Raw genomic sequence first — 426,406 nt, forward strand, 5'->3', positions numbered from 1 at the left:
TGTCCATCTATCCGTCTGCTTCCACCCTCCACCTTCCTTCCTCTTAGTAAATGTAAGAAAAGCCCTTCCTGGTCAAGGACCACATATGAATGTTTTCTTCCTGAAAACAGTTACTTCTGAAATTTCCCCAACCAGAGAGCCAAGAGACCCCCTGTTCTCTGAAACCATTCAAGTACCTAACTTTCAGAGGAGAAGGGAAAGGTTATTCCTGAGGTTAAATAACAAAATTTTATAAGAAATATTGAGAATCTCAACCAAAATATGATGCTTAAATTTGGATGAAGATTTCTTTTGGTATATGTGATGCACAGAGCGAGGCTGAGGAATCATTACAGTCCTGCCCAGCCTTTGATTGCACAGTGGGTGAGAGGTGCACCATGCATCCTTTCTCATTCTCTCAGAAGTAGAAAGGAATGACCACACCAGTCAGAAGCCGTGGTAGTGTGTGGTTGAAGTCTGGCTCAAACATGAGCCCTCTGTTCAGTTCTTCTGGTGTACTGGGTCCTGCTTTGGCCCCATGATGAGTCCACCAGCTGCCTCCACACGCAGGAAGCTCAAGAACAGAGATGAGACAGAGATTGAGACTGAGCCACATCTTTGTTTAGATCCTTTGTGAACATGAACACTATATTTCCAGCTAGCTCATTACAGTGAGCCCCAAAAGAAACAAATGACCCTGAGATGAGCACAGTTGATTAGGGTATGGTGCTAATAACACCAAGGCTGTGGCTTCAATCCCTGTATGGGCCACTCACTTAAGAATTGGACTTGATGATCTTTGTGGGTCCCTTTCAACTCAGAATATTCTGTGATCTGTGACAATTCTGGAAGGGCCCTCAGAGGGGCAACTGCACCTCCTCATCACACAGTACCTTTCATCCTGTTGAACCTAATTGTCTCCAACCAAAAAAACCAAAAACCTGTTCTTTCTCCATTTCTTTTCTCTAATCTCTCTCTCCTTGAATTGCAGGAAGTCTTGAGCAAGGACTGTCACTTTTCTGGGAAGTTTTGTGTTTAACATGGCAGAAAAAGGTGTCAATGTAAGGCAAAGAGGTGTCAATGTAAGGCAAATTATAATGGAAAGAGGCATCTTTCCATTGTATAAAAGAGATCTTGAAAAAGGAAAGGTACTGGTTTGGGACTGGAGGCATAGGGAACACCCATATAATAGCACAGGCAAGATTTCTGTGCATTAAATGACAGGCACTCACACATGCATCATGCAGGCTGCTAACTGTGTCTTGTGTGATAGCTCACCACGTGGTGAACCTGTTCCCAGAAGGACCACGTGCTTTCTGCTTCTACCAAACCCACTCTGAGTTTTAGACACCAGGCACCAATTTAACCTTGGTGCCATAGTGTGAATAATAAACTATATCCCACGTGCCTGGTGGGTTTTGTCCTCAACCACCTCCCTTTTCAACCTGGAGAAACAAGGTAAAGCATAGTTTCATCAGTGAAAGGAGGAAGCCCTATAGGTCTGCTTTAGCAACATGTTCTGCTTCCATGAGGGATGGGCTTTGCTTTGCCTGGCACAGCAGCCTGCAATTGACGCAGTGGGGAAGAATGCAAAACAGCACCAGGGGTTTGCTGTGATTGTACCTTGGTTCACTTTATCAAAGTCTTTGAATTTGCTTCTTATATTGGTTGTAGAAGGAGTGAGAAGGAGGGGCTGCTTGCTGTCCTTGCCAAGTTATGTCAGATTTTCCTGCAAAAAAATGTTGAGCAGGGTGAGAAATATGCTCTGTGATCACAGGAGCCCTTGATAGACAAAACAGGATCACACTGATTCTGGGTTTTTGCCTTTTTCCTGTGCTCTAGCAACAGGGAGCATTGAAACAGCTTGCCAAAACTGCAGGGCTTTCACACCAACAAGTCAGGACTTTCCTTGTGTGTTAGTGATATCAGCTGAATTGGCTAATTAGAAACATGCAATTTCTTGGTACCAGCCCTACCAGGTAGTGGGGACCCAGTGCAAAGCTTGCTGTGTGACAGAGCAGGATGAGTTTACAGTGACTTAAACTCCTCTCCACCTTCTGAATTTGTGCATGGGCACCTGACTTCCAATTTGTAATTTTTGCTTAGAAGTCAATGGAGACAATGCAGCCACTCCAAGAATTTCACCTGAAGTTAGTATCAACTCCAGGAAAAGTGCTAACATCGTGATTATAATTATGGACAAACACAAGGAGAAAGGCTCTGCACAGTCACATCTGCTCATGGAACAATGTCTACTGCCTTAAGTCATGAAACCACCCATCAATTCTCCACCCGAGAGCTGAGTGCAAGGATGAGCTGCAGCTGTTCAGCTCAGGCATATGTGAAAGACCACAGAGACAGGATGTGGAGGAGGAGCTGTGAGACGCTGGAGGGTAGTAGCTACATGCTGGATGATAACCAGGCAGACTGCTAGGTTGGGTACACAGGGGTGCTTTCAGACTGCGAAGGGTGCAAGGTCAGATAGGTGCACTGGCATCTAAGGACTCTGGGTATTTTGCGAAGGTCTCTAACTCTGGAGCGCTGTGCAGCAATGAAGCAAATGTAGATAAAAATTCCCTTTGCAAAGCCTATGTTTGTGCCTTCTAGGCACATCAGCCCTCAAGGGGTTACACAAGAAACCAGGTAATCACAATCACGGAATAATATGAAGAATCAGAAGAACAGGAGTAGAGATGAAGCCTGAGCCACCATTGCCTGAGGTGTGGGCAAACACATCACAATTCATATTCTGAGAGGATGCTCGGATTAAGAGGCATGACCCAGGGAATAAATGTCACAGGATAAAACACAAAGCAGTGAGTGGGCAATAGCCAGGCCCTTTTGGATTTGAAACTCATGGGGTTCAGCAGCCTGGACCCCTCACTGGCACACAAATGAGAGTGATGAGAATGTAGCACTTTAAGCATCAAAGGATCTGAGAATGGAAATATGTCATACATCCCTTCTGGATCAAGGTTTGATCCACTGGGCCCTACTGACTCCATGTACCCATTAATCTAATTCTTTCCTGTATATATTGAAGAAGGATTTCAAAAGCTGTTGCTCGAATTGCTGTAATTAAATGCCTGGCATCAGAACTTGAACAGATGTGGAAGGAAAAGACACACCTATCCATGAAATGTACAGATCCGCATGCTGCGGGGAGAAGAGATCATCTGCGCTATATTCATTGCATCTAATTGTTGGGCTAATCCCTGATTTGTGTATTTTTAATTGCCTGAATGAAACAGGCATTCTTGATGTGGCATGCAGCACCCCAAAATAAATACCCTGCAGCCACTACATCAGGAAGGTTTACCCCTATTGCTGTCACCTCAGAAACCTGTGCAGAACTGGATATAAGGCTCGGATGGGACAGAAGCAAATTTGGCTTTGTGAATTAAAGTAGGACAGGATGACAAGAGACCACTCTCAGTCACAGGTGAACATCTGTGTGTTTCTGTGTCTAGCAGGACAACAGATTTCACAGCAACAACCAGAAGAGTATGTGAAGATACTTCTAGAGATAATAGGTTAAAGTGAAGGGAAAAAAGATCTGTAGATATAAAGCCTCATAAAATGCTTAGTCTCAGACTGCAGTCAAAAAAAGCCATCATGACAAGCGATCATCCAATTTAATGTTTTTTCCCTGAGAAAACTAAATCCCATGTCACCTCTTTTGTAAGAAATGTAGATACTTGTTTTATATGAGTGGGACAGGAAAGAAGTGTCCATCTTTTGTGACATACTGGCTGTACAGCGTGCAGACTGGGAAAAATGCTTCATGCAGCCATCGTGATGCTTCAGATTAATTCTGTTTATTTTCTGACCTTTACATTTGCAGTTCTCCTATTCATCAGCAATGGATTTGCATGAGAGGAGGTGTTTACATATTTTAGCAGCCATTTTGCAAAGTGCTACTTAGGTATTTTTTATGAGCTATGCTCAAAGACAATTATCTAAAGACAAAAAAATCCAAAAAAAACAGGGGAGAACAAACAGGCTCATTAGAAAATATTAATTTCTTCCATATATGCTGGTGACATTTTTTAAGCTCTGACATGAAAGTACAATTATACTCTTGCAATGCCTCAGTGAGGAGGGTTTAAGTACCTTTTAATTCAAGTCTATTGTGCTACTCATACTGGGAGACTCAGTGAGGCCTGTTGAGCCCCAAGTGTATTTTAGAGCAACCCCAAGGCTGCTTCCTTCCACAGCAGAAAGCTTCAAGGGGCACTTTTGTGCCATATCCCAGTGGCCCAAATCTCACCACGAAGCTGGGGCTTACATGAAAGGCCAGTACTGAGCAGAGGATATTTCCAGGGGAATTAGCTCCTCCCTATTTAAAGGGTCCTTTGATCTACAAGAGAGATCTAACAGGAATTTAGCACAGCTAATAGTCAACCCTTTGATCTTCCCTTTGGAGTTCCACTGGCTGTCAGACAGCCTGAACCCCTACTTTCAGCAATACGAGCCAGAGATTTCTCCCTAGCATTTTACAGTGAATTTGCCACCTTCATAGATTGACCAGTGTTGCAGGGTTTTTTGTTCCTATTCACTTAACTTGGGGAATTTCTCCCTTGAAACCTTTTCTCAGACAATGGACTTTCCTTTCAGTCTCACTTTCATATCTCTGTCAAGACAGTGAATATTGCTACTAAGGTGGCAGACAGCCCACTGTAGCAGAACACAGACTCTGAGGGATATTTGTCTTCTAAAAAAGATCCTACATTCTTTCCAGATCTAATTGAGTGTGAGTTAAAGGAGGGGTATATCAAGACTTTGATGACAGATGCCAGTGCCAAACTCATATCCTATTTCTGCATCAAAATATTTGCTCTTAATTAAATTTACTGTGCAAATTAACAGTGGAGGTGCCCAGATTTCTAATTGGGTCATTGGAAGCCAACTTTACATCATGCTGAGAAGTCAGCATGCTTGAGGAATATTGGGAAAAAAACAAATATTTACCAAATGTGATGAGTTAGAGAAAAGGGAAGTGTGTTAAGGATGTTAAGGATATTAGTCCGAACCTCTAAATGTGTTCAATATCCTCAGTACCTTAAATGGTGGGTTAGATTATCAAAGGCATCTAACAGCTTTGGTATACTGGTCAGTATTTCCTTTCTCCATGTAGTTCCAGGATAGCAGTGTGTCTTCACAGGTTCCAAAGATTACAAACTCCAAATAAACTTAAAACAATAAGAAAAGTCTGGGTTTTGATTTCCCAGTCTTCCACAGACTGCAGAGCCTGCACACAGCCAGCACCACCACACAGAATGACACAAGCAGTACCAAAGAGCCAACCAAGATGGTCTTCCCACATCTGACTCAGCCTTAAACTGGCCATGGAAACAGGATGTGTTCAGTACTTGTCCTCCTGACAAGCTCTCATCCAAGTCAGTAGGCCCTGTGTAGTCCCTAAAGCTGAACACCACCTTCAGAGGTCCCCATTAATTCCCTCCTGGTCCACACAGGGAGTTCCAGGCAGATTGCACTGAAATTGGCTGAATCTCAAAAAGATGACCTGGAAACTGCAGCAATAGCTTTCTCTATCCATTCTACAGAGCCCTGCTGGTGGCACTGGATGTGTAGCCTGCCGGTAGCATCTGAAGTCACCATTTCTCTTTGCTCCTTGATGCAAATAGTGGGAGCCAGCCAGCACAAACTCAGGAATGTCAAGTTTGGTATCATAAAGCTCCACTGACTCTCAATTTGTAGAGCATCATGATGAGGAGCATTTCCCACCAGGAAATGTCATGAACTGCTTCATTCAGCAAATCAGATGCAACTATTTCTTTTTCCAAGGATACAATCTGGTCCCAGCAGTGACAATTAACCCCCTAGACAAATATTAGACTTAATTTTGGTTTAACAGCCAGGATCAGCTCGAATGAGTTTCAAAACTGTTCTCTTGAAATGCACAACTAAACCAGGGAGGAACAGGGGAGAGCACAAGTCCCCAACAGCACTTATTTGAATAATCTTGCTGACAGATCTGTTCATTTCTCAGGATTTCCAGTCTGCATAACAGATCACAATACGAAATCAGATACTGTCACTGGGCTCTGATAAATGGGAATGTAAAGACTAAACACTCCCTTTCCATATGAATAAATACTCCAATTCAAACAGCACCACTCGCTTTGTTCATGCTGTCACCAAAATCCTGCAGGCAGCATCAGAGCCTAGTAACTGAGCAGCACCCATCATTATTCACTTCATGAGCAGATATAGATTTTCAGCTCTCATTTACTGACAAACATGTTCCTGACATTATTATCTCTTCTAAAAGCTTCCGTGTGAGTTATAGCTACTGGATTCAAAAGGAAATTTTGCATCTCTGCCTCTGAATTACTGACAATATTTTCAGTATCTCTGAGACATTTAGGGAACAAATTTCCCTTTAGTTTTAAGACTGCAAACAAAGGAGAAGCTATTACACTATTAGGCTAAATTTTGCAATGCTTTAATGACTGTCAGTTAAAATCCTACAACTCCCAGTCTGAATTTGCTGAGTTGCAAGTTCCATGTCAGTGGAGTCTCTTAGATGTTTTTCTGTTTGATCCAAAAGGCAAAGTAGATGCTATGAATTGTAGTTCCATCATTCATCCTTCTTCTGCACAAATGGAACAGGTCAAGGCCCTAGTTACAGCCTTGCTAGTAGTTAAGGCCAATTGCCAAAGCTTTTGCTTTTATTCCTTCTTTCTTTTGCTTTTATTCTTGCAGTTCTTTTCTTCACTGTCTCCATCTTTGCAGTAGTCAAAAACTGTTATGGTGGAATCTATCCTCATTTTAGGACGGAAGTCAATAGCAAGAGCTGGATCTGCAATACTTCTGTCTCCTTCCAAAGTGCACTTCTAGCTAAAAGAGCACGCGGGCAATAAAACACTGGTCATGCCAGATTCAGAGACTGAGAATTTGATAATGTGAAATAACCCAAAATGCAATCCCTGCCTTACACTTATATGGCTTAGCCGTTCTGCTCCACTGCCCAGGGTGGAAAGCCGTGGCTGTAAGCCAGCAAACATCCAAGTGAAGTCAGATCCAGGTGCTGCATGTACCCAGGGCCAGAGAAGCCAGTTTGTGGTTGCTTTTCGGCCACTGTGTGCTGGCTTGATTCCCCCCAAAATCATCTTCAATCACGCAGAGATGATTTAATTCTAAGGAGCAAGGGTGGTTCTTGACAATGAGGCTGGGAAGTCTAGATGGCTGGGAAAGTGTGGGTGAATACCAGAAACAGGCCAGAAGCACGGAGCTGGGCTGAAGGTGATGCTTCATGGCTGGGAAATTGGTGGCAGGAATACCATGAACTGCTGAGGACTGGGGCTGGGACCAAGCCAGGGAGGCATCAGTGCTCTCATGGAGCTCCCCACTCACCTATGCTGTCACTCCATCATTGTTTCTGACGTGGATCCCAAAGGTTTTCTATAGTGCCCCTCAGTCACTACAGCATGTTACTCTGCAGAGATGGACTCTGCTAAGTAAAAGTGAAAATGTAATGAGGTTTAGAGATAAGAAGTAGCTCCAAGGGACGTGCTCCTCTTACAGAGAAGGGAGGGGAAGACATGAGGGGGAACATGGGGGTCTGGCCATGAAAAATCTCAATGAAGGGACAGGGATTAATTTACAACAGCACATTTAGTCTGTGTGTAGTACTAAAGCCAAGACACTGAGTTCCACAGGAGGCTTTAACACAGAACAGTGCAGGGGTATTCAGAGCTCTTGGAAAAGGCCCATACTCAAAGCCCTGTTACCACAGATAAACCTTGAGCAGCAGAGGGGTGGCTGTCACAACACCACAGGATCCCATCATCTCACACAGTGTGATTCTAGCTATTTGCTTTGGAAGGGCAGGAGCAGTTAGGGATGTTACCAAAGGCAGCATGAGAAGATGATTATCCTCTGCAGAACACAAGGCACTGCAGGTAATTACTGCCTGTGCAACCATAAGAATTTAGCTTGGAACAGAGGATATGGAAATTGCGGTGTACCTTAAAAGACCATTTCTGCTGAGTCCATGATTGTTAGTATTAAGTAAAGTTATAAATTGCAGTCCATAATCTTGTCTTTAAAAGGTATTTTGTGCTCTGCACAGAGGACCAGGACAGAGAGGGCAGAGTCTGTTTTGTGATGAACCATCTATCTCTGATAGTGGCACATTTTTTTCCTTAGCTCTTTATGAGAGCTTGTCAGGGGGTGGATTGGGGTGGTAGTGATGGTGGTGCAGCTGGAATGGTTGGTGGGTTTTACCCTACAGTTTTTATAAGATTACCTGCAGTTTTGGAGAAAGTTTTTTGCTCTTTTGGAGTTGCCTCTTCTAAGAACATGCATGAATTACTCCTCACGATTATGCACTGGGGGCAGTGAGCAGGAACGTGCCAGAGCCCAGCAATGCAACAGTAAACCCACCTGCAGACACCTCCTCCTCCGATCTTCCATCTGAAAAGGTATTAGAGCTTGAGTTTTTAAGCTTGGAAAGAAGTTCCAAAGTCAGAGTGTGTGAGAGAGATGAACTAAGAGCAGAGAAAGGAAAACTGTGTCTTCAAGTCTGAACATCCTGAGATTCTAGGATTTGTTCATTTCCTCTTTATCATGGTCAAGCATAGGTGAAATCTGCCACAGGGATCATCCACAAGTCTCTTGTCATCACAGAGAATATCTGCTGCTGGTGAGAGACCCCCCTGAGAAGCTTAAGTCAGGATAGTATTTTCCTGTCAGGAAGTCACAATAACTGCAGACAACTGCATTTGTGTTCACAGCTTTCTGGAGATACCCAACACCATATAAATATTATAAATATACACTAGAGAGGAAGATTAATGATGTGCGGGTGGGTTATAAACAGATAAAAACAAGAGCTAGATGACAAGACAATCTTGTGAAACAGGACTCTAATTTTGCTGGAAGATGAATTGCAGCTACTGTGAAGCACCAACTTCAGCGATGTGTGTTTTAGGTCAGGTGGCCCTGGCATTAGTAGAAAAGTGTTTTTATATCAGAACAGGGATTTTTAGGATTGGAGGTCACCTATTACTCTGCAGAGGAACTAATGGCCAGACAGCAGTGTGCGTGTGTACACATTCAAAGGGTAACAAACTCTCACAAGGTCCATAATATTTAAGCAGGTACTTGAAAAAGTTCCTTTGTACCAAATAAGGACAAGAGCTATGAGAGAAAATATTCATATTTTCCTGGATTAAGATGTTCTTTTTCTAAACAATCCTGTTATCTCTACTCTTGAACAAATCACCTGAAAGGACGGCTGCTCTCCAGCTGAGGCCCGCTGCTCCACAGGAGTCCACAAAGCAAGAGAGATTTTGGTCTAGAAGAAAAGGCTTTTAGAAAAGCAGCAGCAGCCAGGGGTAGAGAGATGTCAGAGCTGCTCAGCCCTTCTCGCACGGGCTCCATCGCAGGTGACAGCGGCCGCGGCGGCTGCAGCTGCCGCCCGTGCGGGGCCGTGTCTGCTTGGATAAGGAGCGGCTGAGGCTTCATCCCCGTGACTGCCATGCCGGGGGTCGGGGTGGTTGGCAAAGGGAGCTGTGAAAGGATGTGACTGCAGGCTTCTGATGAGAAAGAGATGCTGGTTTTGGGGAGCTGTGCAAAGAAATGTCACAATGAGCTGAGTTTTCTGTCTTTGACTCACTCTGAGGCAAGTTCAGATTAGCACTGGTGCCTGAAGGAAACCTAAGACAAATCCAAATCCAAACCCTGACCAATTTAAATACTGATGTATGTCCTTCTGTCAGAGGCAGGGGGTTTTAACCATCACTGTACATGAGAGTAAATAACTACACAAGGCTCTGGCAGAATATATCTCCCACCTCAGAGCACCAAGGAACGTGGAGACAAGATGAATTTTAACACCTGTGGAGAGAGATTGGTTTTTCTTGCAACAAGAAAATACCTGTTGTGTTTCATTTATGATGTCTTCATGCACACCGCACTTTTCTTGGGAAACTCTGCTTCATGGATTCCATTCTGAATGTTGTGGTTCTTTTTCCCTTTTGCAAATCTTTTTCAAGGTCTACAGAAATAATCCCCATAGTAACTAGTTTTATGGATATCTCTGTATTTGCAGATATACCTAGAGGCAGATTTCAGAGAGGTTCAGAGTGGATGTTAGGAAAAAGTTCCTCACTAAGAGGGTTGTCAGTCAGAATATACTCCTCAGAGAAGCGGCCATGGCACTATGCCTGACAGAGTTCAAGGAGCATCAGGATGATGCTCGTAGACACCTGATCTAGTTTTAGGTAATTCTGTGAGAACCAGGGAGCTTGACTCAACGGCCCTTGTGAGTACTCCAGCTGGTAATATTCTCTGATTCTATGCTTTTGGCAGAGAGGAGTGGATCCTGACCACCCCCCAGCCCTGACAGTGGGATTCCTTCTCCCTCAGTTACTTCTGCAGTTTATTTGCAGCACATAGGAAAGGCTCAGCATTGCTCTAGCACATCTTCAGCCCAGAAAATGCCTGATATCTGCTAAAGCTTCATAAAGATTTGTAGTGGAGATACATACTCGAAATGAGCCCAAGCATCCTGAATGACACCTGTGCTCCAGCCTCCAGCATCACATCGGTCCTGTGGGAGTTCTGATCACTCTGTCCCTGAGCACACCACAGCAGCGCTGGCAGTGCTGATCCGCCCGGCACCACTTCCAGGGATGCTCGGCACTCCTGAAAAATCTCCCTCGCCTCTGAGTACGATGGGAAGGACAGGGGAGGGACGGGAGGCAGCGCCCGGAGGAGCCGCAGCACCGCTCTGTGGTGGCAGGTCCCGCTGCAAGACAAGGACAAGGACACCAGCTCGCTCTTCCCAAACACGCTGCTTAAGACCGATGCCCCGCTTTTTGTGGCACCAAGAAAAACTGCTTCCTCACCGTTTCGAGGCTTTGCTCTGCTCCTTTCTTTCCTTCCCCCCAGCTCTAATCCCTCTCTGTGCAAACAGCCCTCACTCCCCAGCTTTAAAGCCCCTGCACCCCAGGATACAGCAGTGATACTGGGATGCTGCTTCATAGCCCTGTGCCTGACTGGAAAACACAGTCAGCTGTGCTTAATCCTTCGAGTAAAAAAAAAAAATAAAATGAGAAAAAAGAACAAAATTTACCAACAAATTTCTCTTTCTGTCTTTACAGGCTTTTTCCATTCCTGACACACAAATTAGAGAAATACAGGATCACTCCTTACAAAAGATCTGTGACATCAGTTTTTAGATGTGACTTACCTAAGGGGATTTGGTGAATTAATAACACAGTACAGAGAGAAATTTTGACTTAAAAGCCATGAATCCAGATACTGAAGGATGTGGTCTGCTTCCTGGAATAGTCACATTGGACAAAGACTGGGTCAGCCTTAAATCCTAATGCAGAGGCCCAAAGTCACAGCACTGAGATGGGTGTTGTCACTCAACTTCCATTTCCTTTTAAACACCTAAACAGTCTCTGTGACATCTCTACAAACTGAAGACAAACTGGTCTCTGAAGAAAAGCTTGTTATCAGTGGTTTTCATCCTGTAAACTGTGGACTCCCCAGGGCTGGAGCTTAATTTTGAGTGTCTGAAAAGAACAAAAAAAAAACCAAAAAAACCAAAAAAAACCCCACCAAAACAAACCAAAAAAACCAAAACAAAAAAAAACAACCAAAAAAACCCCCAACCCAAATCAAAACACACACAAAAAGAAAAAACCTTAGCTAAACATCAGTAGATATGTGAGCATTAGCAAATCAAAAAACGTCTGAAAAATCACTGAGCTGCAATGTTTAGATATCAGTCTAATTTCTTAATTCTCCACCTTATCCCCTAATTCCCCCTTAGCTGAGAAGAGACTCTATCTCAAATGATGTCACTGCAGCATCAACTCCAAACCAAGCAGATAAACAGCCTTACAAAAATCCCTCTCAGTGAGAAATGGTGTGAATTGGGTAGAGATTGAGATAATGCAGAGATCAGGAAATAAGGCTTCTAAGTAAGGCAAAAAGCGAAGTGCTAATGGCCAGGACAGCAATATGTAATGAGCTCTTAAGAAGAACAACACCTAACTAAGCCATGTATTTCCTCACTGGCAGTCAGCTGCACATTGGTGCTTTAATGAAGTTACAAGGCAGAACACAGGAGTACTTAATCTCCAGAGAACATCATTAGTGAAGACAAACTACATTTTACAATGCTGCCTTTGTTTTTGCTAGCATCTCATTAATCATTGAACGGTCATTACTCATTATTTGCTTATCCTGGACAGAGTACACAGCTGTGCAAAAATACCCACAGAATCACAGATTCAGGTGGTCCCTGTCCCATGGAGCCAACAGAGCTGTAATTTGTCACTGCTGCCAGTGACCATCAGAAGTTTGCATAGGAGGAAATACTGCCTATGTCCATCTCCATGGGCAGTTGAAATGGAAGTTGACTTCTGCTGTGATAAATTGAAGATGCTGAATGATTTCCAGGCAGTGAGGAGTAACATTCTCTACCAGATCTGGAGCAAAAAGAAGGCAATCATGTTGCACTGCTGTCCTCAGATACCAGTTGGGGACTGGTCCCCCAAAATGTTTCAAAAGGCCACGAAAATAGAGCTCAGTTGCAACCTGCTGGTCAAGCATAGACAGGCTCTCAGGGGTGTCTCCCTGTGGGGCCAAGGGCTAGCAACAGGCTCACCTGAGCTGCAGAGGAACAAGAAACTGCTCTGCAGGCCCTGCTGCTGGGAAAGGCCATTTACAGTGGTAATGGCCTTTACTCAAACACAAGATGACAAATTTCCTCTAAGCCTTGAAAAAGCACTACCCCTTGTCCTCTGAATAAACACAGCCAGCTGGTAGGGGTGTTCCAGTTCACCAGCTGAGAGGTGCCCAAAACAGAGACTGGAGACCTGGGAAAGCATAGGTGCTCCCACATCACAGGAATGTGACATTTCACCAGTGACTTACTCACCCTCCCAGTACCCAGAGAAAGGGCTTCACTCCATAAAGGGAAACTGAGGCAAGGAACACAAACTGCTTGGTACCTGCTCCTTGTGGCCATACAGTGCTTGTTTTAACCAAACACCTTGTGGAGGTGGCATCCCCATGTGGCAATTAATGAGCCAAGACATTGGGAAAAAAGACACATTCAGAACTCAACTCATTTCATAGCCATCTCCTGCAGTCTGTGAATGTGCTGGGCCAGTTCTGCATCCTGATTTATCATCCAGGAGAAAGGTACTAAAATGAGCAGGGTGATAACTCAGTGACCTGTGGTGCTGGGGGGGCCCCTGACTGCAGCATCCACTCAGAGCAGGACAGTGCCTCTAGGTGGATCTCAGAGTTGCTGTGCATTTTCAGACCAATTGTACAACCCCACATTTTTAACAAGGGAAAAGAAGTTGTTTTTTCATTTTTGTGTGTGTGTGCATGCATGTGTGTGTGCTTTTTTTAATGCCCTTACATCAACTAAGGAACAATTGGCCAACCCATGTAACAGTTTTCTAAAAATATTTTGCCAGAGGCAGACATTCAGGACAGAAAAAAAATTCAGTCCAGGTAATTAAATAACATGTCAGTTATGACAAATGGTACAAATAAACAATTGTAAATGGCTCCAATGAGGTAACCCATCACCTCCCATGCCACAGGCCAGGAGTGCTCCTGCAGGAGCCCTGTGGGTCCTTCCCTGCTGCTGGGAAAAGTGCTCTTGGCAAAGGCCAGTTTCCCGCAGAGCAAGCTTCAGGATGGGTGAAATGTCTGCTCATAGACACTGGCTCCTGTGGGAAAGATGGTCCAGTCCCAGCAGAGAAAAGGGAGACCTGAGTGAGACCTGCACTGCTGGCCCCTGCTCCCCACTACAACACATGGATAAGGACTTGCTCTGGGTATGCACACCCCCAGAAGCCACACATGCACAGCATCAGTGCTGCTCCAGCATCACACTCAGGCACAAATCCAACCACATTTTTCTGCTGAACTCACCCTGCTTTAAATGACCAATTCAAATTTTGGTGATGAAATCATCCCTGTCCCCAAAGCAAGAGGGACTTCTCACACCTGTACCCACTGCCCTCTCCATCATCTGAGGCAAAAAGCCTACAGCTTAGGTATTTGCTCCCATGAAGGGGCAAGGAAAGGAGCCCCCTCCTTTGCACTGTGTTCTGCAATGCTGAGGCAAAAGCAAAGGTTTGTCCAGCATGGCCCTCCAAAAGATGCACTGAGAAACAACAGCTTCCAGCATGGTTTTGGAGATTTGCTGCCAAGGAGCAGCTGCCTTCCTCTGAGGAGAATGCCCTAGAGAGCTGCAGGCAGCCTCACAGCAGGCTCAGCAGGGTGACTGCTCCGCTGGGGACATGGGGCACGTCCATTTGCTGGAGGAGAGGAGACAGATTATTTTAATCCTTGTTTCCTGTTCATTTCACCCAAAGAACAGAGTAATCAAATGTGATAAGTTTTGGGAACCATTTTGAACCCTTGTCCATGTCTAGCAATTTCCTTACTTTAACAGGCCTTTCTCTCCCCAGGAAACTCTGAATGTCTTTCTCTGCAAGTTAAGGAGTATTCCTTTTCTTCTACAGTTCAACAATTCCATGTCTCAGCTCTGAATCATTGGTGAGATCCCAATCACAGCAGAGCACAGTGATTACCCTGAGGCATCCTTTACAGACCTCTAACATCCAGGTCAGGAGCTGGCTCATGGGAGAAGCAAAATTCCCTTGTCCAGAGGATGTTTCCTACTCTTTGTACATCTTATTTTCCTGAGCTGTATGGAACTGCTTAGCCTTTACTATGTTTTTGCCCAGGAGAGCTGGAAAGGCAAAATGATTTTTCTAAAGTAATTGTTCTACAGAGAGTGCACAACACTTTCTGAAGTCGAGTCAGCACATAAATGTAAGCCATTAAACGAGAAACCCACTGAGTATTGAAGCAGTTGAGAACCAAGACCGGCTGCACCCTGGCTAAAAATCAACTATGGAGTTCAGCCAGGGGTCATGATGCCCTGCAGCAGCAATGCAGAGGGGTCCTGATGTTCTATAATGGCAAAATGGAAACATGAGCTGATTAGCCAAGGGTTTTTGTTGCTGATGGATGAACATTAACAGTCAATTCACTCACAGGTAAAGGAGAACACAAATACTATGTTTGGAGCAAATGTATTTCATTAAAATAACTGTGCGAGTTGCTGTTCAGATTGGAGGAGATGACATTCATCTGTGATTCATCTGTATGTGCCTGTGATCAACAAGTACCTCCTCCCTGCTGATCCCTTTCAACACGATCCCATCAAGGCAACCAGTCCTGCAGTGGGAGCCAACGTGGGCAGAAACCCCAGTGCTGACAGCAAGTGTATTTCAGTGGAGATAATTCCTCTCTTTTTCAACCAAATAATTAAAAGTAACACCGTTTTTGTCTCCCCCTTTCCTGAGTGCATTTGGAAACCTGAGCTGAGAAGAAATCTTAAAGTGTTTTGAGAGGAAAGCTGGGGAGAGGAAAATTATGTTGAATATGTCAGGAAAAAAACCCAGAACTTCCTTGTGTGGCAATGAGTTGTATTTATCTGTAAAATGAACTTCTGAGACAAAACGATTATGAAGATGATAACCCAGTCCCATGGGACAAAAGAACCAGCTGGTCTGTTTGCATCGTGCCCTCTGATGGGGAGCAAGAAGTGCCCCAGTGCAAGAGCCTTGGATGGATGTAGTATGGCACAAATATCATCATAGTATATAAAGGAAGCATAGCCAAGAGCAGCCTTTGCCCCCAGGTGCCATTCCAGGCTTTGAAAGCTATCGATTCTCACATCCTCTTGACTAGAGGGTTGGTCCTTTCAGCCCATTTTCATAGGGAAATCTGAGCTTGCAGCCGTGCAGTGCACTTGGAGCCAGGCGTGCGCTCCCTGCCTTCCCCTGTGCCCCACACAGGGCTGGGGACATGCAAAGAGAAGTGGGGCAGCAGCAGAAACACAGAGGAGCTTATTTGACTTACCTGGTTTCTCCCGGGCAGTGAATCACTCAACGGGCTTCAATCAGCAGAGAGAACAGCTCGCAGGCATCCACCAATGGCTCTCCACAGAGAGTTACCATCTCCTGGAGGGAGGGACCCAGCACTGCTGGAGGCTGTGACTGGTTGGCATGTGGGACAGCCCTGAAAATGAAAAACAAGGTGGAAAAAAAAGCTGCTGGATGCTGTATCCATCAGCTCACCTAGAAAAGCTACCAACTGCCCTGGAAGACAAGCACTGAGTGAGAGGCACATCTGTGAGAGCCTTGTGCCAGTGGGGAAGCCCCAGCACAGGCTGTGCCCCCTGCCACAGCAGCTCTCTTCCATCCTCATCCTCCTGCTGACTGGAGGCTGAGCTGCATCCGCTGGCCTGTGGCAGCAGAAGGAGGAACAAAGGGAGACAGGCCACTCTGGGCAGCCCAGTGATTTCCCAGGAGGAGCACCCCTGGCCAAAAGAACACAATGGACCGTTTCCGGATGATCTTCCAGTACTTCCAATCCAACTCGGAGTCTGTAATGAATGGGATCTGTGGGCTGTTGGCCCTGGGAAGTGTAAAGATGTACACCAGCTTTGACTTCAGCTGCCCCTGCCTACCCCAGTACAACATGGCTTACGGCTTGGGGATCATGTTTGTACCCCCCATCATCCTCTTCCTGTGTGGTCTCATCCTCAACAGACAGTCCCTGGTGATGCTGGAGGAGTGGAGGCGACCACAGGGTCACAGGAAGAAGGACCTAGCTGTCATCAGGTGGGGTTTGCAGCGGCAATGGCATCCCTCTTCTCACCTCCTGTTTAGCTGTCTCTCCATAGCTTTGATCCTCCTGGTAGATTCATTTTCTTGTAAGCTCATCTCCTGAGGCCTTTCCCCACAACCCTGGAGGGGCACAGGTATGGGAAATGCATTTACATCCAGCAGAAATGAAGGCAGTCTCATTCCATCCCAGCAAAGGAGAGCAGGAGTGGCCCAACACTTAGGCTTACACCACCACCCTGGGAAACTGCATTGCTGCTGCCTTGTCGTGCCCTCACAGGGTGTCTCTGGGGGCTTCCATGTGCAAAAAGATGAGACATTTCCTTTTAAATATGCAAAAGCTGTGGCATTTTCATCACGATCATTCTTTACTGAAAGCCTCGTAGTCTCCCTCCCTTCACCTGAGTTTTTACTAATTTATAGTGGTGGGAGAGGAGAATCACATTCCATCTGTTACATACAAAGTTTTATGCAGTGCACAGTTGGCTCAGAGAGGGGCAAGAAAGGCTGCAGAAAAAAAGGGATTTTCCAGGTCGAAACTGATGAGAAAAGGAAGTGTGAATGTGGAAGACAAGGGAGAGCTGACAAAGATCTGTGCATGGGAGGCATAAGGGTACAGTCAAGGCAAGCGCATAATGAGGGGACTGTGCACTGACTGAGTGCAGACAGCACACAGAGCACTGCCATGTGCTGGTGCAGGTTTCATTGACAGGCAGAACCAATGAAGACATCCCAGAGCAGAAGCATCAGCTGAAGCAATTCTGAGGACAGCCCTGGGAGTCGGTTCCCTGGGTCTGGAAAGACTGCTTGGCAGAGGACAGACCGCATCCCTCAGGGCTCTGGATGAGGAGAAAGCTCCCAGCATTTACCCACTCGCCTCTCTCTCTCCTGCTCCAGGTACATGTGTTCCTCCATCATGCAGCGAGCCATGGTTGCCCCTGTCGTCTGGATCATAGTCACCCTCCTGGATGGCAAGTGCCTGATCTGTGCTTTCAGTGGCTCCATGGATCCCGAGAAGTTTGTGGGCTTTGCCAATGTGAGCACGGTGCAGGTGCAGCAGCTGCTGGCCAAGGTGCCCTGCAAGGACGATGAGCTCATGAGGAACAACACGTCCCACAAGGCAGTGTCCAGGTACCTGCGCTGCTGGTCCCAGGTGGGTCACTGCTGGCAGAGCCACTCATGTCAGTGAGGTGACCAGGCATGTGGCATCTGCTCCTGCTCTTCCTTGATTTGTCATCACTTCATTGCAGTCAGGCTGGGAGCAAGGCTGCTCTGTGCTTCTTTTTGCCTTCAGATGTTGCTATCCTAAGTGATAATCTTGAGTCAGGTAGGGAAAAGGAAAGAAATGATGAATGGCTTAATAACAGAACCAGCAGCTTCTAAACCCAGATGATAAAAGATATGGTATAGAATACAGATGTCTCCTACAGCCCTATTCAATGTCAAAAGATCTTTCTAACTGCTAACCCTGCAGACAGGACCCACTGTTTTAAGGACAGTGCAAGCTTAGACGGATGAAAACAGCTTGCTCAGGAACAATAGAACATGGCAGAATGGGGAGTGGAGCCCTGACTGGCCTCTGCTCTTGGTATAGGAATGCCAGGTCAGGCATGGGGACCGGTGGAAGGTCATTGAAAACAAGCCCTTCCTTCTTATCCAAGGGAGCTGCCCATAGGCTGGGCTGTCTTCACACTGCTGTGAGGACTCCTGGGCCCTGGAGTTAATGTAGGTGTCAGGAGAAGGTCACTGGAGATAAGGAAACCCCAAAGGAGAGCACTGAAGTCCCCCTTCCCTGGGGCACTCCTATGCTCAAAGCAAATGCCTGTCTGCTCCAGGCTAACTTTGCAATCAGTTATCCTTACTGAATGATTCGTGCACAGATAAATATCCTATATTCTCTGGAAGGCGATTACACCAACCCTCTGAGTGCAGTGTGGGGTGCTGGACTACAGGGACAGATCGAAGACAGGAGTCCAGATACGCCACATTTCCCATCCAGCCACACTCCCTGTCTCACTGATACAGGCAAACAGCTCATGCTGTCCTTGTGTCTGTCTTGCTCCTGTTTCACTGCTTCTTTCTTATCACACAGGCACTTGGCTGGAGCATTTTGTTGATCCTTATCATAGCAGCTTTCCTTGCCCGCTGGCTCAGACCTTGCTTCAACCAGGCCACCCTCCTGCAGGCACGTCACTGGAGCAACTACATTGACATAGAGCAAAAGATTTTTGAGGAAACCTGCTGTGAGCACAGCCGGCTCTTTGCTCACAAATGCATCCTCCACTTCTTTGAAAGCATGAGGCAAGAGATCAAACTGCACAGCTGCAGCTTGCCTGGGAGGGGAGAGGGAGCTGAAGGAGAGGAAGATCTTCTCCGGGGCATCACAGATCAAGACCAGGTGAACAAACTTTTGAAAAGGTGGTACTATGAGAAACCTCCCCTGGATGTCAGCCAGGCAACCCAGAGGCATCCCCTGGTGCAAGAGAGATCCCCTCTGCCCTGGGCAGCCAGCCCCAGCACTCACTCCAAAGTCCCCCAGCACACCAATGTGTAAAGGGAGCTTTCTCCTGCAGACACAGAGCATTTCCAAACCTCTGCACAAAGCAAGGACCAGCAGGCAGATGACAGTGGTGCTCACACCTTCCTCCAAAACTGCAACCCCAAAGGCCCCACTCCAGGGCATGCCCGGCAAAACCTCCAAAGTCAGCTAGTTCTGAGGGTCCAAAGGTCCCAGATGCAGTCATGGTTAATGATATTTCTCAGCCAAGGGCTCTGTGGGGCACTTTTGTCATATCAAAGAGTTTGCAGCTTCTTACAGCTGTGATAAAAATGTTCTGGCTTGAGGAAGGATTTAACCATGGCAGCAACATCTGGCTGCCATTCACACAGATGTGTGAGGAGCTCCTGCCCATTCCAGTGAAACCTGGTTCAAAGGGTTATCAGAGCTGACACAGAAATGATTTAATTGGCAACTCTCTTAGTACCACACCAACATATTTACTCAAAAAGGCAAAACCACCTCCTACATCTTCCCATCTGCTGAGAGCTCTGGCTGCCCCCAGCCCAGCTGCCAAGCTGTTCTGTCTCCCTCTAACAACCTGTCAATACTTCCATGCATTTAAAAAATGAAATATGGCAACACACTGAAATTCATGGAGCAGCAAAACTTTAATTGAAGGCACCTCTGAATAGCAATTGGATTGGACTGGATTTGCAAATGGAAAAGGAGATGGAGGCTTTGTTTAACACAGCCACGGGGCTGTGTTGGAGTTTAGGCAGCTGCTGTAAGCACTGATGCTGAGCCATGCAAAGGGCACACTGACTCTGCCTGAGAAGTCTGAACAGATATTCTAAACACTTCCCTGCTAGATTTGAATACAAACTGACCTATCCAGAGGATCACCCTTGCAACACCTATTTGGGCATTTCCATCCAGAGTTTCAAACCTGTTTGAATGTAACCTTATCTCTGAGCCTTTAATGATAATTGTTTTCTCACCTGCTTTTTCCAGTCCCCGTTGTACTTGGTGCCAGTTTCACTGGTTCTTCTATCCAGCGTTGCTGCTTGGATGCATTAAAGTCTTTACTGCAAACTAACCCAGCACAGACACATCTATTCCTCCAGGCTGAACCTCACACTGATGCCCACTTTGTCCCTTGGGGGGAAAGGTGCAATATGGAGGGCTGGGAGGAGGTGGGGTGAAGAAGAAATGTCTCCTTGGGCGTGCATGGATAGGTGGGGCAAGCAGGGCTCCCAAGAGGAAAGAAGAGGGTGGGATAGGGGCAGAGAAACCTGCCACCACATTGGGACTAAATCCAAAATGAGGGATCAAAATGAAAATGCATATTAATTCCCCAAATTGACTTTGTCAAGCTGCTGGCAGGTGGGTCACCTCCTCCCCAGGATGTTTGTATGCACAAGCCAGAGAATGAGGAGGTACTGGGCAAAACATTGGGAGGCCAAATAGCTCCATAGCCCACCCATGGGCAGCTGCACCCCTTTGCCCACTCAGGAGGCCCAGTCAGGAACTGCAGGGCACAGAGGGATGGGCTGCAGAGCTTTTCTTATTTGCATAGCAAAATCAGGTCTGGGTGAATCCCTGCGCTCCCTTGGATGTGCTAGGAGAGTGCACAGAGCCAGCTGTGGCCCATGATGGGAAAAACACTGTGGTTTTCTCCCCAGGAGCTCTTCTGAGCTCTTACTTGAAATTAGCATTGCACTGTGAATTGTGTCTCTGGATTACTTTTATCAGACACACATCACAAATCTGAGGCTGTGGCTCAGTTTGGACTCACCATTCCACACTAGTCAAATTGGGTATTTTCCTAACACACTCAGAGCAGAGGTCTGCAGCTCCCTTTGCATGCTGCTTTCCATGCTCTCAGGTTTTAAGCCATTCCAGTGTGGCCACAAAATACAAAATGCAAAAAAGGGGAAGAGGAACAGATTTGTTATGTGTACCAAGAGGGAGAAAACAGGAGAGTTTAAGGGTGCTGCCATAGATTTTGCAGGTCTACAAAGGTTCACACTTTGCTGGGAGGGTCTGGTCTGGTCATGGAGTAGCTCCAGTTGGCTGGGGCCATGGGTGTTCATTCCTCCCAGCCTCCCTGAGTCCCCTGCTGCATTTCCTTCTGAAGCCAAAGAACTCTTCTCCTTTGTGGAAAGTGGTACCTGGCACCCCATGACAGGACAAGAGGCAATAAACCCAAAATGAAAGAACTTCCATTTAAACAGAAGAAAACATTGATTTTGAGGGTGATGGAAAAGCTTGCCCAGAAAGTCTATGGCACCACCATCTATGGAAATACTCACATCCCAACTAGATGTGACCCTGAATGTGCTTTGTGCAGGGAGTGGTGGGTGGACCAAAAAATCTCCAGAAGTCTTTTCCCACCAGCTCTATTAGGAGTGTGTACCCTCCTGTGGAAGGTGGGGCAGAGAGGGTCGTTCACAAACTTTAGCAGCTCTCTGTCTCTCAGGGCTGTTGGGATGCCAGACCTGCAGATATGTCCAACATCCCCAGGGATCCTCACCTGCCAAGAGCCTGTGAAACAGCAGGGCTGACTACAAAGACAATTTCCCCAGTCACTTCCCAAACTCTCCTGATAGGAACTGCTGCTGCTGTCACATCCCTCCTTTCTATATCCTGCACTGACTGGGACATGCAAAGCCCTCCACAACTCCACACCTCAGAGTCAGTCTCGGTGTGCAGGTGCAGGACTGGGTCCTGGGAGGGACTTGGGCATTCCCCATCTCTTCCAGGACACGGTTTCCAGAGCACAGGTAGGCTGGGGTTGCAGGAGGAAGCATCAGCTCTGCCTTCCCTTGCAAGTCAGTTAGAGTGAATTTTCTGTTGGGAAACTCATGAATACAAAGTCCTCCCTAACGCAGCAATATGGAAAGAAAGACCCAGGCATTGTCTTCTATGAGCTCTTTTTGGATTCTCACTGACCTATTGTTGGCTTCAGTGAGAACTGTAGTGTTGTACACCAAGCAGGCTCAGGCCCTTCATTCACGTTTAGTAAAAGGCAGAGTTTTCCTGGAGATCAAAAAGCTCACTGCTTTTTACAGGGTTGATTCATGCAGGCTTTGATGTGAACTGCCCTTCAAAAAGCCACTCGCCAGGTGAATAGAGAAGCCAGTCTGAGCTCTCAGCTAGCAGTGCAATAAGCCTCATTCATATTCATGAAGCAAAATCTCTTCCCATTTGATGAGATGATGCAATTAACCTCTTCACAGCAGGCAGAACTAAGACTGCTCAGGTATTACCCACACGATCTGTGCTCACCTCTGCGGTGGCATCTCAGGGTGAGCTCAGCATTACCAACTGAGCCCCAGGGCTGGTGCGGGGCAGACTCAGAACCTGCAGCGCTGACTAATGGTCAAAATGCCTGCTCTGGCTTCCTACCTCTGTACTGGCACACTGCAAAACCTTGGGGGAAAGTAGCTCTCCTGTGTCTTCCATGTAAGCTATGTACATGTAAGCTTCCCTTGGTGACATGTCCTACAGCCACCAGTGCAGTCACACTGGTGTCCAGTCAGATGTATCTTGATTCTCATGACAACAGCTCAGGTGGTACCCGGTCTGGAGGGACTGAGCACTTGCCACCATCTGTTTTACAGCCACCTGTAGTCCCAGTAATCCCCCATCTTTTGGCCAGCTTGAGGGAGCAGCCGAGGGCAGCTAGGCTGCTTTGTGCACTGGGAACAGAGATGCAGGAGAACACCAACAACACCATCCACTTATTTTACATTTATGCTGTAGAAGTCAAGCCTGGCCTAACTGTTACCTCTCCTTCCTCCGCTTTTCCTTTCCTGTTCCTTTCCCTCTGCAGAATAAAAAGGAGGTATTTCGCAGTGAAGCAGGTACAGAAGTAGGGGCTGGCAGACCTGAAAGGTGCTTGCCTTAGATGCTGCTGAGGCAAGGCTGACACATGGAGGGAAGGGGGAAGCTCTGGAATCCAGTTTTTCCATGTGTGCTAGCACTGCAGAGGTGGGGTGTCTCATTCAGTCCTGGGAGGAGCACCCATCTCCTGCATTTGCAAACAGGTTCCCAGAGGCCAATCAGCCAACTCTGCCCAGGGCACAGAGTGCTCTGTTGAGGACACAACCATGGTAACACCTGCATCCTCCAGCAAAGGGGACGGGTGGCTGGGAGACTGCAGAAATGGGGATGTGGAGAATAATGAAATCAGGTTTTGCAAACCAGAAACAACCCAGGTCCCAGATCCAAAGAAGAGCAGGAGGAAGCAAACTCTAAACTTTTGTAAGCAGCAAAATAAGCAGAAAAGATATTTTAATTTTCTACTTTAAATACTGGGGCTGTAAGAGTGCATGAATGAAACAGTGAACTGCACAGAAACTTGGTGATGCCATGCTTGAAGAGGAAATCTGAAAGAATGAAATAAACTGAGGCCACAGCTTGAACCCTGGTGGGAGAAGGAATCAAGAGAAGATGGACAAGTTTCGGATGATCTTCCAGTTCTTCCAGTCCAACCAGGAGTCCTTCATGAACGGCATCTGTGGGATCATGGCCCTTGCCAGCACCCAGATGTACTCAGCCTTTGATTTCAACTGCCCCTGCCTGCCACACTACAATCTGGCCTATGGGCTGGGCATCCTCCTGGTGCCTCCCTTCATCTTGTTCCTGCTGGGCTTTGTGCTGAACAACAACATCTCCATGCTGGCAGAGGAGTGGAGGCGGCCGCAGGGCCAGCGGGGGAAGGACCCAGCTGTCCTGCGCTACATGTTCTGCTCCATGGCACAGCGGGCCATGATCGCCCCCGCGGTCTGGGTGTCGGTGACACTGCTGGATGGCAAGTGCATCACCTGTGCCTTCTGCACCTCGGTGCCCGTGGAGACCCTGGGCAATGCCAGCCACCCCCATCTCTCCCAGGGGGAGATACAGCGGGTCCTTGCCCGAATCCCCTGCAAGGAGATCTACGACGGGCAGCAGCTCATTGCCAATGAAGTGGCTGTCAGGTACCTGCGCTGCATCTCACAGGTAAGAGGCACCATGGCTGTGCTGTCCCTGGTGGCTTGGGGTTAGGCACTGCCAGCCTTAGCTCTTCCCTCAACAGAACCTCCTTGTTGCAATCAAGCAGGAGACACTGGTGACTTCACAGGGATACAAGGTGTGTTCAGACTCAGCTCTGTGGAGTTATGCCTCCAGTGTGGTGCAGAGGCTGTAGCTGTAGGTCATCCTGATAATTGACCCCCTCTCCTGCCTAGGCAGCCCAGGGCTGCAGAGCAGTGACAGCCAAACTGTATGTGTGTTTTTATTCAGAGCAAGTTCAGAAGGGGCTGAGATGGATCTTACTCAGTGGCTGGTGGGCTGTCACCCTCTCCAATAACCCATCAGTTGCTCTTGCTTCTTATTATAACGTGTGCAAGCAACAGACTGATAACCATCAATGCCACTTGTCTCTGCTGCTGCATGGGAACAGCCAGTGTGTGTTTATTAACCATCCCAGGGAACCACAAATGAAGATGTGCCACTAACCACTTGTCCTGTGCTTAATTGGTCTCAAGCCCTCTGCTCCTGGCCATGCTGGAGACAAGATGGTCTGAAACACCTGTCACTCATGTACTCCTGTTTATAAGCAGCTCTTCTGCCTGACCTCCTTAGGGCAGACATTAATTATTATCTCCTTTAAGAGAAATGGAGCCACAGGGGCTTCTCCAAAGACACAAAGCAGATTTTCCTAGGTAGACCCCAACTGGAAAGCATTAGGAGCTGAAAAACAAGGTCCCACATAGAACCTCTCCCCCCAGGTGCTCTTTTAGGGGGCTGCATTTCCAGGGGGGTTGAACCTCATGAGCTCTGCCAGTACAGTCTGGAGGCAGCCTGAGCTGAGACTGATGGTGAACAAGACAGACTGGCTCTGGCTCTGCCTTTGTCTCACCCTTCCTGTCAGACCCCATTAACAGGGGAGCTTTCACTGCTGCTCACTCACAGTAGATGTTACTAAGTTCAACAGCTCAGAAAAAGAATTAGACAGCTGCATAAACCAGGGAGTATCTGGAACAATACTGCAAGTCAGAGGACACAGGCTATCCTAGACCCAGGTGGGGCACCATCGTATCGGAGGCAGAACCAAGGGCTGGGCACAGGATTCAGCCCTGGTGTTATTTATGGTCAGTGCTGATGCTCTACAAGGCAAGAAGAGAGAGGTGCTGCCTGTGTCAATGCACTGAACAAAATTCCAGTGCAAATGCACTGACGTGGTTCATAGGGCCTCCTCATCCAACTTTGCAGTGTAAACACAGCCAAATGTCAAACAGCGCAAGTGGAGCCAGGCTTGTCTGCAAAACAGGGGGGTTCTGCTGGCTGGTTCTGCTGGGCATGTGCTCCGTGATAGCTTTGGTTCCCTTCATCCCTGCAGGCTCTGGGCTGGTGCTTTGTGCTGCTAATGACCACGCTGGCTTTCTTGGTCAGATTCCTTCGGCCTTGCTTCAGCCAGGCTGCCTTCCTGAAGAGCAGATACTGGTCCCACTACATCGACATTGAACGCAAGCTGTTCGACGAGACATGTGCAGAGCACGCCAGGAGCTTTGCCAAGGTCTGCATCCAGCAGTTCTTTGAGGGCATGAGCACAGACCTGGTGGCTGCTCGCTGCCACCTGCCCGTGAAAGCCACTGCGGATGCAGGGGAAGCTGCTGAGAAGCTCTTGGGGATCACCGACCAGGGCACCATGAACATGGCCCTGAAGAGCTGGCACAGATGCAAGCCCCCACTGGACCTCCACCCACCTGCCCTCCCCACTGGAAATGGCTGGGCAGGAGAAGGGCAACCCTCCACACACCCCTCCGTGCCCCGAAGAGAGACAGCTGCCTACTACAGCTGGGTGTGAGGGGCTGCACAGCAGGGCTGTGCAGAAGCAAAATCGTGTTTCTGTGAGATGGGCTGCAGAGAGGGCAGAAGGAGCCAGGGCACAGGCAAGGGCCGGTGCCACAGCGGCTGCAGGGGAACAGGCACCCAACAGGCTCAGTGGAGCTGGTGTGATCCCATCTGCTCTCACATCCTGTCCTACAGCATTGGTAATACAGGTAACGAGTTTTGTGCCAGGAGGGACAATTATGCAAGGCCATGATGGACGAGCCCTGGGGATGCTGAAGGGTGCGATGTGGCAGCCAGATGTGCCATGTGTCCCACACCACCAAGCACCAGGTTTGTGTTGTGGCAGTTGCCAAGACAGACACTACCACTTCCTCTCTTCTATGACATGCTCAGCACTGAGCAGTGCATGTGGGTTTAGGCAGTATTAAAAACCCCCTGGTGGGGAAACAAGCTGGGGGTGCCCCTTTCTCCTGCCAAGTTGTGAAACCCTAAAAGATCACATTACCCCTCAACACACTACATCCCCACAGACACACAGCTCCCAAGCCAAGAAAAGCTTTAAAATAAATTTGACCGAAGTAATGAGCTAGTGAAGAGACATCCCATACCACACTACCTGTGACAGAAACAGTGTGGTTGGTGTTACAGGGACTATTAAATGAGGATTCCACAGAGATGCTCCTTGAGGGAATTGTCTGGACAAGGAGAGCAGATACGGCTTAGCAGCAGGGAGCAGAGAGGGGGCCAGGGCAACAAATCTGCCTCAGGACGATTTGTTCTTACAATTTTTCCTGTATCTCTCCCTGACACAAAGACTGTTTTTAAAAACCCACCTGGGTGTTTGTTTAAGGAGCCAAATAAATAATTCAGGCTTACCATTCAAGCTCTGTGCTCAGACACCAGGATTTATAAAAGCTATTTACAAAAGCTGTTGGTGTTTCTTTACTTGGATACGATGAAAAGGGCTGGGAGAGCCCCCAGGCCAAGCCCGGGGTGCTGAGGCTGTGTGAGTTGAAGTGTTTTGCCAGTGCGTGGCTGCCAGCAGCAGCCAGCCCTGGCCCTCAGAGGAGAAGCCGGGAAGTCACTGCCAATGCTACCCAATACAAGGTGGCTGCCCACTTCCATAGAAACTGGGGATGACAGGATGCAGGCCCTCGAGGTGACCATGGAAATTGCAGCCCGGAAGAGTGTTTCCAAATGACCCTGATTTTATTACAAATATGCAGAAGGCAAACCCCTTTTGAGGGATGAGTTTTAGCTCTGCCACATCCCTTCCGAGATGCTCATCCCCTTGAAATTTCTGCTGCGGTGTTCCTGTTGAAACAACTTATTATGGCTGACCAGTAACTGAGGTGGCTGTCATTTGCATCCTAATTATCAGTGTGTAACTCCACAGAGGCTTTGGAGAGAAGAGAACAAAGGACCAAACTGATGAGGAAATTCTCCTGGCTGCTGTGAGAGCAGCTTAGCAAGCCCGTAGTCAAGACAGGCTGAATCTGGCCAACTCCCAGGAGAAAGGAGCGTGACATGGTTTGTCATTAATCTTCACACCCAAACTTTAATTAATGCACCTGCCCAGAAATTAATAGGTACAAAACCTGATTTACAAAGCAAAGGAGATTAAAAGATAAAGGTGGTTTCCACTCCTATTATTTGCAGCTCACTGAGAAAGGCACGCTCAGTGTCCCCACAATGGCGAGCAGCATGGAGGGATGGCAGGCTCCATGGCATAGCCATTAAGGTATCAAAATAACTAGATGCATTTGCAACGAGAAGCTTTTGGACTTTTGATTAAGATTTTTAGAACTAGAGCTTTTGCTCCGTGCAAAAAATTCAGCAGTTGCAGAATCGTCACAGAGCAGGCAGGTTCTCCTCTCCGTGCTGGAATTTGGGAACATTGCTCATTGCCTTTGGGAGGAGAGCCCTTTCAAGGGAACCCTTCCCAAGGAAATCCCTGGGATTTCAGCCAGGCTGCGGTCCCGGTGCTGATCCCAGTTTGCAGCAGCGCCCTGAGCGTGGAGCAAGCCCCAGGGTCCCCACCAAGCTGGCAGGGGAGACAGCCTCAGGCAAGCACCGAGGGTGTGGGAATGCCGAGGGATGCACCGCACCCAAACAACAGGGAGCAGCAAAAACCCGCCCGAGGACCCCAGATCTGAGGGTAGGAAGGAAAATGGTCCAAAAATCCCTTCAGCTGAACTGCCAGCGCTGGGCTGAGCCTAGACTTGCTCGGGGCGGAGGGGAACGTGGGTGTTGCTGAAGATTTGCCTGTGCTGAAGACATCCTCTGGGGAGGGCTGAGTTTAACCCCGGAGACAAGACGGCAAGGAGGCTGGGGAAGGAGAACGGGGGCCTCCGGCCTCTGCAACAGGCTTGGCAGGAGTTGGAGCTGAGGGACAGATGGTGGAGAGGAGGGAGCAAAGATAAAGTGAAGCAGCCTCGGCTGCCTCGAAAGCATCGCTCAAGCAGAGGAAGCAGCGAGCGGAAAAGTTGAGCCAGGCAGGAATGCACAGCACTCGCCAAAATCAGGCTGTGCCCAGCCCTGCACACATGGCCCCCGGCCCTGCTCAGCCCCCAGCCTGCTGCAGCAGCCCCACTGCTCGGTCCCGGGTAGGGGGAAGCGGAACCTGGCACCCCACAGAGCTTGTGATGCCCCGAAAACCCACGCAGGCGGTGCCTTCCCGCTGGCTCAGCCAGCTCAGCTCCCATGCGCTGCAGCAGAAGTTTCTGCCCCTTCCCATGGGACATGGGGTTTCTCCCGCGCTGTTCCTGCCTGCTTAGGGTGGTTCCCACCGGCATGACTCCGGCTAGGGGGATCCACCATCTCCCCTCTGCACCCCTGCAAGGTGCCTCATCGCTCCCGTTCTCCAGGCAAACTCCCGGCCATCCCGGCCAGCCATTGCGCATCTGCATCCTGAGTCTCAGAAAGCACGATGTGCTTTTTCCAGTGACTCATTCTCTGAGCTTTTCATTTCCTCTTTGTTTTTTTTTTCTTTTTAAAGGCACAACCTCAGCCGTGCACACAGCAGAAGCCAAGCGCCTGCTTTTTGCCCCACCCAAGCTCACGGCCTGAGAACAACCTCCTCCCTCTTCCCAAAAGCCGACAGCGGAGGGCATGTTTCAAACTGAATAAGGAAGCCTTTCAAACTATTAAGGCTGTTTTCGAAAGCTTCCACTTCCATCAGACCAGCCTCGGCTGCATCCCGACTCCAGCACAGCCAGCCCTGTGTGCTGCTGGAAACCCCCCTGCGACCAGAGCCTGAGCGAAAAACACAGGAAGGGCTGAGAAGGCTCCACAACTGGTTTCATCAACTTTTTCAAGTGAGTTACTTGATTTTTTTCTTGCTTTCATATGTATTTTGGGGAAAGAAACAGAGGGTCCTAAAATCGTATCTGCTGCAAACAACTTTCTCTCCTCCCCTTCTACCCAACCCTCTCTCCCAGACCATAACTACCAAGCAGAGGAAGGGTAACCTCATCCAAATGGCCAATACTTCTCTTTGCCAGCTCCTCAGATTTTTGCTTTGCCGTTTGCCAGCCTCTGTCAGGAAGGTCAAAAGGCCGTGTTTATCAGAGCTGTTTGTGGGTAACTAACAACAGATGCTTGAACTAGAACAAGTTTGTGGGTTTAGCATCTGGCTGCAAATGTGGAGTTCCACCAAACAGGGAAATGGAGGCCTGGCTGCCCATCACATGCTGGCAGTTTTTGGCTGGTCTGTCTCCTTTGCAGAGGGAGTTTTGCATATGGAAAACTGGAAAGCTGCAGGAAGACATTAAGGGCTGTTTGCGTTTGAACTCAGCAATATCACAGTGTGACTTTAAAGGGATTGCCATGAGTTAGACACAGCAAAGAACAGAGGCCGAATTTCTGCCCCTGTTCCCCTCCCCTGCCCCATGGAGAAAGGGGGATTTGTTAAGGTAGCAGATAAAATGAGGCACAGTAGTGATTTAAAGCACAGTGTATGAGCAAGCCTTGAGCAAAAGACCATAATTAAAGTCTCTCCTGCATGAATATCCCTGAAGTCTTGTCCCTGCAGTTGGGGGCGGCCCAGGGAAGACTTCGGGGCAGCCCTGTGGGCAAGGGCTCCCAGGTAGCCCCGGATGTGTGCCAGTGCTTCCAGCACTGTGGAAGCTGCCAGACACAGTTAGTTGGGTGCCCAGGTCCTTCCTGTCTCCAGCAAACCCTGGTGACAGCAGTTCCCCTGGGGCCAGTGGGTTTTGGCACATGGGTGAGGGTTCGCAGAGCTAGCAAGGTGCTTGAGGTGTCCTGAGAAGAAACCCTGTGGGGATGCAGGGCTGATGGAAACTCAGCTAAGAAATTAATTGAATCCAGCTTGCAGATGGGATGGGGGAATGGACATCACTGCAGACAGTGTGGATATATTCCCCAGTTATTTCTCTGCCCTTAAAAAAAATCAGGGCACATGCTTTGCCCTCCTTGTCCCCAAGTGCCTGCAGCCCTGTCGGTGAGGAATAACACAGGCAAAGGGCACCAAAGAGCATTTCTGGCACTGAGGTTGCAGGTTGAGGGGCTCAGTCTCAGGGCAGCAATTAAGAGGCTGAGCTGGGACTGCAGGCCAGGACAGGGAGTACAATTATGTCAACCACCTGCGGGATGGGAGATCATCTGCCACACCTAATCCTAGCAAAAGCTCATGTAATTGCTGTCTCAGCTCTATCAGCATTTGGTGTTTGTATCCGGGGTCATCAAGGTAAGCTCTGCTCTTCCAGAAAGTAACTTCTCTTGCTGGTAGCAACAGCGCCCAAGCATCCCTTCACCCTTCTCAGCAAAGGCTGCTCCTGCCTGGCCCTCCCATGACACATTTCTGTGCTCCCAACTCTGCTGGGATGTCTCACAGCACCCCTTGCTGCCTTCCTCACATACCTGTGTCTATTAATAAATATTAACTCACCAGGTCTAAAGAGGGAGGCAAAAGCCACACAGAGGACCTTCAAAGCAGCACAATGCCAGCACTCACATGCCACATGTGTCTGGGCTAGTGTGAGTCAGTGGCAGGGCTGGGGACATCCTAGTACCAGTGCTCTGGTCCAGTTTTCCCAGTAACATGGTGTCCTCCTTCATTGCAGGTTTGGGAGATCATCAAGAGTTTGCCAGTGACGCTGACAAGAATTACCTCTGCAGGAGGTGACTAAAACCAAAGAGAAGGAAAGAGGACAAACATGCCATTGAGAGGGACAGAAAGAGATGTCCCACCTGTCATCTTTGCTGTAGTGAAGCTTTTGGAGGGCTTAGTGGAAAACTAAAATGGCTGAGGTTTCACATATTGCTTAGGCAAAGTCCCTTTTCAGCCCCTTTTGAAATAACCCTGGTATCAGCAACCAGCTCCAGAGACTGGGACACCAGGTGGGAGGAAGGGACATCAGTGAAGGTGTCTTGCTCCTGGAACAGCTCCTTGCACACCAGCTAGCACCAGGCCATTTCACCCCCCAGTGGAGTGTTCCTCAGTGCTGGGGGCTGAGCCAGCACGGCCCCCCACTGCAGCACACGGACGAGATGGCCGCCCTCGTCGCTGAGAACTTCCGCTTCCTCTCCTTGTTCTTCAAGAGCAAAGATGTGATGATCTTCAATGGTTTGGTGGCCCTGGGGACAGTGGGGAGTGAGGAGCTCTTCTCAGTTGTTGCCTTCAATTGCCCCTGCTCCCCTGCCCGCAACTACATCTATGGGCTGGCGGCCATCGGTGTCCCGGCCCTGGCCCTCTTCCTCATTGGTGTCATCTGGAACAACCACACTTGGAACCTGGTGGCTGAGTGCCACAAGCGTGGCACCAAAAATTTCTCTGCTGCTGCCACCTTCCTCCTCTTCGGCTCCATAATGGGCCGGGCATCCGTGGCACCCATCACTTGGTCGGTCATCTCGCTGCTGCGTGGGGAAGCTTACATCTGTGCCCTCAGCGAGTTTGTCAAGCCATCCTCCCTGGACAAGTTTCCATCTGAGTATGGGGCCGAGGTGCTGGCCAAGTTCCCCTGTAGAGACGTCCCAGCAAACCTCACCAAGTTCAGGGACGAGGTGACACGGAGGCTGAGATACGAGTCCCAGGTAGGCACTCCAGGGAGAAGGCCACAGGGAGTGGGTAAGACCACCTTGCCATGTCCTAATGCAGCCTCTCTCTTCTCTCCCAGCTCTTTGGCTGGCTGCTCATCGGCATTGTTGCGGTCCTGGTTTTCCTCACCAAGTGCCTGAAGCACTGCTGCTCGCCGCTGAGCTACCGGCAGGAGGCCTACTGGGCCCAGTACCGCTCCAACGAGGACAAGCTCTTCCGACGCACGGCCGAGGTCCACTCCAGGATCCTGGCAGCCAAGAACGTGAAACAGTTCTTTGGCTTTGTGGCACTGGACAAAGAGGAGAAGGAGCTGGTGCAGGAGTTCCCAGTGGAGGGTGTCCAGCCGAGCCCCCAGTGGAATGCCATCACAGGCGTCTACATCTACCGGGAGAACAAGGGCTTCCCCCTCTACAGCCGCCTCCACAAATGGGCCAAAGGGGTGGAAGGGAACGGGCCAACCCCAGAAGGCCACGAACTGCTGTTTTTGGCTTCCTAAGACAGATGTGCACCAGCAGCACTTCCCCAGACTGCCTGGCAGGCCTTCCAGTATAGGTGCACTGGGAACATTCCTCCCAGCAGGATTACTTCTCTCAGCAGGTAAACAGGAATCAATAGCCACAAGGCAGAGATTAATAAGCAATACCCCGAGCTGGGGAACCCCTCCCTCAGAGACAACAATCTCACTGCTGTTCCCAGAGACACAGGGGAGCAAAGAGCAGATGCAGCCCTTACCTCCAGGCTGCCCGTGCAGCCCACTGCCTGATGCACCAGCAGAAGCCTTGGGGAGCAAGAGATGGGCACAATGTTTCTCACTGTGATTCCTGCAGTCCCACTTGTCACCCACACAGCAGGGTTAGCCCCAGCCACCCTATACACCTACTTGTTTTATTGACATTAATATCTTACACACTTGTGTGATGCCTGTTACACAGGCAGGTCCCAGAGCACTTTACAGACTTTACAGTGCAGGGAAAAGATGGAAGCAGGGGGTAAATTCCTGGGGCAAGGAGGATGCAATAGCATCTGGGAAGGAATGGGTGAGTAACATAGCCACACACCAAAAAACTGAAGAGACTAAAGCAAGAGGAATCACAATATTCCTGGTATTCAGAAAGGCACTCTGTAATTACCAAGTCGAAATTTGGGTAGGACAGCAAACTCCCTTTGTTCTTACTAAAGTGCCTGGCAATCTCTAATGAACCCAAATGGTCACCACCATGAGTTTATAAACCCAGAGGAGGCACCATCAGCAGAACAGTTTTGAGGCAAGGTAGCGAGGTGGAGACTGAGAGGAATCAGTACCCACAGTGAGCCACACCACTGTCTGCAGCTCATTGAATTTCTCATTCAGCCATTGGATAAGAGTCCTTTGTTTGGGTTGCAAGCTGCAGGAAGACCTCAACCAGAATTAGCTTTCCATATATGTATATATAAACACACATATAGTGTATGTACAATGTAACCATAGTTAGTCAGTTGCATTAATGGAGCATCTTTCTCTGAGGGGAAGGGAATGACAAAGCTGCCAGCCCAAAGAGCACATTACATTCACCCATCTGCTGCACTGGGACTGCAGCCCTGGAGCAACAAGGGACAGCACGAACAGGATGGGGGAGCAGCCCTCTCCCTACCCATCTACCACTGAATTTTCTAAAACTCTTTCCACTGCCTTAATTGGCCCCTGGAGCAGAAGGTCTCTTTTATGGACTTGGCCATACTCTGGGAAAGCAAAACCAGAAAGGTGTAAAATTACTACCCTCACCATGACACCGTGTGACTACGGCTTCACGGCTGCTCCTCTGGCATTGCTCAGTCCTTTTCTCCCAGGGGTCACTCCTGTGTACCCAACACTGTTTAAAGAGCTGCCACGACAGAGAAGTTTGTTTTTTCTACTTGAACTGTTTTGTTACAGGTACAACTTCCTTCCACACTGTGCCATTTACCAAAAAGCCTTAAGTTGTTCAAAAAACAGCTCAAACCCACAGAACTCAGAGGGGCTTGCACACAAGGAGATTTGAAATAAATTATTAAATGAGAGTTATTTCTCATTGCCTTATGATTTTTTTTTCAGGGGGGCATAAAAGGCATAATTTAACATTCTCTTTGAACTCAAGGACTGAGAACTTATTTTTTCTTTCTATTAAACATTCACATCCTCTCCTATCCAGATCATTCTAGAATGTTTTAAAGTATTACCACATATTACAAGTTAGTAACAAGGCTTTTTAGTTATTCTTGCAGTGAGTAGCACAAATCTTGTATATCAGGATACACAATTGCAGCAAAGGAGAGAAAATTATTTAGAAAGCTTTTTACAAGTATGGTATCTTGCAAGAAAGAGCTGGAGGGTATTCCCTCACATAAAGAGGCTGGAACACCGCTTACTGGGTGAGGCATCCCAGGATCCCTGTTCAGCCTCTCTACAGATTTGCTTAGCATTTGTGGGAAGGCTTGGCTCCCAGCCTCACCATCAACTAATCCACAGAAATAATCAGATGGAAGTTAAATGAAATTGCATTAACTCGAGATGAAAGGGAGTTCATTTGCATTTCTTCTCACTGGCCCTTGAGTGCGAACATGCAGATGCACACGCCACCCCCACACAGCCAGCAGACACAAGGTAACTTGCTGAAACAAAGCACAGTTCCTCTTACTTCCTTTATTTCCCTTGCCTTCCTCCTTGACAGTCCTAGTTATTCTTTTGAACCACCTCCACTCTGCTTCCTTCTCTTCCCCTTCCCTCCTTTGAAGAAAAGGGGCAAGACACATAATGCTTGAGAATGGATTTTTATCCTAAGAATAAACCATGAGCACAAGCCATCTTTTGTTCTGTTTACATCCCTTCTCTCCTGCATTAAATCCACTCTCTTTCCATGTGCTGGGATGGGCTAGGGCCTTGTCCAGCTTCTCTGTTTTCCCTCCCTCTTGTTGGAGAGGCATGTTTGAGTGGAGAGCTGTCAGTGAGGAGTGGAGTAAGACACTGCACTCAGAAATTTGTTTGCAATTGCAGGGATCTGGTTTTTCTCCTCTCCTCTGCCACCCTGAGCATGGTCCGACAGCCCCAGGCTTCTGCCTCTCCTGGCACATCAGCACCCTCAGGAATATCCCTGCTGTTCCTGTCACCCAATGTCCCGCAGTGACAATGCTGAGGTGAGGAACACTAACCTACACGGTTTCACACACAAGCACAAGCAGCCAGGTTAGATTTCTCACTGAAATGCCAAGAGGGAAATTGAGCCACCTAACTTACTGGCATGCTGGACCACACAAGCTGCGAGCTCACACTCTCTGCTTTTCCTCCAAAGAACGACAACAATCCCATCACAGAGCAGCCCGCAGGTCACAGCTCCCAGCAATAGGATGGGTTCAAACCAGGCTCCACCAGTACAGAGAATTACACACAGGTCTTTCACTTTTCCTGCCAACTACAGAGACTGTAATTGCCCCAGTAGGGAAGAAGAAACAATACCTCTGAGGGATCTTGGTTTCTATTGCAACGCTTATTTACATGTTCTATTATGCAACTAATTAAACCAAAAGAAAGAGCTACCATCATTGAAACTGTGTTCTTTAAAAAAAGAAGCAGTTGGTACTGCATGTTGCAATCAGCCTCCTCCACTACAAGACCAGTAAGCAAAATCTGAGTACAGCACCCTGCTCTCCCTGGGGGCAAGAAGTGAAATGACTTGTTTCTGGATCCCAAAGGACTTGGGAAAGAAATAAATGCTGAATCATCCAGCCTCGCCAACACTGGACATTCACAGAGGCAGAACAGCTGGGTCCTGCAGAGCTCTGGTTTTGAGTTTAGAGTACAGTGAGTAAAACTCTTCAAGTTTGGTACTTCAAAGCTGGGCATCCGCTCGCTAGTGTCTACACTGGATAACCACACCTGTTTGCATACCCTGTTTTTCCCCTTGCCTCAAGTTCTTCCTCTGTACAACATGGCTGATCACATCCACATCTCAGTGAAAAGTCACAATAATACAGAATTGTAAGGATATGGACCATAAGGCACTGACATCACTGACAGAGCTTTTTTAAGTACCCAAAATACCGGGCTTTTTCCAAGCAGAAGGTTACATTGGGATGACTTTTTTTCAGCTCAAAAAACCACTTCTTTCTTTGACGTCAGTGATTTCTCTTAAGAGACAATGACTACTGAAAATCACTATTTTTTCTATCATCAACCCCTAGCAACTTGTTACAACAGATGTTTGCCCAGAGAGGTTGTGAAGCCTCCAGTCTTGGGGGAAATCAAAACCAAACTGGGAGTGCACCTGAGCAACCTAGTCTGCTGACCCCTCCTTTGAGCAGGAGCTTGAAGATTATCATCAAGAGCTTCCTTCCACCTTCAACTATGCCACAAATCCGATGTTGCTGTCAATTTCTAGAGCACAAAGGCACCTGAGATAAATCTTTGGAAGTGTTAATTCATCCAAAAGACAAGAATCTTCTCTGCCATCTTAACAGTGAGAGAAATCAATTTATAAGACATTGCTGTACTTAAAAGCAGCGTGTCATAACTGCACCATTTCCCCAGGAAAGTAAAACAGCTATGGCTGATGTTTCTTTTGATTATAAAACAGTCTGTATTTAAAAACACGGCATCAACAGATCAGGATTATTTGTAATATCTGGACAAAGCTGCAAACATTTATCAAATCTTTTCATTTGATGGTTTGTTCTTTGCAGGCTGGTTTGGTCACAGACCAATACTCTCCTGAAATTCACTGTCCACGGACAGTCGCAGGAGAACTCCACCCCTCTCAGTTCCCACACTGCACGGAAAGCCAAGTCTCTCTGCTTTCCCTTGCACCACACTTAGGTGTCAGCAAGGGAACTCTTGGTCTCCACATACTCCAGTGCTGCTCTTTTAACACTCAGGACACTTTCTGCTGTACCAAATTTCTTCTCATAATCCAGGTAGCGTTTGAAGAAGAATTTCATCTTCTTTGGTGCCAGGCTCAGGTGTATGACCCTCTCAAAGATGTCCCTGCAACAAAACAAAGTGATTCAAATCCCTGTGTTGGTGACAGCACTCAATACAAGCCGTGTACCCTGTCTTGTAACAAAGAGCAGAAAGTCAGGGGAAACACTCAGGGGAAATTGCTGCGAAGTGGTGGTGCTTGAAGAAAGAGATTCCTAACAGCTAGTCAAAATCTTCTAAAAGTAGAAGTCTTCTACTTGCTTGCAGAACTCTGAGGCTGCTGGTCAACTTAAACAATGATCCAGACACTGCATTGGACCCTGCATTCATTAAGTGGATGTGGGAAATTACTTCCTTTTGGCACCTCTCAGAAAAAAAAAAATTCCATTTTTATGTTACAAGATATAAAGATTGATTATTAAAGATTGATCTCACCCTTCAGATACAAGGCAATCCCTGCAGAGCGACAGATGAACCTCAATTCAAGGCCTCTATTTTCTGTCATGCAGGCCACTACTTATAAAGCAGTCCCCCCCTGGCCTATGGAACTCTGGGGTCTCCTCAGTCCCAGCAAGGATAAGCACTTCCACATAGACCAGTTCTGTGAAAGAAAAAATCCCTTTTGCTCTGCTCTGGGAACCCCTACACAACCTCACACTGCAGGTACCTCTGCTCTTTTCAGGTGTGCTCTGCCCCATCCCAGCCTGCTGCACCACGACTCACCGTACTTCCTTCTGGCTGCCATGCTTGATCATGATGTCCATGTAGATGGACCAAATGTCTGTTCGCTTGGGATAGCTGCTGAGAGTGCTCTCAAAGAGGGCCTTGGCATGTTCGGTGTCCCCAGAATGGAACTCCAGCTGTGCAAACCTTGAAATGACATCCAAATCTAGAAAAAGTAATGACACGTTAGGGTATCACAGCAACTCTCTTTCATGTGAACAAACACAAGTGAGAATTACACAGGGCAGAGATAGGCACAGAGACAACACCATCTCTACCAAAGAGGTTCTGGACCAAGGTGGGATCAAAGTGGGAGAGAGAAGGGTCACAGTTCACTTCCCATTTCAGCTCTCTGCAGGAGAGAGAGGTTTATTTTTATATTCATAACGTATCATGCAGCACCCATGGGCAGCCCTACAAACCTGGGCTTAGACAAGTGAACTTTTCTAGAGGGCTGTAAAATTCAAAGCTGCCTTTGCTTTGGGTGCTTTGCTTTTGTGCGTCACAGCAAATTCTATTACAGGTGGATTTAGCAGTGACATCCAGCTTGAAAGCTCCTCTTCCCTGAGAGTCAGCTGGCTGCACTTTTCACTTATTACAAATGCTGTCACAGGCAGAGATATCAGAAAGCAGCCCACCCCCTGTCAACATTAAGCTCCACATTAAGGCTGGGGCAGAGAGAGCTTACGTTCTTTGGTGGGCAGAGCCTTGAGAGCACGCTCCAGGAGCCTGTGTGTAGCCTCAGTCTGGCCTTGCTTCAGGAGGAAAGAGGCATATTTCAGCCACACGGATTTGTCCTGACGGAAACGCTTCAGCATCGTGTGGTACAATTCTTCCGCTTGCTGGAAGGGCAGAGTTGGGTTAGATCACACAGATTCATAACAAAGCCTCGTAGCTTTAAGACTCTTATTCTTAGGCTGGGTATCTCTGAACACTTATGACATAAAAGCAAGCATCAATGCATCCTTGCCCACTGTCGATCATAACCATTAATTCCAGTTAAGAACAGGAGAGGCCCAACGTCTGACAGCTGGAAGCTTACACAGCCAGCATTTGCAGTTTACTGGCATGACTGAATCGGATACATGCCAGGGACCTGCTTGCACTATCTCACCTTGTACTTCTCAGAAGTGGCATAGATGTCACACAGATGCTGGAAGACTTTCAGAGGTTCATTGTATTGAACTGCTCTCTCAAAGACCTTCATCAGTGTCTCCTCAGTACCATACATGTTCTCCAAGTTCAGCAGAGCTACCCAGACATTCAGCTTCTCCTGTTCTTCCCTTAAAGCAGATGTGAACAAGAATGGTTAGCCTTTTGCCAGTCTTCACCAGGTTTTTGCAAACTACCCTACACAGACTGACTGACTTGCAGCAGGCCTCCATGACAAGAAAAAGGCCATACTGCTCCCTGAAACACCGCTTTTGGAACAGAACACAGCAGTTGATTCACACTACAGTTTTTTATCACTGTTGTTTGCAATTAAAAAACAGAAGGATGAGTCAAGAAAGCACAACATACTTAATCATGCAGTAGAGACGATTTAAGGTACAGCCCTATGGCAAAAGCAACAGGAGTTTCACTGTTTGTTTCATGGTTTGATTTAAGGACAACATCACTGGCATCATTATGCTCTTCCAAACACTTCCGACTGCCCAGAAGAATGTCTGCACTCAGGGATACCTTCGGGAGTTCCTGCACTCATGACCTGCAGCAGGTCAGCTGTGGGCCAGTGGTGGTGACTCAGGCCAGACCTTCAAAGGACATGGGGACAGTTGCTACCATTTAATCCTTCCGAGCTCACTGAAAGAGACTCTGCCACTCCACACACACAGACACACACTGACACTACCCGTGTTCTTCCACTACAACTACCCCGTCATGATTTATTCTTTTGGGCAAAGAAAAGCAGAGCCCCATTATTACCTGAAACTGATTGTTTTAAGTGCTCTCTCTGCCACAGCTCTGGCCTTCTCAATCTCTGTAGCCTGGAGGTGGAAAGCCATGTACTGCAGCCAGAGGATGGAGCTGTTGGGACTGCCCAGCACCAGGCGGTCGAAGTCATCTGCTGACTGGGGCTGCCGACTCGGGTCCATTAGAGCTGCCTCTACTCTGCAAAGCTCCTTCTCCTTCTTCTGCTTCTCCAGCTCCTTCTCCTTCTTTGTTTGTTTCTTTAGCTGAAAGAGCAAAATAGGAGGACTCAGGAAGGGCAGGCACTTTATGGGGAAATAGGCAGGTCCAGCTAAAGCACAGCCAGACCTCAGTACATCCAAGGCTAAACAGTTTCCACAGGAAGAGATGAGGCCAACTGTTAAAAAGAGGATAAAAATGATACACATGCCCCATCCCTTCTTACACAGTTCACACCTCAAAGAAGAGCAGCAGTACCTGAAATCCCTTTTTTTTTAATGAAATACTTTGAGGAACCGAACACTTGGCTACTCTTGCATCCCAAGTGCACGATCCACACTTCGCCCTTCTCTCTTATTCTTCCATCTTTACCTTCCAGGGTAGTACTCATCACCACCCTCCTTCACTCTCTAAAAATCCAACACAATTTCTCCCCATGGACAGCTGGGGCATGTTGCTGGATCACTAAAGTGACTCTGGTCTTAATTTGGAACCAACAGTGCCATAGTTCTCTGCCTTGTTACCTTGGGCAATAAAGCATCAGCCATGCATTGCCTTTACAGAGGTGAGTTTTGAGGGACAGGGGAAATCCTGAAGAGCAAACATGAAAGGAGTTCATGAGCTTGTTTCTGATTTTGCTGAATTGCTCTCACTGGAAAACCCTTCTAAAGGTTATAGCATAAAAGAAGACTGGTTTTTGGTGTTTTTATAAATAAGAGGACTGTAACTTGAAAGGTTTTTCATCTCCAGGTTTTTCTGTAAATTTACAACACTCAGGAAAGCAAAAACCAGAGCTGACATTAAATAAAAAAATGTTATGATCATGAAAACATTTGTTTGACTCCACATACTTATTTTTTTAACAGGTCAACATGAGAAACCCTATTTTTCATGCAACCATGCTAAAATTGGGCCTTTTCTCCTCTGCTTCAGAGATATCTGCTGTGTTCAGAATAGCTGAACAAGTTCTGTGTCAGCTGTCAAAAGATGTTCCCTTGGGTTAAAAGGCTTTGCTACAGGGCAGACAGACATGCAAATACCAAAACATCACATTACAGCTACTGTGTGGTGTCTCCTGTGCAGACAACACAATTACAAAGTACCTTGGACTGCATATCCTCCTCCTCCTCGCTCTCCGAGCTCTCTTCTTTCTGATCCAGCACAGGTATATCCACTGCATTGTCTTCATCCCAGGTGAAGCCCATGGAAACTTGCAGCCTAGGAGCTTCACCAGGCTTCCTCACCTGTTTGGAGGAAGACAGAAAATGCCCTGGGTTTTAATTGTAAATTTTTGAACTGAGATCAGACAACTGCTCTTTGCTTGTGGCATCTCTCCATTCAGTACTATCGACTTCTTGTACTTGCAAACAGCCCATCTACAAAAACATTAACTCCATGACCAGCTTTGCTGTAATTTAAATTCCATCCACCTCAAGCCATTTTCAGATGACACAAATACCAGCCTGTGTCACTCCTATCTGCAGCAGTAACACCTACTGTCTTTCAAGTCAAACTGACACATATCAACAGGGTTAGAAAGCCATTTCAGGCTCAGGTTCTCCTCCAAACTTCTCACCTTAGATTTCTTTTCAGTTGCCTCTTCCTCCTGGTCATCCTCCTCACGGTAATAAACCTCAATTCCACTGTCATTTTCCTCTGCTGGGCAGATCTTCCTCTTCTTTGGCTTTGCCTCCTGCAACAAGTGGAAATGCGTGGATGGTGGAGGGCAACAACTGTGACGATCTTAAAGGCAATTCTGATCACAAAGTAAAGAGCCTGGCAGCAGAGAGAGGGCAATGCCGTGGGACAGCATCCCCCACTACTCTCTCAGCTAACAGAGACAGTGGAGAATAAACCCACACTCACCTACAGAGGGTGCAGAGACCAAAGGGACAGGGAACACAACTGGGCTGTTATCTCAGGTAGATCCCACCCAAAAGGAATAGTTTTTGATCTTTGTAATCCCCAATGCAATTTAATCTTTTTTTTTACCTCGTTTGTATAATTTCTCAGCCTCATCCTTCTGGTCTGAGACTGGGATCTTTCTGGTCCCTTCAGTATTTGAACCATCAAAGTCCTTTAGCATGTCCTGTGCAATCACACCCATACCTGACCACTTTCAGAATTTCCTCTTCTCCTTTTTGTCTTCAGCTTAGGCTCTTCTCTTTTTTCATCATCTGGCTCTTTTTTCTCTTCCTCTGCACCATATTGTGGTAGGCCTAGGGATTCAGGCAAGACACTTGGCATCCCAGTGTCCTCAGGCAGGAGAGAGAGCTCAATATGTTTTTCTCTTCTATTTACACTGTGGTGCATCGCCAGGAGTAGCGGGACAGAAGAAAAAAATCAGAGTATTTACAATGACTGCAAGGATCTGAACTTCTTTCAAACTTTCCTGTCTTTTATCCTCCCTCTTTCCATCCTCCCCTCCTCCGTCCTCTCCTTTCTACTAATTCATAGTCCCTTTTAAAGAACATTGAACCTACCCAAGCACTTTGGCAGTGAGCAGTTTTCCCTCAGGCAGGTACTTTTCGTATAAGGAGTGTTTCTGTACAAAGTATGGGGAAACATTCTGGAACAGGATTCGACCCAGGAGAGAAGTGGACAAGCTGAGAAGAGGAAGAAAACCAAATATAAGTATTCTACAGCAGGGGGAAAGAAAAATAAAGTGCACTTCTATAAAGTGTCTCACTAACTTTCTCTACTTCAATTTCATATGTTAAAGACAGTATCCATGACATCTTGATTCCCAGGAGGAAATTCATTTTGCAACCTCAAATTATGCCAGAGACCATCCCCAAATGAGATTCCATAATCGTACATTCAAAATAAATTCTCCAAGACACATCATTTGCCAGAATAATTTTCTTAGGCTACTCACCCAAAGAATACACCTGATGGAGTAACCGATTTGACATAGCCTCTCACTAGCTGGCCTTTTTTAACATCCTTAATACTCACTATTTCAATATCCTCCACTTTGCTGTTCACCTTCGGATTTAGCCTAAAAGAAAAGAGAGGTTAGAAGTTAAAGTACTCATCTGAATAATCCCCATTCTGCTCTGGATAGCAGAAAATAGATCAGTATTAACAACAGCTAGTACTCTCTGGAAAACATATTGGATCAAAGACACCCTTCAGTTTATTCAAATGTACTAATGGACTACCTGCATCTCTGCCAAACTCTACATAGCATTAGGGAATACATATGCTGCTGCAAACAAAGCCAAACACATCAGCCTTCTCTGACACTAAGAAAATGGGGAGAGTAAAATGCTGTCTGAAATTTTGCACAGCATTTGCTTGGTGTTTCCCCCATTTATTTCTAAGATACTTAATTCCACACTTTTGTTCCATAAGGAAGACAAAGCAAGCGGCTCAGTCTTAAGAGACATTTAGGGCCAAGTCTATTATTTAATCAGAACTGTTAAAATGCAGCTGAACATTGAAACATAATGTTTGTATTGCAAATTCAATGGTAGAACTCTCCCTTTCTTCCCAAATGAACAAACAAAAAAAGAAAACGTAGACCTAGAAACTATGACAAACAGAAATGAAATCTGAACCCACTTGAGCAGCTTTGTGTTAAGTGTCAGACCCTTCAGTGTTTGCTGATACACAGGAAAAAACCTTGCTGAAGTAGGAAGGAGTACCACCCCTTACAAAAAAAAGCATTCCTCATTCTTTTAACACTTCTCACTGATCTTCCCAAACAAACTGTATTTCAGGATAATTTTTTTCACTAGTAGGAGATCAACAGACTAGAGGGATGACACATACCGGGACTGCCGGAGAGATAGCTGGATTTTACCATTCTCATTGGAGAGGATGTAACACCTGCACGGCAGAGCATGGGGAGAAAATAGAAAGCTTTTTTACACACTAAAAAAAAGCCACAGGTAGGAAATAGACATTTACACTAGCAGGAAAAGAAACAAAGCACTCTGTTCCTTGGAGCACTTTCTGTCTAATACAAACCAGCATGACACAATAGTTCATAAAACTAGATAAAGGACTTTTGAAACATGTCTACTTGATTTACCCAGTCTCTACTGCCAGTACAAAAGAGTTAAAGATCACCTGAAATCACTTGGCCTGTTGCACTCTCCAACATTCCCAACAAGTATGTGAAGCAGGGAAATGCAATTGCTTGTGCATTACAAATGTAAAACCAACTCAATTGCTAAACAGCCCACAGAACCACTGCACAGCTGGGATACCTGGCCACCCTTAGCCCCACCAGCACCTTAGCTAACAGAGTAGCTACTCTCAAAAAGACAGTCCATGAAGACAGCTGAAAAGGGGCTTCTTCATAAACGGAAAATACAAGACCTTCACCCAAGCATATATAAGGGAAGTCAGCATCACTTCTTAGCCACAGACTGACCTTACAGTCTGGCACCATCTCATGGCAGTGAAAAGCCTGTCACTGAAGGAGGATATTTCTAAGCCTTGCAGCTTGAGGGAACAAGGAGGACAATTACTGACCTGACAATCTTGCCAACTTTGAACTTCCCCAGAGGGTCCTCTGTGTAAGTATCACTCAGGTGAAAGATGCTGACTTTGCCAGTCTTCCCACCTGGCAGTGCAATGGTCAAACCAATGTGTGGAGTCACCTTTGTTATCATGCCTACAGAGATGGTGTCCTGCTCCAGTGACTGAATTCCTGGAAAAGATGAAGGAGGGAAAGGGCTTCGTAATACTTGAAAACATGAAGCAACAGAGGTAGTAAGTTAGTGTAGCTGATTTTAGTTGCCTAGTCACATATTAAATGCACAAACTTTTGGTAAGGTGCAGTCTATGCCATCTCTGTTCACAGTAATGTTTGCCTTGGTAGCCCAGACAAGGTCCCTTAGTTGCATAATTCCAAGATCCAGAATAACTGACAAATGTTGATAAATGTACCATCTCATGTCTGAGATTAGAAGGAAATATATTCAGAAGGGCTCTGAGAAGGGCTTCAGGCTGAGATACTAGCAAAGTGATTCTTTATTCTAGAGGTCTGACCTCCTTTGTCTTAGATGCTGCTACATCTGGGTCAGGGTCCCGGGGGTTAGTCCTGTTCTACAGCTTGGCTCTGGAGTGTAACACCTTCACCTGAGGGGTCAGTGCAGGCCCAACTCTGAGTAAAGCATCACATGTGGTGGGGTCCTGCTGTTAAGGCTCCACAATACCTGTGAGTGACAAGCAGAGGTTTGTTTCAGTGGCATCTGTTCCAGTCACTGTAGCTGATATTGCCTGGCCATTTTTAAAGCTCTTTTCTGGATGTTTTAAGACCTGAAATAAAAGACACATTTCCACTTATTTCCAGAAAATGAGCTTTGCACAGCTCTGACTAGTGTTTCCCCTACGAAAACATCCTTTACACATCCTATAAACATCTTTGATGTGCAGTTGACTGATAACTCAGCACTGCTTCAATGGCTCGCCAAACTAGCTACAGGCACAGTACTTGCTTGTCAGCAAGGGGCAGCAATACCTAAAGGGCAGAGCACTGGGTTATGAGTTCACACAGATGTCAGAAGTGTCTGCAGTCATTACTTGTGGCCATGTGGGTGGAAAAAAAAAAAAAGTCTGTGTAGCTCAGCAGTAACAGCCTCTTACCTTGGTGTTCAGAGACAGCAGCAGGTGAGGAACTCTTCCTCGAATGTCAGGGCCAACTTCTACCTCCAGCCAGTTTTTGAGCACGTTATACTAAAAAGACACCAAATAACCAGAGAAGACAGCATGACACCTTGGGGGAAAACAAAAATCTTCCCTGGCAGAATTTTTTCATTAAGTTTTAAAGCTAAAAATAATTATTTTTATAATTATTTTTTATAATTATTTATATATAATAGAAATGTTTTTTATAATTATTTATAATTTTAAAATAATTAGAAACAAAGCCTTGGCTTTTGCACCAAGCAAAATGGTGGTTTGGATCCTATTCTTACAAGCATAACACTGCTGTGGTTCACAGGCAAGTGCACACAGGGGACAGCAGCAAGCGTCCTTTGGGCTGGTGGCACATTCAAAGGCCATTTCACTAGAGCCTGCTGGCAACAAACAGGCCTGTCAAAGAGGACAAGTCAGTCTGACTCCATCAAATACAGAAATTTTTTGTTTCCTTCCCCTACTTTCCCTGTAAGACACTGCAGTTGCCATGGGCCACTCTCACAGTTAATGAAGACCATAGTCTTCAGTATTTAGGTCTGAGCTAAGGCCCCCTGAGCTCACCCCCACTTGCTGCCTCCCCCAGCACACTTCCTAAGAAGACTCTGACCTCACCTTCTTTACAAAACAGGTGACTGTCTGTCCAACATTGTACAGTCCGAGTTTCTTGAGGGAACTGTCTTCTTTAAGGTTCAGCATTGCTGTGAATTCCCCTTCTTTTTCACTGTTTGCAAAAGAAGAAAGAGGACATTAGTAAAACAGCTTTGGTCCTAATGATAAAGATGGAAGTTAGAAACCCAGGGGAATGTGGTGAGCTAGTACTACTGTGACAATGTCCCCAACTGCATTTTTCTGCAAGGAATTAATTCTTCCCTGATCATAAGGGGGAATCTTTCTCACATGAATAGACATGACAGAGTCCAGATTGGCAGAACCTGAAGCCAAAAGGACATTCAAAGGAAATTATGTGCCAGGAGAGCACTGTGATGTTTAACACAGCTACAGGACCCAAGTTAATGTGGAAAAGAGACTAAGAGGTCTTGCCTCACGGCATACATGTGGAGGTCCTTGCTCATGGCCAGCTCCTTCACAAGTGGGACATACAGGGGACAGGACATCCAAGGATACAAGGTCTGTAAAGGATGCGCAGACAGCACAGAGGCCAACCCCTACCTTGGTCGAATGCTGAGCTCTGGAATGGATTGTGTGAAGTGTGGATGGGTAATAGGCAGGTACCTAAATAAGAGGAAAAGGATCAAAGTTTCTCATGATCTCCCCAGGCCCCAATCACCCAGATTTAATCCCTCTGCACTGGCAAAAAAACCCCAGGTGCAAGCCCTCTAAAACTACCAGAGCCTTCCAGTTCCAGTTCTTCCTATTACTATTTCAGTGGAAATTTAGGTAACCAAAATACCCCAGCAAATTTAGTCCCTGGAGGCTGTATTTAGGGCTTCCACTGGATCTTAATAGTTTAGACATCTTTTTTTCTTGCAATTTATACTCAAGATAAATACAGTGACACAGGTAGAAAAAGAATTCACTGAAAGCTGGATCTGGGATAGAATGTAACAACAGATTTCCTCAGGCCTCAACTACTCCAACAAAGGCAGCTGTAACAGCACCTGTTGACAGAAGATGTCCTAGATGACCTGAATTGAAACACAAACTGCTTCACCCTTTGCATTCCCCCAGAAGCAATACCATGTACAAGTCTCCCCACCTGTGAGTATTCACATCTCTGCCTCCAATGACTCGAGCAGTCACTTTCTGTCCAGCTTTCAGAGTAGAAGTTGGAAAAGAGCCTAGGGGCACTTCATCCAGAATCCGGGAGGCATGGATTGAACCTGTCAGCTTGTCATCAATAGCCACAGTGACGTGGGTTGGTTTGACGGATTTAACGGTACCAGTAACAACATCCCCCGGGGACAGCGAGTGTTTCACGGCAGGAAGCATCTCCTCTAATGCCGTCTCCGATTCGTTCCTCACCCTTACAAAAACATTCTTCTTGGCTGGGCCTTGTACTGCTGGCAAGACCCCGTGGTCATTCTCCTTCACTGCTTTTAAGGTTATAGAGATTGTCTGTCCCACCCCCAGTTTCTCTGAGTCGAAGCGGAAGGTGTCGTTGAAGTGGCAGGCGATGGGGACAGCTGCCAGCTGGCCTGTTTCCAGCAGAGACACGATGGCAAAGTGCTCTGTGATGTGCTGCACCACCGCAGAGTGCTGGGAGTTCTCTCGGAGCCGCTAGACAGAAATGGACAGAGTGACTCCTCCTGCTGAGATTTTGATTTCCTCCACTCTACCTCCCACCGTTCTAAAAAACGAAACGGCCCCCCCTTGAAATTTATTAATCACCTACAGTTTGCCACACAAGCAGAAACATACAAACCCAAAAACAGAACACACACTCACTCGCTTGGGTCTTTGCTTTAACAGTTCTTCCCGAAGAGAAACATACACCTCGGATGTGAGGGCATCCACATGAAGAACAATGGCCTTCCTTTTCTCACCAGGAGCAATATTTTTGTCTACAAATGAGAATAAAGAGATTATGTCCTGACGACAGTGAAGAATTCTGAGCAACTGTGATAGTGGTACATGACAAAAGGTTTAATTCCTGAAGGCCAAAGAGTGCTTAATTACTATTGTATCTGAGCCAAATTAGTAATAAACATATAATAAGTCTCTTTAGGAACAGATTCTTACAACATTAATAGCAATGAGAAAGAGAGCTTTTCATTTGGAAAAAAGTTTAATGCTTTCTTCAGTGCTTTACTAAGTTGATTTATGAAGATGCAACTCTTAAATAATGAAGACAAGGCCGACTAAAAACAAAGTCAAGATAATATAGGTTTTGAAAAAGATTTTCCTAACATTTGCACAAAACTATCATCAGTCTATCTGTTGCTAAGGGAAAAAAAAGAAACTCTTCTGACACAGAAGTGCTAAGGTTATTACTTCTGCTGAAGTCAGAGGTTTATCTTGCTTTCATTATTTCAGCAAGTACGTGTTTGCACAATATGACACCCTTCTTTAATTTTTGAATTGGAAAATACTGAAATTACAGTCCTGTTTTAAAGTCATTGATTTTTCAAGAAAAATTGACAGCAATTTCAGATAGATATTCCTTGGAGTATGTTCTTTCTAAAGGAAGAAGGAAAAAACCAAGAAAGCTGGAGCTTGTATTAATACTTGTCTATATACAGTATGGTTCAACTAAGGATCTCTGGGCACAAACTAGATGCCCAAAATACGAGACAGGATTAACAGAGGCACAGGGAAGTTTGTACTATATTTTCTGAATCACATAGATGGGCCAGCAAGACATTGGGAAATTTAACTACTCTTCAAGGCCATCCCTATTCTGACCAGACTTCTCCCTGTTAGTTCCTCATCAGCAGAATTCATTTTGGGAGAGGTTTCAAAGCAGAAGGCTGAAAACCAACACAAGCAAAGGAAAGACCCTCACCTCCCAAATGGTAGCGGGTGGCAGTTACAGTCAAGCCTGTGACAGAGCTGCCACTGAACAGTGCTGAGCCATCCTCCCTCACGTCCTGCACGACCAGATGCACTCCCTTCCCAGGCACCAACTCACAAATGCTGGGGTCCCCTAAATAAAGGAAAGAAATAGTGGGAAGTCAGTGTTGCTTATGTTGCTTCTTTGCAAAACAAAGACAAGGCTTTGCATTTACTCAGTGGTACATGAAGCATTCATCTGCCTTCATAAGGGAAAACAAAGCCTAAGCTCCTGAATCTGTAGAAATACAAAGTAAATTCTGAGAGTTAAACAAAGTAGAAACACTTTTGTGACACTAAGGACCTAATAATTTTGGCGAGAATATTTTCCAATCTTACAGGAACACTGGCACCCAGCATTGCATATGGAAAAAAGTGAAAGCAAAATAGATTAACACTAGAAGCACAAAACAGACCTGTCACTTCACAATTACAGGAAACAAACATTAAAAAGTACTGGATATAAGAAGAATCTTAAAAAGACAAAGTCAGAATTTGATAAAAGCACTAGAAAAACAGCATGTGAGAAAACCCTTGCTGGAGGACCTGTAATGCATGTAGGCAAATCTATTTGAACAAACTCATCCTCATGGGAGTACTGCGTTTGGGTTATCACAAGCACTTGACCCAAAATCAATGCAAGAGGCTTAGCAGGCTTCAATGAAAGCAGTTTCTTTGGCTTGTTCCAGCTGTACTTACAAAAAGCCTCTTGTCAATGGCAGGCACTGCACACACATCCTTTTTCTAACAAGCTACTTTGGGAAGTGAAGTCTTTGCTTGAACTGAACTTCCTTTCACTTAAATGTTTTTCTCTTCTTGTTCCTTTAGACCTCCTTTTTTTTTTTTTTTTTTTTTAGCCCTGATACCCTTTAGCAGAACATTTACAATCTTTTACCTCTTCTCAACAAGTCTCTGATTTCTTTCAGCTCCTTGAAATATTGATTCAGGAGGGCAAAGCTCTCTGCAGCAGAATCCCCTGAGCTGCACTCGGACACCTTCAGATTGAGGAGCACACGCTGCTTCTCCTCATCAGTGCTCATCACCTTTGCAATCACAGTCTGCCCAACCACAAAGTGGTCCTTGGTGTCCGTCACAAACTTGTCACTCATGCTCTGTGCAAAGGAAACAGAGGGCAAGGTTACTGAGCACAGCTGGTACTGATCAACCACCCACAGAGCTGTTCAGAAGGGTTTGAGTTAAGACTTCATGAAAATGCATAAGAGAAATTAACAAAGACTAAGAGAAACCCATCAATTAAAATTAACCACTGAGGTCACATGAAATCCTTGTTGAAGCTTAAGCTCACTTGAATGAAGTGCCTAATTTCTTTTTGGAAGTGGTTTAAAAGGCAAACCAAAACCCTTTTACCCTGCAGCAGGAAGCTGTGCAAATGCAGGGCCTGCAGCCCAGTTGTTCCCTCCCTGTTATTGTACCTTTGCTAAAACCATGTTTCAAGCAGCCTGATCACACACATGCTGCTTACTGAAGTGGAGGCATCGCTTACCACTTTAGGTGCCAGTCCTGTCACACCAAAAGGGAACTCCACAAACACTCCAAAGGGCATCACATTCCTCACATAACCAGTCAACAGCATGTCAGGCTGGATTTCAGAGAAGCTTCTCACAACTTGCTCCTCCTGTACAGCAGAAATCACTGCAGACTTTCTGCTCAAGATCTGAACAACCAGTTAAGAAAAATGGGAAAAGATGAATGAAAGGAGCACAATGCCAAGCAAATCTCTCAGTGCTGCTAATCACTGGGCTAAAGCACTTGCTGCAAGTTAGAGTACAGGAGCTCTAAATGCTGTAATTCTAATTTCTGTCTTGATCTTCCTACACAAAAAGTTAGCAACTCATGTCTCTTAAAGTGCTCAGCATTAAAGATGCATGCTTCACAGTAGCAGAAATATCAACTTCCTAACAATTCAGTTCAGATTTTTGATATAAAAGCAGCAAAAATTTCCCTAAGGTTGTGATATGAGTAACAGCTCAGAAGCTGGTTGGGAAAACAAGTCAGGTCACAATCTCGTTCTGAAGAGATTCTAGTCCCAGCTGAGCCTCACTTCTAGCACAAGTTGTAATGACTCTCTGAAGTATCCCTAGCTTGACAGGCACTTCCACTTCACTAACTAGTCTATCTTCTCTTTTGCAGATACTCTGGATTCCTGAGAGATACCTCCTTCCTCAGGCTTTGTTTGCCTGGTTGAGGTGGCAAAGGATACAATGTGCTCTCCCTTGTCACTTAGATACATAACTCTGGGCAGGACATCTCCCTCTTGAAGACAGTGCCACAGGAGCTTGGAGGTAGCAACAAAGTCAGACAGGTGCAGCGTGGGGATCCAGGCTACCACATTGTCTTCATCTTCTAAGATGGAAACTTCTAACCCATTATCTTTCTTCTTCAAGATTTTCACATCAACTATCTGAAAAGAGAGGAAGTACAGTGATATAAATTCCATGGGTTTTTGAAGTCATCTCTTTTGATGCACAGGGTACCAAATGATGTGCTGCAGGGGATCTGATGTTGCCTCCCAGCAATACACGAAAAGCTCTCACATCAACAGGGCTGAGCTTAAAAATCATGCCAACACAGAAGGTAAAATAAAAACTATTCCTCAGCTCCCAGAGAAATAAAGAGCTGGAAACATTCTCTTGGTTGTGACTTTTCATTTGAAAGGCGAAGGGAATAATTTAATCAAGATTAGAACTGTCTTGTTCCTGCATTAGCAAGATCTGCAGGGAGTTGGAAACTGTTCATTGCATAAACAGGGAAACATTTCAAAACATTTCTCTAAAGCTGTCTTTTTCCAGGGAGCAGCTTTTGGAGCAAGAAAATCAGCAGCATCCCGAAAATAAAATAAGAGGACTCCACCTAGGAGTAGGAGCACTAATTGGTACCTCCAGAAGGACTCTCCTGGGACTCCTTCATCCTGACCTCTGAAAACAGATCCAGGAGGCCAACCACACAGTAAGAAATGCACATTTAATGCTAGTTCCTGACCACCGTCAGCTTTCTTGAAGCAAAGTTGTTCAAAGTGATACCAAATCATATGGAAAATGAGTAGGAAAAGGCTAAAAAGGAATCAGCCATTGAATTCAATACCTCTCCTATTTGATATTTCACTTCCTGTTTCTCCTTTGGAGTACATTTCCATTTGTCCTCAGGGCCAGGCTTGCTTGATAATCTGAAGGACAACAAGAGTCTTTCCTGCTGAGGTTCACATTTTAAGACCATTACTTTAAGAACCTGCAGAAAAAAAAAAAATAAAACAAAAGTTAAATTCAGCCGACCCTCCTCCTCAGTGTGCTACCATCTACAAAACAAGACAAGGACATACATACACAGTACATTTTTCTCTCACACCTGAGGATAGCAGGCCAGTGACTAGAACTTAACACGTTCAACCACAGACAAATGTCATTCTGATCACACAGATGGAAAATAGAAGTACATAATCATTAAATGACCTTGTAAAAGTATGTAACAGCAGAGTTGAGAACAAAATCCAGATCTCCAGACCTGCAGTCAGAAATTTTGACTAGAAAATTACCTTTCTCCTTAGCCAGCCAAAAAATAACAGGATTAAAGACAAAGAAAAGCACCAGAAAAAATAATGAAGAGGGCTGAGATCTCTGTAAGTCTGCCCATAACAAAGACCAGAACTTGGTGAATAAGACAGTTCCTTAAGTGCCTGTAATTGAAACCAACAGGATAACCAGAGTAACACCAAGGCAGAAAAACATCATCCTTATGATTCTGTAGGTAAGAGTTTTAACTTCCTTAGGAGAAACAGCAGCCTTGAACCCCAGACTTCTACTGAGATCTAAGTCACATACCACGTTGCCTCTTGCAGAACAGAGAGAACCTAGAAACAAAGGCAAGTCTGACATACCCAAAGAAGAGCTGCCCTTTTTACAGCCCACCCTGTTTAAATGGAGCAAAACTAAGTAATAAAGTGAAAGGACATAAACATCTCCTGGTGTAGCTCGTTTCTCAGGGGAAAATCCACATTGAAGCCAACTCAACTGCAGATTTCTCTTTTGTATTCAAACACATGGCACAACAGAGGTATATTATTTACCTGGCCTTCATAGAAGACTTTATCTGGACAAGATATGGGATCTGAGCCCAGTTCATTCTTGGGTACCAGACCTTTGACATCATTGTAGAACTTCACAATGCAGCCAAATTCCCTTGCACACACTACAAAGCCATGTGTGATTAGGCCTGGCTTTGCATCTTCATAACTGGAGAGGACTGGAAGCTTTGATTGGACAAGACTTTTCTTTAGAGTAAGGATCAGCTTCTTTCCTCCAGGATTGCACTCAAGGACCTACAAGAATGGAGTATAAAGAAGTTCAAAAAGCATGTCTGCTCTTGCCTGATCAATCCAGCTGCTAAATACTCAGAAGAGAAGAGTGTAAAGCAGCTGAAGACCCTATCTGGCAGCTCTCACCCGACACCTGACTTCATCTCCTATGTTGTACTTCTTCTCAGGCTGCTTCAGGATCACATCAGAGAGATGGAGGGATGGCACAAGTCCTCTAATCCCATCAGCCACTTTCACCTGCATCCCAATGGGTTTTAGAGAGAGCACTTTGCCCTAGAACCCAAAATAGGGGAAAGAATTGGTAAATTCAGCATGAAAAACAGCCTGTGTTCAGGTAGGAAACAGCCAAGACACTATGACACCTACGATCACCAAATCTAAATACACTCTAAAAAAAAAAAAATCTTAGACCAACCTACAGTCCACCCAACTAATCTGACCCTTTAACTTTTATATACTTCATAAGGTTGTCGTACAGCCTCTTTTCTTTAAGCATAGACTACTTCTGCAAAATCCCTATTGGCGCCAGCAAGCTAGAATTGTTTCCAGAGACGTATCCAATAAAGCCACAATTCAGACACAGTAACAATCATAATGAGTAACTTTCTGCCCATCAGCTCATTGTGATGGTTCATACATGAACTTTTACTTTGACTGCAAGGCAAGTTTTAGTTTCTTTCACTCAAATCTAAAAATGTATTCATGGCCACAAATAAATGACTGACTGTAGATAAAATTTGATTGCTTTCGCCACATCATGAATAAAAACATGAACAAAATGGGAAGAGTATTGCATTCCATTAATCAAGTCCTGCAAGGCAAGGTTTTTCTCATTTTCATCTCACTAGTCTGGATCAGAAGTTGGACATACATATTAGGCAGAAGGAGTGCACATTGGCAAGATCACTGTTTTAAGCATAACGTGCCCGAGTCTTTCAGAAGCTCACCTGCACCACATCACCCGTGTGGATATCCTGGTATTGCAGAAACCGTGCTTCAATAATCTGACTAGGGAAGAGACACAAAGAGAAGACCAGTCAGTCATCTTGAAGGAAATCCAGGATAATATGAGACAGTCCCATATCTGACTTGTCCCAAATATCCATTATTCCACACACTCCCCACAGTGTTCTACAACTCCAGAGCTGTGTTTTACTCCAACTGACCTATCTCCCAAAACAGCTCTTGGGACATAAAGTTCAGGGAGGTTCACCAGGCTCCATTTCAGGTGACAGTCACATAGTTATGGCCCCATGAAAGGAGAACCCACCATCTGCTTTGCTTAAAGCCACAAAGTTGGAAGAACTAAGAGGGAGTTTATAATACAAATGAGCTGGAAGATCAAGGCTCCATTTCCTGCTGAGCCATGGTCTTCTGACACAATCATGGCAGAATTTAGCCTCCTTGTGCCTCAGCTCACCAACAATATTGATGGTGTCCCAATTCCATAGAGTATGGGGAATATGTGCAGGATGCCCAGACAACCTGATGTGCCACAACATAGATACAAGTCAAAAACCCCAAATGGCAAGTCCAGCAAGGCAGTGTAATATTTTCCACTCTCAAACACCCTTCTAATTCTTCAACCAGTTTTCTGGAAGAGTCTATCATACTCACTGCTTCAGAGATACAACACACATCTCATCCATCAGGCTGTAGTCTATGATCCGACATTTATGTTTGCAACCTTCCTTAAACGCCCCAGGTTTAAAGGATTTTCTGGTTTTTGAAAGGTGTTTCAACTAGAAAAAAAAAGGAATTACAAGTGAGAGTTTGGAAAGTGGAAGAACTGATATGGGCCTTAGGTTGAAGTGGTAGCATCTGAAAAATCTGTTCCTCTAACATTCTCTTTGTGCAGGTTTGACCAGCTCTTCCACAACAACCCTCCTACATTTCAATTCAAACGAGGGGATGTATCATTTGACAAACATCCCCCAGGCTGTCTTAATTTTATTGTATTTTATTTGTCTCAAAAAGAGGATAAAGGCAAAAAATAAAACCCTCTCCGAGCCCCCTTTCCCAGCAAGCTAAGACAGATACAGAGGACTTGCCCCACCAGCCTGGTACTTACCCGTGCAAATGCAAGAGTGCCATCATCAAGCTCAAAGACAGCCCCAAACTGCTTGTAGAAGGCTTTCACCGTGGCCTCCTCCAGCACTGCCCCCATGCGCTGGCCGGGGAGCTGGCGTGGGGCTCCCCCAGGGTGCAGGAAGGGCGGGCGCAGCGTCAGCCGCACCGCCCTCGACGTGGGGTGTACAGACAGCACACAGGCCTTCACCTGGGAACACGGGGTGCTCATTAAACAAAAGAGGACAAAGGCACATCACTCATGCTTGTAGACATTCTGCTTGGTACCTGAACTCTCTGTCCATGTACAAGCATTTTTCAGTATTGCTACTAAGACATCACTCTGGTTCTAACAGCTTCACCAAGGAGGGATTTTTGCTTTTGTCTGTTGTTTACAGACTAAGCTGGTATCAATGCAGGCAGGGGAACACAACCACACAAGTCATGTTTCTAACCCTTGGATATATCTCAGGCTTCCCAAATAAGTCTTCCAGGAATGGCTTTGCTCTTTACAGCTTTAAAACAGCCACAATAGTAGCTCAAGTAAAGGATGTGAAAGAAAGATATCAGCCTTAAGATTTCAGAGACAATTCCACAGAAATGTTAGAGAAGATAAGAGATGTAAGCAATGTAACAACTCTAGGCATCCTCCACCCTCCTTACCACTTGATCTGGAGAATAGCTCATGGATTTCTCTGGGTCCATGTGCATGAAATCCACAATGCCAGTGAAGTAAGACAGAAATGTCAGTTTCATCCCAAGTGGAGCCACCTAGGAAGGGGAACAAAAAGATGCCAAAAAAATTTTTGGACTCAGTTTTCATGCAGCACAGAGAGCAATTCACACATTTCAAAAAATGGCACTGTCAGTGTTAATCAACAAGCACATCACAAGAGACAGAAAAACTGCTAACAGTTCTGAATTGCACACTGTGTTGAAAAAACAACCCTTTAGTTTTTTGATAATGCTTTGTGTACTCTGAAGACTACTGCTACCCTGTTGAATACTTTACCAGTAAAGGCCAGAAAACACAAAATGAATCCTGTTTTGATTCAGACTCCATCACCAGCTTCAGGCTGAACCCTTTAACTCAGGGCATCACAACCAGAACTGAGACCAGACCTCAGGTGAATGTGGTGGTGTCTAGCAGATTATGTATGCTACTGCTAAGTAATTGAGACCAAGAAGAAATTTTCCAGGGCATAAACTCCCATCTCTGCTTCACCTGTCTCCTGCGTTCAACAAGGCTCAAAAGAAACCAATCCAGCAAAAGAAACTCAGACCAGAGTTTACCTTCTGCACTCGAGCTTTCACCACCAGCCCTGGCAATAAATTAGAGAGTGCCCAGTTCTGTCGCTCTGAGGCAACGGATGCAGCCACCTCTGATCGGTCAATGGACAAACAGACCACCCTGCCTTCATTCTTCACTTCCACAATGAGGCAGTTCAGGTTCTGGCCTATTTTCAAGTCAGGCCCTACAAAAACAAGTCACAGCATAAAACCTCTGCCAGGAACACTGAGGATTTCCTCCCACTCTTTCCAACCCTTTTACATAGTTCCCTCTGAATCTAAGTGAAGTTTACTGCCAGCAGGGCTTGGAACACAGTCTGTCAGATCACAGGCTGAAACACAAAGGCTTGCTGCAGACCAGCCACAAAACTGCTGTTTGCAGTAACCTGCAAAGTCTCCACCTTGACCCAATCCCACCAAAGTGCACTAACACCACAGATATAATAAACTTTAATCCCTGTCATTCTCCACCTCCATTTTAACCCAGCAGATCCTCCTGCACTACTTTTTACCTTTCTTGACTGCTTTGATGTAATTTTTGGCTTTCTGATGAGGCAGGAAAGCATGAGTCCCAGTGACACCAATATCTATGAGGTAGCCATGGTCTTCCACACTCAAGACAGAGCCAGAGAGCAGCTGTTGGGAGGGAAGCATTGCAACTCAGTAATGTAATGAAACAGCTGGGTCTTCAAAGAATGAACATATGGTAAGAGATTCCACACCCAAGTACTCACTTGTTTAGTATGGACAGAGAATTGAACTTTTGAGAGCAGTAGCAAGAACACTACATTCTTTCTTATTACACAGCTCACCTACCAGTGAGGTCTCATCTCTGCCCTTAACTATGAATGTATGGAGCTCACAAACCAATAGAAAAAGAATTGTGATGCTCAAAAGTAGCAGGTGCATACAACCATACAGCTGAAAACACAAAACATAAACAACCAAGCACCTCTGCAAGGTGGTGCAAGGTTACATATTGCTCTGTAAAAATTAACTAAGAAATCTATTCAGAAAGAAATCATTAAATAACTTGGCCATATTGAAACAGAATGAGGTGAAATAATTTCATGAATGACAACCTGGAGACAAGAACTAAACCCACCCTCTCCTCACAGGTCTCTTCCATGGTGGGAACAGCTCCACATTGTGCTCCGATCCCATTCAAGGACAAACTGAAATGTTCCTGCATGCACCATGCAGGAGCCCAGGGAGGCTGCGTCAGACCCAGAAAACATACCATGCCTGCTGCTAGTGCTGTAGAGCTCAGGCCCTTGTTGACCTTCTTGGGGTCAATCGATAACTTGACACTGCGACGTCCATCGGCACTTTTCTCAATACTGGTCACGATGCACCTGACCAGTGTCCCTGGAGAATACATGTCTGGGAGCGAATTCAACTCCTGCTCAGCAACATGATCAACAGAGAAACATAGGATTTTTACAGTATTAAATAACGTAAGGCTAGAATTTGTTACTGAAGCAGCTTTTGAAAATAAAACCCCATGGGAAAGTCCTGTTTCTCTGTCAGCACTACAATAACAGGCAGGAAATGCCACAAACACCAGGATCTCAATAGAGAGGCAGGGATGACACTATGTCATGTCAGCAAGACTGAGAGGCTTTGCTTAAAAACAAACACTGTGTGGGCTGGAGCCAGGAGACTGCAGCTGAGGAAACATCTACAGAGACAACAATGACCCTAACCTCGCCTCCCCCTTCAGCAGGGAAAAACACTTCTCCTGCCACTGCAGTCTCTTCCATCACTGTTATTTATATGAAAATGGAGACAGTAAAAGCAACTGTAAGGAAGATGAAGTTTGCTTGGTCTTTGGTTCATTGACAGTGGCCAGAAACAGCTGCAGCAATCACATATTGCTCCCAGCTCGATGGGAAGAACCAGCAAAGGGGTAGTGCTAATCCCGCATTCCACAACACCTTGGGGAAACTTAGGCACCGCTGACACCAGAGAGACAGGGTAACTGATTTCATCCTCCTTTTTTCTAGCAGCCAGCCATTATCAGGAAATTGCAAAGTTTGCTCGGAAAATCCGATTCCAAACCAAGGGCAGTCTATGTCAGGCTGCTAAGCAAGACCTCAGGGTTGGTTCTGAGGTATTAACAACACGCTCTAGCTCCAAGCACAAATCACAGCCCCGGTCCCAGGTCTCACCTCCAGGAGTTCTCCTTGGGCCACCTGCTTGGTCAGCAGTTTGCTGTAGGCATCACTGATCTGCGTGACCGGCACAAATCCGGAGAGGCCGTTGGGCAAACTGATGGCGAGCTCATAGTCACTGACCTCTTTTATACAGCCAAGGAGCAGCATCCCCTCACTGAGCACCTGGGAAAGTGGGAAAAATAGCAGACTATGGATATCTTGGCAAGTCAGTGGTAACAGGGGGATAAGCAGTTAAGTTTTATACTGGATCACATATATATTTGACAGGTTTAGGGAGGAAAAGCATGCCATTTTCATATAGCCTGGAAAAGAAATGCAGACAAAATCAAACATTTATGCACCAACCTCAATTGTGAGTGGTCCAATATTCATAATACTGTCTTCAGCAGCAGCTGTTTTGTCTGCCTTGAACTTTTTCTGCGTTCCTTGATCCTTCTGGCTCCTTTTTCTTTTCTGAGGTTTTTCTTCATGTTGAACCTAAAGCAGATTACAAGCCCAGAAGGTTGAAAAATAAAAGTGGATAAAGAAACAAACTTTGCACTAAGACAGAACTCTGCTGCCATGAATAAAATACTGATTTGGAGGAAAAAAGAGAACCATCTTGCTAACTGTTGTCTGTCTACATGTAAGTCTTCCAAAGTATCTCCTTTGGGCTGAGGCTGATTATTTACAAAGCTGAATCTTGGGAAGAGAAAAGAGTGGTACAAGAGATCTGCACCACACTCTACTAACAGAAAGACCAAACTCAGCCTGTATCCAGTAACACCAGGTTCACCATGCAGCACCTTGGGATAAGATGCTTGTGGAAAGTTTAAAAGCTACAGCCTGATCATAATTTTCACTGAACTTTCTCTGTCATCATATTCAACACACATCAGACATCAGGGATCTTTAAGAGATCACGAGAAAGGTGGATGTCAGCAGTCATCTATTTCTGGGAGTCCTTTCTGTAGTTTAATGTAGAAGTAACATGTAGGAAGGGTTGCAGTCAAATTCTGACAGTGGAAGAGCTCTAAGAAGTTAATCAAGAACACACAAACAACATACATCAAACAAATTGTCCCGCTCTAACTTTGGCTTGGGTGTTTTTCCCTCTGCAGGTTTTTTCTGGATGCCCCCTCGAGGAAAGTTTTCTTCCATGGATGCCATGCTTGAACTGCTCTGGGACAAATGACAAAGCAGAGATGAAACATGCCGTTATTGTGCTTGTTCCTCACAAACACTGAGTGCTCGAGTGAACATAAGAGCGAACTACCCCCAAAGTAAGAAAGACTTTGGATGGGTGCTCTAGTTAGCAAGTGACAAAACAGAAACTTACATCCAAACGGATTTAACATTTGACTACAATGACGTGTTGCAACGGTCCATTTAACTATGCACATCCATAACACTTTTAACTACTGCAAAATTTCACTGAAGTATTACAGTACTAATTTTTAAGGCACTTAGATGCACCACATATGTATTCATAAAACTGCCTTAACTGTAAGTTTCCCAAACTGGTCTTTATTATATTCAGTGCACAAAGTGAAATTACCAGCTTCAGTCATGAAGGAGAAAGCTGTGAGCAAAACACTACATAAGCTTGGCCTGTATTTTTACTTTTTGAATGCCGCTCATGAAGATCAATATAACTTGTTAGCTCTATGTCTAAGCCAAAAGTATATGTATATAAAATAGATATTTAACCGTACTATTTCAACCAGTAAACAACACCTTGCTTATTAGGCCACATTTCACTTTTTACTACTACTAATAAATATTAATAAATAAAAGTAGTTGTTAGTATTACATTAATATTGCTTATTGTGCTTACACTACTACTTACACCATTGCTTATTATTAGCCAACTGTGCTTCTACAAAAAATAGCGCTGAAACCCTATGTTGCCAAACTTGAAGTAACGTGTTAGAAATACAATTCCTTTAAATGGAAAGCACATTACAAAGCGAAAGCCCATCAAGGCACGCTTCACCTGAGGGCTCGCTAAGCAACACAGACAGCTCCCACAGCCCGCTCCGCGGGAGCGGGCAGGACTGGCATCTTACCTGCCCGGGGCCGCTGCCAGGGGGAAGCGCGGGACCGGGAGTGTTCCCGGGATCGGGATCGGGAGTGTTCCCGGGATCGGGCTCGGGCTCGGGCTCGGGCTCGTTGCCGGGAGCGGGAGGCGCGGGAGGCGCACGCGGCGCGCCGGGCGGAAGCGGCGCGCGGGGCGGAGGGCAAAGGGCGGCCGGAAGTGGCGCAGCCGCCCCTCAGCCATCCAGCGGAGAGGGGGCGGGGCCAGGCCGCGCCCCGGGGGCCGCAGCCAATCGGCGCGGGCGGAGGGCTGCGCGCGTCCGCGGCCGCCATCTTGTGGGAGGGCAGAGGCGAAGGGCAGAGCGCGGCGGGGACGGCGGCGGCCGAGGTACCGCGGGGTGGCTCGGGCGGGGTCGCGTCCCGGGCTGGAGTCGGGTCCTGGTTCTGCCGGGCGGGAGGGCGGCTCTCCGCGCCGCCGGGGCACCCGGGCACCGGCGACCTTCAGCCGCGGCGTCGCTCCCTCCGAGTCCCAGGCGCCGCCGCGTCCCTTCCCCGGCCTGGCCCGACGCGAGCGCGGGTCGCGGGTGCAACCGGGCAAGGGCACTGGGCTCCTCCGGAAACAGGACCCGTCTGGTGCCTTCCCGTCCTCGGAAGGGCGCCTCGGCTCTTGCCCAGGCTTTTGCATCCGTCAGGCGTGAGAAAAGATGGTCTTGGCTTTCCAAGTCCTTGCCAGTCGTGTGCGGCCAACGTTTAAGGGGTTGTTTCATTAAGACTTTTAGCTTTTGCATGGTCAGCCGAGCTAACGCTTACCTGGTTATACGCCAGAGGTAACGCTGCTGGATTGGGTTAGATAAGACATAGATGACAGAAGTTTGTTAGTGACTGCGGCACCGGCAGTGCAGTTTCGTGTGTCTGCTGCAGGGGCACCGGGGGCTGCAGCATCTGCTGGGTTGGGGAACTGTGTGGGGTGTGTGGTGCCCTTGGGGGGAGGCAGAAGATAAGCAAAAAATGTTTGTCCTAAACATAAAATCCTCTTCAGAAAAGTATGTCTCTAAACATTAGAAAACTCTTCTGCTTTTATTGTGCAAACAACCCTTTATTGGCTTATCTGCTCCTGTCACCTGTTTTGTACCTCAAGAGAGTACAAGAGTGCTCTGGATGCGCCTGCTCCTTATGTATATCCACTGCTTGTCAAAATGTCCTGAAAGCAGATTTAGGAGCAGACAATAGAATTATGAAGCTTAGTGTAGAGATTAGTTTGATTTTTCCTATTGATCCAGTCCAAGTGACTTTAAATTAATTAATCGTCCTGTACTGTTTGTTAGGACAAGTAGCCATGGCTGGCCACGACTCGGGATCTCAACACCAGTTCACTGGATTTCAGAAGTACTTCAATTCCTATACCATCATAGGCAGGAGGAATGTATGTATTATGTACATTGTTTTGTAGTCTCGTATAATGGCGTTTTCTGGGGCTTAGACTGAAACTAAATTTAATTTTTCTGTTTTCCAGTATGTAATAGCAACGTACACAGGTGTTGCACTCCTTGTCTTGTATTTCAAGTTTAGGCCTAAGAAGCAAACTCCTGCTGTGGAACATAAGTAAAAGGTAAGTGGCTGATGTTCCTCCAGGACCAAAATGCTTCAGTGCCAGCTCAGGAAGCAGTGACAAAGGCCAAGTTCCCAATAATACAGTGTAATAAGAGACAGAAACACAAACACATGGACTTCCTATTTACTGTTTTAAATCTCAAAGAAACTCTGTCATTGACTTATTTGGGGGCATTCTGAATGAAGTGGGTTATTAAAGGTAGTGCAGAAAGTATGGTATTGTATTCTTGTTCTTCTGGCATGATAAATGGAACTAGGGATGGGATGCAGGGAGGAAGAGAAAACAGGGAAGGAGGAACAGAAGGATGTTGCAGCAAGATATATTGTGCTTTGCCTACAAACATTAGTTGCCTCTGGTCTTCCCTTGTGCTGTAAAATAGGTGTAACTTGCTTTGTAGGTTATTGAAATAATGGAGTAGTACTTAAGGACTTATTTCTTGACTGTATTAGAATTCCAAGTAGAGATTAATGCAGTCTGTTCAAACCTTCATTTGAATAAAGGAGCACCATATGATGGAACTCTGTGTGTTGCACACCTGATTATTCAAGGCCCATGCAGAAGTGACTGGACTTGTATAGCAACAACCAAGTGTTAGAAAATTTTGTTGGAGTCACTCTCAAGTACAGAATTTTCACTGAAATGGCATTTTGACAAAACCTATGGGCTGTATAGGGGTATAAAACAGTAAGCTTTAGCATTGTTGTTGTGTGTAAAGGGGACATCAGTCACTTCTTCCTGAGTGTGCTGAAATCTGGCTGCTTGGACATCAGTCACTTCTTCCTGAGTGTGCTGAAATCTGGCTGCTTGTAGCTAAAATAGTTTGGGCTTGGGGCAGGGGGATGCTCAGTTACCACTGTGCAAGAATTGCTATGTTTGACCTTTCTTCTCTTGGCAGGTTGCTGGCATGTCTGAACCTCCAATCTGTGTCAATGTAATGCAAGCTTGATGACCTGTTGTGGCTAATAAAATATAAATAATTACTTGTCTTATTGGAAATACGTAATGATCCAAAAAAGCTTAAGTGTGGTACTTCTCTTTTTTCCTCCTCTGTCAAAAATAGTTGCTCATAGCAGAGATGGAGCATCTGATCTGTGTCATTACTATCTTAACTCTGCTGCTGTTGTAACACATCCTAAAGTGTTTTGAGCACCTGGCAGTAACCTAGGAAGGACCTCAGCTGCACGGCCATAACACTGCACAGGGCCTAGAGCTGATCCAAGCATCTCCACACCTCCATGTCACAGCTTGCATGGTTTGCAGCCACCTGGTTGCTCCCACTTTTTGCATTCCAAGCTAGTAGCTTACATGGAAACCATTACTTCTACTGCCTCAGTTGTCTGTATTTTGCACAGAACCTCTTTGGTTTTGATGGAAACCTCCCAAATTAGACTGACCCAGTTATGGTATTTGAGCTTTTTCTGTCGGTGGCTTCTCTTGCAGAGGGAAGAAGGAAAATGGCTCAGTCTGCTGCTATTAAAGTCCCATAACACTGCACATTCATGAACAGTACCCCAAGTAGTCCTGTGCTTACTTTTCCTGCCTCTTGCTCAAGGAAGTGCTCTACCACAGTTAGGTGTGTGCAGCCTCCTCTTTGCCCAACACTAAAATCTGTCTACCACATTTGCCACAGTGTCTTTCTACAGCTCAATTAACACTTGGTACCTGCCTTAGATGTCACAGTAGTGCTGATGTGGGAATGTGATGATACCACGCTTCTGCCAGCAGCAGGGGTCAAACTATGCTAAAGCTTGCAAATACCCTTCCCAAACTGAGGGCTGCAGGAGCTAGGAATGATTACTGGAAGAAATGGAAAAATTAATTGCAGGGTCTTGATGCTCTCTCTTTTTTTCTTAAAGCCATTTTAGTACATGCTGGGCCTCCTGAACAGATCTGGTCATCTTTCTCTCCTGATTGTTTGCATAGATGGCTTCACCTGTATTCAATTCCCCCACTGAAAAAATGGTGGCTGTAAGAGTGTAATAATGTCAGGAACTAGAACCTGTCACCTTTCTTTACAACAAGATGTACATGGAATGGCTCCTCATCAACTATTTCTGATTACTTTATTTCTCTTAGAGTTGTCACAGTTACAAACTGCTCTTGGTTCCATTGCAGCCATTAAGGGCAGTAAATGTCTTCTTGTAACATATAGACACAAATTATGTGGTTTTAGTATTTATTATATCAAAAGTATAAAACTGTACAAAATACAAAGGCAGAATGTGGCAGTGTTTTCTTTAAGCTGTCAAAAACTACTTAAATCTAACTGGTCATATTGAGAGCTAGGAAATTTTGTTGAGGTACCATTACACAAAAGAAAATCAAAACAATTTTTACCCTTTTTTCTTTGAAGAAAATGTCTAGGTGACCTTCCTAGTGAATTTTCCACTTTACTTTTATGTATAATGCCTGTAGTATACTTTAAGAGTTAGAGCAAGACAAGAGATGAAAGAGGAGGTAGTTCTCCATTTACTTGACCTTAGAAATTACAAGTCTTGTTTTTATTTTCACTAGAGAGCCAGTAGATTGTTCAAGTGTCCAAGTCCTTACTGTGAAGTAATGAGGAACACAAACCTGCATAAATTTCTCTGCATAAATTTTGTAAGAGATTAAGAACAAAAACCAACCCAAGCCCACACCCCACTGGACCTGGCCTTTGGTGGTGATGTTTTTGGTTCAAAAACACAGATGCTCTTCCCAGTGTTCTGCATGTTTTACTCTTCTTTAGAAATAAAACACAGCTTTATTGGTAGTCCAGGAGGACTCACTGGGTACAATGTTTTCGTGGAATTGTCACTCAAGAGACAAGCTGGCCTTTCAAAAGCAAACTGATCATGCACTTTTCCTTTCATGCTGCTATAATGTTTCAATTTCTTGGCTAGTTTTACTGGGTTTTTTTGTTAAACATTATGCAGAAAGGATACAGGTTTTTAATATTCTTTTACATCTAATACAAAGTAAAGGGTTCAAGTCCACTTTTTTAATAGTGACTATTTCAGTTGTGCCTCAGTTCCCCTTTTTATTTTCTCATACAATAAAGTATGAAAGTAAATAAAATTCACATTGCACTTCTGGTTGCTTATCACACTGACAGCACTGGCTACCTTTGAAAACAGTAACAAGATCTGTGTTTCTGACACCTTAAAAAAGCACATAAATTTGAAATCTTTTCAGGACTTAGAACTTGGCTGCATAAAAATCATGCATGGAGCTCCGCGGCAGTTCCCCACAAGCATCGGGCTGTCGGGCCCGCTCCGTCAATGCCCTGGTTGTTTCTGTGATCTCACCACACCTGCTGCCCAGCCCAGGCTGTAGTGAATCAAACTACATTCTTCTTTCCTGAAAATGGACAGTTTCCTTGTGTTTGAGACTGATGAAACATTTGCTAACCATAAATTAAGTGCTTTAAAAAAATCTGAGAACACATGTCAAGGCTGTTAACTTTTCACAAGTTTCAGCAGAGCTCAGTACCACCTCTGGGAAGAGATGGCTCATTTCATATGTACATATATCTATGTTATCAAAAGCACCACAAACAGTTCCTTCTTTTACAGCCACGATGTCTTGTCAATCTCCAGCATTTTCAAACTGCAGATAAATATGAAACAGCAGAACTGAGAAATGCTGCTTGCATTAATTACTTAGTTTCATTCTCCCTGCAACAGACTCGTGGGGTCCTTCTGTTCAAGATATTCCCCCTTGTCTCACATCCTGAGGTCACTACTGCAATGACTTGGCACAGTCAGTCTCAGCTTCCCGATCTACTGTGAGCTGTAGGCTCCCGCAGCCAGCAGCAGGTTCCTGCGTGTGAAATGGAGATGAACAACCGGGGTTGATTTGGTCATGTATGTGCCCAGTAGCAAGTCCTGTGAGTTCTCAGGCAAGTTTATGTGTCCAGTGGCTGTAGTAAAGTCATCAGTTTCTAAATCTTCAAATGCCTTCACAGCATCCCACAGACGAACTGTGTTATCCATTGAACCTAAAAAGAAAAAAACCCACAGTTTAAAGTAGTTTATTAATAAAATGGTACATAAAAAATGTTTCTGGGGAGCAAGTTAACAGAAATTAAAGCTCAGAAAGCAAAAGACTATAGCAAGCCTCATATAGCATACTGAATGCACACATAAAAGTTACCAGTCCTCGCTGCTTTTGCTAAGCAAGTGATTCTACTTTGTCTTTCTCAATTTAAGGAACTAATTATATCATTCCTCTTCAGAATTATGGAATACAATGGACACTTCAGTGTTCCTGGTGAATTTTACCTGATGCTAAAATCTCTCCATCTCTACTGAATCTGAGTGCATAGATAGTGTCAGTGTGCCCTTTCAATTCGCCAACCATCAAGCCATGTCCAATATCCCACAGCAGAACTCTTCCATCTGTTGCTCCAGTAGCCAGGAATCGCCCATTAGGAGAAAATGCCAATGAATGAATTGGTCCCTAAAACAGACATTGGGGGGGGGGGCAACAAAACAAAGTTAATTAAGTCTACTCATATTCAGTCAGTCAAGCTGTGTTCAAAGAACTGTTTAGAATCTCAGCACAGAAATAAAATCACTTTCACACTGTGAGTGATCTGCCTTTACCTTATGTCCAGTGAATATTCTTACACAATTCCCATTCAAAACATCCCAGAGCCGTATAGTCCTGTCTGCTGAGCCCGTAGCAATATAGTTGGAGTTGGGATGAAATCGGGTACACGTCACATCTGCAAGATGGCCAGCAAAGATCCGTAATGGCTGGTAGTGATCTGTTGCCCACAGACTGAAAAGAAAAGCTTTATTAATAAAAGAACTGTAAAGGAGTTCAGTCTCTGTACCTGTTGGAGCAGCTCTAGAGGAAGTCACAAAAGTGCTCAGAGGGCTGAAGCACCTCTGCAATGAGGAGAGGATGACAGAGTTCAGCCTGGAGAAGAGCTGGCTCTGCGGAGACCTTGTTGTGGCCTTTCAGTACTTAAAGTACTTAAGTACTTCAAACTTAATTAGAAGAAAGATGGGGAGACACTTTTTATCAGGGCCTATTGCAACAGGACATGGGATAATGATTTTAAACTCAAGGAAGGTAGATTTGGTCTAGATATAAGGAAGACATTTTTTACAATGAGGGTGATGAAACCCCTTGGTGACCCAGAGAGGTGGTAGATGCCCCATCCCTGGGTACATTCAAGGTCAGGTTGCATGGGGCTCTGAGCAGCCTGATCTAGTTGAAGATGTCCCTGCTCATTGCAGGGCTGTTGGACTAGATGGCCTTTAAAGGTCCCTTCCAACCCAAACTGCTCTATGATTCCATGATCTGTTGCACAACAAGAAAAAAAACAGTAATTGTGGACTGATCTCTTATGGGTCAGTTTATTGAATTATCAGGATGTTTTTGTAAAAAATATACTTTTCAGAATGGAGAAATAAAGAATATTCTGTCAATTTCTTCAACAATTAGAGGAGAATACTTCTAATCAGAGGGTCACATAGGAGGACATCATCCCTTTAGTCATGAGATAATATGTGTGTTGAAAAAATAGAAAAACTGCATTAAAACATTTGCTCAGTATTTTAATTGACATAAAATAAAATTTATTTTCCATAATAGAGTAGGCAAGAGTATATCAGCTAATGACTTTCAGCGTTGATCCACCACAAACTGATCCAGACAAGTGAAAAACACATCCAGTTTCTTACCGAGCCACTCTGTCGTGTCCCCCTGACACAAAGTAATAACCATAAGGAGAGAACTGTGTATCCCAAACTGGATAATTATGTCCTTTATATCCCACCAAACACGTGAATGTTTGGAGACTCCACAATCTCACAGTGCCATCCTCAGAACAGGACAACAGATAGTTCCTGTCACAGAAGAAATTATAGCATATCACATATCAAACTCACACAGGGGCTGTATAAACATTGCATAAACACTGTGAGATGTCCGTGACAGAACTGTCCCCTCAGCATGTTTAGCATGTCACTCATAAATCAGCATTTCAGTGGGGTAAGCAACAGTGACCAATTCAAACAGAACCCAGTCCTAGGCCCTTATGCAAAAAAAGAGATGATTTGACATTGATGATTAATTCTGATGGCACTTAATACTGAGGGGAACAAGGGAAAAAAAACCACACCACACAGGAGGTCTTTACTCAGGGATCCAGTTACATGAAAAAATGACTAGTAAACTGCTACACTATGTTATTTAAAAAAAAAAAAAATCTTCTAATACAATTCTGAACAAAATTTCATGATTCCCTGAAAAAGAATTCATATCATGCTCACGTTCTCAATTAATAATTATAGACTATATTTGTTCCACACAAAGTTTACTTCTCAGCTGTGTTTCTGTGGTGGCTGTTTCCTGACTAGAAACAAGCAAAAGCAAAACCTGAGACATCTAAACCTCTTTTCCACTGTCCAGACTCCCATCATTACATAAAGATTTTAAATCTCTTATTTGAAAGGTACTGTTCCATACATTCTGAAAATAAAGTCTCAATAGAATATGAGAAACCTGAAGGGCAATGATGTGCTACTGAATCTTTAAGTTTTGCAACACTCTAAGTTAAATCAATGCTGCAGTATTTTTCCTCTCTATATCTCAGTTAGTTAAAACCCAAATTAAACTACAGTTTGCAAAGCTGTAGTTTTGCCATCTAAATCCTAAATCTCCAAAACGGTGCTGGTATCCTCAGCTACAGTTGATTTCAGTAATAGCTGACAGAGATCAACATCCTGAGCTTTATGAGCATTTGCACAGTTTCTTACAGGCTGCATGAACAAGAATTGCTTTAACCAGGAAAAAGTTGCATTAAGAGTATGTTCTCATTCAGTAGCATGCAATTAAAACTGAAGACAAGCAAACTAGTTAGCTTGTAAATGTTTACCTATCAGGACTGAAGCTGGTGCCATAGACAGGTCCACTGTGACCATATAAAATCTTCAACTCACTTGCTGTTTTTTCATCCATGATCCTCTCCAAGACATCATCTGATTCTTTGTCAATGAGACTGAGGTCTGCAAGATTTCAAAGTTCATGTATCAGAATAACTGTCAGAAGTTCAAGATAAATGTCATCATGACATCATCTCAGTTAAATACCAAGATTAAGAAATGTTTGCACAGTATCCAGCTTCAACCAGAACACATTTTTAAACAAGCAGCAGAATTAAAGCAGGCTGGTTTCCATGAATTTGTGTAGGTGTTGAGCTTCTCAGAGTTCCAACCTTCTCAGAGTTCCCTTCTATCATTTCTCCCATGGTACCTCTAGTGTCTCCCCTAGATCACCTAACCCCAACTGTCTATTACACCTTGTAGTTACCACCCCGTTAAGCAGCAAGATGGGTAGTTCCACACTAGTTATGACTAGCTCCAAGCTCTGTGCACTGACCACCTCACAGCAGGTGTACATGACCAGATTTCTCATTCCTTTAAAACTGTTTCTAAGGGTAATATGTAAGATGTGATCATATATCTGTGCACATATTGTTTCTTCAAAGTGAAACATCTAACCACTGCAGCCAACTCTCCTGCCACAGGTATCTTTCCCTGTTCAGGCAGAACACAAATGTCACAAGTTATGCAGGCTCCTATTAGGTGTTACTGTCTTAATTACCTGCTGCTGTTTTTACACTACGTAGCTTTTTTGGAGTCACAGACCACACTCTGACAGTAGAGTCAGCAAAGCCTCCTACAATCATGCTGGAGTCATCTGTAATATCCACTGCAGTCAGACCCTACACACAGAATATCCAGTTATATTGTTTGCATCTCTAATGATATATTTCAAATATTACAAAATCCTAAGAGTATTAAAAAGGTAATTTGACTTAATTACAAAAATAGAATTATTCTAAGATAAACATAAACACACAGGAATTCTTGCCCCATTAAAAATAAAGCTTTATATGTGAATCACAGTCAGTAGTGACAAAGAGTATTGCTTTCCAGTATTCCAGTGCAAAATATCCTACTATGTTCTGTAGGATACACTTAGGGTCCCATAAAAAAAGCAAAAGAAGGAATTATGGCAAAATTCAAGCAAAACCAAGGAACATGGAAATTTCATAGTTTAAGGAGTCTTTGAAGAGAATTTTGAACATTTTGGAACATAAACTTTGCAATGCTTAACCCAAATACTCCGATTACCCTGGCCAACACTGTTATGTCTTTTTTCTTTAACAAGAGTGATGCTCATAATTTTGATTCCCTTTCCCCTATTACCCAAACCCTTTTACCAACCTGGTAAGCATTAAGGAATGTGTAGAAACAGATGGAGGGCAGGCACTCTGGTCCAAGACGCACTCGCCTTGCCGCTTCCTTCATATTCATTACTTTATCCAGCTTGTCAGAGTCTTTCAGTTCAGGCAGAGGAATTCTACACAAGAACCACATGTTTTTACAAAGCAAAAGCACCTTCCTTATTGTTAATCCAAACAAAGACAGTGAAACGGTCGCATGCAACCCCATACTTCAGTATTCAAATACAAAACAAGAATTAGAAAAAATGAAAGACTAAGACTGATGAGAAAGAGAGCCAGTAGCTTTCAGAATTTCAGACAGGTGGTGCAATAAGATAAATAATTGAGGGTGAACTGAAAAGATTAGTGGGTAACCAAGTAAAATTTCATCAAGGGAAATCTAGATTGACTTGAAGAGCAGTGACAGAGGGTTATATGCTATGGGTTCCATGACCTCCCTTACAAGTCTTATGGCTACAGCTGTGTACAGCCGAAATAGCCAAAATGCTAAAACTACCATGTCAACAGCAATGCAGATTTGGCATGACAAGACTGGATTTTAAAGACTTCTCTACACATCATTTCCTTGGTACCTGTTTTGGGGAGGAGCATTAGGGTCCTGTTTTTTACTTTTTGACCCTACATTATCTTTTTTAGGTTTTTTCTTCTTTGGCTTTCCTTCCTCATTTTCTCCTTCTTCATCTTCATCATCCAAAGGCACGTCAAACTCTGGTTCTTTAAGTAAGCCGAAAAAAACCTACAAGCGAATAAAAAAACCACACAAGACAAAACAGTAATTGCTGTTCTTACTGAAAACTAAATTTTTTAATGGTAACTTTTCAATGGGATAGTCCAAGAAAGAGAGTTGCCCCCTTAAAGCTGCTCTGTTTAATATTACAGCATATATTACTGCTTTGCCCATTAAAAATGTAGTACATGTTCTTCTGGTTTACCCAGCCAACTGATCTGGGCAACGATAAGTTCTCCCACCATCTCTTAGCCCTTCCTTAAAGCTGAATCCCCACCCTACCTTATTTATTTGTATAGTACTGTGGTACTACACACACACAGCTCTCCTAGTAACAACTGGTAGCAAGTCAAAATTACATCTGCTGCACAAAAGAAGCCAAATAGTCAGGTGTCCATTTTAAAATTCCAAAGTAATTAATGAGTTCGTTTAAGTTCAGTTCAGTGGGCTGAACACAAGGTCGTCTCTCAAAAGGGTTCAGCAGTTTTGTCCACCTGACAGCAATACATCTTGTTCTCTCTACTTCTGTCAACAACTGTTTGTACAGTTCTCTTCCTTTGTTCTGTTCATGCTGGTTTTTAAGACCTCAACTTACAATTGTCAGTCTATACTAAAGTATCTCCCTGAAAAACTAGGGAGATTTGTAAAAACTGCAACAATCTTTGTCTCCTACCTTTGCTTTATTAGCCTCTCGTTTTGCCTCCCCAGCCAAGCTTCCAACCATAGCATCTATCTGTTGTTTACTGCGAGGCATTCCATCAAAGATATCAATGTAAAGATGCTCCTGAACAATGTTCCAGATCTGATTGTTCTGCTTTTCCTGAAGATGCCTCTTCAAGAGTTGGTAAGAGTCACGGGAAATGCGCAGCACAAACTTGCTTGTTCGGAAATCCAGCATGGTCTCATTACCTTTCATATGTTCTTTTTTGGTTAAGCTCGACAATACACGCAGGTCATCCTGGTAATAGCACTCCTGATCCCCATGAAATCTATTGAAACAATTTAAGATACGATAAAAGGTTTAGTCACTCAACTTGTTATAAAATAGTTGTTGCAAGGGACATTTCAACTATTTATAGAAGCATTTTTGCTGACCCTTTGAAGGGAAACAAAGTTATCCTTTAGAATTGCAGTATTTCACAATTGGTCTGAATCCACAAAACAAATTAAATTCTATTTTCTTCTCAAGTGATAAACAAGTGAAACAAAGTAAGAGTACGGAAAATTATAGATTAGCCAGAAATTAATTTCTTTAAGCTTATTTGAAGAATTTCAATGTATATGCTATGATATCAGCAAATCTTATAGCATTCATTACTTTGGCATCTCAGTGCAAGCTTCCAGTGCTAAAAAATGACCCCACAATCTTTCCCTAAAGATTCAGAATCTCTTCATTGATACTTTTGCAGCAAAGAGCCCATCGGCACACCATTAATATGGTTCAAAATCTGCCAGTGCACAGTTCAGTAGTTTGCACATCTTTCTAACAGGAGATTGGAAAAGAATTTAAGAACAGTTACTACAACCCATTGCAGTGTTACTTCAGATTTCAAATCTCTTCAACTTTAGAGAAGAAAAATAATACATACCTATATATAAGTATATAAATCTATGCTACGATAGCTCACAGATTTAGCCAAAGTAGCAAACACAAAATAAGGCAAATGTACAAATGAAAATTAATTACCTTTCAAAAAAAGACTTTGCCTCACTCTCATGTTGATTGTAGACCAATTCCAAGTACATGTGCACAAAGAGAGGATAAAAGAGCTGAGACAATTCCGCCCGATGACAGTCCAGGGAACACTCGATGAAGTGTTTCAATCCACTGTAGTACTCCTCGTACAGCGTCGGGTCCCCTTGCTGGTTGTAGGCCGACAACACCGCGCTCACATCCGGCTGATCCTCCACAACCACGGCGCCTCCGACTGCAAAAGCACCAGCCAACAACAAGAGCTGCTCAGACAGTCTGGAAGAGCCAGCAAACAAACAGTGGCCACAACCCCCTGGTCAGGTGAGTAAAACACGTCCTGTGCGTGTTCAGCACCAAGTCTAAACAATACAGGTGAGAGTTGGTCCAGCAGCCAATTCTCCCAGCACCTCCAGCAGCTTTTTGGACTTTCTCTGCCAACAGCTGCTTGTAGGTAGGCACTTAGTGCCTAATTCAGACAGGATTTTAAGTGTAAAGGAAGAACCCAGTAACATCAAGAGAATTTTACTGATAGGGCTAGAAACTCTTAAACAAGGAGAAGAATGTAAGACACACCCACCATAATTATTTTGCTTCCAGTAAACAAGTAAGTTAAGTAGACTAAGTGAACAATTCACCAAGACCACCACACAACCATCACAGAGCAGGGACACTTAACACTCTGACAGTTCTGTTCTACACAGCAGTTGTTACACACTTCCATTGCTTTGTCTTTTATATAAAACAATCATATCTGGTGATGTCAGGAACAAGCTGACTTTATGCTGTACACTGACTGGAAGTAACACTAGCAGTTCTTGAAATTTCATTCTTCTGTAAAGCTGCCTCACAGAACACCTTGATTAACAACACTTAGAATTGAACTATCCAATGGACATCTCAAGTACTCAGAAACTAGACAAAGAAATGCAGAAAGCCTCATCTACAAATATCCCATGGCTATTTCACCAAAACGCAGCCTGTACATCAGACCTCTGTTCTCAAACCTGCGGCCAGACCCGGGACAATCCCCACTAACTACAATGGAAAGCGCCTATTCCTGCTACTCTGTTAGTTGTGATGGGACACAAAGACAAGCGGGAGCACTTTTTACTTCACAGTGCTCCCTGCAAATACGAGAGACACCCTGTCCTTGGTCCCTTGCTCCAGGATATCCAGCTTTCCTTCCTCAATTTCTCCTTCTTCATCTTCATCATCCAAAGGCACATCAAACTCTGCTTCTTTAAGTAAGCCGAAAAAAACCTACAAGCCAATATTGACTTGTATGGGGATTGTATGGGGAAATGGCACAGCCAAGGACCTCCCGGAAGACCGGGGTAGACTCTCGGTGGCACCGAGGACCTGACAACCAACCGACCCTTGTGGCCCAGCATCACGGAGAGCCCCCGAGGCTGCGAGCAGCACACGGGCTCCCCACTTCCCGGGGTTCCCGCCGAGAGGAGGGACCGACCCCGCAGTCCCCGCGGGTCTCACCTTTCCCCGGCGGCACGGCGGCAACTGCGGCCACCCCGGGGCTGGAAGTCGCGACAGTGGCGACGCTGCCTCCTATGGCGACGGCGGCAGCGCTAGTGCCCCGGCCGAGCAGTGCCTCGCCGGAGTCCGCGTCGCTGCCGGAGCCCCCCAGGAGCCCGGCGCTGGCAGGGCTGAGAGCGGCGGCACCCAGGTCATCGCCGAGCAGGCGGGCTTCGCGGCGTAGGATCTCCTCGGACTCCCGGAGGTTGCTGCGCCGCAGGAACTGCAGTACGGCCACAAGCGTCTGCCGGTCCAGCGCCGCCGGGGAGGCGGCCGGGCCCGGCGCCGCGGGTTTCGGGGGTGCTGCATCCCCACCTGCTCCCGCCGCCTCTCCCTCCGCGGCGGTGGCCGGGGCAGCGGCGGAAGCGGCGGCGGCGGCGGCGGCGGGAGGCACCGCGGGTGGCGGCGGCGGCGTCCCCGCCTCGGGGTCCGGCTGCGCCGCCGCCACCTCTGCCGGCTCCTCATGCAGCGCCGCCATCTTCGCCGCCTTCCATTCGCCGGCGGCGCACGGCCGCCGCTAAGCGCGGCCGCCCTTGCGACAGTGAGGGCAAAGGAAGGGCACTGCTGCCGCTGCCTCCACAGCCGCGCGCGGCTTCGTTTTGCGACGCTGGCGGAAGCGCTTTGTGGCAGCGCGGGAGCGGTGAGGGGCGGCGGTGCCGGGCCGGTGTGAGGGGGGAAGGGGTTGGGGGGCACTGCGGGGCTCATGGAGATCCTTGGAATAGACCAAGGATGGCCTTGGGACTATGTGCCAATTACCTTAATTACGGCTGGGCCTCTGAGTTGTCCAGGTATTTCTAATGCTGCTGCTTTTATTCGTGTCTGTTAAACAGAGATTACTTGTCGAAAGGCTGGAAGAGCTGGGGGTGTTCAGCCTGGATAAAAAAGGCTCCAGGGAGACCTTAGAACACCTTCCAGTGCCTAAAGGGGCTACAAGAGAGCTGGAGAGAGACTTTGGACAAGGGCATGTAGTGACAGGACAAGGGAGAATGGCTTTAAATTGTCAGAAAGCCAGTTTAGGTTAGATATTAGGAAGAAATTCTTTACTGTGAGAGTGGTGAGGCACTGGCACAGGGTTGTCCAGCGGAGCTGTGGATGCCCCATCCATGTAAGTGATCCGGGACTCAAAGGTTAGATGGGGCTTTGAGCAACCTGTTCTAGTGGATGTCCCTGCCCATGGCAAGGCGTTTAGAACTAGGTGATCTCTAAGGTCCCTTTCAACCCAAACAATTTAATTCTGTTACGGAATTAAAACCTAATTTTGAATGAAACTGGTGTTGTGTGATTGAGTGTCTTTCGGGACAAATTAACCGTTCATTAGCGAGCCTCTTGGGGAAAAAAAATCAAGAAAGAAGCCGTGGACGATAAAACGATAAAGCTGTTGGAGCTCAGCGCATGCGCGGTAGGGCAGCCACGCGTTCTTTAGAACTACATTTCCCAGTGTGCTCCGCGGCGTTCCCACGCATGCGCCTCGGGCCGCGGACCGACCCGTGCCAGCCCCGGTCCGTGGACATGGAGGGAGACACCGGATCCGGGGTCCCGGCGCTGTCGGGCGGGGATGGAGCGGGCGCGGGCCAGGGCCCGGGCCCGGCCGATGAGGACCGGGACATGGAGGGGGCCCCCAGCTGCTCGGGGTCGCGCTCCCTCCCCTTCGAGTTCGAGCGAGGTCGCTCGGAGTCCAGCGGCGATGAGGACGACGACGACGAAGACGATGAGGAAGAGGAGGTGGAGGAGGAGGAGATGGAGGGCGACACCGGGGCTCGATTCGGGACGGATGACGGGGAGCTCGACTCGGACGACGACCGGGAGGTAAAGGGCGCGGGAGGGTGCCCGGGGCACGCCAGGCCCCGCTCCCGGCGTGCCCCGCGTGTGGGAATGGGCTTGTCATTATTTTTACTATTTTATTATTTTTGTTACTTATTTTAGTATTACCCGCGTTCACTTCATCTGTCTCATTGAAGTGAAGCCTTTACAAACTCTCGGCGTGGCTGAGAGGGTGGTAGACGGTGGCACGTGGGCGAAATGAATGGTGTTATTGAGGGAAAGAAAGCCCTTTAGTCAGGCTTTGAGACGAGAGGAAACGGAATGTTAGAATCTAATATGTCACATCTTTCAGACACATCTCAGATCTTCGCTATTGAAGAAATTTGTTCTTTTTGAAATAGTACTATTCAGCCAAGAAACCTGTTGTGGAGCTACTTCTGTGCGTTCCTGATAAGTATTCTTCATGACCAGAATTCAAAGCAGTGAAATCTCAATCTTTGCTTTAACGTATATTTGTATAATCCCTACCTGTGTGTAGAAACAAGAGATGCCTGTCTCTTGTCATACAAACTCTCTATATGTTGATTTGGGACCCCAACACGATTCCTGAGCATTTTCAAATAATGGTGTTGTTGCCACCACTATCCACTTCAAACTTGCTGACGTGATATTTTGTTAAAAGAGTTTGCCCAAAAGAACTTTTCCCAAGATGATTGTTTAAAGTTTTCTTTTTAGGTATGATTCATGAAACAAATTGGATTACTGTTGTCAAAAAGGTCAATTCAGAAGACTAGGTAAAAGTTTTTAGAAAAGAGCTGTATATGAGGAGTGACTGATCTGTTAGGAAAACCCATTCCTGTAGCATATTGATCCCATTTTTTCCCCATGCATTTAAGGCTGTGGTATTTTGGAAGCTGCAGTCAGGGAATTTCATGGCTTAGCCTGCGTATTCAAACTCTTACCAATTGTCTTTGTTTGCAGCGTATGATAAACCTCGTAGAGTTGACCCCCTACATCCTGTGTTCCATCTGCAAAGGTTACTTTATTGATGCTACAACTATTACAGAATGTCTGCACACCTGTAAGTATCTGTCAGTATTGTCTGCCTAAGGGTATAGTTGCAAATTCAAACAAATTCAGCTGTTGAAATGTTCTGAGGTTGGAAAAATAATTCTCTGTTTAAAGTGAATGCGTGTTGTGTCTGTTCCTTAAGTGAGATATGTTTGTGGGTATTTTAAGCATCAGAAAATAATCAGTCATGAAGTTAGCTTTCCATATTAAGAAGGAAGAAGATGTAGGAAAAGATAAAAGCCCAAGTAAGACAAAAATAGAGCTACTACATACATTTTCTTAATTATTCTTTTTTTAAGTAGGCTCTGGCAATTTGACTGTATAACTGAGAAAAGAAAGTTGAGTGGCTCTGCTTTTAATGGATTAGAAAGTTTCCTAAGCTGTTGTTGATGTGAGCTTGTAAATTCACAAAACCCCATAAGCGCCTGTGTGGAAGTACCGGTTCAGATACAGAAACAGTGGTCTGCACCCACGGGACATTTTGTCCATAATCTGATGAATGGAAATAGGCGGGTAATAACAAACTGATTTCGATGTGCTTGTCTTGTTATTTTCCCCCTCAATCCTAGTGCTAACAGTTTTTCCAGTGCTAACAGAACTGTTTTCTCTCAAAACTAATAAAACACTTTCTGTGAAGCTGACTCTTTCATCCACACCCATGTTCCTACCTGAATCCAAGAATCCTGGTTTACTAGACCTCCCAAACGCTCACACTGCATAGAGGGAAAACTTTCTTTCTCTCTCTCTCTCTCTCTCTCTCTCTTTTTTTTTCCCCCCCTCTTTTTGGGGCACTACTCACTAGTTTGTTTTAGAGCATGAAGTATTCAGCACAGTGTGCAATTTATGAAGAGGCACAACTGTTAGTAAGGACAGCATAATGTTGCAGATGCAACCGTGGGGGTGTCTTAGAACTTTCCTGGTAAATATTATGGAAAAGTTTCCTCTGTTCAAACTGATAGGGAGCTGACTTGACAGTAGGTTATTTATTCTAGGTATTTCCACTCAGTAGCTTTCTGTCCAAATTTTTAAAGGACTTGTAAAACACAATGAAAATGGCAGAGTTATGATGTCTTACCTTGTTTCTACTGAAACTGTTTGTGGGGTGCTTTTCAGCAGTCAGTATTCTGTCTTAGCTCTGCTCACCTTCTACGTACACATTGAACACTCACCCATGCATCCATTGGATTAGGAGTGTTCAGTGACTTCGTTTTGTCTCTGACAAGTTTTGTGTGGGAAGTCTGGGTGTATTTACCCCTTTTGCTTGAACAGATGGCACTGTGTACTGGACATGGGACTCCTACGGGATTTCTTTTCTTTACAGTTTGTAAAAGCTGCATCGTGAGACACTTCTACTATAGCAACAGATGTCCAAAGTGCAATATTGTTGTACATCAGACACAGCCCCTCTATAATATCAGGTAATAAATTTGTCCCATTTTTAAAGATTTGCTACTTGCTTTTAAATGTTTTGTTTTACAGACCTGTAGTGCTTTCCTATTTGAAACAAGGGAATGGTTACAAGAAACACATTTGTTCTTCATTAGGATAAGTTTCATCTCAACAATTAAGATAAAAATACTCTCTTTATTGTTTTATCTAGTTTGTATCCATTTCTAGGGTTTGTTACCCCTGCCCTGGGTATTTTTATGCATTTGCTCAGTGTTACAGGTGATACAAACACTTAACTATTTGCTTGGATTTCCTTTCAAGATGAAGCCTTGTTGGCATGTTCTATTTATTAACTCAAAAAATTGAGTTTTGGTTTCTTGAGCTGTTCATGGGGGGGTGGTGCTTTAAACTTTACATGGCTTCTGTTTAGAGAGATGTGGAGTTGCTGCTCTGCCTCTCCTTGTACATGTCATTTCAATGTTGTGTTTGGCATCTTCATTACAGTTTAAGGAAACCATTTTGTGTTGCACCAAAGACTCATCTTTTTTTTTTTTTTTTTTTTCTATTTCATAGACTGGACCGACAGCTGCAAGACATAGTCTATAAATTAGTTGTCAATCTGGAGGAAAGTAAGTTCTTTTCTTTATTGTATTAGTATATAGAGATTGAAAAAAACAGAAAACAGACTAATTCAAAGTTTGTCTCTACTCTGGACTCTTTAAGATAGTTTAGTGATGTTTGGTTATAAGTTGTAATGAATTAACTGTGACAACTGGCATCTTTCTGGCTGCTAAATGCTGTTGTGGGTAGTGGTGTGTACCTTATCTCATGAAACAAAGCTGTCACTGTATCCAGATAAACATCCAAATAACATTTCATAGTCATTCTTCTTACTTTAGTTGAACTATATTATATCATTCTGTGTAAAAAGTTCACTTGGCTCAGTTAAAAAAAGTTGCTAAGACTGATTCTCTCAAATGCTTTTATTTTTTCCTCACTGCCATATTTATTTATCTGATTTTAGATGTGTTCACCGTCTCATCTCATTTACCTTCAGCTTTGGGAGCCAATGAATCTGCACAGTCCCCTTGGGTGGGCTGAGTGAAATATACAATCTAGGGGATATGTATGGATTATAGATGGTATTGCTGTTTATACCATGAACATATATGTAAAAATATATGTATATATAAAAATATGTCTATATGTAAATATAGTTTTAAAGTACTGTGTTCTATGTGAACATAGTATGAAAATACCATGGTGTGTCATGAGGCATGACAGCCAGAAGGATATTTCTTGCATCTATTTCGGTATTATTTCTGGCCAGTTTTTCTGATTTCCTCCCAGTTTTTATTAACAAAATTTTTAGTCTGGGTTTCTTAAGTGTCTCAGCCTCATGAAATAGTAGTGATGGTGAAGGTCTGTAGAAACTTGAGAAGTTTTTACTGTTCTAACCATTGAAAATTGGTCAATGAAAATGGGTATTTTCAGCATCTGAAACATTTCAATCTGTATTGTGCTTTTTTTTCAGGAGAGAAAAAACAAATGCATGATTTCTATAAAGAGAGAGGATTAGAAGTGCCCAAACCAGGTGAGCTGTAATCACTTCAAGGAACACTCTTAAGGAAATACATATAATATAATTTATTTTTAAGGGCTTTCTTTAAAATATTAGCTCACAACTGAAGGTGGAAGTAGTATTGGAAATACAGGGTTCTTAGTTATCTGGATATTATAAATTGTCACAGGTCTCAGGTTACAAAAATAGATGAATTGGCAACACTTAAACCCTGATCGTGGTTGAAAATTTTTAAACTATGTATTTCGCTTACAGTCAGGATATATATATAAAACGTGCATTAATGTTATTTTCTGGCTGTTATTACAAAGGAGCAAAAATGAGAGCTTCAAAGTCTTTTCAACAATGGGGGATTTTTCTAATTATTTTGTGTCTTTCTATCAAACAAACAAAACTCTTTGGAAAGTGCCATGCTGAAAGCTATTAAAATTCTGATTCGGATACACAGCATAGAATGTAGGAAGAGCTGATTTAGTAATAAAAAAAGAGGATGAATTGCATGGGCTTTTTTACTTGGTGAGCTGTTCTGTTTTGCTCAGTGCATGTTAGTATCATATGCTACTTTTATTTCAAGTTATCTTTGCATTTTGGCTACTTGAATATTTTAGCTGTCCCACAGCCAGTTCCACCGAGCAGAGGAAGACCTCGAAAAGTTCTGGGCTCAGTGTTCCGGATCCCACCAGAACTTGACATTTCCATACTTCTGGAGTTCATTGGGTGAGCTGTGGGCAAATATAAGAGCAACTGACTGACATGAGGGTGCTGCTAGCATGTGTTGGACCATTAACCGGCTCTTGGTTTTCATTAAATGTGCGTTTCTTCCATCTCAAATAGCAGTGGGGAGCCAGTTTTAACTTACAGTGCAATAGTGACAGCCAGCTATGCACAGGTAGACTATGCAGGTAATTAAATGTTTAAGATGTGTCTGCCTATAAAGTAGCTTCCTAGGAAGTACGGTTTTAAAATTTAGATATGTTTTCTTTTTAACAAAGTAGTTCTGTCTCAGTAAACTGAACAGAGAAATCCCTGTCTGTCCCTGTCCCTGATCCCTGTAGGTGGCAGTGCCGTTAATGCTGGATGTGCCCAGAGCAAGCACTCAGCAGCTTTCAAATAATAGAACGTTTTTAGCATTGTGAATCCACGTATCTGCCTTAATTTCAAAGTTCATTTTCTTCATGCCTGACTTGCAGAAGTCAGTTTAGACCTCAAAGCTGGTAAACTTGTATCTGCCTGAGAAACAGGATGAGTTTTGAATCTGTCTTGTTATATTTGGCTTTTAGTAGTTTTATTTTAAACTTTCAGCATTGGCAGCAGAGCACATAATACTGTGCAAATACTATCTATACCATGTGTAACCATCCACTGTGGTTTTGTTGTTTATATGGAGGGAAGCACAGAATGCTTCTAACAAAAAAAGATGATGGCTTAACAGCATCTACTTTGTATTTTATTTTAGTGACTTTTTTAACCTTTGCTATTCTTTGATAATTTATATGGTCAAAATCAGAGAGGTTGTCTTGGCAATGAGAGATTAATAAAGCATTTTGGATAAAGAAAACTTGGAATAGATTGGACCAGCCAGAAGAAATTGTTACTTTGAAAGTCTGACTGTCTACATTGTGTCTCTACAGTATATAGTGTGGTCACCCATGGCTGTGGACTGTATCAAAGAAAATGACAGCTGTGGTGGAAAAGCTTTCTTATGTTTGTTTCATAGTTCATGACAGTTTTACTTATCTCTGTCTGATATCAGGTACATATTTAGAGGTGGACATACTCAGTCACAGTAATTTGAAGTGCCATGTTAATGTGTGGTCTGCACAAGCATTACATTTGTTTGCTGTAGCAAATGGTCAGCTGATTTATAGCAACGCTGGATTTTTTTGCCATCTCCAGTGCAATGAAAATACTGCATTGTTTCCTCTCTCATATGTGCATACTTGCCAATGCGATGCAAGAATAATGAAGTGTCATGTATTGGCCTGAATTAATTGAGAAAGTTACACACTGCACTTACAAGAATGAGGTGTGGAGTATAGATGATCAATGGTAGATCACATCCTCAGGCTGTGCAAATCAGTGAACCTTGGCTGAAGCCAGCTGGAAATTTGGACATTTGCGATCTCTGTGTTTATTTCACGTTCCAGAGAAACACATGCTGCTTTCCTGAGTTCCTTGATAGCATTAGCATTGCTATTGTCATGTGAACAGTCTGGAAGGCCAACATGTGGCCCAGAGAGCCCCTTAGGTAGTTGGGTGTGTCCTGTCACTAATTTCTTAGGCACTGTCTGTTAAAGTTCCAAATATCAAGGATCATGAAGTATGGATGTTTAGGCAGCATCCATATTGCAACCTACTCCTATGAAAATTATTGCTATGTTGTGTTTAAAAATGGCTTTAGGCTGTGTTGGTTTTCATTCACATTTTATGTAGACAAACCTTAACATTTCACAAGAATTCACAAGAAAAATGGAGCAGAAAAATAAAGGGTAGGAGAAAAAGATACATAAATTCAGTCTAATATTATTTCATGTATAGCAGTTTAATGAAAGGAAGAGCCTGAGTTGGGAAAATAAGTTTGATATGCAAGATTCATAAATCAGTAAGTCACTCTTATAATAAAGAGCTTGAGGATATTAATAACTGTTAATCTTAGCAATATTGACTATTTACTCTTTTGCTTTTTCAGAGCTAATGAAGGCACAGGGAATTTTAAGGTACAAATATGATTAAATTTTTCTCTTATGGTTTACTTCAGAAATAATTATAACCTGAGTATATTTAATTTAGTTTGGTTTTCTTATACTGAGTGCAGCTGGAACTTTCATCAGAATAATAATAATCAATCTTGTATTACAGTGTATTTCAAACCTACTGTTGTATAACATCACACCTACCCAGCATTTTTTCTTCTTTTTATCCTTATATTTCACAGTATTTTTTCATCATCTTTTTTCATCTTCAGTATCACCTCTTATCCTTTCTGTCTCATATTTGCCCTTCTTTCTGCCTTGTTGTTTATCCTGGGTTTTTGGGCCACACTAAACATAGGGCTGTTTAAAACATTTAAAAAATAATCAGTTGCTGATTATTTTTTGAATGTTTAAGCAGTGTCTGGAGTCTTAATACATATTTAGTCCTTTCCCTACGAGGTAATCTGCAGGTAGATCAGAGAAGGGTCCAAAAATGTAAGCTGTCTCCCTCTGTTATTGGGCTGTCACTTGGATTTGGAGTTTATGAGGGATTAGTGTCAAAACCTTTAACTTATTTATTCTGTACAGCCTTTGGAAAAGAAGTTTGTACGTGTTTCCGGGGAGGCAACAATTGGACATGTGGAGAAATTCCTCAGAAGAAAAATGGATCTAGACCCTGCTTGTCAGGTATGTCACTTGCTGTAGCAGTCACAAGTTTTCTGTGCTTTGGACAGACATTTCCATTGTTCATTAGATTCTAGAAGTAATGTTAGGGTTTTTTAATGCAGTAAGGATTAAAAAATTAATTGTTTGAAATGTTGTGTTCTGCAAGGAACAACTCTTCTAACTCATCTGCAACCTGTTCACGGTTTCATAGTACTGTACTAATTGGACAGAATTTCTAAAGTGCCATGTAAAATTTCACCTGATGAGATTCAAAGCCAAGAGATTCTGCTGTTAAACTGGACAGGAAAGTGGGAATGTGGGAGCATGCAAAGGCAGAGACAGGTGCAAGCTGAATAGTAGTAAAATTTAACTGAAGACAAACAAGGGCTAAGAAAGAATTATACTGTAGATGAATGTGTTGAAATGAAAGGTATGAATGCAAATACAGACACTTTCCTCCAAATAAGAGTTGAAAGGAGCAGCATATGGTACAAAAGAATTTAGCTTCGTATTTCTCAACCATTTTGAGAGGAACTGCATGTCAAAACCAGTTTCCAGTTCCTCAGTGTATTTCAGCAGCCATTCAGTTGAGAAAGTGGAAGAGTTCCGTAATGTGTAAATAATTCTTAAAGCTGTCAGTTCCTGGAAGATCAAGCTGATGCTGATGTGAATAGGCAAATGGTAGAAGTTAAGTGCTGGGTTTGGAGTTAAGGTTGTTCTCATAGAGCAGTAGCTGTGGGACGATACAGCATGACTGTGTGCCTCAGTAATGAGCGTTCATGCTGCTTACCTTTTCAGTGATGACAAAGAAAATCGGGTATAAATTATTCATCCTGCAGAGGAATTAATGTATTTTCATTTGCTGGTTTCCTCTCAGTGAGAGTTTGTAGCTTTTACATGGTGGTGACTTGATATTCTAAACAGATAAAAGTATCCTCAAAATGAGGCTGGAGAAAATTCTTGCATTAATTGAGTTGTTTATTTGAGGGGAAGGAATTGTTTTGTTTGTTTGGATTTTCTTAAGTCGTATATCAAAATGTCAATTTTCAGGAGCACTGAGCATCTGTCATGGAAACTGTGGGTATCCATCCTTCAAAATCAACCTGGACCCATGTGTTGGGTATCTTTCAGATTTTACAATCTTGAGATCATCTAGTAGAGATAGCTTGAGAATTTTTCTCCCGTTAATTACTTTCTACTTGGACTTTGCCAGACAGGTACCATCCCCTATTAGTGCATAAATGTTATTACATCTCAAAAGCTGATGAGTTCATAGGCTTCCTTTCTCAAGATGTTTCTTGATGCTGAGCCAGTCATTCCTATCTCTCCTAGTATCTAGTTTGCCATCGTGGTGTAAGGCACAATCATTGGCTAATTCTAATCTCTTGGTCTCTTCTGTGCAAGCCCTGCCTGTTTGGAGGAAATGTTAAATCATCTGTCTTGTGCAGAGAGATGCCTTGGCTGCCTTTTTTTCCCATCTTAAATGATGTGCTCCCATCTTTTTTTCAGTAGGTTTTTTTTGTCATTAGAAACCTGTAGTTGATTTTTATGCCCCAAGTCATGACTGTTTTCTTGAAGATATCGGGGCTTATTTTTTAAAAACTACGGAATTTGGGAAATGAAGCTGGAAGTATTTCTTTCTAGCCTGAGTTGATTATTTCTTTGTCATATGGGGACTAAGATTAAAGGAGTGTATGTACTGAGCTGTTACTTTCTCATTGTAGTACACAAAACTGAAGCTGATGGTTTGTTGGTAAACATGCAGAGAGTGAAAGAGATGTCAGATACGTCTTTGAAGATTAGTAAGTCTAATGAAACATGTCTTACTCCAGCTTCCCAGGATGGCTAATAAAACAAACCGTAAAACAAAATTAAGGAGAACCTGATTGTGAATTTGCACGGGCAGAAGAATTTAGAGAACTAGGTTACAAACCATATGTGCAAAGAATTTAAATGTAGAAGATTCTTTGCTGCTTTTTTAGTTGCTGTAGAAATTTGGAAATGTTGAGGACTGCAGTGGTTCATTTCCTGTAGGCTTCCCCAAAGTATGTTAAAAGAAGAAATAGATACTAACTTTGGACAACAAGCTCTTCCTTTTAATATTACTTCTTTAGTCTTAATTTCCAACTCTCTTCATTATCTAAAATAATCCATTTTTATGTAAAATGTCTTGAGTTTGGTGTGTTTAGCTTGGGACTTGAGTCCAAGAATTAGATTTCCTGGGAAGCTAGGAAGTTTCTTTCAGAAACATATGTTTCAGGCATATTGAGCTAAAATGCACTACATTTGCGGTACTTTTTCCTACATTTATCTACAGAAAATTTATTGCAAAAGTTGAATTTTGTCTTACTTGGGGCTCGAAAGGATTTGACTGTAAGGAAGGCACCAGCCTATTTCCTCCTTTCTCTCTTCAGTATATCAATTGCAGTTTTGGTTTCATTGTTGAAACTTCTCATAAGGACGCTAAGTGTGGTTGTTTTGTGAGTGCAGGCAGTTCCTACTGAACATCAGCTTAGTTTGACAGTCTGCAAAAGTGCTATTTGAGAATGTTTCAGTCATTCCCTATTAGAGCTGATTTGGTGACCAAGTGATAGAATGTATGTTACCCACCCGCCTGAACTCCTGACTCTGTTTGGACATTTCTGACTTAATCTTTTCATGTGGAATATGAGCTGATACTCGCCCTTCTTCATTGACCTGCACAAGTGCAATGGATTTAGGTTAATGAAAATGTGAAATAAGCCATCTGACTTGTGTGTGACAGTATATATAAAAGTCTAAAAAGCAGTTTTGAAGTTACTGCCTTTGTTCTTTTTTTTTCCTACTCTGAGGCTTCAAATTGCTTTCAGACTTCTGTATATGCATTTGCAAATGGATTATGATTTAAACTCCCTAGTTTATCTGAAGGTTAAGGCTTCATTTATTTTTATCTACCACTTGAGCTGGCAGACTGTAGTTTTCTCTTTCTGATGCTTTGTTTTGAACTCTGTGCTTTGGGCAACAATTAATTTTCTGTATGTATTTATGTATGCTTCTAATTACAAGGTCTCTCTTGAATATTCTTGCTGGAATTTGTTGGGAGAGGGTGAAAATAATTTTTTGGAAAGTGGAATTGCCAGTAATAGCTAAGTAGGTAACATCTAATAGGAGCTAAATATAGGTTGTGGTGTTTGGAACCCAGTAGGTTCTTGTCTTTGACATCAGAAGTTTTCTTTAGAGTGTGATTTCCTTTAAGGTCCTCCTGTAGCAGCAGCAGTATTCCTTCTTGCTAATTCTTCTGTAAGGATGAGAGAAACTGCTGAAAGACTTGAGCTCAGGTGCTTGGAATTCATTAACGTAGCTGATGGAACAGAAATGTTCTGTAACCAGATGTGCATTCCTGAAAGTGTGTGTATGAACTGCAGCCTTGGGGGGGAGATTGGAAGAAAGGACTCTGTGCTCATACAGTGTAGTTGTTGATGCAATTTCTTTATGCCAGTCTTAACCCTGGAATAAAAGCATCCAGGGCATTTGGAAAGTAAACAGCAGCTAGAGGAAATGGGAAACTCTGACAGCTTTTTGAATAACTAGCCCAAATACTCATGTCAGTCTCTAAAACTCTGTGTTTTCCTTGTCCTTCCCTGGGTAATATGAGTTGGTATAGAAACCATTGATTGAACTCTACTTCTTTCTGGGCCAACTTCTCCCTTGGGATGAGTCTTATGTAAGGTGTTCCTTACATGAACTTTTTCTATTTGTATTTCTGTCTTACTTAGTGAGCATGAATTTATAATTGTCTGTTATGGTGGCTGTTAGAGAAGTAGCTCTTAATAGCAGACATGCCACCTAAACAAAAGAAATGTCATAATGGAAAGCCTACTTAATATTAATAAGAATTTTAACAGAAGGGACTAAGTATTCAGCAGATCCACCTTCATGCTTCCTTTCAGCAAAATGTCCAGCTACAGTTATTGCTGTCTCAGGCAATCAGTACTAGTTGGCTTCAATTTTACCAGTCATTTGAAATTTTAGTAAATTCATAGCACTTTGGTCCTGGTGCCTCTTTTGTAATGGAACATGTTAATTCCTGTATGGCACAAGGATTCCTCTGAGACACATTTCACAACTTACTTTCACACTGACCTGGGATTTTTTTTTTCATCATACGTTTTATTCTCTTGTCTTTACAGAATGAATCCTAGCATAACAATTAGCAGGCAGAATTTCAGGCTTTGGTGCTGGAATTAGGAGATTAAGCATTTGGTATTCAGAGAACTCTAATACAGTAAATGTTAAAAACTCTTCTCAATTTATTATTAGACACTGGCTCTTTAATGACTGCCATTTGAAACTGGAGCAGCAGGTACAACAGTGGGATACTTTCAAACCAGCATTCTAATTCTGTTTTGAGAGATTGTCAGCAGCTGCGACTGTCTGTTTGCATCCTGTATTGGTCAAACAGATTAGATTTTCTATGTCTGTAGAATATATAAAACATTTATGTGTTATGTTTCATTGGGAGCAGGATTGAGTTTTCAGTGCATTATGGTATAAAAATTGTAGAAGTAAGTTTATAAAGCAAAAGTAATTAAAGTTGTATCTCTGGAAAGCAAAGCAGTCATGGCTGTCTTCCTGCAGTAATAACTGTAGAGGTTAGAATGCATGGAAGATAGCAGAATAACTGCAGCCAGTTTTCCAAAAGAGAAAGAAATATATTTTTCAAGTGCTGTGTTAAGTACCTCAAAAGTTAACGTTAAATATGTGAGTATATATGGACCAATATCTAATCAGTGTTTACTGTTAAGTCCACTCAAATTTTTACTTCCTGGCTTTCTTGTAGAAGCTAAAAGCACAAGTACTACTAAGCAGTTTACATCTTTTGCACATTACCAATCAAATGTGAAGAGAATATTCTGCATCATTCTCATACAATACAGATGGTGCAGTGAATTAGTTCTTTTTGAGCCTCTGAGGAGTAGAATTCCCACATTCCCAAGTCTCAGAACAATGTGGTCTGCCAGCATAAGTCTTACTAAATCTCTTCATGAAGAACAAGAGAGAGGTAGTGGGTCAGCTTGCAGAAGAAGATAAATCTGGAGAAGTGGAATAGCTGCAGCACAGCGTGCATCCTGGGTGGAAAGTGGCTGTGTAAGACGTCATGATATTGCAGCGTGCTCCCCAACTGCTGCAGGGGCAGAGCTTAGGCAGTTCCCTTGCACAAAGCTGTGGGACAGCTCACTGTCAATGCTCCTACCTTCAGTTTTGAGGTCTTGTCAATTAACAAATGAGAGCACTATCGTTTCCTTATCTAGAAATTGCTCGTAAGGAAAAGGTAAGCAAGCTGAAGTTGAGAGAGAAAAACAGTGCTATGTTAACTGCTCTAATTTGGAACATTTGAGACTGGATTTACATTATGCACTGTAAATACATGGTAACTTTATAGAAGGGCCTGTTTTTCATAATAGTCAAGGCAAGGAATTCAAAATACCTGATTATGGTTTGTGTTTTCGACAAAATTATGTTTCTATGGGCAGTTACTAAACAGAAGTGCCTCCTGTGGAATTGCAGGCACCACTGATAGAGTTCAGCTGCAGGAGAGGACAATGCATGGAACTGCTGAGTGTGCCCTGCAGCTGCACCCCAGGAATACTGACTGAGTGCATGCTGAAGGAGGACTGTGTGATGTAATTGCTGACAGTGGCGTGCACCAGGGTGCTCTTTTCTATTAAGACACTTCTTCCAAACAGCTTTATTAAGTGGAATTAGTCATGTGTTTTCTCACTCAAGATAAGAATAAGGGTGGCAATGGCTCACTTTCTGTTGGTGGCACAAAAAAGTTTCCCTCTTCTGCAACTGATGAATGACTCCAGATGTTTGTGTGGTTGTTTTAATATATGATCTAAATTCCCATTAAATTCATCACAGCTATTACTAAATAGCTTGCTTCAGTGGACACCCCAAACTGAGTGAAACAATAAACTGTCCTCTCTGCTCAGCAGTGAGCACAGGTCAGGGCCATGAGAGGCATTAGGGCAGTGCAGTAGTGCTGTGAATGCTAAATACATTTGGACAACAGAGATGAAGATGGCTTAGTGTCTAACATGCTAGAATTTAACTCTGCTAATAAAAAAGGGCTTGGATACTGTTTTGCTACTCCAAAGGTAAGTTGGACTTCACCATGCTTGTGTTTTTTTGCAGGTGGATATAATATGTGGTGATCACCTGCTGGAGCACTACCAGACACTGAGGGAAATCCGCCAAGTCATAGGAGAGAGTGCAGTACAGGTACATGGCAGTTGGGGCTTTGTTCCAGGTATTCTGTTTCAAAACAGAAGACTTCTCTCTTAAGCCCTCAGGTAGCACCAGCTTGTCTGAAGAAGTCACTTAGAAAAATCTCTCCAGCTTATGCAAAATTGTTTTTATCTTGTAAATAGAGTTGACAAGTGTACCGTGTTCTTGCTGGTCTCATGATGTTCTGGATATGAGGGGTTTGTTTTGGGGTTTGTTTTGGGGTTTGTTTTGGAGGTTTTTTCCCCCCCAAAACAAGTTGCTGTCTTATCAGTAATAAATTGTACCAGCCATTCTTTCAATTAACATTCCTTGGTTTTCCTCTCTGGCAAATGCATCGCTGCAGGAAGTCAGAGGACAAATCCCAAATAAGGCTATCCTTGTGACTGGGTCAGGAGAATAAACTTGTTCAAACACACACAAACCAATGATAGAGGGTAATGAATGCAGTAAATGTGCTTGATACATATTGTATTGGTTCTGGTCACAGCATGAGTTTATGGCCAGCTATTTCTTGTTGATAACTTGCTGTCTTTAGTGTTGCTGGCTTTGCAAATAAGAATGCAATTTTTTTTAAATTCTTTGTGACTCTTTTGAAAGCATCTTTAAAGGATCACACTGTTTTAGAAGCGCTGCAAAAACAATGAAGTGCTCTGTCAAGTGCATAGTAAGATAGAGATGTAAAATTATGATATATGATAAACTGTGTATTAATCTAAACTTGGAAGTCTGAAAAGTTAATATTTAATACAGTGTGAAGAAATAGGATTAGATTGGTATTTTATTTGGAAAGCAGTCTTAGCAGAAGGGCTAAAATCAGCTCTCCTCACTTGTTTGTGTACACACATGCACAAACCTTTACATTTAAAATTCCTGCTGAGCTCTCTTATTCTACAAGAAAGCTTTTGTGTTGGGAGCAGGAAGTGAAAATCTGATTTTGAGATATCTTGGATTTTGCATCACTTGTACCTGATTTGAATCACTAGGAGGGGTGCCAGAGTCAGGGCAGAGGTATTTGGCTCATGTTAATGTTGGCAGACATTAAAAGTCTGTGAGGCTTGTGCTGTTTCTGCAGTTGAAGGGAATGAATGCCACATCTGATGCCTTAGCTGTTTTATAATAGCATGAAGAAGAAATGAAAATGTAACCTAACCCAGTTTGGGGAGCAGGGGATTGAAACTGGGAGGAAGTGGGTACTGGTGACAAACTTGTTTCTAACATTATGAATCACTGTAAGTAAATTCAGCAATCAGCACATAGTGATGGAAGTGCCCTCTACTAGAAGCTTCGGTAAATGGCAGGGGGATGATATATTTCTCAGTCCAGGGGTATAGTCACATATATGGTTTTAGACTTGAACTTAGCACAAAAGCTTTCCATGTATGAGAAATGCTCTTGGGGGAGCACTTCAAGGAATACTGCATCAGTTTCATTTCTTGTCAGAATTGGGTCTGCCTGATTGATGTTTAGTGATGAAGTACCAGTCAGCAGCTCCACGAAGAGAGCAGTTGTCTGGGGATGCATTCTCCAGTGATGTTTCAAGTCTTGTTTATTACCAAACCAGTATGCTAGCAGTTAATTCTCTCAAGGCTTCTCTACTGGACAAACAAACAGGAAAAAAAAATCTTGGCTTTTTGTGAAGTTTTGTTCTTTTATAGTCACTTTTGTCAGGAAATTTGAAAGACAGGTTCATCCTTAATTTCTCTTCATTTTGTTAGAAAACCTCTTAGGATGCCAAATAGTTACAGTAGGAACGTTGCTTCTTTTTTGATACTGAAATAATTGTGACATTTTCATGTTCTTTAGTCTAACATGATATAATTTTGTAGAAATCAAGACAATGCGTTTGTAGGGTTAAAAAAACCTTGGAAAATATTTTTAGATAATCACCCATGGAAAAAAATCCCAACAGACAGGTCAAGTCTAAAATAGTGAGAGTTGTTTGTTTCTCACCAGGACGTGAAATTCAGTAAGGGGCACAGTTGTCCTGGCCAGTGAAACTACAAATACAGAGGAATGTTTGATGAATTTTACATTAAACTCCAAGGGCATCTTGTGCCTTTGTAACTTTCCAGCCTTTCCAAATCAGTGTTGGAGCTTGGAATGTCCCTAACAGCTCTCACCAGGATGCTGAGACACTGTTCAAAACTGCTGTTGTCATTTACAGGTTTCTGAGGTTCATTGTAGATGCTTCATGCAAAGAAAACTGCTTCAGTAGCTACTTCTGCAACAGAAAGTCATTTAAAGGAATAACATTGGGCTCTTTTATTTAGATGAGTACCACCACAGTTAGAGGAGAAAAATAGCTGCTATTCTGAGTCAAGTTCATTCATGTTAGCAGTTATTCTTTTTGCTGGGAAAAGTGATTATAAAAATGCAGATAAGTTTCTCTTTGGCAAATATATTAATTTTAATGTGCATTCTTTGGTAGCATTTGCAGTACAGCATAACATACATTGTGTGTGATTGATTTTTCTGGACCATAATCACTGTCAGGGGTTTAGTGGCTTTTACTTACACTGAATGGTTCTTAAGATTTGTTTGTGAAGATTTTGGGTGTTGTATTTGTTTTTGGTGGTTTTTTTCCTAGTGACTAGTACTGTGTAGTGATGCCTTAGAGCCTGACTAAATGAAAGTGTCCTGGAGGTGCAAGCTAGCAGGATTTTAGCTCTTCTGGATACATTTCTGCCTTTCCAACAAGTGTGGGAAGACCAAGTGTAATCTGATGATAAAATAAATATTCCAGACATTGGCCCCATAGTAACCTGTTAGGGTTGTTTTAATTGGAGTAAATAGGCAACCAAGTTTAGTGGTTTGAATGTAAGCAATTAACATGTTCATTTCTGAGTAGTTGATTGAAGGCTAAAAAAGAGTCAGTACTAAATCTCGTTTAATCTTTTAAGATATTTTGACATTACTGAAATAAGGTGGTTGGTTAAAATTTCCTAATTAGCTGAAAGTAGGATTTCTAGCTCTGTTTAGGGCAAAACCATAAAAAACTCACTGACAGAATTTATATAATAAGAAACAACTTTGCTTTTTTTTTTTTTTTGAACAGTGTGAAACTTGTGGAATTTGCTGCAAGGTGTGATCAAAGACATTTAGAGAAACTTTTAAAGGCTCAGTTTTGTTACCAGGCATTGAGATCTGCCTGTAATTAAGAGTGTGATCAAGTAGCTGAGGAAGGAAGCTCGTTATTAACTAAATGGGAATATAGCTTCTTCCCTGTATTACCTTCCTCCCTTCTGCTGCACAAGTGCAACCTTATCCAAGCTGCTGGTTATTTTCACTTGTCTAAAACTGGGCCTTCTCAGAGTTCTGCATCACTGATGGATATAATGAACTCACACATGGGAAAAGCTGAAAGGAGTAGCTTCCTTGATGTCCTTGGACCTTGGCACAGAGGTTTGGCAGATTATAATGGTCTCTTTGTAGCTCTCACCTTTTTGTAACCCAGTGCTATTGTACTATTTTTTGGTCTCCTGAGCTAGGCAGCAAGAGCTGTGCTCTAATTTAATTACTGTGACCTTCTAGCACACATTTCCTATGGAAGTGATTTACTCTTTGCTATGGGGTTATTGAATTTGGAAAGTGGGGCACTTTTTGTTGCTGCTGCTCTTAGAACATCAAAAGGGGTGTATGCTCTGATGTTTTGGTCTGTCAGTTCCACTCTAAAGTTTATAGCTGGGTGTAACAGATGGGATCCTTCACAATTTTTTTAGGGTCACAAATGTGTGTCAAAGGACACTCGAGAGCTTTGCTGTTCTTTTGTGCCTGTCTGAGTTAGCCTTGAGATTTGTAATGAGCAGTGAGAGCTCATTCTCTGTTTGGACTTCCTTTTAATAACAGTATCTAGAGAGAGCAGCTGGACATAGATAGAAACGTGTAATAATTTACAAGTGAATAATTACAGAGTGAGAAGTGCCAGTACTGAAGTAACTCTCAGCTTCTCTTTGTAGAAAAGGAATTGCAGTGGGTTTGGCCTTGGGTGTTAACAGGGCTATTTCCTTTAAATGTCCTACTGCCAAATGTACCATTTGAAAACTATTCATCAAAGAATACATTGTAGCATTTTCTTCTTGTATAAATATTTCTTTTCTTTAAGAAACTGGAAAATAGAGGAAAAACTGGTTTTGACCACAATTTTTCTCCAAAAAATAAAGTTTTGAATGTGTCTTATTTTCTCTTTTGAAGGAACTAACAGGCACAAAGTGTAAGTACCTTTGGGAAAGTATAGCAATGTTTTTATGTGCCAAGAGGTTCCTGAGTAACCTCTTAGAACCTGTTCCACCTAACAAGAAGCCAGGACAATCAGGCTTCTCTCTTCATATTGCAATGCTGGTATTCCAGTTTATGCTAGCCACCTGTGAGTTAAAGCTCCTGTTTCGTCCTGTAAGCCTTTCAGGAGTTAGCAATGGATTCCTGGTTATTAACAGGATGAGAAGAAGTTAGTGAGCTAATACATTATCTTACAACCTGCGTGTTAATAGATAAAAACATCTGAAGCAAAATATGGTAGAAGTTCTAACATGTCAGCTGGTACTAATGTAGTTCTCTCTTCAAAAGAAAATTTTTTTTTAAGTCTGCCCATATAAACAGGTGTAATACAATGTCAGGTTCCCAGTGGATCTGTGGTGGAAGCAGACTAAGTGCTAGGCCTTTCAGCAGCTGTGTGTGAATTGACATAAGCAAGACTAATGGGTCAGAAGTGTCCTGTTTCCCAGGTGAAAGGGTTTTTTCATTATGTTGAGCAGTCTTTGAAGAGGAGAAACATGAGTTAATAAACTACTAGTTTGTCATTTTGAGGTCTTTTAATTCAATATTATTACTCAATAAATGTATGTAGTAGTAGTCTAGACTCTTCTACAACTTCTGGCAGCACCTTCTAGAACTACTTAATGGATTACTTTTTTTTTTGCTCCACCATATGATGTGGATATCAGCACGACTTGTAAACAAGAGCTTACTGTATGAAGATAATGCAATTAAAACTTTTAAAATAAAAGCAGTACCAGATTTTACTTTTCTTTTTAACACCCTTCTCCATCTGAAAGAGGAGAGGGGAATACAATTATTTGCCTTGATATATCAAAACTTGCCTTGTCCATACGGAAGGGACACGGTATAAAAGGGTGATATTGTACCTGGGGTCCTGCCATGCAGCAATTGTTGTACCAGGTGGTGACAGAAATGCCTCGAGGAGAAGGGAAAGTGCTATGATGAAACAGTTTCTTTCTCTTCTCTTCTCTCTAGGATGGTCTACTTGTGCTGCACTATGGCCTGGTGGTATCTCCACTAACTTAAAGGTTGCTGGAATATCAGAAGGCAAAAGAATCTGAAGTCATGGAGCTTCTTCACTGCTGTTTCTCACCAAAGAAGCCATCGCATTTCCTGTGGCAGGAAGCAAGTGAAAGGAACCACCGTAACTGCTGTGTGCTTGTAATGTAGTGTCTGACTTCACCACTGTAAAATATTGCAGCTTCCGTAAGTACAGCTGTAGATGTTGCTATGCTTCATGTCACAAATTACTATCTTCAAATTTCACTCAGCTCAGGGAAATTAAATGCTCAAAGTAGCTGAATTTTTTTTACTTTCTAAAACCACAAGATTTCACAGGGTGAACAGCCTTTTTTCCCTCTAAGCTCTGAGATATCTCTTGCTGTCTACGTGTCTAGCTAGAACAGTGCACTCAGGGATGATCTTCAGTGAGCAGTATAATTTGTTTTGGGGAAGAGACAGTCATTTGCCTAAAAAAAAAAAAAAAGAAGTGTACTGTGATCATCTGTCTTTGGATGTGATTTGGGGAGAGGAAGGAAACTTCAGAAATGCAGACCAAAATAGGTAGAAAATGATGCAGCATAAGCATTGTTTTTTGAGAAGTAGCATTAAATTTAGTTGTTTTTCTTGAAGAAAGACAATTTTGTTTGCACTGGAAATATATTTGCTGGTAGTTTGGCTTAAACCAAATGGTGGATCATGCATCTCTAGTGTGAATGGAGATGAGCTAGCTGTAAGCTGGTTAAACTATGCATGAAAAAAAAAAGTAGCACCTCTTTCTACCTGCTTGCTGTATATAAAGTAATCACTGTCAACCTGATTCTTCTATCATGTAAAATATGTCAACTCACTTGACTGTTAGAAGCAGAAATCCATTCACTTTAGCACATACCTCTCCAGCAGCTGTGAAAATGGTTGCTTTTTCCACTCTTTCTGATGTGTTCTAGTGCATTGCATTGTAGTGGAGACCAGGGTTGAGTAATGTAATACCTGCCTGTTACTACCAGATTCACGGAAGACATTAGGTGACTTTAATTTTAACATGTTAAAATACTAGGTTTTGTGACAACTGTAACACTTCAAATTTTCTTCTGTTTAAGATTTCCGTGTTGTCTTGTGCAGCATTAAGGATCAGAGAGCTCTGTGTGTTATGGTCTTGCTGCATACTGGGTCATCAGTGTGGGGATTCATGAAAGCTTCCATCAGGCAGCACGCTCCTTGCCTTCCCTACAGTCAGTGCAGGGAAAAGGAAGAGATTCCTTTGTAAGGCATTTTAGAGCACCTAAGTTACAGAACCACAGAATTGTTAGGGTTGAAAGACCTCTGGAGATCATCCAGTCCAACCCCCTGCCAAGGCAGGGTCACCTGGAGTAGGTGACACGGGAATGCATCCAGGTGGGTTTTGAATGTCTCCAGAGAGGGAGACTCCACACCCTCCTTGGGCAGCCTGTTCAGTGCTGTGCCACCCTCAGTGTGAAGAAGTTCTTCCTTCTTCCAATCCTCCTTTATTTCTTTCAGTCAGCTGGTGAGGCAGCAGCAGTGACTGTGGTAAGTCCAGGGCTGAGGTTTTGATTGAGCTGTACAGGGGTTCTGGAGCTTGGAGACATCCGAGCAGCAGCCCTGAGCTCCATCCAGACTTGGAAGCCCTGGACAGCCAGTCAGGCATGGAGGGGACATTGCCAGGAGCAGTGAGGGGGATTTAAGTGTCAGTAAGGAGCAGAGCAACCTTTTGTGGCCTCTTCTGGGCCCCCTCCAGGAGCTCCTTGTCTTTCTTGTACGGAGGAGCCCAGAACTGGACACAGCACTCCAGATGTGGCCTCACCAGGGCTGAGTAGAGGGGCAGGATCACTTCCCTTAGACCTGCTGGCCACACTCTTCCCAATGCACCTCCAGATTCCATTGCCCCCCTGGCTGCAAGGGCTCAAATGTGTTTGTTCACTGTCAGCCTAAGAGGACTGGCATCCTTTGTCTAAGGAAAGCTTTCATGAATCGTCCCTCAGGTCTTTACAAGAAAACATTGTTTTGTCTGGGAAGGTGGTACCATAACAAAAAAAAAGTTTTGTTTAAAGTAATTCTCCTGATGCTTCTAAAAAAATATAACAAAAAGCCTTTTTAGCTACAAACTCCTATTTTACCTTTAAAGTTTGTATAAAAGTAGTGTTTAAAATGCAGCAGAAAATGAGATTATTTTGTAAACACTTTGTGAGTTGTGTTGATAAAAGATTATATATTGTAACAGTAAAATAAACTTTATTTTAGCCAATTTAAAATTGAGCCCTCTTGTTTCCGTGCCGTGTTTCCTATGTCAGCCTCAGAATTAAAGTAGATTATAGTGAAACTGCTGAATGTGCTCTGGGGTTGTTAGAATGACAAATTTCAATTAAGAGACTGAATGGTGAAGGGTAATTCAATACCAAACTCTCTACTGGAGCTAAGTGTGGTATTGTTAGCTGGAGTAACATGAAATCTCTGGGACTCTCTTTTTAATGTGGATCTTAGTGAGAAATAGCTCAGTAAAGATGTCAAGATGATTTTTCCACAGAAATACAGGAGAAATAATCGTGTCGTTTACAGGACCCCTTTTTTCATCAACAAGAACATCTTTTTGTGAAAGCCACCTCTCAATTATTTTCTTTCATGTTTATGTCTGTTGTTACCAAGCCCCTGTGAACTGGATCTTTCTCTGCCTCTGGAATTAAGGCAGCTGGTTCAAATACTCCATATTGCCCCCATTATCACTCAGGGGTTTGTTTTTGATTTATAGCTCTGTGCTAAAATACCATTATCAGTATAGTCACATTTTACATTGCAAATTCACCCCTAATCCTGGCTTGTACTTCATTTCTAAAGAAGACTCATGTGCAGAGTTTAGCAGCTGTATAGAAGCTGATAGTTAATTCAAATTAATGTCATTCTAGGATGCATTTGACTTGCATGGCCCTGAGAGGGCTGTGCTGCCACTGGCACTAATGTCAGTGTCAAATTCTGTTTTTCAAAAAATATAAGGGGCTCCTGGATATTTTCAAAGGATTTTCCTTTTGGGTAAATCACATACCAGCTAACATGCAGAAGGCCAACACTCCCTTCTTCACCCTTTCGGTGGCTTAATGAGGAGGATTGAAGGTCTGTAGCCTGAGGTATTTTGACAAGAATGCTTAGTGACCTGTTATTTCCCTTTTGTCCACTTCCCTTTATTTCTTCCTCACCTGCCTTCAGAAAGTGTATTTTTAGCATAGTTTTCCTGGCTGAACATCCTGCTTTCTTTCACCTGAAGGCACTGATGTGTTCCTGCTCTCCAGTGCTGCAGATCCCCTGGGGCACATCCGTGTGCAGCAGGGTGACCTTTAGCTATTGCCAAGGCTGAGCTGGGGCTCTGTGGTTTCCTGCATAATCAGCCTGCTTGCTTTAAAATGTGCCAATCTTCTTTCAGCTCCCCTGCTGCAGTTTTATTTCTGTTGGTCTCTTTTTAACCTTGGCTTTCCTCCAGCTTCTTTTGGTGCTGATGATAGAAGAGCATCTGTAACAACAGGCCGTCTATGGGATGGCATCTCTGACCTCATGGGAGATGAGCCAGCCTCATGCTCTGCAACTGAGGGAAGGTGTGCTTGGGCTCATTCATTGTTTTGCAGACACTATGTTTCTTTACTTAATGAAATAGTTCCAGTTTTACTTTCTTGCTACCTTCTTAACAGCATCATGGCTAACACAGATCCTAATTAAATACTGCTTGTAAATGCAGCATAATTCTGAGTTCCTTTACAGGTCTGCTAATTCCCAGGAAGAGGAGATGATGAGCCTTAGTTTCCAGACTTCTTATAAACACAGAATCAAGGTACAATCAAGTCGTGAGCACTGAGTCATATTGGTTACATTCTGCCTGTTTTCATTGTGTCCAGCACAGACTCAGTGTAATAAGAAGATAAGGTTCAGAGACTGATGCAATGTGCAGCAGCTGAGCCCTCTAAGCAGAGGGGACCTGCAATGGCCAGGGATAGCTGTCATTTGTGTCCTGAACACGACAGTGCACCCAGCCTGGATCTGCACTGCCACCAGACTGTGGCACACGTGAGCCAGGGGAGCTCTTAAAGCTTATTTCTGTCGATGTGAAACAACTGAAGAGTTTTATTGAAAAACCATTCGAGCTTGTCTAATACTAGCCCATGTTGAATTTATTTTCAGGGAGTCATTAGGCATTTATGTGCAATGATTTATGTTAACATATTTTTAACAGTCACTAGCAAAATTACATCCCTAGCATTTCTGGTTTTACTTTTCTTCAGTGTGGAATATTATTAGTATGAAATCTGTGCTCAGTACAAATGAGTGGAGGGCTTCACTCCAGCAGTTGAGAGAAAGCCTATTAACAGATACAGGAGTTTTATGTATTGCATGCCTTTCTTTTAAAGAGATTGTCACATTGTCCCCATGAATCTTTTAATATGCTCAACAGAATGCACCAAGGGCCAGCCTGAACGTTTACATTCTTTAAAATGTACTTTTGAGGCTGTCATAAATACCTGCTGAGAGATTGAGAGACGTTGCAAATGGTGCATTCATTTCTGCTTTTTATTTGGTTTTTCTACCTCCTGTTTCTTCTGTTCAGCAGAAAGAGAACCAAGGTGACCACAAATGGAATTTTACCATGTCATCTTTAAGACACCCTTGTTGAATGAGCCAAAGGATATTTACATTTACTGAGCTTTCAGAATGTTGCCATAGATACAGGTTTAATCACTGGACAGGGCAAATTTTATTGTTTTTGAGAGAGGAATGGTAATCACATCTGAGGTGAAATGCAATATTGATTGGCTGCTCTGTAGCTGCAGAATTCTTGCTGGAGCTGCATCACTATCTTCACTAGGTTTGGATTTAGTCTAAAACAGTGCACTTGTGTCAAATGCAGCAGTGGTCTGCAAAAGAAGTATTTCCCAAAGTGGAAAAGAGAACTTGCATTTTCTAATTGTGTGGTAAAATAGTCTATTTGGAAATGACCACTTAAAATGTAATGTTTCCAAGGGAAACATCAGCAGTAGAAAAGTGGGTGGCGGGCACTTGGCAAAGACTGAGAAAAATTGTGTGTTCCTGTGAGAGCTACTTTGGAGCCCTTGGTGTTGTGGCAGCCATAACCTCTGTCCTCTGAATGGGTCTTCTGGTGTCCAGTAGGGGAAGCTCAGCTTCTCAGTCCATGAGAATCTTTCACCTGTGTACCTGATACCGTGAAAGTGAGAGGGGTTTGGTATCTTTGAGACTTCCAGTGCTCTCAAATGTGGCTGAAGTTAAGCTGATGAGCATAAGAAATGATCGGGGAGGACGTAGGGGGTAAAGAGGACATGGAGTCACAGTATGATCCTATAATCCTTGCTTCCTTAAGAATCTAGCCTGAATGTTTTGGCTTGCTGAATCATTTTGGCTTGCTTCAGGCATTCTTATTCATACATCTCCCAGGCCTTATTGCTAGACTAGGAATTTGCTAATGAGGTGTCATATCTGGGGCTTTCGGCTTTTTTTGTTGTTGTTTTTGCATTTCCATTGAAATTTGCTTAAAATGAATGATGTTCTGAGCCTTAGTGCAAACCACGTTTTTCAGTCTGGTCTCAGCTTTTCCAAATGGCTTGTTCTTACAGACCACACTTGGGTCTGCATATGCATCATCTCAGGGAATGACTACGTGTCTGTCAGAGCATTTACAAGGCTGCTCTGGACACTGGGGAGCCAAGAACTTGTTTCTCCTTGTGCTCTCTGCAGAGATGCAGGCAGGCAGCAGCTGCCTCTTGATTCAAAGGCAAAGGAGCAGAGTGACCCTGCTGTGATAGGAATGGACTTTGGGCGTCTGCTGTTTCAGAACTGATACAGCACCTCAAGGGCTTTGCTGCCATCAGCAAGTGAATGTGTAGCTGGGGCTCTGGAATTGCACTCTGACATTTTCTGGGTATTTCCCTTCCATCTAAGCAGATGTTTAGCATGGACACTGTTCCTTCTTAAAGTCATGTTCTATGTCAGTTCTGGGCAGCACAATGTCTGCTTTAACAAGGATGTAATTGCTTGTCACAGGGTTGCAGGCTCATCTCTGGTTGAGATGAAGACCCCTGCAAAATCTGTAGGAGTGCTTTCCCCCTGACCCCCCCAGCTCTGCAGTCCCTCTGGTTCAGCTGGAAGCGCTGGAACAGACCAAGGTCAATGAACATTCTCCCACCCCACCCCAAGCAGTGCCCTGTTTGCATGTTGTGCTGCATTTGCCAAGTGATCCTTATTCCCATAGGCCTGAGAAGACTTGCATGAATGAGCTGGCATTGCTTGTGCTATTTTGACATAAACTCTGCTTCACAGTGTCAAACCACAGTGATGTGGACATTTGATCATTCAGAAGCATCTGTTTGGCTGCTGGTGTTAGGGCTCTGTGTGGATCACTCTCTGCAGGAAGAAGCTCTTTTCCTTAAAGAGGTGTCTGTGCCAAGAGCTGGCAAAGAGAGAGTTGGCTGGATTCAGCCAAAGGTGCCGGAAGAGACTTTGCTCTGAATTGCCTATTGATTCCTTCTTGCTGAATGACAGCGTTCTTCCTCAGTCTGGAAAAGGAGATGGTTGCACTCCTGCCAAAGGAAAATGTTTGGGGTTTGTGGGTTTTTTCCTTTGGCTGCTTTTTCTTTGGCTTACTTTTTAATTAATTCCAGCATCTGGATAAGTGTCATTAGCAAAACTTCTCCGTGTGCAGCAACTTTGTCTGTTTTCAAGAAGCTGTACATCTCAGCTGCGTGAGCCAGCATCTACATCCAGGAAAAAACAAAGGGCCAGCCCAGTGGTGGGAATTTGTCCCACTGTGTGGAGGCTCAAGTTCTCCCTGGCATAAAGATGAAGGAAATGCAGTATCATGGAGAAATAGCCGCTCTCTGCTGCTTCCTGAGCTGATGGTGCAGTCCGTGTCCACAGCTGCCTTTTATCCGAGAGGTCGAGGTTTTATAGAGGTATAAATCTTTCAACATCTGCAGTGTGACTCACTCCTTCCCTCTGGCAGCCTGGGTGTTTAACCCAGTAAGAAAGATGGGACCACAGAGGAGGATTTATTGCCCTGTTCCAGCTTATGGTTTCACTATAGAAGCTTTCTGGTGCATGTAAGCAGGCAGGTAAAAGGAGCCACTCTGAAGAAGATAGCAATGGAAAAGGAGGCCTGGATGGAGGTAGTCAGAGTTCAGCACCGGCAACATATTCAGCCAGGCCTGTCCCTCTTTGCTGTAATTTTTCTTCTCATAAAGAAAAGGAGAGTGTAGATATGGGCCTCCCTGCTTGTTGCCCCTCTATCACCTCTGGAGTTTAACACCATGAGACAGCACCAAACTGCTGCAGAGCTCCAGAAATGCAGGAAATCTCTGGGCTGGCCCTCACACTGCAGCCATTTTTCAAAATAGTTCCTTGTTCTTCCCACAGCTCCTCCATTCTCCTCCACCACTGCAGCCCCTTCACAAGTATATCACCAAAGTAAAATTCCTAGCTTCATTACTAGCATCCAGTTAGCTGAGCAAGCAGGAATTCTGATGGAGATTGTGCTGGGAACAAAGGACAGGTCAGGCTGCTTATGCTCAAGGGACAGAAAGCAGCAGTGCTGGAGAGTGAGATTCAGAATATATTTCATTAGCTGCACAGCCACATCTGCTTTTTATTCCCCCTTTGGATTGGGAGAAATACTGTGTGTTTGCATTTCCTAACTGACGGCCAAGCCAGGAGATATTTGGACATTTCTTGACCCTTGTTTTATGTGCCAGTGCCTTTGACTTAACTCTGCAGGTGCTGGCTCCCCCAAGCTCTGCCTGGGCACCCCAAGTTGCTCTGTGCTGTTTTGCTGGGGGCTGCCGGTGAGCTGCACTGCCACAGCCATGCCCTGGGAAGTGCCCCTTGCTTCACCCACCTGCGGGGCTGCCCTCCCTCACAGCGAGCAGCCTGGCCAGGGCACGGTCCCCGAGGTTATCAGTGTGACAGGATCAAGGTGTAGCCATGCTGCTCCTGGCCTGCAGCTCTGGTGGAGAAGCCTGTGACTGTCAGACCGTGGCCCTGGGGCCTTGGGGCACATTGCTACGATGTGGTGCAACAAAGCAGAAGTAGGAAGGCAATAGGACAGTGCTCTGGCAGGGCCACCCAGCAGGAAACTGCCTGTGCTCTTTTCCTCTACAGGCACATCTCAAGCAGAACGTGTGCATCTTCCAAGTATAAGCTACTGCTTACTATAACAGCATTAATACTGCATATTATAACAGTACCTGTGACTGCTAAGTTTACTTGGGAGGTGGGTACCTCCCTTCTTCATCTGCTCTCGTGTAAATCACTTTATCTTCAGTTGTGCAGGCAAACCACGAGTCTGTTTCTAACCCCTGAGCACACAGGCAGAGTGGAGAGAAAATGACAGAGACCTTGGGACTGAACTGTCAGGAGCGTGATGCAAATCACAGCCTCAGAGTCCATTTTCTGAGCAAATGAGTGTGCACTCGGCCATGGCAGACCTTGATCCCTCAGCCAGCTGGCCATGAACTCTTCTGCACAGCAGAGCCACCATGACAGGCCCCTGGGTGCGCCCCATACATGCCCCACTGCCATTGGTGGGCCCAGCCACACCTTGTAGCCCCAGCAGGAGGGGTTGGCAGCTGCCAACCCCAACACCACGTTCTTTGTAGGGGCCCAGAAGGACTGCTGGGCACTTACCCAGCTGTGGGCCAGAAACCAAGTGTGTTCCCAAGATGACGCAGTAGTAAAGATGACAAAACAGCTTGGTTTGATCCACACAACTATTTCTTTTTTTAATTATTAACTTGTGCCTTACAATAGAAGAAGAAAGAATGCAAGCAAACAATCTGCTGGTTCCAGGAACTACTCTGGCAGTGCCACAAGGGCAGCAAGGTCTGGTGATGATAACCCTGCCAGGGCACTGACACACAACACGTTGAGTCTCCGGCTCTTGCAAAAGCGATCGCTGGCAATTTAAGGCATTGAAGGAAACCTATGGTTGTTAAATCCTATATCAAATTTGGCACACATTGGAACAGTTAGAGTGGAGACAAGGATGCTTTGTGGGCTGGTGTTTAGGAGTCCTGCAGCTTCCCAGTGCCATCTGGGGCACAGTGCTAATCTGGGCACAGGTTTTTCATGTGAAGACTGTGCAGCCAAACAAGGAGCCCTCTGACCCTAATATTTGGGAGATAGTGATACCACATGAGGTACTGCACCCTGCAGCATGGGGGTGCCTTCACCTCCAATGTAGCAGTTCACTGCCCTGTGCCTGCTGCTTATAAACCCCATGTGCCTGGCTCGACTAGTGCTGTCAGAAAACAAGATTTGTCAGTACAAAGAAAAATTAACATTCCTTATAGTTCGAAACATACGTGGCTGAGATCAAATGTCAGGAGTGGTTACAGTCCAGTATGGCTATTTCTGTGTTTCTAGGGTTAAAAGTGAATGGCTACAGTTTGAGGAATGGGGAAGAGTTTAGCTCTACATGGATTTGGATAGCTGATGAAGGTATGTAGCCTTGAAACTAGTTATAGTAAACATGTTGAGCTGTCTCCCTCCCCTCCCCAGAGAGCGGGCTCAGCAGCATTCCCAGCCAGCTGCCCCCCGCCCGCCGATGGAGGAGAGAGGGAGCGTGCTACGAGTCCATGTGCCACCACCACAACGACCAACATGCATCTCTAGCTACCTGTCCTGCGTGCCCCCACCCCATTTAAAAGGGAGCAATGTGCCAAGCTCGGCCTCTGCATGGCAGGACCCACAAGGAAGCCATCCCTGGGTTGGTGTCCCCAGGAAGGTATGTGTTTCTAAGGGAGGCTTCCTGTGAGCCCAGGGCAGCTTCATGCTCAGAGGAGCAATTTAAAGGCCGAGTGGAGACTGTTCCCCCTCAAATGCATGAGAACAGGGTCCTGATGGTTACATCTTTGCATTTGCAAGGATTCCTCCATGCAGGTTTAACCTCCCTCTTTTCTTGACAGAGGTTATGGTCCCCTGAACCACCTCAGCCCTGCTGGATGATATTTTAGAGGTCACTTTAATAACCTCTCCTTGCTCCTCCTCTTTGAAGGACAGAGTAGAGGAACTAAAGCTCCTTGGCTGGAAGGAGTAAGTGGGGCTGGGGAGGGAATTGAGTGATGGAAGGCCGCCACTTCCCATACTGAAGAGGTTCTCCTCTCCCTCCAGCAGCTTCCTGCAAGCACATCACAAGGGAAGAGGTTAGTATGGGGATGTGAAACATCTGCAAAACTTGAGAGCAAGTAGTGCCCTGAAGGCAAGCCCAAGCCATCACCCCAGGTCACACTGCACCATGAAACTGATTCAAAATCATATTTTGGTCAACCATTTCTGGAGGACTTGCAATATGGGATACATGAGAGCAACTTTCTCCCCTCTTTCCTCTCCAGAAGCACCAGGAAACTGAGCACCTGAAGCACAGGGACTCAGCCTTTTGCATCTACTTACGACAAGAGAGACAAGTTTCCAACCCCATTAAAAATAACTGCTTCTGGGATGGCTGAGGGATGTGGTTCACAGCTGCTAGATTGAGGCAGGACATGGAGCCATGGCTGCTCCCCAGGCAGGAGCATGGCCAATCCACGTGGGGGAGATGAACAACACACTTATGGTGCTCCTTGAGTGTGTACCCAGGTATTTTCTAGGTCCCTGAAAATACCCCAGCCTAGTGGGGTCAGGGGATTGGGCTTGGGAAGTGTCCAGGTAGAGCAGGAATAGAGCAGCCTTACCTGTAGGCAGCTATCTCGATATCAAGGGCCATCTTGACATTGAGCAGGTCTTGGTACTCCCTCAAGTGCCGAGCCATCTCGTTTTTGGTGTTTCGCAGGTCATCCTCCAGCTGTCCAATGGTGTCCTGCAAAGGCAAGAGGCAAGGGCTGTGTTTTGAAACAGGATCTTCTCCCACAGTCCCACTCTGCTTTGCCCATTGTAGAGACAGGGAAGTTGCAATGGGCAACTGATCCATGATGGCACATCCCACCAGGAGCTTGGGACCATGAAATCTCATGCTAGCAGGGATGGAGAAGCAGGCAGAGCACCAGGCATGGCTTGTGAGCGTGTGCAGTGGGGGAGGCTTTTGGTGGATTGCCATTGATGGATTTATGTAGTTTCCCACCTGCAGCGGGGTCTGTGAGATGAGCAAATAGTGCCTGGTGCTGGGACCCCCAGTCCTGCAGGGGACAAGGTAGGCTGCTACAGAGGGAAGGGAAGTTTTGGGCTTAAACATCATCAAGTAGAGGCAGTGGCTCAACAGGACAAGTGAGAGCACCCCACACTGCAGCAGCAGCAAAGAAAGACTGCAGTCTGCATCTGCAGGGCTTAAGAAGAGTTGGGACATGCTTCCAGGAGGTGGAAGGAGAGGTGCTGCTGCCAGAGGTCTCCTCCAGGAGCGGAAGTCTGACACCTTCCCAGGAAAATGCCTCAGAGCCCTGGAGTGGGGTTGTGAATGCAGGGGGATTTGGGGAGGTTACAGAGACAGGGGCCTGCCCTGCAAGAGCCAGGGTGCTCAGCTGGACAACGGCATCCTTCCAGCGTCCTTCCTGTCAGCTTTGCCCTGCCTTTTGTCCCTTATAACACATTCTACCCATGGTGTGCAGGACTCCAAGGCCAGATTTCCTGCTAACAAAGGAGACTAATCTTTTCTTCTATTTTTTTTTCTCAGAAAACAAGCAGTCTGTACTTTTCCCACATGCATCTAGGTATCTAAGCAGCAGCTTGAAAGTGAAACCTGCTCCCATAGGGCTCTTCCCAATCAGAAAGTTTCCCGCTGCCAGCTGCCCCACTGTGCCACCAGAGGATCGTGATTTGGAACAGGAATGAGTCAGCAGTTTGCATTTAAGCCAGGATGTAGCCCTGCCTACAAATGCCTGCAATGGCCACTGCCAACCTCAACTCTCCTGCAGCCCCTCCCAGAGTCAGGCCTCTGCAATTGCTTCCAGATCGTCTGTTCAGCAAACGATCTTTGTCTTGCCATATCATCCCCATCTTGTCCCCTTCCTATTCCTATCATGTCCTCAGCTTCCTCTCCTGCCTGACCTTCCTCGTGGACAGTGCAGAGACAGCCACGGGACATGGAGCTGCCCAGGGAGCAGGGAGCTGTGCTGACCCTGATGCAGTGAGCCCAGTTCGAGCAGAGCCCCTCAGAGAAGCAGTGGCAGCTTGTCCTGAATGCAGCATGAAGAATGTCACAGTCAGATTAGCTGGGCACAACCAGCCTTGTGGGACATTTAGGGGTCATCCTTGTGGTCTCAGCTTTGACCTGTACTGCCCTGACCATTTTCCACAGCCAAAGATCTGCATGAAGCTGTGCCTCTGAGGAGATCATTGGGGCATCAACTGAAAAGCCTCACGACATGGATGCTGCTGCTGTACAGATTAAAGCCTCTGTTCTGATGCAGGCAGATTGCTGCAGCACCGAGCCAGGACAGGAAGGAATGACTTGAGGTGATCCCCACCCTGGGACAGCTCCACTCTTGCTGCTGTGACTCTTCGTGCCTCCAGCCCCCTTCCCTCTGCCAGCAGTCCACATGAACAGAAAGCTCTTTCAAAACCGGTTGTCCTTGTTCCTGGTCTGCACCTCTCTTCCACACTCCAGCTCTACCAGCTGGTGGAATAAAAACCCCCTCCTCACACCACTGCAAACCTGTCCCCTAACAAAAGCCCTTGCATGTTGGTGCAGATTTGACTGGGCAGCCCACAAATACAAAGACATGTCCCTGCTTTGGCAGGATCATTTTAAAAGCTCAGACAATAGGAATATTCTCTTTTAAGACACACTCCCAACCTTTTCTACTGTTTGCAGCCAGGGAAATTACTCAGCTGCTACACATGCACATTGCTCAAAAGACTTTTAAGTATTGCTACACATAAAGCAGGTCTTGAGGGTCATATAGGAAAGCAGTGCCACGCTGGCACTAAAGCAATTTCAGTTATGAGGCTGTTTAATCCAGCTGCTTAATATTTTTTTCCCCAATTGATAAGTTGCTCCCAGAACTCCTCTTTCACATGGTGACAAGACTATTTAAGAAGATTACTGTGTATAATTTTTTCACTCTAGATAATATTTTATATTGCCTATTTCCACAAAAATTGTTGAAGACGACCTCAACTATTCAGGAAGCTTGCAAGCAGCTTGGAGCTAAGTCACAAATTCTAAAATACTTGGCAAAATTTGGCCTTGGAAATGACAAGGCATTACTTGGGCCCTTCAGATATGATTAAAGGCAGTTGTTTCAGTATTTAGAAGGAAATGGCTTGATTTAGAAATCACAGATCATTTAACAGTCATATAATAGAACAATCTCAGGATTTATTTTATTATAAATCATGAACATTTCCTTGTAGCAAGAAAATGTGGCAATACTGCAATACTGCAGTAATGGAATAAGAGATATGGAGCACTCAGTGTCTGCCCCACATGAGTCTTTCCACAGACATAAGAGGTGCTGGGATCTGTCTGCAAGTCCAGACTTAACCTCTGCAGAGCTCCAATTTCTGCAGTGCAGGTGCCAAGAGCCAGGCCACAGGGCAGAGGGCCAAGCCTGGGCAGACAGCTTCGAGGAATTACCCACAACGATGTGTAGGCAATTTTGGACCTGATCGTTAAGGGACAGGGCAGGGACGGATCGATGCCCCAAACAGTGCTACCGTGTGCAGCGATGTCCCGTGCAGGGACGGGGTGTTGGAGGGGGTGTCCTGACCTGCTTCCCCAGAATCTGCCCTGTGTGGTTTTGCCTCTGGATAAAGGGTGAAGGCAACAGGCAAAGCCGTGGTGGGGCAGGATCTGTGTGCGGGCAGAGAGGCACAATGCTGGGCGGTGGGAAGGCTGCAAGGGTGCCTGGCACTGCGCAGCGCTGCAGGGGCACTGCCTGCAGGGGTGGGTGCTGCGCAAGGCAAGAGGGGTGGGTGCCGTTCCGTGCTGGGGGTGTTTGGTGTAGCGCGGCACTGATCGGGACAGCGCGGGCGATGGTGCTGAGCGGGGAGGCGCCGCACGGGGCCGGGGTGCCCAGCGCTGCACAGAACTGCGGGAGTGGCTGCTGCAGGGGACAGAGCTGCGCTGCAGCATTTCGCAGGCCGAGGAGATGCTCAGCGCTGCACAGGACTAGGGGAAGGAGAGGGCGAGGTCGCAGGTGCCGGTGCAGCACCGCGCCGGAGGTTTGCGTGGGATGAAGGTTCCCGCTGCTACACATTACAGGGGATGGCTGCTGGGATGGAGGTGCCGACTGGGCGCGGATGGCGCGGGAGGAGGATGCTCGGTGCCGCCCAGTGCCCGGCGCTTAGGGAAGGGGACGGTGACGGTTCCCGGCGCCGCCCGGCTCACCTGCAGGCCGGCGGCCTCGGCGTTGTGCCGCTCCTCCAGCTCCTGCAGCTGCCTCTCCAGGGACTGGTGAGCGCCACGCAGGCTCTCCATCTCCACCAGGCGCGCCTGGAGCTGGCGGCGGCACTCGCCGGCCTCCCGGCGGCTGGCTCGCACGGCCTCCTGGCTGCGGGCCGCCCGCTCGTGCAGGCGGGCGCAGCGGGCGCGGTACCAGTCCTCGGCCGCCTGCAGGTTGCGGGCCGCCAGCGCCTCGTACTGTGCGCGCAGCTCCCGCAGCGCCGCGGCCAGGTCGGGCCGCGGGCCCGGCGGCGGGGCCGGGGCCGGGAGCGCGGCGCCCAGCTCGGCGAGATGCTCGGCGTGGGCGCTGCGCAGCGCCGCCAGCTCCTCCCGCAGCGCCGCCGCCCGCCGCTCCAGGTCGGCGCTGGCGCGGGAGGCCGCTTCGGCCTCCTGCTGCCGGGAGCGCAGCGCCCGCTCCGCCTCGGCGCGGCTCCGCGCCTCCTCCTCGCAGCGCGCCCGCAGCCGCTGCGTCTCCTCGGCCAGGCGCGCCCGCTCCAGCGCCGCCTGCGCCCGCTCCCCGTGCGCCTCCTCCAGCCGGGCGCGCAGGGCGCGCAGCTCCCCGCCCAGCAGCTGCCCCAGCCGGCGCGGCTCGTCCGAGCGCTGCCGCAGCGCCGCCAGCTCCGCCGCCAGCGCCCGGTTCCGCTCCTCCAGCGCCCGCACCCGCTCGATGTACCCGGCGAAGCGCTCGTTGAGGCCCTGCAGCTGCTCCTTCTCGCTGCCCCGCGCCCGCCGCGGCTCCGCGCCGCGCTCCCGCACCGCCTCCGGCTCCGCGCCGGAGCGCGCCCACCGGCCCGCCGGCATCTCGGGGCGCCGCGGGGCCTCCGCGAAGAGGTGGCGGTAGGAGGCGGCCAGGGCCGCTGGCTCCGCGCTGTAGCTCATGGCGGCGGAGCGGGACCGGCGGCGGTGCCAGGCGCTTATGTATGGCGGGGCGGAGCGCGGCGCGGTGCGGAGGGGGCGCGGGGCGGGGCGCTCCGTCGGGGAGGGGGCGCGGTGCGGTGCGGTGCGCGGTGCGGTGCGGTGCGGTGCGCGGTGCGGTGCGGTGCGCGGTGCGGTGCGCGGTGCGGTGCGGTGCGGTGCGGTGCGCGGTGCGGTGCGCTGCGTGGTGCGGTGCGCGGTGCGGTGCGGTGCGGTGCGGTGCGCGGTGCGGTGCGGTGCGCGGTGCGGTGCGGTGCGCGGTGCCGCCGCGGCAGGAGGCGGCAGGAGCTGTCCGTGCGCCGCGGTGCTGAAGGGCTGGGGCAACGGGCGGGGCACGGGGAGGGACGGACGGATGGGTGTAGGGAGGGAATGTGTGTGCGGAATGGACGGACACATGGATGCAGAAAGAGCATGCAAACATACACAGGCATGTGGACGAGGCCACACACACACACACAAAGAGACAGATGGACGCACAGGCATGCAAAAAGGGTCAGGCACATTCACAGTAAAACACACATGCTCGGAGCCAGAGAGACAAAGGGACAAGCAGCCGTTCAGAGAGACACAAAGATGCACTGGCAAGGAGGGGCAGAAAGGAAGAGAGAAAGAAGGAAGCAGGCAGAAATGGGCAGGTGGAGAGAGAGAGTCAGGCAGACACCCAGAGAGACAAAAGGCAGACGGACACTCAGGTGCACACACACAAATCACTCTTGCTGTTGTATCCCCAGATGTCCCCTCCAATGCCCAAGGGAAGCTGTGCTGTGCGTCTCTGTCTGGGCTGAAGGTGTCCTGTGGGGGTTGGTTCCAGCCTCTCTTCTCTGATAAGGACCAGGGTGCCTATGTCTGTGTGGGATCTCCGTGGGATAGGGATGGGGGCTGCTGGGGTGCAGAGTTGGGGATATGCCTGGAAGAGGGGGTGACCAGGACAAAGACTGATAATGGTCGGTCCAGATGTGCCAAAGTGACACACAGGGAGGATTTTGCCTTCAGGTTATTTTCCGGGAACTGAAACACTTCGGTTTCTCTACCATCCATGCAAGCAGGCAGGGCCTTCCCACTGGCAAGGGTTTGCTGGGAGTACCCAGGGCTGCATCATCGATGGGAAGGGGGATACATGCACATCCCACCTCCAGGCCAAGCGCACTGCCTGCACCCCAGTGCAGGACCTGCCAAGAGACCAGGGAGAAGTGTCTGATTTCTAGGAGCAGCTGCACAAAATATACCTATGAGATGGAAAAACAACTTAATTGTGATCTGAGTGTGAGAAACATGGTGAAATGAGCAAATATTTGGATCCTGTCCCCTACTGTACATCTCAGTGCCACAGAGTTCTGCACTGATGCCCAGTTCCTCTACTCTGTTTATCCCTGTTTGTCCTCACAGGTGACCAGAGGACAGTGTGAGGGAGTTCCAGCAAATGAGCAGGGAGGACGAACAAGCCCAGGCTGGCATTGGAGAGAGCTGTGACTTCCAAAAGAGCTGTTGCTGTGGTTGAGCAATACCTTCAGTGCAGGTAGCTCGGTACGCAGCTGCAGCATGAACTGCACACTTGGATCATCCGAGCAGCTCACGTTTTGATGGCAGAGCATCCCAGGCAGAGAGCCTTGCCACAGGAGAGGCTGCCCGCTGTCCTTGCCCTGGCCAGGGCTGCCTGGCTCACACAGCCAAGGCAGAAATCCTCTCCTTGGTCTGTTCTTTTCCCCAGGTATTTCACATATTCCTCACACACAAGTGTGTTTTACCATTTCCTCAATATCTCCTACTTTGCATTACAATAGCCTAAGTCAGGGGTTTACTACTGGGAGTAACTGATGACAGAATGGAGAAGTTTCCAGCTCTGCTTAGTTATGTGTGTGGCATTGCTTTGATGACTTTGCTCTGATGCTTATTCCTGATAATAGAGGCTTCTGTGGTTCTCTTTGTCACAGGAAAGTGGGGTGCAGCTTACTCTGGCTTCCTCACTCGTGCTGTTTTAGCACTGCCATACGCATGTAGCCTATCAACTGGGTTAGGAGTGTCACAGTCTCCTCCAGCACATGAACTACAAGGTACCCTGAAGGGACTGCTGACTTCCATGGGAAAGACCCTGGGATCAAATCCCTTTGCCTCCCAATGGGTTGAGGTGTTCTGACATCTTTCTACACACCCAGGAGGAGGCTGCATGAAACAGGTGAGACCTGTGCCAGTTGCTGTTGTGACTGCTCGGACTGTGTAGCTGATTGAGCACAAGGGGTCAGAGTCACTAAATTACAGTGGCTGCTGCTGTCATGCAGAACAAGGATGTGACTCTATGGCTGGAGACAAACTGGACACTGGCATGTCAGACCTGAAATGAGATGACAAGCTGGAAGTGGGCACAAACCAAAAGCAGGGCAGTGCCTGTGATGTGTTCAGCATCAGGAAACCTTGACACTTGAGTAACTGTTGAGACATAGAGACACATGGCATCAGGGGGAATTTTATAAGGGTAGAAAACAAGCAGAAACCCAAAGAGAAACAGTCCCATAGCTAAGAATTGTACACCAATGAAACAACGATGGGTTGTATTAGGGATTAAATTACCCAGGACCATTCTGTACCTCCTAGTTACTTCAAAAATCAAGCCTTGTGTGTGAGACAGCAGGAGGACTCCTTAAAGCTCTGTGATACTCTCCACATCAGCATCTGCCTGCTGATGAGGCTCATTAAACAACTTATCTCCCGAGCTGCAGTCTACCTGGGCTTGTGAGTCACAGGGAAAAGCTGTACTCTGAGCTGTGCACACACAGCAGTAGGACACACACCTCCTGGCCAGCACAGCCCATGAAAGTAATGCTCTGGAGAGCTGTTTCACCACCCAGCCTCACCACAGCAGCTTAGTGAGAGGGAAATGCTTGCCAGCAGTGGGAAAAGGACAGATCCCAGTGTCTCCCAGGAGGCTGCTGCCAGATCTCCTGTGGCACAGGTGGGTCTGACCCCCTGCAAGAGGGAGAGCTCTTTGGATAAGGGCAGCAAAGTCAGGGAGAAAACATATGCAAGTGGTAAACATATACATAAGGAACACGGATGCGTTTGCTTAATTGCTCACACACAAACACTAACAAAAATTGGAAAATGGCTGTACTGGATCCCTCTAACTCAGGATTTTGTTTCTGACAGTGAGAGATTTATGCTTCTTTGGTATAACTTCTCTGGTTCTGTCTGTCTGCAGCTCTGGGGCTCCCTAGACAGCAGTCACATCTCATCTCTGTTTGCTGGCCCTTATCTAATCAGTACAAGTTCACGTCCTGCATGCCACTGTGCTCTGTAATCCACAGTTTGAAAGTGCATTCTATGAAAAAACATAATCTTTTTCCGTGTTTCAGAGTGGCTGCCAGCTAATTTCATTCCATGTCCCTGGCTTGTGGGACACAGTGGAAGAGCTGGAGTATGGTTTCTCCCTATCTCCCCGTGCAGAATTTTGCAGATGTCTGCCTTACTCCACTTCACCTCTTTTCTAGGCTGAAAGGTTTTTGTCTATTACATTTTCCTTTACAGAAAAGCCATTTCACACTTTTAGTCATCCTTGTTGGCTTCAGTGACTCTTCTGGGGTTATGTGTTGGAAAGATGCACAGACAGACATTTCAGGAGGGGCCCTGCCACAAGGATGCATGGAAATGACAAATACAGATGGCTGCATCTCCAAGTGAAAACTCTTGCTTGGGTACCCTGTGCAGGTCCTGTGAGATGTCCCAGGGCAGTGGGAAGTGCAGGCTGAGCTTCCCTGGCAGGCAATGCCTCCCCACCACAGGCTTGGCACTGAAAATGGGCTTTGCTACAGCCTGAACTAATGGTTCTGGTGTCATTGGGTGTTTCCCCTTGGAAAGGCATGGAGCAAGGCTGACAGAGCCTGGAGAGGTACAATAGGCCAAGCACGGCTGAGTCAGCAAAACCCTGCCCAGCTGCGTGTCCCTGTGCCAGAGGGTGGTGGCAGAGCCTTATCACCTGGAACAGAGTAGAGGGTAATAGGAAAAGCTGAGGGAATCCTTGGGCAGATAAAGGAAGCATCATGGCAGTGGGGACAGAAGAGCTGCTGCCAGAGTGAGGGAGACATTCCCAGCCTCTGGCCACCACTGAGGGATGGGAAAGGAGACCGAATGTGCTGGTGGCTTGGCACAGCAGCATGGGCCTGGATGAGGTGGGGTAGATGGATGGCTGCCATCACCCTTGTTGCTGGCAGGGATCAACCTGAGGTGGCCAGGACCCCTCTGTGCAGCCTTTTCCAGGCCTACACGGTCAGGAAAAAACAGACAGAAAAAGGAGGCTTGTTTTGCTGGGGATGCTTGTTTTGCCCTGCACTTTTTGTGGCAGTGCTCACCCAGCATGGCACAACTGGGGGGCCACCACAGGGCAGTTTCTGCTCTGCACAATCATCCCCTCAGCCTCTCCAGCCTAATGGCCATGTCTGGAGGTGTGAGGGATGCAGTCTGTGCTCACAGTAGACTGGGATGGGCAGGCGGGACACTTCTGCCCGTTGCTGTGGTCACTGTCCCCCAAGCCCCCAGCCATCACCCCCTACCACCCCCAGCTGCACAGGGACCTCCTCACCATCCTCCTGGCAGCACATGGGGCACACACTGACCCCAGCCTTGTCCCAGTCCATGATGCAGATGTACTCCCCAAAGTATCAATGATTAATCGCATCATTGTAACCAAAGCTCTGTCTCCCTCAGCTGTCGTGGAGCTTAAAAATAAATGAACATTGTGCAGCATGGGGAGCTCATGTCAAAGTAGACTGACCTGTCTTCTAAAAGCTCCTAGCTCAAGGTACTGTAATTCAATGGCAAACTACCACAACATAGCCTCGTAACAGACTTTGAAAATGAGCATTATGTGTCACACAGCAACATTGAGGCTGACTGACAGAACTGTGGGAACTCAGGCAGGCCAGGGAGGTGCAGGGCTGGGGGTGCAGCCCCAGAGATTTTGTCCAGAGCGATGCCAGGCCCTGGAGGAAGCCATTGGGGGGGGCTGTGCAGTTGTTCTGTGAGTTGCCACATTGAATCACAGAATTGTTAGGGTTGGAACAGACCTCTGGATATCATCCAGTCCAACTCCCCTGACAAGGCAGGGTCGCCCAGACCATGTGACACAGGAATGTGTCCAGATGGGTTTTGAATATTCAGACAGGGAGACTCCATAACCTCCCTGGGCAGCCCATTCAGTGCTCTGCCACCCTCAGCGTATCGCTTTTCCTCATCAGAGAAGGTCATGGGTCTGGAGCATCTCTTATGAGGAACGGCTGAGGCCTGTTCAGCCTTGAGAAGAGGCAACTGAGACAGGACCTCATTAATGTGTATAAATATCAGAAGGGAGCGTGTCAAGATGATGGATCTAGCCTCTGCTCAGGGGTGTTGGGCAGTAGGACAAGAGGCAGTGGGCAGAAATTGATGCATGGGAAGTTCCACCTGAACATGAGGAAGACCTTCTGTACTGTGTGGGTGAACACACACTGGTACAGATTGTCCAGAGAGGCTGTGGAGTCTCCTTCCCTGGAGAAGTTCAAGAACCATCTGAGCGCAATCCTGTGCCATGTCCTCTCGGATAACTCTGCTTGAGTGGGAGGCTGGACCAGACAATCCACTGTGGTCCCTTCCAGCCTGACCCATTCTGTGATTCTGTGATTCATGTTGAGGTGGAACTTCTTGTGGTTTAGTTTATGGCCATTGCTCATCATTCTGTCACTGGACACCACTGAAAAGAGCCTGGCACCATCTCGGCACCCGCCTTTGACACATTTATATGCATTAATGACATCCCCTCTCGGTCGTCTCTTCTCCAGACCGAACAGGCCCAGCTCCCGCAGTGTTTCCTCACACGGGGAATGCTCCAGACCCCCCCATCACCCTGGCGGCCGCCGCCGGGCCCCCTGCAGCGGCTGCCGCTCCCGCACTTTGCCGACGCACCCTGGGCCCGGGCCGTGCGCCCGGCGCGGGGCTCGCACACTGCCCGCGCTCCCTGCCGGCGGGCGGGGCGGGGCGGGGCGCGGGCGGCGCCTGCGCAGTGCGGGCGGCGCGGGCGCTGCGGCAGTTGGTGCGGGGCAGTTCCACCCGAGCGTGGCGGGAGGTGAGAGCGGCCGCGGGAGCGCGGAGCGCGCGCGGGGCGGGTGCGCGCGCGGGGCGGGAGCGCGCCGGGGACCGCTGGGGCGGGTGGCGGGGGGGGCAGCGCCCCCTCCCCCGGGCGCGCGCTCCGGCGAGGGGGGTGCCGAGCCCGCGGCCGGAGCTGGGGCGGCGCGGGGAGACCCCCGGGGGCAGCGTCCGCCGTTGTCCTGCCCGGCCCTGCCCTGCCCTGCCCTGCCCCGGCAGCCGCCGCTGCCCCGTCCCGCCCCGGGCAGGGCAGCCTCCGCCGTGCCTCGGCCCCCCGAGCTGCCCCCGCCCGGAGCAGGGCGGCGATTCCGTGCCCGCTCCGCCGCCCGAGCCCCCGGCACGGGGCGTGTGAGCGGGGCCGGGGCCGGCACTCCGTGCCTCCGTTTCCGCTTTCCTTCCGCCCCACGTGGACCGGAGGGTCCCGGCGGCGCCTTCCCGCCCGCAGGTTCCCCCGGGGCGGCCGCCGCCCGGCCGGGAGAGGCGGGGAGAGGCGGCGAGCGGCGATGCTCCGTCCCTGGGCGCGGAGGGAACAGCGCGGTCCCGGGCAGCCTTGGGTCGGGGCCGGGATTCGCTGTCACCGCTCCCGCTCCGTTGCGTTTGAGTTGCTCTTGGCAGTCCGGCTGTGTCAGGCTGGAGCTGATAACCCAAAGCCCGCAGCGAGGCACCAAGTAAATAAATAAATAAAACAAACCAATGCAAGATTGCTTTGCTCGCATTTTGCTTACGCTTTTCTTCTTTTTTTTTTTTTTTAAATCCCTCCTTTCGTGCCAAAAATAATGTTGCAAAATGTATGATGGAAACAAACCTACACTGGTTCTCTGATAGACCAGATGACTTAATACGACAGTACTGCTTCTTGTAGCACAGGCAGTTTTGAAAATTCCTGGAACCACTGAGATTAAGTTTATTCCCTTGCTAGTGTTTCTAAAGGCTGCCAAGCTGGATGCTAAGGCTCCTCTTTGACGTGGTCTTGAGAACATTCCTCCCAAGCCATAATCACTCATGTTCTAAAATACTTTTTTTTAGCCCTGTAAGATTTATTGTTTGAACATCAAAGATTGCAGGATGCTCTCTAAGTAGTCACTTAGACATGTCTCCCTGTGAGTTTAGAATAACATTGTCACCAACTGAAATGTATTGATACAAATACTCATTTGTCACTAGTGATTAAAGTGAACATACGAGGATTTTTAGGTCCTTTCAGGTACCGCATGGTTTCACTGAAAACCAGAAACAAAACTCAAAACTGCATTTTGATCTTCGGTTCAAGTGCTGAATTTGCAGTTCCAGCACTGAGGAAAAATCCGGGTGTTTTACATGCAAACCGATCAGCTTAGCTCAGGAAGTCTGTCACTGTCCCTGTCAGCCCGTGTCAACCTAAACATATTTTAGAGTGGAACTGCTATTTAAAATAATCTATTGCCATTAGTCCGGAGTCCAAAAGATCGTTCAGGAACCTGCTGGTTTGATTAACAGCAGTTGGGGTTTGTTCAAGCATAGACGTGGTTTCATTATATAGCACAATACAACCTTTACTCTGTACAGCGTCATTCAAACAGATTGTATGGCAAAATGCACCACCGAACTGCATTTAGAATGCTCCATTGAATTAAGTACAATTGCAGAGAGAAACGGGGAGAAAAGCTGTAAGAATGGGAGAGATGTTTTCAGCTGAGGTTTGAAATTAGCAGCCTGTTAGTATATTTGCACTGGTAGCATTAGTGTTATATGATGATTCTGGGATATATGCTAGCGAAAATCAGATGCAGGCTGAAACTTTCCCAGGCAAATTTCCAGTTTGTAGGCAATTTTTAATCATCATAATGATGATGATAATAATACCCGTCTGGAACTGTCACTCCTTGTCATGTTTGATTCCTAATATAACTTGAAGAGAAAGCTAATAGACCCATCTTAAAAATCACTAGAAATATTTATCCTAGACTTTTTTTAACTTTCAGGGGAATGTTTGGGTTTTTTTAAAACAAAAAGCTTAGTGTGATGTTTACTGGTAAACATTGTGGGATTGTGCTTTTTGGGGGAACACTGGAAGGAGTGTTTTATTTCCTTAAAAAATATACAAGTATATTATTTTTGCATTGAAAGTAGAAGGGATGCAAACTATTAGAATACGGTGTTTAAGTGATGCCTATTGAAAAAGCAGATAGCTTTATTTAATCACATCATAACTCTTACTTGCAGTTCAGCTTAATAAAATAATGCTTGTTGAAAAGTGATAGGTGGGTGGGTGAGCTGTTGCAGCATGAGCTGTTATCTGGGGATGGCGCAGGCCGGCTGCAGAGCAGGTCTGGTGCTCCAGGACAAGCTGAGAGGGTCTGCAACCTTTGAATCCTGCAGGAATTGTAGATACTGACTTGCAAGGAAGTGCAGGAAGAAGGGCTGACCACAGCTCTTTCCCTGAAAATCTTGAGCAAGAGACAGAAGTGGGGTCATGCAGTTGCACTCAGTGAACCCATCATTTTGCGGGAATTTTAAATTAGGAAGTGCTGTGGAGTCTGGGTGGTTCAGTCCATGGAATTTGCCATTGCTTGGGCACTGGTGACAATCCTACACAAAGCAGCGTTACCACGGAGAAGCTGCTTGGCCTGGGGAAAGTGGATTAATGGTCTCCAGCCAGGCTGCAGTGGAAAGTTGTCATAGGAACATAGGAACTGGCTCGCTGTTCTGCAGGCCTGTGCCTTGTCTTTGCTCCTTTAGAAGAACACCTCAGTAACTAATCGCCTCAGATAAGAAATACTCATGCCATCCAGTGTAAAGCCATGAAGAGAGCAGGGCACTCCAGCTCTACCAAGGAGGACAGCAGGGCACAACCTGAGTGATGTGCCTTGGGATGAGCTCACTCTGCACCAGGTCACTGCCTCAGGGTGGCCCACAAACACTGGGTGTCCTGATAGAAAACAGCTGTGGCTTCTTTAGCAGGGAGAGTAATAGGAGAGAAAACTGAACAGAATGTGCCTGGGAGTGGGAGGTGGGAGCCTTGCCTGGCTCTTTGGGATGTATTTGGGATGAGATGTTTCCAAGCCAGTGCATGGGAATTCCTTACTTGTTGTCTGTACTGCATCTACTTATAAAATTTTATTTATTTATTGTCAGCAGCACAAATATAATTTGAAATGTTATTTGAAATGGCCACAATCCGGGTCTTCAAGGGTTGGCTATTCTGTGCTGAATCTTATTCTTTATGAGTATCTTTGAAGAGCACGATACAAATATTTCCTATTTTAAAATGTCTGTTTTGTGCTATTAAAGAAATTACTATGTGTCATGATTATGATGCTTGTAGCAATGAGCTGTATTTTGCTTTTAAATCATTATGACTTGTTAACTGGAATGGTTCCTAAAACCTGGAACTGTGCACTCTACACAGAGATCATGTAGATACTGATGAATTGGCTTCTTTAACACAACTGCAGAGAGAATCCAGCATATACAGTAAATAGAACTTTATGTATGGTAAATAAACCTTAAGCAACATCTGGAAAAAATTGCATAGGTCTTGAAGGTAGCCGCTGTAAGCGGTTGATAATCTAAACCTGCCTACATAAATGTAGTTGCTAAGTCTCATGCATGTGTTTGCAGGGCTAAAAAGGTGCTGGGGAGACCTGCCTGTATAAAGCCATATTAGGAGAAATATTTTTATATGGCAGTATGAGATCGAGGAGGGAGCCTGAATAATTCAACCTAAAAAACCCACAGCAGTCTGTGTTGAATCTTTACTATTACGTGAATGTGTAACAGTGTGTGCACCATACTATAAAGTCAAAAGCAGATTTGCTCTTATATCCTGGCCAGTTGGGTCCCCAGGCATAGGAGCAGTGAGTGGCTGTGTGCCAGAACTCTTAGTCCTGTCACTTTTTCAAGTCTGGTACAGCACGGTAGAAGTTAAACTTGTGGCTTGCTGTGACCTTAACTTATCATCCTCTGGGCATGAATACCTGCTGTGGGACTTAACCAGCACAGTCAGCCCTTTTTTGGCGGTTTCACTAGAGATAACATTCTGACTAAACTGGAGAGGTTGGAGACCCCACTGTGATCATCTGCATGCTTCTCTTAACACCTAAGGAAAAAAACAAGTGGGTTCTTACCCTGTGCATCATACCAGCTCAAACGGACTTAAACTCTGCAAAGGTGTGAGCCCATCAGATGTGGAGAGCAGGAGCCACAATAATGAGACACCTATAGAAATGATGCTGGGACTGAAACTTGTTGGTTTCTCTTTTGAAATTGAAGGATGTGTGGGCAGAGCTTCTATAGGTGGATGGAAGAAGAAAGAGAGGTCCAAGGAGATGTGATCCTTTGGAGATTGGAAGGTGGCTCCAAAGTTAGTGAAGTTAGTAGAAACAGATGTGTGGGAAGAATGTACTCCAGTGCAGGCTCGTGTTGTAGCCAGCCTGTAAATAAGAAGGCAGTTGTGGTCTCTATAACTACCATTCCGGCTCTTTTCACCACAAGTGATTTATTTAAAAACAAAACCTCCTTGAAGTCATTATGTGGTCTAAACTTAGCTTAATTTAGTTATAGAGTATTCACATCTCCCAGCTGCGTTTCAGATATTTTCAAAGACTTGCTATTTTGCTTATGTGCTTACATTGAACCTTGCTTGGCACAGTTGGTTCAGAGGAAGGGGTAAAACAGAGGTTTCCTGTATGTATTTCTGCAGGAGGCTCTGAAGTAGAGTGGTTTTCCACTGTTTATTTAAGAGCAGGCCTTTGGATTAGCTGGCTTTGACCCAGGCCTTGTAGCTCTCCCTGTTAACATTGGTATAATAGATAAAACACTTAAGATACATTCTCTGCTAGATTTTCAGGAAGCAACTTCTCACTGAATCTTCCAGGAAAGTACACTTCCCCAAAGTATTTTCCAGCCAGGGTGGTTCAGTTTTGGCAGTTGTGGTGGCCAGATTTGGAGTGTGAGACCTTCTGAGTGGGTCTGTGGTAGGAACAGCTGCATCCCAGCCATGTCCATTGGGTTCAGGAGGAAGCGTTTAGCTGTTTAGGCAGTGTTTGCTGCTGGAATCAGTATTCCTTATCTCCTTTGGAGAACGTTAGCTGTGGAGGGGAATCAGCTCATACTTTACTGCTTGGACTGTGGTCCTCTTGGCATTTGCATCAAATGCAGCATGTCTGGCTGTGGTGTATAACAAGAGAAACTTTCTAGTCAGCTTGTAAAGTAACCTGGAAAGGAAGTTGAATTCAAAAGACTGAAGATGGTTTAGGATAAAGCACCCAGAGTTATCTAAACTAGCTGAAATCAGCTGGTGTTTGGGTTGATTCAGTTGGTAGGGAGTTACATATAGGCACGCACAGTGAATAATTAGGAACATGAGGTCAGAGAAGAGCATGTGAATATTCTGCTCTCAGAACCCCAAAGAGGTACTGAGGTTTATGCCAGAGCTTTGTAATCATAACACGGCAATTACCAATAATAACATCTAAGAGTAAGTGCTAGTAAAGGGCAGGCAGCATAGGTAATTTTGGAAGTCAGTAAATAGAACAGTTGCAATTAAAAATAAATAATCTTTTAATGTTAATTTTGTTTGCTTTCTCTGTCTCCAAGATACCTTGTTTTTTCCCCCAAAGGAATAGCTGAACATGTTGGCAAAGATATTTCAAATGTTTCTCTCTGATCTTTTTGGATATTACAAAGCAATTCCATTCCAAAATTATGCAAAGATGTATGTGGCCTTTGAAGTCACAGGAAAGGGCTGTGAAATTTGGTCCCAAGTGTCCTGCTTAAATCATGTCCTTTCTGACACCCTATGCAGTATTCCCTGAGAGTTTTTAAGAACAGATGCCCATAATAGCTGCATAGTTGTTTCTTTTTCATTGCTTGTTCAGTTCCACTTTTATAGTGTTGTTCTCAGTGTGTTCTTTTAGGTCAGGATGAGTTCATTTCCTAAAGAAAAAAACTGATCAGTTGAACGTAATTGCAGATGTTCTGAGCATCAGTTACCTTGAGACTGACCCTGGAAACTGCTCTTCCAGTTCAGTTCCTGTAGCTTTCTCATCATTGATACCAGTGGTGGAGTGAAGCTGGAAAGAGGAATTTAGCATAGTCGGTGCACCAGTGATGTTTAAGGGCAGGTCAGCAAGACAGCCTGTTCTGAGTCTTTCAGTGTTTGGAGATGCTGCATTTCCCCATTGCTTACCTTTGTTAAAAGAAAAAAAAGGAATACAAAGCATAACCTAAAGGAAAGTACAAACACGTGAACCAAGTCTCTCTAAAGGAAGAAGTGGTCAGCAGACCACTGTATTCCACCTGTAATGAAAAGCAAGACTTCAGCAGACAGGGCTGGGTAGAGCTCTGCTAGGGAAAAAAGATGAGTGTTTTTGCCTAGAGCTATAAGTGATTCAGGTAAGTAGAGACAAACCCCATCTTCTCTACCTGGAAATGCTTGCTCTTCCCAAAAGTGTCTCTCCTAAGCAGTGACTGGTATACCAGATGATCTTCTGCTAAATCTTTTTATGTTACTTATGTGAATTTAGCCTCTAGAAGGCATTAGCTTGCCTGTACCCTTAACCACTTGGTGAGTGCAGATACAGACATCCTGAGCAGAATGTCTTGCACATGTTCTGTTGTTTATTAGAATGTTCCTTACAGTGGTGTTGAAATAGAATGATTTTATAGAGAATAAGTATATTAAAAATGTAATTCCTGGAATCATCAGCAGATGTATGTGATACTTCATGAGCAAATTTATACAAATTGGGAAGAGTTTTAGTTGCTGTCGTTTGAGATGGAGTGTTCATCTATAGCCTTCAGTAATTTGGGGACTTTTTCACTTCTGATCAAAATAATGCTGTAGTCTTTCTAAGAGCTAGTTAAAACCACATCTGCAATCTAACCTTTCCTTTTTTTTTTTTTTTTTCATATGATAAGAGATTAGGTAGGTTCTTAACCTCTTGTTTTATATGTGTTTTAACTTCTCTTTCAATATTGCACTGGCAGTTTTATGAGCCAAGGCCAAAAAACTCTGCTTGCTAAACTTGAGCAATCAGGAGGGAACAGATGATGAAAAACTAACAGTGTTTTACTCATCTACCACTCATTTTTCTTCACAGACATGTAGAGAGTAGATATTAACAAAGACAGTAATAAAATGCACTGTGAGTCCTCATAAATCGATGTGTGCTGGTGGGGTCAGGAACAAATATTGGAAAGGTTAGAACATGCAGAGAACTGTGTTCTCATGTTGTGACACTCAAAGCAAGGCTGGGAGTTTTTCAGTTGCTGATTTGAAAGCAATTAGGAGGAGGCATTTCTGTGGCTGCCCAGGAGGCTTTGTGCTGGCTGGGCGTGTGGTCAGCCCTTTTTTTTAGTGGTTGCAGTAAGTCAGGTAACACACTGAAGAAGAAGTCCTGGGTGAAGCAGGGCTATCATATTGCTCTGCTAGGGACAGGTGTTTTTAAAGGCATCTCAGAATCCAGAGGATCCAAGCTGTTTGCTCATCTGCAGCAGGACGAGACTGTGCTGTTGAATGCATCTTCAAGTCTACGTCGACAAGATACTTGAGGTTCCCTGAAGAGAGAAGTCCTGGCCAGAGGGAAGGTTCAGTGTTGGAAACTCTCATCTCAGGTTTTGGGATAACAGGGATGTGCTGATGATGCCTTCTTAGTTGTTTGTTAACGTTCTCTCACCCTTCAGGCTGGCAGGTTTCTCCCAATTTGCAGCTGATGAAGTAGATCTTCCACTTCATTGTGTTCCTTATGAGAACTGCTTATGCTGAGACAAATGCAGAGACAACACTCTGTGTCCTCCTCTGCTCCTGCCAGGGAACAGTCTCCTGTGTCAACAGGACTGATTTAACATTAAAACCTAGAGAACTGAAGGGCCTGTGGAAAGGTGACTGTTTTCCCCAAATTAACTTAGTGGGTTGTGTTTTGCTTGGGCAAGATAGTAAGAAGTTTCCAAGGAATAGAGGTTGATTCAGTTGGAAAACAGTTTAATGTAGTCTTTGGAATCACTTGATAAAGCTGAGACAGTTAGGTTATCAAAGCGAAGCCAGAAGCCCAGCAAGAGCTCAAAGTAATTGTAGATGTTCAGTTATTTTACTGATTAATTTAGTCACACAGGATGCCTAACAAAAGCTGTACAAGTTAGCAGTCTTTTGGAAGATCTTGGGTATACTGCAAATCAAGTATTCGTAAAATTAATTTACTTGTAGAGTTTCCTGTAGTGGTGCCGCTGTACTACACATCTGTCAAGATTAAATGAGATTTGGGGGCTGATAACATCTAGGTGGGGACACTATTGTGCCCTTAAGACAGATTTGTAATTTCATTTGTAATCAGGCAGACTATAATTACTATATTTGCCTCTGATTAAAAAAACAGGTCAGGAAAGTAATGAATTGTGCTCCTTATGGGGGGAAGGTTGTGGGGGGGGGAACTTCACACTGTAAGAGCACTTCAAAACACCTACAGTCTTCACGTTCCCTGATTTTCCATCTTTGTGCTTGCTCAGTTGGTAGGTCTGTGTGGCTTGTTTCGTGTTGGCAGGGAGCCGCTGCCTGCTGAGAACAGAGTGCAGGAAGGGTTTTGGGTACATGCCTTTGTGATATTCATGATGATTGCTACGTACCTGGCAGCTTCTGATTTGGGGAGAAAGAGGACTTCTGTGTGTCTCAGGGGAGGGGGTACCTGTAGGTCCTGACTAGGAGGAACACTGAGCAGGAAGAAGTTGTACCTCTGGCCTTTGTGAGCACTTCAGGAGGGTATGAGAGCCAGCCCAGGGTCGATTTTGATGAGCTGAGTCTGCATGCAGGGTGTTCTCACCTGAAAGGCTGGATCAAGTCTCCGGGAGGGCTTCTTGGAAGGGAGATGGGTAACCATTATTATGGATGAAAGCAGGAAGCCCATGAAATCTGTGTTAGGCCAGTATGTGTCTGGAGCCCTGTATGTTAGGATAGCAGAGAGTCAGGATCCTCCTCACTAAATGATTTCTGTATTTATTTTCACAGTGCCCTTTACAGCTGAGGAGTTTCATTATTTTGGTTTAGGTTTTGTGAACAAATATCAAGTTGAAAATTGGCTGAGTTCTGTGTATGAAGTCCCTGGTTTTGCTGTCTGGCATAGTTCCACAGTCATCTGGTTTTTTGAAAGATGGGTTTATTTATCAAAGATCTGTCTCTTATTGTAAGTTGTCAAAAAGAAGAGAGACCAAGTTAGTATATGAGCATTTAATAAGCTTTTTCCTTAAAGAAGCTGGGAGGAGAAGGGAATGACACTGAAAAAGAAAACTCTTAGCAGGGAAAGAAAGTTCTCACTGGTTTTGACAGAGCAGTTCTCAGAATTATTGGATTGTTTTCAGCTGTTGATCTCAGTGTTTATTTTCAATCCCTTTTTTTTAATGAAGGAGGAACCAGTGTTCCCCAGTTCTTTACTCAGCAGCACGTCCCTTGGCAAGTGTTGTGTCTAGAGCCCTGGGACTCAGGCTGACCAGCCAGTTGGCTCTCCTCACTAGGGCTGAGCAGGGAATGCTTTCTGCTGAGGCTGGAGGGAGACGTGAGTTCATGTTTCCAGCCTGCAGAGATGGTTCAGATGCTGATTCTGCTGTCACATCTGTTTGTGTAGCCCATAAATGTGTAGAGAGGGCCCATCCTGCAGGGAAGAGGGTTCAAGTGTCTCTAAAAAAATCATCCTTCTTCTTTGTAAAGACTAAAAAAAAGCTAGAATGAAGTTTCAGTATCTTTGCTTTTCCTATAAAATATTAATGAAGCAGGGATGTGATCTTCAGAGGCAAGAGGGTTTTTTTTACCAGTAAGCTCAGTCAGTAAGGAAAGACAATTAAAATGTCCTCCCTCACCTTCCGTGTTCAGAAGATAAAGTGAACTTTTGGCTGTTTGCATTATCCAAGCTGTCCTGGTTGCATGCTCTCAGAATGACTGTGCCACTGAGCCCAGCTGTGCATCTCAAATACTTTGTCAGTTGCTACCACGCTTCTGGAAAGGCCTGTTATGTCTGCATTTGCTTCCCGAAACACAGTGGAATCTAATGAAAAGCATCATTGTTTTGAAACACCCTGATCTGCTGCCAAAAGAGCTACTGTTGTATAATCCTTAATAGCAGGTTAGAGTGGCAGTTGCTCCTCGGTTTGAAATTGGTATGTGGCAGGATGGCTTCCCAGTTCTCTCTCTGGGGATGGCACGTCTCATCTTGTTCTTCCCTTTGGATCTGTGACTCACACGGTGTTCAGCTGTCCTGAGTTGGGAATAGACCCGAGAACAGGCTTGAACATCAGTGGTGCTACTTAGGGGTGACAACCTGAAGGGAAGAGAAACTGGCAGTCTCCCTTGAGAATGAGGAGCAATGCTCTGTCTGCTGAGTACCAGGGATTACATTTGTCTCTTCTTGCCAGCACATTGTTCTGATGTTAAAAAAAAAGAGTGGGAATAAAAAAAATTATCTTGACTTTCATTTCTGATTTGCAGAACTCAGTGTGTTCACTTCCATGCTGACATTTCTGCCTTTTGTGATCTTTATGTTAACCTGCAGCTTGGCTGGCATGCTGTCAGGCTTCATCTGTGTAGCAAAGATAATATTTGCAGGTACCATTCAAACATTGAGTTCCTGCTGTGGTGGGCATTGGCATCAAACAAACCACCCAATTTTCAGCTAAAGCAAATCTACGAGAACTCTGATAAATATTTTTTAATAAATAGACTATAAATAATTTCTATAGGGTGGACTGTATTACAGCAAATGGGTCAAATTCATCTCTAGTTTTTAATCTTTCAAGACTCTGGGCAACTAGAACAATTGCTTACGGGAAAAACAATGTGAGTAAAGTATTTGAATTATGTTATGTGTTTCTTACTGGAATTTAACAGCTGGAAACAAAAGGCAGTGAGAACATCTTCATAGCCAGGTCCATGCTTGCCTTTGGCAGGCGCTCCGTTGGAGAGCAGTTTGGGAACCTCTGTGGCAGAGGCTGCCGCAGGCTGCTGAAGGCCTTTTCCCAGGGAAGTGAGTTTCCCAGGGCGACCAGGGTGCACAGTTTATGTTGGTGTTGGCTCAGAAGAGCTTTCATTTATCCATTCACCTTCTGTCCATGTGAAACCACTCTCTGGAGGTTTCTTTTGAATATTGGTTGTGCCTCAGCCTCATATCCACTGAGACACTGGGGTGTAAGGTGAGGAAGAGTCGCCTGAGGCATGATACTCAGTTTGATTGCCCTGCTGTATAGCTCAGACCATTTGACTTTTCTGCATTAATTCTTGACTCTGTGAAAAAAAGGCTGATTGAAACACCCACACACTTTATTTAGAGACCTCTGATGATGGAAAAAGTATTTCAGAAATTTGTTGTTTTGAAGTTAACTGTCCTCTTTGTTAATATTTTTTGTTTTGGTTGATTTATTTAACTTCCCGTCACGGGGCTTGTTCTGTCATTGCTAGACTGAGAGCCCTCCACAGTCAGGCTGCTTGCCTGTGTGCTAATGCTTCTAGACCATTTTCAAATCGCCTGCAGAGCTACTCTCTGTACACTGGCAGCCTTCCACTCCAGCCTTACTCTCTCTCATAGCATTATTCCTTTCTCAGTATAATCAGTGTCATTCTGAATGGGGACAGCTGGCTGAAGACAGTTTTCCAGCAGAGTTTGTGTCAGTGACAGAGAGAGACATGGAGTCCTGCTTGGTAGACTTGTACATCCAAGGATCACATTTGACCTGCAGTTGCAGCATTTCTTTGAGAGCTCATGTTTGCTAATTCTTCTCTGTGGCATAGCTCTTGTGCTTCTGGGTCAAGTCTCACATTCCTTAAGTATGGTCCTCCTCCTTTTTTTCTAGTGCTGGGAGAATGGGGCACACCAGAGTTAGAGAAGTGGAGAAATAGCATTACCCCAAACAAACTCTCTGTAAGAAGCAGTAAATTGGAAATAACTAAAATGGTAGTTCTGGAAGAGACAGTGAGAAGCATGAGCTACATGGAATGTAGAAAATATGCTGATTAGCTCACTGGAGAAGGGAGTTCATGTTTCAAGGCATTAAATTCATTTGCAGATAGATGAGGAGAATGGGTGGTCTCATGGTACTTAGAAAGGGTCAGATTTGAGGTTTGCTCCTCACAGAGCTGCACTGCAGAGTTCATTGTTTTCCAAATTCTATTCTAACCATCCATAAAATTGATGATAATTAAATAATACATAATATATTTTAATGAACTAGTGCTTCTTGGAATTCCTGAAAGAAGAGAAGTCCTTGGATAGAAATGGATCGACACATGAAGAAACTCACATTTGTGGGTTTTAATGTGTCTAATGCATTTGGATCCTGGAGTATTGCTGGAGCTCTAGGGACTGCACAGCCACTCTGTGGGTATGGTTGTCAGTAGAAATAGTCTGATTAAAAAATCCATGTAAAATAAGCAGGGTTTTGTTAAATTCATTTTACAACGTATTTGATACCTAGACATTACTTTAGCATCTGGCTTTAAGACAGAGATAAATTCAGCCTGAAATTAGATCAAATCCTGTAATAAATGGCATGAGTAGAATTCTCCTTTCTTATATCTTACCCATTCAGAAATAGCCCATGAGTTACCATTGTCTGTCAGTCAGACCATAGTCAAATGAACATATGACTGGGAATGCTTTACCAATTTCACTAGAAGCACGCTCTTGGAAAAAGCAGCTTCATGATGTAAGCACTCTGATGGTGTCTGAGAGTAACTGCTACCCCCTTCCTGTCAGAAGAGTCAGAGCCAGTGTCAGAGATTGCAGGCTTGAAGCTAGGACGGTTAGTATTATCCACGGAGCAAGGAGAGTGTTACCAATCTAATGTAATCCTGTGGATCTTTGGACCCCACAAGTGGCACCTGCAAGCTCACTACATGTCTGTGGTTAACCTTAACAGTTCTTAACAGCAGCTCTCTACTTCTTTAATACCCTGTAATCAGTATACAGAATTATCCTGCTTAAAGCCAACCTCAATTACCATGAGGTGAGAGTACACTTTCAAGTGTCTCTTGGAAGTAGTTTACTATTCTAATGTGAAGAATGTGTTTTGCCCTTCCTCCCATCATGAACGTGAAGCCTTGCTGTCAGAGAGGCAGCCACACAGAAGTGGAAGATCTTCAAGTGAAGAACTTAACTTTAGGCAGAAAGAGGGGGAAAAAAAGAGTCAGATTTCTGGTTTAGGTCATTTACAAGCATCACTGCTTATCTCTCAAGTCATGGACAGAGTAATTTTCCAAAAGCATCACTAATTAAAAGCACCTTTTGGAAACAGTTTGCTTTTGGCCATCAAGCAGAAGTGCTGGCAGTAAAAGACAAGAGTGGTTTGAATTGTCATCCCAGGGCTGTGGGGGAGAGGGAAGGAGCTATGTGAACTTACGGAGCTAGTGTGTAGGGCTGCAAGTCAGAATAAAATCAGAGTGTCATTTGGCATCCATGCAATCCCTGTGTCTGAGCCCATCAGAAGCCTGCTGCTCTGTGGCTTCTGTCACGCAGAAGTACAGGCTGACCTCTCTGTGTCTGCCAGTTGATGCTGAGTATTGAAATTTGAATTTGTGTAAAAGTATACTGTGCTAGGAACATGCAGTGTATCTCCGATTCATCCTGACAGTGCTAGGAACTCAGACTGACTTTTAGCACAGGGACTGAGGAATTAGTACTTCTGCATTTGATTCCCACTTGCTCGTGTTATTAACTTCTCTGTGCCTTGCTATCCTTAGCTGACAAAATGGGGACAGCACTTCTGCTGCCCGTAAATGTGTTATGTGAACGGGAGTTGGTGAAGTGCTTTGGGATTGCAGGTATGAGAACGGCACTTCTGGTGAGGCCAGGAGCCTGCCCAGCCCCTGCTCGCACAGTGGCACTGGGAGGTGCCATTGAGGGGGATGACACAGTCCTGGCTGTTTTCCACTGTCCATCCCAGAGGACAGGAGGCATGATGCTAACCTGAGTGGATTTCACCTCCTCCGGTGCTAGCTGTCCCAAATGTCTAGCCTGAACAAGGTGCAAGCTACTTCTGCCCTCAGTGGAGGGAGCGGAATGCACCTGGAAAGTGAGTCACTTGCTTTTTTTAACCACCCTTACATGGACAGTCCTCTAAGCTGCAGAAAAGATTGCTTTTCCCCTCCCCTGCTCTATTTGTGAGGCCACATCCTGACCCAGACCAGGAATTTGACGCTAATCATGAGCAAGCCAACTCTATTCCTGCTCCCTTTGCTTTTTCCAGTCTTCAGGATTTTAGGATGGTTCGCTTCTCCCTTGCTGAGACCCCGCAAGGCACTTTGAGATGGAGCACTGCTGCAGCAGGGAGCCAGGAGATGCTCTAGGCTCGGCAAGGGCGTAACAAGGCTCGTCTGTACTCCCACAGCCTCTGACTAGACACAAAGCTCTTAAGTAGCGAACATTGGGTGTGATGATTCTCTCTCTTCGCTTTCCACTGTGCACGTACGTGTGTGGGCTGTGCTGCCAAGGTATTAATGATTCTTGAGGCAGAACATGTGAGAAGAGGCAGATGTAGTGCACGGTGAGTCAGTGTGAGTACGCTACAACCTTGGCATAGGTTAGGGATGCTTTTGTTTTCGGCTGTATAAGCTCTCGGAGAATATCCTGGAAACAGCGGGATTGTCACCAGAGTTTTGTTCATCTCTGTGTTTTAGTGTGTGTGCCTCTGATTTGACATTGCATCATCAAAGTGTCGAGATGAGCTCAGAAAAAAAAAAAAGGCAGTCAGTGCATTTAGCATGAACATGTCAGGTGTTATCAGATGCAGAAATTTCTAAATATTTGCTGACCAAAAAAGATTTAAAAAGTAATAGTAAAACTTGAAGAGAAATGTTTCAGAACATTTTATTTAATTTATATGAGTATTTGAAAACAATACACTATGGATAATACTTGAAATCATCCAAAATCTGACAAATGGACTTAATTCAAAATATAAAAATCTCACATTCTTTTGAACCAAGACATATGTGCTGGGCAACAACTCTGTATCAAAGCTTTGCAGCTGAGATTTAAATACCTTTTCAAAAGGAACCATGTACTATAAATGCTATCGGATTCTTAATTAAGACAGCACAAGCAAGGAGCATGTTTGCAATAAATTATGGGGATGTGTTCTGACATGCTTTATCTATGTAAAGATTTCTATTTTTATGTGAAGCTATTTACAGATTATTGATTTCAAAAATAGATTTGTAACTAAAGAAAGATGCATCATATTTCAGTTGCTTGGAGTTGAGAATCTTGCCTGGCTGTCTGCCTGCTCTCTTAGATGTTTATTCCTGTGGCTTACAAGTGTATGGAGTGATTCTGTCCTTCTTATTTTTCTCCCTTTATTTGGAAGAAGGAATTTGTATTCAGGGACCAGGTCCCAGGTTTCTTACCCTCGCAAGCAGGCTGATTTTTATGCCTTTGAAGCACAGAATAATTTCATTGAGGTCCTTGAGGCTTTTTGTGTGAGTAAGACTTTTGGGTGGTGAAGATCCCTCTCAATATATTTTGTCAGTTGTCACTGTTTTGTTTCAGGGCAGCAAGCTGTTGTCACAGTGTCAGTGGAGCCTGCTAAGCTGTAAGCCTGCCTTGGAGTACGTGTAATAGAAACCTTCAGCGTAATTTTTTGTTACTTAATGCTGTGTGAACATTAAAAGAAATATTTAAATAAATCAGAGCAAAGCCGGAAGGTAGAAGTAATATTTTTCATTAGAGGAACCTTTAGAATTTGAAAACTCATGCAAGTTTGTGTACCCAAGAGCCTGTCTATTTTTTCCAGCCATGCCAGTTGGTCTAATAAAAGATACTGCCTCTGTCTACAAACCTTGTCCTGCCTGCAAACTCTGTTCATTGCATCTACGGCAAAATACTGCTGGATTATTAAAATAATTCAGGGCTTCTTTGCTTGATTATGGAAACTCACATTTTTGTGGTTTCCTCAAGTCTCAGCTTTTTGAATCCCAAGACGCAGACACAAAATGATGCTGTCTGGTTTCATCACATAGGAGCTCAAACTGCTTCACTGATTCCTCATTTTAGAATGCATATTATAAAGGTAGCCTGCTAGAATTCTTCTGCCATCTGGATTTTAGGGTATTTTGTAGGATACTATTGGTGTATACTATCAGCTGTCTGGCGTGGATGGCCTCTGGAAGCAGTCCTGTCTTAGTACCTGTGTCAGCATCTGATGTGGTGTTGTGGTGATGGGATGCAGAAGAAATGGGAAGAAGAGGCTGGCAGAACAGGAAGTCTGGCATGGGCTGTGGGTGTAAATCTTCAAATCTTGCTACGTGTCTGGCTGGGTAAGCAGAGTGGTGTACCCCTTCTAAACAGCAGGAAGCTTGGATTTGAACTTGTTTGGAAGACCTGGACCCAGAGCTGTCTAACGATCCTAAGGCCAGCCATGCAACGGTTTTTTCAGAGCTGTTTAATGTGCCTTTTAGAGCCCTTCAATGAGCACGTCTCTCGGATCCGAATCTAAGAGCTCTAGGCTAGTAGCTTTAAAATAGACCAAGGTGGTGATGATCTGGACCATCTTGAAATATCCATGGGGTAGATGCTTTTCCACCCTCAGAGAGCACAAGCCCTTTCTGTAGTTTGCAGTCTTAGGGTCTTACCAGATCACTCCCTCTGCTGCATGTCTTGGCTGAGTCTGTCACCCTTGCAGGGACACTGCTCCTCTCCCGAGCAGCCCTTGCTGTCCCCGAGGAGCCTTGCTGCAGGCAGTGCCCTGCCTTCCAAGTGAAATGGGAACAGGTCGGTGCTTGAGGGGTGTTAAGTTCTGTGTCCTATGCTGCCTCCTGTCTGCCTTTGGGCACGGCTTAAATAGATAGCTGGTAATTACTTGTAAAGCCCTTAGTGGCTGTGGCTGGGGCTATTTTGGAAGCTGATTCTCCCTGCATGCCCTGTTGTGGAAGTTGTGGCTGGCTGGAATGGCCCGTCGCCCTCTCGCTGTGGTGACCTCCTCTCCTGGGTGTGTTGCAGGGAGTTCAGGGGGAGAGCTCTCAGCAATGGCATGCGGTCTCTTGGGCTGCCTGCCAGGGCCTGAATTTGGTGACCTTTAGGATGTGGCAGAAGATGCATTTGTAAACCTTGGTTATAATAACTGGGAGACAAGCAGAGAATGCTGGAGGAGGAGGAGGAACGTATTTTTTACAGACAAGCTGTTGGCTCTCTGTTTGATGTTTATGACCAGCAGCTAGTAGGTAAATATACTGAGAAGTGCTGTGACAATTGGAACTGTTGCTCTTTAATAAAATTTTAAATGGAAAAATTATACAGATTTCCTTGAGGAGCATGTGTGCGATGCTGAGAGCGCTGTGACTTCTAACGCTGGATGGAACACTTGCTCTCTGCTTTGCTGGAATCATTAAATTCCCTTCTGTAAAATGAGTGCAGTCATATTTTAGAGGTGTCCAGATGTAGTTGCTGTGTCACTACCCATGTAGTTTGCGGGTGGATTTGTTTCTTTTAAGAAGAACAAACAAGCCAAGGCCAGCAGTCCAGCAGTTGTGTGGGTTACACAAGAATGTGGTTTCATGTAATACCTAATTTGGTATCACTGTGGGTTGTGTCTCCCACCATGTTCTCCACACCACCTCTAATGGCAGCGTTGTGGCAGGTTGAGCTGGGTTCATCCTGGGTTCAGCTGACCAGTGGAGAACTGCTCAGCCTTTCCTCACCTTTGGTCAGTTGGTTTTGATAGGTGAGGACTTGGACTGGTGATCTGAACTGACCCACCATAGCTTCATCACCCCCACCTGGTGCCACAGAATGCAGCGGGACATGTGTCTGGCTGGAGGAGCAGGCGAGCAGGATTGCCCCACCGTGCTAATAACAAAATTGGGAAAGGTGCCCCTCTTTCCTCACTGCAGGGCCTTCCTGATGAGAAGGACTGTCTGTGGTTTGGTTGTGGCAGCCAGCACTTGAGAAGGGGTGCTCAAGTTTGTGAAGATCTGCTGGTGAATATTTGCATCGCTCATGTTACAGGTTTGCAGCGTGTTCTTGCTCTGCCTGAATGTGTCTGACCTGCAGAGGACAAAGGATCATCTTTCTACTTTCCTTCCAATTGTTTCTGCTAATTTAGCATCAGTTTGAAGCTTTGTCTTTGCTTAGAGATCAAATGGCCAGGGACAAGGCTCTTTGTTTTCACTCTGTGGTAAAAATGGCAAGGTCAGTCCCAGTGGGGATTGTAGGGTTTACACTGCTGAATTTATCTCATGTATTGAGGGTAGGTTTTCCATCACCTACAGCTAATGCATATTGATAACTCTAGCATCAAAAAATACCCTTTTTCAGCAATGAAAACAAGGTCTCTGTTTGTAATGGCATTTTCACCTCAGTGGATAGAAATATCTTTGCAGCCATGTAGAACAGCCTTCCCAGCTCTCTGTTTCAACATCTCAAAGAGCAGCATCTTACTTAACCTGCAAACTCAGATCATTCCACTGGTACTTTGCAAGACTTCCTGAGTGGCACAGGAGTTCCATCATACCAGGAAAGAGGCAACTTTCTGGTGAAACAAACCTTGAACTTAAGCAAGCTTTTCTTTTCTATCTCTGTCTCTTTCAGAAATAAGTAAGCCTTTGAAGATGACAACTTCATGGAGCGACCGACTCCAGAATGCAGCAGATCTCCCTGCAAACATGGATGGGCATGCTCTGAAAAAGTACCGCCGGGAAGCCTATCACCGGTAAGCTGTCCGTGCAGCTCCAAAACCAAGCATAACCCCCACATTTCTTGGTTTATTTTGTTTTTGCTTGTTGGTAAAACATGAAGGTTGTTCTTACCTTCCTTGTAGAAGTGTTGGTAGAAGAGAGCTTAGAAGATGGCACAGTATTGGCCTGCAGGAGTTTGCAAACAGCTGAGTTGAGATACATGTACTAGAGCAAGAGAGGATATGCTTCTTAATGCAGTCAAGAGATTAATCAAAGTCACATTTTGGATAGAAGCTTTCAAGTCAATAAATACTCAGTGGCAGGGGTTTTATAATAATTATTGCAGTGCACGCTGGGAAAGCAGAGCCTCAGACACTGGAATGCACAAATACAAAAAAGGAGGAAATCAAGTGGGATCTAGTGTGATTAATTGTGTGACCACAGGAGCACACAGGAGCACTAGGCAAGGGCCCAGCCTTTTCACTGATAGGTGTATCTAAAACCACCTTTGCTGTAAAACAATTACAGTAAGTGAAGAAGATAGAGTTCAAAATAAAAGGAATGTTATCACTCTTACTTTATAGTTTGGGAATCAAAGTGCAGGCACTAGGTTGTTTTTACAAGATCCCATTGGAGGTTTGGTTGAGCCAAGAATTTAGTCTAGAGCTCTCAAGGTTCCAAGCATAGAGCATAAAAGACGGATGAAGTCTGTATCCTTACCAGATGTCTGGACTGTTACAGAGTTAAAAACAACAGCATCTAGTAATTGTCAGTATTCTGTTTGTGGGAGGTGTATCTTCAAAGTTTAGCTTGGTTATTTTGAGAAGTCATACAGTGTGATGATCAGAGGATATTCAGCAGAAGGGGAAATGTATGTCTGATGTAGAAACAGAAAAAGAAGTCAAGTTTCTCAACCTCATGCTTAAATGCCACGTTGCATTTGTGATTCACATTGGTGGTATTTCTGGGGAAGTGCTTTGGAAGTGTTAGATATCTTTTGATTCTCCAAATGGAATCTAATTTGAGAAAAACGCCTTAGTGCATCATATGATAGGCCAGGTTGTCCAAGTTGCAGTGTCCAGGGCTAAGTCATGGATCCTGTGATGTGTTTCCAAAGCTTTCCAATTTCCAATGAATATGTTTGAGCAACATGTCTTAAGTGGTGGCATTATTTGAATCTCTCTGTCAGCTGGTTTGTCAGATATGGAAGCATTTAATGAATGCAACTATATATAGCATGTAAAAAGAGAGGGATTTTATACCATTCCCTTCAAAAATCTTCACCTTGTTGCAGTCATTGACAGGTTTACCTTTGTGTCATAAATTTACTTAAAACTTCAGCTGTGTTAATCCTGATTCAGGCTGATGGAAATCAAGTCAGAGTAATGCTTATATTTTTTTTCTAAGTATTTCCTTAACATTTGTTATGGTTAAGTGCTGACAGTTTGCTAGATGTTGTACAGGATCCAAAGGAAGTCGTGCTTGTCTTTAAGAGCTCATACATTCAAGTTCTCATCATGTTTACCCTTACTTGTGTAAGAAATCCTTACTTTCAGAAAGAATTTCCTTATGGAAGAGGAGAGTGCAGTCATATAAAGGGGGGTTTCCCACTAGGAGCTGGGATCTGGTAGTCCAAAATAAGTCTGGTAAAGTTTAAGTACCTGTTTTTAGAATCTAGAAATGTCTTATACAAAACGTACTGAGCAGAAATGCTGCTACCATCTCAGATTTTCATGGAAAGCACAACATAGGAAATACATTAAGGGGAGGCACATTTTTGTTTTGGAATTGCTATCCTCTTTCAAGGAGAGAGAGAGAGGGAGGGAATGGGAGAGAATGAGAGAACCTGATGCCAAGACTGTAGTATAAATCTGTGCTATTAATGGCTTTGGTATACCAGTTTCATGGGAGTTATTTTGATAATCCAGTATTGTGAGAATCTGAAACAACCTTGTTCCAGAGGCAGTGTTGTCAGATTTCTATTTCTGGTGCTTTTCGTGGTCACAGTGTTAACAGATGTGATGTTACTTTAAAAAGTGCAAACTTAACACGATAGAGTATGACTGAAGTTATTTCCCCTTGGTGTTTGATATTATATTTTTTAGTGTTTTATTAATGCTTCAGGTGCAGAATATGTGTGCTGGTCACTGCCATGAGCTGTAGGATGTAAATTTGTTTCACTAGGGTCCAGGTATGCTCTGACTCTTGGATATTGCTGAAGCACTGCAAATTTTGTGAAAAAGAGAAATAGAAAATACAAGGTCTGATTGTCAAGGTTATTTTCTTTCTCTTTCTTATTTTTCTTCTCTTTGTTTTCTTTCAGTCTTTTTTTCTCTTTTTTTTTTCTTACTCCAGCGACTAAATGAAAAATCCTTGAAAACATGAATCTAAAGTGACTTAGAAACAAAACCAGTAAGAGCCCTGAATTTAAACCTTTTACTTTTTTGTTACCTTAAAGCCAGCCAAAGCTATTTTATGGGCCCAATCTGAAAGGCTGGAGGAGCTTGGCAGCTGCACCACATTTACAGATGAGCGTAAGTGGGACTAGTTTTTGTAACCTATGTTGAAAGCCTAGTTGAGCTCAAAGTCATTCCTTGGGATTTTCTAAATGCTGCTAGTAATGCCTAGTTTTCTGAAGTGTGAAATCTAAAAAACTTGTTTCACTGTTTGTTTGCTTCATGCTTACTGAAATACCAGTGGAGATACCTAGACCAATCAATTTAACATTCTCGTTCTCATGAGGTACACCAGATTGGATATGCTTGAATTGTAAATGAATTCAGATGAAATAAGGGGAAAAGTTTCCAAAAGCAGAATAGTTTACCTTAAAAAAGATATATAAATGTTCTTGTGGCCATGAAACTTTAAAAAACATTTTTTAAAATTATCTCTGAAGATGCCATTCTAATAGTCATAATTTACTGTAGTCATTCTTACTTAGAATGTGTTTTTTCAGGTGCTGCACTTCTAATTGTATCGTAATTGATGGATGGATGTTCAACATATAATAATTGTTGGCAGAAGTCCCAGTTGAGACTGGTTTAACTGGTGTAGTGCATACTGACTCAGAGTATGATGACTATATCGTAATCATATCTGGATTGTCTTGCCATGGGCAAGACATGGGCAAGAATGTTCAGAATCAAATTTTTATAGCTATAGAATCAGAAAAATCTGTTGGGTTGGAGAAGTGGTGGGGTTTTATCTTCAGGGTATTTCTGACAGCTTTAATGGAAGCTCTTCGTTAGCTGGTGTTGCTGTCAGACCTTGTTGCTCAACACTGCTGGCACCTGTCGGAGGTGAGGTCTGAAGATGAATTAATATACAAGCTACATGTTACTCATTCTCTAGCAGAGGTCACTGGTAAGAGGATCCTGCATTACTGTGCTATTGGCAGCACACATTTTAATTTGGAGATAAAATGGCTGTGTAGTTCTTGGGAGGCTTTCCTTGGTGTGTGTGGTTGTGAGGCCACCTCCCTCGTGTGCTGCTTGTTGACTTTTCCGGGTAGAGGATAATCACTAGATCATTTGTTCTGGAGGAGTACTGTCATTTAATGTGATTGTAATTAGGCAAGAACTAGGCTGACTCTGAGCCACCAAATTGCCCTAGCGTCTATTTTTTAACTTGGAGTGAGCACTTCTAGGCACCCTCTGGATTATCTCACATAGCTCTTTAGGGTTTAAATAGCAACCACATCTAGTTAAAGCAAATAATGGAAAAAGTTGGTGTTCCATCCACTCTTGTTACTGACAGTTACCAAGATCCCGGAAACAGGTATTTGCACTTATATTTATTTATCTGTGGTTTTGGCTTAACAGAGCAGTAAGGCTGAAATGGCCTTTTTGTTAAACATACTGGCTTTGGGATGCTTCTGCCATTTTGCATCAGAATAATTTGAGACTTCTCATCCTGAATGTGGGGTTTCTGTTGTTGTTTTAATTGTTGGGCTTTTTTCTTGCTCTCTTGTTTACTGGCTAGTGCAGGGCATGTGGCATCATGATTCCTAATCCTAATTCTCCTGCTGACTGCTGATAGAGTATTGAATAAGTTGCTTCATAGTTTTGTACTTCGATTTGCTTTCAGAGCACCTTATGGTGGTGATATAAGTGATTTTAGCTGTTACTTTACACTGAGATCCTGGGTTAAAAAATTGTATATACTTCAATAATGACAAAGCAAAAGGATTGCCAATTGGTTGTTTTGATTTCATGGATTAAAGATGTACTTTAGCTTGTTCAAATTTGTAGACTTTGGGCTATTCACTGCTAATCTTGTTTCTTTGCTTTATTGTTACTGGATCATCAGTGATTGCAAACAGGTGGAAGTGTTGTATAAACAAGGCTGTGAGACTAGAAACTGTTCATCTGTTTGGGTGGCTATATTTAAAGTCGCTTCAAAATGGTCAGTTCATTGTGGTGGAAAATTAGAACAAATCTGTACCAGTCTGAAAGTGCTCTTTTCCTCAGACACATTTGGACAGGTGATGTGTGGTGTTTCCATGTACTGGGTGGCTCTGGAGGCTCTGTTGGCCGTGGTCTGTCCTCGTGTGTCCGAGCAGCCTCCCTGGACCTGTGTGGTGGCATGTGTGTGACAGAGGGCCGCGTGTGGCTCTCTCTGGTTTGTTTTAGTGCTTTAGACATTGGAGGAGGGAGAGGGAGTGTTGAGTCTGCAGAATGGGTGAGCTTACTAAAAAGCACTACACTTGCCAAATTAATAATAAAGAAATTGCATTGTAAATGGCCCATGAGCCTTAGCTTTAATAGTTTCAGGGAGCCGACGAGTGTTATTTTGGGATGGAATCCATATGTGAGCTTCTTGGCACTTTGCTGTTGCCTGGGAAGAAAACCCAAACAATGAAAACAGAAATGGCCAAGGCTATCTCTTTGCATCGGATTCCTGCTGAATTTCAGGGGGAAGTGCTCTTGGTTATGTTTTTGGATACAGCCTCATCATGCTTTGAAGTTCCAGTCATTACTGGATTTTCCAGTTTTATGTTACTATAATTGTGCAAGTACAGTTAGACTCGTGAAATTGTTGGGCTTTGTGCTGGAAATGTTACTAGAAGTGGCCAGGGAATTTTTATGCCCGTCTTTTATTTCCAGTCTGATACTGTTTCATCCCCTAAAGTTATCTCAAGACCAAATACTATCTCTAAATACGATTACAAATATTCAGAATATTCATCTTTGGTTGAAGAAGGAATAAAATATAACTCTGAAAATCTAGAATTAAAAAATAAGACCAAAATGATATGATAAAAAATAATATATGGAATGGTCAATACCTGCCTAAAGAGGCCAGACTTAGCAAAAGAACTATTTAATTGGTTTTAAAAATTTAAAGCAGTTTATTTCTTCTCTAAGGCAGCTACCAAAACATCCAGCACCCAAAGATGAGACATTTTGATAATATGGTAGTAACTTCTTTAGATTGCTCACATGCTTTGTGCCAGATGAATATGGTCAGTGGGGGAGTTCACTGCTGCTGGTGGAAGTCACCTGTGACCAGAACTGTGATGTCATGCGGTGACACAAGTCCCCAGGCAGACCACATCTGGGGACTAGCTGGTCATACTGAGAACATCGAGTTGTTGTAACAGTAGAGGGGGGTTTATTTCATTATTTGCCTTTTTAAAGAGGCCACATGGAACTTGGGCATGGGAGACTATTAAAAGCTAATCCATTTAGTTCCCATTATTTCTTTTTAACTCTCTAGCGTATTAAAAAATGGAAATTGTCCATGAAGTGAAGATTAACCAGAGTTCCTAAACCCTGAGTAAGCAGGAATCTGGGCCTTCTGGCTAGTTAGTCCCCGTTTTGTGGTTGGCTCAAGCCCAACTGTCCACCACAGGCTTTTTTAAACACACGTGTAGATCATGCTTAGCCAGCTCCCACTGTATTTGCTGTTCTGCTCAGCTCTGTTGCAATTTTCTTTGTATTTATTTAGTTTCCAGTGAAACATACTGCCCAGAAAAATGCTAATTGCTGCAAGGCATTTCTGGAAACATTTGGAAAATTATTATAAAGTGCTCTGTTCCAGAAACCTTGCCTCACATTGTTCATTTTCATTTTCTCACTATGAGGAATTGTGAGCCATGTGCCAAGTTCCTCCTTAATTGTAAGGTTCTGTGCATTTTGTTTATTTTGTTGGTCAAACTACAAGACTCTTATACACACAAATTTCATTCAGGGCACACAATTATTTAGAGATTTTGCACAAATAAAATAAAATAAAAACATTTCTCCCTCTCTGTGTTTGCTCCTCTCCAGTGTTACTTGAGAAGAGTTGGGATTTAGGTTCCTGCTTCAGAATTGATTGACAAGAACAGTAACAAAACCAAGATCAGTTCTCTTGTGGAAATATAAAGGACTATGAATTGCAGAGTTGAGGCTATCAGGGGTCTGTGACTCTCCTTATGCATGCTCAGCAGTTCCTTCTTCCTTGCAATACAACACATTTTTCTCTTACCCTGCACAATTCATAGAGCTCAAAAAGAAAATAAACACTGTCATCATTGAGAGCTGTCTGCTGAGGCCAAGCTGCAGGGTTTAATTTTTGAGGAGGAGCTCATTTGAGAGGAAGCATGCTTCAAGGTTTCCATAAAACAGCTCTTCAAGTCCAGTTTTCCAAAGGTGGGGATCTGTGCCAGGCTAAGCCACCCCAAGTCCAGGTGCTGCTCCCCCAATCCCAGCTATGCTCAGGGAGCCCATGGAGCTGGAATATGGTCCCTCAGCTGCCTTCTCCACATGCTCCACACCTCGTGTTGCTTCAGCCACACTGCACAGGGAGTCCAAAATGCAGGAGACTCACAGGGATATTCCTCAGAGCAGAAATGTAAAGCTTGGGTTTTCATCAGGAGGAAAGGATGAAGGCAGGAGAAAGGCAGTGTCCTGTTTAGGGAGATGCTCTGGGTGCATGCAGGTGTGGAGCTGGGTTTAGGCAATACCCACCTCTGCCTCTCAGCACAAGGAATGCAGAGGGTGTTCTCCTGCTGTGCCTACAGTTTGTTTTGTCTTACTGCCCAGTGCTGTTGGGTTTTTAGATCAGCTTAAATTTTAACTCCAGTGCTCCCAGTTAAAGTGACTATTTTCTGAATGGAAAAAACCAAATTCAGGGGAAGGGAGAGTGTGATTTCTTCTGATTCTGGCAAGTGGAGAAATTATTCTACATTAAAACTTGCTTGCTTAAAAATGTTAGATCATTGTAGTTTTCCTCTTATTCTGACATTGTTTCTACTGTTTGTAGTCTGGAAGCTTCTTTGATTTTTGTTCATCTGGATGAGCTGTAAAAACTTGTTGTTTCATCCTTTTCTTTCAAGACCAGAGGATCTTTTCCCTCAGGTGGTTGAGGTTCTTAGGGCCCTCAGGTTGCTCTTGCTTTATAGTCATTAAAACAACTCTTGTCATTTCTCTGTAGCATTTCTTCTGAGGAGATGTTACCTTTTTGTGTTTGTAGCTAACAAACACAATGTCAGGTTGGCTGGGGCTTGGAGCAACCTGATCTGGTGGAAGGTATCCCTGCCCATGGCAGGGGCTTGGAATGTGATGATCTTTAAGGTCCATTCTAACCCAGACTATTCTGAGGTTCTATGATTTGGTCAGTATTCTTGTAGTCAGGCCGAGTGTACCTTCAATTACAATTTAAGAAAAGCTTTGAAATGGGCTAAGTCTGCAGCTTCTGGGAAGCACCTGGCTCTTCTCAGAAACTGTCCTAGAGATTTAATCTCCTGCTTTTAATTTCAGTTTCTAGGACACTGCAGATATTTACTACGTTGAATAAAACCCTGAATTAAGCTGGTCAGTTTCTGGGAGTAAATATTTGTAAGTACCTACTTACTCCCTTGTGTCTAGGGGAGACTGTTCATGGGAGATTTCTATATCAGGATTTAAAGTTGAGGTCCTGAGTGCCTACAAAATAAACCAATATCTCCCGGGGCCTTCACAAGAGGAGTGAAATTGGTTCTTTTTTTTTTTTTTTTTTTGCCACTCTTTAGTCTGCATTTAATCTGCTAAGGCATATGCAAGTTTGAATTGATTAAAGTGTTCTCATTTCCTGTCCTGAATATGTTGTGTAATAGCCTTCTTTAGCTTTTTAAAATATTTGCTCTGTCTCACTGCAGCACTGGTGGGTGAAGTAATTACCACATCAGATCAGTTGGTAGGATGCCTTGAAATCTGCCAGGTTGGGGTGTGATTAGACCCTGCCAGTGCAGTTTGTAGGTCACAGGCAATAAGTGCAAATTGGTGGAGAAAGAGACATCTTCACCGGCTGTTACCAAAGGGTGCTGCTATGGTAATTTTCATGTTTCAGTCGAAAGACTTACTTTGGAACAAAAATATACTTATGGGTGCTATTTGTTTTGTTGTTTAGAAAACTTTTCCAGATCTCCAGTATCAAGGGATGTTGGTTTTGGGTTCAGTTTGTAAATACTACAAAAGCAAGGGATGACAATCTGTCAGAGGTTTAGAGATCTTTCCACAGTTTTTGGTCAGTTCGGTGTCATCATCGTCTAGATACAGGCCGGCTGGACTGGAACAGATCTCTTGGGTCACAGCTCCATTGTTTCTGCCTCTCACAGGCACTGTCTTATTACCCTGTTTATAAGTGCATTCAGCTGTGTCTTAGTATTTGGGGGTTTTGTCCTCGTTTGGGAAATTTACCAAATGTTGCAGTTCTGAAATGGTCTTCTTTAAATTTCCCTTCTTACTCCTGTCCTCTTCAGACAGTCAGAAAACTGCTGCAGGGATTAAGCCTAAATACAAGAGCAGAACTGGACTCTGCAGGTTAGACAGAAAGTGTTGCTAGTGTCTCCTGGAGGTATGTTATTCCTTCTTAAAGCTCTGCTTTCTCAGAAACAAGCTGCACAAACATAAGATCAGAAATCAAATATGTGCTTGAATTAGCTAATAAATAATGTTTCCTGGCAGCAGCAGCAGAACGTAATCATATGCATTATACAAAATATCAGACTGTATTTAGTACTAAATAGCGCTTCACACTGGTCTCTTGTAAATCAGAGCTGTCTCGATGTTAGAAGACAAACACAGATTTAAACTGCAGTTTGGATAATTTGCTCCACCTACTCAAAAGCTGGCTATTTCAGGAGAGAATTTTAGTGAGTTACGAGCCCATCTCATATTTCCAAAAGGCATTTCTTTACCAGTTTCCAGTGTCCATCCCATCACTTTGTCTTCTTTAGGTAATACATAAATCTATCAGAAAGGAGCGTCATCTACAACCTTCAAGGCCCCTTAGTGACAAGCCCCATTGTCAAAGGCAGGCACCTTGCCAGGAAACAGTGACTCCCAGAGAGAGTGTGCAAGGTTAGGGGGAAAGGATACTACTGCCAGAGAAACTGTATTCCAAGTGGATTTGTGTGGAACAACAACAATATCCAGTGACTGGTTAAATTAGCCACAGATGTGTTTTCTAGAACACTGTCCAAGAAGATATACCCTACGTTAAGGCTTGGTTCAGACATAATGATCTTCTGAAGTCAAATCAGATCCAAGCAAAATTGCATGGGTACCAGGGAAGCTTTAAAGGAATTCTGTAATGTGATTCAGACAAGTAGATGAATCAGACTGCTGGGAACTGAACAAGGAGCACGTCGGTGAGAGATGAGGTAAGAGGACTGCACAGCAGCCTGGTGTGAGCAGTTTGCTGTTAGAATCCGGGCTGTGGCGGATTGACAGGGCTGGTGGAACGGGCGCGTTATGCCGGCCACCTGCCCGGAATGTGCGTGCGGAGCGGGATCTCCCCGTGGCTCCTTCCAGCCTTTCCGAGTGTACGAGAGCTCGGCTCTGCACTTGCCGTCTCCATTGTGTCTCGCTGTCCCTGTGGCGCGCCTCCGACCCAGCAGCACTGCCGATTCCGTGTCCTAGGAGGATAATCACTGTGCTGAGGGCAGTGTGCTTATTGAATGTTTGGAGAATTTTCACATGCTGAAATCAGAGTACAAGGGAAGGCTCTGGGACTTTTCCCATACGGGAGAGTTTTGTCTTGGCATCACAGCACAAGCAGTGCATGGGATTTCGGTCTGAGATGGGTGTTGAAAAGCTCAGCTTCCCTCCCACAGACAAGTTCTGACTCTCATTTTTAAAGTTCAGATAAGGCAGTCAGTGAAGAGAAGTCCTGTTGAATTGCAGATCTGCTTTATGCTTTAAAGTTCTGGGGAAACATAAGCAGCTTAGTTACTGTCGTAGTTGGAACAGGAAGCAAGAAAAGCTTTGGTTGTATTCTCTGACCTATTTCTTTACCGTGTTATTTACTGGAACTAAATTTGATATCATGTATTAATGTTGTCATCTAAAAGGGCCTGGAAGTATTCAGCCTAAATTCTCTTTGTAATCAGCATTAATGGTAAAAGTGGAATTTTCAAAATAGCAGTTGGCAAGTTTCAGAGGAGTTATAAATAAAAAGAAAAAATTTCACAATAGAAATGGCATGTATTGTGTATGAAAATTTTTCTCAGTTGCTCTTTTTCAGAGCTTTATTAAATGTTTTTAACGGTATTGGTGAAAATGTGAAAATGGATCTGTTTGGGTTTGCTTTGAATTTCCAGATATAGTTCCAAAGAGGAGTCAAGTGCTGTGAATTTATTCACAGAAATATTATTGTATTTTATTTTCCTTGTTACTTCTTAGTAATAATTTGTTTTAATCAAGCAAATTATATTGCTTTGTATCTACTGCTTCCAGTTTCATGTCCTTTGAGGTCTGAATTCTGCTTCAGTAGATTTTGCACTTCTATTCTTAGGAATTTTTGCAGGTCACATGCAAGGCCGTGTGTGTGTGTGCATGCATGCGTGTATGTCTTTGGACAGCATACCAATAATTAGAATAACTCTGCAAAGTCATGGCTTTGCTTCAGGAGAACTTGCAGAAAATGAGACTTGCCTCTGTTTTCAGGTATATTTGCTGATCTCGATCCATGAAAGCCAGACATCCTGACAGTGGCAGAACGTGTTTGTTCTAAAATGTGAGTATTTTGAAAGTGCTCGTACCTGTGGTGATATTTCTTCTCTCTTTTCAGGGTCTTTGTAAACAGAAGTTTAGCCATGGAAAAGATAAAGTGCTTTGGTTTTGATATGGACTATACACTTGCTGGTGAGTATCTTAATTGTTTTGAATACTGACTTAGTTTGGAATATTGCTTCTTGCTGAGCAAAAACCAGCAAAAAGCTGATTGGGCTACTCCAGTTAACAGGTGCTTCATCTGTTAGTAAATGTATCTTTCACTATTCGTTGCACTTTTATTTTAGGTATTTCCCTTAAATTTGTTATCTGCAAGCTGTATTTCGTCACAAGCCATGTTACTGTAGTACAGTTTCAAGTGATTGTGGGTGTGAAGAAAACCAAAGCTTAATAAGTCTAATTGCTTCCTTAGATTCCACCGTGTTTTGACAATGCCTCTTGTGCATGCCTGGCTTTGAGTAACAGGGTGATTTCTTTTGTCCTTTGTAGCAGGCTACACCTTTGGCCCGCAGGTTCTCCTGTGTCCTGGGAGGGTCATTTTTGAATAGGTTTTCTTCTTTCCCCTTCCTGGGTTAGCCACATCAGTGACTCATTTCAAGAAGAGGTATGGCAGGGGGAGTGCCTTGTGTCAGCTGAATGAATTAATTTGGAAAGCTTTGTCCATTCTTTATGACAGATAAGCTTTGGGAGGTTGCATAAGATCTTTCGGTTTCATAAAATTATTTGCATGACTTATCCATCTTTAGATACTCAACAGGCAAGTTCCCTGAGACTTTTGATGAGAGGAAATAAAACTACAATTTTCCTTATAGTCAGACTTTCATGTTATGTATTTTAAGGAAGGAAAAGATAAAAAGCTCACTTCCACTTTCCTAGGTTATAGTGTCACATGGGCTGTAACTGAAGATGTCATGTACAATCCTGCCTTCTTTCTCATTACCACTTCCAAGGCTATGGATAAAAAGTTCCTATCACCAGTAATATTTCAGTTTAGAGTTGTTGTGTATATGAACTGAGAAAATGTGAGGTAGAGTGTCAGGGTCACCTAATAATAGGTTAATGCAGTATGTCAGCTATGGTCATCTGGTTACTGTGTACTGAGAAGGAATGAGAGATGAGTAATGTGGCTGGGGACAGTGTGAAGGTCAGAGCTGGGGTCAGAGGCTAAGTGAAGGGCAGGAAGGTTTCCATAGGTTCATGGTTCAATTGCAAGGAGCAGTTTTGGAGATTGTGGCAGGTAATTGCAGTTTATATTTAGATCAGTTCCTTGTGTTCTTTTATCCACAAGGAAGTCATTACATATAAAAGGTTTAGTTGTTCAACACCTTATTTATACATCTGTTTAAAGTTCTTGCCACTTTTTAAGTCATGAAGTATATCGTTGTTAATCTGTGCTGGATATCACTGCAGGCACGTGCTTTCTGTTTGTGTTTCACATCTGTGACAGTCTTGTGGCAGTGCTTTTAAGGAGTGCACGAAAAACACTTGTTCAAGAATAAATGCTTAAAAAAAATTTAAAAAAGAAAAGAAAAAGTTGTGGGTTTCGCTTCAGTAACAGAAAAACAACTTCTGTGCCTTTTGCAAAGGAAGTGGCAGCACTTCCCAAGGACCCAGGTGATCCCAGTGGGGCTGGTGTGGAGCATGAAGTTTGTTGTTAATTTTCATCCTGACAGAAGGAGAACTTCAGCACTGTCCTCACTGTTCATTTCACTCAAATGTTGCTTGTTCCTACAAACACAGAGCAAATGTGTTGTTACCCACAAAATGATGCTTAGTGTGATGGAAGGAAAAAAATGTGGATGTTTCAAGCATCCTAAAGCAGTACCAGGGACATAAAATCCTGGTGCTTCCCAGGCTGGAAGACCACAGTGCTCCAGTTGAGCAGGCAAAGTCAGTGCATTCGGAGAAGTTGAGTGACAGGGTGTGAGGCAGAAAAAGAAATGGAATGTGGTCTGAGCAGAAAACTGGAAATCTGGACCCCTCTGGGGTAAGCTGCTGTCCAGTGACTTCTTCCATGGTAGAACAGAGATAATAGTTGCAGATCGTTTTACTAGGAGTTGTGAGAATGTAATTAGGTTGGAAAGCCTTTTGCAGATAAAAAGTGTAATGACTGGTAAGTACCATTTCCCCTTTTTCCACTCAAACTGGAAATTAACATATGAAATTACCTGTTTATTTTCTTATGTCTCAGAGTTGTCCTTTCCTCTCCATGTGGGCTTTTATTATCTGACCATTATTTGCTATTTATAGCTTGCATACAAGCAAAAATACTTACTCACTGCAGGGGCTTTAAAGAGTGCAGTGTTAGAATATGATTACAATTATAATAAATTAATTGGAAATGATAATGAAGAAGTGGGACAAGTGAAGTATTACAGTAATATGCTGTAGTTAGTGCATTCATTAGACCCTGTTGTGTTTTCTGACTGGTGTCGTTATCCTTTACCCACTCTTTCACATGGACATGCTACTTGTCTTGATTAAAAGAAGAAAAAAAAAACAATGTAAAAAGCCACTTTATGTGTAATTTAACATCTGGAAATGGTATCTGCATACCAGATGGCGCATGCTGAGCAGAAGCCTTTTGGAGACCATTCAAAACACGTAAATAGGCCAAGGAAAAGAACAGAAGCATCTCCAGTGTCATTAGTTCCTCATCTAGTTTTCTGCATTTGTACTTTCAGGCATTGCTAAGCCACTTTTCTGTAAAGTTTTTTAAAATATCCCAAGCACAATCTTCCTATTCAACAATTGAAGGCAGGCAGAGTCATTGACCCTGCCAAAATCTCTGTGTGCCGTTGCCTTCTGTTGTGAACTGTCACATCAGAAATAGACTGATGAAGTCATACATTTGACATCTCAGAAGAATGGTTATTTTGATACACATTGAATTACCTGTCTTGTAAAGAAGTACTCCTGTCTCTTGTCTCTCTTTCTTCTTTCCAAACCAATGACCACTGGTAGCACCAAAAGTCTTCCTCAGGAGGTGGTTCAGTACCAGAGATGTCAGAATCATTTCATGTATTTTGAACTTTAGAAGCTTGAGACAGTTTTATTCTTGTACCTTACGAGTTTAAGGACACAGACTTACTTACAATAACTATCTTTTCTGTCTAGAATAATCTAATTTTGGTAGGGACCTGGCATTTCCATTTTGAAATCTGTAGTAACAGCTACCATGCACAGGCTGCAGTGATCGTGTTCTACTACCAGCATGTCTGAGAATGTCAGCTTGCCAGCTGAGAGCAGTTTTAGTATTATCATGTTACACTGCACATGAAGTACAATTTCATGTGTTATTTTTTAGAGTAGCATTTCTTAGAGTTATTAAATTAAAGAACCACTTAACTCAGAATTTAGAAGAATTCAAGGCTGTCTGATACAGCATTTCCACAGTGGTTTTGTTCACTTTCTAGTCAAAATTAGGTTAAACTTCGAATTTTTGTAAATAACTCCTGTGTTCCCTGATTGTGCTTCTCTCTTTCCTTGCATAGCATTGAGAAATACTGTTAATGTTAATGGTTGGGTTGGGCAAACAAAGTCTTTTTGTGTTGAAGAGCCTGAAGCTCTTTCTTTTAGCTTTTTCTTCTGAGAAATGATGGACCTTAAATAGCTGAATTTGTAATCACTGTGATTACAGCTAGAATTGATTTTGACTGCTGGGAAAATAAAATGAAAGCAAATTGAAATAACTCTCACAGGTTTTAGATTTCTTGTTTTCCCATAAAGGATTGTTGTTGTATTCTCATGGGGTGAATAAGATCTCTTACGTGTATGGAAACTCCCAAATGTCCCTAGGCTAACGTTCTGGATACTTTAGTACTAGAGGCTCTGAAGTCTCTGATATGTGTGAAACTGGCTGGCCCCTTCCTATTCAGTCTGTTTGGGAAGCATTTTTAGTACCTAAAATAATGCTTTTTTCAGCTAGGTGTTATGAGAGGCAAGTGGAAGGAGCAGGAAGAATGCAGGGTTTGACTGTGGTTTGTGTGCTTAGTTAAGTAGTTGCTGTTTAAAGTTTGCAGCGACAAACAAGAGTCACAAAGCAAACAAGAGTCATCAGCTATTTCAGCCCTTGCTGTTAGTGGAGGTTAAGACAAGTTTTTGTGATGTTACACAGCCCTTCATTCCCTACCTCTGACCTTGCTGCCTGCCAGCCTGGGAGCGAGGCCCTGCCGGTTCCCTGCGGTGCCCTTGCTCTTTGGGAAGCCACGGCATTACAGCCATGGCTGAATTCGCTGTCAGGGCAGAACTGAGAATTACTGAATGATTCCTGTTCAAATTAGAGAGATTGAAGGTCCTTTCGTAGTTATTTGTTGTGTGCTAAATAGTAGTTTCATTTATTATCTCAATGATTCATCACTGCTTATTCATCCAGCTGGAAGATCAACAGTCACTAACACTTCTGGTCTGCCTGCCTTTTTTTCACCAGTACTGTCAAAACTGCCCGTGCTTTGGTAAAGGAAAATGTTGCATGCAATCCAAAAGATTCACAGCCTTCTCTGTTTTGTGTTTACTGCTAAGTGCAGAAAGTAAGATAAAGGTATGTCAGTGGAGGGTCTTCACTGTGACACTCACCTGAGCCTGAGGAGTCGGTGACATCCATTGGAAATGCAGCAGAGAGAGATTGGTTTCACACGGCATTTTATTTGGCTGCTTCCTACTCACTGTGAGCTACACTTAATTATTAGATCTGGATCCAAATAATGCAGGAGGCCTTGGCATTACTAGCTCTTAAATGGGACAGGCTGCACAATGAGGTGATGGATAGATGTCCCTTGACAGGAGCAGAGCTAAAGCAGTGGGGTTCCCAAACTGGCTGTAATTTCACACTGGGCCTTTGGCAGATGGAGAGGGATAGTAAGAATTACAAACTCAATTGTGCTTGAAAAGATTCCTCTGTGACTACTCTTCTCTGAAAGTTACGGCCTTGTTGAAAGTTTTATCTTCTGTCTCTGAAGTAGATAAGAGGTAATATCAGTAGACAGGATGCTTTCATTTGGAATGCTTTTCCTGTGCTTAATTCATTGCTGCTTCTGTGTTCTCCAGAAATTGATAATAAAATTATCATTGGCTGCTGAAAACGGTTTCAATAAAAAAGGAGGGGAAATGAGGCTTGAAAAATACTAGGTTTATTGTGTGCAAATGTGATTAATGCAACATAATCTGATTCGAATGTAGCTTGTGTCCTGGAAACATTGCCAATTTAATGCCAAGGATTGGTGCACTGCAAAGATTTTATTGCAAAATTGCTTATGCTTTCAGCTTGTAGCATTTCCCTTCTCATCACATGGGAAAGACAGCTTTAGTCTTTCCCAACTTAATCCAAAGTGCAACATGCATAAACAGGTTTTGCCCCTTCCTCAGGCAGGTGTTTGTGTCAAACCCATCCTTGCAATCTGGAAGAGGAAAATTTTTCCCACCTTCATCTTACTTTTGAAATGCTTTTCTTTACCTGTTGGCTCTGAAAAAGATACACTCAGCCAGAAGGTAGAATTGGATTGTTCCTGCATGTGATCTGGGAGAAAGGTGACCGCAGAATTGAGAACTGGTTCTTCAATCCATCTACTATTTTTACTGTAGCTGAGTCTATCAGGTTTCTGTGTTTCAGTTTGTACAACTGAGAAATGGGACAAATGAAATTGTATGAAAGAATTTCTGGATTGCACAAATGAAAAACAAATTATAAATGTGGGAGTTTTATACATGAAAGATTGAACTGAATACTTAAAAAAACTACTGAACTTGTAATGTAAACAAGTACAACGTATCTGAATGTCAGTTCAGGTGTCGTTATTGTCTGGTCATTAGTGCTTGAACTCCAATGCAAATGTTCTAATGAGGCTCTCCTGCTTAGGGTACAGGTTTGCCTTTAGTTTCATCATGATGGAAGGACTACAGGCTTTGAGGCTTTTTTGGGGAGATACTAAGCAGTTTTGCTTCTTTCCCAGTTTGCTGGATAATGCAGTTCTTTTTGTCGTACAGAAACATTGTCGTGGTTGGAGAAAGGAATCAGTAGATGTACAGGAGAAGCCTTCCAACTGTCCTAGCCAGGACTGGGAGATGCCCTGACGGTTGCACATCTGCTGTCTGCCTTTTCACATTTGCACATTGCCAGTTTGACAGGTGCAGATTTTGCAGATTTCAGAGGCTGGTTTAGCCATTGGTGTTTTAAAGCTAAGGGCAGATGGAGAAGCCAAATTGTTCCGAGTATGCTTTGAGCTGGATGTCTTTTCAAATACCAGCGCAGTGGTTATTGTCCCTGCTCTCTTTGTGTTGCTGCTCTTCAGAGCCTGACCATTTAAAGCTGTGTAATGAGCAAACGAGGTCTGGAGCTGTGGGATCTCACATGCTGGTGCTGGGAATGAGGAGTGGAGAAAGCATGTGTTGCTTGCTCTGTCCCAGTAAATCACTGACTGACAAACTGCTAATTTGCTGTCTGTGGAGTCTTGAAGAATCAGAGTGATAAACAGAAGCTGCTGAAAGAACGACTCTTCACAGTGTAAGGAAAGTTTCAAAAGCTGCTATATTCTGTTTTCTTGCTCTTAAAAACATGATGATAACACCAAGCTGGGTCAGCAGGCTGTTAGTATACCGAGGCGAGTTCTCGTCTGGTAGGACGAGGAAAATAGGGAGGCATTTTTCAATCTAATCGATCCCCTTATCTAGTAATCTTAATACCACAACAGAAGTACTATTAAGTTGCAAATACCCTTGTGATGACTCAAACAGCTTACTCTGTAGGAGGAACTAAAGCTGAGAGTACAGAAGGCTTTGACTCTGAGATCACATGTGTGCCATTGCTTTGTGAATGCCTTATTTTAGCATGCTACCGAAAACCTTCTCTATGTGGCTTCTTGCCAGCATGGGCACTTGTGCTGTATCTAAGCCCAGGTGCACACTGTTAAACAAATGTATAGCCTTGGAGGCTTACTCTCTTCAGTGAAAATGGAGAAAAATAAGAAGCTGGATCTGTTTGGATGCTGATAAACCTAAAAAATGCCTTAGATATATTGTATTAATGACTACTATGCCTTTGAGTAATTTCCTTCTTACTTCTAGATGCTAGCAAATTATGTTTGAACCTGAAGCCCAAGCAACTATTTCTTCCCTGTTCGTAAGTCTTCATTGAAGAACTAAGCTCATATTTTGGCACAGTAGTTTGTTTCCATGGAAATGCAGGGATATTTCCCATATGGGATTTTAATTCACAGTGGGCTGTATCTGAGAGAGGTAAATTGTGAAGGCCACTTGTTAAGCACAGAAAACATTTTCTTGTGTCAGGGAAACTGTAAAAATTTCCTGTAAAAGAAAGGTGACTCTGTAGTCATCTTTAAAATACTAATCCAGTGCAAAGGAAAGTTATACCAACTATTAAAATAGACAAGCTGAAGTTTCCTTAAATTGCAGAGTCTGAGTTGCTTCTCTCAACATGCAAAATGTGACCTCAGTGCTGCTGTTCTTACCTCAAGCTATTCATTTTTATTCAGCAGAAGAAATCTTTCCAACACAACAGCTCTGCTCTGCCAGCCTCTGAGGCATATTCAAACAGCCCAAATCTTTGTTACATCGAAGGCAAACAAAGTGCAGCAGCAGAGAGCTAAAAATATCTGGAATTTACCAATCAGAGCACTAATAAGCCTGCTTTGGGAAGAGTTAAAGCTGATGATACTTGACAACACTTTTTTTTAATGCAAGTAGAAACACAGCACTAAAAACAACCTGAAGTGTGGACCCAGCAATTCACAGCCAGGCTGCACATCCAGTGCTGTGTCAGTTCTTGAAGCAACAACAGATCCTGTCTTTACATACCCTGTTAGCATGCAGAGCGGGAGAAAGGGAGCTGATACAGTTCCAGGTTAGAGGTTTTAGAGCCGAAAGCTGTGCTGTGCACTTGGGGATGTTTGCAGGAGCATTAGAGGTAAGGAATTTTCCACTGCTCTTAGGCTGCAATGGGAGTGTCGCTGCTTTATGGGCTCTGCTGTGGCTGGGGACTGCAGAGCCCTGGTGCTGCTCTGTAGGGAAGTGCTGGTTTCCTCCCAGAGCCTGTGTTTGGCATCATCACAAAAGGGTGCCGTGGAGCCACTGAAGCTCACATCCAAAAGATTCAACCCTTTGGTGATTAGTGACCCTTGCCTCAGTTACTGTCAAAAACATCCGTGGGCACAAAGGCGCTGTGCAAGATCTGGCTGCTCATGCAGGGCAGAGCAGCTTGTGTGTTAAGCATACAAAAGTATTCCGGGATGCACCTGGAGGTTTCATCAAGGTATTGTTTGCTGATCACTACAAATACATAATTTTTAGTGGAATAGAAAAGGCACATTAAATATTGAAGTGTGCTTAAACACTAAGCCTAGTCTTACTGCACAGGTCACTTCTGTGTTTGAAAAGGTTTCTGTGGGTAAGTGAAAATTATACTCAATATGGCAGCAGTTTTCTGTTCATTTAGACTGAAAAATTAAAAATTCAAAGAAACAAAGCATAATGTTGCTACCCATTTTGTTTAGTATTATGAAAAGTCAGTTTAAATATTGAAGTGTTGCAATTCTGCTTTCCATAATAATGTGCATTTTTATTTATGGTTTAGTGCTTCAAATCAAACCCCAGGAGTCAAGAGGACTGGAGCCTGTTCCTACTTGGTTTTCAATTCATTTTGACTGTAGACAAGCCCTTTATGGTCACAGTTCAGCCGAGTTCATAAACAAATGGCAAGTCAGAAGTTCACCGTGTTCCTAATTGAAAACATATGAGTCGTCCCATGGGTTTCATTTGGGACTTCTTGTGGTTGCAATCAGGCACGTTTACCACTTTGTCCGTTTGTTTACAGGCACTGAGCTCCCAGGTCAGCACAGCCCAAAGGTGCTCGACTCCATTGCCTGCAGGCAGGACACGTGTTTACGTGGGCAGAGACGACCCAAACCACTGCTGGACACAGCAGAGCTTTAAATAGAAGTGTTTTTCCCTTCATATCCAGTGAGGATATTGTGAAGTGAAATGCCTGCAGTGGCCATGGCAGGAGTTGAGGTAACACTTGATGTGTCTTTGGAAAGAGAGATGCAAGGCAAGGGGATCTGGAGGTCTGTGCTCATCCCCAATCCTGGGATTGCTGAGCCAGCTGAGTGTACAGAGGGTCCCACAGTACAGGTGCCTCTGCAGAGTTTCTAGTTCTCATGGGAAAGAAAATCCTCAGCTTTATTTCCAGTGCAAAGTGACAACACCCTGCCAGGCTGTGCAAGCCAAGTGTGAGTCTGGGCTCCCATCAGAGCTGAGCAGTCTGACTCCACTGTCAAAACTGAGGGTAGTTAACACCCAGGTGTGAAACTTAAACATGACATTTCAAATTCCTTCCTGGGTAAGTAATGAATTATTTTAACAGGGAGAGCAGCACAGCTTGAAAAACATTAGCGTTTCCCTTTTGTTATGTTTCAGTGGCAGTGCCTGACAATACCTGCCTGATTAGAAAAGGCCCTATAACACAGAAGCTGAAGTCATTAGTATGCTGGAGCAGAAATTCTCCTCTTTTCCACTTGTATACGAGAAGTGGTGTTGCTCTGTAACAAGTTTTGCAGATAAGATACCCTGAAAGGAGGGTCAGTGTGTAGAGGTCAGACAGCATTCCTCACTACCTGGTGAGGATCCTGGGGATCCTCAGACCTCTGGCCCTGCAGCTGAGACAGACTTTCCTCACACTATAGCAGCATGTGAAATGCTTGCCCAACACTTACTAGTACATTTAATTGGTATTGTTATTTCAGTGGAGTTTGGTTTTTAATTAAATCCAGTGTCCCAAACACTTCCAGGACTGGTCACTGGCTGTTTCCCTCTGGATTCTCATCTGGAGTTGCAGGTCAGAAGTGATCAGAAGAGATCAGAAGTGCCAGAGGATGAGTATTTGGAGCTTGTGTATAATAGCCAGTGGTGTGGTTGTCGTGGAGGGGTGACTGTCACAGACACAGTATAGTGGACACTAAATGCCTGGCTTTGGGGCCATGTGCAGAGGAGATAGTGACAGAATGGAGGGCTCTGGGGATAGATCTATCCTATTTTGGGATGCTAGGATCTCATTTCATAGACATTGTTGAGCCAGGAAACAGATATTTGTACTGTTAACAGGGGATGGGTTTGTAAAAGGGGATCTCAGTCCTCAAGGCTTTAACTAAGCAGTTTTTGTCAGCACAACACTGATAGAAATCTATTCCTAATACATACTTGCATTATTTATTTGTGGTGCAATTCAGAGCAGCACTTTTATCCTGCTCTATAAGTGAGGTTTGTGTAATTTCAAAAATGTATTTGTACAAGCTTAATTATGCATGTTGTGCCTGAGACACATAAATCTGGATACCAGCTCTCCACCTGCCCATGTATGTCCCCAACTGCCTGATTTGCATGCCTGACTCACTGGAGAATAAGCAGCAACTGAAAAAACCTGTTTTTAGTTATTTTACTTTCATTTCTTCAAGACTTAACACAAAGTAGTTGGGCTGCATTTCCTGTGCTTCAGAGAAAAGGCGAAACCCTGTGCATTACCTGCCCACATTTTGCCTTACCTGTCTTTGTGTGACCTCTGGAGAGCCCAGAGAGCGGGTAACATTTCTGAAGATTGAGTATTTGTTAAAGCTTTTTGCAACCCTTCTGGAGGAGGTCATCACCTCTAATTTAAGAAATACTGATCTTGTCTGGACACCTGAAAGTCAGCAGCACAGACAGTGCTCTCAGCACCTGCGTGGGGAAGGAGTCGAGACAGTGTGTGCCCAAGGGATCAGAGCAGGGATGCATCACCTGCAGGAAGCAGCTGCTCCCGTGAAATGCCCTGCCAATGTGGGTTTGTTTTGGGGGGGCATTGCAAGCACCTTTCCCTGGGCTGCTTCTTGCCTTCCAGCTGGGAGGAGAGGCAGATGAGGAATTGGCAGATGGAAGGGTTGGGAGCTCCTTCAGGAGGTGGTAGGGCGTCACAAGAGAGCAACAGATGGGGAAAACCCGGAGGAAGGCATGAGTGATACTTCAGGTCATCGTTTAGTGGTCCAGGCTCTGCCTCTCTGCCTGGAGGAGCTGCTCTCCCTGCAGGTTTCTATTGTTGCAGCAACCTCCTGAGCTCATTTTTCCCTTCCTAGACGAGGGTTCTGGCGAAGGGGAGCTGCTTCCTGGAAGCTGCCTGGGTGGTGTGGGAAATCAGTGTGTTGTCAGTGTTCCCAATTCAGGGCTTTTACCAGCACCAAGTCCATAGTGATTGGAAATACAGTGGCAGGCAGGACTGGCTTGCAGATGTGCAGCTTGAGACAGCAAATACATCTCACAAATGGGAGACAACTGAAGCAGTGCAAAAAGGGGTCGTTATTTTAACTTCAACTCCTGCTTCTTTCCTAAGATCCGTGAGTACCTTGTAAGAAGTGTTGGCAAGCCCTGGAACAAACCATCAATGAGATGCTCGCCTGCCTGAATTTGTGTGTGTAGGAGAAACAAGGGAAGATACAGGCAGCCCCTAAAGGGCTTTCTCCTCCCCACAGCTTAAGCAGAGCCATCACATGCACTTCAGCCTTCCCCAGCTATTCATTTTGAAACAAAACAGGCTTTAAACGTTTATTTTCAGAGAAGCCTTCCAGGAGGTCTGCATACTTCTGTGGGTCATTTTTGCAACATCATTCCAACCGGTTCAGCGTTGTATTTAGTGCAAATTGGATCTCAAAGATAATTCTTGATTACTCTGTGCATACCTGTAAGTTGCAAAATAGCTCTTGTGTTCTCCCTGTGTGTGCTTGCCAGTGAGAGCACTGCAGCTCTGTGTGCAGGTTTGGTGCTGGTTTATCCTGCAGTGCTTTGCCCATGAAAGCCCAAGTGAAAGCATGTCCAAGTGTACATTTAAATGCAGACATGCACCACAGGCTGACCTGGTGTGCGAGGCTCTCATTGGGAGCACCTTCAAGGTGTAGGGCAAAATTCTCTTCTCAGGTTCCCAGAGTAGCTCCTGACTCAGTCTCCCAAGTTTCCTGTGTTGACACTAGCAGGCATTTTATGGTGAGAAAGAAAGTGAGTGTCCTGAAAGGAGTAATTTGTCACTGACTGAGGAATGGACCATAATGGCAAAGTCCCAAAAAGAGCACGAGACCTTTTCTTGAACTCATTGCTCTGCATCCGATAGAAACACGAAGGGTTTGTGTCACTTGGGCAATGTGCTTCTAGCCTCTTCTTCCTAATTATCCCTGAGCTGATGATCTGAGACTGCTTTGTGGATATGAGGACAGAATTTTGCCTACAGGATGCACGATTACCAGCTGTGCCTCTTCTATAAATCAGTTGTAAGTGTATTTGGAATAACTGCCAGGCCAGCTTCTGAGCTTACCAGAGGACAGAGCTCCAGCAGACACAGTCCCACATGGCACAGACCTGTTGCAGTTTTAAAATCAGTCTGATTTTTTTCTTTAACAGGGGAGCCCAGTGTAACTCCGTCAAGCCTGGAGTGACACTCTGAATCTGCATCTGCCTCATGTGAGTTAAAATCCTGGCAGCAGCATTTTGCATAAGCTGGAGCCTCTGTAGAGAGCTTTTTTTTTTTTTCCTTTTCTTTTTTTTTTTTTTCCTTTTCAGGAAGGCTATAAAATTGTATGTGTCTTGGCAGCAAAGGTAAACACAACCACACAAATGCATGAGAATTGCATACCTTACTGCAAAACCCCTGCTCATTCCAGACCAGCTTCCCTCCTAGCACGTCCTGTGTCAGTCAGGGACGCCCGCACTCATCACAGACCTGAAGGCTTGCAGTGTTCACTCCGGGGTACCGCTTTTTACCTTTTAATGGTGTATTGTTAAGCCAAGTGATGGTATTAAGGGGAAGCTGGAATGCTGTCAACTGGCTTCTGTTTTTTTAAAACCTTTCGTTGTTTTCTTTCCACCCTGGTTGCATAATCCATGAGCACTGGGTGCTGATTGCCCTGTGCTGCTGAAGCATTTGCCTGTGTTGGAACAGGACTATTAAAATAACAATTCCTCTGGAGCTGGGGACTTGGCTTGGTGGCAGAGACATGGCCGTCAAGCAGTAAGAAAAACAAATCAGATGAAGTTGTAGCATGTACTTTGGTTTTACTGTCATCCCATGTGTGTTGGGCAAGGATGGTATGAAAATGTGTTTGTGGCTCTGCCTCCTCCCCTGTCACAGAGTTGGGGATGCAGGAAGACTGGGCCCTTCTCAACTGGGTGAAAGAGCTGGGCACGGGAGACACTGCAGGGCAAATAGCTGAATTCATGACGTTGCCATGGCACACAAATTATCTCCATCAGAGATACCAGGATTCAGCAACCAGGTCTGAGGGAGGGGATATTCCAGCAAAGTTTAAAACATGTTTTCATCATGCAGCTGCAGAAAAAAGTATTGATCTGTCCTTTCTACTCTGTTTCCTCATGGCTGCCTGAAGTAAACAAGACATGGGAGAGAACAACAAGCCCTGAGTACAATAATGAAATTTTTTCATCTAGTAACACCTGTAACTGGGGCATCTTCCCCAGATGTGCTGCCAGAGTTGCAGCGATGTCAGCCTGTCCATACTGGATCTGAGGAGGTGGATGGTTTGTTTGCCCAGAGGAAGCTCCTGTTACTTGAACAGGCTTACAAGAAATGTCAGGGGGTTGTGGCTTGTTCGGTTGATGCAGCCAGTGCTGTGGTGTAGGGTGTTGTCAAGGTGAGCTCAGGGAGCTCTCAGTTTCTTCCCAGCTGTGTGTCTAATTAAAGGAAAGTTTATCTGGAGCAGTAAATATGCTGGTAACTAGAGAACATTTATTGTCCCTTTCACAAGTCCAGTTTCCTGTGTCTCTGTTTAGTTCATGTGTCAAGGAGAACGTTCTCATTTTCCAGATTTTGTGGAGTAGTAGAAAGATAGAGATGGGATCTGAGGCATAGATGAGCTAAGAGTTTAGTTTTATTCAAAGAGACATCAAGGAAGCAAAATCTAGGGTTTGAGAGATACGTGGAATAACTGTCCCCCCGAAAGAAACATTTAGATTAATCCTAATTAATCAAATATACTGCCTCAGCAGAGATTTGGGATGATGAAGGCTGAGGTTGATACCTCTTCTTCAGCCTTTTTCCTAATGGTGTTTCAGCTTGTTTCCTTAGAGAGTTGAAAGGAGGTCTGTGGTGCTTTTTCTAAGACAGAGAGGCAAATACAGAAAGAAATCGAGTGAGGGCATTTTGTGAGCAGCTGACCCCATGTCCCATACAGCTGTTCCCTGGTGGAGTGTTAACAAGATACACAGATTGCTCATCAGAAAGCCCTCCAGTTTCCCTGGAAAGGCTCTGCTGGAGCTGTTGATGAACCACTTCTGCTTGTCCAGAGGAGATGCCAGTGTGCTCCTTGAGGTTCCTTGTGTCTGGACAGCATCACCGTGGTTGGTGAGTTCAGAAAGAGCAGGGTTTCCTTGGAGAAATGTTTTATTTGGAAGTGATGTTTTATGGATTAAGTTGGTAATGTGGTCAAATCCCCAGGAGGCAAAGAAGGAGGAGTACAGCAGCTTCATGGACAGAGGGGGGGATTGGAGTCTGCTTCACATAACAGGGAGCTTTTTCACATTTTGAGAATATGTGCAGGGGTACTTATAAGCATTTTCCCTGGGAAGTGCCTTTACTGTCGTGCATCAGAGGAATTCCGTGTTCCAGGTGATGCTCTGATGTCACTCTCACAATTTTGTTCATCACCTAACTGCCTATTGCTCCCTCCAACTCTAGCTCACTCCCCAGAATTGCCTTGTCAGTCACTGCTTTCTTCATTACTGTACTTTTTGATTGCTTATTCTTATCTATATCTCAGTCAATCCTTCCTTTCCTAAAGGACAGAAAAGACTACGTGCATTGAATGTTGTATCATGCTGTTGATGTTTGCCATTGGTATAATATTGCTTGAAGATTTTGATAACTGCTTTTTTGATTTTAGTTATCTGTTTAAGACCCTTACAGGTTTGCTTTTTACATTCTTAATGTTGTTAGTTTAATGGGGAAAATTAACTCTTGGGATTCTGGTGCTTTTTAGATTCTTAAGAGATATGGGAGCCCTCTGTCATGGATACTGTGATCTCAGTGTTCTGACAATCTTGTTTCATCTAAAGTCCTTGCCTTTTTTTTTTTTTAGGGTTTTTTTGTTTGGTTTTTTTTTTTTTGCTTTCTCCTCTCAGATTGAACTTCTTTATCCCACAGTGAATATACATGCTGGTGATCTGGTGATTACCTGGGCAGTATAGACAATGTGTATTAATATATATTGTGAGGCCCACAGATGTGTTAGATTTTTCTTAGGAAAAGCAGTCTGTCTTCTAATGAGTTTACTGCATAACTTGCACATTTTCAGCTAAATTTGAAATATTCAAGTGTTTGAGGCAGTTGGACCCATTGAACCCATGGTAACCCTCATTGCAGTCAATTTATTGTCTTTATTTATGTTAGGACCAGTTTAAGACAGCAACATTATGGTATCCCACTCTTAAGGGGAAGGGAGCACCCAAGATTTGTAGGTTCTTGTGGTCAAAAGGAATGACAAAAGCCAGAGCGTCCACAAAAGCTTATAAAGTTTTATTAATAAATTACACTTGGCAGGAAAATTGGTATGTTAGTCCCTGACCTTCTACTACAAGTACACAGCAGTGGGGTTTGAGTAAAAGGATAGGGTAAAAGGGAGGAGAGAAAGAGATGAATTAAAAAGGGGGAGAGAGAGAGAAAGGAAGAAAATGAGAAAAAGAGATCACCAGTCCTGGCAGCAGCACTGATCCAGCTGATGGAATGTCCTGGGGCACACGCACGCCTGGGCTTTGTGAGGATATCTTTTTATAGATACGTTTTCCCCACCTTGAAAACAGGGTTCTTGCTTTCTGTGGAAATCAGTTGCCATGTGTACTTCATTCTTCCAGACCTTTCTGAAAATGGGTTGGAGGGTCTTGGGTGGTCTTGATCTCCCCCCTACAGTCCATGCTCACTTCTCGACCTCCTTCCTGTGCTCGAGCTGTGCTGTGCTTGTCTCCAGGAGCCAGAACAAGGATGTTTGTCCCAGAAAAGTGCTGCCCTTACCTCCACATAGCCCCCTTCTCCAGCCACATCCAGTTCTTTCTCACAACATGTTATTACCAACAATCCCTGGTTGTTAGTACCAACAGTCCTTGGTCAGTTTCATGACTATCCAGCTGTCTCAGTGTTTGAGACATGCACATTAGCCCCTTATCTTCTGGGCTTCTGCAGACATGCAGCGAGCGTAAACACACTGCCAGAGAAACCCTGTGATTTCCATCTGTCCTGATTGCCTTTTAGAGGGAATTTAATGATCTGATTAAACAGTAACATTTTCAGTACATGGGAAGGTCATTCGCAGGAAGAAGAGAGGCCGCATGATAGGAATGGCTTAGTTGAACAAGTCTGTTTCTTTTGCATGGAGCGAAGGGAAGGTGTGTGTCCCAGGTGAGCAGCTCCTCTGACATGTGAGAGCAGTGAGCTTGCTTTAAAAAGCCACATTTTGATGCACAAGGGTAGTAATGAACAGATTTTTACAGTACCATATGGTGTTATTAACAAACAAATCATATGTTAACTTGACGGCTCTACCTTCAAGCTAACGTAGTCTGCAGCAAACATTAATTCCCCTGAGATGAAATCTGGAGCAATACTAAGCTTTGGGATTGTATCCAGAGCAGTAACAGTAGCACAGAAGTGATGAATTTCAGCCTTTCCAACCTCCAATACATGTGTTCCCACAATTTATTGGTTTCTTTATCGGCTTTGCAAAAACACAGCAAACCAAAACCCAATTGGAGCAGGTGGAACAGGGAGTGTTCATGCATCTGCCCAACAGGACTGCAGGGAGAGGAGCTGCTGTTTGAAATATGTTTTCCATGATGCAGAGAGCTATGATAAACTGATGGATATTTCATCTGGTGCACTCTGCTGCTGAAATTCAAACTGCAGCTCTGCTTTGCTGCAGCCCTGGGGCAGGAGCTAATTCCACCACGCTCTGGGCTGGGGGATGAGGGAATGGTATGTGGAGGAGGGAGGAGGGAGAACGGGTACATTACTTTTAATTGCCTTCTTGTTTAACCCCATAGCTGTCTTCAAATTTTCTAACTGAAATCTCATCTTGGTACAGTGTATAAATCCCCTGAATACGAATCTCTTGGATTTGACCTGACCGTAGAAAGATTAGTTTCCATTGGATACCCTCATGAGCTGCTCAATTTTGTGTATGATCCTGCGTTCCCTACCAGGTAAATGACTAACAGATACTGACCCCACCTGCTCGAGGCCTCAAATACTTGTTCTGTGGAGTTCACAGGTGACACGTGAGGCCAGGTTTTCAGTTGTGGATGTGAAGCCTGTGGCTGGCCACAGATCATGGGGAAGGGAGAAGACTAATCCAGTATGTGGGGGGCCTTTGCACACATAAATCCTTGCCAGCAAAGAGGGAGCATCCAAGAAAAGAACCCTGCTGAAAACATGGTCCAGAAATAGCTTTTCAAAGCAAAGACAGCAGAGACACAATTGGATTGGGAATGAAATCAGAATCGGGGAGAAGGAGACATTACTGTCCAAGAGGCTACTGGGATGTCTCAGAATTCTTTTCTGTAATGATTTTAATTAGTAATGTCCTGGTGCGTAAGACATCCTGAAAATCAAGCTGACAGTTAACAAGAATAAAAGTGGGACTAATCCAGTTCACCTGTCTAGATGAATCAAATGTCAAAAGCATTTGATTTAGTAACTTTTTGATTTCATAACTTTGTGCTAAGTTAATGGTGCAAAATTACTAAATTCCTACATTTTGTCTTTTGGTAGGAGAGGTAAAAAGGGCACTGTTTGTGTTGAACAAAGCTTTTGATCTAACTCTGCACCTTTAATTTCTTTCCAGTTGTGCCTTTGCTGGATTTTGCTTCTTTGACTCCTTTGGAGTTTCTTTACAAAAGATTGGACCAGAGGGTCTGTTGGTTTGTTCCAGTTTCAGCCTGGCAGCCTCCTTCCTTCCCTCCTCTCAGTGTGTTTTAAACCGAGAGTTGCTGCTGGCTGTGCCCTTGCCTGTAACAAGGCATAGCCCTTCACAAACCCGTGATGAGAGCTCTGTTAAATCCACCAGCTTCATCTCAGGGAGGGGACAGAAGGGATGTCTCTGTGGGAGGGCTGCGTTCTCCAGATGCAAGCTGCTAGATAACTGAGTTTTGCCAGAGTCAGAACTGGGAATGTCCCAAGCATTTTGTGCCATGGTTACATGCCCCATCTGGCTTTGTCTGTGACAGAGCCATGAAAAAGAGGAGAGAAATTCCTTTATCACACCTTACTGTTCCCTGCAGCCCGACAGAGGTGTCAGGTGTGTGACCCTGTGGAGGAGGCCCACAGCTCCCCTGGGAGGTGCACAGCTGAGCCTCTCGGGTTAAACGCTCTGGGGGCAGTGGGGAGCAGGTCAGGTGTCTCTCCCACCTGGTGATGCTGGGCTCTGATTGCTCACCTGCCACCAGCTGAAAGGGAAAGTAGGGACCCCATCTGTATCATAACAGCAGCTCCTTCAGATGCCCCATGCCAAGTGAGCAAAGCTGTTCTAGAGCTGTTCTAGCTGCTGTTAAAATGGTCACCCCTTGATGCACTTGCCTCTTCATATCCTAAATTGCTTTCTTAACAGAGGCCTGGTGTTTGACACCCACTATGGAAATCTGCTGAAAGTTGATGCCTATGGGAACCTCCTAGTGTGTGCACATGGCTTCAATTTCCTCAGAGGGTGAGTGCAGACTCTTGGCTGTTCTTTTTGACTTAATACACTCTATTCTGTCAATGATCCTCAGGGCACCCATTGTATAAGGAGTCTCAGGGACTCTATGAACAGCAGATGCTGTTTTGATGGTTCTGCAGCTCCAGGATTAAATGGGGATGCAATGAGGGTCTCAGGTACAGCAACAGCCCAGATGTTTACAAGGGAAAGGGCTGTGCCACCACAGGCACATCTGTAGTGTGCTGGGCGTAGAAGAACGTGTGCTGTGGGGAGGAGTTGATGGGATCATCCAGGGGCTGTTCACCTGCCCTGGCACAGTTTAATGTCAGCAGCTTGTCAGTCAAGACAAAGCCATTGCATGAGGACCTGTGCCCCATGAGGCTGTCAGCTCCACAGCCATTGCTCAGAAAGTCTGAGCTGGCTTGGGGTAGGAACAAGCTTGCTCTATCCCTTTGTGTTTCTGACCTTTGAGGGTGTCAGAACAGAGCATTGCATGCCATCTCCTGCAGCCTTCCCTGGCTGCTTGTGTTTCTTGTCCCAGAGAAGGTGCTTTAGGAAGCAGAGAGGACTGCAGTGCCATGTGCCTGATGTGTCCCAGCAAATCCCACCTCCCACATTCCTGCTGCAGGGGCATATGAATGGAAGGCAAGGCAAGCTCAGGGCCCCCAGGGTGACAAAGTCGTTGCAGGCCTCTAAGTCCTTGCATCAGGGCTCCAAAATTTAGAAAAAAGCCCTTGTATATGCACTGAAGTTCCTCTTTGAGCCTAAAGTTATCTTTAGAAGCTGCAGAAATTAAGGAGACCAGAATAATGATGTGAGTTCAGTCAGTGCCACCCTGCTGATGAATTGCAGAGGGCCCTGAGCGAGCCTCCTGCAGCAGAGCCCTGCACACCCCTGGCTGAAAGCTGCTGGGGGAGTGGAGAGCAGCACATGGAAAGTGGGGGAGAGTTTAAGATGAGCAAACAATGAAAGTGCAGATGATTTAAAGCATCCTCCTAGCCAGCAGCATGGGGCTTAAGGTCGAGCTGTGGACTCTGGACCACTCTGTGTCCCTGTGTGGGCTCTGCTCAGTTTGCTGACTCAGCGATGAGGGCTTTGTCCTGGTTCTGCTGGAGTCAGAGTGTCCCAGGGAATACCCCTGGATGCACTTTTGCTCTTGTGCCAGCAGTGCATGTGGGGAAGCTGGGTGTTGATTAAAGCACAGCAGACTTTGGTTAGTAGACCCCACTACAACTCTGTTTTGCAGGTCAACACTTTTTATCTTTGTTATGTTTTGTGGTTTCACTCTTGTCCACTTTATTTATTCTCAGGCCTGAAACACGGGAGCAATATCCAAATAAATTTATCCAGAGAGATGACACAGATAGGTTTTACATTTTGAACACATTATTCAATCTACCAGGTGAGTCTAATGTGAGCCAACACAGTCCTCTTTCTGTGCCCTTTAAGCCAGTAAAGCTTTGCTGATGTCATACTCTGCTTTTCTGCTTGGGTTTTTTTACGTGAACTTTCTTCCTTTGGGCACAAGGCCCAGAGTTAGGTGGCTGTATGATGTTGTCCTTGTGTTATAATCTCCCTCTCTTTCCTTGCAGAGACCTACCTGCTGGCTTGCCTGGTGGATTTCTTTACTAACTGTGACCGGTACACGAGGTTTGTATTCCCTCCGCTTTGAGGTGTTGATGGAACAGTAAGATTGTTATTATATTATACAGGAGCAATACAGCACAGATGGAGCTGCTCTTAATATCAGTGGAGGCCCCCCTCAAGTGGTTTTGGTGGGGGAAGGCTCAGGCCTCCTGTAATTTAGTGGTGATGAGTTGATCTGTGTGTACAGTGGAGGCTGGCTATGAAGATTTCCTTCACAGAGTACATAAGTACCAACATACTGACTGACACTGGTATTTGGGGCAGCTTCTAGGACTGCTGACTTTTTACAGCATGGTCACAGGCACCACTCAGTTCATTTTGAACCTGTGTCCATTGGAGCCATGTCTGAACTGGTAACTGAAAGGCTGAATTTCCTCAGATGGTTACCACAAGTGCTTCATGTTGTAATAAAGAACATTGCACACTTAGAGGTGAAGTGCTCAGTGTGGTGTAAGAGGCTGTTTGTGCAGCATGAGTACTTACCTTGCTGTCAAAACCGTATAAGCATAAAACAAGCTGTGGTTTGAACTGGCAGATGTGAATGCTGCTGTGCTGCTTATCACCTCATGTGATGGGTCGTCTTTGCATATGTGTGAGTAGAAGGCAAAGGTTTAATGGGATTTCACCTGGGAGTGGAGGGACTCTTTATGCAGGCAGTCCATCAGGTGAAGTACCTTTTCTCAGGAGAGGCATGATGATTGCTGTCATAATAAATACAGGTCTGTGTAATCTTTCTTGATTTCTTCTGATGCAAGCTGTCATGGCTGTCTCAAAGATACCTCCAGAGTACATTTTAATTTCTAATGTTAACTCTAAGTGTGCAACATAGAAGCAGTTCCTCCTCTCAGCAGCATTACATTTAGTTGATTTCCATGACACTCCCTTCTCTAGTGCTGGAAAGAGGGAGAAAGGACACCACTCTGTTTATTCCCTCAGTACTATTCATCTTCTGTAAAATGCTGCAAACTGCATTTTTGCAGTTTTCTGCAGACTTTTTACCTTCTTGTAATACTGTGGGTGAGAAGTAAGAGTTACAGTTGCAGAAAGCTGTGGTACTGCTGTGGAGGCACAGACATTCCTGGGTAGCACGCAGCTCCTGTTAAACTCCGGTTACTTCTTTCAAGTCTGAGCTTCAGTAAAGTAGTAGATAAGAAACCATGATGGCAGGATGAAAACACAAACTCCAAACAGCATTTTGAACTTGCTCCTTAGTGTGTTTCTTACCTGCTGTGACTGTATGCTAAAATCTCTCTTCTGTCTCTTCACAGCTGTGAAACGGGGTTTAAGGATGGAGACCTCTTCATGTCCTTCAGGAGTATGTTCCAGGATGTCAGAGATGCTGTTGACTGGGTTCATTACAAGGTGACTGCAAGAACTCCTTGGGACATGTATGGTTGTAACTGGGTGAGAGGGGCTGGTTTGTAACTCCTGAGTTCAGATGTTCTCTGCCTCCTCTGGGCAAGGGCCCTGCTTTGCCGCCTAGTGAGCAAATCATAGATTGCAGTTGTTTGGGAGTAAGTCAAGATTTAAACTGCCCTCTTAGAATGGGAACATATCTGGCTTGGCTTCCTATTCCTTTTTCTTGTGCCCAGATTCCATTTTTGTACTGTAATTCATGGGTTTTAGAGCGTGATGCCATGAGGGTATTTGCACTTCAAGTCCACAACTTGAACATTGTCCTAATTATTAAAGCAGTATTCTACTGCAAATTGTTTTCATTGGCACTATCCTATGTCATTAAAAAGTACCTGCATTAAAGAGAGAAATACATCAGCTGTTCTCTAATTAGAGAGCAGCATTTCATCTTCTGCACACTCTTGTGAACAAATTCAGAATATAATTTTGTGAGCATTAACATATGGTTAAAGACCTGATTTTCTTGTTCTCCCTCATTCAAGCAGTCTGTTGGGTGGGATGGAGAACCATCACAGGAGAACTCTGCTCACAGTTGTACTTGTGGTGGTCTATTTACCCATGCAGAAGTCAGGAATCTATTTTTCTTTCCTTATGCAGTGTTGTGTGATACATGTTGGAGTTGGCCTTTGACTAAAGCATTATGGTCAGTGTTGGAGACAGGTCATTAACTGTCTTGTTTGGTATGGCAAATCTATTTTTTGTTTGTTTCTATTGTATTCCCTTCTGAAAGGGTTAAAATGCTGTTGAAGTGGATTATTTACCATGGTGAGGGAATCGATGGATCACAGAGTTTGTGATGGTCCCTGCTACTCAAAGCCTCTCATCTCTAGAGTCACTGGTTCAGATTCGCCCTGGTTTGTACTTTCACAGCATTTTAAAGTGTGAAAGTTGGCATTACTTTGTTGTCTCTTACATCATAAGTTTCCATGACCTCACTGGGTTCTGTTGTTTCTATTTCAGGGATCGCTTAAGGAAAAGACCCTTGAGAATCTGGAGAAGTATGTGGTGAAAGATGTAAGTGTGAAGTTACTTTCCTTGTGCTATGTGACATTCAGTACTGACTAAGCAGGCAAGAAATAAACATGCCGATTTGTTTCACTAAATCACAAAACAGATAAGGCTGTGATTTCTATTGTAATAACCAAAGACGAAGTGGAAAGTTCAGACACAGCCTTTATTCTGAGCCAGTGACCCACGTGATTTCATATTGATGTGCACAGTTTTTTACATAAAATATAAAAGCCAGAGGAAATGTTATCCAGGTGAACACACTGGCAAAGCTCATGCTGTTTCTTTCAGCGGTGAAAGCAACTGTGTTCGCTGCCCATGTTTTTCTGCCCAAGCAATCCTCTCTTTAAAATGCAACAGTTGAGCGTCTTTTTAGCCACAGGTATTCTTCTGCCTGCTGAAGAACCCAACAGAAAAGCTACGCTTAGCCATGAGGGACTGAGGGAAAGATCCTGAAAGACTCACCAATGTCTAGTCTCTTGATAAACCCAAAATGTGTGTTCAGCACATCTAATTGAGCAAGCTCCAGTGGTTCCCTTACTCCTGCCACCTCTGCAGTGTGCAAGGCCCCTCTGGACCACTTTTGGAATAAGTATTTTTTTAGTTTAGATGTGCTCTGTGGTAGATTATCACTTTAAAGCAGTAAACCTTGTTTCTAGTTACATGCCTACAGAATTCTTAGGTAACTGTTCAGTGAGGTAATCAGCTATTTTGGCAGTGGACTGAGATTTCAGATTCAATAAAAATAGCCCCAGGAATAAATTCTCCCTAATTTGAGGTTGGAATTATAATGCGTTCCAACTTGTGGCTCATGAGCTCAGATTTCACCTGCCTCTGGGCCCATTTCGGGAACGGACTTGGAGCTGGAGCAGATCGGTGGGAGCAGCACAGGGTGCCTGGCACTGTGGTTGGCAAAGGCACTGCAGCCCTGCTGAGCCCTTCCCCCTCGCCTTCCTCCCCTGGGCTGTGCTCTGGAGGGGTTCCCTGGATGGACCAGCAGCTTTCCTGGCTCTGGCCAGTGCACAACACGTGAGTTTGCTTGCTCGATGGTTTGATTTGCTTTTTTTTTTTTGTCTGGTGGGGTCATAGTTGAGTGTTTTTCCCATGATGAATGTCTGTAACTTTTGTGTGTGACTTGTTCCCCTTGGCTTCCAGGGGAAGCTGCCACTGCTGCTCAGCCGCATGAATGAAGTGGGGAAGGTGTTTCTCGTCACGAACAGTGACTATAAATACACAGATGTAAGTGCTGCTTGAATTGTTGGGAATCATGGAGTAAGCATAAGCCAGCCATTTGGATGGGTTTTGATGGGACATGTTCTGGTGGAGAATCGTGTGTTTTCTAACCTACGTGTAGGATGGGTTAGTGGTGGATGCAGATTAAGTCTTGAGTCACCTTTTGTAATCCTGGTTCTGGCACTGAGCTAGGTCTGGCTTAAGTCCCTCTGTGCCTCACTCAGTTCCTCAGCAATTAAAGGGCTGAAAGGGAAAGTGATATTCAGTTTTGGATTTTAGCATCCTTTAAAATGCAGACTTTCCCTTTCAAGTGAGATAGTCTGAGTACAGACAGGTCACCAAACCAAGGTCCTGGAGAGGTCTGAGACCCAGAAAGGGCTGTCTGCTAAGCTGAGAAATAAACACAGTTACTTCCATCTCCAGGTGAATGTCAGGATGTTGCAATACTGCTGATCTAAAGATTTATATACCATTTTAAAGCATTGCAAGATACACCTGAGGCAGTGTGCAGTTTTCTGAGGAAACTGTGTTATTTGATTTTAAAAACTACTGGTTGGATTCCTGTCACTGTCCTGTTCCATTCATTTTGTCTCCAAATCTTAGGCTGACCTCTGTGTAAATTCTGAAAATAAAGTTCTGCAATCTAAAGAGATAAAATCAGAAAAGTATGCTTTTATAAACTACACAAATGCATGTTTAAAAGCACATATTTGAATACTTTCTTTCTCTCTTTTAGAAAATTATGACTTACTTGTTTGACTTTCCACATGGACCAAAGGTATGTGAATTCTAGACTGCAGTTGCAATAGACACTGATGTGCCTAATTATCTGTGTAGCTGGAAAGCTTTTTAATCCTGCTTCATCGACTGCATGGGATTAGTTGCTTTAATCTGGTTAAAATACACTTGCTGTTTTGTGTCCTGTTTGAATGGGATCAAAGCAAATACAATATAACAAAGAGAAAAGGGGCATCGTCTGGTCTCAAATGATAATCTGTGTTAATGATAACATTATTTCAGTGATAAAACATTTCAACTGTGGCGTTTTGTAGCCAGGTTTCTTAGAAATAATGCACAGTGGTTTAGATGTTGTTAAAAAAAGCCATGATGGAAAGGAAATTGTTGTATAAAACAGCAGAAACATTTAGGGCTGATCATGCCTTAATTATCATAACTCTAAAAGTTTCAGTCATGCTTTTTTTTTTTGGTTTTCTGAGTCAAAACTCAGCCCTGCAACTTTTGGAGAAAGGCTTATGATACAAATTTGTACTGTTCTTTCAGTCTCCCAGTGAGAGGCTATCTCATGCTCAAAAGATGTGTTCTCACACTGCTTTAAAGGCAGAAGGCAGCCAAGGGAGAAATTTTGAGAGCATAGAAACTCACCACAACTGCTAGCTAAAGAAGCCCCTTGCTGTGGTCTTGATCTCACAAAGTGCAGAAACATGGAGCAGAAAGGGCTCAATATCCTTTGGGCAGGGCTGTGATTCAAAGCCATGCTCTGTGAAATAGAGTCCAGGCATTCTCCCACTCCTGGCAAAAGTACCAGCATGGCCTTGTAAGCTGAAGCCGTGGAGTTGCATGTGTCTGGATCTGCACGGGATGTCACCTTCAGGAACAGTGGTAGGGTGTCATTTACAGCATCTTTATACATGGCAGCTGTGCCCTGACAGGGATGTTCAGTGCTGTTCTCCTGTCTCACACCATGTCCTCAGCCCCCACTGCTAGGCTGGGATGGGATGGGCTTGTGGCAAAAGGGGAGTGCTTTAGGAGATGGTGCTGGCACCCCAGTACTGTCCCACAGGAGGCATGAGCTAAGGGATTTTGATGGACCAGCACTGTCACGAGGTTATGGCTATGGACAGTGACACTCCAGTTAAACTCCCTGTGGTTTTTTGTGTCGTGCCTGATTCTGGGGTTTGTTTTTGCCTTTGTAGCCTGGGAGTGCCCATCGGCCATGGCAGTCCTACTTTGACCTGATCCTGGTGGATGCACGGAAACCCCTCTTCTTTGGGGAAGGCACCGTATTGCGGCAGGTGGACACGGTGAGTGGTCAGTGGAGGGTACTCCATGGCTGGAAGGCCTCCTGCACCTCCTGTATGGCATCTCTCAGTGACAATGGTCAATGCAGTGTTTAGGCAGGACCTACCCTAGAGGCTGTGGGCTGGAGTCTCCTCTTAGTGATTCCTGAGCAACCCCATCACCTCAAGGCTTTGCTGGCTTCCCTAACATACTGCAGGTGGCAGGAAAGCCACCTATGGGCTGCTTGGGAGTGAGACAGACAGACAGACAAAGAGTGAAGTATCAATATAGAAAAGATCCAGGCCATCAGCTGTTCAGCACTAACACAACACCTCCTTCCACAGGTGACCGGGAAGCTGAAGATTGGTACCTACACTGGCCCGCTGCAGCACGGCATTGTGTACTCGGGAGGTGAGGCAGGAGCCCTTCTTGTTCTGTGGAGCGGCTCTGACGTGGCCTTCAGCCACTCCAGCTGTGAGAGGACTTGTGCCAGGCAAGGTTGTGCTTCCCAAAGCACATTGTTTTGTGCCCTCTGCACACTGCACCAGAAGCTCTCCATGATTAGAACTGCACAATGCAGGGACAAGATGGACCTGTTCCTCCTCAAATGTCCTTTTCTTCCTTGCCAGGGAGGGTCTGGAAAATCCCTGCAGGGCTTGTGGTGGCTGCAGCTGGCCCACAGCAGTGTCCCCAGCTGTACTTAAAGGTGCTGCCACCAGCATGACCATGCTTGGAAGGTTCTGCCAAGCCAGGGAAGGGCAGTGGGTGGATACAGAGCTGTCTGTGACACCCAGGGCTCCATTACTCTCACATGGGGTGGGAGGCAGCATGGCCTCTGTTGCTGTCATTCATGTAGGGGTGTGTATGGGCAAAGCTGCTCCTGGGTGAACTCCCAGGCAGGTGAGCAGTGTCCAGGGCAGCCATGGTCAGTCAGTAGAGGTTTCTGGGAGGAAAACGCACCTGTTTTGGCTCACTGTTCTGAGCCATGCCATTCTTCTCTCAGGCTCTTCGGACACGGTCTGTGACCTGCTGGGGGCCAAAGGGAAGGATATCTTGTACATCGGAGACCATATCTTTGGAGACATCCTCAAATCCAAGAAACGCCAGGGCTGGCGGACCTTCCTGGTGATCCCCGAGCTGGCGCAGGAGCTGCACGTCTGGACAGACAAAAGCGGTCAGGAGCCGGGCAAGCCCCTGGCCAGGCTTTGCTCTTGCTTGTCTGATGCTGCACCCCTGAGATCGCCAGGGCTTAGGGGTGCGGGGGAGAGATCACCCTGGCTTGCCACTTCTCCTTTTGGCCCTTTTCCCTGGGTCTGGATGCTCGTGGCAGGAGCTGGGGTGCCTCTCTGTGGGCTGGCCTTGGGGTCCCAGGCCTTTCCTGTGCTCTTTCCCAGGGGCTTTTGTGTGTAATCAGCCAAGTGCTGCCCTGGCCACGGGAGAAGCTGCAGCTGGGTGGGGTTGAGTTGTTCCTCATCCATAACCCCAGAACATCCTGCCCCTCTGCATATATGGAGCCGTGGCTTCTATGTTAAAAAAATTCTGACAAGACCTGGGTTATTCTCCCTGTAATGCCTGAGCCATGACTGCTCTCCCATCTGCAGGGAGTCCCTATTCACCAGCTGCTTCCTCCTCGTTCCTCCCACTCCCTCTGCTGCTCTGCCGCCAAAGTGCTGTGTGTTTCCCATCCTCCAGCGCTCCTGCTTTTCTCCCAGGTTTGCCCTTTGGTGTGTAAATAGGGCTGGGGGTTATGCAAGGTGCCCCATGGCTGGTTGGAAGGTTTTGGTGAGAGCTGCAAAGGTTCAGCCTCGAAAACAAAAGGGCCAACCAGAAACCAAGCCCAAAGTTCTGCCCATGGCACAGAGTGTGATTGACTCCTCTCCCTGCCCAGAGGCCATGAGGTGCCTCCAGTGTCCCTGCTCCAGTGTCCGTCCGCTGCCATGTGAGAGGAGCGGGCAGGGGAGTGGGTTCACTTTCAGCCCTTTTCATTTCAACAGTTTAAACTTACCCTTTTCCCCTTTCTTTTCTGGATTTTCCAGCCCTTTTTGAAGAGCTGCAGAGTCTGGACATTTTCTTGGCTGAGCTGTACAAGTGAGTGTTCAAACAGTGACAACTTTCCTGCTGCCTCTCCTGGCTAATGAGCAGCAATGACAAAACCTTGGGGTTGGGTTAGCGGCACTGCTGCTGGAGCTTTGACTCAGGCCTGGGCTCTGCCCACAAGACCAACCTTCCCCTCCAGACCAGCCTCCCTCCCCCAAGCCCCATCCCACAGCATCTGGTTCTGAAAGACTTTTCACACCATGTATTTACCTTCTCGCCTGTAACTAGGCATCTGGACAGTAGCAGCAATGAACGCCCTGACATCAGCTCCATCCAGAGACGCATTAAGGTACCAATCATCAAAATCCCTTTTCATCCTTTTGGATCCCAAAGGGCTTAACAACCCAACCCCACTGCTCAGTCCTGAAATGCTTTGCTCTGCCTTTGGGTGGGCACAGCAGGCTTGGCAAAGCCACTTCGTCTCAGCTCACTGGTGTCACTGGCACTCCTGAAAGGCAGCCTGGTCTGGAATAGGGTCCCCTTCCCCATGCCCACAGCAGCACTGGCTGAGGGTGCTCACTGCTGCAGCATGTGGTACTGGCACACAGAGGCTCAGAGGGGCTGTAGCCTCTGGTTCAGCCAGCCCTGGGGTGCCAGCCTAGAACAGTGCTGGCCCTGAGCCTGCTGCCACCTTCCTTTGTTACCTGGGGCTCAGCTGTGCCCTGATGCCACGGGATACAAGCACAGAAAGCCTTGCCGGAGATCCTTGCAGGTCTCATGTAGCCCCCAGCCCTCAGGGCGCTCCACCTCAGTGTTGTCATGGCTCTGAGGTGCTGCCTGCCTGGCCCAGGATCTAAGCTGCCCTTTCCTCATAGAAAGTGACCCACGACATGGATATGTGCTACGGGATGATGGGGAGCCTCTTCCGCAGTGGCTCTCGGCAGACACTGTTTGCCAGCCAGGTGATGCGCTACGCTGACCTCTATGCCGCCTCCTTCATCAACCTCCTCTACTACCCCTTCAGCTACCTCTTCAGAGCTGCCCACGTCCTGGTGAGTTGCAATCCCAGGGAGGTGGGCAGGGCTCCCAAAGGTGCCCATGCTTGTGTCCATTATCACTTCCACAGGACACAACAGCACCTTGGAGGGTTGGGTGGCATTTGATAGATGGTAGACCAAACGGTTGCATTCTGGGGTTTGCTCTCCATGTGTCTCAGGGACTGGGACACCTCTTGTCACTTCCTCTCTCTGTTCCACATGCAGATGCCACACGAGTCCACAGTAGAGCACACGCACGTTGACATCAATGAGAAGGAGTCGCCGATGGCCACACGCAATCGCACCTCGGTGGATTTCAAAGATTCCGACTACAAGCGGCACCAATTGACCCGTTCCATCAGTGAGATCAAACCGCCCAACCTCTTCCCTCAGGCACCTCAGGAAATCACACATTGCCACGATGAAGATGATGATGAGGAAGAGGAAGAGGAGGAAGAAGAGGAGGAAGAGGAATAAGAAGGAAAAAACAAAGTATTTCTGAAGATAAACCATGACTCTTAGCAGTGATCAGGAATGGATTCTGTTGTTGGGGCCCTTGGGGTGATGGGTTGGGGGGTGTGATTCTTGCAAAGGCACATTTTGAAAGTATTTGGAAACTTCTAACAAATTAACACTAATTAGGAGGAGACCCTTGTTTTCAGTTTTGCAGACGGTTCAAAAAGCTGATGGATTCTACCTGGGTGGTGCATTCAGATTGGACTGCCCACCTGTGCTGTCATGCTACTCCCATTACATTTTGGGATGCTGCATGGTTCTCCCTTTCCCATCATGTGTTGCATTTGGTTTCCATTTGAACAGTTTCCTATGAACGGTTTTTGGCATTTGTTACATTCTCTGTGGAGACAGAAGGGATGTGCTGAGCCCTGCAGGAGACAAAATTATCCAAATCCTGCTGCCTGTTAGGTTGCTGCCTTTAACCCTCTGCTCCTGGGTTACATAATCCCCCCCTTCACATGTTAGCCAGGGTGTTGCTGTGCCTTCCAGCACCCCGTTTACCTTCTGTTGGTGTGAGTTTCTCTGTGTAAGTGGTTTGACTCCTCCAGCCATCGTGGATGACAGTGAGATTCCAGCTCTTGCACATATGCTGCCATATATGTTTCACCTGTAGCTGCTCGTTATCCTCTCCCAGTGTCTCCAAGCTCAGCATCAGCATGTGATGCATGATTTCCAGGGCATTTCTCAAAACAGCTGAGCTGCACACTGTTCTCAACTCCTCCAGTTTCAGCAGTAAATATTAACCCAGGAGCTTGAAGCTGTTGCTTTAGCATTAACATTAGTCACTCTGTGTTCCTCCTGACCTTTCTGTCCTCTCAACTTTAAGTGAAGCATCCCAAAACCAACTCCAGCCACCATGGGGAGTGAAAGGGCCTGTTGTGCCAGGGTGCTGCGGGCCACATGGGCCTGCCCTAAACTAGGAAACAGCACATGCCACAGGGCCAGCCCCACGGGGGGAGCCGGGAAGCTCCCAGCCGTCCGGCAGCTGCCCTTGTCTTTGGTCTGGTGCGGAGCAAGCGGAGCCTCATTGCTGGCTGTGGTGGGCAAGGCTGCGTCCCTGGCCAAGGAGCATGATGGCTGCCATGTGGGGACCGGGGGGTGTGCCCTCATGGATGGGCAAGTAGTCCTTGTGCCTGAAAGCCAGCCCAGGGAAGGCACGGAGCTGGCACACAGCTGGGCAGCAGTGCCCTGTGGTTTTCCTCTGAGTCATAGGTGCAGCCTCCCTTACTCCAGCCTCTGCCGTTCGCTGCAAAGGGATTACAACGAGGGCCCTCTTGTAATGAATTTGACTGTTTCAGTACCATAAACTCATTTAATTTCTTTTTTCATTTTAAAGTACCTTAGTAGAAAATAAAAACCACACCACCACCATCTGAGCAGCAAAATGCTGCTCTAGTGGCAGTTGTTCAAGTCAATAAATGATGATGTTTCTAAGAAATGCCTGGTGTTTTGTGGTGTGTTGCTGAGATGATGAGGGCTGTGCTGGAATTGGTGGGAAGAGGTCTATGGGGTCCCAGCAGGATGGGTGACTGAGGAAGAGTGAGAGCACCTTTGGGAACTGGTCATGTAAAGCACTGAGGAGCAATGGCAGTGGATCTTGCTGTAAGGGCACACCTGGTCCTCACATTGCCCCCAGAAGCAATGGTGGGTCACGAGGCTTTTGTTATCACCTTCTGCATCAGCCAGGAAAGCATGGGGAGGGCAGAGAAACATTTTGGCTTGGACACAGAGAGTGAGGAGGGGCTTTTCCATGGTGGGAAGGGCAACATCCCCACACTGCCACTGCCTCCTGTGTCTTGCCAGGGCTGTTCCCCACAGGCATTACCAAGGACCACTTCCTGCCCCTTCACCCCTGCAAGACACGTGCTCAGGGTGGCACCAGGGCACAGCACAGCCTGTGCTCACCAGGAGCTGTAAACTCACTTAAATAGACAAGAATACCCAGGGAAGGCCAGTGCTGCCACACAGCCACACAAGGCTGCGCCCAGCTAAGACAGGCAGCCTCGGGCACTGCTGAGCTCAACTCCCCTTACAAACAAAACTCCAAACTACAAACAAAACCAGACCTGAGGAGGTTCCCCCATCAGCACCACCACAGAAGGATGTTCAGTACCAGGGCCCAAAGTGCCAGACAGAAAAGCAACACTAAATGGCAACAGCTGGTGGCCAACACTCGACACCTGACAAGGGATTGCTGAAAACTCCAGAGCACTGGGACCCTGACACCTCAGTTTTGGGGTCTGCAGAGGAGCTAACGTACCCACAGTGAGGCTGGCTGCAGGAAGGATTCCCGGGAGCTGTTCCCGAGCCCTTTCACCAAAGGCTATGCTGGGCTCTGCTATGTTTAAACTTTGTTTCTCCAAGTATAGCTACTTGAATTTTTAAAGCTTTAGCTCAGCAGCTCGGAGAGGCATGTGGCTGCAGGAAGGGAGGTCTGGGGAGCTCCATGCATTCCTCCTTCCCAACCGGTCACCACAAATAGCTCACTCCCAGCCCAGGGCTATTTCTGACTGAGATGGGGAGAAGAGTCTTCAAGGCTAGAGCAATGGAAAGTATTTGACCCTCACTTCATGGTGGGAAAATGTCAGGCAAAGCCTGACAGACACACAGGCACTGCCCAGCCTTCTACGATCCTGTCCATCCTGTGCTGGCTCCACCAAGAAGTTGTGGTAACCCATGGACCAAGAGCGAGGGTGATGCTTCTTGCCCCAGCTGGCACTGGGGACACGATCACAGCCCAAGTTTCCCTGCCCACACCTTCCTCAGGCAGCTGCCCATGGCTCATCTGCACCAGCTGCCCCTTTCCAGAAGCTGGTGGCCTGGCAGTACCTGTGTCTCCAATCACTCTGCAGAGCTTCAGGAAAAGTTCCTGCTGCTCTCCCTACAACCTGTCCCCCAGCCCAGGACAGACATGCTTTGCTTTTGCCCACCAGCTGTATTCTCTCCTGCAGCAAAAACCTGGTGGAGGCAAGGAGGACGCATGGAGGGAACAGGCCTCACCCCCTGCCCTGAGCTCTCACTGACCTGATTTCTGGCTTCTCTCACTTTCTCCACCACCTCACATCCACCTCCCCTGCTCCGCAGAGCCGGAGGGGGCTCACAGGGGCTGCACCAACCAAACCCTACCAGGAACAGGAGCCCGAGGCTCACTGCCCTTAGCCACAGTGCTGCAGACATCGTGTGTTGGGCACTGCTGCTTCTGGCCAGGTCACAGTCATCAGAGCTGCTCCCAGCTCCTCTTCCTTTATGCCACCTCCTCACTCAGCAGAGCGAGGCCCAGCTGCAGCTCGGTATCAGGATGTGCCCGACCATGATGGAGGGCGCAAAGCCCTGTGCCAGTCCCTGAGCAGCAGCCGTTCCAACCTCTGGCCTGAAGCCCCAGCATGGCAAACATGGATAAAGCAATTCCATAATGGCAGAGCCACTGGTCCACCCTGGCCTTGCACAAGGGTGCTTTCCTACACGAGACCAGCCTTGGAGGCCACTGGGCTGCAGAGCCTGGCCATGGCAGGAGGTACTGCTGGAGCCTTGAGGACACAGAGCCCTGGCTACAGCTCCCGCCCTGCTGCTGCAGTGTAGCCTGGACTTGAGCAGCCAAAACCCATCCCATCTCCCTGAAGGGATCTAGCCTCTTACACCCTCCCTTCCAGAAGTCCTGGGCTCTCTCTATCCTGCTCCTCCTTCCTGCTGCTAATTACCACCAGAGCCAGCCCCAAAGTTGGCCTCCACATTAATTCTACTTACGTCGTGCATGCAGCATCCCACCATCCTCCACCAGCTGCCAGGGACAGGCACAGACAGGGGAGCAGGAGTCCTCAAGGACCTGCCACTCTATCCTGTTGGTACATCATGAAGGAGTGAGGCCCAGAGGAATGGAGCCATCCTGCAGCACAGAAGCAGGGACAGAGGCTGCACTGGGTGCAGCAAAAATCCCCCACAAGGTTTGAGCAGCTGCTGCCCAATTTGCTAACCCAGGGATTGGCAGCTCAAGACCTGAGCACAGAGGAAAGCCCGCTGCAAGGAGAGCAGCTGGGTGAAACAGCTGCAAGGAGGAGAGTGGCTGAGGGATGGCATAAACACAATATGGGCACATGGCAGGGCTGTATCTGACACACAGGAAAGGGGCTGCTCCTCCACCAGTGTGAACTGGAAGTGATGGTGGGCAAGGGACTAAGCACAGGCTCGCTCTCCTGCTCAGAAATGCCTGTGTTGCTGCAGGCTCCACACAGCTCCACTCCCGAAGTCCCAACATGAGGAGAGAAAGCAGCAGCACCCAAGTGCAGGGGGATGGACCAACTCACTCCACCAGCTGCTCCTGTCCCACGGAGTCACCGTCGTCCCCAGCCACATCCCTCACTGGTGACCCCCAGTTACGCCCTGCCTGGCAGGAACATGCACTACAGACAGACAGCATCTACACTTAGAGACAAACATGACCTACGGAGAGCAGGTTGTAAATAAGGGGTTTTTATTACTGAAAGAAAAAGACCCTCACCCTTGAGGGAACTTCAAAAAGTCAGCTGCTTGCCGTTGCCACCAGCTTCCCAGCCAGCCCCTGGTCAGCAAAACCACCAGAACAGCCCTCCCCAGCTTGAGGACTTACAGGCCCAGACCCACCAAAGCAAAGAGCAACACCTGGTTCTAAAGGAACAAGATCTGGCCTCTCTGTGGCTCTTGCAGCTGAAGTGAAGATTAAAGACTGTTAAATGTGCCATTAGCAGAGATGTGGGTACGGGATCACAGACATCAGCCCCACCACCCACATGCCAAAATCTGTCCCTTGGAAATGAGGGGGGAGCATAGAGGAGGGAAAAATGCATAAACTGGAATGTTCAACAGAAAAAAAAATCATCATTTATCTAAAAAGAATAGAAATAAACAAAATGCTTTAAAACAAAATCACAAAATATACAAATAAATCTGGTACAAAATAAATAGGAAAGATTGGAAATCTACAACAAAATTGGAATAATTATAAAATTAATTCGTATGACAATCAGTATATGAAACGTATACACTTCATTCAGGATTTCAGTTGTGCTTATTCAGGTTTATGTACACACACGGAAATACTGTAGTCAGAATACTACAACTCTGGAAACCCGAAGTCATGTACAATATGATACAATTTGCAAAGACCACATACGATGGCAAATAAGACAGAGGGGAGAGCTGGCTGGAGTGGGATCAGACAGCCATGAAAACGCACTGCAAAGGGAGAGCTGCCACGCTCCAGAATGGGGGGACCAAGGCCAAGCCAGCAGCAACCAGGACAGGGCTCGGGGCAGCCAGGAACGAGAATGGTTTGGTGTGAGACCTCCAGCTGCTGAGCACCAGCTGCTCATGGCTTCCAGGAACACATCTCAAGTATTCGGGGTTTCAGATTCACTGTGTTTGGCATCCAGGCACCTCAGCAGGGCCTGACCCTGAACTGCTCATAAGCCACCCTTGTGCTCAGGAGAACGTGGATCAAATGGGACCAGAGCACTGCTGCTGGGCTCCTGGTGGGTTCCCACTCTCCAAATTCCTTGTGGTCTCCGAGGAAGGCAGAGCCCCTTGAGCAGCATCTCCTACCCTCAGTGCGAGAAATGAAGACAGAATGGCTGCAGCATGGCCTGTTCTCAACTGCTGGCCCTCCTTCTCACCTTCCTGAACAGTCAGCTGAAGCCCAGTGAGAGGAGCAGAGGAGCAGCTGCGGCCGATGAGAGCACAGCTGTCACAGAAGCCACGCTGCTGAATCCAAGCCAGCACAACACAGAAGGACAGAGCACGTACCCTGGGTGAAAACCTGCCAGCAAAGCCAGCCCAGCCCAGCCCAGCCCAGCCCAGCCCAGCCCAGCCTGCTGGACCTGAGATTTTAAAGCAGGAATGACACTAGAGCTGATCTAGGCCCAGCCAGTCTGTCACTTCTCAGAAAAGGAGCTCATCAGGAACCCTTCACCCTCCCACAGTGATCTTTGGGACATGCATTCCATATTGGCACTTCCAACTAAAGGCATCTGACACCAACTAGTTTCTCACTTGTATTTGGAAGGATTTGGTTCAACAGTGATGCCCAGAGGATAAAACACCACCTCCTATTATAAAGCTCTGTGATCAGCAAACAGTTGAGAAGGGATGCTAGACTGCTACACCAAGCACCAAATGCTGGGACAAGCCTTTCCTCCCCAACGAATCTTGCTACCAACCAACCGCCACGCTGCTTTCAGGAGGAGAAGACAACAAAGAAATCAAAACCACCCCTGGAGCATTGGAGCCACCTGCAGCCTTTGCACGTTTCAGGCTCGCAATAGCTGACAAACCTCCAGCTCGATTCCATGAAAGGCCACTTCTATCAATCCAGCCAAACCTTTGCTTCTGGGGGAGGACTAAACACCAAGCACTTCCTTAGCCAGAAATCTGCACCGGAGGAGCAAGAGCAGCCAGGGCACCACCCTCTGCAAGATCCTAGTGATCAGCCCCTGCTCAGAGGAAAAACAGAGCCCAAAGGCAAAACCTGAGAGGAGAATGATGTTTTTCAGCTGGAGACAGAAGACCAGCAGCTTTGAGTACCGTATTTCCAAGGTGAAGAACTGCTATAGAGTCTGACCTCAGGACAAGAAGAAAACGTCACTTTGACTGAATTCAGTGCTAGCAACCTATGAAACAACTCCATCTGCCAACTGTACAGTGCCACTTGCTGGAGGCAGCTTTCTAGCAAACCTCTCCCATCCCTGCAGCTCAGGAAAATATGCACACACCAGATGGAAAAGCTCAACTGCACTGCCTTAGACCCAGAGCAACAGCATCTCCTCGTCTGGATGCAGCCCTGAGACTGGCCCCAGAGGAACACAACTCAGCATGAAGCCAGGCTCCTGGACAAGAGCAAGACACCAAGCAGGATTGCTGAGGGGGCTCTGCAGGAAGACCTGGATGTCCAGGTCCCCTGTGCTGCCCACACATGGGAGTGAGGCCAGAATCATCACAGACATCACACCAACAAGAGACCTGCAGCTGATGGACCAAGTGTAACAGCAGTACAGGGATGAGGGTGGCTGCCCAGCCCAGCCTGTGGTCCAGAGCCTGTCCTCCCTGCTGGCCAAGTCAGGATGAAGGCTGCTCTCCCATCCGTGCCATGGAAGATGCCCGACTGTGTTAGTTAAGCTCATCATTTCACTGCTGGGCCAAACCAACCCTCAGTATCCAGGGAACAGGTACTTCTTCAGGTCTGTGTAGACCCCCAGTGTAGAGCCAGGTGGTGGGACGGGCAGCATGTCTGGGGCTGTACCACACCACAGCCAGGGTTCCTGCCTTGGGACAGGGCACAGTGTGGACACAGGGACTCTTCAATGCTGGGCGGGCACCTTTGGGATGAAGCCTCAAGTAACCACGACAAGAGGTACTGGGCAGCACCCTTCCCCACCCCCAGCCCCAGTTTTCTATCGGTAATCCAGACACTGGATAACTGGACAACTGGTACACAGGTACTAGATTGAAAACCACAGATGTATTAGATATTGTATAAAATATGGTACATCTTTCATGTGGGAATGATTTCTATAGAGAGTGTAATTCTGCACAAGGAAGATGCATGTTCCAAGGGGTCCTGGAGAACACGGCTGTGTTCTCCATCATGTAGGATACTTACACAGGATGCTTGTGAGGAGACAGGGCTGCTCTTTGCCATCAGCACCCCCACATCCCTTGGCTGAGCTCTGCAGAGATCACAGGAAGCACCACTGCTGCCCAAGCAGCCCCTTACACAACGCTACCTCTTTGGTTTTCTTTGAGCTGATTTGAACCAGAGCCTGACACCACCAGTGCCAAATCTCATCCTCATCCAAGCTGGGCCCTGAAGGCTGAGAAGCAGCAAAGGGTGATGTGTGTGGGCCATCAGGGCAACTCACCCTGCTCCCCCTGAGCTTTCTCCAAGTCTGAGTGCAAGTGGCCATATCCTGAGACTCCTACTCTTGCCAGTTCCACCCACACAAAAAGGCACTTAAAGAAAAGAAGAAAAACAAACAAACAAAAAAGCCCCCAGTGGTGAGGAAAAGGGGAGCAAGTCCAGGAGAAGAAGGGAGAAACAGAAAATCGAGCATAATGTCAATGAGTGGCTGACCCCTCTTCCACCAGGCCCAAGAACTGCACACCTTCAGCAGCCAGCTCCAGCTGCCCCTGCACCGGTCTCAGCCTCATCCCATTCCTGCTCAGTCCAGAGCAGGAGCTTACAGGGGCAAAAAGAACGTGAGAGTGAACTATACACGACACAGGTTTGGAGCAGAACTGGTGAGCAGGAGAAGGAACTGCCCCGTGGAGCTTCCTCTCCTGGTGCCTCTGGATGGGGCAGGCACTTCTTCCTGCCACACCAGCCTTGGGGCTCCAGCCCACCAGCCAGTCCAGACAGCCTGCCAGCATTCCTCATCCCACTGTGGGATAACCCATCCAGAGCTCCTCCAGGGCAGCAGCCTTCAGCTGCATGGGGATTTCAGGGAGTGGACAAGCTGGGAACAAAACAAGAAGCACTTTGTAAACTCCGGAGGGTCTGAGCTTGCGGCACAGAGCGGCCAAGGCTGGTTTGCTAAGCCCCCCACTAAGCCCCTCTCCTCTCAGAGCTAATGTGCTTCATATGATCTCCACATCACCAGAGTCAGTCTCATTTGGAGAAAGATTCTCACTGGAAAGCAAGAACATTCCTTCACTCTTTACAATGATTTGGCAATACACAGAATTAAAAAAAAAAAAATCATAGTTACAACAGATTCAGGTTCATTTCGTTTAAAGGAAATTCAACCAACAGGAGTGTAAAAGATATAATTCACAGTTGTGCATTTAAGATATTAGTGTTGAAAATCTCACTTCAAAGAACTCTTGTGCAAAATTGTATTGACAGTAGAAACTATGGCTAGATGCCCTCCCAGCCTCCCCCAGCCAACAGGCCATCATCCACCCTGCTGCCTGCACCCAGAGGCAGACGGGCAAGGGGAACAAAGGCGGCAGCAGGAGTTGACATAGGAAGATGCAGTATCCTTTCTACAAGTCAAAGCCTGGCCAAGGTCTGAGGTCAAGTCCAACAATTCCCAAAGCCCCCAGCTGGTGCCCTGAGCCGCGGTGACCAGCTGTGTGTCCTCATGGCACTGCAGCACCACGGCATCCGAGCGCCCCACGAGGCAGAGGGAGCAGATCTGCTCGGGCAGGACCCCCCTGCAAGGGCACGGATTGGATGCCGTGGCATCTCCACTGCGGTCAGGAGAGCCAAGCCCCGGCATCAGCAAACGCCATCCCGAGGCTCAGAGGGATCCTGAGCTGGGCGCGGGGCTCCTCCGCTGTGATGGTTCCCACCGGGAGGGCTGGGAACCCCTTGCATTTGTTAAACAGTAAAACTGTAAATACCCTGAGAACAGGGAGACTGGATTTCTTCCCCTCCAGGGAGAGGACCATGCTTTGTTCTTCAAGCTAATTAGTAGTAGCAGCTCCTAACCCCTCTGGGTCAGGTACATATTTTCCATATGAAACACATCTATAATCAACTATTTTTATGGAAATTAAGTGAAATTACTTCACTTTCTGTTATTTGATCTGTACAAATGATGAAAAACAGTCATGCAAAAAATCGCCTGCAAATTTTGGAACAGTGCAGCATGGGCAGAAGCAGGAGGTATTTGCTTTGGGATCACATGGCTTTGGTTGGAAAAAATGGCGCTTTTTTTTTTTTGCCTTTTTTTTTTCATTTTCCTTTTTTTTTTTTAAAAAGGGAAACAGACATTGAAACAAATCCATAACCTGCCATAAGAAGCAGAAGTCAGATCCAGCGAGCAACCTCGTCCCAGAGAGAGCTGCCTTGACTTGAGCCTTCCCTCCTTTGGCAGGTTTGACAAAACGGATACTGCATCTCAAGTTCACCACCATGTCAAACACTTCCAACAAACTTTTACATTCACCAACACTAGATAAAAACTGGCGAGGTGAGTCCCTCGCCAAGGACAAACGCTGTAACATCTGGACATTTTGCTCTGTGAGAAAGGTGCAATATTGGCAGCTCTCTGGGAAGGCGCAGGGCTCAGGTCAGCCCGTGCTGCCGCCGTGCGCTCTCAGCAGTGCTGGGCTGGCGTACATCAGAGCGAGGGTGGGATGGAGGCTAAGGACACACTTTTAGATGGGAAAAAGTCAAAAAGCTACATGTGAGAGCAAGGCTTTGGAGGGCCTGTTTCCTCCTCACTGGGTGCACAAGTTGGATACTGTGCGATTTCTATGCCCCTTGCAGGGACTTCATCCTCATGGGTGGCTCCCACCAGGGTGGACAGCAAAAATTAGGGCTGCTTTCTGAAGCTGGAAGAGAGAGGAGGAGGAGGGACACAGGCAAACCCAATTGGCTCTGACACTACACACTCCAATTCCGGCAGGGAGATCCTGCAATGGAATATTGCACCTTTCCAGCCACCAGTCACACAGACGGACCATGGGAACTTGCAGCGAGTGCCTTCCCCAGCCTGTGAGAAGGGGAGACGGGGCAGGCCTGCAGGCACAGAGAGCTCTGGCAGTTGCATTTGGGGCTGGGGGCTTCTTTGGGTGTCCCCAAAGAGATTATCCAGGTGTAAAGAAAGAGAAATGCTACATAGCCAGGGGCCATGGCAGGGTCTTGAAACAGAGAAACCACAAAGCCTGATTTATCAATCCAGATACTGAGGCCAATGTTCACATTTTGTTTGAGACAGCACTGGAAGGGGAGAGGATTGGGGGGGAGACTTTTCATTTGAGGACTTAGACTCCATCTGTGGGAATGGGTGATGCACAACTGCCATAGGGTGCCTCTTGCTGGCACCCAGACTGCATCCAGGTTTTTTGGGGTGGAGGAATTGGTTTCTGCTGTCCAAGGCAGGTGTTGCCCTGCATCGGTGGCAGCTGGGTAGGAGGCTCTCTGCTCTGCTACCTTGGTAATCCCTACAATGGCTGTTAAAAGGGGAAAGAGAGAAGGAAATGCACTAAATCCACTCAAAGGAATGAACATGGCTGGGAACAGCCTGGAAATGAACCTCTCTGAATCCCTGAAGTGCAGTACACTTGCGTCTGGAAAGTTTTGTCAGCTCTGATGGTTCTGGCTCCTCAGCAGTGCCCATCCTTGCACTGGCAGAGGTTTACTGTCACCTGGAGCATGTACTTTGGGTGTAATTGTAGCAGCATCTTTTGTGTTAATATTAGAGATTACAGGGGGGACAGGGACTGATGTTCTGATACTCAGCAAAGGCTGCACATCTGCTCTGGCCAAGGAAATGGTGCACAGACCACTGCAGCACGGGAGTGTTTAAAGACTTGGCATCTCAGGGTGCACACATTACTTCACCATGCAATTGTCAGGAACACCACGAAAAATCAGCCAGTTACTTCACTATGGAATATCACTCCCGGCTTTCATTTCACAGGACTGCAGTTTTGCTAATGAATTCCTTCCCCCTAGTATCATCTTCAACATACACAAAGGTTTTGGAGGTTACAAAACTGTAAGTGTAACAATGGTTTTGCCTGTTTAACAAAGAAACCTTCTGAAATATCATTAAATACCAAAGTAACAACTCCTTCCCTGAAAATTAACTGGAAGAACATAAAAATCCTCACCTCTTGGTCCTCCAGGTGGCTGAAACCAGAGGTTCCTTGAAGCTTGCTCATTCTTAGGACACAAATAACATACAAGTACCTGTTACTAACTTTTTCAATAGGGCAACAAACCACAGAGGGGTGAGAAGAGGCCTAAGGACATTGGAGCCAATTCACAAAACCACGACAGAGCCCATTTGAGGTTCATGAGGGACAGAAACAATTTAAAACTCTGCAAAATACTTTTTAAAAACATGATCTCTTTTGAAAAAATAATGGAGGAGCTTTTAAACTTCTCCATATGTGTTTGAGGAGGAAAAACCCAACAAGGATCAAAAGTACAGATAAAAAATAAACATAATTCTACTTTGCAAGAAGAATTTTCATCGTTCTCAAGGGTGGCTCACCATTCCCAAATTATGTTTGGGTCTTTAGTCTCTCTTGCTCTTTGCTCCTTTCTTCCTGTTTCTTCCTCTTCTGCTCCCAGAACGGACGCAAAAGTCTTTGGTCTCAGAACACTGGATGCAGCAGTGTTGCAAGCACGCACTAATGGTGTTCACACTCAGGGAGGAGGCAGGAAGGAGCGAGGGCTGGTCCTGCTGAGGAGATGGGATGGCTGGGTTGTGGGGAGTCAGCTCCTAGATGGCTCCTTCACTGTGCATACTGTGGTTGGGCTTGTTATGAGTCACACAGTTCTGTTCATTCAGCAGGTTTGCTGTCTCGTCTGGCAAACCATCGTGCAGCTCCGTAAGAGTCAGTTCAATTTTAGTGTTTTCACTGTCCGAGGACTGAGGTGTTTTGTCCATCCGGGATGCCATCAGGGCATTTTGGTACTGCTGTCTTGAGATCTGCTCCAAGAACAGGGAAGAAACAAAAAAAGTCAGTCAGACTTCTATGTCTCCTGTGGGACACACTGAGAAAATGAAGTTCCCTCCCTTTCCAGATGACCACACTTCAACCCCTCTTTACCTGTTTCCATAAAACATCCCTGCGCTTTGCAAGCCTAAAGCATCCCAGCTCAACACCCACAGCATGGGGATATTTCCAGGGAGGGTGGAAGAACAGTGCTGTACAATCACCATGCTGTTCAAAGGCAGGGATTTATTCCTATGCAGAGATTTTTAAATCAGACCTCCGTTTCCCTCTAACCATGCACACCTTTAGGAGCAGAACCAGAGATCAGTGAAGTCTTTCTCCCAACTTCAGTGAGCTCCTGGTGAGGCTCTAAGTGTCCCTATAGAGCCAAGCCAGCTCTATAGTACAAGTACAGAGTACAAGCATTCCTGCTCTTGTCTAGGCCAGCAAACACAGCAGGAGCTACAGCCTTATACATAAGGACATTTGATTCTAAAAAGACTGAGACGCCCATAGAGATGAGTCCAAATTAGCAACCCATGAAGTTTTCCACTGGTCTCTGCAAGAGCTGTCTCCACTCAGCAGAACAGTGATGACAGGGGCTGGCCTAGAGCACAGAGTGGCACTGCCCACGATGCCCCAGGGACAGCAAAGCCCATAGTCCCCGTACATCTGCATGTGGTGGTGGAGAGCAGAATTCCTCCCGGAGCCACAAGCAACCAGCCCTGTGAACTCCTCCAGGCCAACCTTCTCAGCCGGGACAGGCAGCAGGATACATGCACACTGACAGCCCCATGAGCCCACAGCAGTGGGTGATCTTGACAGGCAGGAAGGTGGAAGAGATGAAATGACTTTTAGAAAACACTACGTTTCAGTAGCAACACAAGAAAGGGACTGGAAATGGAGAGAGTCAGATGGACCAGGTCACAGCTCCAAAAGCAAAATCCAAACATGCATGAGCAGGTCACAACCCTGGTTTTACAAGGTATTAATTGAATGAATAACCACGTGGCACAGTGAAAACACAAACGCTGAGTACTCTGACCTATGTGTAAAGCAGAGGTGTGCAAGTCTGACTGCAGAGATACCAGGACAGTTTAGCAATCATTAGCCTCAGTATGAACACAGTGAGATTTGGAAGGACGTCACATAAAGCAGCATAGGGCGAGCAGCTGCTCTGTACAGCAGATTAGCCATTGAAATCTGTAGTGAGAATCACTTGTCCAGGGATAAACATGTACTGATGTAATCCTTGAAGGATTGAACCACTGACCAGTACGCTTGCATCTCAAAGTTTTGACAGCAAGACTCTCCTTTTAAAATTTGGCTACAGAATATTCAGTTTAGCATTCTAGTATGTCTGTCCTATTCCACACCCTTAACATTGAATTAACTGACAGAAGTTAAGTTCACAAATCACTTGAGTTGCATACAAAGAAACTGTGAACATGCACTCAATTTAAGAAAAGCATCAATGTCAACTTCTGGTCATGGGACATCAGCTTCCCTGGACTCCCAGCCGGGCTGGAATTGCTGCCAGCATTAGCTGTTCCTCAGCTCAGCTAGATATCCTCTCCCACAAGACTCACACACATTTCAGTGTGGGATGCACCATGCTGAGGGACAGAGCTGTATTTCATGCAGCAACTCACTGGTAGTATGAGACATGAGCCTAATACATGTGAAGTTAAGATAAAGAGAAATGTCCAAGACTTCTCCAAGCAGAAGAAGGATGGCAAGTCGGAAAGTAAGATCAAGAACCCCAAACTGAAACCAAAATCAGAAGTGAATAAAGACTGCAACCAACAGTAAATGTCTCATCCTTTAGAAAAGGACAGTGTCTGATAATGAAGAGTCTCCATTTCAGATGGCTCCAAAAGCTTCATGAGGACAGGTTTGACTAAAAGCAGAGAGGTTATTTTCTATAATATTTCCTCAAAGGACCTGTAATCCAGAAGATTATGTGGCCAACTTACTTACAAGTCCGAATGAGAAGAACAGTGAAGACAAATCAGTGGACAGCAGATATTGGAAAAAAAGTAGTTTAAAGTAATTTTTAAACAGCTGCTTTCATAATGCTATTTACTCACAGAGGAATTTAGAGGGAATTCCCTTCCCCAGGCTCTCCATCCTACCAGCCAAGCCCGACTTTCCAGCAGGGTCTTTCTAGCTTTTTTCCTACCTTGACAAACTGAATGTCTGTGAGGGCTTTCACTGAGTAGTCTGGAACATACACTTGGAGGAAGGATGCGTTCAGCTGGTTGTTGCTGCTCCCTAACGTCGGGGTCACTGCGTCGATGCGATCGCTCCGGTTTAAAGAGTCTGAGTGATTCAAGCCACAGGGCCGAGGTGGAGACTTGTTTTCGGCTAAGAAACAGGCAAGAGCAAGAGATTTCTTAAATCAAGTGGAAAAATTTAAAGTCACCGTTTCAAAGGGACATAATAAATTGTGACGTAGCACAAATAAACTGCAAATGCTTAATCCATTCATAAGTAGACATGTGGCTAAACAACCAAATTATCCTGAAAACTGGTATATTTTCAGTCCAGAGCTGGTAGCCAGTGTCACTGAGTATGCCCTAAACAAAACTGTATTTGTTTATGCTGCTACAGACATGCCCTAAGAACACAATGCTTCAGCCGATGAGCAGAAACTACCACAGAAAGGTAACTTCCCAAGACTCCCTTACAGGAGCTCTTGACAGTCAGAACATGCTTAATACATTTTGTTTTCCTTAATCATTGTTGCTTTCATCCACAGTCAGTCCCAGTTGAGCCATACCCCTTTTTATTTCATCTGGTACCTACATATGCCTTGTTCCGTGAGCTAGAGCAGACATTTTCTGTAAGAGTAACAGAGTCCTCAGTAGACCAGAGTGCAGTCCACATGATGATTACTTCAACACTTCCTCTCAGTGCCTGAAGTGGCAAAACCTCAATCAAGGAGAGCAAGCCCCATGTGGTACATGCCAGCCAGTGACAGGCAAATTAGTCCAAGCTAGAGAGAAAAATCTGTGTCCAGGAAAGGAGAACACTGCAGACGTCATTTTCCACCACTGGCATTTAAGTCCTGCAGAGTTTCACTCAAAGACCTCACAGCAGTCCCCTGTGAGTGTGACTGGACACAGTCTATCCAAAGGAAACGTGCTTTCAGGACACCACAGACATTCTGCATCTGTGGCTTCCACCCCAACAGTAACCCAGAAGGAGGAGGGCAGAAATACATCCTAAGAGAGATTCCAAGCCCTCCTGTAGAAGGGCTTCTCCCTGGGCGCACACACAGTACATACTGATCAAAGAACTATCTTTGGGACTAGAGAATTTTTGGATTTTAATGCACTTAAAATTCATTCAGCCAGCCCAAACTCAAACTTGATGTAAGCTACACTACTCACCACACGATCCCCATTTTCAAGCTGAAAGACCATTTTAATATAATCTTAAGATAAAAAGTCTCTTTGAGGAAATCAGCAACAATATCCTTACAAGCTTTTCAAATTTGTTTTTTGAAGACTTTTTTACATAATTTTATTTCCCAAAAAACCAAAAACCTCCCTTAAATTTAACCCTACCTCTGCCACTTAATCACTAGAAATATATCTCCTTGTCCAAATGACACAGCCCGTTCCACACCTCTGAATCCAGCTTTTCCTAAACCTAACACTTTAGAATGCAGAATTGCCCTGATTCTTATTCCCAACTTAAAATCCTCCTGATACTGTCTTTCTTACAATTTTAAAAAGGGGAACAAAAAAATACCGGTTCTGACTACTTGACGATTTTCCCACCATTTCTGCGCTATGGAATTAGTGCAGGTCCCTGTGGCAACACCCACTGCAGGCTTAGGGGAAAGCACTCTGAGCCTTGCAAGGTTTTCCTCTGTGCCAACTTGCCAACTTAAAAGCCACAGCAGGCTGCAACAACTGCTGCCAGGAGCCAAAACTCCACCCGCACACAGGGCTTGATGCTGAAATTCCCACTGGAGAACAGGAACTGTGAAGGCTGGATGAATTTGTCCTCTTTCCCAGCTCTAGACACAAAATATGGCTGTGTGTGACAAGAACAGCATCACGGCTGCTTGGGATAAAGGCTTCCATCTGGAACATCTTTACACTAGTGTGACTTGTACCTGCCTTTTCTTTCCACCAGGGATCTTACAGTACATTATTAATAAAAAGAAGGATACAGAGCAATATGGCAAAGCAGTATAAGAAAAAAAAAAGGGAGAGGTGAGACAAAAGGACAGAACAAAAAAGTAACATTTCTAAAAATGTGAGGGAAACAACATGATTTCTGGATCACATTCAGTTCAGGGAAGGAGAAGAGAAGATAATGAAGGGTACAGAAAGAACAAATGACAAACACCAGGCAGGTCCATGTTAGAGCTTTTTTACCCAGGTTTTCCCACACTCCTCACCTTTCCATACAGGGGATGAAGAGCACAAGCCACAAGATGGACATCAATACAAGTCTATTACGAATTTGTGGTTAAACAACAGGATTATTTTCATAAGCACCCCACAAAAGGTCTGAGTTTCATCAAAACTGGTACCACATTGCCACAGTGACCAGGCTTACACTATCAGTTTCTTACAAAGGAGATTCTTCTCACTATTATTTTCCCTTGTTTATTTTTGTAATTTTTTTTTATTTAACTGGGGGAAAAGCTATGAAAGTATGCTTGGCATTTATATTGGAAACAACCTGCATGTGCAAAGTGTACACTTATTTGTAGAATGGAAAAGGGAAAATAAAAAAAAAAAAAAAAAAAAAAAAGAAGACCTGGCAAAACAAAAGAACAAAGCCAAGAAAGATAATCAAAGCTGCCAAGCTTAAAGGAGAGCCATCAGGTACTTTAATTAAAGAAAGATTAAATTTCTCCCCCTTCTTTGGTGTTTAGCAGCAGGAAACTTTAACAGGGCAGGAAAAAAATCCCCTGCAAGGCAACAACCTGTAGTTTGCTCAGAATGTGCATGAAGATAATTTAGGGACCATCAATGAAATACATTTTCTAAAGTTAAAGGAAGAGGGGGAAAACAGGAAGCAGATGGTGAAAGTGTATGAAATGCATGATACGTATTAATGTTTTAGAGATGTTTCACTTAAATATGCATATCATTATCTTGTTTGCTTTTAGTTCTGGGAAAAGACATTTCATCTGAAAAAAACTTCAAAAGGAAGACATATGTTCACCGTGACCCAAACTATTTTAGGATTCTGCTCTTCCTACAGACTTTCTTGATGGGTTTCCGTTTTTCCCAACCACTCCATGCATGCACTGTCTGTACAGCTCAGTTCTCGACCCTTCCCAATTTATAATCTCTCAATCACATCTCAGAGCTCTTTTTGGCCCAGTTTGTTCCCTCCTTGGTCTCTGCTCTCCAAAGGGATTTCTGTGTCAGTCAGCTTGGTGATACAGCAAGGAAAGGCCTTAAGCACAACAGGAACCAGAGAATCCCACAGAAGGTCCCACAGCCTTCTTGCACATTCCATTGCAAATCCATCCACTCAGCAGATCACTGTGCTGGTCCATGGCATGAACCTCACTGAGAGAAAGCTCAAAGCTTTCCAGGAATTGAAATGCCCAGACTGTATACAAACCATAGAATTGACCCATTATGAGAATATAAAATACTTCCATTAAATAAGTTTTCCTTTTATGGTGGTTTAGCAGCAGACATTCTCCTCTGCCAAATGCATTTCCTTCAGAATTTTTTAAGCCTCAGCTTGGGGGAGAATGCATTTTCCTAAAAAAACTCCCTTCCTAATTTTCCACCAGCATCCATATGGGAAACAAGAACAAGCACATATTACCAAATACATTTTCTTTAATGTGTTTTTAGTTCTTCCCACTCTGATGACTCTGACCAGTTACCATAAACAAAAGTTCAGGATACCTACCTGTGACGCACAGCTCAGTGCTGGACTTCTCCCTAACGAGCAAAGGGGTCAGACAAATACAGACTGCAGCTGACTTTTTATGGCATCAGGGCAGTCACAAGAATGGTGAAAATAGAAGCATGCAGATTTACCTGGAGAACCTGCTGCTAACAACTCTGTTCTGCTGACAACAAAGGTACGAGACAGGGACAAGGGAACTAGAAGAGGGAGAGAAAAAGGATGAGATCACGACCAGAAAGGCGGCAGCTATCCACACTCGACAGGGGAAGGAGCCAGCTGACAAACTGATGAACTAAAACCACAAGTGCAAATCAACTGTGAAAAAGCAAAGGGTTAAAACAAAAGCAAAACCAAAAAACACAATCAAATTCAGGAATAAACAAAAAAAAAAAAAAGACCAGGGAATAGGAGTGAAGTGAATAATTTTCACTTGCTAATTTAAATTATTATCCAGCACCAAACAGTCCATCAAGGTACACTCATGTTTTTAAATAGTTCAAAAGGAGCAGTGGTGCGTGCCCACTGCACCTGGAAGGCAAGAATTAAAATAAGCCAGAAAACATTCAGGGGTGCTCTTCCTTATGGGAGTCAAATAATAGAAATAAAACCAAAAGATACTTCATAGTTCTTCAAGTTTCCAGTAAAATATCAAACAAGGCTGTGATTCTCCAAGCTCATCCCTGTTGGGATGGGTACTGTACTGCTCACCATTACTGCAAATCCCTCCCCAGCTGTAGTTAAAGAAAAAAGCTTCACTCTTTTCTTGGTTTTGTTGTTTGTTTATTTTCTGTGGTTTTGTTTGTGGGGTTATTTTGGTTTTTTGCTGTTTGGTTTGAGTGTTTTACTCTCCTCTTAGTGGCTTCATCTTCCAAGTGGGGAGAGCAAGCATCTGAAGTCTCTTTAGGACATACAGAAGACCGGAGTTTTCTTTCATTCCACAATAACTTAGACTTTCCTTGAGTTTTCCTGTCTACACAGAGCAACAGGAACTTATTTTTATGAGCTCATCTCAACAGAAATCTCAGGATGCTGCAAGACATCATAAAACAAATTCTCTAAACCTGGAGGGAAAGCCAACAAAATGAGGGGTTTGCTACTGGTAAAAAAAAAAAAAAAGGACAAAGCCAACCAGTTGAAGGTAAACAAATTCAAGATTGGCCGAGGTTACTTTAAAATAGTGCATATCTGTAAGTGCGATATGGTGAAATTAAAGATGGATTTAAGGGCACACAAAGAGGAGACCATTTGACCTGATAGGATTTGGGATAACTGGCATGGGTGTGGGGAGGGTTAGGAACATTAAAAAAAAAAAAAACCAAAACCCAACAACACACGAAACAAAACAGAGATGCCACAGGTAATTTCCAAATGTAAGTCTGGTAGAAGTGACCATGCCTGACCACCCCAGCTCCGTGCCTGGCCCGTATTGCAAAAGCCGAGGGCACGATGCAGTTGTACACGTGTCACAATTCCTCATGAACATGGCTGCTATTACTGAGATAAAATCCAGCCAGTGCTCTACATGCTTTAAAATCTCTCAAATCTCAGAAAGTATAAGCTACCTACCAAATTAAAGTGCACGTAATTAGGGAATTAGTCTTGCCTGTAAAAGTGAGCTCACAGAGGTCCAGAGAACTGCTGTTGATTGTAGAGTCTAACAAGGTTACAATCACAACTCACAAAACCATTTCCATTCCACCACCATTTGATAGTGTGCACACACACGGGTACACACAGGTAAAGGGAGCACTCCTGAGTGCACAATTAAAACAAGCTGCCTCTCAAGTGGAATATAAACCCTGCTGTGACAGGACACAATTTCAGCATGAGAAACATCTCTCCCTGGAGCTGCACAAGGGGCTTTGTGTCAGCAGAAGGCCAACACCAGCTCCAGTGCCCCAGCTCACCCAGCAGGGCTGTATATTTCCAGCTGAGGTCAAGATCTTAGTGGTGACACTGCTGGCATTAAAATACATCATCAAATGCTGAAATGCAGCATTGGAGCCAACACTTGGTGGATTATACGACAATTCCCTGACCTGTGCCAGTGAGGTGGTGGCTCGTGTGGCCACCACTTGTGCAGTGGGAAGTGGCTCACACTCACCCTCAGACACCACTTCTTCGCCCTCGCTGATTTGTCGGGTACATTTCCACATAAGCTGACAGGAGCAATCGCTTTTCCGGCCCTGCTGTCCCCCTTTCTCTCCAGACAGCTTTAGACACAAGACTGGTAAAGAGAACCATGCCCAACCTAACCGGACAGCTGCTCCTCGCACCACTAGATGTCCCTCTGCCACTAATTATTTATTCCCATTAACCACTCTGCTACCCTGCCACGAGGAAAACTACAAAGCTTTCCACCAGTATCAACCACATCCCTCACTGAAGTCAACACTCACATCCTCCGGGAGCTGGCAAACCACTGCCACCCGCTGGGTTCTGGAGTCACCACCGGCCCCTGCCCCCAGGGACACTGTGCCAGGCAGGTGGCCGTGCTGGCAAGGAGGTACCAATCCCATCAAGCCCCACGGACACAGCCAGGCAGGACTGTGCAGGAGTGCAGACTGTTCCAGAAGCAGAAGATAAGAGGACATACCTGGTGATGCTGTGAGGGCCATCACCCCATAGTAGGAAAAAGCACCAGCTTCAAACTTCATCCCCTCTTTCCCAGCCTCCACTTCCACCTTCCCCTGTTAAGGAAAAGGAGAGAGAGCTGCAATTAAAAAGGACCATGGCTCTCAAGGCACAGGATCACACTTGAGCCCTGAAAGACAGTTTTGCCTGACAACCCTAAGCAGTGTCATGGTCCCTGCAGATGGTAACAGTGCCTGAACAGGGACAGACCCTGAAGGGCAACAGGCATTTGTGCCCAGAGCTACCCTGGTCTTTGGTGCCTTGTGGCCAGCATAAGTGTCTGCAGAGGAGCAGGATCAGGATCACCACACAGCTTTGAGCTGGTACTATTGCCCTCCTCCACGTGCTGCCAGGCTGCTTTCCTTTACTGCAGAGTGAAAAAATACTCCCCCAGTAGCACAAACTTAAATGCAGCACAGTCCTCTGGGATCTTGAGGCACCTAGACATTTTGGGGCACAGCTCACATTCACACAGAATTCCCTCTAAGACAAACATAGGAAGGGAGATGGAAGATAATGTGTGAGGAGGCTGGCTGCCTACACCAATGAGATTTTCACAGAAGCAAAGCCATTATTCCTGAAGGAGCTGCCTTGGGGCTACTTTGGTCTTCTTGATTTCTAGCAGTTTTACAGATTCCAGCACCCTTAAGATCCTGCTTTTTCGCAGAGTCTTGCCTACAAAGGACCCTCAGTGCTTCCCAAGCCGTACAAAACTTACCACACAAGTACACATGTTTCTGATGTGGGCTCAACCAAATGTATAACATTATGTCCTACACACGACTCCAGAACAGAACCCACCACATCAAACACAGCTGTAAAACATCCCAGTCACTCTGGCATACAAGTAGCCAAAAATAATTGTCTTCTTAGTGGGGCTTGGTTTTCATGTCCATCCATCGTTACTGCACTGAGACTCACAGCACACCACTGCAGACAGAAGAGATCTCATGCAGCTTTCAGGCTGAACTACACAAAATTTGGAATTTCAGGCAAACAACATAATTACCTGCAATGCTTTCCCTCTGGCTAGGTTGGGAAGGGGAGACAGACTGCCCATCCCAGGTGCACTAAGAAGACTGAACATCAGCTGAACACAATTAGGTGAAAATAAGGCAAAAAGGTAGAATTTATTTCTAAGCGTTTATTTAATTAAGCCCTATTTAAAACAAATCATCATGCCTTTAAATTTACTGTACTGGACAAGGGCAGAAAAAGGTGACAGTGAACTCAACCTGCATGAGCCCTGATACCAAGTCAGTTTACCTAATTGTCCCAGATGAGAAAAAACACAGTATCTCCCTAGCAGGAAGAGTGTGCCCAGCTCACAAATCCACTTTCCTGCTATCACAAGCAACAGTTTCATATAAATCCCTTTTAAAACCAATTTCACTCTGTGATACAAAAGTAGCTTATTGCTCCATTATAAGCCTTCCAAAGGGTACAATTTTGTCACCCAGGCAAACACTGGTTATACACAAGAAGAATATACATTTAATTGTCTACTGGCACGCACTTACGGTGAAGGCATTTTTGGTCCCTCAATGTGAGAGAATAAGTCCAAGCCCATTTAAATAACAAAAGCCGAGTATTTATCCCCTCTTGATCCTGGCAGAATCAACCTTGTTACCATTTTTACAGTATGTATTTACTGCAACACTCACTTTTCCAAATGCATTATAGACCTGGCATGCTGTGTTGGCTAAATATTTATTGATTGCAAAATAGCTCAGAAAGAACCGATTGTTCTTTTGTATCCCCATGTCCTCTATTTACATCTTTGCAGCATTACATCAGGAGGATTATCTTGCCTCTAGAATATTTCAGATTGTAACAATTCAGGATGTAAGAAAGAGCAGTTAAAGAGCTACCAGTGGCTCCTCAAACTCTCGGAAAAAAAAGGTTTCTTTTTTAACATCAATATTATGTTGAATCCACAACATAGTATCCCAATGCTCTCATAGTTGTTTATCACTGACAGTGTTTAAACCCATGCCTTCCCCTTTTCTATTTTAAAGGCCATGTTAAGATTTCAAGCCCTGTGTTAAAACTTCAGCTACAATGCCTGTGCTTTTACAACCAAAACTGATTTTTGGTTGTTTAGGACAGAAACAGATGAACCTTTCCAGCAAAATCTCTCTGAAAGGACGATTCCTGTTTAAATGGTGCTAGATAGAAACAAAATTTCTGTGTAAAGCTTCACCTAAGCCATTCAGCCCTTCCTGACTGGTAACAAAACCTGGGAGATGCCAGCACTGGAAGCAGTGCTGTACAGAACACACAGAAAACAGTCCTCCCACAACAACCAGGGCTCCAATCTAAAAGCCACACAAGGGCAGGGATCTCAAGGGAGATCAGGGATCACAAGGGCAGGATAAGGGCTTGGATGGCAAACAAACTTCAGCAACTGGAAGAGGTATAGAGGGGCATATATCAGGAGATAAAGGGTTTTGCACATATCTACACAATCACATGTCTGACCTGTAAAATGAGAACAAAGTAGTCGACGGGCTTGTTTCGCTGGTAGAGGTAGTGTTCTGGGGCTTTCTTGTTCTTCTCATCGTATTTCAGCTCCTGGATGACGTTGGGATGTTTTAGCAGCCTGAGAAGGATCTTCTCTGACATCTGGGATGGACCAAATGCTTCTACTTCTATAACACAAGATACAGCTTGGCATTACACCTCATATGCCTGGCAAGAAGTTAGCAATACTCGTTAATAAGCATTTGCCTATAAAAGACACACAGATGCAGAGAGATCCATTATGGAATTGCAGGTTTCCTGTCTTTTCAGACTGTTAGATTTGTAAAGGGGGGGGAAAAAACCACAGTAACACCCCAACTTCCATTACTGAAGTATTTTTCAAAACAACCAAAAAACATGTCTTCATCTGAAAGGGAAAAGAAAAAGACATTCTTGCCCTCTTGAGAGTTCTGATTCACACAGTTGTATAAATGCAAGAGCTTTACAGCTGGGGCACAGAGAACCTTTGAATTTGTTTTTTCCTTCCCTAAAAGCTATTAAAGTCACTGCATTTATTGCACTTAAATAAAATAAAAAATAATTAATTACTGCTTGGGGCCTAGAAAGTTGCTCTAGAGAGATGCTCTATACAAATCAGACACAACTAGGGCTGCCACGGCTCATATGGGAAGAGTTACTCAAAGTGAGAGAAAGTACAGGTCAGTTCAAACCATGTGGGATTAATGCCTGACACATAGAACATAATCCCTATCCACTTGATCTTCTGTGTTTCCAACAGGAGCTGTTTGAAGCAGAAAAGCTCATCCTTGTATGGGAGAGGTAAGCCACGGACGACGAGAATTACACATGCAAATTGATAAGCTTTCCCAACACCTCATTTCAGAACAGGACCATTAACAACCCATCATCTGCTAAAGATACTATTCTCAGTTTAGAACAGAGAAACCAAAACTGTAGCTTTCATCTTTTTTAGCAGTGGCTTCACCGACAGACCTGTATTTAAGCTACACAATCCTTTCATCCACAAAACAAGTAGAAAAGCAGGACTGTAAGACTATTTCTGTTGAGCAGGTCTTTATGGAACTCCATCAAGTCTTGTACACTACATGAACAACAACTTGCTTGCTGTTAAATCCACATCTTCCTGTTGAACTGCTTCCTTTCACCAAGGACATGCTCATGTGCACATGAGCCGTAGGAGTCCGAGCCTTCTAAGGAATTACTGCCCCTCAGCTGAGATGTGATAACCGATCATGTACATGTTTCTTTCAAGTCACAGAGGCAAAATAAAGCATGGAGACAGACTAGGAGCATCTAGGCAGGCAGTTACTGCATCTTAGAGGAGGGGAAGTCCTAACTTCCAAGTGGAGCTGGCAAACTTCAGACAAAACAACTTTATAATTTTCCAACCATGAATATATGTTGAACATGGCAGTGAAAGACGCCCGTCTGAAAGGCCTGCATGTGGGAAGTCTTTATATGTCAAAGAGAGACAGCACAAGCAATAGGAAGGTATTTTTCCACAAGCTCTCCTTAAAGGCCTCATCTCTGAGGTGAAAAGACCAACTTTACGACGAAAGGCAATATCAGCCGCAAGAAACCATTCAAGGCCCTGGTCTGTCTGCCAGACTGCCCACCCAAGGGCTAAAACATCAAGGTGTTCTGGGATGGAGACAACTGTCCTCTGAAACCTGAAGTCATCAACGGAGGTCACACAAGCCAGACAGAAATCCATTTTAAAGAGTACAGTTCAACCACCTGTGCAGTCTGCATTAAATGTGTCGGGAGAGTTTTTCACTTGGAGTCAAAAAGTCTCATGGAACAGGTTTAGACCTTCCTGCAAAAAGTCCGGCATCTCTTTCTGGAGAAGGCGCCAGAGTGCAATTACAGCCAGCTGGCCAGTGGTATCGAGTCCTCTTTGGTTTGTTCCCTGAGCTCTTCCTAATGGGGTGTACTTGCTAGTCGTTAATCTGACGGACTCTAGACATGCAGTGCGGCACTTGGCATTCATCCTTACCTTTCAGACCAATTTAAAGTTACTGGTCCACCCCTGGTATATGTCTCAGAGGGTTCATGCCGACACTGAACACAGGAGAGGAGAGAATTTAAAAAGAAAAACACAACAGTGGCATTATTTGTCACCCCACAATCCAGCCTCCCTTCCCGCCTGTACTGTCCCACCCACCTCACCGGCCTTTGCTGACAAACTGCCCCCGAGGCTCTGGCGCGATCACAGAAAGAGATAACCCGCACTTGCCTGTTGCCAGGAACCGGTGCATTGCCAGGAGGAGCTGCGGTGATATTTTAACCTTCATCTCGCTGTCTGTCTGCTTGAAGGCAGAGAAGTCCTGCTTCCTGTCCCGATGAGCTACTTTCTTTTTCGTCTTGTTATCAGCTGGGGAAGGGAGGGTGGGAGAAGAAAGGAAGGAAGCGATTTCTGTTAGAACGGGGTCCAACATGAACCGCGCTGGTCGGAGTCAGTCAGGATGGCCACGTGGAGCAGAGGGTGCAGGCAGACCCCTCTGCAAAGCTCAGCTCATCAGCACGCAGCCCAAACCACAAACAACCAGGAGTTGTGCGGCCATGGGCCCCTGTCCTGCACGGCCAGGCACCCCAGCCTCTGTCACTTCTCTGTCACCTCGGTCAGGGGAAAGTCTCTGCTTGCCAACACCTGACTGCAGAGCAGCTCTGCATGCCACACCTCAGGTGGGGAGAAGTCCCGCTCAGTGTTACTGAACATCAAAAGGTGGTGTTTTACAAGCATAGCTGTGATAACTGTTTATTACATACACATGCCTTAGAAAATTCCCAGCGTGTACACAGAGGAAATAGACAATAACTTATTTCTTTTGCTGCACCACTGGCTTCACTGACTCTCCACAGCTGTGACAAAATCTGCATGCCTTTGGTTGAAGTATTCCCAATGTCTGGTATATGCAGTTTCTTTTGTCCTGTACAAACTTCAGCAAAATCTGGCAAGGTGTATAGCCTGCAGGTGGGAATCTCTGGCCACTTTACAGGCACTGAAGCCAGAATAAAGTACAGAATAGCTTCAGAAATTCAGATATGGGTATTTGCCTGCTAGTGATTCTGGACTTCTGTTCTCTATTCAGCTAAAAACCTGCCACTTGGTTCTTCTGTGTCTTAAAACAGGCTCTGTGGCGAGGAATCCCCATTTGTGAAAGACAACATGAAAGAGACACAAACAACTCAGGAATTACTATCTACCCGCTGAGCTGATCTCCCAAAATGTTTAGGAAACCAGGTAAGTGGACAGCTACAGGTATGTTGGGGTATGGTATACATCAGTTCCAGGGAGAAGAGGTCTCTGCTCAGATAGCAGGGTGCTGCTCCTCTCTGGTGACACCACATGTAGGGTGGCAGTGGCTAGAAGCAGCAGAATGCTGTCAGACAGCTCTGAGCTCCACAGAGTGCAGGAAACCCAAGTGTTTAGGCAATTCCTGTGAGCCTCTCAGAGATGAGACACGGCTCAGGTTCTAGGGCCTTTCAGGGAGAAGATCCTAACAATACCACAGCTACTTGTCTATCAGCCCCTTAGTCAATTGGTGTAAAATGACTGGACTTCTGAGGGACCACAGGCAGCACTGGCACATCAATTCATGGCAGAGGATTTGGGCAAGCACACAAAGAGGTGTAGGGGAAGCTGACACTGTGAAACTGCACATACTCCCACGTGCTTGTTCAGATTTTGGGTTATAAATGCAAAGACAATTGAAGTGATGCACTGTAGCAAGGAAGCCACTGAGGTGTAGAGCCCTTTACAAGTCCAAATACATGCTACAGACTACTTAAGGCTCAGAGTGGCTGAGTTTGAGGCTTGGAAATGCACAATACTGGTAATTTACAGGCTTCTAGATTTTCCCAAGTCACCCAGTCTTTTAGACATGAGTACATCTAGAACCTCAACTTTCCAGGAACATGCCTCCACTACAGAACTATCACAGACTCAACAGCAATACTGTACTGACAGTAATTTACCTACTCGATATATCTCGAGCATATTCTGTGAGCAGTGCAAATCAGAAAGTTTGAGATACTTGTTCCCAGGCACATGGAGAAGAACAGTGATGACCCATGCCCTTTTTCTTCTTTGAAACCAGAAGCCTCTTACCCTAGTAGTACTTTACCCAAGACTTGGACTACATCAGGGACTGCAGTTTCTCTTCCAAAAGCAGGAATAGAAACCACTGAAGGGAGTGGCTACAGACTAAAAACAATCCCTGCTTTAGGAATATAGTCTGAGACAGACCTTATCTGTACTTGCAGTTACAGGAAAGATGGATACCAAAGCAATGGAAAATGAACAGGAGAAAAGTCCTCTAGAAGCTCTCACTAGGTCCTACCTCTTGTAAGAGAGAAGAAGAATAGAAACTGCTTTTTCTGAAAAGCTCAGAGAATGTTATTTTTAAAGCACTGTATCTGAGGTGTTTTCTCACAAGGAGCTCCATCAGGGAGGCAAAAATCACAAGTATTGGCCCTGGGACAGGGAAACATTGCTGTTCTTTTCCTTTGACAGAGCTGTAACACTGCAGGCTTCACACTGCACTTCTGGTACCCGAAAACAAGACCAGCATCACACAATGGGAAGATGCCTTAAATCTTTCTGTCCATATCAGTCATCAAGGTAAGAGATCCAGGCTCTTACTCAAATGATGGGCAATTTCAACTCCTCCTATTTTTTTCCTTGGCAGCTTATCCAGAAATCTTCCCTCAAGAAAAACGGTACTTACAGCAGAGCCACATGGCTTAAAGCCATTATCTTGGCTTATTTTTGCAAGGGATGGTCTTAAATTGTTCTTTGCTATCCAAACAACTTTTGAGTTTCTTCTAAGACACAAGAACCAAGGACTGGATTGTGACTGATGTAACTGAATCTGAGCCAGGTATTTCCTGTCTGTCCTTCCTCTGGTAAGTGAGACGAAGACACAGGCATCTCGAGATGTCAAAGTGATCTCGGCGTGCTGAGGTGATCTCTGCTTACTGAGTGCTGGGACGCTGTTTGGTTCTGCAACATGAACAATGGGATGCATGAGGGATACTCTCACTACAACTTCTGGTGCGATATCGACAAATACTGCAAACATCTTCAGTAGGTTCTGGGAATATTCAGACTTCTCCTTCAAATCAAAGACAACAAGCCTGACCATGAGCTCCAGGCTGAGGCAGAAAACTCAAGAGGATGAATGGTCAAAACACAATTAAGGTTGTGATGTCTCTTGTAATAATCCTGAACTTTGATGCCCGCTGCATAAGATGATGAACTACTGAATGAATTTCCTTGAAGGAGCCAGCTTGGACTGGAGACAGCTACAGAACAGGCAGTTCAAACCTCAGATCACCCATTCAGTTGGAGGAGCAGGCAGGCTGACAGGCACTGCAAATGCACCCAGGCAATTGCTGGGGAAAGTCCTTGTTCTCCTCCTGTGCTTTTTGTCTTTAGGACAGAGGAGACATCTGCAGTGAGGTCCAGACAAGACAAAGAGATGATGAAACTCATCTTCAAGCAGAAAGCTAAGTAAGACAGGCCACCAGTCAAACCTGCCCAAAAGGATGAACAAGCAGTCTGTGCAGTCTTTCTCCCCTGGGCCTCTGAGAAAGTTGAGGAATGCTCTCCCACCATGGCTAGAGCCATGGCAGCACAGGACAGATTCCTGTAGTGTGCCAACCATGAAAAAATGCTGCAACTTTTCAGTACTAAGAGCCAAACACACTGGCAGCTCTTCATCATGACACTGGCTGAAATGTGTCATGTGTCATGGCAGAAACATCTTCTCTACACCCCTTCAGCATCCCTAATACAAAGTCTCATCCTCAGAAGTACTCAGTCTACCCAGATGTTGATGTCAGACATATTTAATAATTTTTCTTGCTCCTATCTTCTCCTTGCTTCCAACACCTCTGCAAGCCACAGCAGAATAGAGCCATATGAAGAAATACCACACATTTATTTGGCACCCTCCAGAAATTCAGCTGCAGAGTTCAGCAGTGAGAGCAGCTTTCAGCAAAACCTGTAAATACACTATTGCTTCCACCTTAACACAGTTCAAATGGTTTTTCATGGAAACGACAGAAAGGCACAGCTCCAACACCAAGGTCAGCCATTTCATCGAATTTCAAGTCTCCATCAAAGCAAAACAAAACATTTTTAAAACTTCAGAACAAAGTGTAACACTGCTGCCAGAACTTTTCAAAAGGTCTCTTTTTAAGTAAACACCTAGTACAGAGCAAATCAGTCCAAGGGTTTCAAGCTGACTTGTTCTGAGCTGAGCAAGCCAGAATGGTCTAATAATGAACAGAATCAGAGGTGGGGTTGCTAACAGGGGCACTCTGATATCAACATCAAAAATAACCTGCCTTGACATATAATGGACAATAAAGCACCTTCAGTAAACCCATGTTCTCATTCGTGTTCTCATCACAAAGCCAATTGGAGGTTGGCTGCCCAAATCCAAAACCCCTCACTCCTCACGTGATCCTCACAGCTTCTTGGGATTTCTGGTCTCTCCCTTACTGCTACAGTATCCTTCAGTCTAAACAGTGGAATGATCTCCAGTGCTTCATAAAGAAATCAGAAGTTCTACTTCATGGTACTTATCAGGAATCATCCCCTAAAATTTCCTGCATCCTCCAAGAACACTAGGAAGTTTCCTTCCTGTTCTGAACCAGGAATTTTCAACAGTAAAAAACTATCCCAGGAAGGAGAGTTTCAAGTGAACTCAGTGTTCACCAGCTCTATTTTGTTGATATAGGAAGCCTTCAGGTAGTAAAATTAAAATTAAATTCTCACTTCCTTGCCCTCTAACATCCTATTAATGGGCAAGGCTTTTTTTTTTTTTTTTTTTTGTCCTGAAGAAGAACACAGCCTGATCTATGTGTTTTCTCTTAATAAACAAGGGAGGGGGAAAATTGAAAGCATATGCAGTGTCTTCACTCATAGACGCACATAAATATCTCAAAGGTAGACAAAGATAGGATATTTTTGGAGTATAAAAGGAAGCTTGAATTCAGCCTGCAAAAGCATTATGTTGTAACTCATTAGCCCAACAATTCATTAGTGAGGGTATGAAAAGAAATCAATACTAACTGGACTTCTGTGATTTACATAGTAATTAGACTGTTCAGCACGTGGTGAAACACAACTGTGATTTACATGAGCATTTGGGTACATAAATACTGGTAAAATACTGACCAGGTACAGAAAGCATTTCAGGCAAAAACAAGTAAGTCTATCTCACAGTATAAAGTGCTCATTGGGCATTTGGCTTGAAGGGAGGATAGAAGATGCTTGTGTTGGCCTGAAAAAGATGCTGTAGAAACATTCCAATCCCATCCGTGAGGAAAGAGAAAGAAAGCAAAGGACAGCTGAACAGTGTTAAAGATACTTACAATTATTATTTCTACTATAATAGAATCTGGAGACATCCTTGTGCTGCATGCAAACACGTAGTGAAAAATAGCATCTGCCAGCAAGTGATGAAACCGCAGATAAGACAGATGAAGAGTGACTGAAAGAAGTCCTGTATGCACAGGCAGGATTGTGCAGACGGGGGGAGAAGCAGACACTTTACATAACTGTCCAAGCTTTAATCTGGGAAAGAAAAGGGTCCAGATCTCTCAAGTCCCAGATAATGGTTGACCTGCAGCATCATCTCCCTCAACACACACCAACACAAAGAAGGAAGGAGCTGTGCTGAGTGATAAAAAGAGAAGGCATTTAGGACAGGCTGGTTTTCAGCTCTGAGGAAGACTTTCCATTCTCAAGATTTCTCATTGAGTGACAGATACTCTAAAGAGACTCCATTCCTCTTCCTTGAGGCATGGTATTTGCCTGCCTCCTGCTGAAGTATGGTAGTGCATGGATTACAGGCCCTTGAGGCAGAGGGACAATAGGGCAAGATGTGGGAGATCATGAGCACTGTAACAAAGGTTTAACAAGCTACAGTGGTGAACAGCTGGCAGGAGAGAGCAGATTGTTGCAGATGTAAATCTTCCTGGCAAAAGGGTCAAATAAAGAAATTTGTCCTGCTTCTGAATTAATACAGCAAAAAGGAGTGAGGTTCTCATGCTGCAAAAACAAAAATTACTTTAACCATTTGAGGGATCTGCAGGTCATTTTGTTAAGGAAACTTCCTAAACAATTTGACTACTGAGATTTTAAATCAGCAATGTAACATCTCTCTAAACACAGCTATAAATACAATTGCTGCTGAATGAAGTCTTTATTCTCATCTATAAACAAATTGCAAATATTTCTACTCACTGTATAGATCTGTTTCATCCAGAATTTCAGACTTGATGATCTCTTCAATCACATCTTCTAAAGTGACAATTCCCAGGACTTCATAAAAAGGATCCCCTTCTCCTTCATTGTTTACTCTTTGCACAATAGCCAGGTGAGACTTGCCTGCAAGGAGACAAATCAGCAATTTAGACATTTTAGAAATTCCTGAATGATCAGAAATTATAGCAGAACTAGGGACATGCAGGTATAAAGAAAAAGACAAAAAGGTTGGTGTCAGGCTTTATGAAAAAAGGGGCAAAGTTTAACAATGCTTAAAATCATAATCTGATTTCTGAGATACACATTCCTGCATCACATAAATCCACCTAATGCACTAGAAGAGAACTAAAGAGATGAGTGTTCTTGTTCTAATGTCTTTCCCAGCAGAACTGTCACCCTGGCACTGAATTCATTATATTATCTTGTTGTTCTGCTTCTTGTCTCATGCATTGGCAGAGGAAAGCCAGGCTGGAGCCCTCCTTTGCAGTGAGATCCCATGGACATTTTCCTCAAGCCTGGAAAAAACCAGCAACAACGACCAAACCACAGAAGCACAGGAACAGGGTAGAGGTGGGGAGAAGTCAGCCCCATCCATCAGCTCCTCTTTTTCCCCTCCCTTCCTCAAAAATAATTTATTTATATATTCTCCATATGGGGGGATGACACCTTATTTAGGAATTAATTAATTAAAATATTCAAAGCAACTGTCTGATCTACCAAAAGAAAAGCTAAGACGAGATTTAGCAGCAGTTCTAAAGATTCCTGAGCTCTGCATCATTCACAGTGAATTCCTAAAGTCCCTTCTGCCATAGGAATAATGATGGTAAGAATATCATCATCATGACCCTTCAAACTGGCCTTGATACCTTTGGTTGCCAGTTTCTCCAGCTGCCACTGAAAGCCAGTCTTTTGTAAAGCTGCATAAATAATAACATTCATTCAAAAGGTCCACCAAATGCCAGTGGCATTTTGCAGTACAAATACACAGACATCAGCATGCTTTCTGAACTAACAGGGGCTAAGAAACAGTGTCTCACACTCTTCTTTGCTGGTCTCAAAAGTGATACTTATCCCCAACTGTGGAAGACAACCAAAATAGTTCGACTTTGCTTAGACCCCTTTATAGGCAATAATGTCTGCCTGTTTTAAGATTCAGATTATTAGACTAACAAGCATTCAAACTATTCCAGCCCAGACTTACTCATGCTTAAAGAATGAAAATATCCCGAACAAATTAGACGAGGGAGGAAAACTTATCAACTACTAATATAAACATTGCATCAGGTCAAGTCAATTCACTTTGGTAAGTTTTTCACATCTGCTTTCCCAGGGACCCAACATAAGCAGTTAAAAACAAATTCTTGGTGAATGCTGTCTGTCGAAAGTTAAATTCTTTTGCTATTCCCAGCTTGTGATCATTTAAAAGGAATTTTCCAAAGCAGGGTCTAATATTAGACTCAAAATGAAGTTTCCATTCCACTTAGGCGATATTCTCACCAAAGTAACTACTGCATAATCTGATTGTCTTGGAGCTACTCGTTTAGATGCAGATGGACATACTTTAAATACCAACTATACAGCACTGCTGAGTCTTATCTTGAGGAGACCTTATTCTACAGTGAATTAATAGAAAGATGATTTGTGATTTTTAAAGTATCAACATTCATATTGTACTGAAGGTCTTTCACTGTGCCAGGTTTTACGGGTTTTATTTCTCTGCATTCCTTTCAAGACTTCCAGCTCTTTCTACTGCTCAATGAACAGCATTAAAGTGACTTCATAAAAGCATGAAAGATTCAGGTACTATTATTAGTGCCATTCCCTTGTAATATATTACTCCAACTATATCCTTTCAACAGAACAATGTTCAATAAGATCTGCAGCACAAAAAAAAAAAATTAGACAAAAGAAATATTCTGATTTATTTCCCAGTGCCTGCTCAGATATGAGTATATTTGCTTTCAAGTCAAAAAACACAGCTCCTTCAAGAACCATTTCTATCATAGACCAGAGCAGCTCATTAGCACATGCTTATTCAGCTGCTAATTCCTCAGGATATCTGTTCTCCAATATTAGTAAGTGGTAAGATCTGTCCAAGTCGGTTAAATTAAAAAAACAAACTGAACCAGCCAAACAAAAATGCCAGAAGACAATGCTATCAACTCTGGGTTTCAGCTTTGATCAAAATCATCAAATTCCAGCCTTTTCCTCCACTTCTGCATTGCCTATGATAATGCTGAACTAGGTGATGAAATTTTAAATTTTGAAAAGAACAGTCTTTCTAACAGTGGAGTCCTGAACACATCTACAAGCAACATTAGAGATTCATGAAAATGGGATTGGGGAAGGACCTGAAGGGCTGGAAGTTGTGCACAAGTTTTATCCACAAAACCAGTTGCATGCCCTTTCCACCAGAGCGGTCCCCATAAAGAATTCAGGATCACTAAAATATGTTATGTTCTCCCCATTTGAGCAGCTGCAGGATTCTGATCTGAGCAACAGCACCTAATGTGAGATGTGTGACCAAAATCTGTACCAGCTGCTGCTCTCTTAAGCAAAGTGAGCTGATAAAACAGGAGTTACAGAGAGGTATCAGACATATGGTAACTTCTACAATGAAAAAGAAGGCTAGAAACACTTTCTTCTGGCCCTGCCACAATCTCCAATTTTCGGGGTTTTTCACTAATCACCCAAAGTATCAAGACCATTGAAACTTGTCAGCATCACTGGATTTTGGTGGGTAGCATCGATATTCAGTTCTACCTTCATTATTAAAACTACATGTTACAGAGAATTTATCTGCTGAGAAGAGAAATTATCCACACACACGGTGACACTAACCTTTCTTCCCTCCTGACTTCAAGTTTTCCTGTTCCAGACTTTATCAATCCAACATTTTGCTGGGGTCAGATGAATTTAAGCCAATCTAATAAGCTGCCCCTAAAAGGCTGCCTTTTGCTCCCAAGTTTTCTCCTTCCTTTCCATTGGCTCCAACGCTCATGAAGTTATTTGATGAGACAGACCAGATCCGAAAACTACATTTCTTGGGTCTTTGCAAGATAATTTTGACCCAGATCCAATAATTTGCAAGAAATCACCAGACAGTGGAACACACATCAGAGGTGGTGACGGAGAAGTTATGAAGATGCATTCCCAGACTGGTTGTCCTCTCACCACAGAAGCCTGCAAAATACCCTGCACGTATGGAAGTAATCAAGACATAAAAGGCTAAAGGAAAAGCTAGGAGCGCAAAGACCTCTTTATACACAGTAAAAGAGCACAACACAGCATGTGCTCAACTGTAAAAGTGGCCTGTAAGTAAAATAATGACTCCTCTGACTGTTTGAAATAGAAATGGGCTACAGCTTTATTCAAAGATTTATCAAGTCACTGGCAATTGTCATACTATTTTAGTCAACCAAAAAGAGAGGTTTCAGCTTGTATTTTCCACTGCTGAAGATGTACAATACACATCCAGTAAGGAGCTGAATAAAGTAAACATCCAGCAGGTAAGAAAACCTGGAGTGCTTATAATATTCCTAGGGCTTTGAGAGCAGAACATGAGTTAAACAGAACAGGTGTATGGGAGTTCTGTACTTCACTGATTTTCTGGCCACAGTCTCTAACCACACTTCATAGATGACATTAATGTTTCTTTAATCACTTGTTTTAAGTGTTGATACAATGAGATCTAGCAAATGGGCAGCTCTGCAAAACTGCCATGTCTGACAATAAAGGCAGAAATGTGATGTGTGACCCACAACTCCTCTGCAGTCACAGGCAGGCAGTGTTTGCTTTCTGCCTCAGCTTCCCCCCAGTACAGTGAGAGTCAGTGACACCACCAAGGGCCTGTGTGGAGCTGATACCTGCACATGGCCTGAGGCACCACTTGTGACAAATGTTCATCTCTCAGTTACATTCACAGGCAACTAAAGCACCAAGGAGTTTTAGTAAACATAAATCCAGTCTCATCCCATTGCTTAAAACCCTGCCACTCAGCTTAGATTTTGCTCTGTACAACTTCTGATTTATTAAGCTAATTAAGAAATATGAAGATGCTTAGTTAAATCTGCATGAGTAAGTGAACCTAGAACGAGCTCCTGTGAGTCCGTGTGATTTACTGACCACACAGAGCAGAACTGGAAGAAATGCCTGAAATACTCATTCTCTTATGGCACCATGACAATTTCTTGAAAAATCAATCACGGGGGAAAATTCTTCCTTTCATCCTGAGGCATTCATATGTCTAGAGCAAGGACCTTGAGAATACTGCCATGCAGTTCAAACAAGAGATGAAAACATCTGACCAAGTTCAATATCTGCTCTAGTCAGTCACAGGATCTTGACTCCATGAAGAGTTTTGCCATTTGGATGGAGCTGTACCAACCCCACTGCCACATACCACTTCCCCACAGACACACAGGCAGAAGAAACGGGATGACAGGAACATTATGGAGTTCAATAAATGCAAATGCAAAGTCATGAACCTGGTACAAAATATCCCCGTGTGCTGGCACTGGAGACTGACTGGCTGGGTGAACACACTACAGGAGTCAGCAGCGTGTCCCTGCAGCAATGAAAAGGAACTGTGTGCTGACATCAGCACATGTGCAGCTGGCAGGTCAAGGCAACGGATTATTCCCCTCGATTTGGCACCTGTGAAACCACACTCGCAGCACTGGCATTCAGTTTGGGGTTCTCCAGTACATGAAAGACATTAAGAAACTGAAACAGTTTCAGTGGACGGATCCTAAGATGGGCTGGGGCTGGAGCCCATGATGCACAAGGAAAAGCAGAGGGCAATGCATTGGTTGAGTCTCACAAAGAAAAGGCTAAAAGAAAGGACTTAAAAGTCTTTCTGTACCTCATAGTAGGCTACAGAGAACACAAAACTAGAGTCTTTTGAGCTAGATATTGATGGGACAAGAGACAATAAACACAAGTTTCAAATATGGAGACTCTCTTTAATAATGAAAACTTGTTCATCATGAAGGTGGTCAAACACTGGAACAGGGGCCCAGAGGGGCAGTGAAGTCTCCAGCTTTGGAGGTATTCAAAACTCAGTGATGTGACCCAACTTCAAAGGTGGCCCACTCCAAAGAGGGGGTTGGACAAGATGACCTACAGAAGTCCCTTCCTAAATTATCTTGTGATTTTAACAGACTTTGAGGGAGGTCTGACTGAAATCCCAGGCCAAACTTAATTTTGAATTTTCATTACTGAATTTCTAAAAAAAATTGCAAAACTTTCAGTACATAAGGACATATAAAGACAGCAAGTTTTACTGATCTGGAATGCCACAGTCTGGCTTTGTATGTGACCAAATGTAGTAACAAAATGATACTGCTAGCCAGACTATGCTGCAGAAAATTACAGTACTGCTGCCATAGCTTCAGAGCAAACCCAGGTTCTCAGGAAAGAGTGATCCAACAGCAAAGGTGTAACACAGAAGCTCTGAGCAGTGAGCCACAACCTGTAGTGACATGTATAAGCTTACACTACGAGAAATCAACTAGAGATGCCTCTATTTCTGCTGAAGGAGGTTTATGAACTCAGTAACTGGGAAGATTTGTAGGTGTTATTCCCCCCTGCAAGCAGCAGATCTCACTAAAGGCCCCTGGCTTCCTTTAAAAAAAAAAAAGAAAAAGAAAAATCAGTGTTAAATCAAAGCTATGGTAAACACTTACAAAACAGAAGATTCCTGTTAAGTCAGTTTGTGGTAAAACAAGAATCAGACTAGTCCATTTTTGTTAAAACCAGTAATCTGAGTCTGTTTGTTGTTGGTTAGTACCGTGGAACATTAAGCCATAGCCTGTTTAATGTGCCTTCAGTGACATGGCGAAAAATCCCAGGCGGTGTTCAGCTGCCCTTGAATTTGCCAACTAACAATGCTTCTGAAAAATCTCCCTGTTTAATCTTACGGGACTGTTTTTGTTTTGACTGATTTGTACAAAGGTAAACACTGGTCTGTCAGTGAGATTCCCAGGTTCAACAACACATTATTCAAAACAATAAATTTTAAAACATGCTGTATAATTCATGCATAAAAAATAACTCCCTTTGGAATAGCCCTGCCTTGTATGCCATAGTAAAAAGTGTTTTCCTAAATTTCTTTTCTGCACCACAGTTCAAGGACATTAAATCTCCATTCTATTAGCAGAAATTTGCATTCATGCTGTTTGCTTTTTCACTTTGATTATTTTCAGTGGGCAATCAGACTTCTACTTTCTCCAAACACACACACACAAACCGGTGCATGCTGTCTTTGGGTTCATAACACAACACCATTCACAGAATCAAGAGAAACCCAAAACTGCTGCAAAAACATAATCTAGGTTTAGACTAGGCTTTTTAGATACTGCTCTTTTACCATTTTTAATATATATTTGGGAAGGGAACCTGATAACTAACATTCATTTAATATAGCCACATGAAAATCATCCAGACCCTCAAAGGAAATGAGTGGAAGTATCAGCACAACCACTGGGAATACAATGATTCTCCTTTAAACCAGAGAGCTCAGTCTCGTACAAACATTAACTAGAAACCACAGCAGCCTTCACAGGAAAATAAAAAAGTAGCACTTTAAATAGACTCTTTGTGTTAAAGTCCATTTAGTGGGAGGACACCAAAAAAAGCAAAAATCAGGGAGAGTTTCAGAATGACTTCCTGACAGTGAATTGTATTTGTAAGGAATACTTTCCCAAGGGAAACGACAGAAGCTCAGTCACTTGCAACTTTGAAAGCTCGACTGGATAAAGCTCCTAGAAAGGACTCAACAATTCTCCAGTGCCCCGTGGCAGATGGAAGAGAAGCGATGAGCTAACATTTTCCATCTCCACAAGCCTATCAGTCAATGTAGGCGCACCAACTCAACTGCTCCTGCTTTCCCTTCAATCCCTCCTGGTAGGACCTTGGTGAGACATACACTGACAAACATAATTTGCTTTGCTGCTGCTTCTAAATGTGAGAGCACAGCTCTAGAAAGCTGCAGCTTTACCTGCAACTGAACCAAACCCAGCAACCAACTCGGATTAGAAGCTGGGAAATCTCCACAGGTACATGAGTAAAAGAAATCAGCTGGGAACTAGAAATAATTTGAGTGTAAGGAAAAAAGGTAATTTCAACTCAGATCTCTGCTATCCAAGTAGGAATCTTAGGGAAGAATCAGATGTGAGAATATTTAGGGAAAACTATTACCAGGTGGAGGCAGGCCTCAAGAATGAAAATGAAGAGTGGAAAGAAAAAGTTTCAGAAACTTCTTGAACATTGCTAATGACTCCCTCGCCATGAACAGCATGGCAATGCTTCCCAGTCAGGCAGTGCTTCTCCAGTAGGGAATTTGTGCTGCATATGGCTGGGGTTAACAATAACCAGGGTCTACGAGGGTGTAAAATGCACACCACTAGCTGGGCTGCTCTCAGTGCTAGCCAGAACACTGACTTCAGCCTAATAAATGAACAAATACAAGCTGCTTCCCAGAACTGGAAGTTTCTGTCTTAGAATCCACTGGATCTGAAGTAGGAGAGGAAGAGAAGGAAAACCTAACACTTGAGAAAGAAACCTCTCCCAAAACCAAAGTGTTTTGGGCACCTGTCTGAGGCTCTAACCTGAGTACAAAGTTGTGACACCAGGACACTGGTGGCTTGGCATGAGAAACAGGGTGGAAGTTTAAAAACAAAATTAAGGAACCACTTCAGAAGTGCAGCAAACTAAAATTGAGAGAAGAGGTGTTAACAAGAAGAGAAAATACGGAATCTGGAGAGAGACCTAGGGCTATTTGGGCTGACACAGAACAAAAAAGTTCATACAAAATTTAAGGCAAGCAAACAGAATATTGAAGTCATTCTTGGTCATGGTTCAAGTCTTCCACACTGGATTCAAAAGATACTGAAGTGTAACTTCTGCTGATGTGCCCCCACTTCCCAAGGCAAGTAATGACCATTTGGAAAGAAAGGCAAGAAATGCATCTCCTTACTGACTCGCACCTCCACAGCATGATCAACAAGGAATTTTTTTTAGTGTTCAAGAACCCTAAAAAGGAGCCATACTAATTTTATTACTTCCCTGTTTGTTCAAGACTGTTCCACTGATTGCAGCATTCCTTCAGGGATGAACAGCAGGCACCAGCAGGCAGAAGTGCTGCCAGCAGAGGGAGTGCAAAACCTTGGGTTTGCTGAGCTCCCCGCTCCAGGTCCTCCCCAGACCTCAGTCCAGCAGATGGAGAGAAGAGGTCCTGGATTCTGGCATCGGTGGGGCCTGTCTGCTGGCCGGATGCTGAATCCTTTGAGAGATGTGTCCTCCAGCCTGGGATCCACAGCAATGACCCCTGTCTGCCATGGCCTGTTCAACATCTCCTCCTGCAGCTTTGCATTGCTGCTATGACTTGTCCCACCCCAACTTCCTCCGCCTTCCCTCCCCTAGGGGAGACAATTTCTTGAGCCTTTCACAAGGGCTCAGGAGAGCAACTATCACCTCCTCAGTCTCCTCCAGTCCAACAGTTAATCCACTAAATGAAAACAAGAACATCAAGAGATGTACCTTTATGAGCAACAAAAACAGAAGTCAATCCAAAACAACAATGAACTCGGATGACTTTGATGTTCAGGTAACCAAAACACAACACCAACAGAAACAACAGCCTTGTTCTGTATCACTGCAGCCAAAAATCCTACTGATCTAATCCGTCCTCTAATCCTGCCTCCCTCAATTCCTAGAACAGACTGAGTTTAATTCAGGGAGCTTCTAGATTTTGGCATCTACACCATGGGATTTTAAATCCGACAAAGGTAAAGTACTAGAAGGCACAACAGAAACATGTTTGGACATTGGGAGGAAGTTACTTGAGGCCAGCATGCTTACATAAGGACCTAAACTGTGCTGAGAGCAAAGAGAATGAGCTGAAAAGGAAGAGCAGCATCTTGGGACTGTGGGTCGTGAAAGGAATTGGGGGCTAGATATACTCTCTTTTTTTTATTATTATCATCATCACTTCCTATAGTTTACTTTTAGCTCACTATTTAGGACATAAATTTAAAAGGGTTCTTGTGTTACCAGCATCTTAGATCATTAATATTATATTTTAATGACTTGTTTTACTTCAGGCCATTTATATCACATGCAGTTTGCAATTCCAGCAGCTCCAAACCCAGCCTGGTCGATGGCGCCATCAGATTTTTCAAGCTCACTGCAAGGCTTTCAAATTTATATTGCAGCAGAAGCCAGGGGAAGATTAATGAAAAGCTACCCTGTTAACTTTCTAAATCGGTGAGACCACCTCCATCCAGCAGGGTCTGTACAAGCCCAGGAGCACTTACGTGCGTGCACTGCCGCAGCACCCGAAGCTGTGGGATAAAAACGTGCCTAAACACAACCAGTGCCGGTGACCTTGACTTTGCACAAGCGCAGGGTCGGGGCCATGTGAGCTCTGACACTGCACATTTGTTTCTCCAGAAGGCAACATGGGCACAGGGATTCACGTACTGCCATTACAGAGCAACTCCCGAGCTGTGCAGCAGAACACCAAGGACACTGCAGCAATCTGAAGGCACAAGAAGCACAGCCACCTTCTCCCACTGGCTTTTAGTTTGGGTCAGGTCCCTCGAGGGGTAGCGCTGCAGGAAGAGCTGCCACAGAACTGTGCTTCACACTGGCAGGAAATTCAAGGGGAAGGGGGAATATCCTCTGGCTGGAAAGTGACTCTTTTAAAAACTAAAGGTATGGCACACCTAAATGTAGAAAAGTGCCAAGACACACCCAAAGTTACAGAACAGAGAACTTCACAGGAGTGACCAACTTAAACTTTCTTAGGTCTCATTTTCACTTTGGTTTGGTGCAATTTTAGCTAATGACACAGATTCCAGATCCATGCCTCTTCATCGAGAACATGTACAGAGCAATGTACAGAGTTACGGATATGACATGGGGGAAAGTCATTTAAACCACCCAAACACATACTGGAACTGTCTGACACAAAGCAAAAGGGCAGAAGAGCACCTGTGATTTCAGAACGGGGCATCACAGATATCCAAATGCTTGCAAACTACAGGTTTTTTGCAAAATAATAATACAATAATATTTAGAGAAGGGAAAACCCTTAATTTTGCATCTTGCTAAGGATTTAAGTAGATCTTGTGTTACTTTATAAGCCCATCACATAAAGAAGCCAAAAGAATTGGTTCAAATGCTGACTCATCATCCCCAGGAAAAGGAAAGACTACAGAAAATTGCCTTGTTTGAACAAATGACAGTTCTGATGGTATATTTCAATGCATTCTTACTCTTTCCCAAGAACAAATGTAAATTGACTGGCTTTGTTCCTAGGAGTTATCAATTACTCATAAATGTAAGATTTTCAAGTGAATTAGTAATACAACATCATCTTTTCAACCACACAAGGCAAGATTAATTTTCTGAGAAATGGCACTACTGGGTCATATTTTAGAAATGGGAACTTCAAAGATCAATCTCCATGGCAATTATGCTATTAATATTTTTAATTACTGACTTGATACAAAAATTTCTTAAAGTTTCCATTTGTGAACAACCATCTAATTAGTGGTTTTTTGGGCCACCCTGCATAGCCCTCTGGTAAGCTGAGTTTGTCCAGAGCTCTTGAAGGAGGAAGAAAACCTCTCAGATAAGACAGCAAGGCCTTGCTCCATCAGCAACAGCCACTGGAGAGAACTGGAGATAAGGTAAAGTGAGAGCCTTGCCCCTAAGCAAGAAGACACTGGAGATAAGAGGAGAAAAGGGAGTCTTAAGATATTGAATTTGTGAACTTGCCACTTGCGAGTTTTGCTGTGATGAAGAGTTCCTTTACTCCAGAAGATTAAATCAGGATTGCTCAACAGTTTTCCAGCTGCTGGGTATTGATGACAGGGGATGACATGTGACTCACACCTACGTTACAATATTATTCAAATTCTCCCTGTCAAATATTTACATGAAGTGTAGAGCTGTAATATTTTAGTGACATAACAGGAATTCAGTGAGAATGGTATTTCTTTCATGATGCTTAGCTCAGGGAAGATGTAGTAGAGGCAGCCCTGTTTTCTTTATAATTCTGCAGAAGTCCTTATCATTATTTTAGCCCTATCCAAAATCAATCTGAATGTATTTGCTCACAAATAACCTAAACACTGGCTTTAATATCCCTGACTTCTGAGACTGTTTATTTTGACAATTTTACTCCAGAACAAGCTTTGTGGCATAGCTTCTCATAGGGAATGGGGCTATTGATCTAAGCAGCACACTTTTTCATTCAGTCTCCTCTAGCAAAGGACAGATCTCTGTTGTCTTTTTAAGACTGTTCACCTTTGTTTGTACATGTGTGCGTTAGAGCATCTCTATGATTTTGTCTAAGCCTAATACTTAGACAGAGCTACCTAAGCTCTTACACTCTTACAGTAACACCATGTAACAGCATTGCACCCAGGTATCTCAGCACAGCAAGGGCTCACAAGTGTCTGTGTGAATCATCTAGTACACACAGCTTTGATCATTCACGTGATGCACTCAACCACTCCTGCAACACTCTCAAGAGTTACAGTGAAGCGTAACTTCACTAGCTATGGAGGCAACCTCGATTACAATGGTTGAACCCACTGGCACAGGGCAGTTTAGCTTCCCTTGTGAGGGTAGAGGGTGAATTAAAATTCATGCAATCCGTACAGTTTTGCCCATAAAACTGTATCCACACTAAGAATGCAATACCAGCAGCCCTGCATCCCTAAAACACTCTGACCATGGAAATGGCCTCAGAGAAACAGAGTCCTACTGCTGTGACTTCTGCCTTGCATTTGTTTATTTTTAGCTAGGCTTAGGCTGAATTCTTCTACGTCCCAATAAAGTAATCAGCTCAAACTTCTGCTAGAAGAGACATGGACAACTAGGTCACGCAACATACAACACACGTTTCTCTGTTATCTTCCGTGACTGCTTGCAAATCCAAACATGCCTGGTACATCACAGCAGCACAAACCCCAACCAGAAAACCAGTCTGCTAGGCTCTGAGGACTTGCAATTAAATCTGTAGTATAAACAGTATTTATCTAGCATACAATAGCAGAACGGATGTCTGTCGCTATATGCGGTTCACAGGAGAATGTCCATGGACTGGGGCACAAGAGTTTGAAAAACTAAAGATTCCCAGCCAGACCCTTTCTTGGGGTCTGCAACTCTTGAGTTTCTTCCTCCATCTTCTGTTTGTTCAAGAAAGGTCCCTCCACAAATGCAGCTACAGCCAGGTGATGCTGCCTGCACAGAACAGGTCAGGGCTGAGCTCTCATCTCTACCTCAGAGGGAGCAACAGGAAAAATCTCCTCTCTTACCCACAAACCACATTTTCATGAAGCTTACAGAAACATGGTATTTCTGACTTTTCTAAATGAATGACTTTTAAAGCTATGGAGGACTAAGGCAGGTAAGGAAAAAAATAAACAACAAACTGATTAAAAATAAACTATACAAAATCCCAACCAAACCAAATAAAAACAACCAGACAAAAAAACCTCAACTAATCCCCCCAAGCAGCTTCCTTCACAGCAGTAGCAGTGCAGACCCTATGCCAGCCCCCAAATGACAGAAGACAACAAACTTCAAAATATTGCTGTAATTTCCACTTGCAGGAAGAGGTTGTCATTCCTTCACAACAGTAAGAACAAAACCCAAACAAATTTTCTAGAAAGCCATGAATAAAAATTATTATATAAACCCCAACTTTATACCATGCACAATTTAGTTGAAACACCCTGTATTTCCAAGTAGAGCTCAAATACACATTTAGTCTAAATAATACAGACTATGTATGATCTAGTGCTCTGCATCTCAACGTACAGCAGGTACATTTGTGAAGGTCCCTGTCCTTCCAGGAGCCGGGAGCCTGGCCACAGTCACTGCATCACTGTCCTTACAAGGGTTAGACAAACAGACCAGTGAGCCCTGGCAAAAGGAAATGCATTTGGAGTTCACAGAGGGGCTATTGCTTGGCTATTTCTGTAGTGCCTGCATCTAAAAAAAGATCCAGTTCACACAAGTAGCTATTTTACCTTACTGTCCCACAAGATCTAAATGCATTTTTTCCGATTACACTTTCCCACCATAAAATACACAACAAAATGTGACACATATTTTTAAATATTCCTATGAAAGGATTTTGCTTATATATAGAAACATGAGTATATATGGAAACATAAAAAACTCTGTGTTTATATATAGATGTCTCCTCACTGTATAACTAATATTAGTTCATGGAATTGAAGTCACACACAACAACAACAACAACGAGAATTTAAGTTCCAGGGAGCTTTGCCATAAAGTACACAAAGCAGAAAAAGACCTCTTGGATTTATGATAACCTCTGTATGAAATGCTGAATGGTAAATTCCCTTGAGAACTTCTCTGACACAAGAAATACACAACAAAATAAACAAACAAAGAGGCAAGTCCAAGAGGCTCTCACTGAAGAGACATCTAGTTCATTCTTTTGCCTTTTTTTTTTTTTCCCCCTCCTGCATTCCAATGAAATCTGTCATGAACCACAAGAGAGGTGCAAAGAGGTCTTCCTTGGGTCCTCTTCTAAAGCCCACCTCCTGGGGAACCAAAGACCATCAGCTTCACTAAGATAAAGCACTTCAAATGACTACCACAAGTGCTGCCCTTCTGAGAGTGCTCCACACTGCAATGCCCCATCTGTATGAAAAAAATGTACTTTGATAGTTACAAGAAGGTGACAAAAGTTCTTCAAGACTTATTTACACCAGTCTGAAAGGTTTGACTTTTACTCTCTAATTATTCCTCCACGGTTTGGTGTCCCAAACACCACATTTCTTCCATTTAACCAGACGATGAATACAAAACTGACTAATCAGTTTCAGTGTTTAAGCTGAGGGAAACAAAACAAGCAGAGAATATGAGAGAAATTTTCTAAAGTGATAAAATCTAAATATTTTTTCCAAGCCCCTAGGGGAATTAGTAAAATGGATGAAGAATACCCCAACTCTCGAACCCATCTCATCACATCTGCTCAAGCACTGTCCTATCCACTCAGAGCACTATTGCTACACTACTTAGAACTGTCACAGGAGCCTGTTTAAAATAGCCCAACCCCCCTGCTTGAATGCCTTCCTTGATGAGTACAAAATCCTGGGTTTTGTGAGAAGGAGAGTTTTCAGCAATAAAAGCCACACACTTTTGTAGAAGTTCCACAACAGTTACCATCAATAAAAAGAACACTTGTATGACCTGAGCAATCAGCAGATCAAGGTTTTTTCTAAATTAAACTAATGTAAAGCACTATCCCTGGAGCTTAGTGGAGGGACTCAGGCAATAGCTGTGTGTAACAGGAGTGGCAGATGGCTTTCCAGAAATTACAATCTTTCTTTAAATCTTTACAGGCTGGTGGCATCTCACCTGCTTATTTCCATGGCAACTGGATTCCACCAAGAAGCTGTTGATGCTAAGTTGTCTCCTCTCCTCCCCTGTAACTCCTGTTGCATCAAGTAATTGTAAAATCCAATGGGATGGAGGATGAATAAACTCAACTGTGCAACTGAAACAGTAAGATTTTGAAGTTTTTTTACCGAAACTTTACAGATCTCTGTCCCACTTCACAGCATTATCATCTTATTGATGGCAGGAAATTAGCAACTATATAATAGGTTCAGCTATTCAGGGCACAAGGCAAGGGTACCACTCTCTGATCTAGAGCAAGACTAGATCAGTGTGGTGACCACGGAACAAGAACAGTTCTAGATCCTGGGACCAAGAACTGAACATCTACCCAGCTTCATAGGAACGCCAAGTTCTTTTATGACCACAAGTGATCAGGAGCTCAGATCTATTATTCATTGAGATGATTACATGTCTGGCAGAACAACAGCTCTTGGCAGGACAGTAAAATATTTATGCAGTGTAACAACTCAAAGAAAATGACTTGCCAAATTGACTGCAACAATGGTCTTCAACCTTTTTCAATTTATGGACTGCTAAAAATGCTCAGTGTAACCCTGTAATACTGAGCTCTCTACTGACAAAAGGCTTATTGTTTTTAAGATACCTTTTATTGAGATGTCTGAAATAGTTCTTGGACGCAAGCTAAAAAAAAAAATTCACCACACTGCATAATTTTCTGGAAAATATTAAGGAATCTTCCTTACAGTATACAATAACCAAGTTACAAAAGCCTGAAATCAAATTATTACAGGTCTCTGCCCAATAAAGATATTCTTCCTAGTGACTTTAGCTCTAGGTTACACGACAAACAGGGAGACCAACCACCACACAGACTGGTAAAATGATGGAACTCAACAGCAGAAAAGCTGCAGGCCAGAGAGAGCATGGAGTGGTGGTCACCAAACAGAGAGCCCTGGGCAGAAAGGAAGAGCAGACACAACCCTGAGAGGGACACTGGGTGCTGGATCCCACACGGGTGTATTTCTAAGGAAAGCTGAAGCTGAAATTAGGGACTGGCGACAGTGGTTTTGTTAAAGGCAGCATTTAGAGAATTATCAACAGGAACAAAATATCACAGAGGGGGAAGAGAAGGAAAGGGAGGAACTTTGAGGACTGCAAATTTGATTCATGTTATTTCCACTGTGGGAGCATTTGAATCAGTGCTCAAACCACCATCTCTGCCCCAGCTCATTAGAGTACCTAGTAATTTGCCTGCCCCTGTACAGTAATCCGCATGGAAGCCATGGCAATGCAAGAAGGAGAGAGGCCAGCATTCCCCAGCCTCACTGGGGGCAAGGGAGCAGTTGGTGGAAGGAGCAGGAAGATGATGGCAGGGACAGTACGACTGTTTCAAGCACTGATATGTTTCATCACATGTACTGTTCCAGTAGATATAAATATCAGCAAGTTGGCCTGGTGGTGTGGCCACTGCGAAATGGCTGCTTCCCACCAGAATCACAAGAGTTGGCATCTGAGGGAAGGCTTTGCAGCTAATGCTAGGAAATATTTTATGAGCAAAAGGAGCAGTGTGAAAGAGCTCGTGGCAGAAAGCACAGCTGAGGTTGATGCTGCTCTAGATGTGCGAGACATTTTAAATGGTACAAGAACAAATGGGAAGCTCTTGGCCACCCTGCATCTCACCTGCAATGACAAGCCCTTGGTTCCCACCCTCCATCATGTGCCTTAAATTCCTCACTGCATTCAAGGCAGCATCACACTCTATCCTTACACTTCCCACTTCAACACCTTGCCGTGAAACACCCTTTCCAACGCCCAGACTGAAAACAGTTCCTTCTGCCCTTGCGATGGGTCTGAGCCAACCTCTGAAGGCAGAGCAGAGAGCATGAGGTCCAAATCTTTAATCTAGAACAACCATTGATCTGCAAGCAAATACTATAGCAATTTCTTCATCAAATATAGGAGAAGATGTGTTTTTCCAAACACCAAGGCTACTAAAACTTGATTAGCAGAGGAGGTCTGAGAGAAGATTGTGGTGCTCTTGGAAATAGGTTCAAAAATGGCAAAGGGAAACACAGAAAAGAAAGCAGCTTGAGAGAGATTTCACTGATCTGACAGGGAAAAAGACAGAGCAGCCTACTGTTCTAAAAGGAGATAGGGAATATCTTCAGTGTTTAAGGGATTATGAAATGGTGACTGGAATGAAAATGTGCAAACCTAAGGTAGCAAGAAGAGCGTGAATACAAGTGAAATGATCAGAAGTGCTAACAGTGCTATGTGAGTTACTCTGAAGGATGAGCATAGAAAGTACCAAGATGGAAGTTAAGCTAGGACAAGAAGGTACAACTGCTGTAGCAGTTACTTGCTGAAGCAAATAAGAGACATCAAAACAAGAGCAGGGGTTGTACACAGAAATCCCCCGGTCATGAGTGAGCTGCCCATGGGGTTACGCCAAGCTGTTCATGAGAAAGTCTCCTGGACCATGTGAACAATGAAAGCAGCCCTTTTTCCATCCATTTCTCTCAGAGTATTTAAAGATTTGAATTTTCCCATCTCATTTTTGGTTCATCTCTCTCTTCCTATAAATAGAGAAGCAGCAGTGCACCCATCTCTTCTTCATCTTTTTTGGTGGTCTAGCATTGCACAGATGCTGGAATGTTTTTCTAGTAAATGATAAGCGATGGGAAACAAGTCAAAGACAAAGGATAAGAGACCTTGAACTCAGACAAGTAGGAGAGATGGGAGCCTTCTCCTCTTTCTCAAGAGGCAGGTATCTTTTCTCTGGACCAAAAGATTTTGTTTTGGAAACAAGTGTATCTATTTCTGTCACTTCCTTTAGACATTTACTCTTCAAGGGGCTGATAGTAAGACTGACTACAGTGTCTGAGAATGACAATCTGGCCCCCAAAAGAAAGCATTTCTAATCCATTATGAAACCCAAAGGAAACACCCCCCTGCTGCTAGGCACACGTCTCAGTGGACTAACGCTGTGATCTGTGCTGTGCTCCCAGAGCCTTTACTTTAATCCCAAGTCCAATAATTGAGTTAGCGCTTTGTAAGGAGAGCTAAAGCCCCTGGGGTTTCTGCCGAGCTGTCAGACGGTGGAGAGGCTGAGCTGGACATCAGCAGGTGGTTGGCTGCCATGGGAAAACAAGCATGGTGTGGGCAGGCAGACAGCTGAGCAAGGAGCTACAGGAACGCCTGTAGCTCTACCCTGACCCATAGGAGGTCAAACACACCACTGGATGTTCCCAAGAAAAACAAAAACATGAACAGAAGAGGAAGGGCAAGCCACAGTGAAGGAAGAAAACGCCAAGACCAGGCAGTTTGGGCTTGGAAGTTGCTTCCTAAGTCAGTGAGCCCACTTGGAGAGGCTTTAGCACCACAAAAGGCAGCACAGGTATCTCAAGCTGCAGCCCTGCTGTGCCACAACAGCGATGAACAGGATGAGCCGTCCACGCTAACACAGCAATGTCTCTGATAGATGGGGAAGGAGCTGGGCAGTGGCAGCACGGAAAGCTAATGAGTTCCAGGAGATCACAGCCTTCCACCCCTGCTTAAAAATAGCAACTGTGGTCAGGGGTTTGAGACAGAGAGAGTCCAACCACAGCATTTGGACGCAGATTTTGAAACCACAAGAGGTCAGAGTTAATTGATGGTTGGTCATTCAGAGGTCCTGGGACAACTTAAGGATCAACAACGTGCTGTAAAATCTTATTGAAGTTGGGCTCTGGTCTCCCATCTGAAAGATGCAACAATATCCCTGAAAACAACAGTCCTGACCAACACCCTTCCTAGGCTTACCTGCTCAAGATCTTGGGGAAACAAGCAAATTGCTCACTAGCAGCAGAGTCCTGCAGAGTGTGTTTGCAAGAGAAGCAAGAGAGAACAGCTTTCAAAGTAGGCAGCAGTGGGCAGGTTCTTCCAAGCTGGCAAGGCCATTGACTCTGGGATAGCCTAATCCACTAACAGGTAAATCCCCTCCACAAAACATTCCTTCCTGCCTGAAAAGACTTATTTGGCAACCAAAGCCCCCTGCTTTAGCGTAAGAGCTGGGGAGGAATGTGACCTGTGGCTCCTGATGGGAGAAGGCCCCAGCACACGGAGTACCAGACTGAAAGCTGCCCAAGCCTCAGCACATGGGGCTCTCCAGTGAACTGTCCCTGCTCCACAAGCAAGATCATTGTTTGGCAGGCAGGACATTGGGCACTGAAATGTGGTGCTTGCTGTACTCTTTAGATACATGGACTAAATGACCTGTAAAGGTCCCTTCCAAGCCAAACTATTCTATGGTAAGGGACTATCTCTCCGAAGAGTTGGATCTGCAGGAAGAAGGAATTGTGTATGGGGGTTTTGACAAACATCATCCCACGTATAAGGGTTTAGCCTGCTAGTTCTGAGGACGACAACACAGAAGGGAACTCAATGGCCTAAAATGAATTGGACTCTGCTTCAACATATTCCTAGACACTGCTCGTAAATGGAGTCATGGTCCATTCTAGGATTTTCAGGCAAAGAGAGAGAGGGAATTATAAACATGTCACTGATAGCAGGCCAGCCCTGGGATCCTCCCAGCTCATCAATCCCTCTGTTTAGTTTTTGCTAACGTAGTGGAAGTCCTGTGTAACAGCACCAGGTTAGCAAACCAATCAAATCAAACTTCACTGACTGAGATTGCTGAGGAAGGGGCACAGATACTCTCACCTCTATATAAGAGTAGCCAAAATTTGCCACATACACTAAACCCAGACAAACAAGAAAATGTTAGAAAATCCCACTTGGGAAGGTAATTTTTATCAGACAGTTTACCCAAAATTATGCAGAAAGATGCTTTTTGTTTTTTAAAGTTTCCAACATTTCTCTTTGCAGCTCTCTAGGCAGAGGGGGTTTTGAATGCAGGGATATGATACACTGTACTGTAGCCACACTGATGTCCTTGAATGGAGGTGTCTCACTCCCTGCCCAGATACAGACTCACAGGGGTAAAGAGACTGCATGTGCCCTGCAGGACTGCACATTCACCACCCCAGCTTGTACCAGTGTGGGCATGAACTCAAAGGCAGGAGAGCACAGATGCCTCATGCAAGAAGAGTTGGTCAGTCACGGTGGTTTAGTTTACACGGAGTGATGGAACAGCCCCTTACCAATGCAAATGTGTGGTAAGAGAAGTCACTGGACCTGCTGTGGCTTCTCAAGTGCACAGAGATAAGCTTTCTTATCAGGCCTAAGTCAGTATAAGATTCAACTGTTTTCCTAAAAGAACTTTCACTCACTCAGTCTCACATCTTATTTGTTAATAGACATTGGAAAAAAAGAAAAACAAAAGAAGTTTTGGGTTCAGCATCATCTGGGAAAAAAAGATCACCATTTTGACTCACTACTAGAATAGGTATGAAAAAGTACTGGGGTGGCCAGGGTGGGACAGAACAACACACAAAAAAGGAATTTGATACTTAAATCATAAAAATATGAGGAGGACCCAAGGGTAGAAGTACACATACAAATACAACCAACTATCAATATTTCAAATTGATGACTTTTCTTTACACATACCAGAATGGAATGCTATGTTTTTATTACTGTTCCTTCAAAGAAGGACATGTGGTAAGCTTGCACTTAACCATTACCAAGAATTTTCTGTATTATATTAGTATCTGGGAGCACCAGACATGTATCACGTGGTTATCAGTTGCTCTGTTGCATGCAGTAAGATGCAAGTCCTTGTTCTCTAACAAGTTGAAAGATCAACTAGGGCATGTTAAGGACTCTCTGGCTTATGTGTACCTGCAGCTGCCAGAAGTAATTTAGAGCAGGACCTTCTGGGAGAACACCCACACTACTGAGACTGAACCCCTTGGAAATACAGTTCAAACCACCACCACTGATTCTCGCTCAGTTTTTCTGGTAAACTTTCAGGGAGAAACAATCTCCAGTTGAGGCTATAAGAACATTCAAGAGCTGATGAGAAATCTATCATGGCTCACTTGTCTCTAACAGGATTGTAGATACAGGCCCTGACTTTTTCCTCCACGTTTTTAGGAATTTGAGCTGTATATGAATTTCCTCTCCTTATAATCCCTCACTGGAAATGATCAGAACTGCTTGTCCCAAGCCTATCACAAGGGGGGAAAAAGCCAAGACACAGACAATGTGCAAATTCCACCTCGTAGCAACAAATGTGAACTGAAGAGGGGTGAGACAAAGGAAGAGAGGGCTCTACTTAAGGGCTTGTAGATCACTTCCTACTTCTACTGTCTTCAGTACTCAGGCTGAAAGCTGTAGAGCTGCTCATAGTAAAGAAGACATGTACAGTGGTAAAAACAGTCCCATTGGATTAAGGAACAGAGACAGAAATTAAACAAAGGCAAGAATTATCAAATGGACAAAACCAGCTCTCTTTGCTAGCTCCGCTTCTCTAAAAATAACACACCCCCAGGTAAACAGAGATAGCAAAGCAAATCCTCCAGTCTGTGTGAGAGCACAGTAGGTCAAACAGTACGAATGCTCACACTTCAGCAGAGTTAGAGAGTAACAGATTTTAAGCAAAAGTATGTGTGCATGTAAGTTTGCTTTCCAAATCCAATATCCCTTCCGATCCCCTCATAACTTCTCATCAGCAGTTTTCTATTTCTACTATGAAGGGCTCTAGCGCAATTATGCTCAGTTACTGAAAGCCTCTTTACTCTAATCCTCTTTTTAGTCTCAGAAAGCAACAGCATCAACTGATACCTGTGAGCTTAGTCTCCTCCATGGGAAACACTCTACAGAGTTCATGGCAGAAAAACCACACTCAGGACATACTCATCTACACCAGCTCCCCTGTTCACCTTGCCAGCACTAAATACCAGATTTCTAACTAAGCCAAAACAAAATTTCAAAGCCAAAACTCACAATTTTGGCCTTTTAAAGAAGCAAGCTTTGAGCAGAAAACTAATGGGAAATGTCAATGTACACACACTGCTATTTTAAGCTATTTTTAAAATGAAGTTATTTGCCATGAGGCTGGTGGGAAGAGGGTGCTGAAGAGGGGCCACTGTGCTGTTTGTTACTTTTGGCATGGTTATTGAAACCAGGCCCTAACATGCATAATTACGGGGTAGACTGAACGCTTCCCTGACGAATTTTTACCAACCATGAAGCTAAAGGCAAACTTATGGAGAAGTATAAACAACTCTGATTGAAGCAATGAAATAAAGAGAGGCAAGCAAAAGTTATAAGCATCTCAGAAGTTCTTTTGAGAGTTATTAGACCTATTGAATGACTGCAGTTTTCCCTTTAATGCAGAGAGCAGTGCAGGTATTCAAGCCCAGCTGTTTAACCCCTGCAATGCATGGTGACCTTTTATTTCCATTGCTCCTGCAGTTTTCCAGCAGTTTGAGTTTATTTGGGCTAATTACCTCAACATGGAGCTGCAAATGGAAAATGTTGCCGGTAAGTTGTTCCATTCACAGCCATTTAGTCTTGCACTGCTGGCGTCAAGGTGCACTACTTTTTTTCCCCATCTCCGTAGGCACTGAGGCTTCAGAGCTCACGGCCGTTCTGCTCCCAGCGGTCACGCAGCCTCCGAGAAGAAGTCAGTGACCTTCCAGCCAGAGGACTCCACCCCGTCCACATCTGCATGTGCACCCTCCCTTTGCAGCCTGCCCTGTGCTGATACTCAGGTGAGGGACACTGAAGCCCCTGCCCCCTGCCCCACCAGGGAATCTACACTCCTTGAATCTCACTGTGAAGGAACAGCAGTCCCTCCAGAGCCAAGAGGTCACTGGGTTTCCATCATAAACCTTAAGCTGACACTTTCCTGACCCTCTCTTGCAAAATGCACTAATTTATAAAACATCCCATCAAGAAAATTGGTAGGTCTGACTTGGTAATGGAGAAGAAAAACCCCTTTCCCATGCAGATCCTGAGTTAACTTGAAAGCTGGCTTTCAAAAAACAGAGTCTGTCTACTCAAATATCTAATTGTGGCTTTGGACCTAACTTTGTGAGATTTGTCATTAAAACACAGAATCATCAATGCTTTAAACTAGAATTTCTAAGCTGGTTTTTAACTAAGATGGAAAACAAACCAATTCCGCATGGCTTGCGTATCCCCAACTGCTCGGTATCAAGATTTCACTAAAATGCAGTTTTGCGTTAACAGTATTACAGGCACCCTTGCCAGAGCAGTAACTTTTGGGTCATCTCAAGTGTCAAAAGAATAGCTAGAAAATTCCTTTTACTTTCCTGGAAGCTGACAGATTTCCTCTTTCTCCTGAAGAAACTGAATCAAAGCATAAACAGACTTCTATCAACAGAAAGAGGCCTGCATTCTCATCCAAAAAGCTCCCACCTAATGTTTTGTCCTCTCTGCCTGGGGAGTACAGGATTTCACCCAGCTGCTTCCTTCAGAACACAACTGTGCACATACACAAGGTGCAAAACTCCTCCCTTGGAAGCATCCACTATCAGGGACCTTAGGATAGCTGAAATGGAAAAGCAGGGGGTGCAGAGCTATTGCCTTCAGCTGGTCCTGCAGAGATCTGGAAAAACAAACGTTCAACAACCTCACAGGATCCAGGAGAAAGTCTTTAAGAGTTCTGAAAGGAACTTATCCAAAGCCACCTCCAGCTCTCTGGGAATGTCAGGCACAAGAACATGTTATTCAGTGATTACAAAACGTGCCAGTTCAGTGAGGGTCTGGGGGACAGAGGGCAGGAATCAAGCAAGGGGGAAGCATTGCCTTCTTCAACACATCAAATATTGGAGAGCCAGGAAACCTGTGGTCCAGACAGCACAGCACCTGTCCAGGTACTTAACTCCATCCTCAGCATGGGAAAGGCCATTTCAGTACTCAGAGCAATTGCATTTAATCCAGCAGGCACACAGCCTGAAATGCCTTGGTTCTGCTGCAGACCACAGAGGCTACTCTGCAGCCTCTTTACAGCTACACAGGGCACCCAAATGAGGATGACAAGTTCCCTCTAAGACAAAGACTGCAAACGAAACAATCAGTTACCAGCCCTTGTTAAGAGCCCTCTCTCTCAAAGTGATGAGGTCATTTAGCATTTAACACGCTGCTTAGCACACCAGGACCAACAGAACTCTGTAAATGGCAGTAGACTTGAAGTGAGCGTGTCTCTACATCAATACTTTATATACCCCCAATCAGGAGTCTGGAGGGCTTGCCTGAAAAGCTGTATAATTCTTGCTAGAACAAATCTGTGAGATATAAGAGTAATATTTGACATGTGTTTTCAGAGCCTCACATATAAAGACAATAAACTGGAAAAGACAGAAAGCTGACATCTGAGCAAATGAAAAAAAATCAGGCATGTTGTCTGGCAAGTACCATCTTAACCTTCCTATGTACCTACATATTTGAGGTGAAAGGTGAAGAGAAGTTCTTGATGGCTGATATTCTTGAAAGAGATGGTTGATATTCTCGAAAGAGAAACTCCATTTGTCACTCATGATTGCAAAGCAATTTTTATTTCCCATGTTGCAGATGATCTCAGCCTGCATTCCTCTTTATTTAGCATCATCTATATTTGTCCAAGCAGCACCAAGTGAAAACTTTCTCCCCTGGGTTATTATACCCCTCAAATACTTACAAACAGCCCTCAGGTGCCCACTCAGCATGGACCTGCAAAGTGAATCAAAGGAATGTGTGGGCTGTGCTCAGGCTCAGCTACAGAGGGGATGTCACAGTCTGTACCACCAGCACTGCATGGGCATGTGGGGGACATTTAAATCCATAACCCTGTTTTTTTGTCAGTCTATGACGAGCACATACAGGAATTCCCCTGAGGATTTACATGCTTTTGCTAAGTTCACACCAGAACCCAGGTAGAGAAGTTACATCTTTGCTACACCGGCATTTCGCCGAAACCATCTACACAAAAAAATCTATTACGGAAACTCCAGGTACTTAGGACTTTCAGCCCCATTTATAAACTCTTCAGCTCCTGATGACTTTTTGGTTTAGTTTGGGTTGGCTGTCAGACTTTCACACATGGGGTATCCTGGGGCCAACAAACAGCACTGAGCCTAATGGGTGCGTGAGTGTAGCTTATTCCCACTAAAATCCAAGTGCGTATGTAAAACAGTGGCTGAATGGGAAGCAGTGGGATATACCCTTTACCATCTGTATTCCTACACAGTTACTCCAGTTTATGCCTTTCTGTGCTTCTTTAACTACTTCCCTACAGATGGCACTGTACCACTATCCAAAATACCCCTTCAGGAAAAAACAAGCTCAAAACAACTGAGATTCGTGCTGAGTCACCAAAGAGGAGCTGAATGTCCTCCAAGGTTCCTGCTTTCTCATCCAGAAGGTCTTTTGAGGAGAAGCATCAGCATCAAACACTGAGAGATCACAAGGCTTTGTACAATCCAACCTTCTCTACTGTAGATCAGGATGGGATCTAGTAGGAAGATGGGTCCTAATACGTAGAAATCGTTGCTCCACATTTCCCTGAAGCATTTGGTCCATACCACTGTTTAAGATAGGACGGTGGGTTGAACATATCTGGGTTATGACCCTGTCTGGCAATTCCTATGGGAGGCAACTGAGAAACCTCACAAGAAGCCAGTCTGTGTCCAAAGACTTACAGTCAGGGCTGCAGTGTCAGTATTTGGATGAATGCAATAAAATCTGCAGATTCCTTTCTCTCAGTTGTGTGGTATTTCTATTACTTTCTCTGCAACTGTTTTACATCTAATAAAAACACACTGAATAGAAAATACAGCAGATGTTACCCTTTGCTCTTGGTAAGAAGAATAACTCATTGGTTCAGCACTTCCCAAGGCATGCATGAAGGGAAAAAGCACTTGGCTCAAACAGGCTCATGATTATTAGCAGCGCATTCAATCTATAGCACATTTCACCAGCTGCTTCTTAATTTTATTGCCTCTGAGACACACAGATTTATGTGGCAAGTATTTAATCAGAGCCTACCATAACTACTGAAATTCTTTTCTTTTTGATTCTCATTAGTGAAGGGTGAAACTTTGCCCTTAGATGCACATACAGAATTTCTGCAACTTTCCAAAGAGAATAACTATGGCCAAGGCCTTTAAGTGTTGAGTTTGAGACCTCGAAAAGAAAATTAAATTCAGAAAGTACTAGAGGGATCCTTAGAGATATCTCTACTTTGTTGAATATCAGAGCATCACAGGCACTTAAATACTCCTGCTGACAGTATTTTTATCCATATCTACATCAAAAGCAGAAGTTTCTTGAACGGTGTCTGTCTAGGCTGTGTACGAGGTTATTATGGAGTGAAAATAAGACTATCATTTACTGGAATGACAAAAGAAAATTTTGATAAAAATGAGAAGAGTATGTGTTTAGGATTAACAAAATGCCTACAAATTACAGTCAGAACATCCGTTTCAATCACTAGGAAAGAGTTCTATCAGCATTGTGTCTGCAACATCAGCACTGGCTAAACTTGCGATCCTGTACTCAGAGTAAAATGAGGGGTAATGCTCATTCTACCTTCACTGCTCTGAGGTTACTCCTGATGAGGAGGAACCCTGCTCAGCTTCAAAAAATCTAAAGACATGCTATAAAGTTCGATTTACATCCACAGATCTCCTGGTAGTAGCATCACAGCCTACTACTGCTTTCAAGAGGCTTCAGCAACACTGGTCAGGGGCCAAATAACAACTGCACTTAATAAAGCAATGCCACACTTAGGTTATAAAATACAAATATCTATTCCAATCAAATTCCCTAAAGGCATTGTAATTGAATGCTTCACAGCAGCTGGCTACCCCTGCACAGTTCTGTCTCATCACTTTCAGTTTGCCCAAATTTCATCCCAGTTCTTAAAGAGTAATTAGACATGACAGGCTATTACCTAGGCAGGATCCCAAGCCCCAGCTAAAAATGTGAGTTTGTTTCCAACTAGGAGCTTATGAGCAGGTAGTAAAGGACGAGGAAGTGAGAGTATTTCCCAGCTCCTCCGTGGTAGGAGTGATAGGACCTTATCCTCTTCTTTCAGTTTGTTATCCACTACTTGTGATAAGCTCTTTCTTTCCCAATACAACTAAATTCACTGTTGGTCAACAGCTGCTTTTCCATCAAAATCATAATGCCTGAACCAAATGCTCACTAGGGAATACTAAATGAGTCTTGTCTTCCTAAGCATTTAATCACAAATACCACAAATGAATAAGCAGCCAAGCATAGCTCTAATAAGGTTGTGTTTGTCTGGGAGGTTTAACTGGGTATGCAGCTCACCCCCTCAGTAAAAATAATTTTCTACTCCCCATTTTCCAAGGTGATAACATTGGTCTAAACACTAATTTATTTACAACTTTTATCTTACCTTTTCACAGAGTAGCAGGACTGGATGAGTTGTTATATGGCATTTGTTACAGACAAACTGTTTTATAGCCCTTTTTATAAGCACCATCTTGCTGTGATCTTGTTCCCATGACTGACTGGCATGCCATTCCAGACCTGACTGCTGTGAGGGTGAAAGAATTTTCCCCACACTTCCAGCAGAAATACATCCACAGCCACTTTACACCAACTCATTCTTGCTCTAATATTGTTCTTTACTTGGCTCTTCCCTTTTCTCAGGTCTAGCCTTTTTATTCATTACAGAGAACAAATATATTGATTTTTATGCTTTGTTTAGCTAGGCTAAACAAGACAAGCTCTAAATTCTTTCATTTCTCCATCCCCACACTCACACTGGTAATCCAAAGGAGGCAGGCAGAATCACCAGCTACAGCTGTCTGAGAATCACAGATGGATAACAGATTCTTGGAGTGATGGAGCTAGAAGCACTCTGGATTCCCCCCCTAGATATGAAAGTTGCTTCTCAGAAACCATCAAATCCAAAACCTAAGTTGTTATTACATTTAAAAAAAAGAATCTCTTTAATGGAAACTGCATTCTCATGGCCCTGAGTGGGTAGAGGATGACCTCCATGAAATTAACAACTGAGTGCAAAGCTGGAGAAAACTGTTTCTTGGATAAACTCTGAGGAAGATGCCAAGCTTGCAGACCAGTTTATTCAGTAGGAAGGGTTCACTCTCTCTATGTGCTTGTCAATGTCTATGCACCAACCAGAGTCTCAGCATGGGTCCCTCTACTGCCTGTTGGCATTGGGATTTGCTGAATAGAAGCACCTCCCCAGGTTTAAGCCTAACTCTTTTCAAAAACTGGGCCATTTCCAAGATTTCTGTAAGTACATACTGTGTTGCAAGACCAATTCCCTCTCACCAGAGGCCATACCTACCTTTCTCGTAACTTCAGAGTCCAGCTCCCTCAGCTCCGATACATCACTGACTCAGATCCCACGTTTATTTGGTTTTGACTCTCCATATTCCCTCAAGGTGTTTAACCTAACAGTTTAACACTCATCATCACAAAGTCTTTCTGCACTTCTGTCAGATTCTGGTTTCTACTGCACTTGATTAGATTAAAATTCTCAGCTCAGACGAACAGGACACTGCACTGACCCCTCCTCTTCATTAAGGAAACCAATCATTTCATCTTTACCTCTGATTCTTTAACTAGTTACAGAGCCATATAAGCACTCTCTTTTATCCTGCTGCTGCTTACTACTACTAATTTGTTGCTTGTAAGACCCTACTTCCTTTCACAAAAGCTCTGTGGAGCTGGCCTAGCACACACTGTCATCAATGGCTCTAAACAGTGCAGTCCTTAGTTCCTTGTTTGCCGGGGGTTTTACAGTGTCCAGAATCAAACCCTAGTACAGCATCTTCCCCACCCCATTTAGTTACCAGAGAGTAACAAATCTGTTACTCCTGTGTGCCCTGTCCTTGCTGCCTCTTCCACCTCCCCTAGCACATCACAGCCACTTTCACAACCACCTCTGAGGTAACTCTTACACTGCCTTTTTCCCCCTGAGAAAGTTATCTAAGGAAATGGAGCTAAGGATGAAGAAATCATCACTTCCAGGAGCCTGGACCAGGGAACAGCATGTGTGCATGAACCACTACCACCTGCTGCACCAACCCAGCTCTTTCCAGATGCCCAAGGGTGACATGACCCAGCACAGAAGACCCACTGTGACATACACTGACAGCTTGATTGCCTAACACAGGGCTGCATCATTGCTGAAGCTGTAAGAGTTTGCTTCTATCTTTGACCCCTCATCCTTTAGCTCTGACAGCAAGGATTTATGCTTTAAAATTCAAAACTGAAGTGCAGTGAGTGACAAGTGTCAATAGAGGCTGTGTCATTTAATGAGACAGAAGTGCTCTGCATATCAGCTTTCCTGACAAGAGGAGTGTCAATGGCCCTGTTGCTGCCCCTGTACCAAGGGCTGGGGGGGGGGGGCATGGGGAATGAACAACACTTAAAAATAACCATTAGAGTGGGATAATTTTTTTAATCCAATTCTATTCCCTGACCCAGTTTACAGTACAACCCTACAGACAGTGATATTGGTATAACCAAGCTGACAGAAATGCAGGCTACTGGGGCAGGTTTTTTGTCTCACTCTTGCGATCAAGAGGTGTCTTGACAACAGATGGTGCTAGGATCTATTGAGTCCAAGCTTGAGACTTGAGTCATGTAATTACCCCAAAAATATGTAGACTGAAAACAGCATTTTTATTTCCCAGAAGAGTCTAGACGGAGGGAGCTCAGTAGGGCTATAACTGCTTTCTCTCCAGTCCATCCATTCTCACTGCTGTTATCTGCATGTTGACTAGACCCATCAGTCCCAAGCCCTGACCTCCTGTGCCAAAAGCTGACAGCACCATTACATGACAGACCCTTGTACGGAACTTCCAAAATAAATAGCGTTGTAACTTTCAACACACCTTCCCGCGGCCCATAGAAAGAAACCCAAACCAAGCCATTGCATACCTTAGAATGTAAAGCACCAGAGTTTTAAAGCACGGCTGAGGAACATAATGAACACATTTCAGCAAGGCAGCACTTTCTAAAGTAATTCTGACTAACCTTGTACCATGCTTTTTCCCTTGCAGAGTGCCTTAATGATTCAAGCAGCTCATAAAGTCCAATAATGCATTTGGCATTGATCTCCTTACTCAAAAGCATTCTTACAGAATGCTTTCTGCTCTGTTAAAGCTGCATTAAGACCTTCATTTTAACAGTGGGGGCTCTACAGCAGCTCTGAAAGAATTTTACATCACTGAGGTTTCTTTTCTTATGCCTTTTTTAAATTAAGAACTTGCCATTACTAACCTTGGCCTTTTTATTTCTTTGTAGGAACGCTTAATATTGAGGAGGAATAAATTAATGGCACTATGTCTGCTAAAAGGATCTATGGGTGACTATATTCTAATTCCAGCTGCAATAGGTTTATGAAAATAGATGTTTGCATCTCCTGACTTTTCCTCTGATCTCCTTTCAATTCCATCTAGAGAAAGACACTGGACAATAGCCCAGCAGTACTTCACAACTTACAGGTGGCTTTACTCACTGAGTATTTTGTCTCCTTGGAAGCAAAAGGGTACCTTGGAATTCGAAAGCAGTGCCCTTCACTTCCTTCTATCCCCAGAGGGGAAGGAGCTTTAAACAGGGATCATATAACAGGTGATCACAAAAGCAGTGCCAAGCAGAACACCATGAGGTATGGACAGTCCACAACATTTATCTTTACATGCTGCCTTTTATGGATGTAATTTGCTGAGCTGTCAGAAGAACAAGTGTTTTAGTGAAGCTTAACAACTTCAAATTCTGTCCCAGCAGGGTTGTCAAACCCTGCTTGTAGCCTGAGGATGTTACAATGACAAGTTCACACAACTTTGCAGGAATTTTCTAATTACAAAGTCCTGTTTTAAATCAACTTTAATCTGATTTTATTGGTTAATGTTTTCATTCAAGTGATGGGATCCGTCATTTTTATAGATCTGGGGAACGTTAAATATTTGTTGGGAAGCTTGGAAAATGTGATTTTTCTGTGAAACGGAAAAAGAGTTTTCATCACTGAACTTCATCAGTTATCAATTCTGCAGCATTTCCAGAACACCTGAACAGGGATATCAGTGAGAAATTAATCTGGTGCTACAAGGCAGGCTTTCAGCAGTAAGCAGTCTTTATCAGCAGGGTTTTCTGTGCTGTCTTCAATCATGAAAGTTGTTCCCAAGTCCTTAGTTTACCAGTCTTTTTTTCATTAAAATTAAGATATAAGCATGGGCCCATTTTTGCCCAACAGCTGTACTGACTTACCGTACAGATATATGTTTGAAACAACATAAGCACTCACCACATACCCAATGCTTCCAGTAAAAAAATTCCAGTGTGGAATCAGTCAGAATGGGGAGGAAGTACAGACATTGCAAAAAAGATTTGGAAAAATATTACAATTCCAAACCCCATTTTTTCCTGCTAACAGGCTATTCTTTCAGTGGTTAAATACACATGACCGACCACAGGAATGGGCACTTACTTGTGAATTTTGTTGCGTCAGTCTTACGTGTCAAAATCCCACCATGTACTTGCTCTCCCTGAGTTTAATGAACTGATTACCAAGGGCGTGTTAGAGTGCCTAAGGAAGCTGTGTTCCCAGAGCTGGAAGTCCCCTGCTCCTCAGCTGAGATGCAGTGACTGACCTCTACACATTCTTAGCCCATGACAAAGCAGAGTGCTGTGGGTCTGACAGCACGTAGGAAAACGAGTAGGAAAAGGACTTGAGCTTGCAGACATGTTGGTCTCATCAGGAAAGAAAATTATTATAAGGGCACTTATACTTGTGCCTCTGGGCAATTAATTTCTTTTTGTGGACAAAACAATTTTGAATGGAGAGGCAGCAAATAAAGAAAAGAGCTTATGGGTTTGTTACAGGCAAGTCAGCAACAACAGATAAGAGAGCAAAGATGCAGTCCTTACAGGCTCCTACACAACAGCAGCATCTGGTCAATGCCCAGTGAGGAGAAAGAAAGTTCTATTTATACATCATCTCCTGTGGAATAACAGCAGTAGTATGGGCTTTGGTTACAACACATTATTCTAATGCCCAACACCCCAAATTTGCAAGCCAAGACCCCAAAGGAGATTGAACAGATTAAAAGATCTCAGAGCATTAGTGTGGCTTTCTTGTTTGGGGTCTTCCAGGTATCATATCCCCCACGTGAAACATGGATGTCTACAGCCAGAAAAGCTAGAAGCTCACTCTGTAACAGGTAAGCATGCATTAACAGAGCACAAATATTCCTCCAAGGCACACACACAGTAATCGCATGCTCTACAATCCAGCATTCCTCTAGTCCACTGAGAGCCAAAACACAGCAAGCAGGCACAACCCAGTTTGGAACCACAGTTTCCATCTGTATCCTCCCTGCAAAGAGGATCAACTTAACAGAAGAGAGTGTCTGAAGAGGTCTCCTCAGAGATGTAGGACAAACTTGGAAAAGTAGTTGCGCTCTTCAGGATCATTTAAAGTGCTTCGGGTCATGACAAAAAGGCATCAGTCCTTAAAATAAGGACATGTTACAAAGCATCTTGTTTCTCTTTGGTTTCACAGTTTGAGCAGATAAGATTTTAGCAGATACCTTGTGAACTGTTTCAGTTTGAGACTAATGCTTCATACTGTTTAAAAGCTGGGATTTCAGGGCTGCATTCAGAGACTACAAAGCAGTGGGTCTGGCTTCAGCAGTTCACAAGGCATCGGCCACTGTAATCAGGTTGAACTACAGACAGGGAACTCAGAATTGAAATTCCTATTAAGAACCCCAGGAACTGAAACTCCATTCTCCTCAAGCTAAAGAAACACAGATCGTTTGAATAGAAAACTAGGTTCTCTGCCATAGATACACAATATTTGCTTCCAGCCTGGGTGGCGTTAAAAAAATACAAACATCCCAGATCTTTAAAATTACTGGGAGTCCTCTGGCTGTGGTTACAGATTTAGCAGCAGGGACAGCCAGGCTGAGCAACCATCCCTCTCTGTCCCAGTGTCCTGAACCAGGTGGTTCAGTGATCACACAGAACACACCTGTTTAAGTAACAAGTTAAGCACACCTTACTCCTCCTGATTTCTTCTTGTGTTACGAAATGTTGTTAGGTGTTTGGGTTTTTTAAACTTAAAATTTGTATCAAACTAGAAAGAAAGCAGACTTGAATTTACATGCAAAAGATGACAGCATTTAAGCTTATTTTAATAATTCATGTTTTAACTGCATCAGATAAATAGTCTTTAAATGTTTAAATTCACCTGGACATGATTTGCATTTTAAAACTGTTCCATCAAAGAGGAGATTTTGTCTGCAGGGAAGGAAGTGAACTTGTCTGAAGCATATGATAATCAGCTCTTGGAACTAGCAGATGCCATCATCTCAATCCTGCTCTTTTATTCATGGATGGACTTCTCTTACTTTTTTACCCTGCTTTTTCAATTCCCAACTTGATTTCATTTGATCATTAAAATTCAGAAATCAAAATAGCCTCTCTGTATTCCTTTATGTACTCACCTATGGTGTCATGGTCACCAAAAGTTGCTTTACTACTTCAAACAAGTTCTGTTTCTGAGTGTTCAGCCAATGACCTCTACAAATTCAGTCGATGACTTTAAAACTTCAGCAGGATACATGGACTGTTTAATGAGTGTAGATCTCATTAAGACAGCTACCATTATTTGAATAGGCTGGATCACAATCAAAAATCCTACTAAGTACAACATGAGAGATTTGAGTTTCAATTTTTTTTTATAACATATTTATGCAGCCTGCTCTGAATGCAATACAAATATTCTTTAATGAAAAAGTGCTTTATATAGAAAAATCCATCAGAACAATACCACAGGCAGGCAGCCAGCCAGCCACAGACTTGGCATATATCTTGGCAGAGGTCAGTGACCCCAACACTGCTTCATGTTGGTAAAGCTCCTTAGTTTGATCCCTCTTCTCTGGAAAATCTGCCAGGTTTTTGCATAATTCCCCCTTCTCTCCCAAGTATGCTGCCCTCATTCTCAGTACCTTAGTTAATTTTACGTCAGCTTCTGGGAAAAACAATGGAGAAACACCAGTGGGCCACAGCTCACTGCGATCACCTCTCCAAAGTGCCCAGCAATTAGCAGTTGGCAAAAAAATGAGTTCTGGCATCAAATTCTTTGATTAATATAATCTTCTAAGGTACAAGGGAAATAGTGATGTTGTCCAGGGTCCTCCTCTAAGGCTCGCAACAGACATCTCCTTGGAATTGAAAATCCAAGTTCAAACACAACTTGATTGTATGGGAAGGGTCACTTTCACACCTGACTACCATAATTTTGACTGCAGTGCCCTAAAACACACTTTGCCAGAAGCTTCTCCACAACACTATCACTGCACAGAGCAAGGCATGAATTAGTTGTATCTGACTGATACAACTGACTCTTTTATCAGCCAGAAGAAAGCTACTTGCTCCTCAAGGCCTGGGGAGTTTAGGCTATACAAAGGTGGAAGATAGGAATAATTCTTGCACTGAATTGATTTTTAACTTAACAAAGAAATGTTTAACCCTTCATGTAAACATATTTAGTGTACACGGAGGATCACATACAACATGTGGGCATACACACACACACACACACAGAGACACAACTGCTGGGCACACAGTGACTGATAAGATTCAGCATCCATCTGAATTGAGACAAGTTCAATTATTTTAAAAAAAAACCCAAAATCCTAAAATGCCTCATTCAGTGCTGCTGCAGAAGGGATACAAGGCATAGCTACACACAGGTTGATGTACAGACATCCACAGCCCACTTTGAGAAGAGAACAGAGGTAATGGGCAAAGGTGAAGTGGAGAAGGTGGCAGCGATTTACAACACTGAAAATATTTGATGTAGAATGAAAGATTAGAAGATGGCATTCAACATCCTCGGTCTCTCTCCAGCAGCAGTTTCAGGGAACAGGGCAGACATTGACTTGTCTGACCGCTCAGAGAGGGCTGGGTTTCTCAGGGTGAAAAGGAAGGGCAGAAAAGGTTCTATTTTAGTCTCACCCACTTGAAACTGTGTTTAATACCTCTTCTGTTACCCCCAACTCTCAACACTGAAATGAAGAGTCTTAGAGGGGCCAAAAGGTGGCAGAGCATTCCAGGAATATGACTGCAACAGGGCAATACCCAATACTGAGATACGGTACTGACCCTTGAGAGATTTTCAGGGCCTTTTTGTTGAAAAATGTAATTTTTCTCCTGCATCATGAGTGATGGTCCCTATAAATCAGAGAATTTCACTTTTACACAACCCCAGAGAAGCTCTGACTCAGGGAAGAGTCCTTTCCCACTCCTGAAGGGCTGGGCAGCACGTGGACCCTTATTCCCAGAAGCAAGGCAGCTTGCAGGAAACCAAGCTCTGGCTACAAAGACTGGAATGTGTAATTCCATGAGCTTTTTTGGAAATTAAGCGGGGGGTGGATATCAGCCATAGTTAAAATTCCCAAACAGATGAGCTCTACATGGTTAAAGTGACTGCATGTATGAACCCAGCTTTGAATCATAAAAAAATGATGAGGGGATGATCCAGCAACTGGAATGAAGCATAGCAGTCAGGGGTTTCTTTCCACTGTGCAGCTGACTCATCATCACTGGAGTTGTTCAATGAAGAATAGAAGGCTCCAGGGACACCTCATTGAGGCCTTCCAGTACTTAAAATGGGCTTATAAAAAAAGGAGGGAGAGGCTTTCTACACAAGCAGACAGTGATAGGCTAAGGGGGAACGGTTTAAAACTAAAAGAGAAGAGATATAGTTTAGATGTTAGGAAGAAATTCTTTACTCATAGGGTGATGAGCCACTGGAACACGCTGCCCAGAGAAGTTATGGATACCCCATCCCTGGAAGCGTTCAAGACCAGGCTGAATGGGGCCAGAAGCAACCTGGTGTAGTGGAAGGTGACCCTGCCCATGGCAAGGGGTTTGGAACACAATGACCTTTAAGGTCCCTTCTGACCCAAATCGTTCTGTGCTTCTATGGTCCCAAACAAATCTCCTCCAGACCCACATTATTCTGTCTACTCAGTGCACCAATATACATTTATCTGAGCACAGACCTTCATTGAGCAGCACTCACAAGCTTGCGGAAGAAGTAACAAAACCAAGAAAACCCTCAAGTCCCCAGAGGTGCTTGAAAACTTCCAGCCTATTCAAGTGATATTTGTACCCAGCTAACCATGGCACATGTAGCACTAACAGGCTGTCACATCCACTGCACTGTTTAGCATTGGGACTTTCTCCTGATGGACATGGCACCCATCGGATCAGTCATATCCCAGGGTCATTAGTAATACAAGAGAGAGTAAACACAGGCAGTGTTTCTTTTGCTATTTAAATGTATTAATCTTCTAGATGCATTGATTTTGGGCAAGCCAGCAAGTTTTTCCCCCACAACAAATACACTTGCTTCCTTTTTCAAGGATTTTAAACATACAAGAGAAACCATGGGAACATACTCCGATTAACAAGGATTTTATTACAGGAAAGTAGGAGGGTTAAATGCAAGCACCATTCCAGTCAATTAAATACTATTATTAGTGATGCTTACACATTAAGTTCTTGAAAGGTTTAACTGTGTAAGGCACAGGGCAACAAAGAGAATTGCACAGCACAGGGTAGCTTCCAAAACTGTGTCCATAAAGACTTGCAAATGGGTTAGGAAAAGCTGTATCCCCATTAGAATCACCATTGATTTTAATCAGCTGAGCATTGTAATAAGATTAGAGGTGGTTGGGCTGAGTAGTGGGATTTAACCCATTCACTAATCCCCAGAATTTACTATTCACAGCTCAAGCCCATTAGCCCTTCAGAGCAGAAAGGGCTCCATCCTCCTCCTGAAAGATGCAACAGCCAGAAGCAGTATGAGATACTCGGTAAAGGAAAGTGATCTTTAACACTGTTAAATGAACACCATTGATTCCTGCCTGCAGAGCCTGCATCCAGCTGGGCTGTTCACTAGCAAACAGCCTCACCCTACCAAGAGACTGCCCAGAAGAACAGCGAAGTTTTGCCTCTGACCTGTCAAAAACTAACCAGAACAGGTTGTTATTGAGAGGGGAAACTGTCCATAAAGGAACATTACAAAAGAGGATACTGGTCAACAGCTCAGAGTCCCAATGGACATCAGTGGCAAGTGGTGTCTCCCAGGGGTCTGTATTGGTACCAGTGTTATTTAATATCTTCATTAATGGCACAGATGAAGGGATCAAGTGCACCCTCAGCAAATCTGCAGATGACACCAAGCTGAGAGGTGTGGTTGACACACCTGAAGAACAGGATGCCATCCACAGGGACTGGACAAGCTTGAGAAGTGGGCCCATGGCAACCTCAGAAGGTTTAATAAGATCAACTACAAGGTGCTGCAGCTGAGTCAGGACAATCCCAGGCATCAACCCAGGCTGGGAGATGAATAGACAGAGAGCAGCCCTGCCCAGAAGGACTTGGAGTGCTGGGGGTGAGAGGCTGGACATGAGCCAGCCATGGGCACTCCCAGTCCAGAAACCAACCATGTCCTGGGCTGCACCACGGAGGGGATTCTGCCCCTCTACTCCACCCTGGTGAGACCCCACCTGCACTGCTGCATCCAGCTCTGGGGTCCCAACACAGGAAAGACATGGACCTGTTGGAGCAGGTCTAGAGGAGGCCACTGAGATGATCACAGAGATGAAGCATCTCTCCTAGGAGGAAAGGCTGAGAAGATTGGGATTGTTCAGCCTGCAAAAGAGAAGGCTTCAGGGTAACCTAATTGCAGCCTTCTGGCACCTGAAGGGAGTCCACAAGAAAGATAGAGAGAGACTATTTACAAGGGCCTGGGTAACAGGACAAGGGGAAATGGCTTCAAACTCAAAGACAGTAGGTTTAGATTAGATATAAGGAAAAAAGTCTTTACTATGAGGGTGGTGGGACACTGGAACAGGCTGCCCAGAGAAGCTGTGGATGCCCCATTCCTGGAAGTGTACAAGGCCAGGCTGGATGGAGCTCTGAGCAACCTGGTCTAGTGAAAAGTTTCCCTGTCCATAACAGAGGGGTTGGAACTAGATGATCTTTAGGTTCCTTCCAACCCAGGGCATTCTGTAATTCTATGAAAAGTTGTCAGGAAGACACATTTAAAGATTTCATGAAATAAAAGGGTAAAACAAAAAACAACAACAACAAAAAAAAACAAACCCAGGAGAGCACTCACAAAAACTTGCTGCAGCCACTGAAGAATGAAATGAAAAAGTATAGCTTAGAGCAGCAAGCTATGCAGAATAATTCTGTGTTATGGCATTGCAGTAGGCAGATAAGAGAAACCCCAAAATGTGAAAAACAGTAAGACAGCATCAATGTAGGGATTTAGAAATATTTTACAAACATAGGCATATGTTTGTGAGATGGGGAAGAAGAGTGAATGGTTACTTGATCAGTGAACCAGCAAAAAGTTACAAGCCAAAATAGCTACCAAGAACACCTGCAGGCTGTTCCTCCAGCCCTTATCAAAAATCCCTTTGTTACTTTACTAAGCTCTATATGCTACCATGTATCACTCCTCTGCCACCATCCCCTGCCTGAACAGGAAAAGTTTAGCATCTTTTTGGATGCCACCCAAGCCCATAGCTCCTGTAGGCAATTGCCTGCTCTCCATTGCTCTCAAATGAACCACTAGTTATCAAACTATGGACCCATTTCCATATTCATTTGGTGTAATGAATTTTCTTCAATTCTGCAATTATAAACATTCAGAATATTTTCAAAATATCAGAGAGCCTCAGACTACCTGGAAGAGAAGAATCAAGCAGGATCCATCAAAATAGCTGTTATTATTTTTGCAATTAGACTGGCAGAGGAAAAAGAATTAAGTCTGAAGATTTACAAAGAAATAAAGCTGATTAAAAAAATTCCTACCTCTTTAACACGATCAAAAAGATCTCCAGAGAGACAGTTACATATACCAGCAATCAGCATTGCCCAATTTCCTTAATTTTCTTGGAACACTGTGCTCCTTTTTTGGCCTGAATTTCAGAGTCCTGAGAAGGCTAAGGAGACAGGCTACTAATGGAACAGGTATGAAACACATTTCCAAGAAACCCCTTGGTCTGCTGTTGACCTTTCAATGACAGAATCTTTTCAAAATGCATTTGATTTTCATTTGGTTACTGGATTGCGTGGGTGGCCACTGACCTAAGGGGCTTTCTAAGGACATCATCAACAGAGTTTGAAATCTTGGGAATTGGCTTCTCTGTATGAGTCACCAAGGCTGAAGGAGGCAGTTTGGAGCTGCTGTGTGCCCTGAACACTGGGAGGGCAGAGTCTCTAACATTGCTGAGACATATCAGAAAATGCAATTAGAATGCAAGCTTTTTCCCTTAAGTCAAGGTTTCATTTTAAGGCTTAAAGGAGCCTCCAATATTGCACTTACTGGAAGCTCTCAGAAAGAACCGCAGTGAGTATACGCATATCTGACAGGGTCAAAACCCAGCTGCAGAGATTGTTTCCCATTTTCTGGATGTTTCCCATTTACCAGTGCCTTAACTTCAGTCTGTAAGGCACAGACCAGGACAAAAAGGCTGATTACACGGCCTTTTCACATTACAATTTTCAGGTTATAATCAGGGACAAGGTTCACAGACATGAGGATGGCAGGACTGAAGTTCAAGTCTCTGCCTGAGCACCTCCTCCTGCAGCACACACTCCTATTCCCCCTGAAAGGGGTGTAAGCACCAGGTCATGCTGTTCCTCCAGAGGCCAGTCATATCCAGCCCTGGGCACAGCCAGAGAGCCCACTCAAACATTCACTCTTGCACACAGCAAGCCTAAGTAGTTAGGAATTACCATGTTGTATGGTTACAGAGACTATCACAGGACAGCCACTCAACATCACAGAGAAATGGAAACTGGTAACCTTGAAGTATAAGGTGCTGTTCACATCAAATATTTATTCCAGGGAGGTTCAAGATGGCAGTTTCATTAGAACATTCACCAACCAGATCAAGCCTTCAATGCTCTCCACATCCATCCCACACAACTGCCACTGATGGCCCTCTGTGCCTTTTCAGGACACTTCTAAGCACTCATTCAAATGCATATTGTGAAGGCAAAACATCAGTAAAACACACAAACCCTTGCCTGTCCTTCCAGTGCATCTTTCCCCACATGCAGAATCACAGCTCCAGAGAGTGCAATGTCTCCCCTATAGGACAAGGAGTCCAGATTTGGCACCCAGCATGCCAAAGTACAAGAGGACGACAGAGCAGCCAGACTGGATCACACGATTTCAGCAGGTCCTTTGGATATTCACCATTTTCACTCTCTGATCAGCAGTGTTTGGTCAGATGCACTAAGTCACTCATGAGTGGGATTTCTATTTATTTATCTATCATGAAAACTTTTCAAATTGTATCTCTGTAACATTTAAAATTCAGCTAGTCCAAGACCTGACTTATGCCACCATCTGTGCTGTTTATCTCCTGTACTTCATTTAGACTGAACAGTGACTTGGTTTTTGCATGACAAAAACAAATGGCATTCGATAAAATAGAGGACTCGTGACAATGACGATAAACCTAATTTTGCAGTTTGGAAACTGTAGCATCAAAACCACTTAAGTAATTCCAGACCAAGATGCTTAGAGGAGGGAGTCAGGAGTTTTTCTTCCAACCTTTCCCAGCTAACAACCATAATACTATAGAAAGCAATTAGCTGGAAACTAACAGACAATTGGCATTTAAAAGCCCCCAAACTCTTTTTTTAAATAAACTGACTCTCATGCTATTACTCACAGGCCAGACTCCCTTCCCACAGGCAGCAGGAAGGCAAGCTGGATAGGCTCAGGTTTGCATCCTCTGGGACACAGCAGCACTCCCAAGCCATGGGTACCCATCCACCATGGAAAGAAGCCATCTCTTCTTTTGCTCTCCTCCTAAAGGGATTCACCAGATTGGGAACATTTGCATTTGGTGGCTTGTGGGTCCAGACAGCCACAAACCTTGAGGTGACAGGAAAGCACAGAAATTTCTTTCTATGCCTCTTCCCTGTAACTCTCTTTTTATCTCTCTTCCAGCAGTCCCTCCCTGAAAGCTGCCCACTGATCAAACTGGAGCAGGGACTGTGGTCTGCAGCCACAACTTACAGCTGATTGACATTGGAGCAAGGGAAAGAAGCATTTGGCCACCAGTTCTGTGTCAGCACCCGCCTGTGTCACTGCAGCAGCCCCAGGCAGCAGGGAAGAGGAGTGAGCAGCCTCCTGAGACAGCTCTGCTGCTCTTACCACGCTTCCCCCATCTCCCAAGGTATCCTGTGCTCATAAGATCACTTACAGATAGCACAAACACTACTGGAGACTTTTCCCACTGAAAACCTGGATGATTCAGGTGATTCAAACCAGTGGAGAGCTTGCAGCAGGAGATGCTCTCCCCTGAATACACACCAGGACTTCTCCATGGAAAACAGCTGCTGTCAAATGGCAGTTCTCCACAAAAGCTAGAGGAACCACAAGCAATTACAGGCAAAATTACCTATTTCAGGGATTTCTGGTCATTATTGTTAAATTCTTGTGCTGTAGAACACACCTGTAGCCCCTAAACTGGGACTGTGATCCTTCTAAGATGTCCAGGTTTTACTTCTCCACCAAGCTAGATTTCCATGCATTTGGCCACGCAACAGCTGCCACAGGAGCTCCCCTCTGCAGCATCACACAGCCCTGCTCACCCACTGGATCACAGCTGCACTGGGCAGAGAGGGGGTGAAGGGGGCGTCATGGACCAGGATCGTGGAGACAGGGATACCCACCTGGCTGTTATGTTAGGAGAACCTGAGGTCTCAGCTTTTTAACCACCACAGTTACAACTCCAGAGCTGTATTTTTCTGCCTGTCCCACTGTTATCAGCAGTGCACAGCACAAAGGCACAGAGACACAGGCAACGTGCAGAAAGGAACAGTTCATAAGGCAGAAATAAGGCACTGGCCGACTGAAAAACACCAAACAGGAGTGTATAAAGGGAAGGGTTAGAGAACAGAAAATGCAAGGAAAAATGGAAGGTGTAGGAGGCAGAAATGGGAACAAGACCCCTGAAAGGGAAAAGCTGCAAAAAGCAATCTGATATTAACAATAAAATGCAAGAAGTGCTGCTGCAGCTCCTGCAGGCAGATTTCTGCTCAAGTTCATTAGTTATCCTGAGCTTATTTGGCAGAAGTGAGGCAAAGCCACAACCTCAGCACAGTTCTAGACAAAAAAGCAAATCCAGTTTCCTTTCAGAGGGTCACTAAATTTGCTATATATTTTTTTCCCATGATGAGATAGCAATGAGGTCAGATCCTCCCCCCATGAAGTTAACAAGCTTCAGCAACCCCATGTCCCCCCCCTCAAACAGAGTTTCTCCCTGCAGAAGAGGGGAGGAACTGGACAAGGCACACATTCATCCCAGCCTACTTCCAACCTACTTCTGAAACAGAATGACCAGAATGAGAAGTTTGGTCTTAGTCCAGTCTGTACTTTTTTGCAAAAATAGTCACTAAAGAGAGTCTGCTCCAGACATGTTTCAAACCTAGCCTTCTCACCAAAAAATCATGCTTGCAAGATCTGACACAGTGATGCCAGGCTAGATGCCATGTCAGGTTCAGAGCCTGGTTGGGTTATACACACATGACACTTCGTGCAAAATGAGATCAGATGCTTGCTGACACTGAAAGGTGTCCCTTGTATGGCACATTTAGCCCAGACAGGCCACACACGCAGGTGTCCCTGCACTGGAGCATAGGAGGGAAAGAGGCTTGCTGTGCATCTCACTCCAGCTATCACTGGACTCTGAATGGGACAAGTGAGACCACCTGATGGCTCCATAGAAGACATCAGGCTGTCTTGGCATCTTCTCTCCTCCCAGCCACAGGAGATTGCAGAGAGAAACTGAATGGAGCCAGAAAGCAGCTGAGCAATTCAGACACCTTCACATGTTTTCTTCTATTTTAACTGCAGTGTCCTCATCTTTGCTTGTCTGCTCTCCTTTCTCACATGACGAATCTTCACGGCCCTCCATCATCCCTAATATTGAAAGCCATTGCTCCCAAAAAGCCTCCTTGTAGCTACAGTGTCAAATACTACTGACCTCTCCCCAGACCACTGAGACAGCATCCTGAGGAGTCAGGGCAGGCCATTACCCTGCATCCCATACCTTTACAGCACAAGACTTTATTCTAGGGTAACCAACCCTTGCTGCTGTAATAAACACAGAGGTGCCCTCACAGGTGGTTTGACCTCATCAATCCCTCCAGTGTGGCTCTCATATGCCAGGTAGTGAACCCAGCAGCAGCAGAACAAGTACACACATCAAATCAAGGCAGCTCTCAATTACCTGAAAACAACATGCACCTGGAGAGGTACTGTGGCCTGATGCTGCCTCAGAAATAGCTCAAGAGATAACAGAACTTATCTGGTCCAAGGCAAGTTTTCCTACTGAAACATAACCTGGTTTATGCAGAAGCCAAGCATCACCTTTCCCTTACATGCACCTGAGACTGTCTCCTTTCTGCTTTCAGTGCCCATGTGCCTCTGACACTAAAAGAAGTTTACATACTTAATGTTGCAGTAGCTGCCAGAGGATGAAATAACATCCTGACAGCGGAATTACTACAAAGAACACATTCAAAATCCACAGAGAAGGCAAAGGTTGCTCAGAGGTCAAAGTACCCTGGGATTGCCCATATCATTTAGGGACAACACTGGAGAAGGTGAGCAATAAAAGCACAAAGAGCACAGTATTTTTTTTTTTTTTAAATGCAGACATCCAGAATGGATAGAATGTGTTTCTTCAGAAAACCAAGATAAAACAGTCAGTGTCAACTTTCACCAGAACAGTATTTCCAGATAGAAAGATGAGACATCATTTGAGTTGACCTGACTATAATGCACCCTGGGTAAAAAAACACAGCTAAAATGGTCAGCAAGAGCTTGCTCTGGATTCAAAGCTACCCAGCATCACCCTGAAAAATGTTGAATGGTGCCAGGCAAAGCAAGAGACAAATATACTTGGTAACACCCATAGAAAGTTTACTCTACAAGATGGGAAGTAGAGGAGGGTCCTTTGGGGACTGAAAACAACCATAAATTATTAAACTTGTCATCGCTTTGAAGTTCATCAGAAAACTACACCAAGACACAAAGTCTTGGGAGAAAGAGACTAAGGAAAATTATCATCACCACCTGCTTCCAGCCAAGAGACAAGCCCTACAACACCATAATCCCAGTTGCAGATCCTATACAGGACTGGAAGCATCCATCAGGCACATGCAAAGAGCATGTCTAAAGCAGTGACATGCTCAACCCAGGACAGATCTGCAAGACCCTGCAGCTTGTTAGCCTAAGTAGAACAGCAGATTAGCACAAGTAGACAGGATGTGCTAGCTTCAGGCCCACGGCAGTCAGGAAAATCTCTGCACAGAGATCCTGCTGCATTTTGGGTTTTTAAGATTAGCCCAAGGAAAGTCAGCTCAGCTCTCTCTGTAACTGTTGGTATAAAAATAACCCATCTTCTGTCAAACAATACATCGCTAAACCTTGTTATAGGTTGTGTCATACTCCCTTCAACTATGGTCTTATGCCCCTGGTCTGCATTTTTGAAGACAAGTCACAAAGTCCTCGAGGAAGACAATGAAAAAACATGACTAAGCAGGGAGAAGAATTTTTAAATTAATGCACACCATTAACTAACCTTGATATTAAAAGACATGGGAAAAGGAGGGGAAGGAAATGAATAGAAAGGGAGATAATGCTTATCTTATTTTCAGAAAAGAAATGTTCATTTAGTAAGTGGGGAGGTAAGCAGGAATTCAGACAGACAAGTCAAGGATGGTCACGTAGCTACACATGGACTGAATCAGTACAATGGTCACTATTTACCTAAGACACTGAAATTACCCACATTTGGATATTTGTTTAAAACATAGCTTCCAATTATTTCTAAAATAGTATTTTCCTCACATTCGGTGGTAATAGAACAGATTAACAAGGTAATCTAGCTGGCCAGTACAGAAGCCTAAAGAAGCAGGCACTGTACTAGCTGCAGGCTGAACGTATCTTGAGCCAAGATAGCACTTTAGATTACCTTCAAATCCTGCCTTCCTAAATACTTTTCCAAATGTACTCCTATTCCTCTCATGTTTTTAAAATAAAGCTTGATAGCAAGGTCAAAACAATCAAGGAGGTGGGTAGCCACATGCACTAGAGCCATGGATGAGAAAGTCTTGGGATACTGTGGAGATAAAGTTAAATGAGTTAAAAGAATAAGAACTGGAGATAAATAAAAGAACTGGATGGATTCAAGGAAAATAAGTCAGCTGAATGCTGCTAGATACAAAGATACTGCTTCTGCTTCTGGAAAGGCTGCAGCCACAGGTGCCTGGAGGCAGAGAAGGTGTAGTGGGATGTGCTACTGTACACACAGTGTGACCTGGGAACACCTCAGCAAAGCCAAGATACCAGGATGTGACTTTGACTTCACCCAACTTCATCCAGCCACCCAGACTCACTAACCTGGCACTGGTGGTGGCAGAGGAATCCATCACAGCTTTAAAGGATTCTTTTCCTGTGCTTGTTATCTACACAGCTGGTAACCCTGACTCAGGTTTGGAACCAAAATTTGCATATGATTCTAGTCCAAAGTGTATCCAAAGACATTAATTTGGTTACAGAGCTAACAATTGACATGTGGATCATGTGAAACACAGATCAAAGTGGAAAGATCAGCAAAATTTGTCTACAGTTTGAGAACCAACTCACATCTTACATTAGATAGCATTCAAAGATAGCACACTGAGCTCTGATTATATCTTCCACACCCTGACTTCATGGTTACCCAAAGTGGCCCTGGATTAAAGAACTGTTCATAGTAGTTATAATTTTTGTTTATATATACTGTTGTTAGATATAAACTGCTGTTAGACACATATTGTTAGTAGATATTTAGAATAGAGTCTCGACAAGGTGGAGGTCCTGTGAAGCCTCTAAAGGGGGGGAACAATGCCTTAGGTTTTAACTTTTACATTGTTCAAATCCTCTACTGCTTAGTACGTAACTCTGAAGCTTCACTGCTCCCTCATGCTGGTTAGACAAAACAAACCCTCTCTACATTTGCACTTCAAGGACACCTTGTTGTCCCAGGCCCCAAAATATGTAAACTAAAGCCTCTGACAGGGGGAGCAAACTTGGGGTAATTACATCCCTACCTGAAATTATAATTGGAGAATTAACCCTGATATGAAAATGGACCAAACCTATAAAAGTGTGAAAAATCTGTGACCCAGGGTCCATCTTCGGTGGAGCCCCTCGGAGGCTTTTGACTGCCCAAGGTGTACCTTTGAAGGCCCTTCAATAAATACCTGCTTTTATTCTCTTAATCTTGTGTAGCCTCTGTTTTCAGGTAGCCACTTCAATGCCTCTGTTCTGCTTTAGTACACTTGCAATCGTTTTCCCTGTGGCAGTGGCCCTGAACATTTAACAAAACATTTTGTACACTCAGCAAGCACCTTGAACACTGTGTCCAGCCTGAAGTATTTTATATTAAATGTTAATACACTTTTTGCCTCTGAACACTGAGCAGGGTAGGCTATGCATACAAAGCAAGCAGAACAGCACATCAGATTTACTACAGGTTGACATACTGACTAAATAGGACTGTATATTTTTCATTTGTAATTCCTGTTTCCAGTTTGACCCCCTCTGCCTGTGCAGAACAAGAACAAAATTGCAAGCACCAAGTTATCCAAAAAGAGCATGTGCTGCTTATTTTGCTCTTAATTTTAAGCAGATTCTGACTCTGAACAGATTTTCAGAGAACATGAGTCCCTTGCCTTGATCCTGCACAAAACAACAGTTTCTTGATGGAGCAATGGGAATGGGGACAAGTTCTGTGCAAAGAGACTCAATTTAAATTGGAAGGTATCATGAGATGAATGACCAGGAATGGCCACAAGAACCCTGCATAGTCTCCCGCAGCTTTAGGAGAAAAGCTGGTGCGTTTTTAATAAAAATGACCCTGTCATCAACCCATAAATACACAGCACCTTCCAATGGGCAGGGGGTTGTGTTTGGGGTGAGGGTTAGGGTCAAGGTGAGGGCCAGGGTTAGGGTCGGGTTTGGGGTTAGGTAAGGGTTTTGTTAGGGTTAGGGTTATGGCTAGGGTTGAGTTTCGGGTTAGGCTTGGATTAAGGCAGGAATAGGGTAGGGTTACGGTTAGGATAGGGTTAGGGTTGGGGTTGAGTTAGGGTTAAAGTTAGGATTAGGATAGGGTTAGGGATACAGCCAGGGTTAGGGTTAGGGTTAGGGCTAGGATAGCGTTATGGTTAGGGCTCAGGTTAGGGAGATGGTTAGAGTTAGGGTTAGGTCTGGGGTTAGGTTCAGGGCTAGGGTGTAGGTCAGGGCCATGGGTAGTGTTAGGGCTAAGGTTAGTATTAGGGTTAGGGTAGGGTTAGGGCTTGGATTATGGTTAGGGTTGAGGATTTTGGATAGCATCTGGGTTAGGGGCAGATCTAGGGTCAGGGGTAGGTTTAGTGCTAGGATTATGGTTAGGTCTAGGGTTAGGACTAGGATTAGGTTTTGAGTTAGGGCTAGGGCTAGTATTAGGTTTAGGATTAGGGCTGAGCTAGGGTTAAGGTTAGGGTTAGAGTTAGGGTTAGAGTTAGTCTAGGTCTAGGGTTACGGTTAGGGCTGGGGTTAGGGTTAGGGCCTGGCCTAGGATTAGCATTGGGCTAGGGTTACGGCTAGGTTTAGAGTTAGGGTTAGGCTAGGTGTAGGCCTAAGGTTAGGGTTAGGGCTAGGTTTTGGGTTTGGGCTAGGGTTATGGTTAGGTCTAGAGTTCAGGTTATGTTTGGGCTGGGGTTAGGGTTAGGGCTAGCGTCAATGTTAGGCTTAGGGTTAGGTTTAGTCTAAGGGATTGGTTTAGGCTTAGGGGTAGGTTATTCTGAGTTGTATTGTTATTACAGGAGTTACAGTGTTTATAACACAGCAAACAAACAATGGATATATGATGTTGTAGCCTCAGGAGTAAGCCAGCACCATGTGCCTTCAAATATATTCTTTCAATAAATATCAGTGGAAAATTTCTAAGGTGTGTTAAACTGCTGCTTCACACAAAATTATGCTTTTAAACTGAACGTGTCAATTTCCATTCTTTTCATTTTGTAGAAGCATCAAGGAGCTTCAACAACAACAAGGTGAATTTAGCAATTCTAGGCCAGAGCTTTACGTTTCAATTGATACATACATGTTAGAAACAGAATTTCATTCTATGGTATTTGTGAGTTTTTAAAAGCATGTAATAATTAAGAGCCTGTCCTAGGCCTTTCCTCTTCCTAGGTTTTTATTTTTAAAAGCTTTGCACAAATAAAGATAATGTTTTCTTGCATTGAAATAGGCAGCGTGGGAGTGCTCCAGAGAGCAAATACCAGCCAACATCAAATTTAGGGAACTGTAACTTTAGAGACAGAAAAAGAAATTTTAAATTAAATTATTCTAAACTTGCTTAGGAACAACTCCCTTCCATATATCTGGGTTGTACTTCCAGTTTTTAAACCAAGAATTATGCTCCGGTTTGTGGTGTAGGATCAGAAAGCTCCTTAAGTTTACAATTCACCTACATGCACTCTAGGTTACACATTAATAGACTTTTTAGTTTGGAACTTAAGAATATTGTGGTTGGGAAAGAAAACTCAACATTCATTAGTTTAATGACATCCTGGAGCCAAATTCACTGTCAGCTGTTATGTAATCTTCCCCTTTGATTTCCCAAGGCAAGATGACATGTGCAGCCTGCCAAAGACAAACTTTCAGATTATTTAACAGTTGGAATAATGTGTATGACAGGGATTGAAGGCAAAAGAACAAATTAGCTTTTAAATGAAAAATAATAATGGGATAGAAGTTAACAATGGTCTCTGCCTGGCAGGGAAGTGTTGAATTCTCCATGCTGAGTCACCAAAGAAAAGGTCAACAAGCAGAGTCCACTCTCAACCAACTGAATACCAAAGAATTCTTGCCTTAATTACTTAATGTGAACTGAATCAACTTGAACAAATCTTTACAAATGAGACCTTCTATAAAAAAAGGAAATGGAGAACTTGGTGCAAAACCAACAACTGGCAAAAGGTTCCTTGACACATTCATATCAGAAAATACTACTATTGCCTCAAGACATTAAATCAAATATGCCCTAATTTGTTTTACGGTAAATTTGGGAAAGACAGGATGCAAAGCTCTGTCAGCACACAAAAACACAACTCTGAAGTTGCTTAGGGACTGTCAGGCTCGCTTGGCCAAGCTAGACAACGCTAAGAAAGACTATGAATGTTGACAAGAAGTGTACTTCTAGGTATCTCAGTTGTAGAGTTTTACATATTTCGCTGTTCATAGCAAAGACATCCTTGTAAACCAGCAGACTTTTTAAAGAACAGCCAAGGCATTCACTCTGGCAGCACTGTACCAAACGCTTCTGAAAATTCTTCTGGTTACTCTCACTATTGCACTCAGGTACCACATCTAACTGGAAATATTTTGCAGATTGGTGTCTTAGGCTGGGGGTGACTTAAGATTAAAGTGAGTAAACCCACTTAATTTCTTCAGAACACTGGAGACTCATTAACCAGTAGTGCAGTAATGAACATTTGTGCCGTAACTTGCTGCCTAGGCAACGAGGGACTGTATTTATCAAGCGTGAAATTAGCATTAGAAAGTAGCTCCTATGGAAATTAAGTAGAAACTGTTGTAGCACTGCAGCTTCCCACTGAAATCTGAACAGTTGTGATGCCCTCCTGAAAGAACTCAAATATTTGGGTGGGCTGGGGGGGAAAGAAGTTCTCCTCTGTTGCAGAGGTAACAGTAGCTCCCATTAAAGTACTTAAGAGTCACAGTGGTGTGAATTCAACTGGAGAATTAATTAGCAATTCTGTAATAACATACCATAATCCAAACAGTAAGTGAGTGCCAAACTGAAGGTCTGGAGAGCAAGAGGAGGAAGGGACTAAGTTTTTGGCATATTAGAACAATGTATCATATTTGCTTTTTCTTCTCAATTTTTCCAAACATCTACTCCCTGCTGAAATTCAACATGTACTGTGCTTGAAGGCTTATCTGCAGGTAGTCTAGCAGGAGGATTAAAGTGTTTTGGCTAATTAGACAGAGACACTCTTAGCTCTTTTCCAACAGGGAAGTTTTGTGAACTTCCACAGCAAAAGCCTTCACAAGAGAACTACTTCTCCACCAAAACAGAAGAAAAGCTGAGCCTGTCCTGCTAAACAATTTCACAGTTCATCCTTGGCCCACTCCAACAGACTCAGTGAAAAGCTCATATTGACTGTAAAATGAAAGACCTCTCAATTTCATCTCATTTTCATCATCCCTTGAAAGTTAATGTCATATACTTAATTCAGGACATAGACACAAAAAAGCTCCATCTCCTTGTGAGCCTTCATAGAGGACCTCGTCCTAAGACCTTCAGCTTTTCCTAAGTGTTCTTGGTTTCAACCATGCCTTTCCTGATCCTAGATGACTCTGGGTCCTGCTATTTCACAATGGCTGATCTACTTCCCTGTTCTCATTGGCACTGCAGCCTGGCCAAAGCCACAGTCAGACTACCAAAGGTGTAATGGGGTTCATTAAGAGAAGGGAAAAAAACATTAGTGACTTCAAAGCCTTGGCAGAATAGTTCATTTTGCCAAACCAGAGCTGCTAGCTATGCCTGATGAGATTAAAGTACACCCCATGAACAAGATTCATTAGAACATACTAGGTCCACCGGGAAAGCTATTCCCTGGCCCCCTAAGTGTCTTCTAACCTACTTGCAAAAAAACCCCAAAAGCTACGCAAAACCCTTGTGCCTCCAATGATAGAGATTCCCATACAAAACACTACACAGGAACATGGTCTGTAAAACTGGACAAAAAGGCCTTCAAAATACCAGAGATCTGACAATCATTTGAAAGCCTCCACATACACAATCAGACATCACTGTGGATGAACACCACCACCAGGCCTGAACTGAAATAGCAGATAAACATCTGCATTAAGTATCTTTAGCAAAAAAGTTATTCCAGGTTTCAGCAAGACTTACTATCCTAAGGCGAACAAGACAAAATTAGACCTACAAAATGCCTGAAACTCAGGTAAAAGTTTGCTTGCTTGACTAAGAGGGACTTTTCATATATAAACCAAAAAATTATTACAACTGGCTTTAAGTCACACCAAAATCTGTGTTTCTTGCAAACAAGTATGATCACATAGCTAGTCACATAAGCACAGATGTGATCCCAAAGATGGGAGAGTTGAAGAAGTTAGGATGCACACAACAGCGACGGAGCTGCGATGACACAAGCAGTGAACTACAATCAGGGTAGGCGTGTGTTCACAGCTCATTAACTCCGCTGGGTAACTGCCTATATGGAAACTCTTCCCTCGCAGTGACACAAGGCAGCCAGCTCCACTTCTGCCCAGGGGTCAAGCTCTGTTGCAATTAGCATGTTATTTATCCCCTCCGGGAGCTGCCTGTACAGGCCTGCCACGCGAAACAAAAGCCAGTGCTGCTCTTAGCATAACAGCTCAGGGTAGCACATATTGTAACAGAAGCAAGATCAAACAACTTTCATTCTGTACAACAACTGCTTGGCTTCAGTTAGAAATGTGCCAAACACCCCTTTTTTAAAGGAGGCTGCAACAAAATGAACACTTTTCCACAGAGCTCCTTGTTTAGAGAAGCGCCAACAGATGAAGGAGTTGCATCAAGACTGTCGTCCGCAGATGGCAGCGCCTGCAGAAGGACATGAGAAGTGATGTGACAGACTCTATTCAGAACAGAGCATGGTGATTACAGTAGGCTAAAGATGCATCCTAAAGGACAGGAAGTAGCTAATACTGCTCCAGTCGTGTAATCTTCCCATGTTCTCCTTGAGAAAGGCAGCAACAATGAGCAAACCATCCCTCTTCTCCACCTGCACCGCCATTGCAGCCGTGTTTAACAGACACATAGTATCACTTTTAAACCACAGTAACAGAGAAGAGTTATGCCCTCAGCTTCAGCAGAGCTGAATGGGTTTTCTGTTGAAATAGCTGTAAGAAATTTGATCAAAGACCGCCCCAACCCAGAAACTCTTCTCTCCCCAGGGCCAACAGCAGATGCCAAGGGAACAGAACCACATAGCAAAGCAGTCAGCAGCCTTCCAAAGGATGCTCCTCCAGCCCTCAGCTATTGGTGATGTCTCGCTATTAGCAGAAATCAGCCCACAGAATTTTTCCTGTTCTTTTTACAGTGTACTGCAAATGGTAAGAGCAAATGAAGGTTCAAAATATATGTTGTTGGCTAGTCACTGGCCAGCTCAGGTCAAACATTTCTATACAGCAATACTGAAGCAAGGTTAAAAAAAATTAGTAAAAATTAGAGGTGCTACAGCAATTTCATTCAATAAAAGCAATGAGCACATCCATAAAGACTACCAAGAAGCATAATGACAAACGCAAACAACGGCCACTCCCAAGATATTTCACCAGGATTTGCTCAGCAGGGCTAACAACTTCATTTTTTTTATCAGAGCACACTGTTTTAGGATCTATTATCATAGACTCCTTTCTCTTAATCACAGCAATTATGCCTGTTTTATAACACAAATGCTCCTTAGCTAGCCTGCACAGAGAAAGCTTGATTTGATTCCGAGATCCAATCCAGAATCTCATGAACTGAAAAGACAATACCAGTAAAACCTAACAAGTGCTACACAGATTTCAGTTTTGATCATTTCTTCCTCACCAACAATATCCCTCTTAGAGATCAATACACTCATTATGGAAAACAATGTAAATCTATGCTCTGCTGGGCTTGGGCTCCATCACGTTGCAAAGAACTATTAATCAACTGCCCATGTTTAAGAATAGCAATAACCTTACCTTTATATTCGGGAAATGATAACTTAAAAAGGAAACAAATCTTTAGGCTTAATTTAAAATCGTGGTTGACCCTCTATACCTACATTAGGTGTGGCAGATACCTTCCACCACCACCAACTCTCCATCAGTTTCCTTCCTGGTGCATGCATACCTATCAAACCAGCCCCACTTCAAGAAAAATCTTGCCATTCAAATAATAGCCAGGACTTAGATGTACTTAGACTGGTACATCCAAGCATGCAGAGATATTTGAAGCTGCAACACTGCTGAGAAGTGTGTGCTGAAGAGAAGGTAGGTACAAGTACTGCCTGACAGCAGGAGGAAATGCTAGAAACAAAGCCACATTCCAAATATCAGGTAATCATTTTCCTTATTTAGGTCAGGGGAATCATCTCAGTCACATATTATGAGCCTGCTATTTTTGTACAGACCAGCTTTCACACTGAGCAGAGACATTATGCTTCCTGGGTTTTGTTTTTTTAAAAATAATCCTTAAGAAGAGACTGATGCCAATTCCAACACTTAAAGCCTTACGCAGGTCAGGCCATCTGTTTCTTAACTTGGAATGAGAGGAGAGGAAAACTGGATAAAACCACCCTCCCCTAGCCTTTACATAAATCTAAAGCAGAGAAATACTTTGCAATAAACCCCAAATTAGCTAGCATACATTGTCTGTTTCCTCCTAATCCCACTACGAAACATATTTAAAGAAAGGAAACCAGCAGTAATGAAAGCACCTCAAGAATCTACCCCAAAAAATTACTTCTCAAAAGCCAGCTTATGTTTCAGTTTTTATTACCTCTACAGAATTTGTCAAGGTCAGATTTGGTTTAGTTTGGGTTTTTTTTTCTTAGACGGGTACTGGGAGAGTTCTTAGTAAAAATCAAAAGAAGACCGAGTGGAGGGGAGAAGGGAACCTGTTGGGAAAAAATGCAAGCCTAGCACCACCAATTAGTCTTCTGGTGTCCCTCAAAACCTAAATCTAGACTTTCTCATGGACTGTACATGAAGCGGGGTCTAACAGAGGAAGATGCAGCTTTTCTCATGACAAAAGAACAGCTAGCAAAGGGCAGTACTGCTCTTCCCCCGACAGCAGCAGTATTGTCAGACATCAACAACTCAAACATGCATTGAAATAGTTCTTGCTTTCTCATAATTCATGACCAGAGAATTATAAAAAGCAGTCATCATGGCGGGGGTTGTTTGGGGTGCAGTGGAAATAGTCTCTGACCATGTGGATCACATTCCCACTGCAGAAATGCAGGTATGTCTTCATCTCTACCAGAACTCTCACACCAGTCCCTGGTATCCACTCCATCTTTCTCGATCTGACCACCCATAGGAACCTTCCAAGACTCCTGGTATATATGGATCCTACCTCTTTGAGTGGTGAGCAAGTTCATCCCACGTTAAAGTGGAGAAACTAAGCTCCACTGAATTAAAAGGGAGATTTGCTATCAAGTTTGATAAGATAATTTAATTTGATTTCTTAGTCAAGTATTGCCTGCAGAAAATCAGGAGAAGAACACTGGAAATAAAGCCAGTATCAGTGATGCTGAGCTGGTAAGACCGTCAAGTATAAACACTATTTTTTCCTCCCCCTCAGAAGATTAAAATCACATAATTTTTAAGTGTATTTATAAGAAGATCTTAAAGCAGAGCCTTTGGAGAAGTGGGCTCTCAAAGTCCTTGCTTCAACCCATTCAAACCATCATATTTAAATCAGATTGCTTAGAAAACAAATGAGCAGGCCGTTTTTCCCACAGTTTTACAGACTGCTATGCAGGAATTCAATAGCATCTAGGAGGTTAAAAACATGTTTTCCATACACTTCTCTGTAACAACAATGAGGGCAGTGCAGAGCTAACCCAGGGCTGAACAGCAAAACAGTCATATCTGCAAACGTGCACATTCTTGGCTATAGCTGTTTACAGGTTTGTGATTCATAATTAATACCCCCAATGAAAACAACTACTCGTGTCTGAAAGCCCCAAAGCCACAACGAGCTAATTACTAATAAAAGCTCTACAGTCTCGGTTAAGCTGTGGGAATGCAACCAGGCACAGCAAATAGTGCAATGGTGGCAAAGCTTGAACACTGGCTACTTTTTGATAAACCAGTCTCAGTTCTGCCCCTTCCCCTTTTCTCTGCCCTCAAAAATAAAACAACTTGCTCCCCAATACAACACAAAGGAAGACAGAGAGACAAGACAGCCAAAGCAGGAAATACAAAACCAAACACAAAAAACCCACACCCAGGTGTCTCAAGGGACACTAGGGAGCTTCAGTGCAGCCATCACCCGTGGTCAGGCTGGCAGCAGCAGCAGGACACACCGGGATGTGCTGTGCAACATGCATACCAGATCTAAATGTTACTTTTTCCAGGAAGAACTAACAAGCTGCTTTAGAGAGCTACAGATTTTTTTTTTTTAAAGGACTGTTAAAGTTCATTTTTCAGGGGCTGAAAAGCCAAAGTGGCTACTGTGCCAGAAGTGTAACAAAGACCTCCGACATATTTTTCCTCAGTTTCTCTCACACACTTCAAGCTTCTCACAGCCCCAGCAGACAGTACAGTAAGTTTTCCTCTATTTGAAGCCTTTTAGATTTAAAACCAGAAGTACCAACATGGCTCTCAATTCAGCAACCAGATAGAACTTTGTCTAATTACCTGAGACTTCTCCGTAAGGGATCTGACAAAGTTAGAAACTGCATTACCCAGCTATGTTGCACAGGTTTAGCTGCTACCTGTACACTAGGGAAGTCTACTCCCATCAGGCTGTGATTGGGAGCAATAAGCCAAGCAGCTGTGTGGCATGCCTTGTTGGAAGCTCAGCACACATAACTAGAACATAAAAATCAGTATGGATAGAAGTTTCAACACACTGTTTGCAGATTAATAGCTGTTGTCCTTATGTAACTAGGCAGTCAATCTACAGAGAGAAAATTCAACAGCGCCAGGATCATCTAGCGCTTAGACTGTGCCTTTAAGCAGTTTTGGTACCAAGAGAAGTGAAGTGTTCTTATCACCCACGAGCGGCTGTCAGCGCCGGGACATGCTCTGCTGAGCGGCACATCCCCGTGGTGCGCTCTGCTCACCCAGCCCCAATTAGCAGGGATGGCAGCAGAGATGTTCCAACCCATCATGAGACGATTATTACTGCTAGATCATACCAGCAGCAATTGTGTCAATTAACAATGAGGCTGACTAGAGGTATTTGTTCTGAAATTTGGGATTACAAGGTCAGGACAATGCTCTATTAGCATCAAATCTCAAAGGTCGTCTTTATTTTCCTGCTGGCTTGTGTACAACTGCTGCTAAACTGTAAAACAGCAGCACTTTCTCAGGGGTCTGATCTGTACTTCGGTGCTGCTGCTGAGTGTTTGGTGGGTGAAGAAAAGGAGTCAGGAAAAAAAAAAAGTCAGCCATAACTTCTGCAAAATTCAAGCAATTCACAAGAACAAGCTGCTGTGTTTGGGCACAGAACAGGGACAACAGACCACATGTGAGTAGTGAATATTCATGGCGCTACTTCTGTTTAAAAATAGGTCCTTAAGCACAATGTAGGTCGACTGACTCTGATAAATCCCCCCCTCTTTGAAAGAATAATCATTTCTGACATTTAAAAAGTTTAATTTGTTCACTGGTGCATTCAGACTTTGTTTGTTTGTTTTCTTTTAATCAATAACCATTGCTTCATGAAGACTAATTGCTCTTGAGTGTTTTGGAGGATTCACATATAAGTGTTTTGCAAGTTGGGTGGTCAAAATGGTATAAGCTTGAACAGCCACAACAGAAATTGCTACTGCAGCACTTTGGTTATGACTAAAAGGCCTCCAAGCACTGTGACCAGATCTAATTCTCTACCCGAGGAGGAATTTGCGGGAATGGAGGGAAAAGAGCAGGTGGTAACTCCAGCTTAAAACACGGCATTGCTATGTTCCCTTCAGAGTAGGACTTAATATTTAGTATCCACACAAGTCTGTTGGTCATTATCCAGTGAAAAAAGAAGTGTCATTTTTACTTCTCAGGAGCATGAAAATTTTACAAGTGTAAAATGAACAACTCCTTTTCAGCAAGGCAATAGAGCACTCTAACACAGCTCCCACACCAGCTGCATTCAGAACCCACGTATGATGTGAAATCAGTCCAGAAGCATCAGGGTGAAGATGCATCAACTCCTTTCTCTTGCGCACAATCTTCAAACGTTATCAGTATTGATCTTGCCTTCAAGTCAGACAAAAATCTGGACCATCTCCAGACTCTTAAGTAAGAGAGGCCAAAAGAGCCAGTCTTCCAGCTGCCAGAAACACAACACAACCTTGCTACGGGACAGGCTTCTGTCACAGCAGATTTTCAGCCCTGCTGAAACAGAAGGCAAGGAGCTTGGCTGTATTTGTGCTCAGAAAGGCGTGAAATATGCCTTCCTATTTGATGTGGGATATCAAAGCAGGGTTAATTTGCAAGTTGCCCCAACAGAGTATGACCATGAACATGACTCCAGCCCAGTTCTAAACATGAGTACATGTGCATGACTGACATAGCTCCCTCCAAGTGATTTGAAAGAGCAGAAAACCGGAAGCAGAGAGAAGCTTCCCTTATTCCAAAGGACTTAGAATAGATGCAAATCTTAAAAATGTTCATCAGCACTTTTCCTGTCCTCAGTACTGACCTTACCACTGAAGCACCAGGGCAATTTGGAAGAGCTGCTGAAGACAAGCTGTTAAATCATTTAGAAAATGTCTTAGAGAGTGGAATACACCACGTTTTCCCCTCCCCTACCTTCCCAAACAACACAAGCCTGCAGGCAGTGTTTCACTGAGCAGTAAGTCCAGAGTGAAGCCGCAAAGAAATAAGATAAAGAGCAGGAATAAATAGTTACAGAGGGTCAGTTTTCCCTGCTTACTCCTTATCAATAGTCAAGCTGTAAACTAAGGAGATGCATCCTTAACCTGCAGAGCTGACTGCCAGACCTTTTCCATTCTGAACTCTAATGTAACTATTACATGAACTCATTCATTAACATCACAGGTACGATGCAGAAGTCATCACCTAAGACTGCTTTGCTTTTGAGTGACCTTGCAGGCACTTCTTGCTCTGCTTGCAGGAGATCATGTGAAGTAGATGATCAGGCCTGGCAAACTGGTGACATTGCTACGGATTTGATACCGTTCCGGTATAACACAACGCAGATGAGACAAATCAACAAAAATCCCTTGCTATTCTTGAGTAGAATTCCGGTAGAATTCTTAATTCCAGTTAGAGGGATTTTTTTTCCTCAGCTTAGTTTCATTAGTCAACATATTTTATAACAGGAAGAGTCAGTGGTTGATGAAGGCTTGAAGGCTGCCTACAGCGTTCAGTGGTTTTGCCAAGGAAAAAGTTTGTAACTGCTTGGCAGAGGCCTGATTTTAAACAAAACTTGCCAAAAATTAAGACACAGGGTTACATGCTGTACAAGACAAAAGTTACATGCTGCACTTTGTTTCCAAACAAAAGAAAAGGTGAGTTACTTATTTGCCATTTTTTTAAGATGAAGAGGGAGATGACTGACTACAAAACCTAGAGCAGTGAGATGCTTCAGAAAGTTTTAGCTGAAGATTATGAAGTCTGCAGAGCAGGAGCACCTTTCTTATTCCTATGGAACGCCTGACTGGCCGTGCAAGTCTGGGGGGCAAGATAAAGGCCCATCATTCCCATGGATGGGTTTATTATTTGCACATGTAATTCCATGAAAACCCTTGAGAATACAACGGTTCCCTACTAACCTGCCCCAAATTCAGTGCATGCCTTCATCACCAAATCAGTGCACACAGCTTACAGCGCCAAAGCAGTATATTCTCACAGTAATTTTCCACCTCTCCAGTAAGAGGTCACTTAGAAGACATCTGCTAAGTTCCTGCAACTTGCTTTGTTTTTCCCCTTCAATATTCCATCTTGCACCCAGGATTAAATTCAATTTATACCTGCAATATTTATTAACATTTCCGTTTAGACTTATCTAGGATATTGGCAAAGCTCCAAGATAAGCAGTTGGATTCAAACTCTGAATTCCTGTTTTAAGTAGAATGTATTTGTGTTTATTTATAGCCACTATATCAATTTTATCTGATGATTTATAGAAGTCAGGTCCGAGTCATCTCTGTGGAACTCGGAGTCAGCATCCACATTACTGGCTTTGAACTTGCAGAATAAGGACAGTGGAGTCAGGGTCAGTATTTGCAGAGCAGGTTGCTGAGCTGCTTTCCAGAATGGTAACAATTTAATAGGTGTGCTTCTTCCCAACTCTAGCCATGACACCTGCAATGTTACACCATTTTACAGCTGCCAAAGAATTTCTAGCAGTGATTAGTCAGAGAATGGTTGCTCCAAAGGAACAGGATTCCAAGTATTGCCATCACAGAGGGCCAAGTGCCTTTTTCCACATCAGGAGCTTTTTGCTCAAGTTCAAAGTAATTTCTAAACACTTCCTACACACATCAATTGCTGTGAAAGAGGCAGGCAGTACTCTGAGCCTCCGCTTTGCCACTTGGCTGTTTAAGTCATATGAGAAGCTACTTGCACTGTACAGGATGCAAACATGCAAAATGTACTTTCACCCTCACTTGGACCCTGCAGAGGTCAATTTCTGAGGAAGCAGTGTTAACTGATACTGTTATCACATAATTATACACAGAACACAATAAACTGAAGGTCTGGGAAGATTCCAAACACCAAGAGACAATCTTGCAAATAGGAAAAAAAAAGAAGATTCCCCTCACAGCAAGGGACACTGCAGTACCATGATCATTTCAATGAACTGCTGCATGTCATTTAAACAAAACACGCTTGTCTTGGTGCCAGATTGTGTCACTTTTGTCAACCAAACCCTGAGGCTTGACCTCGTACCATTTTGTCCACATGCTGAGGGGGAAAAGGGATCATGGCAGAGCTGTGCAGACATTGCTGCTGGGAAAAGGGCAGCCAAATGCTGATGGCTTAGAGGAAAAAGTAAATGGTTATCCTTGACAATAGGCTTTAAACCAAATTCCATCTTCTCTACATGCACAACTCACTTGATCTGTTTCCAAGTAAGACTCATTCCAATACAGGACAGGAGAAGCACACTAAGCCTTCCTAGATGGCCACGTACACCAAGGAACACACCACATCTAACACAGAAGGAGTTTTCAGAGCTTACAGAGGATGAATTTTAGAGTACACCTGTACAAAACAGAGAAGAGGGAACAGTTCAATGACAGGTCTAGTTTATGCACCTCTTTCAATTTCAGGTATTGACAGTACCATGGCGTCGGGCAGTCTCAGGGCAGAAGGGTTACTCAACACTGCTCTGTGAGGATCACCACAGACAAGAGGAAAGGTGTGTCAACACAACCTGACAGCTACAGAGACAGCTGACAAGAGCAAACAATACAAGAACAGACACCGGGTCTCCATGGACTGCCAGGAGAAGATAGTTACAGTCAGACTAACAGGCTCCAGACTACACCCAGGTCACTGCTATCCGGCAGGAGCCAAGGAAGGTTCAGACATCAAGATAATCTTGCCACTGCCTTAAAAGGAATGGAATTAATGATCACCAGCATGAAGACCACAGCTTTGTGAAAGGTCAAATACACGCTTCCTGCCAAGAAAGAGACCCTGCCCTCTCAGTGACATCAACAGCATCCAATAAAGCTTCCCACTAGTCTTCCTCTGCTGTATAAGCTCCAGTTCCCATGGGGTTGTCAACTCAGAGACGGAAAATTGTACACTAGGTGTCATCTCCCATCCACCCTGGCAGGCCAGCTAAACTTACACTAGTCACCAACATGAAATAAGAAGGGGACACTCTGCTCAGAGTGTTGCTGCTTGGCCCATAAACCCTAGAAGGATTTAGCGCCTCCTCACTGGCATGAGAAGGAATCATTGGTGTACAGTTTCTCTAATTCTCAAATGTCTTCTGCACTACTGAGACCACACAGATAAAATAACAGCACAGACTCAAAGGACAGAAAAAGGCATTTTTTCACCTTAAATCACACTGCTGTTCTGTGCTAGCCCAAGAAAAGTTTTGTTTGGGTTTTGTGCTTAGTTTTCCTGTTACATTATGGTGACCACTTGAATTCACTGCAGTTGCTGAATCTGTAGGCTCAGAGCTGTGAATGTATCTACCCAAAGAACATCCTTGGCCTCCAGGACTGTTTGCCACAGCACAGTATTCTCTGCATCGCGGCTTTGGGTGCTTACTGGATATGTGCCTATTCAGAAAAACATTTTGCTTACCCAGCAAAGCACCTTTATGAAAGTATCCTGAAGGACAACAAAAGAGTTGGATTTCTGCCTGAACCAGCACATGGTTCTGCAGGCTGTGGTCCCCTCTGGCTGCATCCCTGCACTAGGAGGAGCAGGAAGCACAGACATGGATGTCTGTGACCACCAAGTACCACAATGGATGCCCTTAGAACAGACAGGCTTAATGGCTATGAAAAGTCACGTTCAATCCATGCTTACAAAAATGTATCAGCACAGCTAAACAAAGGTAAAGGTATGTCCCTGCTCGTTACAGAGGGACTGGACTAGATAACCTTTAAAGGCCTCTTCCAACCCAAACTATTCTGTGATATTGTGCCAGTTTCTGTGTTCCCTTATCTCATCTTAGCAAGAGGCACAGAAGTGAATGATATGAGAATCTTATTCCAAGAGCCTCTTAATGCTGCTTAAAAAAACTAGAGGAAATAAAAGCAGAGACATTTTCAGGCATCTTGAAGAAGCCCTATCTGATTCAAAGTCTTCCAGTAGGAATTACCCAACTGGACTGATCCCACTTAACTTTTGACAGGGTTCAGCAATCTGGCAGAAGCAGGCATTGTTGCAAGGGTGCACGGGGAGCTGCTGAGTGTTCTGCTGCTGGTGTGCTAGGGCAACAGAGATCAGTGTTTGCTTCTGCTCTGGTCAAGAAGCAGCAGTGAAAACATGACTGCTCAGACTAATTGTTTGGTTGCTGGGGGACTATCCCCAGTTTAGAGAAACCAGATCTTTCCTGGCTTTGCTTTTATATTTTTCATAGACATGAAGAATTGATGTGAAGTGCCCCAGGGACCAGAACTGGAAGAAGCACTAGGTTGAGGGTATCTCTGTGAAGAAATAGAACCAATATAAAACCCAAGTCTAGTTATTTTTCTTTAAAATCCACATTTACAGAAGCTGCACCCATTCTTTGGCCTATAAAAACAGACAGGCTCTCCAGGATAACAGGTTATGTCTCTTTTAGATAATGTTTTATCAGACTAGATTGCATCTGCATCCTCATAGGATATCCTCTGATCTCTCTCAATCTAACTTCTCCAGAAGAATTCTGGCACCCAGTAGTAAAAAACATCCTTCCAGACTGGTTGAACTCCGAAGTCCAGAGGCCCCACACTGGTAAATACCTGAAGAAACAGAAAAATGTCTCTGCAGTCTGGAGAGGCTGCAGGAAGAGAATACAGCCCAGAAATTCAGAGTTTCCTTCATTGTCCAGACACACTGTCTACTTTCCCCTCCTGTATGGCTACAAAGGGATGGAAAATATTGAATGCATCACTGTAATTAGAGAGCACATGATGAAGTTATCTTCACCATGACTGATCTGTGGACACACACAAAGCAGACCTTCAACACAAAGACTGCTACTGTCAGACAAGGCATACCAGTGGGAAAGACATAATTCCTCCCTCACGCCCCAGAGAGCTCAGCAGAAGTCTTAGCACCTCAGTAAGATGCAAACCATATTGCACTAATGCATTCATCTCCTCCCTCACTCTTATGATTCAAAATTGTTTTGATTTAGGAAAAGTAATTTGTAATAAATGGTAGAAGTCACCTAGAAACCCCAAGGCTCTAAGCACCCAAGTTACACCACCAGCCATTTGGAGGATTAAGGCATGCAAATACATAAAGTATCAACTCTCAAAATGCCTGCAAGAGCCTCTGTTTACAAGCAACCAGAAACACAGCATCTAAATAATTTCTATAAATCCTCAGTCACTGTGTGAACAAAGCCAGTCTGAATTTCAGCTGCGTGCTCTACTTGGCTATAGAGCAGCAGTGTTTCTGTGTTCAGGATGCCTGAATTACGAAGAAGAATGAATCAGCCTTGAAACAAGTCTGTTTCTTTCATCAGTTTCTAATTAATGGCTACAGATAAAACAAATGGAGAGCAGCTTTTATCTTCATGCTGTGTTGGTCCCCCTCTGGTGAAGGCAACATTAAAAGATTACGTTGATAAGCTAACTGAACAGACAGGGCACTGGGAGCCACACTAGGATCTCTTTCCACCAGGAATCTTCCAACTGGGTTAGAAGGACCAAGCACCACAAAGGGAGACCAGAACACCATCAGCCTGACTGGACAGTACACGTGCATTGCCTTCACTCTGGACTAATTAGTCCATAGCCCATTGCAGCAGTTTTGCTGGCTTCAGATGTCTCAAAACAGACACTTGGCAATAACCTGGGAAACTGGAAGTTTTTCAAGTAGGCTTGATGTTGAGACAAGTCACTTGACTGATGTCTCAGTTTTTCAGTTTTGTGGAGGTAGCAGAGGTTGTCCTTTGCTGCACCACTGGCTGTTGCTCTTTTGACCACAAAGGCATCACTAAAAAGATGTCACATTCTGGAACATCTTTCCATCTCATGTTTAGGCATGTTTTCATTTTCATCTGAAAAGAGTCTGTATGAAACCTGATACACCAAGAAAACCAAATGATGCCTCCCCACTTACCTCAATCTAGGAAAAACAGTGTGTGACTGAAATGCTGTCATTTAACACATTTAGCAAGTCAACCATCTAAAGACCAACAAGACAGTGTTCAAGAGACTTATTTTTACTAAGATACCTCGAACTCCAACTCCTGCATGATTCTCTTTGCCCCTTTTCAGCAGATCTAATAATACCACAATATGCAGCATCATTGTAACACACCAGATTCTAGTCCTTGAAGTCCAGTAGGTTTTAATTTATTTTTAAGCACGCATCATTCAGGCTGAAGCCTTCACAGAACCTCCGATCTTTCTTTGAAATTCAGCTTCCTCAGAGAGCCAAAAGTGTCCTGCAGCCTACCAGGCCCAGAGGGCCAGCACAGATTGACAGTAGCTTAACCACCAATCTGTTTTGCGCTTGCAGCTCACTAGTGGCTCTGCCTTCAGCTGCAGATCTGTTATAAACACACATCAAAACCCACAGTGATTGACACATCCAAAAAGATGCCTTTGTCCATCATCTCCTATGCACCATTTTCACTTTCAGTTGTGCAAAATGCCTCACAGGGGAATCCAAGACAAAGCCTTGAATGTGTTACTTTAAGGTACCAACGTCTGTGACACACCTGGTTCTAATTTCATTATTACAAATCTGACATCTGCAGGCATAAAGAGTGGCATTTTTGCCATCTAGAAAAGTTACTGCTAAATAGGAGCTTCTATGAGTAGCTATATGACAGTTACTCAAACTGTCTGCTTTTAGGTTCTATCTTCTCATAGCTCAAAAGTTTTATTCAATAATATTCTTGACCATGCTTTTTTTTCCTGAGAATTTCAGGACATTTCCCTAACTTTGTGCTGCAGTCAAACTGCTATCTACCACAGGAAAAGCAAGAAGTTGTTTGTGAGGAAGATTTATTATTTCATCCTTTTTCAACAGCAGAAGCAGGGCTATTTTAGGAAGGGAAGAAAAAAACCCAAAACAAAACAAAAACAACACCCAAAACCCCAGCCAACCAGAGTTGCACAGGCAGGTAGCTGTACCACTGGCCAAGTTAACTTCTTGGATTTCAAGAACATCCCTTCTCATGCTATGGCTCACATATTTCAGGCATTATTTTCATTGTTCAAACCAACCCCTCACAGAGAGCCAGTCTTCCAAGTACCAAGCACTCAACCCTTCCTGAAAACCTGATACCTTTCCTGGTATGCTGGACTACAGAGAAAACCAACCAGCACCACTTGTAGAAACGCTGCTCTGCATATCCCTGCACATTCACAAAGCCCAGAACATTTCCTGGTCTCTTTGACGTGCACTGATAGCTTCCACACTCGAATTACCTCTGTTTACAACTCACAGTGACTCGTGCGAGACTGCATTGCTCTTTCTACAGTGCAAAATTTGACAGATTGAAATGATCTGCATCTCATTTCTCTCTCCTTGAGGAACGGTATGTTTGCCAGTTTACCACAACACTTTTAAAAATCCCTATCACAGTATAATCCTGTAATGTTAGAAAATGAGGAAGACATTCTTTACAGACAAAACATCCACAGCTGTGCCAAACATTCTCCACAATAACCTTAAACCTTTTAGAACAGCCACACTTACTATCTGATTCCCAAATTCAAAAAAACATTTGAGATGGCAGGAGAAAAAAGCCAATAAGAAACTTTTAGTGAAGCAGTAAGCCCACAACACATTTTTAGGATATCTGAAATCCTATGCTAAGACTTCCAAAGGCAAAATTATTTAAGCCATTATTGGAGGAGAGAAAAAAAAATAGAAAGGAAAAAGCCCACTAACTTCAGTGAACAATTCGTCTATCCCTGAACACTCATAGTACAGGGTACTGACTATTTTGGCATGTTATCTCCCAAGAGGAAAAGCAATGGGAGGAAAATTGATTTGCTCTGTCATGCACAATGAAGCAACTGCTCATCTCAGGCAGTCCCATTTTATTATGCTCTATCAAAGTGTAACACAGCACTTTCAGCATGAAGAAAACCTTCATGCTCTACTTTAAAGAGCCCAAAGACTCAATCTTTGGCAGTCATATATTTAAATGTTCAATTTAAGCCAGAAAAGGACAATATGGAAGGTAATTAAAGCATTTTTGAAATTGAAAAGCATCTCCTCTCTGATGTAAGGCAGATTAAAATAATGTTTCAGGGTCAGACTATGATGTCTAACAGCGTCTGCATCTCAACAAGGCATAGGAAAGATAATCCAGTCCTCAGAGGAATTCTCTTCTGTGGCTATGTACAAGATCAGGACCTGGGCTAACACTGTTCCACAAAAACGTCTTAGTACCAAACCCACTTTAGGATGCACTGCTCCCTTCAAAGTCCATGGGAAATGGGTACCTAAAGATTCATAGCACTTGGAGCCAAGTCACATTTCAAAGAGGTTCCTTCCTCTCTCCCCATCTTTACTCATTCTCTGGCAGAGTGTCTGTCATTTGCTCTTTCTACACTGACCTAAATGCTTCACCCTAGGCAGCAGACAAGTATCACAGGCCCTCCCCTGGGCAATACAGAGCTCAGTAAGGTATAACTCGGTGTACAATGTCAGCCATTACAAAGCATAGCAGGACCAACATCAGGCATTGCTTCTGGCATGAGAAAGAGATCAGGGAGTGGTCTCAAGCCTTCCTAACATGCCATATGCACAAAGAAAGGAAAGCATCACTATCAGACACACAAGATAAAGTCCACTGAGACCTTAAAAGTGATTGAACCTTAAGTTTATGGTGGATGCAGACAATCAAGGTTACACTATGAAGCATAGTAGAATAATACTGATTTTTAATATTTGGTTGACTTAATTTTCTAAGCAATTTGCCTGTTGGAAGAATAGAAGCATTATGCCATGAGCAGTTACTTCAGAGACAGGATTTCTTTGCTTTCCTTTTAGAATTCACCTATCCAAGGTGATATCTGCCAAAAAGGGAGGGAGGATTTAAAAAAAAAAAAGGAATAAAATATTTGGACTTTCCCAATGATTTAACCAAGGCTAAAGACATATTTTTGCATTCTCTTTGGCTACCTACTTGTTGAAAGGCTTTGTTGACCTCTGTCCCCCTACATGAAATTATATGCAGCTAAAAAACCAAAGTTCTAAAGGACTATTGAAATGCAATTTCTCTATTTATTTATAAAAGGACTTTTCACTACACGCAACTCTCCTGTGCCTCTACTGAGCTTCAGAATATAATTCACTCTGTAGAAAATACAAACAATGTTAGTATGGCAGATGTTATGTGGCTGAAGGCAAAAGGAAGAGCATTTCAGACTGAGGCAGGAAAACCAAGTAAATCTTCTGAGAAGATTGTTAGCTACTGAAAAGAGATACAGTTTTTCAGGTACTGTGGAGGCTCAACTCTAAAATCAGTGGAATGGCAATAATATGACTCCAGAGAAAGAATTAAACTTTTTTTTTCCTCCAAATAGTACCTTAAAAATTCTTCCTAAGAAGTAATCTTCCTGAAGGCTTCCTAGCTTAGTCACCCAGAAAACAAAGTGGTTTCCACTTTGCAAGGTCTCTATTTTTTATACTCTTGCCCGGCTTAAAAATGGGGAGACTAGACTGCTCCAGCTTAACATCTACATCTTTGCAAGCCACCACTGTCTCAATACTAATTTGGGAGGTGCAAACGTATTGCCAAATGCATTCATTGCTGATTCAACCTGTGGCTTCCATGGTCCTTCTGGGATGCATCCACCATCCAGTCCAATGGGAGCTCATGTATTTCCCCAAAACTACAAGGGTAGGACCCAAGCTCCAGTGCCCAAAGCCTTTGCTGCTGAAATGCCATACAAAGATAATTCCCACAAACTGCAGAGTAACCTTACAGCTGGAGCCAAGTGCCAGAGCAGGGATGTTCATCCCTATCACAGCCACACACATGCAGCAGCCCTGCTTCCAACAAACCTCAGACCAGCAGAGTAATGCTTCCCTTCATTTTAGGCAAAGTGAATTTTAAAAAAGCATGCCTTTAAAAAAAAGAAAAATCTCTTTCCCTCAGCAAAGCCTGGAGAAAACATTTGGGTTCCTACTTGCTCAAATACACAGTGTATGCAGCACCAGCAGTGGCCCCAGGAGAGCAAAGCAAGGGAATGTGCAGAAACCTTCTCAAACCCAACCATTAGAAAAGGTTTGCTGACACAGGCACATCAAGCTCTACACCCTCAGCTCAGCGACAGATGTCCTGCAGCACCCTGAACATGCCACAGGCACATGTGTACCAACAGGCCCAGAGTTTTGCCAAGAGCTAAAGCAGGGGAAGGAAGACAGGAGAAGATGGTAAATCGGCAGTGGTCCCTGACACCCTCTGGGGGCTGCAACAGAAGCACCAATTTCCCTGCAATCTGGAGCACCCTTGAAAATTTAAGCCTTGAAACAACTGGCAGCGCTACCCCACTGCAGTACCTTTGGTTATCTGCAAAGGGAAACCTGAGTTGAGAGCTGCCCTGGGAGCAGTGAAGCCCTGCTGAGGTGAGCTACCACTGCAGCAGCCTGGCAGGGGGAGCTGGGGCCCAACCACCCCCAGAATTAGCTCCAGCCCACTGGATTCATCCATCCTGGAAGTCCTGATTAACACAGAGACATAATGGCAAAGAGCGGGTATAGCCCTGCTGCTGATGCAAAGAGCACTCTGCCATGCTCACCTGATTTTCACATTTTGGGACCTTCACCAGGTCTGTGCTCTGCCTAAATCCTCTGCCTGCAAGTTCTCAATACCCTAAAGTGAAGCAGCCTGCCTGGAGTTAACAAATCCTTTGACCAGCTTAGAGACAGTCTTGGCTGTTACATCTCCTCATTCCAGAATATTTCCATGACATGATGCAGTTATTTCTGTTCCTAACCATGAAAATAAATATGGGCCTGATCTCATTAAAATCTCCCAGAGCCTTTGATGTAATTTTAATATATTACCACACTTCAGTTCTTACAGTTCTCTTGGGCTGAAGTGACACAGTTTTCCAACTGCTCTACCCAAAGCAGGCTGTAACACAGGTTGGTGTGAGTCAGCTCTCCCCGCGTGCAGCAAAGCAAGGCGATCTTTTTTTAATGTTGTAATTCTCAACATAGTCTTCTCTGCTTAGTATACACTATTTCCTCTGCTGGGGAATAAGACCTGCAGGTGCTTTACCCAATAGGTGGCTGTGCAAGAGCTAAACCCCTGCTGCTGAACTGCTCTTTGCCAGCTTCTTGCAGTGCCATTTTTCTGCACACCTTCTCACACCCCTGAAACACTCAGAAGCAGCACAGTCACTCCCTTCCCATAGCAGGGAAACACAGGATGACAACAAAGTAAGATCAGCCAAGCTACCAAGCATTTAAAGGCAACTCTTTCAGGGCTAACCCTCTCCACTCACTTTGGTTGGAGTCAAATATGATGCAGACTGAACACCACTGCTCCCAGGCATCTGTATTCAGTCACCTTTTGCATTTCATTCTGCTTTGAATGCTCCAAAACACATGGTAATACTCCACAGCTGTTTAAAAAAAAAAAAAAAAAAAAAAAAAAAAAGGGAAAAAAACCCAAAACAAAACAAACTTCTGCCAAAAGAAAACCATTTAAAACACCACTGGGATTTAACTGCTCTGAAAATGCAGTTCTCACTTGCCTCTTGCAAGAGACAAGTCCTTAAAATAGGATCTTTTTCACAAGTAAAGACACCCTACAGTGCATACCTAGATCATCCCATCTCCCAACAGGATTTTAAGGTGAAAACACATCTAAGGCTAACACACAAAATATAGAGTTTGGATATCAAAGAATAATTAAGAAAAAAACCATCAAATCACTGGAAAATACTATTAGGGAAACAACAATGGGGAGGGAAGCAAAACACACAAGAAAACTGACTTGCAGGCTAGCCAGCAAGGTCATCCATTGCAGTGCCACCCAGAAAGCGTGAGGCTGGGGGCAGGGGTAAAGGCACATTTACAAAACTGGTTTGTTTGAAAGACTGAAAACATCAGAATGCATGTTTTCATCTCCAATTGCAAGGACAAAAGCGCAAAATGTTATGCATGTTCACTTTACTCGATGTCACATCTTGCCAGTCAGTTCAGTGGCTGTCACCGTAGGACATCACATCCCTTAACTCCATTCTGTGGTGTGGCAGTGGTCTGTTCTTTAGCTAAGCTGCAGCAAGGGGACTCTGCAGTAACACATTACCTCAATTTCCTTTTCCGCAAGGAAAGCAATCAATATTTTATGATGAAAATTCCTGGCTCACAGTCCTATAGCTTTGTACAGCTGATCTTTGCAGCAGTTCACATACTGATGCTGCTTCTGATCCCCAGTCTATGTGAAGGGCAGTTAAGCGTTAACCATTCCATATTTTTCAAAGAATTAAGCATTATTTACTTGTGTTTCCATCCTGTGATGGGAAGCCATAAAGCCCCCAAATTGTCCAGACAGAAAACAACTCTAGCCCTGAGGAACAGTTAACCACATCCTCTTTTTGAGGGTTCTGTGAACAAATACTCAGCAAAAAGCTGAGTTTAGGTAGAACAGTTTTATAGATGAGAGTATTATAATAAGCATTACAGGACATGAAGCAAGCAGTGGGAAGCAGTGTCCTGGGACAGACTGGAGGTTCCCAGTATGAAAGGGGGTCACAAGTACAATCCGCAACAGTCACAAGAACCACTCTTCCATATGCGAGCATTTCACATTCTGATCTGAAGACCTTCTTGCCCAATGGAAGTGGTTGAGTGTCACAGCTATAGAAAAGAGCTGATGACACATGGTGGAAGAGGAATAATTTAGCCAACAGATCTTTACATATCTGCTAAATATCCCTGAGCCTTATCTATTGACACAGTCACATCCATACTGCCTAGGACACAGCAGTGTAGCTCTGTACACGCCATACTTTAAGCACAAGGATGTTTTGATCCACAACTATTCTGAGACTAATAATTTCCTGGTGCTGTTTTAGGGCATTGCTTCAGTTCAAGTCACCTGCAGCTTCTGTACACACCATATGTACCTGGGGCTCCCAAGGGAACACGCAATTTGTATCAGTAAAATCACTCTTTTCCTGCCCAAACTCAACCCAGCTCTCTAAATGGAGAAAACTGAAGCATCATGAAAACACTGCCCATCTAACTGCATTTGTATCAGCACAGACAGATATCATCCCTGACTAATTTCCCATCCTGACATGAAACATTAACAAGTGGCTAATGTCAACCAAGCTTAAAATGTCAGCAGTTACTTGCTCAGCATTTAAATGGATCCCAAATTTTTCACAGAATATTGCTGTGCCTTCTCCATACAGGCCAGTAATGTGGTGAATTTAGTCCTGACACAAGATTTCAGAAGCTTTTTTGTTGCTCTTGCTGTTGTTTTTAAACAAAGGGCTCTCCAAACAGAGACCATGCAACGTGAAGAAAATTATCAGCCAACACAGGGTGTTCTCAAAGTCAAAACACTTTTCACTCTCACTTCTGAATCAAGTCCTTTAGCTAAATCTCCAGGCTCTTTAAAAGGGCCTTTGAATTGCAACAGAGTGTTTTCCTCACATTTTTTTAAATTAAAAAAAATATGGAAAAGTAATTTGTGCAAACAGCATTAATCAAATACAGTACTGCTTGCAGTTTTCAGCCTTTTCAGTCAGCTCAAAAAGATTCAGCAGGCTTCCCCTGGTGCCATGCTCCCAAAGCTTCCTCAGCTTTTAGCTTCTTTTCCTGCCTTACCTCCCTGCTGTTTTCTGCTCAGAAAAATACTCACAAAAATAACCAATGAAACTTCTGCATGTTGCAAGCTGGGGCACGAAGTCATGGAGAGGTATCTGGTCACCATCAGGCAACTGTTTCCAGAAAAGAAACTGTATTCTATTTTTATTCCAGAACAAACCATATTGCTTCTATCATTGCCCACCATCCCAAACGTTATCAGGCACGTCAAGCAGGTCTGTGTACAAAACTTTGTGAGCAAAAAGTATTCTTCAGCAGCACCACAAAGAAAGAACTGCAAACAAGTCACATTTTGCGAGTCTGGGCTCTCTGCTCTTGGAAGGGCGAGAAGCATCCGCAGATCAATGAAACTGGGACACAAAAGTTGAAGGGAGAAGAAGTTGAGCAGAGTTAGGCTGAACCCTTGGACTGGAGGGCAAGCACTCATTAACAAGGGGAACAACTCGTTACTTCCCACCTGCCTTATTCCAAATCTCCCACGCCCAAAGAACTGATTAACTTTCACTTGGAAAGGCAGAAATCCCCGCAAGGCAGGGAATGTGCTGGGGGAGGCACAAGTGAGGGGAAAAAAAACCCCAGATGGCTTGGGCCTAGTGGCCTACATACGGCTGAGACGAAGGTAGAAGTTTTAATTTTACTTCCACGGATTTTAACAGCAGTAAGAGCCAGGGCTTACTCAATTGGGATTCCTAAAAATAGCACTTGCCTAAGTAACCACACAGGACCACATGGGGCTCTATTTTCCTTAACTAGCTTTTGATCTAATGGAATTCTTCAGTTAAGTAAAAGAAGAAACGGGGTCTTTGTGGTGAAAGCACATGACCAGGAGTTAGGAAAACTGGCTTCTCCTTCACACTGCTACAGATTTGTTGTTTAGTCTTTCATGCAAAACAATGTAGCTCTTAAAGTACCTTTCCACCTCAGACCAAAACCTGTGACTGCATTTAAAAGCTGAAACTTCCGTGCCAGCTTTGCTCCTTCCTTCCAGCCAGCCACACAGCTAGAGCTCAGTGCGGGACACAGGCTCTACCCATGAGCCAGACAAGGACTCAAACAATTTCCCTGGTTGCACGCCACACCTCAAAGCTACACTGGCTGCAACAGGGCTGAGGGAAGAGAATTTTTGGTATGTATCTATGCACTGCATTTATCTTTCTGCACTGTGCTGTTGCACTGTCCTCTGCACTTCACTTGCCTCACGTAGGAAGTGAAAATTAACCTTCTTGTAGATGCAAGCACAGTGCATTACGCACTGGTGGGGTGTTTGTCTAGCACCCAAAGATGCTTAAATCTCACAGCAAACCAAGGCAGCTAATGCACCCAACGCAAGGAGGCAGAGCTGCAGTTCAGCAAGGCTGGAAAGCACACGAGCAGAGCGGAAGCGACACATGCTGGTATTTCAAACAGTCAACAAGCAGCAAGTAACCTGGTAAGACCTCTGAGACCTTGACCAGGATAGACAAGCTCTGCCCTGCCAGAACCGGCTGCTTTCCTAAGTTTGCAGGACCCTACCTGCTTCCCACACCCAGGAGAGGGCTGCAAAGGGCTCACAGCTGAGATGCATCCTCCCACCCTGTAACCTGCCAGCCGAGCTGAACACTTTCCCCAAATACTCCCTTCCACCCTCCCCAGCTACCGTGTGAGCTGCTACGGCTGAGGGCTCTGGAGATGGGATTCCCCACAGGAGCAGGTCCGGGGAGAAGACACTGGACAGCAAGAGACATGCTGGAGTGGACTGTAACAACAAATTAACCCCTTCTCTGGCTGCTGGGAAAGTGAGCCAAGCCTAGCACAAAAGGAGGAGACATTTCAGCAGCCACACTGTAGAGAAAGGACATAATACACCTGACAACACATTTAAACAATGCAAAACATCCTTCTCAATGCCGGCAGCAAGTCAGCTCCTATCCTAAAGATCTAACACACTTGGGCCCACAGGCGCTTGCCAAGTTGTCAACATGGCCTTTGATATCAGAAAGCTTTGAAACCCCTGCCTTTAAGGCCAACACTTGCTTCTCCACCCATATTTGAAATGCAAGATGCCTGAAAGCTATAGAACTATTTTAACACTGAACATGCAGGAGTCTACACTGCAGAGCGGACACGTTCGCTGGGAACTGCACTTGGAAAACTAACAAGTCCCCTACTGCTACAATAACCGTAGCTGCGTAACGGAAGACATGCCAGGGATCACAGGAAGCTCAAGCCTTCCAGCGCTTTCTGAAATCTCCATGGGGAGATCAGGCCAAGGAGCACCTTGTTTAAACCCATGCTAAATGCCAGGATAGCAAGGAATGTGGGGCAGGGAGGATAAATTGCCACCGTTTTCCTTAACAAAACAAAAAAACAAACAGAAACAATCCTGCTTAAATCAAGTTTTGCACCAAACTGAGGCGTTATGAATGTTTGTTTTCGCTCGGGGGGGCAAAAGGATAGTCAGTAAAATGTTATTTCCCCAGATGTCAACAGAAAATCCATGCATCCCACCCTGCAACTCAAACATTACAGCTTCATGCTTTTTTCATCTAGATGTAATCCATTCTCTATTTTACTTCTATTTCTTTTCCAGGGGGTATTGATGCAATTGCGATCTTCCAAAGTCAGAGGACATCTTCTTTTACCCCTCGCTTTCTGAGTTTCCCCCTCTGACTTCACAGCTGAACCCACTACAACCCTGGCCATTCTTCAAAAACAAGAGGACTCCACAGCACACGAGATGCTGAGACCGTATCATGTGCCACGATCCACCGGCTCTGACTGTGATGGAGCCCCAAGGCCCCAGCCCTCAAATCTACAGCCACTCCACACTCATGATTTCACTCATACACAGCAGAGCCATCCACCAACTGTTTGAAGTACCCTTCTTCCCAGGCACGAACAAAACAGGGCAGCACGTGTTTCAGAAGGAGTTGAGTCTTCCTACTTTGGCACAGCAATTTAGGAGCTGTAAGACAAGCACTAAGGCTGGTCTGATCCAGCCTTTTACAAGCTTTACATTTCACACTGATGTTATCAGCAAGTAAATCAAACACACTGCAAGCAAAAGAATTTTTCATATGTTTTTCCTATATGTGTTCCTCTCAACTGAGTGTTCCGGATACATCAATTGTTTTCTGTCAGTCATCTTTCCAATTAAGATCTGCTCCTTCCTTCCTTCCTAATTTTGCCAGTATGTTACACAAAGTTTAGTTGCTGACATGTTCCAACAGGGACAAGAGGAATGATCAGTAGAGATTAAAGCATGCCATGCATCAGCCAACTTTTCGAACAACTGACAAAAGAAATGCAAAACATCTTGAAAGGAGAGGTTTACGGAGATGGCAGCTCTGTTATGATGGTTGGCCCCAAGATCATCACCATTTCTGTCAGTTGTCAAAAGTGTTTTGTGTTGCATTGAAAAGAATGGCAATTAAATCCCCAAACATGCACAAGAGGAGAGCCCACAAATGTTATCTCTAGATTTTATTAATTCAAATCCAAGCAAGACCATATAGGGTCATCTCTAATATGTACTAAATAGCACCACAGAAGCTCTGTTCCAGGTTGCACACAGGCAGAATCATCGATAAAACTAAGATGAAGATGGTCGTGCCCTTATGGATTACTTCCATTAACATGAACATCCAAGTTCTGCAGTCCTTAGGCATAGGCACTTGTCAAGGGCTCCAAATCAAGAGCTTGTCTGGCCATAAACAACTTGGTATAGAGTGTGCTATTTTAAGAGACCAGCACCTATGGCTCAACTCCAGATGAGCAGTAAATGAACCATCCACTCAATCCACAAACAGAGTAGCTAGTGGTAGGTTTTGTTTTCAAATAAAGATGCTACTGATTATACATCAGCAAGAAGTCAAGTTGCAAGGCATTAACTATTATGCTCTCATCTCATTTTCCCACCAGCAACAGGATCCTCAGATCCAAGTTTTATTGCTCAATAGCCACAGCTTCTGCCAAAAATCACAAGGGAGCCAGGGGGAGGGGATGGCAAATATGAAATGGGACAACAGCTGTCAAGGTAATTTGATAGCAGCAATGGCTTCTTGAACCAGTGGACACTCTTGAGAATGTGAGCCAAGGCCTCCAGGCATCCACAGAAAAGCCAAGTAAGATAAAGAGCTCGGTGAGAGAGCAGATACAGATGTCTGAGACAGAGGAAAGAACAAAGAAAGCCAAGGCCATCTAACTTCTAAGAACTTCAGTTTTCCAAACAAAAAAAAAAAAAAAAAAAAAAAAAAAAAAAAAAAAAAAAAAAAAAAAATCAGAGCAAGTGTCCAAATGAACCCTCCCAGCCATGAAGACAAACCATCTTTTGTTTGAAAAATGTTTGCAAGTTTTCCCAGTACTCTTTCCAAAAACATCTCAAAACTACAACATCCAAACAGAGAAGAAGAGTGAAGAATGAACTGACAGATTAAAAGATCAAGTCAATAACCCTCTACAGGTTCAAATCTAGCTCAACTTCCACTAACAAGTAGTCACCTGCATTATGAGATTCACATACATTAAACTTAGCAAAAGTCGATTCCTAATAGACCAATGCCCACAGTCAAAAGTTGCATCCATAGCACAGAAAACATCCAAAGGGAAGAGTTATCAGCGGAAACCCTGAAAATTTCTGTACTTTCAGTTTAGTTGCTCTGCTAAATGAACCATCCCTTCAGCAATAAGTCAGATCCTTTGGTGGAACAGTAAGAAGAAAGCTCTTTTGCTTGTGTGTACGTGGCACCTGTTTTGGTAACATTAAATGGATCGCAGAGACGTGCCAAAAACACAGGCGAGCACAAACAGCAAGGCAGGAACGTGTTAGCTGTGACAAGTGCAGCAGAGGGAGGTCAGACACTTTAATGGTTACTCTGATCAGTAGGTTTTACTCTTTTTAGGATAGTTTTCATTTTCTGCATTTTATGCTTTAAACTTCTCCCATGCACTGAACAATTGCTGTTTTCTTACTTTTCCTCTCTTCCTAGGGCTTCTGGATTCTCCTCAGCCACCCTTATACACAGGCTTGTCTCAGCAATCTCACAGAGAGCTTGCAATAGCTGGGAGAAAAAAAAAAAAAGCAAACAGAAATGCTCACAGCTTTGTTCAGTATTATCACCACCTGCTACAGATGTGTGACATACCAAGGAACACGTACCCACAGATGCATTTTGGCAGTGATCATGATGCAGATCAATTGTTTCTTCATGCTGAAGTTAACATTTTGACTGACACTAATGCAGTTAGTCATTTATGTTAAAAACAGCTTATTCTGATAGGGACATAAAAACCAGATAACAACTGACTACCAGAATTTAGCATCAAATTTAAAATCAAACTGTAAACCTAGTACAACATTCGATTTCTCTAGTTAGATCTTCAAACATCGTACTTGAGCACAGCAGTCCCTGGTTTGTCTAACTGAGGCTGCAGATCTCCCCGCAAGCCTTGCAGCTCCCTCACCTGACCCGGAGGGACAATCTACTGCTATTTTTGAAAGTACTTACTAAAAAAGCCCTTACCCAACACAGAAGCTTTTGCCTTAAGTGCTGGTCCTGCAGAGCAGACATCAGACATGGAAGAGGAGGGTGGCCTCTGCAGGCCTCCTGACCCTCACAGGGGTAGATAAAGAGAATCCACAGAATGACTGCCTCGAAGCCAAACAGGTTTAACAACCCTGCACCATCTCTGAGGCAAAAGGCAATTTGCTTGGTATGTCACAGATAAAACCGTGCCTGCATTGCGGTGAGGGTAATGAGACATCTATCCATGCCACCTCAAAAGATTAGCAACTCAAAGGTTGCAACACTCCCATCTCCTTGCTGCAAAGGCTGCCCTACCTAGTCCCACCATCACTCCCTTCAGGTCCCTGTTCCAGCACAAAGGGATTAAAAATTAAGGAAAAATAATTTTATCTAAAACTAGAAATCTACTTCTGTTACTTTCAGTAGCAACTTTTTCAATGAGACTTCTGAATTCACACTTTACTGAAGGGTACCATTCCCTCGCCTCTTCATTTAGTGAGTCAAAGGAAGAAGAATGAACTAGTCCCTGTCCCTGCCTTCCCTGCACAAGCCAAACTCCTGGGACAGGGATGAGAAAACAGATCACGCCTTCACTGTCCCAGTCACATCCATTTTCTGAATGGGACAAGCAGGAAAATTCTCAGCTCCTCCCTCCTGTTCCTATCTCCTCTGTCAAAGAAAACAATAAAGAGCCAGGTCACTATGATCACAAGCACAGCACATCTCTTCATGCCAGCAAAAATGGTGCCCTGGATTACAAGTCAACACCGAGCTTCTGCACTAACAGACACTTTAATCAGACATCAGTCATTTGTGGAAGCATAAAGAGACATAGTGATAATGGTATCATCAGGACACAGGTCCTTTCAATTCCGTGTCACAGAGGCAACTGCACCCTAGGGAACAACCACCAGGCAGTGACAGAACCCAGTCTCTGACAATACCCTCAGGAAAAGCAGGACACACTGAGTGGCATATGGAGGAGGCTGCCTGCACCACCCTGGAGCAGGGTTGGACCATCACAAGGACAAGTCTTGCACACCCCCTTAATTGCTGAAAAATGTCTGGTGGGCTGCACTTTCCCCACATCACATCACTGCACGTGGAATAAGGGAAGAGTCCAACTAAGCCATCCTTTTTATCCCAAATGAATAGGATTCACCAGCAGTGAGAACAGACTTGGATCTGTGCCACTGCACCCCTCTTAGCCAGCTTGCTCAAGATTCCTTGGAATGGGTGGCAGTGAGGGACAGTGCAGTGTTACCCTCTGGTATAACTGACCTGTCCATGGTGCAAGAACAACTTTCCAGTGGCACCAGGAGTAAGAGCTCGAGACTTTCTGGTTCATGAGGGAGCCAACATATTTAATCATACTTGGGTTACCACCTTGTCACCAACAAGAAAAAAGGACAGTCACCTGCATATCCCTCAACACTGGGAATTTAAGCACTAACAGGTTTGCCATTTAAAGACTTGTCTACAAGGTTTTCAGTCCAGAAAAACAGAAAAGTATTTAGTACACAATTAATCCTAAATTGGACATTAGTTTAAAACAGTCTGAAAGCAAATGCCAAGCAGCACAGGATAAAAGGATAAATGGCATCTCTGACACAGTAAAGAAAAAACAACATATCAAACCCCTCTCTGCGCCAGTAAGAGGTAAGAAAGCACCCAACAATGAACTCTACAGCAGCAATTTTAGTAGCCAGAAAGCTGCACAAAAACAGAGCACTAACCATGGGACAGTCACCTTAACTGTCTCCACACACTTGCCTAGTGGATGGCCTCATCTCATCTGTTGCCTAGTCTCTTTCTGTTTTTCCTCACCTACTGCTAACATATAGTGCCAGGAGAACTACACATTGATCTGAAAAAGGAGTGAAAACACTGAAGACATTGACAGCCAAGCAACTCAGGGCAAGAGAAACAAAACCTGAGTCATTGGAGGGGCTGTCAGTCTAAAGAAAGTTGCAATCATCATGCAATGAAGCTATGACATGAACATTAAACCAAATTCCTATTATAGAACCTAAATTACAATAGACAAGCTGAAACATACTGGCTCCCACAAAACCAATTCAGTTGATATAGAGGAAAGGAGAAAAATGAGTCCTCATTCTACAGCAAAGTATTTGAAGCACAAGGAGAAGGCATCACAATCAACTACAGCTTTGGACAGTGCTAGGAAATCCAAAAGATAAAAGCCACCACTTTATCCTTGCCCAGTTCTCAACTCAGTTGAAGGAGTTATGCCCTTTATTTCCTTGGGTCATTTTTCCATTTTGAAGGAAAAGAAATGCAGGAATAGGAAAATTAAGTCTCAGTTTTACAAGGATTAAAAAGAAAAACAACCCCAAAAAAATTTGTTCCTATTTGTAAGAACTTTTGCATCTGGTCATATCTTGAGGTTTTTTCTAATGTCCCAATCATCCTCAAAGTCACAGAAAACACTGAGATGAGAATTCCTTTTGTTAGGAGAATTGTTCACAAGCATTACCACAGCAAGAGTTCTTCCTCCCAGGAACTACATGCTGGCTCTCACTGTGAGTACATGTTTAATCACAGTACACACTCATTCCTTGTCACAACTACTAACCGCAGCACTGGAGAGGATGGTTAAGATAACCTTATTTCTTAAAAGAATCTTTGGCGTTTAAAGCACTTCATTCCTTCCTAAATGTTCACTCTAAAAACTGGCAGGACACTGCTGTCCCAGCGCTTTTCAAAGGAAATAGACCCAGACACCACTCAAATCCCCAAGCCTACCAGCTTCTTCATGGTGGCTCTTTGCTCAGCATCCTCCTTTGAACCTTTCAAGCACTGCTCGAGGCACTCAACTCCTTCTACTGATCAAGAGGTGGATTCAGGTAGAAGACAGGGTACCGAGAAACAGCCTCCAATACTTTCAGGTGTGTTTCCAGGTAGAGATTAATCAGATAGTGGGAACAAAGGCAAACTACAGAGCATCATCTATACAAACTTGGTAAGAGACATTTCCTTCATTTCTCTAACCCATGCTTGGATTAAGATAGTCCACGTAGTTATTAGTTCCAGGATGGCTGCATGTCTGTCTGAAAAAAAAAACCATGCACTGATCTCTCTGCAAAACCAAATAGTTTAAATACAAAACCATCAGGAATTACAGCTAGACAACTTCCCCCTTTCTGAATATTTTCCTTGGAACTTTTTGGTTGGAGCCTGTGCATTGCATAGTGCTGAGAAGGCTATTACTCTTGGAAGCTATATTCCCAAATTCTTTCCTTTACTGGAAGATGTGAGGTTGATGATTTGCAAAGAAGAAATGTACTAAAGCCTCTTACCACTGGACCATGTTCAAACAGCAGGCAAGCAACAAGTTTAAACCCAGTTTCCAGGCCAGGAATCAGAAATGAAAATGCCCTCAACACTAAAATGTATGTGTGTCTTCACTCTACCCTACATGCTTCCACAGTGTCTCTCTCATAATAAAATAAAGCTTGTTCAAAGATTACAGCAAAGACTGGAAAATTCAAAACAGCTGCTCTGGAAAGAAAAAAAAAAACATTAACAGAATAGAGCCATTGACATCAGAGCTCTCCTGGTAGACCTCTTATCCCATGCACAGCAAGTGTTCCCATGCAGAGAGGAGGAGGAGAGACTGGGATTCCCATCTGTGGTGCATCACACAGCACAGGGAAACCTTCATTCCCACCCTCAACCCCAGGGGCACTGAAGAAAGCAGGAAAAAAGAAAGCTACTCTATTTGCTTGCTCGTTGACTGCACACATTACAACTGCACTCACAGGTTCAGCTCTATGATTGGCATCAAGCAACAGATTGCTGTAGCTCTTGGAGCCTGCATCCAGTAGGTAATTAAGTTTTTTCACTCCCACAGCTGCCTTTCTCAAGCTCTAACCTCAGGGGATTCCCACACTGGGAAGCTTCACCCCACACCAAGTCTGCCTACAGGGTGAACTGTGCAACTTCTCCATTTCCAGGTTCTCCTTGGGAGCCTTCAGACAACACAACACAAGCTGCATTAAACTAGCACACTACTGGTAAAGCAGTTTCACTTTAGTGATCGCAAATCCCCTCTGGGCCTCTGTCAAACGAACAGAAAGACCTAGAAAACTGTCAGTCCTGATTATGATGGAGAGGCTGGGTCCGTCATATGGGATCAGAGCTTTAAGTGGGCTGTGATCCCTGTAAGGGTCACAGTAAAACACAATCACACTAGTACAGAAGGATCAGAGGCTGGCTTTCCTCTACACAAGATACAAGAAAGTCTCCTATTTCTCTTGCAAGGGAGCACTAAAACCTTTAGTAGCTGACATTGAGTCTGAAGTACACTGTACAGCATTTTTATTGAGAGATATAGACAATGATTTGGATAGGGATCTTGATTTCTCTAGGAGAAATCCCATCCACATAGCATAAGCAATTCTTCAACACTAAGAGAAGGAAAAAAAAATACTCCCTGTGAGCAGTGTGAAGTTATTGAAATTCACTGTTTTGAAATTAGTGTTTTCAAACCTAACCACTCCAAAAGGCTCCAGGCAAATTAGAACATCAACAAGAAGACAGAAGTTATTCCCCATGAGGGTAGGGAACCAGCACACGACAAGACCAGATCACGTCTGAAAAACAGCATAAATCCCATACCTCTACAACCATGTAGTCCACACGGTGAGCTACTCACAGTCCAGTGAGGAAACTCTTACTCCTCTACTCTGCTGGAGGAAAAGGAAGACCTAATGCAGTGAGTCTCCAAGGTACTTTGAGAGATTCTTCCTCACCCAATCCCCACACACTGCATGAAGACATTTAAATAAAAGCTGAACGTCAAAAAGCCAAAAAGCTTTATCTGTACACATACCTCAGTTACACAGCAGGGGAAAAAATAAACCCCACACAAATTCACAGAGCAAAATATATCACACTAATTTATCCACCTTGAATCAAAAACTTAGTGACGCCCCTTGGAGTTCAAGTTAGAGCTACTGAATAACTCTAATTGACAATTCTGGCCTACTTTAACTAGTAAAAAATTGAACTGAAGCCTCTTTACTAGATGCCCTGTAATATCAACTGAATGTCCCTGTCTGCACTTGCTGTGTATGGGAATTGTAACTGTAAGTGTTGTTCTTGCTTCCAACGGAAAGATGTCCCAGGCAAGATAGGAAGAACTAAGCCTGCAGCTTGCCTAAAACCCACAGCCACACCTACTTTCAATGCCAGATTGTAAATTTTTATCAAGAACAGGCTCACACCAGCAGATCTTCTTCCTATTTGTAGGAATCTAGAAATCGCTGACAATTGCAATTCACAAGCAATAAAAGCAGGCAACTTGTCCTCCCATAACTGCTGCATGGAAAGGGGTCCTGCAGGCTGCACTTTGAACCCCCCAGTGCAAAGGGTACGTAGGACAATCTTCTGAAAGCCGGAGATGGAGTCCTGGAAGAAAACCAGAAATGGCAAGATCCTTCTTAGAATTGTTGGCAGCAGAGTATCCAACCAAGGCAGAATCAGCATTTTTGTTGCCCTCTTTACTCATGGACAAATGGGGAAAATAAAGCCTTGTTCAACTCCACAAAGATCAGCTGTCACAAAAGGCTCTGTCACATCACTATAAGAGATTATACCACCATTAAAAAAACTCACTGTAAAGAAAACCCCACCTTTCATTCACACTTGCTGCGGGAAAGAACCTCAAGGAAGCAGGAGCCCAGTCTCAAGGGCACAGTTCACCCTGCAGAGAGCAATGTTACCACACCGCTCTCATTTGAAGAGCGGCTCCTTTTGGGACTGCCAGCAAACGAATGGTGCAATCCCAACAGAAAGCATGACAGAAAACATAACTATATAGGTCTTTAGTGCTGAATGTATGCATTCATCTCCTGGCTCCAGTGCCTTTGGCTGGAGTAAAGCGCTTGCCTGGTTAATTAGTAACTGCAGCAGAGTCCTGTTAATTTGCAAACTCTTAGGGCCTCCACAATCATCAGGTTTCAGCTCCCAGATTGACAGGCATCACACTTACTCTGTCCTTCAAAATACAATTCCTTGATGAGAAGGGCTGTTGTTTCATAAACACTGAAATCATTATACCAAACAATTCACAAGTGAAATGCTTCAATATAAAGAGACACAATTAAGTCCCAACCACACAAGCTTTCTACACTTTGAGGTTTCTGTTTAATCTAGGGCTTGGATATTTTAAGACAAGTTGGTTACAAGACAAGTTGTTTTTCTAGTATTCTTTCACTAGTCGTTTTAAGCAGATATCATCACCAGTAGGTGAAGAGCAAGTCTGAGTCACGTTTTTATATTAAAAAAAAAAAAAACAAACCACAAACACCCATGTAAGAACCCAATTTCAACATGCCAGCCAACTCAGACAAAGAAACACCTCTGGCATTACAGGTTGTGAACTACAACAACCCAATCCTCAACGGCAAACAACTTACATGATGCCCCATAGACAGCATAGAAGTGTGGAAAATCCTGAAAATTACTCTTCACTTCAGTGAAAACTGTCTGTCTACCAAAACTCTGGAAGGCTCCCAGACAATTTTAACAGAAAACACGACAACAATGGCTCAAAGATTCCCAAGAGCCCCTACCTATGACCCTTCAGAGCGGAAAGCTACTACAGACAAAGCCACAAACAGGGAACAGAACACTTCTGAGTAAAGGAGGACAAAAAATGGAGTGAGTTAGTGGAGGCAATTTTTAAAGAATCAAAGCTGCATTATTACTGAGACGACGAACGCAAAGATAAGCTGACCTGGCCGCTGTGTTAAGAACATTTGGTACATGCAACTCCAGTGGCAAGCCAAAAGAACATTCAGTTCCTCTCCAAGCATGATGGCTCTCACTGTCATCTCTCCTTCTGCTATTGCAACTTTGTGTTTCAAGTTGGAGTGTCAAATAGGGACCTGGTTCTTCTATGCCCACTTTGCGAAAGACACTGTATGGCTTGATGTCCTGGAGTCATAACATTAGAGGGGGTTTTGGTGGGTTTCTTGTTGGTGTTTGGTTTTGGGTTTGGAGGTTTCTTTAAGAAGCTATGGGAAAACTTCAGTTCCTCTGACTCAACTCATAACAATATGTTTTGCAGAATCAGAACTTTACTAGTCCATGTTGTACAAAAAGCTATTTAGAACACTATAGGAACACCTCACCTGTTCCAAGCCATCCCTTTCTCTTCCCTACGTCTACCTCTCTGTAAGACCACCCACACTGAGGTGATGAGGTCATCTCTTTCCCTTATAGTTCTTTAACCAGTCTTTCTTTTCATGCCCTTCTCACAGATGCTTTGTATACCATCACACTTAGCCCTAGTTTATTCCCAGCATAGCTTCTTCTACCAAATATTGGGCCATGCAGATTTCTTGGCCAATGGAAAAGATGCATTCCTCCAGAAGAAAGTTAATGACAGATTTATGCGTCTCATTTTCTATGATTATAAATTGGTGAAAAGTGAAACAAAACCCCACTGCTTGATAGTCCTGAAATGACTCAGTGACCTTGGCAGGAGCCAGGCTGGATCAACCACCTGGTATGGACTGTTAGCCATGTGCTGTGGGCAGTAGCTCATTAGCACCAAGTATTTACACTCCTATTTGTAGCTGGTAGGCTGTAATTCTGGACCTTGTCAAATTAATGAGAGTGCCAGGTCGCACTCACTGGGGTATGGTTCAGAGTATCCTGTGTTGAGGGCTAGTTTTATAAGCTCCATTAGTGAAATTGGAAGGGACTCAATAGTTGAAGTGCAATTGGCCTACCTAGACTGGCAATTGCACCACAGCTCTGTAGAGGCACATAAGCAAATGCAAAAGTGAGCTCTTGCTAAATATTAATGAAAAAAGCACAGCTGGGTGGTGGATAGACTCACTCAACACTGCTCAGCCACTGCTTTCACTCTCTGCCTACTTGATGCTGACTAAGTTGCTGTAAGACTGACTTAGGACTCCTAATATTGAGAGGACATTAAACGTTTAAAAGAAGTGAAGTAGTGAAACTACTTTGAATCCTCCAGGTCTTAATTCCTGCGCAGTGGGATGTGTGCCCTCCAAGTGAGCAAGACAAAATCTGACACCAGACAACACCAGGAAGATGAGTAGATCTTGTCACAGTTATTAGTGGCACTGACACTCCAAGTTAAGCAGCCTAATAACCCCCACAATACTTCCCCTCACTATAATGATTCCTTCAATAACACAGGAAGGGGACTCGGGCTCATAACACATATGAAGTGTGAGGTGGCTCATGTCCTCATTTCCTAAATTACCAGCTAGAGTGACACCATAGCCTGACAAAACAAAACCTACCTTTGGATGGCTTCATACATAACTGACAATCAGAAATGTACTTCTAGACCCACCTTTCTCTGCCACTAGCACTACACAGCTACAGACAGGAGACACCAACTACTGGTGTTTGTTTCTGTGCAAGAGCTGACAAAGGTTCAGTGTTGATCAGACATACTCACAGAGAGAAATAAGCATCTAGGGCTATTTAATAAAGACAGTATCTTTAGTCCCAGAACTTCCTGAATCACAGCCTGATGAGATCAGTAAGCTTCCGTAGGGAACAAAATAAATTGGCTCTTTTCTAATACTTTCTCTAAGCAGCCCCAGCCATTGTCAGAAGTGACCTGCTGCAGAGGATTCGCTGTTATTGTTCTTATGCCCTCAGAGTCAACTGAAGTTCACTGAGAAAATGTTCTGCTCCTCAGAACCTCATGTCGGCCAAGAAAAAAAAAGAAACTCAAAAAAATTCTCAGACCTGGAAGGACACTGCAATGGTTAAACTACCTGATCAGTTTCACACACTAATGAGTTTGCTCAGAAGTTGACATTCTACTCCTTTGGTCTATCCTGCTCCAAAACTGGCTGTGAAATGCTTTTGGCTGCACAGACTGACCTGAAGTTAACATCTGTGCCTATTACAGATAACGTTTACAGACACAGAGAAAGCAGATAGGAGCATGGTTCACTTGTGGTGGAATTCACTCCCATCAGCTTCAGCACAGGAAAGCATTTGCTAACTGAGCAAACAGCTGAGGGGAGGAAAAAGCAACTTCTTGTGTTTGTCGAACGACAAGAGTTGCGAACAATCGGTTAAAAAGCAATCAAAGAATCATATCCAACATGGGCATCAAACTCAAACCTCTACTGCTTAAGCCATTGAATTCACTTATTCCTCTCCCTGCCAGCCACCTGAAAGATGTTTCTTCCTACTCTCAGCACCAGAAGGAGTCCTCAGCTGGGCTCCTCACCAAGGCTGCTCTCCTAGTAGCCTCTCTTCTCCTGGTCCCTATAAAACGTTCCCAGTCGGGAGCCCAGGAAGAACTGGAGCTGTTCCTGATGCATTCCCCTTGGCGCCTCTCCCTCAGCATACCAGCAGGGGGGCTGCCTGCAGTAACCCACATCCGCTGCTCTCCAGTGGAACGAGCACGCATCCCCCAGGAGCTCTGCAAGGCCAGCAAAGCTCTTGGCAGTGCAGTACCTGCGGGTGCTGCGCTGTCAGACAGCCAAGGAACAGTTTGTCACGAGGCAACCCCCACCCCCCCATGCAATTTTTGTTCAGGGAATAAATCTGCAGGCATAGCATGCTAAGACTTCTGCTTCTTGGTGGCAAATTCCTTCCCACCTACCACTCCCCTACTCTCTTCACAAAGTCTCCACACTGGACCTCCTCAACACCCTCTCTGTAACATGAATTTCCCCAAAAGGATCGGAGGAGGTGCCTTTTATTAGCTAAGCAGCCTTGAAAATGATATTGTTTTCCAAGAAGTTTTACGTGCCTTTCATAATCCCAGAAAGGATTTATGTAGTTTCTTCCACTTTCTCGTAATGCTGCAGTCACAGGGTTACACGGAAAATGCACCCAGGAGACAGTCAACCTGCTAGATAAACAAGAAAGTGAGCATTCAGACCTACTAAATCAAAGTTACTCAAGGGTAGACTGGACTCAGATTCAGCAGGTCATAAAACTTGAAAGGAACCAGTAAAGAAGCCACCTACAAACCTGGCTTAGAGCTGCACCAGAAAGGTAAGTGACCTAGTAAAAAAAAAAAAAAAAAAGCTCCTCAGGCCAAGTGACCTAATAACAGAAAAAAAACCCCTCAGACTAACAACAGGGATGCACAACTTTGGATCCGTGGGCTAGGAATTACTTGCTATCGTACCTGTTTCCAAAAAGAGGATCTCTATGCTCAAAAGAGAAGTAGGTCTAAGTATTCTTCTCTGCACTCAAAAGTCAGAAGTTTATGTTTCAGGCTGCTGGGGCTTGGTTTTCTTTTGAGGGGGAAGAGGAATGAGAAAAAAAATGGACATTTTTCCCCAACATCCACTCTAAATACAGCCACCAAACATACATGCTACTAAAACCAGACAATACAAGAACAACAGAGCCTGAAGAAAGTATCGATCAAGCTAAATACATTGTTTTTAGGAAGGACAGATCTTTTAAGGTCCAGTTGGCAATGATTTTAATAAGGAATCCAGGAGTTTTCTCAAGGCTGCCATGTGATTCAGAAAACAAGAGCTCAGAACTGCTGCACAGTTATTGTGGCTTCTTTGCAACAGGTTAGTAAGCTCGGATCTGTAGTATAAAATAATAGTGGAAACAGATATAAATAAGATCAAAACATATGACTCAAAGTTCCCAGATAAGGAGAACTCCAACTGAGAAACTGCTGCCCTCCAAAGCCATCCAGGCCACCAGGAACACAGCTGTACAATGGCTTGCAGAAAGTGGGCCAATCTGGAAATATTAGTATTACAATGTGAGGCTTTTCAAGCTGAATTTCTGTAGCTCCAGCAGACAGGGAGCTAGAAATAGAAAGCTTTGGATTTAGGATCACACATGCAGAGATCTGCCTGAAAAGCACCAAGAGCAAGTGCCAGAGAACATTTAAGCAGAGACCTAGGAAGACTGTCAAAAAGGAACAGAAAACAACAACCACAACAACAACAAAAAGCAGGTCCACACACATGTTGACAAGAAAAAGGAGATCTGTGGAGACAGTTCACCAGCTTCTTTCTAAAAATGATTCTGTAGTTCTTTTACTCTCTGCTGTAGATTAGGAGCCACGACAAATCAATCCTGGAACAGGTAACGCCTTGCTCCCCTTTACAGCAACAGCCAACATCAGATTAGCTCAGAGTGAAATCATTTCAAACTAGATACCTCTTTGCTCTAAGTAAAGTCAGGCAGGTCCTTTCCTCAGCCAGTAGAAAAGGTACCTTAGACTCCATTGCATTAAATTTGAATGATTGAATTCAAGTTAAGCACTCAGCCTGCTCAACCTGTAGGCAAGTGGATTTGACAGCTCTGGTAAAGGTTTAAGGTCTGTTTTTAGAAGAGAAAAATTGCACCTATTTCAAAAGCTATTTATTTATTTGCAAGTAAACCATGCTTTTTAGAGGAGAAGCTTGTTTGTGGACTGCTTCAGGAATCATGTTTATTCACACTTTAGGAGATTTGAGCGGCAAGGGAGTGGGAACATGCTGAAGCTCTTTTAAAATTAAGTTTCTTGCCTGGCAGCGTGGAAGTGAAACAGATACTTACTTTACAATTCTGGTCAAAGAATGTTAACAATAGGCCCACCACCAAATCCTCCTGCTGTTCAGCCTAAGCACTAGAAACAACTACAGAACTACCCATTTCATCTTCTGCAACAGCATAAGGATGCATATCCTGCCATGCTTGGCTTTTAATCTCCTCCCTGTAAGCTTCCACTCCATACTTAGGTTAAGAATGTTTTGCTTCTGCCCAAAATGTGAGTTTCAAAACCCCACCCACCCAGCTAATTATCAAAAAAGAAACCATCCTCTCTCCTCAAATCAGTTAAAGGTATTACCTGACAGCACTATCACAAGAGCTGCCTGTTGCACCCAACAGTGGTAGCAGGGGCCTGGCTATCAAAAAAAGACACACTTGTGAGTTTTGAAGCAAGCTGGCTGTGGCAGAAGATCACTGATGGGAAGGGAATGATTAAAAACTGTAAGCTTATTTATTTCCAACACTCTACTGGAGAGTAACATGCAATTTGATTCTCACCCTTAATTTGTACATTCTCATGGGAATTTGGCAAGGTTGTTCTAAAGAAGAAAATTGGAAGAGCCCTTGCAAAATACACTGTGCTATGCCAGATCAAGCCAGCTATCAGTTATTTACATTCATTTCAAAGGACACAATGGAAGCCACTTATTTCCACTATATCTGCACTTTTTAAAGAGAAACCAGTTAAGATAGAGCTGATCCTAACACAGGGCTTGCCCATACAGACCAACCAGCACAGCAACATTTACGTATGCTCAAATGAGCCTGAATTAATTCCCAACTACAGAGACTATTCCAGGACTCAGCTATCTCAGGAGGGAACACACACGTTAGGAAGTGATCCTGAACTTGTGCTACTGGGATGTTTCCTAGCGCAGGCAAGAGAAGCCCTCTGGCTACCAGGGAAAGTGATCTCCAGTCTGCACCCTCCAAGCCATCCAGGAGAATTTTTAAGGAGCCTATTTGAAGCACCAGTTTCAGGAACTGTAAGGAGGCATTTGGCTTAGCCATACTCGCAGGATTAAAGCGCACACCTAATTCTCCCAGCTGTTAAATAAAAGGACTGCTATGCTAACACACAGGAGTGTTAGCATACTTTCAGACAAGGGAAATAAACATCCATTTCTTCAGACACATTGCTGCATACAGAACTAGAAAACACCCACAAGTCTCACTACAGGCTAAGAACCCTATTGTGCTATCTGGAGTCTGAACAACAGGGACTGAGGGGAAGAAGAACCACCCTCTACTTGCACATGCAGCAAAATCCACCTTAACCAGCCAACAGTTAAGTGACATCCCTGAGTTTCCCACATCCAAGCTGCAGATCCTGCAGCATAGAAACCACAGTCAAGGGAGGCTCTCCCTCATCTCTCCTTCAACACCTCCAAAACCAAATAAGACTTCCCCATCTCTACACACAGACTGAAAGAGATAAAGATAACCACTGCTGCACCGGTCAGTAAAAAGCAGGAGTATGCTCACCTTCTATCCACAAAGATGAAATAAAGATGAGGTAAGCCTCCAAATCCCCAATATTGAATTAAGCAGGATGAAGAAGATCAAATGCCATGACACCAGAGCTTAGCATGTGGACAAAACGGCACCTGAAGCTTAAGGTGCAATTTAAACTTATCTGGAAAGAACATTCACCAATCCACAAAGTTTTTTTCAAGGTTACTTTTGCAGTTAATAAAAGGTGAACTCAAATATTCCCCACTAGATTTCCCCTCTCAAGCAAATCACCTCCCAGGAACCATGCTGTTCTGTGGTACTTTGATCAGATCTCCCTGGGTATGAACAGTCTGGTGGCACTCCAAATGGCCTTTCTTTTTCCAGCACAGGAGTCCACACATCCAAACTGTCTGAAATTTCACTTAACAGCTACTTTGAAAGCTCCCTCCTGCACAGGCCATAGAGCATTATTATTTAGCTTGCAGACAAGAACAGATATTAAAAGAAAAACAAAAAGAGGTTTTCCCTTTCTCATAACCAAGAGCTTCTAACAAGAATTAAGATGCGTTTGTCAAGTCAACACCACCTACAATTAAGACAAAGGTGGAAAGCCTCAGTCCCGTTCTGATGCAACTAATACCCAAGCTACACCAAAGAGGTAGAAAGGGTCACGTCTCTGCTGAGGCTGTGGTCCTGAGGCACAGGGAAGCCTGGGAAAAAAGAGCTGTAACTCTGAAGTGCAGCACCAACAGGTGCTTTGGAACATATTTTAAGACACTGAAATGATTTATGAGTTACAAGATCAAAGTGTCAATCAAAGTAACTAGAACACGAGCAGGGAGCTGAGGTCGGCTGGCTGAGCCTATGAATGGAGCTAAAGCGCCTTGTTTATCTCAGCACGTGTGTGCACTGAGCCTGAAAGGCACCCGAGCAGCCCACCCACTCCTCCCCGTCAGGCCAGCTGAAAAAGCACAGAGAAGACACAGCCAAGGAATGGGCGCAGATTCCCGTCAGTGGTTCTCACTATAACGGACAGATGACTGGAAAAAGCAAGAAAGAAAACAACCTTGCTTGGCACTACGCCCACACACACATCCCAGTGCAGTGGGGGAAAAAAGGCTGGGGGCACATCCCAGACGTGGATCAGCTTTCTGGCCCAGGGAACGAGCAGACCTGGCAGATGCCTAAATACTGGTCACTCACTGTCCAGAATGCACCTTCCCACACCCCTCCGCGAGCAGGAACCCCAGAGGCCCCCCTGCAGAGCTCCCCTGCTGCAAGTAGGTAGATGCTGACCCCACCGCGCACCCGCCACAGGCACGAGCCCACCTTTCTTGAACTCCTCCAGCATGGCATCGAGCTTGGTGTCATTGAAGACAAAATGCAGCGGGTGGTTGTAGAAGCGGGTGATGGTCTTGAGTGGCGTGCAGTCATCGGGGTCCACAAAAGCCAGGTCCTTAACAAACAGCAAGTCCACAATGTTGGAGCGGTCACCCTCAAAAACAGGGATGCGGGTGTAACCGCTCTCCATGATCTCGGACATAGTGTTGAAGTCGAGCACAGCCTCGGCGGCGATCATAAAGCAGTCTCGGAGGGGAGTCATCACGTCCTCCACAGTCTTGGTGCGCAGTTCCAGGGCTCCTTGGATAATGTTGAGCTCCTCCTTGACTAGATCGTTATAAGGGTCGGTGACCCGCAGCATCTCCAACAACTTCTCACGGTTATAGACCGTGCCGATCTCCTGGCCCAGGACACAGTCCAGCAATTTGCTGACAGGGTAGGAGGCCGGGAAGGTCATCATCATGAAAAACTTGGTGAGGAAGATGGTGTTGGCGCCCACGGCCAGGCCGTGCCGAGAGCAAATAGCCTGCGGCACGATCTCGCCGAAGATGACGATACCGATGGTGGAGACCACCACGGCCACCAGCCCAGAGCCGGCAATGTCGTCCAGGAGGATGGTAAGCGTGGTGTTGACCAGGACATTGCCCAGCAGGAGGGAGCACAGCAGGTAGTTGCCCTGACGCCGCACAGGCTCGATGCGCTTGGCGTAGTTCTTCTCTTTGTCCGTGCCACAGTTCTGCACGATGCGCAGCTCCATGGGGTCCAGGGCCATCAGGCCCAGGTTGAGGCCACTGAACATGCCCGAGAGGCACAAGAGGAGTGAGATGAAGATGACCTGCAGCCAGAAGGGCAGCAAGAACTTCTTCTCCTCGCCCACAATCATCTTGGTGTCCTCGCCGTCATGGTAGATCCAAGTGGTCTCACCCCAGGGCGGGGGTCCCGCCGGCCCCTCGCCGCCTGCCAGCCCTCCGGGAGCCCCGGGCCCCAGGGCAGCGGCGGCAGGGGCCGAGACGGAGGTGCACAGGTAGTAGGACTTGCTCTTCTCCGTTTTGCGCAGGGGCTTAATCTCGATCTCGATGATGCCCGAGGTGCGGCGGTTGAGCACGATGTGCGGCAGGATGATGATGTCCGAGGTGCGGATGCCGCAGCGCTGCGGGGCCCCGCCGCTGCCCGCCGATCCGCCGCCGCCCCCGCCACCGCCGCGACCCGCCGGCCCCGCCGCCGCCCGCCCGCCCCGCCGCCGCTCGTGCTCCGTGAAGGCGATGCGCGACCACGTCTCGTTGTTGATGTTCTGCCCGTAGACCCGCAGTTTCACCCGCGTCCGCTCGCTCACCCGCAGCGCGCCCCCCTCCATGAAGGAGACGTCGTCCGTGTCCTCCAGCCGCAGGCCGATGATCACCGTCTCCTCCGCCGCCGGCGGGGGCACGACGGCGGCGGGCGGCGCGGCAGCGGCAGCGGCCGGGGGCCGCCGGCCCAGGCAGCCGCCGAGCAGCAGCAGCAGCAGCACCCGCGCCCCCCGGCCGCCCCCCGCCATGTTCCCACCGGGCAGCGCGGCCATCTTTAGTCAGGGCTCGGCGCCGCCGCGGCCCCGCATCACCGCGCGGCGCCTGCGGCGTGCCCCGGCTCCCCCGGCGGCGGCGGTGGCGGCGGGCGCGGCGGCGGCGGCGGGCGAGACGCGGGCTCGGCTGCCCGCGGGACCCGACGGGCGGCGACTGCCGGGCCGTGCCGACCAGCGCCGCCTCTACCCGCGCCCGCCCCGCCCCGCCCCGCCCGCCGAGCGGGGGAGGGGCCCAGACTGGGAGCAGCCAATCAGCGCCCGCCTTCTCGCCAATCAGCGCCAGGCCACGCCCCCGACGCGCCCCGCCCCCTCCCCAGCCCCGGGGGCGCGTGACTCCGGTGTGTACGCCGGGCGCGCGGGGGCGGGGCCGGCCGCCAGGCCGCGGCCAATGGCGACGGTGCTCGGGGCAGGAGGGGGCGGAGCCTTAGGAGGGGCGCGACCAATGGGGGTGCGGTGCGGCCGGAGCGCCCGGCGCTCGGCGGGAGCCACCCCGGGAGCGCCCGCGCCGGGGCACGGGGCGCCCGAACGGGCCGGGCGATCCCGCTCTCCCCACTCCCCCCGTCGCTCCCGCCCGGCCCACGGCGGCCTCCGCTCCCCTCGGACCCGCCGCGCCGCTCGCCCCCTTCGGCGGCCCGGGAGCGCCGCCCCGCGTCCCCGCGCCGCACCGGTCGGCGGTCGCGCAGCGCCCCCTGGCGGCCCCGCTGCGCCTCGCAGGCCCGGCCTAACGGGGCGCATCCCGGTGCGTCCCGCCGCGATCCGCTGCGGTGGGGGCGGCTCTTTCAGCCGTGCCCGTTCCCTGGTCGGCCCCGAGCCGCCGCCGCTGCAATACCGTGCGACGTTCAGAAATCGAGCCGTCACACTGCGGCCCCCGGGCACCGTCCGCCCCGACACCTCCTCAGTTGCGTCGCGCCTGAGAGCGGAATTAACCATTAAATACTGGTTTTAACCATTAAATACGCTGCTCCCTCACCTCTGCTCTGCTCCGCCGCCCTGTGGGGAGTGGGGCGAGCGGGTCCGGGGTTTGGAGCTCCCATGGAGAACGTCCGAAGCCGCCCCGGTTGTCCCGCTCCGCTCATCCTCAGTGCATGGATGCACGGAGGGCCGACAGCCCCGATTCAGGAAAGCACCTGTAAACTACCGTGTGCCATGTCCCACCGCCCCGAGAGCCCGGCTGTTCCCAAGGCCGCGGCTGCTGTCCCAACACACACCCCACACCCGGTCATCATCGCTCCATGTCCATCGGTCATGAAGGAGCCAGGAAACAGTTCAGCATCCTGGACAGACAGAGACGAACAGCCATGGGAGCAGCCAGCGTGTCTTGTAGTGGCTGACACCCTTTAGAGGAGGTAAAACAACCTCCCTTCTGTTTAAGTGCTTGGAAAATGGAAGAATAAGTTGTGCAGGGCAACCCAATACAGTGTGGAGCAGAGCACAGTGCTCTGGGGCTGTAGTCACAGCCAAATCTCCAAATCTCATTCAGCTCATCCTGAGGGAGTTCCGCAGGCCTAGTTCCCCAGGGAGGTGACAGGTGTCCCTGAGCCACAGCGGCACCCTGCTAACCACACTGAACAGGGACTCAGGAATCCCTTCTCTTTCCCCTCGGAGTGAATCAGACCATCACAACTTCTGGCTGCTGCCATCACAACACCCTGTCTGCCTGCTGAGGGAGGACACCAATGCTGCAGAGCTTCACACTAGGAGGACAGGATTTGGGCCATCTCTACAATCACCAAAATACACAGACTGGGGTGTTGGACAAATTATGTTGAAGTTCCTCACATGGGATGGGGCTGCAGGACTCCTCTTTTCATACATTGGTGGCTGAAAACCCCAAGACTGGGCGTGCACAAGCAAAGCCAGGCAGAGAGGACACCACTGCATCAACAACCTGGTGAAGACCTCTAATGCTCCACATCAAAGTCAAGTTCTCTTAGCTGCTTCCTCCCTGACATGCTGAGAACTTGGGAAAAACACAGTGCTATGCAAATGCAGTGGCATTTAAGCTGCGGCCTTTTTCTGTATGCACAGAGAGGGGATCTCACTGTGGGTGCAGCTCTTCCCAGGCAAGTTGAAAGGCCAAGCCAGGGAATCATGTCTTTTTAATGAAGGGATTTGCAGCTAGGACCCCTCTGCCCCACCTGCTCTACCGTTCCCACTGGGAAGACTGTCTTTGATAACAGGAGCTAATTGCTGCAAACCTCCCAGGATGAGCTACTGGGGACTTGGATGAAGTCTTTGTAAGTAATCTAGGAAGAGGGCTGGGGGTGGGGTGTGTGTATTAAACAGCTTCTTCCTCCCAAGGTCCTATCAGTGAGGTCATTCCACAAAATTTCACAACAATTTCAGGGGTCCTGAACACCTGGACCCTCCTCAGCTGCTGCTACTGTTACTGCAGAACATCCTTGGCAACGGCCCATGTTTGTTTTTGAACCCAAATTTTACTGGGTTTTGCTTCTTAACTTCCCTCATGCCACAGCAAGATGATGTTTAAGTGGCAGAGATGGGAAATTTGGTCCCCCCTGGAAAATCACTGTGAGGAGGGGTGGAAATGGTCCCTCATTTCTAAGTTTAGCTGTTCAGCAGCCCCCAGCTTTTCCCAAACACCTTCTGTGGGCCAGGTCCTGTGGGATTCATGCTGGGCAGCAGGAATGCAGCCCATCACGTCCCATCACAGCCTCAAAGCCCCTGCACCTTGCTCTTTGCCTGCTGTGGGATGCAGCTGGACGCGTTTCTGCTTTTCCAGAATTGCTGTATTTCCCTGCAGAACTCCGCAGGTGCAATGCCTGCAGGGGACTCAAGGCTTTCAAACTAGATGGGAATCCGGGGGAAAACAGAAACCTCAGTGGCACTGCACAGGGAAGGAGAGAGCAATCCCCATCTCCTGGAATGGGCTGCAGGGCTACTAGTGAGACAGACTGTCCCTGCCTGTGTGCCCAAGCCACAGAGCCACTGCCAGCCCCACACTGAGGGGACCCACAGGATGGGTCCTCACTGCAACCAGGCACAACCTGCCCCACCAGTCCTGCCAGGGAAGCACAGCACCCCCCAGCCCTGAGGCAGCCACAAGCACACAGCCTTTGAGCTCAGACATTTATTTGCTCTCAGGTAGAAGACGTCACTGGGGCCAAGTCCTCTCACCCCACCGGCTTCCAACGGTGTGGGGGCACCACTCGCCACTCAGCAGCACCCTGGGGGACCACAGGTGCCACCAGGACAGCAGGCAGGACCTGGGGCTGTCAGCCGCTCCAGCAGCTGGAAGGGATCACGGATCTTCTCCTGGAGGGCAGGGAAAAACCCAGGGCAGGATCAGGCCAGTGGGAAGGAAGAGGCACCTGAGAAAGTGGCATTTGCCCCTGGTTCAATCCCTGCCAGCAGAGCAACCCAAGCAGACCCTCCTTAGCTATCATGGGGGGCAGCTCCTGAGTCACCCCAGCTGCTTTTCCCTGCGGCGAGGAATAAGCCAAGAGCTTGTCTGGGACTTTGGCTCTTCTTTTATCTGAGAAATGCCTCCTTGGACAGAGATCTGAGAAAATCTCCCCTTCCTAAGTACAAGGCTGTATTTCAGGGATATGCAGCTGCAGGGTGTTATCTCCCTTGTCTCTCCTGGCCCATCTACAGGCCGGAGGGACCACCAAGGAGAAGGGAGAGGCTTCCAGCAGATAGAATGCTTTGTGCTGCAGGGTCAGGGTTGGCAGCCAGGGCCAGCCTGCTCTTCCATCAGCAGCCGCGAGAGCAATGGGCAGGAAAGAACTGTGAGGATGGGCCATCAGCTCCCTGGGGCAGGCTGTGCACAGCCATGCCCTCAGGAGAAGGATGATTCCCCTTGGGAAACCTCAGGGAAGTCCAGCTGTCAGCCTCACCAGTCTCCATGGATATGTTGCAGTGGTTAGAGAAGACCCCCCTTTGGAGAACTCCAGCTTGGGCAGGGGTACACTTTGTCCCAACTCAGGCACCAGGCACCATTCTTGGTGTCCCATGAGCTCCTGCCCAGCTCAGAAGGACTCAGGTGTCATGGTATCATGCCACAGCCCCTCTGATACCCCAGAGCAACTCTGATGGCATGGGACACCCATGTCCCAATTCCTTAGCCCAGCCACAGAGCTGCCTTCTGCCAACCTTCACTCCCTTGCGACAGCAGCCCTGCAGTGCTGCGGCATTGGCCCCGCCAGCTCGGATCAGGAACTCCTCTGCAAACCTGGAGCTCTGCAAGATTGCAGCCATCTCAGCATCCACGTCCACCACCTCTCCTTCCTGGGGGCAGAGGAATGGTCACAGGCCTGGGGTCCTGGATATATGTCCCAGGGGCTCCAGCCACCCAGCCAGATGATAGGGAGAGTGAAAGCAGGGGCACATCTTGGCCCAAAACCTGAAGAAACACCCGCAAAACCCAAGCTTCTGGGAAGCCACCATGGATGTCCTGCTTCTACCTTTACCACAATGCAGCGCATGTATCTGTCTCCCTTTCCTGCCCATTTGCACTCCCCTGGGTTTACACAGCCCCTCTGCTCCCACCCACCACCCCCTCCACCAAAGCTTGCCCCCCAGATCACAGAGGATGCTGCTGAGTAGCAGCTTCATTGGCTTTAACCCTTCCCTGCACGTCTCCCCTCACCTTGAAGGTGAAGTTGGCATCAAACACCAGCTCTCGCTCGTGCCCCATGATCCTGCCTTTGTAGATGACCTGTCCTGGCCCAGCCTGGGTGCCACCCGGCACCTTGAACAGGCGGAAAGTTGCAGAAACAAAGCGGCAGTCACCTACAAGGGAGAGGGTGGTGGGTTGGGCACTGAACACCTGGGTTGGGATCCCAGCAGAGCTCCCCACAGCTGCCCAGAGCTGACACTGCCTGGCTGGATCCTCACCGACAATGCCCTCCAGCTCCTTGTTGCCAATGGTGATGGGGCTGGCGGTGACCAGGCATGGGGGGCTGAACCCCACCTCCTCAGCAATGCTGTACAGGTCTCTCCAGTACAGGGCTCCTGCCAGGCATTCTCCTGGCATGAGACCACAGACATGGGGGATAGAGGCAAAGGTCCAGTCCCCCCATGCCATGTCACCCCCATCCCACAGCCCTACGCACCCCACAGCACCCGGTGCCTCCGGACGGTCTCGCTCAGGCGCTGGCTGGCGTAAATGTCACTGAAGTACATCTCTCCCCCAGGCTAGAAGGCAGCAAGGAGTGAAGGGAGACCTCAAGAAGCAAAGGGACAAAAGGGGCAGGGAGAATTGGGAATCCCCATATCCTACCCTGCTTGGGACCCTCTGCCGAGACGCCCTCCTCTGACCCCATCCTGCACCCCTGCCTTGCTGGATCCCATTTGCTGCTTCTCAGTGGCACCCCAACAACAGGGCCACCCCAAGCCTGCTTTGGTGCCACAGGCACCAGCCCACCATCACCTTCAACACACGGAAGGCCTCCCGCAGCACAGCAGTCTTGTCAGGGGCAAGGTTGATCACGCAGTTGGAACTGTGGAGGAGGAGACCAAGGCTTATTTGCAGCCTCTTGCACACTTAACACCACCAGCTGCTGCACATCCACCAGCTGCTGTGTGTCCCATCACTTCACACAGGACTTGGAAACACCAATTTGACCATGAAAAGCGCAGTTTATACTCCCAGACTCTAGCCCAAACTCTGGCGTGGGATTTCCCTTTTCCTAACACGTGCTTCTGAAGCAGGTGACACATTGGGATGCAGACCCAGCCCACAGCCCCAGGAAGCAGCAGGACTGGGGGTGACTGTGCCCTGCACGGCACCTACATGACAATATCGTAGCGCTCATCAGCCAGCCCGGCATCACCCAGCTTCTCCATGTAACCATGGACAAACTCCACGTTTGGCTTCCGGTAGCCAAACTTATCCATGTGGTAGGCGATGTGCTTCTTTGCCACCTCAACCTGGCAGGAGGAAGGGAACAGTGTGGGGGGGGTTGCTGGGAGGATGAGGGGGAGCCCCAGATCTGTGCCGTACTTGGCCCTCGGTCATATCTATCCCGGTGACGTGGCCCTGCTCCCCAACCAGCTGGCTCAGCGGGTAGCAGTCCCTGCCACTGCCGCTGCCCAGGTCCAGGATCCAGCACGACGACAGGCACTCAGGGATCACCAGACCACAGCCGTAGTACCTGGGTGGATGCAGAGCTGAGCAGGGTGGAGGTGGCCCATGGCACAGCCGAGAAGGGGCTGCAGCCCATGGGGATGTGGCAATGGAGGAGAGACCCTGGGGTTTACCTGGCCACCACCTCCTCATGGACACGCTCCAGAGCATCTCTCACTGCCTTGGGAAGGGGCCTGGCTGAGGTGGTGCACGCATTGGTTTTGAGGTCCTCTGACTTCTGCAGCTCTTTGCCATAGTAATCCTGAGATGAGAAGGACAGAGGCCACTAAACTGTGGCAAGCCATGCCCTGCAAGCTCCCCGTGCTCCAAAACATGGGGCCCATGCCTGCACTCAGCCTGCACATGCCCGCATGTCCTCTGGCACTGGCACTCTCATTTCCACTCAGCCAAAAACTATGCCAAGATCAGGCATCCCGTTGTCCCCATCCTCCCCAGCTCCCTTTGCTCACATGCACAGATGTGTTTGTGCAGGAGGGAATTTAATTCCCATTTGCAGTAACTTTGCATGCTGCAGCCACCATTTTTCTGGCCGAGAAGGATGCAGGGAACAAGGGCAGGGAGATGCCGGGTTGCTCAGCCCCCCATCCCTGTGCGCAACAGGAGCAGAGCTGCCAACTGCACCTGACATTTTTGTCTGGGCCCCGAAACAAGCATTATCCTCTGGCAGCATCAGGAACCCTGGCACAGCCCAGGCACACACACCCTGCCCAACTGCCCCATCCCTCTGCCAGTCCCCATCTGTGCCCCTCACCTGCACATCCTGGTGGATCTGCTCTCTGCAGGGAGTTGCCACTACAAAGAGAATGTGGGGCTGACACCACAGAGGTGGGCACCACACCAGGTCCTCCGAAGAGCTCTGAATCCCCCTCTTCCCCACTTTTTGCTCTCCCCCAGCAGAACAGAGACCACCCCCCCACCCCAAAAAAACCCCAGTCCCAGCTGCCCTTGAGAGATGAGCCCCCAAAACATCCCTGTAGGGTAAATCCCCCCTCCCCTGCTTTGCAGAGAGCCCTTGGACCCGAGGGCAGCCCCAGCACTCCCCACAGAAGCCCTGGGCTGCCTTACTGCCTCCAGCTGCAGCACCTCAGGTGGACTCTGCCCAGCCTGGGCCTCGCTCCTCCCCGATACCCTGTGCTGTCCTGGCATCCTGTGCTGCCCGGGCCTGGATTCCGCCCTGACACCGGCTCCCGCCTGCCCAGGCCCCTGGCACCCAGCCCCGCAGGCGCACAGGCACAGCGAGGGCTGCTGGCCCTGCTCCCGTGGTGGGCACGCTGCCATCATTCATGGTTCTTGATGCACCCACACCCCCAAAACCCACCCTGCTGCCTGTTCCCCAACAACTCTGCACCTCCACGGTGCAGCCCTGTCCCTGCTTGCCCCAAAGGGGCAGGTTTAATGCCACAGGTTTAATGCCACAGGACTGCTGTAGCCTCTGCAGAGGACAGGACCTTGGAAGGGACAAGCCACCTGCGACAAGGTCACACTGCCTCTGCAAAGCCCTCGGAGCTGAAGCAGAATGGGGGACCCTGGGGGGCAGAGACCCACCATCCCAAACAGTCTCTCGATGCACAGGGACCGCCAGCAACGGAATCCAGGACAGACTGCTGCAGTTTGGTGGTGTTCAGGACAGCTTTTATTCCCAGCAAGAAAGTCACAGGGAAAACTCTCATTCCCAAAGTGCACCTGCAAAGCTGGGGTCAGAATGTCAACCAAGGCAAAAATACTGACAGAGATGGTGAAATCTAGCCCAGGAGGAGGCTCTGCAGCACAGGAGCCAGACTCCAGCAGTATTCCAACAGGAATGCGGCAGGCCAATGTCAGCTCTCAGCCTGCCTGCTCCTATCAGCTGCTGAAAAGCACACTCAGGGAAACAAGTGCTTCCCGTGCACTCCAAGTGCTCCAGATAAGTGACTTACCAAAAACAAGACACAGTATTTATAGTTGGGCCTGGATGTGAACAGGTCACTGGTCTTCAACAGAGCAGTGTAGAACTGAGCACACCAGCTCGTGATGCTCTCCTGCCTGATTCCTGGATGGGCCTTTGGATACATTCCCAACCAGATACAAACACACACCACAGCCAAGGCTGCTCCATCAAGAGCTGGAGCAGCAGCCCAGGAAAAGGAATGCAGTTGAAGGCCGAACGCAGCACACATGGGCTGACAAAGGGATGATGTTTCAAACTCTGGCAGAGTGGAAAATAAGATAACCACTTAGGAGGATGATGGCCAAACTACATCCAGCTAGGCCACTGGCAGATACGTGTGCCCAGATTCCTGGTTTCAGAAATTCTGTGCTGGGACCGGCACTTCAGCCTACACTGAAGCACCTCTCATCCACCCAGGCACTTGCAGCCCACACTGATTAAAATGCCCTAAATAAACTGCACTCTGTGCCACCTCTGTGGCTAAATACAGACCAGTGGCAAACTGCAGGCACCTGCATTTAAATGCCATGCCTCAACTCTGCTTTTCTTGCCGGGGTGCTGGTGTGGGCTGAGCACCTCACGCTACACGGGAAGTAAGCGGACAAAGGAATTGTTGGGAGGAGCAAAGCTTCAGGAAGTTTGTTTCAGCCAGGTCTGGATGCACAGGTGAGCATTCCAGAGCAGAGGTGTGGATGCAGGCTCACGAGAGGGGGCCATGTGCCCACAAACACAGACTCTGCACATATCCCAGCTGACATCCAGCATCATCCAGACATAGTTCTGAGCCCCGGAGGGGAGAGGACACTTCACTCCCTCAGCGCCAGTCAGGATGTCCTGCCTTCAGCTCCCCTTCATTTCAGCAAGTGACTCAGCTGGTCCTGCAGGTTTGACGAGCGCTCCACGCTGGGCACCAAGCAAGAGGAGATTCACAGTGAGATCTGCTCCCAGACTGTGCTGCGCTACCTGTGCCCGAGGGACCAGAGCAGCTCTAGTACTGGCACTACAGCAAAGAGAAACCCTGGAGTACCCTCTACCTCCTCTGTGTCCCCACAAGGCAAACCTCACTTTGCACACCCTACTGTACACAGCTCTGCTCCCACCACCCTCATCTCGACCACAAGCAGCCTCACAGGTGCTATCACATCAGTGAAACAGAAGGAAGCTTCGGTATGAATCCCATCTCTTTGCTCAAATTCCCATCTCTTCACACTATTGAAGCATTATCCTGCTGGGCCAGCATCTGCCTCAAAGGCAGCTGCAAAAACCTTCCCACTCTGCTTTCCCCCATCCAACTCCATCACCTTCCCCTTTGCACTCCCACGCATGTTCCCCAGGTCCTCCTAGAACTCACTTCTTTTGAATTGCTTCTTGCCTAGGTAAGAAAAGGAGAGACAAAAAGAGCATTAGAAAAACAAAATCTCAGTCACGGTTTATGTTATGTTGAACAAGGGCTCAAGAGGCCAAAACTCCAGGGTGTTTTTGGATTAAGTCCTGGGGTTCAGAAGCAGCACTGGCTTCTCCTTCTTGGTCCCAGGTGCATCATACACACTCATGGGAGACACAGTGCATGGCAAACACTCAGCTCCCACCCCGAAACAGCCTGAGGAGGGCTGGAAAACTCCACCTCCAGGGCCTGCTCAGCTTTGAAGAACTGAAAAAGAGGGATCAGTCTGAGCCAGCTCCATGCAAAGTCTTTAAGGAGAACAGAGAAGGACTGAGGGATCCACTCAGCCCCCAAGAGCGAATGCCTACTTACTGGTGTCCCCTACTTACTGGTACTGTAGATGAGTAGTTATTATGGCCATTTTTCTTAAACTCTGTGGAGAATAAAAAAAAGAATTAATGTCTACAGAAATCCCAGTGCAAGCTGTCCTAATGGCCCGGGGAGTTCCTCCAGCACAGCCACCACTGTATTGCTGCACTGACTGCAAAACACCCCCGTCAGTGTCTGTCAGCAGTGACACACTTCCGTCTCCTTTTCAGTGATAGGCAGAGACACAAGTGTTCTGTTTCAGCCCACAGTCCCTCGAGCTTTCTGTCAGAGAGGGCATAGCTTGAGGGCTGGCCAGGCTGCAGGACACTCGGAGTCCAGCAGCACTGGGTTTGAGGAAGCACTAAATTATTCTGGCCACCAGCCTTGCTGCCTGAAGTCATGTATTTCACTCCAGGGCTCCAGTAGCACGGCTGCAAACTGTTCTTACCACCCTCCTCTCCTCCTGTCCCTAGAAACACTGCTGCTAGAGCAGAAGAACACAGCTTACATCTTCCGAGTGCAATATGGCATCTTCTTGCATCACCATGTTTCTCGCAGCTTGACCCAGGAGCTAGAAGACAAACGCACAGACCAGGCTGAGACGCTGCAGCTTTGCGTTTCCCGAGGCCCCCGTGACGGCTGGCAGGGTGATACTCGGGGTGACACCGTGCGGGGATCACCGCGGTGCCGTGAGAGCACCTCCATCGGGAGCGCCTGAGGCACCGCTCCCACCTGTCACCCTGGAGAGCTGGCAGTCACCCTCCCGCCTGCCACCGCCGGAGTCCCGAGGCGCTGCCCAGCCGTGCCCGCATCCCGGTCCCGCTGTCCCCGTCCCTGCCCAGACACGAGAATGTGTTCCCTCCGCGGACTACAGCTCCCAGCGCGCATTGCGCCGCCCGCCCCGCTCCCAGCACCCCGCTCCGCTCCGGCCCTGTAACCGGCCGCCCGCCGGCACCCGCCGCTCACCTCGGCGCTGCGGGAGCCCTTAAGCACCTGCTTAGTGAGAGCGATCACATCGGTGCCGCAGCTCGTCACCTTCTCGGTCAAGAGCCCCTTCACCGAGTGCCCAAAGCGCGCCTGGGCGTCCGCCGCGCCCCCTGCCGCCATCTTACCCCGCCCGGCCCCCGCCCCGCCTACCCCGGGAACCGCTACGGCGAGCGCCGGGGGCCTGAAGGGTCGTGAAGGCACAGAGCTCGCGGTGGTCGGGAACCCTGCCGGGAGTGGCTTCTGTTCCCAAAGGACTCCCCCAGGACACCTCATCACCTCAGGCACAGACACCCACAGGCTGCCCAGCACTGACCAGGGCTGACAAGCACAGACCAAGGCTGACCAGCGCTGACCAGGGTTTCTCAGCACTGCCCAGGGCTGACCAGCACTGACGAGCTCTGACCAGGATTTCTCAGCGCTGGCCAGTGCTTCCCCTGTACTGCCCAGGGCTGACCAATGGTGCCAGGGGCTGACCAGCGCTCACCAGCACTGCCGAGGGCTGCCCAGCAGTGTCAAGTGCTACCTGTGTCTCCCCAGCACTGACAAGAGCTGATGATCAGAGATGCTCAGGGCTTCTCAGCATTTCTAGTGCTGCCCATTCCCTCCCGGGTCTGTCGAGGCGCTCCCAGGCTGGGTATGGATTCCAGCGCCCCACCAGATTCCCCCAGCTGTGCTCATGGCACCCAGGACAGACCTCGAGGGCTCAGCTGTCCCCACACCCCTGGCCCACCACAGGGCCCTGGGGACGGAACCCCAAGGACGGATCCGACCCTGGGCATCCCCTGGCCCCCAGCGCGCTGGAAGGAGCTCCCCCATGGCCACCCAGGGTGGCCGTGGCCCCGCTGCCCTCGCCCCCCGCCATGTGCCCACAGCTGCAGAGCTGGCCACGGGCCCAGCGCCCGGCTCCCCCCTCCTTGTCCCCCCCGATAAGGAGCCGAGCCCGCCTCAGAGTCAAGGCGACGACCCCGCAGCCGCTATAAGGGCCCCCCGCGCGCCGCAGCCCCGCAGCCGGCCCCGCCATGCCGCTGCTGGGTGCCCTGCTGCTGGCCCTGGCCCTGCTCTGCACCTGGCGGCTGGCGCGCCGGCGGGACTCCCTGGCAATGGCCACGGCGACAGGTCTGGGGCGCCCGCGGAGCCTGCCGGCCCTGCCGCTGGTGGGGAGCCTGCTGCAGCTGGCCGGGCACCCCCAGCTCCACCTGCGGCTGTGGCGCCTGCAGGGGCACTACGGCAGCCTCTACGCCCTCTGGATGGGCTCCCACTACGTGGTGGTGGTGAACAGCTATCGGCACGCCAGGGAGGTGCTGCTCAAGAAGGGCAAAGACTTCGCCGGACGGCCCCGCACCGTGAGTCGGCAGCAGGTTTGGGGACCCCTTCCCACTGTGGCGTGGGGTGAGGCGAGGGACGCTCCCAAGAAAGACACTGGCACGCAGCAGGGTCCGTGTCCCCTCCCCATCCTGCGCGCAGCAAGCCAGGGCCAGGGCAGCCCCTCCATACCCTGTTCTCCAGGGCAAGCCCTGTTATCCGCCATCCCAAGGGTGCCTGTTTTTCCTGCAGCTGGCTGCATCCCTGGGCACAGGGATGTGGGTTCAGGTACCACCAGGCTCCCTGCACCCCTTAAATTCCCTGGGCATCCTAGAGCTCCTAATCTTCGCATCTGTCCCCAAACCTCTTTATCAGTCCTTGGCAGGGGGAAGGCAAAGCTCATGTCCTGTGCTTTGCCTGCCTGCACTAACCCCCAGCCCCCCGGACCATCCCTGGGATGGGGTGAGATGATCATCCGTCCCCCGCGGGGCTCCCCAGCAGCGGGGTGACCCTGGGACTGCCTGTCCCTCAGGTGACCACGGACCTGCTGTCCCGGGGGGGCAAGGACATCGCCTTCGCCAGCTACGGACCCCTCTGGAAGTTCCAGCGCAAGCTGGTGCACACTGCCCTCTCGATGTTCGGGGAGGGCTCCCTCGCCCTCGAGAGGATCAGTAAGTGCCTCCCACCAGCCCCAGGCTCCCTCCCAGCTCTGGTTCCCACCCACGCAGGACTTTTTCTTCTTAAGTGCCCTGATTCCCTGTGAACCAAGGGAAGATTCCGGCTCAGCCCATGCCCCCCGCTATCCCCTCAGCTTGCCAGGCAGGGGCTCTGTTCCTCTCCTTCTATCCCCTGTACTTTACCAACACCTCTCCCTGTGTTTTCCACCCTGAACTTTAGTTCCCCTCACTCACAGATGGGGAAACTGAGGCATGGAGCCAGCAGCTCCCCGCTCCATCCAGGAGGACATCCTTGCACATCTCCATCCTCTCTGCTCCTCCACCCAGCATTGTCCCTTCTGCCCATCCCAGCCCCTCAGGGCCCAGCCCTGTCTGGGGGGTGCCCTCTGCAGGCTGCACATCCTGAATGAGCAGGGGACCCCTCCTTCCACCCCCCAGCTGCCCCTTTCACCCCCTTGGCTTAATCATCACTCCCTCATCACCCCCTGGCTGCCTCTCCTCCGCCCCAGTCTGCCGGGAGGCTGCATCCCTGTGTGAGACGCTCAGCGCTGCGCAGGACATGGCCCTGGACATGGCCCCCGAGCTCACACGGGCCGTCACCAACGTGGTCTGCTCCCTCTGCTTTAACTCCTCGTACCGGCGTGGGGACCCTGAGTTCGAAGCCATGCTGGAGTACAGCCAGGGAATCGTGGACACTGTGGCCAAGGAGAGCTTGGTGGACATCTTCCCCTGGCTCCAGGTGAGCAGGGACGTGGGCACTGCCCATTCCTCTCACCTCAGATGAGAGGAAGGAGCTGGGATGTGTCCTGTAGGAGCCCTCCTGAGTTAGGAGGGTCCCTGCCCTGGTGACCCACAGGAGCCAGTACACTGGTGGGCACAGAGTGACTGCCTGGGGGCCTGCAGGAGCTGGGCTGGGCTGAGCTGTAGTCTGTTGTAATGCAGCTTTTCTCCCTCAGATATTTCCCAACAAGGACCTGGCCCTGTTGAAGAAATGCCTCCATGTCCGGGACCAGCTGCTCCAGCAGAAATTCACTGAACACAAGGTGCCAGAAGGGCCAGGACAGGGAGATGCTGGAGCTGGGGCGGTGAGCACTGTGCCCAGGACAGCCTGGCTGATTCATGTTCCTCTGCAGGAAGCTTTCTGCAGAGACACCGTGAAGGACCTCATGGATGCCCTCCTGCAAGTGAGGCTCAGTGCTGAGAACAGCAGCCCCCCAGAGCCAGGGCTGGAGCTGACTGACGACCACCTCCTCATGACAGTGGGGGACATCTTTGGGGCTGGTGTGGAGACCACCACGACTGTGCTCAAATGGGCTGTGCTCTACCTGCTCCACTACCCTGAGGTAGGCTCTGCACCCCACAGCGGGGGGCCTGGGTTCCCTTCAGCACCAGGGATGTCATGGGGAGCTTTGGGGAAGGCTCAAAAGAGAAATCAGGCTCTGCAGATAAGCAAGATCAGGCTATGGGCACTTTACTTCTGCCCCACACAACATGACAGGACATGCTGATGATGCTGGGTGTACCCCACTATGCACAGGGCACCCTGCTCCCTGGGCTCCCACACCGGTCTTTGCTCCCCTCCCAGGTCCAGAGGAAGATCCAGGAGGAAATGGACCACAAGATCGGCCTGGTGCGTCACCCCCACCTCAGCGACCGCCCGCTGCTGCCCTACCTGGAGGCCACCATCAGTGAAGTGCTGCGCATCCGGCCCGTGTCCCCCCTGCTCATCCCACATGTGTCCCTTGCCGACACCAGGTGAGATCCTCCTGGGGCACATCCAGGTCGTGGGCAGAGACTGCGGGGAGGGAGCGACTGCCTCACTCTGTGTCCTCTTTGCAGCATTGGGGAATACTCCATCCCCAAGGGTGCCAGGGTCATCATCAACCTCTGGTCTGTGCACCACGACGAGAAGGAGTGGGACAAGCCTGAGGAGTTCAATCCTGGTGGGTTGTGTGATCCCCATCCTCTCCTGGGCCAGGGGATGGCAGGGTGGGTGCAGCAGGAGAGGCTGAGCCCTGGGGGACGCTTGGTGCTGGGAGGTTGGATCATGCTCCTGTCTGGGGCACTCGCACCTCTCTGCTCCTGCAGCTCCCACGAGGGACACACGTGTGATGAACTCGGGCAGGTCTCGGGCAGAAGGGATTGATCCCTGCTGATGCCAGTGATGCTCCTTCCCCTTGCAGGCCGCTTCCTGGATGAGCGGGGCCAGCACATCCATTCGCCCTCACCCAGCTACCTCCCCTTTGGAGCCGGGATCCGTGTCTGCCTGGGTAAAGTCCTGGCCAAGATGGAGCTCTTCCTCTTCCTGGCCTGGGTGCTGCAGAGGTTCACACTCGAGTGCCCTGAGGACCAGCCCCTGCCCTCACTGGAGGGCAAGTTTGGTGTCGTGCTGCAGGTGCAGAAGTTTCAGGTGAAGGCCAGGCTGAGGGAAGCCTGGAGAGCAGCCTAGTGATGGGGAGGAGCCCAGGATCCCGGGCAGTGGGGGGTGGGAGGTGGGACCACAGAGGCTGCCCCATGGATGGGGGGTTATCCAGATAAAGCTATTCCCAACACAGCATGGCTCCAGCAATTTTTTGGGCAGGAGATGGCGGGCAGGGTCTGGTGGGAGATGTATGGTGGCCCCACAACTTGCTGTCAGCACTGGGCTGAGCTGGGAGGCTGTGGCCTCTCTGCAGCAGCATGGAAGCTCCTGCCTGCTCACTGTCCTGAGCACTCACTGTCTGCCTGGAATTTGGCCATCACTCCAGCAGCAGCACAACCTTCCCATAACGCAAGGGGCCGTGTTTGCTTTGCTTTCACCAAAAAGTACTGTGCCATGGAGGGCAGCGTGTTAATTAGGTTTCTGGTTCTCTATTACTTGACCTCTTAATATTTAACTGAATAGCTGCACAGCTATGGCTCAGGGCCCCTGGAGGGAAAGCAGCCAAGGCAGAGGGGAAAGCCCCACAGAGCCCCAGCACAATGTGACATCCCAGCCCTGCACACCCCCTCATTTTCCCCCTGCTCTTTCTCTTGTTAGCAGGCAGGAAAACAGGCATAAACTTCCCCACCACTGAACTTCCTGCTCAGTGTGTTTGAGTTCTTTCAAACCCCCAGAACCTGGCTTTCATGCAGGCCTTTCAACACCAGCATCCGATGCCAAATGGGTCCTGTCAGCCTGTGGGACAAGGATGGTGATGAAGGCAATGCGTTTGCAGTCTGGCACAGCACTGGGATCATCCTCCCTTCTCCCAGTCCATTTTCCTGGGGGTTTCAGTGTGGTAGGGAGGAGCTGGAGGTAAAACTGCCATGCACATTCCTGCCCCAAGGGCAAGCCTTCGGCTGATTTGAGCAGCTGACCCACCAGAAGCTGGGCAGAGGGAGCACACAGCAGGAGCTCAGCCCTACTGCTGCTGCATGGAGTCTCTGATGGCTCCTAAGGGCTGAGCCCCACACACCTTCCTGCTTCCCTGCCTGTTTCCATCACACCAGGGGTGCCACTTGGTTTGCAAGCCCTCCACTTCTGCTAGGGCTCACTGATGCTGGATGGGTGAAGGGGGATGGGACTCAGAACGGGCTTTGGGAAAACCTGGCTAAACATGATGCTCTAGGCTTCCCTGGGGATTGGCACCTCCGTGCCAGCCTGGTCCTTCCTCTGCCCCAGATCCTGTCACTGGCAGCACCCACTGGCAGGGAGGCTCCACTACAGTCTCCTGCAGCATCGGGATGCCTCCAGAGCATCAACAGGACCTCCAGCACATTTGTGCCCCTTTGCCCAGGCATTTGATTTTGCTCTTGGTACGGGAAGGGATTTTCTCCTTGCCAGAATCAACACGGGGCCAACGCCTTGCTGTTTGCCGAGGCACTCACACAAGTGCTAAAAGCCAGTGTTCACCTTGGGGCAGAAATGGGGACCTTTGAACCAAGGATGTTTCTAACCTGGAGAATGCCTCCAGCCACAGCTGCTTGCGTTCCATCTTCCCCATTTGCCAGGGCTGGCATGTGCTGTCCTAGGCTGGGAAACCAGCACATGCTGCAAATCCCAGCACCCCAAGCTTGGCCCTGCTGTAGGGTGTCTTGCCCCCCACCCACCCCACCGGGAGAAGATGCAGCTGGGGGAATTCAGTGCCCAGAACCAGCTGCCTGGCACTTTGTGAGCTGGTAAACAACCCCCGGCACGGCTGCTCCCTGCTCTGGGAGCAGGCAGAGGCACTGCTGAATCATCCAGCTGGTATTTCTATCCTGACAGCTGCTTCGGGGCTGTGCTGCTGTGCCCAAACCCCTGACTCCACCAGAAAGCTTCACCTGGGCCACTGGCTCCAGCTCCCTGAGGCAAAGGGGGTCTGCAAGGCAGGAATTGGTGACAATGCAAAGAACGAAGCTCTTTCATTCATGGCTGTTCCCACACTATTTCTTGGGTACACCATGAAGCAGATGTGCAGCATGCTGAGGGCACAGGGCAGAGCAAGACTGAGCCTTTCCCTCGCACAAACTCATTTTGGGGGGCACAGCCACCCCCACAGCACTTGGCTGACCCAGCTGTGCCACAGGGCTCAGCTCAGAAGCCCTCCAAGTTTGAGAGGCTTCTTTTTGCATCAGGCACCGGCGGACCCTGGACTGTGCCGGAGAGTGAGGGCCAGCCCAGGAGGAACAGGAGACGCTTGGAATACCTGCGGGCTCTGCAGCGGGCATGGTGCCAGGAGAGCTGAGTAAGCACAGACCTCAGGACACAGCTGTTTGCCGGCTGAAAACAAGTCGAGAAAGAAGCCGGCAGCCTGTGACCCCCCGGCACACACTGCAGTGCTTGCACCACCGTCGCGACGGCCCCGCTGCGGGCACCCGTCCCATCTGATAAAAACAGATCTGTGCTGCAAGGATAGGGGGAACCAGCTCTGACGAAGAGGCAGCTCATCCTGGCCTTCCCAGGCTGCCCACTGTGGGATTGCTGTGGGGCTTCCCTGAGCCAGGGGCTGCCTGTCTGCCCCCCACTCCCGGCCTGGTCCAGGCTTTTCTTATATAAACCAAAGAAGAAAAAAGAAATCAGGGACAAAACCTCCCTGGGATGTGGTTGGAGGTGGTGGGGGGGTAGGGTGGGGAGGGGGAGCAGCAGTCTTGGAGAACCACTCATTCAGGACAGCAAAGGAGTTTATTCACCGGAGCTGGACTGTGCTCCAGCTACCTGCCAAGCTGCCGGGAGCAGATCAGGCTGGGATGAGCCCAGCCAGGGAATGCAGAGAACCAGAGGAGATACGGCTGTGGGAGCCCGGGCTGTGCAGAGCAGGAAGCGAACGCAGCCCCGGCTCTCACCACTGACTCACGTCCCCGAGTGGCGAGGGGGGCGCAGGGAGCCCAAAGCTCCCATCGCTCGGCGGAACAGCCTCATGCCGGCAGTGGAGCCCGCTCATTTTGCTTCTCTCCAGGCTTCCTGCCCCAGGAAGCTTTTGATGACTGTGTAACAAAGAGGCTTAACTGCACCTCGACTTTCCTTAGCCTCCAGTTAGGCAGGCAAAGCTCTGAGAGCAGGCTACCAGCAAGCATCAGGACACAATTCCCTCCTTCTCCATCTTCAGCCAACACCTATCCACATGCAATGTTTATGTAAGGTTGTATAAACATGCAATGATATGCGGCAGGAAGATCACACCAGTGCTCCCAGACGACGGAGAGCTGAAGAGTCCCTTGGGAACACCAAGGAGATGCTGCAGTATCCACAGATCCCAGGAGCCCCCGTTGTGCCCAGGGGACACTTGCTGAGCCACCACACTGTGCTCTTCACCTGTCCCCAGGCAACACAACCCCAGCCCACCAGGAGACCTGCGGGGTCCTTGCCCCGGAGCCAGCTTCGGTGGCCAAAAACATTCCCTGTAAGTAGCTCCACACTGCCACGGACTCCAACAAAAACAGACTGCAAGGAGTACTGGCAGCCACACCTAGAGCACATTGTAAAGCAGAACACCGAGCAGTAGGTTGGCACTAATTTGCTGTCAAACCTGCTGCATTATTGCAACTCAGTTTTGAAACGATGACTCCCAAAAAACACCCCTTATAGCTGGGAATGGGTGGGTTTTGGTGCTCCAGTGTTGGAGATGCACATCTGGCCGTGTCCTCACACCTCCAGCATTTTACAGTGTGCATTCTCTGGGCCATGCTGGCTTCCTACACAGGGATACATGTGAGGATCGAGCACCCTTCTAAAGCTCCAAAGCTGGAGCTTTGGGAGTCCTCTGCCTGCCTGAAGAGGCAGCAGCCGGGTATGTCCAAGGAGCTCACCTGCCCCATGTCCTGCCCTGCACCACTCCTTCTCCCCATACCAGCTGCCCCTTGGCTGCAGGTCTAAAATCCTAAAGAACTGAAAGCCATTAACAGTGCTGCTCCTCAGGCACTTGTGAGCTGAACAGACATGGTTGGTGCCCCATTTATTTCTTTATGGTCTCTAAATGCCCAAAAAACCTCCAGGAGTCATAAAAGAGGCACACAGCTGCTTCTTCCTGACTTTTTAAAATTAGAAACATCAGCTTGGCTTACGGGTACTTACCTCCATATCCAGAGGATTCCCCTGCCCTTAGTGGGATGGCTGGAAAGCAAATATGGAGATTTCTGTCTTACGCCAACAGAAATGTTGGCAAAGGTCGCCCACTGGCACAGGGCCATCCCCAGGATTTACAGCAGTAAACCCCATTCTTTACAGACTGATGTGCTTTTTTAGCTTCCTCTGTGGTGCGAGGAACAAAACCAGGTGCCAGTATGTACAGAATTCCTGGGGGCGGCACTGGGGATCTTTAATTCTCTTCTCAGAAGACACGTGGTCAGTGTACACAGCTAGAAGTGACCGGTCCCCAGGTAGCCAGGCTCTGGGGCATGCACAGCCTCTCTGTTACCCCTCACCCAGGTATCCAGGCTCCAGACATCCAGGAATGAGGTCTCTTGAATCCAAATCAAAGTCTTTCATTGTTAAGAGCACCCTAAGACACAAACTGAAGAGCTGTCTTTATCAGCTGTTCTGAGGGAAGAGAAAGGCTGTGATGGGCAAAGGAGTGAGATTCTTCCAAACCCTGCAAGGTCAAAGTGCTCCCCTCAAACGTGCAGGTAAAACGCTGGCATAAGCACCACTTCCCTTGCTCTGCAGCCAGCACAGTGCCAGCACACCTCCAGGGAGAACAACAAAACAAACCCACAAACTGAAGACAAATCTTGTTCTTAGCTCACAGAATGATACAAATACACATGGACAAGTTATCAGAAAAGGCATTATATTTTGGTTTCCACCTTATTTAAAACTGATTTTGGTTTTCAATTAATCAGATCTCAGTATGTCCGAGTTCAGGTTTCAATGTTTTTTTCCCCATAACAGTAATGATCTGGATGACCATAATTATAAAAGGGACGGGGAGAAATCCCGAGAACAAGTTACACAGTCTGAACTGTGCTCTCTTCCACACGAGCACTCTAGGGAATGTTAGTTTCAGCTCTTCCTTTTTTTTTTCTTTTTTCTTTTTTTCTTCCTTCAGGTTGTTACTAACAAAAATCTCTACTGTTTATTAAAGCAAAGCTACAGTAAATTTTCTTGCAGTCTTACAGCAGGTTTTCGTATTACCAGTAGGACTCGCATGCATGGATTGCAGTCACACACACACGCTCACAGACATTATACAGTAGCCAGTTGCCACCATAAAAAAAAAAAAAAAAAAAAGAAAAGAAAGAGAAAGAAAACAGACATTCATTTCTTTAAGTGGTCATTATTAGAATCGCACCAAACTTTTGGATTAAAAAAAAATACTGCACAGGTCTTCCACATCTACATGGTAAATCATCCCTTTCGCAATGGACGGAGCTCTCGTCACCATTTGTTCAACATGCATCGCTGAAGCTTGAAGGCACACTGGCCAAGGAGAGCCCTGTTCTTTTGTCATCTGAACTCCAGTGTGCTGCTATCGGGGTGCAAAAAAGGACAAAAATAAAGCCAAGCCCTTTTGCAGCACACCGGGAAAAGGTCATTCGGAGACCACAGTACTTGGAAGGCAGCCCAGCTGCCTGGATTCTACTGCTAACTGTGCTCTTGGAGGCATTGAAGGAACACACTTGTCTTTAAAAATGACACATAAAGGCAAATTTCTGCAAACCTCCTCTTTTCAAACTGCCTAAGGTAGACTAAAACTCCTTCTAGAAGAAACTGGTCCTTCAGTCACCAGCTTCAAGTGGGACATTTCCTACCTGCTGTCTTAAACACTGAAGCACCAGAGATTATAGGGCTGATGTGTCTGGGCATCTATCAGCTTCGGGAAAACTTAACATCAGGAAAGAAAAAAAAAAAAAAAAACCAACAAAAAAAAACCAAATGAAAAAAGATGGAAAGAAATCCCCAATGCCTCAAGAGCACTATATCAAACCAGAACTCTTGGGCTACTGACTGCCGGCACTGTCAGAAGCTGCTCGCTTCTGGGAAGACACCTGGAGGTTGAAGCCTTATGGTGATCTGGTATCCTCCCAGGGTGAGATTTGCTGAGTTTTACTGATTGCAAGATAAAGCAGTGTTTCAGAAAACTAAAACCAACAAACTCATAATAACCATCACCAAAATCACCATTAGAAAAATTCCGTTTTTTAGAAGGTCTCATTGAGAAACATCAGTCCCTGCTCCATGGAGCAGGGCAGATACAATTAACAAAACCCAGAGTGACCCGTCTCCCACAAGCCGGGCCTTCGAGGACTAGTCCCCATATTATATTGGAGGGGAGAAAGAAAAATAAAGAAAAAAACCCCCATTGTATCACCTTTTTCTCCTGTTAAAGTTTTAATCCTCTTACTCCATTTTTATTTGTTTTTTTCCCCCGATTCTCCCTTCCACTCTGCCGCCTTAGCTGGGGGAGTTATTGGTACAAGAGTTTGGAGAGTCCTGCTCATTTATTGTGTTCAAGAGTACACACACCGGCTGCCGGGGCAGGTGGTGGTGGCTGTGTTCGCGGTGCTGCTCCTCTGCGGCACTGAAAAGCCCTTCCTCCTCATCCCCGTGGGGACGGCCACTGCAGCTGTCACAGAAGTCCAGGGGCCCATCCAGAGCGTCATCAATGAGCCCGTCAAACTCCTTGAGGTCGTCCTCATGATGACCCCGGTTGCATACGCAGACTTCTATGCCCGAGTCGCCCGTGAAACGGCGCTGCCTGCCCGGCATCTTGTCCTTGGCATCGGGAATGGCGCTGCTCTGCTCTAAGCTCTCAGAGCTGTAACCTTTCAGCAGTTCCTCCTTGCACTCCGTATCCTTATCGGGACCGGCCCTCCCCACTAGCTCGGCTCCCGTGCTGGTACTGCCGGGCTCGATGCTTTGCATTTTGGCGAGGGCTCTCTCGCCCAGCACGGTGGTGGAGGGCTCGGGGTCCCCGCGGCCGGGCGCCCCGGTGCTGTCAGTACTGCTGTTATTGCTGCTGGGTGCTGCAGAGCTGCTCTGTGCTGGCTGCAGCGTCCTGGGCGTGTCCGGGATTGTGCTACTGCTGCCTGCTGGGACGCACTGCTGATGTAAGGCACTGTACGGGGGCGGGGGGGTCGGCGGTCGGTTCACCACTTCCTCATAGGGAGGTAGCAAATAGTTTGGCAAAAACCCTAGAAGTGGGAGGCAAGGAGGAGAAGTTATTCCAGGAGCAGCTTATCTCAGGAAACGAGTCACTAATACAGGTCGGTACGGCATCTGTCACCTACCAGCACCTTCCCACTGAACAGCACAACAGGCCCTACGACCGGGTGCCAGAACTTGACCCAAGTGAGGCGTGTCGTGTTTTAGAGAAGCAGCAAACATGGCAGAGAGGGCACAGGAGCAGATGGACACAACTGGGAACAGCAGCCTGATCTCCTGGCTCTCTCTATGCTTACCAGGCAAACCTCCCTGAACCATATACCCCAATACAGCCCCATAAACCACCCCCACACACCGTGGGTGGCCTGTGTTGGCTGGAAGGAACAACTCTCCAGCGCCCTCCAACACTGCCTTCTCAGCCTAATTTCTACCTTCAAGAGCAAAGCTTTCATCTCACAAAGCATTGTGCAAATATGAAGAGACATGAGCAGTTACAAGGAACTTGGAGATCCTAGCTTTTGGTTTCTGTTTTAATGCTGGATTCAATTCTTCTGGTGCAGTCAGAATAAATTGGCAGTACTGGCAAAAGAGTTTGGCTTATTGTACTTACAGCCTTTCAAATCCATGAAAAATTTTGTTTATTTCTTAAGAGGCAACAAAATAGTCTATACAGACAGAATGTACTTAAACACTGGAAACATTTAAGGATAGCACTGCAATTTTCCATGTGCAATTGCATATCCCTGGGGCTGGGGAGGAAAAGGCTGTTGGGGATGATTTCTGAGGTGACTGCCAGAGTTTAACAAGAAAAGCAAGTTCATACATGCAATTCAACAGTCTGTCAGAGGAAATTCAGCTGTGGTACCTCCAGTCAGAAGGAGACTTGCTGTTCTAGCACAGCATAGCAGAACACAAGGAGAGCACCAAGTGATTGTACTTTCCCTGCATTGTGGGCAACAGCTCCTTCACGCAGAGTCCTAGGGCTGCTCACCAGCAGTATGGCCTGGGAACCACAGCACAGGGTGGGAGCCAGCAGAGTTTCTGCTGAGACTCCACTTTCTCCCACTCTGTGTGACCGAATTTTATGAAGCCACTTCCCGCATCTCGGTCCCACCAGCAGCAAGTCTGGGCTGGAAACGAGGAACATCCACAAAGTCTTGAAAGGTATTTCAAGAACCTTTGCAGAAAAACACCCAGGGAATCACCACACTCTCAGGGGTGGGTGCAAAGGTGCTGTAAGTTGGTGTGGTTCAACTCCAGACTCAAGGGGGTTCAAATGCATCCAACACCACCTCATCTCTAAATGCCATGGGGCAGCTTTGCCTCTTGCTGAGTCCAGCTACTGCTCCCTCCTTCCACCCAACACAGGAAACTCGCTGCTGCCATGCTCCCCACGGTCTCCAGGCAAAGCAGAGTGAGGTACATACGGAAATAAAAGGGCAGGGCTGAGTAGTTATGGGCCTCCCGGTAAGCGATCAGGTTGATCTCGTGCTGCCGCTGCTGGGCCTGGAGGCGGTGCTTGGTGCGGCGGTGATGGCAAACACAACAGCAGCTGAGTATGATGATGATGGTCCACACCAGCCAAAACCCTGCAGCGGGGAGAGCAAGTGTTAGCCATTGTATGAGAGCTGCATCCAAACCCAGGAAGCCCCAAGAAGCCAATGGAGATCATCTGAAAGCCTGGACCTGAACCTGCACTGCTCTAAAGGCAGAAATATGTGTTAGGCCAGGAGGCTTCAACATGGACCTTCCTGCCTGTGTGGGACACGGCTACTCCAACAGCCTTGCCAGAATTGGACAACACTGAACACACTCTAGTACAGTGTAGATCATGTTCAATAGGTACAACTCTGGAGAAGAACAAAATATGGAGACAGGGCTCCCCCCCTCCATTGCTCCTACCCTTTGGTTACCATTTCTTCCAGCCAAAAATGAGCAGAGCTGTGAATAGCATTGAACTTGCCTCCCACAGCCACTTTGGTTTGAAAATAACAATCAAGACACAAAAGACACTCTGCAGACTGACCACAGAAGAAGAGAAAAACCCCAAGCACTATGTTTTGCTTTTGTTTGCACTGCTCTTTAATTTCCAGCCCAAATCCTTCATTGTTATGTTTAACAAAAACATACTCTTTTTTCATAAATGTCTCAAAATATTTTTAAAACTTATTTTTGTACTCAATGTCTTAAATTACCCAAAATTAAATTAAACTAGCCTCCCTCTCTGAATCCTCAAGAAACCAAACTTCTGCTCTGTTTGTGGTCATGGCTGGTTTCTGTGCACAGTTGTACCATATGTACACTGCTCCTTAAAAGGAATTTTAGAAGACCACTTCCTGAATTTTACTCACGCCCTCGGACATGTGGAATAACTCTTCCTTTCCATGAATTTCTCACTTACATGCACTACAAAATGTTTCCGAGACACACTTCAAAAAGCTGGAACATTCACTCCAGATTAGGCTTTTGTCTCCTGCAACTGCAGCCCACAGCTTGACCTGCCCCAGTGTCTGTAAGCTCTATCTTTTTTAAGCTCAGTTTTTGCATCTGAAGATAGTGGGAGAGCTCTTCCTTTAGAAACACGTAGTCGTGGCAGCCACTCCTCACTAGAGATCACAACACTGTTTTTCTTTCTGTAACACCTCTGCCACTCTTCACTATCCCAAACAGTCAAAATGGAGATTCCTAATGCTACAGCCCATTTTCAGGAAGGCCAGGCTATCCTGTGGTATCAAACTGCTCTTCTCTCCCCACTAAAAACCTCTAGTCACACCTTCACAATACCTTGATGGTTCCAGCATCCCCTGCTGTGTTTGCAAATGTTTTCTCTGCTAAGAGCTAGGTGGGGAAAGGTGAACAGTTTAGGAATTTGAAGAATGAAAGCAGTATTGCTCTGGCTCAGGACAAAGTGCAATGGATCCCTATCACCCATCTCACAGACCTGCACTGGGCTGTTTGTAGGTGAACTGCATCATGCCATATCGTGTCTCTGAGCATTCTGAGTGGGGACTTTCACCTCCCTGTGTTGTAACCTGAATTCCTCATGTATTTTGGCACAACAAACTGAAATTTCTCTCTGTCTTGTGCAATCTATTTCCCTAATCAACTGGAACCTGCCTTACCATCAAACTTATCAAAACCTGCCATCAAACGAAGGTGTTACATATTCCCCCCCCCCCTCCTTTTTTTTTCTTGGCTGGAAATGAAGGTTCTGGGGTAGTTTCTCTTGCCAGCCCACTCAGCTGTACCAAGACGACCAGAGAGGAGACTGTGATCTTCACTCCAGAGAAGCAAATGACAAAGTATTCAAGATGCTCTTTGCACTTCCCAAACCAAAATGAGAATGTGGCCACTGCGCTCCAAATACCCTGTTTCTAAAAAAAGCTTTTTTATATAAACAAAAAGGATTGGTCCAGTCCACCCTTCGCTCCAAAGCCAAACATTTGCAACCATTTCTGTAGCCTCTACCACTACCAAAATCTTGGTATACAAATACAATACTTCAGCTGTCTCACAGTTTGAAGACTCTCACCAATAAAAACACTGTATTTCTCGCTAAGAGACGGTCCCTTGGCTCTTGCTTGCTGAGGAAGCAAGAATGCACTCATCAAAAGCAGGTCATTGGCACAGCATGCCACCATGCACAGAGGCAGGCCTGCAGTTCATCTTCTAAGTACTCCGTATTTTCGAAGAGCAGTGATCATGAGTTCAATAACAATGGAAAATTACACCCAGCTATCCAGGGATTTTAGCTACAGTTATGAAAACAGATGCTTTTTAACACATTTGATCATGTCCTTTCCCAAGGAGTCCAGATACAATGGTAGCAAGCAGCACTTAGTTAGTTAAGATGTCCTGGAGAACTGCCACTGTTAAGCAATCTCAGCTGTAGCAGCCAAATATTTCTGCAGGGAATAACTGCTCCCACCCAAGCCTGCATCCAGAAGATTAAAAAAGTATTTCTTTAGAAAACTTCTCTACCCGTTCCAAAAAAGAATCCCAAAGTGCTTTGCACACAAACCAATGCACAAGCTCAGAGTAGGGGTCAGAGTAAGCGCAGCCATTCCTGGGAAGAGGTGTGGCAACACTGTTAACAACATGCAGTAACAACATACAACATCTTAGGATAATAAATTAATGTTGGATCCTACTGAAACCACAGGTGGCATTTAAGTAAACACACCATAATTCAGTGGATTGCAATTTGGCCTCGGTGCCAGGAACACCACCTTCATTCTCGTGCAAAGGGTCTGTGCACGCTCACAAACGCGAGTGGATGAGGTCTGTTGTTTTTCATGAGAACTTCCAGAAAAAGAACCCGCTAATACCACATTATTGCCTGGCTTCATTAACCACTGACACTTCCTAGAGCTTCTAGGAATTACTCAACCCCTGACTCAGCTTGAGCCTGGAGGACTTGCCTGGATGATCGCAGGAGATGAGCAGCGTGTGCCCACCACGGTCATTTGCTGGCCTGGCTTCTGGCATCCTCTTTAATGGCTGTGTCCCCACCTTGTCACCCAACAGCACATCTGCACCACAGGAAGGCCCCCAGTGCATTGGAAGCAAGGGGATGGGACACCCATGGGAGCTGAGGCACACGAGGGGCTCCCTGGCTGTCACTTGGGCAGAGGTGCCAGTGCTGGGAGAAGGACTGGGCACAGCTCTGGTTGCAAGCCCAGCATGGTGCTAGGAGTTCAGGGCCTCCATAAAAGGCTCTACAACACTCCCTTGCCAGGAGTTTGGGCACAGCTGCAGCTTTGGCTGCAGAAAAACTGCAAAAGCCTAGCAAATATATAGTACGGTCATTTATTTGGAATAAAGCTATGCTCCAAGGCCAAGTGCAATTGTAAATATTATGTCTAAAAGTATAGAGTGAACAGTGAAGATGTTCATGGCTGAGCTGTGCATTTGTACACCTGGTGAGGCTTGGCTTCAAACCAGCAGCAGGGAGGTGAGCCAAGCAGACCACTGGCCTGTGCTCGTTTGGCAGGAGGGGAGCTGCAAATCACCCAAAGACAACACTACACGAGCAGGAAAGGCAGGGGCACAGCAGCAGCACATGCTAACACCTCCTTCAGGGTAAAAACAGGTACCAACTCTGCCTTGTGCTGAAAATGGGTAAAATGTACAGAGGCAACTGATGTTTGGCATAAAAAAGCCTCTAAAAACCAAGTAAAACTGAGCTTCTGGTTGTCTTCCATGTCATCAAAAGCCTTCACTGTTGCCAAAAGCCTTCCTCATGCTCTTCAAGATGTACCTTCTTCCCAAAGGGATACGAGGTGCTTTTCAGCAGCATTGTGTTGAGCTACTGCTGCAGTCACTGGAAAGGAAAAAAGGTTGGGAGACACATCCTGAGCCAAATTTGCCATTAAATGTCTGATTTGAGGATATTTTCCACAGCCACCTGGCAGTGACCACTGGGAATAAAAGCTTGGGGCAGCCGAAGGACAACACGACAGATAAAAAACAAACAGTGACTTTGGAAATACAACTTCTGATGGACAGCCTGAGCAGAAGTAAAGTACCTATCTGGAGCAAAACAGGAACCAGGAGACTAGACTTGAAAGCGATTTCAGTCTTGCTCTTGGTTTATGGAAGAGTCAGAAGTTGCAACACTCTCCAGCCCAAAAACGAGTGAGTCCCGAGAAACACTGCTGTATTTTTTGTTAAATTCACTGGTGATGCCTATAGGTGGATAATGATGCAAGCAAAGGTGAAACAGACACAGCCAAGGAGTTGATTATTGCCAAGAGATTTCCCTGCCAGAGCACCAAAACCTTTCATGAAAGTAAAACAAGAAGCACCAATCTCTTACCCAGCATCTGACAGTCTCAGAGCTGTAAGCCTGACACAAGCACCAAGCTCAGGAAGTCAGAATGGGAGCTGCAGAAACATCTGGGAACAGAATTAGCTCCCATGAAAGCCATCTCTCACAGCCAGACGTAATACTGAAGAAAGAGAAGGCTGCTACATTAACAGCATTCTTGGGAAAGGGAGCCCCATCACATGGCCATGCACCAGAGATGCTTCCTACCAGCTGTGAAAGAACATGCTTAAAGCTTAAAGAAAACCCTTTCTAGGACACCGACCATAGTTTTGCTCAAACTTCAAAATAAGTAAGAATAAAACAGTTTAAGAATTAAAAAACCAGAGCACTCCTTCCCATGGAAAAGGAGGGAGTGATGTTTGCTTTGATGCTGTACTGTATTTGTTGCCTGGGATGTTGCCATCAACAATGCCGCTGAGGGAAGCTCCTTTTATCCTGTGCAAAATGGAAAATGTTTTCTGGAGCGTTCCAAGCGTACGAACAGAGAAATTTGCCCCCAAGTTCATGGTAAACTTGGGCAAATGCCATGGCTCTGTTGGCAGGAAATCCCCTAAAAGCAAGCCAAAACATACTGCAAAGTGCCTTTGGGTCTGCCTGACAAGCATCTGGGTAATAGCTTTGGCTCCATGAGAGCTGGTTCTGAACAGGAGAAGTGGGACACTTTCACTGACTAAAAAGTGTCCCAAATGATGGCCTCACAGTCAGTCATGGCTGGAAAAAAATTGTCTTTCACAGGGCCAACACTTTAATGAAAAAGGGAAGAGAAATTTACTTGGTACCACAACCTGGATGCCCTTGGGTTTAATCGTGCCCTTTGGCAGAGAGGTCACATTGTCTCCTGCCACTGCAGGCATGAGCCTGCATGAGCCAACACTGCTGCTCAAGAATGCCAGGTGAAGGATCCAGGCCATAAGCCCATGAACATTTTAAGAAGGACTAAAAGAAGCCGCTGAATGACGCGATCCTCTCCTGCCTGTCTCAACCATACCTCCCGCTGCTTCCTCCACCTCTTCTTGTGCCAGCACAAAGTTGTGCGCAACTGTGGTTTGAACTGGTTTGAGGGAACCAGAACAGGTTGAAACTCATTTGGCAAACACAGCAGCAGCAGCAAGAGAAAGACTGTGACCTTCAGTGACAGTTTTATGTTAGTTTAAGTAATTAGAACTGCAGTCCCAGCCTGACCTCACGCAGGAAAAAGTTACTGAATATTTGTAGAGTACAATGGCAAAAGAAAAAAGCTGAAGACATCTCCAACTCCTGCGTGCTTGCTCCCACACTGGTAACAAAAGAAGATGCAAAAGTTAACTGCAACTGGTTTCTAGTTTTCCAAATAGTGTCCACTATATATGGTACACCCACTGCAATGAGCTAAGATGGAAAAACACAAGTTTCAGAAAAATCCTTTGCCTATCTTGCAGTGAAAGACAACTTGAGGCAGTAAATCTGCAGACACTTTTTATGCCTCTCTCCTAGGGAGGGAGCCTTGCAAGGGCAATTATTCCCATGCTCCAGATGAGACATTTCTAAGTCCAGTTCCTCCCAAGAGATCTGTGTTGGTAAAAATGCATGTTGAACAATAGTCTAACAGAGACCAGAGTGGAACATCCAGCTGAGACCATGTCCTGAACGTCTGGGAACAACAGATCTGGGTAGCTGGTGAGAAGCTGGGTTGGAGGTACGTAGGGCAGGGGGTGAAAGAGCATCAGGAAGTTCTCTTGCCTTTCCATGCTGTTTAACACAACTCAGCTGAAAGCAGCCACACGGGTCAAAAGTCAGTATCTGCACAGCCAGGCTATGCCAGACAGCTTGCCTTCTGCTTTGGATCTGGGAATTTTACTGAGCCAGACCAAAACAAACGTAAGGTGATTTGGCTGTCTGGATTAGGCTACAAGAAGTCCAAGGAAATCAGGAAATAACTCCCTCAGTGACCCTATTTATTATGAGTTTCTGTGTGGTTGAGACATCTGTTGTTTGCCCTATACTGCCGGTGAGGCTTTGCCATAGCAGGGTTATCGCTGCAGCACAGCTGAGGAGGAACAGCTGAAGGGAAAGTTTGAGACACCCAGGAAAGAGAAGCAAGTACAACCACACAGAAGGCTGGGTGAAAGGCAAGGAACAGCAAAAATCTGTCTTTGGAAAAGGATGTGGGATAACACAACACGGGGTAAGGATGAAAATGTGGGACTGGTGCATTGTTTGACTGTTTTGCAGACTGCAGCAAAGTCTTGGACATGAATTCCTAATATAAAGCTGACCTCCTGGAATATGTACGTGGTACAGCAGTTGCTTTAGTTTTAGCAACTAACCGGATCCTTGCCAGAATTTTCTGGCAGCACGCTTTTTGGGAAAAGAGCTGTCTAGTGATTCCAAGGGGAAGCGTGCAGAGATGAGCAGAATGTTCAAAATCAGCAAAAACATTGACTGTGCTGCTTGCAAACAGAACATTTTTTCCTGTACAATCCTTCCACTAGGACCTAAACAGTCAAGATCTTTTTCCTTTTCTTTCTTTCAGAAAGAGGAGCTCAGTACCCCTGCTAAAAAAGACAGTGAAACAAAACAGGCACAAGCAATATATGAACACTTACTCACTGCCAATGCTGGGTTGCTGTGCAGTACCTAAATGACCCAAGACCAGCTAAGCCCTCAAACTTTGAAATCCTACAACGTTTTGCAAGCAGTGAGCAGCTGCCTGTTTCCAAGCTCCATGATTCCTGAGGCACAGTGTACTATTTTTCCAACCACACAATGAAATATACTTTCTACAGCTTTGCTTGCTGTCTTGAGAGCCTCTGGAATCACTTAATGATTCCAAAGGCAAGGAGAGACACAAGGATGGATGTCAGGAGATCTGGATTTAGTTTTCAGTCCACATTATACCCTTAAACCTGGGAAAATCCAGAACCTCTGAGCCTTACTTCTTAACGTGCAAAACACAGGAACATTCCTCGATTACCTTCTCTCCTGTATTTTGAAAAGTGGTATTTTGGAATGTTTAAGCAATAAGACACCTGTCAGGCCTGGGAAAAGGCCAACATTTGAAAACTCCAGCAAATCACAATCACACCACAGAGACTCAAATAAAAACTGCTAGGAAGCAAAATCCAGTGGCTGCTGCGATTCTTCCCCTTGGGGACCATGAATTCTCTGGGGAGCCCAAGTAAATTGTTCAATTAAAATGCTGACCCAGCTCATCCACCATCCAAACATCTTTCCCTGTGTGAGGAAATGCAACAGTAAAGTAAATTTTTCCATTTTATTTTTTATTGTTATGTTCCAAGAAAATTAAAAGACTTAATGCAGTTTTCCCCCCACCATGGTACCAGCTACCAAGCTTGAGTTAAGAACTAATTAGACCTTTACATAGTTATTAGACCTTTATCTATAAATCTGTATATAGTTTTATTATTTGGCAACACAGCACTGGGGTTTTTTTTAATAAGAGATGGGTGGGGAATCTGAACTGGGCTGTTATCTAATTTTAAACATGGGCTGTCCACCTGCTTGGCATATCATATTCTCCGTTCCTCTACTCCACCCCTTAACAAAATAATACCTTGATTTTACATCCTATTTCATTGCCCGCAACAACTGGTTTAAAAACACTACAAGCCTAGAATTGCTGAGATCAGCCATTTTCAAAGACAAACTTCCCTCAAATTCCAAAACAGGGAAAAAGGTCCTTTTTACAGGAAAAATTCCAAGTGGCCACAAAACAGGATCACGTTTCAGAAAGCATGTCCAGCAAAGACAGACCAGTTTTCTTTTCCATTTCAAATGCCACCCTCCTCTGCTTCTTCTTCCCACAAAGCTGTGGTGGTAAATAAGTCCAGGATTTAATTCAACAGGACTAGCAAAGAAGGTCTATTTTCAGGCACACAAAAGTACCAGTGGTCTGAGAAGGTTGAGAGAAGCAAAAACTTCTCAAAAGCTACTTCAGTACATGCATACACAAGTTAAAATGAAAACAGAACAACCATGAAGCCATGCTTAAAAGGTGCTGCTATGTTAACTGTTCATTAACCAGAAGTTATTATTAACTTTTAAAAAGCTAATCTATTCTCAAGCATGTAAAGCTGTTGCTCTCCACTGCTCATACTAAGACTATTTACATTTACTATCACCACTTTTCACCTTGAAGGCCTTCAGAGAGCCTCACCATATGTACCTATCAAAGATACTCTGCAACTCCTGAGCAGCAGCTAAGCTCACAAGCTCTACAATATGGGCTTACTTTTAAAGGACATGCTCCCTATATGACTCCTTCCCATCCAAAAGAAACTTTTCTCCTACCACTCATAATGGCAAAGCAAGCTTTGAAAACACGAACTGATTTTAAATCAATACTGGATGTTTGCCTGAATTTGCAGAAAGCCTAGAAGACAGGTCTCATGTTTGAATTATTCCCCTCCTCTTGGTGTGGTACACGATGGTCTCCGTGACGCAGAAGGAATGTGAACACACAGAAACCTGTCTCTCCTGAGGAATCATCCAGCAGTGTGTGTGACCAACACGTTTATTCCATGATCTCAGTGTGACGTGGGCACCTGCTCTAAAAAGAAGCCTTTAAATTCTGCCTCCTTCTAACAAAATCTGGTTTTATCTTCCAAGAACTTTTATGATGCAACCAGGCACTGCCAAGTATAAAAGTCTGTGCCATATTGAGAGCACAAAGACAGCTAAACCATCCCATTAAAATGGCAGGGGGCTATTGCTTGGACCAGACTGTTCGTATGCAATTCAACTACGCCTCTCCTTCAAGATGTCCATGGGAGAAACACGGTGACCATGCCACCAGCCCCAGTGTGCAGCTGCACTCCATGCTGCTGCTCAATTTAGATCCTGCTTGCCATGGAGCCTGTAAGCCCTTGCACACATGCATCTTCCTCTACATTCCAACCCACACAAACTCAAATCCGGGTTTGACCTTCCCCACTTTGCCCTGTCCATCCATCCCCCTCTAGTCTGAACAAATTCCTGTCATCTGTCCTGCCTGTGCTGCTGACTGCTACAGTATGATCCAGGCAGTCCAATATATTCATGTCTGTTTCTCAGCCTGCTACAGTCCATGGAGCTGCCTCCCGGCCCCCTGTCCTGAATTGTTTCTTGAACTGTTTGGACATTTTGGAAAATAAGTCTGCTGCAAAGGTCTGCACTACATTAAAATCCTGCCATTTTGACACAGCCAGCCACTGGAATCTGAGCACAGTGTGTCTTGAAGATGCTTACTATAGAGTCCTGTTTAGTTTATAACCACATCCTCCATTCACTGGCTAATTTGAGAAGTAAAAGCATGTTTCTAGAGTAAAGGATGAAGTGTAAGCTATTCTTGTCCTTGGATCCAGGTTAAGTGACAGTCTTTGTATGTATAACACATTTCCACACACAAGCTACTTAGGGAAAGTGAAACTGTGGGCACAACAGAGGGATTAAGTAGAAAGCACAGTTGCATAAAAACTAGAAGATACCACTGGGTGTGGTAAGAAAGTATCTCCAGTCTCAAATGTAGGGGTACAATGTTCAGAGTGCCACATTTCCAAATTCCAGGAGCAGAGATGCCCTCCTAGCCTAGGTTCAGGGCAGTACAACAGCACAACATCAGTGTTCAACCTTTTGTGGTCCTCCTTGAGAAAGAAGGCACCATCACACCAAACAAGCTGAAGTTTTCTTTTAAAATTCAGCATTTATTACTTTCTTATGCTTTCAACTTTCCATTCTGCCATATATCTTTATCAGGTTTTGCTGACCACCTGCTTTGACCTGCCTGCTGCCATCTAAGGGGACTCAGCAGGTACAGTCACTCAACCATTTACTGAAAACTTTGGTATTTTAAAATCCCACATTTTGGCAAAGAGGAGATAAAAGGGGTTGCAATGGGCAATGTGTGTTTCTCACAGCACAGCATTCAGCCACTGCAAACCCACAGGATTTACCCAAGACTCTCTCTAGGCAAGGACTCCAAACACAGCGACTCCTGAAGAGAATAAGCACCCTGGCCCTCCTCTTTGAAAGGACATCTTTTAAAAAATATACCAGATTTGAACTGTTGTGCTTGCCAAGAACTAAACCAACAAGATGAAAGACACTGAATTAATTCCCTGCTTGAGTGTGTCAAGCTCTAGTGTTGTGTGTATGGCATTTCTCCCTCAAGCTGGTTTCCTCACTCCTGTATAATGTTATCTTGAGTACCCAAATCAGTGAGAAGAGCAAACAACAGTGGCAAGATGACCCATTACTCCTGAGAAAGCACCCACTGTGACAACCCTATTTCCTTGTGTATCACATCAGCTCCGGATTGTGTTGCAGTGAAATGCAATGGCAACACACAACAAGGGCTGAATACAAAACCCCACAGGACACAAGCCAGACCTGTAGTAAGGTATGAGAGCCATGCAGATTAGGAAGGGAAGCCATACAAAACGGAAGGACTTACACCAGAGTTCATAGTAGTAGTTGCAACACTGGGATTGTCCACAACAGTGGCCCGTTTCACATATGTAACTTTGATTGTTGACACCCATGCAGGTTTCCTTGTCCTAAAATTAAACAGACACACTTTTAAGATGCTTTGTCAGTATCTTTTGGAAATGTTTGACTCAATGATCTGCAAGCATGTGAAAAGTACAGGTTATGGTCTTTGGAAACTCTAAAATACCTAAGGAGGTTAAAAGACATCTAAGGACCACCAAAAACCACAAAGGACCATTCAGAAGAAAATGCCCATATCCATATCTCCAAACCCATGAGTTACACTGTTTTAGCATCTAGTCAGCGCTGTTGTCTCATCATCCCTCTCCTTTTCCATTAAAAGTTACCACATTTTGGAGCCAGGCATTCTCTTAAAAGAAGAGATGACATTTGTTCCACATTGTACACAACATCACTGTATTACTGGGGCTGAATGCCAAGTAGAGGAAAAGCATTCATAAAGGGAACGTTGTAATTTGAGAAAAGACTGCTTGGATTCATTTAGATCTAAATGATAATTACAATATGTTCCTGCAAGATTCCAATCTAAAATGATTCCTTCATATTATTAAAGTAAGATCAGCATTCCTGTAAAACTTCTTCCTGGAATAGCAAAGTAGTCCAGGAGCAGAGCCAAATCAGCTGTAGCATATCACCCAGCGGGTTCTCAAGACACCTAACATGGAAAAGAAGGTCTATGGTGTGAGGCCTCAGTTCCCCACATGGTGCACCACTTCCCAGAAGTCCATGTTTTCCTGCTAGTCTGACAACATGGCTGGGAAAAAGTACGAAACACAAGAAAACAGAAGCATTTTACAGGCTGTGGTTTGTACATCCTCTAATAGGTTTTGGGGCAACCTAGGAGTTCAAAGAACAATACAGAGTTTAAGACACAAACAAATCTTAATTAAAACCACAGTAACAAAGCTTTTATTTTTACTTTCTTTCGCCTGAAATTTCTTATAAGGAAAAGAAAATGTGGGTAGGCTTATACTGAAAGCTGTGTTGAAAAAAATAATTTTGAAAGTACCGACCCACTAAAGAACAATAAAACCCCATCAGTAGGCTACAGGGATGCACATCTGTGGATCCCAACACTGGCTGAACAGCACCATTCTTCTCTTTTGTGTGAGTGCACCATGGCCACACTTCCCACAAACCTCTATGGAGCCACCACACATGCAAAATACCAAGGGCTTTTCAAACGTCGAACTACCTCACTGAAGAAGTAACGTGAGGCAGCAGCTTCAATGCGTAAGAGTCCTGCACTAAATTTTCAGTATATTTGGGGACCTGGAGGAACACCAGCACTTCCCCACCATGCAGCACCCCAGATGGAGCCACACTGCCCCAACACAGGTCTCTCACCTGAGCACCCAAATTACAGCAGCAACATAACTTCTAAAAGCAGAACAACCTCCTGCCACCTGACACTCAACAGGAAAGATCCCTCATTGCTTCTTTTCTCCTAAGAACTCACACCAACTTTTGAAAGGGTTTTGATCAAGTGAGGGCAAAATTCAGCAAACACAACACAGCATACGATGTACTGCTTCCCCTCCTTCCATGCATATAATGATTTCCACAAAAGGCTCTAAAAAGCACCTTTAAAACTCACCTACAGAGGCAACAAGCCGGAGGGGTACCTGCCTCTATTTTTCAGGAAGAGAAGAACATTTTGCTGGACAGACCAGTCCAACTACTACAGGCAGCTAAAGCAAACATTTAGTTCTTGAGATGTTGCATGTTAACAGTAGAAACACCATTTTCCTATACAGCAAGGAGGTGTTTCCATCTCTAACTGCAGAGGCTGGTGGCAACTTTTAGGAGACCTTGCTGAGCAGGCACAGCATTTTCTGCTTCAAGCACACTGTTCATTCCAAAAACTGTAATTTTAGCCAGCAAAAGAACTAGAAATAGGACACATCTATTCTCTTATCTGTTCTTATTAGTTTATTTACATTTTTCCTCATTTTTGTTGGCCTTGCAGAGCTAATGTAACTGATGAACAGCATAGATTTTGGCTCTCATAGGAAGAGAATTGAGAAATTAAGACGCCATTGCAAAACTGCAACCCTGATGATAATGCTCAAGTCAGAGAACAGCTGGCTGAGGTTTGTGGTTGTGACACATGAAGATCAACGTGACCTGTTGAACCAGCAAATGAATCACACGGAGCTGGTGAAAAACCAGATTCTCACAGTGCCATTTCATGATCTCCTCTGCAACACCACACTTGATCCATCCTTGACCACTTCTGGTTTACTTCCCAAAAATTTCATCCATTCAAGTGTTGCCTCCTTCAAAGAGTAGCAATAAGGAACAAATCAGTGTCTTTGGGCAGCAGCAACTTTTAACATCTTCAACTATATTTTTCCCACTTTAAAAACTTGCAGCCGTCCTGATTTCAGAGACTTTCATCACACCATCTTTTTAGCTGAACTTACAGCCTCCCTCTTGCCAACCTCATTACACTTGAAACGACCTTTCCACACATGCTTATGTGCAGGGTTGCTCCTTGTCAACCCAGCTGGCCAACAGGTGTGTCAGTACACGCTCAACAGAGGATCCTGAGCAGCTATGGTGATATTCTGCAGGTTGTTCCTGGAGATCAAGTCTCAGGCAACATCCTGCTTCCCATCTAGAGCAGAGTTTAAATCTTACTGTCCAGAGCTTCTTTACACACTGACTAAGAAAAATGTTCTTCCTTGCTAATGCACCTGTGCTTGTACTTTCAAATAGTCTCATAGTTGGCTTTCAGCTCCCACAGTTCAGAACAGCCAGGGGTTTTAAAGTCCTTGCAGTGCTGACCACCAGTCACGCTCCTTGAAGTACAAGCAGCTCATTTTGGAGCCTTTCTCCAGCCCTCTGCCAGCCCAGCCACCCAATAGGCTTTTGGGAACATGGAGTTGTCAGTCTTGGGGGCCACATGTCAGGCTCAGAACTGTCACCCGTGTTTCCAAACAGTTTCACAGAATCAAGGAATAATTTGGTTTGGAAAGGATCCCAGCAGGTCACATGGTCAAACTACTGCACGGAGCATGGCTACCTCCAACACTGGGTTACGCAGCCTGGCACAGGGAAAGAGATAAAAGGTAAAGGCAACAGATCTTCAGAAATAAAAGTCTACTAGGGAAAGATTCCGGCACAAGGAGAGCATTGTTTTGGGATATGTTACAGGTGACCCCTTTGGAACAAGTGTTTCAGTCTCCTTTCCCCTTTTAAGTCAAGACTCATTTCTGTGAAAAGCTGAGCCACTGTACAGTTTGCTCCTTTTCTGCAAGTCAAGGAAAAGGTTATACAGAGCCACCCCGGCCACGACAGAGACTGACATTCTTTGTTACGAAATTTCTACCTATTTCCAAGCTCTTTGATCTGGCTCCGCTTTCTATTTAAATCCTAGGCTGCACTTTTCGTACCAGCAGCATTTTATTATTTCTACTTCCTTCTCCTGTGCATTCTTTGTGTCATAGGCTGCCAAACTAACTACCCAAGGCATATCAGCAATACAGTTATCTAGAGTCTAAATGTCTCCCGGAAACAATGGCCCAAGTGCTGGTGCTATGAAAGCATACCATTTCCTCTCTCACACTAAGAGCTATAGACACATAGACACAAGGCACAGGGCTGCAAGAGTAATTTCATAGGTAAGAAAAAAATATATAGAGGAAAAAACTCTCACGGAAGCAAAGTTGGAGCACCCATATTTTACTGGCCTGCCTTTGTGTTTAATTTCCATTGCAAGCAGCACTTGTAATGGTAATTTTTAATCGTTCTTAGCAGTATGGAGTTTTTATTGAACTATTACAGAGGGTTTTGGAGGTTTTTTTAGGTAGCCTTATGAAAACAAGGAAGGGGGAGGGCTTCTTTCCAAAAGCACTTTCTTCCCCAATAGCCAGTGGCTATTACATTCCAGAGTGGGCTTCCCTGCTGAAGGAGTCTTGTTTTCTTGTTGTCCAGGCAAGCAAGCACATCCCTCCCCACCAGCCTTTGTTCAGCTAACTGCAGATGCCTCCAGGCAGGATTACTAAGCAGGATCTACATGGGTCTGCTCTCAAAGAGCATTCGACTCCATTAGAGCAGAATAGTCTTGTTTCACAACTAAGAAGCCACAACATGCCATCCATTATCTCCCACCTGCAAAGCCTAGGAGATTCCCAGGTCATTCCAAGGGATTCACTTTGTCCTGTAAATCAGCATGTACCCTAGGCTGCATGTGCATCACTGCCTCCGTGGTACCATCTTAAGAGCTGGTCTGAGATACTGGAATCACTCAGTCCCTGACACACAAGAAGCCAGGAGCTTTTGGGAGAACACTCTGCGTGCATGGAGCCTGTGTTCCCTCCCAGCCCAGTCCAACAGAAACCATTTGGCACATGTGGTACAGGCTCCCTGTCATGAAAAGGAGCTGAGCTGGGAAGACCTCATCTGGTGCATTTTGAGTCTCTTTGTATTAAGATGCGGCATTTTGGATTAGTTTTCACATGTCATAAAACTTTAAAAAGTAACACTGAATAAAAATAGGATTCTTTTTTTGCTTATTTTCTTGTTGATATTTGGCATTTGTGATAAACCCACAACCATACTGGCAACTCTACAACTCTGCCAGGAGCACACTTTTGCTGTCAAGTGCTTTTACAAATAATCCTTAAAATATCCAGCAGTGGTACATATAAGAGAACTCAGGGCAGTGCTGTATGTTGTCACATCTGAAACCACAGTAAACAGTAATGTCAGTGCCACGGAAAAAAGCCAATTATTCTCTTCACCTTCCAGTTTACTGGAGGTATATGTGACAAATTAAAGGTCAAAATCTGGGGCACAATCAAGACAAGAGGCATTCATGAAGGTCTGTAGGTTGAATGAGCTGCTCCTCACTGCAAGGAAGGATGGAACAGACCTCCTTAGTAAATGGCTGGGTTTAATAGCTGTAAATCTGTTAGGATTTATTGCATCTGAAGCCAATGCTGGAAATGAAGGGAAATAACTGATTGACAGTGGAGTTCCATCACAGTAAAAGGATCAAGGCACTTCACTCTCTTCTACTCTCAAAAGTCAGCAGTTAGCCTAGGCACGTACTGTTGCTAAGTCAGAAGGGAGAAAGATGAAGATGAGCAAATTCCAGGCTATCGTGGCTGTTTTCCAAGCTGAAAATTAAGATGTGCAACTGCAGCAACAAACACCACAGCCCACGCTCAGAAGTGCATAGTTGGCAGCTAACCACCTACAAAAGTTGACTCCACAGTTGGCATTAATCAGGTAACCAAAACCAGCAGTGGCCAGTATCACGAAATCTAATAACCATTTTAGCTTTTTGCTCTCTCTCCTCTTTCCACAGAAATCCAGCCTCCATTACCCTAAATATGAGCACCTTTATATGGCCTCTGCCAGAGTATCCATTCATCCTAACCCTGGTAATACCCTGGGAAACACTTGGAAATGTGACTTGCATTTACTTACAGCAATTTATAGGCTATTCATGTTTCCTAGGATAGCCAGTTTTTTAGACCTACTCTAATTCCCTAATTTCTCCAAACTCCACTACAGCATTTGTCAAGGCACTATGCAGCAAATTACTATTTTAACTGGAAGAGATGGAGAATAACAACAGGATGACAGGGGTGAGTAAAGGACTGAATAAGAGGCACGCAGACAGAGGGACTCAGAGAAAAGCCCAGCAACAGGATGAAGAGAGACTGCCAAAATGGCATCTGCTGAAGGGCAAGATACAACTGGTTTTAACAGGACCTGGGCTTAACCTGTGACCACTCCAGACCTTCTGGTTTCACAGCTCTCATAGGACTTTGGTAAGAAGCATCTATTTAATAATAAATAAAAATCCTGACCTAGTTATTTCACTAATCTCATTACCTGCAGGCAGCAGTCCCTTGCTCTCAGTACCCAGTCACACCCATAACAACAAGCAAGATGGATCTAAGCAAGAGACACTATCTTCAGAAAAATATATTAAAGTACGTATTCTGAGTAACTCACAGTCAGTATTTGAACCACACATATTCTTTAAGCATTCTGAGTAACAGAATGGAAGTGGTTGTCAATATATTAAATATGTCAGAAGCAATTATTTGATATCCACTATTTATTAGTACCCACTTGGCTGTTACTCAATCTCACACATCAGACTATCACTAGTGTTGGTTAGCCAAGTGCATCAGCAACAGCTCATGGGAATGCAAACACAAAGCTACCAAAGAAAATTATCTCTGCCAGATAAGGCACTCAAGTGGTAGTAAGTAAAATTGCTACTTAAAATACTAGAACGCCAAATCTTGCCACAGGGTTTACTACAATTCCTGGTTTGCCAGCATCCCCCCAGTTCCTAATCAAAGTTAATCTTAAATAAAACCTCACTAGATCCTTTCAGAGAAGGACAGCAGGTGGGATCACAGTAAGGACAGGCAGAACTGCTGGGGAGCCCTGGATCACCAGGGCAGCTCAGGACCCACCGATACCAGTGTGGCTGAGCCTGCACTAAAGTGTCCAGACATCTCCTGTCTTCACAAACATTACACCTGTTAGTCCTTTGTAACATAAAAGCAAAAATCCACCATCTGAGCAAGTGTCATGTCTTTGGTGGGTTCAGTTTAGCAAAACCACGTAAGACTGCCAAAGATGAAAGGGGCTTTGACTGCTGGGAGTTACTGGAACCTCCTGTGCCAGGCCCTGCCAGCACAACAGGGGATAGATTCCTGTAAGCCTGCCTTATGACAGACAGCTGAGGCCAGGCAATAAATTAAGTCTGGATGCTTCTTCTTAAGTCATCCACCACAAATTTTGTTTTGCTGAATGTGGGGAAAAAGAAGTGTAATGAGTGCAAATATCCAAATACTTAAAAGTATAATAAGTGGGGGAGGAATGATGCCTCTGAGATGTCTCAGGCACAATAATGATCTCCAAAATGGGAATTCTAATCCACAACATTTATTGCTTCACTAATGCCAGCATCAGGAGAATTATATTTAGATCACCATGATTAATCAGCCACAGCAGACCCATCCTCACCCCCAGCGGATGCAGAACCTCCAAGGTTTCATTAACCTTTATCTGAGGAACAAATTGGTTTGTTGCATCCATTTATCCTGGAGAAATACTCCAACTATATTTAAAGGGACACTATCCTTTCACAGATCATGGACACTTTGACATATTTCAGTAAGAGATGGTTTCATTTTTGTTTATTGCAAGTTTCACTTTCAGACTTCAAGAACTACACATTGGTGTTTTAAGCACCATGTGACTGTTTACTTCCTCACCCCTTGCTAGAAGCTTCCCAGCTGTAGTCCTCAGCCCTCTCACATTACAGATACACACTTCTAGGAAATTACAGCTTTGAGGAGGCTGTCTTGCATTTTGTTGGTTTAAACCACCAACAGAGGACCATGCTGAAAACCTCAAGCAGTTAAAATTAAAACTGAAAACGTTAGGAATCCAACATCTTAACCTTTTTTTCTTTTTTTTTTTTTTTCATTTATGCAGTGAACTAGGTGAATGTGTTCAACCTTCCACCTCCAACTTTAGGAGGAAATGCTCATTTAAAACTGAAAGCAGAGATCCTCTACAATCATGTTTCCTTGGATGGGAGCTTTAAACACCCACACTGCACTGATGTCAGATAGTGCTGACCTAGCTTTTTAGACATTTAAATATCCACACTGCACCAATGAAAAATCCCAGAATCAACCAAACACCTTATTTTTACCAGGTGTTCAGCAGTCCATCTGCAATGCTACAATGCTGCTGGCTCCCAAATAAGAAATGAAGGCAGATCCAGGGAAAGCAGCTGTTCAGTGCAGTCATGGGGTACACAAGGGGTGCTGGTCCTGGGGAGCCAAAGATCTCACTCTGATCCTTCCATCCTTGTCACACAGCTCATGGGAGGACATCCCACTCAGCACCTCTTCCCTGAGCCTGCAGCCCAGGATCAGCATCCCTTGTGTTGAGTGAGAACAACAAAGGGCATCCCAGACAGACAAGTGTTTACAGTCCGAATGCATGGAGTATAATCCAAGAGACAATGGAGGTGATGAGATGTTCCTGAATTCCTCCCACACTTTCAATTAAACAGCACCGTTCAGTATCAACCCTTGGAAAAAGAAATTTCTGCATAGTATATGCATGCAGGACACAATCACAATACTTAGATTTAATTTTTTCAAGACTAAAAATGATTAAAACTGAGAAAAGTTCAAACAGCTCTTTCCCACTATATTCTTTATCAGTGGATAAAAATAGTCAAGAGCTTTGCTCTCGTGTTCTTGAGGCAACACCTTTTTTTCCTGCTTCCTGTAAATGCCTCTATCAATGCTGAAAAGTTACCAGCAGAGAAAAAGTACCATCCATCCACTGAGATAACCAGATGTTCACTGTTCCACCAAATGAAGCCAAATTACACCTAACTTCTGCTTTTACACCTTTTACTGCACCCCAACTGCATTGAACACATCTCTAAAACAAAAAGATTAATTTAAAAACAGGAACTTTAGAGAAAAACACACCCGTGAGTCTCGAGCAATCTCACCATTTGAGGCAGCTACGTCTCACTGCAGTTTGAGAGTTACCTAAAACCATTCTGCCTTTGTGCCCGAATTTCTATCCCTGGTTCAGTTCCGAGTTTTTAGGGCAAGTCTCTTTGCCCTGAGTGCTAACAAGTGAACGATTATTTATAGCTATTGCACCAATCACAGAAGGTCATTGTGCTAGAGGTAGTTTCTTATGTAAAACTGTTTTCGGACAGGGGTTTGGGGTGGGGAGAGAGCTGCGTTTCACCAAAACTGCACTGATAAGGAAAAAGAAACAGCACTGTTTACTCAGCAGCGCGTTGAAGTCCTTTAGGGCTGCTAAACAACTGAAAGTAAGTAGTTTAAAACACGTTATGGTCCAATCTCGACTTTTAAATTCTAAATTAGAAACTGCAAGCAGCACTCCTGATATCATTCAATATATATTTATTGTGGATTACAGATCACAGCAGTGCTGGAAAGAGTTTACAATTAGATTCCCCTACAGACGTGCCTCCCAAACCAAAAAAAGGGGTTGCTCTCCCCAGCCTAGGAACACATAGTTGGCACCTCCTCCAGCAGAGAGCAGCTGGGCAGTTGCTACCGTTTCTCATTCCACTCGATATTACCAGCTATTAAATTATCCCAAGTTTCTTGTTCAAGCTCAAACTCTCTCAAAACAATTAAAAAATCACGAAGCTGTGGGTCACAGCATGTTGCCATTTTCCATTTGGTGACTTTGGTTAGAGATGAGACACAGACACACACACACACACACACACACACATATATATATATATATATATATATGCCTCTTTCTGGGTTTTTTTTCTGGTTTTTTTCCTTTTTTTTTTCTTTTAAAAAAATCCACAGTTTAACACGCAAAATAATGCCTGAACAACAAAACAGTTCAAAGTTTGGCATGTTTTTAAGCAATGCAAACGCAATTCCATTTTAAGGACTGTGGAAAGCACCCTAAAACCCAACCAACCAAAAACTGCACAGGAGCACGACACAAAGAGCCTCCCTGCCGCAAAGCCTCCAACAACAACAAGGAAGTTTCTATCCCTGGCTCACAGTTTTGCTCCTTCCTTGCTAATAAAAAAGGTCTCTCACACAACTGTCCTCCCCAATCACACGCCACGGGTGGGGAAGTGCTGATTGTACAGTTCCGTTTTGGGAAAGTCAGAAATCATTTCCTTAGAAGTGAGGGAAATAAAAATAAAAGCAGTCAGTCACATCCTCCACCTGAGCAAGCAGCTCCCACCGCACTTAAGCCGGTTACCTGTCTGAGACCCAGGAGGAAAGGCATTCTGCAGGCTCATCCTCCACGCCAGCACATGGGAAGGCAGGAATTTAAAGCCCCACAGCAACCATTTCTTCATCTGCTGTGGGCAGCCCGCTCCTCCGATCCTATTTAAACCAGGGCTTCCTCAGCTGGGAATGCTAAGTAAACAGGGTCCTGGGACACTGCACGCACTCGCTGGCTCCCCCTCCTCCTCCTCCCACTCCCTGTGACATATCTCAGACGCAGCCCAGCCGGAGTGTTTGCAAGAGGGAAATGACATCAGGTCGGGCAGTTCTGAAAAAAAAAACCAAAAACCAAAAAAAAACCCACCCCAAAACCAAAAAAATCAAAACCAGAAACAACCCCCCAACACAAAAACACACACACACAGAACCCCCCCCGACACAAACAAAAAAACCTCCAAGAAACCACCACCCAAAAAAAAAAAAAAAAAAAAAAAAAAAAAGGCAGCCCTGAACCTTAAGACTGCTGAGTGACACCAAGCAGGTCGCTGCAAACGGGACCTGTCAGGGAGCCCAAGCAGAGCAGAAGTGCTCTCCTCCCTGCTACGGGGATGCTGCAGTGGAGAGCAGTCTATTAAAAATGTTGTCATGAGCCAACAGCTTGGTGATGATTAAATCTCGTTAAGCAAAATAGACAGTTCATCTATTTCTGAGGAGCAAGCTAAATTTGAAGCTGCCCACTGGACAACACTGGAGCCCTAGAAGCCACCACCATGGCTTCTCCAAGTACCTCCAGACCCTGGGGACCTGGGTGGTCTTCACAGATCCAAAGCACTCCCATGCCACCTTCTGCCTGCCACCACAGCTCCACTTTTTCTGACTCACAGCACTGTTCAACTCTCAGCCCCTCCAGATAACAGTTGTCCCTCTAAAGGAACAGCAACAACTTCCCTGATTTCAGAAGGATCAGGATTGGACCCCACCAGCATCAGACAGGTGACGGGAAGAGTTTCAAATCCACCTCTCCCAAAGGAAAATCTGACTAGCCCTGTTGAAGGTTTCTCATTCTACTTGAGCTCATTTCACATTTTCATGCCAAGGGGCAATTAAGCCTTATAAACAAATTTATCATCCGGTGCCCAGGATGGCATGTCTTGTTTGTCCTCCCCCAAGCAAGGAGTACAGCAAGTTCCACAGTGGTGTAGAAGATGACACTGCAGAAGGTAATCTAAATTTAACTCCCTTTTCTACCTCCACTTTGAAAGTTCAGCAACCTCTTTTTTTTGTGCTTCTCTTTAATCAGCAGCTGTCCTCGTCTGTCGGGGGGATGGGGACACCATCGCCACTCCCATATGCCCCAGCAGCAGCTCCATGGATATTTGACAGAGCACAAACTCCCCTGGCTTTTGGCCTCTTTGGCTTTGGAGCCCAGCACATTAAAATATATGACAAGGAAAGGAATATACTTTTTTCCATACTGAGTTCACTGAACGCCTTTTTTAGTAGCAGTTTTAATAATAATTTCAGTACTTCAGAAGAGAGAGAGAGAAATCACATAAAATTCTTGGAAATGCTAATTTGCAACAGAAGAAAAAAAATTAAAGAGGACACTAAAAAAAAAAAAAGCAGAACAGACACCTCTTGCCACCCAACAGCTAGACAGCTTGCAGCAGTGTCAGAAAAAGACACATATTTTGCACATGCCAAAACCACTCAGTGACCACCACTGCTGCCTCCTCCCAGCCCAGCCCAGCCCAGCCCAGAGTGGTTTCCCAAACGAGAACCCCACTGTGTGTGTCCCCTACGCAACTGGACTGTGAGACTACACAGAAGCATTACTTATTTTTACACCAACTTAAAGGCACCATCTAAAAATGCTGTTTAAGGGTAAGCACATCCCTGATTTTCCTAAGAGAAAACAAGCAAGGAAGCAATTTCCTGGAAGATACAAAACATCAGCTTTAACTAGCATCAGCCAAGCAATGGGATTTTCCAGATTTTCTGCTCTTGGATCAAACTAACTCTCAAACTTTGCTTTTCCAATTCTATGGAGAAACACCAGTGATATAAAAGGGTAGCTTTCTGCTTTAGTAATCTGTTCTGTGGCCTTGCGCTGGCCTTTGAAACATCCGATTTTGGCTGTTGCTATCCAGAGCTCTGGACTAGGCAGATCCCAGGGCTGAGCCAATGCAGCAGTTTCTAAATCCCTACTGTCAGAAGGAATCTAACTTTAACCACCCGCCTCTCCCCCAGCACATACTCAAAAGGCAAAGCATCATTCCAGATCTAAGACAAGTTGTGAAGGACTATCAAAAGCAGTAACTCGGCAGAAAAGCAAAAGCATCCTAATTTATGTGTGAATTTAGCAATCCTGGAAAGACTGATACAAAAAAGGTGGTTTGCAAGCAGGCATTACCACATTCGACTGCAGCAGGAGCAGCCACCCTACCCTCTCTTGCAGTCCCTGAGTGACACCGGCCAGTAACATGCTCCACACCTCTGCTATAGGCGACTATGGAAAAAACCCTGTAGAGGGACAGTAAAAAAAAAAAGAGCTGGACAAGGTAGCTCATACCCTTATAAAATCCTAATCAACACCCTCAGAACCTTTGCAAAACACCAAGGTTCTCCTAATCATTGCAATTGCTTTGTATATACCAACTGGTATCCTTTTACCCCCTCCTCTTTTTTTAAGCTCATAAATTCTTGCCCCAAAGCTCTGTCTGGCGGCAGTGAGTTTCAGACAGTGGTCGTGAACAAATAGTTTCTTTCATCAGGAATGAATTCACCACCTCTAATTTGACTTTCATATTATTAGCAGGTGGAAACAGAAGTCCTCATCCATCTTCTCACCCATTCATTACTCTGTACCTGTTAGCTATCTTCTTATAAAAGATATCAATCTTCCTTATCCTCTTAATGTAAAATCTTTTCCCAAAGCCTTCAGCTGCTCATTGTCCATTTCCAAAACCTTTCTAATTTTCTACTGCTCTCTGCTTGAGGGAAACCAGAGCTGAAATAATAATTATTTTAATGAAAACAAGAGTAGCTCTAAGGCAGGCTCAGCATGGATTCACTTCCTTTATACAAACCTGGAATTTAAGATCTGCAAAGGCTACACAAGAGTGCATCTATCCCAGATATAATGAGCAAAACAAACACAAGTCTTCTGTTCCTCAGTAGATGACTCTCTTGAGGGCTCTGAAAAGTCAGGACTAATGTCAGGACAGATTATAGGATCTACATTAGTTTCAAAATTTGCTTGTTTAGGCAGCCACCAACCATCCTTTTTTGGTATGTCAGTGTGGATCCCACCACAGAATAATGGTGAGCAGATTTCTACTGGGAAAGAGGGAGTAGAGGCCTCTAGGCATTACCAGTCTGTAATACTGCTCCCCTGAACACGCCATGTGCCCCAAACATGATGTCAAGCAAAGGATGCTGCTCAGTACCTTCACAGGCCAACACACTGTGCCTCATGACCTCAGATATAACACATAAGTGAAGCACATGACGGAAGTTGCTTGGGCCATTTTAGAGTCGCTTTCCATGTTTGATGCAAGCAGGTCTGGAAACCAAGCAGGGTATAGTATTCATTTTGATACCCCCTGAGGAGACAGCCTGACCTTTAAGTGATCCAGTTATGATAACACGAGTGCAACAAAAATTGAAGTTGTGCATCTCAAACCTGTCAGGTTTGAAGCACGAGGCTGCTCCTAGCTGCTCCACTGTTACAGTCCTAGGCAGGGAGAGGTTTTGAACAGTAAATACGGATGATGTGTAATATCCTCTTGATTAAACTTTAATACCATAGTTCTGCAGCTACACACACAGGTTGACCATAAAATTGGAACAATTTTATCTAAATCTTCTTCCATTTGCCCCAGTGCACTCTGTTATTTTCATGTTGGTAAGGGGAGCATTTCTGGAGCACGAGCTATCCATTTTTGTTAGTCAGCTAACTAGGACTGGGACTTCACAAATCTGGCATGCACTCAAAACACAGTGTGAAAGAAGCAACCTCAAAGTCACGAAGGTGACTTTATCTTTCCCCATCCTGGAGATGGTTCTGGGAATAAAGAAAAGAAAAAGGAAAGAAACATACAGAAAGGTGTAAAAGCAGATCTCTGTTTCTCTAGAATAAGACAATATCCAAGAACAACAAGCTCCATCTGCCTTGACAGCAAATATTCTAAAGGGACTTGTTTGCTAGCAAAACTAGCATGAGACACTGGGAGATCACCAATGCTGGAACAGCAATGCCATGCTGCCTACAAACCATTTCTGTCTGCCCACCTGTGCACTTGTAGATCCCTGAAGAGTGAAGGGCAACTTCCCCACCCTAATGATACCATTACAAGAATATGATGACTTTCCAGTGTGAGGACCAGGTGTCCCGGGTTCATGTAACATACAGCATTGGCACTGCCTACCAAGAAAGCCATCAACAAATTCCAGAGGACCAAGAAGAACAGGTCAGGCTGGTAACTTCCCAGTACCTGCACGACCTAGAGTATCTACTCTTTTGCTCAGGGAACAAGTGGCCCAAAACAAACCTTTCACTCTGTCTAGTATTATTGTATTGTTTAGGAGTGAGGTAAAGCGGGTCCCCCAATTTGCATGCACTTCAACTACAAAACAAGAACACTAAAGTAATCGCATTTACTATTTTTCAGGCCAAACTGTCTTAATCTTTGTTGGAGAAAGCAAAGAATAATTTCAGGAAAAGACACCAAACATGTTGGAACTAGCTTGTGAGCTAGCACTGCAACCAGTCAGATGGATCAATAAATTTTAATGTGCAACAAAGCACAAGGGCTTGCAGTGGTGAGAAGCTGTCCCTCTTCCCCACAGGCTGTCACTTCTGTCAGCTCAGTGATTTAAAAGTGCAGAAAACTTCTGCAGCTTAGTAAGTTAAGCAAATAGAGACAGTGCATTTCAACCTCACTGCTGTCACCTTTCTCTCTTAAGTAACTGGTTAACCAGGGAGGATGAGACTGTGCACTTCAAAATACGCTCAGTGTTACAGAGAGCCCCAACAGCAACAGCTCGTGCTTGATTCCAATTGACTATTCCAACTGAATCCCAAACAGCAACTGTCAGCCAAGCAGACAAGCACAAATATGTGCCACATCTCCACCCAAAAGCCATGTGTAAGCCCTGAACTCAAGCAGTGTGCACCACAGAGGAAGCCACTTCCCACTCTGTCACCTGCCATTTCAGTGAGAGCCTGTCCTCCTCTTCACTGCTCCTTTGTGGGTGAAGAAATGCCAACAGAAAAACACTTCCCTTTGCACTTTAGTACAGCAAGCAATCCCTCCTCTGAAGCTGCCTTCTGTATTAAGCTATCCTAAGGGCACTCAAGGAAAGAGCAGGGAGCAGACAAGGGGTCGTTGTGGAGGACATATCCAAGAGGAGTCCTCTCCAACACCCATCTGACAGAGGAGATAAAAGCAGCCACATCCAGGCTGTTCAGACACTCCTACCCACTTTGCTGTTCAGCTGATGCGAAAGTGGTGGCAGTAAAAAGTCCAGGCTCTTCTCTGAGACCAAAATAGTTTTTTGTAAGTGTAGCTTGAGGTTTCCAGTCCTCAGTGACATTGTTCCCACTGCTGTTTCCCTATAGAGCAGAAAATGATAGCTACAGGTCCAGCTTTTCTTCACAGCAAGAGTTGTGGCCAAGCCAATGCAACTGTAATGCCAAAGTCTATGTGAATCCATCTACTTTTGTATGACCACTCGTTCAATACCCACGCCTGCCATCCAAGCCCAGATGTGTTAAAAAGCTTCAAAGTCTTTCACCACTGAGGGACTAAAGGGTTGAAAGTGCCCTACTGAGAAGTGACACTAACTGCTTCAAAAGAGATAGGGTTGATTCTGCCCCTTTAGCATTCCCAGGTTTTTGGGCACCTGAGATGCCCAAATGAAGATGTCAGGCTTCACTTTTAGTCTGGAGTGGGTAATGAAGTCACGGGAAAGCCTACTCAGCTTTCTCTAAGCCTGCTGGGCGGGGGGGGAGAAGGAGGGAGTGGGGAGTTCAGCTGTTAAATATTTGACGAGACTGTCTCAGGAGGGCAAGTGTATCTGGGGTGGTACAGGGACACCAGCTTGGCTCCTTGCTTTTTGGCACTACAGCGCTTGTCTTCCTGATGCCCATGTATGCAAACAGGACTTTGGTAATGGCTCGAGGGGAGACGATCTGCTCCAGACAGGGAAGAAGGCAGAGTGTGCAGGCAGTAACAGGATCCCCTAAGCACAGAATCAAGATGGTAAGCGTCTGTTCTAGTTTTAGAGTCTTGCACCACGTGGGTACCAAAAATACAGCCTGTGTATGCCCTTTGGTCACATCATCATAGACATACATTGTCCCAAAGATGCTTACCAGCACAACCTTGATGGAGATCTTGGATGCCCTACTCTTACAAGTGCTATTTGATTTCTCTACACATGACAGCAACTGACTATTTTTAGTGCTCATCTCGTGTCTGCTTGGCGTTTCCCTTGGGCCTTACTTACCCTTGTTTCACAGCTTTGGTGCCAGCTCCCACGAAGCGTTTTTTTGATGCCAGAGGGGATGATGCCAAGTCTGTCTGTGTTGATGCCAAAATGCCAGCTGGCTTTATTGTTGAGACAGGATTTGCCAAAACTAACAACACTAGTGCTGGGGTGACTAGAATTGACTTTAAGGTTTTAATCTTCCTTACTCTTCTGTTGCCTTTAGATTGCATGGGATAATGCTGCTCTAAGTACCTTCTGGGGTCCTACAAGATGGATTTTTTTATCATAGTCTAAGTCAATAGGCAATTATACAGCAGACAGTCTTAACTTAGAGATCCTTGAAGAGAAGGATACCTTTATACATGAAGCAATTATCTGGGATGCAGCACTGCTGCTGCTGGGCCCAACTACACAGGCCAAGGCCTGCTGCAGATAAGGCAGGGCATGAACTCTCAGAGCCTGCAAATGTGTTTATAAAGAACCTACCACAAAACCAGACAATCTATTGAAGATAAGGGTGGCTATGTGATATTTTGTTACCAAGATATACCTACAACAGAAGTCTGGAGTGCAGAAGAAAGTCAGGGATCAGCAAAATTGCATTACATCACCATGCGCAAGAAGACCAAATCCAAGAAAGTTCATTGCCCTTTGCCCCTTTTGCACTTCACAGGTGCCGCTGTGTGAAAAGCCACTATTCAGATAAAATCCAGTCTCACACACGATGCACAGGCATGTTGGTCATGGATAACACCCACAGAGATATGAACAGATAGCAGATGTGATAGGCAATCACACGTGCAGATGAATGTGATTGGACGTGGTGGTATCCCTGCAAATTAGGAAGTAATTTGATGTTAACCTCTGCTACTTTTCTTATAAATCTAAAACCCACACCTTGCTCAGAAACAGTGGTGCCAAATGGACACCGGATTGCCCAAAGATGCTCAGCTCTTGCTTCAGGAACAGTGTATTGGTTAACCTGACAAGAGGTAAACATTTGGTTAAAAAAGGCTTTGTCATCAGGTAAGACTTTGCTGGGAGAATCTGTTATGCATAGTCTGGTCAGATCTCTCTTAAGTTTGTTGGCCTTTCCTGGGCTTAAGTTTACATCTTGAAGTTTAGAAAAGCCCCCCCCAAATCCTAGCAGTCTTGTTTTCCACAGCTCATTTTACAAGAAAGAGGTTCTTTTAAGTTCTGAGAATTAAGTTTCTATTTCCAGCAGAACACCACTTCTATGTGGCCCGAACCCTTCTTTAGAGGAACAGATTTTTCTGGGAAATCCTTCAGGGAAAAAAAAAAAGACATCATCAGCTGCCCCTTCCTGAGCACACTGCTGGATATTACTGTTTGGTAATGTTACACTGCAGAGCAATATCACATAGGTTATGCTGAGGCAAATGTCCTCAAATTGCTCTCTATAGATGTACACCCTCAAGAACTTTCCTATTATCCCTGGACTTTTCACTCCAGGCCCTGCTGTGCCACCTACATCCCCACTGATAAATATGTTCTGGTCCGCAGAAGACTGAGTTTGTAGTACTCAAACCACAAACAATTGGTTTAACTGAATCTTCTTCCTCTTAGAAAACACATGCGTATCACAATATGGTATTCCCAAAATTAAAAGTCTGACAATTAACCCAATGGGCTGTGCAGTACCTAGAGTTTTACAGGATTTCTGTTATCTAGCAGAAACACAAACTCATCTGTACTGCTGCAAGTAGGCTCAGAGTTTGTGGCATAAGCATGAGGAAAGCCCCTCCACATGGTGTGGTAGTTTGACTATTAGAAAGACAGAAAGACTTCTCCTCTTCCAAAATGAAGGGCACTGAAGATCACATATTTCTTCATACAACTAAAATGAAAAATGAAAGGAAATCATAAGTTTAACTATTAAGAAAGGTCAATACCACAAGCATTTAAGAGATCACAGCACAACAGTATTGAAGACATCACTTTTAAATCTCTAGACAGAACTCTATGAGAGCTATTCGGTCAAACTCCACTGTTAAAAACTTCCTTAAAAATGCAACTTTACAGAAAAAACACTTCAGAAAACCTAATTTTAAACAAAAGATTGTATTTTCTAACTTGAATTACTGCATTGCTTATGATCTCTCCAAGTACTTGGAAGAAAAAAATGAGTAAACAAAAGTAAGGAATAAACCAGCGTTTTGTATGATTAAGGGTAGATTCAAGCTGAGTTTACCTGTATCTGTGAAAGAGAATAAAATATAAAATACCTTAAAGCCTAATCTCTCCCCTGTTACAGTACTGGTTTTGTTTTAACTGACATCTTTACCAGGGAAAGAAGAAAAGCTCCCCAAAAGGCCACACACTTTGCTGCTCTGCCAACCAGAGAGCAGATGTTTTGAGGGGGCCCTGAGAAAGCATGATGTACATAAACCAGAGCTGACAAGTGTAAGTTTCCAGGTGCAGATGAAGCTGGTTCAAACCAAGCATACAGGGCAAAAATTCAGTGCCTCCCATCACCACACCTTCACCATCTTGCTTCATTTTCCCTCTCCACAGCTATTTTCCCTAACCATAGAATGGGGATAATGCCTGAGATACTACAACCATTGGACTCAGAATACAATTCATTGTCATTCTTTCTGTGCCTAGCAGAACTGCCACCAGCCACCCAAATATTTCCTGTCAGGCTCAGCTCATCTAGAGGCCGCCCCAGGAAGCCCAAAGTTATGTAAGGAACAGGCGGCTGGGAGGAAGCGATGTCCCGGTGTCGTGTTTCAGCACTGGCCCTGGCATTACACAGTTTGCACTTTGCTTAAGCATTAAAGGCACTGGTGGCACCTGGAATCACAGCCAGTTTCTAAATTTCAGTGACAAACCTGCTGGCCAGGTGGCTTTGCCCTTTCAAGGGCAGATACCTCCAACACCGTGTGGTCTCACTTCCCTTCCTTCCTGGTATCTAGAGGATTTTCCCTTTAGGTGTATGCAAAACGTGTTCTCCCCTTGTGTGCATAAGCTTATTTCAGAGAGTTCAGTAATTAAAAACTTAATTCTGGTTTTTTTTGGAAGAAACATTGATAACCATAGCCTGCCTTTATGGGCATTATCTTATCCAAACTGCTATAATTTCCATTAGTGCTTGTTACTCCACTGGCAGATAAAGTGAATGCGCCCATGGCTGTGCAGAGCAGGAGGACAACCCACACGGTTTTACCTCTTTCATGCACTTCTCTGCAGCAAGGTTGCAGGAAAAGAGAGAAGACCAAGCACTTGTTTTCTCCTTGATCAAGCCTGGGTCCCAGACATGCATGTGCTCTAGATCACAAAACCAGAGACCTCTTAGCCCTGCAACCATTGCTTCTTTCAGAAATCTTCAATAGCATAAACCAAATAGTCTGAATGCATCGGTATAAAAAAATCAAACCAGATCAAAACCTGACTGACATCCTACCTTTTTATAGGAAAGTAGCTGGTGCTAATTAGAGTGACTACAGTAAAACAGTAAATTAAAAAAAAAAAAAAACAAAAAAACACGAACAAACCCCAAAACCCCAAACTAACGAAACCCAGTTACTTTCTTCTTCAAAGGGTAAACAATATGTTACCCTCAGCACTCAGAAAGCTCACAGCCATGTGGGTGACTGTTAAATGAAGAAACTCTAAGGCAAGGAAACATTTTCCATTTTTAGAAATACTCACTTCTGACACACCGTAGGCTCCTACAGTAGTATTTTTCCCCTGAAGAAGGTAATTTGGGGAGTAGAAATTCTGAAAATCTCCTTTGGAACACCAGGACACTAACCCTCATTTCCTGGAAACAAGTGAGAAAACTAACACCAATTTAATTTCAGAGACCCAGACTGCACCTTGTAAAGTCATTAGACCATTGAAAAGACATCTTCCAGGTAAAAATACATAAAGAACTTAAGGACAGACAGCAACATTTGTGAGCAGGATTTAGTTACGGATTTAATTACAGACTGACCATCAGACTTGTCCTCCTTTCAGCACTTGTTCCTTAACACAGGCTTCAAAAGTCAGGGCTGCTTGAAAACCAAAGAGGCAAACCCAGAGGCACCAGGCTGTCAAACAGCTCCAGGAATGATTCGCTGCACCCAAAGCATCAACATTTCTCTAACCTATTCTTAAGGCAACTGCAATCTCTCGTGTACCCACTGCCTCAACAGGGGACATGCTCCTGTGCTTGATGCCCTTTAAGCACAAGGATGTTCTTTCCCTTTTACATTAACTCAGGCCTTAGTGCAACATAAGGCAGTAATTTTTTCTTCTCTACTAAAAACGAGTCAACTGATCACAGTGATCTTGTTAACTTAGCTCACCTGGAAGATTGTTCCATTCCTCTATAAGCTGCTTCCAGAAGACAAAAGAAGTCTTTATTTCCTAGACTGCAAGGATTAAATCATGGTTTTACTGGTTTTCTCAGCCTGAAACTTAAACCCATCTTAAAATGCAGGATCCAAAATGGTGCATATCACTTATTAGCATGGAGTATTACAAAACACCTGTATAGGACATTTCTACACCATTAAAGATTTGGTAGGTTTTTTACTGAAAGAACTGCATTCAGTTTCTGGTCCAAAACCCCAGACTATTTCACTTTTTCCATTGCTAAGTACTCTGCATTTTTACTTGAGGAAAAGTGAAACAGGCTTCAGGCTATTTCTTCAAGTTGTTCTACTGTTTTAAAAAACACACACAACCTTCCATCTGCATCTCAAGTGTTTTCTCTTTGTCTCCCAAACTGTTGGCACAGGGGCAGAACAAACCCCTCCAGGAACCCAGTCACCACCACAGACACTCCTTAGCATATATTCATCACTTAATGGACCCTCCTGAACACAGATCCTCACTCAGTATCCCATAACCAATGTGCTGCCTCACTCAGGCTGGGCTGTAAAACATCCACTGAATTAATCAAATTAAATTCATCAGCCCTCTCCCATGAGGTTGTTCCTGATAAATCCACACTGCTCGTTTCCTGTTGCCTTAGAGATGCTTATAAAACCTTCAGGGATTTATTCTAGTACTTCAATAGAGACTGAAGCATTTCACCATTTTCTAACTTCTTCTTATTGTTTTCCTTTAATCTGACCCCCTGTACATTTAGTATTTATTTTAATACGTGTAGATTTACAAACAGGAGTTTGTGCACTTTCTGTTTGGGTTTTTTTTCCCCTCAAGAACCAAAAGAGCTGCAAACCCTTTCAGTCTGTACCAGTTACTGAGTTATTGTACACTCAGTTCCCTCATTAAATTTTAGATCAATACCTTTTTTTCCTTTTTTTTTTTAATCTAACACTGTTTTGCATAACCTTTTCCTAAGCCTTTGTGTGTTCCTTACTAGCTGCAATACAATTTTTACACCAAAGGTAAACTATACAAACAGTAAAATCTTTACTGTTCCTTCAGTTTTAGATGGCTGGATTTAGTAGATGGTTTTAACATCAGCAAAATATAATGAAGATGATAATAAATTTCAGAATCCTTTTCAAATGCAGGTCTGGCATGAGAAAGAAAAACGTTAACAACTGTTACCACATATACTCCACTTGTGAAAAGAAATCAGCATAAACTGACAGCATGGCTTTATCTTTTAAGAGTTGTCAGTACACACTGGACTATCTATTGCAGTCTGAGCTCACACTGACTTGAAGTCACCATGAGGCAAAATAAGTGGCCATCAAAAATGTCCCAAAATTCTTGGGAAATTCAAAGCAAAGCAAATTCAAAAAAGCTAAAGCCATCTTTTGTAAATATAAAAACCTATTAGTGAAATGGAACTTTTTTCTGCCAAAGCAAGCCAGCAGAACCAGCGGCATTCAGTGCATCCACCATGCACTAAAAAGAGACCCTCAGAGATGCTTGAAGGATTCAGGCTGGAAACCACATCCATAACAGAAACAAATCAAGCAGCTTTGCTGTCAGAAAAAGCACGCTGGACAAGGCTTAATTCTCATACATGCAACTAGTGTATGCTTGAGCTGTGCAGTTAGAGAATAGTCTCTGAGCTGTTTTAGGCTGCACAGTCCTGTAGCTCTGCACAGCTGAGCCTCTCTACTTCCCTTTTCAAGGCAGGCTGGAGGAAGTGCAACCCTGCTGCTTCCTCGTTAGTGCGAAGTGCTGCTGTCAAATTGTCTGCAGCCAGTTTTTGAACTACCCCGAGGAACAGCCAGGCCTCCAAAAACTCAACACACACATGGAAAATGCTTCTTCCTAAACTTCCCAAGAGGAGAAAGATGCACCACTGGCTCCAACAGTCTATGAACTGCAGCTAGCCTGGGAGCGTCTGCTGCTTACAGCAGTTCTCACCAGATTCTTGTTCAAGTCCTCCACTCTTTGCTCTCATTTAGATGACCTGGAAGAAATTTCGATGCACGCAGATGCCAAGGACATCCTTTGTGAGTTGCATCCTTAGGTATGAGATATGCCACTTGAGTCAGGGGTTTGACTGAGAGCCCAGATCTTGCAGTAATGTGATAGCTCTGCCGGAGCCATCCTGCCAGGTCTATAAATCCCAGTATTGCACGAAGTAACAGTGGAATCTGAAATAAGATTAGTTTCTGAAGGACAAGTTGGTGGTTGGGAGGTTTGGTTTTATTTCAGAGCATTGCCCTAGGTCAGCTGACCACACAGGCAAGGAGCACAGGCTGCTGCTGTATCACTGCAGATGCCAAGCATTCAGTATCGGCAGTAAACACTAATGCCAGAACAAAAGACAAGACTGTTTCCCAAGTTCAGCAGAGTCCCCCCACAGACCCAGTTTTACTTGGATTGTATCTAGGAACAACCACTTTTTCACAGTAGAGACAGATTTATTCTTGGCAAAAAAAAAAATACTCTCAGAGACATTCTGGCATCTTCAAGAAAGGTCAAGAACTCACCCCAACCCCTCTAAACCCTACTAAGAAGGAACAGAAATGAAAGAAATCCTCTCTCTATTCAATAGCACAGATTCAGACATTCTATCAAGATCTGAACACTTTTACCATGTTTTGTTCCCAGCACAGCCTGTGGCTCAAAAACATTCTTGAACATGAAGGTTCATATAAATTTACCAAATTAAGAGTCAGAAAGATCTTCAAATCTAATTTACAACTCAGCCGGTCAGCAAAAATATGAAAATCCCACTACTAAAAGAAAGGGCACTACCCTGTATATTCCTCCCCATATATAAACACTCAGAGCAGCATCAAAATTTGTACTGCAATAATGTCTCCATGAGACAGATGATCTTTAGTGATATAGGAAGTTGTGGATAAACCTCAAGACTGAGAATGTTTTTGGTGCATATTCTCATTTCTCCCCAGGGAATCTTGATCTTCAGAGGCATATTATGAAGTATGCAAAACATTTTATGGACTGTTTATAACCTAATGACTCCAAGTGTAACCTTAGATGTCATTCTGCAAAGACTTAGTCATGTTCAGCAATCTGAGCAGAGGGAGAATGCTAAAGCCTCTTGGGCAGATCACTTTTATCACTCTTTTAGCCCTGTTCAAGCAATTTCACATAATACAGTTAGCTTATACTGGTATCACCAAAACACTACTCAGAATCAAGCTGACATAAAACTCACGGCCGCATTATTAACTAGTAAAATCCTTCCAAGGACTTGTGTTTGTAAATATCTGTTCACATATACAGCCAAATCTGAAAATGCAGAAGATTCTTACTTAAATATTACTTAATGGTAATGTTAAAACTAGTGTTCTTCTGAAAAAGAGATTTTGAAATAAATACTCTAATCCTTCACTAAAAGACAAACATGGAAACCATATGGTTCTCACTGGGTACGCTTATTGCAAATCAAGTTACCTTCCTGGAAACTCAGTATGTATTTGCTAAATGAAAACAAAACATCTCTTATGGCTTCACAATTAGAATTTAAAAAGCCAGATGCTGCAGGAGTTATGGTTTTCTTCACAATGTGAGTTTACCAGTTATACATCTTGAAGGCTAAAAACAGGTATTTAAGGAGAAAAGAGTGTCACAATCTGTGACGTTAATATTTGTGTTAAAAATACTCATGGAAGAATCTAGCTGTTTGCTTTCCAGAAGCCACTATTTGGTTTCTCCTATTTTTCAAATAAGAAGAGGCCTTTGCAGAATTATAAAAAAAACCACTGAAAGCTCCATGTGACTTTCCCATATGTAGTTTTTCAACAGCCAAGTGATTTCCCCTATCCCATCCCCACTGTTTGCATACTAAGGCAATGTTTGGCAAGTTTGAAGTAGAGAGTTTTTAAGCCAAATTTGTAAAACCAAGAAGATAAAGATTTTGTTAATATCCTTTGATCACAGATAAACCTCCTAAGAAGAGTTAAACTGTGCAGAAGAGCAAGTGAAAAAAAAAAATTATGTTTTGCCATCAATTTGCCAGGAATGTCACTGTGTCAGTGTAGAATATGAGCATGCCAACATCAGCTTCTCTGAGTTTTTGAGAGCCCTATATGTAGCCATCCCACTTCTGCACATGTTCGGAGACACAATACTCTTTACTCATTGAACAAGCAAGCAGATCTAACTTTAAAAGTGGAGGAGTTAAGAGAACACCTCAGTTTTATTCCTCCAGGACTACTGGAGGAATGCAGCAGACAGAAGGATTTTCCTGCCTGTTGCTTTTCTGGTTACCTTCATTCCCACCACAATATCCAAATATGTGAAAGCCCAACATCCAAATGGCTCTCCATGCTATGTGTCACATCCAAAAAGCTTGTGGAGGTGACTTAAAACCAGGCTTCCAGTTTTCTGAAATGTGGGACCTGTGGCCACATCTACAAGGAACAACACCGTAGGTAATTCTGAGCCAAAAGGAGATGGCAGGCAAGGCTGGAGCACATGTACCTGGACAGCAGAAAGGATTTCCTGCCAGAGGAAAAAGCAGAGGACAAAGTACAGAGCTGATTATCAATTTAACAAGTAGGGCAGGCCAACAAGGAATGAAGGAAAGTCACCTGCCACAGAACATTAAGATGCCATGTTAGACTGAATGCCCCACAGCAGAAGTCCAAGACTTATTCTTCCCAGGACACCAAAGTATCTCTGTTCCAGTCTAAGCTGCAGCACAACATTCATTGCCACTGACCTCACTTTCCCCTTGGATGAGGAACACACCCAAGGTACTATCTTGATCAATGCAATCACAAAAGCCTGTTCATTACATGCAACACTTTAGTAAAGCACATCTGGCAGCATGACAAAAATCTGCACACAGACACCTTGAAATTCTCATGTTTGATTTGACCTACATCAAATCCCACTAATACCTAAATACTCCTGTCACTGGGAGTGGAAGAGCTGTGGCTGTGAGCTGGTGACAGCCTGCAGCTTCACTCCACATGGCCCCCAGTCTGTGTCATGAGAGCCTGGCACCAAGATTTACATAAACAAACTGCACACACAAAGGGGATGGAAAAGCCTGCTCCACCCTTACAAAAGAAGGTGTTCTCTGGTCCTACTTACAGACTGAAAAGTGAGGGGAAAGAGGTTCTGTCTTTATTCTCTGCAGTCTTGCTCAGCCATGCTCGATGCCTGCACTTCTCCTAAGTTTATGGTTGCTTCCTGTTGACAAATATGCTCTTCTGCAATCTATTTCACCTATTTCCAAAAAGACAGGTAACACTTTTTTTTAATATTAGCCAGGTTTATTTTGCAAGAAAATTATGGCCTCTATACAAAACAGAACTGGGATTCCAAATAACTAGTTGTCCATTCTCAAAATGTACTGGGCTTCATGTCTGGCAAAGTCTTCTATGCTTTCCTTTTCTACCAGCAGAATAAGAACAGAATTTACTATGTCAGAAACAGAGTAAGTTATTCATGTTTATAGAGAACACCTATTACTTTACATTACACAAGAGATTTTGACATTTCATTTTTCTCATTTGATATTTTTCATACTAGTTCAGTGTATTAATATTTGTATATGTACTGAAAACAACCAGAATTCTTAAAAGCTCACAGCTTTTAGAAAGCTCACAGCTCACAGGTTTCAGAAAAGGACATTCTGTGATTTGGTCATTTGCATATAATAAGGGAAAACAAATACAAAATCATACTGTTTACGAAAACTAGCAGTTGTTGATGATGATCATATTTTTAAGGCCAATCTTTGGAGAACTGTCAGTAAAAAAAAGCACCTTCCTTTTACTTACTCCTGTCCTATACCAAATATCTATATTAAATATAAATTTAAAAATCAAGACAACTCTATTTTCTTTTGTTCTTCCACAGTATCAAGGAGACTGAAAGTATAAGTCACTCTAATATTTTCTGTAAAGGAAGATTTCATTGTTAACTATAGTAAACAAACACCAGATTTAAATTTTCCCTTGAAACTTGCCAATCTTCTCATGATTTGGCTTAAAAAAAAAAAAGTTTTCTTTCCACATCAGTAACTTTCCTCTCTCGATCTCCAGCAGAAAGATGGATGATAATTTAGAAAGATTCCTAGCCATGCATCATTTCTGGCTGGTATCAGTTACAAGCCAAAAAGCAATCAGAGTTTAAATACTGGCAGAAATAGTTTAGTAGTTGGTATTCCTTTGCTAAGGCAGAACTTCAATACTGCCTTTACAAAATCAGCATCAAAAGAGAATATGTACTCAGTGCTCCTGACATACTTGATGGTAACTGAATATTCTAAGTAGGAAGTCATAAATACATTGCCAACAGCCACTGAGATAACCAGCAAAATGGTAGCAATAATTGGCATCATGACTGAAAATGAATGATATCGTAATTTCTCCCAAAGTGCCAAGAACTCAGACCTTCACATGACTGAAGACTCTTTACACAGTAAACACACACGAAAATATATATTCCAGACTCACAGGACTGGAACCCTCGTAACAAAGTGCCTCAGTGATAACTCAAGTTCTATGGGCAATTTTTTTTTTCATGCCATTAAATATCTAATTTTTCTCTCTCCACACCTCACAACCTACTTTTTTGTACCTCAAAATACTGACAAAAGTTAGCAGTGATCTCCCATGACACGAGATGCATGGGAAGCTATGCAACAGCCGTTGGGGTGGGGAAGCCAGCTCAGATCCTCATTTCTCAACTCAGGAGCACAAAGAAAAGAACACTTGTACCGGCTTTCACCTCTCTCTTCTTCACATCTTGACGTCTCTGCTAACAGATTCTAACAACCAGGACACCAGAATTCATACTTCAGCGTCTTCAACTTCTTTCCTGCAGGACTCCAGCTACTGATTCCTGATAACGCTGCCAAGCTGGTCCCTGAAACAAGCCAGAGAGCGCTCAGGAAACATTCAGGAAAAGGTTGGAAGTAAGACGCAGTTGCAGGCAGATCCCAGCACACGAGAGGTCAGCCCCTGACTGCAGGGATTAGCAAGGCTTTCCATATCCCAACACATCTCAAAGAGACTGCAAGGACTTCCCAACTTCAGAATAACAACTCGACAAAGAGGAACTGTGAAGCTGCAAAAGCCTGTGTGGCTGAACTGAACCCTTCCAGCTCACTGCAGCCTGGGCAAGGTACAGTCCAGTGCATTATCACCAGATGTTACTCTACACTGAAGTCCACACTTCTTGACGAGAAACCTGAATCTAGAGGTCAGATTTAGCAGTGCAGCTTTGTACAAGGATTCTGACATGAATGCTAGAAGAAACAAAAAAGAAAGAAAGAAAAAAAAAAAAGCCAACCAACCAACCAACCAGCCACCATTCCTTAGAAAAGCAGCTGCCTGGAAGAGTTTCAGAAATACTTAGTCCACAAGTGTTTCAGTTGCCATTCAAAATACTCCCATTGCACTTCCAATTTCAAAATCTCTTTGCCTTCTAAGTCTGCGTCCTCCTATATTTTATTCAAAGGCTCTTGCAATTTAAAAGTCATAGAAAAGCATACCAAAAGTATCAGAATTGACTAAATGCATCCATTTCTCTGCAACCTTTATTCCTTCTAAAGCTCCATGTGTGCTGACAAGCATATACAGATACTAACACAAGCCAAACAGGATTTTCTGCTATAGAAAGAACAGTTTCTAGTGTTTATTTTCCACTTGAACCATAATTTTGAATAGCAGATGCTCCAATTTTAGTTTAAGCAAGTAAACATAAACCCTGATGAAAGGCATTAGGGGTATAAAAATGCCCATTACCTCTTTGGACTACATTTGAACTGGTGACCTAATGATGTGACACTCAGTGGTTCTGTAACTGTGATCACAGAGATTTGCATCAGCAAATACTTAAATCCCAGGAGATGATACTTCCTTGGGAAGAAATGAAATCTTCAGAAGTAAGAGTCTACATTTGTGCAATTTTAACAAGCAAGAAAATACAAATAACAGTCACTTGATTCCTATGGGTTTCTAGAAGATCCTTGTATTACAAGTGCACAACACATGAGTTCGTACCAAAAGCCAGTACTTGCAAAACTCAGCATTCACTACCAGACAGGAATAAACACAGGAAGTCCCAAGAGTCTCTGTCATGGCTTTAGAAATTTACTAAAAATGAAGACACACTTTGTATCAAAATGCACAAATAGATCCACTTTGAGACAACTTACTAGGAAACAAGGTTTTCACAAGCTGTTCAAATCTATCATGCAAATATGCAAAGCCTGGCATCATAACATCTACCCTACCAGAACTATCCAGGCTCTTGGCAATCCAGGAGCCTTGCATCAATACCCTGGTGCTACAGCAGTGCAGGTAGGTGCAGGTCCCACTGAGGCAAGCACATGCTTCTCACCTGGTTTCGAAGAGGCATCAGTTGAAGACAGCTATCAGCTTCCTCTTGAAGAGAAGCATTCTCTGGTATTTTATTTGGCTGTAAAAATTTCACAATGGTACATCTCCCAGCGAGGCAGATAGAGCCAAAAGCACAATTAACAATTCCCAGCAGAGGGCAGATACTATTTAACATTTTTCAAAAAGTACTGCGTATGTACAGGTGCTCCATTTCATTGGAGAATCTCCAAAGCCATCTCCTAATCAATAGCAATATCTTTAATCTCCCTGATGAATACTCCCATGAACAGCCATCAGCCCCTCTCCCCATCACATATGCAAACTCAACCACAAGTGTGACCAATCCTACAAAAAGACTCTTGAGAAGAAGCATCTGTACAAACAGCGATCTGCCTGCCAGGGGATGAAAGTCCTTTGCCTGGGTTTGGTTTGGAACTACAGATGTGCTTCAGCTGCCCTACACTCATTCAGCCACCCCAAACATACCAGCCAAAACAGTTAGGCCATCCACATGAAGACAGTCATGTTCTCCAGTTAGCATCCAAGAAGGGTGCAATTTAGGATTTGCCAAGAAAAGGTACTTATCATAGGTAATTTTTACAGTATCACACATAGCATTAAAATAACTTCAAGAAAGGAAAGAAAAATGTAATATAAATTATGAAGGCAGGTAATAAATTTTCCAAAAGCATTCAAAAAGATCACAGTAAAAGCTCGTAAGGGTGAGCGACCTGATTTCATAAACATGCTTCCAATTAACCCTTTTACAGCTTCAAAAAGATACAATCTCTGTTGCTCCTAAGCACATCTGCCAGAGCTTGCCAAGGAAAGCATGAGCAAACAGCTTCAAAGGCAGGATGACGTACCTATAGCAGTAAACCCTAATCCTTGCTGGGGAAACCACGCAACTGAACTTAGTCATAGAAAATGGGATTAGAAATTCTAAAACAAAACAAGGCGTTGAAGGAATTAGCAGTCATCCCAAAATCATGTTGAGCAACATTTAAATAACAACTTTTGTTAGAGCTGATAAAGAGGAAAATAAAACTAACATCTTGCACAGGAAACTCTTAATGGATGGGGATATGAACAGGCTATCTGTGTCAGCCTAAAACCTTACACACTGGATGGTGGCTTGGCAAAGAGCAGAGGTGCCAGAGAGCACCACAGCCATCACCCCTAGAAATTCAGGCGCATGGACCCCTTGAAAAAGGTTTCTGTGATTTGACCATAGGAAAGATGGCATTGATGGAAGCAGACAGTGCTCTGACGATGAAAGCGATCGCTCACATGCAGGGGCAGAGGGAGAGTCTCTGGGAGGTGATTTGGGAAGCACAGCATTATTCTTTCCACAGTTCATAATGTTATTCAAACTCATGTATACAAGAATGTTGCAACTGCTCAAGTGATCATCTCCACTAGCCTCACACACATGGCAGAAACACAGAGGTCAGGATTTCTGAAGCACTTCCCCAAGGAGACAGCTAATGTGACTTTCTGAAGTTCCCCACATTTCTTGCACTGGAACTTCCTGGACAACAGTGTTGCATATTTTCCGATGACCGGATCTAACCCAAATTACATGTTTACACAACCCACATGAAATTCAGGTTTTGATCAATGTGTGTTCTCATTTTTGGACAAGAGCTGATTTTCTAACTTAAGACAATCTTTCTAAAATAAACTATGTTTGCACATAGGGTCAGGGTGCCTGGAGAGATCCTAAAACAACAGCTAGCTTATGTGAGCTTACCTGACCTTCTCACTGACAAGCAAGCTTCATTAGCAAGTACCCAGTATTCAAGTCCTGATGGCTTCAACAGATAAAACAAAGAATACAAAGATTTGCATTGGGAAAAAGAAGGTAGTGGAATAACGTAGAAAAGCAAGGAGAGAAAAAAATACCTTGAGAAAAAAAGGCAGACCATCATGTTCTAAGTGCTGATTAAATCTGCTCCCAATCGATATTAAATGAATGTGACCGTAAGACACAAGTCCAGTCTAGCAACAGAGAGCACATTTCCCCTTTGACCATGCTCTGGTGTCAATAGAAACCCACTGGGGCTTGAAGAGTACCAAGTCTTTGAGAGATGAGCATCTAACTTAGCACACGGAAGGTGAATAGAAGTAAATTTGAGTTTCCACCCCACATCCTCAGGTCCAGGACTATCACTTTCGTTTAATGAAGTCAGAGTACTCAGATTTCAGTCACCTCCCTCTGCTTTCTCCCTTAGCAGTCAACAGTCTCTTCTTTCCTAGATATCAGGCTCTTCTTTCCTTTAGGAAGGCCTCCATGCCTCCCAGTCTCCAAAGTGAAAAGAGGACAAGACAGATACCAGGTACCACAGCTTACATGCAGCTAGTTCTTCATGCCAAGCCGTACAGCACAGGGCTGTCCAAGTTCAGGGCAAGAGCAGAATGACTGTGTTACCTTTCATTTATGACTGACACTGCCATGTGAGTCTTTTCTCCCATGCAGTCTCACAGACCCCAACAGAGCCCTGCAGAAGAGTGATCTTGCAGCAACAACCAACTGTACAATAACCAACTCTACAATAGTAGGAACAACTGGGAACCAGGTAGTTCCTAATCCAAAAGTTGTGGTAGCTTTGAGTGGAGGAGTTTGGAAACTGCTTATCTAAAGTCTCTGCAGGGGAAGCACAAAGACACTTAAGGATTACCCTGCAGAGCCCCTCTGAAACCTCAAAGGTAACCAGACCTGCACATGAACCTAGGAGAACTATGCAAAAATTCAGCTTCCACCAGTAGCAGTATCCCGATTAACTAGCAGAGCCTCTTTGCTGTACCTAGACAAAAAAAAAAAAAAAATACAAGAGAAGATAGGACACTTCACACTCTGCTCAGTCTCTTGAAAGATGAAAGCAAAGAAGGGATTTTTTTAAGTACTTGCTTAGAAGTTACGGAGGAAAAGAACAACTCTTAGCTTTCCTTCCATATTTAGGCTGAGACTTTTTCAGTATTTCCACTGTTGCGAAACAGACACAGAGGAAAACAAATTTACTTTGACTACACAGAAGCGCCAACCAGAAAATAAGCCACAAAAGCTTGTATAAATACATGCACATCCCAAAAAACAGATGCACCTATCAAAGCATTGTTTAAAGTTTGTCTGAGTTGAGAGTGTAACTGAACTCTCTGTACTTATTGCTAAGAACAATTTTACTCAAAATAATAACCAGGATTCAAACCAAGTAAGAAATAATGAATTTGGGTTTAATTGGTTTGCAAGAAACCCAATTTGCAAATGCTATCCTTAGCCAGCTATTGAATAAGACTGAGCCCAGAAGGCACTGTGATGAGTGACTTAAGTGGAGGGACCCTACACCCACCAACATTCCTGCTGAATGAATGTGAAATCGGCAAGAATTGCTTTTATTTATCTTACTAAAGCATTTCTTGGAAGGGCTGGAAAAATTTATTTCAGATGGATTTTTCAGCTGAGAACAAAGTTGTATTTATTGTAATTATGCACTCTCCAGTGTGGCCTGCCTTTCTGAGAAAGAACATTAAATTCAGCTGTGCACAAACTCACGGAAGTGACCTTTTGAATGAAAATGCTGCAGCAAGAGACTTGTGGAGCATTCTCACTAAATAATAACCTACTGTCTTGCAACTTGCAGATTAGGGCTCAGATCACTGATTTCAGCTGCTACTTACACAGGCACAAGTCCACATGAGGTCAGTCAGCTGAGAATAAATCGTGTGTGCTGCAGAATACAATATGGAAAACTGTACTTGGTCTCCAGTCCAGTATGGGTTTATGAACTTTTATTAACCATCACGTAGCAGCAGAACATTGCAGGGCACTTTAAAGAGAGGTCTTTTCTGCAGGACACCCAGTGTTCCCTTTACATAAGAGGATCAAAGGTGTTATTGACATAAACTGAACAAGCTCTCACTTTAATGAGAGCAACAAATGCAAGCATGAACATCCACCACCCATGCAGAAATAGCCTGCTCCCTCTTTGTGGAAGGACAAGGATTATCTGAAAGACTTCTGCTCCATGGAAAGCCCAAAGCTCTTCTTTGGGAGAAGACAGGTCAGCACTAAAGAACTAGCAAGTTAACTAGAATGCTCATTTCATCACCTAAATGAAAGGTGAAATGTGTAATAGCAAGAGTGCAAGATGCATGCTTGTTTGGAAATTAAGGATGTCTTTTCAGTGTGTACATATAAAATGTATTCCTTAGACACATCAGATAATCTTTGCAGAAAGATTGGGTATCTCATCCTGTAAAGAACTTAACACAGATGTCTGAGCCTTCCCAGCACTGGGCTGCTGGATAGTTAAATTCCTGGTGCCAAAGAAAGCAAGGCAAGCTTTCGTGATGACGTTCACAACATCTCACGGGCAATTGGAAGTCATTCCTCTGCCTGTCCAGCCCAAGAGCATCCCACAATGATCAGGACCTGCTGGCAACCTGCTCCAGGCTCCCCCTCCCTTTCACTCCCAAGGTATGCATGGCAGGCTCTTGTGGTTCATGGCCATCTGAAGATTTTGGTATGCAGTTCAAAGGCCTAGAAAAAGAGACTACCCTGTACTAAGCTTCCAGAAGCCAAAATGCAGCTGTAAAAACAGTCTGCACTGCCAGTTTGGGTTCTGCACTCCCTTTTCAGATTCTGTATTTGCATTTCAGCCAGCTCGAGCTCCTCCCGCTGCTCTGCTCACTGAACCTGCTGCTTTGGTCCCAAATCTGCATCTCTGTGTGCTGCTGTCTCCAAGGGGAAATAAGATATGAGAAATTCTATGTCTTGACTTTGCTACACAACCAATTAACTCAGCTGCAAAGAAGGAAAAGCTTTCACTTGAACTAATTGTTTTCTATGCAGTAAACAGAGCACATGCAATTCGTGAGGGGCACTAAAGCTCAATCCTCATGTGTCTTCACATGTTGATTATTTACAGTAATGCTTTCCAGATAAATAGAAGAACAGTCTCCACTCAAGTACAGAAGAAGCCAAGAACAATAAAACTGTGTCTCAACAATTAGGTAAAGTTTGACCACAGTACCTGAGGGCATTAAAAACCTTTGGACCAAAACCTTGCAGAAGAAAAGCAAGTGTTTCTTAGTTAACAATTAATAATTTAGACCTGAAGACTTTCATCCAGACATCCAGCTGAAGAGGAAAATTACACAGTATTTATACAGCTGGTACCACACAATCCCCTGGTATTTTGATACAAAAAATACAGTTCATAGTAGATTTGCCATTTTAATGTCCCCATTGTAGATGAGAAACGTGAAATTACTTTCTTAGTATCATGTGATAAACCAGGATCACAACTGAAGAGTTCTTGCAAAACTACTTGTGTGTCAAAGGCATGACTTGAGAGTACATTGGGGATTTCTAAAAAAGTTTTTAAATAATATTTATAAATTCACCCTAAAAAAACAAACCAAAAATTTACTAGTTTTTTCCCATTGTTTACCTTTCCATTAATCTTTTGATTTAAATAAACTAGCAAGACACTTCACCCTTGAGAGCCCTCGTGTCTGTAGCATATGCAAGATGCCTGCTGCCAGATAGGGAAAAAGCTGACCAACACAGAAACAGTGCAAGACTTTTAAAGGAACAAGTTAATAGGTTGAACCAGATAAAAGAAGTATGTTTAAAGACCATTTCTTTAGAGACATTAGTTAAAATCATAAACAAGTTTTACCTTGCACCCCATCCTGAAGGAAAGTGCCTTCAGGACTGTTGGCAGGCAGTGCCTGTGCGACAGAAGAGCTACTGATAGTAAGAGCTCTCAGCACAAGAATACAAATAAACAAAATCTAAGGTCATTCATTTCACAGACTGGCTTGTGAAGTGCCACTAGAACTTAACGTTTCCAGAACTGTAAAATCAACTTTTTCTGTGCAACAGTAATGGCTACATCAACAGCAGCAGCTCAGCCAGCCTGCAGATTGCACTCATGCAAGGTACACAAATACACCTTCCATTTGTTTGGTTCCAAAAGATCAAGATGCAAGGGGCACACACCACCCAGCCAGGTCACTGTGAACATCTTGTCTAGTATTGCTTTCCTCCCCTGAGGATATCTACATTTTCCAACCAAAGCCAAAAGGTTCATTGCTTGCATATGCAGATTTAGTCCTGTTTTATTAGAACACACTGAATGTATTTAATCCTCTGGTTGCGCTTCTAAAATCTTGTAGAGTAGGATCACAGCAAGAAGAGTTTTAGTTACATACTGTTAGATAACATAACACAGACAAGAAACCACCACTCACTCTTTGTGTTCCCCAAAGTTTATCTGTTCTGTTAAAGGCTGTGAAAAAAGGAGATTAGTCTGAGCCTCATCCACACCAGGAATTCAGCAAGCCCTTACATTTCATACTGGCCTGAAGTTACATACCAGCAAATGTGAAACAAGGCAACAACAGATTTGTCTTAAACTAAAAACTAAAGTTTTCCTGGCACAATGCTTCTCAATAAATACATATCATGCTGAAAATAAAGGAGGACTGCTTCTTCAGCTAGTCCATCTAAAGAAAACAGACTCCAGGTTTCAGAACAGAAAATGATTGCTCCAGACCTCCTGAATTCATCTTTGGCAGGATGATCCTTGGACTTTGCAGTCAAAGGATGGGCCTAAGAGCACAAAATGGGTCTGAGGAGAAAAAGCTCCCAACTCTTGCTCAACAGCCTAACCAGTGGTTTAGTATGATCACAGACTCTGGAAAGTAGAGATACCAAGTGCAGAAAAGCAAGAAACTCAGTAAAAACAATGAGCCACAAACATGAGTGATATTAATAACCAAGTAAGTGAGATGCAAAAATTCCTAGTGAGATGGGTAGGAAAAAGGAGCAAAACAATGAGACAAAGAGAAAACAATACAGCTAGGAAAAAAACTAGAGAAAATAAGAGCTCTTATTTTTGACACAGTGATTTAAGACAGGCTCTGCTGGAGTCCAAGTGCTAAGTGTCAGTAAATGGAGAGAATCAGCAATAACAGCTGTCTGCAAGCCTGTTTTATCTAAGCTGCAGATCACAGGAGGTTGGAGAGTCAAATGCAAGCTGTTTGTGAAGTTTGCATCTTCTAAAAAGGCAGAAGTCAAACGACAAGGTATTTGAAGACAACACAACACAGGCATAACCCTCCTCCTCCTCTTCGGCATTCACTGTTTGAAAAGCAATCTGCAAACAACAAATGAGACAACCACTAAGAAAAGGAGGAATTCATCACACAGGAGACCCAGACATGAGTCATGACTTTCACATGCATTCAGGTAGTTACATGCATTCCAAGCAGAGTAAAGGTCTTTCAGATCATATCTGAAGAAAATTCTTTCCTTCCCCCCAAGAAGAGAGGCAAATTTGTTAATTTTACAGTTACAATTGGTACACAGGATGCGATGAAGTCAGCCCGGGATGAAGTCAGCCCAGTGTCTTGGCCTTGAAGACTCTGCCTTCTTCAAAGGTTTTGTTCAGTGTTTACAACACTCCTGTACTATGCCCACCACCTCCTCCAGCCCTTCCCTTACCTCCTGGCTCATTCTGATCTCAGCCCCCATTTAACCCTTCCGTTCCACACCAGTCACTCCCAATTCTTTAGCTCAGCTCTAAAAGGTGCTTTTACAGACTGCTAGCTCTGTGGGACAGATTTTCTGCCCACCACCAGTGGGATGGCTGTCACAGGGGATAATTTATGCAACAGGATGGCCTGATCTTCTGCTGGAGGCAGAAGACATGCAGTTCCTGTGGGTTCCTGTTGGCAGTCATCCACCACCTGGGATTTAAAGAGGATCTCAAACAGAGAAAGAGGTTTTTAAAAAAACAAGCAACTACTGATGCGAAGTAAATCAAAAGCGTATTACAAAGAGCGAGGAATACAGAACTTAGCAAGGGAGAGCACTTCTGCATATTTTGCACTCTTTCTGTATCAGGCCTCTGGTGTGGCTGCCTCAATTGTTTGACTGGCAGCTTATCCAGACTGTCGTGATTATGAGCTCTGATTCCACAGTAATTTAAGAAAAAAGATCTCTTGTGGACAACAGTACTTGACCTGCTGGTCGTATCTGCGTGCTGGGACATGAGAGAAAAGAATGAATCAGTTCTGCTCACTAAAAAGTCTCTGCACTGTCTGCAGGCGAGTCATTAATGGTCAAGTGTATTCCCTGCTTCCAAAGAAACACTTGACACCTTTCACACAAGGAAAGCTCAGGATGGCTGTTGAGATTCCTGGCAAAACACACTCTTCATAGCTGTTTCTACAGCTTATCAACCTTTTCACCTTCAATTTGCTCTTCAGCCAGCGGGAGACAAAAAGAAAAATAAAAGTAGTTCTGTAACCACTGGAGCTCCATAAAGCTGACCTCCTATTAGTGTGCTCCACAAGGCTGACTGACTTCGCAGGCTCACAAACTGTGAGCTCCAGCTGAGGCTTTGGTAAGAGGTAGGGCAGGTATCAAGTCAGTCAACCCAACTCACAAACTTCCCAGTGCTAATAAGCTTGCTAGTGCAACTTTTCACTCAGTGATTCCCTGTTTGCTTGAGTTTTTTAAGGTGTCTCTATGCCTATCTGTTTTCAGAAGTTCTGTTGAAATTTTATGCATCTTTGAGGTATCTTCCAATCAAATTTCATTCAAGTTGGTCAGTAGCTTCAGAATGGATGGGGAAATACACACTGATAACTACATAAAGCTCACCTTCTTCTGTGAACTATCTTCTTTCATTAACAAAATCCATTTTCCTGCTCAGGTCACTCTCTCCCTCTCCAGGACATTTAGCAAATCAGTATCTTGACAAGCTCCCTGAGCCTGAAGTAGAGCCAAGAGAGGGTTAGTTTCTGCTTTTCCCATGATCCCTCCCAGATCTCAAAAATAAACTCCAACAAACAACAAAACAAACAAAAAAACCCCAAACCAAAACGCAAAAAAACAAACCCAAACAAAAAACCAAACCCTATGGACCTCTGCTCTTGAGTTGCCTCTGAAGTTTTTATTACTGCCTTGCACACACCAGAACTAGAGATGAAATAAAAACACATCAACACTAGAAATAACAAACTTCCACCTCCTAGTAACGGAGAAGATTAAAGAGGAAAGAAGGGAGAATCCTCTTCTTTATTGCTAGCAGATCTTTCCTTTCTTGAGGTTCACTCTTTCCTCTGCTAGTCCTAAAGACTGCAGTCAGGAACACAAGGTCTTGATCCTCTGTGAGAAAAGGAAAGATGCCCTTGTCTCTTATTCCCTAAACCTAGCACCCTGCAGCTTGTCAGTCCTGGTAGCTGCTTGCCCTACCCACCTACACCTCTGCAACCCACTGTCAGCAAGATGCCATTTAAAATGCTGCTGGCCAAAGCTCGGTCTCCAGGGGATCTGCCCTTGGGATCTCCTCTCAGTCACTTGCTCATAAGCTTCCTGTGCACCGTCAGTGTTTGGATTTGGTTTACAATATGCCAGTATCAAAGTGCTTGGGAAGAAGGAACAGTCAGAAAACTGCATCTGAATCTCCTACACAACCCAGTTCTCACATCCTTTATTTTTCTGGCCAGTTTGGACCAACCTTGGGCGATGCCAGGTGGATGGATATGGGCTCAGCAGAGAAGGTCTGCAAACAAGCAGCACCACAAGCTGCCTCCACACAAAATAAAGTCTCTCCCTTCTATTTGCAGGTGTTGTTCAGGGCACAGCATACCAGAGAATATTGACCACATTAAATAGTTTGTCCTGCTCCATCAGTCTGCCACCATCACCTACCTCACTTTGCACCTAGCAAACCCCTGCATGCGAACTGCTCTGTTACAGTTCCAAAAGCCATTGCACAGACCACAGCCATCATCTAAAAATAATATTGAAGGTGGTGATCCCACTGATAATCACATCATTAGAGAAGAATCAAGTTTCTCCTTGTCCAAGCAGATAAACAGCAGGTCTCTGCAGCACCTTGAACCTTCCTTTGCAGTCAAACAATACCTGCTGCTGAAATCATGGAAAGAGCTTCATTTGTTACTGCCACACCAACACACTTCTTTTAACAAGCAAGGTAGGGGCATGCAATTCCCTCTTGGCAAGCCCATCCTCTCCAGCCAGCTGTTATTTCAGGCATGTTTGTTACGTGCACTGTTCACAGGCTCGGCCACACAATCACCTGTCAGAGCTCTGCTGCCACAGCACGCAGGTGATGGCATCTCAAAATGTCTCTTCTTAGCTGTGGGCTTTCTAATCACACAAGACAGCAGTGGGAAGGAGGGACCCAACTTTCCTGTCAGCATCTCTCAATGAACTCATACAAGAATACCGTCCCTCACCATGTGCTCTTTTAGTTCTGACTCAGAAGCACAGAACAAAACCTGGCACAATCAGGTTGTCCTGCAATGTGCAATGAGCACCTCTGCCCTGCCATGACTAATAGCCCTTCCAAGATGGTCACCAGCCCTACCTCAGAGACAACTTTTGAGATCTCTGACATGCTGAGTCCTTTCCCCCACAGTGCAAAAACAGCCGCACGGCTTCCCTGGTTGTCTTGGATTCATGAACCCCCTGAAACAAATGCAAGACAGGACTGTGTAGAGCCATAAAGTCACAGGTTAAATGCACTAATAAGCTCAGAGGATTCCTATGCAGCTAACCAGAAAGGGCAAATTCTTACCCTGTAAAGCAGGGCAGCTCAGATCAGAGGAATATCCCCAAACCTGGTACCTGGTTGTACATGTTGTCAGGAGACAGAACAAAAAGCCACGTGCAGCTCAGCATTCCTGAAACTACTGGACATCCCTGACAAGGAGACCTTTGCATAGGCACAGCTACAACCACAGGGCACATCAGCGACAGCACTGCATGGAGAAGTAGGCCATGGGATCATTAGCCCAATGATAGCTTTTTGCCACAAGCTAATGTCTGTTCAATCCTGCCAATCCTCCCAATGTGACTTAAAGGGAACAAAAAGGCAAAAAGAAAAGGTGGGCGGTTTGCATTTACTAAATATATTGCCCATTACCTCAGAGGGTGGCCATATGGAGGATTATAAAGAAACACAAACTATTACCAACATTAGTGCCTTTCTAATACCGCAGAAAGGCGAAGGTGAACGTCAACATAACACTGGGTTAATACAGGCTGACGGAGCCATATAAAAGAGCAGTGTTTCCACTTTTGCCAGCAGAAAAGCAGCTGTTGAAGATGCTTAGGGGAGCAGTGCTTCTGGGAGTCAAAGTAGGGTTCAGTGGGTGTTTTAGTCAGGTCTGAGTAACTACTGTTGAAATGTGGCCAAACACTGGGCGCATCCATCCTCTGCCTCCCTAACAGGGCCGATGGCAGGATCACCACTTTGGGCAGGATCCCTGCTGCCCAGCAGCACCTCATACAGCAGAGCCACTGCTCAGGGACACTCAGCACTGGATGCTCCCACTAGCCAGATGTGGCTGACCTGGCCCAACAGGCTGGGAGGATGGAAAAAACCCCAACCAAAACAACTCTGGCAGATGAAACTTTCCAAGTTCCCTTCTGGCACTCCACAACTCCGCAACAGTTGCCAAAGTTCATTCTTAAAGAGGTGCTATATTTTTGTTAACTAATCTTTGCAGGGTGGCAGGGAAATTCTCAGAAAGGCAATGCCAGGTGCCAGGCAGAGAGATGCCTTGACTCTGATGAAGAAATCTGCTACTCTCCTCCCCAGGGTTCACTGGACATTTTCAGACCAGGCTTTCCATCTGCTGCCCAGCTGCAGAGATGCAAGTTGAAATTCTTACAGCATTTCGTGTAATTATGAGTGCAACTCACAAACAAAATTTAATCAGCAGGAAAGCATGCTATACAGATGAGACACCGGAGTTCACGGCGGTAAAATCATCGCAGAAAGAGCGGTCCTTAACCCAGCCTGCAGTTATTTAGAGGTTCCTCTTCTGAGCAAGTACATCACGTACTTTGATCTCTGCTGCCTCCTGCCAAAATTGTGGATATTAGCAAGCCAAAAAACCAAGTCACAGACAAAGATATGGCAGGCAAAATACATCCTATGGTTACTCAAGCAGCTCTCCTCCTGAAGGAACCTGATGCATTTCAGGACACACAGAAGTGCAGTTGTAACTAGTTACCTTCACCTTAATCAAAAAAGTGGTTTTAAATTTACAGATGAGGAGACTCTGTTACATGAGAATTGAAACTTTGCTGTTCAGTTCACAGACTACCTGAAGTGATGCTCTGAAAGGGCCTGAATCCAGCCAAAGCCTTGGATGAAGTGTGGTAACTCCACATTAGTGCAATCAGATCTGTGGTCACAGCCTTGGACAGAAACTCTGTGTTACAGGGGTGTTAGCCACAGTGACAGTCATGCTGAGTTATTCCTTAAAGCAAGGATCTCTTCTCTTTGTCACATATGATGAATCATGCCTCAGGTCACAGTACTTCAAGCAAACTCTTTAATTTGGGATGAAATCAGTCTTTAAGAAGAACACATGCTTCAGCCAGATTTTGGCTCAAAACCACCTTATTAGAGAAAGATGGATTCCACAGACTTGTCACATAGTTAACATTCACTTAAATCTCTTGTTTTTAAAGAAAACAACAGTTGAGAAAACTATGTGATAATTAAGCTGCAGGCATGGGAAGCAGACAGATGGTTGAGATGGTCAAATAACCTTTATTCTGCCCTGTAGAGACAAACTACAATAGAAAAATGATTAATGTTTGAAGTTTTTCATTACAAATTTTATCCAGTTCATTTTACAATATATTGATTTCTTATTTCCTTCTGCCTCAAACCAAGAGGGAGCAAACAGCTAAGGTGTGCTGCTAAGGCTATACTTCTACAGCTGCTACTGAACATGGCTAGATTTCTTCTTCCAGTGATGCTTATCCTGATTTTATTACAACATAATTGGAATACTTCTGCCTGTAATCTACTAATAAATGCTTCCACTCAAGTTAATAGAGTTTTGTGCTCTGATTACAAGTGAAACTGCAATGAATAGTCATGGAGACAGATAAACTTGGACTCGGGATAGAAGGTAATAAGCTCATCGTATCCTCCTCCATCCACCTTAGTTAAAAGAAAGGTTTTTGATGATCCTGGGCAGTCTGGACTTATTTTAACCTGAAACATCAGACCCTCCTGCAGAGCACAGTGTGTTCTCCTGAATGTTTGTTCAGTGCTAGGCAGTACAGCTCCACCTCCTGAATTATTTAAAGGACACATTTCTTGCAGCCCAGCCTTAGACCACTGGGTCTGTGGTACGGTTCTTCCAGGTGAGGGGGCGCAGACCCTGAGCAAGAAGCTCTCCCTGACAGCAGAAGCAATCAGGACATAGCAAATGTCTGCAAGGTATATGGAAGGAGGCAGCAGTCACCAGACGTAGCAAGGGCAGCAGCACTCTGGAGAGGACAAGAGACAAATGCTGTCAGGGTTTCAGGTAGAAACACAGGAACCTTTGGTGCAGAGATCTTCCAAGTCCAGCACTGTCCTGCTGCAGGCCTTCTCTATGAACTCATTGGCTCTGAGGAAATCAGGCTCTAAGGCAACACCAAAGCAGATGAAGTTTTGTTACATGCTCATTTCTCAAGATCCTACATTACCACTCTGGTTTTTGAGTGGGCAGCTGTCAATCTCTAGTGTGCAGTGAGATACCAGCCTTTTGACAGACAGAGTATACATTTAAGATCTAAAATAAGCTGTGAGAGCTTTGTATAGACAAACTATGGAAAGAAAATGAGTAAAAGATGCATCCCTATCCAAGTGCTCTTAAAGAAAACGTAGGCAGCCAAACCTGTTCTCCCCCACTCTCATGTGTTGTACCACTCAAGGCATATTATTTTAGGATTATTTCTGGTGACTGACTAGAAAGTATAACAAGTCAAAAATGCCACTGTTCCACATGAAATCCAGCTGTACGATTGCTTCCACGCCCTCCTCCTTTTTCCTTTCCTCCTTTTCTACTTCCTATTCCTTTGACTAATGTATAAACTGTCTGAGGCAGGGAGCATCTTGCAGTCTTCAGAGCAGGTATGACATTTTTATTAGCATGTATAGGGTTGAAGAGACTCACAGCTACCATACAGATAATCCTACCACCTGACCACTGCTCACAGCTGGGTACCACAACAACCAGAGAGCAAAACGGTTCTGAGATGTGCTTGTTTACATTCAGTTTATATACCTCGGCCTGCAGGTGAAATGGAGAAAGCACCAGGACTTCCATCTGTTAAAGGCAGTTGAGACAATGTGGAACACACAAAGCTCAACACAATCCTGCATCTGGCTCCCTAGGGAAGCAACAGTCAAGCCTTAGCCTCAGTGTGGCTGAAGGGGATTTGGGACGGCACTACCAACAGCAAATTACACAGCTTTTAAAGTAGATGTGGTGCTCTCAACACCTTGAAAAAAGAACAGAATTCAAAAGAGGAATAACATCTGTAATCATAAACTCCTCGCCTCCTCCTTCTGCAGAAGTCTTGAGAAGTATTTTAGTGAACGCCTTCAAGAAGGACACACATCTGTCTGCATCCCTGTGACATTAAGCACAATGCACCCCATGGCACCTGTGACCTACAGTGACAGATCAGCATCTCACTATCTCTGACCTTCAACAAATGCAAACTCTGATTTGTACCTTACACAGAATACACCATATCAAACCAAAAGTCATCATATTCCATCCATGCTCTCCATGGGGTGAAAAAGACATACTGACTCCATGAACCATAAGATCCATGTCGTGCACAGATTGCTTGGCCGAGTGCAGTCCTCGCTGAGTGTCACTGAACATACACATCAAGCTGGGAGAAGTTATAGGTGTCTACACTGCTGGACTCAAGACCACCACTGAAGATGTGAACAGTACATATTGCAGCATAGACAAGAAATAGAGTAAAGAGATGAAAAAGAGGGAGCAAACTTCATTAAAACCCTTTCCAGGCGTGACAAAAGTAGTAAGCAGGTGCTCAGAGCCTACAAAAACAAGGCCTAGCTCCCCTCATCCCAGCTGAAACACGCTCCCTCTTCCTCCCCGCTGCCCACAGGTTTGCGCCGAACCTCCTCTCCGCTGTTCCTGCCACGGGAAGACCAGCCCACCTATCCTGGGCAGCACCACACAAGTCCCACTTTCCTGCTGACCCATGTCCTCTGGCCAGCTACCCCACTGCCAGCCTCCAGCTCACTCCAAACCTCCTTCAGCCCTGTCCCCTGACAGGTCACCTTGCTCCCTGTCACCACCCCCAATAGACACCTGCACCTCCACCCGCAGGCCCCTGCGCACCTGCCAGCTCCCGCTTCCTGCCCTCACTACAGCCACCTCTCCCTTGGTGTCCAGTCAAACACCTTTCTCCTTCGTCCTGCAGCCACTCTGCCGCACAAAGCCCCTGCAAGCGGCACTGCCAGCCGTGCATGGACCCCTACACCACCTCTCCATCTCCCCGGTACACAGCAACCGCCAGACCCAGGGCTCTGCATCTCCTCCAGCTTCACTAAAGTCACGGGGCTCCCCAAACCTTAGGCGGGCCCCCAAAAGCCTCTTCCCTCAGGCACCTCATGCACATCCTGCCAGCCCCGCCAGACCCCCTGTCCCAAGGGGCGGCGCAGCTCCCCGCACTCACAGCCGTCCCCCTTCCCAGGAACGCAGCGCCCCGGCACGGCGCGACCCCAGACCCCCTCGAGCAGCCCCCCCATACCTGGGCGGGCTCCGCGCCGGCGGGCAGCCCCTCGGGCAGGGCCTGGAGCAGCAGCAGGGCCATGGCGGCGCGGAGCCTCCTCGCCATCCCCCCCACCCCCCGCTCCCGCCTCCCCGGCCCGACTGCGGCCCGGGACGGGAGCCCAGGGGCACCCCGCGCCCGGACCCACCCCCGGCGCTCGTCTATTGGGCGGGCGGCGCGGATCTCGGCTTCCCATTGGCTCAGCGCGATGTCGCTTAGGGCAAAACGGGGAGGGGCGGGATCCGCTGGCAGCGAGCTACCATCTTGAGTGTGGCGCAGTGGGGAGGGAGCCTGCGGTCGTACTCGGGCCGCCATGTTGTGAGTGGAGGAACTGGCTGGAAAGGGGTGCGGGGCTGCACCCTCCCCCGCAATGGAACCCCGTGAGCACAACTGGGCACTGCGAAAAGGGAGTCCACAGGCATCCTCCTGCACAGCCACAGCCTCCCTATGGCAGCCAGGCACTCATCCTCATTCACCTGGTCACTCCTGCTCACCATGACCCCTGCTCAGCCTGCTCCCCAGTGCTCTCACATTGCCCCAAACTCCAACAGCCCGCCCGGACCTGGGGTACACCGGGAATAGGGGCATGGAGAGGGTGCTGGGATGGCAGCAGCAGCATGGCACTGGACTTAAGGCATCCAGTGGGTAGCAATGTGTTGGTGCCAGCACCACTGGGAGACAGGAGCAGCATGGAGAAGAGGATCTCCCGCTGCGGCTGTGTCCCTGCGTGTCCCCACATAGTGAACGTGCACACTCCCAGCAGGAGTAGGGGCACCGGCACTTGGCATTGATTCACAGCTTGGGTGAGACAGCCCATGTTTCTGGGGCAGTGTCAGAGGGTTTCTACACTGCCGTTCCCAGCGTGCCAGACGGCCTCCAGGCTGGATCAGCAAGAAAAGGTTTATCAGATGCTCAGATAACATGTTAGGAAAGGCCAAGGAAAAAAAATCGATTTAGCATCTTATCTCCTGCCCTGGCATTTTTCTATCAGGGCAGTCCTCGGGCACACCTAGCCCTGCCGGATCAGCTCACCTGCCTGCTGCTGGCATGGGCCAGCAGGCGTTCACCCATCACACCATGCTCGCTCCTCTTCCTGTGCCAGCCAGATCCCGGCCTCCCACCAGTCCTTGGCCAAGCCCTCCCGCTGGGACTGCCAGTGCCTGAGAGAGCCCAGCATTCTCCCATGCCTCCCCAGCCCCTACTCAGGCTCTGCTGCAGACCGACGTGACATCTTTGGTGTGGTTACCATTTGAAGTGAGGTCGTAAACATGCTGGAACACTGACATTTCCGCCACACACAGTTATTGAAGGAGCTTTATTCCTGTTCCCAGCCAGCCCTGAAATTAGAGGCACAGCAGGGAGAAGTCATGGAGTTCACCAGAGCACAGGACAAATCTAGATCAGGTGTGACTCATTGCCGGAGAGCAATTAGCACTTGCTGCGCTTCCCAAGCGGGGATTTGTCTGGCTCTGACTCTGCAATGAGATTTCCTTCCTGTTGCAATGGGAAATGGAGGCCAGGCTGGCCACAGCTTGGAAGCAACTCCTCTGCTCCCCAATGAGACCAAGGCAGGCTGCGGAGTTATCTATGGTTTTGGGGAGGGCTGGCAGGCACTGGCTGCAGTGACCATCTCCAGAGTGATGTGAGCTGTTGAGATGACTTGAATCCTCGGGGGGTTATTCCAGCTACAACCTAGAAACCTAGAAACCCTGCTGAGCTGAACTGTCAGCTGGCATAAATCCATGTCCATCTGAAAAGGGAATCCACTGCTACAAGCTCAGGGAGGTGGGGGGGAAGGTCTGTCTTGAGGATGGCTTGCCAATTCTACAAGCCCAGAGCAAACCTCTACCTCTGTCCAAAAGCAATAAACTGCACCATGTCCCACTCCCCAGGGCAGGGAAAGAGCTGATGTGAGATGGCAACAGCACTTCAGGGTCTCTGTGCTCCACTGCCCCTCCAGTATGGCTGGGGACAGGAAAAAAATGAGTGGCCAAATGGCTGAGGCCTTGCTGCCATGGTCCCAAGCTTGGCTTCGTGTGGCTGCTGCCCCAGAATCACTGGCTACAGAGCCCCCTGCCCTGCCAGGACCCCTCCAAACTGCCAAGGCAGGAAGGGTGAACAGCAAGAATGTTGCTGTGATGCACAGGGGAAGGGCAGTTTTTGGGTGCTACAGCACATCATTTTACAAATATCATTGTGCTGCCAAGCATGCCAGGGGCACCTTGGACCCAAAAGATTGCTACAGGTACTTTTCTGAAAGTCCTCACAGCTCATTTGGGTGTAGGACAAGAGCAGCTCGAGCTAAGGAGCTTAAGAAAAGCAGAGAGCAGAGATGTCTTCTTGTGGCTTCTCTCCACTCCCAACAGGGGTGACATCTCTTTAATTCCATGTGCTTAACTATTTTAATTGTGCTTTAACAAGAGATCTAATAATGTCCAGGGAACAGATAGACAAGTTTGGACATGTTTTCCTACTTTCAGCTCCACTATTAATTGTTTCAGAGCTCTGTTTTAGCTTTCTAGCAGTAGCTACATGTGGTTGGAGACATTGTCCCTTGCCTGTTGCAGCTTTGGCAGAAGGAAACCTGCTGTGGATACATCTTGGCACTTCAAGAGGTACCTTTTGGGTTTGGCTGCTCTCCCTGAAGGAGCAGAGTGGTTAATGTGTCTCTACTCAGGCATGTGGCTGATGCGAGAATGCTGCTGCCCCAGAGATCTGACAGGGATCCCTGACTGGAGGGAGGAGCAGGGATCATCCACTGGGCCATGGTGCTCTCGGAGCAGCCACGTCATGTGGCTTTTTAGAAACAGGTTTGTCCCACCAAGGGATGTTCATCAGCAAGCAGAGAGCCTGGATGCAGCTGGTTAAAAGCAGCGGCTTTAGTCCAGGATTTGGGCTCCTTTCTCTCCCAAACTAGGCTGCAGCACACTCAAGCTGGTCTTCTTTGGAGTGGGAGAAGCCTCATGGCAGACCCAAGATAGCATCATGAAACTCTGACTGGCCATGAAGATAAACAGCACCCATTGGTGTAGGAAGGGTCACCCAGAGTCATCCTCCTGAGGCCCACAAGAGGATGAGTGTCACTGGGAGCACAGCACAATCACCTTTTGTCACTTGCCCTGGGACTCTGCAGCCCCACAAACCTCTTGAGGAAGGCTACCATTGAATGCCCAAGAGTTTCAGAGCTCATGCCATCCCTTACACTCTTCCTCCTTCTCCTGGCCCCTTTGCTCACCCTCACCCTGATGATTGGTCAGTCACAAAGCCCACACCTTTCCCTTCCAAGGCAAGCTTGAGATCCACACAGCAGCCCAACCCAGAGACACACAGAGATCAGCCAGAAGCACAACCCACAGCTGTTTTTTGAAAATCACCGCATTTATTTTTCAACCTTCCTCTGTCGTTTGCAGTGCTGCTATTCAGAAGCCTGAGTTAATGCCTTGACAGCTCTGTGACAATAAAGAGAGAAGCTACTGGAGAGGGTTCAGTGGAGGGCCAAAAAGATGATGAGGGATTTGGAGCATGTCTTATGAGGAGAGACTGTGGCAGCCAGGCCTGTTCAGTCTGGAGAAAAGAAGACTGAGAGGGATCTCATCAATGCACATAAATGTCTCAGAGGCAGGTGCCAAGAACACAGTGCCAGCCTCTTTTCAGCGGTGCCCAGCGATAGGACAAGGAGCAATGGCCATAAACTAAACCACGAGAAGTTCCACCTCAACATGAGGAAGAAATTCTTTACACTGAGGGTGGCAAAGCACTGCAACAGGCTGCCCAGGCAGGTTGTGGAGTCTCCCTCTCTGGAGATACTCAAAATTCACCTGGATACATTCCTGTGTAACCTGCTCTAGTGACCCTGCCTTGGCAGGGGGTCTGGAATAGATGACCTCCAGAGGTCCTTCCAACCCTAACAGTTCCGTGATTTCTGTGTCTTCCCCACATCAAAAGGGGCACAGAGACAATTGTCCTGTAAAGCCGCAGTTTCATGGTTCTAGGTGGGGACCAGAGATGTAGGACAAGGGTGACAGCTACCTCTTGTGCTCAGAGGAATGAAAAAATTAGAGCTTAAAACAATTAGCTATTTCTTCCTGGGTTGTGGCAATCACAGAGTGAATAGAACCTGAACCTGAGAGCAAGGAAGGCACAGTCCAAGCATTGGCCTCTGGACTTTGGGATGGTCACTCTCACGGTACAGACAGAACAGGTCCCTTCACACCTGCCAAGACATGATCTAGCTCTTGGGAAGAGGCTACTGTGGTGATTAAAGGCAGGAATGTGGTTTGGTTGCTGGTACCATGGCAGGATACCTGCTTTTGGAGGTAGAACTGTGCTCTGAGCCCCAAGGGAGAGAGCCTCATGCCTCATGGGGCCAAACCAATGAGGCCCAGACAGGCTGGGCAGATCCTCGTGTGCAGGGTCAAAGGAAGGCACAGGAAGTGCAGGCATCCCTCAGGGCAAGAGGGACATGGGAAGGCTGGGACGTGGCCAGCAGCAGATGGGGGTGGCTCAGGACAAGCCGAAGTGCTGCAAGCTGGACATGGAGAGTCAGATCCTGCTTCTACAGTGGAAGAAGGCTGCAGAGAAGGTGTTGGGTGGGGGAGCAGATCTGGGCTGGACTGTCCTGGGCTGGACTGTGCCTCTGACCCTGCTCAGGGGACATGGGATTGGTGGTGGCAGGAGGCCAGAGGGGTGCGATGGCTCCTGAGGTAGTCTCCATTCACAGTCCTTTGTTAAAATAGACATATGGTACTTTGTCCCCGTGCTTGGCCACAATGCTGTCACGCAGCTCCAGCTCAAGGTCAGCCAGTGCAAGAGAGCTGTGGGGAGAGGGGATACACACTGAGAGCCATGATTCTCCTCCCCAACCACCAGTCAAGCCACCCTCCCTCCCTATTGCCATTTGAGGTCATCTGCAGTCCCTGGGATCTTGCAGGCTCATGGCAAGACCCACAACCCTTCCCTCCCAGGGCTGGAAGGCAGAGAGCTGCCCATGGAGCTGGCTGTCCTGATACTCCCAGCACAGAGCTCACAGAGCAGGGGAGGCACATGCTCTCCTGCTGCCCTGGGCACCAGCATGTACAGGCAGGCGCTGCCTCGGGTTGAAGGGTGGGTGCCCATCATGCTTCTCCTGGGATGGGCTGAGAAGAACTAGGGGAGGAGGAAGGCTCCTGAGATCCCATGAAGGAGGAAGAAGCAGTGGAACAGGTACCATTGCTGTGGGAAGAGGGCACAGGCTGCTGGCACCATGAAGAGGAGGCTGCGGGACAAAGAGCAGAGCATTAGTCTTGGGATCACAGCCTGTTTGCCCTCCAGCCACAGGGGTTTTAGCCCAAGAGGTGCTGCTCACACCCCATGACTCCCAATAACTGAGGAAAGCCCAAGCTGAAATGTAAGCAGCTTTGCAATCCCTTCTGGGAAAGAGGTATTTTTTCAAGCATCTCTTTGGAGCCATACTCCAGGCACTCACAGGCAATTGAGCAGTGAGATACTTACAAGCCCCCACAGAGCAGCACCTGCAGAGGCCCATGGAGAACCCGGATCCGCTGCAAGAGAAGAGCCAGGAATGAGTCCCTGGCCTCACCAGAAGACCCAGTCACAGCGTGAGAAGACTTCTCCCCTCAATAGCGCTGAATGCCCAACACCTCTGGTGTGCACCAAACCCTGCCACCCTCCCATAGCCTCTCCATGTCCCTTCAGTGACTCAAGTAGGGAGCAAAGCAAGCCGGGCTCTGCAACTCCCCATTTGATCCCCAGCATACCAGCAGCTGGGAACCCACTGGCAGGAGAAACGTGTACTCACCTGCATGAAGGTGAATTTCTCCAGTCGCTCCATGACAATGGGCAAAATAACTAGGTACAGAGAGCAAAGGTCAGCCCAGATCCCAGAACAGCTATCCTCTAGCCAGCCTGCAGGGCTGTCCCAGCAGGACCATCCATGTAGAGGCCATGGCAGCAGCTAGTTGTGCTGGGGGCCACTGGGTGTTTGCTGACAGCAGGGACCTGACACAAGACCCCCAAACATCCATCATCCAGGCAGCATAGTCTGTGCTCCTCATGCTCCCATCTCTCCTGCTGGGTTTGCAGCATTTCAAGGGTCTCAGGAGCAGAGGGGATGCCAGGCTGCAGGATGAGGAGCTGGGGCCAGAGAGCACGAGATGCATCCTTGAGGGGCCAAACTGCCATAGGAGCACCCCCTGTGTCCCGGGTTGTGGTTTGGCACAAAGGGGCTGGGGGCGTGGGGGCCTCTGATGGGAATGGCAGGATGAGGAGAGCAAATGCCATCTGGGATGCAGGGACACCCTCACTCTTCATCATGAGGGAAACTGAAGCAGGGGAGTTCAGTTGTGCACCCTCCTGCCCCGCACTCACTCATGCCCGGTGCTGCCATGGTGATCCTGGAGAGCACAACCTGTGCGATGCCCTTCACTGCCGCCCTCTGCAAGCAAAAGCAGTAGGTGAGCCCCAGCAGAGACATGCCCCAACCCACATCCCCATCCCCAGACTCACCCTGGAGCGGCCAAGCTCATTGTTGTTCTCATCTGTCACTGTGATCCCGTTGATGATCTCCCTGAAGGGGACAGGCAGTCGTGAGCGGAGGACAGGGTGGCCGGGAAAGCGTGAGGACACAGCAACGGGGTGATGGGGTGCCAGGGGAGTCCTTCGTGCTGTGCTGGCGCAGCATCCCCGGATGGCCCCATGGCACGGGGCTCCACCACCCCGGGGCACTGCGGTCCCCAGCCCAGCCGATGCTGCCATCTTCAGGGCACAGCTGCCAGCAGGATCTGGCCGTGCTAGGGACAGACACTGCTTGGGACACGCAGCTGAGCCAGGGGACATTCCCTCACAGAGCACCCGAGCTCCTTGTGCTGTGACTTGTGGGGGACCCCGAGCAGCAGACACAGGTCACCACAAGGACCCAACCTGGGGTGTCCCAGCACCAGGATATCGTGGACTGGGGTTCTCCCATGACATGCAGGAGATCTTTGGGTCTGAGGGATCTTCCAGCACAGATCCCAGAACGGCTATCCTCAGCCAAAAATCCCCTCCTGCTCCAGGTAGAGGCTGAGCCATCCCACCCAGCATCCTCCACCACAGGCACAGCATTGCAAATGCACAGACCCCAGTTCACCTCCCTCCAGCTCCCAGGATGGGAATCCAAGGCAGGGAGCCCAGGCAGCCCAGAAGCCCGGCTGCCACCAGCTTGCGTTTGGAGGGACCTGGGTCCCTCAAGCGCCCAGGACACGTGTGACACTTACTGTTGCCGCATCATGGGGATATTGACACAGTTGGCAGCAGCCACAGCTGCAAAGGGGACCCAGCGGGCCAGCAAGGGGGGAGCTCGCTGCAGGAAACAGGCTGGCATCAGCATGAGAGAGCAGGATGTGCCCAGCTGCCTCACCTGGCCCTGGCCTGGCATACCTTGGTGTAGAGGTTGAGTCCCACTGCAGTGGCCAGGGCTGCACCGGTGGCTGTGACATAAGCCACCCCGATTTGCCTGGACAGCGATTTCAAAGAAGGGAGAGAACAGAAACACCAACTCTGACTCAGCCCTGTTCCTTCTGTGCCCAAAACACGGCATAAGGAGTCTTTACAGGGCATCCAGGGGTGCATCAAATAGACACACTCCATCCTGTGGGGTCCGCTCACCTCAGAGAGATGGGGGAGGCAGCGTTGCGGTTGGTGTAGTTGACAAAGGCATTAAATGACTGGTTCACCCACTGCCAGAAAACCACGGCAGGCACCGTCCTGCAGAGGGAAGGGACCGGGAGAGCACCCGAGGGCTGTCAGGGATGCCAGGCCTGTGCCCATTGCCAGGCTTGGCAGGGAGACAGCCAAGATGCCTGCAATCCACTCATCATGGTGTCTCCAAAGGAAAGCTGAGGAACTGTGGCAAAGTCACAAACCAGTGGGAGAGCTGGGAAGTGATCCCAGCAGTTCTGGTTGCCCTGGGGAGCATAGGAAGGGGGGCGCCCAGTCCTGCAAGGCACTTGGGCAGGGGTGGGAGACACAGCTCTCAGCTGGGTGGCAACCATCCTCTGCTGGACTGAGATAAGCCTTTGTCAAAGCAAGCAGCAAGGAGGGAACACATGGAGACAGAAACGGCTCTGGGGGATGAGGGTGCCTGGGTTTCTACTGGTGTCTCAGGGACACTGACGTGGGGCAGGAAGGGACACAGGGAGATGTGGGTCTGAGCAAGCTCTGGGATGCAGGAGGGTGGAGAAGGGAAATGCAGGGAGGTGTCAGCAGGGGCTGGGGATGCTGAAGCAGCCTGGCCTGGCGGCACATTTGATCCTCGGTTCCAAAGACTGCTATGGGCCACAGACCAAGAGCACGAGCCAAGTAGGATTTGGTTGTATTAATCATTACAGGGGCTCTGGGAAGAGCTCAGGGTGAGGTGAGACCATCCCCAACCATGCCAGGGACCAAGGGAATCTGTGATGCTTCTACTACAAGCTGGGTGCTGGGGACAGAGCCCAGAGACATGGGGCTTGACCACAGGACACAGCCAAGCACAGCAGCCATGGGCATGCCTTGGCCAGCACCCAGCCCCAGAGGAGGCAGACTGGCCATGTTCTGGCCACTGGCGACCTCGAGAGGGGCTGGGGGCTGTCAGGGCTGTGTCCCCAGCATGGTGTACCCAGGAGCTCACCGATAGAACTGGAGCATGCAGCCAGTGATGGCCATGCCCCCCGGCACCTGGAAGGACATCCTCCCAATGAAGTTCATCTTCTCACCGCTGTCAGGGTGGAAGGCTGAGTCGTACAGCTTCTTGGCATAGAGCAGCTGCTCCTGGCTGCTTCCTGGCGGCACCACCCCGGCCCTGCAAGCCCAAAGCCCATCAGGGGAAGCTGCACAGACCCGCCAGCACCTGGCACTGCCGAGGCAGAGCGCGCTGGGCACCACATGAAAGGCAGGGGAAACATCTCCTGAGGAGGATGCATGTCACAGCTTGAGGCTCCTGGGATAAGCCTGGGAACCCCCCACAAAACTACCTCCAAAAGATGTTACATCACAGTGTACCTGATTGGGAATGACTGCCTCCATCCCCCTGCAACACTGCACAGTGGTTGGGATGGCCATGAACACAGGCATGGCACTTGCTCCAGCTGCACCCCTGCCCCTCACCTGCAGCCCTCCACCAGGGCCTTGGCCCGGTCCAGCTCCTCCTCCGGCACCAGCACTGTCCGAGGGTCGGTGATGTTGAGGAAATGCTTCAGGCGCCCCACGAACGTGCTCTGGTCCCAGCGTGGGGAGTCGATGTTGAAGCCAAGGGGAATGGTGGCCATTTTGCTGTGAGTCTGGGCAGGGGGAAAAAGCCACTCAGCAGGATCCTGCCTTGCTTGCTCATTGAGTGCAGGCCTGCCACGGCCACAGGAGCAGTCAACTGGGTGAGAGCCGTGGCAGGTTTATGTTTAACAGGACAATTGGACTTTCAGCAGCCCTAAGCCCAGGAGGCCCCTGCACTCCTGCTGTCAGCCGAACACTGCAGTGAGGCTGCTCCTCCACACATCACCCTTCTTCCCTGCGGTCCCCCCACTTGTGCTGCACCCCACAGCACCTGGCACCCCCTCCTTGGGGTGGGATGGTGCTGCACAGCACTGTAGGGCCCAGCTCACCCCTCCACAAGGCTGCCCTCCAGGCACTCCCACAGGGGCACTGCACTGCAACCCCCGTGTGTGCAGAGCACAGCACCCCCACACTGTGCTGTGTCCCCCATGGCACCGTCCTGCACATCCCTCTGATGCCGCTCTGCACTGCCATGGCATTGCCCTGTGTGCTCCCTGGGGTGCTGCACCACATGCCCACTGTTGCACAGCACAGAACCACAGAATGTATTAGTCTGGAAAATACTTCTGAGATCATCTGAGTCCAACCTATGACCAAACATCACCATGTCAACTACAGCATGGCAGCAAGTGCCATGTTCAGTCTTTCCTTAAACACCTCCAGGGATTGTGACTCCACCACCTCCCTCGGCAGTCCTTTCCAATGTCTAATCACCCCTTTGGTAAAGAAATTCTTACTAACGTCCAACCTGAACCTCCCCTGGCACAGCTTCAGACTATATCCTCTCGTCCTGTCGCTGGTTGCCTGGGAGAAGCAGCCCACTCTCACCTAGCTACAACCTCGTTTCAAAGGTAGTTGTAGACAGCAATAAGGTCCCCCTGAGCCTTTTCTCCAGGTTAAACACTCTTAAACACGCCCAGCTCCCTCAGCCACTCCTCATAAGACTTGAGCTCCAGACCCTTCACCAATTTCCTTGCCATTCTCTGGAAGGCATAGCACAGCTCAGCACACCCCCAGGCTCAGTTCAGCACACCCCAGGCTCGGCCCGGCATGGTACAGCCCCAGCACACCTCCGGCACGGCACGGCACGGCACGGCACGGCCCGGCACGGCTCGGCACGGCTCGGCACGGCCCGGCCCGGCACGGCTCGGCGCACCCCCGCCCCAGCCCTGCCCGTCCCGTCGCGTCCCCACGTGCCCCACCTGCGCTGCCAGGCCCCTCTCCCGCCTCCCGCCCACGTGTCCCTCACCCGCCCCCGCGCTCCGGGGCGTGGCCGCCCCCAGCCAATCACAGAGCCCCGAGCGGCCGCGCCCACCGCCCCCGGCAGGGCCGCCCCGTACGCATGCACGGCTGGGGGCGGGGCCGCCGCTGGCTCCTCCCCCCGGCGCGGGCACGTCGGCGCGCGGGGCGGGTGTGACGCAGTTGCCCATGGTAACCCCGGGCCGCGCCGAGGATGGTGAGCGGGGCGGGGGCGAGCGGGGCCGGGGCGGGGGCGAGCGGGGCCGGGGGGTGCCTGAGGTTGCGGATGATCCCCCCGCGGAGCGTGGGGTGATGGGGGCCGGAGGGTCTGTCGGGCCCGGCCGGGCTCATGGCAGGCACGGGCAGGCCTCGGGCCATGAGGGGGGGTGCCAAGGCGATGGAACCAAGAGGACGGAGCCAGGCTCTGCTCGGTGCTCTCTGGCAGTAGGACAGGAGGTAACGGGCAGAAACTGATGCACGGGAAGTTCCACCTGAATACGGGGAATTTGCTGTGCGAGTGACTACGCACTGGAACAGATTGCCCGGAAAGTTTGTGGAGTCTCCCTCACTGGAGATATTCCAGAACCATTTGGACACGATCCTGTGCCATGTGCTCAAGGGGGACCCTGCCTGAGCAGGAGGTTGGACCAGATGATTGACTGGGGTGCTCTGCAGCCTGACCCATCCTGTGATGAGTCTCCCACCCAGGGACTCTGGCGGGCCTGGGGTGTGAGTGCCCACCTGGGGCGTCCAGTCCGGTGTGGGGGCCTGGGGCTGTGCAGCTTGGGGGCACCCATACAACGGGATGAGAACTGTGTAAGTTTGGGGCCTCCAGCCATGGAAGACCCTGGCTGGGGTTGGGGCCCTGGCAGGACAAAGACGTTATGGGGGACACAAAAAAGGGGGTTGAGTCCCAAAAAAAGGCAACAGAACTGGTGAAGGGCCTGGTGCACAAGTCCTATGAGGAGTGGCTGAGGGAGCTGGGAGTGTTTAGTCTGAAGAAGAAGAAACTCAGGGGTGACCTTATCACTCTCCAGCTACCTGAAAGGAGGTTGTAGACAGGTGAGGATCAGCCTCTTCTCCCAGGTAGAAGTGACCCAAGTGACCGGACAGGAGGAAATAGCCTCAAGCTGTGCGAGGGGAGGCTCAGATTGGACATTAGGAAGAACTTCTTCACAGAAAGGGTGATTAGACGTTGTAAAGAACTGCCCAGGGAAGTGGTGGAGTCACCATCCCCAGAGGTGTTTAGGGAAAGATTGGAAAGACTGGACGAGGCACTTGGTGCCGTGCTCTAGTTGACATGGTGGTGTTTGGTCATAGGTTGGACTTAATGATCTCAGAGGTCTTTTCCAATCTAATTGATTTTGTGATTCTGTGTATTGGGTCTAGGCAGAGGCTGAGAGGCTTGAGGATGCTACGAGGGGGTCTTTGTTAGAATGGAATCAGTGTGCCTGGAGTTGATTCAGTCAAGGTGTGGAAGGTGTGGTGGAGGGGTGGGTGCTTGGGAGGGCTGGGGAGCAGGATGGCAGTGGCCTGAGAAGGGAAGGAGAAATGGAAGAGTCTTGCAAGGATGGAAGGTAGTGTTCAGAGATTGACTGTGAAGAGTCTGGGAGCAGTTGCGACTCCAAAGGGACACTGGACAACCCAGCCGAGGTGGGAAGAGGCCACCCTGGGACTTGATCCTGGCTATAGGAATTGAGGGAGCTAGAAGAGAGCTTGCTGAGGTGGAAGGGCTGGTTTTTGATACACAGCCTTAGAAGGGGAGTTCAGTCATGGCAGAGAGAGCCTGGATGAAGGGGTTGGGTGTTCAGAGATGGCCAGGACTGAGACAAAGTGCTCAGGGGCTGAAAGGAAACTGCCGGTTGGGTGGGATGGACAGTCTGGTGAGTCACTGGGAAAACCCAGTCAGTGCTTGGCTGGCTAGGATAGTTTGCTGGGATGTTGTGTGCTCTGGGGTTTTCTGCCATGGGCTGGCGAGATGAGGGACAGTCTGGGTCAAAAAGAAGAAATAAGAATAAACTGTGGGAAAGACTGGAAGTGGAGTTTTGATGCTGATGAGAGAAAGAAAGATCCCAGGGAGAAAAAATGTGTTGGAGGAGAGAAATGAATTGTTTGAGAGGTAGCAGTGTGGATTGAAGGAAGAAACTGGGGTCTTGGGTGAAGGGCAATGCTAGGAGACAGGTGAGATGATGAGGGTATGGTGCAATCTGAATTGAGGTTGAAGGAAGCATCGGATGATGGACCAGAGTCATCCAGGTGTTGGAAACAATTTGGGTTTAGATGCCAGAGTAGTTGGGGTGGGACAAGTGGGATGCTGGTAAAGTACAAGGAGGATTGGAAGGAGGGGTTAGAACTATGGGTGAGGGGTGGTGAGAGTGAGCTGCCGTGGATGTGGAGCCACCCCTGAGAATGCTGCATGAAGAGAGAGCACAAGGAGAAGAAAATAGCAATGGGAAAGGCGCTTTCCCAAGGGCAAAACTTTGTTTTGTCCAGGAGCCCTCTGGACACAAGCTGGATTCATGCACGTGGAGGGATTCATGCATGGGAAGAGGTGTAAACAAGAGCACCAAAGGCAGCTTCTCATCTTCACTGGGTTAATTCTGGCTGCATCCCTACCTGCTGGGCCACAGAGAAAGAGATTGAGATAAGGCCTGTGGGATCTGCTCTATTTTAGATGAGTTGGTGATGGGGCATGTCACACCAGGCACCAAAGCCATCACAGGATGGACATCTGCTGTAAAGATGAGGGCAGCTGCCTCCAGCAGTGCAGTGCTTTGTGGGACACATTTGGCCTGCAGCTGCCAAATCTGCTCTTCTGCCTTATGATGTCCTGATAAACTGGTGTAGTCTGGGATCTGGCTGCTCTTATGCAGGCGCTTTGTGTGCGGAGAGGGCGGACTGGGTGTTCTTCAGTTTTCATGTTATTTGATACAACATTTTACTGCCTCTTTGTCTATTTTCAATTTCTTGGAGTTGTTTTTTGAATTGTAGCCTCTCAGGCAGGGTGGGTGGCACTTTGGGGTGCCTGGTGGGCTGGCCGGACTGGGCAGGGGATTGGAGAGCGATGCACTCTCTCTCTAGATTCTCAACTTTTCACTAAAACGGAATAATCATTTGTGGTAGAAACTCTGAAACAGCAGCAAATATATCCAAAGCAGCTATGGCAGCCTGGGGGTGTGGGTCAGCAGTCAGAAATGATCCAGACAGCTTCATGTAACAATTTACTGCTTGTCATCTGAGCCGTGGTAGCTGCCCGTTCCTGCCATATCCTGATTGCGCTGGGAACTGCTTAAACTCCCCTCAACGACTGCTTGCTCCAACTCCAGTGATAAGAGGGTTAATGCTGAGGTTTAAATTATTTCAGTGTTCATCCAAGTGAGTAAGTACAGAGGGGAAGTGTCTCCTTCTGCAGAGCATACCAGCATTTCTCACAGCTGTGGGGCAGGGGTGGTGGAAGGTCATAGTTGGAGCATGGAGGGAAGGACGAGCCATAAAACTGCAAAGCATGAGAGATGTGTAGTGCTGAAGTCTTTGGCACCGTTAAGCGGCATCTGCAGTGGGCACATGTCAAGGACGAAGGGAGGCTGCTACATGAAAGGATATGCTGCTTTCCAAAGTTTAGGAAATGCTGTGTGAAGCAGAGCTTGTGGTTTTCTCGTCACTGTAATAACAATCTTTACCAAGAGAGATGGTATGCTATCCATAGATGCTGGGGCCAGAGGATGGCCAGTGTTTTTCTAAAAGCATTGATTGAAGATGACATCATTGCGTCAAAACCAGATTTGTCAGAGTGTGGCCCCATTTTACAGTTGAGGAAACTGAGTCACAGAGTGTCTAGCTGACATTAGGCACATCTGGTGGAGCGGATAAAATACCAGCATAGCTAAATACATAGGCATCTTTCTTCTAGTCCTGACCTCATGTTTCTAGGAAAACCAGCATCTATGTCTTGCCTGCTCTAGGTGTACCTCATACCCAGAAATTCTTTCTTTTGTCCCTTGTTCCTTGGCAGTAAGGCTCTATTTAAAATGGTCCCATAAAAAAAAAAAAATGCTTTCAAGGGTTATAAGTGTCTCACTACTTTAGGTTTCAGTACAGTTCAATGTCATGTTTTTTGGTTTATTTTACTGATTGCTGAGGGATTGATACAAGAAACCACCTGCAGATAGGAGAGCATACCAGTCACTGGCCAAGACTTTGAGGTTCTGAAACCAGACAGAGACTGCTGACATTGTCCAGTGCTGGGCATTGGCTCTTCTCTGCACAGGGCAAAATACTTCCTTCAAACCTGCTGAAACCAGAGGAGTTTGATTTTAATTATGAAAAGAGGATTCATGCTGGTATTGGTTTATGTATCAAACTGGAAAGTGCTGTGTGACCTCTTTGACAGAAAACTGTATTAGTAGGTTTGAGCTGGAAAAACTCTGTAGGTGACTCGACTCCATTAAATTTTGGATTTCAATGCAGGAAAGAAAGTCTGCATTGAATGACACCATATGGTGGAGACATGCACCAAGCAAATGATTTTTTGGGAGTTTTGCCAGAGTAAGAAGTATTGAATAAACTGTGCTCAATAGATTAATTTACTTCGGCTGTATTTTGAAAAAGACTGGATGATTTTATGACCATTAGTGACATTTGCAGTTCTGCAGCCGAAGATAAAGGTAATCAGACGTCATTCTTCAGGGCACCAGCTAATCAGTGCAGTTGTGAGGAAGGACTCCCCTCCTCCAGCTCTGTGTGTGCAGGATTGCACCCTGGATGACAAATGTAGCCTCATATATCCACTGCGCAAGGCAGGATATTTGGCTCAACTAAGCCCCTTGTCCTTCCCTGTGTCAGCTTCTCCTGTGTGACTTTCTGAAATCGTCATGTGTACCCTCTGTCTTCAACTTACTCTTTAAAAATCGTGAACTGCTACCATATTGCTTAATTAAAAGTAAATAAATTGGTGCCCAAAGCTGTGCTAGGTGCTGTGCTGGCACAGCATGGAGGTGCTCCCATGCCATGGAAATATGGTCTCTCTGGGGTGAGAGATAGCCAACTGATATGAATAAGGAGAATCCAAGACAGGTTTGAACTTGACATGTTTGCTGCCTAAACCTCATCAAGGATTGTAGGTGTGGCAGAGAAGGAATTAGCAGAAGAATCATGGGCTGGTTTTATGGATATTTTGTGAAGTTTCTCCCACGGTTGTAGGAAAGGCACAGAAGTTTGAGAATCGAGCTTAGCAGTGCTGGGGAGCTGTGGGGAGACAGGTGCTGTCACCTCAATGGCAAATGTGCTAGGCTGAGTATTGAGGATAAAGACAAGTTACTTGTGATTGCAGCAGTGGGGAAGATGGCATCTCTGCAGGGGTGTAGAGATGGGGGGACGTGGTCGTAATGGCAGGCTGAGCTGCTGAGCTTTGTGGCTGTATTGCATCTTGGTGAAGTGATTTGATTCTACCTAAATATCCACATCTAGTAGATAAGCAATTGGTGGTGACTGAGGGTGGTTTTATTTTAAATTCATTATCTGAGCCTTGTGGCTAATAAAGTTAAACAGAATACATTTACTTCTCTTTCCTAATAAGAATCAACTGTGCTCTGCAGCAGCTTGTGGGCCATGCTTTTTATCCATGCCCCCTGTATCCAGCCCTCAGTACAAGGGAAAATTGTTCTTTCCATTATGGCTTTATATTGCCAATCTGATACAATATTTAAACAGATTATCTCAATGCTCTGTTTGTCCCAAACCAATTTTTGCTTTGGCCTATAAAGTGAATCTTCCTTTCAGTGGCTTCTGTGGTACAGGATGTAGTTACATGCATCAACTAGTTCAAAAGATCCATATACAGCGTGGATTTAAAGCTGAATAAACCCACAAAACCCTTAGATAGGACTATAAATGTCACTGTATTTTTATATATGTCTGATTTTTTTTTTTTTTTTGAGAGAGAGAATAGGATTACTGCATGCAGCTATAATTGAAAGTCCTTTGATAATTTGGTGGGTATTTTAAACCTAGGAATGATATTCTTTCATAAAACCACACATCCCTGTTTTCTGAAGGATGCTAATAAGATGGTTAGCTTTGCTTTCATGCTTGATGTGTTTATGAGTGCTCTTGCCCATTTAGTTGCCTCGCCGAATTTAATGCCCCACTCTGATTTCATAATAATTGTCAGGAGTCTCTTTTTCTTACTGTATGTCCCCGCTCACTGTCTGGAAAATGCAGTCTCCTCATTGCTGACCCCATCAGTCTGTCTCCTCATGGTGCTTGTAAAGAAAACCCTCTCCACCAAGGACAAAGATGTTTTTAAACAAGCCAATCTGATATAAGACATAGTTTGCTTAACCCAGAGGTGACCAAGAAGCGGTTGCTGGCTGACTGTGCCCAGCCTTGAGTTGCTCTGTCTGGCTGCCCTTCTCCAAAGGCTGCACACGCTGCCGTGCTGTGCTGTTCATTATCTGAGCAGCATCTGCAGTTCCCTTCTCTGTTACAGATGCCGCAGTCTGCTTAGTTTTGTGCAGCTGACATGCTGCCCTTACACTCTTGTGAGGCGTCTCTGCGGCTCCTCAGCCAGCTCACATCTACCCTGGCCTGCTCGAGACTTGTCCTGCTTCTCACCCTGGACACTCCAGTGAGCGAGTGCCACTGGCCTGGCTGCCGTGCAGGCATCCCGGGAATCCTCCCTTCTCACTACTGGCTAAGTCCCAGCACGAGACATTTGTTACCTGCCCTGCTTCAAAAATGTGCTCCTCCTCTGTTGCTTCTGTGCATCTCCTTTGCACCAGATCTTCTCATTTCATGGCTTTCTACCTGACATCTCCCATCAATGACAAGGCATTGCTTTCAGACTCTCCTCAGCCTGTTAGTTTCAGCATTGTGTTTGCCAGCAGAGGAGTGCTTGTCCATCAGTGTGTGTGCAACAGGGGCTGCTTGTCCCACATAGTGGTGGCATGCAGCAGGGAACTCTGCTGAGTTATTTTTTCCAGTCTACTAAGCTGTCAGGAAATGCCTTCTGTCTTTCTAGCCAGTGTGCTCATAAGACCAATTAAAAAAATTAAAAAGAAAAAAATGATAAACCCATCTGAGCATGGCCTTCCTTAGTTTTAAATCTTTGCTAACTACAGGGAGAATGCTGGATTCACGTTTTAAACACGATTTACAAAATAGTAACAGTCGTAGGAACCAATACTATTATTTGGCTCTTGATTTAAGTTGTATATACGGACCATGTAACCTGTGCCGGCAGCTACTGAAATAAAGTCCACTTCTCTATGTTGGCTTGCTTGTCTTCCAGCCTTTTAAATCAGCTTACTTTATACCTTAGAGAATACTTTTATTTCTATATATATCTTCTCTTCTATTGGCTACCCCAGATAATCCTGTGATCAGCCATGCAGCAGTGTCACTTGAGTAGAATATGGAACGATGCTGATCGTTTTCTCATAGGCTGTCATACTAGCCCAGAAATAGCATCCATCTACAATGGGAGAAGCTCTATTAACATTTACAACTGTTCCTCTTCCCGACCCTTGAGAATTGCTCTGTGGTAGATAAGCAATACTTTGTAATACATTTCTTTGCGCTCCGTATTTTGGAGTTGAATTCTGAAATATAAAGGCACCTAATCCTGATCTGCTCTGGGATACACTGCTCTGCTCTTAGCAAGTGGTGCTGTGAATAGGATTTAGCATTTCAACAGCTTCTTTTTTTAACTGTGAGCAATAAACTAAAATAATAGGGCCTGATTCAGAGCTCTCCAGAGTCGGCAGTAGTGCTTTGGCTGATGTACATTGGCTTTGGGTCAGGCCCATAAGAACGGGAAATTCAGTGTTTCCCTAGAAAGGAAGGAGAATGTGTGAATTTTAGAGTTCCTGCTCCTGTGGAGTCTGTCCACACTGAGCTGAAATCCACAGATTTACAAGCCAACAAACACAACTGTAAATTTGACGGCAGGTGAAAAGAAAATGTGTTGCTAGTCATGCAGTTAAAACTTGTGCTTTTTAATGATGTCAAGGGCACTTAGGACATGCATATAAGCAAGTAACCATTAGAGGTATTTTTGCTGCTGTTCCTTTTCTCTTCCCTCAGACGTGTGGAAGTGCAGACCATCACTGGGGCAGAACATGGGTTGGGCACTGTGGCCAGGGAGATGAACTATTGGGCTGGCAGGGCTTGCAGTGACTGGCTGCACTGAACACAACCCTTCAAATTCATTAGCCATGGGCCCATGGGTGAGAGCCAGCTGTGAGCATCTGGCCCTCAGGGCCCAGCACGTGGTGTTACAGGCCTGTACGCTTCAGCTAAAAGCTGTTTGGGGATTTACTGTGCCTGTGCCTGTACTGGGCAGCTGTGGCACCCTCTACCAAGCATAGCCCATTGCTAATTAACAGCTCTTGAGCAGGGCCTGGATTCCCAGTTTTTTACTTGCATATCACCTATTAAATAATAGAGCCTGATTCAGAGCTCTCCAAAGTCGGCAGTAGTGCTTTGGCTGATGTACACTGGCTTTGGGTCAGACCCATAAGAATGGGAAATTCACCGTTTCCCTAGAAAGGAAGGAATATCACCTATGAAATAGGTGATACCTTGAGCCTGCTTATTAGTCAGTAAGACTGCAGTTTTGCTGTTCCTTGCACAAGCTCTGAATTTTTGAACCTCAGCTTTCCTCAGTGCTTTTTAAAAGCACAGCAACAGTGGCAATCCTGCAGCTTTCTACAGATGTTTTTCAAACCCTGTTTTACTAAGTTCCTTCTCTTCTCCCTGTTTCTTACACATTACACATGTATTTTGAGCCGTGGTATTAAATTCTGGTAATTTAACAGAAACCAAATAAATTACTCTGAAATCTAAAAAGCTTACAGGGGTGAATTGGATGTCACATGCCTTTGAATCTCTGAGCGTTACTGAAAGCTTTAGCATCACGACCTGTAGTGCCGTGTCCTTTCCAAAGCACTCCCACCTGCGAGCAGTGAGGTGGGCAGTTGGAAGCGGCGTTTGCCGAGTGGCTGAGGCTGGGCTCTCCCAGAGTGGGCAGAAGGACACTGCTGGAGATGGGGGATGTGTTGCAGACAGTTGTACTGCGACATGCAGCTCTTTATCTTGAGGACAAGTTTCTGATTGCTGCGATCTGGAGGGGATCGGGAGCAACCTTCAAGGCTCAAATAGTCCTTGGCTCTCAGCAGGAATATTTAGAGGGTTTAGTTCCTCATAGCAACAAAGCACTTCAAGATATTTAACTGATTACACCCTTGCAGGTCGACAAGAAGCATTGTCTCCATTTTGCAGTTGGGAGAACAAAAAGGCTTGAGATATGGGCCCCATGGGCTCAGGTTTCTGCTGATATTTGAACTTTCTTCCTGGTTCTGGGTCTTAGTGGGCCTCAACAAGGGAATTGTCTGGGAGAGATGGAACAGGAATGCTGAGGGCTCCAGAAGGGGCTGTAAATGTATTTCTTTCCTATATTTTCTCAGGCAAATTAGTAGCAAGGGCACCTGTGTCCGCAGGCAGGGTCTCAGAGTACTGTGTGCTGCTTGGGCTTTGAGGAGGGATCCCTGACATGCAGGGACTGCAGAGCAGCGTGGCAGCGTGCCCAAAGACACCCAGGCATGCCTGGTGTCACAGCCTGCTCCTGTGCCCTTGGCTGCAACAGCCCCTCTCCTGCGGGGTGGGCTGGGCAGTGAGAGGCAGATGGAAGTTGGGTGATTTGCATCTCTTGGTTATGTGCCAGGATCCAGAATATTTTTCCAGCCATTTTACAGAGGTGCCGGTCTCTGACTGGTGGCACTGACAGAAGCTTGGGTGTGCTTCTGTAAGGTGCGTGGTTGTAAATGAGCTGACCTGCATATTCTGTTTCCTAATCCTGAGTGATACTGTCAGCTCAGAGAGCTGAGCCTGGCTAATGACTGGAATCCACTGTGCTTTTCTTAGCGAGGATGTGTGGTGATCTGAGATAGTTGTTAAGTGCTACATCCTGAGAATCAGAACTGCACGTGCCTCATGGGTCCAGCACGTTTTAGACAGATAAACGGGGTTTGAGATGACCAGGGAGTTACTGTGAAAAGAGCCAATGTCAGGTACATAGTAACCTGCAGTTAACTAGGAGGCAGATCAAATTCATGGGTTTTTCCCTCTGATAAAGGTAATGAAGAGCTTGCAAGGACTTGGTCTGCAGCTTCTGCACAGGGTATGCATAGGCACTGTCTCTCTGGCACAGGGAATGTCAAACAGCTGTGTGACAAGAGCAGTGTAGCCAGCGGGGCACCCTGCTGTGTGACATTTGTGCTGTCTGAGACCTTGTTGATGCTCTGAGATGGAAGAAAATAGGGGCAAAGGGAGGAGTAGGAAATTAAATGGGAATGGGGACTGCAGAAAGGTATTCAGGTGTCTTGGGACCCACCACCAGACAGAATCCATTTCAAGGGAGGAGAGCTTGACATAGTGGGGGGGCGAGAGTTGGGGTGGGGAAATAACAGCTATGATCTCTCTTGTGGATTTAGGGTTTACTGTCAATCCTGCGCAAACTAAAAAGCACCCCAGACCAGGAGGTGAGAATCCTCCTCTTGGGACTGGATAATGCAGGCAAGACCACACTCCTGAAACAGCTGGCATCAGAGGACATCAGCCACATCACACCAACACAGGTGAGGAAGGCCTTTCCTTCTTGAGGCAGTTATTGTGGTCCCACCTGCCACCTTATACACTAGTGATTCATCAGAGTCTGTCAGTAAAAAAGGGAGCAACTGGAGCCTGGTGCACCATTAAGTTTGTGTCTTTTCTGCCTAAGACGAGGCTTCCTGAAGGAGCCAGAGAGCTTCGGGCCCGATCGGTCAGGTAGTGCAAAAGTGGATGAGTGCTGTGGAGTTCTGCAAAAGGCTTTTGGGTCATGCTAGGGTTGCATGGATGAGACTTTGTTCCTGTTGTCCTTGCCAAACAGGGGACACATAGAGTGGATGCTGCAGCATTGGGCAAACCCTTGTCTCTTTGCATCTTTCACCTAACCAGCTCCAAGGGTCCTGCATATAAAGTGCTCCCTTCCTAATATCTCTCATGCCCTTTTGTTGAGCTTTGGGGTTGAGGAGAGGGATGTCTCCCATCAGAAGCACTGCAGCATTGCTCCAGAGGAGGTTGCTAGAGAGCTATGGGAGATGCTTCCCCCCACCCTGTAGCTGCCTCCCAAAGCTCCCAGCCCTGGCACCCTAATTCCAAGCCTTGGTCCCCTGGGTGGTGTGGCAGCACGTTGCCAGCCCACGCCACATCCTGTTTTTCTACTTGAATGCACTTTCAGTTGGTGCTCTAATTGATGAAATGGACCCTTCAGACGTGCAGCTGTTGCTCTTTTAAGCCCAGCATTAGCTGTGTTGTGTCGAATTGAGCTGAGACCTCTGGCTTCATATTAGTTGTGACTGTCTACTCAGCTTTCACAAGCTCAATCCTGCTTCTCACAGTGCCCTTGTTTTCTCCTTATCTGTAGCTCTCCCACCTCTTCCTGCACCCACCCTGCTGAGCCCTCTCAGGGCACTAACTGCATCATATGTCTCCATAGCCATGACAGCATCAACCTTTGACCCAAGAACACTGACAAACTGATGGTTTGGCAGCTGCTTTCGCTGGTGCCTCTCCCACAGCTGATCCATCTTCGTGGCTACCCAGCCCATCTCACTGCACGTTGCAGGCATGGGATATATAAGGCGTTAATGTCTGGCTATGAACATGCTCCAGTCACTCAGGTTTATGCTCTATGTGGCTTTGTTTCTGCTCTTTCCAGGGCTTCAACATCAAAAGTGTACAGTCTCAAGGCTTCAAGCTGAACGTATGGGACATAGGCGGACAGAGGAAGATCAGACCATACTGGAGGAACTATTTTGAAAACACTGATATCCTTGTGAGTATTGGCTGCAGTTGAATGCTGTGTTCATGCAATGGCTTTCCAAGGTCTCAGCCAGAAATTCAGAAACAAGTAATGTAATGTCCCAGCCCTCAGCAACACCATTGCCATTGTAACAGGAGTTATTCTGGGCTAAATGGCAAAGTTGGTTGGGTGCAGTAAGAAAAATACAGTTATGTTTGCAGAAATCATTCAGTTGCATGTTTTTACTTTCACAGGATGGTGCTGTTTATAGCCAGTTCCTTTCCTCTCATCTCAGTCTCTTTCAAATGAAAGAACATTAATAACTTGTACTTTACCCATCTATAGCTCCTTTCACTGGGGACTCTGAGGGCCTGTCATGGGCATTAGTGACTTAAGCATCATGTGTAGAGGTAGGTCAGTATGGTGCCCTTGTTTTATAGGTGGGGAAACTGAGGCATAACAATTAAATGCTATGTCTGGCATCAGATAGGAAAGCGTCTGACTGAGGGACACAGAGACCTCTTGTCTTTTCTTTTGCTCCTTTAATCATAAGGCTGTCTTTTAATGGTTTTGACAACTTAGCTGTAATTACCTTACAGTTAGGTACAGATGACCACAATTATATTTACAGTGCAGGACCTTTGTTTTTCCATGCCAGAGCACATTGCCCTGGGATCCTCCAGGTGCTGTCTTGGCTAGTTTCAAAGATCACCTCTAGCATGCAGCCACATATGCCAGAATGAAGGCAGACGGGGGCTGCAGGCCTCTCCCTGCCCCAAGCAGTATTGCCTGTGGGAACAGAGAAAAGCCAAGGTCTGCAGGCTCCCATGGGAAAGTGGGAAGCTCTCTCAGAAAGATGCCATTCCTCCCTCCTGTCACACACATACTCAGTAATGTGTCAGGAGCTTCAGTGCACTTGCATGGAAGGATCAGTGCAACTAGGAACAGGAATCTCTACACCAAGGCTCGTGTCCAGTTACTGAAAGGCCTGGCTGTGCCTGCAGGCTTAGAAAGCATTGTCCAAATGAAGCTGTTATTTAAATGTGACTAATAAACCCTTGATACTCTCTTTTGCTAATCGTCCTTTTTGAGCCTTAATTTGGAATCTAAAGTTCGAGGGCAGCCACCACTGCATAAACCCAGTTGATTGCTTTTGCAAAGAGGAACTGTGAGGTTTTCCATGGGGTAAGATTTGGGTTTGAGAAATGAGCAGGACACAGATTGTGCTCCTCTGTGGCCACTGAGGACAGAGACATGGCATGGCTGTGAGGTGACTGTGCCCACTGAGCCCAAGCTCTGGCACTGTGTGTGGTGGGGAGGCAGTAAGTGTGCAGATCAAAGTCAGCCCTGCAAAGCAGCAGCGCTGGGATCTCTGCCTGCTGTGGCAGGTGCTCAGGCTGCAGAGGCTGTGCAGCCACAAAACAGTATCTGGAAGACTCTGCTGGCAAAGGCAATGAGCTACACTGGCCTGTGGGCTTCTACCCTTCCCAGAGTGTGCTGCATGGGAGGTGAAGAAATAAAGGTGAATTTGAAGACTGAAGGAGATGAAAGCAGTTGTTTTCCCTGCCCCTTTCACCTTAGTTAAAGCAATGTACGGAGAATCCTCTTCTTTTCATATGAGTAAGAAAATGGGTGGATAGAAGCAGAATCAGTTTGGGGGAAGCAGCAGTGCAAATTCAGAGAAATAACTGGTGCACAGATGGACTTGAGTTCCCCTAGCTGCTTCATGCTGACACCCAGTCCCAAAGAGGGAGATGTTGGCATGTTGGGGCAGTGCTTTGCTCTTTCCATACACACCAAAACTGGGATCATGTATATGCTGATGGATTGTTGTCTTCTGCCAGTCCTCACCCCCGTTTTAGCCAGTAATTTTACCCTCTGACAAACCTGGTGCAGATTGTGCATTTGTAAATTGAGCCAACTTATCCCTCATGCTATTTCTTCATCTAGTCCCACCACTTACAATTTCTGCCCAACCCATTTACTCCAGGTTGTTGTTTTGGCTTGCTTCTCAAAGGAGGTACCCAGCTTTACAGGAATTTCTTTCTCAAATCTCCATTCTCCAACATGGTGTTCAAACTGGCAAACTATGTTACCAAGCACCACAGCCAAAAACAGGCTCTTGTGTGGCCTTGGCCGTAGAAGGAAGTTGGAGATGAGATACACTACAGTTCCCAGGACCCCCTGCTTCTCTCTTCTCCTAAACAGTGTTGCATAAAACAGAAAGGACCCTCTAAAGAGTATTAAAAAGCAGGAAGGAATTACAAATTCAAATCCATGCAGGTGCCTTTGAATGAGAGCTTGGTCTTGCATCACACACCTGTGATATTTGGAAGCTTAATGCAGGCAAATAAGGTGTGGATATCTGGCTGATTGCATATTCAGACAGGCACCTGCAGCTATTTGGCACAGTGCTTGCTGGTTTGGAAGTAGGCACTCGGCACATACTTTACTTTCTCTGTGCTGTGCTTTTGTGGCTTTTGCCCCAAGCACTGCTGTCTCTAGTTCTCATCTTGCAAAACAGCTCCCTAGCGAGGAATGAGCAGTGCAGGAGAAAGCCCGGCTGGTTGGGACCCAGAGCTGTTCCTTTCCAGTTAGACAAGCACCGTAATATGGAAGGTGCTGCCTTTCAGTTCACAAGTAGCACTCGACCATTGCATTCACGTTTTGTGGACTTCCGCAGGGATGTCCTGAGGGAGGACAGATGACAGTCCAGCCTTGCCCCAGAACACAGCTGTCAGCCCTGCAGCTTCTTCCTTTCTTTTGGTCTGTGTTTCCTACCCCAAATGCACAGAGGTGGATGCTTGGTAGGGGCAGGGAGGACGTTTGTAGCTGATCCAGTATTAGTGCACGTGCATGGGATCACATTGCAGGGAGAGGCCTGTGTGTCACGCTGTGCCCACTGGGCTGGTCCCCATCACGTGGCACCGGGTGCGTGCTCTGCTGACGCATCCCCGCGCAGCTGTGTCCAGCCCTGCCGCGTGTCCCCCAGCCTCTGTCAGTGCACATCAGCCCCCAAGTGATCTGCAGAGCGGCTGGGAGGTTGCTGGGTTACTTCCTCAGGCCTGGCATACAGATTCTCCTGCTGCGTGTTTGGTCCCATTTCAAACAACTCAAATGCTGCTCATTAAGGGAGTGCCTATAGTTTAATAGATATTGCTGCTAGAGATCTTCCCTCCCCCTACTATTTGGTTGAAATTATGCTGGAAGCATGGAGTCTTATGCTGAGACTGCCTGCAAGGATACCATTTATCTTGATGGCGGGGTGCTGTGCTCATCTATTCCCTGAAAACCAGGCTGACACTTGCTCCCTGTAAGCCACCAAAGAGCATGCAGATGCCATGCTAGCAGCTTCAATCACTACTGATGGGGAATGGCAGCGACTGGAAGCAAAATGCTCAGTGTTTGTCACCAGTCCTGTCCCTGTCTGCTGTCCGAGCATCCTTCTTCAAAAACCTTCACGTATCAAGCAGTGAAAAAGGGATACCAGTCTACTCTTCCCTGCATATTATACTGAGATTCCCTGGTTTTTTTTAGATGGCAGCTGAAGATGGAGTCTTGCAGGCTGAATCCAGCCCTCATCCCCAACCACCCTCTCCAGGAGGCTGCAGTAGGATTGCCTGATGGAGATGAACTCAATGTCCCCAACACATTCATGTGTCCCCTGAGTGCCATTGTGTGCGTTGGTGGCTTATTGAGGAGGTGATGCTAGAGGGCAGCATGGCACAGTCACACCAGGCTGATGTTTGTACACTTTGCTGGGGTGAAAGGCTGTGTCTGGCTCCCCGGGTTTTGCCCTCCTATGCTCAGCTTCAGCTTGTAAGCTGGTCATTTGAAACAATACCAGCAGTCTCCTGTTGTCTTCAGATAATACATGCTGTGGAGATGGTGACAGCATCCCCAGCACTGCTGCCTGCTCCTTTCTGATTCTACCCACATGGCTGTCCACTCCCCCAGCTTTAAAAGAGGTGGTTCGTTTCCTTTCAGAACATCATGAAGTTTTGTCAACATTTGCTGCAAATAACAGCAAGGATCTTTGTGCTCAAAAGCATAATTAGTAGGTTCAGCTCACTTTAGCACATGCTAAGAGAGTTTTCTGGGAAGAGTAACTTTTCCTGTAATTTCTTTTTTCAGATCTATGTCATTGACAGTGCAGATAGGAAGAGGTTTGAAGAAACGGGTCAGGTAAGTTACTTGTGCCCAGCTTCCTTTGAAGTAACTCAGTGCTTCTGAGTGCCCCTTGCTCACAAAAGTTAGGAAGAGGATTTTGTTGTTTATGAAGGAAATTTGCATTTCAAGAGACTTGCCTTTCAACATCAATACAGATTATTTTGGTGGATCTGAAACAAGGAAAATAGGTAGCCTAATTCTGTTTAAATAGAACAGTGTTCATTAAAGTTATACAATAATAGCAAATGGAGCCTAATACTGAAAGCACAAACTTCTCTAAGTCCTTTAAACCTTGCCAAACCAAGACCCTGAGGAATCCTATTTTCTTATTTACAAAGCTGAAATGGAAATCATATTGACTTGATTGTCTTTTGGATGGAATTGAAAAAAAGCTAAGAACTTTCGAACTAGGACTGGCCAGAAAATATGATTTCCGTTTTGCAAAGTTTTGCTGTTTTGTAACATTTTTTGTGTTAGGTTGGAACAAAAATAGGACTTTTAAACTTTGTTTTGTAAAATTGAGAAAGTGACAGTGTCCCAAAATAGCTAGCAATAGGTTTACCCCACAGAAATGTAAATTAAAGCCTTCTGTTCTGCCTGATTTGAAGGAGACACTTGATCTTTTGCCTCTCAAGTCTCATGGACACACCCCAACAGCAGAACTGTTGGTTGTTCTAGGGGTGGGGGAGCCTTTCCCCTGCTGGAGCTATTACATTTTATATCAGTAATTAAATACTCATTGGGCAGAAGAGATGGAAAAGAAGCAGCAGCTTAGAGCACTTGCCTGAGTCAGGCAGAGTCAGCCTGGACCCCTCCTCATATTTCCGCAAACACTTTTGGTTTCAATAAATCAGCCGTGTCAGATGAAAGACCAATTTTGTTGAAAAATTCCCAGCCAGCTCTGTTTATAACTCCATCCTCTCGTCCTGGTTTCCACACCAAACATTGCTTTTGGGGGGTGGAGTTGTATTTCCACTGCAGTTTAGCATCTCCCCAACTGTACTTGTTTAATCCAGAAGCTTCTATTCAGTGGATAAAAGATGGCAGTATCTGAGAGTGTGAGAACTTTCCAGCTAAATAAGGAGGCCACAAAAATCTCCTATACTCATCTGTCTGCAATGCCAGCAGTCCCTACAGGTTCAAGTTCTGCTGAGTTTGTCATATGTTCCCATAGGGAAGTGACTTGAGACTGAGTGCTGGTTTCACATGAGACCATTGCACAACCCTAGACATGAAGTATTTCAGCCACCATTGATCCACTGCAGATTCAGATTTGAGCTATTCAAAAAAATCTTTTTGAGTCAACCTGTTTTGAATGAACAAATCCATTTTTTAAGATGCCACCCAATGCGTGCCACGCATATGGAGCCAAAATCCAGCTATTAAGGCTGATCTAGCTTGTCTTCAGCTAACCAATGCTTTCAAAAACATCAGCACTTTCCTGTGGGAGGGAGATTTCCATTTTGGGGGGTGGTGGGGGTGGGAAAGTCCTCTCCTGTTTAAATTGCAGTGATTAATACTTCAAACAACCTCTTGAAACTCATTATTAGCAAAGATATCAGGGCCAGTGTCAATGGTTGCTCAGGTACAAGTGCCAGTCAGGCAATAACTTAAGACAGATTCCTCATACTGCCAATTTGCATGGTTTTTTGCTGTTTCATCAGTTTTGGTCTCCTGGGATCAGAGACTGGTAAAACATAGAGTTGTAACCTTTAAGGCAACTGCTAATTTCAGACCAAAATGAAGATTTTTCTAACCTGTAATTGGAAGAAATAGTTTTTGAACCTTGGGCAGAGATGATTGTATACATTTTTGCTCTCTTATAATAAGACCTAGGTTTCACTGGAACACACTCTTCTAGCATTTGCCCTAAATATATTTCTAATTAGAGACAACCACTGGTGGTTGAAGGTTTTCTTCCCTTCGCTCTCACCATCTTCCCCCCACCCCACTCCCTTGTAAATGATATAGGAGCTGGCTGAGCTTTTGGATGAAGAAAAGCTTAGTGGAGTCCCCGTGCTCATATTCGCTAACAAGCAGGATTTGCTGACGGCTGCCCCTGCTTCGGAGATTGCTGAAGGACTGAACCTCCACACAATCCGGGACAGAGTCTGGCAGATCCAGTCTTGTTCAGCCCTTTCAGGAGAGGGAGTACAGGTGAGGCTCTGGAGAAGGCTTGCTGTGCCAGCAGGCCATCTGTAAGGATTGTTGATCTGCAGGGTGGGGCTGGACTGGCTGCCTCAGCAATGAGGGTCAGCACATCCAAAGCCTTGCAGTGCACAACGTGAGGAGTTGCGTGTCTTGGGGCCTGTGCAAAGGGAAGGGAGAGCTGTGGGCCCTTGGGATCCCTCCATCCCTGGGAAAGGGGAGAGCAATTGCCCCCCCCAACCCAGGAGCCCTTAGCTGGCCCAGATGAAGACATTGATTTCTTTTAAAGAGACTGTTGTCAGGTTAATCATTCTCACAAAACAAATCGTCTTTTACTATTAACCCTTTGACTGGTACGAGTGTGCACTCTAGAAATCTGATTTACCTTTGCTACTGATGTCATTTGGGGTTTTGTTCAACCCAGGCGCCAGGGAGGAAAAACGGATCAATTTTTCTGATCCAGAGAAATGCAAGAGTTGCACATGGAGCAACGACCACTTCTAATGGCAGCATGTGGGGCAGCAAAAACCCACCGAGGGGCCTGCGCTGTGTCCCAGTCCTGAACTGTAATAGCTGAGTCTTGGGCTCCTGTGCTGTAGTCAGTTCCTGCGGTATAGTGGCTCTTTGTAATGTAAATGGGACCTAGGTTTGTTTATTTCACTCTTAGGCTTTCCTGAATTAATGAAGTATTTGCAGAGCTCGAAATCCGAGTACTCCCTTCACTGATATTTAAAGAAACAGAATGGTGAAGACATTTATCTTCATTGCAATTTCAGTAAATCCTTATTTGCAGATGCTACAAAGCAATACAGGATAGTCAGATCTCAAGCTGAGTATGAAGAGTTACAGAAGCAGCCCTCTATGCTGAGTGGGCAGTAAAATGGCAGATGAAATTCAGTGTTGACAAGTGCAAAATAATGCACATGAGAAACAACAATCCTAATTATACATATACGACGATGGACTCAAAATTAGCTGCCATTACTCACAAGCAGATCCTTGGGAACAGAGCTCCTCAAAGGCCAGAGAGGAAAATTCAAATGCTAGACAATTACAAGAAAGCAAACAAGAAACATATTTTCTAGCAGGTTAAAGTCATGGTGAACCCATACCTTGAACATGACCTTAATTTCCGTCTCTTGCTGCATTTAAAAAGGTTTTAGTAGTAGCAATAGGATCATAAAATCCAACAAAAAATTGGGTAGAAGGGTCTTCAGAAGATCTTTAGACCAACTTAATGTTTAAAGCAGAGATAACTTGAGTCTAGAGGAGGTTGCTGAGAGAGTTGTCCAGTCAAGTTGTATCTCTAAGCATGGAGATTCCACATCCTCTCTAGGTAACCTCTTCTAGGCTCTTAACTACCCTAATCAGAAAAAGTTATGGTCCATATATCTGCTCAGAATTAGGAGAGATATGAGGATCCTCTGTCAGGAATGATCAGCACAGTGGCATCTGTATACAGGGATAATAAATAAATTAGGACTAGCATCTTGGAAGAGGGAGAACAGAGAGTGGGAAGATCTCCATGATTTATAAAATAAGGTATAAAAGTGCCAGATAGACTGTATGCTATTTTTTACATTGCTAGAGGAAGCGTGTTCCTAATGAAATAATCAGAAAACGGTTTAAAAGAAATAAAAATAAGTGCTTCTTTGCAAGTTGCATAATTAAATTCTGGATCTCATTGGCACAGGATGTGGGGAGACCAAAGGTATCAGGAAAAAAAAAAAGGTGTCAGAAAAAAACTTAAGTGAATTTCTTCACTTAAGTGAAGAAGGGAGCTGCAGGGCAATCACTGACCACTAAGATCTGGAGGCAGCTTTTGAGTGAGGAACAGCTTGAGCCATGGTCTGGGAGGGAAGAAGAGAGTAAGGCAGATCCTGTTCCTACATGGCCTTTCCCCTGGCATCTAGAAAGAGGATGCTGGCCTGGATGAACTGTTGGTCTGACCCAGTACAGCATTTCTGATTTAAAATTCTCAACCTGATTTTTAGACCTGAATGTAGTAGATGGCGTCCCCTAAAAGGGCCTTTAGTTAGCTCAGCTACAAATTCAGCTATGTTGTAGCCAGTCTTGTGAAAGGTTTCAGCTCTAATCTTTGCTCTGAAATTTCCAGTCCAAAGAAATGTGACTAGGAAAGCGAGGCTGCAGCTGACAGGGTTTCAGGCAAACATAGGCCACCTTCCTCCTCCAGGCCCTTCTCTAGGTTATGGAAGTCCAAGGGGGCTCTCCAGCTGCAAAGGGGCAGTAAAGAGACAGATGAAGTTCAGAGATGAGTGCTGAATGTGGAAGAAGTAAATGATACAAAGTGTCACTCTCTGTTCCTGTGCTTTGAAATGTGCTCCCTTCTCAGGCAGGTCTGTGAGCTTTCTGGAGTGGGCTGCACACTTCTCCATTGACAGCACCTTCTTACTGTTCCTCCTCCCTGAAGCACAGCACATCCCTAATCATCCAGTAGTGTAAAATACTCAGCCCAATACCCTCTGCCAGGGAAATGAAATCTGCTTCTGCATTCACTTCCAGAAAAGAGAAGACCAGAACGAAGTAAATGTATTTTCAGGCCTATATATTTTGTTCATCATGCTTATCTAGACAAATTAGTTTAGATGCAGGCCAGATAACATCCCACTTTGTTGTAGGTAGTCTCATTGCCCTAAGTACTGTAGCTCATTCCATAAATGATTATTGCAGAAAAGCCAGGAAATTTGCAAACTCTCTATAGCTTATAGTAGAAGAGCCCCTACATTTCTCTTCAGCCATAACTTCAGCCCTATCATATCAGACAGCGAGAATGTCAAGCACTCCCTTCCCTTGCAAATTGAACAAAATGTTTTGGGAGATGGCTTTTAAACTAAACCCAGATCAGCCTAGGAAGAAATGGTCTTCAGTCTTGGGATGTTAAGGAGACGTCAAATGTCAGAAGAATCAAAGAACTTGTTTAAAGAGTGAGATTAGGAAAGATGTTTTTGAGGATTGTGGTACACCAGGGTCACAGGTACCAGAGACTCAGAACAGGAGCTCTCCATATGTGGTTAAATCTCAAGTCACTGCTTTATGAACTTCTTTGAGAAGTGACAATGAGTGGCAATAAAATAAATGAAGACTGGGAAGCATCAGGTGTTCAGCATGAAAGACAAGGAGTGAGCGCTGCAACCGTCACAGCTGATGGAATGTGTTAGCTGAGGTAGAGTTGGAGACATTGCTGATGGATTTTGCAAGGAAGAGTGGTGGCATATTTTGTACTGAGCACATGCAGGAACAGAGTTCGTATGGGAAGATGTTTGTGACAGCTTCAAAGAAGAGCAGTGAGCAAAGATAAATAATGCCAATACATGAAGGAGAAATAGTTTGAAGGTCATTTAATTAGTTTAGCAGCTAGCACCATTGTGTATAGAACTGGGTAGTTAAGACTGGGGATTTCAAGGTTAATGAGATTAGATTATGGTTAATAGAATGATATAAATTTAGAGAATTTAACTATTATTTGAAATGGGTTATTTAATAAAGTTGTTAATTAAGGGGGGAATCCATATAGTCATCTTCTCTTTTAAAATTAACCATTAGGGACTCTGGAAAAAGGGCCTAGCAGTGTCCTGAGCAGGCTCAGAAGAGAGGTGACTGGGTTAACTGGAAACTCCACGTAGTGTCTCTGGATGCCAGCTGGCAGCCCCTCTTATGCCAGCTGAAGACTTCATTACCTCCCGACTGTAACTGTGGGCAGCACTTGTCTTGTTAATCAGACTTCATGGTGCCATCGAGGCTTTTTCAAGCAAAATGTCTGCTTGGGTCTGATCTTACCCTCAGCCCCAGTCACAAAAGCAGGAAAGCCTTTTCTCCTTGCCACAGCCATCTGGGATCTGCCTCTGGAGCGGAGTCCTGACCAGCCTACACCGAGACCCTGGCACAGAGTACAGCAAGCGAGGGAGGTGATTACTGATGACAGCAGAGGAACATATGGAACTGTTGCCTCACAACGACTCTCTGGTGCCACGTAGGCTCTCTTGGGGTTGTATTTGTGACCAGATCTCAAACTGTAGCCCCTGGTGTGCAAAAGCTGTTTACATTCCACCCTGGCCAGCCGGGTGGTGTGAAAGCAAGCAGGACCCCTCTGTTTTGCTGCCTCCTCTCTTGCTGAGGTGTTATGTAGGGGCCAGGGTGTGATATTAAACATGACTTAAGACTTGGGACTGATCTGTGCTCTGCAGCTTGTTTCTTGTCTGAAGCAAGATTCTCCCTCCAATCAAGGCAGTGGGAGTTCAGCCTGCCCCGAGGAACTGTCCTCCAGAATGATGATGCAGCGTATTGTGTCCAGAGTCTCCCAAACATAATGGCCCTCTGGAGATCATTAAAAGCCAGTGAAACTGAGAGTAGCCACTAAACTTCTCCAGTTTATGCCAGAGCCTGTCTGGCCCAAAGGACTGTGGGAAGGGCTGAGCCTCTGTCTCCTCCCCGGCTGTTTCAACCCAGTTGAGAATGAAGCCCAAGACCCAAGTAAAGTCTATGCTGCAATTCAGCACTTTCATAAGGGCGAGATTCAGAACAGGACCATCCCTGGCAATGTGGTATCTGCAGAGCTTAGATTTTGTCTTAAAGGTGTCTTAGCCAGGACAGGCTGGATGGGGATCTTCCACATCTTAACAAGGTTCTGGAGCTACTTGTAAATGTGATGTAAAACCAGTTTTGATGACTGCAGCTCTCCTGGGGCAGGCAGAGCCTGTGCATGTTGAGGAAGAGCAACCATGTTTCCAGATTACAGGGCAGTGTCTTCTGATTTTTAAGTAGGGTAAGGAGGGAGCCTACAGTACTGCATCAGGGATACAAGGTCTCAGAGGACAAAAAAAAAAGCTTTCACCCAATCAAAAACCAATGGATAATGTACTGGCAGGAGCCTGTAAGAGCCAGCCTGTGTGATCACTGGAGGTGCAAGGAAATAACAGATAATGAAGGCACAGTCCTGGCTGTGCAGAGGGAGAAGAAAGTGACAGTTAAAATAACGCATACCAAAAATGCTAGAGATTGAGAATTTTGCACTTGCCTGACCCAATTTGTTATGGCAGACAGAGGATTACATGAAAGGATTAAGCTTTGCTGTCCTTAAGGTCACATTAGGGGTCACAAGTTTGTGGCCTTGCCTGATCCTGAGCTTGCAGGGGAGCAGAAATTGCGAGGCTTTTTATGGGGTGGAAAGGACTTGTTCACTGTGTTTGAAGTCAGATTACTTCACTCCCATAGCTGCAAAGCTGATAATGCAGAGAATAAGCAAGCAGTGGGCTAATCTTAAGCAGGACTTTTTATTTCTCCCAGGGAAGGCTCTGCCAGTACTTTCCCAAGGGGCGTTGGAGTACAACTCCCTTGGCACAATAGCAGATGGGACTGCAGCAAGGCGGGGTTGTGTGAGCAGCATTTCTCTGCGAGGAGTGTTATCCTCTTCCCTGGGATTCTCTCTTTGCTTTGGTAAAGTTTACTAGCTGCTTGTTAAGGAGCTAAGAGGGGCAAAGCTGAAAGATCTGAAATCTTTCTCTGGCTAAGTTTTCCCAGGGTTGACTTGAGGCTGGAATACTAATATTGTATCCGCCTCGATCCTCAGAGTACCTGCCAATGTCTCTGTGTCTCAACAAAGCAGCACAAGGACATCTATCAAGATCTAAATGTTACTGTAGGGATTATACTTTCTTCACAGAACCATCTTTTAAACATGCAGATATAGGGACAGAGTGTGCAGGGACAAAGGATGACAACAGTTGACTCCTTGAGGACTTGACTCTTTCAAGCACTGTTTCCTCCTTCCTGTGTGCCTTTCCCATAGCAGCTCTTTGTGTTTGTAGCAGCTTCCCTGGATTTCTTTACCTTACCAATGCTCCATCCTGCTTCACACCATAGGTAGAAATACTGTAAATGTACCTTTTAGGTTTTTTTTGCTTTCTACTGCATTTGGTATTCTCCAAAGCATCTGGGGATACTGCAGAACAACACTTCCCCCCACCCAAAAAAGCTGCAGATGTGGCTGAGGAAGGCATCTCACATACACCTTTTTGATACAGCTGAACATGTTCATTTTCCCTTTATCACTGTCAGGCAGGGGGATATTTACAATTAAATATGATTTTTCCTGTCAATTAACTCATGCCATAAGAGAATTTTTAAAATCTATTCCTGCTTTAAAAGTTTGGTGACCTACTTACATATTTCAAGTGTGTTTGGAGTTCACCTTTCCTCTTGCATTTTGCTTTGTCATTCTTTTGCCCTTGTTAAATGCTTCATGCAGCCAGGCTCCCAGCCATGGTAAATCCCATCATAAACTCTGCTTTATGACCCTCTCCACGCTGGTGCTGCAATGGTCTGCCTTTCCCCTTGCCGAGCTCCCCAATGGCAGCAGGCAGAGTTTTAATCACTGTGAATTCAGGTTGTGGTCAGATTAGGTAGAAGATAGGATGCGTGTTTGTTGTTTTGCAGTGATGTATTGTCTCTGGGATTACTGTGCTGAATAGCAGAGGGTGTCAGCTGATATTTATTACTTTAAGCTGTCTCAGCTGTTCTGGTTCAGCAAATAAACCTACATTCAAAATGAATGAGGAGCTCTGCTTGTCTTGTATGCCATGATGTGTGCAAATGTGATTATTGCTTCCGAGGCAGGGGAAGCTGAAACTATTGTGGGAGCATTTTTAGTTATTTATTTATTTTTACTCTTTGCAGGCAATCATGCAGATTTCTAAAGCACACAATCAAGTCAAAGGCTTGACACCTCTCCTCCTAGCCCCATTGTTAAGCCCTGGCATTCCTCATGCTGGGAATCACTCGCTCCCTCTCTCTCTAAAGTGATAAGCTTTAAACCATGCTATTGATTGCTTAAGGCATTACATGTTTTACACCTAGGTTATCAGTGTTATTGAAAGGGGAAGACACAAAGCTACCGGGCCTTAAAATGAATCTACCGCTCATCTTTTCCCATTTGCTCTGAGGATTTCAGACAATTTGTTTTACACTGATCTCTGCTGGGGAGATAAATAAATGAAACTGGAGACACCAACCCTCCCCAAGGTTAGAGTTAGAAGTGTTATTAGTGTAGGGCCTCATGTGCACCCCAGCACAAACTGGGCTCACTTATTCTTTATTTAACACAGCAACAAGGGCTGATTTCAAAAGTTGCTGCTCCCCTTCAGATAAGAAGTGTCACATAGCACAGTTATCAAGGTGAATTGGTATTTTCAAGTGAGAACCTCTCTGATTCTGATTAAGCCCTGAGGACTCCCTCTCTTCTCTCTTAACTCTTTAGCTCCCTTCTGACATGGCCACCACCTTTGTGGCTGAGGGACGACATAGAGGCACGGCAGTGAGTGTCAGCTCACCCGAAGGGCCTGCCATACTCTGCCTTGGGCCACCTGTCCTTGGAGAAGTTGAGGTCCTTGGCAGCCTTTTGGCAGTCTGGGAGCAAGGGTATAGGACACCAGCAACAGTGCTACCGTGTGGCTTCCGTGATGTTTGCCCAAAAGCTCTGACCTTTCTTACGGTCTAACTAAGCTTACTGTTGTAATGATACAAAAATGACCACTGAACATAATACAGTGAAATCCCCCCACTCTGAACTCCAAAGTGACATTTGCCTGGTTTCCAAACACAAAGATGTCCTGCTCCCCTCTCATCCCCAAAACCCTACCTTTTGCCTTCAGCCTCCCCATCCACAGAGATACCTTGTAGGAGGATAGAGGTAAGGGATTTGATGGGACACAAATATGAGGAGACTGTGCATCTTGTACTCCATTGTGCATGTCCCCTAATGGATAAGTGACAGGAGCAGATGAAGTGTTTCTTTGGCTTTCAATAGCATGTCCCATTCTGGGTTCTCAGCAATAAACTCACAAATTGAGTATTCACAGCACAAGTGTTGCCGTCCTGCTTGCAGTGGCCAGAGAAGTCACCCACACATTTTTACAGAGATACCTTAAAGACTATATCAGCCTCTTAAAACATGACTACATAACTTCTCACTGAACCCCTGTGGGACCCCTGAGGGCCCACTTTCTGTGGGGACCCTGAGGAACAGGGTGCGAGGTCCAGGTCCGGCTATTGCAGTGACTTTCATGGATCTGAATTTCAAGGCTTGCGGATGAGCGGAGAATTAGAGCTTAATTTTGTTTTCTTAACAGGGGGCTGACTGTATAATAAACAGTCCCCTAAAATCCAGTCTCAAAGATAAGATGACTTGCCCGAGGTTACACAAATCATCTGTAGCCAAACCTGGAACTGAGCCTTCATCTGCCACTGACATACCTTGTCTGCAAAGTGATCCTTCCTCGAAGGACCTACACATAGCGATGTGATGAGATGATGATACTTTTTATGGTCAGATGAAAGATTTAATAACCTCTGTGTGACAACATCTACCAAGCAAGGAAGCACTTATTTTTTTAACCCACAGTGGTTTTGGGCACAGAAGGGCAGGCAGGGGGTCAGTGAAGAGGCAGAACATGGTGCTTGCAGAATGGTGGTGGGGTGGGCTTGGGGGATTCCTCCTCCCTTCGCTTGACTAACATTACCTTTCTCTGTCTGAAGGACGGCATGAACTGGGTGTGCAAAAATGTCAGTGCTAAGAAGAAGTAAAGCGTTCTGAGCTGCATGGAAATGGAGGAGCGGTGGGAGCAGAATTCTAGCCTGAAAACACTAATTTGCTGCTTTCTGACCAAATGTTTTTCCATCTGTGCACAGCTACAGCTGTTTAAAATAAAAAAAAAAAGAGAGAGAAAAAAGGGAACAACATCGGCTTAAACCTACTGCTGGATTTGGAACTTGACCTGCTCTTTAGTATAATTTTTTTAATCCCAATAAAGGAATTACGTATTTCCTCCCTATGCATAAATAGTATTAAATGTCTGATTAGCAAGCAAGTTTGTAAGCAGAAGCAAGACTGATTCGATGTGGAGCAGAGGGAGTGGTGAGTTACTGTAGTGGCTTAGATGCATAGGAGTGCCCTATACGTGGAGTTGCTGAGGACACGCTCGGGTGTCAGTCACAGCTTCCCCTCAGTGACAGATAAAATGCAGTTGTGTTACCAGTTGTGGGTAGTTTCTTAAAATAAAGCTGCTAAGGAGTCATTTGTGTAACAAGGGTAGAAGACTTCCACATATTCCTATAGCCATAAAAGAGGAGTTTGATGATAAGGAGGCACTGTTGCATTGCGACACCGCTGTACAAGGGAGAGGAGGGTTATATGTGTGTAATTGAAGCTCTTTACAGTTGGAATAATGCAGAATGAGCGTGCCTAGGGCTTTTCTCGCAGCTGAAGGAGAATTTAGCCCAGCATTTCACCTTGAGCCAGCAAAAACGTTGTTCCTCCGTTCAATAAGTTCCATATGTGAGATTAGTCTTGATGTTGAACAATCCCTGTTGATTTTCCCTTGATGTTAAGGCAACTCTGCAGGAAAATGCAATTAAGTCCATGATTACTTTCTAGAATGAGATATCAGGTCCCAGGTTTCCTTCTTTGAAATGTGCAAAATGTATCATCACCCCACCACCTCAGCATGACTTGCCTGGCGCTTCCAGGGACTTGGGGGACTGCCCCACAGCGGGCTGGCTGTCCAGGGCCTGAGGTCCCCCCAACCTGGTGCCAGCTGTGGATTGCCCTGGTGGAGGGTGAGGATCCTGGTGAACAGCAGATGGGAAGTGCCTTTTAAAACGAGCATTCATTCTTCCCTGAGCTGGCTTCCCTCTAAAAGGACGCAGTTGCTGAAACAGGAAAGAGAGTGTGGTTTCCACCTCCTCGTCCCCAGTTCAAATCTAGCCCCGGACTGACAGGGAGCGGGAGCGATTAGCACGCCAAAGCAGCCATGTCCTGCATGAAGCGAGCTTGGTGACTCCTGGGCCAGTTTCTAATGCACAGATGGTAAAATAATCCCACTGCCCTGCTTGCCAGCTTTGTTTGCTGCCTGCCTGCGAAAGGCCAGAGAATGACTGGGGACTGCATTACCCCTTCCACCTCCTGGAGATGGACGGTCACGCAGGATGGGGAAAGCTGCATGTACTAAAGCATGTGGCTTTACCACGCGTCAGCGAGTTGACTCATGGACCCAGGCAGACGGCTGACACCCCTGGAGCTCCCAGCTCTTTTTTCCTCTCTTCCCCTGGACATCTCCACCTCACGGCACAAACATCTGCACTGTACGTGAAGCAGCCCCTGGCCGCCTACGTGTTACAGCTTGGCGTACTAAAATCATCTGGGGCTCGTTCCAGGTCCCCCCATACATCAGGATGTACAGTAGCAGTTCAGGGCTGGTCTGTGTGTAGTTCAGCTGTCTTTGCTGTGGCTGGGGGCACTGGGACAGCTGGGACAGCAACTGCTTTAGCAATCCAACTTTAATCTGCCTGCGTCCGTGAGTCAGCACCCTCCGAGTGCATCTTGTCTCCAGCAGGGAGGCAGGACATGCATGCCGGAGTAGCACAGCCTTGCTTTAAAAACCAGACGACTGGGGAGCGGGGTGGGGGGGAAGAGCGGGCTCAAGTGAGCTGTTAAGCAATCGCTAATGACACAAAGTGACACAGCTCCGGCTTTGCATGGATTGAGTAAGGAGTCATAAGATGAGATGTTCATTTAAATGCAGCTTGCTCGGTGACTCCCCGGCTGCGCAGGCTTATCGGGAACGCTGCAGATTTGAGCATGGCATGTTCCTGGGTCAGTCCAAGGAGGAGAAATTCATCTCAGCATCAACTTTTCCTTGCAAATAATGCATTTGCCTGATGCAAGCAATGTAAAGAATTGCAACCCTTTCCTGTGGGCAGGCTTGTGCTGGCTGAGTGGCAGAGCTTTGTGGCAGATACTCCCTGGGCTTTGGATTTGCCCACATAGCTTACCAGATGCAGAGGGAAATACCTGGGTGCCTCTCCTCTGGCCCACGCAGGACAGGGCAAAGCCTCCTTTGGGGCTCAGGCATTGATCCTTCACACTTGCAAGGGACTTGAATTGATGCTTTCTTGCTCCCTACTCTTTTAGCAGTGGCAAATTTAGTCTGTGACACCCCACCAGTACCACAGTTGGCTTCCTGGGGCTGAAAAGATCCAGGAGGGTAATTTGTTTTTTTTAAGTCTCACATTGGTTAAACTTGGAAATGTGTGCAAAATAAATATGTAGTAATTTTCCTATCACTTTAGTTGGGAAGGGAAAATTGCCTTATTGAACTCAGGATCCAGAAACATTTGCTGGCTCAGTTGTTATGTTTGCGTGTAGCCACACGTATTGGTTGTGTGCGTCTGTACCTGCCAGAGTGTCACCTGTAACCCAGTAGTTAATTTGGTTTTCCTGTGCCAGGTGGTAAGAGAGGAAGACCGTGATAGAGTGAGCTGTGCTGGGACAATGGAGGTGGAGGGTAAAAATGACCGTGTCTTAAGTACATCATCCTGCAGTGATGGCTGTAAATGTTCGTTGTATTGTAAACGTTTCTCTGTGCAACCTGGTGAAAATGTATAAGGATTTGAGGTTCTGTTCACTTGCTGCTCCTTATCTGAATGTATTTCCATCTGCTATGGCCTCTGCAGGGCTCTCTGCCCTGGGCAGCACCTGGCTACAAACCACCTGGACAACTGTCTGGGGCCAGCCAGAAACGCCCGCCACCGATCAGCGCAGCCCCTGCCCCTCCGCCAGCCCTTCAGCCCCGCCCTGGTTTATGGCAATGGCACACTCAGGGCTCCGTCCTTCCAGCGCTGTCAGCTTCACCCTCCTTTAAAGTGAGGCTGGGGGGACCAAGCGTCTCATTGGTATGGGTGGAGCTCTGCCACGCGTCACATCGATTCCCAGATTTTTAAAGCCAGAAGGGACCGTTGTGTTCCTCTCTCCTGACCTCCCGGATGACACACCCCATCAAACCCCACCCCGCCGTGGTGACTCACGGCTGAACCAGAACCCCTCTGGTAGGGAGAAACGCAGCCGTGATTTAAAGGCTCCGAGTGACAGACAGACCTCGGGATGTTTGTCACAGGGGTTAATTCCCCTCCCATGCTTCACTTTCACATCATTAAATCTGGTTCTAGCTTTGCGATAGAGGAAAGAAGCCTCTCCTGCTCCTGCCCCCTTGTGTTCCCTGGAGGGGAGAGGTGCTGGAGAAGTGAAATTCTCCAAGGGCACGTCAGAAAACCTGAGTCCAAGCCCCTGCTTTGACCATGAGTGCTGGGTGTGGGGACTCATGTCCTCCCCCAGCTGTGGCTGTGTCCTCCACTGCAGCTTCGCTGGAGAATGTCTCTCCTGCCCTTGGAGAATGCTTGCCAAAGCCTCTTGCAACCTTCTCCCATTTTTCCCACTACCTATAATGTTTCTTGCATGTTAATGACTTCTCTCTGTGTCAGAACTGTAACTGGTCACCAGACTCTTTTTATGAAGTGTACTGGGATGAGACCAGCCCACTCCAACAGGCTCACTCTTCTCCAAAAGCAAAAGGTGGCGGCTGTTGCATTCCCTGGGCCGGCCAGGGTCCACGCAAGCTCTTTCTTTTATGTTCCCTTTTTGTATTTCACCAAAAAGGGATATTTGCAATATCCGGTCATGTTGTTACTCAGTGTATAATTTAGATGTCTTTGTTAAAAAAAAAAAAAGAAAATAAATTAAAATTTAGTAGAAAGACAACTGGTGTTTGGGAGTGATCCTTTTTTCTTCAGCAGGTTCATCTTCTGACAGGATTGTCTTTTCCCAAGGAGCCCCCAGTCAGTCTGCGAAGCTGCTCTTCCATTGCTCCCGTCACCCCACCAGAAATGGTTGCTGGTACTAGAAGTGATCAAAAGCCTTTTTGAGGAAGCCTTTTTCCTTTGCATTTTCACTTGTCCAAAACTATCAGAGAAGTCATCCAGCGAGAAAGGGAAACTCTGGGAGGATCTTCTTTTTTAAAAAATCATGTTGTAGGTTAAAAAAAGCATGTCATGAAACACGTTCTCCACTGACCTGGCAGGAAAAGGGAAAGGGAAAAAGGAAAGCAGCAAACTATTTGGGTTTGGTTCAGTGAAATGGGGTTGGGAGGAGGTTTGGAGGGAGGGAAGCAAATCTGAGGTTGTTGCTTTCCAACTAATCTGACTCATTACTGTTCCTGCAACACCCAGATGGGCCAAAAAGCGAGAAACTGTTAGAACTCTTTAAAGCATCAGCTCCCTCCCTGCACAGTCAGGATGCCTGGAAGGCTGTCAGAGCCACTGGAAAAAAACCATTATAGATGGTGACACTTAATTTCTTTTCTCTTTTTTTTTTAAGGCACACTTTATACTCAGTCCTGGTATTTTTTCAGCAAAGTAGGAAATACTTTTTCATCTTGTTTGCCTAATGGATTGGATGTGAAAAATATTTCTCTGGCAAGTGAACGCCCTGAGAGTTGTTTGACTTGTCACAACGTTATGTATCGGCCCCTGCGGCCCCCGGCCCCCGAAGCCGCCGCGCTTCCCCTCTCCTGTTGCTGTTTACGGTGGGACGCGGTAATTTATGGGGAGGCTGCGTGTGACCTTGCATGCGTCTGCTCGAGCGAACCGCGGCTCCCTTCCCCGCACAAGCCCCGCTTTACATCCACATGATGAATTTAGTGCTCCCGAAAGGACAAGGAACCGAGCGGATTGGGTGTGGGGAGGGGAAAAATAAAAAGAAAATAATAATCTGAAGCCTGCAGGAGAAAAAAACACAGAGATTTTTGTTCTTCTTTGACCAGTATTTCCCTGTTCACGGCCTCGCAGCCCCGGACGCCTGCCTTTATCAGCGCAGAGAAGCGGTCTGTGGCCGCAGAGCCGGATATTTCAGCCTCCGCATTCTCGCCGCGTTGGCAGCCCCCAGCCCGGCCGTGCTCTGCTGGGACACGTCGGAGCGGGGCAGCTGGACCGATGGCCACGGCCGTGCTCCAGCCCACCCACCTGGGCACCCACCCAGGCGCTGGCTGAAGCTTTTTTTCATTTTATTTTGTTTTGTTTAAGTGGAAACAAGCGCGCACCGCAGCCTCGTGATTGGCTCCTGCCGAAATGGCAGCTTCGGGCTCAGTTGGCTGAATTTGGGCTTGTTGGATTTTTTATTGCAATCTGTTCACTTATTTCCCTTCCCAGCACCGATTGGAAGCAAAACTCTTGTAAAGCTGCGGTCGGGCTGTGCCCGTGCTGGGGGACGCTGTCAAAGGCTTGCTGGAAACAGCACGGGTTGGGGGGTGTCCCCTCTGCATTTCCTATGTAGTTGTCTGATCGAGATGAATATCTGTATCCTTTTTAATGGGAAAAGGAAAAAAAAAATCGCATTCAGAAGAGGAAAGGTTGGAAGGAGCCCCTCTGCTTGCAATGTGCCGTGACCGCATGCCTCTGAGCTGCAGCCCTTCAGGTGGCACGGCCAGGCAGCCAAACGCAGCCCCGAGTAAATAACCCTGGGAGGAAGGGGAGTTGGCAGGTGGGTTAGGCCCCAAGTCTGAGCTGCATTCGGAGCTGGCAGGAACGCCCTGCAAGTAAATCACCTGGATGAGAGAGATTTTTAAATAGAAGTTGTCCTTGCTGCTTGGCTTTGCAACCTTTTATGCTACTGATGGGAGCCACGGCCTGCAAGCTTTAATGCTGCTCTGCCTGGCGTGCCGAGGGGGACACTGCTGGGGACAGCGGGTCCCCCCATGTCGAGAGCATCATTGTGGGCTGGGACACTGTGCTGTCCCCAGCTTGTGACAGCTGGGTCCCAACCGACCAGGCAAAGCTCAACGTCTTGGGGTGGCTGAGCCAGCTGTCCTGCCCCGGCTCCATCACCCTCCCTGATGTCAGACAGGAGGATTTATATGTATTTTGGGTTCATTTTTATAGCTGGCACCTGTGAGGCCAGAGCCAGGCAGGGATAAGCAAAGGGGCCTTACTGTGAGGGGCTGGGTTGGTGGCATGGGCATGGAGAGCTGGTCTGGGGAATGGGGAAACAGGCGTGGCAACCTCTGCACGCGGGGACAGTGCTTGGGTCTGGGACTGGGCAGAGAGCTGGGCCCGCCTGGCGGCTGCTTTTGGAGCTGGGGCAGGAGCTGCAGCTCTCGCAGCCCGGGGGGGTTGGGGGGGCCCTGAATTGGGTGCATTCAGCACGGCACAGCTGGTGTGGGCTGCGGGGTGGGGGGGCCGCAGTTGCTCCTGACACTTTTGCCTCTGAATGTGATGATAAACTCCCTTTCCCGATTAGCGCTGATCCCTCTGCCTCCAAAACAGTTGGCCCTAATGAACATACGGCCCAACAGCTGTAAGCGGTTATACATATGCATGGATATATATATTTATCCCCCCCCAGCCCATCCATATATACTGGAGATCACAGCTGTTGCTATTCTTCCTTGCAATGCAGATCAGACGCTCTCTCTCTTTGGAGTCTTACTTGACCTATTTTGCAGGCGCAAGATTTTTTGTGATGATGATTTCCCCAGTTGGTGCTTTTGATTCTGCCTGAAACATCTTGATTGAAGGCAAACAATGGCAGCTCCGGCAGCCGGCAGCGCCCCGCACCCACGCGCCGCCCCGGCCCCGCCAGCCGCCACGCGCCGGGGGGGCCCCGGGATGGCTCTGGCCCACAGCGGCTGCCGGCTGGTCCATCCCGACCCAGCTCCTCTGCTGCCGCTTCCCTGCACCCATGGGACACCTGGCCGCCTGGCCCATCGCCTAAGCCATCAACCAGGACCTTGAGGCTTGTGCTGGTGTCCCCACCCTGTGCCCGGCTGTCCCCTGCTCAGCCCTGAGCCTCTTCCCACCAGCTGGAAACTGCTCCACCACCCCAAAATCTTGCAAATCAGGTGGTGATGCCCCTTGGGGTCCCAGGGGTGTCTTAGCTGTAAGACCAGAGGGGAAGATGGTGCCAGAGCTGGCAGGGATGTCAAAACCCCAATGGCGGCTGCATCCTGCAGTGCAGCATCCCGTGGGTGATGGAGACATTGGAAGTGCTTTCCCCAGTGACCCCCAGCCTCTGCTCACTGCTTAACACAAACTTTTGGGGCTGTGAGGGAGCCTCCTCTGTCCCTACAGCCCTCCCCATCCACACAGGGTGCCCCAAAGAAGGGCCCCAAAGCCACCGCATCCTGGCAAGGAAAAGCAGCCATCCGGGCGCGCACAAAGCCATTTCTTGTTTGGCATTTTCGTTTGAAGTGTGTCCTTCATCTGGGTTTCTACAGCAACTGGGAAGTTCCTATCCTGGCCCATCTGGACGGAGTGAAGCAGCCAGGGGAATGGAGCAGGAGGGCAGGAGATGAGGATTGAGGGCAGGAAGGGAAGAAGCCAAAAATAATTTTTTTGAGAAGTGGGGTTGCACTTTCTGCCTCTGTCTTGGTCCCGAGGCTGCTGCAGCTGGGACAGGACTCCAACCCTGTCCCTCTGTCCCCAGGGGCAGTGCAGCCAGCTGGGGCCAAATCAGGAGGTGTAAAACACCAGCTTTTAGGGTCCCTTCAGGTATGGAGTAGTCTGCTATATCCCACCCTGGTCAGCCCTGGCATGGCTGCATCCTCTGAACCCGTGCCAGCCTGGGTTAAAATGAGTGAATTACCTTAGAAACACACTTTTCTTAAAAGAAAGCAACAAAACCCAATGAGCCACCAGTGGTTCATCTTAGGCAGTGAGTCTCTTCATTTATTCATTATGAGATAATACCCAAATCTGGCTAATTAATATTCCTGCATATTTTCCAAGGGCTGATGAGGTATCTTAAACATCTCATGGAGATGGGCTTTCATATTTATAAGGTTGATGTGCAAACTTAAATTGACACTATCTAAATATACCCTCATGTTTAAGCATGGGGCTTTCACTCCCTAGGTGCTGGGGGCATTCCTGGGGTGCACACCCTGGCTGGAAGTGGGACCTGGGGCTCAGTGGGTGGGAGACCTGCCCAAAAAGGCTCCTGCAAGGCAGGGTGTGATGTTGTGTGGTCCACCTTTCCACAAAGATGTGGGATTTCTGTTTGCTTTGGTAACGGGAACAGAGTGCAACAGGCACTGACCTGTGGTGGTCGTGGGATCAGCGGTGTTTTGGGGTGAAAGATCAGTGTGAGCACCCACATGGCTGGATGTGCTGACGGGTACCAGGGCAGGGCCTGCAGCTTCCTGCCGAAACTCTTTTCCAAGGTTAAAAATAGGACTTGGTTGCAAACTGAAAGCCTGGTTTGTATTTGCCCTCATTATGTTGATTGCTTATTTACATGTATGCAAATGGAGGAAAAGGCAGTGGCTCCTCCACCTGGGGACCCCTTGGCACAGGAGAGCCTGAATCCCACCTGGTAAATCCCTGCCGAGGGCTGGGCCACGGGGCTGTGTTCCCTTCCCAGGATCACCTTGAAAGTGAAGCATCAGCCCGCTTGCCGTGCTGATCGAGGGCTGAGCTGCACCCGTGCCCTGAGTGTGGTGGCCGGTGGCACGGTGGTTACAGCAGCCGTTCCCTCTCCCCTCACCCTGCTCCACCAGATGTGCGTGTCCGGCTCCAGCTGTTCCCCATCAGCCTCCCCCATGCAGCACCGCCGGCCCCAGGATCCTTTTTCCACCAGGCCCCACGTCCTTCATCAGACACCAATTTGGTCTGGCCCAGCTGCTCATTTTTCTTTCCGCCGTGTGACATGTTTTCACCTGGCTCCTAATCCGTCTCTTTCCATTCACAACTCGAGCTGTTTATGGATGTGCCTCTGCTCCCCCTGCTCTCCCCACCCCCCAGGACAGAGCCATCCATCAATAAAACCCCACTGTGCACCCGAGCATCAGCGCTTCCCCTCCCAGGACACCAATATCCCAGTGGGGCCATGGGCACGCATTCCTCCTCCTGCTCCATGGGGTGAACCCACAGGGCCATTGCCTCCCTCCTCACCACCTCAGCACACGGGGCTTGATGGCACTGATGGTGCTGCAGGAAGCTGGGGCACCCAGGACACCAGGGGACTCTTTCTGGATGAGGGGTCAAGAGAGGGGCTGTGGCCCCTCTGCTCTGCAAGGGGCACCCACTCTTTTGAGGCTGGTCCCTCCAGTGAAGGCGTGGGGTGAGAGTGGCCCATGGCAGGGAGAGTCCTAAACCTTTGGGGGTCACCCTGCAGGGTGGGGGCTGTGCCTGTGCCCCCCCATCAGTAGGTGACAGGTGCTTTAATATCTGCCTGGGCTGGCAGCTGCTGCTCTTGCAGCTGTGCCAAGGAGGAAGAAGATGATGATGAGGAGGACAGCTGGGCAGTCAAACCTGAGGCACCAAGCATAGGGGCCATGGCTGGGGAGTACCCTGGGGTGGGGGGTGGCCCTGGCTGTGCATCCGGGACCCCCCTCCACAGGGAGGGACATCACTCATCTCGCCTGTATCCCCGTCACCCTGGGGCTCTTCCTTACCCCCAGCAGCCGCCCTGTGAACACGGAGGGGAGACATCATGGGATCCCTGTGGAATTTGGGAGCATCCTGCTCCCTCCTGCTGCCCTGCAGTGCTTTGCTTTTGACAGAGAAGCAAGCCCCCAAATATCCCAATGGATTGGGGGTTTCCTGAAGAGCCCGAGCGGGACAGGGTTGGGAAGAACCCAGCAGGACAGCAGGGCTGAGCTGCCAGGCTCTGCAACCTGTGTGTACAGGAACACACAGGGGCAGGAGGTGTCGGCTCCCCAGCCCAACACTGCCTGGGAAGTTGTCCAGGGTTGTGCTGCCACCTCTGTTGGAATGGA

The 426,406-nt window shown here is 45.7% G+C and overlaps 16 protein-coding genes across 33 annotated transcripts; 8 read left to right on the forward strand and 8 right to left on the reverse strand.

The window, feature by feature from the left end:
• The first annotated feature begins 16,401 nt into the window (after window positions 1–16,401).
• Window positions 16,402–19,245, forward strand: CALHM3 (calcium homeostasis modulator 3). Its single transcript, XM_048311312.1, has 3 exons — window positions 16,402–16,688; window positions 17,589–17,844; window positions 18,784–19,245. Exons 1-3 carry the CDS (start codon window positions 16,402–16,404, stop codon window positions 19,243–19,245), a joined length of 1,005 nt encoding a protein of 334 aa, XP_048167269.1.
• Window positions 19,246–23,397: 4,152 nt separating this feature from the next.
• CALHM1 (calcium homeostasis modulator 1) lies at window positions 23,398–26,895 on the forward strand. The gene is made up of 2 exons (XM_048311693.1): window positions 23,398–24,195; window positions 25,577–26,895. Exons 1-2 carry the CDS (start codon window positions 23,647–23,649, stop codon window positions 26,042–26,044), a joined length of 1,017 nt encoding a protein of 338 aa, XP_048167650.1. The 5' UTR covers window positions 23,398–23,646; the 3' UTR covers window positions 26,045–26,895.
• A 1,822-nt stretch (window positions 26,896–28,717) lies between these two features.
• Window positions 28,718–34,130, forward strand: CALHM2 (calcium homeostasis modulator family member 2). Its single transcript, XM_048311319.1, has 3 exons — window positions 28,718–29,348; window positions 31,116–32,085; window positions 32,169–34,130. Exons 2-3 carry the CDS (start codon window positions 31,543–31,545, stop codon window positions 32,583–32,585), a joined length of 960 nt encoding a protein of 319 aa, XP_048167276.1. The 5' UTR covers window positions 28,718–29,348; window positions 31,116–31,542; the 3' UTR covers window positions 32,586–34,130.
• A 2,369-nt stretch (window positions 34,131–36,499) lies between these two features.
• Window positions 36,500–61,100, reverse strand: PDCD11 (programmed cell death 11). Of its 2 annotated transcripts, none has more exons than XM_048311317.1 (36): window positions 60,947–61,100; window positions 59,946–60,054; window positions 59,244–59,375; window positions 58,893–59,060; window positions 57,962–58,123; window positions 57,234–57,357; window positions 56,725–56,906; window positions 56,095–56,202; window positions 55,436–55,642; window positions 54,982–55,106; window positions 54,312–54,372; window positions 53,491–53,637; window positions 53,116–53,367; window positions 52,137–52,280; window positions 51,256–51,456; window positions 50,539–50,709; window positions 49,930–50,146; window positions 48,988–49,128; window positions 47,931–48,046; window positions 47,242–47,762; window positions 46,695–46,757; window positions 46,137–46,245; window positions 45,471–45,560; window positions 45,041–45,143; window positions 44,355–44,532; window positions 43,647–43,703; window positions 42,748–42,870; window positions 42,353–42,475; window positions 41,979–42,171; window positions 41,446–41,562; window positions 40,973–41,113; window positions 39,666–39,916; window positions 38,854–39,022; window positions 38,428–38,581; window positions 37,740–37,905; window positions 36,500–37,082 (listed from the first exon to the last, which is right to left on the reverse strand). In XM_048311317.1, exons 2-36 carry the CDS (start codon window positions 60,045–60,047, stop codon window positions 36,911–36,913), a joined length of 5,490 nt encoding a protein of 1,829 aa, XP_048167274.1. In that variant the 5' UTR covers window positions 60,048–60,054; window positions 60,947–61,100; the 3' UTR covers window positions 36,500–36,910. The 2 variants fall into 2 exon arrangements, with proteins under 2 accessions (XP_048167274.1, XP_048167275.1); XM_048311318.1 differs by having other exon boundaries at window positions 59,946–60,059.
• Window positions 61,101–61,199: 99 nt separating this feature from the next.
• Window positions 61,200–63,506, forward strand: ATP5MK (ATP synthase membrane subunit k). Its single transcript, XM_048311593.1, has 4 exons — window positions 61,200–61,302; window positions 62,240–62,337; window positions 62,428–62,523; window positions 63,422–63,506. Exons 2-3 carry the CDS (start codon window positions 62,251–62,253, stop codon window positions 62,518–62,520), a joined length of 180 nt encoding a protein of 59 aa, XP_048167550.1. The 5' UTR covers window positions 61,200–61,302; window positions 62,240–62,250; the 3' UTR covers window positions 62,521–62,523; window positions 63,422–63,506.
• Window positions 63,507–64,572: 1,066 nt separating this feature from the next.
• On the reverse strand, window positions 64,573–75,200 carry TAF5 (TATA-box binding protein associated factor 5). Its single transcript, XM_048311592.1, has 11 exons — window positions 74,683–75,200; window positions 73,186–73,426; window positions 72,172–72,487; window positions 71,344–71,507; window positions 70,752–70,887; window positions 70,126–70,246; window positions 69,398–69,527; window positions 68,202–68,366; window positions 67,113–67,290; window positions 66,789–66,966; window positions 64,573–66,505 (listed from the first exon to the last, which is right to left on the reverse strand). Exons 1-11 carry the CDS (start codon window positions 75,197–75,199, stop codon window positions 66,288–66,290), a joined length of 2,364 nt encoding a protein of 787 aa, XP_048167549.1. The 5' UTR covers window position 75,200; the 3' UTR covers window positions 64,573–66,287.
• A 967-nt stretch (window positions 75,201–76,167) lies between these two features.
• On the forward strand, window positions 76,168–96,544 carry PCGF6 (polycomb group ring finger 6). The gene is made up of 10 exons (XM_048311740.1): window positions 76,168–76,527; window positions 77,464–77,563; window positions 78,875–78,971; window positions 79,516–79,571; window positions 80,477–80,536; window positions 81,133–81,241; window positions 83,214–83,241; window positions 83,806–83,904; window positions 90,061–90,147; window positions 95,404–96,544. The coding sequence occupies exons 1-10, from the start codon at window positions 76,183–76,185 to the stop codon at window positions 95,452–95,454; spliced, it is 1,032 nt and encodes a 343-aa protein (XP_048167697.1). The 5' UTR covers window positions 76,168–76,182; the 3' UTR covers window positions 95,455–96,544.
• Window positions 96,545–104,181: 7,637 nt separating this feature from the next.
• INA (internexin neuronal intermediate filament protein alpha) lies at window positions 104,182–110,734 on the reverse strand. Its single transcript, XM_048311739.1, has 3 exons — window positions 109,748–110,734; window positions 106,158–106,282; window positions 104,182–105,604 (listed from the first exon to the last, which is right to left on the reverse strand). The coding sequence occupies exons 1-3, from the start codon at window positions 110,678–110,680 to the stop codon at window positions 105,331–105,333; spliced, it is 1,332 nt and encodes a 443-aa protein (XP_048167696.1). The 5' UTR covers window positions 110,681–110,734; the 3' UTR covers window positions 104,182–105,330.
• Window positions 110,735–116,733: 5,999 nt separating this feature from the next.
• NT5C2 (5'-nucleotidase, cytosolic II) lies at window positions 116,734–177,492 on the forward strand. 5 transcript variants are annotated; one of them, XM_048311173.1, is made up of 18 exons: window positions 116,734–116,804; window positions 135,361–135,481; window positions 146,484–146,557; window positions 163,534–163,651; window positions 165,055–165,150; window positions 166,452–166,543; window positions 166,734–166,791; window positions 168,057–168,150; window positions 169,165–169,218; window positions 170,368–170,451; window positions 171,182–171,223; window positions 172,380–172,487; window positions 172,809–172,875; window positions 173,468–173,638; window positions 174,501–174,552; window positions 174,790–174,850; window positions 175,377–175,553; window positions 175,764–177,492. In XM_048311173.1, exons 2-18 carry the CDS (start codon window positions 135,381–135,383, stop codon window positions 176,013–176,015), a joined length of 1,701 nt encoding a protein of 566 aa, XP_048167130.1. In that variant the 5' UTR covers window positions 116,734–116,804; window positions 135,361–135,380; the 3' UTR covers window positions 176,016–177,492. The 5 variants fall into 5 exon arrangements, with proteins under 5 accessions (XP_048167130.1, XP_048167131.1, XP_048167133.1 ...); XM_048311174.1 differs by lacking the exon at window positions 116,734–116,804 and adding an exon at window positions 124,153–124,393; XM_048311176.1 differs by lacking the exons at window positions 116,734–116,804; window positions 135,361–135,481 and adding an exon at window positions 144,881–145,074.
• Window positions 177,493–180,505: 3,013 nt separating this feature from the next.
• Window positions 180,506–299,881, reverse strand: CNNM2 (cyclin and CBS domain divalent metal cation transport mediator 2). Its single transcript, XM_048311172.1, has 8 exons — window positions 298,297–299,881; window positions 207,778–207,921; window positions 201,754–201,891; window positions 199,494–199,663; window positions 196,975–197,068; window positions 194,510–194,575; window positions 190,660–190,844; window positions 180,506–188,470 (listed from the first exon to the last, which is right to left on the reverse strand). The coding sequence occupies exons 1-8, from the start codon at window positions 299,864–299,866 to the stop codon at window positions 188,261–188,263; spliced, it is 2,577 nt and encodes an 858-aa protein (XP_048167129.1). The 5' UTR covers window positions 299,867–299,881; the 3' UTR covers window positions 180,506–188,260.
• Window positions 299,882–302,942: 3,061 nt separating this feature from the next.
• On the reverse strand, window positions 302,943–307,493 carry AS3MT (arsenite methyltransferase). Of its 5 annotated transcripts, XM_048311784.1 has the most exons (11): window positions 307,044–307,111; window positions 306,730–306,770; window positions 306,092–306,219; window positions 305,835–305,985; window positions 305,625–305,761; window positions 305,262–305,331; window positions 304,945–305,026; window positions 304,727–304,858; window positions 304,479–304,621; window positions 303,983–304,117; window positions 302,943–303,142 (listed from the first exon to the last, which is right to left on the reverse strand). In XM_048311784.1, coding segments are annotated over exons 1-11 (1,119 nt in total). In that variant the 5' UTR covers window positions 307,045–307,111; the 3' UTR covers window positions 302,943–303,043. The 5 variants fall into 5 exon arrangements, with proteins under 5 accessions (XP_048167741.1, XP_048167739.1, XP_048167738.1 ...); XM_048311782.1 differs by lacking the exon at window positions 306,730–306,770 and having other exon boundaries at window positions 303,983–304,119; window positions 304,487–304,621; window positions 307,044–307,491; XM_048311781.1 differs by lacking the exon at window positions 306,730–306,770 and having other exon boundaries at window positions 302,943–303,198; window positions 307,044–307,491.
• A 95-nt stretch (window positions 307,494–307,588) lies between these two features.
• On the reverse strand, window positions 307,589–310,777 carry BORCS7 (BLOC-1 related complex subunit 7). Of its 2 annotated transcripts, none has more exons than XM_048311785.1 (5): window positions 310,625–310,777; window positions 310,167–310,229; window positions 309,679–309,722; window positions 309,257–309,277; window positions 307,589–308,808 (listed from the first exon to the last, which is right to left on the reverse strand). In XM_048311785.1, the coding sequence occupies exons 1-5, from the start codon at window positions 310,763–310,765 to the stop codon at window positions 308,757–308,759; spliced, it is 321 nt and encodes a 106-aa protein (XP_048167742.1). In that variant the 5' UTR covers window positions 310,766–310,777; the 3' UTR covers window positions 307,589–308,756. The 2 variants fall into 2 exon arrangements, with proteins under 2 accessions (XP_048167742.1, XP_048167743.1); XM_048311786.1 differs by having other exon boundaries at window positions 308,716–308,868.
• An 882-nt stretch (window positions 310,778–311,659) lies between these two features.
• On the forward strand, window positions 311,660–315,681 carry LOC125329082 (steroid 17-alpha-hydroxylase/17,20 lyase). 2 transcript variants are annotated; one of them, XM_048310423.1, is made up of 8 exons: window positions 311,660–312,003; window positions 312,480–312,618; window positions 313,134–313,363; window positions 313,581–313,667; window positions 313,758–313,967; window positions 314,210–314,379; window positions 314,464–314,567; window positions 314,808–315,681. In XM_048310423.1, the coding sequence occupies exons 1-8, from the start codon at window positions 311,665–311,667 to the stop codon at window positions 315,071–315,073; spliced, it is 1,545 nt and encodes a 514-aa protein (XP_048166380.1). In that variant the 5' UTR covers window positions 311,660–311,664; the 3' UTR covers window positions 315,074–315,681. The 2 variants fall into 2 exon arrangements, with proteins under 2 accessions (XP_048166380.1, XP_048166381.1); XM_048310424.1 differs by having other exon boundaries at window positions 311,660–311,988.
• A 4,155-nt stretch (window positions 315,682–319,836) lies between these two features.
• On the reverse strand, window positions 319,837–379,301 carry WBP1L (WW domain binding protein 1 like). Of its 6 annotated transcripts, none has more exons than XM_048311578.1 (5): window positions 379,085–379,171; window positions 361,835–361,972; window positions 334,429–334,531; window positions 323,596–323,757; window positions 319,837–322,197 (listed from the first exon to the last, which is right to left on the reverse strand). In XM_048311578.1, the coding sequence occupies exons 3-5, from the start codon at window positions 334,514–334,516 to the stop codon at window positions 321,458–321,460; spliced, it is 990 nt and encodes a 329-aa protein (XP_048167535.1). In that variant the 5' UTR covers window positions 334,517–334,531; window positions 361,835–361,972; window positions 379,085–379,171; the 3' UTR covers window positions 319,837–321,457. The 6 variants fall into 6 exon arrangements, with proteins under 6 accessions (XP_048167535.1, XP_048167536.1, XP_048167532.1 ...); XM_048311579.1 differs by having other exon boundaries at window positions 361,825–361,972; XM_048311575.1 differs by lacking the exon at window positions 361,835–361,972 and having other exon boundaries at window positions 379,085–379,205.
• A 3,540-nt stretch (window positions 379,302–382,841) lies between these two features.
• Window positions 382,842–389,618, reverse strand: SFXN2 (sideroflexin 2). Of its 2 annotated transcripts, none has more exons than XM_048311925.1 (12): window positions 389,593–389,618; window positions 388,229–388,401; window positions 387,753–387,923; window positions 386,750–386,848; window positions 386,522–386,597; window positions 386,359–386,444; window positions 385,610–385,670; window positions 385,472–385,538; window positions 384,903–384,952; window positions 384,596–384,645; window positions 384,312–384,359; window positions 382,842–383,919 (listed from the first exon to the last, which is right to left on the reverse strand). In XM_048311925.1, the coding sequence occupies exons 2-12, from the start codon at window positions 388,387–388,389 to the stop codon at window positions 383,820–383,822; spliced, it is 969 nt and encodes a 322-aa protein (XP_048167882.1). In that variant the 5' UTR covers window positions 388,390–388,401; window positions 389,593–389,618; the 3' UTR covers window positions 382,842–383,819. The 2 variants fall into 2 exon arrangements, with proteins under 2 accessions (XP_048167882.1, XP_048167883.1); XM_048311926.1 differs by lacking the exon at window positions 389,593–389,618 and adding an exon at window positions 389,139–389,498.
• A 130-nt stretch (window positions 389,619–389,748) lies between these two features.
• Window positions 389,749–420,396, forward strand: ARL3 (ADP ribosylation factor like GTPase 3). The gene is made up of 6 exons (XM_048310951.1): window positions 389,749–389,846; window positions 400,120–400,263; window positions 401,388–401,504; window positions 405,606–405,656; window positions 407,613–407,798; window positions 416,340–420,396. Exons 1-6 carry the CDS (start codon window positions 389,844–389,846, stop codon window positions 416,385–416,387), a joined length of 549 nt encoding a protein of 182 aa, XP_048166908.1. The 5' UTR covers window positions 389,749–389,843; the 3' UTR covers window positions 416,388–420,396.
• The last annotated feature ends 6,010 nt before the right edge of the window (window positions 420,397–426,406 follow it).

The sequence above is a fragment of the Corvus hawaiiensis genome, chromosome 8, assembly GCF_020740725.1.
Source record: "Corvus hawaiiensis isolate bCorHaw1 chromosome 8, bCorHaw1.pri.cur, whole genome shotgun sequence".
In the NCBI taxonomy this organism is placed as follows: Eukaryota; Metazoa; Chordata; class Aves; order Passeriformes; family Corvidae; genus Corvus; species Corvus hawaiiensis.

Excerpts from the sequence above, each read along its gene's own strand:
- CALHM3 (XM_048311312.1), top strand. The coding sequence starts at position 16,402 with ATGGACCGTTTCCGGATGATCTTCCAGTACTTCCAATCCAACTCGGAG. Across the intron at positions 16,689-17,588 it reads AAGGACCTAGCTGTCATCAG|GTACATGTGTTCCTCCATCA; the intron begins GTGGGGTTTGCA and ends CTCCTGCTCCAG. Across the intron at positions 17,845-18,783 it reads ACCTGCGCTGCTGGTCCCAG|GCACTTGGCTGGAGCATTTT; the intron begins GTGGGTCACTGC and ends CTTATCACACAG.
- CALHM1 (XM_048311693.1), top strand. The coding sequence starts at position 23,647 with ATGGACAAGTTTCGGATGATCTTCCAGTTCTTCCAGTCCAACCAGGAG. Across the intron at positions 24,196-25,576 it reads ACCTGCGCTGCATCTCACAG|GCTCTGGGCTGGTGCTTTGT; the intron begins GTAAGAGGCACC and ends TCATCCCTGCAG.
- CALHM2 (XM_048311319.1), top strand. The coding sequence starts at position 31,543 with ATGGCCGCCCTCGTCGCTGAGAACTTCCGCTTCCTCTCCTTGTTCTTC. Across the intron at positions 32,086-32,168 it reads GGCTGAGATACGAGTCCCAG|CTCTTTGGCTGGCTGCTCAT; the intron begins GTAGGCACTCCA and ends CTTCTCTCCCAG.
- PDCD11 (XM_048311317.1), bottom strand. The coding sequence starts at position 60,047 with ATGGCATCCATGGAAGAAAACTTTCCTCGAGGGGGCATCCAGAAAAAA. Across the intron at positions 56,203-56,724 it reads TGAAAGCTCGAGTGCAGAAG|GTGGCTCCACTTGGGATGAA; the intron begins GTAAACTCTGGT and ends TCCCCTTCCTAG. Across the intron at positions 46,758-47,241 it reads AGAGATGTGAATACTCACAG|GTACCTGCCTATTACCCATC; the intron begins GTGGGGAGACTT and ends CCTCTTATTTAG.
- ATP5MK (XM_048311593.1), top strand. The coding sequence starts at position 62,251 with ATGGCTGGCCACGACTCGGGATCTCAACACCAGTTCACTGGATTTCAG. Across the intron at positions 62,338-62,427 it reads CCATCATAGGCAGGAGGAAT|TATGTAATAGCAACGTACAC; the intron begins GTATGTATTATG and ends TCTGTTTTCCAG.
- TAF5 (XM_048311592.1), bottom strand. The coding sequence starts at position 75,199 with ATGGCGGCGCTGCATGAGGAGCCGGCAGAGGTGGCGGCGGCGCAGCCG. Across the intron at positions 73,427-74,682 it reads CGCCGTGCCGCCGGGGAAAG|TCGGAGGCGCCGTGGTTGTG; the intron begins GTGAGACCCGCG and ends GTGCTTTTGCAG. Across the intron at positions 69,528-70,125 it reads TAGTGTAAAAACAGCAGCAG|ACCTCAGTCTCATTGACAAA; the intron begins GTAATTAAGACA and ends GAAATCTTGCAG.
- PCGF6 (XM_048311740.1), top strand. The coding sequence starts at position 76,183 with ATGCGCCTCGGGCCGCGGACCGACCCGTGCCAGCCCCGGTCCGTGGAC. Across the intron at positions 77,564-78,874 it reads TACAGAATGTCTGCACACCT|TTTGTAAAAGCTGCATCGTG; the intron begins GTAAGTATCTGT and ends TTTTCTTTACAG. Across the intron at positions 79,572-80,476 it reads AGTTGTCAATCTGGAGGAAA|GAGAGAAAAAACAAATGCAT; the intron begins GTAAGTTCTTTT and ends CTTTTTTTTCAG.
- INA (XM_048311739.1), bottom strand. The coding sequence starts at position 110,680 with ATGAGCTACAGCGCGGAGCCAGCGGCCCTGGCCGCCTCCTACCGCCAC. Across the intron at positions 106,283-109,747 it reads CCGAGGCCGCCGGCCTGCAG|GACACCATTGGACAGCTGGA; the intron begins GTGAGCCGGGCG and ends TTGCCTTTGCAG. Across the intron at positions 105,605-106,157 it reads ATCGAGATAGCTGCCTACAG|GAAGCTGCTGGAGGGAGAGG; the intron begins GTAAGGCTGCTC and ends ATGTGCTTGCAG.
- NT5C2 (XM_048311173.1), top strand. The coding sequence starts at position 135,381 with ATGACAACTTCATGGAGCGACCGACTCCAGAATGCAGCAGATCTCCCT. Across the intron at positions 168,151-169,164 it reads TTGACTGGGTTCATTACAAG|GGATCGCTTAAGGAAAAGAC; the intron begins GTGACTGCAAGA and ends TTTCTATTTCAG. Across the intron at positions 172,488-172,808 it reads TATTGCGGCAGGTGGACACG|GTGACCGGGAAGCTGAAGAT; the intron begins GTGAGTGGTCAG and ends CTCCTTCCACAG.
- CNNM2 (XM_048311172.1), bottom strand. The coding sequence starts at position 299,866 with ATGGCCGCGCTGCCCGGTGGGAACATGGCGGGGGGCGGCCGGGGGGCG. Across the intron at positions 201,892-207,777 it reads GGATGAAACAGATCTATACA|CTGATAACAAGACGAAAAAG; the intron begins GTGAGTAGAAAT and ends TCCCTTCCCCAG. Across the intron at positions 194,576-196,974 it reads GGCCCTCACAGCATCACCAG|TTCCCTTGTCCCTGTCTCGT; the intron begins GTATGTCCTCTT and ends TCCCTCTTCTAG.
- AS3MT (XM_048311780.1), bottom strand. The coding sequence starts at position 307,259 with ATGATGGCAGCGTGCCCACCACGGGAGCAGGGCCAGCAGCCCTCGCTG. Across the intron at positions 304,859-304,944 it reads GAGGCACCGGGTGCTGTGGG|GAGAATGCCTGGCAGGAGCC; the intron begins GTGCGTAGGGCT and ends GTCTCATGCCAG. Across the intron at positions 303,143-303,982 it reads GCTGTCGCAAGGGAGTGAAG|GAGAAGATCCGTGATCCCTT; the intron begins GTTGGCAGAAGG and ends CCTGCCCTCCAG.
- BORCS7 (XM_048311785.1), bottom strand. The coding sequence starts at position 310,765 with ATGGCGGCAGGGGGCGCGGCGGACGCCCAGGCGCGCTTTGGGCACTCG. Across the intron at positions 310,230-310,624 it reads AGGGCTCCCGCAGCGCCGAG|CTCCTGGGTCAAGCTGCGAG; the intron begins GTGAGCGGCGGG and ends TTTGTCTTCTAG. Across the intron at positions 309,723-310,166 it reads CCATATTGCACTCGGAAGAT|AGTTTAAGAAAAATGGCCAT; the intron begins GTAAGCTGTGTT and ends TATTCTCCACAG.
- LOC125329082 (XM_048310423.1), top strand. The coding sequence starts at position 311,665 with ATGCCGCTGCTGGGTGCCCTGCTGCTGGCCCTGGCCCTGCTCTGCACC. Across the intron at positions 314,380-314,463 it reads GTGTCCCTTGCCGACACCAG|CATTGGGGAATACTCCATCC; the intron begins GTGAGATCCTCC and ends TCCTCTTTGCAG. Across the intron at positions 314,568-314,807 it reads GCCTGAGGAGTTCAATCCTG|GCCGCTTCCTGGATGAGCGG; the intron begins GTGGGTTGTGTG and ends TTCCCCTTGCAG.
- WBP1L (XM_048311574.1), bottom strand. The coding sequence starts at position 379,301 with ATGGGAAGCCGAGATCCGCGCCGCCCGCCCAATAGACGAGCGCCGGGG. Across the intron at positions 323,758-379,084 it reads CCGGCGCGGAGCCCGCCCAG|GGTTTTGGCTGGTGTGGACC; the intron begins GTATGGGGGGGC and ends TCCCCGCTGCAG. Across the intron at positions 322,198-323,595 it reads AGCCCTGCCCTTTTATTTCC|GGTTTTTGCCAAACTATTTG; the intron begins GTATGTACCTCA and ends TCCCACTTCTAG.
- SFXN2 (XM_048311925.1), bottom strand. The coding sequence starts at position 388,389 with ATGGCCACCATTCCCCTTGGCTTCAACATCGACTCCCCACGCTGGGAC. Across the intron at positions 385,671-386,358 it reads ATCCCCATGATGCGGCAACA|GGAGATCATCAACGGGATCA; the intron begins GTAAGTGTCACA and ends TGTCCCCTTCAG. Across the intron at positions 384,360-384,595 it reads GTGCTGCTCTGTGGGGGCTT|CCTCCTCTTCATGGTGCCAG; the intron begins GTAAGTATCTCA and ends TTTGTCCCGCAG.
- ARL3 (XM_048310951.1), top strand. Across the intron at positions 401,505-405,605 it reads TTGAAAACACTGATATCCTT|ATCTATGTCATTGACAGTGC; the intron begins GTGAGTATTGGC and ends TTCTTTTTTCAG. Across the intron at positions 405,657-407,612 it reads GGTTTGAAGAAACGGGTCAG|GAGCTGGCTGAGCTTTTGGA; the intron begins GTAAGTTACTTG and ends TAAATGATATAG.